The 576,716-nt window shown below is 42.5% G+C and overlaps 6 protein-coding genes and 2 long non-coding RNA genes across 28 annotated transcripts in view; 3 read left to right on the top strand and 5 right to left on the bottom strand.

Moving 5' to 3' along the window:
- CAPSL (calcyphosine like) overlaps positions 1-12,597 on the top strand; it is a 16,877-nt gene extending 4,280 nt beyond the window's left edge. For 2 of the 5 annotated variants that reach the window (XM_045020836.1, XM_045020835.1), the window contains exons 2-5: positions 1-55; positions 1,350-1,527; positions 2,674-2,883; positions 5,106-12,597. The exon at positions 1-55 is cut by the window's left edge and continues 82 nt beyond it. In XM_045020836.1, coding sequence (XP_044876771.1) covers positions 1-55; positions 1,350-1,527; positions 2,674-2,883; positions 5,106-5,207 — 545 coding nt within the window. In that variant the 3' untranslated portion in view covers positions 5,208-12,597. The remainder of the gene's footprint in view (positions 56-1,349; positions 1,528-2,673; positions 2,884-5,105) is intronic. The other 3 variants (XM_045020838.1, XM_045020837.1, XM_045020839.1) reach the window with 3 other exon arrangements.
- Positions 12,598-22,149: 9,552 nt separating this feature from the next.
- On the bottom strand, positions 22,150-54,495 carry IL7R (interleukin 7 receptor). Its single transcript, XM_045022446.1, has 8 exons — positions 54,306-54,495; positions 47,577-47,694; positions 36,799-36,953; positions 34,346-34,500; positions 29,461-29,635; positions 28,211-28,298; positions 26,998-27,073; positions 22,150-25,424 (listed from the first exon to the last, which is right to left on the bottom strand). Exons 1-8 carry the CDS (start codon positions 54,406-54,408, stop codon positions 24,918-24,920), a joined length of 1,377 nt encoding a protein of 458 aa, XP_044878381.1. The 5' UTR covers positions 54,409-54,495; the 3' UTR covers positions 22,150-24,917.
- A 43,456-nt stretch (positions 54,496-97,951) lies between these two features.
- Positions 97,952-174,100, bottom strand: LOC123372660 (sperm flagellar protein 2-like). 2 transcript variants are annotated; one of them, XM_045020938.1, is made up of 13 exons: positions 173,934-174,100; positions 172,940-173,126; positions 172,297-172,468; positions 169,185-169,307; positions 160,142-160,280; positions 158,842-159,071; positions 121,005-121,111; positions 118,915-119,097; positions 115,252-115,344; positions 113,230-113,403; positions 107,979-108,164; positions 107,637-107,759; positions 97,952-98,370 (listed from the first exon to the last, which is right to left on the bottom strand). In XM_045020938.1, the coding sequence occupies exons 1-13, from the start codon at positions 174,098-174,100 to the stop codon at positions 98,293-98,295; spliced, it is 1,962 nt and encodes a 653-aa protein (XP_044876873.1). In that variant the 3' UTR covers positions 97,952-98,292. The 2 variants fall into 2 exon arrangements, with proteins under 2 accessions (XP_044876873.1, XP_044876872.1); XM_045020937.1 differs by lacking the exons at positions 97,952-98,370; positions 107,637-107,759; positions 107,979-108,164; ... (2 more) ...; positions 118,915-119,097; positions 121,005-121,111 and adding exons at positions 138,098-138,625; positions 138,749-138,872; positions 138,970-139,178; positions 139,262-139,485; positions 139,596-140,785.
- A 13,810-nt stretch (positions 174,101-187,910) lies between these two features.
- On the bottom strand, positions 187,911-252,607 carry LOC123372662 (sperm flagellar protein 2-like). Of its 2 annotated transcripts, XM_045020939.1 has the most exons (19): positions 252,455-252,607; positions 248,740-248,842; positions 241,215-241,467; positions 240,000-240,170; positions 237,806-237,946; positions 236,504-236,586; positions 231,811-232,027; positions 213,086-213,274; positions 211,878-212,065; positions 206,090-206,258; positions 197,032-197,251; positions 196,368-196,498; positions 194,547-194,628; positions 193,498-193,571; positions 192,584-192,687; positions 191,777-192,033; positions 189,568-189,676; positions 188,669-188,830; positions 187,911-188,057 (listed from the first exon to the last, which is right to left on the bottom strand). In XM_045020939.1, exons 1-19 carry the CDS (start codon positions 252,510-252,512, stop codon positions 188,036-188,038), a joined length of 2,733 nt encoding a protein of 910 aa, XP_044876874.1. In that variant the 5' UTR covers positions 252,513-252,607; the 3' UTR covers positions 187,911-188,035. The 2 variants fall into 2 exon arrangements, with proteins under 2 accessions (XP_044876874.1, XP_044876875.1); XM_045020940.1 differs by lacking the exons at positions 187,911-188,057; positions 188,669-188,830; positions 189,568-189,676; ... (4 more) ...; positions 196,368-196,498; positions 197,032-197,251 and having other exon boundaries at positions 204,598-206,258.
- Positions 252,608-253,393: 786 nt separating this feature from the next.
- On the top strand, positions 253,394-274,485 carry LOC123372666. 2 transcript variants are annotated; one of them, XR_006580397.1, is made up of 3 exons: positions 253,394-253,510; positions 268,165-268,246; positions 272,793-274,485. It is a non-coding gene; the product is annotated as an uncharacterized LOC123372666 (long non-coding RNA). The 2 variants fall into 2 exon arrangements; XR_006580396.1 differs by lacking the exon at positions 253,394-253,510 and adding an exon at positions 256,109-256,218.
- Positions 274,486-290,176: 15,691 nt separating this feature from the next.
- On the top strand, positions 290,177-565,301 carry PRLR (prolactin receptor). 14 transcript variants are annotated; one of them, XM_045020949.1, is made up of 17 exons: positions 290,177-290,282; positions 290,551-290,616; positions 337,609-337,691; positions 413,098-413,149; positions 503,891-503,960; positions 531,123-531,241; positions 532,000-532,132; positions 537,028-537,197; positions 539,412-539,578; positions 540,296-540,437; positions 541,992-542,121; positions 550,892-551,061; positions 557,794-557,963; positions 559,238-559,379; positions 560,264-560,363; positions 562,810-562,879; positions 563,646-565,301. In XM_045020949.1, the coding sequence occupies exons 6-17, from the start codon at positions 531,172-531,174 to the stop codon at positions 564,666-564,668; spliced, it is 2,487 nt and encodes an 828-aa protein (XP_044876884.1). In that variant the 5' UTR covers positions 290,177-290,282; positions 290,551-290,616; positions 337,609-337,691; positions 413,098-413,149; positions 503,891-503,960; positions 531,123-531,171; the 3' UTR covers positions 564,669-565,301. The 14 variants fall into 14 exon arrangements, with proteins under 14 accessions (XP_044876884.1, XP_044876886.1, XP_044876881.1 ...); XM_045020946.1 differs by lacking the exons at positions 290,177-290,282; positions 290,551-290,616; positions 337,609-337,691 and adding exons at positions 373,218-373,355; positions 374,253-374,335; XM_045020951.1 differs by lacking the exons at positions 290,177-290,282; positions 290,551-290,616; positions 337,609-337,691 and adding an exon at positions 372,198-372,267.
- LOC123372665 lies at positions 379,970-393,981 on the bottom strand. Its single transcript, XR_006580395.1, has 3 exons — positions 393,632-393,981; positions 382,052-382,129; positions 379,970-380,980 (listed from the first exon to the last, which is right to left on the bottom strand). It is a non-coding gene; the product is annotated as an uncharacterized LOC123372665 (long non-coding RNA).
- On the bottom strand, positions 396,630-397,309 carry LOC123372858 (cyclic AMP-dependent transcription factor ATF-4-like; the record flags this gene model as incomplete). Its single annotated transcript, XM_045021401.1, has 1 exon — positions 396,630-397,309. A coding segment is annotated over one exon (639 nt), but the record flags the coding sequence as incomplete, so codon positions are not given.
- Positions 565,302-576,716: the final 11,415 nt, after the last annotated feature.

Genomic DNA, 576,716 nt, shown 5'->3' with positions numbered 1-576,716 from the left:
GGCTTCGGCTGCAGTGTCTAGCAAGAGGGTCTGCAGGCATCAAAGGACTTGGCAGGTAAATCCAGGAAGCCAAATACATTATTAAAGCAAAGAATTTGAGTAGTAAGATGCTATATCAATATAGCTAAAATGGGCTTAAGCTGCAAAATATCAGCTATTGATTGAAGTCAGTGGCAAAACTCCAACAGACTTTCATGGAGCCAGGATTTCAAATGCTCCAGAGTTCAGGGTGTTTGGATTTGGGAAGTGCAACTGCAACTCCAGTACTATTTTTTTCTTCAATGATTTTTCAATAAAAATACAAAGCTAACCAACTAAACAAAAGAAAGCAATGGAAAGAGCCAGGAATTGAAATTAATGCAAGCATCTGCATCACCAACATCAAAACAAAGGGATGTAAAGGTACAAGCGCCAGATCCAAATCCTTATTCTTCAGTGAAATGACACTGGTTTGTACCTGCTGATGGTCTGGACCACAAGCTTCCTGTTTTGCACATTTAGCTTCTGTTTTCCTATTTAAAATTTTGATACGGGACAGGGCTTGGCTATGAGGTAAGGCCATTAGACCAAAGTGCATGGCCATAGGATCAGTGTGCACTAGTTAAATGTGTATATTAGTTAATGACCTCACAATGTAAGTGGACTAGAAAGACAAAAGAAATATTATTATCCCCATTTTACAGATGGGGAAGAGAAACTAAAATGACTTGTGTGCATGGCCAGACTTCCTGTGTGACCCTGTTCAAGTCATTTCATCTGAAAATGTTTTTTAGTAATTACATCATGTATGAGTCCTGTTATATCACAACTGCATCTATGTGACACCAATTTTAATGTAGTTTTCTGTTTCATCACTGATATAGTTTTTTCTCCATCTGAGCTGAGTTTGACAATTCTTTCAACCATTCCCAACAGCTATGATTTACCAGATGGCTCAATTTCAATACAATCATAATTATTATTATATTGGGGTTGGATTTTTAAAAATACTTGTATACTTCCTTTACTGCAGTCCTGTTTAAAAGTAAAACATCTTCCCTGTGGAACTTAGTAGTTTGTGTTTTGTGAAGGTCACATTTCATGTTCAGAGAGAGGGAATGGAAAATAGGCCTTGCCAAACTGGCTAGGTGGGGTAAGCAGTGCTGATTGACAGGCATTGCTCATTACTATCTCAATACCTGCAGCCCTTCTTTTCTCTGAAGAGACTTTGGGAAGAGGAAATGTTATCCCAATAAGGTGCTGGTGTCCCTTTCTAGTCCTAATAAACTGTCATTCTTCTATGTAAGTTCTGCCTCTTGTGCTACTCTCATTCTTCATTTTATTTATTTTAAACACACGTTTTTCCACAGAGTATTTCGGATTATGGATGACAACCAAAACAGAACCCTTGATTTCAAAGAATTCTTGAAAGGGTTAAATGATTATGCCGTAATGATAGACAAGGAAGAAGCTCAAGAGCTTTTCAGGATCTTTGATAAAGATGGCAACGGAACAATAGACTTTGATGAATTTCTTGTAACGTTAAGAGTAAGTTTCCAAACAATGTGCTTTTTTTTTAGCTAAATGAGAAAAAGCCTTCCATGACTAGCTGAACAGTCAATTACTAGGTCAATGCAGTTCTATTTTATCAGTAATACCGATAGCTACAGAAATATCAAAGGGACAACATCAGTTTGAAGAATTTCATTTTCCATCTAAAAATGAGAAAGAAAAGGTGGTCTTGTGGGTCAGTCTCTGGACTGGGAGCTGGGATTCAGTTCCAGGGCTTTACTACAGACTTTCTTGGGAAAATCACTTACTCTCTCTAGGTCTCAGTTCCCTCTCTGAAATGGGGATGATAATTCTTGTTTGTCTGCTTATGCTGTAAACTCATTAAGGCAGCATGGTCTTCTCTTTGCGTGTGTTCATACAGTGCCTAGCACGACAGGGGCCTTATCTTGGTTTGGGCCTGTAAATACTGCAAAATACAAATGTAAAACCAGAGATCTCTTATATCTATTGTTGTTACAAGTGACATCTAAGAAGGAGAGAACAGAAAGATATTCTAAAAAACATTTTTACCTGGTTTTTCAGTTTGTTTCTCTACCGTTTGATAGATTTACCTTTGTTTCTCCATCTTTGTCTGAGTACAGTCAGTTTCACTATTTAGTCCAGGGGTTGGCAACCTTTCAGAAGAGGTGTGCTGAGTCCTCGTTTATTCACTCTGATTTAAGGTTTTGCGTGCCAGTAATACATTTTAACATTTTTAGAAGGTCTCTTTCTATAAGTCTATAATAAATAACTAAACTATTGTTGTATGTAAAGTAAATAAGGTTTTAAAAATGTTTAAGAAGCTTAATTTAAAATTAAATTAAAATGCAGAGCCCCCCGGACCGGTGGCCAGGACCCGGGCAGTGTGAGTGCCACTGAAAATCAGCTTGCGTGCTGCCTTTGGCATGCGTGCCATAAGTGGCCTACCCCTGATTTAGTCAATGGTGAATTGCACTTCCTGTCTCAAGTACTTGTCTAACAGGATGACGGTCACACTCTTCTCTGGGTAGCATTTATGTGTGCACCCCATGTCCTAGGCTCTATGAAAGTATGTTTACTAGTAACAGCAGCAGCAAAGCTTGAAGCTGAAACTGGACAGACAGCAGAGAGACATAGGATTAATCTGTTAATATCTGCTTTCAGCCTCCAATGTCTAATGCCAGAAAAGAGGTCATCATGCAAGCGTTTAGGAAGTTTGACAAAACCGGTGATGGTATTGTAACCATTGAAGACTTACGGGGGGTGTATAATGCAAAGCATCATCCCAAATATCAGAATGGAGAATGGACAGAAGATCAAGTTTTTAGATCCTTTCTAGATAACTTTGATTCACCATATGAGAAAGATGGGAAGGTAAGTGGAATAGCCCAAGGTAATTGAAGGGTGCTCCACTGGATGCACAACTAAAATTATTATGTGTGAAAACAAGCCCGATATCCAACAATTTTTAAAAGCATGTACAGTGCATCTGTGCCATGCTTATTGATACATCCTTTAGATTAATAGTAAAATGGATGTACTGCCATGAGGATAATGTTTTTATTTCTTTCCCTTCATTAATACCCAACTGCTTTTTTAATGCAGAGACCTATCTTTTTTAATAATTTGGGCAATCAAAGTATAGTGGGCTAAATCCTGTGTTCTGCACTCATTGAGTCAGGGCTCTGTACCTGGGGTGAAGGATTGGAATGGAGACACTCTGCAGCTGCTTTTGTACCTGTGCTCTATCCGTGCCAATGGTTGGTGGTATCATGTAGCAGCAGATCCACTGATCTCACCTCTCCAGCCTGCCTCTGTCACACCCCAAGCCCGCTGCATATAGAACAAAATTTGACCATATGCAAATTGTAGGATTTGGGATATTGTTGTAGTTACTTGTGAGTGATTTGCAAATAATGTGATATGGCATCAGACTATGCATTCCACCTCAGGCCAACAGCACACTACATAATTAAGAAAAGTTCAATCATTGCCAATACATAGAGCTTGATTTTAAAACCCCTTGTGAGGAGAAGATTCTCTACCTGCTAAAAAAAACTACAATGCATCGTCTAGTTTAAGCACAGAGTCCCAGATTCAGGAAAGCATCCCTATTCAGGACAGCATTTATGCATGTGCTTAGCTTTAAGCATGTGCTTAAATCCCATTGAGGTAAAATGACATTGAAGTCAGTCATGAATAAGGAGATGGACTTATGCACGTACTTTAGTGCTTTCCTGAATTGGAACCAGAGTTCGGATTTCTGTTACCACCTGTGCCACTAATTGGCCTTCACAATGTTTTTTGCACTTTATAAACACTTTCAACATACGAGCATATTTAGGAAGTAAATATAATTGTTCCTACTTTACCAAAGCTCAAGGTCATAGAAAAGTCAGTGTCAGAACTTGCATCTCTTGTTTCCAAGTCTTATACCTAATCCACTAGACCACAGGTCCTTCTCAACAACAAACTTGACCTCTTGGAGTTGGAGTCTGATCTAAGCCACACCACTGATGTAAATTCATGGAGCTTCACCTCAGTTATCCAAAGCCTCCTGTTATTTGGAACAAGGACGTGTACCCTGACGTTAGCAGCGGGGACCTAGACTTGTTTTTGTTAACAGGTGGTTTGAGATAAGCGAGATTCATATAATGGAGCTGGCAAGAATGTCTGGCTTAGTGAGCAGAACTAATTTGTTTTAGCCAATGTGCCTTAGTACTGAGCTTCAGATAAAAATCACCTTAGCAAAAGCACCACAGTCTTGCTGAGTCAGCCAGGCTTGGGAAGCTGGATGCCTGTTTATAATAAGCGGAACAGGCTTTAAGGTCCAGCTCCCCCAGTTATTGAATCATTTTAGGTGTCTCCCAAACACAAGACGGGACCAATGACTGGGAGATATCTTTTTGTATAATAGCTTTATTCAAAGTACTGTATAAATGGTCCAAAAATTAAAACTATGCAATTTATATAAATGAAGAATTGGAATAATATTTCTCCACATATAAAAGGTCATGCCAATTTAAAAAGTGGACAGGTAGACTAGTTGCTTTTGTAAATGGTTTCAATCCAGAAATGCATATCAAAATAAACAAAACTCAGCTAAACACTTTCTCTCTCTTAGTCAGAGCTACTCGAAAGAATGGCATCTTTAGCTTGATAAATGGATATAAAACTACAATCTCCCAATAGCACCAGGAACCCATTCCAATTCATTCATTACAATGTAATGAATTTGCTGTCCAAAATCAGATGAGTCAATGAGAAAATTACATGGCAATACTTGTCTTTTTGAAGGACCACAGCTTCACTGATTCTATCTTTCAGTTTTCAGGGAAGATAACTCATTTTAAATAGGTTCACTTAGAAAACAGGACCCTACATTTTAGGACTTTCTACTGCTGAAGGAGTTCCATCTTCTTCATTTTCCCTCCTGTCTTAGGTGCCTTCCTAATGCAAGATAACTTGAAGCACAAGGTGTACAGTATATGGCTTAAATTTTGCTTATTTACAGATGTTTATTTACATATAGTATGTATGTGTTATGACATGAAGAATGAAGGTTTCCTTTTCTGTTTTAAAATTTTCTACTTTAGGTTACAACAGAAGAATTCATGAACTACTATGCAGGAGTCAGCGCTTCAATAGACACTGATGTCTATTTCATTATCATGATGAGAAATGCTTGGAAATTCTAACTGTACGATTAAGGAAACAAGACTTTATTTCCATCTTCTTAGCTCCACATGATTAAATATGTGCACAATAATATGGTCACGTTTCCCATAATAGTACCTTGTAGTCACTGTGCTGATTTCAGTATATCAGAAGAGACAATACTCACTCTACCACATTGCTTTGGCAGGACCATGCTGAGCTGATGCACATCATAGGCTAAGAGATTTGGCAGCCCTGCCAATAATCACGCCCCTTGCTTTTCCTACTGCTCCCCTTATCTATGTTGTTTCTTCTCTCATGTTTCTCCTCAGACATGTGTTAGGCTCCTTTTGTTCCCAAGTTTGTCCCCAAATTCACGTTAGGCAGCTGTGCTTCAAAGAAGGTACCATAGCACCAGAGCAGAGGATTCTGGGATGTATATACTCAGTGTATAAATGTGTAGGCATTTTTGTAGCATGTATACTGTCCTAAAACTCCATAGATTTGTCTTCCTTCTTTTTCCTTCTATTCCTTTGTTTCTTGACTTTCTTCCCATTCTCTGGGACCACCTGTTTACTGTTTCTCTTATCAAAGTCACCGGTGGGCATAGATGCTTTACAATGTTCTCTTAACTGTGTAATTGGAATACCTACCAGTGCTCCAGTGTCTATGCTGGACCTAAACTGAAAGACTATACATATTACTAAGCTACTTCTCCTGGGAATTTTTTATGAACTAAAGAACTTTAGAATCTTAATTTTTCTTGGCTTTGCTGCTGAAAAAGACTGGACATTAGTTAACTGGAAGAGATAATAGGACTCTTCTGCCATGTCAGTGTCTGTGAGAGCTGATGTCTGGTCAGCTACCTGTGAGAAGAGGGATGGTAAGAGAAGGGGCCTGTCTGAAAGCCATACTTCCGCTAGTTATCCTCGCTTTGTTTCCTTTTCTCATTTCTCTTGTCAGTTTGTCCCAGAGTAAATTGTTGTCATGTAAATGGTTTACACGGAGCAGGATTTACTCCAATTAATTTGTGAAAGTGTCATATACTTGTGTTTTCAATCTCTCAATCCTTAGTAAAAGACTCAAGGTTTTGACAACAAATTGAGCCATGTTCAGAGCCAAAAAAAAGTCCTATAGGCCACATTTTTAAAAGCGCTTAGCACCCAGAAGTGGCACTAGATTTTCAAGAGCTCTGCTCTTATTTACATACCAAACTAAGTGGCCTGATTTTCAAAAGTTCAGTGTATGATTTTTGAAAATCTAACCTTAAATGTTACAATGGCAGTTAGTAGCTACTGAGCACTCTAAAATCTGGCCTTGAGCTGTTTGGAAACCTGGCCTTATGGGATACACACTTGCTATTTTTTTTAAATATGACCTGTCATCACAAGAGTAGGTATCTGGAATTCCTCACCACAGGCTGTGCAATCTCAGTGTTTTCCTTGATCCGGTAAGGCTCTGCACACTTGCATATATTAATAACTATGGAAGTTGGTGTGAATGGAAAGGGAAATTATTTTGATTAGATAATATGTGTCATCAAGGAATGAGGGCTCTTTACATAATGTGATGCTGTTGTGGACCAACAAATAAATTCATGTACATGAAGTGGAAAGGTGCATGGTACATGAATAATACATGTGCCATTTCACATGCTGGCAGTTATATGTAGCCACTTTCTTATTAATTTATTTATTGGTTCTGTAACAGGTATATTATCTACCTTGCACATTTTAAATAAAGATGTAACATTAGTGGGCTGAGAGAGTCACAAAGTGAAAAATGATCCCACTCTGGCATATGCCATATCTAAAGACTCCCAAAATCCACAGTGATCTGTTGTGCTGACATTTAATCAAGTGAAGTGAAAAGTTTTGTCTTACTAACCTTAACTCTTGACCAGTTTGTCTGTTTAATACTAACCATATGAAATTCTAACATTTATTCAAGGCCAAGTGCAATATGCCTTTTCAAACGCAATTTTTTCTTTGTAAATGGATGAAAAGCTCTGACACTGCAAAATGTATTGTCCCTGATCATACACTATTAAAGTCAGTGGGAACTTTGCCATTGACTTCAGGGAGCAAAGGATCAAAACCGTTGTGATTAATGAAAGATCACTACTTTGAGATTAGATTTCCCTTTTTCTGCACCAACCCCGAGTAACGGAACTTTGTGCAGGGAAGTGAGTGAGGTGAACAGGGACAGAATTGGTACATCCCATTCTGCAGACAGCAGGACTCTGTGGCCACTATTGCAATAGGCTGAAAACCAGCTGATCTCCCTTTGGATTCTCTGTACATAAATTCTGGGCCACTGGGATTGGTCCTGCTTTCAGCAGGGAGTTGGACTAGATGACCTCCTGAGGTCTCTTCCAACCCTGGTATTCTATGATTCTATGGTCCCTCCCCTGCCACACACTCTTTTCTGGAAGTCATTATACGTGAATAAAGAACCCTGAATACTTCCATGGAACTGTTACTGATTTTAATCCCTCTGGCAATGTTCCCATTCACTTCAGTAGAATCAGGCCCTCAGTCCGCTTTTTACAACAAAACTTGTAACTGCAAGAAAAGGTCCATTGTATGCAGGGTGGGGGAAAGAGCTGAGCTGAAATATTTTTTACCCTCTAGCAAATATAGTAGAATTCAATGGGGATCTCTACTATAACAAATATAGTTTTAATTGCAGGTATGCAAAATCATACAAACAAGCATAGCACATTGGCGGCTAAATTGAAAAAGTTATATACAAAGGACCAGACACTGCCACCATTGACCCATGGGCAAAACTTGCATTGACTTTAACAGAAGTTCAGTGCGTAGGTCAAAGGCAGGATGGACCTAAGGGTTGAGTCAGGTCTCAGATGCCGTTATAGATAATGCTATATGCATGGAGCCAGCAGCAGTCTCTAGCACTGTTGTATGCTGTACTGTAAACAGGGATAGCTGTAAAATTCTAAAATGTGATTTCGCACTTTGTTCGATGGGATGATTTCTCATTTCTGATCATGACACTCAAGCTACACCGGGTGGTATAAATTGTGGGGAACAACTTAGTCTGATGCATGTAGCATTTTCAATCGATATATGGAACGCCCACTGATGTCAGTAGGAGTGACGCATGTGGATCAAGGGCAGCATAAAATCCTAAATTGGAACACAAGCCACAGTTGAAAACCATTGTAAACAATGAGCTCTGTGGTCCCCTCCAGTCTGTGCAGGGGACAAAGGAGCAGGACTTCTGGCCACGTTACACTGATTCATAGAAGCAGCAGCTCCCCTCCCTCTGCCTGAGCCCATAGGAGCCCGCTGGTGCAAACAAGGACCATGTGTTTGAGCTCCCCTTGTGTGTGAAAGGTAGAGATCCAGGGAGCAGCCGCTCCACAGAGCATATTCCCCAGGGACAAATGGTTTTACAGGCAAAAAACACAGCAGGAGTTAATGCTAGTGCAGGCAGAATGAACTTTCATTCTTCACCTTGTACCTCTGGCAGAGACGAGAATGATAAGGAAATAGAGCAGTCGGGGTAGTGAGCTGAGCTGCTAAACAAGCCATTCCACCTGCTGTGTGGGAGGAATCGGAAATTGCATTGAGAAGCTAGTCATCCACATGGGAGCCCCAGCACATGCAGGTTTGGAGTCAGAATTCTCCCATTGATCCTTGGGTCTTAATTGACTGACTTGTCATAGGCCGTAACTCCTCAACAATATTGAAACTTCCACTTAGTTTTTCCTCTTTGTTAGTTTGGTTGGGGGGCGGGGGGCATTGCAGGGTAGGGATAAGGAGAGAGTGTGAAACATTTGGGCTGATATGCTCAAATCCTTGTTTAATTCACATTAACCGCATGAAGCCTGCAGTTAATATGTAAATCATAAGCATGCTCCTGGTTCAAGGTAATTAACTTCTGAACAATTGGGTAACTAAACATATTCCTGTATGCAGACTGAGAATCTGACTCTGTTTGGGCACCTTTGTGCTAGTCTCCTCACACAAAGCTGCTTTAAAACTGGCAGATCAAACCGGTAGAGAGTTCCCCTGCCCATGGAAAGCCTTAGCTGGTGTGGACCCATCGTAGTGGCTCAAACTTCATCCACTCCTTGCATCCAGTTCAGGAGGTAAGGTTGGGAGAAAAAGGATTTCCTAGCAGTCTGTGGCTGATGCAAAGGCCCTGGTGGCTGATAGCAGACAGTAGAGAGGTCACCAAATATTCCTGGACACAGTGGTTCAGTGATATAGCATAGGGAGATCCATTACAATTGGCCAGAAGTTTTCGGAGATGAGAGAGTACATGTGTCAGTTGCAGGTACCAGGGACGGCTCTAGGCATTTTGCCGCCCCAAGCATGGCAAGGCACGCCTGCGGGAGGTCCGCCGAAGCCGTGGGACCAGCAGGTACTGACGTAGGGCTCCAGGATGTGAGGGAATGGATTGGACAGGAATTGTGATACCAGGCAGTGTGGTAGGATTTGGGAAGGGAAGTGACCAAGCTAGTCACTCAGGTGAACCTACCCTGCATTATGGGTTATATGATAAGGAGGCTTGTAAACTTGGTGTCTGTGATAGGTTATATGATAGGGAGCCCTGTAACCCCCTCCACTGGAACCAATTAAATGCCTGGTATAGGAGAGTGTGGGTGATGAGTGGGTAGTACCCCTGCCTTGTGTTAAAAGTTTAATAAAAGCTGTGACCTGCCACTTGACTCCATGCACGTGTCTGTCCTCATTTTGTAGCTTCAATACCTTTGGTAACTGAAAAACAATTCTATAGCAGTAAATGGGCCCAGAGCCACAAAAGGATGTAAGCATCATGATGTTACGCATCGCAGCACCTAACTATTAGGTGTCTAGAAAATTAGAGAAACAGCCCTACAATCCACAAAGCCTGCATTAGGCACCTAGGCTCCTATACAGTGAATGGAGAGAGAGAGGCAGCTAAAAATGCAATCCAGAAAGGCTGCATGCTGGGGGGAGCAGCCTAAGCTTGCCAGTGGGAGATCCTAACCAGAGGCAGGGCCGGATGTACACCTTACACACCCCAAGGCACAGCATCTTTAGCACCTGCCCCCTTCGTGTTGCACAGTTTTCGAGAGGTAAGGCATCCGCAGAACGCCGGCGCCCCTAGGCACGTGCCTACTGTGCCTAATTGGAAATCCAGCCCTGACCAGAGGGTTGTGTGCTAAATCCTGAAGTCCAGGCTGCAGGGAAGTGACTATCTCTGCTTACTATTGGTGAATCAGGGGAAGATAGGTGGCTAAATGCATGTAGGGCCTGAAATAAAATAGCAAAGGTGGGGGAGGGGGTCAGAGGTGGCTCTCCCTTAAAACCTTTAGCTTACTGGTTAGCTATTCACCCAAGATATGGGAGACCCTGAGTTCAAGTCCCCCCAACATGAGGGGGGAAAAGGGATGTGAACAGGGATCTGTCACCTCTCAGGTGAGTGCTCTAACTACTAGCTTATAGTCATTCTAACTCTTTCACTGGCCCAATTAATATTTAATTTTTCAATGGCTTGACTAAAGTGGAACAACTTCAATAGGAGAGATTGAGAGAGCCCCACATCAGAATGTTCCATAAGCGCCCCTGCCTCACTCGTTTTGTGTGCACTGACTTGAGGGATTCGATTCACTAGGCAGCCTCTGACCACACCTACCAGATCAGGCCCCTGCATGTGACTTAGGCTGCCAAATGCCTGTCTTTCCCAGTTTGCGAATTGCTCTGGGGCTTAAGCTGGAGATAGGTGCACAGATGCCTAGATTGAGTCAGTGGCATGCATGCTCAGAAGCAAAAACCATGTGTGTCTAGAGAATGTTTACTGCAAAAACGTAGGTGCCAAATGAGTTTAGGTGCATACAGGGTTAGGCAGTGGTAGACTACAGTGGTGCCTAAACCTGTGACAGGCTCCAATGTACCTCCATGGATCACACCCTTGATGTAGAAGCTTAGGCATTGTGGGCCAGATTGTAAAGGTCTATAGGTGCCTAATTCACATTGCTTTCAATAGGAATTAGCAGCAAAATACCTTTAAAAATCCAGCACTGTACATTTTATATTGAACCTAGCCCTGAATAAGGAGAATCCTTTTCTAAATGAACAGGGGCACATCTTTGCTATTGATCCGCATTCACAACTCCCATTGACATCAGTGGAAGTTCTGCCTGAGGAATGGTGGCAGGATCCCATTAGTATTCAAAATGGGGGGGGGTTTGACTAATTGAAATATTTATGAAAAGTGTCTGCTTTCCACAGGAAAAAAATGATATTTTTGTTACAAAACAAAAAAACACCAAAAAACAAATATTTTGGCTAAAAACCAAAATATTTTGGGTTTTGGCCAACATTTTTCAGTATATGAATTTGTGCTGATTATTTTTTTCATTTTTGTCTAAATTATTTTTCGGGGAAAAAAAATTTCAACCAGCTCTAGTTTTATACTGTAATTTCAGTTCTTAAGATCTTTCTAAAATATATTTTTTCTTAATTGCTCCTTTTGAAAGGTACCAGGTTGCTGTTCTATTCTTGTCATTTCTTCTCCAGATGCCTGCTGGTGGTGGCATTACTACTGGAACACTTTACTCTATTGTGATGTCTGAGTAGTGAATTTGATTCCTATCTTGCTGTGGTTAATAACATCTGATAACTTTTCTCATATTCATCATTTCAGGACAAAGGATCCTGCTCCAGTTCTCACTGTAGGAACTGGGAGTGTTTCAGACTCTCAATTTTGATGCCTATGTGATACCAGAGATTTTTGCAGGCAAGCAAATGTTGCCAGTAACAATGAATTTCAATATTGAAATAGTTGACAATTGGACATAATCAGACATAGCTGAACGATACTAATCAAACGTTTAAAACATTTTTGGAATGTGTTAAACTTTCTGATTTGGTCGATAGCAGTGTATGGTGGCAGTGTGGCAAATAATTAACTTTGGCTTTCTTGGTTTTAGGTGACAAAAGATGAGTTTTTGAACTATTACGCTGGAGTTAGTGCGTCTGTGGATAGTGATGCCTACTTCAATCTAATGATGATGAAATCCTGGAAACTATGATTTTTGCTATTACTACTTTTTGCATCAGAGACGATAAAGAAGTGCAATGTTTTTCAGGAGTTCAGTGTGGGTTTGATTTTTTTTCAGCTGATTCCTTGGGCTAGATTTTCAGAAACATGCAATGACATTGCACCTGCAAAATCAGCGGTTTCCCAATTAACTCAACCCTTGTATATGCTTTAATATTTTCAGTGGAGGGCTCATGACAGGCAATTAAGAAGCAGGGCTTAATGACAGTCAAAAGAACTGAGTGAGCTGGGAGCTGTGGTAATCTACTGAAGTTTGCAATTGCATTTTCAGTGTAATCCCTTGTCTGTTGTAGGGCCATGCATTAGATTTGTAATGCAGATATTCCTGATGTATATAAAAGCACTAATTTGTAATATTTTGGTCTATTTACTGATCATCATAATAAGGAGTTTATTTGACTCTGAAATAATTTTGAATGATTATGTTTACTGTTTCCGTTGTATAACATTTTGACAAGTTTAAAAAGATAGCCTCAAAAGCCTGCAACCGAAACAACAAATGCATAAAACAAAGAACAAATTAGCTATCAAATCCCATCTGTTTAATCCAGTATAGACAAATGTACATTATGTTTTACAAACATGAGCCCCAACCCTGTAAATACCTTAGCATGTGAGTAGTTCAATGGGACTAGTCACATGTGTAAAGTTACCAATAGGCATAAGCATATTGAAGATAGGGGCTATAGTTATGGTAAATGTTCTTTAAGACTGCTTGTGCTTCCACTGAAGTCAATAGGAGTTTTGCTATTGGACTACAATGAATACAAGATCGAACTTCTTATCCAGGTTTGTGTAAAAAAACAAAACAAAACAAACAAACAAAAAAACAACCACCAAACTTTTCCATATATATATGTATGGAGAAAAGGCTCACAATCAAGTTATATCTCTTTGTAAGCAAATAGGAGAAGACTGCCAAATTTGTCTCTCTAATCCAAACAACCTCATGTATATGTTTCCAGCATGCGGCAGATTCTGAGCTTTGAGAGGTGGCTAGGGATTGCTGTAATGGTAAAGCCCAGCACTGATCTGACTCCTGGATGTACTGTAACCAGCACTTCGATTCTAGCATGTGCTGTGCGAGTGAGGGATAGATGTCATGAACACTTGTTCCTTTTCTGTGCAGTCCATTTTGCACCCATCTCAGATTCAAGCCCTAAATCTGACACACAGTTCCATCTTTAAGTGTCTGGGTAATCGCCCTGTGGTAGAGACTGCGGTCAGCACCGCAGACCTGTGAGGTGCAGAGCACCTGCAGCACTCATGGAAGTCAGCGTTGCTCAGCACCATCCATGAATGTGAGACTCTGGTGTCTGCTTTGCAAAAATGCTATGCACTCACAGCTGTAACCAAGTCAATTAGAGCTGTGATTTGACCATGTAAAAAGATATATAATGCTAAGTACTCTGAAGAAAAAAAAGAATCAGGTCTTAAGTGTCAAAGTTGGCACCCATTAGTGGACACTTCTGACCTTAATCTTTGGGGCCAGATTTTTAAAGATATTTAGGTGCCCAGCGAAATTTTCAATGAGTGTTAGGCAGCTACATATTTTTAAATCTGTCCCTCTATGCCTGAGTTATCCATCTGTAAAATGGGGATAATACCCTCATACCTCTCAGAGGTTTTGTGCAAATAATTGATCTGCTAAACCCAGGATTGTGAGTTCAATCCTTGAGGGGGCCATTTAAGGATCTGGGGGCACAAAAATAGTTGGATTGGTCCTGCTTTGAGCAGGGGGTTGGACTAGATGACCTCCTGAGGTCCCTTCCAATCCTGATATTCTATGATTCTATGATTTGGTCTGTCAAATGGAATTTGCATGAGGAAGAACTAAGCGAAAGCTGAGTAAGGAGCTGCACTGACCCCGTGAGAGATGCAGATTCACAGCACCTAGCAAAATTGTTGGCTTGATTCTACAAGCTGACAAACAACCCTTGGAAGTGCTGAATGTATCCAATTGCCATTGATTTCAGTGGAAGGAGAGGGGGCTTAGCGCTTCCTTCTCTTCACTTTGCAGAACTGAGACTTGAAACTATACTAAGCAGTGCCCTCAACTCCCAATAATTTCAGTAGGAGATGGGCGTAATCAGCACCTCACTGAGAGTTGACTCCTGTTTGCATCTCTAGATGCTTTGATACCTATTTAAATCTGACTCTCAGTCCCTTGCAAGATGGGGCAAGATTTTGCATGACATAGAATTTACTTTGCTGATCCAGACATTTTCTGCATCTCATCCACTTACATGCTTCTTGGTCCTGTGCAGGATTGGCTCCCACAGAGGTGGCGCTATGTTTTTCGCCACCCCAAGCATGGCAGTCAGGCAGCCTTCAGCGGCATTTCTGCGGGAGGTCTGCTGGTGACACAGATTTGGTGGTGGTTCTGCGGTCCCACGCCTTCGTTGTGCCTGCCGCCGAATTGCCGCCGAAACCATGAGACCGGTGGACCTCCCACAGAAACGCTGCCAAAGGTTGCCTGACTGCTGCCCTCCAAGGCTTGCCGCCCCAGGCACGCGCTTGCTGCGCTGGTGCCTGGAGCCGCCCCTGGGCTCCCATATATATATATATATATCACCGATGTTAGAAGGCCTTTTATCCTCCTAATGAGACATTCAGGAAAAGGTTTATTTTGCTATTGTTCCTGATGAACATGTACAAGAGGAATAGGTTTGGTAAACAAACTAATAATATCTGCCGGGAACAAATTGAGTCTTGGGAGGCAATTAACATTTCTGGCTCAGCATCACTACAAACAGGCTTTCACTCACTGTTGATCTTTTTTATTTGCACAGGTCAGTGTTTGTTTCACTGATAGGCACATGGCTATTAGAAGTTGTTTACGCAGTGCAAACGAGGCTGCAAAGAAACGGGAACATTGATGCCAAGGGAGCATTAACTGGTGTGTGTGATGTCAGCACAAAAAGCCACCTGAGGAGCCTGACAGATGTCTGGCCCTGTAAATGCAGACCTATGTCAGATGTAGATAGCATAAATCTGCCACACACCAGTCAAACAATCTGACCAAACTCTGCTGCCAGGAGAACCAACAGAACATATCTGCCCACGAGTATGTAGCATAGGAGAAAAGAGTGTGGTTTGGGCAGGATGTGCTGAAAAAAAGCTGTCCATATATTCTATCTAATCTGGCATATGCAGACCTACTTAGTACCTGAGCCTGCATAGTGAGCTGTGAATAGTGGCTGAGCAAACATCTCCACCTTTCAGCTGAACTAAGGAAACTGCATGACTGATTATAACTGCTGTGTAACCCTGTTACACAGGGGTTTGGGGGACACACCCTCGCATCATTGCTTGTGGCAGGATGTTTTGCATGATGTCATCCAGAATTTGGCCATGCATCAAAAATGCTGATAGTGCCACTTTTTTTTTCCCAAAGGGGAACTGAAATATGTATCTTAAAATGATTCCATTATATTTTTTAATAATTCTGATGATACTTTGCATGTCCAGGTCTACACTCCCCTAAATGTGCAAGCAAACACACAAAAAATGTCAAATGTGAATTCAAGCTGAGCACCTCAGAAAATCTCTAATTTAGGAGCCAAAATAATGGTCAATGGCCAGATTTTCAAAGAAAGCCCAGTGATAGCCGCTGGGTGCCAAGCATGTCAGATAATCTCGTCCCCTCACATTAATGCCCAGATAGGGGCTGAGCTGTTTGGAAGATCTGTGCATGAAGGGTCTGATCCAACATGCATTGTAATCAATGGGAGCCTTTCCGTTGATTTCACTGGGAATTGGATGGGATGCTTATTTCGGTGCCTAGATTGAAGCTGTAGGGTGCTGAGCTCTTTTGAAAATCTTACCTGTTAGTGCCTAACTTTAGTCATTTGCTTTTTAAAACATTGGTCGCTGCGCTAATGGAATTAGTTCCTCATACAGACTACATGTCCTGTTTCAGCTGCATCCCAGAAAATGTAGCCCCATATGGCTAACGCTGATTGATGCCATGCAGCGATACATATAAGTAGCTAGGAAAGGCACTACTGTTTTACTGTAGGTGGCCAGTCTTAAATTTGTGTATTGAATAGCCGATTTGTCAGTTTTCCTTTTAAATGTATTTTTTAAAGTTAAAAATAGTATAATAGGCCACATCAGCTAAGTATAGTCTATGAGCCCAGCATCGAGCGACAAAATGTACAACGTTCTAATTGCACAAAACCGAACACCCTTGCCCCACCCCTTCTCCGAGGCCCAGCCCCACTCACTCCATTCCCCACCCCACCCCCGTCGCTCACTGTCCTGCACCCTCACTCACTCGCTCATTTTCACTGGGTCCCTTTTAGACCAAGTGTTCTGGTTGAAAAACGGACTCCTGGCAACCCCATTACAGAGCTACATGCTTATTGCTGTTGTTGGTTCATCTTGGTCCAGATTAACATCTGGAGTTGCCGACGTGCAGCGTCTTTCTGGCCTCCTGAGCTAGTTCAACTGCAGATGTGGCAAGATGTGCTGTTGCAAGTACCTCCTAGGCCAGCACCATTACCAGCTATACAGCAATTTCCATGTAGCGTTGGCGGTAATGAGGGGTATGGACTCTTCCCTGAGTGAGTGTCTTTCAGTCGGGCTGGGAAGGAAAGGAAAGCAGGTTGCTCAGAAATTTCTTCTCCCAAGCTCTTGGGGTGTGCATATGTGGTGTTTGAGGTTCTTATCAGGACTGGAAACCCCTCACCCTGCCCTCACCTGTGATTGGGGTGAGAGGCTTCCTAAGCATAAACCCTAAAATCAAAGTTTTTCTTAAAGGCAAATCCCACAGAGACTGGGATAAGATTTGTCCCTTTCCCCTCAAATGGAGTCATACAAAAGTGTGCAGGGCGGTTGGGGGAGATTAGATAATTACATCTCAACAGTCTTCTGTTAATTTCACGTTTTTCTCTCAGATTTACCCTGTTCAGGTTAGGATCTTTTTGTGTATATAATAGAATGATATATTATATTAATTTTGTACACACACACACACACACAAATAAAAAACAAGCTTCTTTCAAACATAACATTTAGCCTCATTTCAGCTTTCCTTTGTTTTTGAGAGATTGACTAATGGGCCGTGAACCTTATTTATCTGTTTTGAATTTTAATATTTTGAGCAGGTATAAAATAATTCCACAGTAAAACTATATTAATTTAAATACTTTCAACATTAAAATGCAAGTGATTTATTTCCCTGTAATTTTGGGGGCCATTGTTCACTTCATCAGAGGCTTCCTCAGGCAGACAAAGCTGCTTCCTGCCACCTTATTTTGACTTTGCAGGGCCCTTTTTTGCATAGCAGTTTAAAAGGATAGGGTAGTGCTTCTTAAACATTTTTATTGCATTAAACTTCTACAAAACACCCCTATAACAAAGCGTTTTGTTGTGGTACGTCTCCACAATCAAAAATGATCAGTGCTGTATTTTTCATGCTAGATATTGCTATGATTAAATATGGTATGTTAGCAAAAGACTATAGTTTTAAATTAAGAAAAAAAGGTGTGGGGAGGGGTGTTGGGGGAGGAGAGGACCTTGAGGCTGTTTCTTCAGATAAACAAGGCCAGTTTTTATCTTACTCCTTCGGATAGTTAGAAAAATATAGCTTCATGACAAAGGGGTACCTCTTTGTTTCAAAATACTGCCTTCTCAGTGTCCTGTTTCGAGCCAATATAAAAGCACGCCAATAGAGCTTTATTTCTAATCAAAAATTGTTTTGTTGCAAAAGTTAACAGCTTCAGATAACAAGAGTGGGTGTGGGTTGGGGTGGGGAAGGTAGTCTTATCTTACTCCTACCTGCACTTACTCACTACCTGGCTTTTGTCTTTTAAAACTTTTATTGTAAACAATGGGAATATCACATCCACCCCCACAAATCTTCACACTTTACAAGGCTATCCTGTAAACCAGAGTTAAAGTTTAAATTAAAAGGCCTGCTTACAGCATAAATCAACAGGTGCTAATTTCCATAAGATGTCAAAGGCTATAAAATACATTACTTTAAGTAGATGGAATAAGGGAGATTGACATAAAGTGACACTTCAATCTGTGATAGTTCCTCAGATTTGTCACCTACAAAAGCCAGCTCAGGTTTGGGAATCTCCCTAACTGCCTCAGCCGTGACGACTGAAGACTAGGCTGGATGGACCTTTGGTCTGACCCACTATGGCCATTCTTATGTTCTTATGTTGGCAAGGTGCTGCAATTACACCTTTCGCCTACCAGGGGCTGCTGTGGCATGAGAAGAGAGGACAGCTGGCTCATGAGCCAGAGCAGCCAGCTAGGAGAGGGAGAGAGCAGCAGCTGCTTTTCCCACAGCAACATGCCTGTGGGGCCAGGTGCAGGGAGAGGGGCTATTGGGGGAAGGGAGGAGTGGAGGATGGACAGAGTGGGGCACACAGGGCTGCTGGGCAGGTGTCACATAGACTGGGGTTTGGAAGGGCTAGTGGGAGGGACAGACTGGGGTAGGGGCATATGAGCTAGTGGGGTTGAATGACACTGGGGGTGCAGGGACACATGAGGACAGGGGGAGGGGTCAGAGACACACTGGGACAGAGGGAAAGGGTGGTTTAGGGAAAGACAGGTATGGGGCAGATGTGCCTGAATGAATGGGAGAGCTAGTGGGGTGACACCACTGAGCCAGGGTCTGCATGAGGGATGCTTCCCAACTCACAATAAAACCCTGTTCTATAGTTCTCCATCCCCACACTCAACAACCCTCCAGGTTCACTCCCAGGCTCCCAGAAATTACTTCCCTCTCCCTCAGCTCCTCCATTATCCACCAAACCTTTGCACCGCTTCTGAAGGATGCGGGAAATAAGTTTCTGTGTTGTAGTTTAAATTAATTATTACTCAGAGTTCTGTATTAATATGCCTAGTAAGGAATCTGTTTGTCAAAAAACATTTCCTGAATTTTTGTTCCTGAATTGTTACAGACATACTTGCTGACAGATATTTTTAAATAAATCACCAACATTAATTGAAACTGGCGTGATTATTTTGTGTTAATTTTACAAATAAAATATGCAGAATTTTTTGGCACAGAATTCCCCCAGGAGTATTAATTGTATAAAAATTGTTATATAATTAAGAATATGAATGCCAGCGTTAGCACAAAGAGATATATATGGAACTGTGGCACCAACCAATGATCATGCTAATCTGCTTTGCATCACTGGCAGCTATGATATTTTTTCATTTAATAAGCAATCCAAGCATAATTCACTGTGCCCCTAGAGCATTGCAATGCCAGAGGGCAAGAGGCTCACTGGTATCAGGTAGTGAATTTCAGCTGGCCTGACCAATTCAGTGCACTCAAATTCACTTACGTCATAATCTGTATCCAATGGGTGTTTTGCAAGGTACCTCTGGAAAACCAGTAACACACTGATCTTTGATGTTCTTGAACAGTGCGGGTACAGTACATCCTCAAAGGACTGCACAAATATGAAGAATCCTGTGGCACCTTATAGACTAACAGATGCATCCGAAGAAGTGGGAATTCACCCACGAAAGCTCATGCTGCAAAACGTCTGTTAGTCTATAAGGTGCCACAGGATTCTTTGCTGCTTTTACAGAACCAGACTAACACGGCTACCCCTCTGATACTTGACACAAATATGAAGGAACCATGGGACTAAAATGTGTTTGAACCAGGTAAGTCTCGGGATTGGGTAAACAGACTTTTTCCAGACAAAGGAAAGGCCAACGCCTCCATCCAGGTGCAAACACAGTCAAGTGGCTATTCACTGGCACATCGGAGGCTGCGGGAACAGATCAATTTGCATTGCAGAAAGCACCAGTGGGGAAGAAACCAGGGTGAAATCTTCTTCATCAGACTCCAGGGCACCTTGCCTCACAGCAGAGGCACTGAACGCTGAGAAGGATATATTCCAAAAGTTCACTGGACTATAGCAGAAAGGAGCAAAGAACCCAAGTAATCTTTCACCTACAAAGACAAAGTCTTTGGACTTTGTGGGAGATCCTGACCAAGGGAGAGGTCAGCCATCTTGCTGGAAGGAGGTGTGGTAAGAATCTTACCTTGAACCAAGACCATAGCGTTGTTAAGTCTTAGTCATTAGACAGCATTTTGTTTTTTTACCATTTCTAACGTAATTCCTTATACCTGGCCTCACTTAAAACCGCTCTCTTATTGATTAAATAAACGTGTGTTATTTTTATTCTAAATCAATCAACCCAGTACTGTGTTGACGTCAGGTGATTATTAACTCCAGTCTGTGCTTTTGCCTCTTTGAAGGAACGAAGGACCTTATTACTCTGCAGAATGTTCCGGAAGAGGCCATTTCAGGGCAGATTGTTTTGGGGGAATTTGGGACTGGAGGGTGTGCTGGGCTCTTTTGGCTATTAGTAACCAAGGTTAATGGAGGCCAGAATGTGGCTGTGGTGTAACACAGGGCTGCCCAGAGGGGGGAGGGGCAAGAGGGGCAATTTGTCCCAGGCCTTGGGCCCCGCAGGGGCCTCCACAATAGTTTTTCGGGGCCCCTGGGGTGGAGTCCTTCACTTGCTCTGGGAGCCCCAGAAAACTCTCACGGGGCCTGGGCCCCCAGAGCATCTTCCACTCCAGGTCTTCTTTGGCAATTCAGCGGCAGGGGGGTTCTTCCACTTGGGGACCCGCCGCCGATGTGCCCTGAAGGCTGGGGGTCCTTCCAGCACTTCGGCGGTGGGTTCCAGGGCAGGTCTTCGGCAGCAATTCAGCGGCAGGTGGTCCTTCCGCCCCGTTATCTGCCACTTACATGCTGGGTCTTCGGCAGCAATTCGGTGGGGGGAGGCCCCCGCCGCCGCCAAAGACCCCAGGCCCCCTGAATCCTCTGGGCGGCCCTGGTGTAACAATCAGGCTGCTGGAGCCAAAGTTACTGGATCTGAGCTGCTCAACACAGAGACACTCAGTGCATGCTTGTATGCTGGCTGGGAGCCTCCATACAGGGATCTACAGCAGCAGCGCACATATTAAGGCACTCAGGTTACAGGACAAGCTGTGACACAAACGCTCGCTTGTCAGAACTGCATCCCAAATTGTGACAGTCCCTAATACATTGCCATGGCACTGAAAGATTATTAGACTTGTGTGTGTTCTTTTCTTAGGAGGGAAAATGAGAGGACAGAGCCATAACATTAATGAATCATTGTAATTCACCAATGTTTATTCACAAATATACAATTCTGCTGCCAACAGACTATGGACACAGTGGTGGTAACTGAAATCCATACATTTCAGGATTGTGCAGAGTCTAAAAGTCAAATATATCATTTCTCCTTTGATAAGTCAAAATGTCTCCTTCCAGCACAACCCAGATACTTCTCTGTACTGCTCACCGTGGTCATCCCCCCCCGACTCCCAGCATGGTAACCTTCGGTTCACAACCCAAAGACTTTTAGTAAATATGAGGTGAAAGCTGCTGAGTGTCCTCAACCCTCATTAACCAGGGATCAAGCCCATGATTGTTACCAATATTAGACACAAAGCATATTCTATATAGAGAAGTTTTACAGTTATAGAGCCCAGGTTCCCTCACGAGGATGTAAATCACGAGTAAGGACTCTGAACGCCACGCAGTAACACTGCTGTAAAGCCAGTTTGTCAGAGGTTTCACAGGGTTAAAAAGCCCATTTTCTCTTATTGCTTATTGGACAATGAACAGGATATAATGCGCATTTAAAAAACCAGGCAGTGCATGACACTATGTAAGGACCTACATACTGGGCCCAATTCTGATCTCACAGTGGTTTAACTCCTTTGACTTGACTAGAGTATTCCTGATTTATGCTGCCTGAAGCAGGATCAGAACCAGGCTCTGTGGAGTTAGACCCATAGAAAACTAGTTTCAGTAAGTGCAGAATCAGACGCAACAGCTTGTATGGTGGCAGACAGTTATATCATGACAAAGAGCCACAAATATATAATGCAAATTGACATCCTTTTAATATGCTAAATCATTACAAAACAGGTTTACATGTTATTTCATTAAATAAGACAGAAATATGATAGTACTCAGACATTAGCAGCTATGCAAAAAATATAACTAATGCATATGGAAGGTATGTACGAGAATTTGCTGTTAAGTAGAGTAGTGGTTAATGTTTACAATAATCCACTCTTACAGTATAAAATAGCAACATGGTTTTCTAGTATGAATAGTAAAACTATTCCGTCATACGTGCATTATTGTTTAAAATTGCAGATAGATGCTTATATAATCCTTTTACCTTTTAACACTGTGTATGTGTGAGTTTAAAATAAGTATAACACGACTTACATACAATCTAGTATTTTGTATGGCATTCTTTTTCATGTTTGGTAATGTAGTAAAAGAACAGAATAGCTTCCTGACTCAATCTGTTTGCATCTAGATTTGCACTGTGCAAGTCTGCATATTTTAAGCATTAGCAGCTGTTTTTATGAAATAGAAGCATTATAAAGCAAAGGAATTAAAGTCCAGTGCTTAGTTCAGTTTTATCAGACTAGATCATCTTACTACTATGTGCTAAACAGTCATAAAAAATACTGTAATACACTGACTACTTCGGTCCACATCCTTGGTCCTTTTGAGTAAACAGACCATAAAGCTGTGCCTGGCTGAAGTTTCCCGCAGTGCAGGGTTGTTACAGGGCCTGGGTGGGAAGACCGGGGTCATGACTAGAATGCTGTTGTGCTCCAGCTGTCCCTGGCTAAGGTAATAGCCTCTCAGGGGCTGTGACTAGCCAGTGCAAGTTAGAGCAGCCGTGTAGCTTGGAGTCACAGTTTCCATCCCTGCGGTTCTGTGCTAAGCATAAATCACCCAGCCCAAAAGGTTCTAGCCCATTTACTTCCGTGGAATTACTCCTGATTTGTATTGGAAGAAAAGCGGAATCAGGACCATCAGGTCAAATTAAACATAGAATCTGGTATCGCTGGAGCGGAACAATAACTGCTTTTCTGTTGCTTTAATTTAATCTGAGAAACGGATAAAAGGCAGATTTTTGTTTAGTCCTTCCCATTGTATTTAATATTTGAAAAGTAAACAGCCTGAAGAGGTTACTTATTATTGCACTAATCAGGCCATCACTCCCGAAAGGGGAATTTAAAGCAGCTAGAGGACATGATACCTCACAAAGGGGCAAACCTTTAGCCTAGAGCACAGCAAAGCAGCTTTTCTCTCTTCAGGCCATATCATTTGGTTGTCATGCAACCATGAGGCTGTAGCAGCTTCTGCAACTCCCGTGTGCACCTGGTCCCCAGTGGGTAATGGCCAGGTCAGTGGAACTACATTGTGGTTTAACCATCCCTTGGTGACAGAATATAAGGAACCCCATGGAGCTGTGGTGTAAGAAGAGGGGAAGGGGCAAGGTTTCCCCTTAAAGGAGAAAGCTGAGCACTCCTCTGACATTGTTACTGGACAATTTACAAGCAAATGGATCTTATAGTGGTACCAGCTTTGCAAAGTAGTCAGGAAAGTTTGCCAGCCCAGGCACAAAATCTCTTGACTCACTCTTACCTACAATGACTGGTGATAATGAAAAAATAAGGATGTGTCAGGTACCCATGACAAAACGATTGCCCTGGGAAATACTCACAGGCCACACTAATGTATGCATGAGAGGGCATAGAAAAAAGGTGTCACGCATGTCACCTCTGCACCTCAAGGGAGCTAAGCCTATTTATACCAGCTGAGGATCTGGCCCCACATTTTAATGTACAATCAATGCTGATCAACATGAACATAGCTGAGAACACCCCTTTAATAGCTTGTCATGTGGGGTGTGTGTTGGGGGCCCATCCCTACATAAAACCACTATGACTCTGTTTACATTTGTTGGCCCCGGTTCCCTCCGGCCTTCTGCTTCCACCTTCTACCCTCTTACACACACAAGCTGCAGGCTTAGCTGATCTATTTGAATCCTTTGAGCACCAAGATGTTATTTTTACTCATTATGGTACACAGTGTCACACACCATGCATCAGCACAGCCTTTGCTGTGGCTGTGGTAGGATGGGAGTGCTATCTTGGGAGTGTGTCAGCGTTCATTAGCAAGTGATGCTGTGTGTGCACTCTTTCGCCTGGGAGTTGAGTGCTGGATGGGGAATGAGTTACCAAGCTCAGATCTTGAATCCCAAACTAATACAAACTGATTCTGATCTCACTTGGTTTGTTTTATTAACACCTGGTATAACGCCACTGACTTCAGCCAAGTTACTCCGGATTCATTCACCCCAGTTTAAGTGAGATCAGAATCTACTTAACCCATCTAGACTTTGCAGCCATGTTTCATGATAGGGATTTTATGACCATTAAAATCTGTAGCTGCGTAAACTGAGCTGTCGATAGGAGCGTTAACGAATGTGAAGCACTCACCACCGCTTGGATAGAGGGCAGTAGAGAAGTGTAATGTAATAGTATGTTATTGTTATATGTTAATCACCGCCCATGATTAAGGTCTTGAACTAAATTTGTTTTCAGTTACACTGGATTTACTCCACATTGGCACTGGTGTAATTGAGAATGGAAATTGGTCCATTGTCCTTGGAGGCAAAGAAAACTCCATCCCCATTGATTACAGCATTACAAAATGGGGACAGGTACATTATTACTGAATTTATTATTTACTGAATCAATCAGCAAGAGGCAGGAGACCCAAACAAGAAGGACCAATAGTCTGCTCTGTTACAGCAACTCCTATGGTTTTTGAGGTTTACTGATTTTTGCAAAAACTGGACATTGTGACATATGCTTCGTCCTTATTTGATGACCTAACTCCATTATTGGGCTGTATTAGGGACATTGTGTTGGTATTTAGGGGTCCTGACCTGGGCTGAACCGTGGGGTCTGCTGAAGAGCTGGAATGGGTCATAGGACCACAGTTATATAGTTGTGTACCATTGCTACTGCAAACCTTATATGGGATGTCATTGCTGGAGCCATCTAACATGGAAGGGTGAGTTTCACATAAGTGCCCACTCAATGTGTCAGATGGCCAAATTCCTCCATAAGTCACAGGAAGCTTTAGGACGCTTTTGTCTACAGCAGTGAGGCTTGTCTTCATATCTGATGATCCATTGCAAACTTTTTCTGAAACATCTGCATCTAGAGGAGCCGATGGTTGCAGAAAACATTCCACTTCTGCTTTGGCTTGAATGCCATCCACTTTGTGAATATGAACATACCCAAAACTTTCCGGGTTAAAGCTTGTATCAAAATTCTGTGTGACAAAGAGGATAATATGTTCAGTTAACTACAGGTACAAAGTTAAGGGAAGACACTCCCATAAGTCATCAGATTTTAGAAGAATTTTTATTTATGTACTTTAAAATTTTCATAAAGAAAAAAGAGAACTAACTTCTTTTCCCCTAATAAACAACCAACCAACCAAACAAAACATCTTGAATCAAAATCAGTCCCAGGTGCAATTCTGGGAACTAACTCATAACAGACTGATTAGCCTTTATGAGAGAGACTGAACTTTTTACAGGCCCCAACCCCTTCTCAATTAGCCAGGATCGTGAAGGACCCCTTCCACTTTAGCAACAAGGAAAGAGCAGGCTAGTCATGACCCCTGACATCTGTTTGTGACTCCAGGTTGAGCTGCTATGACCTAGGGTAAATATGAGATGTGAGGCCAAAGGCTAAATGCCTCAGACGTTTGAGTACTTTCAAACAATGCACTATCTGGAGCATGTTATTCCACTTACAAAACAGCACTATTAACTTTCTCAGTGACAAAAAATAGTCTAGATAATTGTAAATCAATGAACTAATTCCACACCTTACAGCTGAAACTGTAGCCCGTTAGGCCCCAGTCTGCCAAAGGATAATGTACATGCTTAACTTTCCACACTTTGAGTAACCGTATTGACTACGTAAAAGTGGAAGGATATCATGGTACAAATTTTCAAAGGGATCACAACTCATTGCCATCGTTGTTTTGCACAAGCAAAATCTCAATTTGCCAGTCGAATAGTTAGATGGCTGACTACTTCATCTGCATTTGCAAATACCATTTACACATGCAAAAGGTAGTTTTTGCGAATCAAATGTAGAAGTCTCTTTGAAAACATGAACAAGTACATCCAGGAAATATTCTATAATTAGGGCCCTACCAAATTCGCAGCCATGAAAAACACATCACGGATCTTTTACCCTATACTTTTACCCTATACTATACAGATTTCACAGGGGAGACTAGTGTTTCTCAAACTGCGGGTCCTGACCCAAAAGGGTATTGCAGGGGGGCTGCAAGGTTATTTTAGGGGGGGTCGTGGTATTGCCACTCTTACTTCTGCGCTGCCTTCAGGACTGGACAACCAGAGAGCAGTGGCTGCTGATTGAGGACCCAGCTCTGCAGGCAGCAGCGCAGAAGTAAGGGTGGCAATACCATACCATGCCATTCTTACTTCTGTGCTGCTGCTGGCAGCAGCTCTACCTTCAGAGCTGGGCTCCTGGCCTGCAGCTACCGCTTACCAGCTGCCCAGCTCTGAAGATAGCGCCTCTGCCAGCAGCAGAGCAGAAGTAAGTGTAGCAGTACCGCAACCCCACCTATAACACCCTTGTGACCACTCCACAACTCCTTTTTGTGTCAGGATTCCTAAAATTACAACACTGAAATTTCAGATTTAAATAGCTGAAATCATGAAATTTACAATTTTTTAAATCCTATATCTGCAAAATTGACCAAAATGGACCATGAATTTGGTAAGGTCCCAACTCTAATGTATGAGTATTATTTATGTTTTCTGTACACAGACTCAGGTAATCACAGCAGAGGAAGCATATACCTTTTTTGGCTTCTTGCACAATTGCTCCAAAGTTTTTTTATGATCCGGAAGATTTGGCCACAAAACTGGCTTGATTCTGAAATGAGATACGTAGCAACAATAAAAGTATTCAAGAAGGGATTATGGCAACAGCCATAATCGAAGGCACTATATTAGTAGTACTAGAGTAGCAATAACAGACTTTATATCATCATACTAGTTCTTGTAGACCATCTGGGTGTTTTCCATTATCCCGCATGAGATATTTGTTCTAAGATGGCCATTTCTGAACTCTTATTCCAATGGTGAAGGTAGAGGAAGGACATGAGTGGTATGGAATATATGTCTTATCCCACTGCCTCTGAATGATAACACTATTCTACTGTTATGTTGATAGAACTTTTCATCCACAATGTACTTCACAAATCTTTGGCTAATTAACCCACAAAACACTGTAGTAAGAGATAATTAGGTACATATTATTCTTATTTTCCAATAGGGATTTGAGGCAGAGCGCCTAAAATCCCAATTTATCAATGTGACCATGAATTTTGGATGCCTCTTTTATCAGGTGTTTAACTTGTGACATCTAAGACCTGTTTTTCCAAAGGTGATCAATTGCTGGAATTTCAGCTGAAGTTAATGAGATCCACAGGTGTGCAGCACCACAGAAAATCAGGCACTCAAGTTGGGCACCAAAAGTTTGAGGCAACCACAATTAGTGCCACTTTTGAACAGTTTGGTCTACAAGCTCCAGCTTGACCACTTCTGTTGATTTCAACTGTGGCACTATATCATAAGAAGAGAGGTAATCTCACTGGTAACCAGCTCCCAAACCTGACTTTATAGGTGAGGGCTTTACAGGTTAAAACCTACACCATGATTTCCTCTCAGAAGCTTATTGGAAGCCAGGCCAGACCACAGAGTATTGGTCTAATGTGCTCCCATTACTCAATAAACAGCCTGCAGCATTTTGCACCAGCTTCAGCTTCTGAATGGTCCCAGGTGACAACAATCTAGTCTTGAGGTGACAAAGGCACTAGGCAGCCTCCTTTTGCCTACCTCCTCTCTTGCCTTTCTCCCATTCTCAGTTCTTCTATGATTTGTATATGTTCATGTTGCGGGAGAGGCCAGGGAATGGGGTGAGAAATGTTGGATAGTATAAAAGGATGAGATGGGATTTCCACAGTATGATTGGCTTAATACTCTTTTGATGAAAAGAGATTAAAATTACCTGGTTTTCCAAAATGTTAGGATCAGAACAAGCATGACAAAGAGCAAAATGAAGCCCACAGTAGTTATTACCACAACCATGTCAGTGCCTAACAAAAAAATAAAGAATAAATACCATGTTAGGTTTGTTCCTATATGCATTATGATTGTCCACTATCATGGCATACTCTTTTAAGAAAAAAACAACCTATTATTACTGGGGAATATTGACAAATTTTATACAGTTTGGAGTGATGTAGTGATTCAACTGCCTTGTTTCTCCCATCTGTCTGAAGGTGGGGAAAGGTGGCGTTGCAGTCCCTTGATCCTTGGCTAAAAACCAGGCTAGTCTCCTAGTCCAGATTAGCATAGCCTGAGGGCTGTTCTAAACTGCATGGGCTGCCTATGGCCTCAGGGAAGCATCACCAGCTCATCTGAGTTACGGGTCCATTGATTTATGCCCTGGCTGCCCTGGGGAATTTGAAGGTGGGGGTATAGCAACTTTTGTATTAGCCTTAGGGGTTGCACTGAGTATAACTCAGCCAAAATTGAGGATTGGCCCCTTTGACTGAGGACATATTTTCAACCTTCCGTATGTAGGTCACCGGTCTATATCTGTCCCAGGTCCATAGTGATAAAAAACTTTGCTGTTGTACACAACTGAAATGGTGAAATTTTCTCCATAATGTAGTTTGTGATTAAAATAAGGTAAACGCATGTTACAATTGGCAATATTAAAATGGATCCTTTTGTACTGCTCTAACTCTGCTATGGCTAAAATGTTTGATGCAAACTGCTCTTTATCTCTGGAGGCTCACAGAGTCATTCGCAAAATGGAGTGAGCCAGATTCTCTGCCCCATTCTGTCCATATTGTGCCACCCTGTTAGTATAAACAGGATGTGCTCTGGCCCTATTGCCGCTGCTTGGAATTCAGCTGGCTTTGGGGCGTCCCCAACAGGCCCAGAACTGGGGCAGCCAGCTCCTATGTCACCCTCCCTCCAGCCGCTGGTGCAGGCAATAGGTAGGGGCATGTGAAGGGTGACGAGGTGGCTGCAGTGTGCAGCACTCTGGCTATACTCAGCGTGTGGATAATCCTTGGAGGACCATTGGCAGTTGGCACAGGCAGCAGAGCTGAGGCCAAGTAGAGAATCATGAAGTCATTAGTAGTCCCTGATACTCTGCCTAGCCCCACACCTGATCTGCTGTACCAAGTGACTTGGTCAGGTTTTAGGCTTTTTGCAAACTTAAGAAAGTGGTTTCCCTTTGCTTACTTTTCTTTCTGGGTTGTTCCGCTTCAATTTGGAAGTATTCGGAGGAGCTCCATTCACTCCAGATACCCTTGAAATACTTTCCATTGGGCTTTGATCGCACTTTCACTTCATAACTTTCACCCATCTGAAGGCTTTTCCCCAGTAATTTTACCCGAAGATATTGAGACTGTATTGTCTAAACAGAGAAAGATCTGATTATTTTTTGTCAGAATGGCAAATTATATTTTTCAGATTCAGTAAGGGAAAGGTTATTTATATATAAATCATGTTTGTAGAGAAGATTTTCAGCTCTGAAACCTTAGCTATCTCATAGAGACAATGGCCCTGCTTTATGTATGAGCGCATCCTAGTAGCAGCCCAGGGAAATGCATATGCATAGGAGAGCCATACGCAATCAATTATTCACAGGGCAGAGCCTATTCCTGCAGATACTGCCCAGCCTGAGCATTTCCAAAGGGCAGGACAATAGGGCTGGAGGAATGGACTCTGCTCTTATATGACAAATTTTATTCAAAATACTAGCTACTCAGAACATTCATACGTGAGGGATTTGAAGCAGCCTGGAATAAGCAAGCTAGTAAACAGGAGCAGCAAACGGGAGTTTTGCGAGGGAGTTTAGAGAGGGAACGTGAAAGCCAGATACACCTAACATTCTCTAAACATAGACTAATAAACATCCTATTCCCCACCCACCCACCCAAACCAACCAACCAAACAAAAAAAGCTGCAGAAGTAAAACGAATGCAGGCAGAAGTCCAGCAGCAGAGTGGGGGCTATGCAGTTTAATACACTGAATGCAACATGTACAATTATCTGCCTTGTGGGCAGGTGGTGTATGTGCATTCTGTGCAAGGAGCTTATGGCTCTCAAAGACCGAATACAGGCTCTTGAAATCAGAGTGGCTGAACTGGAGGATTAGGGAGACAGAGAGGTACCCGGATGAGACTTTCCAGGACACAGTAGAGTGGTCCCACCCCAAGTCAGACAGCCTCTGTGCTGTTGAGAAGGATGAAAGTCTCAGGGAAGGAGAACATCAAACTGAAGCAGAGGGAAATGATCCCATAGTTGGGACCCTCCTTCCAGATGATGCCATGGTATCCTTTCGCACTTAGGATACCTCTCTGGGGGGAGGGAATCCCAGTTATTAGGAAGAAATGGGCAATAGTATGGCAGAGTTGGTCATTGGAAATATAGATAGGTGGGTTTGCGATGACTGGGAGAACCATACGGTGAATTGTGGATCTCTCCGAGACAGACTTATGTGCAGTAATGAGGAAAAGCCAGTGGTCACAGTACACGTACGTACTGTGGTGCAAATAGAATCAGGGCCGGCTCCAGGTTTTTTGCTGCCCCATGCAAAAAAAAAAAAGAGCTGGAGTGCTGCCACCGATGCAAAAAAAAAAAAAAAAGCCAGACTGCTGCCCCCAAAGAGCCCGAATGCCACCCCTTGAAAAGGGCTGCCCCAAGCACATGCTTCGAACGCTGGTGCCTAGAGCCGGCCCTGAGTAGAATTAATTTCTTATCAGTACGCTGCACTCATGGGAGGGACACAAAGGGGGAGCACCAGCTAAACAGGAGCATGTGACCTCCCCACATGACCCCCCCCCATGTGACTCCAGCCCCACTCTGAGCCCAGGGGCCCTGTGCTCTCCCCATCCCCTCCCCATGATTCATCCCACATTACCTGGGGGGAGGGACCTCTGTCCTCCTCCCGCCGCACCGGAGAATTCTGAACCGCAGGGCTCTGTGGAACCGCAGCGGTGAAAGGAGCAGAATGTGGGGCCGCTGGACGGCTCCAGCCGGCAGCTCCTCCAGCTTGGCTGTACTGCCCCAAGCCCCGCCCCTAGCCCCACCCCCAACCTTTCCATGCAGCTGTGTCTCCTGAGTATTGCTGTTCCTGGGAGAGCTAGCCCAGCGGTCCCACGCTCTGCTCTCCTGGGAACTACAGTGGCAAAAGGAGCAGAACATGTCCGCCAGGCAGTCCCACACTGTCAGCTCCTCCAGCACGGCTGTACTGCCCCCAGTCCTATCCTCCATCAGGGCTGCTGTACAGATCCCAGACAGGACTCAGGAGATGCAGCTGCGTGGAAGGGCTGGGGGCAGGGCCGGGGGCGGTACTCCTCCTGTGTCTTTCCTGTGCAGAGTGCTGGCTATAAATATCTTACTGGTACAGTGCACTGGACTGGACCGCCATACTTGAACCACTGAGTAGGTATCAGTGACATAGAGACAGGTAAGAGAGAGGTTGTGGAGGCCAAATTTTTATTACAAATATTTTCACTGTAAAATGATAAACAAAAGAAATAGTATTTTTCAATTCACCTCATAGAAGTACTGTAGTGCAATCTCTTTGTTGTGAAACTACAACTTAAAAATATAGATTTTGTTTGTTGCATAACTGCACTCAAAACCAAAACAATGTAAAACTTTAGAGCCTACAAGTCCACTCAGTCCTACTTCTTGTTCAGCCAATTGCTAAGATGAACAAGTTTGTTTACATTTATGGGAGATATTGCTGCCCACTTCTTATTTACAATGCCATCTGAAAGTGAGAACAGGCGTTAGCATGGCACTTTGGTAGCTGGCATTGCAAAGTATTTACATGCTAGATATGCTAAACATTCATATGCCCCTTCATGCTTCAGGCACCATTCCAGAGAACATGCTTCCATGGTGATGATGCTCATTAAAAAAATAATGTGTTAATTCAATATGTGACTGAACTCCTTGGTGGGGAGAATTGTATGTCTCCTGCTCTGTGTTTTACCCGCCTTCTGCCATTTATTTCATGTTTAAGAATCTGAAGTGCCTTCCAAAATCTTGTGATGCCGGCTATAACCGTGCCATGCGAGCACCTGTTCTCACTTCTTCACACAACACACAGTCAATCTGTGGAACTTGTCACGAGGGGATGTTGTGAAGGCCAAAAGTATAACTGGGTTTAAAAAAGAAATAGATAAGTTCATGGAGGACAGGTTCATCAGTGGTTATTAGCCAAGATGGTCAGAGATGCAACTCCATACTCTAGGTGATAATTGTCCTGTTCTGCTCACTCCCTTTGAAGCATCTGACATTGGCCACTGTTGGAAGACAGTATCAGAGGGATAGCCGTGTTAGTCTGGATCTGTAAAAGCAGCAAAGAATCCTGTGGCACCTTATAGACTAACAGACGTTTTGCAGCATGAGCTTTCGTGGGTGAATACCCACTTCTTCAGATGCAAGTCTTCACTTGCATCTGAAGAAGTGGGTATTCACCCACGAAAGCTCATGCTGCAAAACGTCTGTTAGTCTATAAGGTGCCACAGGATTCTTTGCTTGTTGGAAGACAGGATACTGGGCTAGATGGACCATTTGTCTGACCCAGTATGGCCATTCTTGTGTTCTTTTGTTCTTAATGTATGAATACTACATGCTCTATGTTTGTCGGAGTATTGTAAAGATGTTTACTGTATGCATATATTAAGTTAATTCAATAGCTCGGTGGTCAGGAAACTACCCAGCATGCTATATGATAGCCCAGCTAACTACTCCTTAGCACACACCCAGGACTATTAGCTACGATATGGCACTTTCGCCCCCTGGTGTGACTGGTTCAGAGACAGACAGCAGACAAAGAACTTTGGGGGGATGAAAGCACAAGCCCTAAAGAACAAGTGTGAGAGGGCAGAGCCTGCTGGGAAGAAGGCTGAATCCTAACCATAAAAGTGGGGGTGTCTAGGATAAGCTAGGCCTACATATGCTTTAGGTAAAGCAGATATGCATATAAGTCTTTTATTGTTTTAATCCTTTTGTCTTGTTATTCTGTGGTCCTATTGTCAAGAGTGAACAAAACTTTGTTTGAAGAAGGCTGTTTTGGGTCACTGTGTTATCCATTGGTCACAGCTCCCCAAAGGAAGACTTGCAGGCCATGAAACCCAGCCAGCCCTGGTGAGCTATCACAGTCAGCCCACAGGGGGCTGTGGTCCAGGGCCTAGTTTGAGAGTCAGAGAATCACAGAATTCTGCCCCAGAGAGGAGAAGATCGTGAGGCCTAAGATCTGGAGGTGGTGCACTCAGAAGAGACCAGAACAAGGAACGGAGGTGCAGCTAGCTCAGAACCATGACAGCATATTTAATAATAATTAATAGTTAATAATAATAAATTAATAATCATATACTATAATAATAGCTCTCTAATTCATGTATGCCTTTCATCACAAACTATCTCAAAGAGAGTTGTAAATTTAGCAAGCCAATATTTAGCTATATTATCTACTGGTTTCAATGTATCAGTCTTGCTCCAAAGCTCTGGTTGCGCTACATGCTTTATACAAGTGCATACATAAGAACCAGTGGATTAATAACTGTTTTCGGTTTCTCCCTGCAGCCCACTCTGTCAATTATTACCGATTCCTGCACCGGCTCAGCTGTGCTGCCCAACAGACTCAGAATCTGTGCTGGACAGTAATGGGGCCCTGTATTCCCTTTAGTCCAAATCACAATCTAGCCCACTGTAATTGTACACATTTAAATATGGTAATGAACAGCATACATCTAATGTTACCTATCTATTGATCACAATTACTAATATTTAGCACTGATGTCACACTTTCTATTTTCATTGCAATAAGCATGAATTAATTAATTAATTAATCCTAGACAATCCCTGTGAAGGAAGTATTGTAAGTGGTCTAATGGATTCCGACAATTTTCAATCATTATCAGCCTGGAATGGATTTGAAATGACAACCTAGAAGTGAAATGATCTAATAACAATTACTGCGCTTTCCCAGGTTTTCAGCTAAGGGACAATAGAAATGAAGTACATTTTATGCATATATTATTAGTACTTCTACTAACATAGACTTAAGCAAGTAGTAAGAAAATCACTATACATTTTCACTTACTCCCCAAGTCCCGTTTTCCTGCCGATAGGCTGTTTCGTGTATTAATTTGTCCTTTAGATATTTCTTCTTTGAATGCGGTGTCTCGTATTGAATAAAATACTCGTTTGCATCTTTTCGGAATGTGATATTTATGCCAAATGGAGTCTCAGGCTTAACTGTAAATGATGATAAGGGGAAAACAAGTCAATGTATCACACAGGGAACAGTAACTTTAATGTGTAATTAGCTAATAAGTCAATATGTTTATTTTAAAAAGACTTCAAAACAACTGCTCAGAAGTTCTCACTTCCTCCAGGGAATCATCCCGGCACCTGGCTGGCCCAGCATTGGGGAAATGCAATGGTGAGCTTCATGTCAGCTTTGTACTTCCTTCCAGAGCTGTGCTGTGTGCTTCTCAGTTGTAGCTGAGAATCTGGCATTGTAACTGGTGTTATGAGTAGAGATAATGCCCCATTGCACTGTAACATCGAATAATTGGAAAGTAACTCCAAAACACGTAAGAGTCAAGTGTGAGCTTTACCTGATCAACGTCATGAGATTGTGTCTCCTCTCCAGATTTTGAAATACCACATAATTTCAATAAAGAATATGTCATAAATTGCTATGCCTGTCTCTTCTGCTGTAAGTATAACTGTACGTGTGGCTTCTCTGTCCATTAGTGACAGCCTTGCAGTTATGCAGGCAGTGTGAAGTGACAAAGTATTCTAAAGTATAAGGTGAAAAAAATCTATATCTAACCAGGGGTACTCAAGCACAATGGGAAAGTTTTGACTCTTCGATCAAAATTCCTTTTGCTGATCTCAAAGCTTTAGTACTCTTTCTGGCCAATTTCCTTGTTTTTGTTGGAATTAAAAATTATATGTTTTTTAATATGACTTTGATGGGAGCAGGATTGGAGCCAGTCCTGATAGCAGCCTGAGAAGCAGCAGTTTCTGTCCCAGCCTGGACCTTACTCAGACAGATTATGCAGTTCTCTCACTGATATCACTTGGGGCTTGTACTCACTAGAAAATGAGGTCGTTGTGTAATAACATGACCTCATTCTCTAGTGAAGCCAGGAGGGGACAGACCTTAATTAGACTTAGCAGAAGCCCACCACTAAGCATGCTAAGAACTGCCTAATAAATTCTTAATTTTTAACTCTTTCCCCCCATAATTATCTGGGAGACTCTGCCAGTGTGGACTGGTCATATACCAAATTTGGAGATGTTCTCATGTAACTGTTTTCATGGTATGGATGAGCATTAATATTTTTACAAGGGTTTTATAAAAAAAAAGTTATTCTCCACCCCACCCCCACACACTATGCATAAAAGAAAAATTAGGAAAGGGAACGCTCTCAAACGGTTCATAAACAATTTACCCCGGGGCTAAGGCCAAGCATGGAAAGTTTCAGACTCAAAGGAGAATATTTCAGAATGATATGCAGGCATATGAATAATAGGGACATCTGACCAAAATTTTACTTTAAACCCCTTATCTTTCAGAAGAAAGTCTGCCCTATCCATTATTTGCAGAGCCTTGGAATTAAACACACTTAAGTGCTTTCTCATACACCACTGTGCAGAGTGTGGCGTATAAAGCTGACCAGACTAGAATAGAAGTGAATTCAAGAATCAAGGGTCCTCCCCTGAGAACACTCTGATAAGGTGCCCCAGATATTTAAGGGACTGTTAGCTTGAGTGAATCAAATAATCTTAACTGTACCAACGGCGCATGGGGAAAGAGGCCGGTTTCTCAGGAAGCTAGACTCCAAATCATTACAGCTCAATACCATAACCTTGAATTGCATCTGGAACCAAACAGGAAGCCAATACAGAATATGGAATACTATTGTAACGTGCTTCTGACTGCCAACTCCACTAGAGTAGTTGGACTACTGCACTTTGCACTAGTTGGAGTCTCTAGGTGATCTCCAAGCACATCTGTGTGTACAGTGCATTACAGAATTCCAGGTGGAGTTGATAAAACAAGGATAACTGCAGGAAGGCAAGCATCCCAATTGGTTACTGTCATTGCACCAACCTCAGATGGAAGAAAGGCACTTGGTCACTGGAGCCACCCTGGACTGTAGGAGAAATTGATCATCCAACAACAGCCCTAAACTGCATAACTTCTTGGCAAAGGAGGACAAACCTTTTCAGAGCAGCCTGGGCTATCCACAAGTCTCTCCAGTTATGGGGTAGGTTAAAAGCAAAGTAGAATTGGCCAGGACCTAAGCCCCCTATTCTAAACACAGTTCAATCATGTTTAGTTTTGGGGGGAGGGATTGGTAAGGAATATCCACATATTTTCTGGACTTAGGGCCACAAATTACCTTAACTCACCATGTCTTGATCCCTCAACCAGCCACCCTTTCCTCCATTTTATCTGGAGTGAATGTTGGTTTTTGCACCAATTTTTCCCTAATAATTTAGACTTCTTAATACTGTGTAAAGCACTTGGCATCTTACCAATATGGGTTACTTCCACACTCCTGCAGTATGGTCTGTTTGACTCAAGGACCACACAAACGTCCTTAGGCGAGAGGATTCCGTAGAAATATAAAAAATATGTGCCTTCCTGTTTCTCCATAGTCGAACATATACGCTTTTCAATGATGGTGCTGCTGTTGATTCAACATGACAGAGTTAGTTTCTTCTCAATCGTAATTAAAAAAAATCTTAAATATTTTCCCAGTGATCTTTGAGGTCAGATTTTCAGGTTCCAAGCACATCTAGGTCTACAGAGCAGAACACAAGCTAAATCCTGCAGGCACCTACTAAGCCCTTAGTGAAGTGGTTGCAATCAAGTATCATTTCTTTGAAAGGGATAATACACAATAGTAAGTAATTTTGTAATATTGGTTTGAACAATCGGGCCCTACAATGGGGCTTTTAAAATCCATTCTTTGTTGTTTATTTCAATACAGCTAATAAAGATAACAAAGAAAAGAAAGGTCTCTAACCTAGAGAGAACCATTATCATATTATACAACAAGGTAGGTAAGAGCCAAACTTCTTCATTATTAAGGGCAAAGAATAGTATAACAAAGACAATTGTTAACTGGTTAAGGAGATTTGCCTGTGCTATTTTTGTTATTCACCCCCAGTGTGGGGTTCATTATCAAGTAAAATCTTAAAATAATCTCCAGAATTATTCCTTTTTGGGATGAGGAAAGGGAGAAGCAGGAAAGAAAGAGGAGTGTTGAAAAAGGACCAAATTAAAACCTGAAAGGTAAGTAAAAGAGGAGAGAAATGATAGGTCGGAGAGGGGGAAACAGGGAAAAGAAAACAGAGGGAGAGAATGGGTTGAGGAAAATGGGAGGGGCTTAGGGCCTCAAGGAGACTGCAAAAACAAAAAGGTTGCATTAATGAGAAAATTAATAGATTATTCCCATTTTTCCAAATTATAGATCCACAAACTTATCTTGGTTGTTTCTATTGGAAAACTTGTTTTGTTCCACTGACACCAGGCTGAATAAGTGAGAGTACCATTCTTTGATAGTTGGCACACTTGGGACTTACTTCTGTCATTGTAGAATTACATTGTAGAAATTGACCTAAATATTTATCTCTGTCCAAAGAAGATGGATGACAGGGCAATCTCATAGTATGTGGTTTAAGTTACAGCCTGCTGCATTGCAGCACCAGCATTTGTCAGAGTTGGCTGCACTGGACCTGAAACATCTACTTGGAGTCTAGTGCATCCTCCAAAGGATTTTCTGATGGATCAATCCTAATCCCAAATCCAGTGAGCAATGCTTTGTGGTGGAACTGATTTCACTGGGTGTTGGTAAGGGAAAATGATAGCTCATGTTCCCATTGCTTTCTAATTGTCAACTTGCCACTGCTGATTGCCAACTTGCTTCATAGATAGAAATATAGACTGGCCAACGGCATGGGTAGGTAGTGTTACTTTTTCAGGAAGCCCTATGGGTTGGGGATCTGGTGCTGCGAAAGCAGGTAGGCCAAACTGGTGGTGTAGAGCAGGTTTAAGTAGAAGCTGTTGCCATTCCTTCTTTGGCTCCAGATGGGATTTTTCCCTAAGGTGAGGAAAAAGCATGAAGGAATCGTTTTTAGTTATGTGGTTTATGTTCAAAATCTCTTTGTTAATCCAGTGAGGCAATAGAATGCATCTACAGGCAATTAAAATTTTGGCCTTACCCCAAACTGAAGACTCTCAATGTCAGAAGGAATGACATTTAAACTTAGAAGCAAACAGATACCACACTTTCTTAGAGGCCAAAATTGTGACAGATTTCTCCGTAAGGTCTTCCTCTAACTACACCCATTGGTAGAATTTGGATAACTGTACATTAATATTTTTTGATTGGTGAGTATCCAGCCTGACTTGAGCGAACTGAGGGGATTTTAGCTTTTAGTGAGTTCACTCCAAGTCTATGCACTAATAATTTCCCAGCTTTATTGCCTGATTTCCAGTATGTCTGTTTTAATCTTAACAAAGCAAATTCAGCCTGAGCTGCAGTTATTCTATTGGTTTCGTACCTGAGATTAGTCCTCCTCGGATGTTACCCGAAGAGGATGAAATCAGCATAGCTTATGGTCTGCTTCCTTGAGATTTCCTCTGAAATTCATCAGTGTGGTATGGCTAGTTCTCTTTTTGTGGGAGGAGTAGGATATTATTCTGCTTCTTAAGTATGCCTTGAAACTATCCCACAAGATCACTTAGGAGACCAAGGTGTTCTCATTGGTTTAAAAGAAAAATTGTATTTCTCCCTTCACAAAATTTTTAAATTGTGTGTCTACTAGTAAAGAGGAGTTTAACCATCATCTTCTGGCAGCCTGCAGCTTTTCAGGAGATAAGAGCTGCAATGGCAAAGGTGCATGATCAGAGATCATAATCACTTTTATTTCATTGTTAATAACAGAGCTCACCAAGCCACTTGTTACCAAAAAATAATCAATCTGTGAGTATGTGGAATGCAGAGGTGAGAAAAATTTGTAGTCTCTACCTGTAGAGTGCTGCAGTCTCCATATATTCTGTACACCTGGTTCTTCTATCTGGACATTAATGGTCTGCATAGCAGAGAATTGGGATGGTTAGGGTCTGCTCAATCTGTCCAAAAGCAAGTCTAATGCTTTATTGAAGTCCCCGTCTATAATCAAATTTTTTAGGGAGGAGTCAATTAATCTTGAAAATAATTGATTGAGAAAGGAGGGATCATCTTTGTTGGAGGCATATAGGAGTGTATGTAACATTAGAAATACAAACTTCAACAAGTAAGGGTGTTCCCTCAGTGTCTTTATCAGTTGGTAGGGTTTGTGTGTGCAGTTTTTTATTTTACAAGATTGACACCCCCAAGATCTGGTTGAGTAATTTCAAAAAAACGCCTTCACCAGTCCACACTTTCTAAAATCTTTTCAGCCTCAGACTCAGTGAGGTGTGTTTCCTGGAGGCGATATCAGCTTTCAACTTTCTTAAGTGAGACAATTATTTTCCTTTTTACCAAATCCTTTTATGTTTCAAGAAACACTTTAAACTAAATTAGCCATAGGTACTCACATAGGTAAGTATCCCAACAAACATCTTATGCCATACTCACTGAGAACAGAGTACAGGTAGGATGAGGACTCCAGTATGAAGGGTATTTGGGGAGTTCATAAGGAGTTCAGAGGGAAAAGAGAAGCTAGAGTGGCAAGAGGTTAAATGGATAAGAAAGAGTTGAGAGGAGGTAGGACAAGGGGGCAGGGGGTGTAAGAAAAGGCAAAGGTACGAGAAAGCAGTGCCCTTGAGTCAGGGTGGGATAATAGATCAGGAAGTTAGAGAAGGGGAAGCCCAAACAACCACGTCCCCTCTGCCCCAGGTTGAATGCAAAATACATCAATATTCCCAACTACCCCCCCCCTGCAAAAGGCAGGGATGGGGGAGAGGTGATGAACATCTCAGAGTACATTTTAATAGGGTTTCTGGGCTAAAATCCACATATAACTATGCATCGGATGTTAGAGTCTAACGAGACAGATATCTGCTTGGGGATCCACTGGAATAATATGAGAGGTGGAAAACAAGAAGAAACTACTCCACCATCTCTTCTAGACAAATGGGTCCAAAATCTCAGTGTATGACCTTCCAATGGCCGGCTCTTTAAAGAGCCATAAGAATTGAAATATTTCCCTCATTCTTGGGTATGTCACCAAATATCAACACCCGTAATTTAAACTGAATACATTACTGGCATGCTGTTCTTAAAAACACTATGAGTAAGACAGAGAGACAGCAATCCTCCCCCGCCCCGCCATGCTCCCTCCCCCCAATAAATAAATAAATAAATAACCTATGAAAAACCAAACCATTATTCGAAATGGAGACAGGAGATTTGGCTTGATAAATGACCAATCCCAATTTGAACAGTTTGTTAGGCAAATCAATCACCTCCAGTGTCTCAGTGAGAGGATACAATACAGTGACTGTCTCCGCTGGGTTCTTGCTCAGAGGGATTTGGTGTGTTGATCTGAGTATGTGAATGTCCAGTGGCTCTGCCTGGCTTTACATATGGGAAAGATGGAGGATATGGAGGGTGCAAAGCTGATGTGGGACCTTCTCCCAATCCTTTTGCTTCTGGTGACAACAACCCAGCAACACAAGGGTTGAATAGCAAAGGAAAATCATGTGGCCACGTAAATTTGTCTGTTTAATTATATGGAGGCAATATAGTTTTCTGCTTCTGCTGGTTTGGAGAAGCCAAGTTCTTGGCCAGCCTGCTTGATTTTAAAAATAGCTGGGAAGGCTATAAAATAGGTCAGTCCTTTCTCCTTGACCGTCTTCCTTGACATATTGAACAGGGCTCTTTGTTTAACTACAGCTCAGCTGTAGTTGGGAAATAATATTTTATGCCCATTACAACTCAGGTTTCCTTTTTCTCTGGCTTTTTAAAGGCTGGATTATTGCACATTGTATATTAGGAATCTGAATATAAATCCCATGGGTTTGGCATTAGCTGAAGGTTTGGGGGCTAGGGAGTGGAGAGGTCTTTCTATGTTCAGCTTTGTATCAAGGTATAAGGAAAGAATCTGAAGTAGGGTCTTAGACAGTAATTCTATTGGCCTGCACTTTTCCACTTCCAGAGGGAGCCTGACCACCCTCAAATTAGTTTTGCTGGACCAGTCCTCCTGATCACTGATTCTATATTGTAGCTTTTGGATCAGATATTGTTGCTCTAGTGATCCTAACAGAGTCCATATTGTCTTCTAAGATACATATTCTAGTTCTGCCTCCTTGTTCCTGGAGGTTAGCCTCTGCAAACTGACTTAATGTGCTGCAGTCGTGGCTTTAATTTCAGGATTAATTTAATGCTCTGGTAGGTTCTGCTCTTTAGATGTCTCCTTTAGCCTTTTATAGACTTGATCTAGGCCTACTGGGGACCCTCTTCCTGGGCCATGCTGCCCTGCACAGGCTGTTAAGACAGCCTCTGTTTCTTTGCTATTTGTGGGGAGTTTGGAGAGGGAAAGGGGTGTGTGTGTGTCAAAATTGGATCAATTTGCTGCTTTGATGTTAAACAACAAGATTAATCATCCAGAGACAAAAACAGTGGCCTTAGTATAGTGGATGTTGATGGATTTTATTGTGGCTGAGCAGGAGGTCTAGATCTAGGCAGCTATTTTCCCCTGCTGGCTCCCAGAATCTCACACTGATATCTCTTATTAAGGGCCAGATTCTGTTACGTAAGAATGACCATACTGAGTCAGACCAAAGGTCCATCGAGCCCAGTATCCTGTCTTCTGACAGTGGCCAATGCCAGGTGCCCCAGAGGGAATGAACAGAACAGGTAATCATCAAATGATCCATCCCCTGTCATCCATTCCCAGCTTCTTACAAACAGAGGCTAGGGATACCATCACTGCCCATCCTGGCTAATAGCCATTGACGGACCTATCCTCCATGAATTTATCTAGTTCTTTTTTGAACCCTGTTATAGTCTTAGCCTTCACAACATCCTCTGGCAAGGAGTTCCACAGGTTCACTGTGTGTTGTGTGAAAAAATCTTTTCTTTTGTTTGTTTTAAACCTGCTGCTTACCTTTATTTATATGAACTGCAGTGAGACTCCTTGTGGAATAAGGTACTATGTCATGTAAATAATGGGCTCACAATATGGCCATTGTTTTTTAATTCTGGTTCCATGGGTGTACTGATCAAGTGGTACGTCTGTGAAATCACATTAGGAGTCATGGGGCTGTGTAAGGAAAACCGAGGAGAGATTTTATCATTTAATTTGAGATGTTTGTGTTAAAATAACTTTGGTTTTTAAAAGTACATTTTATCTCAATTTAAAAATACACTTCAGATGAGCCTTGTGGTTGCTGATCCAATTTAAGTCAATGGCAAAACTTCCCATTGATGGCAGCAGAAGTAGAATCACCATGTTAATTAAATGATAACAAATAAGGGGAAAAGTTACATGGCACTGTTTCACTTCAACATGCTCCTCTATCCATGACAACCACAGCTGACATGACCACAATTTAAAACCAACAATTTAAGATCAATACATTTATAACAACAGGGGAGAAGAAAGTAAACAGAGAATCACTGATTTCTGTCAGGAGCTGGCTGTGATCACACTTTTTAGAACCACATCTAATTATCTGTGCAGTTCACAGCTCAACAAAATCACAGAATGTAGGGATGTATTACAAGTGGAAAATGAGCACAGACTGGAGATTTTAAAGGATGGACATAGATGAAAGAATCTGTGGAAGACAGAAGAACAGTGGAGGAAGGGAGGGTTGATGTGATATATCACAATGAAAATGCACTGCATAAAATAGGAAGTTTAGTCCAGGATATTGGAACTTGGAAAAAATGTGTCACAGAGTGGCTGGCCCCTTTAAGAGGGAGTGGAGTCCCATGCACCAGTGACTGGTCAGCTGCCTCCTGTTTGGGTTTTAAAAGAGGGCACCTGGGTCAGGAGATTGCTGTCTGACACCAGAGACAGAGCCACAGAAGATCTGAACTCTCACAGAATATCAGAGTTGGAAGGGACCTAGTTAAATGCTGCTCAAAGCAGGACCCATCCCTAGATGCATTTTTGCCCTTGACCCCTAAATGGCTCCCTCAAGCATTAGAGCTCACAACCTGGGGTTTAATAGGCCAATGCTCAAACCACTGAGCTATCCCTCCCCCCTAACTCTGAGGCTAGCTAGAGCAGAACTAGGGATGAGAACTGAGCTGAGACTCAAAGCTGGAAACACCTGACAAGGAGAAGGCCTGGACAGTGGCCCTAGGCAAAAGGGGAAGATCCCGCTTGGTCAGTGGAAGCAAGAGGGTGGACCCTGGAGGGATGTGCTCTGAGCAAGGCTCGGACTCAGGCAGGGAGGCCTGGGGGGAGCATGCAGGGTAAAAGCCTGAGTAGAGGGGCGTGGGAGGAGGCCCAGAACGAGGGGTCAGTTCTTGAAAGTTGTTCCCTGAATAGGGTTGGACTCACAGGCAGGAAGGTCTCAGGCGATACAAAAACTTGAGACATCCAAGATGATCCTGAGCCCATACAACTGGACTGCTGGAGGTGTATACTGAGCACCCTGACAGATTGCCTGGGACAGCTACCTCAAAAAAGGGAATATGCTGGGAAAACCTGAGTTGGTGGCACCCCTAAGTGGAACTCTGGGGAGATCTCTTGTAGGGGGCTGTGGTAATAGTCAGAAGACTGGTCACTCTTTGGCAGTAAGGCCCGGTTAGTGAAGCCCTAGCTCAGGGCCAAAGAAATAGGGAACACAATGCTGCCATTGAGTCTTGGGTGAGGGACCTGGAGGTGCTGTCCCTGAAGAGGGGACTGGAAAAACTGTTTATGTTTATTGAGATTGGTTTTACTACAAGGGTTTGGGGGTGAATTACTGCACTGGTGTCTGTCAATATGTTATGCCCAGAGGTGGGCTTTCTATTGGACACTGAGAGACTCTGTTCATGGGCAGAAGAAAGGGGAAACTGAGGCAGGGCATATGTCTGTCATACAACTGATGATAAAGATGGTTATGAGAAAAAGCTTCCCTAATTTAACAAACAGGAGCGACTCTAGCTTTTTTGCTGCCCCAAGCACGGCAGGCAGGCTGCCTTCGGCGGCTTGCCTGTGGGAGGTCTCCGGTCCCGTGGATTCGGTGGCTTGCCTGTGGGAGGTCCGCTAGTCCTACAGCTTTTGGCGTACCCACCACCGAAATGCTGCTGAATCCGTGGGACCGGCGGACCTCCCACAGGCTTATAATCTATAATCTACTGAGTGTGGTCATCCTATTTGTATGAATGTATCATTCTTGTATCTGAAGCTAGAAATATGAAGTATTATTCTAAAGTCCTATTGTAATTATGCAAAGTGTGGGCCATTAATGGTGGTTTAGAATCTTGATGGCTCCCATTGACCAGAACAATTGGTTGTAAATGGCTCTATTTACTTGTAAGCCTTCCTGTGTTCATCTGAGTCAGGCCAGAAAGAATGGAGGCTTGTGGTCTCAAAGGACATGTGACCATGTCACCTGGTACTGGGATCCATCTTAAACCTGGTGCTTTTTTATTTAGAAGGAAGGGTGGAAACCCAAAGTGAGACAAAGGAGTCCCATCTTGTGCCAAATATATAAAGGGGGGTGGAACAGAACAAAGGGGTTGCCAGTCATGAGAAATCCCCTAGTGACCACCTGAGCAGGAGCTAACAAGAACTGTACCAGGGGAAAAGATTGGGCCCAGACTAAGAAGGAATCTAGTCTGCGAAAGTATCAGAGGGGTAGCAGTGTTAGTCTGGAGCTGTAAAAAGCAACAAAGAGTCCTGTGGCACCTTATAGACTAACAGACATATTGGAGCATAAGCTTTTGTGGGTAAATACCCACTTCTTCAGACCCACATGCATCTGACGAAGTGGGTATTCACCCACGAAAGCTCATGTTCCAGTATGTCTGTTAGTCTATAAGGTGCCACAGGACTCTTTGTTGCTTTTCAGTCTGTGAAAGAAAGTTACTGGAACATCTCTGAGGGTGAGATTTACCTGTATTCAATTTCTTAATGTATTAGGCTTAGACTTGCGTGTTTTGTTTTATTTTGTTTGATAACTGACTTTGCTGTGACTGTTATTACTTGAAACCACTTAAATTCTACTTTTATACTTAATAAAATCATTTTTGGTTATTAATTAACCCAGAGTAAATGATTAATACCTGGGGGAGCAAACAACTGTGCATCTCTCTCTATCAGTTTTATAGAGCGTGGACAATTTATGAGTTTACCCCGTATAAGCTTTATACAGAGTAAAAAGGATTTATTTGGGGTTTGGATCTCATTGGGAACTGGTATCTGGGTGCTGGAAATAGGTGATTTGCTGAGCAGTTTTTGGTTAAAGTCTGCAGCTTTGGGGCTGTGGACCAGCCCCTGGGTCTGTGTTGCAGCAGGCTAGCCTGTCTGGCTCAACAAGGCAGGGTTCTGGAATCCCAAGCTGGCAGGGGAAATGGGTTCAGAGGTAATTCCAGCATGTCAGGTGACAGCCTCAAGGAGGTCTCTGTGACCGAACCTGTCACAAGGAGAACGAACTTGATCAAGCTACAGTATGAGATACAGTTCTGAAGCTACTAATAATTTGGCAAACCAACAGTCTGTTAGGTGTTGAAGATCACGGCAGATGTCATTGGAATATTATTTCCAGCAGACTCTTTGAAGTCATGCAGCATTAGTGATCATTATGTATGTAGGAAACAAGAAAATACAATGTAAATTACTAGACTTTTCTTATTAATGAAATAAGTTAATGAACCTCCATTTTCTAAAATGATACTTTTTAATCTAATTATTTCCATGTATAGGAAACACCATGCGTGACAAAATGGGACTGTTCTTAATGTTTCCTCTGAGTACTGTAAGGGTGCCTCAGTTTCCCCTATGCATTTCTTAAGTCTCTAGGTGGTGGAATAAGGGGGTGTAATTGCTGCAGAGCAAAAGGTCAGTGTACATAAATGGCTGACACTCTGTCTCCTGGCAACTAATGGCCAGGGCCCTTCCTCCCCTGCAAGGTGGTAGCTAAAGATGTTGGAGAACAAAGGAATCAGGTGACCTCCTGGCCCAGGAAAGGAACAAAGCAAAGGAGGAGGGGCTAGCTGGGGATGAGGAGTGAAGCACAGACATGGGTGTCTGTCTCACTGCCCTCCAAAATGGACCCGGCTGAGGGGTCCTGTTCTCTGTACCTACAAGCTCTGTTTTAGACCATGTTCCTGTCATCTAATAAACCTCTGTTTTATTGACTGGCTAAGAGTCATGTCTGACTGCGAAGTGGGGGTGCAGGACCCTCTGGCTTCCCCAGGACCCTGCCTGGGTGGGCTCGCTATGGGAAGCACATGGAGGGGCAGAGGATGCTGAATGCTCCAAGGTCAGACCCAGGAAGGTGAAGCCGTGTGAGCTTCTTGCCTTGAAGACAGTTCGCTCACAGGGAGGAGACTTCACCAGAGGCCTGACTGGCTTCATAGGGAGCAGTTCCAAAGCATCGCCTGGGGACTCCGTGACACCATGTCTCAATTTTTATTTCATTTGTCAGGAAAATAGAAAAAGTCTAACAAATAAGAGAAAACAAGTAAAGCAACTATTAGAAGAATTGGATGCTGAAAAATCCCCTTCTTTTGCTGATTGTTACCATACTTTCAGTTTCGGGAAAAACAAGCCAAAGGATAAAGCAAAAGTAAACCACAGAACCAAATGTCTGACAAAGTCTGCCTCAGTGACGAAAACAGGGTTGAAAATATTGCTATGGCCTCATCTCGAAGCAAAGTTCTCTGATTTCATTGATAACTGTGCACATTTTGTACAGAATATTTATTCTAGTGCATGTTTTCTGTGCATGGAGATGATTGGTTAATTTCTGTCTTGATTTAAATAATGGACACTTCCTCTTTACCCTCTTCTGTCTGTATAGCTGAATTTTACTAAGATACTCCCAATGAAGTCAGTGGCAATATTCCCATTCTGCATAATGACCAGGTAGATTCTGGCCCAGTGGGAGCAGGATCAGACCCATTATGTACATTACAAAGTTATTGGCATGTTTTGTACAAATTCCTTTCAGCTGATTAATTTTCGTATTTGGAGTTTGGATTCTGACTCACCAAACTCTTGATTTTTCCAGACTATTGTATTCAAAACTGGTACAAAACTCAGAATCAGAACTTTTCCCAGGTCTTCCATCCATGCTTTCCAACCTATGGCATATTGATTACTAGTATTCAGGAATTATAGTACTGTGATAGCTGACATAGTATGTAGCTTCTTACCATACTGTAAGGTTAACGTTAGTATTGTTAAGGTCCAACTCCGTAATGTTGCATGTTAGGGAGTGACAGTCTTCCTTAATTTCCAGCTGGCTGAAACACTCAACGTCTAATTCATCATCTAAGGAGAAATATACGGAATGTTAATGGAGCAAATTACTGTGTTTGTTTGAAATACAATTTAACAGTCTCATTATGAAACAGGCTGTTTTATTAGAAGTTACTATAAAGGAGAAGCATCCAGTAGTCTAAGCCCAACATTTCAGTTTTATAAAATCATAGAAAGGGTTTTTCTTTTTCTTTTTTTCTGGGCTTATTAAATGTCATCTCTCTGCACAAAGGGTGAATTCCATCCATTTTGACACTCATACTCAAGGACACACAGGGTAGTTAGCGTATCAGTTATAAAATGACATCATTCGGGAGCTAACTTATTAGTTTAGAAATATGCCAGTCTTGGCTTTTATCATTAATCATAGTATAAAAGATGGAGTATTGATTGGATCTTGGAAGCCCTCTGTCCATAGAACTCCCTTTGATGCATGCAGTACACATACAGTGTGATGTTATAGTATATAGTGTTAATTTGCATGAATTTGAGATGGCCATATTAGTCACAGGTCGCCAAATATTAATCGTAAGAACCATGTACAAACCTCAGACCAAGAGAAGAGTGGGAACTAATCCATTTTCAAAAACTGTCAGCATTTTCTAGAAATCATGATATTGTGATTTTGAAGGTGTTATATCTCATGACATGTTAGGCATAGTAAGAAATGTGTACGGAGCACCAGTAACAAACCAGGATTCCCAGAATATAGCAGCAATCTCTAGACATAAATCTTATATGGAAAATTAGCTTGACGCATCCTAGACTCCATTTTTCACACAATAGCACCATCACTCAGTTTGGCAAGAATAAAAGTTACTGTTTGAGAAGTTTAGGACTGAAATAGAAGGGGAGTTTCTGGACAAGACTTAAAGCTTATCTGTACTGGGGCTATTTGTAGTGGTGTTTCAAACTAAGCTAAGCACCTTATTACTCTGGTGTAGCACATCTACACTGGAGGATACACCATCGTAATTACATTATTGTAGCTAAACAGGTACAAATAGCAGTTGTCTAGACAGGCCACAAATTGCCTGCGAATATTCATAGATTACAAGGGACCATTGTAATCATTAGTCTGACCTCCTGTATAGCCCAGGCCACAGGACTTCCTCAAAATAATGCCTACATCAAATCTTTTAGAAAAACATCCAATTTTGATTGGTGATGAAGAATACAAAATGACCCTTGGTAAATTGTTCCAATGGTTAATTACCCCCAGGCCTTAGTTCCAGTCTGAATTTGTCTAGCTTCAACTTCCAGCCACTGGATCGTGTTATACCTCTCTGTGCTAGACAGAAGAGCCAATTATTAAATATTTGTTCTCCATGTAGGTACTTATAGCCTGTGATTAAATGACCTCCTAACTTGTTCTTTGTTAAGCTAAACAGATTGAGCTCCTTAAGTCTATCACTATCAGGCATGTTTTCTATTTCTTTAATCCTTTCTAATCCGTCAATCGTTCCTGTGGCTCTTTGCTGAACCCTCTATAATTTATCAACAGCCTATCTTTGCAAAATAGCTCATGCCCCCCAAACTTATATGAAATGGAACTGATACTTGTGCTTTGCTGTCAGATTATTGACAAGAGCTAGAAAATTAAGGTAGAATTTTAGAAGTCTCATTTCAAGTCCCCTTACGCTGGCACAGGCGGTTGAGCACTGCGGCACATTTTGACTGTGCCATCCGTTTCTGTCAAATGTCATACTATCAGGCTTTCAGGGAAATCTCAAACTTTCTGTCATATAACACTGTTTCTTCAAAGTTTGCCTTGATGAGTCATAAAACAATTGCTATTTGACTGGATGATGCGTGTTTCATAGCCAAAGCTCTTGCATGTCAGATCAGGGATAGCAAAATAAACAAACTTCTGAGAGAAATATTTCCATCCCAACTTCCACCCCAATTTCAGCAGAACTGATAATGAAGGGTTAGAGTGTGAATGGCACCAGGGCAGGTCCACCAGGGAAGAATGGAAGGTGCTTCCTCCCCTCAGCACCTCTGCACAGAAGCTAGCTGAAAAGTGGGTAAGAAGCAGTGGTACTGTTCTCCGTAATGGGCCCTGTGAGCATTAGCTGTCTGAAAGCAAGGCTGTATTAACTTCTGTTCCCTACTGCTTTCTGGGGATGAGAATGACGATATATGAAGCGCCATCCTCCTTGGCCCACCATCTTCTTTTAATATTTAGGGGAATTGAATGCTGGAGAAAAATGTAGAATCAACGCCTTTGGAGAAGAAAGTTATCCACAGAACAGGTACAGCCGGGGCGCAGCTGTGCAAGCATCACTCCACTGCCCTGCCAATGTGCCTCAAGTCTCAACTGGAAGGAGATGAGGTATTATTCATGGTTATTTATATTACACTAGTGCCCTAGAGGCCTCAGTTTAAAGCCAGGGCCCCATTCTGCTAGACATGGTACATACATATCGTAAAAGACAGCTCCTGCTCCAAAGAGCTTACAGACTAAATGCCAAGACCTCACAGGTGGATGAAAGAAACATGCAGACAGGAAGGCGATGGGACAGGACAAGGTAACAATACTAATAGGCTATTTTCTCATAGTTTAGCACTGCACCCAATTTGTAGGTGCAGTTGGACAATCAGTAGTAGTAATCACAATAATCATTCTCTATGTCCATTTCATTTTTGGTTCATTTGCAGCTAGAAGGAGGGATAGCTCAGAGGTTTGAGCATTAGCTTGCTAAACCAACTGTTGTGAGCTCAGTTCTTGAGGGGGCTGTTTAGGGATGGGGGCAAAAAAAATCATTGGGGATTGGTCCTGCTTTGAGCAGGGGGTTGGACTAGATGACCTCCCGAGGTCCCTTCTAACCCTGAAATTCTATTCTATAGAAACTCCAAGCTTGCCATTTAGTGCCAATTGTAGTAGAAATATTTTTTGTTACCTGGACCAAGACCATGACATTTATTTCACCTTGACTATTAAAGAGAGACAGCTTCCAATCAGTACTAGTCTAGAACCGGCTTTGGACTGGTTTAATAGAGGTGAAAGTCTATCACAATTCCTCTGAGCCATTTAGTCACATATAGATACTCATGTCCTATATGACCAGAGACTATGCAGCACACTTAAGACGTCTGATACAATTACTTGCCTGGAGTTATCCATAATTCTGGTTACATATGGGTAACATTAAAATTGTTGTGAATTATTATTACTCCTGTTTATTACTTATATAGTGACATTTTTGCATGGTTGTTTATATATGTAAATAAAGGCCATCTCATAATATGTATAAATCCATGGATTGTATCACATCAAGTAAGACTCTCAAATAAGAATCCTCTTGACAGCTGCTACAGTTATCTGAAAAGTTGTATTTATTCAGTACCCATAAGAATGGGACTCAAGTGGCAGACGTTGTAAATCAGAATCTATCCTGCTGTCCTAAAAATTGAATAATCGAAGGAAGATGAGCTTCTTTGTCTAGCATTTGAACTGTTGAATGTTTAAATAGTAAAGGGGTTCTTCAGATGTTAGACTAGCATTAAAGCAGGAGGGCAGCTGACTTGCAATGTCTGGCACTAGGGTGACAAGACAGCAAGTGTGAAAAATCGGGACGAGGGTGGGGGATAATAGGTGCCTATACAAGAAAAAGACCCCAAAATCAGGACTGTCCCTATAAAATCGGGACAGCTGGTCACCCTATCTGGCACTGAGTGCCTGCACTGTGAATGCAACTTTTTTGAGTCATGAAAAGTATTTGTAACAGTAAAAAATGATGAGTTAAAATATTAGATTAGCAATTTGCATGATATGTGCTATTTAAAAGGAATGTTCATGTACCGTATTCTACAGCTTGAAATTAAATTTTGCTATCTGACAATCAACAATATACTTCTTTCCCTGTTGACTCCTGAACTTGCCAATCCTAATTCACAAAAATAGCTTTTAATCATGGCTCCAGTGACCTCTACATGATTAATGATGTGAGTAAGGTCTGTTTACATCAGTAAAAATTTGCAGGAGCATGACCCTTTCCCTCAGATCATAGGTAACTCAAACTTAACACCTAATCCTGATTTCATTTAAATCAGTGGGGAACTTTGACACTAATTTCAATAGGAGAAGAACTGGGCTCATAATCAGTTACACTGTAAACCCTTTAAGGCAGTTGGCTCTTTTCCTTGTTTGTACAGTACACAACACAATGTGGCCCCAATCCTGATAGGGGACTTTGGCACCACCACAATATAAATACTTGCAGAGACTTATTTACATTCTTTACTTTGTGTACTGATGTCCATAGGACTACTCACAGTACATACCCTTAATAAATTGTATAGTCAATTGCTTGACTACACTTTGGTCCATTCAGAAATATATTCAAGAGACCAAATGACCAATATCAGTCAGGTTTATTGCTAAAAGCTAATATGAGAACGTACAGGAAGAAAGGCTCAGTAAGATACCTGTTTCTGGGAAGCTGTCTTGTGCAGCATTGTTAAATTCACCTTACACAGAAAGTGTGTTTCAGCTAAGAGTGTTTTTAGGATGATTTTACAAGTTACAAAACTCTTTACACATCACTAAAATCCAACCCACCAGTTTGTGCCAGCCCCTTAATTTGTTTTTCTGTGCCTTTCCTTATCTTTTTTTTTGGATATTAGCATTCCAGGGACTGGTCCATAAAGGTACCTCCTCAGCTTATACCGTAGTAGAACATTAAAGTATTTTGCCTTGCAAAGTGTTACGGGATGCTTAGCATAAGTGAACAGAATTATAAAAAGATATAGGTCAGTTTAGGCCATGTAACTGCTAGAAATATAGATACAATATAATGTCATATTGATATTGTGGGCTTAATGCATATTAATATGTGTCATATCAATAATATATATTGGTTAACAATAAAATTAAGCACAGATGTAATGGCTGCAGGATCAGGACCTTAAATTGCCATGGTGTTGCTGGCCTCTGATTGAATATCTGCTGTATTTAGAAGTTATCTTAAATTAAAACAGTTCTGACGTGAGCTGACCCCATCCTACAAACACTTACCCTGTGAGCAGGGCCATTGAAGTCACTGGGACACATGACTAAGGGTTTTCAGGATCTGTTTCTGTTTTTAACCAGGGCCCAATCCTGTTCCCTTTGAAGTTGATGGCAAAGCAATTTTGACTGAAAGGGAGCAGGGTTAATAATATATGTCAGAGTTGAGTGGTCCCAGTGATTTCAGAGACACTGATTTCAATATATTTGTATTAATGTTGATGTCAATGGGACCACTCACCTGAATAAGGGATTGCAGGATTAGGTGCTGATCAGCTGCAAATTATGTAAATACAAGAAAATAGGGGAAAAAACACATCATAAGTAGGTTTAAGTTCTGTAAACCAGTTTGTTCTTTATAGTCTTCTAACCAGTAAAACTGCCATGCACTTTGTTCTGGTGTAATAAATGTATAAGTCACCGCAGATGGGGAAAACAGAGGGAACTAATGGCGTTACATCTAAAAGTTAGCATCGATACACAGTAATTACCTCACCATTAAAAACAGAACCCATACTGCTACTCATCTAATGGCAAAATGTTAGGAACTTAAATGACTGGTAATTGAGAGAGACTAGTCTTATGTCAGTAGTCCTTATCTGCACTGTCCCACTGACTTTAATAGGACTACTCATATGAGTGAGGATTATTCATGTGAGTAAAGGTTTTCAGGATCGTGTCCTAGGCAGTTTAAAGGATCTGAGTCTCAAGTTGTGTGTCAGACCATATTCTCATTGATGGCAATGGGAAATTTTCCTGAATGTAGTGCAGAACTAGGTACAGAATGTCTAAACTGAGTGGAGTATTTACAAATTTGATGATTTCTGCTGCAAAATACTTTTAACTGTCAAAGCAAAATAATTCAGGTTGTTGAACTAAGGTCATTACTACTGTAATGCCCCTGATGTAATTCTAGTGCCTTTATGATAAACACACATCAGTGATGTGCTGCAGGTAGTTCCTAGAAGCTCCTTATTAAATTATGCCCCCTCGCCCCCACCTCGCCAAAAGGGGGGACTAGAGAATGTCCCTTGCATCATAGGGCCACTCCCTGCTTGAGATAACTTATCTCTGGGGCTCAAAATAATCTTCTGAATAGGAAACTTTTTGCCTGTGGGGTGGAGCAGATTGGATTGTTTCTGGCACTTTAAAATTTTTTTCGCTAAGAGGATTGTGAGAGCAGAATCAGTGCCTTATCCTTTTCATATGGCACTTTCATGTATTTGCAAAACATAATGGAACGAACTAATTCTTTACTTACCAGCCTTAAACAATCGTAATTCTTATACAAAAGCTAACCATAATGAGAGAGACTAAGTAGGTCCTATCCTGCATTCCTTGTGCACCCCACTCTTTCACTGGTTTTAACAGGAGTTTGAGGTGCAGAAGGATGCAAGACTGGGCATAAGTATAGATAGATATCTGTGTAAATAATCCACCAGAATCACACGAATCCCATGCATAAAGAATACGAGAGAGGCAACGCTAACAGCTAAAATGTTAACCCATTCTGTTAACAGTTGCAGTTGCATGTTGTAGAAATTTGAGGATCTCATTAAAATCACATTTTCAAATTATTCTTGATCCTGCAGGCAAATGTGAAATGACTCACCAGACTCATCTTCTGAGGTAGAACCACTTTCTCCAGAAGTGGTGTGAAGAAGAAAAAAGAGTAAAATGCCAAACGCTGTGCTGGTCCGTGTCATTCTGAGCATATTTGGTGTGTGCGTGCCTGTGTGTGAGAGAGGAGTTGACTCTGTTGCTTTATACCCAGGGTGAAGTGTGAACCCACTGCTCTGATAAAGCAACCACAGGCAGGGGGAAGTGTAAACACACTGAAAAGGATGACAAGCAGAGCGAGCCAGGAAGCCAGAGTAAAAATACTTGTGGAACTTTTATTTTGAAAATGCCTCCCACTTCCAAACTAAGGGCTTAATCCAAAACTCATTGAAGTCAGTAAACAGACTCCCACTGACTTCAGTGTGATTTGGATCAGGCCCTAAAGGCCCAATCCGGTTCCTACTGACATCAACGGGATTTTTTCTAGTGATTTTGGCGAGAGCAAGATAGGGCACTTTTGTGAGATGGCTTATGGTCCAGGAAGACCAGACACACCACAGAGCTAGGGGCTAAATTCTGCCCTCAGTTACAGTGTGAATACATGGTTGTCCAGGAGGGAGAATTTGTAAAGCGCTGTGAGATCTCCCAGATTCAAAGTGGTAGTTAAGAGCTATACATTATTATTAATAAATATAAATGCAATTATGTATTATTTGCTAAACACCAACAGCTTGCTTGATGCTGCACAAAACAAAAATAAAGACAGTTGCTGCTCCAAGGAGACTGCAATCTGAAGGGTCAGTCCTGCAAACCCTTACTCGTGTGATTGGTCTGTAGGCAATCTGGAACTACTCGCAGTTTTCAGGATCAGAACTTAAAAGACGGACGCAAAGCAAGCAAGCTGCCAAGACGCACAGAAAAGGTGTTAAATATTTCCTCCCCCTCTTTTTGCGTCTCCAACTCCTCCACACCAACACACACCAAAATAATTCAGGGGCAGACTAGTCATTGACTAATGTGGGCTAGTGTTTGTGAGCACCCTGCTTCCTTTCCGTGAACCACCGCCACATAAACACAAATCTATTAAGTGACTGTTAATCTGGTACTGTGCTGCCACCACCCAGTGTATATTCACTCCTTGTCTCTTCTAGACTTTTAGAGTTAAACAGTTTTAGCCGTTTATCTCCAAGAACTGGAAAACCCAGAGCTACATTGTTGCATGGGGGTAATTATTATGTAGCATCACTTTAAGAAGTGGCAGTCAAGAGTCTAAATAACTTAGTAGCCTGTATCAGGCCTAGGCATAGAGCTCATGAAAATGACAGGTCTTGCTTATTATGCTAAGAATAAATATAATCTAACATAGAAGCATTAAAGAAATAGTTTTATACACTGAAACCTCTCATCTTACTCTATGTTAGTTAAGAAGCTCAAGTTAAACTATTTACAAATATACACACACAACGTGCCATGACCTGTCTATATCTGATGTCACCTCTCAGTGCCAGCCCTTGATGCTGGGTTACTGGGATGGCCGTGGGAGTCCCTCACTTTTCCTGAGGACTCTCTCCCCTCCAGAGTCCATCACGATCTAAGAGGAGAGGAACTGCTGGGGTTCAGCATGCTGAGCTCTCAGCATGCTGAGCTCTCTTCAGGTTTTCCATCCTCAGGGCTCTACTAACCCTTCTTCAGTCAGCCCCCCTCTCCAGGCAAGGCTAGCCAGCCATTCTGTCTGACCCTCCAACTCCCATTCCCAGATCTCCCTCCTTGAGATCCTCCTTCCAATTGTCACTTTGGCAAACCCCCAAGAGTCTCCACCCTGTTTGGTGATGTCACCAGCCTCAGCAGTTCATTCACGGTGGGATTTTGACAAAGCCATTATTCCAGGTCATCTTTGGGTTTCCATGGGGCTGATCTAAAGCCCACTGAACTCAGATGGTCTTTGGATAAAGCAACCTTGAATTATGCAATCTTCCCTCCTCAGGTCCCTTGGATGAGATAACCTCTTATATCTCTAACCTCAACTCTACCTGCAGCCCAGGTCCAGGGTGTTTTGTCTTAGGAAACATTGTGTAAAGATTCCAGAATCTGGCCCAACAATAGGCACAAAATTAGAAGACCATGAACCCCTTCACTAATACCAATTTTTGCTGCATTTCCAGATGCAACTATTAAAGCCTTAGACCTCACACATGAATTGTATTCTGATCATGAATCACACAAAAATGACACCATCTCTCTTTAAATTCTTGTTTATTATTTAAGTGGACTATCACTTTGATCATCTCTCTCTCTCTCTCTCTCCGGCAGAGCAAACTGAAAGAAAAAGGCTTTTTAGGCACAATATTTTGGTTGAGCCTGTGCAATCTTATTATCAGAACAATGTTGTTCAGGGGATTTCCAGTCTGTCACAGTTGTATTTTCTCTAGGTGGGAAAGCCGGGGACCACAAAGAAAAGGAAAAAAAAGCATAAAGAAATAAACCAAACATCTATTTTGTTTCACTTTCTGAGCTTTGCTTCAAAAGCCATCTGCTCTGGGACTTTGTCTCCCTTCACTAAGGGCCTGATCCACCAAAACATTTAGGCAACTACCTAAGTCCATCCCTATTCAATATGTACTTAAGCATCTGCCTAAGTCCCATTGAAGTAAAGCTTCAAGATAAAAGTTAAAAACTCTTTGAGAAAAAGGAACATTTGTCTTTTTGAGACAAACTTAAGTCCTGGGTCTTTGAGTGCTAAAAGGTGGAAGGAAAATGTGGGGGGATTCATGCAGTTCTGAGCTGGATTGGGGAAACACTGTGGAGTAAATTTTCCTGGGCAGGAAGCTTGTGGCATTGGGAACTGTACCTTTAAGTGATTTAAGATCTCAGACAGGAAATCTGGGAGAGGGGCGCTACAGAAGCCCATGCTCTGTTATGTAGGGGCAGCTGGCAACTATGTCACTGAATAAAGCCTATTGCTTTCAAGAACCTTTGTTCCAAAGTGATTCTGAACACCATAGAGCTAATCTTCACTGTGTTTATACAGTCCCTAGCACAATCCTGATTGGGGCTAGGATTATTATCAGTAATAGTAATTAGTAATGGTCTTTGGTAAGCAGGCGTAAGCTATACAAAAAGGATTCAGTCACACCATAGAATTACATATATGCAGAATTTCTTTTTCTTGAACTCTCCTGACTGGCTAAAGAAAAAATGCAGGGTGGTGAAGGAGTTGAAATAATTTTAAAAAGCTTTGCAGAATATATATTTTTCTCATTTATTGAAAATTACTTGTCGGCCAAATGTGTGTGCTCATATGTGCATGTGCACATGCTCAGCGTTATGAGAAAATTTAGGGGACCTTAAGAAAATCAGCCCCTCCCAAATTGTCTCAGATTGGTCAAGAACAGAGGTGGCACCCAGAATAACTAGTTACTTTTGACAATATATGCTACATTGTACGTTCACAGACACACACATATGGTGGTGATAGCCCGCTGATAAATTGCAGATCTATGTGATTAGACACAATTTAACAGGTACCTTTGGTTAACCTGCACTTTTCTCACTAATCCGTCTCTGATGGGATTACTTCTTATATCCCAAACCTCAAAACATCTACCATTATTTTTTTTAAAGAAATCAGCTTGACAGATAAATCTTTCCTTCTTCCATCTCCAAAATAAAATGGTTACTCATGTTCTCGTAACTGTTGTTCTTTGAGATGTGTTGTTCACGTCCATTCCAATCAGGTGTGTGCGTGCTGAGTGAACAGTGATTGGCAAGTTTTCCCTTAGCAGCTCCCGTCGGGTTGGCTGTGGACTCTCCTGGAGTGGTGCCTTCCTGTCGCTGAATATATGCCCCTGCTGACCCGGCCCCTCCTCAGTTCTTTCTTGCCAGCTACGCTGACAGAAGAGTAGGAGGGCGGGTAATGGAATGGACATGAGCAACACATCTCGAAGAACAACAGGTTCAAGAAGGTGAGTAACCATTTTTTTCTTCTTCAAATGCTTGTTCATGTCCATTCCAATCAGGTGACTCCCAAGCTCCACCCCAAAGGTGGGGTTGGAGTTAAGGAATCACTGATGGAAGCACCACTCTGTGGAATGCTGCATCATCTCTGGCATGCTGGGGAATAGCATAATGAGACCTGAACGTATGTACTAAGTTGCTGCCCTGCAAATTTCTTGTTTCAGGACCTGGGCCAGGAACGCCACTGACGAGGCCTGTGCCCTCGTGGAATGTGCCATAAGTGCTGGGGCTGGTACCTTGGCCAGCTCGTAACACATGCGGATGCAGGACGTAATCCAGGAATATATTCTTTGAGATGAGACCAGGAGTCCTTTCATCCAGTCTGCTACCGCTACAAACAGCTGGTTCAACTTCCTGAACAGCTTAGTGCGCTCGATGTAGAATGTTATCATGCGCCAAAAATCCAGTGAGTGTAACCTCTGCTCTCGACTACTGGCATGAGACTTAGGATAGACAACAGGTAGAAAAATGTCTTGGCTAGCATGGAAGCGTGACACTATCTTGGGGAGAAAGGCTGGGTGAGGCCTGAGTTGCACCTTATCCTTGTGGAAGATGGTGTAGGATGGGTCGGTGTAGGATGGTCTTTAACTCCAACACCCTCCTAGCTTATGTGATGGTGACCTGGAAGGCTACCTTCCATGCCAGGTAGAGAAGGGAGCAAGTTGCCAGCAGTTCGAATGGGGATAACATTAGTCTGGAGAGGCCCAGATTAAGGTCCCATAAAGGAACAGGCTGTCTAATTTGAGGATGTAGCCGTTCCAGACCCTTGAGGAAATATCCTAACATGGAGTTAGCGAATATGGAACATCCAGACGCTCCCAGGTGGAAGGCCGAGATAGCAGCGAGATGTACCTTGATGGATGATGCTGCCAGGCCTTGTTGTTTCAGCTACAGAAGGTACTCTAGAATGAGCATATAGGTGCCTGGAGTGGAGGTGTGTGCTGCTGGGCACACCAGCAAGTGAACCTTTTCCACCTTTTCCATAAGTGGTCCTGGTGGATGGTTTCCTGCCACCAAGTAGGACCTCCCTTACTGGTTCGGTGCACAGAAGTTCCATGGGTTTAACCATGAAGCTTCCATGCCGTGAGATGGATGGACTGGAGGTCTGGGTGGTGAAGGCGACCGTGGTCCTGAATGATCAGATCAGGGTGGAGTGGTAATGCAATTGGGGCGTCCACTGACAGTTCCAGGAGCGTGGTGTACCAGTGTTGTCAAGGCCATGCTGGGACAATCAGAATTACCTCTGATCTGTCCCTGCAGACCTTGAGAAGTATCTTGTGCACGAGAGGGATCGGGGGAAAGGCATACAACAGGTGGCCTCCCCAGGATAGCAGAAATGCATCCGTGATCAAGCCCAGGTTGTGATTCTGGAAGGAGCAGAACATTGGACACTTTCTGTTGCTCCAGGTGGTGAACAGGTCAACCTGCGGAAACCGTGTATGACATGTGGCTGGGTGGACCGCTCATGATTGTGGTACGATCTGCTGAGGTGGTCTGCCAGTTCATTCGGAACTCTTGGGAGATATGATGCTTCCAAGTGAATGGAGTGGGCTAGGCAGAACTCCCACAGACGGAGGGCTTCTTGACTTAGAGGGGAGGAATGGGCTCCACCTTGCTTGTTGATGTAAAACATGGCAGTGGTGTTATCCGTCATCACTGCCATGCACTGGCCTTGCAGCCGGGCCTGAAAGGTTTGGAATGCTAATCGTACTACCCTGAGCTCCTTGATATTGATATGAAGGGGGAGTTCATCCTGTGACCATAGGCCTTGTGTTTGGAGGTCTCCCAAATGCGCACCCGATCCCAGAGCTGACGTGTCCATTACCAGGGACAAGAAGGGCTGGGGGCTGTTGAAGGGGACTCCCTTGCACACTGTCCGAGGGTCGAGCCACCACTGGAGGGACTCAAGTACTTGCTCTGGCACCGTGACCACTGAGTCCAGGCTGTTGGGCCTGGGGTGGTAGGCCAAAGCGAGCCACGCCTGGAATAGCCTGAGCCTCAGTCTGACATGCCAGACCACATAAATGCAGGCTGCCATATGGCCGAGAAGACTCAGGCATCCCCTTGCTGTAGTGATCGGGTACTGCCTGAGACCTTGAATAATGACTGTCATGGCTTGGAATTGGGTCTCCATCAAAAATGCTCTTGCCTGTACTGAGTCCAGTACGACTCTATTCTTTGGGTCAGTAACAAGATTGACTTGTTCACATTGAGGAGGATATCCAGTCTCTCGAAAGTGGATCTGACTGATCGGACTTGAGACTCCACCTGCTCCCTGGTGAGGCCCCTGAGCAGCCAGTTGTCGAGGTAGGGGTATACTTGCACCTGCCTCCTTTGGAGGAAGGCTGCTATGACTGACATGCACTTGGTGAACACTCTGGGGGCTGTTAACAGGCCAAAGGGGAGGACTGTGAACTGATAATGTTTTTGGTTGGCCACAAACTGTAGAAATCGTTTGTGTGCAGGCCGAATAGCTATGTGAAAGTACGCATCTTTCATGTCGAGGGCGGCGTATCAGTCTCCGGGATCCAGAGAAGGGATAATTGTACTGAAGGAGCCCATGCGGAACTTCAACTTTACCATGAACTTGTTGAGTCCTTGCAGGTCTAGAATGAGTCTGAGACCCACCTGGGCTTTGGGGATTAGGAAGTAGTGGGAATAGAATCCCTTGCTCCTGAGCTCCTGAGGAACCTCCTCCACTGCTTCTATGGCGAGGAGCGCCCTCACCTCCTGGATAAGGAGTTGCTCGTGAGAAGGAGGTTGGGAGGTAGGGGAGGAGCAGATTTGGAGAGAATATCCCACTTCTACCATGCAAAGAACCTAGTGGTCCGATGTTATTTGGGACCAAGCATGGTAAAAGTGGGATAGACGATTCATAAAACGGGGAAGGATTCAGTGTCATGGCAGATGCGCCGTCCTAGGGCATATCTTCAAAAGGTTGCTCAGAGCCCAAGAAAGGTTTGGTTGGCCTTTGATTCTACCCAGAAGGGGGATTGGCAGGTTTGGTCCTGCCATTCCTGCCCCTACACCTATAAAAATCCTGCCTCGGCCGAGGAAGATATGGGTACTGCTATTGCAAGTGGGGTTTGAAATGTTTTCACTGGGTTTCTGGAGTGTGCACGCCCAACGATTTCATAGTTGCTTGGAAGTCTTTTAAACTGTGCAGCTTGGAGTCTTTCTGCTCTGAAAATAACCCTGCCCCCTCAAATGGTAGGTCCTGCAAGGTTTGCCGCAGCTCCAGGGGCAACTTGGACGCCTGTAGCCATGAGCTCCTCCTCATGGCTACTCCTGAGGAAAGGGTGCGGGCGGCCGAGTCCACCGAGTCCAATGAAGCCTGAAAAGAGGTCAGCACGTCTGCCTTCCCTTCATCAATAATAGCTGAGAACTTGGCTCTGGAGTCTGGTGGAATCAGCTCCTTAAACTTCAACATGGAGCACCACGAGTTGAAGTTATATATACTGAGGATAGATTGCTGGTTAGCGATCCTCAGCTGCAGGCCACCAGTTGTGTAAACCTTCCTGCCAAAAAGGTCCATCCTTTTCAACTCCTTGGATTTAGGGGCCAGCCTCTGCTGCCCCCATCTCTCTTTCGTATTAACTGCCGACACTAGCAGCAAGCATGGTTGCGGGTGAGAGAACAGATACTCGTACCCCTTGGGGGGATGAATTACTTGCACTTCACACCACTGGCAGTAGGCAGGATTGAAGCAGGGGTCTGCCACAGAGTCTTAATATTGCTCTGGATCATTTTTATTAGTGGCAGAGCTACCTGGAACAGTCCCTCTGGCACGAGAATGTCAAGCATGGGGTCTTCAGGTTTGACCACTTCCTCTGGCTACAACCCCATGTTGTGGGCAATCCTCTGGAGAAGGTCTTGGTGGGCCCTGTGGTCAATTGGGGCAGGTCCAAGGTTGAAGCTCCTGCCACCGCCTCATCCGGGGACTAAGATGAGAAGGCTAGAGGTGGTACGGGGTCCTCCTGGCCCTCCAGCTCCCTGACCTCTGCCTGGTCAGCTTCTGGGCCCCTGTGGCGACTGTTGCCATGGTGACGGTAGCCTGGCCTTGCAGTGGGTCTTGCCTCAGAGTTGCCTCAGTGGCAACCTGGGCCAGTGGTGGGGCTTGTGTCAAAGTTGCCTCGGATCTGTGGGGCATAGATCTGTCCTTAGTTGGCTGGGGTGGTCGATGCTCAGAAGTCACCAAGCAGGAGCCCCTGGAAAAGGATCCCTGGGCCTGATGGTAAGCCCAGGGGGTCCAAAAGGGCCATTGTGCCAGAGGCTACCACTGGGGGTGCCAGGCCATTGGTGCCTCCCTCAGTCACCTGTCAGATCTGTGTCAGCTGGGACAGGAATACAAAGAGTCACCGTCCGAATCCAATGAGATGGATCTCGACCATGATGACCATGGTGGAGCCGCAGGGAACTGCACTGAGGACCAATGCTGAGCTGACGATGAGGGGGTTTGGTGTTGAGGTGCCCGTGCCAGGGACCGAAGTCGAGAATCCAGTGTCGGGGACCAGTGACAAGGATCCGGTGCCAAGGGTCCGGTGCTGGGGACCAGTGCCGAGGGTTTGGTGCTGTGGATCGGTACCAGTCCTCTCTCAGAGCTGGGAATTGATGCCACTCCTTCCTCAGTGCTATGGAAGGGGAACAACGTCCTGCTGGAGTCAGGGAACCCCTCATGGAATCCAGTGGCAGCGTTGAGGCAAATGGTGCCAGGCACAAGAGGGTGACCGCTGCATCATGGCTGGCTTGCCTCTAGACAGCGCTGGTCACGGTGGCGCCAGGGGCTTATCTCTGACCACCGGGGGCTGAGTAGCCATCATGGCAATTAAGTCTCTGGTGGCTTCAAAAGTGTCTGGGATGGAAGGTAGCTCCAACTCCTCCGCCTGGCACTGCCCATCCAGGGAGTCAGTGGGCACCGGACTCAACAGTCCCCCCCAGGGGAACCAAAGTTGATAGCTCTGACTCTTGCTGCTTGAGCACCAAGTACTCCTTCATAGGAAGCAGTAGTGCAGTGACTGCCGGTCCCACTGCTTTCGGCATCGGGGAGTGCCTCCTGTCAGCTTTTCTATGCCGCTTGTACAGCACTGGTGAACGCGAGCAGTGCCGGGTTGTCTATTCAGTGTGCGGTGCCGGAGAGCGCCGGTGCCTAGAGTCCATCCTCAGCACCGTGTCATGTACTGATGCTGGGCACTCTGTATGGATGTGGTTGGTGCCAGGTCCTGGTGGTCTGTAGCACACTGGGGACGAAGAGCGGATTGCATGAGCAACTGCTTAAGTCAGAAACCTCACTCCATTTTTGTCCTGGGTGGAAAGGCCTGCAAATCTTGCACCTTTTTGTCTGGTGCGCCTCCCCCAGACACTTCGCACATGAGTTGTGGAGGTCGCTCACTGGCATAGGCTTACTGCAGGTTCCGCGGGGTTTAAAGCCTTGGGCTTGTGGCATGCCCTGGAGCCCAAGCGGGGGAGGGTTAGGGATTGGGGAAACTCCACTTCCAAACCTCACTATATACACTATTTACACACACTAGCTTAAACTAAACTAACTACGCTATGGAAAGTACGCTAAGGGAAGCACTTGCTAGGCAAGCAGCCGCAATTCCAATGATGGTCACTGGTGGTAAGAAGGAACTGAGGAGGGGCTGAGTTGGCAGAGGCATATATTCAGCGCCATGAAGGCGCCACTCCAGAGGGCTCCACAGCCAACCTGACAGGAGCTGCTAAGGGAAAACTTTCTGACAACTGTGCACACGGCGCACACACACCTGATTGGAACTGACATGAACAAGCAGTCGAAGAAGAATATATTATTCTGATGAGCAGGATGAGCAATATTCAGTGACAGGTTTAAGGTTCAAATACCACATGACACTGCAGAGATAGAAATAGGAGCTTCATAGTTTGAAAAGGGAAATTTCCCAACTTTCCATGTAACACTTACTACTAGCCCTGGAATATCCTTTAGCCTGTAAAGTTTTAATTGTCCTTTCCCTCTAAGGCCTGTATGGTTGGCATCATACAGATGGAGGGATAAAAAGAAAAATGTACCAGTAAAAATATGTAAAATTCTCTAAAAAATTTCTAAGGGAAATTTCTGTAAAAGATGGGGGTGAGGTTGTGTATGCTGTGCCATGTGCAGTATTGGCAACCCAAAGCATATAAAAATCAGAAGTCTAGTGCTAAAAAATCATGCGATTGGCTTTAAAATAATCAGGGTGGTTTTTTTTAAATAATAAATTTTGGATTATTTTTATTTGCATTTTGGTTTCTGCATCTTCAGGGTGCATGCAGACTCATGTTTTCAACCTTTTTTCTCACAGCTAAGCAGGATGGAACTGTACTCTTGAAAAAAAAATTGAAACCTGAGATTCTCATGAGCGCACCTGAACTGGGGCTTTAAGAAAAATATTAAATATACCAAAACTCTCTATAAAAATCACAAGAGCTGGCAACACTGAGTCAGTAAAGCAATCATTTTAAACCTCTAAGTCTTTGCATAATTTTCTTGTTTGAGAGAAGTGTATGAAGCTTTCTCTTATTCAGAGCTTTGTCAGAGTAAAAACGACAAGAGTCTTTTGGCCATTCTGAGGACTCTCCCTTACAAAATATGTATCTATCTTTCACTTGTGCTTTCTGTTTGTTAGATCAAGTGGTCCAAAATGAAAATGCAATAGGCTGACTCACATGGAAAAGCCCTTTTGTTTCTGTGGCTGGCCATCTTCCCAGCCAGTCCTCCAACTTCCTCATTTTCACTAGGACTTACAATAGTGAGTGACGATTGTACGTACTGCGGCTGTCAGTCCATTTGCCAATGTTTCAAATGACTTCTGCAATGCTGTCATCAGAAGTCTGCATTTGTGTCAAAAGTGAAAGTCGAAGGTCTAGGCCTTAGCCAACAGGACCAAAGCTGGTAGTAAATATTAGGACACACTTAATAATCACAGTCATTATGTTTAGCTGGGCTCCAGTTCAAATTCCAAATGAAAAGGAAGAAACATGCCTAAGAGAGAAGAATATTAAAGCCTCTCTACCCTACAGAACAAAAATCTGATAGAAAAGGGCCAGCAGAAAAAGAAATATTGATGTGGAAGCAGGGGCGGCTCTAGGAATTCCGCCGCCCCAAGCAGGGCGGTGTGCCGCGGGGCGCGCTCTGGCGGTCGCCGGTCCCGCGACTCCGGGGGACCTCCTGCAGACGTGCCTGCGGAGGGTCCGCTGGTCCCGCGGCTCCGGTGGACCTCCCACAGGTATTTCTGCGGGAGGTCCACTGGAGCCGCGGGACCAGCGGACCCTCTGCAGTCATGCCTGCAGGAGGTCCGCCGGAGCCACTCGTCCCGCGGCTCCAGTGGACCTCCCGCAGGCATGACTGTAGAAGGTCCACCGGAGCCGCCTGCCGCCCTCCCGGCAAAATGCCGCCCCAAGCGCGTGCTTGGCGCGCTGGGGTCTGGAGCCGGCCCTGTGTGGAAGTAACCTACAAAGATGTAATGCTAATTGAATGCCGCCAGAGTGCTAGGTGCCTGGAACAGATAGTTTCAGAAACCGGTTCGTATTGTTGATGTTTAGTAATAATTGTGATTGTTGTTTGACTAGTTTATTGTTGTCATTTTTGGTAATGTCTACAGAAATTACGCAAGGAAAGAAGTGAGAGTTGTCCCTTTAAAAGGAGGATGGAGGTGCTTGGAGTGGGCCCTGGCTGCTGTATTGGGCCAGCAGCATGTAGCTGGGTGTTGGGGAGGACTGAGTGTGCAGGAAGCCGCCAAGCAGGTCAGCACTCAAAAAATGAATATAATTATCCTTCAATTAACCCTTGTCACTGAACACAAGTGTGACAGTGACAAGTGACAAGAGGCAAATGGATGAGGAAAGCTCCATCCAGCTATGTTTGTTTTCACATCATAAAACACAAAGGGAATTTTGCCTGTCTCACCCATCCCCCTGACTGACTCTATCTCTTTCTATCTCTGGTTTAATTAAAAAAACATGGCTCATAGGTACCTTACTCTTACTGTTGGTTAATAGAGAGAAAGATAACCCATACCAAGGGGGACAACTAACCCATCATAGGCATTTACTCCATGGGCACCCATGGAAAAAATAGCTCCTCCCTCTCCTCCCCCCAGCCCTCCCACCCACTGGTGGACCCCACCCATCAGCTCCGCTCCCTCCCCTCCATCGCCTCCCACATGCTGGTGACCAGCTGTTCAGGAGCATGCAGGAGGTGCTGGGGAAGTGGGGCCAGGGCCTTGGGTGGAGCCGGGGTTGAGCACCACCCAGAACTCAGGAAGTCAGCGCCTCTGAAATGCATAGCCACACTGGTATTTTTTGATGACACAGCTTACTGCTTAAGGTAATGTGGTTTGAATATAGTTTAGTCAGCCAAGCTAAGCTCTTAAAATTTCCAAAAAAAATGTTTTTGAAAATATTTTAAATATTGAAGCAAATGAAAGCTACATAAAAATTACAGGAAAGATCACAATTAAAGGAGACTAAATAAAGAAAAATAATTCAGTATTTAAATAACTCTTCCCTGGTGAAAATTCTAAGAATTGGAAGAAAAGGAAAATAATTGTTAAAAATAGAGAGAGAGAAATAAAGTTAAAAAGTCATAAATGAAAATACCAAATTATCAGGAGACAGTATCATGTATATGTGTAAAAATGTATATAATTTAGATAACACATATGTGATTTGAGCTGATGAGAATTTCATGATCTCTGATATTCATCTCTTCAAATCACATCACATCTGAGTCATATAAATTATATAAATAGTACTAAAATTTGAGGTGTCACTAAATGTAAATACCTTATGCGAGAAAACCACAGGAAAATAGATGTGATTAACTAAGAAATCATCCCTAACAACAAACAAAAGAGTGGGCATAAAGACAGCCCTAAACCATATTTACAGTGAAAACAAATCACATTTCTTCACCCCATTCATTTTGCTTTCTCAAGCAGAAAGGAAAAATAGACACGGGAATATGAGATTAATTACAGAGGAACACATAATTGCCATTGGTCAATCCAGTAGTCCAACTCATCAAGATGCTTTCAAGAAAGGAGCAAAAAACCCCAAAGTGGACCACTAGAGTATTGCCTGCCCATAGGAAAAGTTTCTACCTCATTCCCTATTTTCTTCTGTATTTTTTTTAGCAGATTAATATCCATTTTGACTGAAACAGATGATAAATCAAGCTGCATAAGATTAGCTCCCCATTATAGAAAAAGACTACGATTTATCTGTGTCAAAAATCGAAAAGTATTTCCTCGATAATTAATTCAGCATTTAAAAGGGGGATAGAAAAATATCACAGCAGCTAAATCTAGAACAAATGGACTGTTCACCAAAAATCTCCATCTTCAGGACTACTGGAAATGGTACTATTTCCTCTCCATGGAAAAAAGCTCATTCAGAGGCTGCTGAAAAAGTGTAAAAACTTGTTTCTATTGTACAATATTAGGAAAGTCACTAGAAGGCTTGGTTGACTAGAGGACCTTTATTAGGCCTTGTCTATACTATGAGAGTAAGTCAACCTAAGTTATGTAATTCCAGCGATGTGAATAACGTAGCTGGAGTCAATGTAGTTTAGGTTGACTTACTGCGGTGTTTACATAGCACTGGGTCAATGGGAGAACCTCTCCCGTTGACTTACCTTACCAGTCTCGTTCCAGTGGAGTACTGGAGTTGATGGGAGAGTGAGCTGCGACTGTTTTAGCGGATTTTCAGTAGACCCGCTAAATTGATCCCTGGTGCATTGATCGCCACAGTGTCGATCCCTGGTAAGTGTAGACACTGGTATAAATCAAACCTGGGATCACAGTTAAGTATCTGACACCTGGATCTGCCCACTTTGTATAGTGAATGGTCCTGCAGACTGGAGTGTGGGAGCAGACCATGGCAACACTAGCTGTGGTTAGTCACATTATCTGCTGAATCACTGCTAGGGTTAATAATAGAAACAGGAAGGAATTGCTTGTCTAACAAACAGAGAGCATTGTGGGGATCTGAAAATCTCACTGAGCTTGGGGGTGTGTGTATAATTCACCCATGGAATGCCAAAGCAAGTTATCAGTGTGTGGGACTCTATGCATAGGATGATTGGGGGACTCCCAGTAGCTTGAAGTCTTTTCTCCTGAAATTCAGTGTTTTCCATTTTGTGGTTCTTTTTTTCCTCGTCACTCCCTATTTTCTGTGTCTGTCACTTTTCTGTGGATTGGAATTACAGAAGTAGCATTCAGTTTATCATAGCAGTATTTAACAATATTCTTAAAGGGACAATGGTGACCATTTCAGGCCCCACAATTCACCGACCTAATGGAGGAATCCAGGTCCTTATGTATAACCTGATTAAACGGGCTGACTCAGGGGTTCTTCCATAGGGATCAGGGGATAGCCCCCACCCTATGAATTAGTTCATGGAGTGGCAATGTTGCTTAAAGACTGTAGTAGTTCATATCCCGCTATGCAAGAGGGTTAAGCTGGTGTATCTGTGTTCCCCCTGCATGGGCTTTTTGCATGCTGCCCTTGAAGCAGGGGACCCACATTACTTCTGCTATTTCCTGGATCTTGTGCGTCCATGGTGGTGGGCAGGGTTTGTCCCTAATAAATTACAGAATCTGATTCCTAATGACCTATCCCATCCACCTAGTATTAGCACTTGTATTCCTCAAAATGCTTTAGATAATTAATTAACCGTTGCAACACCTCTGTGTTGGTTTTCCTTTCTATTTCCCTCCTTTTACAGATGGGAAAACTGAGGAAAAGAGGTTAAGTCAGGGGTCCCCAACGCGATGCCCACAGGTGCCAGGGCGCCCACCAGGGCATCTATGTGTGCCCACCTACTGACCACCAGACAAGCAGCCGCCGAAATGCTGCTGACAAGTGGAGACACCTCTTGATGACGCTACTTCTCGGAGGTATTTCAGCGACCACTGGGTTAAGTCTAAAGGCAAAAGAGGGAGTCAGTGCCAGAATTTGCCTCTATCTCTGTTGTGATCCAATCCCACATATCCACCATCTGCCACTAATCCCAGACTGAACCTCCCAGTATAGCCTATGTTATCACCCCTGAGATCCCAACACAGACTGGACCCCTTCCACAGGTGGATGCTAACTGGGTCAGCAGGACATTTTGGTTCCAAGCTGCAGGCAGTATGCCTTAAACTTGCCACTTTCATAAACACCTTAATTTTTTAAACTTATTGAGCTAGTTCCTCAGCTGTACCAAGTCCTTTAGCCTCCAGTAATGGACCCATACAGTGGGGCCAGTTTGGCCCTGGCACAATTTGAAGACACCTTAAGGCTGCTCAAAATTGTGCTGGCTGCAACAGCTACCAATAGACCATACTGGCAGAAGGGGAGCATTGAAACTCAGCAGTAGCCAAGTTCAAGTCTCCTCTCAACAACATGAGCAGGGTTAACATTCAGAATAGGCTTAAACGCTTTGCTAAACTGGGGTGTCAATGAGTAGAGGATAGTGACTTGGTGGGCCAGAATAAGGAACGCAATCCAAGTGGGAGCATGAAAAGAACATATGGCATTTCTTAATGGAGAAACTGAGAGGGTTGAGTTGCTGTTCTGTTTGCTTGCTTGCATGTTTCTCACAATAATGCTGTAATCGGTTTACACAATACTTCCCAGTATGTGCATCAGCGTAACCTGCAATAATACTGTTATGGTTGAAGTGACACTATCATTATTATCTCATGTTTCTGAAGAATCATCATTTGGCTAAAGTTCCTTGTGCTTTCTTGTAGGGTAAGGCTGATTCTTTTGGGACAGTTTTGTCGATTCTGTGCAACGTGAGAATCAAATGCGAAAGAACAAATTACCCATGGAAAAGGAAGGACAAATGAACTCACTGGGGCATGTGTGTGTATTTGGGCCTGTGTGCATAGGTGCTGGAACTAGGGGTGCTGGGCGAGAGGGTGCCGCACCCCCTGCTTTGAAGTGGTTTCCATCATATACAGGGTTTACACCTGGGTTCAGTGGCTCTTAGCGCCCCCACTAGACATATTTTTTCCAGCACCCCTGCCTGAGTGCGCAGCAGAACTTACTGCTCTGAGGTTATTCAGAAAGAGTGTGGGCCTCAGGGAGGCCTAGACCCTGTCTGAACTCCTTAATGTGGCCGGGGATTTATGATAGCGTAAACTGCTTCTCTTGTTCTCCAGTGGCCCCATCCCCTCCCCATCCTGTCTGGCTGGGACAAAATGTATCCACCGGGACAAGTGGCGGGAACAGGTCTTGTTCTCCCCTAAGCATGGAGGCTGCAGTTGTTCCTTGTCTTTACACAGGAAAGGTACTTTTGCTTCCCTCTAGCCCAGGTACCTGCAGGAGGATCAGGCACAGAATCTTTAATACTGCACATACTGTTCAATGATTTACTACTTGGAGCTGTAAATATCAGCGAGTTTCTTGTGAAAAGAATATTTATTCTCTTTACTTTCGATCCATGGTGGTTCGAGTGCCAAAGTGTTTTGCTTTAAATTTCAAATTCAAATGAAGGGGGAAATCTCAAAGCATACCCATAAACTGATCCAGGTCATTCAAATCTGGGACACAGTTCATTTGAAACAGGAGCAATGTTCATGCAAAACAATAAGCACAAGTTGGCTCAGACTGTTTGTGGCACTTGGCCAACCCTTTGGTGTCCTTGGTCTGAGCTGGAGACAGTTTGTAACAAAACATGAGAACAGGCAAATTTCACCTGGTTTCACTTTTCACTGCACAGACTGCATGCACACAGCTCTGTCAGTGTGGCCACGTTCAGTTTCTGCAGTAGTTATGGCTCTGCATTTCTATCGGCAGCCATAATGTTCCAGTAAACTGCACTGTGTTACCTTAGCTTGAGAACGGAGAACGTGAGGAAATAACATATAAACAGTGATCTGCCAACAAGAAAAAAGCCAAACAAGCTGCAGCAGATGCTGAGTTGTTGAAATGAGCATGTTCATTGCCATGTGAGAGTCAGCTGGGAAAACAGGCAAGTTGAATTCAAAGGTGCACGTACGAAAAGAAAGACAAAAGGCAATGTTTTTTTCTTGCCCTAATGCCTGTGCAAGGGAGCGAGGAGGCATACGGTGCTCCTTGACTTTCCACATGGCTACCAACACATTGGGGTGGAGAGCAGACTCCAGGGAGCTGCTACTCCCCTTCCCAAATAGGGAGGTATGGATGGAGTGAGCAAGTGTAACCCACACACCTCCTGGGTGTGGTGTTCTGTCCCATCTAGTGTGAGAGAGAGAGAGAGAGAGAGAGAGAGAGAGAGAGAGAGAGAGAGAGAGAGAGAGAGAGAGAGAGAGAGAGAGAGAGAGAGAGAGAGAGATCTCAAATGAGTCTGCTCTACAGCCTTAGCTAACAGCCAGTTGGCTTTTAGCTCCTGTGGTAGAGGCTCATTGCACTAAACTCCAAAGGTCCCTGGTTCAATGACGCCCTGGGTCTGTCACTGTTACAGAAGCAGAGGTGAGGGCTGGACAGAGCCTTAATTCTGTCCCCACAGCACACTGGCCAGTGACGCTGAGCCAGCCCTGAGAGGGAAGCAGGGGCGGCTCTAGGGATTTTGCCGCCCCAAGCATGGCAGGCAGGCTGCCTCCAGCGGTTTGCCTGCGGAGGGTCCACTGGTCCCGCGGCTTCGGCGGACCTGCCGCAGACATGCCTGCGGGAGGTCCTTCGAAGCAGCGGGACCAGCGCACCCTCTGCAGGCAAGCCGCCAGAGGCAGCCTGCCTGCCGCCCTCACGGTGCCGGCAGAGCGCCCCCCGCGGCTTGCCGCCCCAAGCACACGCTTGGCATGCTGGGGCTTGGAGCCGCTCCTGGAGGGAAGTAATCTGCACCTGCTGTAGATCAGCAGCAGATTACTTCTCTCTTGGAGAATGGGAGCAGCCAGGGAATGAATTGTGACTCAGCACCGCCGGTGCAGGCTGCTCCTCCCTCAGGGCAGATTGTTGTGTTACAAGCTGGCCCAAAGAAAAGTGCAGGGACCGGGGGTGTATTTGGGTCATTACAGGTTTGTGTCATGGCTTTTTAATGTGGCTATAACCTATATGGTCCCATTCACACAAGCAACACCTAACATATTCTAGTAGAGCTCAGGCATTCCCCGTGTTAAACAATAGTTTCCCTGTTCCTGCCCCTGCCCCAGTAAATTCTGTTGTGCTGCAAGATCCAAATATGTCCACACCAGCAACTTCCTTTGGTATTTGCATATCTTCTCCTTTTTACGTTTTTCCAGTTGAGTCTCACATTGCACAGAATTTACCAAACTTTCCCCAACTCTCACCTCTGTGCTAAGAAGCAGCATGAGAAATTTTAGCTCAAAGGATGATTCTACAGAATGTGCTAAACACTAGAAGACATGGGTGTCAGATAAAAGAACCACCGCTGTAATGCTGCACACGCTGGTCTGTATTCTGTAGAATTGTGATACTGTGATTCATGAGATGTGGCTATCTACAAACAAAATCAAATGTAAAAGATTAATAATCATCCATGTTCCTCAGTGTCTTGCCTTCTGTCTCCCACAAGCATCATCCTTTGCCATGCCACACCATCTCGCTGGCCCTAAATGACACAGGGGAGCTGTGTGCATGTAGACAGGGGGCTGAGTTACAGGTGCTGGGGGAACTATAACTTTGCATTTCCTAATGTTCAATGTCTCACCTATATTTTAGGTTATTGTAGGCCTGGATTTTCATAACTGGGCATTTAAAGTTAGGCTCTTAAGTCTGAGGGTGGGTGTTTCAACAGTGTTCCAGTGATTTAGGAGCACTGAAAGTCACCTAGGTCATTTGGGTGCTTTGAGGACCCCACCTAACTCCATAGTTAGACATCCACACTTTTCAAAACTGCTGAGCATCCTACAGCTCCGGGTGAGGAGCTGCTGGGTACTGAGTACTTTTTAAAATTAAGCCACTTATTTAGATGTTTAAATATGGATTTAGAAGCCTGACTTTAGGAACCCATTTTTGAACCCATTGTTTCTTGCAAAACTATCATTTCAATAATACTTTCCATATTTTTACCGTACTTTTGCCCAACTACTTGTAGCAGAACTAATGGTCACTGCAGTTTGTCATTGTAACTTTCAATAATATGTTTTCATTTTGCAGTTACAAGAAATAGTTGTACACACAGCAGTTGTTATGAGCAATGTCCAGGATTGGTAGTGGTTTCATCTGGAATGACTGTGTACTGAAATCATGAGTAATAATGTCTTCCTTATGTAACCCTTCTGCCCGTCAGAGTTGACAGCAACAAGGGCCGGGTTCAGTATCTAAGGGTTCTGTTGCAATAACGCAATGCAAAACTGGCTCGAGCCCCCACCCAGTGACCTGGGACAATTTCATACCTCTCTCCCTGAGCGCCTCTAAGAGGCAATACTTCCCCTCTAGCAAGCACAGAGTCTGAGTGTGCAAAAGCCTTTTAATAAAGGAGGGAAACAATGTGGCATTATGTTGGGGAAACACCACAAACAGGCTTCATAACACAAACCATGAGCAAAAGACCCACCCCCCACAAGTAAGTTTGGCAGTGTCCTTTTCCCCTCAGGGTCTTAAGTCCAGCAACCCAACAGTCACCCTACCCACAGTTTCTGTCCTTGGTCAGTGCAGTCCCCAGAGTTCAGAAGTTCATCTGCATTGTTTACCTCCCAGCCTGGATGGAAGTAGGGGGAGGCATGGGGGCATCTTACATGCTCCGCTGCTTGGGTCAATGGACGATTGCCACACCTCTCCCTGGGGTTCTGCTGCAGTCTTCACCACCAGCCATCCTGCTAGCTGCTCACCAATATGTCTTCAGCACCCCCCCCATACTTAGCACATCTCTCAGTGATTTCAGCTCTTAGTAGCTTCAGCTCTTTAGTGATTTCAGATGTTAGTAGACAGACCCCAGTGCTAGCACACTCAGAACCATTCACCCAAAGCAAGTCTAATGCTTAGGCCTAGGAATCAGCATATAACAAGACAACTAATGGAGTCAAAATTAGCTCTGTTATTACACAGTGGAGAGAGAAGAGGTCAAAGTGGTGTTCAGGGCCCTCGGGGCGGGGGCAGGGCATATTACCAGGCACTCATGCATATCCCCTACTTCTCTCAGTTCACTGGGTTTTGGAACCCATGTCCCTTGCCTAGCAAGTGCTACTTAGTTGAGGGCGAGTCCCTCTGTCATAAAATGCCAAGTACAGTTCTACCGTCCTTGATCCACATAACCAGGATAACAACCCTTTATTACTCCTGCCCCAATAACAAAGAGACTGGGGGTCCCACAGCAGCCAAAGTGACCATTTGAGCAAGCAGTTCTATCATGCTAGGCTGGCGGGTGCACCCATGCAAACGAGATGAGCCCCTGAAGTCCTTTTCCACAGCTCATTCCACAAAAACAGCCTTTCTAGAAGTAATCCCATTGCTGCAGAGAGCCTGGGTGAAACGCTGACCCTACTGAAGTCAATAGGATTTTTGCCAATAACTTCAATAGGGCCAGGATTTTACCTCATGTTCTCTTCCATATTTTGTACATATTCTGGGCACACTTTTTGTGCTTAATAAAAATATGTAATAATAACTTTCATTTCCATCTCCTCATATGGCTTCCTTATGAAGAGAGATTAATAAGACTGGGACTTTTCAGCTTGGAAAAGAGACGACTAAGGAAGGATATGATTGAGGTCTATAAAATCATCACTGGTGTGGAGAAAGTAAATAAGGAAGTGTTATTTACTCCTTCTCATTACACAAGAACTAGGGGTTACCAAATGAAATTAATAGGCAGCAGGTTTAAAACAAACAAAAGGAAGTATTTTTTCACACAATGCACAGTCAAACTTGGAACTCCTTGCCAGAGGATGTTGTGAAGGCCAAGAAAATAACAGGGTTAAAAAACGAACTAGATAAATTCATGGAGGATAGGTCCATCAATGGCTATTAGCCAGGATGGGCAGAGATGGGCAGTCTCTGTTTGCCAGAAGCTGGGAATGGCTGACAGAGAATGGCTCACTTGATGATTACTTGTTCTGTTCATTCCCTCTGGGGCACCTGGTATTGGTCACTGTTGGAAGACAGAACACTGGGCTTGATGGACCTTTGGTCTGACCCAGTATGGTCATTCTTATGCTCTTATGGTTAAAACCGGAAAGTGCAGCAGTTCACATAACTTCACAAATTAACTAGATTTTTTTTTCTGCATCTCAAAGTTTGGTTTGTGTTTTTAACTAAAGTTTGCATTTTTATTTTCTCTAAACCAGTTCATCCATCTCAAACTACGACACAGCATTTGAATTTAATTTGAATATGTAACAGTAAACAGCACTAAACAATGTGAAGTGGAAAAACCATTCTGAATCAAAACACGACATAGTCTCATTCTGCGTTTGCCACTAACATAAAGCTCTTTCTCATATAGGTCTGCTGAAACTATCCCAGTCATCTTTGTTATCTTGCAGTGGTTTACACCGTCACAGAAGTGGTATTTAACCAATACATGCAGCATCTTGAAGTTTCCTGATGATTTATTCACATGCATATACAAATGAAAAAATGGTGTTCAGGTAGGGAACTTTACAAAAACTGTGTTTTCCTGTTTACACAGTTGAGTCAACAGTTAAGTCTTGAAAAGTTTATTTTAGCTTTGAACAACCCACAGCTACTTTTGCTAATATCTACTTAGCCATTTTGGGTGTTGCACACCCAAGACTTTCTGCTTCAGGGGAATAGTACTCAACTGACCATGCCAGGCATCAGAACCCTAGCTGGTACATCGGCATATGACACTGTTTTAATTCACAGCAGATGAAGATCCGGTCTGAAGGTATCTGGAATAGAGGAAATGTAATAATGTGAACTGATTTTTAGTAACTGGGGAAAATAAAGGTTTGGTTGCTTCGTTTATATGTAGAGCTGGCTGAATACCACTAATACAGTGTGTGAAATCCTGGCTCCATTGCAATCAATGAGAATTTTGCCATTGACTTCAGTGTGGCCAAGATTTCACTCAGTATCCATAAAGTTCAATCAAGCCCTGAGTAGCTGTTCACATTATGTTCCTACCTCTCCGCGTATGCTGTTCACAAACATTTGCAGAGATAGGGTTTCATTTGCATGAGTATTTGAAGAATGGTTTATTTTGTTGTTTGTACAAAGACCTGTATTTGTATGTGAAGAAGGATTTTCATGCTTAAATTGGAGTATTTGTTATTCTTTATTCTCCTATTTGAAAAACTTCTGTTATCTAATTAGAAATAGTCTCATGTGATTTATGTGACCAATGCAAATAATTGCAAACTTATGTGATCAATGCACACAATTTGTGAACCACACATAAACTGAAAATTGTTAGTCTACATTATTTGGCGAATTATTGTGAATTGCAGATATAGTTTGTGAATGATTTGCAAACAGGAAAACAGGGAAATTTAGGGTTATTACATTCATTTGTGAGTAATATATGGAATAACTGTAACTATACTAGTGGATTTTAGAAGCGTGGTAATATTGCTTAGCACGTAATTTATTTTGCCCTTCAGCTGGTGTAAATCCACAAAGCCCCATGAACTTCAAAGAAGCTACAGCTACAGCAGCTGAGAATGGCCCATACTATTTAGTTTGGATTTTTCTGTGTTTATCAGAAGCTCTAGTTTCATTACATCTATAATTTTGTATAGTGCTTTCCCATCTTAGAAAAGCAGTACTAACATTAGGAAATTTTTGGATGTTTTCTTCTACTCCTCTTTCAACCCGCCACATTGTAGACAATTTGGTTGTATAAAGCATAGAAAAGTATAGTGTTGACGAAACACTGACCAATGCAGATTTTAACTACCCAAGGGATGTGAGAATGGTTCCATTTTGGTGTGGTTTGGTGTGACACTTTTGCCTGTGGTTTACGTGTGTTAAAATTGCTTTGTCTAGCTAGCCACTGGTACACAGTCAGTGTGCTGTTGGTTATATAGCTTGAGAATGAATTACTGTGGTCTGAATGTTTCTCACGTATATCAAGACTCTGAAATTGCTTAATTGCATAAGAAGAGGAATGGTCTATGTCTCCTGGAGACATTTCAAATGTCACAGGTGAAAACAGAGATGTTATATTGTCAGGTTATGAAACCTCCCCCTCTCTTTTATTTTTCTTCAGAATAAAATTACCCACTGGGGATTTTTAGATTATATGTGGGCTTTTTGTTTGAATTTTTATATTCTATGTCACTGAAGAAAATAATATGACTATGAAACATATTTGAAAGTTTTTTCTCTACTAGACACATGATTAAGCTCTAATGTCAGTCTGTGAATAGAAACTTCAACTGTTCTAAAAAGTTAAACAGAAAGTGATGAGAACATCAAGGTTAAGGACATAAGCAGAAAAGCATATAAATAGCTAGAAGCCCAGAGTGGAATGGGAATAGAGGCAGCTGTTGTTGACTGGTGAGGATGACAAGGCTAGAGTATGGAATCAACTGCCATTGGATACTGAAGAAAGGGGGTAGTGGTGATCCTGAACAATTAGAGGACATTGATTTGCTAAAATCTAGAAACTTCTGGAAGGTAAGCAGGGGTTCTGATAACTTTCATAAAGCTGGCTATAGCTCATCTTATTTTTTAGTATTCATGCTTTTGAATTCACGATGTAGTAGTGTCTCATTCTAACTGTGGAAAAAGTGCAATCTGCTGCACAATACTGCTAATGGGCTATTAGTGTTTAGTGATTATTCAGCATCAGTGTATTAATTTGTCCAAATCAAGAAGCCTAAAAATGAAGGAAGTGATAGGAAACAAACTGTTGAATAGACTGATGTAATGAAAACACATTTCTTCTAAGGTAAAAGGTGATTATTGTCAAGAGTGCCAAGCAGTAAGATAAAAAGGATTTGTGCTCATCTCAAAAAGTGCAGAAAACCATTTTCAATGGAGTCTTCAAGATCAAATAGGCCATTGAATTAAACTTTGGCCAGGATTTCCATAAAAAGGGAGCCTAAAGTTACTATTTTACATCCTTATTTAGGCACGACAAAGACCTGATTTTCAAAAGTGTTGAGTCCCCACAGCTCCTGTTAGCCTCAATAAGAACTTTTGGATGTTCAGCACTTTTGAAAATCAGGGCATTTATTTTAATGCCTAACTATGGATGTAGGTTCCTAATTTTAGGATCTTGTTTTTGAAAATCTTGGCTTTAATGGACTGAATTAGAAGAGCAGATGACTGATGAGTTTGATGAATGATCCTCCAAATGAGACATTCTTGTGCTATCGTCATCAGTGAAACGTAGCTAAGAGGACAATTTAGATGTGACCCAAAGCACAATGAAGTCAATAAGAATCTTTCCACTGATTTCAGTAGGCTTTAGACAAGATACTTATTTCTTGTTCAGGGTACATCTACACAGCAGTTAAACAATTGCTGCTGGCCCCGGTCAGCTGACTCAGGCTCGGGCTGGGGAGCTGTAAAATTGCTGTGTAGATGTTCTGGCTCAGACTGGAGCCCAAGCTCTGGGACCCCATGAGCCCCAAGTGCCTTAGTCAGCTGATCCAGGTCAGCTGCAGCCATGCCATGGGTCTTTTATTCCAGTGTAAAGTACTCTTAATGTCTCTAACATCAGCCTCGTACAGGAGTCGGCTCTTTCATCTTCGGCATCCAAAAAATGTTGAAGATCAACTGGTGGTTAAGCCATAAAACAGCTGAACAGCAAAGACTGGAACTGAGAAAGCTGCAGCTTCCTTTTAGGTTGACAACATCATTTTCAAAGAAGCAACAACAACAAAAAAAGCATTTAAAAAAAAGATTGAATCATTTCACCATAGGCATAGACCTGCAGCCAAATTTAGAGTTACAAACCGATGCTTTGGTTATGCCATTAACAAAACAGAGGAACAATTAAAAGATTTTTGATCAAACATGAGAAATCACCCAATATTTTTCGTGCTTCAAGCATCCATACACAAAAAAATATGTTCCTAATTAATACTGTTGATTTTACATCCAAAAAGAAAACATAGACTATTGTGCCAAATTGCTGAAGGTGCTGCCCAACAATGCAGAGAAAGGTTAGACAGATGAGGTCTTTGCTATTTGCTCAAAGTAATAAAAGTGGAAAAGATGAAAGACCTTCTCAGGTGAAATGTGGTATTTAAATATTCAGAAAAAAGTAGTTCCTAACATGGTCATAAAGCAAATTCAAAAGATTATATCTGTCACTGATTAATATGTTCTGTTTGAGTCATTGCTGATACTTCGTTTTTATGGGAATGGCTGAAGCAAGAAGATTTTTTTCAGTTTCCTTTCTTTTATATGTTTGAAAAACTACATGACAAATTTCCAAACACAGTTACATGTAGGGAAGCACTAAGGTAAGGGCAATTTCAGTGTACTAATGCATGATCTGAATTAGGTCAGCCAGTGTTTGTGAGTGTTTTACAGTTGTGACCTACTCAGATCAAATTTGGTCAGCCTGCAATATCCTGCTTACGCAATACACTTTTACAGTAGGGGATTGTAGCGGGGTGGTTACCCGGTCCAGCCCTGACAGGGATAAAGCCCTGGGAGAGGGCTGAGAGAAAAGCTGGGCTGATTGGGAGGCAGCCTCAGCTGGAGGACATGCCCCAAACAGACCCAGCTGGCCCTATAAAGGTCAGGGCAGCCAGGAGTTCAGAAGGCTCTCTCTGGTCTGAGAGGGAGCAGGGCCTGGCTGCCTAGCAGAAAGGGTACTAGGAGTGAAGCAGGGCTGGGGAAAGCCAGAGAAGCAGGGGAGCTCCTGGCTGGCAACTCCCCAGGCTGCAAGGCCTGGTTTAAGGCCTAAAAGGGTACTGGGTGGTAGAGGAAGGCAGCAGGTCTGAACCCCCTTGCCTGTGATGAGTGGCTTATACTGCAGTCTGCTCCAGTGAGCGAGGACTAGATGGTGACTGGCAGTAGCCCAGACTGAGGCGAGGTGGGGTTAGTGGGTGGGGGTTCCCCTGGGTGGGGAGGCCCAGAACCTGAGAGTGTGGGGGTACTGCCAGGGGGACAGCAACCCAGAGAAAAGGGCACGGGGGGCAGTGGCAAGCAGGACACTGGCCTTCAGAGTCTGGAAATCGAGCGAATTCCCTGAGAGACCAGCAGGAGGTGCCGCAAGGGTGTGTCCACACGCTTACAGGGAGATGGAACCTAAATCCAGGGCTTGCTCCAGTTTTTATGCCGCCCCAAATAGCTGGGGGGGGGGGAAAGAAAAAAAATGAAAAACCCCATTGAGCTGCTGCCAAAGAGGAAGACAGGGACTGAAGAACCCGCCGCCGAAGACTGAGCTGCCGTCAAAGTGCCGACGACGATGACCCGGACGTGCCGCTCCAACAATGGATGAACTGCCGCCCCTTTCTTTAGGCCACCCCAGGCACCTGCTTCCTTCGCTGGTGCCTGGAGCCGGCCCTGCCTAACACAGCATAAGCTGATGAATCCAGAATGAGACAAGGTAAAATAAAATTGTGGGGTAAATTCTGCCTTCCATTTCAAGTCAATGGAACCTATACAAGTGTATATGAATTTGGCCCCTATAAATTAGAAGTGAAAAGTTGAATAGGTAACCTAAACTCTCCTCTGCCAATGAAGGATTATTCTTAACCAATAGACCAATACTGTTCAATGGCAAAAAGAGTTAAGATTGCTTGTGTCCCCTGGCACTGAGTTGAGCAAAACTGAGACTTCTGAAACTCAGGAAAGGTTACCTATGCCCTCTGTCAGCAATGCCCCATTAACACACTTACCTTCACTCTGCCAACCCTACAGGTACTAGAACGTAAAAGCTCTTTACATTCTTTTGACAGCCCATTCACTCTCCCCCATTGGATTTCAGCTAACACATACAGGACAAAAAGTATGTGTGTGTGGGAGGAGGGAGAAAAGGTTGCCCATGCTACCTTTCCTCTGTTCCCCCAAAACTGGAGGTAGCCAGTGGGAATTAGTTGCATACATTACTGGTGCAGTCAGCATGTTAAGCGTACATACACTAAATGCTGGAGGCCATAGGTGGGATTGCTTGTGCTTGGTAAATGGGTGTTTGTGATATGAGAATATGTGTGTTTGAAGTAGAGACACAACTAGAATTTTACTAAGCAGAAGGGCCAACTTACTTGCCTGCTGCCCCAAATTTGAGTGGCATTGCGACCTGGTCCACAGGGTCAAAATACCACTCCACTGTGTCCTGGCTGCCCCTCTGTAAGTGACGTGAACTTTTTCTTAAATACTGCTCACCATTTGGGTCCGCCAGAGACTTAGTGGGTGCCAGGTATAAACTTAGGTATAAACTAACGAGACCCCCCCATCAGAGCAGTAGTTTGACCTCTAGCTCTGTTAAATAAACAACCCCACCTAGAAACTTTTTTAAAATATAGCCATTTCTTTGGGGCTTGTATCTCTGGAACCTCTTGCTCAAATTGGATCACTAACTCTACTCTGCACTCTACTTAGCAAATTTCAAGAAAATCTGTGCAAGCATGTGTATTTTAGAGCACTGAGAAACATCATCCTTTAAACAGGAAGAATAGAGGAACAATGGAGAGAAGGTTTCAGAGTGGAGAGAAGGGCTCCTCTAATCATCCATCTGAAAGACCTGAAACTCTGAATCACGTGAAGGCAATGAAAGGTGTGAAGCTGAATGAGAACACCCCATGAAGATGAATACAAACTGAAAAAATAGCTCTGAGAATTGTGAACTGTTTCATTCACTTCAGATGGTGTTCCCATCCCCCCAAGTGCTTTAGAGCTTGTGATATGCATGAAGTATGCCTGTTCTCAGCTCCCACGCAAAGGGGCAGGACTTCCGCAGATCCTGGCTTACATGGGGGACAGAGAGGGGCCTCAGATACTCCCAAAAGAGCAAGCCCTCCAAACCTGGTTCAGATGAGGGAGGGGATAGTGGTGGGTCAAACCCCTGTAGGTGGGTACAGCCCCACCCCCCAGAGCCTGGCATATGGGGGCAGTGAGAGGGCTCAGACACCCCCAAAAGGGTGAATTGGCCCCATATCCCAATTCATATGAGGGGCCAGAAAATGAGGCTCTGACTCCCTTGCTCAGAGGGGCAAGAGCCACCCAGATCTGGGCACACACACAGGACGGGGGAATGTGGGGCTGACAGGATCCTGCCTCTATTCTTCTCCGGTCCCTTTGGCACTCACTCCCACCCCCCCCCCCAGTGTCCCACCTCTTCATTCCTCCTACCTCCCTCACCTGAACCCACAAGCTCTCTCCCCTCACCACCCACCAATCCCCATTTCTCCTCTTCCACATAACCTCCCTCTCTTCCTAGTCCCCCTCTTCCCCACCCCCTAACAGCTCTCACCTCCCAGGAAGCATTCACATGTATAATCCCCCCCCCAAAAAACCCTGATTATATCCCCCCCCCAAATAAAATTGTGACTCCACAAATTGACTCACAAATTATAGCAATCTCCAGTTACTTGGTCCAACATTCCTTTGTCCTAAGTGGGGGCTTGTGATTAACATACCCTTCAATTAACATAACTAAGGCTAAGTTCACAGCCATCAGTCTCAATGAGTTCTGTGATTCACCCGGTCATTAGTCCCTCTCAGTTTAACAGTACAAGGCAGCGGAAGGAAACTGATTTTTTGGGGAGGTGGGGGTCTGTACCTCAGGAACCCAGCAGTCAAATCATCCCCAAAACTGGACACTAACATTACCGGCTCTCGGCACCAGCAAAGCAAGCACGTGCTTGGGGCGGCACAATTACAGGGGCGGCATTCAAGCCATTCTTTTTTTTTTTTTTTTGCTTGGGCAGTTGTGGTCTCGGAGCTTGGGGCAGCAAAAAACCTAGAGCTGGCCCTGCATGAAGCACACCAAATTACAGAGAAATTTGAGTAACCATTCAGATTTTAAGCACTTACATGACTCAAGCTTTAAACTAAGCATATAAAATGGTAGGCATGCAAATCTTTTAGCTGTTTCTCTGTATTGGCACATGCTCACTGCATATCTTCTTAAATACAGTTTGTTTGGGTCCACCAAAGAGTTAGTGGGTACTATGCACTACCTTCAGTGAAATGCAACAGATTGAATCCTTTTTGACCCACATCACATCACCACCCAGCTGGGGTGGGTGGTGAGGAGACCCCACAGAGGCTCAGACGCAGCAGGCGGCAAGGGGACCCCAGCCACTCTGGGTGCTAGACCCTCCTCCCTCCCCATTTTGTTAGGGTATTTTTAGTAAAAATCACGGACAGGTGCATGGGCTTCTGTGAATTTTTGTGTATTGCCCATGACTTGTCTATGATTTTTACTGAAAATATCCGTGACAAAATCAGCTTTACCAATAAGAACCCATCAAAGTAATAATAGCAATAGCTTTAAAATCTCAGTAATAAAATAGTTAGAAAGGCTTGTGTACCAGACCAACTCCTGTCAATCCAATCTATTTATGAAATTGCAAAACCATGTTCTATGGGGAGGAGGTATCACCTCCTGGTGAATTGCTGGAATATTCTGTCCCATTCTGGTGTCAACACTTTAAAACAGAAGTTGAAAAATTGGAAAGGGTTCAGAAAAGAGCCACAAGAATTATGTGAAGTCTGGAAAACACCTGCCTTATAGTTAGAGAATTAAGAAACTCTGGCCAGGTCTACATAACAGACCTATATCAGTATAACTACATTGCTCAGGGTATGAAAACTCCACACCCCTGAGCGACATAGTTATACCAGCCTAATCCCTGTGTAGAAAGTGCTATGTTGGTGGAAGAGCTTCTCCTGCTGACATAGTTACTGTCTCTTGGGGAAGTGGATTAACTACACTGACGCATATGTGCATCTTCAATAAAGTTCTATGGTGGTGCAGCGCTGCGCCACTGTAGCACTGTATGTGAAGACAAGGGCTCAGTCTATTTTGTTTCCCACAGAGAAAGTTAATAGGTTTGTTGATCACAGTCTATGGGTACGTCTATCCTACCCGCCAAATTGGCGGGTAATGATTGATCTATTGGTGATCAATTTATCACGTCTAGTGTAGACTCAATAAATCGATCCCCGATCGCTCTGCCGTCGACTCCTGTACTCCACCGTGGCAAGAGGTGGAAGCGGAGTCGACGGGGGAGTTGCAGCAGTCGACTCCGCACCGTGAGGATGTGAGGTAATTCAACCTAAGATACGTCGACCTCAGCTATGCTATTCTTGTAGCTGAAGTTGCGTATCTTAGGTCGATTTCCCCTCCCCTCCCCCCGTAGACCAGGCCTATAAGTACTTAAACAGGGAGAATAGGGCTTTTTGCTTTAACAGACAAAGGCATAGGAAGATCCAGCAGCTGGAAATTGAAGCTAGAATTCAAACTGGAAATGAGGTGCACATTTTTTACAGAGAGTAATTAACCTCTGGAATCATTTGCCAAGTGAAGTGGTGACCTCTCTGTTCCCCCAAGTCTTTACATCTTGCATGAATGTAGTTCTAAAAGAGATGCTCTGATTCAAGCAGAGACAGTGCTTTGTACAGGAATTACTGAGTGAATTCTATGGCCTGTACTCTGCAGGAGGCAAGACTAGGTGATCAGACTAGCCCGTTCTGCCCTTAAAATGCAGGGTTGAAATTGTCTCTCTCTTGCAATGTCTGACAAAACTCCTGTTGAGTTCAGTGGGGCCATGATTTCACCCTGTGACACTCTGGGCACCAAAATGGACTGTTGCTCAGAAACAATCTTTGATATTATCTAAGTAGCAGGTCTCAGAAAGAAGGTTGTCCTCATTTTGTTCCATTGTTTTGTTGTCTGAATGTTCAGATGTGGGTAGTGGCAGAGGAGAGGAAACTTGTTTCTTAGGTCTAATTCAGCTGTTTCTGAGAAGCCTCCATTGCCCTCCCACTCCTCAACTTGGGCTCCTTTACACAGTTTGCTTTCTAACATTCACCACAAATATTTTGGGGCAGGCAAAAAGGAAAATGAAGGAACACAGGGAAAGGAAGGTTTTCAGTGTGCATCACAGCTCAGGAGAGAAACGTCAAACTGGATTACTTTGGCTGGAAGGGAGGAATGGGCTCTACAACATAAAACTGCTCAGCTAATTCACCTTCCTCTTGGCAAACAGCTGTCATGGTGCCAATCTTTGGAGTGCTGTGATATGGAATGCCTCTAATTTTAGCCTTCCTTTACCTGTGCCCTTTGCTAATGGGGAAGTGGCAAAGATGGGCGAGATTTTTTAAAATAATTGATTCTTCACTCTTAGTGCAGAGCCCTAACCACAAGACCATCTTTCTTCCCCTTCAGACTTCCTCCCAGAAGCAATGTGAATGACAGGCCTGGTTTTAAAAGCACTAGGCTCATAGTCTCACTATTAATCACTGTGCAACATTTCAGCCAATGCAATGCTTACCGCGAGCGGTCCAGGTGTGTAACTACAATGCTACTGTACAACAAAAAGTTTTTCTTTGACAGTTTCCTGCCAGCTCTGGGTCTTCAGGGCTTTGGGTTCCAATTGATTTCAGCACCTTGGGAGCTTGCAGGACTGGACCCATGATCTTACTTTTTCAAGAATGTTTGTTTATATGATCAATGCAAATACAAATTTAAAACCACTCAATAATAACCCTAATCTGGATCAGCAAATGATAATGCTTTAGGTATTTCTATAATGTCAATAATAGCGCAAAAGAACATTCCACAGTAATGACCAAGATCCTACCCACTAAATCCCCACTTTAGGAAAGACAGAGGAAAACAGACAGGCTGTGCAATGCTCCCTTAAGGTCAGCAAACTCAGGGCCTAGCTTTTCACTCTGTTACACAAGTTTTATGCTCATGTGAGTCTATTGGGTTAGATTCTCCTGCAGCAAGATCCATTCAGTGTTGCAGAAGGTCCTCTAGAAGCTAGTTATAGCTCTGAGTCTGCAGCTACTGCTCTTCCACTCCAGCTCCTGGGTCAGTGCTGCTCTACTCTGAAAACTTTCATCAGCATAGCTAGGTCACTTTGGGGTGTGAAAACTCCATGCCCCGAGACATATGGCTATGCCAAACTGGTGTCGACAATGCTAGGGTGACAGAAGAAATCTTCCGTCAAGTTAGCCACCACATCTCAGGAAGATGGATTACCTAGAGTGATGGGTCACTCCTGACACTGGTGTGTGTGTATATACTGAAGCGCTACAGCTACAACACTGCAGGTGTGCCGTTGTAGTGCTTTAAGTGTAGACATAGCCTCAGTCAGAGTTCTTTGGGGCAGAGACTGTCTTCTTTGTTATAAGAATGGCCACACTGGGTTAGACCAAAGGTCCATCTAGCCCAGTATCCTGTCTACCGACAGTGGCCAATGCCAGGTGCCCCAGAGAGAATGAACAGAACAGGTAATCATCAAGTGATCCATTCCCTGTTGCTCAGTCATATATTCATTAACCCTATTCATGTATTCATCTATACAGCACCTGGTACAATGGGGACTCTAATCTTTTCTGGGGCTCTCAGACAAATACACTAAGGGGTGTTCCACATTTCACAGCTTCTGCAGGCCAAGCTTTCATCTCTATTCCCCCCACCCATAATCTCCCTGTGTGCCACCTTCCCAACCCCTGCTCTATTTCAGGGACTCCCTGCAATTCACCCTCCCCATCCCTCATGCTGGGGGCTCCACATGGCCCCCCTGTGCCCTTCCACCCTCTCCATTGTTTCCCATTCTTCCCCCCCTGTCAATGTTCCCCCTCATTCCCCACTTCTCTGGTGCCAGGGGCTCTGTGTGCCTGCCATTCCCCTTTCTGCCACATGTCCCTCTCCCCGATACCACTGTACCCCATTCTCCCGCCTATGCCAGCAGTTCTATGAGCCATCCCCATTCCCTCCTTCCCCCACCACATGCCAGGGGCTCTGTGCCCCCCATTCATTCCCTCATTCCCCCATGCTACCCTCCCCCACATATTGGAGTTTCCAATTCTCCCCCCTTGCCAGGGTCACTCATTATGTCCACCCCCCCATGCCAGGGGCTCTGTGTACAACCCCACATTTCCTCCCCATTCTTATTTCTTTTCTTTCTGTCTCAGAAAGAAGTCATTCAGGGTGTTAGACAGATAAGGTGATATTACCTCACACACCTAGTCTCTCTAATATCCTGGCACTGTATCCAACTACACTGTGTTCGGGGGCGCAGCACTTTAAACTCTATCGAGATTATGGGCAAAGCTGAGGTGGGGCTATTATTACACCAGAAGGTATTAATGGTATCAACCAATTCCTTGGTCTATAGCAGGGGTGGCCAAACTGTGGCTCGCAAGCCACATGCAGTTCTTTTACCGGTAAAGTGCGTCTCGCAGAGCTCCCCTCCCGCCATTCTCCTCCTACCAGACTGGGGGTGGGGGAGATCAGGATCTCTGCCTTGCAGCGGGGTGGTGGGGTAGGGGCTTCTGCCCAGAGGGAGGGGGGTCTTGTGGCTTCAGCATTGTGGGGCACACATGCCATTACTCAGGACTTCAGCAGGAGCAGGGCTAAAGCCCCGAGACCCATCAGGCTCCTCCCCCAGGGCTAAAGCCTTGAGCCGCAGCAGGTGCACCTTGGCTCTCGAACTTCTGTAGATTGTCTTATGTGGCTCGGAGGGTCAGTAAATTTGGCCATCCCTGGTCTATAGACAATTACAGAGGTGGTTGAAGCTGGTGGCTGTGCTAACCAGAGATCAGGAGCTCTGTGTGTCCCTTATTTCCCACTTCTGGTTTTCCGATTTTTCGACAGAATCAACAGAGTTCTGCCAATTGATACCTAAACATGCCCTGAAATGTTGGACTTGATTGGATGAGGCGTTCAACAGTTGTTACAGAGAAATGTCATCAAGGCAAGTGTAGGGGTGCAGAAGCCAATAACAATAATTAATCAAATATTAGCTGGAACGTGTACATAAATAATTCAAATAAAAATGAAATCCTAAACACAGTTTAAGTTAGGAATGACTTATATACAAGTAAACACATACCAACAACAAGGAACTGACATATGACTACTATGAGAAAAGACAGAGGTAGAAGAACCAAGCTCTTTTACACAAACAACTTAGACAAGGAAGTTAAATTAATGTGAAAGTCACATTCTTTGTCAATGAATGTTATCACCACTCCCTGATAATTAGCATAATGAGCTCTTTGTAGTGGGAAGTTTATACAGTAGTTTTAAAGAATAGTTAATCACTTATCTTTTATTGACACAGCAGCTTCACAAATCCATTGGCACTGACAAATCCAACCTCCGCTATTATGATGTTTGAGGGTATTAAAAGCTTCACTCATGAAGCCTAAAGGGTGTGTAAAGTGAAAACCTACAGGAAACTAGGGAAATGAAATGTTAAAATCTAGCATTCATGGAATGTTGGTTGTGAATAAAGCATTCAAAGATCAGAAAAATCACCACATTATTACCTTTACATACAGCATTAACTCTGTCATGTTGCACAGCTGTAGAATTTTCTATTCCTGTTTTCCTTGTTAAAAATTCACTGCATGTACTTTATTGTTTGTTATTAATTCATATAATAAAATATACAGGATGTGCAGTATGGCCATGGGAAAGCTTTAGAAGAAACCCAAAGTATACTTTTACTCTGAAAAGTGGCTGTGGAAAAAATGGCACCTTTTTTTCTCAACAGACCTGCTATCTCCCTATCTGCTGACTTGAGTAACAAACATTAAGCATGCCTTGCTTTTTATTCTTGTTAGCATGGCACAGCCAAGGCAGGTTAGAGAGAGAGTTGGATTCTATGCCTTCTTGTGTATCATCAGTGGAATTGTTTACTAAGGGCTGTCTTCACTAGAGGGATCCACACTGCTGCAATCAATGCAGCAGGGATCGATTTAACAGGTCTAGTGAAGACCCACTAAGTCGATGGCAGAGAGCTCTCCGGTCGTCCCCGGTACTCCAGCTCTCCGAGAAGAGTAAAGGAAGTCGACTGGAGAGCATCGCCTGTTGACGCAGTGCAGCGAAGACACCGGTGTAAGTCAACCTAAGCTACGTCAACTTCAGCTACATTATTCATGTAGCTGGAGTAGCGTAACTTAGGTCGACTTACCACAGTAGTGAAGACAAGACCTAAGTTCCAATCAGTCACACCCTTGGAAACCAGTGAAGTCAATGAGTTTGTACTGCCAGGGTATAATTTGAGAACAATGAGATTGCCCAGGTATGGTGATGGGATAATTTCCTCTGAAGAACCTTTATTATAGGTCATGACACACGAGATGGAAAAAATAAAGCAGTTTGGTTCTCCAAAGCCAGGCAGAGTTTGTAAAACCAATACTATGATTAAAAACATCATTACTTGTAATCCAAGCACATTTGAGATGGAATCCCTGACGGACAACAAACACAGAACCAACCAATGGCATTTTTAGTCACTTTCCACCGCTGAACTACATTACAGTGGTTGGACTTTCCTGAGTTTGGTTTGATTTCATAGCCATAATGTTGCATTAATGTTAGTGGTTTGCATTTAATTTTCAATTTTAGTTAACATACTATGTCCTTTCAAAGCATGTAGTAAAACTGCACATAAAGATTAATTTACACTTTTCACTCATTATGGAATAAAACAGAATTAAGTGGTTTTTAACAAGCTGACACGCTTCTCTTGTGAACGGCATGAAGAAAGCAGTGGTTGAACCTCGAGTTCAATGGAAATTTTGAGGTATGAACCACAGAGCAAACTAAGGAACATTTCTTGCTAGTATGGAAACAGTGTGACAGCATCCAGTCATATTTTAAGGGGAGAAAAAGGCCCTAATGTTTTGAAAAATAGTTCAGGCATTCCCTTTTGAGTGTTCTGCCTCTCACTGGGCCAGATGATGCTCCCTTAGATTTGCATGTGGAGAGAACCTACATATGCTGATCTCCCCTTGTGTGTGTGGAAGGAAGAGACCATCCAAATCACTGTCCCTGAGCCTGCGAAAGATTCTCTGCAAGGTCCATTTCACACAGGGCGAGGAGTGGTCAGAATTGGCCAGAGGAGGAGGGTGGGAAACAGTGACAGAGCTGAAATTGTGAGTACCTCACACTCCACCTCCCAGGTTGGTGTGACTTATAAGAACCAGGCCAGGTCTACACTAAAAAGTGAAGTTGACACAGCTATGTCACTCAGGGCAGGGGCGGTGCTTGGGGGAGGGGGCTTTCAGGGGCTATAGCCACCTCAAAACTTGCCTTAGACCCCCTCCCCCAACAGCTGTCATGCTCTGGCCACCCAGCTCTGAAGGCAGCGCTGCTGCCAGCAGCAGCACAGTAGTAAGCCCAGGCGGGAATCTGGGGAGTCTGAGAGCAGCCTCCAGCCTGTGTCCAGGGCAGGTGGACGGTCAGGGTCCTGGTTGGAGGGTCCTGGGCTCCCCAGAGTGGCCCAGGATGACCGGCTCCAGCCCAGTTGCTGAGCCCTGCTCCCACAGTTGCTGCTTTCCCAGGGCTCTGCTGGCCCCAGAGCCCGGTCCACCCCTGGATGGCTGTTACCAGCTGTGAACAGTCAAAGGGCAGTAGGGACCTGAGAAGCAGCCACAGTCCCAGGGCTTTCGGCACCAGCAGCAGAAGGAGACAGGGGAGCGCTGCAGCCACCCACACCATGGCACCTACCAGAACAGCAGCCGCCCCGCACTGCCCAGCTCTGGCTTCCGGTCTCTGACCTGTCCAGGGGGCAGGGTCTTGCAGGGGAGGAGGAGGTGAGGCAGGCATTTATCTGAGGAACGGTGGACAGGGCCACAGAGAGGGGTGGACCTCATGGCAGGCTGGGCACCCAAGTAGGTTGGGCACCCAGATCACATTGAAATCAATTTCAAATCAATTGATTTCAAGGGGAGATAGGTGCCTGACCTTCTTAGGCATTTTGAAAACCCCACCAGGTGCCTATCTGCATTTTAAGGTATTCAAATACCTTTGAAAATCTGGTTCCCCCGTCACAAAATGTTGCCAGCCGTAGCTGAAAGAAACTGGGCAGCAATGGACATGAACAGGGGAGAGGAGGAACAGCCCTGATGGCCATTTGTATTTTAGTAGTATGTCTGAGTTACTAGCATGAGGTTTACTGAGACTGATAAGGCAGGGGAACTTGCCTAGGAAGGTTAAGGAAGTAGCATGCATTTGCCTGTTACCCGCAGCCCAAGCAAATAGACAATATTTAACAAAATCTTTTACAAAGACTGCAGTGTGTGTTTAATGGTCTCTAGGGCAGGACTTGAGACTTTTCCCAGGGGCGAGGCAGGGGAACAAGAGGGAAGATAGTGCCAGGTAACACTGGTGGCTTCCCAGCTGTCTCCTGTGTAGTAGCTTGGGGCTACACTTAAGCAAGACAGGGTAGAAACTGAATAAGTTTAAAAGAGGAACATACAGAAAATGTTGGTAAAAAATTCTTGTGCTAGAGGAGGACCAGAACCTGGCTTAATTTTCAAACCGCCCTTCAGCCTTAATCAACTTGACTCTATAGCATGCTCTGTAAACAGGGAGTGTGTTTTATTGGGGCTATTATGGATGCTCTGAACCAGGAAACAGGCTTTCAGACTTTGCCCAACAGAGATTCTGATTGTTTTGGTGTCTTTCCTCCTACATCATGTCTGAAGAGAGGGTTTCTGACCTTGCGCAGTAACTGTGGCTCTTTGAGATATGTCCCCCTATGGGTGCTCTACTCTAGGTGCGCTCGTGTCCCCTGCGCTTCAGATTGGAGATTTTAGGTAGCAGTGTCCATTTGACCTGTGCATATACATACCCATCCCATGCCCTGCACCAGGCCTATATAGCACTGCACAAGTGAACCACCCTCAGTTCCTTCTCTATCGCAGAGGTCATTGGAAAGAACTCTGAAGCAGAGGGGAGGACAGGTAATGGAGCACCCATAGGGGGAACACATCTTGAAGAATCACAGTTACTGCACAGAGTGAGTAACCCTCTCTTCTTCTTCAAGTAGTGTCCCTATGTGTGTTCCACTGTAGGGACTCTGCAGCCAGGGCCAACTCCAGGTTTTCTGCCGCCCCAAGCGGCGGAAAAAAAACCCCCATGGCACACCGGCAGCAGCTCAATCGTGCCTCTCCATTTTTCGGTGGCACTTTGGCAGCAGCTCAAAGAGGAAGAGAGGGACTGAGGGACCCGCCGCCGAATTCCCACCGAAGACCCGGGGACGGCCTTTTGTATTGGCCACCCCAAGCACCTGCTTCCTTAGCTGGTGCCTGGAGCCGGCCCTGTCTGCAGCAGTACCCTTAAGGGTGGGGTCAGATTTCAGAGGCGAGTCTAGAATTGAGGATCAGACTGTGGAGCCTGCTCTGTAACAGCACTATCTTTACGTCTTTGGGGCAGGTCTTTTCTCTTGAACCATCAACCAGCCACACCTTGAGCTGGAGAACCTGGAGATTGGGGTGATGGATATGACCAGACTCCTGGGAGAGAAGATGAGTAATGGGCCGGAGAGTGACTGGTTGGCAAACAGTGAGTTGAGTAAGGTAGAAGAACTGTGTTTGTCTTGGCCACATGGGAATTACAAGTATAACCCTAGCTTTTTTTCTCTTTATCTTGAAAAGGATCTTGGATATTAGATGAATCAGTGGAAATGCATACAAGAGACCTCTGTTCCATTGGAGGAGAAATGCATCTCCAACAGGGAATTTCGCCTTTGACTTCAGTGGGAATAAGATTGGATGGTACCAAGGCCACATTGAAGTCTACATACAATATATGGCAAAATGCTCACAGGTTTATGGTTTGAAGATGGCTACATTTTTAAAAACTGTCTCAGTTCATCCTGGCTGTCTCTGATAGGCTGCAGGAACAAATCTGCACAGACACACCCCTAGGATCCCGACCACAGGTATTCTATCTGCTACCCGAGATCTATAAACCTGGAAATCCTGGATGCCCCATCATCTCAGGCATTGGTACCCTGACAGCAGGATTGTCTGGCTATGTGGACTCCCTCCTCCGACCCTACACTACCAGCACTCCTAGCCATCTTCAAGACACCACTGACTTCCTGAGGAAACTACAATCCATTGCTGATCTTCCAGAAAACATCATCCTGGCCACTATGGATGTAGAAGCCCTTTATACCAACATTCCACACAAAGATGGACTACAAGCTGTCAGGAACGGTATCCCTGATAATGTCAAGGCAAACCTGGTGGCTGAACTTTGTGACTTTGTCCTCACCCACAACTATTTCACATTTGAGGATAATGTATACTTTCAAGTCAGCGGCACTGCTACAGATACTCGCATGGCCCCACAGTATGCCAACATTTTTATGGCTGACTTAGAACAACGCTTCCTTAGCTCTCATCCCCTAACACCCATACTCTATTTGCACTACATTGATGACATCTTCATCATCTGGACCCATGGAAAAGAAGCCCTTTAGGAATTCCACCATGATTTCAACAATTTCCATCCCACCATCAACCTCAGCCTGGACCAGTCCACACAAGAGATCCACTTCCTGGACACTATAATGCTAATAAGCAATGATCACATAAACACCACCCTATACCGGAAATCTACTGACTGCTATACTTACCTACATGCCTCCAGCTTTCATCCAGACCACATCACATGATCCATTGTCTACAGCCAAGCTCTAAGATACAACTGCATTTGCTCCAATCCCTCACACGAACACCTACAAGATCTCTATCAAGCGTTCTTAAAACTACATTACCCACCTGGGGAAGTGAAGAAACAGATTGACAGAGCCAGAAGAGTACCCAGAAGTGACCTATTACAGGACAGGCCCAACAAAGAAAGTAACAGAACGCCACTAGCTGTCACCTTCATCCCCCAACTAAAACCTCTCCAGCGCATCATCAAGGATCTACAACCTATCCTGAAGGACGATCTCTCACTCTCACAGATCTTGGGAGACAGGCCAGTCCTCACTTACAGACAGCCCCCCCAATCTGAAGCAAATACTCACCAGCAACCACACAACAAAAACACTAACCCAGGAACCTATCCTTACAACAAAGCCCATTGACAACTTTGTTCACATATCTATTCAACGGACACCATCATAGGACCTAATCACATCAGCCACACCATCAGGGGCTCGTTCACCTGCACATCTACCAATGTGATATAAGCCATCATGTGCCAGCAATGCCCCTCTGCCATGTACATTGGCCAAACCGGACAGCCTCTATGCAAAAGAATAAATGGACACAAATCAGACGTCAAGTATTATAACATTAAAAAACCAGCCAGAGAACACTTCAACCTCCCTGGACACTCAATTACAGACCTAAAAGTCACAATTCTTCAACAAAAAAACTTCAAAAACAGACTCCAATGAGAAACTGCAGAACTGGAATTAATTTGCAAACTGGACACCATTAAATTAGGCTTGAATAAAGACTGGAAGTGGATGGATCATTACACAAATTAAAAACTATTTCCCCATGCTATTTTTTCCCCTACTGTTACCCACACCTTCTTGTCAACTGTTTGAAATGGGCCACCCTGATTATCACTACAAATGTTTTTTTTTCTCCTGCTGATAATAGTCCACCTTAATTGATTAGTCTCGTTAGAGTTGGTATGGCAACCCCCATTTTTTCATGTTCTCTGTATATATATATATATATATCTTCCTACTTATTTTCCACTGCATGCATCTTATGAAGTGGGTTTTAACCCATGAAAGCTTATGCCCAAATAAATTTATTAGTCTTTAAGGTGCCACAAGGTCTCCTCGTTCTTTTTTCTTTAGAATGGACATTCCTGTAGGGCTATTTTGACAACTATAGTTTTGTTTGAATTATAATGAGACTATTACTTAATAAAAGCACTGTATTAGGTTTTGTAACAATAGTTGTGTGAGGAATATGACGGCCTATTATAGTGCCGAACTATTATATCTTTGCTGAGAAGTAGAAAGAGGCCATCACTTTTTATGAAAATTCCAACATATGTATATTTATGATTGGCACACTACAGATTAAGACTAGCATTCAGCAAATGACTGAAGCTTGTTTTAATTTTAAGTACATGCTGTAGTATTTTGCTGAATCAGGGCCTAAAGGAATCACTGTGCAGTCCTTCTGCATTTGCTCAATACAAAAGACTGCCTGAAGATAACATTATAAAAGAGGACTGCAGAACATAAAGCAGAATAATATTTAGGAAAAAATACTAGACTGTAGAAATATAGGGTGTCCCTCAGAGAGTACATACCATTAGTTCAAAGAATTTCTGGTCTGATTTTTCAAAGGTGCAGAGTACCTGATGCTCCCATTGACCTAACAGGATTTGTGGATGCTCAGCACTTCTGAAAATAAGGCCACTGATTTTTATTAGAAGAGCCTTGGTGTATAAGCTTTCCAGTAATATCACAGCCTTACTCTTTGGCATAACAGCTAACTTGTACCAAATGAAGCTAAATTTGGAATGAAAGCAATAGATGGAGATTCCCCACATTATGAAAAAGAAATAGAATTGTGTTGCAAGTGGAGGCTATTCTTTAAATGAAGGGGGAAAAGCCAAAAGCTTGCTATAAACATAGGAATAGAATGTTTTAAGAATACTGCATGAAATAAAATGAGATTTTGACTGAGTTGCACTGTGGTAAGGGAAGAAAAGATGTTGGTAATAGAGTGGATTAGTCTGTATGCATCACACTGTTGTCACAAGTAAAACGAGGATGTGGAGGTTTCAGCATGGTTTGCGGGGGCACAACAAGGTTACGGCTGTTTCTAAGATAGTACCTAGTTACAATATACCAGTGTGGTTAGCATGAAGCATGTAGACTGCAGAGACACAACATTATTTGCTTAAAGCTGATGAGCTTTGTATGTCACAGGTAGATGCTTTGATCTGCTACCACTAGTCTACAACTTTCCTTTCAAATTTGGATTGCCTAAAATCAGCTAAGAGACAAGAAGGGTTAGTGTTGTTATCAAGAAAGTCTAAAATATAAGGCAATATATTTATTAAGTCATCATGACAGCCTGATGCAGACTGTTACAGATGTCCTGTAAGGCTCTAGTCTAAAACACTGACAATTCCTGCTGGATATACTCTGCATTTACTTTTTGATACATAACTGCTTTACACTTCAAGCAAACCACTTCCCAAACCTTAAAGAGAATATTCTAATCAGAGTTATGAGCTTCAGTTACTACTACAAAATGTCTAGGGTATATGGCCAAAATGCAATAAAGATATATATAAAAATTAAAGAGTATTCTATGCAGAGATAAATTGCTTAACAGAGGTCAAAGGCTTGTTACTCGGTGTTGATAAAATAGCCCTGATTCAGCAAAGCACTTAAGCATGAGCTTAATTTTAAGTTTATTAGTAGCCTTTTAGTGTTAAACTCATGCTTAAATACTTCGCTGAATCAGGCCCGAGAGAGGAATTTTTGAATAAAATACACGATGGTCACCAGGGCATTACCAAATGCAGAAAACATGCCAAAATGACAGTGTGTTAGCCAGGTATAAGTAGACAGCCAGAAAGTGGATACTACTGTGCATGCTGCCAGGTTAATAAACCAATACAAAAGAAGGGCACTTTTACGTGTCACGTCCTGAAAGTGTAAGTTTATTGATCTGTGTGAGTTAGACAGTCACAAGTACCTAGCTGCTATAGCCATTAGTCAGAATGTTTACAAATGTGCATATGCCACAAAAATGAGCATCATTGGAAAGTTAAAGAATATATTTGCTCATTGGGGAATTCGAGAGAAACTAGTTACAGACAATGGTCTACAATTTAGAGATACACATTTCATGAAAAAATGCAGTTCCTTTCCTATTACTATTAGCTCTCATTATCCTTAAGAGAATGGAGAAGCTGAAAGAGTTAGATAGCTAAAGAAATTTTGTAGGAAAAGGCATTCTTAGCTTAATTAATTTACAGAGCAATGCTGAATGCAATGACTAAATTCAATTCAGCTCTACTGACACTCAATAGACAAATAAAAACTATGGACAGTTCCCACCTTGAAGAATTTGCATCCTACATGGTGAAAGTTTAAAACGTGTTGATAAGAGAACAATAAAAAAATAGAAAAGTCATCTTGACAAGCATAATTCCATGAGAACTTTTCCAAAACTTCAACCAGGAGATGCAGTAAAAGTCAATTGGATGGAGAAAAAGGTTGGGCAACTTCTGTAGAGGTGAAAGAGAAGAAAGTTTCACCAAGATCTTATTTGGTACTAACAAAGAGTATGTTATACGCAAGTACATGTTGCTCTGTGCTGTACAGAATGCCAGATAGAGCACCATCCCAGGTAAACAAAGCCGGAACCTGAGTTGCCTAGAAGATTGTCCTTTCGTACCTGTAATATATAGTATTATTTAATAAATGACTCCCTTCAAGAACTTTGATTCAATGATTCCATATAGCATGACAATTATTTGAAAGTTCACAGAGAAATTTTACTATTTTACTATTGCTCACACTGTGTTCTTGCACTTGAAAATGAGCTTGGAAATATTCTAAAAGGTTGTAATTAGAATTTATCTAGAAATGGTATGTTAAAAATTGAAACATTAGGAAACAAGGGTTAGATATCTCTGCTAATATCAATAAGTATTACAATTTCCTATACAGGCAAAGAGTCCTGTGGCACCTTATAGACTAACAGAAGTATTGGAGCATAAGCTTTTGTGGGTGAATACCTACTTCGTCAGACGCTTTCATATACATTATGGCTTTCATATGTTTCAGATGTTTTGTATACATTATGGCTTTTCAGTAATTTGTCCTCATTTAATTGAGAGAAAATTCTGTTTTCATTTACATTATTAGTTTATTAACTAGAAATTATGAGATGCTATATACAATTAACAAATGTTTGTGTTATATTCCATCAGTATTAACAAAAGATGACTTTGCACATAGGACTGGGAGATGTTCTATTCCTATAAAATTATTAAAGAACATATTACTAGTCAACAACTAAAAATCAGCTTCATTTTATTTAGCAGAATATTTTATCTGAAATAACTAAACTTCTTTAATCAAGTGCACTTTTATTTAAAGCAGAGTATAGATAGCATGTAATATGCTTAATTATTATAGGACTTGACCTGCAATCCTTACTCACATCAGTAGACCACAAGTCCTAATTCCTACAAAAACCTCCTTTACTCTTTATTTTTTTTTTCATATTTTAACATCTTTATATATTTCTCCATCAGTTGATTGTGTCTGTTCATCTCTTTGTAGAATCACTTTAATATCCTACACACAAGAAAATTGAAAACAAAGTTAAAAGGACATGTCAAGTAACTTTTAGGTCACAATTAAAACTGTCATAGATTAGTAAGTAACAATCTCTGCCTTTTCACAAGCTGACTATCCTATTAATGAGCAGGAGGTGTACGTGTATAACTTGCATTTTGATTGGGATTTAGTCATGTAAATCTCTCTTTCCATATATCAAATAAGATACTCAACATACTCTTTATTTAATTTATTTAAGAAATATTGGCACTGTCACTGGGCTAAGGTTCAATAGAATTTTTTGTAAAGAAAATTATATCTTTTTATTTCATTTGTATAATGCCAATATCACAGCTCCATACTACTGTAACATGATATTATCAGACCAAACAATTACAGGTTAACATGTCATGAATTAAAAAAATAATTGTCTAGTATTACAGAATAAACCAATCACTTCTTTTCCACTATGGAATTGTTATACGTATTGTTCCAAATAAATCAGCATATGGTGTGGTGCTTCAAGCATGCGATGGGGATGTAAAGGTGTACTGCTCTTAATTTATGTCAAATTTGGATTTTAAGTAACCAAATCCAGGAAATTCAGTCTTAAGGCTTAAATCTATCTTCTTATCTAGGCATTGGAGGGTTCTTGAATCAGTGTGTGTTTTGTACTACAAATGCTACAATACCTAGAGAAGAGCTTAGGAAATGGTGGCTGACTCAGAACCTTTCCTTTTGCTGGTTCAATTTTGATAGTTAATCTTTGTGAAAAGACTCTTTCTTTCCTATTCTATGTAATGTGTAACTAAAATAATAAAAGAAAGCCCCATGTTGATGCCACTGATATATCTGTCTCACTACATATTTGATACAATGGTATGAATTTTCACCATAGATTTTTTATCTATCAGCCTAACTTTGAGTTTCCTAGCGTTCGCTCCACGGCAGTATCTAGGTGCTTCCCTGGTAAGTTAGGTCTGCCTGGTGGCTTCATGAATCTTTTCCTCTTCTTTCCAAGAGAGGAGGCTCTACTTGGCATGTGAACAAATGTGGCTTTTCTTGCTGTTTTTGTTTTTCCTCTCTCTCTCTTCCTGTCCCTCCCCCATTAACTAAACTATAAACCAGTGGTTCTCAAACTTTTGTACTGGTGACCCCTTTCACATAGCAAAGAAGATGAACAATTAAATTAAAGACATAGTGTACTGAGTTTTCAGTAAAAACATGAACAGCAATCTATTAGCTTTCTAGTGTCTGATATTAAAACATTGGTGATTACAATTTTACCTTAAGCAGAAAACATATGTGAAAAATATTTTTCCATGTTCTAGGCTAAATCCACAGGTTTTATAAAATAAACCAGATTATGTTTAAATACTTCTTTCTCAGCTAATATATTTTGTCCAAATTTTTAAAGTCCAGCTTTTCTCTTTTTTTCAACCACAAAATTACCCATAATTGTTGATAGTCTACTAGACAAAAAGCAGTAAAGCATTTCACTGGCCTTTTGTTTTACAAGTTAGTGATAACGCCTTAGGATTAGCTGGAAGAGTGGTTCAGTTTAAAACAGCCTTTTTTCAGCACAGTGAGTCAGAAACAGACATTTCAGTTCCGGTTATACAGAAATAAAATGTTAGCAAATGGAAGCGTCAGCAAGTTCATTATCAGTACTTATCAGTACCACATGAGGTAAATGCTGATACCAGTTAGTTGTAATGCTTCTGACACTCTAGAATGTGTGTTTTATTACTAAAGTTGTCACTTTAAAATATACAGTTGTGAAAAATCAGTAAAACTGCAAGAAGTTACTATTTGTTATCATGGAAAAAGTGCAGAGGGGCACCTCTGACATGCTGTGTGGGCAGGAAGCAGAAATTCTACATACAAGATTAAAATATATTTGTATAGTATAATATTACTCTAAAAATGAGCAAGGATTCATATGGTCCATGATCTGATGCTGTGAGGAAAATGACAGCGTAGCATTTAAGAAAACGGTACATGTACAAAGGAAACCTCCTTCTGGGCAACTTCAGTGTATGTAACCAACAATTACAAAAGAAACCAAAGCTCTCAATGACCTCAAATGAACTGCAGAAGTAACTGTTTCTGCTCCTGATCAATAGCTCCAATAGACAGAAATGTGCCTTTCGTCAGTTTCGTGCAAGAATAATCTCTCTTGTTATCTGAACCAATGTTTATCATTATTATTAGCAACTGAAGAAAAATATTTTTTCACGTATGTTTACACTTCTTATATCCTCCTTGATGGAACACATGATGGCGTGAGACCACACACATTGATCTCACTTTTCAAAAATGTACTTAAAGTCCCTTTTAGGAGTTGAGTTAAATTTTCCACTCCTTGTGCACCAATACACCACACCACATAGAAATGTTTCTCAAGTTTCAGAAGTATCGTGAGCACGGGCTAAGAGTGATTCATCAATGCTCCTCCTGCGCCAAGTATTAAATACCTTATCTACTGTGCATGGGGGGGGGGGGGGGGGGGGGAAGGGGGTGGTGGCAGCTTGCTGTCCTTACTAAGTAGGGACTACAGGAATTGTCCTTATGAATTGAAGCTGGGTATTTCTTCATTGTCAAATGTTATATCAAGTGTTGAATCCATATTAAGACACATGTATGTTTAAAAAACTGCTGCTAATGTAAATTTTACAAATGTTACATGAAATGGTCTATGTAAACTCTTTGGGGCAGGGACTATCATTCCCTGTACATTAGTACAATACCTAGCACAATGGTACTATGAATTTAACAAGGCCTCTAGGTGCTACTGATATGTAGATGTTTAATAATAATATTAAGTTACAATTACTTTAGGAGGAGCAGCCTGGAAGAAAGTGCCTAAATAGTTACATTTATTTAAAATATACGTGTGTGTGTACACACACACACACACACACACACACACACACACACACACACACACACACACACACACAAAATACTATATAAATGTATTTGAAATCTGTGCTTTGATATGCTAAACTAAGAGATTTGGAACAAAAAGGAACTTAAATAATCTATATGCATAAATAACATAATAGTGTCAAAATGCTTTAGAAAAACTGAGAGGCGAGGTGGGTGAAGTAATATCTTTCATTGAACCAACTTCTCTTGGTAAGAGAGAGAAGCTTGCAAGCTTGCACAGAAGAAGAGCTCCAATAAAAGATTTCACTTCACCCACCTTGTCCCTCTAATACCCTGGGACTGACATGGCTACAGTAACATAGCATACATTAAAAAAAACTGTACATTTTATTTTGGATGAGAGACAAAAAAAGATAATGGCAAACTGGGGAAAAAAGATATCAGTCGCCCATTGCCCTCATTAACTAAGATCAAAGTATTCCACTGGAAATAAGTGGTTATTCTAAACAGTAAGGAGGTATTAGTAGATGTTAAAGATCTATTGTAGACTATTTTTGTAATTTTATTACAATGAAAAGAGTATTATTAAAAATGTATTCAATAGAAATTTTTGACAGTTCTGAACTTAAATAAATGCTTACACACACATACACACACACACACACACACTGCGTGTGCTGGTGACAAGTGTAGACGGACAACACTAAAGAATGAAGTTGTCTAATAAGCCAAAAAATGGGTAGGTTGTGACAGAGAGCTTGCTCCACAGTTCTAATCTGGACAGAAAAGGCCAGAGATACAACGGTAATAAAACCTTTGTGTCTATTCAGTCCTTGGTCTTTGTGCTGAGGCTAACAAAAAGGGTACCAAACAGAGGTGGTGATTTATGATATGGTTACTGGTCCACAAGGAATTGGCCTGAGCCAACAAACTCACTTCAAATAGGTCAGCAAACATCTTATCAGAGGATAATTATTTTTGATCAAGATACCATTGGTTTGATTTGAACTGGTGACCCACAAGTGAAAGGCTTTCTAATTCATAACCAGTTTCCTAAGCCAGCTAGTGCTCCAACATGTATATTTTAAAATCCTGAATTTTATATTTAAAAGAAAATATTTCATCTATATCTACCTAAATATTTTTCTGCAACTAGTGTTTATGACAGCAGAAGTAGCAACATTTTAACCTTAGAAACCACACCCTAGCTTTGCTATACTTATCTTGCAAAAGATCTCGAAATAGCAGCACTGCGGTTGAACTTCATTTTTTATAAAGATTTTTATATTCACTTGAGGATATATGGAAAAATCTTTTATGTTAAAACTACTGTATTCTTAATTTTGCTTCCTTGGAAAAGGGAAGTTTACCTACCTATCAAATGTAGTTCTTTGAAGAGGTTGTATGAATAGAACTACATTCCTGAGAGCACGTGTTTTGGACACTGTGGTCAGAATTCTATGGAAAGGATATAGTGGCCACAAGGACCATGAGTATGCTCCTTCATGAATACACACAATTAAGGCAAAGTTGTATAAGGAGCTATGACCTTAGTTTTTTCCCACTTGATCAGAATTTTAAAGAAAGATTCCAAAGAATTGGAGATTGTGGAACCACACCTGTAAATACTGTTACTGGATGTAACTTTGCTTTCTTTTTCAGTACTATGAGTACAGATCACCATGTCCATTGAGATTAATTAGCAATCAAAACCCTCGAAAGAGAAAAGACTGAGGGTAATAGTTAAATAAAGATTTCAGGTCTGCATCAAGACAAGTCAAGCTGCCAAGTCAAGATATGCATGTATCAGATCTAACTGCCAGATCAAGAGATAAATGTATTACTTGAGCTCCAGACTGCCTTATGTATCTTCAGAAATAAAAGTATTCCTGAGACATGCTGCAGAAGTAATTTTGGTTTAGAGACTACGTCCTAAGACCCTCAGGTACTATGCAAGTTTGCATATATCGTTTGATCTTCTTAGGCAAACTTTGGAGATTGTGCCACTTCTGAACTTAACCTGTAAGCTACAAAAAATGTAGGCAATTTATATATATTTAGTACTATCAAGACAGCTGCTAAGAAATGTTAACATAATTTAAAAATCTGAGCTCTAAGCTATGTAATAGCTTCTCTTGGAAGTGAGTGAAGTTTAGGTTAGACTTCTGGGAGGTTAGCAGTTTAGTTAAGATGGAAGAAACAATGTTGGTTAACAACTTATTTTGGCCTTGGTTACTATAGTCCTAGCTTCCTATGCTCCTCCTTGCACAGATGGTCCAACAGTGGGAGAAGTTTGTCCCACAAACAGAAATAGTATTTCATCAGCAATGTCTGATCATTTGCAATGCACAATTATCCATCACTGGCAATTTTTAAATTAAGATTGGATTGGTTTTATAAGATATGTTCTAGTTCAAAAGCAATTATTTTGGGGGCGTTCTATAGGCTCTGTTATATAGGAGATCAGACTAGATGGTCACAATGGTCACTTCTTGCCTTGGAACCTATGAATCGTAGACTTGCTGATGATTTGCTGCTTAGCGCATCAATAGACTTCGCCTACTTCTCCTTTGGCACTGATCTGAAAGTTCTCCCTGGCTTGGTTCTTTTGTTGGCAGTTAAGACTACTAGTGATCTAGAAGCAGGATGCCAATAAACAGAAGAAGAGGTCTGTGTAGCTTGAAAACTTTTCTCTTACACAGCAGAAGTTGGTCCAATAAAAGATATTGCCTCACCCACCTTGTCTCTCTAATATCCTGGGACCAACATGGCTACAATAACATTGCAAACACTGAAAAAAACTTACATTTATATTGGGATACTTGATATTACTTACCTCTTCTCTTTGATACAACTGGCATATATGCAGGTGTGAGCCACAGGTCTTAAGATGGCTTTCAGGAGACCTTTGTTTATTGTACATGTTACTATGCCTTTCTGGTTCAACTGTAACATAATGAGTGATCAGCTAATCTCACCTTGACCCACCACAAATTCCATATTCAGAGCTTCCACATTATATCCACACAGGTTTTTAAAGTTCTAGAAATCATCAGATGGTGTAGTAAAGAAGATCCTACATTTGCATTCAGGGAGAAAGACTGATTGGTCTTCTTAGGATCCTGATCATCTCCATTTACATCTGAAGAACCAGAACGCTTATCGATGTACTATGGACTGTAAATACACTCAAAGTTTTCTCAGGAGGGAAAGAAGTTGAAGGAGCTGACTGCTCAGATATCTTCACATGGAGACCTTCCCTTGGAAAACTGACTCCTAGTGGTTCTCATAACAAATTTTTGGTGGCCTCAGAGTACGACCACCAACTCCTGCTGGTGGCCACTCTGACAATTTTTCCTAAAATACTTAATTAGATTTAGGAAAAACAAATAAGTATCCACATATGCATGTCCAAATCATAGTAATTTATTTATGTGGGTTTTGTTTTTGAAGACTCAATAATAAAAATAATGTACAGTTGTCTCTATTCTTTACTGGATTTACTTAACAGAACAGAAACACAAATAAGGTGCTTTACACTTTCTTGCCTTTTTTGTTATTATTTTTGTTGTTTATTTGGTTGCTTTTTATTTTTAGACTTGCTAGTTAGTAAGTCTGCTGCTATGAAAAGTGATACTTGTATGTTAATATCACTTTTCACAGCCTCCCAGCTAGCTACTAAGTCTGTTGTGAAAAGTGATATTAACAAACGTACAAATGTCACTTTTCACCGCAGATTTACTCAGCCATGGAAAGCCCAGGGACAAATTAAGCCCTGAATGGGCAGGTGGGTAGGGAGACATCAGGGGTCAGTGGCAATGGGGGGATGGATGGGAGGACAGGGGAGGCACCAGGTGCCAGGGGCAATGGGGGGGAGGGTGAGCCTGGGGCCAGAGCCACCACCATAGAGCCAGAGCTGGGGTTTGGGGCCGGAGCCAGGCCCAAGCCCGGGGGCCGAGCCTGAAGCCTCATGGCCAGGGCCTGAGCCTGAAGCCTTGCAGGCAGATCCTGGAGCCTGAGCCCGAAGCCCCACGGTCAGATCCCAGGGCCCGAGCCCGAAGCCCTGTGGCCAGGGGATGGAACCCGCCCTGAATGGCTGAAGCCCAGGGCAGGAGAAGGCAGTGGGGGCCAGATGTGACAGAGAAGTGGTGGTGAGCCTGGGGCTGAAGTTCATTGCCATGTGGTTGGGAGATGGAGCCTGAAACCCCACAGATGGAGTCTGGGGCCTGTGGAAGAGACCAGGGCCCCTGGCCAGAGCCCAAAGCCCTGTGGCTGCAGCCTAAATCCCCACAGCTGCATCCTGCCTTCTGCCATCCAGGGATGAAGCCCAACCCCACTGTTCCCAGGAAGGTGGGGAACTCACCGGCTGCCTGCTCCTCCACTTTGTGTCTCCAGAGGGGGGCAGGGTTCAACCCCTGTTGGCAGCCCTGGGGGAGGGGCCACTGCTTCTCCCCACCTCCCCCCCCAAATCAGTACCCAGGAGGCTGTGACCACAAGAAAAGCCCCTGGTGGTCACATGCGGCTATGGTGGCTATATTTGAGAAACACTGTCCTAAAAGATAGATCCTATAAACTCTAATATGGCCGAAGAATACAGGTGGGTAATCTCAGCTTTCAATAACCTAGTTTACCATCAGAAATGTGAGACAGACACCAAACCCTAAGTTTAAATGAGGAAGGCTAGTCAATGGGGAGTGTCTCAGATCTGAGAATCCCCAGGTGAGTCTCACACTCCATTGCATCAGGCACAGAGGCTGATCCAGAGAACTCTCAAATGTGAACCACCAGTTCTGAAGAAGCATGCCAAACTGGAGACCCTTGTGGAGTAATGGGCAAAGGAAAATGGAAAACAAATAGTTCCCTCCCATAATTCAACCACAGTGCAAAGGATGAATAGCATCTTCCAGTGAAACAGACCCAGAGCCTAGAGCCAATGCACTTATTTAGTACCAAGAGCGAAGGCTGTAGCAAATCCACTCCTGGGCTGAAATTTTGTAGGGCCATATTTTCACTTACTCTAAGGCCACTTTACAGCAGTCTGGCAGTGAAAAGTGACTGGAGTACCAATAGGAAACTGGCCTAAACTGACCAAAGTTGGAGTAAAGTGACAGAGAGAGGTCTTTTTGAACTAAAATATAGTTATAAGAAAATGTTTTACTTATATAAGCACCATGGAGCCAAGGAATTCCCTCTAATCAGTTAACTGGACCTACAGAATTGCTTATTTCAGGTTTTTTATCCTTGTTAGTTATAACAGGCCAAATTATTTTTAAAATGGGAGGACATGGGCATTTAAGGAATATAAAAAATAAATTTATTTTAATTGGAAGCTTCTAATGAAATAAGTTTGCCAATCCTTTTATATTTTTCTGTTCTGGAGAGCACTTAGAAACTTATTGAGTGGCATCACTGCCAACACATGGACCATCATCATTAATACAACTTGTTGGGATGTGGGGTTTTACTATCACACCGCTGGGTCCTTTCCCACGGCATGCAGAATAGTTTTACTGAACAAGATGAAGAGAAGGCAACTGATCATCTCCTAAAATGTGAACCAGAGGTGCCTGTTGTTCCCCTTCCTAATGGGCCCATTTTAACCAGTTTTTTTCTTGTTTATTTGGATAATGTGGATTCAGGTAAAGCATTCTGGTAGCTTTATGTACAACAATCTGACACAGCTGTTTGTTTTGTGTTGCCTTACTCAAGACAATGGCTAAATGCCACAATCTTGCTCAGTATTTAAACCTTAACACTAAAGTAGCAATGTTTTTTGTATTTACATAGCATGTTTTTATTTTTTAAATACTTAATTTTTTATGTTATTTATAAGGTTTCATTCATATGGCATCCTATACTAAATAGAAGTGAGTAGATTATCTTATCCTTAATGACTTATGGCCAGAACATGCCATTAAGACACTAACTATGTAGGAGGTGGAGCGAAGTCACTCTACCCAAGAAGGAGCTTAGAGAGACTGTACCTTAGCAGGCACAGTCCCTCCGTTAGATCTCAAGCACACAGGAGGAATGTGCATGTTGCACCATACCTTTAGCTGGCCTTGCCAGCTCTACCTGGCCAACTCTAGGATCAGTCTTTTCCCTGCCCGCTTTTGAGTGGCTTGTGCCCATGGGGGTGATCATCTCTCCTCTGAGTGCATGTATGTCCCTTGTGCATGGGGAAAGGTATGGCTCCTTGCACCTTCTCCCACACCAGGCACCCATGCAATGGCCACACACAATCTGGACTGAGCAATCTGTAATGCCCATAAAGAGTCTACACTTGTGAATTTGAAGTATTTCTTACCATTAAATTTAAATTTCTAGAATAGTACACATTGCAGATTTCTGTACACTTACAAAGTAGACCCTCTCAGAAACGAAATACTTACAGGAAGTTTGTACCCCTGGTAGTTGTTAATCAAGTCCTGAATGAAAGGATGCTTCAAAAGAATGGTAACTGGAATGGGTTTCAGATCCTCAGAGCCCAGTTCCTCGTATATTTTTCTGAAATGCTTCAAGAAAAAAAATCTTGCTTCATTTATTAGGAAAACTGAAAAAGAATCACTTCATAAAACAGATATTACAGTGTGTATTTCTAGAAGATATTCTTGCTGAGGGGTTAAAACATTACTTTAAAAATATGCTGTTAACATAATTACAATGATGTGCTTAATCTAAATGTTGTCCTTATATTGCAACAGATAGAACTTTCTTTAGCTTAACCAACCAACCTTATTATTACTGCCTGCCTTCTGCTGACTACTGAATCTATGGTTGTCACCGGCTTTACTTCCTTCGTGATGGAACACTCTTTGTAGAGTTGCCATAGAAATTCTTCCCTCATCTGTGCAACACAAGATTTCTTCTTTTTCCACCAAAGGTTCCTCCTTTATCAGCATATCAGTGTGGGAAAGAGACTGGGGAAAGAAAGCATTTATATATTATGATTCAGTGGTAAGTGGTCTAGCACTTAGTCATACATTTCAGTTTGACATTTATTAAGAATCATTGAGGATATACTTCCAAATATCCATTCTTATGATGGAAATAACCATACACAAACAAAAACAGTAACTGGAATATATGGCTTTTGAGAGTAATGGGTACCCACAACTCCTGTTGATATCAGTGGAAGTTGTGAGTACTCAGCCAGGATCAGGTCCAAAGCCCTGTTATAGTAATATCTTTCAGAACATTGGAGGAAGTAGCTGCTTTCAAAATAGTCTTAACTATATATATAGATGTAAACTGCTATTTGCTTTATTGTGTTTTTAATATTGTGTGCTTCATATTAATCACTAATTTACATTAGGGACTGCTAGACCAATACAAATGACAGAATTTTGTGAATTAGACTATAGGGGAAGTCCTCTCCAGGCACTGGGGATGTTCACATGATGAAGGTAAGAAGGGATTCTTCTACTCCAGGCCATTGAGCCACTCCATGAAGGCTACATTAGCCAAATGGTTGCAGTAGCCTTGCCAGGCCTTGGCATGGAAATGGGAAAGAAGAAAGATCAGAATTTTTGGTTTTTGACAGGTTTAGTATAAAGGAGTGGTGGGACATCCATGAGGCAATATCAGATACAGGAACAGAGGAGAGCCCGGGTAAAGAGGGAAGGCGAGGAGTAGAGATTTGTGAGCACAAAGGTGACTGATGACTTAGCTACCTCTAGATAAGATTGCCCAACACACTCTGTCTAGGGCTAACCATTAAGGCTACAAAGACATTCCAAATAATTCAACATTCAGCCCATTTTTTTATTGAGAGATTCTTGAGAGTATATCACATTAGTAGTATGCACCCTATACTGGCTTCCTCTCCGATATAGGAGGCTCAGGGTCTTTGTTATCTTTTCCCTGAACAGCTCAGAGCCCATCTTTCTTTCTCCCTACCTCCAATCAGCAGGGGTTTTGTTACTAATAGAACCCTAGGGCAAAACTCTTGGGACTTGGTTTTTGAGTGTTTTCATTGAAAGACCCTCAGCTGTGGAATTCCTTACCACACAAAATCAAAATGTGTTTGAATCTGGCAATCATTAGAATGGGATGCAAGATGCAACTGCCTGTTCAAGCCTTCCATCAGCAGCAACATTTGCGCTATGGCACAGCAGTATGTCCTTGGAGTATGCAACAGCTGACTGTAAGTCCTTAAAATGCCAGCATAAAACAAATGAGCTGAGAGTATGTTCTGTTTTAATACATGAGACACACTTGGAGAAATGATGCTTCCCTTAAATTTACTATATATGGCAACTAGATATTGTAGAGATTGGCATGTTTGAAACATCTAGCAGAATAGGGTGTTTTTCTGATTTCTTTATCCGAGTAAACTATTTTTCAAATCTCCAAACTTTCTTGCCTTTTAGCTAGTGGCACAACACAACTTTTTAGTTTTAATTTTACTTTTTTTAGTGGAAAGGGAGAAACAAATAAGTGAAAAAATTAGCTAATTAAAGTCTAACAGTTGACATAATCCTTTATCAAATAAACATATGTATCCATGTGCTTCAGTACAAAGATAATTGACTTGATAGACTAAAAGAAGTATTTATTGGGTAAATACATATTCCAGCACATGTGTTTAAATCATAACTTCTACTAACTTCTCTTTATAAACGATATCCAAATTAGACATAGATGCTAAAGTAACATCATTTATAACTGGTGTTATTTTTAAAAAAGTTATGTAAAAACAAAGTAAGGACTTCAAAATTCTCTTACAAGCCTTTTTACTTCACAGAGTTTGACTAACTTAAATATACCCTTCTACACCACAACTATAGCTCACAATGTATTTTTTATTCCATTCCTGTTGGTGGCTGTTGAACATATTGGGTGACATTTTGGACCAGAAGTCAGTGGCAAAACTCTTCCCGACTTTAGTAGAATAGGATTTCAGCTATTCACTCTTTTATATATTTAACACTACTAATAAACTGTAGATGTATGCAAAGAAGAACGTAAGATGAAGGGATATTCTGAAAGAATGTTTTTCCAGCACTACAATTCTTTGAACACTAACTCATAAAAATAAAGTTGTTATAAAAAGTGAAACTGTTTAAAACCTGATGTTATCTAAAAGAAAAATATCTGTCTCGATACTTCTGTGTCCCCTGACTACACTAACGAAGCACCTCACAAACAATAATATAGCGCCTCACAAACAGAATGCATCCCTCAACATCCCTACCTATGAATATATACAATAACAAAGGAAAGGGGGGAAGGAAAGGGCTAATTAGAATTTTGGCAAGCCAGACTTCAGGCTTTCCTCTGCTTGATATCAAGAAGAATAATGTACTGAGGCAGTAGAAAGCTGCCCCTGTGTTTTATAACTATGAACATTATTGTTTTTAGTTATACATGAAGAACTGAGTTACAAAGAGATTAAGTGACCTGTCCAAGGTAACACAGGAAGCCTGCAACAAAACCAAGTCTGAACTTTGATAGCTTTAACCACAAAGAAATCCTTCCTCTATCTTCAACTAGCAGCCAACTAGGGACAATGTCAATCTTCTTTTACAATCTAAATTCTCCATAAATTCAGTAAAAATACCATGTGTTTTGCAAGATGTTTATCCTGAAATTACAGAAACTATAATTAAAAATGTATTATCATGCAACTATGCATTTGGAAATGTCTACTTTATATTAGTATTAGCTTTACATTTATTTAAAATGTAAACGACTCAGAAAAATAACTCAAAAATGGGAGAGTTCCACATTTATAGTGTCTCAAAGATTTTCATATTAAGTATTCTCACCTTACAAGTAAAAAGTTTTTTTCCTCCTTAACTGCCAGTCTTTCAGACTCTCTCTGGGATCTTAAAAGTCAAGCTGTGTTCTTTACCAAATGTAAGATTCTGCTTGCAAATTCTGGCCTCAGTTATACTTGCGCTCCCTTTTCCCAAAGCTGTACTGGGTCTACAGTACTAACAGGGGTAAAGAGTAGTAAAAAAACTAATTTTTGTCACAAAAGTGAGAAGATGTGACTATGAATACACATGGGGTAGATCTGTGGAACAAAACAATGCCATTTTTATACAATAACTTTTCTGAGTCGAACTGCAGTTTAAGTAGGTTAAGGAAGTAGTAGTCACTGTGGTTGTGCAAGTGTGGTGAGAGATTTCATCATGTGTACATGTACTGAGCTCTTTAAAAGGTATGAAAAGAAATACATTGTGGCATTCATACCTTAAAAGATCAGTCATGATTTTTATACGTTTGTAAAAAGAGTACAAAGTAATCAGTATTGTATTGAAAGCTTTGGGTCATTAAAGACTGGGAAAACAGCTCAGCACACTAAAGAAATACGAACATAGTTCAAAATGTTGACTTCATTTAATATGTCAATATATTCATAATAGTCTTGAACTTTCAGACTGAACTTTGCCATAAATGACTGAACTTACAGCAATATGTTAGTAATCCATCTGACTAACAGGTGAACTGAAATATTTGAAAAACCATACCAAAATAAACTTTTTAAGATCCCCAAGAAACATACCAGAAAAAAAGTTAATAAGAATGGTAATGATACTGTGATTGGGGTCCTAGTGGGGGCTAGCTGTGGTCACTCAATTAGGGTGAACTGCAAACAATGAGGCAGCCAAACTCCAAAAAGCTGGTGGATATTCCAATACTTAGATTTACCAAGCCAGCATAAAACAGCTTCTTTATTACCTTACTGGTCACTCAGAAGTCCAAACAACACAATTCCCTTTAAGTGATCCAGCCTCAAGCTTCCATCCAGGTACTCACGTCAAATATAATGAAAATTTCTATAAATCTTATTTCATCATATAAAAGAAAAGGTTCTACCAATCCCAAAGGATCGGACATATTACCTCCCAGGTTAATGAATGTTTCAGATTTTACCCAAATACATGCTACAGACAATTCTTATTAACTAAACTAAAATTTAGTAAAAAAACGAGAGAGAGAGGGTATGGTTAAAAAGATCAATGTACATAAAGACATGAGTTAAATTCATTTAGGTGCAGATTCATAGCAGAGATGGTGAGCTTTGTAGCAGCAATGAGTTCTTTCAGAAATAGTTCATATTTATAGTCCAATGTCCAAGTACAATATTCAGGGCGTACCAGCATAACTGGTACCTCAGTCTTGTGACTCAAACTTCCCCTGATGAAGCCTAAGCAGATCTGAGATGACAGAATCAGAATCCAAGGATCTTTTATACAATTTCATGTCTTTTGATGAGTTGGAGTTCCTCAGAGAACAAAAGGTAATTAGGATGACTCTGAAGGAGGTCCATCACCGGTACTTAGCTATACGAATTAACATTAGGCCATTTGCTTGTTCCTCCACCATTCACAGTACATTTCAAAGAGAGAGGAATACTGAGATAGCCCATGTTTACAATTCATTTAAATGCTAGGATCTTCTTTTGACTTCTGAATTTTCAGAATACAGCATAGTCTGGGACTGTTAATTATATTGTCGACCCTACTCATATATATGTAAATAGACAAAAACACAAACATTATCTCCCCACATGTCTATTGAAGGTTATTTATTTTGCAGGATTTTTAACCCTTTCTAGCCATGTGTCACAGATACATTGAAAAAAAATTTGTTTTGCTTATAACAGCAATAGTAACAACCACGATGCAGTTTATCTACTGGGGATTAATAGCTAGCTGGCTTTAGCGGTCTGAGGTTAGACCAAAAGATGCCCTCAATTCGCCTGTACTGGACATTTATTACCAGGAAATGCCCTGCAATTGTGTTATTGCTCAAGGAATAGATCCTCATAGCCTTACTCATATTGAGAAGCGTCTTATTTTGAGTATTTGTACTGAAGTTGGTATTGTGTAGTCAATAGTACTATTTCTGAAGAAAGTTGCTACCCAAAATGAGTAAGTGTATCAGAATCTGACCCTAAGTCATCAGACCAGACATTATAACTTGCCAGCACCATTATGGCTCTATTTACTGATTCATATAATCACATTTTACCACATGTGGAGGAGAAACTTCTTTTCTTCTTCGGATGTATGTTCCCGTAGCAATACTAAGCGCTCGGTATACTCCCTCAACAGCATCAGGATGTGAAGCAAAATAAAGCAGCATCTTAGTGTAGTCAAGTTGTGAGGGATCTTTTCTGGCATCAGCAAATAAAAGAAAGAAAAACTAGAAAAGGAAAAACATTTAAATTAATTCCTGCAAAGGATATTTGGCCAATTTAAATCAAAAGTCTATAGAGGACAGGATTAAATGTATATGCAAGGTAGTGACTGCTGAAGAGAAATATACTTTCAGAAAGAGTGTTGCGATCCTATGGGAAAAATCAAGAAAATCTACATTATAATATTTTGTTTTCAGCAGTGAAGATTCTCAAAGAACCAGTAGGAATCTGTAAAATCTCATAAAAAAGTTATGACGTTTTAACTCTTCTTTATACATACATTATGTCTCTCTCTATGAATATATACACTATACTTAAAATTAATGGGTGCGAGATCCATCTTTGTATTCTCAGGTTTTTCTTATTTTTTATTGCAAGTACGTTTTTTTCTTTTCTTAAAAAAGTTATTTACTCAAAACTTTTGCTCCCAAAAGTTGTGTTAATTATCATTTTTATACTGTGCACCAAGAATTTGTTGCATAGCTCCCGTCATCAATAATAAAATGTATTCACCACAAACTATACTGAAAACAGTATCCTTGAATAGGTGTCAAATTGGAAAAAACAGTGATAGTCTTTCAATGTCTTATGTAAAATTAGATGCTGCCCAGTCCTGACACCAACATGAGACAGCATTCATAGTAGCTTCTACAAAAAGGATTGTCTCTTTTTGTGTGTGTACTGTAATGAGTAGTGACCATTAGATAATCTAGCCTATATATCACCAGCCATTAAATTTCAACCAGTTACCATTATATTAAGACCAATAACTTGGGTTAGACTAAAGCATTTCAACCCTCTGGGACTAAACTGCTGTGTGCTACAGGCAGAAAACAGGGGATACTGAGGTGCCAGCAATGTCTGAGGCCTTTGCAATAAATTATCATAATTAGGTTTAGGAGTGAACAAAGCGTTGAAGTACATGGGATTGTTTTTTTCCTCTCACAGCTACTGTTTCAGGCTGTCTGCAGATTGAACCAGGCATCACTGTGTCACTTTATACCCAATTTACATTTTGAAATGGTTGGGTTGTTTTGTTTTGTTTTTTTTTCAAATTTAAGGGCTAGAGTTTGGGCTAAGATGTCAAAAATGGGTGCCTAAAGTTATGCTATTAAATACACCTATAGCTGCTTAAATACATGGCCTGATTTTCAAATGTTTTGAGCATCAAGTGGTTCTGACTGATTTCCCTTTGATTTAAGTGCTTAAATATGGATTCAGAAGTCTAACGTTAGACACCCAGTTTTTAAATCTTGGACTTAATTTTTAATAAATGAAAGCTTAGATTCTAGAGCATAAGATGGCAGCCACCACAAAAAAATACTGATTCAATGAGCCATTGTTATTCAGCTCATTTCAATTCCTTATTATATTTTCATTACTGTTATTTAACACTTGTATTGTGCAATTGCTTAAGGCCTCAACCAGGTCAGGGCCCTGTTGTGATTAACATTGTACAGATGTAGAGTAAATGACAGAGAGTTTAAAGTCTAAAAGACAAGACCTAGCAAAAGTGGAGAGACAAACAAGTGTGCCAGAGTGTTTGGGAGAAGTAACAAAAATAATAGGATGTCATTGTACAGATTAACAGATGTATTGGAGCATGAGCTTTCGTGGGTGAATACCCACTTTGTCGGATGCATGCTATCATGTTATCAGTGATAGCTATGGTCATTTATGACTCAACTGCTCCCAAGATCTTCTTTTATAGTTTTCTGGAAAGAAATAATGGCTAGGTAAAATAAGTAGGCATTAACATTGCAAAAGAAGAGGTCATGCGAACAGAGAAAAAGGACCATTGTGTTAAAAATGACAAATGATACCTTAAATTATTTACAGTTTTCAATAGTTACCATTATAAGATGCTCCTGTCTATTAAAAGGCAAAGGCTCTGTAGGATTTTCTGGCATTTTTAAATCGCCACTGCCTTTAAACCATAAACCAACCTACAAAAAAAAAAAAGTTACTGAGTTTCATCCCCTTAAAAAAAAATAAAGGGGACTGGACTGTTCTGTTCTAAAATCACAAAAAGAGCTAGAGTGACAAAGTATAAAATCTGTCTCTGCATTTATTCAAGTTCAGAATTTGTTGTTGTAAGTAACAATCTGCTTAATATGAATAATTTAATTAGATACTTGGACACTTTGCAACAAAATCTTTTCATGAGCAAGTAAATACTGAATGTTATGGTAGCAACTCGAACCTTATTCTGCTACTATCTACATAAGAATGAATTTATATCTAGAGATTCCCCTGAAAATACCAAGCATTGAAACTTTATTCTTTTTGCCTATACCTATGGGTCAATTGTGGATTTACTAAATGCCTCTTCATATAGTTGCACTACCCCAGGAGCAGACTAGGAAGCTGTGATGCAGAATTGCAATCTGCCTCTTGGTTTCCCCCTTCACCAGATGAGGTGTGCCCTTTGCTAGCCCTATAACTGACACACTGTACATCCTCCTGATGCACACATAAAACTGTGCTGGCTGGGATTTTGGGAGGCAGAGGCAAGGCTTCTCATTCCTGCCTCGCTCTCAGTCCATACCCTGGGGGAAGGTGCCCATAATGGCTTATGGAGGTCAGCAGCAAGAAGTAAGGGGACACCTTATAAGCCATTCCTCTACTGCATGGGCATGCAGGACAAGCCACAATCTAGTCCCTACTTGTTATGGACCAAAACTTGCACCTTTTATTTAGGCAAAATTCCCAATGATATCATTTTAAAATTCATTTTGGTCAGTAGCCTGTTTATGGGAAATGTGTGTGCATATAGATATAATGTCCGAATATTCTTGTTTTTAGTCTCACTGAGGTTTATTTTTTTCATAGTTTGCTTCTTGGAATAGCAACATATAGAGTAAATAAATATGATTGTCATGACATTGTGAGTATGAAATAGAGAATGAACCTTGTTTAAACTTTTATAAACCTTATTTTCAATTAAAAATAATATTCGGAATATATTTCTCATTGGATTAATAGAAAATATGGGCATTTTCAAGCCGTCTAAATAATACCTGTACATTTTCAGAAATGTTGACAAAAGACTGTATAGCCTATCAATGTATACACAAGTTCAAATCTTATTGGGACTGTTTTTTTATTAAAGTATCTTCATGTCCTTTTCTCCCCTTTTAGGTGAATCATTACCTTTTCCACCATTCACAACATACAATACTCTGCATTTTAATACAAATATTTTTGCAAGAGTCAGAGTTAATATACAGTATTAAGCTGTTTTTTCAAAAAAAACAGTAAGTGCCAAGAGAATTTCAGAAGGGAAAAATTGTTAAAATAAATTTCTGTACTGGATGCTTTCTATAGACAGGTTAGTAGGGAGAATTCAGCAGGTAATTTAGAGATTAAGTGGATTTTCACATTAGCTTTGCAGGTCCTCCTTAACAAAGAGTTCAGTGGCTTTTCTTTACAGATAACACATCCTTACATGGCTGAACAGCTCTTTTACCAACTCAGTGCTATTGCTCTTTTCTTACTTTCCGGACTGTAACTACTGACTCATTAACTCTATAGTGCATTCTGTTCTACAGATGATGACTCGGTAATTCTACATCAAAGAGTTAAACATGTAAAAGTGACTAAACATCTGTAAATGTCAAAGAGAAGGATATGAAGTTTGTTAAGGGTAGCTTTAAATACAGTGAGGCAAATTCTGACCTCCATTTCCCCATACAATCCCATTGATTTCAATGTAGTTTCAAGGTGTAACTGAGAGCAGAAATGCCTATTAATTTCAAACTTTGTCTGTCAGGAGAATTGTGTGTTGGTTTTCATAAGTCTGAAAAACTCCTGATTACATTTTCTCCCATGCGTATTTATGTTGTAAAATTACAAAAATTGCAATATACAGTGCTGTCTGTTAAAATCATTGGATCTCTGTGGTATGATTGTGGTATCCTAAAGGCTTTTGGAGGCGTTCTGCAGAATTTAATAGACTTTGGGTAAAGTTTTCAAAAGCAGTTAAGTAATGAAGCCTAAGATCCATTTTCAAAAGTGACTTAGGTACTTAGGAGTCTGGTACCGACTTTTGATGAGTCTGAGGCTCTGAAGTTACTTAGGGTACGTCTACACTGCAATTAGACACCCGCAGCTGGTCTGTGCCAGGTGATTTTGGGCTCTAATCCTTCCATGCCTATATACAGCCATAGTATTTACTGATGAACAGCTCTTGGTTCGTGCTATGTTCTCTGCAATAGAAGAGTGAGACAGGTGGAATCTAAGTCTGGAATAACACATCTTTACCTCTTGGCAGAAAATTTTATAGCGCTGACATATTAATTAGTTGAGCTACATTTATTAAGGGATTTAAAAAAAAAATCTGCAAAGATCATTCCATGCAAGAAAGTACTTGGTGGAAGGGAGAGGAAAAGATGAGAATGCTACATTTTTAGCACTAAATTATAACAGTCTTACCCTTTGTAAAGAATACCTTCTTACCTCAGTAAACTTAGTTTTGTTTTGCTAGTTCAGACACATTGACATGGCTGCAGGGCAACTGCTAGAATGTTCATACTTCATAGCACTCATATCAGATGCTGAGTTAAAAGGATGTTCAAACTAGCATCCTGTGTCAAAAATGCTGCATTAACATTCTGTTGACTTTGGAGCTGTTGGTATATTTTTAATCTCTAGTACCTCGGTGAAAAATACCACAATAATGTGTAGGTGGGTGAAACATCTATAGCTACACCTTTTTGTGGCTTTTCCAGCTCTGGCAGGGTTAGTTTCTTTTCAAATGTCTTGGGACACTTGCTGCTGGAAGGTAGTTGGATCAGTGAGACTTTGGAGAAAGAAATTCTGAAAATCACAGGCTTCTGGAATTATATTGCCAATGTTTAATTTTGCAAGAGGAGCAGTACAGATGCATGTGAAAGGCAACTGCTGCCTTCCCCAAAATTCTTTTACTTTCATGAAACCTCCCTTCCCAAAAACCTTGCTGAACTATGCAAAACAAAGACCCAAATTAAAATTTTCTTATGCATTTGAACCAAAGAATCTTGTAATTTCCCACTCACTGCAGGATGAAAAATCAATCTTCATTTGCAAAAATTGTTTATTTAACTAAGTCAAGATAAAATTACAGATATTTTACAGCTAAAGTAGAGCTGTCAAAAACAAAAAAAATCTGGATAAATTAAAAAGAATAAATAACAAGAATCAAATAATAGTCTGTCAGTTTCTGATTTTCTAGAACAGGAGGATTTTCATTAGAAACTAGTTCCCAAGGAAAGAGAGAAATGAATGTACAGAGTCCACCTAATTAATCTGATCTTGTTATTAAAAACTGTGGATGCAATTTGCAAATATTGGACTCAATCTAGCAAAGTTTCTTTGTTTTCTCTGCATAAGACAAGTTTCACCAAAAGGGATTCCCAAAATACTAAAACTATTAAAATTCAGACTGAGTTTATAAAACGAAATGAACAAAACGAATAATACGCCTTTTGATTAAAATATACAAAATAATATTATTCAAAAGAAGAAACAATTATAACCTGATTATAGTATTCCTGTGTAACAAAGCCTGATCCAGCTTCATCAACAGCCTTAAAGCTGTGCAGGGTATTAAGGAGCTGTATCACAGAGGGAACTGGCCATGGTTGAGCTGCTGTTAATAAGAATCTGCGCCAATCAATAAGTTCTGAGTTCACCATTAATGTAGTTGCCAGATTTTGTAACTATAAAAATAAAATTATAAATGTTTGGACTACAGTTGTGTGTAAGAATATACATTTCTTACATAATTAAAATAAAACAATATACAATTTTATACAATTATACAGAATGAATTTTCTTAACTCTGACAGAAGATAGCCATCAAACCCTGACTCTCCACTTTTAGACACTTAGCATCAGATTGTGCCATGTCTTAATGTGGTTGCACATGTGAGTAAGATAACCCCTCAGAGCCTGCATAGTCATTTTAGGCATCCTTAGACCTTGAGTCCCCCAGCAAGATGAAAGCTGTGTACTTGGTACTCCCCTCTAAGATGGTGGATGGGGAGGAGTAGGTGGATCCTCAGTTCTGTTCATACCCACAGATAAGTCAATTATTATCTATTTGCAGTAGTGCCCATTATGTGTAAGGCAAAGAGGGGAATATATTGCACCTAGTATAGGGCTCCTCAGTTAGGAGTAAGATCCTTTTCCTAAATTCCTCAGAAACTGGATTTGTAGCCTCACAGCATCATCTCCCAGTTCAAGTCATCACTGAGGTCTCCTGCAGTGAGATTTCTAAGATAGATGATGGGCTGAGGGTTCTTCCTATTTCTTCTTGGAGATGAAGTTTTCACTGTACTTCACCAAACAAGCAGCAATGTCTAGGGGTGCACTTTAATGAAAGCCTGGTTTGGGAAATCTAACACCTGTAAGGACTAAAGATACACCTCTACCCGATATAATGCTGTCCTCGGGAGCCAAAAAAATCTTACTGCGTTATAGGTGAAACCGCGTTATATTGGGTTGTGTTATATCGGGGTAGAGGTGTACCTAAGAATGTGTTGCGGGATACATAAATAGATACACGTTTTATATTAGTGATGTAAGTAATCCTCCATTCAGCCTGCATGCATGTCAACTACTAACAACACTAACTATAACTACTAACAACACTACTACTAACATACACTAACAACAAACTGGACATCTGACTCATATTCTTTCTATTTAATTTCTTTACTATAAAAAAAGAGAGATGTATGGCCTGATTGCAAGAGGTACTGAGCATCTGCAACTCCAATTTTTAAGTCAATTGGAGGTCCTGTTGCTCAGAACCTTTTAGGACTGATCAGGTACTCAGTGAAATTCACCCATCAGCAAAGAGCCCACACAAAATTCTATGTACCACTTAAGTCTCAATTAAAGCCTTAATGTTAACCCTCTTTCACTGTAAGTGCATTTCATCCTCTGAGATTAAGCCTTTTCCTAGAAGAATCCAAATTTGCTAAATCTGGTAATCCTCCTTATCCCATAGTCTTGGACACATGTGCTGTTAATAAAAACAATCATTTGGAAAATTTAATGTTAACACAGAAAATACAAGAATCTTAGAGAAACATATTTAACACTATGCAGGTCCAACCTCTTATTCCCATATCTTGGATTTACAGTTGAATAAAGAGCAAAGATGGTCTTGTGGTTAAGCACTGAATTGACCCAGGAGATGTAGGTTCTATTTGCAACTCTGCCATTGAGTCTACTTCAGTCTTGGGCAAGTTCCTTAATGTCACTGTTTCTCAGTTCCCCCTCTGGAGATAATTCCTATCCCCACAGTGGTGTTGTGAGAATAAATTAATTAATGTCCGAAATGCTCATATACTATAAGTGAGAAAAGCATAAATAAATAGAGTAATAAAATACAGATTTAAATCTTGTCATAGCTGCATCCACAAACTTACTCTTATAGAAAGTAATTGATGGGAGTAATATCAGGGAAGGCCCTTTAAAATTATTTGTTTTGCTTCCTTATGGTAAGAATAAGGCCACATTTACTATGTATAGCCCAGAACTGCATATTCACCAGCCAAACTGGCAAAATGTTCAAGTGATGAGATCTACAGAAATGAAAATATCAATTAAAACTTACATCTGAAACTGTGAGGCGCATCCATACATCAGGAAGGCTGTTTGTTCCAAGGTTCAAAGTAATCAAGTCAAGAAGAATGTCAATAAATATTTTATTTGATATTAAACCTAGTGAAAAAATAAAAATGTGTCAAATGGATAGCAAAAGACATATTTGCAATTTCTGAATGGGAATATTGGTATAAAATAAACTATATTTCGAGTATTTACTTTCTATGATTACAGAAAAATTACTTGTACTATCAGTGTAGTTCACAAGAGTATCCTCTGTTGTTCCAACTCTTACATTTTTATATATAAAATATACACATGTTGTGAAATACACCACATGTATGCTCCTGATAACCCATTTTATAGCCACCTGATAAACTTCAGAACCATATGATAAATTGCATTTATTTTGCATGTTTGACCTCTTTGCCTGTACTATGATCACTAATCCATCTTTGACTAGATTACATTGACAGTTAATAAGTAGAGAGGCCATCACAGATGCTAGCTGCCACACACCAACATAGTCTTGTATATGAATATCACTATCGCTACCAATGCTTTCTTTTTGATTGATAAGACCTACATTCTTCAGTTTAGGTTAATTAGAAAACATCAGATGCTTACTCTTGAAAGCAAGTAGATATGAAAGAGTGGAACTTTAGAGGAGACCACAATACATTTGCAGAAAATTCTAGCTACAGTTAAATAATTTAACTTTATTTCAAAATAAAAATTCTTTATGAAAGCCCAATTTTTGAAAATTGTAGACATCTAATGCAAAGAAGTTTTCTAATGAAATTAAAAGAAAAAAATTACTATGTCTATTTATCTTTGATAAACAAGTAGGTACTTTTATTTGAATAAATAGAAAATTGAGATTATATGCAAAAATTTCACATTTAAAAAAGGAAGACTGTGGTTGCTGAGGTAAATAAGACAGATGAATTGAGCCCCTCAGTTTAAAGTTGGATTTTGAGACACAAACTAGATTAGGATTTATTGTGCAATCACTGTTCAGGCAATAAAATTTAAAATATGGAGTGAGCCTCATATGACTTCAGTTTTGAGAGGCAAAACTGATCTTTGTCTGGCTAGTATTACTGCCATGCTTCTAGAAGACTGGATTTGCATAGGGCCTCTAAGTGACATCTTCACCAAACACCATCAGAAAAATAGCTATTTCCTTACATTTCTCTTAGCCCTGGTCTACACTACGGGGTTAGGTCGAATTTAGCCACGTTAGGTCGATTTTAAAATGAATGCATCTACACAACCAAACCCGTTCTGTCGATCCTAAGGGCTCTTAAAATTGACTTCTGTACTCCTCCCTGGTGAGGGTCGAATTTGGAGTAGTGCGGACTCATTTCGACGGTATTGGCCTCCAGGAGCTATCCCAGAGTGCACTGATATGACCGCTCTGGACAGCATTCTGTCCAGAGCGAATTCTGTGAACTCTGATGCACTACCCAGGTACACAGGAAAAGCCCTGGGAAATTTTGAACTTCATTTCTTGTTTGGTCAGCGTGGTGCGCTCAGCAGCACAGGTGACCATGCAATCCCCCCAGAATCGCAAACGAGCTCCAGCATGGACCAAAAGAGAAACACTGGATCTGATTGGTGTATTGGGAGAAGAATCTGTGCAGGCCAAACTCCGATCAAAAAGACGAAATGCTAATATATATGCCAAAATCGCACAGGGCATGGTGGACAAAGGCTACAACAGGGACACACAGCAGTGCCATGTGAAAGTTAAGGAGCTCAGGCAAGCCTACCAAAAGACAAAGGAGGCAAATGGTTGCTCTGGGTCAGAGTCCCATACATGCTGCTTCTATGATCAGCTGCATGGCATTCTAGGGGGGGACCCTACCACTGCCCCACCACTGTCCGTGGACACCAGCAAGGGGGGAGTCTCACGCAACAAGAAGGAGGATTTTGTGGATGAGGAAGAGGAGGAGGAGAATGCGCAGCAGGCAAGCGGTGAATCCATTCTCCCCGGCAGCAAGGACCTTTTCATCACCCTGGAGCCAATACCCTCCCAAGGCGGGATCCCCGACCCTGAAGCTGGAGAAGGCACCTCTGGTGAGTGCACATTTGTAACTACAGTACAGGGTTTAAAAGCAATAGTGTTTAATGTGTGATTTGCCCTGAAGAATTGGGATGCATTTGCAGCTAGTACAGCTACTGGTAAAGTCTGTTAATGTGTCTGGGGATGGAGTGGGAATCCTCCAGGGACATCTCTATGAAGCTCTCCTGGAGGTACTCTGAAAGCCTTTGCAGAAGGTTTCTGGGGAGGGCTGCCTTATTTCATCCTCCATGGTAGGACACTTTACCACACCAAGCAAGTAGTCTGGAATCAATGCAGCACAAAGCATGGCAGCAAATGGTCCTGGGGTTTGGTCGCATTCAAGCAACATTCAGTCTATATCTTTCTGTATTAGCCTCAGGAGAGTGATATCATTCATGGTCACCTGGTTAAAATAGGGGAATTTTTGTAAGGGAACAGTAAAAACATGCTGGGCTGTTTGCACTTGGCTAAAAGGGAGAATAGCCCTGCGGTGGGGGGAGGGGTGAAGGCATCAAGCAGAAACACACACAACTGTCACACCGTAGCCTGGCCAGTCATGAAACTGGTTTTCAAAGCCTCTCTGGTATGCAGCATGCCTAGCTGTGCTCTTCTAATAGCCCTGGTATCTGGCTGCTCAAAACGGCTGCCAGGCGATTTGCCTCAACGTCCCACCCCACCATAAATATCTCCCCCTTACTCTCACAGATATTATAGAGCACAGCAAGCAGCAATAACAATGAGAATACTGGCTGCGCTGAGATCTAACCTAGTCAGCAAACCGCGCCAGTAAGCTTTTCATAGAATCATAGAATATCAGGATTGGAAGGGATGTCAGGAGGTCATCTAGTCCAACCCCCTGCTCAAAGCAGGACCAATCCCCAACTAAATAAAAAAAAAAAAGGCTGCCCTGAGCCCTCCTCACCTACAAGGAGAAGGCAAGGGAGGGGAGCATTTAAAGGGATGGTGCCTGCTCTAGTTAGGCCTCCAGCTGAGCTCCCCTTTAACCTTGTGCATTGTTAGCGGTACACATGGGGCTGATTCTTCCAGTGCAATTTATGAACGCCCACTTTTTAAACGTCCAAAGACACATTCTACCACCATTCTGCACTTGCTCAGCCTATAGTTGAACTGCGCCTTACTACTGTCCAGGCTGCCTGTGTACGGCTTCATGAGCCATGGGAGCAAGGGGGAAGCTGGGTCCCCAAGGATAATTTTTGGCATTTCAATATCCCCAACGGTAATTTTCTGGTCTGGGAAGTAAGTCCCTTCTTGCAGCTGCTCGAACAGCCCGGAGTTCCTAAAGATGTGAGCATCATGCACCTTTCCTGGCCATCCCACGTTGATGTTGGTGAAATGTCCATTGTGATCCACCAGTGCTTACAGCACCATTGAGAAGTACCCCTTGTGGTTTACATACTGGTTGGCAAGGTGGTCCAGTGCCAAAATAGGGATATGAATTCCATATATCATCCCACTACAGTTAGGTAACCTCATTGCAGCAAAGCCATCCACTATGACCTGCACATTTCCCAGAGTCACTACCTTTGATAACTGAACGTCAGTGATTGCACTGGCTACTTGGATCACAGCAGTTCCCACAGTAGATTTGCCCATTCCAAATTGATTCCGGACTGACCGGTAGCAGTCAGGCATTGCAAGCTTCCACAGGGCTATTGCCACTCACTTCTCAACTGTCAGGGCAGCTCTCATCTTGGTATTCCTGTGCTTCAGGGCGGGGGAAAGCAACTCAAAAAGTTCAAGGAAAGTGGCCTTACACATGCGAAAGTTTCGCAGCCACTGTGAATCATTCCATACCTGCAGCACTATCCAGTCCCACCAGTCTGTGCTTGTTTGCCGGGCCGAGAATCAGTGTTCCACTGTATAAACCAGCCCCACTGCTGCCATGATGTCCCAATTGCCACAGCCCGTGCTTTCAGGAACGTCTTTGTCCATGTCCTCCTCACAATCGTCCTCGTGCTGGCATCTCTTAGCCAAGTTCTACACATACTGCAGGATAATGTGCAAGGTGTTTACAATGCTCACAACAGCAGCAGTGAGCTGAGCTGGCTCCATGCTTGCTATGCTAGGGCGCCTGCATGGGTAACCCAGGAAAAAAGGTGCGAAACGATTGTCTGCCATTGCTTTCACAGAGGGAGGGAAGGGAGACTGAAGACATGTACTCAAAACCACCCACGACAATGTTTTTGCCACATCGGGCATTGGGAGCTTAACCCAGAATTCCAATGGGCAGTGGAGACTGAGGGAACTGTGGGATAGCTACCCACAGTGCACCGCTCTGTGAGTCAATGCTAGCAGGTATTGAGGATGCACTCCGCCGACTTAATGTGCTTAGTGGGGACGTACACAATCTATTGTATAAAATTGATTTCTAAAGATCGACTTCTATTAAATCGACCTAATTTCATAGTGTAGACATACCCTTAGCTACAGCCTGGACTTCTTGTGTTTGTTTGTTTGTTTTAAAAACCACGCACATAATTATATAGATTTTCTAGTTCTGACTTTATTCACTGCAGGCAATTCTTTATGAAGGCAGTTTATAAAGAAAAATTTCAGTGGCAATGGGCACTAAGAATCTGTTTGACTACTACATAGCATAACTAGTGTGTTTTAGGAACTGATTCTCTCTCTATGCCCCTTCCTCCTTTCAGGCTGTGACTCCCCACTACTGCGGGGCTTTTTGTGATGAGTGTTCTGAGCTTGATGAGTCAACCTTGAGCCTGTTGAGTCATAACTGACCCTGATTGTTCTGAGCTTGATAAACCCATTTAAGGTAATTCACTGTGAGTCCTAAGGGTCCAGCCAATTCACAAGCAAGAACCTAATAGGTGACCCAATGCAGGTATATAGGCTTCTAATGAAAGCAGCCACTCCAGTCTGTTCAACGTCACTACCTTCTCAGGGATAATCCCAGCAGTTTGGTAATTCTGAGAATCTGCTCCTGCTCAAGCCATGGCTGGCTGGCTGTCCTGACAGTTTGAGCAGACTTCTCCTTACATGTGTGGCTCCAGTGCCTGAGATGGAAACCCTCTGGGATGTTCAGCACTGAGATGATGAAGTTAGTCCAGAGCCTTCAGGATCAACTTGCCCAGCTGCAACTGTAGAATGCCTTTGTCTGCTCACAAATCCCAGCAGCTCTAGTAGTGCTGGCTATGGTCCCTCTGGAAAGGCCCACTTCTGGAAAGGTTTGAAGGGAACTGCCAGACATTTTGCGATTTTGTTAACCAATGCTGCCTTTTGTTCTTGATGTGTCCCATAACGTATCCTGATGACCAGACAAAGGTGGGCTTATCATCAATTTATTGACCGATGAAGCCCTTAACTGGTGCTTGCCACTTCTGGAATAGGTTAGCCTGATCCTTACTAATTTCAATGAGTTCATCCACACCTTTTTGTTGACATTTGACTATGTGAATTGCACTTGTACTACTAAAGCCGCTGAAACTGCTGAAGTTTCTCCGACAAGGCCATTGGCCATACTGGCACATGCTGCTTACTTTTGGCATATGGTTGCTGATATAGGGTGGAACCAGGCAGCCCAGATCTACCACTTCTGCCTCATTCTAAATTCATATATTGAATTGTATATCTGGACTGCCAGCCATTTGTCCAAGCAATGCCAAGAAGAGGACACACCCACATGCCCAGTTTATCTCTGCTCCATTCTGGCCATCCTCAGAGGCTGTTCCAGGACCAGAGCCTATGCAGATGAGAATGAGGCAAAGGTACTTCACAGATCAGGAAAAGGAGTATTGGTGGCAGAACAGACTTTGTATACACTGTGGTGTACAAGGCCATTTCACTACTGAATGTCCCTTTAAATCCAGATCATATCCCTGGGAAACCTGGGAAATGACTGTGTCCAGCCCCATTAGAGGGTTTGCAGCTGGACATAACCATGGAGTCAAGTCCTTCACATGTACCCCTCTTCTGCCATCATGTATCTCATATGCACTGTTGTTGTAGCTTTGTTGGTCCCATGATATTAGAGAGACAAGGTGGGTGAGGTGATATCTTTTATTGGACCAACTGCTATTGGTGAGATAGATCAGCTTTCACGCTTACCTGAAGAAAAGCTCTGTGTAAGCTCAGAAGCTCGTCTCTCTCACCAACAGAAGTTGGTCCAATAAAAGATATTACCTCACCCATCTTGTCTTTCTAACATGTATCTTGGCAGCCACAAATTGTTACCTTCCATACCTGCTGGTCTTGCTTTGCCTCTGCATCCCAACTATACTTTAGGTGAACTGCATCCAACTCCGAGCTTGTGGATTCTGATGTCTAGTAATTTTATGGACGTGGAGTTCGCTAAAGCTAACCAACTTGCAGTGCAGAAAAACCTCACTCCAGACCTAATGGAATTGACTGACAGTAGCATGCCATCCTCAAGTCCAGTCACACATGAAACTGCGCCCCTCCAGGTTGAAATCCAAGACCATCAGGAAACTTTGCAGTTTAATTTAATCAATTCACCACACTTCTTGACCATGTTCAGCATTCCCTGAACCATGGTCCTGACATCTCTTGGAAGATGCAAGAAATGATTTGAGTCAAGCTACTGCTGCTGACAACTGACACAGACCCTATGACTACCCCATCAACCTCCAGCCAGGGGCCAGAATTCCATTTGGATGGATTTATTTCCTATTGGAACCAGAACTCAGGGCCTTATAAGAATATGTTGTCAAGAATCTTGCACAGAATTTAATTTGTCTGTCCATGTCTCCTGCTGGAGCTCTGATTCTGTTTGTTAAAAAAAAGGGTGGCTCCTTGCATCTTTGCATAGGCTATCATGTGTTGAACAAAATCACTATTAAAAACAAGTATCCCTTTCCTTTGTTCAACAGGTTGTTGGAAAGGGTAGGTTCTGACAAGTTATTTACCAGGCTTGATCTTCGCAGTGCTTACAATCTAGTCTGAATTTGGAAGGGTGACAAATCAAACTGAGTTTCTCACCTCAGCCATATTTCCAAACATTGTCAATGACATTTTCAGAGATGTTCTAATCTAGACCAGTTCATGGTGATCTACCTGGATGACTGTGAGGAAGTGGGATTTTTTTGGTAATATTTCTATAAGTCCTATGTGTGCCTCAGTTTCTTCCTGTACTTTTCATTGGCACCCAGGGGGGGAAAGGGTTAACACTCCTCCTAGAACAATGCAGAAGATATGAGGTGTGTGTGTCACCTTGTTGTCTGGGTGAAATGAATGGGTTGTTAAGGAACTGGCTGAAACCAACCCAGATCAACAGAGGATCCAGCAGTACAATGGAAGCCCCAAAGACTGAACAATCTATACTCAACAGTGGGAAGTTCAGGTGCAGTTGGAAACTCAGCAAGGCCATGCCTGGAGAAGAAAGGACTGAGAGATGACCATCGGGGATAAAGGTTTGGCTTCTAGAAGAGGCTTGCTGCTCTCACCTGGAACTGGAATAGAAAATCAGGGACACAGATGGAAACCATCACAGCTTGGCTGGCATTTACACTGGCTCGGTCAGAATGGACTATGGCTTAACTTTTGCCTCTCTGTGCTATCCCAAAGACTATTCAGTTTCTGTATAACGAGTGACTAAAACTTATCTTCTTTTGAAAAGGCTGCTTGCTGTTGCTGTAAATACTAAGGGTATTGATCTCTGAAGGGGTACAAGATAAGGCTCCTGTAGGAGTCTGCCTTGACAGGATCCACTGTAGGGAGCCATGGAGAGAGACACGGTTCGCTGGTGATGGAAGGCACAGTCTTGGAGTCTTGAAGACCCTGGCCTGTCCCTGTGGAACCATGTTGGTACTTGGCGCCCGATCCCTACTGGGATCACTTCCCAAGGGACTGGTAACCGGCTGACTATACACTAGACCCTGTGGATCCATGACAATGACATCCTCATCTTCTCAGAAAATCAAGCCCCACACAACCAACATGTCTGCCTGGTACTTGAGTTTCTACAAGCAAATGGCCTGTGCAGGATACCTGAGACGTTACACCCACCTTTCTGTGAACTTCTTAACTATGTCATTTTCCTCAGCAAGACAGGTATGGACCTCAGGAGTATCCACAATCATGGATTGGGTAGCCCAAGAAATGTCTGTGATGTCCAGTATTTCCTGGGATTTGCCAATTTTTATTGGTGATTCATCCAGGGGTTTTCAAAGGTGGTGACCCTGATTACTTGGCTGCTCTGGAAGAATACTATATTTGCTAGTACACAAGAAGCCCAGGCCACCTTTGATCAATAACATCAGCACCCACCTTGGTACATCTGGACCCAGCAAAACCCTTTGTTGTTGAAGCAGATGTGACTACAGTAGTATGGTCACAGCGACATGGGCCCCAGGGTATGCTTCATCCTTGTGCATTTTAATCCTGGAAACTGATGCACATGGAGCAAAACCATGAAATCTGTGACAAAGAACTGCTGGCCATCGAGGCTGCTGTTGAAGAATGGTGCCATCACCTGGAAGGTGAATGTTTCCCAGTCCAGGCATACGTGGATACTTGTGAACTGCAAGAGCTCTCAATCAATACCAGATTCATTGGTCCCTTTTTTCAGGTTTGACTTCATCCTGACTTATCCCTCAGGTGCCAAGAATGGTTGTCTTGTAAGAGTAAGCACAAAAGACAAAGGAAATGGGACACAGTCTTGAAACCATGCCATTTTGCCCATGTGGCAGTGAACAACACCCCTTGCCATCTCTCGTGAAGTCCCTCCTACCCCTTGATCCACTTGCAGCTAAACTTATGTTGACTGAAATGGACCTAGCTCCTGACTCAAAATTCTTGGTCAAGAACAAGATTCTCTTGGTTAAAGACCAGATTTATATCGCTCATGGTCAACCACTTCTAGCAATATTCTGGCTATGTCATGATTTGTGTTCAGTCACTGGAAAATGTTGAGGTTGGTGTCTCAAAATTTTGGTTGTCAAAGCTGCATTTGTTTATTGAATTGTACATCAACTTCTGTGATATATGCACTTGAATGAAGACTTCCATTGCCAATCCTCTGGACACTTTGACTCCACTGTGAACTCTGTCTCAACCTTTGGCATCCATCTACAAGGACTTTATCATTGAACTTCCAAATGCCCAGTGCCACATAACTGTGCTAGTCATTGTCAATCTATTTACAAAAATGTTTCATTTCATGCTGTGCCTTCAAATTCCCACAGTGGAAGTAACAGAATGACTGCTTTTCAACCATGTCTTCAAACGCCATGGTTTATTGTCCAACATTACATCTGATTGAAGATCACAGTTCATTTCACATTTCCAGCTAGAGTTGTTCAAGCTCCTGGATGTGGATCTATTGGTCTCCTCAGCTTATCACTGCTAGACGTATGGACAGATGGAACACAAAAACCAAATTCTTGACCTATACCTCCACTGCTTAATCAATTACCATCAGAATGACTGGGTTTGACTCCTCCCTTTTGCCAAATTTGTGTATAACATTTCTGGTCAGAGATTAACCCACCAGAGTCCTTTTTATATCAGTTATGGTTTCCACTCCCACTTCCATCTGTCTATGCCACAAGTCTCCCATGTACCCACAGCCTCCAAACTAGTGGAACACCTGCACTGCATCCAGGAAGAGTTGAAAGCCCACCTAAAACCGACCAAACAGGATTTCAAATGGTACGCCACTCTCCATTGGCAGGGAACCCGTTACAACACAGCTGGAGATAAAGTATGGCTCTCCAGGGTGACTTTGTCTCTACCTGACCTTCATGAAAGCTGGATTACCGATATGTTGGCCCATCCAACAGATCAGTCTCTGTAGCCTTCAAACTCTAACTGCCCAGGATGATGAAAATGCATCCAGTATTCCACGTCTCAATAACTCCTTTTCCAGATCAGTTCAGCCTCCACCAGCATCTATCATGGTCCAGGGACACGAGGAGTATTTGTTTAAGCAGATCTTGGACTCCAGAGTTCTCTGCGGAAGCTTATGTACCTTGTTGATTGGGAGGGTTATGATCCAGCTGATCATTTGTGGAGGCTGGCTGTCAATGTACATACACCTGCCCTACTTAGAGAATTCCATCAGTCACACCCAGATAAACCTTTTCGGGTGTTAGGGGGGTGAACTGTAATGAGTGTTCAGAGTCAGAGGATGAGTCATCTCTGAGCCTGATGAGTCATCCCTGAATCTGAGTGTTCTGAACCTGATAGGTCATTGGAGGTAAGTCCCTGCAAGTCCTGAGGGTTCAGCCAATCCACAAGCAAGGGTCTAACCAGGTGACCCCCAAGTAGATATATTGGCTCCTAGTGAAAGCAACCACTCCAGTTTGCTCAACATTACTACCTTGTTGGGGATACTCCCATCTCCCTGGTAGTTCTGACAGATTACTCCTGCTCCAGCCAAAGCCTGTGCCTGCTCTTGCTCCAGCCTGTGCCAGCTCCTGCTTCAACCACAGCATACTGCCCAGCTGCCCTGACAGTTTTCAGTATCTACCTGATCATGGGAATCAGCACGTCTGACAGCCTGTGTGCTGGGCTTTAATCTTGAAAACAGGTGAGCAATGCACTACATAAGTTCTAATGCACAGAGGTAGCCTGGGGCCAGTAGGAAGTCGCGCACGCATATGTGTGCATGCGTGCATGTGTGTCTTGGTAAGGAAGAAATAGGCTGTGGCAAGTATGAAGTCTGTTGGCAGAGGCCAAGGTAAGAGAGGAAATCCAGAACTTGAACCCCTAAATGGCCCATCATGAATTTCAACACCAAAGGTGATTCCAATAGACCGGGGAACAGAGAAGAAATATTTGCAGGATAACAGACAAAGGTGCTCTGATATCACCTCTGGAATAAATTTGGATATATATTATGAGGAAAAACACCTTATAAAATTAGCATTTGGTGGACCATTTGCTAACATACATAGAACCCCAGTTTGTGGATTTCATAATTTGAAGTTATTACCCACCAAAAAAATAAACTTTGATGGAAAAACTCAAGGTTACAAGAGTCACATGATCAAAAGGAAGCTTTATAAGTTTGGTAAGACCTACACCATTATCTGTGGCATGAAGTGCTCCTTAATGGGAAGCTTCATATGCAGCATGTTCTTAATAAATCTAAAAACCAGGTACTCTACCCCAGATTTACTGTTACTGGTTTGTGGGTGGGTGCAGGGGACAGGGAAGCAAAGTCCCTTAGAAAAGTAGTAGGCAGACCAGACTAAGATAATATAGTATATTTTTATATATTTTAATCAATTAAAATCTAGAACTTCCCAGTGATTTATCATGAACATTTGGAATATCAGAATTCTTATTTTCAGGTTGTTGGTTTTTCTTTTCTCTTCCAGCATGGCCATGATCTGGATTGTTTTAAGTAATTTTAAATAACCCATTATCAACTTTTTCCTAACCTTCATTTATGCCATTTCCCTCTTTTGGCTGTAGTCACTCCTGCTCTGGACATCTGCTGTCTGTTTTTCCTTACATCACATCATGGCTTAGTTTACTTATCTCTCCCATATCTCCTCCTCACAGGGTCTCTGTGAAGTAAGATGTACAGGACCCTAATTGGCTCCACGTTCCTAAAAACCTAATTGCCTCTTGCCTATCTGCAACAACGTCCCAAGATGTAGCTAACCCCTAGTTTCACCTTTTGTAAAGCTACATGGAGTTATGTAACACCCCTTCATGAATAGTACTAGAATGTGATTGTGAGACAAGGAAATTCAAGAAATTGAGTCAAGAAGTATTGGAGATACAAACTGGGATGAAAAGGGAATCAGAGTAGAGAACATTAATCACGATTAATAGCACTATGACTGGCTGCTGAGATGTGGGTGCATGTGGTCCCTATGTAAGCAGGGCTATGTAATCACATTGTTCACATAGGCTAAAGCCCCATCTCTTCTGATGATTTCAGAACTGACTCTCCAAGCCAGCCTAAGGCCTGGTCTACACTGGGGGGGAGGTTGAACTAAGGTACGCAACTTCAGCTACGCGAATAGCATAGCTGAAGTCGAGCTACCTTAGTTCGAACTACTTACCCGTCCTCACGGCGCGGGATCAAAGTCCACGGCTCCCTCGTCGACTCCGCCACCGCCGTTCGCAGTGGTGGAGTTCCGGAGTCGACAGGAGCGCGTTCGGAATTCGATATATCGCGTCTAGATGAGACGCGATATATCGAACTCCGAGAAGTCGATTGCTACCCGCCGACCTGGCGGGTAGTATGGACGTACCCAACGTCTTTCAGTATCTCCACATGTAGCATGGCCTATTTCCTCACCCCCCAAACGGTGTCATTAGGAGAGAGATCAGCAGGGAGACAGGGAGAGGCTAATGTCAAGAGCAGGAAAATAAGATTCAAAAAAAGATTTTAAAACATAGTTTACGTTTTTCAGATAGCTTTTTCCAATTTTAATGTATTGCCTTGTTTACTCGGTGAATGATGAAACTACTTCTGAGTGTAAGATTATATTTTAAAAAACAAAAAGGATTTAATTATTTTTCTTCATTTAATTTTGAGATAATATTTGCACAGAATCACCTTATAACCATTTCTGAGTATGCTTCATGTTGGGACAGCACCATTTCTTTAGTATTCTGCAGCAATCCACCTAAAGAAATGTACCCAGTATTGCTAATCCCCAGCATTAAAAAATCATGACCCAGCTGCCCCCCCCCACCAAAATCATGAGATTGACTTAAAAATAAGGAGATTAAAAAAACTGTAAACTTCAGGTTTGGGGGGGTTGGTTTGTTTTCAGGTGCTTGAGCCTTTTGCAGTCAGATTTTCAGGCTTTCCTTCACAACCAGGAGGGCTTGAAACTTCCTTTAAAATAAAAATTAAATTAACACTGAGAATCTAACAACTCCAGGAGCTGGTGCTTAAGAAACACACCAAATGTCATGAAACTCATGATAAAATTGTGAGAACTGGCAACACTATGTACCAAATAATGCACCTAGCACAACACATACCATTCCATGTTGTGTTCCTTAATAATAGGATTAGTAATGCTTAGCCAATTGAACGATGTGGTTGTTTGAAAATCATATCTTAGAAAAGATGTATATTTTATAAAGGTATTCTACCATCTTCTGGTGCATGATTGCTGACCTCTTGTTCTGACCCCCTATTAATGAGCTGTACTTGATCAGCCCATCATCCATTAGAGTAAACATGCATTCAAAGGCTGTATATCTATTACACAATTGTGTTTATTATATTATTGAATCTGATAACTGCTTAGATCTAAAGTATTTTGTGTGTATACTACACATATACATCTGAGATACCTTCTGCAGTTTTGCATTTGAAGTACCTTATATCCAGAGTACACTGCTGATCTTCTTGATTTAGAAGTGAGTGACATCTTGAAATTCTCTTTTACCACAAAGTTGTTTCACTTTCTTAAGACCTATCTGGGTCTTAGTCCCCAGGAAAGTTTTGATGACCATGAATATCATAAGTAATCTCACTCCATTTTTCTTCTAATACAAATTGGATGAGAGTAGAAACTCAATTTTCTGGAAGCTGTTTCTGATATTGGTTGTCTTTCCCCTTGACTGGAACTGAACTTTTAGCAGAAAGTTCTAAAGGAATGAATTCTGTGACTTCTTTGAGTGTCCATCTGACAGAGGCAATCAACAATCAGATAGGTATAAATGGCTCCAATTTGGCTCTTGTGACGTTTTTAACATGAATTGTGACCGTATATATTATTCTTGCAACTAAGGTCCTATAGTTGCATCAAATATTGTACAAAGGTTGTCGAATGAGGTGTCTATGACAAGGTTATGATTTGCTGATTATGATGTCTGTATGTGTGTATCATTTTTGTATTTGAAGTTATAAATATTGGCTATGTACTTGTATCTCAATGTGTTTGATTCTAAGAAGCCTCAGTGAAGCATTTGGTCAGCTTCTTAAGAAAGGACTATTCTCAGTAAGTGCCCAATCAAGAAACGCTTAACTGATTACAGGTCTCTGGAATAACAGAGACCTGGTAGGATAACTCACATGACTGGAGTACTGTCATGGATGGATATAAACTGTTCAGGAAGGACAGGCAGAGCAGAAAAGGTGGAGGAGTTGCATTGTATGTAAGAGAGCAGTATGACTGCTCAGAGCTCCAATATGAAACTGCAGAAAAACCTGAGAGTCGCTGGATTAAGTTTAGAAGTGTGAGCAACAAGGGTGATGTTGTAGTGGTAGTCTGCTATAGACCACCAAACCAGGGGGATGAGGTGGACGAGGCTTTCTTCTGGCAACTAACAGAAGTTACTAGATCACAGGCCTTGGTTCTCATGTGGGACTTCAATCACCCCGATATCTGCTGGGAGAGCAATACAGCGGTGCACAGACAATCCAGGAAGTTTTTGGAAAGTGTAGGGGATAATTTCCTGGTCCAAGTGCAGGAGGAACCAACTAGGGGCAGAGCTCTTCTTGACCTGCTGCTCACAAACAGGGAAGACTTAGTAGGGGAAGCAAAAGTGGATGGGAACCTGGGAGGCAGTGACCATGAGATGGTCGAGTTCAGGATCCTGACACAGGGAAGAAAGGAGAGCAGCAGAATATGTACCCTGAACTTCAGCAAAGCAGACTTTGACTCCCTCAGGGAACTGATGGGCAGGATCCCCTGGGAGAATAACATGAGGGGGAAAGGAGTCCAGGAGAGCTGGCTGTATTTTTAAAAAAAATCCTTATTGAGGTTGCAGGAACAAACCATCCCGATGTATAGAAAGAATAATAAATGTGGTGAGGCCTCATCTGGAGTACTGTGTCTAGTTTTGAGCCCCACACTACAAGAAGGATGTGGAGAAATTGGAAAGAGTCCAGTGGAGGGCAACAAAAATGATTAGGGGGCTGGAGCACATGATTTATGAGGAGAGGCTGAGGGAACTGGGATTGTTTAGTCTGCAGAAGAGAAGAATGAGGGGGGATTTGATAGCTGCTTTCAACTACCTGAAAGGGGGTTCCAAAGAGGATGGATCTAGACTGTTCTCAGTGGTGGCAGATGACAGAACAAGGAGTAATGGTCTCAAGTTGCAGTGGGGGAGGTTTAGGTTGGATATTAGGAAAAACTTTTTCACTAGGAGGGTGATGAAGCACTCGAATGGGTTACCTAGGGAAGTGGTGGAATCTCCTTCCTTAGAGGTTTTTAAGGTCAGGCTTGACAAAGCCCTGGCTTGGATGATTTAGTTGGGGATTGATCCTGCTTTGAGCAGGAGGTTGGACTAGATGTCCTCCTAGCAGGAGGTTCCTTCCAACCCTGATATTCTATGATTCTATGACAATGGACTTTGGGAGATGCCAATCTGCATCTGAGTTTTCCTGGGAACGTTCAAACTAACACACACAATGGCGTCGGCTTGCAAAAAACGGAGTCATGCATGGACATGTGATTTGCCCATGTGACTACAAACTCCATCTTGTTTACTGTGACTTTGCACAGAAGAACAAAGGGGCTTCTGCCCACAAGAGAAAGAATATAAAAGGCCCTGGAAACCCCTCCATTTTGTCTTCAATCCTGCTTCTTACCCCTGGAGGAACTTTGCTACACTGAAGCTCTGAACAAAGGACTGAATGACCCATCCAAGCTGTGGATTTCCTCCAGAGACTTGATTTGTGGCTGCAGTTTATTCCATCACTGCTACAAGCCTGAACCAAGAACTTTGCCATTGTTGTATGTAATTGATTCAATTTAACCAATTTTAGTTCTCATCTATATTTCTTTCTTTTTATAAATAAACCTTTAGTTTTTAGATTCTAAAGGACAGGTAATAGCGTGATTTGTGGGTAAGATCTGATTTTTATATTGACCTGGGTCTGGAACTTGGTCCTTTGGGATTGGGAGAACCCTTTTTCTTTTACTGGGGTATTGGTTTTCATAACCAGTCATCCCTATAAGGAGTGGTGCTGGTGGTGATACTGGGAAACTGGCGTGTCTAAGGGAATTGCTTATGTGACATATGGCTAGCCAGTGAGGTAAAACCGAAGTCCTCTCTGGCATGTTTGGTGTGCCTTAATAATAAAGAAAACCCAGCCTTGGGCTGTAACTGCCCTGCTCTAAGCAATTTGTCCTGAATTGATATTCTCAGTTATGTCTCGCCAGCGGCCGCATCATTACAGCTCTTTAGAAAAGTATTTTGCAGGGTTTGACAAACGTTAAACCTAAATGAGATCACAGTAGTTGTCAGCCAAGATAGAACAGAAGAAATAATTATCAATCCAGTTAGGAAAGATGTGGACAGAATCCAAGGAAGAGCAACAAAAATGGTTTAGAAAATGTGACCTGTGAGGAAAGGTTAAAAAAACTGGGCATGTTTAGACATGAGAAAAGAAAACAGAGGGGTGACCTGATAACAGTCTTCAAATATGTTAAGGGCTGTTATAAAGAGGACTGTGTTCCAATGTTCTCTATGTCCACTGGAGGTAGGACAAGAAGTAATGGGCTTAATCTGCAGCAAGGGAGATGTAGGTTAGCTATTAGGAAACTTTCTAACTATAAGGGTAGTTAAGATCTGGAATAGGCTCTCAGGAAAGTTCTAGAATCCCTGTCATTTGGAAGTTTTTAAAAAACAGGTTAAACAAATATCTGTCAAGGATGGCTTAGGTTTACTTAATCCTGCCTCAGCGCAGGGGCTGGAATTGATGACCTCTCAAGGTACCTTCCAGCCCTACATTTTTTTATGATTCTATACCACTTCTAATAAACTGAAAGACAATTTTTGGATGGGGTGTGGCCCAGATTCACAGGATACAGGGGGAAAGCATCATTTGACAGGAATGGTTAGTTAGTACACCTCTACCCCAATATAATGAGACCTGATATAACACGAATTCGGATATAACGCAGTAAAGCAGTGCTCCGGGGTGGGGGGGGGCGGGGCTGCGCACTCCAGTGGATCAAAGCAAGTTCGATATAATGAGGTTTCACCTATAACGCGGTAAGATTTTTTGGCTCCCGAGGACAGCGTTATATCGGGGTAGAGGTATATTTCTCATTTGATTGTTCAAAAAAAACGTAAGGGCTTTACCAATGATCTTTCTTAAACAACTATTTCAAGACACTTGTTTAAATCAAGTTGCCATCTTGGCAATGCTAAATTTTTGTGAACTTAGTGTAATTTTTGCTTTGGCTAAATTTTCAAGGAATGTTACAAAAATCTCCATGCAAGATACAAAAATGAAAACTTGGTATTTTGAACAACTCTAATCACTCCCATAATGACTATCAAAATCAGAGTCTGAGGAGCAATCTGATCTTCCATTAGTTATCATATAGGCAGTCTGTAGTCTTCTATGTCTTTGCTAAGCACTATTCCACAAATGAATAGCCTTCTCTGGGTCAAACTTTTTGATGTCTGGGGAATTCAGCTGAATTATCATGAGATCAGTCACACTTTCAGACATTCCTTTAGAGTGCAGTTGCATCATGGTAAGCTTCATTTGACTGAAGCCACGCTCTGCCTCAGCTGAACTTGCAGGAAGTGTTAGGATCAAATCTACCAGCATCAGGATGTTAGGATACTTGTGAGAGTAATCTGAGTTCACTGAATCCCATGTCAAACTCCGAATGTTCTGAAATCTAAAAAGAATAGCAAAAAATAAATTTAAAAAATGGCCATGTAGATTTTACATACTCTTTAAACACATTGGCTTCAAACATTTTTAGTTTGATGAACTTGCACAATTTCAGTATCTTTATTACCTGTCATATAGCTCTAATTTCAGCATGCTCCATTCAGTGTCAACCTCATCAACTTTTACATTGGCACCTTCCAGTATTGGTTCATAATGCTTAGTTAGGATGGAGACCTCCCTTTCACCAAATTCTGTACCAAAGGTGAAAGAAAACATCTGCATAACTTAAAGAAAAATTAAATAAATAATTCAGATTTATTCAGATAGCCAGTGCATAGTTTTCCAGACCTTGTTTGATCTTGTCTGGCCAAAGTTTAAAACTTCCAATGGTGGTAGCTCTCAAAACATCTTGGCTGGCATCACAAAAGCAATCATGTAGCCTCCTCACCAGATTACTTAATACTTTGGTTCGTACTGGTAAGATATTTTCATTTCCTACAAGCTGGTGACCATGAAAGTGTGTAACTGCATCAACTAGGCGCTCCTTTGGACCAGATCTGAAAAAATGTAGAATACAAAAAAAAATTATCTTTTCTTACACTTTGAGGCAAAACATCTGGTGTAATGATTAAACACTCACCTTGTTTTATACATTTGGAGTGTTTCCAGTGTCGACTGCATGGTTGCAAATATATCTGCAATGGAAGAGTTACGATCCTGAGTAACACGGGATAGAATGTTGAGAACATTAATGATATCCAGCAAGAAGTGAGAGAACTTGACAACCTCCATTTTCAGAAGAAGCTTTAGAAGGCATTTGGCTTTTTGGTGATTTGAGGCACTTGGGTCTCCTTGCACCTGGAACTCAACGAGAAAAATAATACATGTCAATGAAAATGGTGACAAACAAGTAGCCATGAGCTTGTTTTTTGTTTTTTTTTGGTCAAGTTACATACAATTTTTAAAGCGCTTACCTTATTCATATGCAGGAGAATTGCAGGGTAACCCTTAAGTAGGATCTGGAGAGCTGTCTGTAGGCGAGAAAGCCATCGAGTGCCTCCAATTCGAGAGGGAATCGCTGGACGTAGCTTAAGGGTTTCATATGTGGATTTGAGATTGCTCTTATTTAGAGGTGAGTTATGATAAAAGTAATACATATTTTGCAAGAGACCACTTAGAGTGGTGTATAGCTGAATGCTTTTCAGTGCTCCCTTATAAGCCAGTTCAAGTCGATGAGCAAAACAATGCACAGATTGCACACAAGGCTGAATTTCCTTCAGCAGCTTAGCTACCCCATTGTTTTCTCCTACCATGACATCTGCACCATCACTCCCAAACCCAACCAATTTTCTTGACCAGTCTTGACTTGACAGATTGACCTGAAGATTTATTTGCAAAGTTTTCACAATGGCATTTTTTATAGTTGAAGCATCAGGCTTGTCAACTGATTGAACCCCAACAATCTGGCAGTGGACTTTTCCTTCAGAGGCAAAGCGTATATATACAACTGCACCTTCTTTGATTGCATTGTCTGCCACTCCATCACTAATAAGGGAGAAGAACTTACATTTTTCGAGTTTCTCTTTCAAGGCCCTACGTTCTACTTCAGCTATATAATGTATAAATGTTCTTGCTGACTTGTCATTTCTAAACATAGAACCAATGTCCACACCTTTCATGTCATCCAGTTTGCACATCCAGTCAAGGTCTGTGAAAGGACGTCCACACTTGGCTATAGCATGGCATGTTCTAAAAATATTTTCTATTCGTCCTAAAGTTACTTTGTTCATGCTCTTTAACATCTGCTCAGTAGAAGCTTGGTCTCCTGTAGCACTGCTGGCAACTTCCATGCAACTAGCCCAGGCATGAGCTTCACTGCTGTGGTGTACATTTATAAATTCAAGCTTAAAGATGTCAGTCCCAGAACAAAAATTATGTATGTTTTCCCCCAAGTTCACATTATGCTTGCGACACAGGGCACAGAACATGATTCCTCTTTTATCATCATACTTTAACCATGGGTATTTCGTTAGCCATGTTTTCAGAAACTGGCGATTCCCCTTTGCTTGATGTTCAAAACACTGTTTCTCTTTTCCTTCGTCACCGACTTTGCTCTTGTTAGTAGGGATATTCTTGCCTTTAAAATGCTTCAGTGCTTTTATGGCTATAATTAAAAAAATCATTATTTGGGGCTTGGTTGTTTGGGGCATACACTCACACTATCATGATTATCTAGGCTGACTCACAGGCCACAGAACCTCACCTACTACTCCTGTAATAGGCCCATAACCTCTGACTAAGTTAATGAAGTCCTCACATTTTGATTTAAAGACTTAAAATTACAGAGAATCCACCATTTTCCCTAATTCAAACCTGCAAGTGACCCATGCCCCGTGCCACAGAGAAAGGTGGGGAAAAACAACCCAAAAACCCAGAGTGTCTGCCAGTCTGATCTGAGGCATAATTCATTCTTGACTCCTAATATCAGAAAGAGTTAGACCCTGAGACCCACCAGCCAGGGAAATAATTCTCTGGGTAACTCAGAGCCTTCTCAATCTAGTGTCCCATCTCTGGTCATTTGAGATATTTGCTAACAGCATTCACAGATGGTCTACTTGCCATTGTAGGCAATTTAATCATACCATCCTCTTCATAAATTTATCAAGCTCAAATCTTGAAATGTTAGATTTTTTGCCTCCTTGAAAGGCTGTTCCAGAATTTTACTCCTCTGATGGCTAGAAACGTTTGTCTAATTTCAAGCCTAAACTTATTGATGGCCAGTTTTTATCCATTTGTTCTCGTGCCAACATCTTGTGCCTTAACTTAATAATTCCTCTCCCTTCCTGGTATTTATCCTCTGATGTATTTATAGAGAGCAATCATATCTCCCCATATCCTTCATTTTGTTAGGCTAAATAAGCCACGCTCCTTAAGTTTCCTCTTGTAAGATAGGTACTCCATTCTTCTGTTCATCCCAGTAGCTCTTCTTTGCACCTGTTACAGTTTGAATTCATCTTTCTTAAAAATGGGACACCAGAATTGCACACACTATTCCAGATGACACCTCACCAATCCCTTGTATAACGGTAATAAAAATTCACTCTCTCTATTGGAAATACCTTACCTAATGCACCCTAGGATTGCATTAGCCTTTTTCATGGCCACATCACATTGGCAGCTCATAGTCATCCTGTGGTTGACTAATACACCTTTCTCCTCCTCTGTAGCTTCCAATTGATATGTACCCACCTTAGAGCAGAAATTCTTGCTGTTGACCTGTCAATTTGCACTACTAAATTTAATCTCATTTCTATTACTTCAGTTTTTAAGATTGTCTAAATCTTCTTGTATAATATTCTGGTCCTTCTCCATACTGCCAATACCTCCCAACTTTGTGTCATCCACAGATTTTTATTAGTGCATGTCCACTTTTTGTGCCAAGGTCACTAATGAAAATGTTCAAAAAGACTGGATCCAAGACTGATCCTTGAGGAACTCTACTAGTAACCTTCTTCCAGCCTGACAGTTCACTTTTCAGCATGACCCGTTGTAGTTTCCTCTTTAACCAGTTCCTTACCCACCCTTTGATTCTTGTACTAATCCCCATCTTCTCCAATTTAACTAATACACCCATGCAAGAGAAAGAGGTGGAATAAGCACACCTCTTACTCCCTTTGGGTCTGGACTCCTAAGAATAATATTGTGCTACATGCTTACTTACTTCAACCCAAAGCAGATAGATAGTGCAGAGTTTTGGCTCCACCTATGCTCCTTGCTGGCCGGCAGAAAATTTGCTACTGGTATAGAGTAGTAGAAAATCACTACTACCAGGGAACAAGGAAGAAGAGGAAATGTGATTCGTGGGGGTGTCACAACGTCTGTGAGAACTACTCCTGGGATGGTGAAGCTTACACATCGCACATTATGCATAGCTGTGCCTAAAATCACAATCTAGCCAATAAAGTTTCCTGTTCTAGAAGTTTATTTTCCTCTTGATAGCTATGCATGAGGTGATGACTTGCCTGAAATGACTAATATTTCAAGATATATGTTGCAACACATCACCGTTCATGGAGGCAGGCTCCTGCATGCAGGTATGGTGGGAACCCCTCAAGCTTGGTTTCCACAGAGGTCATCTTGCACCATCTCTGCAGTACTACCTTTTTGCAGGTCAGCTGCCAGTTCCTCCTCAGGGGGAAATGAAATACTTCTACCATTTATTTATTAAAAAATAGCAACAGAAACCTCAACATACATAACAGGAAGGCAGATTACTGGTGGTCTATCACAACACATATTGCTAGAAAATAGCAATTACAAATAAGCAATTTTCTCTAATCTAAATACATTTCTGGCACATTCCCCACTCTCCAGGGATGTCTCTAAAATAAAAATATAACATCAAAAATTCTCAACAAACTGTTGTGAATATATTTGTATCATCACAAGCTAGACAGATATACACATAATAGAATATCAGACAGGGAGAGTGGGAAAAACTCCATGAATGGGACTGGTCGTGGATCAACACCTCTAAAACAAAAACAAAAAAGAGAGACTAATAGAGATCCCAAAAAGTAAAATAAAATTACTGAGGCAATGACCGAAACTTTGGACAACCTAGAACAGAAAGTTTCCACAATGCTGATAAGATATACCAAGGGCCAAATTCACTAATGGCATATGCAGGTGCAAGTCCATTGATGTCAGAGGAATTATACCTGCTTAAACCAACAGTAATATAATTTGATTCCTCTCTAAAACCAAAATCTAATAGTTCTTGGTAAATGTGTGCATTGGCAACAGCTCATAATACAAACAGCCTACAGTAACAGGACAGTTACATCTAGTAGAAAATGGCTCATATCTTTGCTGATTCTCTCACCTAGGAAAAACACAATAAATTTAAATACCTTCTCTGAGAGGGCTCAAACACAGCAACTACCTAGAGAAAGAGCAACTGACTCTAATTTTGATTTTTCTAGATACACATAGTGCTCATAAGGCCTTCATATGGAGGTAACACAAAAGATATGACAGATACCAAACCTGAATTTTTTCAGGGAGAATGTGTAGGCTTGATCAAGAGCAAAGAAAACAAATCCACCCTTTGTTTCCTTGAGTCTTTCATCCACTCAGATCATAAAGGCACAATGAAAAATGCCAGCTAACAAGTCAGTCTTTTTGTTCAATTTGGTATGACTTAATCTTTTCATATATTTGACACTAATACAGTAGAAGAGCATGCTCTCTCTGTGGTTGTCTGAATAAATCAACTGCTGTTATGGTGTGGCAAGGCTGCAACTCTAAGGTCTTGTCAAAACCTGTTATGTATGAGGTAAATCCACTATGGCAGGAAGCCTCGGATTTCTTTCCATGCAGGAGATTTGCAAAGCAACCATGTGGTCTTTCTGCATGGGTATATTAGTGTCCCAAGTCTTGATCAGGTGGTGCTGCCCCACAAATCTAGCCCATTTTAGCCCTGGCTATAGCAGACTATACCAAACTCTCAATAGGCCATTGGGGGATGTAACTAGAAGCATCTAAGTAAGCATATATTTCCTATCTACTGCCTTAGCAACAGCTAGAATGGAATAAGGATGCCACCACAAAGTGGGTCAGAATAGGTGTGATGGGGTATTCTGTCCCCTTATGGGCAGTAAGGCCTAGGAGTCAGCCCACCCCATCACATGGCATGTCCCTTTAAGATTTTGGGAGGTCTGATATATATAAGGATGGAGGAAATAGGAGATATTGAAAGAGAGGAAGTGGTTCTGAAAAGAAGCAATGTTTGGGAGGAAATCCCGTTACTATTTCTTTCAGGGCCTGGGACAAGGAGCCTTGCAGAATGGGTAAGGCAAGACTCACCTCTCTCTCAGCCAACAGGGACAAGCTTGAGGAAGGAAACCAGCATATATGCTGTCTTCTCCCTCAAAGTAGGGACATACCAGCTGAAGGCTGGCTTGCTTGAACCCTCCAAGCTTGCAGCCTAGTAGGGGAAAAGGGATCAGCTGAAGTAAAAGCAGGCTAAGGCTCTACAGTTAACCTAAATTACAATCCCACTTACAAGGAAAAGAGCTTGGGGACTCCTGTCTTAAGAAGAGATATGAGGGATTGCCTGAACTGCAACTCCAGCTCCAGGCAGACGGCTGCGGGGGACTCCTATCTTAAGGACAGAGCAAGACAAAAACGGGCTTTATGAAGTACAACCCAGTTGCTACCAAAGAGGCTGGGAGTAGCCTTGAGGAAGCATCTCAATAACTGACTGGGGAAAAGCCACATGAGGAGACAGAACTCCAGAGCAGGAACAGGGGAATCTGCAGCCCCTGTGAAAGACAAGGAAAAGGTAGGAGTAGCCTGAAGAAGCAGCAAGGGATTAGAAAGAGCAGTTCTAAGCTGCCTAACACAGGGTCCCTGGGCTGGAACCCAGAGGAGAGGGCAGGCCTGGGTTCTCCTCTCTCCTGCAGCAAGAGAGGAGGTTGTAGGCCATGGGACTGAAAGAGGCAAAAGACAGATGAGTTCCACATGGGGGTCAAAGGCCTAGCATAAAGAACATTGGACTCTGGATTTTTTCCTCATTGGACTTTTCTGTTGCCCTCAGAAGGGGAGTGAACTGAGAGGTGACAAGGGCAGGCTACGGAAGCTGCAGACTGCTACAGCACCAGTATGATGGACAATATTGGGTGCTAGAGCAGAACCACCTCTGCAGTGCTGTGTCCTGGCACAAGGGGGTGCTCTGTGAGTTTGCTCCATAGCATATTACACCCTATTGTAATGGATTAGTGAAATCCTATTCAAAGAGGAATATGATCTAAGAATTGGTCAGTCTCAGTCCCTAGTGTCTTCTAGTGAGGGACTAAGGAACAAGTTCTGTACTCTTACTCACAGTGAGTAGGGGTCTTTTCCACAAGAAGTTCCATTGAAGAAAATGGGACTATTTATTGAATACTTCTGCTGAGTAGTACCATACAACAGCAGCAGAATCAGGTCTTAAAGGAAAACTGGTGACCTAGCTATCCAATTAAAAAACTTGGGAAAGTGAGATCCTGCAGGGCAGAGTCATTACACTTATCTTCCCTTGTGTAAATATATTTGGCCTCTGAAGAGTCACTAGTTTCCTCTGTGTCATAATAGCACTCCTCCTTGTCTTCTTCCTCACAGGTGTCCCTTCAGTCCCAAACAGGCATCACAGACTGTAGTGCCAATGGAAGAATTGGCATTAGTAGCACAGGCACTCACAAGGAGCTGTTGAGTACACCATCACAAGGAGTGCCAGTGGTAAGTGTGCTAAGACTAACACTGGCTGTGTGACAAAGGTTCTGATGGAACAGGGCAAAAGTCTTAACACTAAACACAGACAAAGCTCTGTTTTTTCTCTGCCTTGTCATCAAGACAGTGCTTTGAGGTATCAATATCAGTGCAAAGGTCCATGTTATCATCAAGGTAATTTGTCTGGAAGAGGATATCAAATCATGTAAAGTATCAGAGGGGTAGCCGTGTTAGTCTGGATCTGTAAAAGCAGCAAAGAGTCCTGTGGCACGTTATAGACTAACAGACGTATTGGAGCATGAGCTTTCATGGGTGAATACCCACTTCGTCGGATGCGATCAAATCATGAGATATCCCCTGCTGCTACTTTTTAAGATCCACTGTCTCATGTACCTGTGTAGCACTATTTCAAGCAGGGTCACTGGAAGTCTTGGTTGAGTGCCAGCGAATACACAAAGCTGGTCCCCTCCTGACATGGGCTGAAAAGCACAGTTTAAGGGAATTTCTCACTTCACAAGGAGGAAGTGGGGTGAAGCATGAACAGGATTGGTGCATTGAATCACTCAAGCAGTGCACTGTGTATTCCAAGACAGAAGAATCTGTTGTATAACCCAGTCCATCCTGTGCCACAGAATTGTGCAGTAAAATCTAAGCTTTTATTAAAAAGTTAAGTTTCTAGACCTTTTGATTGCCTTAACTCTTTCCATGTAAATACAATTTAAACAGGTATAGTGTGTTTTTCTTGAGTCTTCAAACAGACAGCCTGAAAAATGGCTCTGAGAGCTGTGAACTGCAACATACAAGTCAGTGCTATGCTACTCGGACATCTGGTTGCTGAAACGAGAAACTCTGACTTCAAGTCCTTTCCATTTCAACAGGGCCCAGAAGGCTTTTAAATGCTCTCTAGAACATCTGACATCAGGTGACATATAATCACACACTCCAGTTAGTCATGGCTTTGCTGAACTTGCTGAGGTAATTGTGTCTGTCGACGAAGAATTTAATACAATTATAATATGGGCATTTTCTGAAACCACTGGAGTGTCTTCCTTTCTCCATCCTATAAGTGAGGTCAGCAAGACAAAAAGAGAATAAGGCAGCAAGTGTGTTGATGTTCGGATCTAAAGAGTTGAACTGTGGGATGGGAGCAGATGAACACTTGGCATATTGAAATAACTGAAATTTGTGCTGAGGAGATTCATGACTCGATGCTCAAGGTACTGAGTATTCAATGTGTTGAGGCCTAATCTCATTGTGTAATCAGCACCATGAAAGCCAATAAGTCAATGCCTTGTTGAAACACCAGACAATCAGGTGAAACGAGAAAAGGCCAATGCACTAAAGGCACAGAAATCACCTATGCTCTAAATGGAGCAGTAACATAGGAACTAAGTTCCAAAAGGGCCAGTAATGTAATTGGGTACCACTCAAAAAGTAGGAGCCATGCACAGAAATTTTGTTTAGACCAAAACTACTTTTTTAGGCCCCCGACTGTGTATCCCTTACTCAAATCAACTAATGTTTGTTCAATAGTAGTCCCACTGACTTGAGTAGTCCCACTAAATTGAGTTCATGAAACTACTTACATGAGCAAGTACTATCCAATGTGAATACTGGTTGCAGAGTAAGCCTTTAATATTAGAAGCCTGACCAAGGAAAACGATGCAGGAAAAAAATGCTGTACAGCATCACTGCAAAGCAGACCCTTAGCACTGAAGTGCTGACAAAGCCTGGGAAGCTTCTCTATTGACAGATGTCAGAAAGAAACTCACCTTGGAATTTGGGGTACAGCCTGAGAAACTTAAAAAAAGTGTGCAAGACACCGTGTGTGTGTGCTCCAACAGCTCAGAAAACTTGAATGATGAGAATTTGTTTGGAATCACAGACCCAAGAGTACAAAAAGCAGGATATCCACTGTAATAATCTATATGTTTTCCAGTGATACCTTATCTTGTGAAATAAATGGACTGGATTATTTGAAAATTCTATAGTACCTTTTTCTATTGGCTCTAACAAACCTGCATTCTACATTAGAGTGAAACCTGCACAACAGACTATCCTTCATAGCAACCTTTTGTCTTAAGATACACTTCTGCTTCACTTTAATAGAAGATCACCTTCTGGAAACAACTGGTCTCTGGCAGTCTGAATGGCTGTTCAGTACAGATTTTGCTGCAATGTTTAACTAGCTGTCAATTTCTACTTATTGAATTAACTTTAATTTTCAGAAGTAAGATTTTAAAACTTTTTAACAGCTTTATTCCAGTTGTATGTAGTTTATTATTTAGCTTTAACAGTAGCTGTAAATTTAGCACAGGGATAATCTCTCATGTGCAGTTCTGCCCATTGATAATTAAATTAATAAGTAGATATGAGCATGAGCTCATTCAATACAGTAGTTCCTTAGACCACTGGACAACCTCCATCTACAACCTACATATCAGAACCTATATCTTCATCTCTTGGTATTTGTGTTAGAAGACAACCTGGTGTAGGCCCAATCCTGAAAATCATTAAGCATGTGTCTGCAGAATCAGGGTCAAACTGGACTCCTCACTAAAGAAGAAGTATGGCCCAGGGGTTGGGGTAGTGGCCAGGGACCTAGGACACCTCGGTTCAATGCAGAGCATGCCACAGACTTCCTGTGTAACCTTGAACAAGTCACTTAAACTCTCTATGCCTCAGTTCCCTGTCTGCAAATGGAGAGGAGAGGAGATGGGTGCCACCAGGATAAACCACCCATTGCGACTATGAAACGGACACCTTTACAACCAAGGTAGTCATGAGATATGTAGATGTAGACCCCTTACTAAATTCCTTTCTTTACTTTTGATTTTCAAAATAGAAAAAAGGCAATATAATCAGAACTTTTAGGAGTTAGCAGTCTTCTTTCTTTCCTCCTCATAAGCACCCATCAGCTGCTCTTAAGTCAATAAATGCAAAATCTGCTGTTGGATGAATGAAATGCCCTACTGTATTCCCAACTGATTTGACCTTCTTCAAAAATGTTCATCTGAAGTACAATTTTATTACTTGCCTCCCATACTCAGCAGATAATTTCATGGTTCTGGTGTAACATGGGAGGTCCTGGGAGGAAAGGCAATATCTCAGATAGCCAGAACCAGTCCCATTATAGGGCTCAGGACAGAAATCCTGAACTCTACACTGGCTCCTCATTGAATAGAGGAGGGGTAGGGAACCTATGGCACAGATGCCAAAGGCGGCACACGAGCTGATTTTCAGTGGCACTCACACCGCCCAGTCCTGGCCACCGGTCCAGGGGGGCTCTGCATTTTAATTTAATTTTAAATGAAGCTTCTTAAACATTTTATAATATTTTTAAAACCTTATTTACTTTACATACAACAATAGTTTAGTTATATATTATAGACATAGAAAGAGACCTTCTAAAAACGTTAAAATGTATTATTGCCACGCGAAACCTTAAATTAGAGTGAATAAATGAAGACTCGGCACACCACTTCTGAAAGCTTGCCGACCCCTGGAATAGAGAGTGCAGTAATGAGGTGATGACAACCTATGTCTCACCTCCCACTTATGGTGATGTGCACCCTTAAGGCAAATGGAGAGACCAATACTTGCATTCACGTAATTACAGGTGATGCAATTGTTGCTGATTCTTTCACAGGGTATGCCAGAGGGATATAGGGTGAGAAGGAGGTTTCTTGCACCGTATCCCACACCTTCATTAGGAACAGGGAAAATCTGGCCCATTGTATATTAGAGTACCTCAGAGCCCTGCTTTGAGAACCATAGTCCTCTGAAATTATATTCTTCCCTCTCAGTTCTAATTGTCAATATTATAAAAATTTTCATTGCTACATACACACATTTAACTTTTTATAATTTAAATCTATTTCCATGATCAATTATTATTTTAATGAGCTGTTGCTACATTTGCTATCATATTTTCTGTTTTTCACCTCCCTTGTCCCCTTCAACTGAGGATTTTAGTATGAAGATGTGATTTTTTTGTTTTAGCTGTTCAAATCCTGTTTCCTAGAGCCTTTGTGGCAAAAATGCAGTCAAAGCTATGGAGCCAGAGACACTGAAGAGCATCATGAAGAGATAAACTCCCCCTTCAGAGGCTGCTGCCTAGTGATTATGCCCTACCCATCTCCTTCATATACCCAGAGAGCGGAGACTATGACTCTGTTTCTACATGTAGTTTATATAGTTACAGCACTGAGTATGCTCAGAGGATTCCTGATCTCTCACCAGGGAGGTGGGGCTGAGTCCTTCTGTCTGATAGCCAATCAGAGGGGCCTTGAGGAGGACATACCTCCATAATACAACACTCCTATCTGACAGCTCTGAAATGGCGTCATTGACCAGAAAAGAATACAGGGCCTTCGGGAAATGAAAGGATGTGGTTTTCCCAGTGAATATCACCCACCTACAAAGAGGTTAACCTTTCTGATTAGTTTATGACTCCTCTTCCCTTGTGGAAGTCAGCTACATGGAAGATATTGCAGACCCAAGGTCCATGGGCCCAGTGAAGGACTGGGATCCAAGTGATTCTGCACCTCATTCCCTATGACCAGGTGTTGGTCTTTATTATTTGCATTATTGTGGCCTTTCTATCCTCACTACTGATATGTAGTTGGCTTATATAGCAGTAAAAGAACGCGATGCTTTTTACTGGCATTGCTTCAACCAAGGATTTGGCCAAGAATGTCATTTATATCATCATACACCTAGATGGATCCCCAAACACTTTACAACCTCAGTAACTGTGTCAGGTATATCATTCATTCACACACACAGACACACACACCCTTTTAGGACAAGAAATGAGGTAATCATATTTTTTGGAATGCCACGGGGAGTTTGGTAACAAAATATTACTTACATCAAGGTAACACTGTTTGCAAGCTTTTGACACAGTTCCATGTGGCATCCTCATAAGCACACTAGAGAAATGTGATCTAGATGAAATTACTAGAAGATACTACACAACTGGTTGAAAGACCATACTCAAAGAGTAGTTATCAATGGTTTACTGTTAAACTGGGAGGGCGTATCTAGTAGAGTCCCTCAGGGGTCAGTCCTGGGTTTGGTACTATTCAGTATTTCCATTAATTACTAGGAGAACGGAGTGGAGAGTCTGCTTATAAACTTTGAAAATGACACCAAGCTGGGAGGGATTGCAAGCACTTTAGAGGACAGGTTTAAAATTCATGACCTTGATAAATTGGAGAATTGGTCTGAGCTCAACAAGATGAAATTCAGTAAAGACAAGTGCAAAATCAAATGCAAAACTACAAAATGGGGAATAACTGTCTAGGTAGTAGTACTGCTGAAAAGGATTTTGGGGTTACAATGAACAACAAACTAAATATGAGTTGCTAACGTGATGCTGCTACATGTAACTAGTCTGACTGCCCCACACTTCCTTGGTTATGCAGTCTAACAAGTTGATAGCTTGAGGCAGTATGGCTGTAGAATTCTGCCATAGCTCCTTATTTCCAACAAAAGTTATATTCTCTGTTTACAAGTAGCGGATTATAATATCATGTGAGGAATAAGCAGCACCAGCAGATGAATGGTGAAGAAGTAAGGACTAAGGGGCAGATCCTCAGCTGGTGCAAATTGTCATTACTCCTTTAAGATCACTGGAGCTATAACAATTTACACCAGTTGAAGATATGCCTCAGGTATCTTTGTTTCATACAGAGGCTGTTTGCTTTGAAGACAGAGGGGAAATAAATGTAAAAAAATGATATATAATGTGTAGAATTGTTTTTAACTAGGCTATTTTCCAAAGTCAATAATTATTTACTGATATATACAACTTTAAGTGTTAACATGTTTCCGTAAGTAATGAATCCAGATAACATATAATAACATAACAAATATGTCCTTTGAATTAAATTAGGCACGTTACAACAATAAAATAAAATAACAAAGTAAAAATAAAATTATATTTTTTAAAGGAGATAGAAAAAACCCAGTAACAAATAAGAAATGTTTTGGTACATGTGCCAAGTGCATAAAGCAAACCATTTTAAAAGGGCAAGCAATAAGGATGGAAGAAGTAAAGATGAATCACACTGCCTGAATTATGAGAGAGGACAAACATGAGACAAGCTCTGCAAATACAAAGATCAATTTTTAAAGAGCCTCAAAAGTTATCAATTATAGATTTTGAACTTGTTCAGTTTCAGAGGTAAACAATCCACTTGCCCAAACCAAAGGATATCACAGGAATGACAGAGATGACAAATTATATGAGCAGCAAAATATGAAGCAGTAAGAAGACCCTTGCAACAATTAAGATAAGAATTATCAGATCTGGTTGAAAAATAGGGAAAATGTTTAATGAAAGTCCCCCTACCCCTTTTGTATTTGAAACCAAGTTTCAATACTTTCTGATCAGCTCTTGATGTTGCTAAGGGCTGGTTATGTTCATCATCAGAGGCAGCGGTATTTAAATAGTGGGCAAATGAGTGAAGTAATTGTGTGTGTGCATATTTATGTGTGTGCAGTCGGGGGGGGGGGGGGGGAAATAGGTTTTTTGTATACCATGCTGATAAGTATCTTAAAACCTAAATAGATACATATAATATATTTGTAGGCACAAACATGTATGTAAAGCTCTTTGGGATTCTTCTAGATATAAGGTAATTATGTACAAGCGGAGATTTTAAGCACTGCAGACAGATTTTTGAAATATTAAAAGAATGAAACCTGCATGATTAAGTAAGAGATCTAACTGGAGAGGTAAATGATAAATAAGAATCAAAAGAACTACTAGATTTTCTACTTTTGAAAGTAATATAATGAAAGAAAAATTACCCTTGGAAAAATCAACACTAGTAATGAAGGTCTGATTACCTATCCCTACAAACAAAACAAGAGTTCCAACTCATATTTAACATCAAATTGCAGCTAAATAGGTTTGCTGTTCTAATTATCTTGATTTGAACTCAAAAAAGTGCTGGGAAATGGACATAAATATGAACACCTTTTAGTATACAGTATAGAAGATATTTGAAATCATGGGCCCGGTTCTGAATTCCTTACTCAGGCAAAACTCCCACTGAAGGACAGACTTTCAATTGAATTAAATGCAGTCTTAAATTTAGCTATTTCAAATCCAATGATGCAACAAAACTAAACTGGTGACAGGCTTACAGTATCTGCAGTTTTTGACGCAAATAGTGATAAGAAGATGGTCGCTGTCTTATATTTGGTAAATATTGAAATAATAAGGCTTGGGATAAATTCTTACTACAAATAATCTGTCATGATTGATTAGAAAGATAACCTTCAAACTGTACCTGCCCTGAATGCCGGAGAGCCGCTCAGGTCTAAGTTGTCTATTTTTCACTGTGTTTAAATTTACAGGTATTCTAAATGATTTTTGGATTTAGAATAGAGAAGTAAATAAAGACTTGATTCATGGTTGTTTCAGTTAAATGGCTAGCTCTACAACTTGGACTGATATAGTTCACACAGGTCATGATTATAAAGACATGGCAGTATCTATGAACATGCTCATGCATATCAATTATAAATAGAAGAAAATAATTGGGACAGAATTTATTTTAGTTAATTTGGAAATGCAAAGCAGGTGAATTCAAAATAAGATTCATTAGGGCACATTTAGTAAAATATTAATAAGTTCCAGAAAACAAAGATTCATTTTTGGAAATTACTCCAGTCATAAGAAGGTGCTGCTGAAGAAACTCAAAGGAGATCGGATCAGACAAACAAGTAGACAGTTGGATTTTGCTGACAAGATAGACTACATCCAAAGAGACTGGGGAAAAAAAAGAAGAGAAAAATGTTGACTGGGAATTCAATTTCAGATCTGTCCTGGGTTGTCTATTACAGAACAGGGACACCCTTACTAGAGAACAATACAGTACATTCATCGGGGTATACATTAAATTACCATAAGAAAACTGATCAAAAGACTTTATGGACCCAACACACACTGAAAATTCACCTCAAATTAATACAATGACACTAACATAAAAATGTTTCTTAGGTTTCCTTGTTAATTGAGAGATTGCACCAGCATATATCTAGGTCCAGTACAAGTCTGTTTTTTTTCTCCATCGATGCTCAGAGTTGTTAGTAAGGTGTCTCCATAGAGAACCAAGGGTGAAGGACAGAACAAAGTTGTCTGTGAAGCACCAGCAGCTCTTTAATACTTTACAGTCCTAGGAAACATAAAACTGTTTAAAATTTGATTTTTGATATGATTGAATTTTATGTCCTCACCCTATTGTTAAAATATATTGATTTGGCTATTCTCCTCTGATTTTGTCAATCTATTACATATCTCACCAAGACAGCCTTTTCTCATTTCAAAAATATTTTCCATCCAAATTTCATGTGAAAAGGCACTTTATATCTCTGTTTCTTCCAAAATTAATTCTTTCTCCTGTTTTTTCCTCTCTTCTCTGGTTTTCCAGAGAAGTTAATTGAGAGACTGCACTTAATTCAAAATTCTGCTATATATAATCACAGTAATGTTATACCCAGTCAACTTGGTACTCTGATTCTTAAATCTTTTGCCTGGATTCTGATGAGGCTTCAGATTAGTTTTAGGATTTTTGTTATTTACATGCTATAGAACAGGGGTTCATTGCAACACAATCCCCTTCTGACAAAAAAAGTTACTACATGACCCCAGGAGGGGGGACCAAAGCCTGAGCCCACCTGAGTCCTGCCACCCGGATGGGGGGGGGGGCAAAGCCCCACTGCCTGGGGGAAGGGAGGGGCAAAGCCAAAACCCAAGGGCTTCAGCCCCAGGCAGGGGGCCTGTAATCTCAGCCTCACTGCCCAAAGCTGAACCCCTCAGGCTTCGGCCCCAGACAGTGGGGCTCAGGCTTTGGCTTTGGCCCCTGGCCACAGCAAGTCTAAGCCAGCCCAGGCACCCCATTAAAATGGGGCTGCGACCCACTTTGGGGTTCTGACCCACAGTTTGAGAACTGCTGCTACAGAAGACTTGTTCTTTTAATTTTATGCAAATATGCGGCCTTGCCACTTAACCGCTCTAGTGGTGGGGAATAGTACATATATCATAGAGGTATTAGGATTAATATTTGTAGGTATTGTATATCTGTAAGTATCTATATTAATGCCTAATCCTATAGCCCATACTCATAAGTAGTCTGGTGACTTTAGTATCACAAGTGTTCCTATCTGTTGTAGTGTTAGATTCACCCGGACTGTTCATGATCAGCCACTTAAACATCTATTCTGATGATTATTCATCTGAATAAATTCAGGCCTCCATGAGGGCCATGGCTGACCACAATCTTGAGCTACTGTTTGGATAAGGATTAGAGGTGGGTTGACTGGATATATTACCTATGTCTTTGGACAAATACCTCCTGCAGAAATAGAAGATTGCCGCATACCTCTTTCATTAGGGCAAGAGAACTGTTTTGATGATCTGCTCTTGATGGAACAAGAGCACTCTGAAGGAGAGGGCTGTTCTTCCAACAGACCACTCTATTATTGTTTTCAATAGGGTTTTTTAAGCTGTTATACTGTGGCTGTGCAGGAGACAAAGAAAAAGATTTTTTCTTCTACCATTCCATCCCCAAAATCTTGTTCCACAGACTTTTTTCAGATGACTGATAACTTGGACAATCCAACTGACTCCACTCAGAGGATGACTTTAGTTTGGTTTCTGAGGAAACTCCTTTTTACTTTGTGGAGACACATTGATTCTGACCAAACTGTCTGCTTCTGTGGAATCAGGGCAACTGTTTGGGGGACAAACACTGTCATCTGTTTCAGGCAGTGGTGCTCTGTGAAGTACTGGAGGGGGATCTTTGGGCCTCAAGCTCAGTTCTGGATTCGTGTCCTTCCTGAAATCTGGGGAGGTTCTGAATCCAGTGATAATGCAGACTGTCAGTGCCTCTCTTAAGAATATGCTGCCGGCTTTCTTAAAAAACAATTGATAAGGTTTTTGTTCAAGATGCCAAAAATTGATGTTGACTTATCTGGTTAACTATAGTCCTGTACCTAATCTTTTCTTCATGGTTAAAATTACCTACATAGCTCAGATTTCCTTGATTCCTGTCAACTGGGGTACCGACAAGGTTACGGGACAGAGATTATGTTGATTGCATTGATTGATGACTTCATCCTATCAGTGAATAAAGGCTGTGCATACGGATATCTTTAGATCTAAAGTTGCTATGGACCATATATATATGGACCATGGGGGAAGGGACAGGGTTGTCCTCAATCTTTTTCTCAAAGTTCCCAGAAAGTAATGTTTGGCAATTGCCATTTCTCCATGAAAGTGCTAACTGCAGGGCTCCTTCTTGTTCAACATTTATATAGGATTTTTAGGAAAGTCAGTGAGATAGCATGAGCTGCATTGCTTTCAACAGACAGATGATTCCAATCTATTATTTCTGTTCCTTCTGCCCCAGATAGTATAGTAGAGTACCTTTTCCAGTGTTTGGCTGTATTGAAAGTGAGCTGGCTAAAGCTCAATCTAGATATGTTGATTGGCTGGGGAAACCAATCGGAAGATATGGTGAGGATTATATCTGTTTCTCTGATTAAGGTGTCTGTCTCTCACTTCTCACTCACAATTGCAAATGGAGTATCTAGTTAGATTCCTAATTACTGTAGGATGATCACATTTCAGCAGGAACCAGACTGTTCTCTTTCATTTGTGTCTGGCCAGGAGGTTGAGATTTATTGATTTATTTTTGGGGGGCAAGGGAGGGGGAAGATATGTATGTTATTGCCATGATTCATGCCTTTGTCACTACAGAAGTAAATTACGGCAATGTGCTCTTCGTGGGGCTATATCTTAAATCCATTCAAATGCTGAACAAAGTGCAGAATGCAGCAACCTATTTGTTAAGCAAGATATATATCTGTCAGGACATTACACCAGTGCTTGTTATCTTCACTGGGTACCTGTAGGTTTCTAGGTAGAGTTTAAGGAGTTATTTTTGATCCTGTGGGTTCCTGGCCACTAGCTTGACCATAATACCAAAAATGTAACATAACAACAACAAAGCCCATATGGCCCACAACCTGCCTACTTGAGAGATCAGCTCTATTCCTGTGTTATACTGTCATTGCAGAGATCAGTGGAGGTTCTTGAACTAGTGTCCCTTTGGCTTTAAAAGATAGGGGACTGTAGTAGGGCATTCTCAGTGAGGGCCCCTTGACTTTGGAACTTGTTCCCCACTTGGTCTAGAATAGCTTGAGTCTGTTGACCTTTCTTTTACTGGAGGGGGATGCTATTTAAGGGGAAACATTGGAGGAAGGTGAAATATTCTAATTTTTTTTTTGCTACAAGATTTAACTGGTTGTCATCAGTATATAATGGAAATTATTGCTGCATTTAACTATATAGAAATGTCAAGGGGGTTAAAGTCTGTGTTAAACATCTTTTTATAGTCATATATATCTAGTACATAAATCTAAAATAAAAGCTCCTTGAGGGAGTGACCAGCCATGTTTGATGTCTGTGAAGTGTGCTTTACTCCCATGGAACTCCATAAATGAATGCAAATATAAGATATTCCCTGCTTCTTATAATTAATTATATGATACTATCTATTATTTCATTTGCTGCAGAGCAGTTTGGAATGTTCTCTCTCACATACACAAGACAGAAAGATAGACATCTCTTTAAAGGAAAACTGTAAACATGTTTCTCAGCTAAAAGTTTTCCAGTTCAAAAGGTGAGCTCACTTTTTCTCCATAAATATACAGTGAAATGTATTTCAACCTAAAGGACCAAATTCATCTTTAGTGGGCCTTCATGAGCTTTAATGCATTACACTGGATGAATTTGATTATGATGTTTAACTACACAAGGTATTTCTGATTGTATTGGCAGCACAGGTTCTGCAACTAGGGGTGCTGGGGGTTCTGCTGCACCCTTTGATTTAAATTGTTTCCCATCACATAGAGTTTACAGTTTGGTTCAATAGCTCTCAGCACCCCCACTATACAAATTGTTCCAGCACTCCGGACCAGTGGCAGTGGTCATTTGTTACACAAGATGATGATTTGTGACATTGTCGGTAATGAATCCTTGTGTAAATGATTGTGAACTATTTTCTATTTCATTTAATATTGATGTAACTAATCGGGAAAAATATATATTTAAATAAAAGGTTTAATTTTTAAACACTTACATTATTTTGCATAATTCTAAAACCAGTATTAAATCATGCTGGAAACTAGTTTAAAATCTTTTACCCAGAGTTCCCAAATTTCGAGGGTGTGTTTATATTAAGTGAAGAGACTGCTGGAAGGTCACTGATTGCATGAAATTGTTGGTTGGCTCAACAGTTAAGATTATTGAAGCTAGTAACTGAACCACAACTGAGCTAAAAGCTTCAGCTCCAAGTGTTGCAGGAAAAAATAAACATATCTGACCGACTACTTGTAAATTAATGGAACGGTTGCTGTATATTGACAAGAGGCATTCCAGAGGTGTTGCAAGCTCAAGATATTTCAACCAATGCTTTGTTGCCTTTTGGCTAAAAAGGCTCCAATGTCATAAATGATGTCATTTTTAATAACATGGCTGCCATCTCCACTGAACTCAGAAGTATTCATTTAATTAAAAACTTGTATTTGAAAATGATTCTTACTTATGAATTTTCAGAATTTCTGAGTTAAGCAAGATGGGCATCACTTTTAAAAGCACACACAGCATATTGATAATTCCAAAGAGTTACTTTAGATTTGAGTATAGAGGAACTCAGATCAAAGACTCTTACAGATCACTTAAATGTTGGATACCAGCATTCTAACTTTGCTCTTAATAACAGTAGTAGCATCTTTACTTACTAGCATAAATTAGTGTACGTAATGCTGTTGGCTAAGTATCAAAAATGGTTTAGTAGCTCCTAACAGTTATTTTAAATCTTGATTAGGTAACTAATTCTCTTATGAATGTGTAAGAATATTTTTTCCTACCTTTAGGTGCCACCTGTAGAAATTGCTTATGGAGTGTGCTAAGTTGTGAAATAGTTAGGGTACCATTTACAGATGTCTCTACAGGTGGAGGCCGTGGTGGAGGGATAGGATCTGGAATTACTTTTACATCATTGCTTATGAAGAAGTCTGTCTCATCTAAAACCAATTCATATTGGATTCTCGTAGAACATTCAATGTGGTGGCGTGCAATCTCAGTTAATTTGTCAACACTAAAAATGAAATGCAGGAAGCAATTATTACTTTAAAATGTAAGATAGTAACTTTGAATCAAATTCTGAAATATTTCATCAATGGGAGATTTTCTCTGTTAAGGACCACAAATCCTGTGTGGATCATGGGAAATGGGGGGGGGGGGGTCAACATGTGGCCCTATGACCAAGCTAGTTATTTCTCACTACATCCTGGCAGCATGCTCTATTTGTGACAGCTGGGGGAAGTCCATTTAAAGTGGAATCCCAGCCATTGAGAAAACCCGATGGAAAGATAGTACAGGTTGCGATTTTCAGAACTCCATAGGGCAAATGAGGTGATGTGTATTTGCCTGACCTCACCCTGTCCACCTACTTCAGCCTGTCACGCTGTCATGTGCCCCTGCATGGACTCCTGGATCTATGGAGCACATTCTGCAGGGAAAGGAGTAATACTGCTGTGGAGGCATAAGTACTTGGATATTACAGTGGGAAGGGCCTGACCTGCACACAGAAGATACCCTGTACATGAAAGTTAGGGAGTCATGATTAGGCCCAAATCTACACACTTCTTGGGCACTGGAGACTAATTTGTGTCACAAAGCAGGCCCTCATGTTCTTATGATCTTTAAAATAACTTCTGTCAACTGCTATACACAGTGGGTTTAACAAAAGGTGGAGGAATCTGGAATGGCAGAAGAATAGCAAATAAGATCCCCAAATTCCAAGGTGGCAGGAGCCACTACTTGATATTGTTGCTTCCTATGAACAAAATGTCGGGTTCTCTACTAGCGCTCATAAGTGTAACTGTATTTCCTAAGAAAAAAATAAGACTGAACAGTTGTGTACAATATTGCTGACTACACTTTTTAACTTTCCAAGGTATGCAGCACTATAGGGCATATATCCTAAGGCAAGATCAAGTCCCAAATCCTGAGAGTAAGATTAGCAAGAAAAATGATTAATTTTTGTACATTTTTACAAATTATTTGACTATGTCATCTGTCTGAACAATTATTTTTACCAGCTTTACTATAACTTTTCTATTCTATTAAAATATCTGGTCTATTTAAAAATTAGCCATATATTACCTGGACATTTCTGCAAGGAACCTGGCGCCAAGCCACTTTTCCATACATTTGTAAGTTTCTTCTGCTTTCATTACTAGTTCTTCAACAAATGTTAATGCCTTTATCTTAATCAGCTGTAGTCGAGATTTTGCAGCTTCCTCTGTTGAAACAGTCATTTCATAATAATAATTTATATATACAATCTGAAGTCTATTTTCAAGTTTACTTAGGCATCTAAAGTTGAGCACCGAAACTTGCACTCAGGCATCAAAATACCTATTTAGGTTTCCTGTGTTCATATATTATTTATATATGTTTTAATTCACTCAGACTGCAGAATTTGTTTTATAAACTATACCTACTGTTGATATCAGAATGTGCATATCACAAGGATATAGCAAAGTTAACCAAACTGTCGAAGGAAGAGGTGATAAGAAGACATTAATTCAGACAGTATCCTCTGACAAAAGTGTTAGATTTAGAAGCTCAATGGTGAAAAAGTCCACTGAGGATGATTTAAAAATATTTCCTTTAGAACTTGAATATAAAATGTAGATGTTCTACAGAGGAAGTGTTCCTTTTATTTAAAAATTATATTAATAATATTTAGGTAATTTTAAAAAATGAAATCTTTTCAGAGAGAGACCATTCCTTTCTCAGATTTTTCAAAAGGGGAAAAAAGAAAATCTCAAATGATACAAATTTTATTGGAACCATAGCCAATGATTGTTCTTTTGTTTCTGACCCAAAGCTCATTGAAATAATTGACTTTACAGGGCTTTGGATCAGGCCTTCCAAGCCTAGCTGTTTTGTATCTCACAAATCCATACTTATTATTACAATTCCCTCTTTGTGAAAATTGGTTGTTTTAGTGTGAGGAAAAAACAGTTACCTACCTTCTCGTAACTGTTGTTCTTCGAGATGTGTTGCTCATGTCCATTCTATTCTAGGTGTGCCCATGTGAACAGTCATCAGAGATTTTTGCCTTAGCGGTATTCGTAGCAGTATCCCTATGCCCTCTCAGTTCCTTCTTGCCAGCAACTCCGACAGAGGGGCAGGATGACGGGTAATGGAATGGACATGAGCAACACGTCTCAAAGAATAACAGTTACAAAAAGGTAGGTAACCGTTTTTCCTTCTTCGAGTGCTTGCTCATATCCATTCCATTCTAGGTGACTCACAAGTGGTATCCTCAGAGCTCACAGTCTAGCATCTTGCTGCACTGCTCTATCAAAGCCTGCTGGGTAAGTGCATAATGGAACATGAACATGTGGACGGATGACCAGGTGGCTACCCTACAGATGTCCTGGATAGGCACTTGGGCTAGAAAACCTGATAAAGAGGCTTGTGCCCTGGTTGTATGGGCAGTTACAATTGTCAGAGAAGGCACCTTTGCCTGATCGTAGCAGCAGCAAATGATGCAAGAAGAAATTATTTGACTGGACACTGGGTGACCTTTCATCCTGTTGGCCACCAAGACGAACAATTGCGTTGACTTGTGGAATGGCTTGGTCCTTTCAATGTAGAAGGCTAGTGCCCCCCTGACGTCTAGGGAATGCAACCTACGCTCCTCCTCCTCTGACTTATGTGGCTTTGGAAAAAAGACAGGTAAGTAAATGTCCTGGCCCATATGAAACTATCAGACCACCTGGGCAGGAAAACTGGATGTGGCCACAGCTGGACCTTACTTTGTAAAAAACTGTATAGGGCGGTTCCGAAGTAAGCGCCCTAATCTCAGAGACCTGGCAGGCAGATGTCCTTCCAGGAAAGGAGGAAAGAGCAGGAAGCCAGAGGCTCGAAGGGGGGTGCCATGAGCCGTGACAGCACAAGATTCAGGTCCCATGGAGGAACGGGGTCCCTGACATCTGGGTAGAAGTGCTTGAGGTCCTTGAGGAACCTGGCAGTCATGTCCTGGGTGAAAACTGACCTACTCTCAAGTGGAAGATGGAAGGCAAAGATAGCAGCGAAGTGGACCTTGACAGATGATGAGGACAGACCTTGGAGCTCGAGATACAGAAGGTAGTCCAGGATTAACTGCAGCGAGGCCCGTTAGGGCCAAATGCCTTTATTCAAGGTTCAACAAGCAAACTGCTTCCATTTGGCCAGGTAGGTTGCTTTGGTGGAGAGCTTTCTGATGCCCAACAGGACCTGTTGGACACCAGCTAGGCACTCCTGCTCCTCCACATTTAACCGTGCAGCAGCCAAGCTGTCAGATGCAGCACCGCCAGGTTCGGATGCAGAAGACTGCCATAGTTTAGGGACAGCAGGTCGGGCCTGAGCGGTAGCTGAAATGGAGCAGCCACCAAGAGGTCCAGCAGCATGCTGAACTTGTGCTGGTACGGCCAAGCCGGCGCTATGAGGATCACCTTTGCTCTGTCCAGCTTGATCTTCATGAGGACCTTGTGAATTAATAGCACTGGAGGAAAGGCATACAACAGAGCCCCCGACCACAGAAGCAGAAAAGCATCCAACAGGGAGCCTCGATTAATCCCCCAAATTGAGCAGAAAAGATAGCATTTTCTGTTCTGCCTGGATGTGAGGTCCACTTGGGGAGATCCCCACTTCTGGAAGTGGACACTGACCATTTCCGGATGGAGGGACCACTCGTGGTGAGATGAGAAGGTCCTGCTGAGGTGATCTGCCAAAGTGTTCCTGGCCCTGGGGCGGTGTGTGGCTATGAGATGAATGTTGTGTTGTACACAGAAATCCCAGAGCCTGAGGGCTTCTTGGCAAAGGGCAGACAATGCGGCTCTGTCTTGCTTGCTGATATAGAATATAGACACTGTATTGTGCTTTCTATGTGAGGTAGGAAGGCTTGACAGGACAGGCGAACTGCTCTGAGATCTCTCACGTTGATATGTAGGGAGTGATCGTGACTCGACCAATGACATTGCATGCTAAGATTGCCCAGATGGGCTCTCCACCCCAGATCCAAGGCATCGGAGACGAGGTTCACTGAAAAGGATGGAGCCACAAAGGGAACTCCCTCCAACGTTGGTGCAGGATTCTGCCACCATATGAGTGATGACAGTACATGGTCCGGGACCCTGACCACACGGCCCACGCTGTGTCTGTTAGGTATGTAGGCTGACGCCAGCCATGCCTGCAGGGGCCTGAGGCAGAACCGTGAGTGCCAGACCATGTCAGTGCTGGCTGCCATGTGGCCTGACAATCGCAGGCATGTGTGAGCGGTGATGAGAGGGTGGGCTGGCATCCACGAGATCAGCTCTGCCGTGGCTTGGAACCGAGCGTCGGAAAGAAAGGCTGTGGCCTGATTAGATTCAAGGACCATTCCAATGAACTCTGAGTTTGCACTGGAATTAAAGTACACTTTTTCTTGCTTATTAACAGCCCCAGGTCACAACAGGTGGAGCAAACCAGATCGAGATGCTGCTGCACTTGATCCTGGGATTAGTCCTTTATCATTGAGGTATGGATAAATTTGCACCCCTCGGTGCCTCAGGTAAGTGGCCACTGGTGCTATGCACTTTGTAAACACTCTTGGGGCTGATGGGAGACCAAAGGGCAGCACCGTGAATTTAAAATGGCAGTGGCCTAACACAAAACAGAGGAAACTCTTGTGCCCCAGGAAGATGGGAATATACATCCTTTAAGTCAAGGGAAGTGTACCAGTGTCCCAGACCCAGGGAGGGAATAATGGAGACCAGAGAGACCATGCAAAATTGCAGCTTCTTCAAAGACTTGTTGAGGTGGTGCAGGTCCAGAATGGATTTGAGGCCCCCTTTTGCTTTGGGGATTAGGAAATAGCAGGAGTAGAACTCTTTCCTTTTCAAGTCTGGAGGGACCTCCTCTACTGCCCCCACGTGTAGGAGGTTCTTGACCTCCTGAATGAGTAATTGTTTATGAGAAGGGTCCTTGAAGAGGGATGGAGAAGTGGGGTGGGAGGGAGGGTCAGCCACGAACTTCAGGGTGTAGCCAGAAGATATTATGTTGAGCACTCAACTGTCCAAGGTCAGCCGCGACTAGGCCAATCAGAAGGGATAAGGAAAGAGAGCGGGGGCGTGACTGAGGCAACATCCTCGGGTACATCCTCAAAATGCCTGGTTCTGGCTTCCTTGGCCTCTGGAAGAACAAGGCTGGACAGAGGAACAGGAAGATGAAGGGTGACGCTGTTTAAATCCTTTGTCTCTGTCCTTCTTTCTGTAGGAGCTGGACTGAGGGACACCCCATGACCCTGACAGAGGAGGTGGGGGATGGAACAGCTTTCTAGCCTGCAGAGGGGTGTTTAGGCCAACGAATGGAGGGTGGCATGGGAGTCTTTAAGGCTGTGGAGCCGTGCATCGGTCAGCTCCGAAAAGAGCCGTGCCCCCTCAATTGGAAGGTCTTGGAGTGTAGTCTGCATCTCCTGGGACAGCTCAGAGGACTGTAACCAGGAGCTGCGCCTCATGACCACCGCAGAAGTGACTAACCTGGCTGCCAAGTCTGTAGTGTCCCAGGTCATCTGGAGGGCGCCTCTTGCCACCACTTTGCCCTCTTCCACGAAGGTGGCGAACTCCTGAGCTCGGTCCTGTGGAAGGCCCTCCTTGAACTTGTTGATGGAGTCCCACAAGTTGAAGTTGTACCTGCCTAGCAGGGGTCTGCCACATAGTCTTAGCAATTTTTAGGACCCCTGGGTGAATGGGCAACACGACCTGGGCCGGAGTCGAGGAGGGTATGACATTAAAGAGATCGTCGGACTCCTCCACTAGCTCCTTGATCACCAATTTCAGGTTGGCAGCCACCCTTTTGAGCAGGGCCTGGTGCTCCTTGAAGTTGTCAGGGAAAGGTTGCTCGATTGCGAGGGGCCTGTCACTGCTTCGTCCAGAGACAACAAAGATGACTGCACTGCAGGGGGAGAGGCGGCTTCCCCTTGCTCATCTGGGGACAGCTCCTTGGGTGTCGGGGGCCGCTGTGTCGCCCCCACATCAGATTCAGCACCATGTACTGACTGTGCCGGGAGCAGTTCATCTGAAGCGGCCTTAGAGGAACGGTGTCAGTATGGGACCAGCATAAAAGGTACACCCCCCCGTGTTCCAGTACTGCCACTGAACAGGCCACAGCCCCCTGCCTCCACGCTGCCGCCGCAGGAGTCGCACTGGTCTCGTAGGCTGGTAGTAATTCACCTTTTATAGGTGAGGGGCTGAACTTTCCTTCTGACTTGGACCATTGCCCTTCTGGTGACCAGGGCGGAGCTGTAGATGCCTGTGTCTGCTGACTGACCCTTGTCGGAGACCAGTAAGGAGAGGATCCTTACCCCGGTGAGGATCAGTGTCTGCCCAAAGAGCGGTACCGGGGAGCTGCAGATCGTGGCGTGACTGGGAATGATCCCGCACCAGGCAGGGAGGTGGGAATCTATGCCTGGGAGACCACCTAGGTGATGGTGATCTGCGCTGTGGCAATCTCTGGTGGGAGGCCCAATGTTACTGTGCGTATGGGGATTGGTGTCATGACTCAGGTGTCCTGTGCCATGTAGGTGGAGATCTTGGCGTCAGGGACCTGTGTCTTTTAACCGGGGACCGAGGATGCAATGCTGGGGTTCAAGGCTGCGGTGATATGGATCGACGCCTGCGGTCTGGGGACACTTCGCTTCTTTAGAGAGTAGTCCCATAACTGCCTTGTCCATAGATGCCAGGGCCTTAGCTGGGTCCATCACCTGGCTTGGCATCTGCGGTGCCTGACGACCTACTTGCTCTTTGGTCACCGGGCCCGCTTTGGGCACACATGACCCTACTAGGAGCCGGGACCCCCTGCCACTCCCGGGAGCCTGGGTCCCTAGCTGGGCTAGGAGGTCTGACCCCAGTGGTACCCCCCAAGTAGCTCCAGGATGGGCACATAACCTAATACAGATCTTTTGCCCAAAGCCCCCAAACGGTGCTGGGCAGATTCCAGTGCCAGCTGTGTGTTGTGCACTGATGCCTAAGTCCCAGGCATGGAGTCCGATCGAGAGGGCTCCAAAGCAGGATGAAGCGCAGCCTCCATGACGAGGCCCTCAAGCGGATATCCCGCTCCTTTTGAATTCGAGGGTGAAAGTTTTTGCAGATCCTGCACTTGTCCTTTCTGTGGGACTCCCCCAAACACTTCAAACAGCTAGCGTGGGGGTTGCTAATGGACACCAGCCAGCTGCACAATGAGCATTGCTTAAAGCCTGGGGAATGGGGCATGCCCTGCTGCAAGGCAAAGTCCCAGCTGGGACTATAATTCCTAAACTACTACTCAAACACTTAACTTAGTTAGACCATTAAGTACCTATCAACTAAAAACAAAGGAGACAGAACAATGGGTTGTAAGAACCGCTAATGCTGTTGCGATGCAAGACAAGGAGATCCGAACAACTGTCACGGGCGGTAAGAAGAAACTGAAAGGGCATAGGGTCAGCAGCGATTAATATACCAGCGCATGAGTGTGGCACTCAAGGGGGTGCCACAGCCGACCCTACGGATACTGCTAAGGCAAAAATCTCTGATGACTATGCACGTAGGCACGCACACACCTAGAATGGAATTGACATGAGCAAGCACTTGAAGAAGAAAAAACAGTTACCTACCTTTTTGTAATTGTTGTTCTTTGAGATGCGTTGCTCATGTCCATTCCATTACCTACCCTCCTACCCCTCTGTTGGAGTTGCTGGCAAGAAGGAAGTGAGAGGGCCTAGTGTTGGCAGTGCCTAATATACCAGTGCATGAGCATAGCACCACAGCCAACCCAAGGCAAAAATCTCCAATGACTGTGCATGTGGATGTGCACACACCTACAACAGAATGGACATGAGCAAGCACTCAGAGAAGAAATATTCTTTCTATGAGTAAAAAATTCCACGTAACTTAGAAAAAACTGGCATTTCAGAATGGGAGGACTGAAAAAAGACTAAAAGAATTTGTTGTCACTGAGATTTTAGAGTTAAAAATGGAGGCAATAGACAGAGAAACAGGGTCTTTGGAAAAGATAAATGTCTTAAAAATGGGTATGGAATGTGAGAAAGAGAAAGATATAAAACAGATAAATAGAGGAATGAAAAACCTGAAGAAAAAGAAAAAAGACCAAAGAGTAACATTGAACTAAGAGTATCTCAAATCTTGAAAGATCCATGTAGGCATCCAATGTTCAACTCAATTTTCTATTTTGAGACCTGAAGAAGAGCTCTGTGTAGGTCAAATGCATGTCTCTTTCACCAACAGAAATTGGTCCAATAAAAGATATTACCTCCTCTACCCTCTCAATTTTTCATTAACTTTAATTTTACCTGCTAGAAAATGTTTTTCTAAACAAACAAACAAAAAAAATGTAGTTGCTGCTGACAGTAACTTCAATGGGTAAAACTGTAAAGCAGTTTCTGTTATACATCTTATTCCCATATGCCAATAATAACTTTCCAAAACAATCATCTTTGGGGCTGAAACTTTCCTTATGCAGTCTCTACATAAAGGTGAATGTATTTGGAAGGTCTGAACAAAATCCCTTCAAGGTCATCTTTGAGTTAAATGAGAATGAAAAAAAAATACACACTTCCTATTTTCAGCAAAAACAGCTGATATTTGAAATTTTAAACTTAGCATTAACTCATTTTTCTCTGAGATCTGCTTGATTTGGGAGGGAAAATAAAAGGCAAAAATAAAAAGGTATAAGCAACTGAAAACACCTCAGAGGAATTTTATTGCATATCCACTAAGCTTTTCAGTACAGCTTAACCAAATGCTGCCTTCTTTGTAACTTCTTTGCACATTTTCCAGGAGCTGCTGTTCTCAGTCTGATACTGGGACAATGACATAACAATCTGTAAGTATCAAATTGAATCACACAATTCTGAAAACAACCAATAACAGAAAATACTCTCAGACCAGGAACACAATTAAAAATAAGGCATATAGACGCAACTGATAGATTCAGTGAGAAATCAAAATTCAAGACTCAGTAATCGCCTACAGACTTGCATATCTCGACATATGCACTTTACTGGTCATGACACTTTACTGGTCGTTTGCACTTCCAGTTATTACGATTGCAGGTGTATCTGTGGTATCTGCATTTGCAAGTTATGTTAATAAGTTATTATGAAAATGTGGTCCTGTATGTTTTAGTTCTCTTTTGGTACATACCTTGGCTGTTTTGCAGCCAAAGCAGGTCTTTACCCCTTTAAGTTAATTACATTCCCCTCCCTACTTCCAAATACCTGATTTTAAAAAATATTGTTGTGCTGAGATTGGGTGAAACATTGTTGAAGCAGGTGAGTGTAACAGCCACCCTTCATTCAGGATAAATGTAAGAAGTAATTAAGCTCCTTTGTAGAACAGATAGCTGAAACAATAGGGGCCACAGCTCAAAACACAGGCCACCTGCAAGGCTGATGTGGGAGTTGAGCCAGGTGGTTGGAGGGGTTCTCCTTCGAGACTGAATGCAAATGCAGAAGGCTGATTATGGTTTGAGGCAGTTCTGCATATATGTGTGTGTGTGTGCGCATGCAGGAGCAGAAACATGCCAGAAGCACATAAAGGAGGCAGGAAGGAAGCTCCAGAGACAGCCAGAAAAGCTCTTGTAGCATTATCTTGAGAAAAGCTAAGAGAAAGAGTTTTTGGGTAGAGTGCTGGCTGAAAAGAAGCTTGGCACTGTGAGAAAAGGGACTGTCTCCTGCTGTTTCGTTCCTATTGTATTCAGGAAAACAGGACTTTATACATTCTTTGTGAATAAACAGGACTGCATCAAACAAATACCTGACTCCCTCTAAGAGAAACAACCCAAAAGATCATGAACATTGGTTAACTGCTGAGGTCAATATTATTTAACTTGTTCGCTTACAATGAACAGCTGATAGTAGAAGGATGACAGGAAAGAGAAGAGAAAGTACTTTTAAGCCTCTCTCTTCTATTTTGAATATATTTATTTAAAAATTATTGTCTACTACCATTTTTTTAAGTTTCCAGGATTCTTCAGACCCCTTTTCTCCCCACTCCCCATTCACTCAGCAAACTTTCAACAAAACTTTGCAGACAGTTTCAAGTATTAAAAAAAAAATCTAAATTGGGAATGATGATCAACTTCCACAATGTAGCCCACTGAACTAGTTACATACCTTCATATTCAAGGGCACTAAAATATTCCTGTTTCATTTTAAGCTTTAATTCTTGTTTCTTTAGTTCCTCTGGTGTTAGAGGAATGGGAGTGGCTTCAACCACAGGTGCTGGAGAAGGAACACCTGCAAAGAAAATAAAATATTTTCACCAAAAAGGAAATCTTATCTTTGGACTGCATATATGTAGACAGCACAACATAGTACAATTTGTTTTATGGAAAATAGGTCTTTTCAAATGAATCTGACACCATTTTTATGAGATTACAAGTTTGGTGAATAAGTATAATTGTTGACATGATATCCTTAGACTTCTGTAAGGCATTATTACTGCATGACATCCCAATTAAAAAAATTAACACTATACTAAATCAGTGTAGCACCTATTAAATGGATTAAAACTGGGTAACTAATGGAGCTCAAAATATAATCGCTAAAGGGAAATGATTATCTAATGGAGTTGTTTCTATTGGAGTTCTAGATGGTCACAATGATCCCTTGTGGCTTTAAAATCTATTAATCTATGACAATTTGCAGGTACACGCTGTACCTTTTGAATGCTAAGTGTCAGTCAAATTCAGAGATGAAGTAAATGGTGATAAAAGTTCTATGTTGAGAAGTAGGGCCCTACCAAATTCATGACCATGAAAAACACATCACGTGAGATCCGTGAAATCTGGTCTTTTATATGCTTTTACCCTATACTATACAGATTTCACAGAGGAGACCAGCATTTCTCAAATTGGGGGTCCTGACCCACAAGGAAGTTTCTGGGGGGTTCGCAAGGTTATTGTAGCGGGGGTTGTGATATTGCCACCCTTATTTCTGCACCATCTTCAGAGCTGGGCAGCTGGAGAGCAGCAGCTGTTGGCTGAGCACCCCGCCCTGAAGGCAACACCCTGCCAGAAGCAGCGCAGAAGTAAGAGTTGCAATACTGTACCATGCCACACTTATTTCTGCGCTGCTGCCTTCAGAACTGGAGAGTGGCAGCTGCTGACTGAGGGCCCAGCTCTGCAGGCAGCAGCGCAGAAGGGTGGCAATACCATACTATGCCATCCTTACTTCTGCACTGCTGCTGACGGCGGTTCTGCCTTCAGATCTGGGATCCCAGCCAGCAGCCACCGCTCTCCAGCTGCTCAGATCTGAAGGCAGTGCCACCGCCAGCAGCAGTGCAGAAGTAAGGGTAGCAGTACTGCAACCCCCCTGCAATAACCTTGCAACTTTTTAAAATCATCCTATTAGTTATTTTTACATGATGGACCTAAAGCCTGAAATGAAAACAACAACACTAATATTATAAAGCTATTTTATAATTTTGTTTTTAAATATAATGTTGGCACTTTAATTGCAGTCAAAGCACTTTGACTGTTAAGTGTTGTTAAGTACAGATAATGATAACTTTTCTTCCCCAACAACTGACTTGCAGCTGCTGTGGTGGTGCAACAGGATGATACCAAATCAGTATATCAGGTTGAACATAACTCTAATGATCAAATCTAAAGGTGACAAAATTGAGTGCAGCAAGTTATATCACTCTTTCAGTAAGTATGCTGCTGCACTGCCTACAAGATAAAAAAGAAATTGTATTGTGTATTCCTAGGATGTAAAGGCCAGAAATAAAAGTTGATCAGCTCTTCCACTCTTGGGAGATGTACAACACTCGATTTGGCATAAAATAAAAAATGTATCCATTAATATCTTATCTTATATTGCGAGGGAAGATGGTTCAGGCACTTGACTTAGATTCAGGAGATCTGATCTCTGACACGGACTACTTGTGTAACTTTGGGCAAGTAATTTAGTGTATATCTACACAGCAAACCCGCCCCCCCACCCCGCCAAATAAATAAATAAATAAATAAAAAACCCATGGCAGCAAGTCTCAGAGTCCGGGTCAAAAGACTTGGTCTCATGCTGAGGGGCTGAAAATAGCAGTGTAGACATTCAGGCTTGGGCTGGAATTTGGCCTCTAAAACCCAGGTGCCGGAAGGAGAGGGGGGAAGGGTCTTGGAGCTCTGGCTTCAGTCCAATCCTGTATGTCTACACTACTATTTTCAGCACTGCAGCATGAGCCCCACAAGGCTGAGTCAATTGACCTGGGCTCTGAGACTCGCTGCCACAGGTGTATTTTTGCTGTGTAGACATATGCTAAGTGACTTGCCACAAGTAGTTTGTGGCAGAGAACAGGTTTTTATTTGCTGTGTAGACATACGCATAATCTCTCTGCGCTTCATTTGCCCATTTTTAAAACACTTTCTTTCCCCTACCATTTGTCTATCTTCTCTATTTAGACTGTCAACTCATTGAGGCAGAGACTGTCTCTTATTATGTATACATAGAGTACCTATTACAATAGGGCCCTGATCTTGGTTGGGACTTTAGGTGCTAATAGAATGCAATTAAATAATACATTGTTTATACCTTGTCAGAATGATGATAGAGCAGGGACAGACCTCATTGATCCATCATATTATAAAGATTGATACATTATAGTGTGGAATAATAGCCTTGGACTATTTTTATCCTGTTTCTTATTAATAAAGTAAGGAAGTATTTATATGCTTTTAGCTACATCAGGAGATTAATGATAGAAAAGAACCAGCATTTTTTGAAAAGTTGACATAATTTGATAAAATGGCTGCAACGTGTACATTTCCAATGCACAGAAAAAGATTAGCAAGTATTATTTTCTGTTATTACTCTGAACATTTATCCCTAAATATTATTTATGATTTAATTCACCCAACTATCACTCAACAGTCTATGGATTTCTTAATCACTACCCATGTCAGCACACTGATTTATCATGTTTTGAACTATCAAAAGAAAAGAGAGAAAAGAATTAAACTTTTGTAGTTAGTCTCTTTTTTAACATACACCTCTACCCCGATATAACACGACCTCGGATATAACACAGTAAAGCAGCGCTCTGGGGGGGGTGGGGCTGCGCGCTCCGGCGGATCAAAGCAAGTTCAATATAACGCGGTTTCACCTATAACGCGGTAAGATATGTTGGCTCCCAAGGACAGCGTTATATCAGGATACAGGTGTATGTTCATTTAATTTGAGTAGTTTTATGCTCTATTTTTAAAAGAAAATCACATGCTTCAGTTACCTTTCTTTTTGGTGGGTGATTTGGGAGGTGGTTTCTTGGCATCTTTGGCATCCTTTCCACCACCTTTGCCTCCTGCTGCCTGAGAAGGTTTTTGACGTTCTTGTTCTTTCTTTTCTAGCTGCTGGCGTTCTTTTTCTTCCTCTGCTTCTTTTGATTGTTTTTCAGCAGTTACCTTAATATTCATATTTTAACTTAACTATTCTGTATCTATAACATACAATTAACATTTTGAACAAGCTATTCTTTATTTTCTACTAGTGGTTGCTGCTGGATGTATAATATAAATTAGATATTTTGATACTTGATTTCATATTTGATCAGTATATGATTATTAAATATGGAAACAGTTGTTAAAGCAAAAAAGCAAGATGGAAAAAGATGGCAACTTTAAATTTCTCTTAGAACAAATTATTTAAGTATTAAAGGGAAGCAGGGGTAACCAAGCAGGGCTAGACTTCAGCGAAGGCTGAGAAGCTGAAGAACTGAGGGTATGTCTTCACTAGCAATGATAAAGCGCTGTGCAGCAGTGCTTTAATGTGGCTGTGTAGTCACGGCACCATCGCATGGGTCTGGTATTTGGACTGGAAAGATTTAGATCTAACTATTTAGCCAATCTGTGAATCTTAAACAAAGCATTTCTTACCATATTTGATATTGCTGTTACTGCTGCTTGCCATGTATCAGTGATAAGTTTCTCATCTGCCCCAAAGTTAAATATTATACTTTCAGAGGAATTCTCCTCCTTATTGCTCTTTAGTTGAATTGCTTTGCTTTTCTGCTTGATGACATTTATTTCAGGAGAAGGGGGTCTACGAGGAACCATGGGAATCCTTGAAAACAAAATAAGAAATAACTCACTATCCCTATGGTGTGCTATATGTTTATATGGTGCAATTAAGTTACAGTATATTAAGAGAACCAGAATCCCATTTTCAAAGTCTGTGATAGCAATGGAAAAAGGAGGAACCCTCCCACGGATCACAAGAGGTAAAATTTGTGGATGATACAAAATCATATTGGTTAGTCCAGAGTAGAGAGGTTTATAAGGAACTCAAGACTGATCTAAACAAAAACAGGGGACTAGACAAGAAGTAATACAGACTGGATGGACTGATATTAATTACTTATATATATGCTGATGGGGTCTTGATGGACTGTAACCATTCAGGTATCAATATAGGTATTGTTATGCACAGTATTATGCCACTGTTATACACAAGTGATGGTATACTCTCACCTTGAATATTGTGTTTAATTCCTCACACCCAGCAAGGCTGCTTTAACTTATGCTCAGTTGACCCCAACCTCAGAGGCCATGCTTGTGAAATTTTAAATTTTGTCACTGATCCAGAACTGAATGTTTAATATTTAACTATAATTAGTTGCAGGATTTGTTGGGGAACTGCCATAATTTGGGGAAAAGAAGGAACCTTTTATCTGCCAGCTTTTGTTGTTTTGTTACTGCAGAGAGTATAGATGGGGCAGTCAATAGTGTGTAATAAATTAAATACATTACGATATTCAGCATCTATCATATGCCTGTGATCACCATCATCTATCTATTTAACAGTTACACATGCACAAACACACTTATATGCTAAATTAATTGTTACTTTTTTTTACAATGCAGTTTTTACCTTTTTGACTTGCTTTGATCCACAGATTGCTCGACATTAACAATATCTAATAATGGGATTCTAGCAAACTCTTGATAGGCCTCTGTTGGCATTTTGCCTTCCATTCCCCTGTAATAGTCATGTAGAAATCTCTTTGTATCTTGGAAACGGTCCACTTCAACCTTCATAAGGGAAGACAGATTTACATTCAAAACATGATGGAACAAAGCATTTTCTGTTTTTTATACCCTAAACTATAATATCAAAAGCAATGCCTACATCATGAGAATGCTTGATGGAGGCTAGAAAATAGGACTGGTTGATCATATGTGTTTAAGTATTTTATAATAAATACATACTACAACATGTAATGGAAAAGTACACCTTCAAAATGTGTGTTCAAAACTTTAATACAGATATTTCTAAGCTTTAATAACATTATCAGCTATGAAATAGGAAAATATATTTAATTTGAATATAAAAATATATTGATATTTAATTCTGACACATATATAAATAAAATTATATGAAAACAAATTACCACGTGCTTCTAAACTGTAATTAAACAGATTTGAATACATCTTTAATCCAAATTATGAAAAACCTTTAATAATAATATTAAGCAAAAGAAATTTGTTTAAATGACCAAGAAAGAATTATAATTGTGCAAGCAGTATAAAGAAAAAACAAGTGGATTTTGTAAGGTTCAAGACATTTATTTATTTCAGAGTGAAGCCAAAAAGCATTAGCACCTGTCATGCTTTGATTTATTAAACCAGTAGTGTCGGAGTCTCTAACTGACAAAACGGCACTGCATATTCATGGGAAAATGCACAAAACCACATTCACAAAAAGAATAAAAATCTCATAGTGTAAAACAGCCAGTTGGCCATAAGTTAAAGATAAAAATTATTCTGGCTGGTTACAGAAAACAAAGTGGATGGAAATCTGGTATAGACTTGTTAGGGATATCAGACCTTGCTAAAATGAGTATATAAAATCTATACTGATACAATAATATAGCTACCTGAAGAACATATTATAGAATCCCATAGTAAAACCTACACCAGAGGATCTCAGCAATCAGGAAAACTCTGCCTGTTTTGTTGCTATTCTTATTGCTTTCTCTGACAAAGCTGTTGAATGTAAAGGTATAGATATCACAATTTCAGACTTGCTAGTTTTAGCATGAATAATTTTGCCCATCATTGTCAATGAAGGATATAATAGGTAAAATTATGATTAATCATGTTAATTACAGCAATGTCAAAGGGCCAACCAAGAATGCGGCCCCCCTTGCGCTTGGCACTGTACATACACAGAGTGGTAGATGATCCATGCCCTGAAGAAAGTAAGTGTTGGGGAAGGGGTATAACCCACAAGCAGAGTGAACAATGTGATGGTAGCAAATATCATGTCAGTTCCACAGGGGTGGAGAGGGGTTTGGGGTGGGTTTACTTAGAAGGTAACAGTTTGAGGGGAAAAGTCAGAAGCAGCTCAGTGACTTCAGACACAAAATCCCATTAACTTTCAATGACACTTAGTGCTTGACTACACATTAACTTAGTTAATGGCAAAGTGGGTGCACTCTGCAATAGCTTACTCTGTGCTAATAAGGATAGATCAAAGTGCACTAACAAACTATTAGACGAATCTTATGCAGATACAAAAATCTGGATCCGCATCTGCAACCATCAAATTATATCCAATCTGTGATCCACACTCCATCTTTTATATGAATCTGCATCCACATCTGCACCTGAACCCTCTAGAGCAGCAGTTCTCAACCAGGCCTACATGAGGGCCACAAGCTGGTTTCAGGGGGTCATAATGATCACTGGGGGAAGATGTGCAAATGGAACTCCTGTGCATACGTTGTGATGGTCCTTCCACTGTTGAGGGATAGTTTCATGAAGGCAGGTACGAAAAGAAGCGTATTTAGACTGTGCCTGGTGGGTGAATAGATGATTCTGAGCCACCCTTGAAGGCAGCACATTCGAAGTCTGGCATGTTCCGTATCGAAGGTGGTGGCTGCCATGTGCCCCAGTAGTTGAATGCAGTTCCTGATCGTGGTTTGGGGACTAAGCTGAACTCTGTTTGCTATGTTGGAAAGAGCCACAAATCTGTGCTGAGGAAGATAGGCTCTTTTTCATCACTGTCCCCATCAAGATGTGCCTCTGTGAACTCTAGGTTCTGTACTCAGGTCAAGATGGATTTTTGTATGTACAGTTGTTGGCCCAGTTTGAGAAAGAGTCCTCTGGCCTTGGAAGTTGCCCGAGACATCAGTTCCGGGGGGCGGCTGTTCAGCAACCAACCATCCAGGAAAGAGAATACTAAAACACCTTTCCTGTGGAGTTGCGTTGCTACCAACATGACCCTTGGGGCAGATGATAGGCTAAAGAGGAGCATTCAGTATTGAAAGTTATCCTGGCCAATAAAATGATGGCAGGGGAGTGGCATGATGAAGGAACTGTTGTTTATTGGACGTCCTCACCACAAGGTGAGAACTTGAGGCAAAGGACACTGCCCAATGTATTCTGGAGTGGGTGTTTTGCTCATGGTCATATGCTTCTGAATCATGCTTGTTGCATTTCCCCAAATTAATGCCAGGTTACTTCCCTCTTTTTATTAAGTTTCTTTACTACACACAGACTCGGTGATTGCAAGAGGGGAAGTATTGTCTCTTAGAGGTTCGCAGGGGTGGTGTGGAATTTCCCTGGTTACTGGGTGGGGAGCTCAAGCCAGTGCTCAGTTGTATTGTAAAAAGGACCCTAGATATTGAACCTGGCCCTTGTGGCTGCCGACTGCACCTGGCAGATGGGTTACATGAGTAAGAGAGAAAAACAGAGTTGAGGGAATCTCAACAGGACAATTGCTAGAGCTCTGTCTCAGGCAAAGGCAGTTCAGAAGGAACTGAGAGTGGTTCGCCCATGCAGAGCTATATAACAACAGCATGGGCATGAGACTGACTTAATACCCATGAGCAGGCTAAACGGACACTGCTATGAGAAATCTCTGTTCAAAGGTGTAGGGGGCTCTAGTGCACTTAGAGTGGAGCACCCGTAGGGACATGACTCGAAGAAGAACCGGATAAACAAGTAATTGAAGATGGCAGATGAAGGGTTTATATTTGACATAATAAGAGACTAGCCCAACTAAATAGGGAAAGGCAAAATTATTCAGGATGTTGAAGCATGGACAAGATTGATTTGATGCTATAGAGAATGGAGGCCCATGAAAAAAGGATGAAAGCATAAATGTACATCATTTGTCAGTGCAGCTATGAAAAGTGATATTTAGAGTGTATACTCTTAAATATGATACTGTAAAAGAGCTCCAAAAATATATATATAATCAATGTCAAGCACTTAAAAGTTAGGAAATGACAGAATTAAGCTTGTTTGTGCAACTTTAATTCAGTCCCCTTCTGTGTAGGCATTATGATAGTTTTTAATTACATGATAACATGATATTTTATCCATAGAAGTCCTGCTTCATTCAGTGCACAGGATGGATGGTGCATATTAAGATCAGTTATTCAATATTTTGTTTTATCTCCACCATTCAAAGCATGGCCTATGGTTTATTCATGGCACACTATTCAAACCCTGGTCTGAATACAGAATTATGAATTTCCTCATGAGCATTTCTATGGCACTGATTAGGGTGCTTCCCAAACATTTATTTATCTTCAAAACACCCCTGTGAGGGGTGGCATTATCCCATTTTACAGAGGGTGAGCTGAAGCACAGAGAGATTAAGGTCAAAACTATCCACTAATTTTGGATGCCTAATTTAAGAAGCTTAGGGTCTGATTTTTCAGAGTACTTAGCATTAGATAGCACTTTATATTCAGAGCACAGCTCTCACCTGACTTCAGCTGCAGCTGTGAATCTCCCTTGCCCACCAAATCCCAGTCCCCAACCTGAGTCCCAATTTCCTCCACCCCCCAACACTCACTCACAGTGTCTCTCCTCACCTCCAGTTCCAGTCTCACTAGACTCCTTGTCTCAGTCTACTCCTTTCCCTCCCTCCATCCCTCCCAGTATGACTCTTGTCCGCTATGCATTCAAGTCAGACAGCTTCTTCATCCATGGTGCCTGGGCACCAAAAGGGAAGGATATCATTGAGAGCACGGGAGAGAGAGTCTCCCTGTTTTCAGTTCTAGTGTCTGTCCATGCCCTGGCCTGGAACAACTGGAAGCAGCAATTACAGGGAAAGTCCAGCTTCAACCCTGTAGCCCTGGGCTGGAGCATGCTCAGTGACTCTGTGGTGATGGTGCATGAGCAGTCTGGTCACTAGAAGCTGTGAGGGGATGCAGCATGTTCATTAAGGACAATACCTTTGGAGATTTTATCTGTTAAACCCTAGGAAGTTTTTACTGACATGTGATATATGAAGTTTTTCAAAGGTTTGGCCAAATGCGAGCAGAATTTTTCAGGAACAGCAAAAGGCACATTACTGACACAAAGGCCAATCCCTATCAAATTTCAAGTCCATGTTCCAAATTTTAAAAATGACCAGATATTTTTTAAATGGCAAAACAATGTTTTTTTCCTTTGCTTCACTCTTAGAAATGGCTGAACTGTTTTGGCTGAAATTTTCCAAAAGACATCTGGCATATGCCAAACTTTAACCATTTGGGGTGAAATTGTAAAGTTAAAAGCAACAGAAAACAGGGTCTTATAAAAGTAAGTGTTGGGCAATCTTAAACAAGTGGGTCTGGTAGCACTGTATATAATTATAGCATTTAGAAGGCTAAGTTAAGAACAGAAGCCATTATAAATAGAAAAGGATAACCAGCACCAGGATATTTCACTAAACTCATTTAGGGGGGAGGGATAGCTCAGTGGTTTGAGCATTAGCCTGCTAAACCCAGGGTTGTGAGTTCAATCCTTAAGGAGGCCACTTAGGAATCTGGGGCAAAAATTGGTCCTGCTAGTGAAGGCAGGGGGCTGGACTAGATGACCTTTCAAGGTCCCTTCCAGTTCTAGGAGATTGGTATATCTCCAATTATTACCTTTATTATTTGATTGGTAAGCTGAATGCAAATAGCGACATTATGCAATATAGCCTGAAAATTTATTTTTACAGGACTATGATAATGGTATTTTTCTTGATCCGCTCTGCCCAGAAGGTGATACAATGCCAGGAGCGCACGTGCATGTCTTCCTTTTTTTATTTTCTCACTCCTCACTTCAGTCAGCTTCCTTCTTTAGTAGGATTGAATTAAAGGATATTTGGTCTTGACCGTGTAGTCTTAAGGGACCACACACATGAAGTCCCACTGAGATAAATACATTATTCCAAGAGTCTGCCTGGACTATTGCAGGATCAGGACTATATTGATTTAGCAATTGACCATACCTGCATAAGTGAAAAGAAATGGTTCATCAGGATTCCCATATGATCGGGTAACCAGCCATCATTCATGATATCACTACGTTCTTGCTCTGCTTCTTCCCTTCTGTTTTCACAAATATCCCAGAGACGGTCCCTCAGGTCCTAAATACAAATACTATTTCAAATAACTGATGTGTAAAACCTTAGGCAATCTTTCATATATTTAAGAAATTATATTGGAGTGCATGGCAAAGGCACCTTACTTCAATCCCATCGTTAAACAAACACTTTTTTCCTCAGTATAATAAAAGTCAGTCCAAAAGAACCTGGCCAAACAGTAATCAACTAGGCCCTGAAGCTCACAAAATCTAGCTTTGTAGACCTACCAGGGGCATGGATTGACTGAGAAGTAAGAAGACACAACCAGTAATACTGGTACCAATGAATGCACAATGTACCAGCTGTTTTTTCTCTAATACTGGAGTGAGAATTGGTGGTGGAGGCTGTAATCTTCACAGTTTTGGGGACCAAAATATAATTTTTGCTGGGCCAAAAGCCACTTATGGCAAATAGGTCTTTGAAGCGGAGATGTACCTGCACTGGCCTTTAAACCTGAAAGAAGGTACTCCTCATGCTTTGCTCTTAAAAAGCACTCAGTCCTTTATCTAATGGCGATTTCCCAGATTTCTTCTATATAGACACATAAAAAAAGAACAAAATTGACAACAGAAGTACTGGTATACTGACCATATTTTTGACAAAGGAAAAGAATGAAAAGAAAAAGAAACAGTGCTTATTCCACGTCCTATGCCCATCATAACTAAACTCCAGGATAGTTCCCTAAGCTTTTAGGATTTCATTGCAATGCACTTCAGAAAAATGACACTGCAATTATAATGTCTTATTCCAACATGATGCCAAGCACTTCAGGCCAGATCTAATCAATCATTTTCAGCAAAACAGTTGGAAAATTATTTGCAGTGTAATAAACTCATCTCTTTAACAGAGTTAATACAAGTAAGATTCACCAGAGTACCAAGTGCTTTGAAAAAATCTGCTGAAAAGATTTTGCCATTGTATATTAAAACAACTACCACTTTGTCTCTTTCACAACAGCAATAAGTCTGACTCAAGGTAAGTTCTTCCACTACTGGTTCTCTAGCCTTTTCTCCTACCAGTTTATCAGTTGCAGGCTGTCAATGTAAAAAGAAAGCAAAGAAGGGGAAATATAAGTGGCTATGTTCAGTCCACTAGTAGTAGGTATTAATTTAAACTATTTGCCTACTGATAAAATTATAATCACTATGGCCAAGAGGAGGTATTACTAAAGTAACATGCAATATGAAAAATACAATAGTTTTATTTCATTGTATGCAGATCTTCTAAGACGGGGTTCTCAGACTTTAGTAATAGTAACCCCTTTCACACAGCAAGCCTCTGAGTGCAACCCCCCTTATACATTTAAAACACTTTTTTATTATTTAACACCATTATAAATGCTGGAGGCAAAGTGGGGTTTGGGGCGGAGGCTGACAGCTCGTAACCCCCCATGTAATAACCTTGCAACCCCCTGAGGGGTCCCAACCCCCAGTTTGAGAACCCCTGTTCTAAGATGTACAGTTGCATTCCATTTCTATTTAATGAAGCTAATTCTTTAGTAGCAACTGCCACAATTTTTTCCATCTCCTGGAGAATTTGACTTATTTTTTTTTAAATAATCTTGACAGATAATATTGATGTGTTTAAGCATCCCCCTCAAACCCCATTTACATAAAGTTAATTTTCACAGTTGTGGGAAAATTACTGGTTTGTGGGGGAGTGTCACACAATAGATATATAATGACGATATACCTGAGATTCAAAAAGTTAAAGATTTAAAGATTTATAAAGATTTATGGTCTAGACAAGTATCAGAGGGGTAGCCGTGTTAGTCTGGATCTGTAAAAGCAGCAAAGAATCCTGTGGCACCTTATAGACTAACAGACGTTTTGGAGCATGAGCTTTCATGGGTGAATACCCACTTGGTCGGATGCAAGTAGACTTGCATCCGACCAAGTGGGTATTCACCCACGAAAGCTCATGCTCCAAAATGTCTGTTAGTCTATAAGGTGCCACAGGATTCTTTGATGGTCTAGACAGTATTTGGTCCTGCCATGAGGGCAGGGGACTGGACTTGATGACCTCTCGAGGTCCCTTCCAGTCCTAGAATCTATGAATTCTGCACATAAAGTCTATTCTTCTCTCCATGTGACCTTAGGTTTTGCCACTGAGATAGAGCATCACATATGGGATATTCCAACTCCTGTATTTCTTTTTAGCCTCTTGACATTGTTTTCAACTGGGTTTATGCTATTATCCTGGAAAAAGGGTATTCTGACATTTTGATATTAGAAATCATTCTCTCTTTTTGCCAGTCATGTAATCAAGTCTTCATTTTTCAAATGTTCACCTTGCTAGCTGGGCTGCAATTTTGATGGGGCGAGGAGTAATGGAGACATTTTCTGGGGCTGGAGGATGGGGGAAGAGGGCAGGGCCAGCTCCAGGCACCAGCTGAGCAAGCTCATGCTTGGGGCGGCAGATTCTACGGTGCGACATTCCGCCCAATCCTAGGGTGGCACAGCAGGTTTGGGGGGTTTTTTTGGTTCCCCGATCCGGCTGCTCTGTAGGGGGCGGAGGAGAGGAGTGCCCTGCAGCAAACTCGGCAGGGCAGCCCATGTACTTCCCTCCCAGCTGACCCGAGCGGAGCCCTCCCGGCAGGCGGCGCTCGGGGCCGTGTGGCGAGTGCCCCGCTGAAGCCCTGGCCGCCCCCCTTCTCTCTCTCTCCCGCTCCCTCCCCCTCCCCCACCATTAGACCAGGCACACACACTGCAGCACAGGGAGTTCTCCCTGCACCCTGGATCCGGCTGCCAGGGGCGGCTCTAGAAAATCCGCCGCCCCAAGCAGGGCGGCGCGCGGCGCCGCTCGCATTGCCCTTCGCCGGTCCCGCGGACGGGGCAGAAGTGGCTGCGGACCGTCCCGTGGTCCCGCGGCTCCGGTGGAGCATCCGCAGGCATGCCTGCGGGAGCTCCGTCCGAGCCGTGGGACCAGCGCACCCGCCGCAGTCATGCCTGCGGGAGCTCAAGCGGAGCCGCGGGAAGAGGGGACCCTCCGCAGTCATGCCTGCGGCAGGTCCGCTCGTCCCGGGGCTCCGCTGGACCTCCCGCAGGCATGACTGCGGAAGGTCCGCCGGAGCCAAATGCCGCCCTGCCGCCAAAATGCCGCCCCACGCGCCTGCTTGGCACGCTGGGGTCTAGAGCCGGCCCTGCCGGCCGCCCTGTAGGGTTTTTTTGTTTTGTTTCCCTGCTTTGCCGGCCACGCCATTTCACGTCCCCTGGCTATGCCGCTCCAGCCGCGCCGGCTTTTTCCCCCTGCTTTGCCGCTCTGGCCACGCTGTGGTTTTTTTTTTCCCCCTACTTTGCCGCTCCGGCCGTGCCGCAGGTTGTTGTTTTTTTTTTTTCCTTCCCCTGCTTTGCTGCTCTGATCGTCCCCCCCACCTTTTTTCTTTTGGTTGGGGCAGCAAAAAAGCCAGAGCCGGCCCTGGAAGAGGGTGAGAGATCACCTGGAAAAGGCTGAGGAAGTGTTCCATGTGCCCCTTCTACTTTTCTTTCTCCTTCCCCCTACTCCTTTTCTTTCAGCATGTGAGGTCTGCTTTTCCCTTCCCTCCTCTTTCTTCCTCATGCTTAGTGGGGGGAAAAGTGGACATACTCGATCAGAGGCCTAGGCTCTGAGACTGTACCACACACCGCCGCTGCCATTGGGCAGCAGCGGTTGTGACTGGTGCTGTTTGGTGGTGGTGGAGAGTGAGAAGGGTTGATATAATAGCTACCTAGGCAAGGTAGCATTAGTACGTTAGTATTCATATTCATATTACATCAATCCTGCATGAATTCAAATGCCCAAAGATGTACAAAGCTACAGAGCTAGATGAATTGAAACATTTGCTATTTACTTACAGTAACCCTTTGGTGTAATTCTGCTTTTGTTTCCTCATCTTCCCACAGATCATCAGCAATGGAGTTATAATCAGATTGCCACTGAGATACAAACTCCTGCTTATGGTCTGGACGCTTCAGGTAATCCTTAAAATGGTTTCTGTGAACAGTGAGTCAAAACAAGAGTTTTAGCGCTAAAACATACGTAGTGTACTAGGTTTCAGAGTGGCAGCCTGAATAAAGACTGGGAGTGGTTGAGTCACTACTAAACCTAAATTAATTTCCCCAATACTAATTTCTACCTACTGTTACTCACACCTTCTTGTCAACTGCCTGTAATGGGCTACTCTCTTACCACTTCAAAAGTTATTTTTCCTCCCTTGGTATCCTGCTGTTAATTGATTTATCTCATTAGACTGACCTCACCCTTGGTAAAGCAACCCACATCCTTTCATGTATTTATACCCGCTCCTGAATTTTTCACTTTATGCATCTGATGAAGTGGGTTCTAGCCCATGAAAACTTATGCCCAAATAAATGTGTTAGTCTCTAAGGTGCCACAAGGACTTCTCGTTGTTTTTATAGTGTACTAGAGGATTAATATAAAATGAGAATTCTAATGCAATAAACTACTGTTACTCACCTATTATCTGCTAAGTAGTGAATCACAGAAAACCGTTCTTCTCTTAAACATCTAAGTATAGTTTTGATGGTATTTTCATAAGTATTTTCTACCGAGTCCCAATAAGGTACTAAAAATTCAGGTATTTCCTGTTAATTATTAAAATACACAAATCTTTATTTTATATACTTCCTACAGCCTGTCCAAATACACCATCAGCAAGTATAGGAAAGAGGTATCTCTGGACATGAGGTTAACAATATATTTCCTTTATTTTATTTATAATTAAGGCCATGATTATGTCACGGAGGTCATGTAATTTGGGACTTCCATTGACCTCCGTGACATTTTCTGCCCTGGGGCTGCAGCTCCCAGCCAGCCCTGCCCTCGCAGCTTCCATCCCCCAACCTGGTGGGAGGATCCTGCAGCTGCCCAACCACGCGGGGAGGAGCGGCTGGTGGAACTGCAGCTGTCCAGCCGCCCCTGGGCATGGGGGGACTCCCTGCAGCTGCCCAGCCACAGCAAGTGGGGGGGACCCCAAGCAGCTGCCCAGCCATGGCCAGTGGCCCCCCGCATCTGCTCAGCTGCAGCAGACAGGTATGGGGACCCCGCGCAGCCGCGGCGAGCAGCAAGGACTCCCCACTGCTACCCAGCTGTAGCTGCAGCCGCGGCCAGGGCATCCTGCAGCTACCAGCTGCCCGGGGCAAGGGGACCCCACAAAAGCCCAGCCCCAGGGGCAGGGGGACCCTGGAGCTCCCACACACCTTATTGGTGGGGGACCCAGGAGCCCCAGCAGCAGTGGGTGCTGAACCCACCTACCCCTTTTGTCAGGGATATTTTTAGTGAAAGTCAGGGACAGGACATGGGCTGCCATGAATTTCTGTTTATTTCCCGTGACCTCTTCCTGACTTTTACTAAAAATATCAGTGACAAAAACTTAGCCTTAGTTATAATGTATTACAAATACCCTGTCAAAATACAATATTTACTCTGGATACACCTTTAATAAAATTAAAGTGTTACCATCTTGTCAACCATGTGCATTGTAACTCTGAGGAATTAACCATAAACTTCTAATATACGTCATTATCAAATTATCAGATATTTTCAATACTGTACACGGAGTTGCAGCATATTTTTAAAATCTCATCTCTATAGGTATTTATATTTGTAATTCATGCTACAATCTCTCCTGCATTCATTATGTATTAGAAATAGCTTTAAAAATGAATTCATTTGTAATGAACAAAAAGTTATATAGAACTCAATAACGTATAGCTATATAAAAGATTCCTAATCTTGAACTACTGCACCTTGGGAAGTGGCTCATCTACATAAACCCATTCATCTGATCCTGGTTTAACTGGTGGTGGTCCTACAGGGGTGGGAGCAGGTAGATCTTCAGGTGTAGCTGGTGAAGATTTTTTCCCTGGTGATTTTCCTCGAACAGAGCCTTAAATATGAATGCACAATTAGTACCCTCAAATATATTTTACATAAGAATAAATACATGGACCTAGACACCTAAGATTCTTAGTTGCCGTCAAATAAAGTTTGCAGGTGTTCAAATGTGTCACCCCGCAACCAATATATAGCTGAAATCAGTAGTTTTACAGCTATATAGAGACATTTTCCAGTTTAGCTTTTATTTTATTTGACTTGCCAAAAAAATTAGGTTTCCTAAAGCTCTTCTGTGGAAGAAATAGAAAGATAATGAAACAAGTTACTTACCATGTTAACAAAAAGTAAATGGTATTGTTACCATTATGACTGACAGTATAAGTACCAGGATTTCAAAGTATCACTGTATAATTTCTGCTTAATGGAGCATGAACACTGTAAATATTTACAGTTTCTATACAGCAGGGCTGGGAAGAGCTGGAGTCAGACTGAAATAATTTCTAGGACCAATAATCCTTTGAGGTTACCCCATGACTTCATGGCAAGATGCTGTTTTTAAATTCAATTAACCCTAGGCATTAGGGTTACTCAGAGTGCTTCATTTGATATACACTCTACTCTTAACTTTACATGTACTGCAAAGTACAAAGTAAAGCATAGGTCCTATCCCATAATGGGGATACACAACACATAGTCTGAAAGGCTTCTAGCAAAAGGAAAATGAAAGAAGGGGTACTTACTGGATCACCTTCTAAATACTAGGTGTTTTTAAATTGTTGAGGAATGAGAGAGAAATGGGCAAGAGGAGGGGCAGGAAGATGGTATGGGCAAGATTCAAAGGGGAAGAAAAGGAATAAAAACAAAAGAATCAGATATATAGGGAAGGGGAAAGAAACAGGTGAATTTGGATCCAAAGCCGGCACTGAGGGAAAACTGAGAAGTATGGAAGGAGCAGAAAGTGAGTGGAACAAGAACTGGGGGAAAGACCAAGGCAGATAAAGGAAGATAAGATCATTCAAGAAGGAAGCTGGGGGGAAAAAAAAATCTAGTGGCCTGCAGGAAAATGTGGAAAACTACTTAAGAAAACCATTCATAGGAACTATAAGTGCGGCAAGATTTGCAATTGTCACCTGCACTCCACCTTTGTACTACTTTAGGAGGGGGATCCAGCCAAATAATTTTGCTCTGGGAGCAGTTAGACAAGAACACAAGGTATGGTAAAATACTGGCTATACTGAGTAGAGAATTGAATGGGTCATGCTGTGTACAATAAGCTCATTTAAAAATGCTATACAATGGTCCCATTCTTTTTGTTTAAATTTTTAGTGAAGACATATCTTGGTTCACTGCCTCATAGCTGTGACAAATCTGTACATCCAATAATAGCATAACTAGTATTCCCCAAAGGAACAGCTGCTTCTGAAAGCACTGACTTAGTATGACAGAAAGCAGATAAGCTGATGACCAAATAAAGTACTCGGATATCATTGTGATGTCCCTGTCAATGCCCTAAAGCTCCTCCCAGTGCTCCCCTCACTTAATAGCCCTACACGCATATCCCTGCTTTGCTCATATCATCCCTCTAGCCTCTGAGAACAGGATTGGACTCCATTTGGAATTCATCAACACAAACCCTGAATTACTTGTTGCTGACTGACCCAAACGATTACTGCCCCACCGGGTCTGAGTGCTCTGCAGCACCTCCAGACTCCAAGTGTGAAATCCTTGCTCCTCTCAAATCAATGAGAGTTTTGCTATTGATTTCAGTGGGGCTGGGCTTTCACACCAAAGTGCATGCACATAAATGCAGAAGACAAAGCCAACCATGTGATTGCTTGGAAACATTTATCCAATTATCTGTCATGTGTGACATTTACAAGAATTCATCACGAAGTGGCTGAATCTCCCTTTGTTGGTATACTACACCAAATTGTCCATATCTCAGTGTGCCTTGCATCCTAATTAACTTTTATCAACACTATTTTTAAAGAGAGGAATGGAAGGTAAGTAAGAACTATACATCCTTATGTTAATTACCAAAACAGTAAAAAAAAAAAAAATGCAAAAGTGTACTTCACCTGGTTTATTTGCTGCATCTTTTCCCTTGGGTGCTTCATCTTTCATTACCTTTTTGTCCTTAAAGGATTCTGATTTTTTGGGTAGCTCTAGGGAAAGTTTTAAAAAAACCACAAAGGCACACAACAGAGACACCTTTAAGATGCAGAGTTACCAGCATTTCTGAAGTGTTAGCATTAGAGAGAAATTGGTATATTAGTATGTTGATAATGAAAACTTGGTCTTTCCTGTATATACATTGCGCTGTCTCAGATGGCGAGGGTACTAGCTCTGAGGTAAAACACAGGAAGGAAAGGCTGAAATTAATACACAGTTACCTCAAGGAAGTAAATTATACCTGCTGGACAGCTCCTTTTGAACATTTTAGAACCTCAAAGTATCTGTGAGAAGCTGTGAAACTGACTCATATAATTGGAAAAGGTAGACAGGCTGTTCAGAGGTTTGGGACAATTATTTAACAGGAAATACGCTCTAGTTAATCTTTTTTTGAAATACACTGAAAATATTTATTATTTCCCAGGATCTGTTCCAAACAGCTAAGAAAGAGCTCTATAAATAAGTTTGCTATGGCTGACAAACCTTTGGCTGATTTGGACTTTGCAGGCATAGGCTCCTTATCTTGAGAAGGAGATTCGGTTTCCTTATTTTTATCTGCTAGAACTGTTAGTGTCTCAGCTTGTGGCAAAGGGGTAGGAACTTCTTGCTTTTTCTCAGCTTCTTTTTTTTCCAGTTCTTTTCCTTCAACATAATTTCAATAAAACACATAATCTAATAAAAGAGGTACTGTAAACATATTATTAATTTTGAACCAATAAATCTTGAAGATTATTTTCAAATATGTTTTTACTTTTGTTTTATGTATTTAAATGGATTAGCATTAAAAGAAAGCTACATTTAAAATGGGTGCATCCATTTGCCTTTGCACAAGCCGTATATTTATAGACTTGCTGAAAATATGCCCTTTTAAATTAAACATAACTTGACAATTTTTTCTCTCAGTTATACCACTGTAAAACTAGAGTAACATCAGTTAAGTTATTCAGTGTGTCTGGGAACAGAATTTGGCCCAGGCTTACATAATCCATATATACATATATACACATCAATACACATACAACAGCTGAACAACTACCAAAATTCCGACGTTGGTATTTTTGTGAGTCTGATCCAAAGCAAAGTTTTGCCATTTCTGCAAGTGAATATAGCTTTTCATGGGCAAAATAATAAAATTTCACCTAATGTGGGGAAATCTATTTGCCTCCACAGTGTAATACAGATCTTTGTCAATAAAATATATAGTTTTAATATTAAAGTTTCCATATGAAAAACATGAATTCAAAAACTTACTTCTATTCTCTTTTTTAGCAATTTCCTCCAATAAGATTTCCTTTATCCTTTTACACAGAAGGTTCTTTTCTGTCTCACCATTAACTTTCACTAGAATATTTTGTTGCACTGAAAACCATTTCTCCAGTTTTGGCCAGTTGTCTAGAAAGCCCGCAATCCTGTGAAATCATATCAGTGTATAATTTTAAAATCAAAATGTTAAAACAAATAGTGAAAAATAAAATCTTATTCCCAACCCAACAAACACATTTAATAGCATAGTGTACAATCTAAATCTAATGCCAATCCTGAAGATATTCTGGATGCAGAACTCTCAGTGTAGATAAGGTCACAGGTTAAACTAATCTTCTGTTACATCATCATTAAAAATCAATAATTATTAATATATTAATATAAACTAATTACAAATTTTAAAATGCAGGTTGTTGTCCCTTTAAATTTGCTTGTTATACAAAATTAAATATTTAGTGCAAATGATTTTAAAATAAAGTATAGTACTATTTTTGTATTAAAAAAAAAAGAGAGAAAGATAAAAGAAAGCCCAATTTTGGAAATCTAATACCCTAGGGCAAATTTAGACACAACATGCACTTATGCATCACATGATATAAATAAGTAAATAGCTGTTTTGATATGAATTTGAAAAATAATATTTGCAAGACTTTGAAAAGTAGAGTATATGAATTATTTATTTGGGAATCATTTATACTATACCAATAAATGAGGATTCCTACTTGGGCCCCACTTCAGCAATTTCCTAAGGACATCCTTAACTTTAAGTACATGAATGGTGTCATTAGAAGTCAAGTATACTTTGACTACTATGTGCTTAAAGTTAATCACATGCTTCAGTACTCTGCTGAAGTAGAGCCTTACTGTACTAAATATAACAAACCTATGTTGTATCTGGTCCCTGACTAAATCGATCTTCTCTCTTTCTTTGAGTTCAAGATCTGAAGCTTGATCACTGTCTTCCAGCTGAATCTGTGATGACCCTGATTTATCTGTTGAGTAGAAAATACCAGAGACTGTTGAAACAAGTTACTACATAGACTTGTTCTGTGTTCCTGTTAAAAAGTTTATCAAAATGAAACACTGACTGGCTACTTCACTCCTTCATTTTTAAAACTGGCTCCATACATTCTACACAAAGGAGATGGTAATACAGTACTTTATTAGGAATACATTCTCATTAGGTTCCTGGGACTATGGCATTTACTGTCAAATTTTCAAAGGGCTTTAGCAGCACAATCCCTTTAAATTATTGAGAATTGCAAATCTAAAATTCTAAGGCCTTGTCTTCACTGCATTGTTAGCTCTAGTTCTAACTCAAGTTTTACCTTTAACCCACCTTCTGTTCACACACAAAAATCTATAGCTAGAGTTAAGTGGTGCTTTAAGCTAGCTTGAGCTAGTTGGTCAAAGGGTATAGGTTGAAGCTCAGTGATGTTGGTGCCTGAGCTAGTAACACCTTAGGGATGCAGCAGCTCATGTAACAGCAACTCATCTACTGCTAATCCAATCACTCTGTGCTGCTAATCAAATCACTGTGCTTTCCCAGTGTGGCCATCTCACTCAGAGATAGGGTAGCCTGAGCGGAGTAACTCAAGTATACTAACTTCGGGTAACTATGGCAGTAAAGACAAGCCCTATGTCATTCTTTGGACGTTAAAGGGGCATTCTCCTTTCAGTTTGGACAACATAGGTTCTCTTCAAGATAATATGTTCCTCCATAGCCATCATGTATAAGGTGACAAAGAAGATGTGGTCTGAGTGGAGTGTAGGGGTGGCCATTTCGTGCCCACCTTATCTTTGACTCTATAATACAATGTGCTTTGGCTATTTTGTCAAAAACAATTATTCCTGCATCCTCACAGGAGTAAATGAACACACATACTGAAGGCAGTGATCAGTGTGGAGAGTAGTGGTGCCACTTGCTTGGGTGTACACCTTCCCTCTTCTCCCTTTTGCATCTCTCCTAGTTTTCAATCATTGCAATATGCGGCCCTCAGAGAATGATGTCTGCACATGCACAATTAACTAGTCACATTTCTGCACTTGCTGTATTCTATATTTTTTCTACTTGACACTTCATTAAATTATGTGGCACATCAGCTGGTGCCAACATAATGCAGATTTAAACAAACACAGCATTTTTTGGCTGCAGGCAGATCTTGAAAATTAAGGAAAAAAAACTACAATAGTTTGAAAGTACCTGCACTAATGATGTATAGTAACTCCATGAGATCTAGTGAGATTTAGAGAAATTTGTCAGCAATGATTTTTTGCTCCAATGAATATAAGTTATTGTGAGACATTCTCGTAAATCTTGAGATAACTTCTGTAACTAGCGTGTGATTAGTATGTCATATATATTTAGTTATACACTATAGCAGAAATATACAATCTGAAGTCAGAGGCCCAAAAGGAGCCTGAAAAATATTAAAATATAGTCAATAGCTTCCCTCTTTTTAGAACTGCACTAAGGGTACATCTACACTACCTGCCGAATCGGTGGGCAGTGATCAATCTATCAGAGATTGATTTATCGCATCTAGTGTAGATACGATAAAATCGATCCCCGATTGCTCTGCCGTTGACTCCAGAACTCCACCGTGGCGAGAGGCAGAAGCAAAGTCGACAGGGGAGCGGTAGCAGTCGACTCGCTGCCATCCTCACAGCTAGGTAAATCGACCTAAGATACGCGGACTTCAGCTATGCTATTCTTGTAGCTGAAGTTGCGTATCTTAGGTCGACCCTCCCACCCCCCCCAGTGTAGACCTAGCCATAGAGAACAAATCTGATGACGAATCTAAACAACACACAATTCCTATCCATCATCGTCAGGGAAGATACAAGTACATTTTTAAGAGTTTCTGGTATTTGTTATAAAAATTATGTAAGTTTATATGTGATTTTACAATTCAGCCCACAAACTCCTCACATGTAACCAATCTGATCCTTGGTGTTGTAAAGATATGGCAACCAAGCAGCACATTAATGACTTTAACTCTCTTGGTGTCATAAGTACTTTGTATTTCCCAATTTATCATGATATGGGTGTCACTAAGCTTTTAAAATATATGCAGTGAAGTATAACTCACCCTTCATGCCAGCCACGCGTTCCAGCACTGTGGTGTCTGAAATGTCTAATAACAGAGCAAAATCAAATGCAGGTGGGGATAAAGGTGGATCTTTTGGGGCTCCTGGGTCTGTAACTAGGGAGGGCTTTTTAGACTTCTCATCCTTTGTTTCTGCTTTGTCTGAATCACTCCCTGTAAGTGCTTTTTCAAGTAGTTTTGCCTGGTTTATTGTCATTGGAAATCCATCCATGACCCATCCCTTCTTCTGTGGTGTTCGTCTAAACATAAACAAGGAAGTATAAACATGTAGAGAAACTACTTTAACTTAATATTAACATTTATAATACAGAGTTTTCCTATAATTCTCTGATTTGAAATTAGATAAAACAAAATACCATGACAATTCTATAAAATAACAATGTATGTCATTAAAATTAACACTAGAAATCAAAAGATTTTCCAAACAGAAAACCACAGAAAACAGGACTAAAAACAAACAAAACAAAAAGACTGCAATTTTCTGGAACAAACACTGTGGGCTGATCTTTATACCATGAGAAAAGATGCCAATTTTCTGTTCTCTGCCAACATGCGGAACTACAGTAGTAAATAACAGATTTCTAGAGGGAGGTGCATGCCTTGCTCAACTTGCCTATTCGTTCAGAGGAGGTGAAAACTATTCCATGAGTAGTTCCATCTATTTCAGTGGGACTACTCGCGGAGTCAGGTATTATTCACCAGGAGCAAGAATGGCAGTATCTACCCCTAAGAAATATATAATTATTTAGCATATAATTATGTTTGAAAGCAAACTACACTATTTCATACTTAATAGCCTCCACCATGATGTCAACTAGCAATTCATCAGGAATATTTTTTCCTTTCTTCAACAATTTCTCTGATGCTGCACCAAGACAGGCACGAACAGATAGCTGTGAAAAAGAACAGTTAAAAGGATATGTAGTACTAATATCATGTTCAAGAAGTTCTGAGCACTAATTGTTAAAGTGTATGCATTCCACTGCACACTTAAAACACATATTCAATTACTAATAAAGGCAAGATCCTCAGCAGGTGTAAACTGGCCTAGGGTCTTGGTCATTACATGCAAAAATTAATGTTAGGCAATGTTAAGGTTGAAAAATGAAGCATTTAAAAAAATCAGGAAATTCAAAGTTAAGAGGACTGATTTGGATCTCACTCTGGTTTTACACTGATGTAACTCTACTAACTCCAGTGGAGCCCAGTCCTGATTTCCACTAGTGTAAGATTATAATCAAGACTGAAGTTTTTATAGCAACCAAAGTCATGCTCTCTATAGGTCTTCAGGATATTCCCACATCCTGTTTGTTGAGTAAGGTACTACTTAGTATAAGGCTAACATAATCTAGCCCTAAGGAATAAACATTTTAATATTGGTAGGACCAATATAGTAACAAATTCTGGGAATGTTCTGGATATAGTAATAAGCAGATTTAAAAGCATGGGAAATATGAGATGAAGAGCTATTTGTGGATAATTCTGATGACACAGAGGACAAAGCCAACACAGAAAACAAATCTAAATTTGTGTAGTTACTTTGAGTAAAGTTATCACTTTTCATATTTATATAAAATACGAGCCTGTGGCATGGTCCATAAATTAAAAATAGTAAGAGAAAAGTGCACTATTAACTGGTTTTGTTTAATATACAGACATTTAATATATCTGTACATGGTGGAAGTCAAAGTCAGTTTACATACTTTGGATACTTCATCCTTACTCTCGCTTGACTTCATTTCTTGATGAGAAGATTCTTTTCCAACAAGACCATTACCTAGCAATAACAAAACATCAGCAAATATTACTTTTATTACATTAACATTTATTCTTATGGATGCATAATATCATTACATTATATTTTTATTTAGTGAGTACTGTCAGCGTTCTCTGCACTGGTCAGAACACAGGGGGAGGCACAGAAACTATCCCCAGGAGCTTGTTATCCATAATTATTTTACTATAATTTCTCCTTTTCAGTCTATTTATTTATTAAGAGACAATCCATCAAATTCTTACTCACATGAATAGACTTTACTCCTGAGAACTGACTTCAATAGGGCAACTTGCATTAGTAAGGACTATACACAGGAGAGAGAGTTTTCAGGACTGTAAGCTTTTCAGGGCAGGATTCTTGTCTTCATACCTCTCTATAAAGCACCGAACATATTGTTGTCACTCTCCAAATATAAAATAACTACTATTTTGGTTTTTTTATCCTCCTCACACTACGTGATGCCACAAATAGTCAGTAAGGAATATGGCTTAGTCCTGTAAACACTTCTGCATGTGCTTGAGTTTACACACACAAGTAGTCTCATTGATTTCCATGAGACTACACATGTATCTGAAGTTAGGTATGTGTGTATGTGTTCATAGGTGTGGGGGATATGTCCATGACAAATTTCAGGTTTCAAACTTCAAACAGTTTTTGCTGGAGTCATATTCAAAAAAGGGAGGTTAAAATTTTCTGCCCAAGCGAAAAGACTATTTTCAACCACCATATTCTAATACAAGGAGGCTGAAAAAGTTTCAACCTCAGAGTGAACATTCTGGAAAACTATGAGTATGCGGAAACAAGGGTTATAATAGGAACTTTTGCAAAGCATGAGCTGTAGTGGGCACTAACAAACACCTGCGAGAACATATAAGCAAAAAATCAGCAGGGGATGGAGATATCCTCTTTTTTGCCATTCAAATCCAGCCATCAAAATTATTTTAAAAAAATCTAATTAACTCTACACATTTTTACCTTTGGTTCCATCAAGTGACATGCTCTTTGGCACTGTTTCAGAAACCTGAGATGCTGAAGCTGAAGGAGGCCTCTTCAGGACCTTTTATAAATTAAACAATCACAAACCACATTTCTTAGTTTTCATAACATTAAGCAAGGATAGTTTTTGGATGTTTTAAAAGTATTTTATTGAATATTCAGTTATTTAAACATATATAAACTGACTGTCAGGTGCATAACAGTAAGAAAAAGTTATTAATGTCATCCTGGAATATGAGTGTAAGTAGTATTTTGATATTGAAGGTAACTTAAAAGCAAATGAAAAGTTGGGGATGGAGTAACAGGAAAGAGGGTTGTTATTCACTCCTGACACTACTCAAATTCAGGTAAACAGAGCAGGCTAGAAGGCAATGATCACTTTATTCACTATGGTCCTGGTCCTGCACCACTCAAGTCAGTGGGCATTTTGCCATTGACTTCAATGGAAGCAGGATCAGGTCCTATATAATCTAAGAATGGTTTGCAGTTGAGGTTGAAATCATCATTTTGTCACACTGCACAAAGGGAATATTCTGGCATTTTACTTATATCCAAAGGGAGTACTCTTGCATGGTAACAACACATTAATCTACAGTGCTATAGATGGGGCTGATTTACTCTTTCAGTATGAGGTTAAGCTATTTTTCTGTCACTGCAGTTCTTAAAAATAATCTCTTTCTCCAGTGACTCAAGATTTTAGTGCATTAATATGATAAAGGATGATCGGGTCTGTACTCCTTTCTATGCCTATATTCAGTGTAAGGTTCCTCCTACTTAACAGAGCATCCTAATGTGTGATTATTACTAGGCAGCTCCACACCATGTGGACTAACAAGACTTTCTTATAGGCAGGACTGGTATCACCACCTATTACTAAGGTTGCCAAACACTCCTCATTATCAGCCTTTTTTCAGTTTCTTATAACTTTTCCAAAATTTAACTATTTGGGCTGAAATTTTCTATGCTTGGTGTATTTGGGAAAATTTCAGACAAAAGGGTTCAGATGTTTCCAAGACTGAGGTTAAGGAAAAATACATTGTGTTGACCTTTAAAAAAATTATGGTGACCTTTTCTTTGAAATGGTCTGGCATCCTCATGCTTTGCAGCAGGGACCTGAAATCTAGAAAAGCGGTGACCTTTGTGAGTGGGGTGGACCTTTTTCCATCCCCGTGACAATCCACCTAAATTTAGTCAAATTATAAGCCTTTGAAAAATTACCTGTTCATGTGTGCTCAGTAGAGACTTGCTAGAGCTTAACAGTTAAAACTTCAGAATACTCCCTCTTCTCTGAGCATGCTTGAGCCTCTCACAATCCCAGTGTTGACCAGACTGTGCATGTGCCATCCCCACAGAACAACAGAGCATACTACAAGGCTACCGAGTACTTTCTCTGTAACTGCTGCTCTGAGTAAGGGTAACAGAGCTGGGGCCTGGAACTGACAGAAAGGAGGCTGTGTCTCCTGTGCTCTTTATGACCCTCCTGCTGGTACCCAGGCAGAAAGGGAGCAGGAAGGAGTCTGCTTTGAATAGAGAGGGGATAAAGCTGAACATGGGGAAATAAAGGGAGTAGATTGGGACAAGGAGTCTGGTGATGATAAAAAGAACGCCAAAAAAACACTATTAAGGTGTCAAAGCCAACCCCTCAAAAGTTAGGAAATGTCAGAATTAAGATTGCCTGTGCAAGTCTTCTATACCTGACTCATCTCAAAGAAGAGGAAGGAACATGACCAATATACTTTCCCCCTAGCCTGCTTCGCTGTTCCTTATAACAGTTAAATCTGAAATGAAACTTGCACTTACTTCATTTTGTTTCCCAGAACTCTCTGCTTCTCGTGGAATCAAGCTGCTTTCACTTTTCATTTCACTCTCATGGAAAGCTTTGATGCTGTCCTGGACCAGAGTTTCAATAGACAATACCTGAATGTTGCAAGCTAATAGACAGAAACATTATTGTGATAGGTTTCCATTTTGGAAAGAATGGAAAGAGATTATTAAATGCAATTAAACTAATTCTGACAAGGCAGTTTTATTAAATGCAATGCACACTTCTTTTGGTTTGGGTTTTTAATGGAGTTTGTTCCCGCCAACACTACACTACAGCCTGTACAATGTACATTGGTAACTGCAATTAGTCTGTTGACCATTTTATAGCCATCTACAGAGAAGTTTTGTGAAAACATTTCTCACAGTTCTTTACTTAATAAATTCTGAAGCAGTAAACTTATGAGGTACAATGAATTAACAATACACTTTTATATTCAGGAACTTTTACTTTGGAAGGTAGAGAATAAATTCCATGGAGCCAGACCTTGCAAGTTCTGATGCATCTGAGGCACCTATCTTGCAACGAGCTCTGCAGGTGCAGGGATCTGACCACAAAGAGCTCATTGTAGGACTGGGGCTTAAAAAAGTGTAAACAAACAAACAAAAAAATAAAAAAGTCTACAGAAAAAAAACCTTCTACCTTCTTCCAAGAACTTTACACAGGTGCTTTTTCCACTAAAAAGCTTTCCTAAAACACATCCCTGGATAGGAAACGGAGGAAATACAGGTGGTGGGTGTTCAGGCATTGGAGGGTAGACAATGTCCATCAATCTATGAACCACATGACCCAATATATTGTTATTAGGTGGAGGTTTGCTTCCACTGTGCTCTTCAGGTGGGCACCACTCCCCTACCATACTCTGTATCAAAAACAAATCAGAGAATAATTCGTGACTATGCCTTGTATTTCATCTTTTAAAAGATAAATTCACAAATAAATAAATATTTTGCACTGCTAGAATGCTGTATTTCATCCAAAGATATCACAGGTCTTTACAAACATTATTAATTAAAACTCATTCAAACCTATTTGAGATAGGCATTTTATGCATTTTACAGACCAGTAAGCCCATTTTTATCCATTTTACAGAGAAATTAAGTAATTTGACTAATGCAATAAACAAGTCAATGGCAGAGTTAGGAGCAGAACTCAGGAGTCCTGACTTCAGCCCCCTACTTTAAATATTAGACAACACTGCTTCCCTATTACCAAAAACCAACATTGAGCTAAAACTTTCAGTAACACATTGACAATTATTTGATTTATTTCATAGGCATTTAGTTAAGAAACCAAATTACATAGTGTTTTAAGGGAGGAAAATAACCATGAGAAATGTGGGCCAGGTCTATACTTCAAACTTTTGCTGGCACAGCTACATCAGTCAAGGGTGTGATGAGGTATAATCTCTGGCCGACATAGCTGTGCTGGCAGAAGTGCCTCGCATAGATGCAGTTACACAGGCAAAACTGCATTTTTGCTGCTTGTGAGAGGACAGAGGGCTGGAATAATCAATCCTGGCAAAAGCATAATTTTGCTGGTATGAGCTATGTCCAAACTAGGAGCACTTTGTTGGTACAGTATACTAGTATAGCTATACCAGCAAAGCACTCCTAGGCCTGGTCTACACTAGGGTGGGGGGGAGTCGAACTAAGGTACGCGACTTCAGCTACGCTATCGAACTACCTTAGTTCGAACTTCTTACCTGTCCAGACGCTGCAGGATCGAAGTCCGCGGCTCCCCCGTCGACTCCGCCACCGCCGTTCGCGGTGGTGGAGTTCCGGAGTCGACGGGAGCACGTTCGGAGTTTGAACTATCGCGTCTAGATTAGATTATCGCGTCAAACTCTGAGAAGTCGAACGCTACGCATCAACCCGGCAGGTAAGTATAGACCTACCCCTAGTGTTGACCCAGATGTGGTTGATACTAAGAAAACGGAACATTTTATTAGGGTTGGATAATTCTAACTCTCTCAAAAGACTTATTGAGAAGACAGGCCATTAAACAGCTTCAAGAGGACAAGTTTTGGCTTCCAACGACCTGGGCTAGATTCACGCTTGTAATCTAAAGGTTAAACACTTCATTATCAATCTTTTATGTCATCCAGTTCTCCCTCTGAGCACTACTGAAAGACACAATATGTATTCAGTCACACTACAGGTAAAATATAAAGCTATTTTTCCTATGTCTATTAACAAATAGATATTGTCACAGTGTATTTCACACACTTCAAATATAAACTTGATTTGTGCTTACTTATTTCCACATGGAGCATCCCATGGAAACTGTAACTACATGTGATTACATATAACTATATTATTAGTGTAAATTAAAATGTTGCCTATTTTTTAAAACAGCAAAACTTATTTTGAGCTATAAAAATGTACCCTCTAACATATCTCAGGGCAGATAAAAATGTATGAGAGGAGACAGGATAAACTTACTTGAGCTCTAAGGGAACATCGACAGTGCAGCTGGGAGAATGCCTCTCAGCCCAGGTAGACAGACACAAGTTAGCTCCTCTTGAGCTCATGTGCTAAAAATAGCAGCATGGCCATTGCAGCATGGGTGACAGCACAGACTAGCCATCCAAGTACCAGCCTTCCTGACCCCCTGGGTCCGAGTTCACGTGGCTAGCCTATGCCGCCAAAACATCCATACAGCTATTTTTTAGCACACTAGATTGAGCAGAGCTTGCACTTGTCTGTCTACCTGGGCTGGGAAGCATGCTCCCAGCTGCAGTGTAGACACACCCAATCAGACAAAGGGGAAAAGTGAATTCCATACTGCATGGACTCTCCATTAAGATCACTCAGGCTTTGGCTACACTTACACTTCAAAGCGCTTTGAATCGCTAAGTGTAGTCAAAGCGCCAGCGCTGGGAGAGAGCTCTCCCAGCGCTGTCCGTACTCCACCTCCCTGTGGGGAATAACGGACAGCGCTGGGAGCCGCGCTCCCAGCGCTGGGGCTTTGACCACACTGGCACTTTGCAGCGCCGCAATTTGCAGCGCTGGAGGGGGTGTGTTTTCACACCCTGCTGCAGCGCTGCAAATTTGTAAGTGTAGCCAAGCCCTCAGTCACCAATTTTCTGGCCTTTAAATCTAAGGACTATTAGCTTGTGTGTCTCTGCTGACCTAAATTGTCATGATGGCTCACAGGGGAGAGGCAGCCTGGTTGATGTAAGGCAGCTTACATCAACCTAATTATGTCAAAGTACACACTGATGTAAGTGTCCGACTACACCGACATAATAACTCCAGAGAGGCATAGGGCTGTCAGTGTAGGTAGGGAGACACAGTGTCTGTCTAGATACTGCATTACTTACATCGGCTGTTGGCTGTCTTAGCAAGAAAGCCAGACAGGGAGAGCCCAGTCCCCAGCTCTCCACTCCCAGCTGGACTGCACCCACCCCGCTCCTTGCTCCCAGCTGGGCTGCTGCCTAGAGGCTCCCTGCTCAGGGACCCAAGAAGTCCAGGTGGCTGCCCCCACGCCCAGCTGTGAGTGGGGAGTTGAGAGTTGGGGGGGCAGTTGGGTTCCCAGCAGGGAGCTGTGTGGAGCTGAAAGCCTTGGCTCTCAGCCACCCACACTGCCCCTCAAGTCAGCGGAAGTACTCCTAGCGAGGACACACACCACCAACAGAAGGAGGGCAGTGTGGACATCAGCCACCGCGCTGGCTGTAAGTCAACCTAACATAGGTCGACTTAAGTCTGTAGTGCAGACATGCCCGCAGTCTTTCAGACAGCCAGGACCCAAGTCATATAGGGATATACAGATCAAAGTCAGTACCTTGAATTGCACCTGGAAGTTAAGTGAAATTCCATGTAGATCTAAATTTTTAAGAACATAAGAACGGTCATACTGGATCAGACCCAGTATCCTGTCTTCCAACAGTGGCCAATGATAGGTGCCCCAGAGGGAAAGAACAGAACAGGTAATCAGCAATCCATCACGTTGCACATTTCCAGCTTCTGGCAGAGGCTAGGGCTACTATCCCTGCCAACCCTGGCTAATAGCCATTGATAGAGCTATCATCCATGAATTTATCTAGTTCTTTTTTAAACCCTGTTATAGGTCTTGGCCTTCACAACATCCTCTGGCAAATTGTTCCACTGGTTGACTGTGTGTTGTGTGAAGAAATACTTCCTTTTGTTTGTTTTAACAGCTGCCTATGAATTTCATTTGCTGACCCCTAGTTCTTGTGTTATGAGGAATAAACCGCACTTCCTTATTTCGTTTCTGCACACCAGGCATGATTTTATAGACCTCTATCATATCCCCGCTTAGTCGTCTCTTTTCCAAGATGAAAAGTTCCAGTCTCATTAATCTCTCCTCATATGGAAGCTATTCCACATCCCTAATCATTTTTTGGCCCTTTTCTGTACCTTTTCCAATTCCACTATATCTTTTTTGAGATGGAGCGACTACATGGGCACACAGTATTCAAGATGTGGGCCTAACATGGATATGATATTTTCTGTCTTATTATCTATCCCTTTCCTAATGATTCCCAACATTCTGTTAGCTTTTTTTTTTTTTGACTGCAGCAGCACATTGAGCTTATGTTTTCAGAGAACTATCCAAGATCTCTTTTTTGAGTGGTAACAGCTAATTTAGACCCCATCATTTTATCTGTATAGTTGGGATTATGTTTTCTAATGTGCATTACTTTGCATTTATCAACATTGATCTAGGAGAACTAGTGTAATGTGTTCCTTGTGACTGATTCTATTTAATAAGCGAGCAGCTGCAATCTACAACTGCTGCAGCTTACACATATTCTTCAAGGGTAATCCATTGTAGAATGCACTGCAGTAATTATGTCAGGTGTCACAGTGCTTTGCCGTACTTTGCTGTTTTATCAGCTATACTTCTTATATTGGAGTCGCAATATTTTGTAAGGCAATACATACCTTCCTATGTTCTTGTCTTCACTTTTACTCTCTTAACCCCACTGTCTCAATCTCTGACATCAAAAGTTGCTGCCATAGCACAAGAGTTTGGGATATAATTTAAATATGCTGTTAATATACTTATTTGTGTTTGATGGAGTCACTGCAGTTCTAGAAAAATGTTTGTTAATCTGAACTGAACAAGATATTGTAAAGGGCCTTGCTGATGAATTGCTGACTGACAATTTCTCTATATTCTCTAACTATGCAATATTCAGGGCCACCCAGAGGATTCAGGGGGCCTGGGGCAAAGCAATTTCAGGGGCCCCTTCTATAAAAAAAAGTTGCAATACTATAGAAAACTATATTCTCATGGGGGCCCCTGCGGGGCCCAAGGCAAATTGCCCCCCCCCCAAGGCAGCCCTGGGAAAAATAAACATTTAAAAACCTTCCACATCTCGGCACAAACCCAGTTTTAAGAAAACTTCTTTTCAAGTCACCTTTACAAGGTATCACTGGTTCTCAGCATCAGCTAGTGCTAAAAGGCACTAAAGCTCATTAAAAGGGTTGGACAAATATTTTCTGTCAAAACTTTTTTTGGATCGAAAACTAAGGGTTTTTAAAAAGCAGAAAAAAATCACGTCTGCTTTCCTTCAAAATTTGTTGTGTTTTTTTTAATTGAAAAGCTGAAATTAGTCTGCCAAAACCTGAACATGGTTTGGGGTTTCAGAAGTGTGTGGCCAAATATTTGCTGCTTGCTGTGTTTGATTGTTTAAAGAAACAATAAAAAAAGTCTGCTTAAAAAAAAAATCCCAAAACTTTTGAACCACCTCAGCTTGTGACCAAATGCCTGAGACCATTCAGTCAGAGATTTTTCCAGGTTTCTGATAATCTGCTGTCTCCTTTGACTCATATCTGTCTCCGTAACTTTGGGTTCATTTAGCTTAGAACATAAGAATGGCCATACTGGGTCAGACCAAAAGTCCATCCAGCCCAGTATCCTGTCTACCGACAGTGGCCAATGCCAAGTGCCCCAGAGGGAGTGAACCTAACAGGTAATGATCAAGTGATCTCTCTCCTGCCATCCATCTCCACTCTCTGACAAACAGAGGCTAGGGACACCATTCCTTACCCATCCTGGCTAATAGCCATTAGTGGACTTAACCTCCATGAATGTATCTGTTTCCTAGAGACTGGCTCCATGGGGTCCCTCACAAACTGGAGACGGTTACTGTGGTTTTGTCTTTAGTATAGCTTATGTACATACTCTATGAACTGAGCATTTGAGATTGTTCCAGAATCTGGGATGAGCCTATGTTGTGAAAACTGAAACGCTCAAAATAGCACATGCACGTGAATGCACACAGGGTGCTAAAATTAAACTAACCCAGGGGTTCTCAAACTTGGGGTCGGGACCCCTCAGGGGGTCACGAGGTTATTACTGGGGGTCATGAGCTGTCAGCCTCCACCTCAAACCCCGCTTTGCCTCCAGCATTTATAAAATAGTGTTAAATATATTTAAAAAGTGTTTTTAATTTATAAGGTGGGGGTCACACTCAGAGGTTTGCTATCTGAAAGGGGTCACCAGTACAAAAGTTCGAGAACCACTGAATTACCTGAAGAACCTCTGGAGCCTCAGGGAATGCAGGGGAGGGTGGTCTCCCTTGGTAAGTTGGGAAGGAGGTAGGTGGTATAGGATATTGCTCTTCTCATGTGATCCCTCCCCCATGGAAAAGATAACAGCTTCGCTCTTTCTATTAAATAGCTGTCTGCAAGCCTCAAACTGCTGTATGAGCTTTAGGGTAGGAAAGGCTGTGCCTCCCAAAACAGCCTGGCCCTGCCCCCCTATCCGACCCCCATCCACTTCCTGCCCCCTGACTGTCCCACTCAGAATCCCCGACCCATTCTGCTCCTAGTCCCCTCACTGCTCCCCCGAGACCTCCTCCCCAACCACCACCCCGGGACCCCATCCCCCACCAACCCCCCCCATTCCCTGACTGCCCCGACCCCTATCTACCCCCCCACAGAGTCCTGACAGACCCCCGGAATGCCCACGATCCAATCCCCCCATTCCCCATCCCCTGACCACTCCCCCAGAACCTCTGCCCCCTCCCTGTCCCCTGACTGTCCCTGGGACTCCGTCTCTTATCCAAGCCCCCCCAGCCCCGGCCCCCTGCCATGCCGCTTACCCCCATTTCCCCCTCTCCCGGGGGCTCAGCGCGCCATGTCCAGGAGAAGCCCTGGACAGCGCTGCAGCGGCCTGACTCCAGCCTTATTTTTAATAAGTACCATTAGTATGTTCAGCACTGTACAGTAAATAGAACTATAGTCCCTGTATCAAAGAGCTTATCATTTTGAGGTCCTTAACTCAAGCAAACTGATGTTAATTTTAATTGGGCTTTGCCTAAAACCTCATTAAAAAATTAGTAAGGTCTTTAGTATTTTCCCCTAACTTAGACAAACAGAATGGTTCAGCTGCATAAGAAACTGGAAGATCAGATGATGGTGAAAATTCATGACTGAATTTTTTTTTCTTCAGATATATGTTGTGATATGTTATAGACTTCTGGCAGCAGTAACTGAGGTGGATTAACATTGATAGGGCTCCGCAAAAGTAGTACTTGAGTGAGGGATTTTAAGGAAGGATTTGAATGAAAAGAGAATTGATGTTTGGTGCAAGCATAGGGGGTAGTGAAGATGAAAGCACAAAGATGATAGGGGAAAGATAAAAAGGGCGGTGAGATATACCTCTTTCATATCCTTCCCTCAATACCCACTTCTGCTTTGATGCTAAGTGTCTGAAGTTGGGCCACGTTGAAAATTAAGGGCCGCATTTGAAAATTTTGGGTTGTGACTTGCCATGACCAAACAGAGAGTCAGTGTTTAGACAGCAGACAGTTGTAATTAGAGAATCAGTGAATTGGGTTCTCAATCTTGTGCTGTCCTGTATAGATCATGCTCTTCTTTCATCAACACTGATTTTATTTCTATTTGCTCTCTGTTCAAATGTCCGTAACCAATTTGACTTGCTAAAGGATCCTAGTGAATAGTGATTATGCTCTTTTTGAACCAATGAGTTATTGTACATTGCATCACTTGAAAATAATGCAAACAGTTAAAAAATTGCTATCCTAATTATTGACTTTTTTTGCATAAGCTCAATGTGTATTTAAAACAAAGTTATACTGCTGTCTGTCCTAATTCAGTACATGACTGCTGTGTTGACTGGCCTGTTAAGAGTTATAAAAATACTTTAGATATTTTTTAATTAATGTTTATTATTCAAAACTTATATAACATTCCATACATTTGCCTGGCACTTTAAACTGATATTAAAGCTATGGTAATTAATTTGCCATTTACTTATTACCAGTTAATTGCAAGTTAATTAGAAATTGAATTGAGAACACCAAATGTTTGGTGACAAGGAATAGAATAGGGGAGTAGGACTGGAAACCTAGAGGTGAAAGGACCTGATTTTCCTTTACACTAAGGTCCCTTTATCCCACTTGCAAGGTAAGGAGGCCTTAAAGGGTGCATAAATTAAATTTACATTCATTTTAACGTCCTGCATTCTCCCACCGTGGTGTACAGAGGCCTTAATGTAAACGAGACTCTGGCCCAAAGACTTATTATGCCATTACTAAATCTTAACCATCTAGGTTCCTCCCTCCACAGAGTTGTCTTTGCTCTTCTAAAGAAGGTTTTAAAATTTATCATACGTGTTAATTCTGTATGAACAGGTATCTTGTAAATAACTTTCAGTTGGTAGAGAACATACTTAAAGATTGAAAACAAAATAAACTGAGCTGTCAGACATACACCACACCAACCCCTAACAAAAGTTGACTACTTACTGCAAAAGAATATGTACCAATTGGTTCAGGATGTGGGTAAAAAGCACATATCGTGTGGTAATCATTTCTCAAACAACAAAGACAGAAATACAAGTTATTTACAATGATTGTGCTATATTATACTAAACAGACTGTCAGAAAAGATTCAAAGCATAAAAGCTTCTTTTTCAAACAATAGAATAAATAATACTGAATTGGGGGAAAAATAACTATGTAGTGTACTTTGGCCAAAGCAGTTTAACATTCTTACTTCAATTTTCAATTGTTAAATTATTCTGTGTTCTAAAATTGCAGGAAACAGATTATAGGATCTGAAAAATTGTCACTTAGATTATTACAGCATGGTCATAACAATATCAGCCATTTCTCAAAACTTCTTTTTTAAAATGTTGTCTTATTAAAATAAATGGATCACCAAATATAAAATTCCACTACAAAGGTGTAATTCACAACTTGTTGCAAATAGTATTTACAGGACTACCAGATCTTGTAACAGGCACTGTTTTTATTTAGTCTTGGGGTTTTTTTGCTGACTACTTTGTGTTACATTTTCTAATGTGGTGCATTAACTACACTTTAATTTCTACTTAAAAATAATTGCACTGAAGTTTCACGTGTTGTAGTTATGTAACATCAGTAACATCATAGTAACATCAGTTGTTCATATACAGTATGAAATGTGTTACTGCACTCAAGGCCAAACAAGGATTAAGAGTTTCAGGGTTGCACAGGCTTTCAAATGCCAGCAACAGAAAATATTATTTACTCCCAGACGAATATGGAGTTAATGTGAAAACATCTGTAACTACATGAAAATTTATATCTAATTCTATCATCATGAACTGTCAAAAAAAACCGAAAAACCAAATGTATTATAACATCACAACAAATTGTCAACAATCATGAGTAAACAAGGTGCATTTTCTTTCATTATGCCATGTCAGTTAGGGGTACCTTATATTCATCATAATCTTTCTCATCTAGCAAATTCATTTTATCCAACTCTACAAGTTGTTCTGGGGTTGGCTCAGTTGGCAAAGGTTCAATCGACGCTTGTTCATATATTGGTTTTCCGTTAAAAAAAAGTTCTTTCCAATCTCGCATCAGTTTCATTGGAATTAGGCTGCAGAAACAAAAACAAACCAAATTAGTTGTCAAACCAAACTAACAAGTCAGCTATTTTGAGAATTATGGACCCAATTCTGCCCCAAACATGCAGCAGAAGTAAACAGGTTCTACACTACAACATCTGTCGGATTTGGGACAAAGACAGAACCCACCCTAAAGACCGCATAGTTGTACCCAACCTCATCTGCAGCTGCTGTCATAGACACAAGGGCCGCTGTATCGCCACATATGTGCCAGTGTACAGTATTTGGTTGGTGAAACTGTGTAGTAGCAAATCTATTGTCTCTGCCCCTCTCCCACTCCAAAACTTATATTCTCACTGGGGAAGGACTCATTGGAGGATCTGTGGAGATGTACTCTAGGCTACACAAGAGATGTGGACTCCACACCTAATCCATCCCTTCCGCAGTTTTCCTGCACTCAGAGCCTTACGCACCAACAAAAGAGGGTGGCAAGATCTGTCCAGAAATGCCTACTCTACATGTTAATACTAGTTTATGATAATATAAGTAATTCAACCTGATTATGTTAAAGGTATTTCTAGAAAATAAAAAATTAAAGTAGATATAAATATGGAACAAGTGTTTTTATTATTAAAGATAAAACAAAGAACCTGAACACATCATGTGTAGTAATTCTAGGGTTGCTCAAGTCAACAAGCTGAGCAACACCAGTAGCATAATTAGTCCATATTCAACACGTGTGCTCAAACTGAACTGAGTTATATTATTGTCAAAATACATAAGACTACCTTATAATTATCTTGTACTTTGTATTAAAGAAAAAAAAAGTTGTGATTTAATTATATGATCATAAAAGGGCACAACTATAAAATTGCTAGCAGACAGCATTATCATTTTGGAACAACAACTTCATCTATTTGAATTTTCTTCTTTTTAAGTACAGATCTGAGATAACTGAGTGTTATGCTATAAATATACTTTGCACATAATACCTTTGAACACTGAAAATAATACTGTTTGCATCTTGCACAAGGAAATGCATGGAAATACTGACAAAATTTACCTCCCGTGGCAGTCAGGATGCTGATACAATCTTGATCTGTATATGTACCTATATAGTGTATTCACCACTCAGTTCACATATGTTTTATACTAATTTACATTGGAGTCATGGCTGCACATTGACAAGAAAATCACCCACAAAATGTGAACGTGATGTTAAATATTGCAATGCTGAAATACAATTCATATTAAACATCTGTTGGGCCATAATTTATATTTGCACATTTTTCTTTAAATCTTTTGCTCTTAATCTTTTAACAGAACTGTTATTTTTTAAAGGTAATGGAGTTTTATATTTATATTCTTGGGGTGAAATCTTCACCACCACTCTAGCACCTTTATGCTGTGTAAAAAGGCTGGAACAACGTAAGGGAACCCTGAAAGCCCCAAATCTGACCAGGGGAGGATTCCCTTGGGACAGGAACTGTGGAGACAGCTGCAAGACTGCTTTCTGAGGATCATCTCACAAGCTCTGATGCAGGGGGCATGTCAGGGGTGGGGCCACCCAGAGTATATAACCTGTGGAGATTCCAAGCAGAGCTGTGGTCCTTAGGGCAGCCCAGGGAGTAAACAAGCCTCCACAGCTGTCTAAATTATACTGTGGGCCATCCAGCCATTGGAGTGGCCTCAGATTGGGAGGGCACAAAGTTTTAAGCCACTTCAGCCTCCCCCTACTCCTGACTTGTGAGTTCTGTGCTGTGCAGACATTTGTGAGGACATTTTTGCTTCTCAATGTAGAGAGAAAAATATGAAAGTCATAATAAGGACATCTTATAAAACTTCTACATTATTCACATTTTCAATCATACTGAAATGCAATGGCCTCAGCCTGAGTACAGGGATACTCTACAGTTATAAAAACAAACATTCAGTACTCTCCTGGTCCTACCAATTATTCAATTCTCTGAATTCTCTTAGTTTCTAGAGTGCACAATAACTATATGATTATTTCTTATTAATCATACAGTATGTTAATCTACGTACTCTGACTGGATAAAAGCCATAGTGCAGGGCTCTGCGTAATCACTGTATAGTTATTTTTCAATGTCTCTCAAGAAGAGATGTACTGACCCATAAGGAGCAAAAGGAGATGAGAGAGGGAAATGAGAAGGTGAGGTGAAAGATGGGGAGAGCACTTGCACACTTACATAATGAAGAAAGGATCAAAAATATTTTAAAACGAATTACCTTTCAGCAGTCTGACAGCTCGTGTTGTTTCTGGGCTTTCCCCCTACTTTCCCATATTTAATTTAAAATTTCAGTGTAAAAAGATCAACAATCACCTGAAGTTGTAGCTTGTTATCTCATTCTTAACCATATCCTGAGTTAAGACTAGCTAGCAGTGATTCTTCAGGGAGCTGGGTTGAGGACCCCTATTAGGTAAACAATGACTGAAACACTGCCTTCCCAAAACCAGTATCTGTTCTTGATACCATGTCATGAAAATGGTGGTTTGTGAAGGTAGCCTTATTCAGTACCCTTACAGATTTCAAATAAAGGCACATTGTTTATACATGTTGTGGAAGCTGCTATCCCCTTTGTTAAGTGAGCCCCGCCCAACTAGCTCATAACATGACTGAATGCATAATCTTATCCACTTACACAGGCTTTGAGCCAAGATGGGAAGACCCTTAGATTGTTCTCTGAAAGTCACAAAAAGCTTCCACTTTCTGAATTGCTTGCAAACAATACTAGGATGTGAGTAAGACTTAGGACATTAAATCTGCTGTCGTGAACAATTCAAATGTGCATTATATTCACCTTGCAGTTTCAAATGCATGCAGTATTATTTCAGACTGTCACAAAATGTTTTGTCCCTTTCAAAGCAGGCCTAAGTCCATTTAAAGCCTTTTAAGATCAGCACTCTGTGGGTTGTACTCATCAGAGGGATTGTGTAACTGCAGGTTACAGCAAAGCCTACTGTGGAATGGAACAGCACTATATACAATCGCTTGTTTTCGCAATAATTAGAGAAGACTGGAGGGTGTAGCAGCTTGCTGTAGAGATGCTCCAAGGTGGACCAAACTGAGTTGTAGACCAAGATTGCCAGTGGTGTTCCCAGAGGTCAGGGACCTGAAGCAGGAGAAGGAGAGGGGCTGTGGCCAGAAGCCAGTGAGAGGGCCTAAGAGAAGTCCTAAAGGCAGGCAGGAGAAGGAACCGGTGAGGAGTAAGAGTATTACTGAAAAGAGTATGAGCCATGGACTAAGGAGTGCTAAAGGTTTCCAGACCAAGGAGAAAGCAGGGGAAGAAAAAAGTCTGACAAGAAAAGAACAGAGAAGGCAGGAGACTCAGTGAAAAAACAAGCTCTTTCTTGTTTAGAGGTCCCAGGCCAAAGCTTCCAGAGAGGATAAGGGGAAGTTCTCCTTTACGTTCCTCCTTCAAGTGGGGAAGACCACACTATACCCTGGCTGAAAGATTTGTTTAGCCTGTGGCAGGAAAAGTCTATCAGTGAAGCCAGTGGAGAAGGCTGAAGAATTGTGGACCAGGGAGTGGCAAAGAACTTGTGTGGAATCCTAGCTATTAAGGGGAAGGATTTAGCTAAGGATGGGTGATGGTTTGTTTGCAGAAATCTTTTGTTTTGAACTTTTATTTGTCTTAGAAAGGGAGGAATATTTGACTTGGTCAGAGGGCCAAACTGCCAATTCACTCAAGTACCCAGCTATCTGAAAGCAAGGGGAAATTAAAGCACCAATCTGATGGGAAACTAAGGCATGGCAGCATCTGATGCCAGACCAGGTAGGAAAACCTCTTACAGTCCTAAAGCATTAAGTTGTGATTTCTTGGCCTTCTTAAACAGTTGCTGTTTCACCCACAGGTGGCTCTGTTGCTGATGTGAGGGAAGTAATTTGTAAAGTACACATTGAACCTAAAGCCTTTTAACCTGAAGGATCTCAAAATGCTTTTCAAACTTACTTCTATTAGGGCTCTCCAATTATTAAAAAAAAAAAGATGTTTGTGATTAATTGCAGTTTTAATTGCACTGTTAAACAATAACAGAATACCATTTATTTAAATATTTTTGGATATTTTCTACATTTTCAAATATATTGATTTTAATTACAACACAGAATACAAAGTGTATAGTGCTCACTTTATATTATCTTTTATTACAAATACTTGCACTGATAAAAAGAAATAGTATTTTTCAATTCACTTCATATAAGTACTGTAGTTCACTCTCTTTATCATGAAAGTGCAACTTAAAAATGTAGAATTTTTTTTTACATAATTGCACTCAAAAACAAAACAATGTAAAACTTTAGAGCCTACAAGTCCATTCAGTCCTACTTCTTGTTCAGCCAATCGCTAAGACAAACAAGTTTGTTTACATTTATGGGAGATAATGGTGCCCACTTCTTATTTACAATGTCACCTGAAAATGAGAACAGGTGTACGCATGGCACTTTTGTAGCAGGCGTTGCAGGTGTTTATGCGCCAGATATGCCAAACATTTATATGTCCCTTCATGCTTGACCACCATTCCAGAGGACATTCTTCCATGCTGAGGATGAGTTTTACTCGATAACATAGCAAATGTTATGTCACCAAAAAAAATAAAAATCTACATTTGTAAGTGGCACTTTCACAATAAGAAGATTGCACTACAGCACATGTACGAGATGAACAGAAAAATACTATTTCTTTTGTTTATATTTTACAGTGCAAATATCTGTAATAAAAATAATACAAAGTGAGCACTATACACTTCGTACAATTTGTTATAATTAAAATCAATATTTGAAAATACAGAAAAACATCCAAAATATTTAGAATAAACTTCAATTGGTATTCTATTATTGTTTAACAGTATGATTAAAACAGTGATTAATCACAATTAATTTTTTAATCAGACTAATTTGTTTTGATTAATCACTTGAGTTAACAGTGATTAATTAACAGCCCTACAATCTATATAAATTACATTGTGATCCTTTAGAACAGGGGTCGGCAACCTCTCAGAAGTGGTGTGCCAAGTCTTCATTTATTCACTCTAATTTAAGTTTTTGCGTGCCAGTAATTTTTTAGAAGGTCTCTTTCTATAAGTCTATAATATATAACTAAACTATTGTTGTATGTAAAGTAAATAAGGTTTTTAAAATGTTTAAGAAGCTTTATTTAAAATTAAATTAAAATGCAGAGCCCCCCGGACGAGTGGCCAGGACCCAGGCAGTGTGAGTGCCACTGAAAATCAGCTCATGTGCCTTAGGTTGCCTACCTCACGTGCCATAGGTTGCTTTAGAACAAAAGGTTGTACTACAAATATAATATTTAATTATTATTATTAATTCATGTGCAAAAAATGTGAAAATATTAAAAAGTATTTCCAGTTGAAAGTAATTAGCACTGTGGAGTTGAGTTTAATTTTTCCACAGTAACATTAGCTCCGGTACACTGAATACGAGAAACAGAACTCATGATTCTATAATAATCTTTTAAATTATATGCTTGTTTTCAGTATTAACCACAACTGGAAAGCAGGGCGTTCACAAGGGAACATATTTCATGAAATAATGTGTCTCACTAATTTTCCTTTCCCTGTATTCTGTTTCTTATACACTTATTTTCTCTGACTTCTGAAATTTACTTACTTGTTTGTCAACATTCGATATTCTCCTGTTTTGGCTGACAGATCAATAATTTGGTCAATCACTTCCCAACACATGGAATAATGCTTTTTATATCGAGCCTCTGCTCTTTCAGCAGCAATTTTCTCATGTAGGTCTCTTTCTTTGCAAATATGTTCCTCATAATCAATTTTTTCTTGTTTTGCAAGAGCCTAAGGATTTTTTTTCAAAAACACACTTTTTAATTAGATTGTAAATTAACTTGCACTGGCATAGCAATAAAAAAAGTTTAAAAATGCTTAGAGTAAATCTATAAAAAGAAAATGAACTTGATGAATTTGAGTCAAGAATTGAAAACATTTTTATAAGATTCATTAATCAAATGATATATAGCAGGTAATAAAAAATTAAGACCTGCAGAAGTCTGAATACAACCTCTGAGGACTCTGTAAGTTCCTGCTTTTTGCAAAATAGTTACTAATATACTAAAGTAAAGGAACAAAATGTTACCTCCCCCATAACAAGTAAAATATTTTTTCAGTGATTTCTGAAAAAAAGCCATTTTAACCTTAAACATGGAGAGAGTATATTTGCTATTCATGAAAAACAGACACTGGGTGAAATCCCAGTCCCAGTACAGTCAATACCAAAACACCTCTCGATGTCAATTGGGCCAGGATTTCAGCCATTAAATACATTTTAGAAGGTATGGCACACAGCAAGGGCCTAATCTGCAAAGAATTAATACAAAGATACTGATACTATTTGAGCTTTTGAACCCCCACCCTCCAAAATTTTTGCACATAAAATCAAAAAGGAGGAAGAACAACTTGACTATCAGCACTCCCAACAGCACAGTGGGCCCTGGTGGCCAGGAGGTGTAATTCTGGACAATCCCTGATCAATACCTACAGACTCCTGGATGCATGAGATTCCTAATGAGAATTAAGTTTATTTTGGAGGGACTGGGAGGAGATAGAGTGAGGGTTCAGGGCTGGAAAGGGTGAATGTGTGAGTGTCATGCCCTGCTGTATGCATAACATTTGGCATAACATCTCATTTGGACTTAGGCTTCCAAGTGCTTAAGTCACTTTTGAAAATGAGACAGGCTCCTAAGTCACTTAAGCCGTGCAACACTGGCTGGGCAATGCCTGAATACCTTTAAAAATCTGAGCTCATGTATGGGAGGCAGACAAAGCTCTGCACAATATATTGAATAATTAATCTTTTACCGCCTCTCTGTCAAGAGCTTCTTGGAACTCTTTCAGTCGTCTTTCCTCATACTGTTTTTCTCTGAAAATTCTGTTCTGCCATAGCACTTCTTTTTCATGACGAACATGCATGAGTTGTACAGCAATCCTCCGCTCCTGCTGGGACTGTCTCATTAATCTATTAACAAGTTGCTCTTCCCGGTAAGCCTCCTAAAAAAAATAAAATATTGTAAGCTATGCTAAATAGTGATTAACTATTTAATGGTTATGTCAGAAAATTCTATACTCCTGATATAAAATGTTTATTCAAAATAGCATGACAGTCTTCATCTATGCTTATTTAACATACATAGCCTAAAACATACATTTCTATTTATGATGCTATCAGTAATATAATATAATTACGGTTTTATCAAGTAATACATAACCACTTAAAAATATTTTAATTGAAATACTCAACAGAAACACATTTTCTTAAAATTTAGGCAGCTAAAATTAATTTTAACACAGACTATTTTGATGTGACTTTTCTGTGCTTCAAATAATTCTCTTTTTAGTTGTAATGATACTCACTCCCCAACAACTAGTCCCAGTTTCCTTCTCTTCCCCTGGCCCCGTCCTACAACTCATATCCAGTCCCAGTTCTCCCTCTCCAAAGGTTCCTTGTCCTAATCTACTCCCCCCACATGCACATCCCCTCTGCTTTTTATTCAGGCAGCTTCCTTCCTCACAGTAGAACGGGGGCATTGAGTACAGGTGACTCTCCATTCTAGTGCCTGGACCTGGCCCTAAGATAGCCTGCATCAGCCTGGAGCTTAATTGCAAGGAAAGTCCAGCTCAGCCCTGGGCTGAAGCATGCCTAGTACAGATAGATGGAGAGCTGTAGTAGCCAGAAGTTGGTCTAATAAAAAAAAAAATCACCTCACCCACCTTGTCTCTCCAGTACAGATGGAATCTTTCAAGAAGATCTAGCAAGTCTCTAGTGAGTAAGCGTGGACTGCAATTTTTCAAAGTCTTATAATGACGAATTTGGATGGATTGTCACAGGGCCGGCAAAAAGCAGATCCCTGACACAAAGGCACACGACTCCTCCTTTTCCCTCCCCTAAATGCTAAAATTTTGCAAAATAAGTCGGCCTGATGTAGATGCCCAGCCTGTAAAATTTCAGCCTAAACAGTTAAAGATGGTAAAGTTATAATAGGAAGTGTCAGGCAACTGCCTATTATAAATGTTAAGAAAGAAATCATAAAGGAAAAGGAGGACTGGTTTTCTGTTTCTCCTTATTATCCTAATTAACGTAGGAGTTTAGGAGGGTTTAGGAGTTTGTCTTTGTTAAATGCAGTGGCAACCAAAGTTTGTAGTAACTCCTCATTGACATGCTTACATTTTCAGCTTCCTTCTGCCACTCCTCTGTTCTTATGAATTCAGATCTCTGAATTAAACTTCAAAACTTTTCAGCTGCTTCTGCAGCCCAGGCACTGAGCTTTGAGTGAAAGTTGCAGTTTCCCTTTGAAGTCCCACTGTCCCACAGAAGGGCTTGAAAGGGAAATCACTGATTCCCTCTGCAGCCCAGACACCTGCTCCAGAAGCAATGGTACAGCTTTAAAGTTTAGTTTAGAGATCTGTAATTGGAGCTTGTCTAAGAGTCCCAATTCAGTTTCTTCAGAAAAGAGGAGAGAAGTGAAGAAAGAGGCTAGAGGGGAAAACTGGCAGCTCTTCACTAACACTTTTATCCATCATGAGCTTAGTTTCCCTTTCATCAGATGTTTGTGATGGAGCTGCAATGGAACAACACACTACATAAACCCACCTCAAATTTTGTTTTCATTTTGTAAACTACTGTTAACAAACAAGACATACTCCAAAAGCAATAACCAACTCTAATATGCTACAGCGTGCCTCACAGTACAACGAGGCATGTAACAATAACCTACTAACACATATCCATGGGGGTTAATGGCAGTTCTAGAAGTACTATAGAAAATTCTGAGAAAGATGTCCTTTGTATTACTGCAAACTGTGATATACTGTTGTAGAGGAAAAAATGCAAATTCAATATTGTAAATTCAAACCATTTTATTTGTTTTTTAATTCTTTTGACTTCTTGAATACTATATCAAATGGGCAGGCAGGCTAGTGCATTCTAATGAAATGCTACTGACTTGAAACGTCTAAGAAGATATACAGCACTATCACCTCCAGGGGCAATAGTTTTCAACTGGCTATTAAGCCAGCCTCTGAGGTCTCAATCCTGCAATGAGCTCCACATGGGCACAGGGTTCTGCCCACATGAAGCTCACTGCAGGATCAGATCTGATTTTGCATGCACACATCCATTTTCACACAGAAATGTCATTTATGCATGCAAATTTAAAATAGAGAATTCAATAGTCTTGAAAATGAAGGTTACTTGCCTGTAACCAGAGTTGTCTGAGATGGACTCTGCACATTCCCATGAATGGGATACACTGGTTGGTACAGCTCAAGTGGTGGATCCTTCTCATAGCAGTGCCCATAGGAACACTCATGTGCCCCTTCTACTTCTTCCCTCTGCATCCCTGAAAATTTTGAGGGTGAGGTTATAAAACGGGGGTGCCCACTGATACCTCAGTTCCTTCCACCACTTTCTTAGACTCAATAGTCCATTAGGCTTCTGAGGATGAGGAGAAAATGGGCAGGAAGTGTGAATATGCAGAGTCCATCTCAAAGAATTCTGTTTACAGGAAAGTTATATTAATTTCTTCTTCAAAGTGGCCTCTGCATATTTCCACTTCTGAGATAGTTTGCCAAACTGTAGACCATCAAAGGAAGGTGGGACTTGGAGTCCTAACTGAACAGGGATTGAAATACTGCCCTACCAAACTGAACGTCAGCTCTAGACACTAAGTCTAAGGAGTAGAGGTTTATACATTTTGAGCTCTAAATAGCAATCTCACAGATCTCAGGAACTGGAACATGTCTAAAGCATGCTGTGGAGGGAGCCATTGCTCTGGTAGAGTGTGACTTAACCCCAACAAGGGGAGGAATAGATGTTAGCTTGTAACTTCTCTCTATACATTGTGAAGAGACAGCATGACTTTGTGGCTGTCTGTACATAACATAAAGAGATTGGGAGACTTGTGAAATTCTTTGGTCCTATTAAAACAGTAAGCTAGAGCTCTCTTGGTATTTAAAGTATGTAGTTCTGACTCCCCTATGTGGTGTGAGGTCTAGGAAAGAAAACTTGTACATTCATCATTTGATTAATGTCGAAGTCAGATACCACCTTGGCAAGGAATGTAGCATTTGAATGAAGTACCACCTTATTGTTGTGAAAGACAGTGAATGGTGAATTGACTATGAGGGCATGTAGATTACTCATTTGCCTAGCTGATGTCATGGCTATTATAAACATAATTTTAATAGCTAGGTGGAATAGTGAACAATCTGCCATATGCTCAAATGCAGACTTCATGAGCTGCTTTAAGACTGAACTGAGGTCCTTGAAGGAACAGAGTCTTTCATTCACAGGTCCCTTCATAAGTTTCTTAACTCAGAAGACAGATTTATTGTCTATGAGCACTTAGTGTGCCTCTATAGCTGCTAATTGCACTTTCAAAGAAGATTTGGAAAGACCTGAAAGCTTTAATTGAAGTAAATAATCAAAAATATATTATACTGGAGCCAATGTTAGATCTATATGTTTTTTGGATATCACCGTCACAAATCTAGTCCACTTGAGATATCATAACACCTTCTGGTTGACTATTTTATCAAGTTAATCAATAGCTGATGCACTTCTGAAGGACAAGATTTTTCAAGGTATGTTAGAGTCCTGTAGCCCATGAAGTTAGGTGAAGTGGTAGAGGGTCAGAAGATAAATTCTGCCTAGCTCCTCCCTGTTCAGATAATAAACCTGGTAACACTGGAAGTAGCCAGTGCGCTCCATTGGAGAGTTGAAGAAGGGCTGTTTATCACTGTTGTCTTGACCATACTTGGGCAATAAGAATTATCTTGTCTCCATCTTATCTTTTTTCTCAGTCTCTGGATCAGAGGAAAGGGGAGAGAAAGCATAAAACAGACCCTTCCACCAGTTCACAAGAAAAGACTCTGATATGGACATACTGTCTCTCCCTGCTCATGAGCAAAAGAATAGACACTTCAAATAATGTCTGGTGACAAGAAGATCTATGCCTGGGAGCCTGTACAGGTCATCGATTTCTTTAATAACCATTCATGCATCTCTGCTCAGTTGAACTGCTATCCTGTTGACTTTACCTGCATCCTCACACAGCTGGAAAGAGTGAGCCTCTCCCTGTTTGTTCACATAGTACACTGCCAGTGTATTGTCTGTGATGAACGGCACTACCTTGTTCTTGATGCCATGTATAAAAGATTTAAATGCCAAACAAATTACTCTCAATTTTAGGAAGTTAGTGATCTCTTTTCTTGAGAGCTCCAGTGACCTCTAATTGCTAATCTGTTGTTCCCCATCTCTTGCTGAAGGCAACAAAGGCATCCAGACCACACTACTCGATCCATTGTCTACAGCCAAGCTCTACAATACAATTGCATTTGCTCCAACCCCTCAGACAGAGACAAACACCTACAACATCTCTATTAAGCGTTCTTACAACTACAATATCCACCTGCTGAAGTGAAGAAACAGATTGACAGAGCCAGGAGAGTACCCAGAAGTCACCTACTACAGGACAGGCCCAACAAAGTAACAGAACGCCACTAGCCATCACCTACAGCCCCCAACTAAAACCTCTCCAGCGCATCATCAAGGATCTACAACCTATCCTGAAGAACAATCCATCACTCTCACAGATCTTGGGAGACAGGCCAGTCCTTGCTTACAGACAGCCCCAAACCTGAAGCAAATACTCACCAGCAACCACACACCACACAACAAAAACACTAACCCTGGAACCTATGCTTGCAACAAAGCCCGTTGCCAACTCTGTCCACATATCTAGTCAGGGGATACCATCATAGGACCTAATCACATCAGCCACACTATCAGGGGCTCGTTCACCTGCACATCTACCAATGTGATCTATGCCATCATGTGCCACCAATGCCCCTCTGCCATGTACATTGGCCAAACTGGACAGTCTCTACGTAAAAGAATAAATGGACACAAATCAGACGTCAAGAATTATAACATTCAAAAACCAGTTGGAGAACACTTCAACCTCCCTGGCCACTCGATTACAGACCTAAAAGTCACAATATTACAACAAAAAAAACTTCAAAAACAGACTCCACTGAGAGACTGCTGAATTGGAATTAATTTGCAAATTGGACACCATTAAATTAGGTTTGAATAAAGACTGGGAGAGGATGGGCCATTACACAAAGTAAAACTATTTCCCCATGCTTATCTCTTCCCCCCTGCCGCCCAGTTCCTTATATCACCTTATCATGTGCTGGAAATGGGCCATTTTCATTACCACTACAAACAGTTATTTTTCTCTCCTGCTGACAACAGCTCACCTTAACTGATCACTCTCCTTATAATGTGTATGGTAACACCCATTGTTTCATGTTCCCTGTGTGTATATATATATCTCTTCCGTCTGTATTTTCCACTACATGCATCTGATGAAGTGGGTTTTAGCCCACGAAAGCTTATGCTACAATAAATTTGTTAGTCTCTAAGGTGCCACAAGTACTCCTGTTCTTTTTGCGGATACAGAATAACACGGCTACTACTCTTTAACCCTAAGGTAAGGTAAGGTATGTGATGAAGATAAAGAGTCCAGGTAGGAGGAGGCCCAAGGAAGTAGCAGCAACTAACTGAAATGAGAGGCACATGGCTGCTGTTTATAGGCTCCCTGAGTTGGAACCTGAAGTAGTGGGTGGGCCTGGGCTCCAACACCAGCCACTGGAGAAATGGTGTAAACCCCAAGAATGGGACAAGGCTCATTTGGAAGCCAAAGCAAAGGGCTGAATGTAAAGGGCCCAGAACTGGGTCTTAAGACCCTGGTCAGAGCGGATACACAGTTTTGCTATCCCAGAAGGGGTTCATTTTGACTATGTGACATGGCTGAAGAGTCAAGCCACTGAAGAACTGACAACCTACAGGGGTGCCAGGAGTAGAACAAGGCCTACAGTTCCACACACAGGAGGTGCTCAAGAGGTAAGTGCTCCCCATTACAACATCCTTTTGGCAGACTGAAGCTTCAGTTATCTGTCTTCTAGCAGATAAGCTCTGCCCTCTTGAGAGTCAAGAACTGCTTCTGCAAAAGGGATTCTCTACATAGGAGGCAGAAGGGATTTTTTTTTCACATTTATCAAGAATTCTAACCACTTAAATATGTGTAATGTATATCTTTGAAAAGGGCATCTTTTTATGATGTTTTGATAAGCCAATTATATAAATAAGGGTAAATGAAAAAAAACTGCTGTCTTAAAAGAGAGTCTCTACCACAGATAGGCACTTTGTAAATCACCCGGGGGCAGCAGACAGGCCAAAGGGTAGGACTTTGTATTTGGAAATGTTCTTGTCCAACCATGAAAGGGAGATAACTGCAGTGACTTGGTCTGATAGAGATAGGGAAGCATACATTCTTTGGATCAAGAGCTACAAACTAATCTAAGGCCTGGTCTACACTAGGACTTTAATTCGAATTTAGCAGCGTTAATTCGAACTAACCGCTCAACCGTCCACACCAGGAAGCCATTTAATTCGAACTAGAGGGCTCTTTAGTTTGAATTTGGTACTCCACCCCGGCAGGTGGAGTAACGCTAAATTCGACATGGCTAGTTCGAATTAGGCTAGGTGTGGATGCAAATCGAACTTAGTAGCTCCGGGAGCTATCCCACAGTGCACCACTCTGTTGACGCTCTGGACAGCAGCCCGAGCTTGGATTCTCTGCCCAGCCACACAGGAAATGACCCGCGAAAATTTGAATTCATTTTCCTGTCTGGGCGGTTTGAATCTGACGTTCTGGTTGCACATCGGGGCGAGCTCCGCAGCACCGGCAGCAATGCAGAGCTCTCCAGCAGAGGAGTTCATGTAATCTCTGAATAGAAAGAGGGACTCGGCATAGACTGACCGGGAACTCTTCGATCTGATCGGTGTGTGGGGCGAGGAGTCTGTGCTTTCGGAGCTGCGCTCCAACGAACGGAATGCAAAGACCTACGAGAAGGTCTCCAAAGCCATGATCCAGACAGAGGATACAGCCGTCATGCAACGCAGCGCCGCGTGAAAATCAAGGACCCCAGACAAGCCTACCAAAAAATCAAAGCGGCCAACGGACGCTACGGAGCCTGCCACCACTGCCCCACCAGTGACCATGGACTCTGATGATGGGACAGTGTCGATGGACAGTTCCTCGACGATGTTCACGGACGGGAAGATGAGGAAGGGTTTGTGGAGGACGAGGCAGGCGATAGCGCTTACAACGCTGGTTTCCCCGACAGCCAGGATCTATTCATCACCGTCACGGAGATCCCCTACCAACCCTCCCCGGCCAGGAACCCGGATCCTGAATCAGGGGTAGGATCTGTCGGTAAGTGCTTTAACCATGTTAACTTTTATTCTTAATATAACAGGAATCTGAAGTGTGTGAAAAGGAGGTCTCTGTATATATGGTGATAGAACAGAAATCCTCCTGGGAGAATGCCACGAAGCTCTCCTGCCGTTAATCGATAAGCATCAGCAGGAGGTTCCTGGGGAGAGCTGCCTTACTGGGTGCTCCGTGGTAGCACACTTTTCCGCGCGAGGCTTTCACGCGGTATTCAGGGAGCACTGCCTCCCAGAGCACGGCTGCATAGGTCCGTGGTTCGTGCTAGATTTCACGCAGCATGCGCTCTCTATCTCCTTCAGTGCCCGTCCTCACGGTGATCTCGCTCGGAGACTCCTGCATCTAAGTAGGGGAAGAAATGTTACGTTACGCCTGGTCCAAAGTATTTTTAATAAATAAACGGACAGACGGCATAGCACAGACTCAGCACGCAGCTGCGTGACGAGCGTAACGGAAAGCCAAAGAATCAAATGGACGCTCATGGAGGGAACGAGGACGCAAGGTATCCCACAGTTCCTGCTGTCTCCGAAAAGCATTTGCATTCTTGGCTGATCTCCGAATGCTTCTAGGGTCAAACACAGTGTCCGCGGTGGGTCGGGGCATAGCTCGGCAATTTACGCAGCCCCCCGACCCCCAGAAGTTAAAGGGAAAACAATCCTCTGTTGACTCTTTTACATGTCACCGTATCTGTACTGAATGCTGCAGATAGACGCGATGGTGCAGCACTCAACACCAACATCCTTGCTCCCCCCACGCTATGGATGGCTGATGATGAGGATGCATTTCCATCTTTTTGTACCATCAGCCTATTGGCACATGGGGCAGTGCAAAAGGGCTGGTAACCATGACAACCGTACCAACTTGCTTGGGACCGGTCGGTCAAGGCCGCCTGTTGCTAATTTTTCATGGTAGATGGTGCAGTATGGCTGGTAACCGTCCTCATCATTGCAACAGGGGGCTGAGCTCCATCAGCCCCCACCCTTCATTGTAAAGAAAAGATTCAATTGCCCCTGGACTAGCAGAGGGATGAGTGGCTCCCTCCTCCACACCCCTTAATGTCATCTCTGGACTATCATTGCAGCTGGAGGCTTCCTTCCACTCATTTCTCACAAACGACTACCTGTGTCTTGTTCATGCATTCTATATTACTTCATCACACAAGTGGGGGGACAATGGTATTGGAACCCAGGAAGGCTGGGGGAAGAACGGAATGAACAGCTGGGGTTGTTTCAGGAGCACACCCTGTGAATAGCGTTCAGCTCAAAATTTATGCAGGATTGGACAGAGAGCAGCTGTGGTCTCTGGTTGTATGATACAGTGGTTCTCTAGTACACTTGCCCATAATCTAGGCAGGACTGATTCTATTTTTAGATACCCAAAAAGGAGGGATTGACTCGGGGAGTCATTCCCAAATTTTGCTTTTGCGCCCCTGGCTGATCGACCAGGGGCACTTATGACAGCACCAAATGGCGCAGTGCAAAAGGACAGGTAACCATGACCATCTTATTACCGTCTTCTTACCAGTTCATGGTATGGTAGACGGTGCAGTATGCCTGGTAACCATCGCTGCTGTCATGCAAAAGCATAAGCATGCTGCTGTGTAGCGCTGCTGGTCCGCCTCTGTCAGCGGCATCCAGTACACATACGGTGACATATACAAAAGGCAAAATAGGGTCCATTGTTGCCACGCTATGGCGTGTGCCAGGGCATTTCATGGAAAACGTGCTCGAAATGATTGTCTGCCATTGCTTTCCCGGAGGAAGGAATGACTGGCGACATTTACCCAGAATCCACCGCGCAAATGATTTGTGCAACAGCAGGCACAGGGGTCTCAACAAAAAATTCACAGAGACAGCCTAGACTCAGTTAATTGTTCGCAAAAAAGTATCATTGCAAGGAATTAACTAACTGTTTCCCATCTCACAGCTTCCACTGTCTCCAGACCTGCCACAGCATCCACCTCGCAGAGGCTGGCGAAGATTAGGCGGCGAAAGAAAAAGACAAGGGACACGATTTTCGATGAATGTGTGGGCTGCTACCTAGCCGAGGCGGACCAGCAGAGGCAGTGGAGGGAGAAAGTCTCTCTGTACCAGCGCTCACACAGCGAATGGGAGGAGAGGTGGCGTGAGGAACACAAGCAGGCGACTCAAGCAATGCTTGTACTACTGAGGGAGCAAACGGACACGCTCCGGCGACTTGTGTATGTTCTGCAGGACCGCTGCAGGACAGAGCCCCCGGCAGTATCTCTGCAACTGCCCTCCCCTGCCACAAAGTCACATTCCCCCCTCACCTCAAATAACCAGGAGGATGCCCGCCCTGGGCCGTGAATACTGTCACTGCACCCCAGCAGAGTGCTCAAGTAACCAAAAGCTCTCCTACCCTACATTTGCATAAGTCCTTCCCTTCCGGACTCAAACAAGTCCCAATCCCAGTCCCATCCCATAACTGTGTACTTAAGTAATAAAAATACTTTGCTGTTAAGTACTGTTTCCGTCATGTTTCTTCACTGAAGACTGTGTTTGAATGGGGTGCGTGGGGAAGTGCGTTGCTAATTGCATAGGACAGGCACCTTTCGCAGGGTACAGACACGGGGGCCGGATCAGCAGCGGGTAACACACACAGTGCAGTCAGCAGGCACCGTGGTCGGTATGGGAGGTGGTTTCCAGGTTCTGTGTGGGCGGTGGGGATGTGACTTTTTAGCGGGGGAGGGCAGGTACAGATCTTATACAGCGGTCCTTGTCGTGGACCGCTGAGTCACGCAGCAGAGGAATCTGTATCCGTCCTCCTCCGCCACAAGGCCACATAGCCCCCTGCACACAGAATCCCAAAAAGGAGGGATGGCAGGCTCCGTTGAAACAAGCAGTCCGGCAATGCGGACCGCTGTATGAGCAACCTCTCCTCAGTAACAGTGTGACATGTATTTTATTTTTACACGTGTCTTGGAAGTGGAGGAAACGGGGAGAACGGGGTATTTAACCGAAGAGGAGAGTCAACAGTAACTGGGTAAAGAAACAGGGGCAGGTTCAGCTTCTCTGTAAAGAAACTGAACAGTCACAGGTCACGCTGCTCGCTGGTATTTAAAGAGTTCCTTGTCGCTGTCCCAGGCGCCTGTATAGGGCTTCATGAGCAAGTGCATTAGCGGGCAGGCTGGGTCACCGAGGATCACTATAGGCAAATGCACATCCACAACAGTTATTTCGTGGTACGGGAAGAAACTACCTTCCAGCAGGCGTCTGAGCAGCCCACAGTTCCTGAGAACACACGCATCAGGAACCTTGCCCGGCCATACGACGTTCATGTTGGTAAAACGTCCCCTATGGTCCCCCAGTGCTTGCAGAACCATTGAAAAGTAGCCCAATTTCTCAGCAGCTGAATGTGGAAGAGGTGGACGATAAAGTGCGAGGAGGAGAAAACGGCGAGGATCGCAGCGGGCTCCATGCTTGCAGTGCTGTGGCGTCCACGCTGTCACTGACCAGAAAAGTGCACGAACAGATTGCCCGCAGGCGCTTTCAGGGAGGGAGGGAGTGAGGGCGTGATTGACGGTTCAATGACGACAGTTACCCAAAACCACCCTCGACACATTTTTTCCCCCAGCAGGCATTGGGGGCTCTACCCAGCATTCCAATGGGCAGCGGGGACTGCGGGAACTGTGGGATAGCTTCCCACAGTGCACCGCTTCGAAAGTCGACGCCGGCCCCGTTAATGTGGACTCAGAAGTTCGAATTAGTGTATTTAGTATGGATACACAAATTCGACTTCATAAGGTCGAATCCACAAATTCGAATTAAGTAGATTCGAAATAGTCCTGTAGTGTAGACAAGGCCTCAAGAGGTAAAAGAGGGTATATTGGATACTAGAGTCAACATGAGGAAACTGAATCTTCTAATAAAAGCACTGAACTTTTTAAGATCTAATATCAGATGAATTTTTCCACAGCTGTCGACTCCATGGGTGCACCTGGGCTGGAGCATCCACCAGGAAAAGTTAGTGGGTGAGCAGCCTTTTCCCCCTCACCTCCAAGCGCGCTGCATCCCCTCTCCTCCCCCTCCCTCCCAGCGCTTCCTGCCACCTAACAGCTGTTTGGCGGTGCTTAGGACTTTCCAGAAGGGAGGGGGAGGAGTGGGGATGCAGCGCACTCAGGTGAGGAGGTGGAGAAGAGGCAGGGCAGGGGTGGGGATGGGGTGGGAAAAGGCAGGGTGGAGCAGGGACTTTGGGGAAGGGGTGGAATGGAGGTGGAGCGAGGGCGGTGCAAGGGTGGGAAGAGACAGTGCGGGGGGTTATGCACCCACCGGGCAGATACCAGAAAATATCTGGAATAGAATTTCTGAATTCCCTTGGAACCTCCTTTATTGCTCAAGCTTCTACAAGGGACTGAATCTCTGATTTTAACAAGCTTTTGTGAGACAGTCCCTGAATCAGGAAGAGGGGTTTGGATGGAGGAAGTGTTTCAAACTGAATGGAATAACCATCTTTTAAAAAGGCATACATTTTAATGGCGAAGGTAATTAACCATGGGAACAATTTACCCAGGGTTATAGCAGATTCTCCATCACAGGCCATTTTTAAATCTAATCAAGATTAGATGCTTTTCTCAGAGACTTCTTGTAGTTCAGACAGGAATTGTTTCAGAGAATTTCTATAGGCTGTATTATGCAGATGGTCAGACTAGATGATCACCATGTTCCCTTTTATAGTCTCACCCTCAGAACACACAGAAATGCAGAGAGAAGAGGTGCGAGGGACACAGGAGAGCTCCAACGGGCACTGAGCTGCACCTGCTGATGCATCCCATGAGCGAATATGCAGAGGACACTCAATAAAGAATTTGTCTTGTTCATGTTTGACATAATTTTGAAATGATTGCACTCTGTGATACATAGTCATAAATCACACAGGTGCCATTTTACTATGTTATAAGGCTTCATTCAAGTAGTCATTTTAAGGCTGCCAATCCCTGTAGCATATAGATTGAGTAGGAGGGTTAATCTATTAAAATAGTAACCTCTGAAGTTTCCTGAGGTTTTAATAGCATAGTTGGTTATTGCACTTACCCCCTTTGAAATGTTGACTGCCATTTCTGCAGACCTGGGTATGATCACAAGTTAGTTTAAAATGAGTGCAGTGTTGTTATTTTAGCTTCAGTCCACCTAATCAGAAAACTGTTAATCAACTGAATGTTTCTATTTAAAGTAGACTCAGAACTAGATATCTGCTGGGAGAGCAACACAGCAGTGCACAGACAATCTAGGAAGTTTCTGGAAAGTGTAGGGGACAATTTCCTGGTGCAAGTGCTGGAGGAACCAACTAGGGGAAAAGCTCTTCTTGACCTGCTGCTCACAAACAGGGAAGAAATAGTAGAGGAAGCAATAGTGGATGGGAACCTGGGGGGCAGTGACCATGAGATGGTCGAGTTCAGGATCCTGACACAAGGAAAAAGGGAAAGCAGTAGAACAGAGACCCTGGACTTCAGAAAAGCAGACTTTGACTCCCTCAGGGAACTGATGGGCAAGGTCCCTTGGGAGAATAACATGACGGGGAAAGGAGTCGAGGAAAGCTGGCTGTATTTCAAAGAAACCTTATTGAGGTTGCAGGAACAAACCATCCCGATGTGTAGGAAGAAAAGTAAATATGGCAGGCGACCAGCTTGGCTTAACAGTGAAATCCTTGCTCGTCTTAAACACAAAAGAACAGCTTACAAGAAGTGGAAGATTGGACAAATAACCAGGGAGGAGTATAAAAGTATTGTTCAGGCATGCAGGTGTGAAATCAGGAAGGCCAAATCACACTTGGAGTTGCAGCTAGCCGGAGATGTTAGGAGTAACAAGAAGGGTTTCTTTAGGTATGTTAGCAACAGGAAGAAAGTCAAGGAAAGTGTGGGCCCCTTGCTGAATGAGGGAGGGAACCTAGTGACAGAGGATGTGGAGAAAGCTAGTGTACTCAATGCTTTTTTTGCCTCTGTCTTCACAGACAAGGTCAGCTCCCAGACAGCTGCACTCTGCAGCACGGTATGGGGAGGAGGTGACCAGCTCTCTGTGGAGAAAGAAGTAGTTCGGGGCTATTTAGGAAAGCTGGAAGTCCATGGGGCCGGATGCGCTGCATCCGAGGGTGCTAAAGGAGTTGGCCGATGAGATTGCAGAACCATTGGCCATTATCTTTGAAAAATCATGGCGATCGGGGGAGGTCCCGGATGACTGGAAAAAAGCTAATGTAGTGCCCATCTTTAAAAAAGGGAAGAAGGAAGATCCAGGGAACTACAGGCCAGTCAGTCTCACCTCAGTCCCTGGAAAAATCATGGAACAGGTCCTCAAGGAATCAATCCTGAACCACTTAAAGGAGGGGAAAGTGATCAGGAACAGTCAGCATGGATTCACCAAGGGCAAGTCATGCCTGACTAACCTAACTGCCTTCTATGACGAGATAACCGGCTCTGTGGATGAGGGGAAAGCAGTGGATGTACTATTTCTGGATTTTAGCAAAGCTTTTGATACAGTCTCCCACAGTATTCTTGCCAGCAAGTTAAAGAAGTCTGGGCTGGATGAATGGACGGTAAAGTGGATAGAAAACTGGCTAGATGGTCGGGCTCAACGGGTAGTGATCAATGGTTCCATGTCTAGATGGCAGCCGGTATCAAGTGGAGTGCCCCAAGGGTCGGTGCTGGGGCCGGTTTTGTTCAATATCTTCATTAACGATCTGGAGGATGGTGTGGACTGCACCCTTAGCAAGTTTGCAGATGACACTAAACTGGGAGGAGTGGTTGATACGCTGGAGGGTAGGGATAGGATACAGAGGGACCTAGACAAATTAGAGGATTGGGCCAAAAGAAATATGATGAGGTTCAACAAGGACAAGTGCAGAGTCCTGCACTTAGGACGGAAGAATCCCATGCACTGCTACAGACTAGGGACCAAATGGCTGGGTAGCAGTTCTGCAGAAAAGGACCTAGGGGTTACGGTGGACGAAAAGCTGAATATGAGTCAACAGTGTGCCCTTGTTGCCAAGAAGGCTAATGGCATTTTGGGTTGTATAAGTAGGGGCATTTCCAGCAGATCGAGGGATGTGATCATCCCCCTCTACTCAGCACTGGTGAGGCCTCATTTGGAGTACTGTGTCCAGTTTTGGGCCCCACACTACAAGAAGGATGTGGATAAATTGGAGAGAGTCCAGCGGAGGGCAACAAAAATGATTAGGGGGCTGGAGCACATGACTTATGAGGAGAGGCTGAGGAAACTGGGATTGTTTAGTCTGCAGAAGAGAAGAATGAGGGGGGATTTGATAGCTGCTTTCAACTACCTGAAAGGGGGTTCCAAAGAGGATGGATCTAGACTGTTCTCAGTGGTAGAAGATGACAGAACAAGGAGTAATGGTCTCAAGTTGCAGAGGGGGAGGTTTAGGTTGGATATTAGGAAAAACTTTTTCACTAGTAGGGTGGTGAAGAACTGGAATGGGTTACCTAGGGAGGTAGTGGAATCTCCTTCCTTAGAGGCTTTTAAGGTCAGGCTTGACAAAGCCCTGGCTGGGATGATTTAGTTGGGTTTGGTCCTGCTTTGAGCAGGGGGTTGGACTAGATGATCTCCTGAGGTCCCTTCCAACCCTGAGATTCTATGATTCTATGATTCTAGAATAGCAGTGGTGTTGCCGGTAAGGACTGAAGTGTACTGGCAGCACACTGCAGGACTGAAGTGTGTGTGGGGGGTCTGCCATGGACTTAAATTGGTGCAGGATCAGGCCCACTATGTGGAAACTTGTACAGCATTTACTTACTTTATCTGCTTCTTATCAAGAACACAACAATTAATAGGAAAAAATATAACACAGTTTAGGAAGAATTAAAACCCATCAAAGGCTAAATGTGAAAGAGACCTAAAATAAGGTACAGGACAAAAGCATAACTTGAGTTTAGTTTTATATTGCAGCATTTCTAAAAATCCATAGTAAAACACAGGATCACAAGTCACTGTAGAAAAGATAAAATAGGTTTTTAAATAACATATGGCTTTGTAATGGTGATTATTTGAGAAATGTATGATAAGAGGCTTATAATTATATCAATTTGGGACAACAGTGGCATCCAGTGGCCAAACACATTAATTCTATGTTTATGTATCATACCAAAAACCTGTATATTACTACACATATTTCATGTATTACTATATTTCTATCTGCATCTTTAATTTAAAGATGAATGGAACATGCTGTTTTAAGCTGTTTTATTTACATTGTCATCACTGTGAAAGGAGAAGCACAGAACCCTGAACTCAGGTGTTCACAGGAAAGGCGCTACTTCTTCAAAGACTTATGCAGATACTTAACTTCACGCACTGTGGCTAGTCCCATACAACAGTGTAGAATAAATATAAAACTATAAAATTAAAGTTACCTTACGTTTGGTGAAAGAAATATGTGTGGTAAAAAAAGGCCAAAATTAGCAAGTGAAAGAAAGGCCTTGAAAATAATGAGTTATAAGGCAAGAAGGAACGAAATAGGGATGATGTTTGCTTCAAAAAAATAATTAATGAGATAAGAGAAAGTTTCTAAAAAGATGGCTTCTGTCTGATAGGGGCAACTGTAGGTTGTTTTAAATAATCTGTTTTTAAAAGACCCAAATGGATTTTTACAGAGGCTATAAAAATAAAAGACTCAATAATAATGTGTGTGGAACTGGAATCATTTCAGAGAATGCTATCATGGGATGGAGGTCCTGGACTTCAATCTCTTACCTAGAAGCCTAAATTTGGCCTCCTATCCTTCCCTATGTCATTGTTACCTACATGTACCACAAACACTGGCCCCTCCCCAGCACTACATGAATGTCTGTCAAAATGTCTCGAGAGATCTGCAATCTTCACATCTGGCAAGCAAGTCATCATGAGGTTCTCCCGGACATTGCAAATCCAGCTATATGTTTCTAATGATCAAATCCCCCATTATTATTACCCATCTCTTCCTAATAACTGGAATTCCCTCCCCTAAAGAGGTATCCTCGATGCAAAATGATACCATATCATCATCTGGAAGGAGGATCCCAACTATGGGATCATTTCCCTCCGCTCCACTTTGATGTTTTCCTTCCCTGAGACTTTCATTCTCCTTAACAGCACAGAGGCTGTCAGACTGAGGGTGGGACTGCTCTCCTGTGTCCTGGAAAGTTTCATCTATGTACCTCTCTGTCTCCCTTAGCTTCTCCAATTCAGCTACTCTGGTCTCCAAAACCCGTACATGGTCTCTGAGGGACAGGAGCTCCTTGCACTGAATGCATACATACGCCACTGGCCCATAAGGCAGGTAATCATACATACTGCATTCAGTACAATAAACTCTGTTTCTGGACTTCTGCCTGCATTCTCTTTTTACTCCTGCAGCTCTTCCCTTTATTGTTGTTTTGTTTTTAATCGGGAGTGTTTATTGCCTTAAGAGGGATAGCTCAGTGGTTTGAACATTGGCCTGCTAAACCCAGGGTTGTGAATTCAATCCTTGAGGGGGCCACTTAGGGATCTGGGGCAAAAATCAATACTTGGTCCTGCTAGGGAAGGCAGGGGGCTGGACTCGATGACCTTTCGAGGTCCCTTCCAGTTCTAGGAGATCGGTATAGCTCCAATTTTTTTTTCTTTTTTTAAGTTTAAAGAATATTAATGAAGTGTATCTAGCCCCCCCAATCCCCACTCTAAACTCCTTCGCAAAACTCCCCGGTTAGCTGCTCCTCTGGTCACTTAGGAGTGGGCTTTTTAAACCTCTGTTCTCCCTATGTAGCCCTGCCCCCGGTAAAGGGTTGATGGGTACTAAAGGGCACGAGAATCAAAGAAGCTCTCAGCTTTGCCCAGCAGGCCTCTAGCTCAGCACACAGTCCCCCAAAGGGACCACACTATATACTTCAATCAAGCAGCAAACACACCACAAACATACACACTAAGGACACCAAACTCACCCCAACTCTGAGGCTAAATAAACCTGAGGGGGTTGTGGGGATTAAGGGGAGTAACTGCAAAACCCATTTTGAGACACAGCATTCCCCTCCAGAAAGCCAGCCATCTTTGTCTGCTCCCTACCCCTTACCAGCACCTAGATCTTATGCTTAATTTGTGCAGGGACTTGCCAAGGCTGAGCCTCGGCAACTCTAGGCTTGGCAGTTTATAGCCCTGGCACCTCTGGACTTGCCGCATTGATTATGAAAGTAAAAAAATTGCTTGAACCCTAGCACCTCTTTCATTACAAATTAAGAACTGCCCAGATCTAAGATCTGGGTAACTCTAATGCAGCCATGCAAGAGGTTTGGGGAATCCTTGCCTCCCCCTACTTCCCTGCACAGCCACTTTAGAAAGTCACAATCTAGCGCTAAATATTTAACAACTTTTCCTGAATGCACAAAAGCAAGATTTTAATCATTTTACTTCATTATCTGTTTTAAACTTACCAAGTGACTATGCCTCCTTGAGAGCTAGCCATGTATAAAGTTTGAAGTTTTTAAGTTCAACCATTTTTTGGGAAAAGTTTTTTTGGGGCCAGATCTTCAACTGGTGTAAAACATCTTAGCTTCATTGACTTCAATTGAACTACGACAGCTTTCACAAGTTGAGGAGCTGGTACACCTCTACCTCAATATAACGTTGTCCTTGGGAGCCAAAAAATCTTACCGCATTATATATGAAACCATGTTATATTGAACTTGCTTTGATTCACCGGAGTGCGCAGCCCCGCCTGCCCGGAACACTGCTTTACCGTGTTATATCCAAATTTGTGTTATATCGGGTGGCGTTATATCGAGGTAGCGGTGTATTATTATTTCTCTCTATATATTTATAGATACAATTTTTCTCCATTTTCCTAATAAAAACATCTGAACAGAGTTTGTTCAAACACTCCAAAAACAGTTATGTCACCTGAGGGCTGAGATCAAACATGCAAAGTTTCAGCACACCAGCGACTTCCCATTTGATACTCCCAGCTTCCCAACATCATTACATGCCATAGCAAAACATTTGCCTCTTAGGACTGCTTCAATAAATCACCCTTACTGCTACCATCATGTAATAGAAATGTGAGATGAGAATGACACCGCTAGCTTTTTGAATTATAAAAAGTCCAGCTCTTTCTGTAATTCTGGGGGGGAAAATCTGATAGCTAAAGACTGCTGTTATGCAATTAAACATCAATTTGTTGTTTTATTTTTCCATTTAGATACTTGCAAATTGGTAATTCTGCATGCGATACTACATATCAGCACAAATACCTCACCTCTTGTGCTTCGTGGGCTATTAGCTGTTCCATTAACATCTTCCGTCGTCTTTTTTCTCGTTGCTCCCGGGCAAAACTGTCTTCCTCTAGGCGTTTTTGAATTTTTCTTATATATTCATCATCTGAATAAGTGCTCAACAATTCAGTAGTTGTCTGGGCTGTGGTGTCTGGAGCTGTTGAGTCTAACTCCTGTATCTGCAAGGTGTCCTGTACATTGCTAAGAAAGTACATGTTGTACATCAAAAGAACAGCTACTTAACCTTACACTAAGTGTGATTCTTTGAGAGGTGTTGTCAATGTGGATTCCACTCTTGGTGCACATGAACCACATGCACATGAATTTGGATTATTTTGGCCACCAGCGTCAGTTAGGTCCACACCTGCACCCTAAATGTCCTTGTGTCCCCCATTTGAGGGCTTAGCAGGCATAACCATTCACTTGCCAGTAAAAAAATCCCAGAGGATTAGGACTACACAGGATTGGGAAGGAGGGTGGGTCACAGAATCAAAATGGAAAACACATCTCAAAGAACCACCGTTTACTGTAAGGCTAATAACCATTTTTTTTTCTTCGAGTGATTGTCCACATGGAGTCCACTCTTGGTGACTAACAAGCAGTTGTCTACTTGGAGGTGGGTAGTAAGGGACTTATTTAAATAGCGACTGCATGACAGCCCTACCAAAGTAGGATCAGTCTTGAAGAGTCTGCCAAACAATAATATCTTGTAAATGTAGTGTCCATTAGCTGCCCTACAGTTTTCAGAATTAAGGACATTCTTCAAACAGGCAGCAGAGGGTGCCTGAGATCTAGCGGACTTGGTACATCCTGTCAGCTCACTTGAATGTGGCCAAATTGATGCTGGTGTGTTCTACAGGTCTTTTGAGGTTCCAACCATCCTTTGTTTACAGGCATGGTGAGCCTGCCAGGTATACAGGGGTACATGATGTCCAAGGGTTTGTGAGGTTTCGCCTGCACCACTTCTGATCTGAGCCTGCTGGGCTCTGATTGGCTGCTTTCATGTAGCTTCTCTAGGCAGGCCTAGAGGACTCATCTTCATAGGCCCTTTCCTAAAGCACAATGTAGTAGGACCACAGGGCTTGTATAGCTAAAGTCTCTGCCAGGAGGAATAAGGCTAATAAGATATGAGTACTGGGATGAGGGACTGACAGCGGGGTTCTCACCACCCCAAACCTTTCAAGGAAAGTAGACTCTGGTACTGGGCCCAAAAATAAATCACTCATACTATATGTGCCCTGGATACCAACATAGTAGGTATTGATACACTGGGCACTGAGGAACATGCTTCCAAGGTTGCCTGTACAGTACCATAGGATTTGTATTGAGAGAGATAGGGCCTGCAGGTTTAGTGGGTACTGCCAGCACTCTTAACAGTCAGTACTGGAGTGCTAGAGGGACCATCTCAGGCTATTTTCTGCTCCTGCACTACTGAGCCTGAGACTACTAAGGTGACCTATTCTTTGGCTCAGCTCAGGAGTAGTGTTTCTTCCTACCCTATCAGAGGTCACTGAAGCACGAAGGAGGCAGATGACTGGCACCTCTTGGTCAGTTTAGCTTTGTGTGGAATCTTGACTCACTCAGGGGCTCATGGAGAAAGACTGACTGAGGTCAAGCTGCCTCCCTCCTTTTGGTGTCCAAGGAGGCTTACATACAGCACACCAAAAGGAACAATTTTAAGAAGACTTCTCTCACTTTTTTAGTCTGTTTAGAGAAGAAGTGATATATGGTGCATTGTTCAGGAATACGTCTAGGGTGACCAGACAGCAAGTGTGAAAAGTCGGGGCAGGGGATAATAGGAACCTATATAAGAAAAAGACCCCAAAATCGGGACTATCCCTCTAAAATCGGGACATCTGGTCACCCTAAATATGTCCCTGTCTTTAGACAATCTAGGTGCCTATTTTGTTTTTGTTAAGTGGCACTGAAGCTTCACATCAGACACAGGTCTTAAACCCCAGAGATTTTGCTTTTGGCATTTTGCTAGTGCCCACAAATACAGGGTGATTCTAGCTGAAAAGCAAAATCTGACTAAAATAAGATTTATTATTAATATTATTTGTGTTGCCAATGGGCAGCAAGACTAACAATTAACCCTAAACTCTCACAATTTGCAGAGAAGCAGGTGCACACTGCAGGGGTTGCATCTTGCTCCCACAGGTGCTAAAAAGGAACTGATGGATGGTTGGGACACTCAGTTCTTCGTGACCTCTGGGGCGAGGGCACGGAGGGAGCAGGCATGGCACCAACAGACCCTGCTGGCCAAAATAACCTGGTCTTGTGTGCCTGGGATGCATGAACACCGAGTGGAATCCTTGTAGATTAATCACTTGAAGATTATATATTGTTTTACAGTGATAAAGTTGCTGCCTCCCTGCTCTGCCCCTTCCACTCTGGTCACCAGCTGTAATATCAAGGAAAAGACAAAGATCTTTGCTGCCCTGAAACTAGCTGCTGCTGCCTCCTCCCTGATGGGCCAGTTGCCCCTAAATTCTGACTTTGGGGAACAAGCTTTTATCATCTCTTTGAAACCAGTATGTTGTTTTTGTCAGTCTGTTTGCTTTTTTAAAATAGGCAGAGTGCCTGTATCTTTATTGGGCTGGAAGTGGAATTAATTAAAAGAGAAAATATTCTGCTTAATATATACAGTGCAGCTTTAATTTATGTTGGTTTTATCGTATAGCTGTTCAAGTGCCATGTTATGTGTTTGAGAGGTATTTTATGTTTCCTCAATCTAAAACCCATACCAGAAAAATGTAAGCATCCCAAGCAGAAAGGCACTGAGTGGCTCTTGAAGCCACTTTATATTATTTTCAGTTTCCTGCTAAAGCACAGGTGAGGCATACCAACAGCAGGTGTCTTTCTTCCAGGGCTTCGTGATGCCCAGTACAAATAGTTTCTTAACCAGACAAATCATCTGCTGTTTCTATTTTATTATGCTCTGTTCTGCATAGGCTCTTGTACTTGTGCTCATCATGGCAACATCTGAGCACCTTCTTCTATAGCTATTTTATGCAGGCATTAAGGTTCTAGCACAGGGGTAGGCAACCTATGGCACGTGTGCCGAAGGCGGCACACAAGCTAATTGTCAGTGGCACTCACACTGCCCGGGTCCTGGCCACCGGTCTGGGGGGGGGGGGGGAGGAAATCTGCATTTTAATGTAATTTTAAATGAAGCTTCTTAAATTACATACAACAATAGTTTAGTTATAGACATAGAAAGAGCCCTTCTAAAAAGGTTAAAATGTATTACAGGTCTGTTGCATCTTACGCACATTTAACATGCGTGATTTCAGCTTTACGTGGTCGGCAAAAACAAAAAAAAATAAATTTTAATACTGTACCTGTAGTGCGAGCGAGTCACCTGCCATTATACTCAATGTAATTTTGACTATACACGATTTTCGCTTTACGTGCTGACTGTGGATGCAACAGACCTGTACTGGCACGCAAAACCTTAAATTACAGTCAATAAACAAAGACTCGGCACACCACTTCTGAAAGGTTGCTGACCCCTGTTCTAGCAATATGAAATTGGAAGATCCTTGCATGGCCAAATTAGAGGAAGAAGTTCATGTTGAAAAACATCTTCAGATGACTAGTGCGAAATACACTGATTAAAATCAAGAATTAGATAGCCTGAAACAGCTCTCCTCTGTCTTAATTACACAAAAAGTTGTTCTCTAGTGAAAAATATAAGTTTTGGAAAAATCAACTAAAAATTAAAAATGGGATTCTCATGCGCATAAAATATCTGCATAAGTATGAAATTTGGAAACATAAACCTTAATCTATCACGTTTAAGGAATTCTTCGCCCAGGAAAACAGGGGGAACTAATAGATAAATTAGCTGAATTGATCCCTGTAACCTAATGCATGTGAGCAGTCTCGTTGCCTTCACTGGGACTACTCACATTTGCAAAGTTAAACACATGCTTAAGTGTTTGCAGGATCAGAACTTCAGTGAGGCAAGAGTTCATGTACACTCTTAAGTAGCCCTACCTCATTCAAGCCCCAATTGTCCACAAACTAATGCATTCACTTAACTTTACATTAGCTTCAAGTAAGTAAGTGTGTGTATAAGTCTGTGCAGGATTGAGGCTTCAATGTACACAGCGAAAGATCTCAGTCTTTATGCATTTTCACACATAATGCACAGTGACAACAGGACATTCTAAGATAGTTAATGCAACTACTTTTTTTAAAGTCAGTGTGAATACATGATGTATATGATATTTTAAACTCTTACCAGTTGGCCAAAACAAAACAGATTATCACAGTATCATGGGAAGGCATATGTCCAATTTACAGATTACTTCTGTACAAACATTAAGTTTCTATTCTAAAGCTTTTTGAGAGAAAAAATGTGGGCTTTTTAAAAAAAAAATGTACTCAAACTTTCTAAACATTCATTGAGATAAGACCTGGAAAACATGAGCCTAAAAAAGGAGAAAGTTTGAGAAAGTTATAAGCAACTGAGAAAGGCTCTTTAGGGATATTAATGTCTCTTTGTCTGACTGCAAAATTTAAAAATAGAAAATTAGGTATATTTTAAAATAAAAACGAAAACAGTTGATAAGGGGTGAACAGTTTCATTAATAGAACCACAAAACTAGTGGATATTTCTTCCCCCCAGTGACTACAGTTTCATTGATGTTAACTTGGTGCAAACATTACCTGTCAGTGACTTGGGTGCTACTAGAAGTAGGGCTCTCTTTCCTCATAAACTTCTCAAACGTCTTAATTTCCATGTATACATCCTAGAGAAACAGCACAGACATTTCAATTGTCTTACCTTCCCTAAAACCACAAAAGATGGATTCAACTAGTAATCATTAGTATTTGTACTGTAACTATTATACAGAGAATTTTTAATGTAATTTTAATGTCTTAGAATAAATTATATTGAGAACGTATTACGTATCAGCTAGTCCTGGGTGACAGAAGACAAGCTTATATCATGCTCCTACACACTCACTTCATTGTATTTTCCTCTTCCTACATACAAGTCAACCCATTGTAAAGACAGCATCTGGAGCTTTGCAGTCTTCCATTCTGCACAATATGGTTTGCTAGATTACTGAGTAAAGTCAGTTCAAGCCCTGTGAAGAGTTCATTCAGGGTTTTTTAAGTATACTGTTCTTTGCCAAGTATGTTGTAATTTGGATTCAGTAGCCCAAATTTAGCCTTATTTTATACCCTGTGTAACCCAACTCATTTGGTAAATTCCAAAAGAGAATAGGACTAACTAAATTATATCTCTTTTCCCTCCCCCCGCCTTCAAAGTTCTCAACTAGATCTGGTTGTACAGAATGTGAGTCAGGGTAAAATTTGGCCCACTTAGTTCTAAGTACAACATGACCCAAATTTCTGAATGGGAAGCACTCTCCAAAAAGCTTTAAATGTATTACATACAGTAGTGTAACATAAAAGAATCCAGCAAAAGTATCTTCAGTCTTCCTTGCTTTGATATGAGACAGCTACCAATTTTAAATCTTACTAGTGTTTTTTGTTGTCAATGACACTTTTATATAGCATATTGTAAAAGAGTTAATAAATTACAGTGCAGAAGTACAACAGTCACAAATCATAAGGAAGTGACTAAGGGCTTGATACAACTTCCATTAAAGTTGACAGGAATTTTTCCACTGACTTCAATGTGGCAAGAGTGGATCCTAAAATGTTACCAAGGATTAATTTAAGGCCTGGTTCTGTACTACTTACTCTGGAAGAACTCTCATTGATGTCAATGGGAGATTTCTCTAAGTAAAGTAGGCAGGATCAAGCCCTTAGAGTTTACTGGGCCAGATTCACTACTGCATTAGGCCAGTTTTATACTGATGTAATTGCTGAAATCAGTTAAATCAACAGTGCAATTTAGTATGCATATCATCTCTAACAGTAGATTTCTACTATGAGTTTGCTTGCTTTGCAAAATTTAATGTTACTAAAACTTAAAGTAATAAAGTTAACACTTACCTCTGCTTCTTTTTTCTTTTTTAACAATTTTTGGGCTTCAATAGCTTTCAAGGTACGGTTTAATGGTGGTTTTGGAATCTGTATAATAGCTGCTTGAATCCTGGCCATTATTTCATTTTGTCTCCTTCTTCCTTTACGATGCTGAACATCCAGTATAAATCTGTTCAGTTACTTGAGTATTGTACAAGTACAAGTATTGTAATTCATCTATAGAAAAATTCTTATAAGCAGAAAGTATTGGAACAAACAAGTTCCAATCTTGCATATAGTGCTATAAAAACTTATGATTAAACCATTTTTCAAAAAGTAGAACATTTTTTAAAAAATGAAATCAAGAAGCCCATCTCTATATGTTGTGTATAATTAAGTCTTAATGACTGTATTTTGAGTTCTCCTGATTTGTCAGTCTCATATATGCATGTGAAACAATCTTTTCTTTGGGCCAAAAACTGATCTTGTAAACTAACTTTCTAACTGATCAACAGTCATAGCAACATCCTAGCACACTATGTTGGGAGAGTGAAGTATACTATTCAAACAGCAGTATCAGAAGGTGTATGTCTTCACAATGCATAACGCCTCCTGGGGCTGGTAGCGGTGGGGAATAGTACACAAAGAAATGTCCCTTGGTACGTTCCTCCAAAGATGCATCCAGGACTCTCATTATGCAGCTTTACTGGTGTACTGGGATCAGGGTCTTCACCTCATCCCCTGAGGAGATAGGCACCCCCAGCAGCTTGTAGCACTGCCAACCCTGCACTCCCAAGTGCTCACAGCCACGTCTTCCCTCCCTACCACTTTGAGGGTCCACTACTCTGTGGCCCTTCCCCATTTTGTGCCACCACAGAGGGAGAGGGATAGACCTCAGTGCTACACTACTTTTATTTACTCAACTCCATTACAGATAATACCAGTGTGCCTCCACAAAACATGATTACAGATCTGTCAGATGGAGGCTTTTTTAATAATCAAAATTTGTAATATGTATATTTTTTAAATTAAAAACTGGTAATATAATAATTAAAGACTTTCTTGTTTCACTGACAATTACATGTGTTAACATTTCCCTTTTTTCATTTCTCTTCTTTCTCTGAGAGAAAGTTGCACGGATCCTCACCATTTTTCCTATGTCTCCTCTGCTTTTTTGCAGGTTTTTTGGTCTCTTCTACTTTCCCCTTCCACCATACTTAGTCCTCTCTCTCAAAAGGCTTTCAACATTAAATTGGATAAAATAATAAAAGCTGAATCTGAAATTAATACTCCTCATTCAACAATTGATTAAGGACTGAAGAACTGCATCCCCCAATGATATTGAAGTGCTACTCTGAATTGAGGGAAAACAGTATGTTGAAAGGCTTCCTATTCTCTTCTAAAATTTACTTTCTTTCCTCTTTAGAAGCAAGTACCCCAAGTGACATCTCTGAGTAGCATTTTAAATACAGTCAAGCCTCTCTGGTGCCTTTTTGATCAATTGTTGAAGCTATCTTCAGATCCAAGCTTTTGGCTGTCAATTGTAAATATAAAGCAGGAGGGGTCAGGAGGTGGGACAGATACCAAAGTGACACCACCAAGCGGACTATATTAGATTAGGTATACCTGGGCAAGAGTTTGAGACTGGGTGGAAAAAGCAATTTACCTCCTGAGATTAAACAAAAAAATCAACCCCAAAAGGGAGCATTATATCAAAGACAAGAGAAGCATGTTTTTATTTTAAATGTCATTTACATTTTTTGGTGAAGAATATTTAGATGGGTACGGATAGTTTACTTTCTGTTCTTATTTTTCTTATACTGATAAGACCCATTTTATAATCATAGTAAGACTCTTCACATTGTGTGTCATGTTTGGATATTACAACTTTTCATGTGATTGTGGCATTTGCCCTTTATTCTTATTCCTAACAATCCACTTGTGTCATGGCAATATACAAACACACCAAACACTTTATTATCCTGATGTGTGTGTGTAAATATTAATATTTAAGTGATTTATAAAATACTGTTGGTTACACAGCCACATCTTTATGTTTGTCAAGAGTGTTACACTTTTTCCTGCTTTTCCATCAATATGTATGTGTGGAGCAATATAAAGGGAATTAATGGCATCAGCAGGACTAATAAAACACTTAAAGTTTACGTAAGTAAACATCTGCAGGATTGGATTCTTGGTATGAAAAAATAAATTGGCTTTTCACCTTTTCAATGTCTTGGGCTCTTTGCTCCTCCTGGATTTTTTGAACTTTCTGTTGTTCTGCAAACTGTATACAAGCTATTTTATTTTCCATGTGCTTAGATTTCATTTCAAAATGCTCTGAAACCTGCTGCAGTCTCAAGTCAGTCTGCCGCGGCATTAGGTTTCTAAGACGCTATGATGAAATAATGTTTCAAGATATCTCAGAGTTAGAAACAGTAACACAAACATTACATTTAACCAGTTAAACAGTAACACAAACATTACATTTAACCACTTAAACATTAAACTATTGTACTTCCGAAACTCAAAACTGTCCTATTTAAGAAAATAGTTTTGAATAGGCACTTCCCATATACTGTACTGATGTTCACAGAACAGCTAGATATACAGGATTTTTTTTTCTCCAGAAAAATTGCCAGATTTGCTGAAATTGACATAGAGAGTTGTAAATTACAGGACGGCAAATGGTATTTGAACAGATGAATTCAGTCAATTGCAGGAAATGCTGAATCAGGTGTTCCTTGTTTCTTTAGCTGCACCTCTTTTCCCTTTTTGGTTTCTGCTATCCACATACAGCCGCCTTGGTGAAGGGATATTATAGCTGCTCCCACTCTCCTTGAGGATCGTTCTGCCAGTGGAGACGTATGTCTGATTTTGTGCCACCAAACAGCATATACACAAGGGATAAATTTGGTTCACAACACACAGCTTATTCAAAATTGCTCACCCTCATGAGGGAGTGTGGCCTGCTCTGAGAGAGCACTCCTAATGAGATCAGGGAGTGTGTGCTCTGGCAGGACCTACACCGCTAACCCTCTTCTCAGTCTTCTGCTCTTTGCTCAATTTCTGCATGCAAACTGTACTGCCGAGAAGAATAAGATGGCAGCTGCTGTAAAACTACTGGCCTGTGCTGTTATTTCCTTTGAGGCAAAAAAGAAGCCTGGGGAAGAAAGTAGGCAACAAATGGAAAGAGGCAAAGCAAGGAAACAGAGAATCTTGAAGCTGATTGGCCTGCCTGTGAATCAATGAAAGGGATGGAAAACTAAGCATCTGTCACAGACGCTTCACATAGGTACTCTATGTTGAACAGAAAGTTCTGTTAAATGAGCTGAATGTTTTGAGGGGGTTTTTTGTTACCCAAAAGGTATATGTAAATGTGCTGCATTTTAGTCTGTTGATTATCCGGTGATGTATATGACAAACTTAATTAACCTACCTCTCGATACAACTTGCTCTCAATGCCCTGGAGCTTTGCAGGTGCTGCAGGTCTCATTGCTTCCATGGCTACTCCTGTGAGCCCCGCCTTTTTCTTTTTTTCTAGGGCAACATACAGTTGATACAAAAGCTTGGTTGCAGCCCCATGCTGTTCAGTCATGATATTTTGGGCCTCATGTTGGTCAAACTGCACACCAAGGAGTTGAAATGTTGGTTCCAGGCGAGAAAAATTGTTAAGTTTAGAGTTTGCGACCCTATATGTTTAAAAAACAAAACTATATGTAGTATGGTATTTTGCTACGATAAAGTACTATACATACTGCAAAGTACTATGTTACTTTGCACTTCACAGAGTTTATTTTCATAGAGCTTAAGGCCAGAAGGGACCATTAGAAACACTACCTGAATGTCCAACTTGCTGCAGTAAGCACTGTGATGACATATACCACTATATCAGGTTATTAGGAAAAAACCTGACTCTGAATAAGAGTTAAAGGTAGGTTGTAATGTGCATGGTGAGTACAAAAATAATTATTCATTGATACACGCTCAAAAGAAACAATTCAAAATATTCAATATATTCAAAACTTTCTGATTTAAACAAAACCCTTTCATTAACCTAGGTAGCTGTAGGAGAGAATGCAGGCAGAAGCACAGCAGCAGAGTGGGGGCTATCCAGTTTATCGTGCTGAATGCAGCATGTATGATTACCTGCCCTGTGGGTGGGTGGCGTATGTGTGCATTCGGTGCACGGAACTCCTGGCCCTCAGAGACCGTGTTCGGGCTTTGGAGGCTAGGGTGGTGGAACTGGAGGAGCTAAGAGAGGTATGTTGATAAGGCTTTCTGGGACACTGTAGATCTGTCCCACCTCCGGTCAGACAGCCTCTGCGCTGTTGAGGAGGATGAAAGGCCCAGGGAAGGAGAGCAGTCAGTGGGAGCAGAGGGAAACCTTCCCATAGTTGGGATCCTCCTTCCAGATGGTGTTGGGGTATTCTCTCACACGGAGGTTACCTCTCCGGGGGAGGGAACTCCAATCACTAGGAAAAGGCAGGTGTTAGTAATGGGAGTGTAGCAGGGCAGTTACCCCACTCCTGCCCTGAAGGGCTTAAAACAGCCCTGGGAGAGGGCTATGGCAGGAAAAGCAGCTACTAGGCTGATTGGGGAAGCAGCTGCAGCTGGGCCACGCCCCAATCAGGCCTCAGCTGGCCCTATATAAGAGGTTGGGAGCCACAAGCTCAACAGTCTCTCTTTGCATTCAGAGAGAGAAGGGCCTGGCTGCAGGGAGGGTAACCAGGTATCTGGAGCGGAGCGGAGCCAGGGAAAGGTCAAGGTCACCAGGGAGCTCCAGCCTAGGAAAGCCCCAGGCTGCAGGCCTGGTAAGGCCTATTAGGTACTGAGTGGCAGGGGCAGCAGGTCCAAACCCCTTTGCCTGTGATGAGTGGCTTATACTGCAGTCTGCCCCAGTGAACAAGGGCTATATGGAGACTGGGCAGTAGCCAAGACTGAGGTAAAGAGGGGATAGTGGGTGGGGGTTCCCCTGGGAGGGGGAGACCCAGACTGGGAGGGGGAGTACTGCCAGGGGGCAGCACCCATTTAAAGGGGCAGTGGGGTCCTGGGAGGGACATGGGGGGCAAGGGGCAGCAGGACACCAGCCTGCAGAGGGTGTTCTGGAGGCTAGATGAGCTAATTCCCTGAGAGACCAGCAGGAGGCACTGCAAGGGTGAGTCCCACACATTTACATGAGATTCAATCATTAGAAGCATAGATAGCTGGGTTTGTGATGACCGGGAGACCCATATGGTGATTTGCCTGCCTGGTGCGAAGGTTGCGGATCTCTCAAGGCATCTAGATAGACTTATGTGTAGTGCTGGAGAGGAGCCGGTGGTTGTGGTACATGTAGGTACCAATGACATAGGGAAGGGTAGGAGTGACATCCTGGAGGCCAAATTTAGGCTGCTAGGGAAGAGACTGAAATCCAGGATGTCTATGGTGGCATTCTCCGAAATGCTTCTAGTTCCACACACAGGGCTATGTAGGCAGGCAGAGCTTCAGGGTCTCAATGCGTGGATGAGAGGATGGTGTATGGAGGAGGGGTTTAGATTTATTAGGAATTGGGAAAACTTTTGGGATACGGGGAGCCTATACAGGAGGGATGGGCTCTATCTAAACCAAAGTGGAACCAGACTGCTGGCACTAAACATTAAAAAGGTTGCAGAGCAGTTTTTAAACTGAAAGATGAGACTGCTGCAGAAGAGAATGTGGATCAGACAGACTTCTCTTAGAGGAGAGTCTACTGACAGAGATTCTCTAGGTTTTAGTCAGGAGGAGAGGATGGAAGAGGATAAAGTAGGGGCCGGATCAGACAAGAAACATGCACATAAAAAAGAATCCGACACATCAGAAAAGGGCAGACAAATAAACAGTGACAAGTTTTTAAAGTGCTTGTACACAAATGCTAGAAGTCTAAATAATAAGATGGGTGAACTAGAGAGCCTCGTGTTAAAGGAGGATATTGATATAAAAGGCATCACAGAAAGCTGGTGGAGTGAGAACAGTCATTGGGACACAATCATTCCAGGGTACAAAATATATGGGAAGGACAGAACAGGTTGTGCAGGAGGGAGAGTGGCAATGTATGTGAAAGAAAATGTAGAATCAAATGAAGTAAAAATCTTAAGTGAATCCACATGTTCCATAGAATCTCTATGGATAGTAATTTCATGCTCTAATAAGAATATAACATTAGGGATCTATTATCGACCACCTGACCAGGACAGTGATAGTGATGATGAAATGCTAAGGGAGATTAGACAGGCTATCAAAATAAATAACTCAGTAATAGTGGGGGATTTCAATTATCCCCATATTGACTGGGAACATGTCACCTCACAACGAAATGCAGAGACAAAATTTCTTGATACTTTAAATGACTGCTTCTTAGAGCAGCTGGTACAGGAACCCACAAGGGGAGAGGCAATTCTCAATTTAGTCCTGCGTGGAGCGCAGGATCTGGTCCAAGAGGTAACTATAACAGGACCGCTTGGAAATAGTGACCATAATATAATTAAAATTCCTTTGGTAGGAAGAACACCTCAACAGCCCAACACTGTGGCATTTAACTTCAGAAAGGGGAACTATGCAAAAATGAGGGGGTTAGTTAAAAAGAAATTAAAAGGTACAGTGACTAGAGTGAAATCCCTGCAAGCTGCATGGACACTTCTCAAAGGCCCAACTTAAATGTATACCCCAAATTAAAAAACACAGTAAAAGAGCCACCGTGACTTGACTTAACCATGTAAAAGAAGGAGTGGGAGATTAAAAGGAATCTTTTAAAAAGTGGAAGCCAAATCCTAGTGAGGTAAATAGAAAGGAGTCAAATTAAGTTTAAAAATGTAATAAGAAAAGCCAAAAACTCAAAAGGTAATAACAAAATGTTTAAGTACATCAGAAGCAGAAAGCCTGCTAAACAACCAGTAGGGCCCTTGGACGATCAAGATACAAAAGGAGCGCTTAAAGACGATAAAGTCATTGCGGAGAAACTAAATGAATTCTTTGCTTCAGCCTTCATGGCTGAGGATGTTAGGGAGATTCCCAAACCGAGCTGGCTTTTGTAGGTGACAAATCTGAGGAATTGTCACAGATTGAAGTGTCATTAGAGGAGGTTTTGGAATTAATTGATAAACTTAACAGTAAAAAGTCACCGGGACCAGATGGCATTCACCCAAGAGTTCTGAAAGAATTCAAATGTGAAATTGCAGATCTCTGAACTATGGTTTTAACCTGTTCTTTAAATCGGCTTCTGTACCCAATGACTGGAAGATAGCTAATGTAATGCCAATATTTAAAAAGGGCTCTAGAGGTGATCCCAGCAATTACAGACCAGTAAGTCTAACGTCAGTACCGGGCAAATTAGTTGAAACAATTGTAAAGAAAAAAATTGTCAGACAGATAGAAGAACATAAATTGTTGGGCAAAAGTGAACATGGTTTCTGTAAAGGGAAATCGTATCTTACTAATCTATTAGAGTTCTTTGAAGGGGTCAACAAACATGTGGACAAGGGGGATCCAGTGGACATAGTGAACTTAGATTTCCAGAAAGCCTTTGACAAAGGTCCCTCACCAAAGGCTCTTACATAAATTAAGCTGTCATGGGATAATAGGGAAGGTCCTTTCATGGATTGAGAACTGGTTAAAAGACAGGGAACAAAGGATAGGAATTTATGGTAAATTCTCAGAATGGAGAGGCGTAACTAGTGATGTTCCCCAAGTGTCAGTACTAGGACCAATCCTATTCAACTGATTCATAAATGAACTGGAGAAAGGGGTATAAAGTGAGGTGGGAAAGTTTTCAAATGATGCTAAACTGCTCAGGATAGTGAAGACCAAAGCAGACTGTGAAGAACTTCAAAAAGATGTCACAAAACTAAGTGACTGGGCAACAAAATGGCAAATGAAATTTCATGTGGATAAATGTAAAGTAATGCACATTAGGGAAAAATAACCCCAATTATACATACAATATGATGGGGGCTAATTTAACTACAACTAATCAGGAAAAAGTAATTGGAGTCATCATGGATAGTTCTCTGAAGATGTCCATGCAGTGTGCAGCGGCAGTCAAAAAAGCAACTAGGATGTTAGGAATCATTAACAAAGGATAGAGAATAAGATGGGGAGTCTCTTACTGCCCTTATATAAATCCATGGTATACCCACATCTTGAATACTGCGTACAGATGTGGCCTCCTCATCTCAAAAAACTGGCATTAGAAAAAGTTCAAAAAAGGGCAACTAAAATGATTAGGGGTTTGGAACGGGTCCCATATGAGGTGAGATTAAAGAGGCTAGGACTTTTCAGCTTGGAAAAGAGAAGACTGAGGGGGGATATGATAGAGGTATATAAAATCATGAGTGATGTGGAGAAAGTGAATGAGGAAAAGTTATTTACTTGTTCCCATAATATAAGAACTAGGGGCCACCAAATGAAATTAATAGGCAGCAGGTTTAAAACAAATAAAAGGATGATGTTCTTCACACAGTGCACAGTCAACCTGTGGAACTCCTTGCCTGAGGAGGTTTTGAAGGCTAGGACTATAACAGGGTTTAAAAGACAACTAGATAAATTCATGGAGTTAAGTCCCTAGCCTCTGTTTGTCAGAGGGTGGAGATGGATGGTAGGAGAGAGATCACTTGATCATTACCTGTTAGGTTCACTCCCTCTGGGGCACCTGGCATTGGCCACTGTTGGAAGACAGTTGGATGGACCTTTAGTCTGACTCAGTATGGTCATTCTTATGTATGAAAGCTCTACTGGAGTCTAAAAGCAATCTAGGATTTTTGATTGATTTATTTTAAAAGGGTATACAATTGGTTAAAAAAGCTCTTTACTTAAATTTTCTGTGGATACTGCTTTAATCTAGCTAGCATGGTTAATCATGAAGACATGGCAGCAAGGACTTCACTGCAGGCTAACAACCCAAGTACATACCCAGAGTTCCTGATGGGCTTGTACTGGGGCAGCTAGCCTGTGCTGAAATGTGTGCTGCCACTCCTTCATTCCTACAGTAGAACCTCAGAGTTACGAACACCTTGGGGTCGTTTGTATGTCCGAATGTTCATAATTCTGAACAAAACATTATGGTGGTTCTTTCAAAAGTTTACAACTGAACATTAACTTAATACAGCTTTGTAACTTTGCTATGCAGAAGAAAAATGCTGCTTTTAACTATCTTTAAATGATATAAGCAGAGAAATAGTTTCTTTACCTGGTCAAATCTTCTTTTAAAACTTTCCCTTTATTTTTTTTAGTAGTTTACGTTTAACACAGTACTGTATTTGCCTTTTTTTGTCTCTTCTGCTGCCTGATTGCCTACTTCCGCTTCCATATGAGGCTGACCAGTCATTTCATAGCTCTGGTGTTCGTAACTCTGAAGTTCTACTCTACTGTTACCTGTTCTAAGTAGATTAGAGCTAGCACAAGTATGCCTACCTGTTCTCCAAGCCCACCTTCATTTGCTAAGTGGATATGTCATCAGATAGAAACTCCATCCTACTACTAATTTCATTAGAAGATTTTATTATAAATGTCCTTTGCCCAGTCAATGGGAAATTTATTGAGATTCCAATTCCTGCATAATTTACGTCAGAAGTGCATTCTGACTGTTAAAAGAATGAGGGACATGCTTCTGACTGATACTTGGTCCCTTCCGGGTGGTCTGGAAGTCTAGGGAGGCCGCAGATGGCCACCTTCTTGGTGCTGGGGCTACGCACCGCCCACCTTCGCACGCCCTCCCGGTGCTCCTTTGGGGCTGGGGGACTAGCTGCAGGACTGGGCCAGTGGCTGCAGTGGGGAGGGGCATCTCTGCACTCTGCTGGCAGGGCAGGTGGCTCTGTGCTCCAGTGTGGGTGGAAGTGGTAGGGGCTGGGGACCAGCCTCCCCAAGCCGGTGGATCACACACCGCCCATGACCTTCTCATAATTCCTTCAAAGTCTCTCTCCTAAAAATCATGCCCTGTCAAATTACAAATGGATTGGCTTTGGTTTGGCAAATATAAGAAATAGAAAGAGAAAATCAGGTTTATGACTTAAGCCTTGTTTCACAAGTAGCTATGGAGAGGCTAAGCTCTTTCTGTAATATGGTTCAGTAAAGATATACTATTCTGAAGAGTTCACCTATTATCAAACAGACTTTCATTTTCACTCCAGTAATAGTCTCACTAATGCCATATATAGAGGTAGTATCACCTCCCTATGTGACGTTCTCATTGCTTATAAACCAAGGATTGTGCTAGCCCACTTGGCCACAGCATTGCACTGGCAGATCATGTTCAACTGGTTATCCATCATGATCCCTAAAGCCTTTTAAAAATCACTGCATTCCAGGATATGGTCCCCCATCCTGTAAGTATGACCTACATTCTTTGTTCCTAGATATGACCTTGCATTTGGCTCCATTTGAACTTGTTTTAATAAACCCAGTTTAACAAGTGATCCAGATCTCTCTGTATAACTGATGATGAGTTAATTATCCATCCACCAATTTTTGTGTCATCTGGAAACTTTATCAACACTGACTTTATAGATATTGAATAGCATTGGGACAAGAACAGATCTTTGTAGGACTTCACTAGAAACACTCCACTGAATGATTATTTTCCTATTTTTGACATCTGTTAGCCAGTTTTTAATCTATTTAATGTTACATCAATTTTGTACAGTGCTAATTTTTTAATCAAAAGTTCATGCAGTGCTAAATCAAATACCAATTTTCCATAGGACCATGTTGATTGACATTAATTGTGCTGCAATCCTTTATCATCCTCATATATCTTTCCAGTAAATATTTAATTAATGTTCAGATCCTTTGGAAGTATGCAGCTAGTGCATATAATATGTCGCTAACTAATGACTGGTATGTAACTTCATCAAATCCTGCTAGGTATCACTAAAAAATCTTCAATGATAAACATCTTGTATAAGTTACATAGAATATATAATGATGCTCTAGCTGTGCCTTAAGTTACAAACCTGCTTTGTGAAAATTGGTTAAAGTCATCCTGAAGTTCATATTTGTGCAGAATTTCTCCAATTAGGTAGCCAGTAGAAAATTCTTTTGGGAATGATTTTGGATCTGGGTTAAAAAACAAGCAACAGCAACAAAATACAAAGTACCATATGAATAATAGAGATAATTACAGAGTGTGTATAACATCAGAGACTTGTACTTAATTTTTAGTTCAACTCATTATTGCTCTTAAAATCTTTACACTGTAAGTTAACTTTAAAGTTTTGTTAACTCAATACTATATTAAAATAACTTTAGGATTAGAAATGGTCTTCAGGTAGCCAGTATTTATGTTGTATAACTCTACTAAAAGCCAAATTCCATAATCTACTTCATCTAAAATCTAAATTTCAATATCAAAAGGTAAATTACGCTATTATAACTATTTACACTTGGCTCAATTAAAATTTTGCAAAACCAATACTTGACAGGTTACAGTTACCAACTCTTCTGCTCCTAAAACACACACAGAAACAAAAACAGCCAGTAAATACGTTCTAATAGTCCTGATTTAGAGTAAGGGATGTCTCTCTCATTATAGAATAGATGCTCCTCTAAAGTCAATAATTCAAACAGCAGGAATTGCTGTATAAATATAAATTCAGGTACTTTCTATCCTCAAGTCCTTATAAAGTGATAGAATAGAAATTTTTCGTGGCCCCTGAGTCCACAGGGATCTAGGGGAGAATCATCACCATTTTTTTTCACAAGTTATTTTTGAGATTTTAAAGAGATTATGTTGTAATTATTTGTGTGGAAAAAGTAAAATCCACAGCTGGTTTTAGCCCTTTATTTGGGTCTGAGGAAAGAGGGTGAATTCACATATATATCAGCCAGAGCTATCATGTAGTACTACTACTGCCACTGGCATTACCTCAAGGTCAGTAACTCTCATATATGGCATGCGGCATCTGCAGGAAGGTATATGAATGCCTATAGGTAAATCAAAATTCAGACGCGTATGGAAGAGAATTAGGGCGCCAGTATTTTCAGTTGCACGTAGTTATTACAGAGAGTGCACAAAGCCTACTGCAGGTATAGCGAGTATATGAATAATACCAACGTGCCAACAACCCGACTGCCATCCGCGCAGCAGAACCCTCCTGCTACTCCCACCTTACCCAGGCACCACATTCCCAAACTTGCCTGCAGACGCCCAAACAGACTCACCCGTCTCCCGGACGTCAAAGTCTCCCCCAAAGTGACTGCCAGCCATGGCACATCGAAAGTCGAGCAGGGACCCCATCTCTCTAGCTGTACAGTGATACTGAGCCCGTCTTGCTGTGGCGCAGGCCGAGGGGGCAGTCCCCGGTGCACTGCGCTCTGGGACTCCCCTTCGGGCAGCAACTCGGGCGCCCTTGCACCGTACGTAAGAATTGCCCGGGGGCACCTATCCACCGGCCCCTGCGAACAGACACACCTGGGGGGGGTACCTAGAGGCATAGGCGGCGAGTTCTATGGGCCCGTGGAGCCCAGGCCCCACCAATAATCCCGAGGGTGGGCCCAGCTCCACCAATGTTTGGGCCCCAGGCCCTGTGCTCCAGGGGTCCCCGCGCCAGCAATGTGGGCGCTCTTACCTCAGCGGCAGCTCTCCCCAGCCCCAGAGAGGCAGCGCAGAGCCCTCTGAGTCCCGCCGCGGCTGGGATTTAAAGGACTCAGGGCTCCCCGCGGCTGCCAGCAGCCCAGAGCCCTTTGAATCCCAGCCCCTGGCCGCTGATTGCCCCCTCCCCAGACCCCTGCCCCAATTGCCCCTCAGGACCCCCACCCCCTATCTAAGCACCACTGGTCCTTGTCCCCTGATTACCCCCTCCCGAGACCCCTGCCCCTAACTGCCCCTTGGGACCCCAGCCCCTATCTAAGCCTCCCTTCTCCTTGTCCCCAACAGCCCCCTCCTGAGACTCCACCCAACTTCCCCCCAGGACCCCACCCCCTACCTGTCCCCTGATAAACCTCCTGGACTCCCATGCCTCTCCAATTGCTGCCTGTCCCCTGACTGCCCCTTCGAACCTCTGCCCCATCCAACCCCCCCCTGCTCCTTGTCCCTTGACTGCCCCCCGGAACCCCCTACCCCTTCTCCAACCCCCAAACTGCTTACTGTGCCACTCAGACCAGCGTGTCTGGCTCCATGCAGCTCCAGACAGTTGCTGCCATGCTCCCCCATGGAGCCCACAGCCCTCTCCCACCCCCAGCACCTGCCTTCCAGATTTGAACACCTCAAAATTCAAGCTCCGTTTGGGCAGCTTTTACTTCATTTCTCCCAAATCAGTTTCCCCTGCAAGGTGCCAACTGAAGGTGTTGGAAAACAGAGAGATCGGGTGGCCTCCTAATGCCTGGAAAAGAGACAAAGGCCAGAGGAGGGAGTGTCAGTGCCTGTGCGGACTTCTGGGAAGTGCATGGTGTGGAAGGGGATGCTGTGATGCTTTGGAACAACTCCATACAAAGCCAGTCAGGACTCTGGGGGAGCCTCCTCTCTCGGAGCATACTGTCTCCAGGGCAAGAAGCTTACACCTTCCTGGGTCTGACCTCAGAGCATTCAGCTTGCCCTTCCACATCATGCACTTTCCACAGCGAGTCTGCCCAGGCGGGTCCTGGGGCAACCAGAGGTCCCTGCACCCCAACTCCGCAGTCAGATGTGACTCTCAGCCAGACAGTAAAACAGAAGGTTTGCAGGTAAATATGCCCAATGGTCTGGGATGAGATCTGAGTTACTACAGAGAATTCTTTCTTGGGTGCTGGCTGGTGAGTCTTGCCCACATGCTCAGGGTTTAACTGATCACCATATTTGGGGTCGGGAAGGAATTTTCTTCCAGGGCAGATTGGCAGAGGTCCTGGAGGTTTGTTGCCTTCCTCTGCAGCGTGGGGCACTGGTCACTTGCTGAAGGATTCTCTGCACCTTGAGGTCTTTAAACCACGATTTGAGGACTTCAATAACTAAGACATAGGTTAGAGGTTTGTTACAGGAGTGGGTGAGTGAGATTCTGTGGGCTGTATTGTGCAGGAGGTCAGACTAGATGATCATAATGGTCCCTTCTGACCTTAAAGACTATGAGTCTATGAGATGACGGGAACACAGTTTAAACAGAGCTTGTTGGTACAGAAAACAGAACCCCTCTGTCAGGTCTATCTTAGGGGGTGGGGAGCCCAGAACCAAGTTCTGGGTCTCTCCCCATTTCCCCAGCCAGCTCCAAACTGACACTCCCTCCTCTGGCCTCTGTGTCTCTTCCGGACAAGGAGGCCACCTGATCTCTTTGTCCCCAACACCTTCAGTTGGCATCTTGCAGGGGAAACTGAGGCACCCACACAGTATTCAGAGAAAATATTAACATTCCCACTTGATCACAACAAGTGCAACAAAATATAATACTGTATATTGAAGTAGGCAAGTGCTGCTTCTGACTTTCCACTTTTAATTGACCCTTGTAATCTTGTGGCACTGACGCGTTATAGCTTCATTTTATATCGGCTTACAGGGCGGGAGCGGGGGGGCACCACCATTTTGGGCCCCACCAAAAATTATACAAACCTGCCGCCTATGCCTAGAGGTGCCTAGGCACACGGTGGTCTGTGGGCACCCCCGGGCCCTGCCTCCCCAGCTGCGGCACCGTCCCCTATGCGGCACCAGCCCCGCGTATCCTTACCACGCTGCCCAGGACCCAGGTGTCGGAGCCCTTGACTCACCCACGGCCCGGGAGAGCTTCACCTCCCGGTTCAGCCACTCGCACAGAATGTCCGACATGGCGGCCGCACGCGAACCCCGCTCACACGGGCCCGGCTCCGCGTCCCGTTACCATGGTGCCATGCAGGCAGCATCTAACGCATGCGCTGTAGCGGGGAGCTCGGGAATACGTAGCGGGACCAGGTGTGCCTTGTGAACTGCGCATGTTACAGGGGGGCGGGGAGAATGCCTTCTACTGAGCGCATGCGTCCAGAGCGGGGGTGAGCGTGAACTGTTTTGTGTTGGCCGCGTTCGGCGCTGGCGCATGCGCAGTGCCGTGAGCATCGTTCTCTGGCGGGTACTGTAATTGTGTTGCTGAGGGTTGAACGGGAGGCAGCTTGGGGCGGGGCGAGCCGTGGGGTGAGGTTAGGGGAGCTGGAACATGGGCCCGCGCGACCAAGGCGCGTGTGGGGGAAGGGAAGGGCTGCCCCTAGCTGTGTTGAGAGGGGGATGGGAGGGATGCCCCAGTGTGGGAGGCGGCTGCAAAGCCCAGATGGGGGGCAGAGGCGTTCAGGCTCTTGTGGGAGAATTTGAACAGGGGGAGGATGCAGCTTTTGTAGGAGAATAAGGGGGAAAGGCCCTATCGGCGGCTCAGGGTCTCCCCTGTAGGGAGACAAGGCGTTGGGGGGAGTAGAGGGTGCTGCACAGGAGTGGGAACAACGTCCTTGGGGATGTTTGACAGCTATAGCCGTGGGCCCCAATTCTGCATGGTTGCAGCATCCAGGCTATAGATATTAAGATGTTCCTGAGGGCAGAGTCTGTATTTTATTGTGCTGTGTACAGTGCCAAGCACAGTGGCTCTGGGTCAGGAAGGACATCATTTACATTGCAATAGCTTTCAAAGGCCCCAGTCAAGTCACTGATCAAGTATAAATAACACCACCACCAGTTTGTGCCATGTAGTGATTCCAAAGATGGAAAACCACTGAAAGATTGTGTTTTCATCTAGAATGTGTCAATTTTTATGGGCTATGGACCCAAGCCAGAGGTGATATTTATAGAGTATAAATTCAACACTGGTGAGTAAACACAAGTGAATATAAAATGTAACATTTATAAAGGTGGTGGGGAAGAGAAGGGGTGCAGTGGCTTAGGACTGTAAATGGAAAAGCACACCGCAGGAGGACTAGAGAGAAAGAGTAGGACAGATCTGTCTATCTTACACATTCTTATATCTTGGTTAACTTTCCTAGCCTTCCATCCTCAGAAGAAGTTATATATGACATGTACTTATTAATACTTAGGGTTTGTGTATACAGCTTTTTGGAGCAACCCTCCCAGCCTGAGTCAGCAGACGGGCTATCATGGCTTGTGTTAATGCTCTATAAATAGATGTATAGACAGCGCTAAAAGTTGCGGCTCTGGATGGAGATTGTGCTTTGAAGCTAGCTACCTCGGTAGCTACTTGGGCCAAAGGGGCAACGATATCGTGATGATGAAAATTAAGAAATCATAGAATCGGTATCTTATGGGTCTCTTGTTTCTGAGCTGGGGAAATCGGGTATGTAAAGCTATGAAAACCCTGCATGGGTTGGCACATAGGGCCTCTAGATCCACAGCACAGACCCCTTAGTACAGGTATGGGCAAACTACAGCTCGGGGGCCACATCCAGCCCTCGAGCTCCCGCTGAGGAGCGGGGTCTAGGGCTTGCCCTGCTCCAGCACCTCAGCCAGGGAGTGGGGTCAGGGGCTTGCCCCACTCTGTGGCTCCTGGAAGTAGAGAGAAAGGAGAAGACAGAAAATAGTGGACATAAACGTTTGACTGATGTGAAGCTGAAGGTTTTGGTTTTGTGGGACATTGGATCACATTCCAGTGGGGGAGGATGCTATATAAACAAGGTAGCCTCCATCTCACAAGTGGTGGTGGGAACTAATCTCCACCAGAAACCAGCTGGAGCAAGCAGGATGGGGTTAAACTAACAACGCAAGGGGAGGGTGCTTAGAAGCCAAATGCAGTACAAACTCAAACTCAGTGTGTCACAAACAAATTGATGTGATGTGACCAAGAATGTGAAGAGAAGAAATGTTTCAAATGCTTATATACCAATGCTAGGTAATAAGAAAGAGTTGGCGATTCTTATTGATCATGAGACATTTTATAACAGGCATTACTGAAAACCTGGTGGGAATATTCACATGATTGGAATTTTAAAATTGCTAGTTATAACCTATTTAGAAAGGATAGAGTGAGTAAAAGATGTATCTATGCAGTGGGTAAGGGTGTCATACTCTACATTAAAGACACTATTACCTGTTACATAGTTATTAATAACTCAAAACCACAGGATCTTGAGTGCATATGGATCAATGTGCTAACTGGGAAAGCCCAGGAATAGGTGCTGGTGGGGTTCTGTTCCAGACCATCAAATTAAACCAAAGAACAGGATGAGTTACTCCTTAAGCACTGTCTGTAATGTGTGGAAAGAAAAATTGGGGTATTATGGGAGATTTCAGTTTGGGAGATCTTTGCAGGAGATCTCAAGCAGCCAGCAATATGACATCATTAGAGTTTCTAAAAATTACATGTGTTGCTTTTCTAAGACAAAAGTATTGGAATACTGAGGAAATGCTAGTACACTGGAAGAATTGTGCCAGTATTCACAAAAAGCAATGTGAACGGCAATTGGGACATCTGACCCGATTAGCCTGACACCAGTCCTAGGTAAAATATGCAAAAGCAGATATGGGATTCAACTGATAAAGAATTAAAGGATAATTAATGCCAGTTAAACATGGTTTTATGGAAAATAAGTCTTGTCAAACAAGCCAGATTTCATTCTTTGAGATTGATCTACCATAATGTACCATACTTCATACAATCTGCTATGATGATACAAATAATAGTACAATTTCAGTAAAGTACATGTTAAATGGATTAAGACTTGGCTGACAGATCTCACAAAGTAGTTGCCAATGGGCAGTCATTATTGAATGGCAGTGTTTCTTGTGGTGTTCTGTGGGGATTAAGGCATGGCCCCATGCTATTCAACATTTTTATCAGTGCTCTGGAAGTAAACAGAAAATCACTGCTGATAAAATATGCAGGTGATGCAAAGAATAGTGAAGTGTTAAATATGAATGAGGATAGGTCAGTCGTACATCTGGATCACTTAGCCCAAGTCAGTATGCCTTTCTAGGCCAAACAGGCAAAACTGCTCCTACAAATACCATCTCCTATCTGGAGCTCTATCTCCGGATGTATCATATGCACATAATGCAGGTGGTTGCTTGAAGTTGGAGTAAGCTGCATCATTACAAATCATGCTTATTTTGGCTCTGCTTACTTACAGTAGGCATTTGCACCAGTACAATGACTCTCTCATGCCTGGTCTCAACAACTAGTTGGCTGACCCCAGTGCACAGTTGTAAGGTTGTTTCCACGCTTTTGGTATTTAAATAACTTGTATAGTGCCTTAAATCTTCAAAGGGATTTGCAAACAATAGTTTGTCATAAATATGGATCACTTTCAATTTTGTTTTAAATTAAATATAAGAATAGATGGTGTGATTTTTCCTCTCAGGTTTGTATCCTAATTAGAAAAATGGGATGCCTTTCAAATATAAAGGACCTGCATGATACTCTTGGTATTCCTTTTTTTGTTGATTTGTGCTAAAAGATTAATGCACACACAAAGCAATTAGTAATAATTTCAATACACCAAAAAACAAAAGGAAAATCTTTTCAACTACATTGAAATCCACGTGTCCTTGCATCTTTGCATTTATGGTGAGTAATCCCTGTGAGTAGCTGTTAATATAACTACATGTCACTGATTTAAAGAAAAATTAAACAGAACCAAACCCATGCAGAACTCAGTGCTGTTATTAAATGTAGATCTCCCATCTTTCATTATGAAAATGTTTGGGGAAAAAGATGTAAATATGCTATACAGTTGATTTGCATCTTTGCTGTCTCACTTCTTAATGTGTTCTCTTTAGTAGTTTAAAATATTATAGGTTGGATTTTAAAAAGTGCTCAGCTTTGGTATAACTGCTCCCACTAAAGTCAGGATTGAATGCTTTTGGCAATCCCACTTATATATAACTACATACATTCTATCTTCTGATTGGCTTAATTAGTAGTCAGGTGTCTCAGATGCATTGTTTCTTCTATTGATATAATATATTAAATTTTGCATTGCTTAATGAGGCCTTTTAAAAGTTCTTCCTGAAATATGTACAGCACAATACAACCTTTTTTTTATATTGTGTCCATATAGAATATCACATTCCTGCTTTTTTTTGTTTTGTATTCACTGCATTGTAAGATGTCACCTTTTTGAACAGATGAATAAAAATATTCACTACTAATTAAATATTTAATTTTAAAATATAATTGGGGGTTTACCCTCAATGAAACCCCTTATCTCCTTAATGGGGATGGATTTTTCAAAGATATCCCCTTAAAGCAGTTAGCATGGTCAGACAGTTTAGGGGGCTGATTAGTTTTAAGTTGTTTTCAGAACTAATATTTGTTTCTTTCAACTGTGAATTAATCTGTTGGAGAGAATATTTATTAACCATAAAATAGAAGTAGATCCTTTGCTGTCTGTTCTACAATCGCTCTCCTTCTTGTAAAAATAGCTTTTATGTTTTCTAGACTGTAAGACTCTCTGCCTTAATTATGTATGGTTCACAACAATAACCTTCATAAAAGATCTCTGTTTCAAAGGACTTTCAGCCTCCTAGTCATTTACCATAGTAAACATCATTTTTCAAGGGTGTACGGAAATGAAAGAGGTTAGCGTTTAATTCAAAACGCATCTTCTGTTCCTCACAAAAAGTAAGGCTATGTCTACACAACAGCTTATGTCAGCATAACTTATGTTGTTCGGGGAGGGGGGTGAATAAATCATCCCCCTGAGCGACATAAGTTATGCCAACATACGTGCCGGTGTGAACAACGCTATGTCAATGGGAGAGCTTCTCCCGCCGACATAGCTTCTGCTGTTCACAGATGCTGCAGTAGTTAAGCTGACAGGAGAGCACTCTTCCATTGACTTAGAGCAGTTACATTTCTCTCTAATGTAGCCATGCCCTTAGAAACTAATATGAAAACATCTATTTTAACATAACTTATTTCCCTCAGACACTTTATGTATGAAAAAGAAATCCAAGTTGCAACCATTTTCTGCGTCACTTTTTATGCCTTTGAATGCTCTGTCCCTCTCTCCTTTTGTTTTTCATTGTCTTATCCACACTATTCTCTCTTGGCTAATTGCCTTGTTTGATTTAATTTAGGCCAAAATGACAAGCTTCCCGTGGTGCTGCTGTTACGTGATATCAACAAACACAGTTGTTGTCAACAGGTTACCGGACCTCAATTTGGCAATCTCCCTGTATGAATATAATTATGCACTGAACCTACAAGAGATTCTGTAATGTTAGTTTGTTTAACATTATAGTTTATACTTCAATTAAATCAGAGGTATCTGCCTTATTTTGCTTTTATGTAAGGCTCTTGAGTTTCCACAGATGCAAATATTTTGCTTCCTTTACAGCAGGAATTTAGCTGTGATTTTTGCAAATGAATCTGCTGAGGACATGTGCGTTATATAACGCTTTTTATTTTCTAGACTAGAGGAAATTTATTTTTAAGTAATGAGATTTTGCTGAGCTCTGTACAAGTCTTGAAATACAGATTGCCTCTGCTCCATACTAACCCAGACATATGCACAGTTGTTAGGTTCAATTTTGATTTATTAATAAAACTTCAAATAATCAGGCTCAATTGGAATTTATTAATCAAAGATTTAGTCAAGATTAATACAGCACAATACAGAAAGGTTATCAATACCAAACCAATCTGAAGACTGGAAAAGTGACTTTGCAGCTTGATTCACCCCAACTCACTCCCAGAAACTACCCTCCGTACATGTTGTACTTGGGACAAAGAAGAAGTGCTTTCCATTACTGATCTACATATAGCATTCCCCTTATGGTATCTCCTCTTACCTAATCAATAAGCTAAAGCTATCTGTGACTAAGTTCTTATTATAGAAAATGCCTGTGGCATTGGTAATGAGCTAAAAACATTTCTCAGTAGGTCATCTCATCGATCACTGAAGACATAACAAATATCCCTCCTCAATCATTAGTGGTCCCTTCCTGGACACATTCCCCATGAGTCAGTAGGGTCAGGGTAAAAATATTATACACATTCCATCAGTTGGTCACACACTAAAATTCAACTTAAATACAGAGTCCCTGGAATCATAGATACAAAGCACTAGAATTATAGTTACAAAACACTTTGTGGATGAACCAAAGGATCATGGGGTTTTATATACAAAGAGTTACGGGAACACAAAGAATCATAGGGAGTCTGGTTCATTTGTTAATACAGTAGAGGCACAGGGAACCCCAGAATTGGGAAGGGTAAGGATGTTTCTCTCACTGTTTATTTGGGTATGGCTACACTTAAAACACTACACTGGCATAGTTGCACCACTGTAGCTCTTCTGATTGGAGGGGTTCTCATCAGGGTAGGTAATCCACCTCCCAAAGAGGCGGTAGCTAGGTTGATGGAAGAATTCTTCCAACCTACCACTATCTACACTGGGGAGCTAGGTTGACTTAATCATGCCACTCAGCAGTGTGGATTTTTCACACCCCTGAGCAATGTAGGTAAACTTTCATTTCTAATGTAGAGCAGTCCACAGTAACTGAACCTGTATTTTTTCCCCCACCCTCCATGGTTTATTCCAGGAGTGTTCAGTCAAGTCTCTGATCTCCTAACATCTCCTGTCTCTGGTGATGAATCTTACTGGGGTGGGTTAAGGCTGCAGAGCTTTCTGCCTTATATGTCTGTCCCCAGCAAGCCAGTCTGCCCAATGGACAGCTCCTGTGCATTGCTTGCTCTCTCTCTCGCTCTCTCTCCCCAAAGTCTATGAACAGTGTATTGCCTGCAGTTGAAGTAACCACACAGTTTTTTTTCAAAAGCAAGTATATTTATTCTTAAAGTAAAAGCATGTTTCTTTCTACAAAGAAAACATAATAAAAACAATCAACAGATTTAGATGTGCATTAAACATACTAAGTCACCCATCAGTCTTATGAAGACCTTGTCAACTAAAGTCTTTTCAACCGTTCCACAAGGGTGGGAGCCTCCCTTGGGACGGAAAGTTCAGTCTGTTCACTGGATCAAAAAGAAGGCCCTGAGCCTTAAACCCAGGCTTTTTAATACCAAAAGTTCTTTATTAGTCTCTGGAAAAACCCAGTTTGAATCAGGATCTGTAAGCCTCCCCAGAGGGTGATACCTTAATCACCCTCACCTTATTTTTGATTCCTGGAGAAGCAATGATAACCCTCCCTCCTTGAAGTTGGTTACAGTCCTTGGCCCACAGTGATACATAAACTTAATACAATATGGTCCCCAAAGATATTGCATGGTGTTGCAATGTCTGTCATAGTATTATCCTTTTTTAATATAATTGGTTTCTTCAGGTTTATAAAGCAGAGGTAAACTATATATGTAAAGTGTTTCTGTAAAATCAACAATATAAACAGTTAAATTGAGCCTGTGCTATCTATAAATTAATTTGGTTCTTTTAGCCTGGCAAACAGTGATATTCAAGTCCACTTAGATGGCCAATTTCACATATGGGTATAGGTGTACATAGAGATGACTTCAAAGCAGGCCAGCCCATTCAGCTGAAAGATGTTTGTGCTAGATGTTGAAGACTGTTTTATTGCTGCCAACATGCACCTCTCCCTTCTAGTAATTTTGTCTTTGCTTCTCTGTGCATGCTGAGCACTAGCAGCAACAGAGTGTAGTTGAGTTGAAAAGATAACTGTGGGTGGTTTGGAGATCTGGAGTTTGCTCACTTTTACTCTTGTTATTTATGAAAAAAAGTTGGAACATAAGATAGGAGAGAGAATACTTACTTTTATGCGGCACCTATTGCTATGGCATCTTTGATCAATTGAAATGATGAAATTTAATGAAGTATAGCGCCTGCCTTGATATTTAATGGAAAGCCTGACTACAATAGGGATTGCCTTCTAACTTCTCCTAAAGACTGTTACAGTTTCCAGGTTTTTATGACTGGCTCCAGCAACCTTCTGTCCCAGTCAGTGATCCAGAATATGTGCATGAACATGCACTAGAGAGAGAGAAATGCACAAACATTGAGGGATGGGTAGGTATATTTTGTTTTTAAAGTTTTGTGCCTACTGAAGCTGGATGGCATTATTGTGCAGGCAGTGGAGAGGCAGCTATGGCAGGGTCTGGAGAGGTCAGAGGGGATTTAGTTGCAGGGCACAGCCCTAATTGATATAAGAGGTCGGTTACTATACCTAATAAGTAACTGATTTTGGAAAGCGGAGAGAGAACTTGATTAGGGGGATGGGTGAGTGATTTGTAGGAGACTGGGAAACTTGTTAAGCAGCATAGGAGTTGATCAGGAAGCACACAAGAGGGACCCTAATGGTTAGGTGAAATTCCAAAGCCCCCCACTTCACTGCTCTGATGTCTTCTCAGAATTATTCCAGGAATATTTTTTTGAAATGTTGGTGCGTGTGCACTGCAGTTTGGACTCTGTAACTTCCCTGAGCCTGTAAAGAGCATGGGAGTGCTGCTTTTGTTTTTCCCATGCTGTCAGACCCATTCCTTCCTTTTTGATCAGCCTCATTGTTATAAGCACATGGCCAAAGAAGGGAGTAGAGAACCAAAGAGAAGAGCACCCCTTCCACTAGCTACAAAGTCACTCCCCTGTATGGCAGAGTTGACGTTTCAGGGCAGAAAGAAAAGTGTGTGAGAATGTGGCTCTCTGGCAAGATATCCATAATTCCCAGGTTTCATTGGGTTTGACAGCACCATGACAATATTACTGTGTACTATTTGTATTACCGTAGTTCCTGAGAGCGTGAGTCAGGGACCCAGGACCACATTGTGTTAGCTGCTGTGCAATGCAGAACAAAAGACAGTCCAATAATCTCTTGCTTCTGTTTCTGGCCCAGCTGGATTACTGTAGGTACAGAGACAGAATGTGTAAAGGGCCAATTAAAAAAAAAAAAAGTCAATCAAACCGTTTTGAAATGTCAGTGTTCAGTTTCCTGTATGGGTGAAGTTTTGTGCTGACTCTTAATTATTTGAACTATCTTATCCATCCCTGTTAATTAAGTGTCCTTAGGTTTGTCTTCATCACAATGAAATAAATAATAGATAAATGTAAAAGGCAATGAAAATGCAGCAGAATCATGTTCATCTGACTGGACTAGGCAGCCTGAAATTTATTTGGATAAATGGGAGTTTCCATAAAAGATTTTTCACAGTGTGTTTACAGTATTCCCCACAATGTGCATTCAGCCTGTTAAATTCACTGCCTCAAGCAGAGATTTAAATAATTTATTTGGATTTTAAATGAATGGCTAATTTTAAGTCCAGATATAACCTGGGTAGTTGTACATACTAAGATAGATTTTATTTTCGCTCATGCTTCGTGATGAAAGCTGATCAGTAACAGGGACCAGGTTGCTATTTTTTTCTCTTCTATTAATTCTGTCATCCTTACCTCAAATAGCACTTTACTCTATAAAATGAAGGTAGCAGATTTGCTCCCCTTTTAGGCACTTCTGTGGCTTCTTTCATCTGAGGATCTGCTTGTTCTTTGCAAACAAATTAATGAAGCCTCATTACATCCCTGTAAATTAGAAAAGGATTATATAGTGATCTAAGGTTTTGTTGTTGTGAATTTTAGTGCTCAGGAAATGTGCTGCATTTTGAGTCCTGGAGAATGAAATCCATGCAATGTTTACAGCATAGGTAACAACCAGAGTAACTGTTTCCCTCACTCTGCCTTTGTAATGAACCTCAACCCTTTTGAATAAGAAGTTTGTTTGTTCCCCATCTTACTCAATTGTGTGTGTCTTTGCAGAGTCTAACAGGCAATGCCAGTGTGGTGGTGGCTTCTGTGATATGGACACTGTTCCAGTAAGGCCTAAACTGTGAATTCCAGATTGATTTCACATAGGTCACAGAACAACTAGCAGATGGTGTAGTAACTTACAGTCACCATGAATTCTGTTACTTTTGTTGTTTTAACCCCTTAAAAGAAATTAGATTTAGAGCATTTTCCATTCAGACTAGTGCAGTAGTTCTCAAACAGTGTCTGAGTGCAGAGGCTTCATTGGAGAAGAAGAGAGCTGTGCAGGAAGAACAGGGAAGCCAGCAAGAGAAGCCACAGAAAAACAGCTGCAAAGAGATTTCAGAGTGGTAGCCGTGTTAGGACATGTCTACACTTAACCCTGGAGCAATTGATCCAGCAGAGGTCGATTTATCATGTCTAGTGAAGACGTGATAAATTGACTGCAGAGCACTTTCCCGTCGACTCCACCTATGCTTCTCGCTCTGGTGGAGTACTGGAGTCGACGGGGCAGCAGCAACAGTCAACCTACCACAGTGAAGACACCGTGGTAAGTAGCTCTAAGTACGTTGACTTCATCTATGCTGTTTTCGTAGTTGAAGTTGCATAACTTAGACCGACTTAGCTCGCATCCTCCCTCCCCCAGTGTAGACCTGGCCTTAGTCTGTGTCATCAAAAACAACGAGAAGTCCTTGTGGCACCATAGCCCTGGTCTACACTATGGGGTTAGGTCGAATTTAGCTGGATTAGGTTGATTTTAAAATGAATGTGTCTACACGACCAACCCCGTTCCGTCGACCTAAAGGGCTCTTAAAATTGACTTCTGTACTCCTCCCCGGCAAGGGGAGTAGCGCTAAAATCCATCTTGCTGGGTCAAATTTGGGGTAGTGCAGACGCAATTCGATTGTATTGGCCTCTGGGAGCTATCCCAGAGTGCTCCAATGTGACTGCTCTGGACAGCACTTTCAACTCCGATGCACTAGCCAGGTACACAGGAAAAGCCTGGGGAAATGTTGAATTTCATTTCCTGTTTGGTCAGTGTGGTGCGCTCAGCAGCACAGGTGACCATGCAGCCCCCCCCCCCGAGAATCGCAAACGAGCTCCAGCATGGACCGAAAGGGAGACACTGGATCTGACTGCTGTGTGGGGAGAAGAATCTGTGCACACTGAACTCCGATCAAAAGAAGAAATGCTAATATATATGCTAAAATCGCACATGGTGAACAGAGGCTACAACAAGGACACACAGCAGTGCCACATGAAAGTTAAGGAGCTCAGGCAAGCCTACCAAAAGACAAAGGAGGCAAATGGTTGCTCCAGGTCAGAGCCCATACATGCCGCATGATCATCTGCATGGCATTCTAGGGGGGACCCTACCACTACCCCACCACTGTCCATGGACACCTGCAAGGGGGGAGTCTCACGCAACAGGGAGGAGGATTTTGTGGATGAGGAAGAGGAGGAGAATGCGCAACAGGCAAGCGGTGAATCCATTCCCATGAGCCTGAAGCCAGAGAAGGCACCTCTGGTGAGTGCACATTTGTAACTACAGTACAGGGTTAAAAAGCAATAGTGTTTAATGTTTGATTTGCCCTGAAGAATTGGGATGCATTTGCGGCCAATACAGCAACTGGAAGTCTGTTAATGTGTCTGGGGATGGAGCGGGAATCCTCTAGGGACATCTCCATGAAGCTCTCCTGGAGGTACTCTGAAAGCCTTTGCAGAAGGTTTCTGGGGAGGGCTGCCTTATTTCGTCCTCCACGGTAGGACACTTTACCACACCAAGCAAGTAGCAAGTAGTCTGGAATCATTGCGGCACAACGCATGGCAGCGAATGTTCCTGGGGCAACATTCGGTATATATCTTTCTGTGTTAGCCTCAGGAGAGTGATATTATTCATGGTCACCTGGTTGAAATAGGGGAATTTTTGTAAAGGAATATTAAAAGGACCCCGTTCATGCTGGGCTAAAAGGGATCATCCCAGAGACTAGCCACACGGTGGGGAGAGGGATGAAGGGATCATCCCAGAGAATAGCCAAGCAGTGGCATGGGGGGAGGTGTGTGCTGCATATCCACCTGAAAACCGCAGCCCCTCCTTTTAAATGTGAAACCTAACCCACATTGTTTGCCATGGGAAAGGAGGGCGCTGCATTTTGAAACCATTCCCACATGTTATGAAGGTGAAAGAAGCCAACCCCGGGTACCCTTTGGCTTACCATGGCTGCTTGGAAACCAAATTCTGTTGCCCAGCCATGTGTGATGTGTCACCATACCGACAGGCGCTCAATATAAAAGGCAAAATGCAACCTCGTACCTAAAGCACATATGTTGTCTGCTGTGAATTGCTTGCTTCACTGTGAAAGAGTCTCTCTTTTGTTCTCAGAAATGTATCATCTTAAATTTTACTCTCCCTTTTTATCCCCCGCAGGTGCAAATGTTTCTGTGCTCCCCCTATCATCTCTGGCCCTGAGGTTATTGCAGATTAGAAGGCAAAAAAACCCGCACTCACGGTGACATGTTTTCCGAGCTCACGCAGTCCTCCTGCACTGGCAGGGCACAGTTTAATGCATGGAGGCATTCAGTGGCAGAGGCCAGGAAAGCATTAAGTGAGCACGATGAGCAGAGGCAGGAGGCGATGCTGAGGCTAATGGGGGAGCAAACGGACAACATGAGGGGTAGAATGGAGATGGGACCTGGGGCCGAGACCCTGGCGAAATTAGAAAGTCGGCTCCTTTGGTTGTGTTAGTGCTGCAGTGTGGTGAGGAGAAGAAAATATGAAGTTTTGAGGAAAAGAGTTAGTGATGTTGTAACTCAATATTCAGCTCAGAAAATCAAATGGCTTGTTTATTTTTGTTGGAAATCAGTGGCTGACAAATATGCAAAAACATCAACAACAGAATACACACCTCATTCCCCGAGACAATGGAAAATGCCTGAGGCAAAGAGGGGGCCCCCTTGGAACATTGGTTGTTTTAACTATTCAAATAACCTGCAATAAAAAAAGAGATCCCACTTCAGCAAATAAATTGAGTATGGTGCTAGGAGTCAGGAACTCAGCTCTGCTGCTGATTCACTGTGTTTCATTGGGCAAGCCCGTCTCGGCCTGATCCTGCTCTTACTTCAGTTAATGGGAATAGTATAGAGCCTTCTGAGAGTATTTATCCATACTATATTGAGAGGGTCTGGGACGTGTTATAGATTAGTATGGGAGGTAGGCCATAATTTTCTTGGCCCTCATAGTCATCCAATCCAACTATGGAAGTAATTATTCAGAGTTTAAATAACAACAAACAGCAATACGCATTATAATGAAGTAGTAACACAACACAAAAATAATCTGTAAGAAACAATCTGTTAAGGATAGGAACTAGCTCAGGGTTTCTTTCTTGCTCACTTTGAGCAGAGTAGTTATTACCTTGTATTTTTAATTTTAAAAAAGAATTATTCTGAGTCACATTTTCCTTAACAGTATATGTAAAAAGCTACTCTGACACTCAGTAACCAGCGTAGCACACATAATGTGCAGTGACAGCAAACTGAGCAGGAGAGAAGAGGCATACCTGCAAAAGCAGAAGTGAGGGGACAAAAAAGAGATGAACAAAACTATTGTATTACTGTACATTCTAAACACACACTGTGTGCACATTCTGTCATGAACACTCCCTGCAAAGAGCTGGGAGTTAGGGGGACTGGAACTAGCTGGATAAAGAGATTGGGACTACAAACTAGTGGGGGTGGGGAAAGAGGGCAGAGAGGAAGAGACAGATGTGACAAGGACCTGGGGTGCTGGGAGAGAACTGGGACTGGCTGGTCAAAGAGACTGGGACCAGGAGCAAAGGAGGTGGGGGAGAGAAGGCTGACATGAAGAATCCAGGGAAGGAGAATTGGGAAGCCAACTGCTGAGGGGAAGAGAGAGATTGGATGAGGAGACAGAAAGGGGAACTGGAACTGGGTGTGGGAGGGAGAAAGACTGGGAGTCAGAGTGATCCCAGTGGGGGAGACTAGGCCTACCTGGGCACAGAGACTAGGACTGGCATGTGATGCCTAAAGAGTGGAGACTGGGATGGGTAGGCAAGGAGAATGGGATTGGAACAAGGAGTGAGGTGTAAGGAAGATGCATAAATTTGGCATGGTGGAGGGGATGGGGCAAAAAAGGGGTGAAGCTTGGGGAAATTGGGTAGAAGCATCTGTCCCAACTGAGCACATTCCCCTCCAAAGCCTGAAATGGAACCCAAGATTCCTGAGTCTCATCGTTCCTCTGCTGTCAGCAAATATCTGTGACTGGCAAAGTGTGTGTATCAGATCCCCTCTAGTGCTTGGTCCACATAGAGGATGACACCCAGTATTGCTATTAGTTAGTCTATTAGCTCAAGTGGCAGAGGTCTGTGCAGTGGATCGAAAGGTTCCAACCCTGCTGGTGACCCACATGGCTATCATTATGATGCCACATGATGGAATTTCTGTTTTTACAATTTGCTTTATTAAAAATGATATTATACACTATGTTAAAAGAACATTATTAAGGTGGCAAAATTAAGCACTCAGAAGTTAAGAAAAGCCAGAACTAAGGTTGCCTGTGAAACATTAATGTGGCTCACTTGTGTGTATACATTGTGATATAGTCTTCAGTTACATGATCACATAATGTTTTTCCACGGGACGCCTGCTTTGTTCAGTGCACAGGCTGAATCTGTCCAGGATTGTGTAATAAAGAAGGCTATTGCCTGTAGGACCCCTTTCCCATCTGTTGCAGAAGTTGGATGGTTTGTAGCAAATAGACCAAAGGAGAAGGATGGTCTCATGGTTACTGCAACTGAATGGTGCACTAGAGACTTGGATTCTATCCATGTTTCATAGAGGTCCTGTGTAATGACAAGCAAATCACTTGAACCATACCTTTCACAGGTGGACACTAATTATGTGTTCCTCATTTTGTGGGTGCCCAACTTGAGACCCTGGATTTGTAGAAGCGCTGAGTACTCACAACTGCAGCTGAAGTCAATGGGAGCTGTGCTTGAATATATAAAGTGCTATTAATGCTAAGTATTCTGAAAACTCAGGTGCTAGGCCTCTCAAATTGGGCACCCAAAATTAGTGGAAACTTTTTGCCTTAATTTCTCCATGCCTCAGTTCAACATTTCCCTAACCTCTCACCTCGGGGGCTTTGTGAAGATGAATTAATTAATGTTTGTGAAGCAATCAAGTACCATAGTGGTGAGCGCCTAGAAAAGCCCATGGGAAAATTAATAATTCAGTCCTCATAGCAGGGTTGTAAATAATGTGTGGTAAACAAGGCCTTAGGCCACACACTGAAAAATGAGGATAAACCCAAATATTTACTAGCTGTTCATTAATTGAGCAGGGTCCATCCTGTGTTTGTTTTTTTTATCTGTAATTATTATTGAGGATCCCAAGTTGTTTTACAGAACCTATTTGTCCGCAGATGAAATTCAGCCACTTTTCATGATAGAAATAGGACAGCTGTTGAACTGCTGAACAATTTATTTTTAGGAGGTAGAGTGAAGAATAACATATCCATTTTAAACTGGAGAGGGAATGTGAGTAAGCACAGTGTAATCATGTGAGCTGGAGTTTGCCCAGCGCCCTGGAAACTAACTCTAGTATCTGAAACTCTAGGGAATTTGTTCTCTCTCACCATGTTGAGGAGTGATTGGCAGGAAGTTAGAAATATTCTTGAGGGATCATTACACTTTCAGAATAATTTTCTAATCTGCAATCCTTAGCTAATAAGGGGTAAAATTGATGCTGTGAATGTGCAAATAATAATTATAGTGCTGTTCCTCTAGAGAGACAGAGTTGACACTGCAGAAGAATTTGTTCTACCAGGCTTACTTTGATTATAACCACCTGATGAACAGATGACTCATGGTAGGTATCTTAACCTTAATGCATAGAGTTGAATTTTATGAGAACAAGATATCCATGTGTAGATTTTCTTCTCTAACAATAGGTCATTTAAGTACTTTTCTCATGAGTCACACGTTCCTCTGATCTGTTGCCAGAATCAGTTTGTACTAAGGGTGAAGCTAATACAAACATTTGTTTTCCCCAGAGCACTAATTGAATATTGATGCTAGTGATGGCTGAATAAATGGTGTGCTTGTGTGCAATAGCCACTGAAATACATTCACGTTTAAGCATTTCTTTGCTTTACTAACAGACAACAGTTTCCTTGAAGTGCAGCTAACACTTTTTTCATGAGAATCAAAACACTGCCAGAAGTAATAGTTGAAATTATATAAGGAATGACTAATGTGGAAGGAACAAACACTAATGTGGAAGGCAATAGTGAAAGATGTAAGAAACAGTGGACAAAAGTTAGGCTTTGATTCAACAAACCATCCCTAATCAACAAAGTGTTTAAGTACTTTGTTGAACCAGGACCTTAAATTGGAAATTCTGACAGAGTTGTTTCCCCCTTTTCTTCTATGCCCTCTCTCAAATTTATTCAAACAGCATAATTGCATTTTACTGACATTGGGGATATTGCGGGAATGAAGGATTAAGTGCTCTGTGGAAAGGGTTGTCTCTTCATACAGTGCTCAGTCCAAAGGAGACCTGATCATGATGGTAATGCCGAAAGAATCCAGTAATGTAAATGATTAAAAATGACTTACAGTGGATAGGACTGTTAGGAAAAGACTTTTTCTTGAAATACGTCCCTAAAGGAAAATTGAAATAGTATAGGAGTACAGCAATTGTGTGTATTTGTTTGTATGCATACACTGATATCTAGAATGTATTGTTGCATAAAATCACAAAGTGCTAAAAAATCTAGTATTTGAAAGACTTGAAATATTTTTTAATAAAAACTAGTAATTTGATTTAAAAGGATGAGTGTAATGTTAAATATGCTTTTAAAGTGTAGAAAATGGAAATAGGTCTACACAAGTCATCTAATCAATGAACTAAAAGCTAATTATTAAAACTGTTAGCTACCTTCTCCTGAACTCATATTTTTATGGTATTTCTTTAAATTCATGAGTAACACGTGTAAGATATGTCACAGAGAGAAACTTGTGCAAGTTTTATCATTTTTGTGTTTGCCATTCTTTAAATCTCATTGATTTTAATATTGTACAGTTGTACAGATATATTCCAAACAGTTCAAATAAAACTGATTAAATTGTTTTTTCATTTGTTTTCTCAGTTTTCTGCCTCTGAGAATAAGGCAATAAAATTATATGATGATTAGATTCACTAGCAAAATCAATGATTGTCAAAGATGATGGCTTGAAGTCCTCTCTCTAATCCCAGAAAGAAATAAAAAACGAACAGCAGTAGTACAAGCTTCCAATGTACATGGCAGAGGGGCATTGCTGGCACATGATGGCATATATCACATTGGTAGATGTGCAGATGAACAAGCCCCTGACGGTGTGGCTGATGTGGTTAGGTCCTATGATGGGGGGGAGGGATAGCTCAGTGTTTTTTTAGCATTGGCCTGCTAAACCCAGGGTTGTGAGTGCAATCCTTGAGGGGGCGATTTAGGGATCTGGGGCAAAAATCGGTCTGGCAACTACACACCACACAACAGAAACACTAACCTAGGAACCAATCCCTGCAACAAACCCTGTTGCCAACTCTGTCCACATATCTATTCAAGGGACACCACCACAGAATCTAACCACATCAGCCACACCTACACATCTACCAATATGATATATGCCACCATGTACATTGGTCAAACCAGACAGTCTCTGCACAAAAGAATAAATGGACACAAATCAGACATCAAGAATTGTAAAATTCAAAAACCAGTAGGAGAGCACTTCAGTCTCCCTGGACACTCAATAACAGACTTAAAAGTGGCCATTCTTCAACAAAAAAACTTCAAAAACAGACTTCAACGAGAAACTGCAGAACTGGAATTAATTTGCAAACTTGACACCATCAAATTAGGCCTGAATAAAGACTGGGGGTGGCTGAGTCACTATAAAAAATATTTTCCCTCTGTTGATACTCACACCTTCTTGTCAACTGTTGGGAATGGGCCACATCCACCATGATTGAATTGGCCTCGTTAGCACTATAAAAAGTAATTTTCCCTGTGTTGATATTCACCCCTTCTTGTCAACTGTTGGGGAATGGGTCACATCTACCCTAACTGAATTGGCCTCGTTAGCACTGACCCCTTCCCTCCCACACACACTTGGTAAGGCAACTCCCATCTTTTCATGTGCTGTATATTTATACCTGTTTACTGTATTTTTCACTCCATGCATCTGATGAAGTGGGTTATAAACCATGAAAGCTTATGCCCAAATAAATTTGTTAGTCTCTAAGGTGCCACAAAGACTCCTCGTTGTTTTTGCTGATACAGACTAAAATGGCTACCCCTCTGAAACCTGTAATTTATCCAAAGACAACTAAAAGACCCCAAAGTTAGTAACAAAAATAATTATGTTAATGGAATCTTAAAGCTAATCCCACAGCTCTTCTTGAATGTTGTTATTGCAGTGGGAAAGATGCTAATTTGAATTTTTCATACAGTTCAGACATTATACATGGCAATGTTGTTCTCAATGTTTTAAAGCACTGTTAGACCAGAATAATATCAATGTTTGTGAGCCAAGCTGGCTACAGAAGTCTAGTCAGGAATGAGTAATAGATTTCTTCTCTTTTTGAAGATTGATGAGGATGTATACTGTTTTGTACACATTGAGCTACTTATGTTCTATAGTTGAAGACAGGGAAGATGAAACCCAAAATATCAAATGTCTTTATGCTTAGCAAGCATGTTAACTTGTGTGTCTCTTCCAAAATAATTCCTTAAATACATTTCAAATAATTTTCTTCAATTGTCTAATATAGAGTAGAGATGTTGAGAATGTTTTTAAGCAAGAAAACAAATTCCATGTTCCAGAGAGCTGCCTTAGTATGTTAAATGTGCTGTTTTTCAACAGGACAGAAACTGCACAAGTGAGAGCATTGAAGTTTTTCTCACTGCACATTATTCCTGTATCGTAACTGAGGCTTTGTCTACACAAGCATTTTTCCAGCAAATTTCCCACAGTGGCTGTAGTAGTGGTGCAGTTTGGCTGGTGGGAGTGCTAGTGTTGACCAGCTGCTGCTGTTTAAACTAGCATGTCATCTAGTCCTGCTCAGAGGAGGCCTAGATGTCATGATGGTAAAAACATCAGCAGCTGGTTGAAATGAGTACTCCCACCATTGCAATAGCAGTACAGTGGCAGAAAATGCTCATCTAGACACACAGAATTTTTCCATGTTGCCTACTATTTGGACTTCCCAAGGGTGCCTGTAGTAGGGCACCTGTCTATCCACAAAGTTACTCCAAATATTGCATGAGCATTTGTTTACATCACCTTGAGGGTTGCCATGCTAACTATTGAATCTTCACTATGTTGTCTATTTCCACCATAGCAGTCCCAGTGTAAACTGCAAGTATTGGCATAGCAGCTGCACCCATCTTGTTGGTCTTTCTTATGCAATCCCACAATGCAGCTATCCAGTCTTCAGAGATCCCAGGAATGTGCGTGAATGCTGAGAATTGTGGATACTCAACATATCTGAAAATCAGGCCTGTTGTGCTGTGTCAGGTTCTTCTTTCCTTTTTAAAAAGTTTTAAGCACCGTCCCTAAGATGAGAAATGACCTCTTACCAAGAATCCTGTGTATACTCAACCACTGGCTCTTTTAGAGCTCTAGTCTGAATTGCCTTGCTTATTTCTGGAGACCAGTTTTTATGGTTGAGGGCAGGAGATCAATATTGGCTTCAGATAATCAGCTTCCCATTTCCATCTTACTTTTTAAGCCATTATGCAGTTTTCCTCTCACCACCGTCTAACTAGGAAGAAGAGAGCAGACACCAACCACACAGGCTCTTGAAAAAATAACAAGATAAGAGAAACAAAAGCAGAAGTTGGAATTTGCAGCCATTCAATTCAATAGGAAGCTGCAGCATTGCATTTTTGGTGCTGTGTGGGGCTTTGTATCAGCAGACCTCCCATTCACTCATTCCAATGTATCATCTAGCCCTGGGCAAACACTTCTGGATTTGAAGCTGGGTGAATAATTAACATGATTTTTCTGCAAATGTGTAGTTGAATTCTAAATCAAATTGGGTCTATCCAACCTTGAAGTAAGGTTTCTCACATGAAGGTTCAGGACAAAGGTCATATTCCCATGAATGCACTGATATGTTTGTGCCCTGTGAAAATAGCAAACCAGACAAGGAAATGGCTGCTCACAAACATAACTGCAGTTGCCCTATGTGACTGTTTAAATCTGTGGCTCTCATATATAGCCGAAAGCTAATACCTTCTAGAAAATAGGAACTGAAAAGATTTACAGTTTCCTAAAATTCCCTCAGTCTGCTTCTTCTTCCATCTTTCTACTGAAATAATTGAAACCCCACTAATTTATTCACTCTTTTTTCCTGTTTGTTAAATTAGGTCATCTGATCACGGAGCATAAAACATACCTTATGACTTAGGTCACAGACTCTCAGCTCAGAAATCAACTCGTGAATATTGATGCTTGCAGAAAATAGCCCGAGCAACTCACAGGTTATAGTAAGTTTCTGCAATACAATCAAACACATGAATGCAAACTAACAATTTTGTAGAAATTGGGATCTGTTTGTAGAAAAGGGCCTTATTATATTTAAAACCCCCTTCTGGATTCGCTTTTTGGTGGTTCTCCATTTTGAGTTTCCTCAGGAGCGGATTGTTCTGTCAACTTGTATTTACATTTCAACATTACACAGCTGGGTGATTTTGTGATTGGGTCACCTCTTCAAAAAGTAGTGGACTGAAACAACCAGTTCATTTCAGACAGATCATTAATCAATCTTTAGATGCTAACTGGTTTTGGTCACTATTGACCTTAACTGGATTTAAACCTGGTGACCTAGAGGTGCAAGCCTCCCAGCATTACACAGACAACAAGCTTCTAATGGGTCTGTTTTAGGGCTTAATTTTTTATAAAGCATCAACAGACTTCAGAAGGGCACAAATGTACAAGCTTTGCTGGCTGCCTTGTTTCTTTATGACAACAACCATAAGGCATAAGGAGAAGATATTTTTCAACTTTCATTCAAAATACGTTTTAAAATATCTAAACTAAGATCTTAATGATTTCTCCTATACGATACTGGGTGGATTTTTGCATATTTAGTGGAGGCCTATGGTAGTACTTTGTATGGTGATCAATCATAGCCTCTTTGGTAGACTATCCCTGAGCTGCAACCCTAACAACCTAGTCCCATGTTTAGATCTAAGACAGGTGTTGGCCACTTGGGACGTTCTAACTATTATTTTCTTTGGGCCTCCAGTTCCAGTGTTAAAGTCTGACTCCTGTACACTGATCTGAGATTGAGGTCCAAAGAATTCAGAGGAACATGTACAATTCTCTGTGAATTGCTTGCATTGTATGTTTTTATCACAGTCTTTTGAAATAACAGTTCAGTGCCTGTTTTCTGTTTAGGACCTTGGTATCATTTAGCTCCATACTGGGTTTTTGGTGAGTTTTCTTGTTGCCAACTGGTTGTTTCTCACAAAGAACTCTCCAGACACAATAGGCTTCAAGTGGGAATTTTTAGCAAGGTCTTGATTTTAATGTAGTGTGTTTGCTGCAAGTTGATCATGTATCAGAACTTTTGTCATTTTAAATGATGTTTGACTAATAAAGACAGATTTAGACAGTGTGCCACCTCCCTGAGGAGCTCCTATCAATTACTTAATGAGATGGTAAATTAAAAATATTCACATAGCAAAAAAATGGAAAATGTAACAATTAATAGGTTTTACCATTAATATTGTAATGAATGTTTCTTTCTGGGAGTAAACACATCATCAGTCAGCAGAAGCCAAGGGTTTTTTTCAGTCTAATTATCTTACTTTTAATTATTATACTTCATTCTTCTAGTTTATTATTATGAAGGGCATTCAACTGATGGTCTATAGGTAGGGTTATTACTCTTGCTCCGATTCTCATTTATTGTATTCTTGATGTAGATAGCCTGTCAGATCACAAATAATACTGGAGAAAATTGTCATTTATGCTTGACTGCTTCTTTACTAAAATATTTTATGAGGGCTGCCTGCTTTATATCATCACATTCTATTACCTATCTGTACTTAAGAAATGGAGACTGTACTTGATTTTAATAAAAGTAATTTGGTAACAGCAACTATACGTTATTCTTCTGATATGTAGTATTATTAGTGTATAATCTTATTTTGGAGGTAACATTTTACAGCTTATTTGCAGCACTAAGTGAACAGTAGCAATTGTTAAATTATGTATTAATTATTATAGTTTAGTCACATGGATCGGATTATTCACATATTATCAACCAACAGGATCAGACTTGAAAGTTAGATTTAACAATTTTTTAACTGCAGCTCAGTTTGAGTGTAATAAAACTAGAGGTGATCTAGATGTGAGTCACACAGGGAAATAATAATAATTCTGCATACCCTTTCCCACTTGTAGAAATTATTTTGTATGTCTATACTGCAATCAGAGGCGTGACCAAAGCATGTGTGGACATACCCAAGCTCACTTTGATCTAGTTAGCTCAAGTAACAATAGCAGTGAAGCTACAGCAGCACAGGCACTATTGAAACCTGGGAAAACGCAATACCTTTCCTGGCTGCCCTTCACAACCTACTCCCACCCTATCTATTATCTCTCATTCACTATTGAAATATTGACTCCAACATCTGATCGGCCCAGGATGCCGGCTTCCATTGCCCTCTTGTTAAATTTTCAATCAAACATGTTAGTGCTTTTTCCCATGCTGCCTTTCATGCTTCAGAGGAGCTCCCTGTAAACATCTGCAAAGCTACTTTTTTATCCACCTTCAAAACCTTGCTTAACATTTTTCTCTGCTGTAAAGTCTACAAAAAAACTGACAACAATTAGGCCGCTAGTGCACTGATGCCATTGCCTATCATGGTGATCAATATTGTCTCAGTTTCCTCATGTTCCTCTGTGTCCATCTGTTGTATCTTATTTTATACTTAGATTCTAAGCTCTTTGGGGCAGCTACTGTGTCTTTGTTCTTTATTTGTACAGTGCCTAGCACAATGGGGTCCTGGTCCTTAACAGGGCTCCTTGGTTCTACACTAATGCTAAATAATAATATTTTTTGCAAGCACTGTCTGTGTATTAAACAAGGAAAGCCTTATTAATGGGAAAAGGAACACAGCTTTAATTTGGGAATATACAGCAATAATAAATCAACCATATGTTTATATGAATAATAAGTAAGACACCACCTACACAGGATTATTAGCAGTAGTTGTTTGCCTCCATTTCTCTACCTGCCAGTGTGAACATCTGATGGACAAATGTCCCTATCACATGCCACTGCCCTCCTTCCCCTATTCTGCAACCCACTCGTTGCTTATTTAAAAGGACTAGTGATGTCCTAGAATATGAGTGCAGTAGGACAGGTCCATCTCCAGCCCCAGGTCGGTGGTGGTGGGAGGGAATGTTGCCTGACTTCCATCAAGATAGGCCTTGCTACTGTCTCTGCACCATCACCTTTGAATCTTTTCTTGTGCATTGTTGCCTCTAAGTCATCTCTCTAGCCATGATGCCAAGTCCAGGTCCTAAGGCTCCCACACCTAGGCCAGCTATAATGATTATAGCTCTAGGGGTGCTGGAGAGTCATTCGTTGCCACCACTTTTACATCAGCTCTCATCACAGTGCCAGATCCAGGTCCTTACTAGAGTTCATTCACTGCTGGTCATTAAATTGAGGAGGGGGTTCAGTGCCATAGAAGACCCTCAAGCGGAGTCCTTGCCCCCAGGGATTCACTCTTCACCACAACATAGAAGCCCCTTTCCTCTCCTTCCCTGTCTTGTCCAACTCCACTCTCCAGCTATGCAAAACTGAGTTTTTGCTTATGCTGAGGTCTCATCAGGACATAGTAAGTGTAGGTTTGTTAACCTTTTTATTACCCCTACATGCACAATCTTAACTAAAAGGACCAAAATGTTCACAGGATGTTGGATAACAAATATGCAAATAAAGCCTCGACTCAGTGTATCTCTTATTTTTGTTGACTGTTAGATGGAGGCAGAAACCCCTTCCCTAGTGCTCCAGTGCTGCCACAGGCTTGCATCATAATATAAATAATAAATATATCTTGTACCCAGCAGGAGGAGAGCCTTCTAAAAAACCAATAATTTCCATTCAGCATCTAAAGCAACATATGTACAAAATCTAAACATTGTTTTCCCAGATCCCCTGAGAGTAGAACCCTTTTCTAATCAAGTTGAGAATAGCAGGAGTTGCAAACCTTTAAAAGGCTAGGAGTATCCGTTATTCACTTTGAATCAAGGAAATTCTACACGTTGGTTTGACATTTCTGTTTATAATATGAGTGCCTGTATCTTCCTCTGGAATGCCGATAGATCAGAGAAAACAAGTAGCTTTGCTTCACAGACAGTAAATAATTTTATCAATATTTTGATAGCCCTTACTTGACAGCTCACTGTATGCCAGCCTCACATCTCGTATATGTATCTCTAAACAGACTCAGCCATGCAATTTAATAATAGACTGGATGTATATATTGGATGTAACCTACGATAAACATTCGTATTACTCTGCTAATGGAATTATGGCAACTTTTCCTGTAACTAGCTGCTCTGGGAGATTATGTTCAACAATCATTGTTAGGTAGAGATAGTCAAAGAATATACAACATAATTAGCTTCTGTTGTGTATGATGAGAAAAGAATTTGAGCTATCAAAAGCCCGAGAAAAGCAAGCATTTACAAAAAGCAAGCACACATTATCATTGTATTAAGTTTACAACCATATATATCAGGCAATACAAAAATTAAGTTAACAGAAACATTAAATTGTTCACACTAAAAATATCTAATCTTTTTTAAAATACTAGGTCTGTTATGAGTAATCACTGTCATGAATGTTTTGCAGTCTGATTTGGGAAGTACTTTCCCATCCCTGCCAACAGTCCTGGTTTAGCCTGAGCTGCTAGGTGCGTGACTGAGGAACTCACTCTTACTGAGTGAAAAAGGGACCATTGAGCAGGATGACCTGAGCTACTTGATCCTTTCCTGGAGGAACCAGAGAGCAGGAAGCTCTGGAGGAGCCAATAGCCAGCCCAGACTTATTAAAAGTGGGTTACTTTGTCTGATTGATTGTAGGTCCTGTGCTTTCCTACATGGGGTGTATACATAGAATCCATTGTTTGACCTAAGTGCTGCTCTACTACATTTTCTAAGGCCCATCCAACTCCTCAGTGGTAGGGTGACCAGGTGTCTGGTTTTGGACCGAAACACCCAGTCAAAAAGGGATCCTGGCGACTGACTGTCCGGTTCGTGGCACCACAACGGGGCTGGCAGGCTCTCTGCTAGCCACTGCACCGCAGCGCATGAGGCTCCCGGATCAGGAAGCAGCCGGCATGTCCAGCTCCTAGCCTTAGGGTGTTGGGGGGGGATCCGAGTGCTGCCCCGCCCACAGGCGCAGCTCCCATTGGCTGGGTCAGGCCAGGGGAGGAACTAGAGCCACTCGTGAGCGCCCAGCAGGCTGCTGTTGAGGGGTCATGTGGCACGCGCCTCTCATGCTGCTGCCCGGCCCTCTTCTTGTGCGGCTGGGCCACTGGGCTCAAGCTGCAGCACGTGCCCTGCGGTGAACAGCAGTCTGTCACCCCATCACCGGCACCCAGGAGTTCAAGGTATGTGTATCCCCATCTCTGAGTGCTGGGAATGGGGCTGCACCCCCATCCCCCTCACTGTATCCCTCCCCGCCCCAACCCTCCTACCCCCTATCCCCCTCACTGCATCCCTCCCTGTCCCATCCCATCCAATCCTGCCTGCCACAACCACACATCCCAGCTCTGCCACCCATCCTCTCCACCTCCCAGAGCCGCCACCCCCATGTCTCTCACCAGTAATGAGGTGCCAAAATCTTAACAACCCATTCCCTATAAAAAGTTCTGATTTAAGGAATGTGCCACAGTATGTATTTTTTGTACCAATAGGGTTACCATACGTCCATATTTTCCTGGGAGGGGCTGGCTGGAGACAGGGGTGTGTGGGGCTGGCTAGCTTCAGGCAGGGCCTCAGGGATTGGCTGGAGACAGAGGATTACGGGGCTGTCTGGCTTCAGGCAGGGGGGGTGCAGCAAGGATTGGCTGAAGACAGGGCAGGGGGTGTGGCAGGGGCTGGCTGCGGGCAGGGGGTGCGGGGCTGGTGTGGGCAGGGCAGGGGGTGTGGTACTCATGGGGAGAGCATCTTGGAGCAGCCCAAGTAGCAGGACGCAGCCCAGGCCCAGCAGAGCAGCCGGGGACCCACCAAGCAGCAGCGGGAGCCCCAGGGCCAGGGGTCGAGGGAGCAGCAACAGCAACAGGGCCAGGCGGCAGCCTGCATAGCTCCCGCAGCGCAGCACCCCCGGTGGCTGGAGGAGGAATTACACACTTCCCGGCCGGAACCCATCAAAGCCGCAGCACCCCCTCCTCACAGGGAAGCGGGTTAACAAGCGGTTCTAAAAACGCTTCAAATTTTAACAATCGGTTCACGTGAACCAGTGCAAACTGGCTCCAGCTCAGTACTGTCTCTCATCCCCCACACCCCTGCACCCCATTCACCTCCGTACACTGCTGCACTCCCATTGTGTCCCTATGCACCCCATGCCCCCCATATCCTCATGCACCTGTAGCCTTCTGCCTCCCCCTTCATCCTTATCCACCCCACAACCCCCCCCACAACTCCTCCTCCTCTCCTTCACTTCCCCCTCTCATCCCCACCCTGCTCTCTCTCACCCTTGGCTCTTTCCCTCCCCAACCTCTCTCTCCCACCTCCCACCCCCCACCATCTTTTCCCCTACAGCCCACCCACCTCCCTTCCCAGCTGGGTGATTTAGGCAGCCCATAGAAAAGCATATGAACAAGTATCTCTGTGTAGGCAAGTGTGTGAATGCATGCACTGTATGTGTGTAAGAGACTGTGTCTTTGCGTAGGGAGGTGTGTATATTGCTGCATGTGTGTATACCTGTGTGAATAAAATTTGCAGCCTACATCTTCGACTTTTATTCCTTTTGCTGGCTTGTGCACAAAAAAATTGATGACATAAAATGTGGGTATTCATTTCATAACAAGATTTTAAAAGAGAAGGGAACTCTAAAAGAAATGTATTATTTCTTAAAAAGTTAATGTTGTTGACTATTAATTGCAGAAGTGACAATGTATCATACATTTCTCCCCATCTTTGTCTAGCTACATTATTTATTGCAGACTCTCTCTTTTTATCTGTATATCCAGCACCTACCACCCTGGAGCCCTGATCTTGGGGTTTCTAGGCACTAAACAACAAATGTAATAATAAATAATGTGGCAGTATATGTGAGTGCATGCTAGATGTGTACACATAATAGACGTGTGTATCTGCATGTAGGTGTGGGAGTCAGGTTCTACAGATTTATTTATATAGGTATCTGGACAGGTATGCATTTCTGAGATTGTGCTCTACGGATTTTATTTGGGCTTCAGGAATGGGCCTTTAATGGACCCATTGCAGCTGTGATAATGTGTGGTCCTAATTCCACACATAAAATTACAATAACGTTAGTGAACAAAAAACATGGAGCTGGTTACAAAAAATGGGAAAAGGGGAGGGAAAGAATCATGAAAACCTTTGTCAAATTTCATTTATTTAAAAATTACTCTTTTTGACTATTTTGCTGCCAGCTCTAACTTCCTGTAACAAATAAAATCTGAAATTAGCATAATACATCTGTCAAAATAATAAATATGCTGGTTTGGGCTTTGCAATGATGAGCACGTGAGCGAGGGTGGGGGAGACCAAGCGACAGAGGGAGGGGGGATGGAGTGAGCGGGGGACGGGGCCTCAGGAAGGAGTGGGGGAAAGGGCAGGGCGTCAGGGAAGTGGGCGGGGAAAGGGTGTTCGGTTTTCTGGAATTAAAAAGTTGGCAACCCTACTCAGTTGGCAGGTAAATTGGTCTAATTTAACAAGCCACATTAGGACTGGTGGTATAGAAGAACCTCAGTAGAACAAGGCTGTGATGCATGGATGGAGAAGGAGGAGATGCTGCCGCTGACAGAGTTTTTGTATATATGAGCCTTAGTGGTAGTTTCAAGATGTGGTCACATGTAATCCTATCGCTGTCCCAATTTACTAGGTTTGCTTTGCAAACAGTACCTATCTTTAAAATGGGGGGAAAGGAGGACCTGGGGAATTATAGACCAATCAGTATAACTTCAATTCTTGGAACAATACTGGAACAGATTATCAAACAATCCAATTTGCAAGCACCTAGAGGATAATAGGGTGATAAGTAATGCCCAACATGGATTTGTCAAGAAGAATTTCCTTGTCTGACAGGTATAGTGGCCTAGTGGATAGAGGAGAGGTAGTTGATGTGATCTATCTTGATTTTAGTAAGGCTTTTGACACATTTTCATAAGCAAACTAAGAAAATATGGTCCAGATGAAATTACTGTAAAGTGGATGCACAACTAATTAAAAAAACATACTTAAAAGAATAGTTGTCAATGATTCATTGCCAAACCGGGAGGGCATATCTAGTGGGGTTTTGCAGGGTCTGTCCTGGGTTTGGTACTATTGATTATTTTAATTAATGGCTTGGATAATGTAGTGAAGAGAATGCTTATAAAATTTGTGGATGGGGTTTAAGCACTTTGGCGGACAGGGCCAGCTTTAGGATGTGCGGGGCGCGATTTGAAAGAGCTGCCGCCGAAATGCCGCCAAAGACAGCAGCAGCGATTGAGCTGCCACCGAAGATAGCGGCGGCAATTCGGCGACAGCTCAATTGGTTGCTTCTGTTTCCGGCAGCTCTTCGGCGGAGGGTGCGGGGCCCTCTTAGGCGCAGGGCCCGATTCCTGGGAATCGGGGGAATCGCCCTAAAGCTATCCCTGTTGGCGGACAGGATTAGAATTCAAAATGACCTTGACAAACTGGAGGAGAATTGTTCTGAAATCAACAAGATGAAATTTAAGATAAGTGCAGAGTCCTGCCCTGAGGAAGGAAAAATCAAATGAACAACTAGAAAATGGGGAGTAACTGGTGAGGCAGTAGTAATGCAGAAAAGGATCTGAGAGTAACAGAGGATCTCAAATTGAATATGAGCTAACAATGTGATGCAATGGCAAAAAACGGCTAATACTTTGGGGTGTAGTAACAGGAATGTCATATATAAGTCGTGGGGTAATTGTTCCACTCTACTTGGCACTGATGAGACCTCAGCTGGAGTATTGTGTCTGGGTTTGGAAGCCTTACTGTAAGAAAGACATGGAAAAATTCAAGTATGTCCAAAGGAGAGCAATAAAAATGATAAAACATTTAGAAAATCTGACCTATGAGGAAAGGTTAAATAAAGCTGGATATGTTTAACCTTGAGGAATGAAGACGGAGGGGCCACCTGGGAAGAGTTCAAATATGTTAAGGGTGTTATAAAGAGGATGGTGATCAATTGTTCTTCATATCCACTGAAGGTAGGACAAGAAGTAATCAGCATAACCTGCATCCAGGGTGATTTAAATTGGATATTAGGAAAAACGTTCTAACTATAAAGGTAGCTAAGTTCTGAAATAGGCTTCCAAGGGAAGTTGTGGAATCCCGATCACTGAAGATTTTTACAAAGAGGTTAGACCAGGGGTTCTCAAACTGGGGGTCAGGACCCCTCGGGGTCATGAGGTTATTACATGAGGAGTAGTGAGCTGTCACTCTCCACCCCAAACCTCACTTTGCCTCCAGCATTTATAATTATAAATTTATAATTTTATAATTTAATCTATTTCATTTATAGATTAAAAACACTTTTTTATATATTTAAGGGGGGTCGCACTCAGTCTTGCTATGTGAAAGGGGTTTCCAGTACAAAATTAGAGAATCACTGGGTTAGACAAACACCTGTCCATAATGGTCTAGGTATACTTGGTCCTGCCTCAGCATGGGGGTGGGACTAGATCACCTCTCAAGGTCCCTTCCAACCCCACATTTATATGATCTATGGTACACTAGTATACATGCCCTTTTAGTGATGGGAAAGAGTCTTGGTGACAGTAACGGTTTCTGATTGCTTAAAATGGGAAAAACGAAAAGACATTTTAGGGCGTGAAAGTTCATCTTGGGACCTACTTTATGGGATCCTGAAAGACTACACAGGTCTGTCAGCAAACTGACTGGATAAATGTAATTCCCACTTCAACATATTTTAAGAAAAAGAACCCCATGCATCTGAAAATTACTTATGGCAAACAGCCATGCTTATTACAACATTTTTAGTGCTGCTCGTACTGTCAAATCACAAATGATGCTAATTAAAACAGCAACTCCCTTCTCACTGCTGAAAAGCAGTGAGCCCATTGCTTCTAAATTCTGAACGTATGTGTTGAGATTAAAAACACTCCCTTGGCCCAAGAGACAATTACAAGAGTAAATATTTTTAGTTTAAAATAGAAATAAACACAATAAATTACATCAAACCTATTGCTTCCTAATTCATCATTTGTTTGGCACAAAGAATGAATATAGCAACCTTAGAGATTAACTAATGTCCAATATCACAAAACTCCCACTGATTTCTCCATCTCACTTTCCCCACCTGCAAAATGAAGATAGTATCATTTGCCTGTCTTTTTATAGTGTTGTGAGAATTAATTAGTTCTATCTGACTTTTTAATGGTGTTCTTGCAGTCCCTAACACTGTAATATCTATGCATTAATATTTATAACATTTTGAAGTTGATAAATGCTGATTCTCACTAACAACCATTGCAAAATACTGAATTGTGAATTAAGTCCTGATCCTGCAATGCACTCTAGGTAGGCAAACCACTTGAGTGGTTTCATTGTGTTGTGGGGGGACTATCTGCATGGGCAAAGTTACTTATATAAGTATCTGTAGAATTGGAGCCTAAAATAGCAAGATAATATATCGTTAAATGTACTTTGTTAATTTTCATTGACTCTTGAATGTTATTTTTAACACTCATGATAATACTTCATAGCACACAAGTAAACAAATTAATGGAAATATGCATTCAAGTAAAGATACTGTATAGTTTGTAAAATAGGGAAATTTAGAAGTATAAGACCTCATCATAGCTCTTTGCTGTTAGATTTTTGTTTAGCGGTAGAGGGAGACTACCAATTTTTTGTGTGGTTTAGTGTGGCTCTTGTATTATTATTTCAAAATTATCTACTATGAGAAAATAATTATTCCTATTCTGCATTTGCAAACCTGTTTCCAGAATTTGACATGGGTAATCTTGAATTTAATTTTCATTTGACATAAATCTCAGCTAGTATTGTTCCTTTTTCCACTAGAATTTTAATGGACACATGTAAGTATACATCCTCATATGCTTCAGCCTCTTTGACAGTGCCATTATTGATTAATCCAAGGGCTGGTCTACACTAAGGGGAAAAATCGATATAAGATACGCAACTTCAGCTACGTGAATAACGTAGCTGAAGTCGAAGTATCTTATATCGATAACTTACCCGTCCTCACGGCGCGGGATCGATCTCCGGGGCTCTCCATATCGACGCCGCCACCGCCGTTCGCGGTGGTGGAGTTCCGGAATCGATATAAGCGCGTTCGGGGATCGATATATCGCGTCTAGATGAGACGCGATATATCGATCCCTGAAAAATCGATCGCTACCCGCCGATACGGCGGGTAGTGTAGACGTAGCCCAAGAGACCCTAATTACAGCGGTCCCATGCTACCCTGCAAAGGCTAAATCTGCAAAATATGCTGAGTTAGCATTGTGGAGTTAAAGCAACATCTTCCCCTCAGTGAGAAGAAACTCCTTCCAATTTGGAAGGTGTCAGGAGTTGTGGCTTACGACAGAAGCAGACAGTGGGGAATGTTACAGATTCTGGGTGATCCCAGCGGAGTACCCTTTCTTCTGCCTAGCTGTCCAGTGTTCCCATTTCACATAGGCCTGGTGTGCACTTCAAATTTAGATCAACTTAGCTGTGTTGCTCTGGGGTTTGAAAAATTCACACCCCTGAGTGCCATAGTCAAGCTGACCAAACCCCTGATGTACACATGGATAAGTGGAATTCTTCTGCCATCCTAGCTACTGCCAATCAGGGAGGTAGATTACTTGCATCAATGGTAAACCCCTTCTGTAAGCAGTGTTGTAGCAGCCGTAGTGTAGACATGGAGGAATAGCTGCTAATGAAGCTGTGCTGCCATTAGTTATTATCCTCCATCCTGGCAGTTGCTCCCACCCACACAAGGACCTGGAAGCATAGGGAGAGGCCAGTAGAAGATACAAAGGAGGAGTTACAAGTGGTATTCATGTGAAAATCCAGCTAATCCCAAGGAGGGAGGGGTGTCGTGGAGGGCAGCTGCCATCTCCCACCATCAAAGCTTTAGAAACCTAGCTATGAATGTTTAGAGTGAAAGGATCTCATAACAGGAGGACAGGGTCAGGTAGCATACCCACTGTTGCCCCTTGTCAGCTTGTTTAGGGCCTTTTTTCCCCCTATTTTGTTCCCTTTTAGAGTATATAACGGATTGGAGCATGTGGCTCAAGATGTGCAATCTTTTAGATCCTGAATATTACCCTGACACATCATAAGAACATGAGACCAGCCATAGTGGGTGAGACCAGAGGTCCATCTAGCCCAGTATCCTCTCTCTGACAGTGACCAATGCCAGGTGCTTCAGAGAAAATGAACAGAACAGGGCAATTATCGAGTGATCCGTCCCCTGTCATCCACTCCCAGCTTCTGGCAATCAGAGACTAGGGACACCCAGAGCATCGTGTTGCATTCCTGACCATCTTGGCTAATAGACAGTGATGGACCTATCCTCCATGAACTTTTCTAATTCTTTTTTGAACCCCATTCTTTTTTGGCCATCACAACATCCCGTACTAATCAGTTCCATAGCTTGACTGTGCGCTGTGTTAAGAAATATTTCCTTTTGTTTGTTTTTAAACCTGATGCCTATTAAGTTCTTGTGGGTGACCACAAGAGTTAGTTTTACGTCAATAGGCACATACTTGTCTTTTCTTGGAACCTGCATCCTACCAAATCTAGAATAAATGTGGTTTTAATGTGTTTTCTCATGATGACTCTATCATTTGCTCTGAGTCACTTTAAAATATTCTTCTAAAATTACATTCACTTAATTACTTAGCAGCAGAAATAGCATGAACATGACTGTGGTGTAAAGAAAGAGTGATGGTTTCCAGCTAAATTGTGATGACCTTTGTCATATGACTATAGTTCACTTTTGGATTAGGTTGAAGCCCTCAGACCTTTCATATTTGTTGACGAACACATTTCAGAGCTTGTGTTTTGTGTGGAGCCTTTTGTACCAAACTCTGCATTTTTGTACAGCTTTGGTCACCATCCATATGGAACTTAACACAAATAACATCATGCCAGCAGATTGAGGGAAGCAATTATTCTCCTCTATTTGGCACTGATGAGGCCACATCTGGAGTATTGTGTCCAGTTTTGGGCCCCCCACTACAGAAATGACGTGGACAAATTGGAAAGAGTCCAGCAGAGGGCAATGAAAATTATTAGAGAGCTGGGGCACATGACTTATGAGGAGAGGCTGAGGGAACTGGGGTTATTTAGTCTGCAGAAGAGAAGAGTGAGGGGATCTGATAGCAGCCTTCAACTACCTGAAGGGGGGTTCCAAAGAGGATGGATGTAGACTGTTCTCAGTGGTACCTGATGACAGAACAAGGAGTAATGGTCTCAAATGGCAGTGGGGGAGGTTTAGGTTGGATATTAGGAAAAACTATTTCACTAGGAGGGTGGTGAAGCACTGGAATGGGTTACCTAGGGAGGTGGTGGACTCTCCATCCTTAGAGGTTTTTAAGGCCCAGCTTGACAAAGCCCTGGCTGGGATGATTTAGTTGGGGATTGGTCCTGCTTTGAGCAGGGGGTTGGACTAGATGACCTCCTGAGGTCCCTTCCAACTCTAATATTCTATGGTTCTATGTGTCTTGCAGGAACAGAGTTTTTCAAGGTTATTGATTGGAAGTCACTGTGCAAGGGCAAAAGTACCTTGCAGAACAGATAGAATTTTGATTTTTTCTTTGTTTTCATTGATATCAGGCCACATAGAGGGACTGGTTACTTCTGTTACCTTGAAGTGTTAACCAGAGTGCTTTCATGGGACCTATTGCTTTCCTTCTTTTCCTTATGTTTTTCACACTTGTTCCAGCTCAGAACCATGTGGTTATTTCCTGTGTGAGTGAATATGTTAGCCTGATTAACTCCAGAAAATCGTATAAATCGTCTTCCCCTGCAACTTTTGTTCAAGCAAAACTCCCATTTGGAGACAAGATCAGTTGGTTATAAGCAATGCAAAGCATAACAGAAGCAAGGCAGAGGTTCTAGAAGAAATTACGCTAGAGCCACAAAGGTGAATTGTGCAGCACCTGGCACAGTGGGATCCTGATGCATGACAATGCACCAGGGTAGTACAAATAAATAATTATAATACTAACTGCCACTTTAGGTGCCCAAGGCAAAAATTTAGATACTCAATACCCCTGCTCAGCTGCTGCATAATTGTGTAGGCAACTACATTTCTGCCAGTGTGCATGTGCAAAGCCTCTGGAGTCCTAACACTATAACACTGTGAAGTTGCTCAGTGCCTAATCTCTGGGATTCACAAACCCTAGGCATTCCCCATCTATCTCACCTATGCAGCCTGATCCAGTATCTGGGCTCTGAGCATGCTAACCCCCCACAAAATGGGATGGTGGTCCTTTCTATCCAATAACCCAGTGGTTAGAGCACTCACACAGCCTGTGGGAGACTCAGGTTCAAATCTGCATTCTATGTGATTTGGCACGGGGACTTCAACTCTGGTCTCTCACCTCCCAGGCTGTTGGCATATGTTGCATCTACGCTACTAGTATAGCTGCCTGGGCAAAAACCATGCAGTGTGGACTAGCCCTCACTCCTAACTTTTTTGGGAACTAAGGTATTTTTCTCTGGGTTTGGAAAGGTTATTTCTTGCCTTAGTATTGTATAAAGGCTTGTTTCAGAGTGGTAGCCGTGTTAGTCTGTATACCTTGCAGGTAGTGTGAAACTGGAGCAAATGTGAGTCTTTCTTGGGACAAGAGTAGACTGTTGTGCACATGGTCCTTCTGGTAGTATGGTGTATTGGGAGTCTGTTTTCATACCTGTTGGTCACTTGTCAGCCTGAGTTTCTTCTGTGTCCTGCTGAAGAAGTCTCAGCAGCGTGTGTATTTCACTGCCCTCTATGTTTAATATTGTGATTATAATGGAAGCAGTGGTTCTCAAACTGTAGGTTGGGACCCCAAAGTGGGTCACCCAGGCCAGCATTAGACATGCTGGGACCCAATGCTGAAACTGTGAGCAGGCCAGGGCTCAGCAGTCCCCCAAAGTCCTGGGATGGCCTGGCTGAGCAATCTGAGGGCCTGACAGCCAAGTTAAAGTCCATCATCGCCCACTGTTCTTTGGGTTCTCCTAGTCAGACAAAGGGGAGGGAAGTGTAAGTAGACCCTGTCCCCAGTTCTCTCTTTCCATTAAGTCCTGGCCCAGGGCCGATGGTGGAAGGAATGTCTCAGTCTCCTCTAGCTAATACACCAGATCAGCCTCCCCTGGGCCACTTCACACCCCAAACTGAAGAGAGAACAGGGGAGGTAGGGTCTCAGCATTCCGCTTCCCTCCCCGCAGAGGGGTACTCACACAGTATAAACAATCCAGATTGTCAGTTAGGGCTTCCAACTCACTCTTCAGTATCCAGGTATTCCCTTTTGTCAAGGAGAAGTGTGGGGAGGGGAGAAAAAGATTCTGGCCCTAGCCTCCCAGTTGGGTCTTACTCACAGTCTAGACCTTTCCCCTGTGGATCACTCTGTCCCAAAAGCTACTAATTGGCTTCCTTCCAGCAGATAGCCTCTCCTTCACTCTCCCCCAGCTTGACTGTCCCCTTTTAATCAACTCCTCCATTTGGAGCATGCTTTGCATCTGCTGAGGCACGGGGCCTCCTTGGCCCAGTACTGCTCCATCACTCCTTCAGCCTTAGTGTGGAGTCTGCAAACCATATCATGCAGTTCCTGTCTTAATTCCAGCAAGTCTGAATAGTAATCTACAATAATGAGATACTTTGTGTAAGCGGGGGAATGGTCCCACTATTGTGGGCCTATCTTTGTTCCCCTGGTGATATGACATGAAAGCTATCAGCTGTCCGTTTTGTAGGAGTGATTCTCCAAACCCCATCTTACTGGCATCACACTCTTCATTCACAATATAGTATTTCAGGATGGCATGGTTGGTCACCAGCTCCTTGATCTGCATGATGGTTGCCTCATGTTGCAATAATAACCTCCATACAGCATCTTTGTCCAGGAGTTGCCTCGGGGGCTTAGGAGAAATTTTGTTAGATAGTTTACAAATCTTAATAGTGCAGACATCTTCTGTGTTACTTTACCTTTTGGGGGTCAGGTCATATTGTCTGGAAGGTCAGCAGTATGGTATTGTGGTCAAGTGCAGCCAATTTCATCTTGGTTTTATTCACTTTTAGATTTACTTCCCCATCTCTTTCTAGTAGACAGATGAGGTTGTGCTTGTGATCTGCCATAGCTTCCGCCGTGATCCCCACATCCATACACCAGATTGTCATAAAACGTGATGCTGATCCCTGTGACTCCAGTTAGTACATCTTTATTACTGGGCTTCTCCAGCAAACTCCCTTGTGGTCTGGGGTTGCTCTGCAGCAGCCCTGCCCCAGTTTCCCATTCTCAGCCTGCTTCAGTAATTGCCCTGGCTTGCTGTTGTAACTTATTGCAGTGATGTGGTTAATTCCTTAACAAAAATCCACCCCTTAAAGAGAAACAAAGTTCCTTACTCCAAGTTCAAAACAAACAAAACACAAAGTCTCTGCCCCAGTCTCAAACTAGGTCCAGCCCCTCCTTCCCAAGGTATCTGACTCTTGGGTGGCGGGTATCAAAGGCCGTGGAAGGCTGTGCCTCCCCAACAGTTCTGTGTGGTCCCACCCACGCTCTGCCCCCAGGCTCCCTCCTGCTTCCTGCTAGTGCTCTGCGCTCTTCCCTCACGGCCAGAGCCCCAGGCTGGGGCCAGGGCCAGCCTGCGGTCAGGGACTCCGGGCAGCAGGAGCCGGGTGCTGGGGGAAGGCCACACTGCCCACCCTCCTGGTGCTGGGGCTGCACACCCGGTGCTCCAGGGCTTGGGCGGGGGGCATGCCACCCACCCAGCAGTCCAGGGCTGAGGGCACTCAGGCAGCCCAGGACGGGAGGTGTGGGGAGGGAAGGGTGCTGAGCTCCAACAGGGGAAGGGGGGTGCGAGGGGCAGGCCAGGCTGGGGCTAGCATCCCCAAGGCCAGGGCTCACCCTCTGACCATGGTCTAACTTCTCTCCTGTAATTCTTCTGCCTGACCTCTGGGCTCAGCTCTCAAACCTTCTCGGGCTCTTTTCTGTCCCTCAGCCCCTCCTGGGCTCGTTTAGTTGCTCCCTGCATTCTCCCAAGCAGGCCCTCCCACACCTTACCTAGCATCTTCCACAGGCTGTGCTCTCCTTTGACTCCTGTCAGCCTTTCTGCAGCCATATACCACCAATACTTCCCCTTTCTCCTCAGCTCACTGGGCTAGATAATGGAGGGGTCTGATTGGGTCACGTGACCTACTTCATTTTCCCCACCTGGAGAGGTGATCTGGCTGTGTCAGGTGGGGGAAATCCATCTCCTCTTAAAGGGCCAGTCACTCTGTGGTAGTCTGGCTGGCAATGTTAATATTTTTCTGCTGCAGGTTTAATTCCCAAATAGCTTTCTCAACCATCTGTATCTAGTCCAGACTGTGGTGATGTTGCTGTTTTCATTATCTAGTAGAACTTCCCAATATCCCTCTTGGGCATCAAGTACTGAGAATATTTTTGCTTTTGCCAATTCAGGTAATAGTTCCTCAATTATAAGTATTTGGTATTGACCTCTCTTTTGTACTTTGTTCAGATTGTTTCCGTTTGTGTTTACAAACACACAGCTTGCCTGGCTTCTCAGTGGCTACTTATCTAACTTGTGGGCTCTATAACTTCATCAACGATGTCTTCTTTTTCCGTTTACTTTATTGCTCCTATTATTATTATTATTTTTAATGCAATGGGTACTCTGCAAGACAAGTGCTGTACTGGCTGATATTTTCTCTCTTTCTCTATTTCCAAGTGCAACCTGCCTCTAAGACATGCCAGTCCTTCAAAAGCATCTTGGTAATCTGTTAGCTGCTTTGCTGTAAGTATGTCATTGTCTGCTTGGGATATGTTTTTTGTTTCATTTGTGTGTCTATTGTATAAAAGATTTGTCTCAGGTTTAGTGTCACTAGGTTCATGCATTCACTTGTTTAGTAGCTTCTGTTGTTTGTACTGTCTGAAATTTCAGCCTGTATGCTTTTCCTTGGCATTCTGCTTGTGATTTACATTATCCTAGTGGCATTATGATTGTGCCATTGTACAATTTTAATTTGACTTTGCTTGATTGCAATTTTGCTTTCTCTTCTTGCATAATGCTGAGGAAGGCTTTGTAGCCTAGCACATTCACTGAAGACCCACAGTGCATTTGGAATTCAATTTCCTGTTTTTATGTATTGCTGCCTTGTTTCTGGTACTAGTCTGAGCTTTATTTTTGCTGTTTTGCACTGCATTAATGTCATGTCAATGCAAAATTTCATCCTCTGAGTCACTGCTGGCCTCCTCAATATGATGCTTTTTTTCTTTGCTTGTTTTTCTTGTCTACTAGATTTTGCATAATGATTTCTCTTGCCACAATTATTGGGTATGATGCTATATGTAGGGTATTTGCAATTATCATGTTTTTCTTCACAGTTCCCAGAAGTCATCCTTTACATTTTATCTTCTCTGCTGTGTGTTTGTGCATTTGATTTTGCACAAATTTTGGTGTATTTTCCTTGTATTTCACGCTTTCCCTGAGTTATTGGGTGAATTATCCCTGCGTCTGCTCCATTTGCGAGCCTGTTCACTAACTTTGTACATGTCTATAGCTTTTGGTAGAGTTAATATGGGATCTCTCATGCAAGCACCTACATCTTTCATTTCTATTATTAATCTATCACAAATTAGTTAATATTTTAAGATTTAATCATTGCATGAATCAGCTATGTTGTGCAGCTTGGCAATATACTTATCTGTTTTCTCCAGATTCTTGATTACACTTTTTGAAAAGATACCTTTTGTATATTGTAGGTCTGGCTTGACATGAGTGATTAAACATGGGGCAAGCTTTATTTTTTGGAAGACAAGATTAGGGAGGTAACTAGATTAGCAGGCTGAAAATGGAATGCTTGTGCTAAAATAAGTAAATGGATTAGTAAGCTAAAAGACAGAATGTTCAAGTTAGTTAAGATAAAAGAAGGAGCACATAGGGAACCATTTACTAGGAACAAGATAAAATGGACAAGAAAAGTTGAGAGCATGAAGATGAGATAAAAAGTAAAATCGAACATGGACAGCATGTGGACATGCTGTACAGGGATTGTTTTTTATAAAGTAACTAGGCCAATCCCAAAACATGTGATGCAATGTATAGTGAATGTAATGTGATGTGCAAACAGCGGCGGCTCCAGGCACCAGTGCTCCAAGCGCGTGCCTGGGGCAGCAAGCCACAGGGGGCGCCCTGCCAATCCCTGCGAGGGCGGCAGTCAGGCAGCCTTCAGCGGCTAGCTTGCGGGAGGTCCGCCGGTCCCGCGGATTTGGCGGCAGGTACGCCGAATCCATGGGACCGGGGACCTCCCGCAGGCAAGCCGCCGAAGGCAGCCTGCCTGCCGTGCTTGGGGCGGCAAAAAAGCCAGCACCGCCCCTGTGTGCAAATGTATGTAAAGGAATGGGGTTTTTTGTGCAACTTTGGATATGTGGTATACCCTGTACTTATTCCGTATGTATGAGTTTGATTAACTGAGCATAGCTTTGCTGTATGCTAAATAAAGGAACTTGAGTGATGAGACCGATGGCGACTAGTGCTTGGGGAACTGAGTGGAAGAGGTCCCAGAGGCTACCCCAACATATATGACATTTTTTGTAGGTTGAAAATGCTTTTGGACTACTTCTAGGATTTTACACAGGTCCTCCTGGTGACATCTCCAGACACTGTTGGAACATATTTCAGCCTTTTCCCATTACAGGTAATAGTGTAGCCTCTCTCATTTTGTTTTCCTTTTTATCCAGCCCCGTTGTATTTTCATAGTTTTCCCATTGTGACCTAAAGAAAGTTCAGTTACTAAACAAACCCTCTTTCACATCCAGCTGCTTAGGGGCAGGAACTGCTATGCTGCAATAATCCTTATTTTCTCTTTGATGAGTTTTGGGGTTTTGGTTTTTGCAATGTTCTTAGTTTCTGATTTCACATATCTGTAGGGGCCGACTCACTTCTGATACTATATTGTGTGTTCAAGTATAAAATGAGAGAGAGAAGAGAGTGCAACATTGAGGCTTTATTCCTTCCACCACTCTACAGTCTCTATTCTATTCCATATGCTCTACTGTCTCACCAAGCACCTTCTGAAAACAGAGTCCTCTAAGTTCCTAGACATTGTCCTATATGTATAAACATACTGCCATACTGTAACACATCCTGGTGGGAAGCTATCTATTGTAATACTGCAGATTCAGGCAACCCTCACGGCATAGGTTATCCTTGGTTCACTTTTTTAAGGTTATCTTTGTAACCATAGGGTCTAGAGAGTAGAATTTTATAAAATGATAGTTCAAATACTGGAGCACAAGATGGCAACCTCCAGAAAAAAGTATGAGATGTTCCTGTTCAACTGCTAGTCATCTCCTTCTCTCATTACTCCAGCGTCTCTAAGTTGTCCATACTTATCATCATACTTCTCAGTTCCTCCTCCTTACTCCACTTGTTGTTTATGTATATATCACATTACTGTGTGGGGGAACTTTGAAGACTGCATGGCACCTTAAAAACATCTCTGTTATCATCTCCTCCTACATTACATCCCACTCTTTATGTTCCACCCAGTCTTCCCTTCTCGTTGACCCATTTGTCTCCTTCATCCACTGCTTACTCTGTCTTCCCATACACCGTACCACGTCTCAGATAGCAATGCAGCTGCTTAAATCCCTCCACATCCTCCATTAGGGAACTTTTAAAATCTCACTTTTTCTGTGAAACATTCAAGTTCTAGTGGCCACTCCTCATTCTGTGTTTGGTCTTGTCTTCACCTGTTTGTCTGTGTCCCATTAGATTCTTATCCCTTAAGGGCAAGAATCCTTTTTCTTGACTGGCACTGGCCTCTTACCATACAATGCTATGTGTATTTACAATACTATTAAAATCGTAGTTATGAACTACCTAAAGTTTTGGCAGAGTTGCGAATTTTGAATCACTCATAGGAAAGAATGCTCAGTAGCGTCTCTAAGGATACTATTCCGATCCATTTGCAATGTCAAATGAAAATGAACAAGGCTGCGTGTGAGCATTGAATCACTTTGGACGCATCTTAGCACCAGCAATTATTACTGCAATTAGAGAGATGGTACTAGTAATTTTATTATATTTTGAACATGTGCTCAACTCTTTAATCTGAGCAGACTGAATACCTGTAACTAAGTAACTAAGGAGCTAATGTGTTAGTTTCTTTATGGAAATGATTTTGCCATACCTATACAAACTCCAGAAGACCTCCATCACCATCAAGTTTTCTGAGGACGATAAAATCTATGGACTTTACCAACAAACTGAAGAAAATAGAGTAAATGTGCATAAGATCTTACATATATTTGCCAACTTTATGAACAGTGATGCCAAAATTAATAGAATAAAACATTTCACTTACCTTGGACAAGTTTTGTCAAAATTGCCAATGCTAATAAGTTTAAAAAAGAGAGAGAGAGAGAGAGTTACCACACATGGTAGGCCAAATTCTTTGCTGGCAAATAATTCCATTGAAGGCAATGAAGTTATGCCAGAAAAGAATTTGACCCAATTAGTTTGCTGTTATCACAGTATACTCATAGACTATGTTTACCGTACTGCCAGGGGCAGCTCTAGACATTTCGCCGCCCCAAGCATGGCAGCATGCCGCGGGGGGCGCTCTGCCGGTCACTGGGAGGGCGGCAGGCGGCTCCGGTGGACCTCCCGCAGGCGTGCCTGCAGAGGGTCCCGCAGGTCCCGCGGTCCGCAGGTCCTACGCCTGCAGGAGGTCCACCGGAGCCGCCCGCCGCCCGACCGGCAGAGTGCCCCCTGCGGCATGCCGCCCTAAGCATGCGCTTGGCATGCTGGGGCCAGGAGCCGCCCCTGCGTACTGCGGTGGTATCCACTTTATTTTCCAGCTGTGAAAAATGTGCAAGCTATTGCTGGAACATCAAAGGGCTGGAAAAATGTCATCAACACTACCTTCAAGCTATTCTGAATGTAAAGCAGCAAGATAAAATCATTAATAATCAGGTTCTGCAAAGAGATTGCACAACCATTGTTGATGCAATTCTTATGTAAGCACAGCTTCGCTGGACAGGACACATCCTAAACATGGAGGTCATCATTTTCCCAAAGAAGATGTGTTGAATAATTAACTTTAATGCCCAAAAGATCAGAGGAAGACATACAGAGGTGTTATTCTGAAAAAGAACCTTGTCCATTTTGACATTGATTATCAGCATGTGTGCAGTTGTAGTGTCAAACAAGTCAGGAACATACCAAAGTAACGTGGGGCAGTGAAACTTTTAAAGCAAAGACATTCATAAACAACAAAAGAAGGTGTTTTTCCAGGAAGAGGGGATGGGGCAGGAATTAAAGACACAACTAGAGAATGTTACTATACTTGCTTGCCAACCTGTGGGAAGGTCTGTAAATAAATTTTAAAAATGTAGACATCTAAAAGTCTAAAAAAACTCTTGTGAAGTCAGTAATCTTTGACACAAAAGATGACTGAAGTCTACTTTCCATATATAGCAATGACAAAAAACAAAGTTTATCTTGACCAAACTCATTATGTCACTCTTTACATGCCATTCTAAGCAACTCAGGATAACACCAGAGAAATTGCCTCTCTCTGCTACTCTATGGCTGACATATTTTACCATTCTAGTGCAGTGCAGTTTACTTATAACTGACTCTTAGTTCCTTTAAATTGCTGTACACTTTATTTCCACTTACTTTTCATTCTAGTAGTTTTAGTTTCAATAAAAGTGTAGCTTGGGGCAAAAAATTCATACCTGTGGATATTGGTGGTTTGTTTTCATTACTACAGAACACAAATTTATTACATTTCATTAATAATTTGCCACTAGATATAGTGATTATCTTTTAAAACAAAGAGCTGTTGCTTTGGGGGATTTAGTTGGTTTGCAGATGGTTCACACTGCATTTTTTTCCCCCAACCATAAGTACTAGGCACCATTTTAAAAGAAAAGAAAAGTTTGGATCTTGGAACACAAAATGGCAGCCACCACAAACAAGTGCCAGCTTGCAAAGTCATCATGAGCCAGCCTGATTTGACCTGTGGCACTCCTTTAATGGCTCTACTGGGAAAACCAAGTAGGTCATCCAAATTCAGTTGAAAAAAATTATTGAATTTTGGATGGCTGAGCATTGCCAGTAATTGCTCCTCATCTCTGCTGCAACCTGCGCCGTCTTTCCTGACTCGTACATGGTCCTCACGTTCCACACACTATTTATTTTGCCTAGCCTTAGTTTTGGGATTCATTTACTCTGAGATTAAAAGCAGCAAAGAATCCTGTGGCACCTTATAGAATAACAGACGTTTTGGAGCATGAGCTTTCGTGGGTGAATACCCACTTCGTCAGATGCGTGACATGCATGACATGCATCCGACTAAGTGGGTATTCACCCACGAAAGCTCATGCTCCAAAACGTCTGTTAGTCTATAAGATGCCACAGGACTCTTTGCTGCTTTTACAGATCCAGACTAACACGACTACCTCTCTGATGTCTGGGATTAAAGTAACACAAGGAACAGACTCTGTTTGAGGCAATATAGCAGAGTAAGACTCTATTGGCAAGAAACCTGATTAATTTTCATTTTGAACTTTAGCTTTGCATTTGACTTTGGACACAGGAGGAGCTTGTATTTTGTCTGTAGAAAATAGTAAATAAATATCAACTGCCAGCTAATTCCCACCACAGACTATCAGCAGTCACACTACACACACTTAGACTATTTTTTCCTCACAACTAAGTTGTTTTGTGTTGCTTTACTAAGGGATAGTCTGCAAATCACCAACACCGGAATTAGAGAGACAAAGTGGGTGAGGTAATATCTTTTACCGGACCAACTATAAAAGACATTACCTCACCCACCTTGTCTCTCTAATATCCTGGGACAGAAAGAGCTATAAGAACACAGCATACCACCCAAGTTGACATCCTTATGTCCCCATGGAGCTATGTTGCTCGACCAGTCCTTAATGTTGTCAAACCACCTTTTCTTTCCTCTTCCCTTTAACCGCTTTTTCATTACAGAACTGCCAAATTGACTTTTTTACCCTTTAGATTACAGATTTTTGGCCTTTGCTAAAGGTTCTTTATAAATCTATTGGTGCCACGTTGTTCTCGTTCTGGGCATTGGGCTCAATGCAGGGCATATTTCATATGAAATCAGAATGGGTTTATAGGTATTGAGAAGTAGGCCTGACACTTCTTTCAAAGCAACATTCTGGTTTTTTTACTTTTTTCCTAATTTAGATTATCGTCATCCATATTTCCCAGGTTTTCTCACAAGGCATAATTCTGTACAAATGTTTTTTTTCCATCTTCCTGTGTGTTCAATTTCCACATTTCTTGTGTCAGCCTGTTCAAGTCTGAAATTTGCTCTGAGAAGCAAGCTATTCTCCAATGGCAGAGAGAAAAAACATTAACAGAAAAAATTATATACATTATTTTTTGATCCCTGACTTTACACAGTGTACAACCTTAATCATTGCATCATTGTCCGTTCTTCTCAGACCACCAACACAGAGTTGTTGAAAATGGCTTGACTTTCTGCATTTCCTTTTCACAATTAGGAGTAGTACTAATAGGCTGTTCATCGTTTCTCTCCTTTACATATTTCTCTTTTGGATATGTGAAATGCTCTGAATTCCCCATGAATGTAGGTAATGAGTGGCAAATAGAGGAGAGGCAAACAGAGGGAGTTTGCCTGGGGACCGTTGGAGAGAACCTATGAAGAGTGCTGCATTTGGGGGGGGGCTGTGTTGTGAGCCGATGGGGTGAATATCTGAGTGTCTGTCTGCTGTGACCATTTGTTTGACTGGTGCTAGTTGCAGGGACTGTTTGACCCTGTGGTTGTTTGTTTTAAAAGTGTGAATTGGGAGTGCTTTGTTCCAGGTGGACCCTGAGTGGTTGATTTGAGGGAAGGCTTTGAGCTAGGGCAACTGCTGCGAGCCAGCAGCCTTATAAAAAAGCAGCCAGTTGCAAACCGAGTGAGCAGAGGAGAGGCAAACAGAGGAGAGGGAGTTTGCCTGGGAGTTCACCTGAGGGGAGTTCCCACAGCGTTTTTGCCTTTCAGGCTTCTGTGAGCAGTAAATACAAATTCTGAAGAGACTCTTATGGTACGTCCATATTACCCGCCGGATCGGCGGGTAGCAATCGACTTCTCGGAGTTCGATATATCGCGTCTCATCTAGACGCAATATATCGAACTCCGAACGCGCTCCCGTCGACTCCGGAATTCCACCACCGCGACTTCGATCCTGCGCCGTGAGGACGGGTAAGTAGTTCGAACTAAGGTAGTTCGACTTCAGCTACGCTATTCGCATAGCTGAAGTCGCGTACCTTAGTTCGACCCCCCCCCCCCCGAGTGTAGACCAGGCCTTAGAAGGAAGACAATATGGATAGTGAGCGATCAGCTGCTGTGGCCTGCATAGGATGTGCCATGTTTGTCTTTCTTCCACAGGATAGAAGCAACTTGTACGAAGTGCAAGCTGATCTCCATATTGGAAGAGAAGGTTAAAGGACTAGAGAACCAAGTATCAACCCTGCATTGCATCAGAGAAAATGAAGACAGTCTGGATAGAAGTCAGCATTTGGTACTGCAGGCACAGCATGCTGAAGAATCAGAACGCACAGTGCAGAACAGGGAAGAAAACTGGCAGCATTTGACCTCCAGAAGAAGAAAGAGGAGAACTCATGTACGCCCAATGCCGAAAGAGGTAAGAAACAGTTTTCAGGCTCTCTGCACAGGTACTACAGCAGAGAATGGTTTGGAAGAGTCATCTGAAAGAAGGGATCAGAAGGAGAAGCCATCGACTGGAAGGCATGGGATGCATTGTTCTAAGGATGGGGGCTCCGCAACCACCACTCACAAGAGGAGGAGACAGGTGGTGATGGTCAGGGACTCCCTCCTAAGGGGGACAGAGTCATCCATCTGCTGTCCAGACCGGGATACTCGAGAAGTGTGCTGCTTGCCTAGAGCTAGAATTCAGGATGTGACAGAGTGTCTGCCGAGACTGACCAAGCCCTCAGACCACTACCCCTTCCTACTTCTTCACATGGGCACCAATGATGCTGCCAAGAATGACCTTGAGTGGGTCACTGCAGACTATGTGGCTCTGGGAAGAAGGATCAAGGAGTTTGAGGTGCAAGTCATGTTCTTGTCCATCCTCTCTGTTGAAGGAAAAGCCCCAGGTAGGACCCATCGAATTGTGGAGGTAAAGGCATGTTTGCGCAGGTGGTGTTGGAGAGAGGGCTTTGGATTCTTCGACCATGGGATGTTTTTCCAGGAAGGATTGCTAGGAAAAGATTGGATCCACCTAACAAAGAGAGGGAAGAGCATCTTTGCGGGCAGGCTTGCTAACCTAGTTGGTGGGGAGGGGCTTTAAACTAGTTTCGCCGAGGGATGGAGACCTAAGCCCTGAGGGAAGTGGGGTACTGGGAGGAAACACAAGAAGGAGGGTGCAACAGGGGAGGCCTCTTGATTCATACTGAGAAAGTAGGGCAATCAGCTAGTTATTTTAGGTGCCTATACATGAACGCAAGAAGCCTGGGAAACAAGCAGGAAGAATTGGAAGTCCTGGCACAGTCAAGGAACTGTTATGTGTTTGGAATAACAGAGACTTGGTGGAGTAACTCACATGACTGGAGCACTGTCATGGATGGGTATAAACTGTTCAGGAAGGACAGGCGGGGGAGAAAAAGTGGAGGAGTTACACTGTATGTAAGAGAGCAGTATGACTGCTCAGAGCTCCAGTATGAAACTGGAGAAAAGCCTGTTGAGAGTCTTTGGGTTAAATTTAAAGGTGAGAGCAACAAAAGTGATGTCATGGTGGGCACGTGCTATAGATCACTACAGGTTGACGAGGCTTTCTTTGGACAACTAACAGAAGTTTCCAGATCACAGGCCCTGGTTCTGCTGGGGGACTTCAATCACCCTGACATCTGCTGGGAGAGCAATACCACAGTGCACAGACAATCCAGGAAGTTTTTGGAGAGTGTTGGGGACAACTTCCTGGTGTAAGTGCTGGAGGAACTAACTAGGGGCCATGCTCCTCTTGACCTGCTTCTCACAAACAGGGAAGAATTGGTAGGGGAAGTAGAAGTGGGTGGTAACCTGGGCAGCAGTGACCATGAGATGGTCAAGTTCAGGATCCTGACAAAAGGAAGAAAGGAGAGCAGCAGAATACAGACCCTGGACTTCAGAAAATCAGACTTTGACTCCCTCAGGGAACTGATGGGCAGGATCCCCTGTGAGGCTAATATGAGGGGGAAAGGAGTCCAGGAGAGCTAGCTATATTTTAAAGAAGCCTTATTGAGGGTGCAGGAACAAACCATCCCAGTGTGCAGAAAGAATAGCAAATATGGCAGGCGACCAGCTTGGCTTAACAGAGACATCTTCAGTGAGCTTAAACACAAAAAGGAAGCTTACAGGAAGTGGAAACCTGGACAGATGACCAGGGAGGAGTATAAAAATATGCCTCAAGCATGCAGGGATGTAATCAGGAAGGCCAAAACACAATTGGAGTTGCAGCTAGCAAGGGATGTGAAGGGTATCAAGAAGGATTTCTACAGGTATGTTAGCAACAAGAAGATGGTCAGGGAAAGTGTGGGACCCTTACTGAATGGGGGAGGCAACCTAGTGACAGATGATATGGAAGAAGCTGAAGTATCAATGCTTTTTTTCCTTCGGTCTTCACAGACAAGGTCAGCTCCCAGATTGCTGCACTGGGCAGCACAGTATGGGGAGGAGGTGAGCAGCCCTCAATGGTGAAAGAACAGATTCAGGACTATTTAGAAAAGCTGGACATGCACAAGTCTATGGGACCGGATGCAATGCATCCGAGGGTGCTGAGGGAGTTGGCTGATGTGATTACAGAGCCATTGGCCATTTTCTTTGAAAACTCATGGTGATCGGGGGAGGTCCCAGGCAATTGGAAAAAGGCAAATATAGTGCCCATCTTTGAAAAAGGGAAGAAGGAGAATCCGAGGAACTACAGCCTCACCTCAGTCCCTGAAAAAATCATGGAGTGGGTCTTCAAGGAATCCATTTTGAAGCACTTGGAAGAGAGGAAGATGATCAGTAACAGTCAACATGGATTCACGAAGAGCAAGTCATGCTTGGCCAACCTGATTGCCTTCTATGATGAGATAACTGGCTCTGTGGATATGGAGAAAGCAGTGGATGTGATATGCCTTGACTTTAGCAAAGCTTTTGATACGGTCTCCCACAGTATTCTTGCAAGCAAGTTAAAGAAGTATAGATCGAATGAATGGACTTTAAGGTGGATAGAAAGCTGGCTAGATCGCCGGGCTCAATGGGTAGTGATCAATGGCTCAATGTCTAGTTGGCATCTGGTATCAAGCGGAGTGCCCAAGGGGTCAGTCCTGTGGCCGGTTTTGTTCAAGATCTTCATTAATGATCTGAATGATGGGATGGATTGCACCCTTAGCAAGTTCGCAGATGATACTAAGCTGAGGGGAGAGGTAGATACGCTGGAGGTGTAACAAGTTCGGTCACAGAGACCCCCTTGGGACTGTCACCTGATGTGCTGAAATTTACCTCTGAGCCCGTTTTCCCTGCCAGCTTCAAGACTTCCAGAACCCTGTCTTGTTGAGCCAGACACACTAGGCTGCTTCAATACAGACCCAGGGTCTGGTCCACGCCCCCAGAACTTCAGACTTAACTGAAAACAGCTCAGCAGGTTACTTATCTCCAGCACCCAGACACCCAGTTCCCGATGGGATTCAAACCCCAAATAAATCCGTTTTACTCTGTATAAAGCTTTTACAGGGTAAATTCATAAATTGTTCGCCCTCTATAACACTGATAGAGAGATATGTACAGCAGTTTGCTCCCCCAGGTATTAATCACTTACTCTGGGTTTATTAATAATCTGCATCCAAGAATGCTAAAGGAGTTGGTGGATGTGATTGCAGAGCCATTGGCCATTATATCTGAAAACTCATGGTGATTGGGGGAGGTTCCAGATCACTGGAAAAAGGCTAATGTAGGGCCATTTTTAAAACAGGGAAGAAGGAGGATCCAGGGAACTACAGGCCAGTCAGCCTCTGCTCAGTCCCTGGAAAAATCATGAACCAGGTCCTCAAGGAATCAATTTTGAAGCACTTAGAGGAGAGGAAAGGGATCAGGAACAGTCAGCATGGATTCACCAAGGGCAAGTCATGCCTGACTAACCTAATTGCCTAATGATGAGATAACTGGCTCTGTGGATGAGGGGAAAACAGTGGATGGGTATAAACTGTTCAGGAAGGACAGGCGGGGGAGAATTGTATTAATTCCTTGACTTTAGCAAAACTTTTGACATGGTCTCCCACAGTATTCTTGCCAGCAAGTTAAAGAAATATGGGCTGGATGAATAGACTATAAGGTGGATAGAAAGCTTGGTAGATCATCGGGCTCAGTGGGTAGTGATCAATGGCTCCATGTCTAATTGGCAGCCAATATCAAGCGGAGTGCCCCAAGGATCGGTCCTGGGGCCGGTTTTGTTCAATATCTTCATTAATGATCTGGAGGATGGCGTGGATTGCACCCTCAGCAAGTTTGCAGATGACACTAAACTGGAAAGAGTGGTAGATATGCTGGAGGGTAGGGATAGGATACAGAGGGACCTAGACAAATTAGAGGATTGGGCCAAAAGAAATCTGATGAGGTTCAACAAGGACAAGGGTCCTGCACTTAGGATGGAAGAATCTCATGCACTGCTACAGACTAGGGACCGAGTAGCTAGGCAGCAGTTCTGCAGAAAAGGTCCTAGGGGTTACAGTGGACGAGAAGCTGGATATAAGTCAATGGTGTGCCCTTGTTGCCAAGAAGGCTACTGGCATTTTGTGCTGTATAAGTAGGAGCATTGCCAGCGGATCGAGGGAAGTGATCATTCCCCTCTATTCGGCATTGGTGAGGCCTCATCTGGAGTACTGTGTCCAATTTTTTGTCTGCAGAAGAAAATAATGAGGGGGGATTTGATAGCTACTTTCAACTACCTGAAAGGGGGTTCCAAAGAGGATGGATCTAGACTGTTCTCAGTGGTGGCAGATGACAGAACAAGGAGTAATGGTCTCAAGTTGCAGTGGGGGAGGTTTAGGTTGGATATTAGGAAAGACTTTTTCACTAAGAGGGTGCTGAAGCACTGGAATGGGTTACCCAGGGAGGTGGTGGAATCTCCTTCCTTAGATGTTTTTAAGGTCAGGCTTAAAACCCAGTGGAGTGGGTGGGGCCAGATTCCCCTACCACAGGCCATCAGGCTTGGCTGTTGTTTGCTCTCAGCCCCACCCAGGGGCTACAGGCTGATCATTGTCCTGCCCTGCCCAGAGGGCCAGAACTCCAATCATTGTTATCAGCTGCAGCCCAGAGGCTCAGGGGCTACAGACTGTTTGTTTGCTTGGCCCCGCCAGAAGTCTGGAGCCCACTGTGCTGCAATTACCTGCTCCAACAGGCAATCCTGAAGTGACGGTGTCTACCAACCCTGCTCTGGGCCAACGGGGGCAGCCCAGCTCGACAAACAGCTCCCCCCCCCCCGATCACAGTTATCAAAGTGACATGCTTCGGATAATCAAAATGAAACATTTAGATGGCTTCGAACTGATTTTTTTTTAAATTTCCAGTTTGTGGGAAATTTTAGAATTTCAGTCTTTTGTTATGATTCTATATGAAAACAAATGTTGAAATGTCAGTATTTACCACAAAAAGAAAAAATTGTTTTCTAGCCAGCTCTACTGACTACTATTTTTTTAAAAGAAACATTTTGCTCAGTTTTCTGTATACACATGTTTCAGTATGGGTTTATCCCCAAGTCTTTGAGTGCAGAATTAATTGTATCCATTAACAGTGCCAAGATTAACTGTGCAGTAAAAATAGTTGTTATACACATCCTATGCTCTGTACACTTACTTAATAAACTTATTTTACATATGATAAAAGCTATTTGAAAACATAATAGAAATATCAAAGTTCTGCTGATATTTTTCTTATTAAAATAATGAATTAAATCCACTTGCAAAAATCATGGGTTAAACAATAGATTTCAACTTAGAAATCAAATTTCATGCCCCATATGCATGAGAGACCTTGGTTACAGACTTTTATTGACTAAGCCTGAGATTAGAAGAAATATGATGGTTTCACCCAACTGCAATCTGTCTGCCACGAGTTAACATCCTGCAGTGACTGGAAATGGAAACTAAGAGGTGACGATAATGAAAATAGGAGTCTTGTGCTACCTGTTATCCAGCATCAGAAAAAAATGTGAAGTGATTTTTACATTCAAAGGAAACCTTACTGCAGACATACTCGTATAAAAGTGGGTTTCTAAGCCATCCTCAATCTCTAATAATTATAGAATTTTTCAAAAGGAATAAGATGTATGTCAGAATATAAGTTTATCCTCCTCTATGACTGAGGGGAAAGATTAATACTCTGCTTGAACCACAGGTAAGCATATATTATTTTCACACAAATTATTAAAAATCATGTTATTTTTGTTCTCTTCTACAGATCTAATGCATGTCTGATTCTTTTATTTTTTCTTGGAACCACAGTGAGTAGAAAATGAACAAGGAAACTGGAACAGCTGCATTATTTATCCTTTCCCTCCAGCAACAGCAGCACAAATCATTGGTGTGCTAGTTATGCAAATACTGATTGCCAGATAATGCTGTTTGTTATTCAAGTGTATGTTGATTGGCCTAAATGTTTGTAGTAACAAGTATGGGAGTAAGTATCAGAGGGGTAGCCGTGTTAGTCTGTATCCACAAAAACAACGAGGAGGTGGTACCTTAAAGGCTAACAGATTTATTTGGGCATAAGGTTTTGTGGGTAAAAAACCCACTTCTTCAGATGCATGGGGCTATGCATCTGAAGAAGTGGGTTTTTTACCCATGAAACCTTATGCCCAAATAAATCTGTTAGCCTTTAAGATGCCACCAGACTCTTCGTTATAAGTATGGGAGGTGATTCATATTCAGTTTCAAACTTGAATTAAATCAAAGTATGGGTTAAATGTGAAACAAAATGCAGCTCCTTGCCCCTTGGATCTGTTACCTGTCACCAAAAAGACTATGAGAGGCTTGATAAGTCTTTACATAAATATTTTTAACCCACCAAAACATCTGTGAAGGGTTTGGCACCAGTTTTGAATCCTATTTTGCACCTCATCCAAACCTCCCAAAGTTCCTTTTGGCCTAGTAAGCCCCTATATCAAGCCACCTTATCAGGCCCCTACTCTTTATTACTTCCCTTTTTACGACATCCCATTTGGCTTGCGAGAGTTTGCCCAGGAAGGTGGAAATTAACTGTAACCTCATCAACCAACTGGGCAGACTTCAGCTGCAGTCAGTTCTATTTAAACAAGTTTTAAAAGTTGATTAAGCAAACAGTCTAAATGAAGTTAGTTACCATTGACGGGAGTTACAATCAAATCCTTTTCAGGCAGCGATTTGTATTAATGTGCCTAGTAAGGGTAGGCATTGGCCTTTAAAGTCTCATTAGATAACTCAGAACTGTGCCCCTGAATTTAGGGGGATACAGGGTAGTCCTGGTGGAACAGTGCCAGGCTCTCATGAAAATGTACATGTAGCTGCTTCTTTTTGGAGTTAGGACAGAGAGATGGCAGGCCTGCAAAGATGTAGTGCCTGACCCTCTTGTTGGTCTTAACTAGAGTAGGATGAGATGCAAAATTCTTGCATAAATTAGTTCAGAAGTCTGGCTGTCAGGAGATTCTAGATTGGTGTTGCTAGTAAGTATGGATGTACCTCAAACTCTGGAATCCTGGGCCCAGAAGGCTGGTGACAGTGAGGTGCAGTACAGAGACAGGAAGCTGTTACAGTTCTCCCAATACCTCCTCTGAAGGGCATCTGTTTCCAAGAAATTCTGGGCCTGAGATGGTGATCAAGGAAGCAGCTCTCCACATCAATCTCCTTCTGCTGTGGCTGGTGCGATTGGCCCTCAAAATCTTTAGGTCACAAGAGACAAACCAGATAGCGCTGTTCGGTGTAGACAACACAGAAAAGGTGTCATAAATTAACATGCAGGAGACTAGCACAAGAAACCATGATCCCGATGGGCTTGGCAGAATCCCATCTCATAACCCTCAAAATGATATGCCTGGATAGCATGCATAACCTTGAAACAGGCTAGTTGAGTATGAGGGGGTCAGCTCACCACTGGCACTTGATTGGCTGGCCATGGCATGGCAGTTCGCTCTCCACTGGCTGTCAGGATCCCAACAAAGGCAGTCAGGGCCAAGGGTCAGAGCAGGGACAAGCCTGAGGCTAGGAGTAGCCAAGGAGTTTGTAGTCAGGTCTAGGCCAGGGTTGATACCAAGGATCAGAGTTTGGGTCAGATTCCAGGATCTGATTCAGGAGGCAAAGTCCAAATAAAGCCAGGAATTCAAGAGCAAGGAACAGTCATGACAACTACAGACGATCCACACTGTTGCCTGGACACTTCCTGAAATGCCCCTTAAGTTTATAAAGGTCAGGGAGCCAATCAGGAGCCATGGGGCTGCTGTCTGTCAAACCCTTGAGATGGAACTGCCTGTGATCTGTGTCCAGTGTTTCATGGGAAGTGGAGAACAGGTTAGTAACTGCTGCCACTGAGGGGGCAAGCTGAAGCTTTCAGTGGACTAGTAGCTCTACAGGCCTGTGGGGCATTACATTAGGTGCTTCATCTCTGTTGTGGTCTGCCTCTTCCTGTGACTTGGTCCTTCAGCCAGGTCACTTCAAAGACTCTCCCCTTCTGGGGTAGTCCATAAAGAAAAGGCAAGGGTAATTGACACCAACAGAGTTAATGAAAGAGAGAGGGGAATACCTCCATCTCAAGGTGGATTAGAATCAGGCCTTCCCTTCCCTCAGTGAGGGACCTTCAAGCAGCAGTTGTTGGGGCAGTTCCTGCCTTTCCTCAAGAGTTGAGAGTTACTGGTCTGCCCAGTGATGAGCTTATCTCTTTCCCTTTTAATTCCTCCTCCAGCCTGTACATGTCTTGCACACGAGTGAGCCCAGACCAGCTCTTTAACCCCTCGTTGTGCAGTGTGGGGTTTGTATACCCCATCACTGTGAATCAAACATCTCTTTTCCCAGGGGAATGGGAGCTAAACCAGAATGTGTTCCTACAGGTCTGCAAGCGTTGGGGCAAGCCATCATCAAATCTGGTTGCCAACATTTTGAATTTCCAGATTGCAAGGAATTCTGACATTTTGAAAATTGGTTTCAGTTCAATTCAGTTTGAAACCAATTTTTTCAAAATTATTTGTGAACTGGGGTTTGCAAAAAAATTTTTGTTTTCAAATCAAAATATGCTCCCCAATCCCCAGCAGCTGCTTAGTGGAAATGACACAATTCATGTCACTTTCACTGTGGTCAACTATTGAAAAGCATCAGTGAAATTTGACATGAATCATGTCAGCAGCTGCTGAGGATCCTGGGGCCCACAGCTCCAGGGCAACCCTGCCATATTGAACTATCCCAAACCTGGGAACCCTGGGGCTTCCAGACTCCTAAGTCAGCTGGCTCCCTGAGCTGCCTGACTCCCACAGCCTGGGGAGCCAGGTGCCATGAGAGTCAGGCAGCCTGGGGATTCAGCTGGCCAGGGAGTATGTCTCAGCAGTAGAGAGCTTGGAAGCCCTGAGAGCACCAACTGGAGCTGGAGTTCTCAGGACTTCCAGGCTCCCATCTGCAGTGCCTGGAGCCTGAGAGTCATGGTTTGAGCCAGGACTTCCAAAGCTGCTAGGCTCCTAGCACTGTGGCAGGGAATCTGAAAGCCCTGGGGTCCCCTTATGGAGTAGTTACTGGTCAGTCAGAAAAATGATTCCCCAGACATGATACAAGAGACCTCTTAAGGTTCACCATGGATACCCTTGATCTTCTCCACATAGTCAGATTGATCCAACTAGGATTGCAACCTAGTGAACCTTAAGAAAGTCCATCAGACTCCTGTCTCTTTGACCCTGTGGCTAATTTAATTTTGCAGTTGATAGCAACAGACAGGATTATGAAAATTCCAGTGTGCCGGTTCCACCCACACCTCCAAAAAAAACCCCTGTTTGTTTATTCTTCTGGGTTTTTTTATTTTTTGAACTTCTATGTCACTCTGAAGTATTTACATGGATATAACTTATATTGGAAAGGTTTTTAATACTAGAAACGTTAGCTTCTGATTTCAGGCTCTAACTGAAACTTTAGATACTCAGAAAAGTTGAAAGAGAAGTAACAAGAACATCAAGGTTCTTGTGCCTATGAGAAAGCAATAAAAAATCTTATAGAAATATCTGGAGGGGCAGAGGAATGGCTCGAGATGCTAGTGATTGGAGACAAGTTAGTAGGTAGTGTGCAGAATCAACAGCCATTGGATGTTGAAGAGGGGGAAGCATTAGAAGTTATGAGCAATTAATAGGGCTTCATTTACTAAACTCTATGAACATCTGGAAAGGGGGCAGGGCCTCTGATATATATATAAAAAAGCTGGCTGGTATCTCATTTTTAAGTCTTTACAGTGTTAAATTTCTTAGGTAGTAATTTTTCATTCTAAGTGGAGAAGATGTGAAAGCTGCTGATCAATACTGCAAACAGATGATTAGTCATTACCAAACATGATTTTTGACACTGCATTCCTAAAACTGAAGGAAGTGGCATCAAATGAACAATAAAATAGATTAAAGTAATTAAATATGTTTTTTTCCTCCTCTTGGCTTTGGTCTTTTTGGATAGCTTCTTTTCTTTAGTGGGAGATCTCCTGCTATTGTGTGGCCAGGACCTCCCTGGCCACACAATAGCAGATCTTAAGGTGGCCGTCCTCCAGCAAAAAAACTTCAGGATCAGACTTCAAAGAGAAACTGCTGAGCTCCAGTTCATCTGCAAATTTGACACCATCAGCTCAGGATTAAACAAAGACTGTGAATGGCTTGCCAACTACAGAACCAGTTTCTCCTCTCTTGGTTTTCACTCAACTGCTAGAACAGGGCCTCATCCTCCCTGATTGAACTAACCTCGTTATCTCTAGCTTGCTTCTTGCTTGCATATATAAACCTGCCCCTGGAAATTTCCACCACTTGCATCCGAAGAAGTGGGTATTCACCCACGAAAGCTCATGCTGCAAAACGTCTGTTAGTCTATAAGGTGCCACAGGATTCTAAGAAGGCAGAGGAGCACCTGGGGGCCTATACAAGGTCAGGGAGTGACCCCATGAGACAGACTTGGTGAATCAGAGTTGCCCATGTGGGGGTTGGGGCAGATGAGGGCTGCTAGAGATCAGGGGACAATGGAAGGTCCTGGAAGGAAGTAGAAGGTGTTTCCTGGGGGAAAGGCTGAATTCAAAAAGAACAATAAGAGGGATTTACTGGCTGACTTTCCCAAGCCAGACAGCCAGGGCCAGAGGACTGAAGGCAGGAGCAGCAGAAGATGTCTGCTGGCTCTGAGCTGGAGCCAAAGCCCACATAGGACTGAAAGAATGGGAGAAGCAGAGGGCTGGGATGACTTACCTGCTGATATCTCTGTCCTAGAGAGTTGGACATAGAGGAACCATGAGAGGGCCAGGGGGAGTGAAGGATGCTCCCTTTATAAAGATGACCACCCAGCAGAGAGACTGTAGGGATTCCTATTGAGAAAAGGGGGGTTGCATTCCAGGTGGATGAGCTGCGGTGGCTGTCCTGGTACAAGGATGGGAGAAGACTGGCAGAGAGCTAGTGTATGATGAGGGATGCCAGTGTTGTATTTGATGTAAGGTCTGGATTATGGTTGTGGGACTTTGTGCTAGGATTTGTTTTCTTATGGCTGGCATGGGACTTTTGTAACAAATTAACCCCACAAGAGCAAGACTATTTTGACTGTTTTGTAGGACCCTGAAAGGGTAGATTGAGACAGGTGTACCTGTCCTGCTGGGTCTGCTGCAGGACGGCACTCCAGGTGGGGCTGTCCTATGACAAGGATGTTATCTTCATTACTAATAATCTGAAAACAAGGCTTTTAAGTTAAAAAATTGAAAATATCATGAGGAAAGTCTAAAATTGATTTTTTCCCCTCAGTCCACTATTAGTTCACTAGAAGGAGACTGATACAACAAAATGTTTAATACTATAGACACTTTTATTAACTGCTAAACTCCAATTAAAACTTGTATGATGCATGCCTTGCTTTACACTGGGTTTAAGTACTGTCTTCTGAGTTGGTGGTGTTACACCTTCTCTAATTAATTCTTTAAGAAATAGACAAGTAAGATAGTTAATCTTTTACATTTGCATTAAGCCTCTCATCCAGAAGGACCTTGAAAATGTCTTCATGAACAAAGGTAAATTAAATAACATCCTGACAACATGTTGGCTGTTGCCTCATGAAAATATGGTGCTATACAGAAAAAATAGAGACAATATAGATACAAAGATGTGTTAAATATGTATTAGTGCCGGAAGACAACTAAGATGAGTGAAACCTTCTGCTTTGATGTCTGAGCTTGAGAGTTGCTGTAATGGAGGGTAATTACGGAACAGTAATTGAAATTAGAGTTGTTGTAACTGATAACTTGTATGACAGGTATTTAATAAGAAGCTGGAAGTTTTGGGCTGTCAGTTTTACTGTTAAACTCATAGTAATTAGGGTTATTTGCAGAAGTGGCTGAAAGTGTTTGAAGATGTAACATTAAATTTGACAATATGAAAAATACATCTGCAAGTACTTCAAAAAGCATAGTCAGTATAAAGATGGAAACTGGAGCTCTGGTAGTGAATGGAAAGAAGGTTTCTTCTTGGCGTCAGGTGCTAATCCAGCTTCTGTTTTAACTTTTATTTAGCTCTTCTTTCAGGTATAGTGGTCTGGAGAAATGGGCACAGTGTTGGGAAGCAGGAAGTACTGACTTCTAATCCTGGTTCTGCTGATGACTTGATGTATGACCTTTGACAAGTCACTTAACCATTCTGTCTCTGTTGCCCCCGCTGTAAAATTGGGGTATCTCTGTGTACTTGTCTCACAAGGCTAATTTCTTACTTTCTTTACAGTGCTTTGAGCATATAAAGAGCTGTGTATAACGTGGTGTTATTGTATTCAATATATGTAATGAGATTATAAAATTGTATCATGTTTAACCATTTCTTGGAGCTGTGACAGTTTGGCAATGAAATGCCTCTTTGGCTGAGGGTTGGCTGCTACTGACTAAGGGGATATATAAGAAAGAGACTCTCCAAACAGAAAGGAAGGATTAGAGGATATAGGGGGCCTGTGGTCACAGGGGAGATAGAGGAGAGCGCAAAGGAATTTACAGTGTGAGCTGAGAGCGATGCAAGAGACTGAAAAGTTTCATAGGCCCTTCCTACACTCACACACTGTTATTAGAATCCATGTTTAAATATGTGCCTTGTTAGCAGGATATTAAAACAGTTTTCTTGACCAAAGATGTTAATGTTCTATACAGGTTCCCAAAACTGTGCTATAGACTTGTGAACACAGTTTCATTATAATCTAGACAGGACCAGAGAAAGAGAGAGGACTCTGATAGGAGAGGGGTTTTTTTGCCGGGGAGGGGCAGGGGCATTAGGATAGGCTGGCCTTAGTGTGGGAATGGAGTGGGAGTCCTGACAATGAAGCAAGGGTGAGTGTGAACTGAGAGGGAGTGGCACATCCGAGTAGCATAAGTCACTTTACATGTAGTCTGTTATTTAGCGCTGATCTTATTTTATTCCTTATGCATTCATATATTTTATGACATTCTTTTAAAGATTTTTTAAAGGTATAGAAATGGTTATTTTTGATTAGTAAGTTATAAAATTGTTACAAATAACTTGCCCTTACACATGAGGCAGCCCATAATATGCTCATATTCCCCTCTGTAAATCAGCCTCTTTTCTTCCTCACCTCCTCCATCTATTGCAGAAAATCCTTTATCCACTTACCTCCTACTTTTTATTGGATCTCGACCAGCACATGCAAAGCTAAAATAGAAGTAAAGCTGAAAGCTCTGATCTGAAAGGTCCAGTGTTGTGGGGATTAGCCATTTCTTTCATCATATCATGCAGTTTTTGGTGACTGCAGTTATCCTTCTCTGAATTTCATCTGATGCCTCCTGTGATAAGCATGAGAGTTACGTCTCTATCTTGTTTTTGGAAATTTGATCTATTGAAGAGGTAAAAGAGAATAATGAAAATAGATTGTGTAGCAGTTACTGTTTCCGATTTTCAAATGAATGTGTGGCGCTATAGCACCACAATCTATACTTACCTAAATTGTCTTTCTAATTGTATCTTTAAGGAATTATCACAACAGTGTCTATGGTTCCTCACTCCCTTTTTGGGAGCAGGTTATTTTACTTCCTAAATTCTTGGACCATATTACAAAGCTTGATTGGGTTCTAATCATGGTGGAACTGGGATATATCCTGCAATTCACCTCTATCCCCCCGACCAACCCTTTTCAGGGTCCATTCTCACATGATCATACTCATTCAAGAAGTTCAGTCTTTGTTATGGCTAGGGGCTATAGTAGAAGAACTACTCCTCAGCTTCATAACAAGGGATTCTATTCCCATTATTTACTCATGTCAAAGTCCAAGGGAGGCCTCAGATCCATTTTAGACCTGCAAAACCTCAACAGATACATCTAAAAAAAAAAGATAAAGTTTCATGTGGGTACCCTAGCATCTGTTATCCCATTCCTAGATCCCAATCACTAGTTTGCTGCCCTCAGCTTCAAGGATGTCTGCTTCCATTTGGCTATTCACTAGAATCAAAGCTGGTTCTTAAGGTCCACTGTTGATTATCAGTTTATGGTCTTCCCCTTTGACCTTTCACAAGCCCCTCAAGTCCCCACAGAATGCATGACAGTAGCTGCAGCACATCTCAGGAAGGCAGGGGTCCAGGTGTACCCATAACTGGATGACAAGTTTGTTGGCTGGTTCTCAACTTGACCCCTATGAGAGCATATTCTCAGATGAGGTTCCAGGAGATATTGGACCTATGTAAAGATTTCAAGGCATAACCTCATATGACAGTGAGGAACTGCCTAAAACTTCTAGGTCACGTCATCTTGCACATACATGACTCCCTATGCCAGACTTCACCTCAGAGTCACGCAGATGTGGTTGAAGTCTGTCTACTCTCCCTCTCATCATCCACTGGACATGCTAACTCATGTGCCTGCAAATGTTTAGCCATCTGTGGCTGGGTGGATGGACCTTGTCAATGTATGCAGCAGGGTTCCTGTTGCCCCAATCCTCCTCTCCATGATCCTACTCACAGATGCTTTCTCCTCTCCCCCACACCCCCAGTTGGAGAGCTAATCTAGGAGACTTTCAGACTCAGGGTCTCTGATCAGCTCAGGACTCTCTCTCCCCCCACATCAGTGTTTGAGAGTGTCAAGCAATCTACCTGGCTCATCAAGTATTTCATCAAGTGCTCACCAACAACACTGCTGCGATGTTTTATCTAAATAAGCAGAGGTGCAGGTCAGAGCCGCTCCATCAAGAAGCAATGAACTTGTGGGCTTTCTGCATCCAAAACCAGAACTACTCTCAAAGTATCTCACCTCCCCAGTCACCAGAACTGTCTAGCAAACCATCTCAGCAGAGTGTTCAGCAGAGAGAAGGAATGGTCCCTCAGACCTGACATAGCAAAGGCCATTCTTCAGATTGGGGGAGTGCCAGAAGTGGACCTATTTGCCAACAAAACAGGAAGTGTCACCAGTTCAGTTCAACTGCAGGTCACAGCCAGATGCCTTCCTACTGTTTTGGAGGGGGAAACTTCTATACACTTTTCCTCCCATACCTACTGTGCTGAGAGTTTTGTTCAACCTCAGAAAGGATCACACTATGCTAATTTTGATAGCACCAGCCTGACCTCATCAGTTTCGGTTCTTGGACCTGTTGAGTCTTTCAGTCTGACATAGTTTTCCAGGACCACAGCCAGATTCTGCATCTCAACCCCTTCAGTCTACATGTAGGGGGGGGGTCCAGTCACTGAGCAGACTTTTTTCCCTTGGAGTTCAGAATGTTCTTTTAAATGTCTGAAATTTTTCCAGTTATACTACCTCAAGAAATGGAAGATGTTTTCTGTATGGTCCCAGCAGAAAGATATTTCTCCTTCCTGGGCTCCTATTTAGTTTATTCTGGATTACCTGCATCACCTCATGGAAAAAGGACTCTGTGAGTTCCCAGATTGTTCAAATGGCAGCTATCTCTGCATTCCATCCTCTGGTAGAGGGAGGATTTCTTCTTGTTTTATTTTCCAAACCTATGATTGCAGTCAACTGTGCAAAAATGTGGTGGAATCTCAGCAGCCTCAGAGTTTTAGTGTGCTCTACCAGAGCACAAGCAACATTGGCTGCTTTCTTAGGTCATGTTCCCATCAGTGACTGCAAGTTGGTCTTCTCTTCATACCATCACCACTCATTTTGTGTTCTCTCAGGCCTCAAGAGACGATGCTAGACTTGGGAGAGTAGTGCTGCAGTCTTTGTTTAGGTAGCCTCTGATATTCACTCCATCTGGAACTGCTTGTGAGTCACCTAAATTGGAATGGACATGTGCAACACATCTCTAAGAACAACAGTTACCAAACAGATGTGACTTATTTTTTTTCTTCCAGTGGCTTTGTGTAGACGTTGAATGAGAGAATTCCTCTTACTGACTTTCCCCAGATGAGGACTCTAGAGCTGGAACATCAGTTGCCTATCATTCTCCTCTAAGCTTGGTCTGGAGGAAGGATTTGAGCCACCTCATTGCATTCCCACTAACCCCAGCAATGTCTCACAGGCAGTGGTGGATTAGCCACTGGGCCAAAGGGGGCCCGGGCCCAGGCCCCGGGGGCCCAGCCATTTGGGGAGAGGGACCAGAAAAATGGGCACCCTGATCCCTGACCCTGCTCTGCTTGCCAGCCTGGTGCTCTTGCTGGTCTGGCCCTGGGCCCCACAAAACCTCAATCTGCCTCGGCTCACAGGCCAGGTAGCAGTATTTCATGTTAAAAGGTGTCAGGTGCTGCAGAGTGATCAACAGAACTAAATATATGAATGTTTGACCCTTGTCCATCTGTGTGACAAGAGCCGCCTTTGTTCCAAATTCCAGCCTGAAGACAATTGGGAAGGGTCAAGGATGTTTGCAGTGGTTATGTTTAGTTGACACTAGCTGTTGCTCTTTATCTTGATCAGCTTGCTCAGAAGAGATTAAGATGAGACAGTGGGTGGTATTAGGTGAGTAGGCTACATCAGGCAATGGGTTGCTGATTATTGCATGTTGTATGTTGGGTGAATTAAGAGCTTGTACCAAATTTGCAGGGTGCAGTTTGCATTCTCTCAAAATTTCTGTATGCTATTAAGTATGCAAGGGCAAAATTTGGAGAAGGATGGTGTTGTGGTGTTGGACCTGTGCCGGATATTCATATCTTTCCTTCTGGAAAGGTCTCCCATGATGTGGACGGGTGATACTGTAAAATAACCTGATAGTACTACCCATTGATAAAGATTGGGTTCTGGAATATATTAATGAAATCTGAATTGATAGATTGATTCATAGTCTAGAACTCTACTGATATGATCGGGTGGCTACTAGGAAAAAGGAAAGAAAGAAACTCATTGCTTCTGTCTCTTTGGTTTATGAGAAGATTTGGCATTTGGTTTTAATAGTTTTTTGTATGTAATGTTACTGTTGCAAAGTCACGTACTGAAATGCTGAGATGAAGCTTGTTCATGCCATGTTAATCCAGTGCCCTTGTGCATATGTGCTATGATAGTCTTATTCAACACAGGAAGTCTGTGATGGAGCCAGAAATAGAATTCAACTCTCCTAGCTTTCAGACAAGTACCTTAACCACAAGAAAACATCTTACAGATCTGTCATTCACAGTCCATCCTATGCTCTGACTGAGGCAGAGGTCCCAGCAAGTAGTGTGACAAAGTTCCTCCTCTATCTTGGTGGGCCCTGCACTTATTGGTGGATTTGTTCACCTCAGAGATTCGCCATGTGGGTTAGGGAACAGCCCAGAGACCTTCCCCTCCGGTAGAACCTACAGTCCAGGTCAATTCTTCCTGTGTCTGATCAGGAGTTGGGAGGTTTGCGGGGAACCCGGGCCCGCCCTCTACTCTGGGTTCCAGCCCAGGGCCCTGTGGATTGCAGCTGTCTATAGTGCCTCCTGTAACAGCTGCATGACAGCTACAACTCCCTGGGCTACTTCCATTATAAGCCACTGAAAATAGGAGTTTTTAAGAGAATGTGTTAGGCAACTTTAACTATAGGTGTTGCTTCTAGGAACACATATAATTAGCTGTCTCAGATCACTTCTTTACTTTGTGTCTCACCTTTTTGCTCAACACTTTCTTTGTAAAAGGGGAATCTGAACCAAATTTCAGCAACTAATTAATGTGTGTGGAATGATCTCCAGTGTATAATTTGTGTTTGTATGTTGGGGTTTTAGGAAATTTGGGAAAAATTGAATAGTGGGAAAGCCTGACTTCTGTCCCCCACTTCCCAATGCACATTTGCTGCTGCCTGAATAGTAACATTGTGATAGCAGAGATAATCAGCTGGTCGTCCCTCACTCACTCCAGTTTGTTCATATACATTGATAGAATCACTATTGCCTAGGTTGTAATGGCAATGGTTGCCTTTGATAACTGATTTACCTCAGACTAGCATAACACTTTTACAAAGAAAGGTCATGGGAAGAGCAGTAACAAAATCAGACTAGGTTTTGATAAAGTCCTGTGCACCTTTGGGTTTGTTACTTAAGTTATTTTGTAACTTTCAAGGGTTACATGAAAATAAGATACAATATATCTGAAAAAGAGCTGTAATTTTGTTTATAGGCTTGTTACAAATTGGTGGGGCTCTGCCTTTATGACTATTTACCTTTTATTAAAAAAAAGAAGGTAATTCTAGAGGTCTCAACTCTTCTGTTACACAGCTAAAAATTATTTAGAAAAGTACAATTTAATTTGCATTTAAAAACAAATTGTTTTGAATACAGTTTAATTTGATCAATATACTGATCAACATGTCACTGAGTGGTGAGACCGTCACATAGCAATAAAATATGTTGGAGATAACAAATGTGTAAGTGTTTTGTTTAAATAGCACATGTTAAATATTTTTCTATTAAAAACTAAGGAAATTCACAAACAAAAACTTCATTTAATGTTAATAAAGGTTGCTTTCCTCAGTAAACTAAACCATAAAAAATAAGGAAATACAAAGTTAATGATTCCCAAGTTAAGATATATCAGATGAATGTTGCCCACACATGATCTCATTATTTTTATTTTTTACACAGGACCACTGGTTCCTTCAATGCACAGGAGCTACTCTGGGGGTGAATCAGTGTTGTGTACTAAGGAGGCTGTTGTCTGTATCACCCCTTCCTCATTTGTTGCAGAAGTTGGAAGGCTTGTACTATTTGAAGTACCAGGGATGGTGGATGTAGGCCCACCCAAAACTAAAGGCTCTGTCCCTCAATTAAGGGGGAGGAACCACTGATGCAGGCAGGAGAAAGGGTGAGGTCAGAAGTAAAGAAACAGAGAACTGGAAGGGGACATCAAGCAGAGAACCCTGGACAGCACCCAGTGCTTCTCCAAGGCATCCAAGGGAGGCAGTGGACTCCTCCCAGAGGAACTTTGCCTAGAGGCATGACTGAACAAGGGACTAGAAATAGGCCCTACAGTCAGAGTGCTCCCCATCCAGTTTCCTCCTCTTGGTGTGATGGATGGCCATCGTGGTGAGCACCAGAAGGAGGCTGACGAGGAGGTCTTGCAACTTTATGGGGCCACAGTGTGTGTGTGGATCAGGAGGTGCAGAGTGAAGTACAGCCAGAACCTCAGTAGGAGATTCTGGAGGAGCTGTAAGAGGGGCTCCAATCTGATGCACTGTAGGTAGATGTGCACCAGGATCGGCCTCTCACCACAGAAAGGGCCAGTGTTGGAGGAATTCATGAACCATGCTAGACACACACCCATGCTTGTGGCTCCATGTACGAGCAGCCAACTAATATTCCTGGTGGGCCCTGGGACCAGAGTGGAGTACAAACTGTCCCACCAAGGATCCTCACCATCCTCATGTCACAGCAAGGCCCACCACTTGGTGTCAGGATGGGACACAAGGAAGTGGATGGTATGAAGCATGAGTGTATACAGATGTTCTCTGGGAATGGTTTGGAGGCAGATCAATCTGGAAGGTGTGAAGTGAATGAGGCAGGTGATGTAGGAAGAGAGAGGATGATCTCCTGGTTAATACAGTTGAATGCTGCCTTGGAGAACTGGATTCTATCCCTGCCTTTGCCACAGAGTTTCTGGGTGATGCTGGGCTAATCTCTTAAAGCAAACTTCACTTCTGCCTATAATTAAATCCTGTACATAACACACATGCCCAGGGGGCAGAATTAAAGTTGTTTGGGCAATGTTCATTCTGGTATTTTTAGGACCTTGCAACTCTTTAATCCTTAACTTTGCATTTCCTAATGTTCCATGGTTTAGTTTGATGAGAGCAACCTTAACTAATGTTGAATGAAGTTTTTTGTTTGTGAATTTTCTTTTGCTACAGAAAAGAGTAGAGAACTATGTGCAGAAAAGAAACCTGCATATTTATCATCAAAGAGCAATTTAAAAAAAAATATATAAAATTAGTTGTTAGAGTTCCAGTCTTCTTAGGGGGGTGGTCATTATTAGCTGGCTCTGTACGCTCACCATATACATAGAATATGATCTCCAACTGGAGAGCTTTGAGGCAGTGTGAAAGTAAAATAGTCTTCTGAAAATCCTGCATTTAACAACCACCTCATGATATAGAAATATAAATTAACACTTTCATCCCTAATTACTGTCAAAAGCTTTGTCCTTCTGGGATTGGATTTTTGTTTGATGGAAACATTTCAGAAGCTAGAGAAGTTCAGTTCGGCCAGTATACCAATTCTTGATTCTTGGGAGTAATTTCAGACATCTTTTTGTGTCATTGAGTTTTTTAGTACTCCTTGGTTTTAGACAGACTGGATGAATGTATTGCTTATAATTTACAAAATGCCATTGATAAACATGGTACATTACAGAAAAGAAGACAAGCTCCCTGTTCCAAGCTGTTTACAATCTTATTCACATAGATAACATTTAAAGAAATGGCAACAGACCTGGGTGGGGAAAAGGAAGCCATTATAATTTGCCATTTAGCTTCATGGGCCTTCAGATATTCATTGCTTCAGTAATATTGTTTCACATATTGCTTCATTTTTTTTTCATTAAAGCATAACTTAGAAGAATATGATAATTTCAGATCTGAGAGTGAATTGTAAAACTATTAGCCCAGGGTGTTCTTTGCAATCTGTTTTGCAAAATGTTTCTGCTAGTAAAAGCCAATGAAAAACCATAGAACTGGTTTTACACTCTGCCAGTTTATTCCAAGAAATGTATTTGGGCTGCTGAATCTTGTTTTCAGCCATTCTTCTGCAAAGCACCTGTGGTGGGTGGAGGCTTCTTTTTAAATTTCTTTCTGTGTCTTCATCTTCTTCCAGTTGACTAACGCTCAAATAAGTAGGCAAGCCTTTTTACATTTGAACATTAAAGCAGCTGAAAGGTTCATAGGCATAAAATAATTTTAGGGCTCCCTTCTTGGCAAGCATGCCTTTAACATTCATTAGATGCAAGATGGTCCCCTTTTCGCCTACTGTCATGCCCATTCCTTAGGATGGCATTATGCATCTTATAAATGGCTCACATGCTTGCCATTAACATAAGTGTACTGTGGGTGCCAAGCAACAAGTGAGCTTGAGAATGTTACGTGTGCCATCTTATCTCTAGAAAATTTATCCTCTGAATTAACAGTGTATGCTGCCTAATTTTTAATGTCACATTTTGACACGTTTCAAAAACTCGGGGTGAAATTCTGCCTCATTGAACTCAGTGGAGTCTGGATTTCACCCTCATTGTCTAAGCAGTTCCTAATTCTTGTGTTCCCGGGGAACACTGGCTTTAGAATTATGAAGTCCACATGGGGTATCAAAATCTAACAGAAAAGCATGAATTGCAAGCTGAAGAGATCAAGCTTGTGATAAGTTAAAACTTTGTAGTTTGGAATCATTCCTCATTAACTACCATCTCTGACAACGCAACATGGTATTACTAATTCAGCACATATCCGCTATTAGACACAACACTACATACCCTAAAACATCAGCTAATACAGATAAAGCTTTCTGGATCAGCTATCATGCATGCTCTGGCTATTTCTGTGGGCACACACTTCATATTCACTCTCCAAAATATACTGATCACATTTCACATGTACTGTAGCTCTAGTTGTTGTTTACAGTAAGTTATTCCCCCTCTAGGGGCACCAAAACAGACCTGTGTGGAACTATTCACACTCAAAGCCTAAGCAGCAGTTTTGGGGTGTTCTGCTGATTTCACTAGAAATAAGGTTGCTCCATAGCAGAGGGCACTGCATGAGACCTAAGGCTTATGGACCAATGGAAGATTTTTTGTCCCCCACACCAGTGGTTCCCAAACTGGGGTTTGCAAAATGTTACAGGGGTTTCTTGGGGTGGGAGGGGGGCGGGGGGGAATTCCCTAATGGCAGACAGAGCTGTTCCTACAGACCCTGGGCAGCACGGGGCCAGCAGCCCAGAGTCCCTGGACTTCCAAGAAGTAAGCAGATCAAAGCAAGCATATCTGTCACACTGAGATTTAAACTTCAAGACTCCTTATGGCAATGGGTCTCAAACTTTTTTACTGGTGACCCCTTTCACACTGCAAGCCTGTGAGTGCAACCCCCCTAATAAATTAAACACCCTTTCTAATATATTTAACACCATTATAAGTGATGGAGGCAAGTGGGGTTTGGTGTGGAGGTTGACAGCTTGTGACCCCCCCCCATGTAATGACCTCATGACCCCCTGAAGGGTCCCGACCCCCAGCTTGAGAACCCCTGCCTTATAGGAAATGGAAAGGGAGGTGGATAGTTTTTGCTGTTTTAAAATTAAATAGGCAGCTTGTATTGTTTTTTAAATTATTATGAACAAGTTTAAGCTTTGTTGTAACGTGAGTTGTTTGCCTTGACTGCTCAAGATCTGAATGATTGTGTAGGAGGAACTCTTTGAGTTGGCTTCTTAAATACCTTCATGCTGTTTCACATCTGATACTCCTTGATGAAACATAGGAGCCTTGTCTTATAATAGGCTTATTCAAAGCAATACAAGCTACAAAAGTGAGATCTTGGAAGTGTTGCCATTTTCATAATGTAATAAATATACTGTAATGATAAACAAGAGTGTGTAATAAGCATGTCATAAAAACAAATTTTATATTTCCAAGATCACTGTTTTTATAATTTATACTCAGGTACAGGAGAAAATCCCTGGAAATATTCATTTTTAGGAGGGGGTTTGCGAGACTTGACAGTTTAGTGAAAGGGGTTCACAGGTTTGTTAAGGTTTGGGAACCACTGTCTCACACACACTTCTGTTAGCCATGCATCACTAGATCCTAATATTTTAGATGGCTATTAGGGTCCCTTGGTTTTATAATCAGCCAGCAGCCTGCTCTGGGTTTCCTGGAATGGAGCTAGATAGTGGAGTGCACTGCCACTGTTATAATGTTGCCTCAATAAACAGAGAAGATGAATATACGGCTATTTGCTCATCTTAAATCCCAACCAGGGATGTTATTACAAGTTAAATGCATATCTAGCATTTTGACTAATCCTTGTTACTGCCAAGAAAACACCTTAACCTGGATTACTACATGAGCAGTGGGGAGGAACATCAAAGTGAAAAATGAAGGGAACCTGTAGGATTCAGTTGGCAAGAAGTTACACTACTTATTATGAAAACAGAACATAGAGAAATTTAACATGTCAGGTAATTGATGACGGTGTTTTCAGCATTTATGAGACAATCTATATGAAGTGAGCAGTAATAAAATAGTAGAAAAGCGCTACTTGAACAATTTCCCAAATGAACTAGCGACTCCAGTACAGAGGGATACACAAGGCCCTCTGTTTCACTTTAGCACCACATAAGCTTGTAGGGCCAAATCCTGGTTACGTTGAAGTCATGTGGCAAATCTCTCATTGATTTCAATGAGACCAAGACTTGGCGATTAACATGGGTCCTGAGGTAAAGCTTAAGTAATGTATTAGGCCTTGTCTCTCTACGCTAGGTGAATTTCAAGCTTGAGGTAGTATATTAACTACAGTAGCTATTATTCAGTGCCTGAAGACATTTCTGTTTCTGTAAAAATCCTCTTCTTGGCTACAGCTACAGCCCTTAGCATAAATTATTTGGTACATCATTGATCATATTTCTACTTCCCAGAATATTGTTGCATTTCTGAATACAGCTCCTAATACGGTCTGTCATTTTAAATCTCTAGTTGAAGATTAAAGCACTTTATATCTTCAAGGAGAATTTTAAAAAAAATAACCAAACTGTGAACTCACCAGGGCAGGAATCATGCCTTCCATGTTTAGTGACTGGCACATTGGGTAAACTACTGTAAATAAATGCATAATAGCTAAGTGCTTAAATCTGGGCAGAGGGGGAACATATTGGAGGTTCTCACTGATTTTCATTTTTAATCTACAAGATTAGAAAATAGCATTACGTAAATGATTTTTATGGTGGGCCATCCCAAAATGTTGACATCACATGTGTCTGTGGATGCCGTAGCAACTGCAGCTGTGTTGTCAAGGAAACAGCCTTGTGCTCAGCAGGCAAAACCAATGAGGATTAAGCATTGCTATATTCTAGCTAAGCCTCTGTGACCTTATCAGAGAGCAACAAGATCTGTCTGTTCTTTACCGTGCAGGTGTCCGTTTAGTAGGGAGGGAGATATACACAGATATACTCTCACAATGTACCTGATTTAAATGTCAGACCTGGACTATTCAAACAATGAATGCATTTTCTAGTTAAATGGATTAAAGGGCTCATTTTTTGTAAGTAACTTTTGTTTTTTAAATGCTACTATATTACCATTATGGAAGAAACCAGAGAGAAGTGAAACATGCAGGACCCTGTACAATGGAATTTGTTTAGAACTTTGGTATGTAAGTGAAATGTTTTTCTGGGATAATTTTGTATATAAGACAACTCAGACAAGTAAGTGTGTCATTGCACAAAATAATATTAATCTGATAGTTTGCATGGCAAGAAACAATGCTGATAGGCAGAACATGAAATGCAGTAGAGTTGATTATCACTGCATTTTAGTATGGTACCCTTTTCATTCTTAAGAGTTAATTAGAACAGACACAAAACTGAAGTAAGTTTGTCTAGCAACATATGTATATGTTCAGTTCAGTATTTACAGATCTATATTTCTAGTAAGAAGAATTAAAATACAAGTGGAACCAATGGGGAGAGGAGAAAAATGCTGAATGTTGTTTTTTCTGCAAAGTGGGTGAGGTAGAAGAAGGAGAAAGTTTGGATAAAGTGCCAGCAACACTTTAGTATTTAGTCTTCTCAGTGTTTTATTTTTGCTTCTAAGGCACAATAAAAAGCTCCTTTTTGGTTGACGTTTCAGAATGCTGAACAATTGAATTTTGCTTTGTTGGAGTCTCTGTAGTTGATTATGGTTTCTCGTTGTGCTTTATTAGAAGTCACAATACTAAAGATTATTTAGGTTCTTTACATATTAAACCCTAGGTGATATGTGTTAACATAGACTCATTCATACTAGCAGTTTTACCCATCTTATTTCAATCTCTCATGTATTCTAAAATGCCTTTTCCCTCAGCAGGCATCAGTAACAAGTTATCTGTAGGTTTGCCAACTGTACTTTTATTGGTTATGTGATCCACTAACAATCCTATCCTTTTGATATTATCATGTGTCTGAGATAGACGGTGGGAAAATGAACAAGCGATCCAGCCACATAACTGATTGTGGCAATAACATCTTGTGATTTCCCTTCTAGGAACTTCCCCCCCTCCCTCTTCATTGAGTTTAAATTAAATTTGCACTAGCCAAACTATCTTGGATAATTTTTTAATTTTTTTTTTCAGATGGATTTTTGGCAAGTTTTGATGCTTCTGTTCTTGCATTTCATATGTTGTCTCTTTGCAGTGACTACAATGCTTTTCTTTTGCCACCTTTTTCACATTTGACTGTCTTGTAAAGATAGCTTATTTGGTTACACCAAGATTCTGATTATCATATATACCAGGGTTGGCCAAATTTACTGATCCTCCGAGCTGCATACAACAATCTTAAGAAGTTCAAGAGCTGGGGCGCATCTGCCGGGGCTAAGGGGCTTCAGCCCTGCTCCTGCTGAAGCACCAAGACTCCCTTCCCCCACTGGACAGAAGCCCCTACCCCACCACTCCACTGCAAGGCAGTGGTCCTGAGCTCTCTCCCCACCCCCGTATGGTAGGTGGAGAATGTGTGGGGGGGACTCCATGAGCCAGATTTTAATGGTGAAAGAGCCACATGTGGCTTACGAACCACAGTTTGGCCATTCCTGAAATATACTGTACTGGACCAAAATGAGAGATCTCTACTATGCAGTGCTATTTTTGACAATTGCAGAAAATTTAAAATTGAAATTCTGGTTTTACAAATTGATTTCTAAGGCAGTTACCATCATCATAGATAACATTTCAGATCAAAAGCTTGGGGAAACAAACCAAAGGTGAAAGTGGTTGGGAGATTTTAGGCCACTCCAGTGACTAAGGAGCAGTACCTCCAAAAGGACATCATTGTCCCTAATCTCTTTAAAATGTAGAGATGTTAAGCTTCAAGAGGTGAGAACCTATGTAATGCTGAACCTTTTAAGTCATCTGAGTATCACAGCTGTTGAACTCCATAAATCTGTAGATTAAGTCCTGAGAAAAGTCCAGTATGATCTGAGTATACTTAGAAGCACAGATGCTCTGATGTTCCAAATGAATGGGTCAAGAAATGTGACATCCTTTCCTTATTTCATTTAGCCAATTTTATTTTCTATTTTTATTTTTTTCTTATTTTCAAATCACTCTCGTATCAGCCATGTGATTTATACAGAATTAAGAGGGTAGAGTAATGTAATTAATGCCCACCCACATGGGTTTATAGAAAAAAGATCCTGACAAAATAACTTGATATCTTTTTTTATGAGGTAAAGATAATAGTGCTGGTGTAACATACATAGGCTTCTGTAAGGCTGTTATGGTACTGCATCACATTTTGATTTTTTTTTAAAAACTAGAACAATATAAAATTAACATGACACATTAAATGGATTAAAAGATGGCTCATTGATAGGTCTCAAAATGTAATTGTAAACAGGGAATAATCATGGAGTGGATGTATTTCCAGTGAGATGCCACAACGATCAGTTCTTGGCCCTATTCTATTTAACATTTTTATTGATGACCTGGAAGAATACGTAATATCATCACTGATAGTTTTCAGATGACACACAAATTGGGGGAGTGGCAAATAGTGAAAAGGACAGGTCACTGATACCAAGTGATTCAGAAAGCTTGCGCCCAGCATACTGACCTAACAATATGCATTTTAATATGTATTTAATATGTATATATCAAGGAACAAAGAATGTAGGTCATGCTTACAGCACAGTGACTCAAAGAAATTTGGGGTTCATGGTGGATACTCTGTTGAACATGACCTCCCATGTGATGCTGTAGCCAAAAGGCTAATGTGATCTCCTTGGATGCATGAACAGGTGAATTTTGAATAGGAATTTTACCTCTGTATTTGGCACTGGTGCAGATACTGCTGGAATATTGTGTCCAGTTGTGGTGTGCTCAGAAAGAGCCACAAGAATGACTGAAGGATTAGAAAACATACCTTTATAGTGAAAGACTCAAAGAGCTCACTCTATTTAGCTTAACACAGAGAATGTTAAGGGGTGACTTGATTTACAGTTTACAAGGACCTACATGAGAAACAAATGGGCTCTTCAGTCTAGCAGGGAAAGGTATAACATGATCCAATGGCTGAAAGATGAAGCTAAACATATTCAGACTGAGAATAAGTTGTACATTTTTAACAGTGAGATTAATTAACTATTGGAACACCTTACAAAGGGTTGTGATGGATTCTCCATCATTGCAATTTGTAAATGAAGCTTATATGTTTTTCTAAAAGATATGCTGTAGGAATAATTTTAAGGAAGTTCTATGGCCTGTATTATACAGGAGGCCCAACTAGATGAGCACCATGGTCCCTTCTGGCCTTGGAATCTCTGATTTAATCCTCTCTTGCTGCTATTAGTTCCCACCACCTTTGGTTTTAGAAGTAGTGCTAAGACAGCCAAGACAGCAGGATGGATTTTTCTACCTTTTTTTTTACTTTCCTCCTCATATCTTTCTTTCTCTCCCTACTTTTTTTGTATAAATATTTTTGTATCTGTATTTATATTCTCTGTATCCTTTTTTCTCTTTTTCCTTTTTTTTTAATCCAGCAGTTTTGTCTTTTTCTTTAAATAGTCTTGATTCAATAAGCAACTTGATTTGGATTTTATTTTGAATGTGAAGCTCACTAGTATGTATGAGCTTGCTCAAGCAATGAATTCTTTGAGAGGGGAGGTTAAATAGTATTTCATCTTTTCCCAAATAGCTTTTATGGCTATGGTTCACAATTACAAATGTCTTTCATCAAGGACACTTAATTTAGTGAGTCAAAATCAGAGTTGAGACTAATTAGGCCTGATCTGCCTACCTATATGCCAATGTAAATCAGGAGTAGTCAGCGGAAGTAAAGTGCTGTAAAAACAGTGCAAGTGGAATCAGAATTGGACCCAAAATGAGTCTAAATGAGCCTGATTTCCCGCCCCCTTCCCCCGCACAGTTTTTCACCTTGTGTAGACATTTACACTTGTATAAAACTTCTGTATTAAAACAGAATGGTAGTATTTTGAATACTGTTTGAACAGGTGTTAATGACTATACGAGATGCAAGTCAATGAACAACCAGACCCTGTGTATTGGTGTAACTTAAATGGTGAGAGGCCAGCATTTAAGAGAAGCCTGTAGCTTGAAAAGTAACTAGCAGGAGTGTACGAGAATGTGCAAGTTAAAGTAGGCTTCTACCTACTTATGGCTATGTCTTCTTCTAATTCTTTCTCATATAAATTACATTAATTTAGATTTCCTTATACTCACTTCCATGTATCATGAATAGATAGCAAGTGTGGAAAAGATCAGGACGGGGTAGGGGGTAATAAGTGCCTGTATAAGACAAAGCCCTGAATATCGGGACTGAACCTATAAAATCGGGACATCTGGTCACCCTACTTCTATGTCAGTAAGTAGTTTATTAAGGGTCTCTCAGGGTACGTCTACACTTACCTGCCGGTTCGACGCGGAGAGTTCGACTTTTCGGAGTTCGAACTATCGCGTCTGATCTAGACGCGATAGTTCGAACTCCGGAAGCGCCGCGGTCGACTCCGGTACTCCACCTCGGCAAAAGGAGTTGGCGGAGTCGACGGGGGAGCCGCGGAGTTCGACCCCGCCGCGTCTGGACAGGTGAGTTGTTCGAATTAGGGTACTTCGAATTCAGCTACGCTATTCCCGTAGCTGAATTTGTGTACCCTAATTCGAACCCCCTTCTTAGTGTAGACCAGGCCTAAGCAAAAGGGCATCTCACAACACTTCACCTGAATTTGGCACCCATTTCAGTTCTATTTGCATAGACTCATAAGCAAAACTATGCTCCAAATTTTTTGCTTTGCAAATTAACTTTAGAGTTGTATTTTGATTTACCTGTTTCTCATAAGGGCATTTTGGTAACTCAACTTTGCTTTGTGAACCAGGATTGAGCTTTGTGACAAATAGACTCCACAGGATCCTGTGTTTTCTCTAGCCACAAGACTTGGAATTTTTGGTGACTAGAACCGTATCAATCTTTATAGGCTGTCATTTATTTATATAGGACCATAAGTGCACATATTGTGTTTTTGTTTAAATTATATAACAACGTGGTCACTAATCTATTTTATATGGAAGGCAGATACACAGTGATGTGCAGCAGTAGGAAACACTAAAAGTACCATTAGCCAGAAGCCTCAGTTTTCTGCAAATTACACAAAACATCTCATTTTTCTGTCATGAAACACATGGATATTTAGTTTACTTTGAATTTTGAAAAGTGTATTTACATCTAAGTTTTTCATATTCTTTAGCATCCTCTTCTGTGCATATTTTATGCTTATTTGACCCTTTAATGTTGTTAAATTTTTTTTACAACAGTATGGTGGGTTGAGTTTATTTTTAAAAAGGTGGAAAACAGTCTGTGCATATGTAGCTTTTTTATATAATATATATAATTTGCAAATCTGTCCTTGATTTACTCACTAATTTAAATATATTAGCTGTGATACCAGAAGCTAAGCTTGCAATTACAAGGCTGTATCAAAATATTAGAGAGCCCAGCTCCTTCCTAAATTCAAATGGTTTTGCAGAAGCAGTAAATAATCAAATGTTAAGCTTATTTTACTATAAAACCTTCTGTGGCTTAGTTGGTAATTTAAACTATCACTCACCCTTCTGGAAACAGCTGCCTTGAACTATTTGTTTATGAGCCTTATTCTTTCTTAAAATCAAATCAAACTGTGACTTGCAGCTGCTGCTGCTGCTGCTACGTATGCAAGGTTCTTAGAGTAGACTGTGTCCATGTCAACTTGACTGAGAAGTTAAAGGGTTGCTTGTCTTTCTGGCAAAGAGAACCTTGAACAACCTGACCGACTGTAGCTGAAAAATTCTTACCCGAACTCTCTACTCCCCAGTTATTACAGTCCTCTAAAGCAGAGGTTCTCAACCCTTTTCTTTCTGAGGGCCCCCGACATGCTATTAAAAACTGCATGGCCCACCTGTGCCACAGCAACTGTTTTTCTTTCAGGGCTCCCTGTCACATGGGGCCCTGGGCACTTGCCCTGTCTGCTACCTCCTAACGCCAGCCCTGCTGAAGCCAATAGGTTTCAGCATATCATGCATGAAAATTAACACACTCTCTGCTTTAAAAAAAAAAAGTGTCCAAATAGCATGAGGTGAAACAATTTTTTTTGTATGATCTCTAGCTTATTTTGGCAGACCCCCTGAAACCTGGTGTGGGGAGGGGTTGAGAACTGCAGCTCTAAATAAAACAGTAACAGAACATTCTGCTTGAGGCTCAGCATTATGCTTTTCTGACTCCAGCTGTAATACTGACAGACCTTAGTTGTCAGCGGGCGGGACTGAACCTGGGACCTCTGGAGCTTAGTGCATGAGCCAAAAGCCAGCTGGTTATTAGCTAAGGCTGTAGAGCAGACTCATTTTTCTCTCTCTTTAAGTGGTCTCGGTGCCACTAGATGGGACAGAACACCGCACCTACAAGGTGTGTGGGTTACACACTTGCTTGTAAGGCATCACTTCAGTAGCTAGGCCCATTCCCCTCCCCTCTCACTGGCAGATCAGTTTTGCCCGTCCCTTTTCTTCCTCCCCACCACAATTCCCCTTGCTTTATTTCTAATCAGTCACATCTGCCACCCTCTTCTCTGGCAATTCAGTAACTGCTGTGCCCTCAGGCTGTTCAGCCTCATAGACTTTAAGGTCAGAAGGGAACATCATGATCATTAGTCTGACCTCGTGCACATTGAAGGCCACAGAACCTCACCCACCCCTGAAATAGACTCCTAACCTCTGGCTGAGTTACTGAAGTCCTCAAATCATGGTTTAAAGATTTCAGGTTACAGAGAATTCACCATTTACACTAGTTTAAACCTGAAAGTGACTCGTGCCCCATGCTGCAGAGGAAGCCCCCCCACACACCCAAAAAAACCCAAACACCAATGCAGGATCTCTGCCAATCTGACTCAGCCTGCCTCCAGCCTCTGCAGTTCTGCTCATCCAAAAGGCAAGAAACCTGACACTTGCCCAGATATAACTTTTCCCAGGCTTCTTGGCATTGGGACTTTTCCCAATCCTGCCTCTGGCTGTAAATAACAAGGGTGTTTATTTCAGGACTGAGATGATTTGGCACAGTAACACATGGAAGCTTGTCCGACACCTACCAGCTCAGTCCCTCACTTTTATAAAATCTAATTTTCAAATATTTAAAGGTAGTGTTTAAAGGAACCTCATTACACAGTGAAAAATTAACTCTCTTGTCAGACATCATGCCCTTTTCTCAGAAAGCAGCTTGTTGATGAAAACACTCTCCATGTTACCGTGGTGGGTTTTTTAAGCATGTACGTACTCCATATTCACATACTAAAAGAGTACCTATGTGGCATTTGTTGGACTAGGGGCAGTTACTCGAGCTGTATATCATCCTAGTTTTGGTAATTAATACAGTTATATTTTTTATTATTGTTTAAAGATCCCTGCATATAGATTGGATTTGAAGCTGATGTAAAACTTTATTCTAAACCTTTGGGAGGGTACAGACATATCCTGCTAAGTGTTAATTTGGTTGACACTCTGGAAAGTGACCAGTGTTGTAAAGGTTTTAAATAAGTAGCATTGGTCAGCTCACAGTCCATGAAAAATGACATGCTGTCAATTAAGAGAGCACTGACAGTTCAGGTCTTATTCTGACCTCACTTACACCAGTGTAACTCCAGTGACTTTAACAGCATTTCTCCTGGTTTACATTGGTGTAAGTGAGAGGAGACTCAGGCCTGGTCTACACTAGGACTTTAATTCGAATTTAGCAGCGTTAATTCGAACTAACCGCTCAACCGTCCACACCAGGAAGCCATTTAATTCGAACTAGAGGGCTCTTTAGTTCGAATTCAGTACTCCACCCCGACAGGTGGAGTAACGCTAAATTCGACATGGCTAGCTCGAATTAGGCTAGGTGTGGATGCAAATCGAACTTAGTAGCTCCGGGAGCTATCCCACAGTGCACCACTCTGTTGACGCTCTGGACAGCAGTCGGAGCTTGGATTCTCTGACCAGCCACACAGGAAATGACCCGGGAAAATTTGAATTCATTTTCCTGTCTGGGCATTTTGAATCTGACGTCCTGGCTGGACATCGGGGCGAGCTCCGCAGCACCTGCAACGATGCAGAGCTCTCCAGCAGAGGAGTCCGGCCAATCCAAGAATAGAAAGAGGTCCCCAGCATGGACAGACCGGGAAGTCCTGGATCTGATCGGTGTGTGGGGTGAGGAGTCTGTGCTGTCGGAGCTGCGCTCCAGCAAGCAGAATGCAAAGACCTTCGAGAAGGTCTCCAAAGCAATGATAGAGAAAGGATACAGCCGGGATGCAATGCAGTGCCGCGTGAAAATCAAGGACCTGAGACAAGGCTACCAAAAAGTCAGAGCGGCAAACGGACGCTCCGGAGCCCTGCCCCAGACATGCCGCTTCTACGAGGCACTGCATGCCATTCTAAGTGGGTCTGCCACCACTGCCCCACCAGTGACCGTGGACTCAGTGGATGGCATAGTGAACCTGGACAGTTCCTCCTCGATGTTCGCCGATGGGGAAGATGAGGAAGGGTCTGTGGAGGACGGCGCAGGCGACAGCGAACACAATACCGCTTTCCCTGACAGCCAGGATCTCTTCATCACCCTCACAGAGATCCCCTACCAACCCTCCCCGGCCGTTAACCCGGACTCTGAATCAGGGGAAGGATCAGGCAGTAAGTGCTATAAACATGTAAACATTTATTTTTTATAAAACAGGTATAAAAAAATAGAAATACTATATGTAAAATTTTCAATGAAAAACTATATGAAAAGTAGGTCCACACATATAGGGATTGAACAATAATCCTCCAGGGACAATTCAAGAAAGGTCTCATTTAGGTCCTCGAAAAGCCTCCGCAGGAGGTTCCTGGGGAGAGGTGCCTTGTTGGGTGCTCCGTGGAAGCACACTCTTCCGTGCCAGGACATCCTTATGTAGATGGGAATCATCGCCTCCACAAGCATGGCCGCATATGGTCCTGGTCTCTGCAGGGCTTCCCTTAGCATCCGCTCTTTGTGACTCCGAGGGACCCGCATCAGGGTGATCTCGTTCATGAAATGCTGCATCTAATTAGGGCAATTAGTGTATTGTTACTGTTGTGAATGGTTGACTTTTACTTTGCATAACAATGACCCTTGCTTAACAGCCACGTTTTGTAGGCCACATAGGAAAAGCATACATTGATCTTTCCCGTGCACCGGCGGGAGTGGCTGGAAAAGGGTCAGAGTATATGATTTCCAGATTGCCTTTAGCGGGAGGGCACAGCTATCCATTAACTGATAAGCAGAATGTACTGTAAGGCTTACCAAGACTGTCTGCTAGATGGATTCAGCTGTCTCTCCCCACTTGTCTGCTCTCCTGTGCAATGCCGCAGCCAATGAGAGCGTATTCCGAAATCTCGAACTTGTCCTGAGATCTCGTGAGACTTGTTGCCCTGTATGGTCTTGTTCAGAGAAACTGACTAGACTGTGTTCACTGTTCGCAAACATGTATCTGTTCAAGGAAATCAGTTACTTTTCCCATCACACAGCTTCGGCTCTTTCCCGGACTGCCCCGGCATCCCCCTCGCAGAGGCTGGCGCAGATTAGGCGGCGAAAGAAAAAGACTAGGGACGAGATGTTCGCGGAACTGATGGCCTGCTCCAGAGCCGAGGCGGCAGAGCAGAGACAGTGGAGGGAGACCCTATGTCAACAGCATCGCACACACATCGAACGGGAGGATAGGTGGCGGCAGGAAGACCAGCAGGCGACTCAAACGCTGCTTGGGCTAATGAGGGAGCAAACGGACACGCTCCGGCGCCTTGTTGATGTTCTGCAGGACCGCAGGCAGGAGGACAGAGCCCCCCTGCAGTGTATCTGCAACCGCCCTCCCCCGCCAAGAAGTCCTGCCCCCCCCCCCCCAAAGTACAAGACGGAGGGGTGGTAGGGGCCGTGAGAACTGTCACTGCACCACTGCATAGCGCTAATGTACCACACACCTCTCACGCTATAAATTTGTAGAAGTGCTTCCCTTACAGGCTCACCCAGTCCCAAATCCAAGTTTCATCCCCCCACTGTGTATTAGATTATTAAAAGCTGTTTGCTGTTATTCACTGTTTCGGTCACGTCTTTCGTGTCAGAGGATTTTTTTGTGTATGGGGGGGGGGGATTTATAATTGCACGGTATAGCCTACATTACCAGGGTACAGACTTGGGGGCATGATCAACTGCAGGGCACACACACACTGCAGTCAGTAGGCACCAGGGTCACTCTGTGTGGTGTATGCTGCCCCGGGTCATTCTGTGATGTGTATGCTTGTCCAGGGTCCTAGCGCCTGCCACCCCCTTAATGTTAAGGCACGCTGCCCTTACCATGCACTTCCACCGTAGCAACGAGCCTCTCCGCTGCCCTGAGCCCCAACAAGAGCCCTCATCCACGGACAGATACTCACCCTTCCCCCACACCCCTCACCCCTTCCTACGCCCAAACCCGCAGCCCACTGCCGTCATCCAAACCCCTATCCAAAGAAGGCACCACTCGCCCCTTCCTGCAAACCCACCCCTTCCTGCAATCCCTCCCCTTCATGCACAACCACTTGCAACTGTCCCCCACCCCAGAGACCTATGTAGGAGCAGGAGGATGTCATTCCTCTATGGAACAAGCGGTCTGTACATCAGTGCACACCGTGCCCAGCACAGTATGCGTCCATGTTTCAACACCTGAACAGAAATGCAAAGTAAAACAAAGATTTATTAATAATGAGTGTAACAATTAATTTGCTTTAAAACGTGCTTTGGAAGTGGGGGAAACTTGGAGAACGGGGTATGTAACCGCAGATCGAAATCGACACATACAGACACAGGCCCAGGGTCAGTTTCTCTTGAAAGCAAGTGGAGAGTCATAGGTTACCCTGCTCTCCGAGGAAACTTGCTTTCAAAGCCTCCCGGATACACAGCGCTTCCCGCTGGGATATTCTCTCGGCACGGGTGTCTGGCTGAGCGTAAACTGCAGCCAGGCGATTTGCCTCAACCTCCCATCCGGACAAAAAGGTCTCGCCCTTGCTCTCACAGAGATTGTGTAGCACACAGCAAGCAGCAATAACTACGGGGATATTCTTTTCGCTGATGTCCGAGCGAGTCAGTAAGCTCCGCCATCTCCCCTTGAGACGTCCGAAAGCACACTCCACCACCATTCTGCACTTGCTCAGCCGGTAGTTGAAGAGTTCCTTCTCTCTGTCCAAGGTGCCTGTATAGGGCTTCATGAGCCAGGGCATTAGCGGGTAGGCTGGGTCCCCGAGGATCACTGTAGGCATCTGCACATCCCCAACCGTTATTTTGTGGTCCGGGAAGAAAGTACCTGCCTGGAGGCGTTTAAACAGACCAGAGTTCCTGAACACACGCGCGTCATGAACCTTGCCCGCCCACCCAACGAAGATGTTGGTAAAACGTCCCCTATGGTCTACCAGTGCTTGCAGCACCATTGAAAAGTAGCCCTTTCGGTTAATGTACTCGCTGGCCTGGTGGGCTGGTGCCAGGATAGGGATGTGAGTCCCATCTATAGCCCCACCGCAGTTTGGGAATCCCATCGCGGCGAAGCCATCTATGATGTCCTGGACGTTTCCGAGAGTCACTACCTTTGAGAGAAGTTGCTCAACGATTGCGTGGGCTACTTCAATCACAGCAACCCCCACGGTAGATTTGCCCACGCCAAAGTGGTTCGCTACTGACCGGTAGCTGTCTGGCGTTGCAAGTTTCCAGAGGGCTATGGCCACTCGCTTCTGCACACTCAGGGCTGCTCGCATCCGGGTGTCCTGGTGCTTCAGGGCAGGGGACAGCAAGTCACAGAGTTCAAGGAAAGTGCCCTTACGCATCCTGAAGTTTCGCAGCCACTGTGATTCATCCCAGACCTGCAGCACTATGCGGTCCCACCAGTCCGTGCTTGTTTCCCGGGCCCAGAATCGCCGTTCCACACCATGAACTTGACCCATTGCCACCATGATCTCCACGGCGCGGCGTACCCTGCTTTGTGAGAGGTCTGCGCCACTCTGTGAATTCCTGTCCTCACCGCGCTGCCGGAGCCTCCTCGCCCGATTTCTCAGCAGCTGACTGTGGAAGAGGTGGACGATAAGGTGCGAGGAGTTGACAACGGCCATAAGTGCAGCGATGATCGCAGCGGGCTCCATGCTCGCAGTGCTGTGGCGTCCGCGCTGTAACCGACCAGAGAAGGGCGCGAACAGATTTCCCGCCGGAGCTTTCAGGGAGGGAGGGCGTGATTGACGGTTCAATGACAACAGTTACCCAAAAGCACCCTCGACACATTTTTCCCCCAGGAGGCATTGGGAGCTCTACCCAGCATTCCAATGGGCAGCGGGGAGTGCAGGAACTGTGGGATAGCTTCCCACAGTGCACCGCTTCCAAAGTCGACGCCAGCCCCGTTACTGTGGACTCAGAAATTCGAATTAGTGTATTTACTGTGGATACACAAATTCGACTTAAGTAGATTCGAAATAGTCTTGTAGTGTAGACAAGGCCTCAGGTCCTGTTATCTAGGTCTCTAGAGAACCCAAAAGCTGTAGTCCCATACAGAACTACAGAGAGCCCCTAACTTGAATTACACTGCTGGAAAAACTATGGTACTGTACTCTATTTAAGACTGAACTTAGGGCTCTAGCATCCATGTTCTGTGCATAATTTGCAGTGGCAGATTACTGCACAGGTGATGGGGCCCGTGCTCAGGAGCCCCCTGCAGGAGCACCAGAACGCCTCTCCCCACCTGGGCCTTGCCACCCTGCTCTTCCTCTTCCCCCTGAGGCCCTGGGCAGGCTGGAAGTTCCCCGGCTGTGGTAGGTAGGGTGCCCAAATTCCCCCCCTGCCCCAGCTGTATAGAGCCCTCCCAAGCTCCTCTTCCCTTCCCCGCCACCTGCACGGAGCCCTCCCGAGTGCCTTTTCCCCCACCTCCCTGCCCCGTCCAGGCTCCCCTCCCCACAGCCAGAGTCTCCTGCCCTGGGCCTAGACTCCTTCTCCCGCTTCCTGGGCTCCCCTCATCATCCTCTTGGAGGTTCTGGTTCCCTCCCCAGCTCCTCTGGGTCCCCCATGCCCCAGACTTGCTGGAAGCTGTGGTCTCCATGAGTAACCACAGTCTGCCTCTTTGTGACAGTGCTCAGCCGTGCCCTGGCACTGGCACCTCAGCCAGGCACAGGCTGCTCATGCAGGGGATGAGGACAAGCAGAATCAGGGCCGGGAGGAGCCTTTGCAAGGGCTTTCCTAGCCCCTTCCCTGCTCAGGATCCTCTGTCAGGGGCTGAAGCTCCCTCCCTGTGCCCCAGTTGAGCTGGACTTTGCGGCCTTCCCATCTCAGCACAGGCAATTGATGACTCACAGCACAGTTCTGCTCTAGTAAGTGACTCTCAAACCCACCTCGCAGGGCCCTGTACTCACTCATCGTCTCAGTGGCACGAATGCCTCAAACTCCCCAGTATCTGGGAGTCATACTAAGGTCTTCCAAGTCTTGTAGCATCACTAGCAAGAATGATTCAGCAGGCCACGGCCTGATCTCTGTGCAGTCCCCACCCCAACTGTCCTGTGACCTTCAGGTCACATCCTCAGGTGACCCATGTGCAGCCATGTCCCCCTCCCCCTCATCGCCTTTGGGTCCTGCCCCCGAGATGAGCCCCACACAGCCCTAACTCTTGCTATCTTAAGGTTTTGTCCTGCTATCCATCACCGCGGTATCTGAGCACTTTCCACATAAGATCAATAGCGATAAGGAAGTCCCTAGTGACAGGCAGTCTAAGTAGGGAGTTAGGTAACGGGAAGGCTTTGTGAGTGGGGACATCGAAGCAGGCATTCCATAACTGATCAGTGGTCTCCCTATACTTCATGAACCCATCTTGGCCCCCTGCATAGCAGCAAAGAGAGAGGGAGGGAGTACATACCCTGAGGGATTGGCCCACGGTTTGAGGGGACTGAAGAGATGTGAACTAATGATGTTGGGGGAAAGGGCCCTGGTGAGGAGAGTCTGTACAGAAGGGGAAGATAAAGAAAATGCTCAAAAAATAATGGGTAGCAGGCCCAGAGTCACTTGTTCCTGGGGTGAGGCCTTGTGAGAGTCCAGGGGATCTGGTTTCATAGGGAACACTGACAATGCTATGTTTTAAAAAATACCTGATTTGGGACCCACCTGTTGTCAGGCTCGATAACTGCAAGAGTCCCTCATCACTAACCTCCTAGGATCCATAATGTTCACTTGTTGTGTTGACTTTTAAGAATGATTGGAGCGCTTTGGAGTAGGGACCATCCTTTATTCTGTGTTTTTGATATCTATGTATTCTCATTAAATGGAGCCCTGAACCACAGAGTTAACCCCCCCCAGCGCCAGAGAAGGAGAGATGCTGAGAATGTGGATCCCTTGAGAGCTGCCCAGGGAGTCCGGGCTGCTGTGGGGAGCCCCAGATCCGCATCCTGACCTGGGTGGGGGTCCCAAAAGCAGCCCCCCGCCCCCATGTCTCTGCCCCCCAGGGCAGGTTGAAGGTTCAGGGCTCCCCACAGCAGCCCAGGCTCTCTGGGCAGCTCTTACTATAGCCTGGCTCCAGCTTCCAGCCAGTCAAGGGGGCAGGACCTTGGGTGGGAAGGGGAGGAGCCCCATGGCTAGGGGTGTGGGGGGGCCCAAATGTTCTTTGTTCCCAGGGCCCCAATAAACCTTAATCCACCTCTGGCAATCTGCTAAATTTTGTTTCTGCTGATGGAGAAGATAATGAATGTGACATCTTGAAGAGCACCAGTAAACAGAGCTGTCTGTACCAAGTTAGTATTTGATAAATATAGCTGTTTGTATTGTAAATTCCACATCATTCTTAGTGATTATGTAGTTTTATTGAGATGACTGGCAGTGTGTCTATAGACATTTCAATCTTTCATAAATTACACCTAAAATATAAGGACCAATTACTGATAACATCTGGTTACATTTTTTTTTCCAGATTCCACTATGACATCAGGAGCTGCTTCCTCCACATTTGCACAGAAGGTGAAAGGAAAGCAAAAAGGAGAAGATAATGATATGGTAGGACAGTTATCTGCCATGAAAGTATTTGCCATGTGTTTGTTAAAAGAAACATTTAAAAGGAATACCACATTTTTATTTGACGAAAAGTACAATTAAAATTTGTTTAAATAAAATGTTTTAATATATTGTACTTTTATCCATGGATCTCAAAATGCTTGTTATACAATTAATGAAGCCTACAACACTCTGTAGGGTTGTGTTCTTCTACCCTTTTTACAGATAAGTTTTGGTGCTTGATATTATTAAAGCCATTTTGACAAAGGTCCACTAATTTTGGGTTGCTCAGTTCCTGAGTGTCTAACTTGAGACATCTAGGACCTGATTTTTAAAGTAAAGGACATATGAAAGGGAAAGATGAAAACTCTGTAAACAGTATGGAGAGTTTCCAGCATTACTTTGTTGAAAGGAAAAGCCAAAGAAATGAGGTGGGAAGAGGGAAAATCAGAGTATATGTAGGAGTGAAGTTAGATGAAAACTGATCTCATACTTGAGTTCAGTATCCTAGCTGCAAATGATTATAAGTAGGGACAGTGGGTTCAGTGCAACCAAAGATGGCTTCAGAACTCACAGTTAGAAATATGAATCTTCACCTTTTTTGACACACAAACTGCTATTTCATCAAATGAGGTAGAAACGCAAAATATAAGGATGCAGAATGATCTGAAGCAAAACAATGAGCATTTTAGTGCAAATATTTGCACTCCACTTGATACCGGCGGCCAACTAGACATTGAGCCATTGATCACTGCCCATTGAGCCTGATGATCTAGCCAGCTTTCTATCCACCTTATAGTCCATTCATCCAATCCATACTTTAACTTGCAGGCAAGAATACTGTGGCAGATCATATCAATAGCTTTGCTAAAGTCAAAATCTATCACGTCTACCACTTATCCACAGAGCCAGTTATCTTATCATAGAAGGCAATCAGGTTGATCAGGCATGACTTGCCCTTGGTGAATCCATGTTGACTGTTCCTGATCACCTTCCTCTCCTCCAAGTGCTTCAAAATGGGTTCCTTGAGGACCTGCTCCTTTTCTGCTCCTCTCCTGAACTCCTTTCCCCCTCATATTAGCCTCACGGGGATCCTGCCCATCAGTTCCCTGAGGGAGTCAGAGTCTTCTTTCTGAAGTCCAGGGTCCGTATTCTGCTGCTCTCCTTTCTTCCTTTTGTTAGGATCCTGAACTCGACCATCTCATGGTCACTGTTGCCCAGGTTGCCACCCACTTCTACTTCCCCTACCAATTCTTCCCTGTTTGTGAGCAGCAGGTCAAGAAGAGCTCTGCCCCTAGTTGGTTGCTCCAGCACTTGCACCAGGAAGTTGTCCCCAACACTCTCCAAAAACTTCCTGGATTGTCTGTGCATTGCTGTATTGCTCTCCCAACAGATGTCAGGATGATTTGAAGTCCCCCAGGAGAACCAGGGGCTGTGATCTGGAAACTTCAGTTTGTTGTCCAAAGAAAGCCTCATCTACCTCATCTTCCTGGTCTGGTGGTCTATAGAAGACTCCATCATGACAACACCTTTGTTGCTCTCACCTCTAAATTTAACCCAAAGACTCTCAACAGGCTTTTCTCCAGTTTCCTACTGGAGCTCTGTGTAATCACACTGCACTCTTATATAAAGTGCAAGTCCACCACCTTTTCTCCCCTGCCTGTTTTTCCTGAATAGTTTATACCCCTCCATGGCAGTGCTCTAGTCATGTAAGTTACCCCACCAAGTCTCTGTTATTGCAATCACGTCATAGTTCCCTGATTGTGCCAGGACTTCCAATTCTTCCTACTTGTTTCCCAGGCTTCTTGCGTTTGTGTACAGACACCTAAGCTAACTAGCTGATTGCCCTACTTTCTCAATATGAATCAGGAGGCCTCCCCTGTTGCACCCACCTTCTTGTGTTTCCTCCCAGTATCCTACTTCCCCACTTACCTCCAGGCTTAGATCACCATCCTCCAGTGAACGTAGTTTAAAGCCCTCCTCACCAGGTTAGCAAGCCTGCCTGCAAAGATGTTCTTCCCTCTCTTTGTTAGTTGGATCCCATCTCTTCCTAGCAATCCTTCTTCCTGGAACAACATCCCATGGTCAAAGAATCCAATGCCCTCTTTCCTGCGTAACCATGCCTTTACCTCCACAATTCAATGGTCCCTACCTGGGCCTTTTCCTTGAACAGGGAGAATGGACGAGCTCACGACTTGCGCCTCAAACTCCTTTATCTTTCTTCCTAGAGCCACATAGTCTGCAGTGACCTGATCAAGGTCATTCTTGGCAGCATCATTCGTGCCCACGTGGAGAAGTAGGAAGGTAGGTAGCGGTCTGAGGGCTTGATCAGTCTTGGCAGATACTCTGTCACATCCTGAATTCTAGCCCCAGGCAAGCAGCACACCTCCCGTGTCTCCCGCTCTGGACGGCAGATGAATGACTCTGTCCCCTCCTGAGAAGGGTGGTTGTGGAACCCCCAACCCTAGGACAATGCATCCCATGCCTTCCGGTCGATGGGGTCTCCTTCTGATCCCTTCCATTAGATAACTCTTCCAAACCATTCTCCACCATAGTACTTGTGCAGAGAGCCTGAAAATGGTTTCTTACCTCTATCTGCATTGGGGGTACGTGAGTTCTCCTCTTTCTTCTTCTGGAGGTCACATGCTGCCAATTTTCTTCTCCGTTCTGCACTGCCCTCTCTGATTCTTCATCATGCTGTGCCTGCAGTACCAAATGCTGACTTCTAGCCAGAAAGTCTTCATTTTCTCTGATGAAACACAGTACCAATGTGGACACCAGAACAAATGGATATAAACTGGCCATCAGGAAGTTTAGACTTGAAATTAGACAAAGGTTTCTAACCATCAGAGGAGTGAAGTTCTGTAATAGCCTTCCAAGGGGAGCAGTGGTGGTAAAAGACATATCTGGCTTCAAGACTAAGCTTGATAAGTTTATGGAAGGGATGAATATGATTGGATAGCCTAATTTTGGCAACTAATTGATCTTTAACTGTTAGCAGTAAATATGCCCAATAGCCTGTGATGGGACACTAGATAGGGTGAGATCTGAGTTACTACAGAGAATTCTTTCCTGGGTATCTGGCTGGTGAGTCTTGCCCATATGCTCAGGGTTTAGATGATTGCCATATTTGGGGTCGAGAAGGAATTTTCCTCCAGGGCAGATTGGCAGAGGCCCTAGGGAGTTTTTGCTTTCCTCTGCAGCATGGGGCTTGGGTCACTTGCTGGAGGATTCTCTGCACCTTGAAGTCTTTAAACCATAAGATGAGGAGTTCAATAGCTCAGACATAGGTCAGGGGTTTGTTACAGGAGTGGGTGGGTGAGATTCTATGGCCTGCATTGTGCAGCATTGTGCAGCAGGTCAGACTAGAAGATCATAATGGTCCCTTTTGTCCTTAAAGTCTATGGGTCTCTAGTCCTTTAACCTTCTCCTGCAATATGGAGACCAGCCTGCACTTTGGACAGACAAAGTCACCTCTATCCTCTGGGAGAAAGACAAACATGGTACACCCTGTGCAGGTCACAACAGCTGATTGTTCACTATCCATAATATCTTCCTTTTAAGAGCCTCTTCAGATGTTGTATTTACTGCTCACACAAGCCTGAAAGGCAAAAAAATAAAGCTCTGTGGAAACTCCCCCAAGGCAAACTCCCTCTGTTTGCCTCCCTTCTGTTCCCAGCTCACTTGGCAGGTAACTGGCTGCTTTTTTATAAGGCTGTTGGCTCAAAGTCTTTCCAATCAACCACTGAAGTCCCACCTGGAACAAATCACTCCCATTCACACTTTTCAAACAACCAACCACATGGTCAAACAGTCCCTGCAACTAGCTCCAGTCAAACAAATGGTAACAGCAGACAGACACTTGGATATTCACCCCAGCAGATCACAAGACAGCCCCCATGTGATGTCATGTGATGGTGATTTTAGGAAAGCAGTCAGTCATATTTTATATTATATTATAAATTATTAACAGAACATGGATTACAAGGTTAAGTTTTTGAATCTGGAACAGATATACAATATGATTCCAAGATGCAAATTATGGCACGTGACAACTCTGGTGCCCTAGTAGATGACTTTACTGGCTTTGTAATAGTTGCTAAATGCAAGATTCGTGGTCCATTAAAAGAAGCATAATCTTCCATCAATGTACAGTGATTTATTCATGTGACTCCCAGTAAAGTTGCAGACAGCTAAATATACTTTCATCACATTGATAGCAGAACAGACAGCACATCCCACAGGTACTGTAGGATCTTTCAAGAATATCTGTTGAGGTTTTTTTGTTGTTGTTGTTGTTCTCCATATAAATATTTCCAGGTGCATCCTAGGCAAGAGGAAACACCAGAGTGTATGCTCTTCTGATTTAAAAAAAAAATTTGCAGGCAGACTTGACTATTTTGAATATGAATCATTACATGGAATGCCAATTAATTATATATGCACCACTTCCATTTGTAAACACTGTATCTTACTATGCGTGGAGTGCCCTCAGAGCTCCTGTATAACTTTGCTCTTTTGTGGGCTATGGGAGACGTTTTCTCACCTCTTTAAATCTAAACCAGTTTCAGACATTATCAAAATATATTTTAGATACACAACTGCAGGCAATGGATTGAAAATTTTTATAAGGTGGGTTACCGAATACAATTTTGAGAGACTCTTTTAAAAGTTAATGATTGGTACTGGTGTCCATTGTTTGAATCAGCCCCTTGGAGGCCAGCCTGCAATGTCTTTCTGTCAGTATGATTTAACTTGCAGACTGCTGTATCCTGAAGATACTGCTGATGACAAACATGCTTATAGGTGCTGAAACTAAGGGTGTTGCTACACCCTCTGGCTTGAAGTGGTTCCCATCACATACAGGGTGTACAGTTTGGTTCAATGGCTGTCACACACTCCCACCTCCCAGCCCTAACCTTGCAGTGGAGAGCCCTTGGGGAGGCAAGGATTCACCCAGAAATCACTCCAGCACCTTTAGCTAACCAGCCATCAGCTTTATCAGCAAACAAATGCCTGTCCAGAATCAGTCCCTCAGTCACTGTTCAGGATCTTTCCTTCCCGCTGGGCTCTGGCTGATCCTTGTGTGCAGTGCCATGTGTTCAGGCTGCTTCTTGGGCCTGTCCCCCACCCCCGAGCTCAGATTCTTGGCCTATTACGTCCCTGCAGCAGCAGCCATTACTGCACACACCCTCTCCCATACCCTACTGAACTCTTTTCCTTTTCCAGTTGCAAGACAGCTGGCAGCAGGAGCTAGGGGTGGGATTTCCTGCATGCTTGTTAGCCGAGCAGAGCTCTGTGAGAGCAGTTTCTCCTCTTTGCTCATCCCCCCTACCAGCCAGAGCTCCAGTGGTGGAGCCAGCCTTCATAGCACGGCTGCTCATCAATGGATGGGGCTCCCCAAAGGGAATTGTTGAATCAGAACAGCGGTCCATCTAGCCCAATATTCTATCTCTGATGTTGGCATGACCCAGATGCTTCAGGAGGAAGTAAAAGAAATCCCATAGTGGGCATTTGTGGAATACGCTGCCCATAGGGGTATTCTCTTCCTAAATCCTGCCAGTAATCCTTTTATGCTCAATTATCATTTTTCTTTGAACCCATCTAATTTGGCTCTTAATCTTAGATCTACTGGATACCTCACACAAGATTTAAGCTGTTTGGGCCAGATCCTCAGCTAGTGTAAATCAGCATAGTTCAGTTTAAGTCAATGGAGATATTTTGGTTTGCAGCAGCTGAGGACCTGATACAGATGCAAAAAACCTCATCTCTTAACTTGCCTCCCTAGGACTTTCACAAGTCATATCTGGCCCAGCCCACATAACCAGACATACTCTTAGGGTGACCATATGTCCCAATTTTATAGGGACAGTCCCAATTTTTGGGTCTTTTTCTTATATAGGCTCCTATTACCCCTCCCACCCTCTGTCCCGATTTTTCACACTTGCTGTCTGGTCACCCTACATACTCTGAACCTGATCTTCAGCCTCTGTATCAAGATAGAGGACACTACAACCCAGCCACTGTCTTGAACAGACCATCACCTTAAGCCAGTGGTCAGAAACCTTGCAGTGCCCAGGCAACAAGAATAGAACAGTGATCCTGATTTGACCACACTGATCTCCTTGGTTTTCTGACTCCCTATGGTAACTGAAGAGAGAGGGGTGGAAAACTGAGTGTCAATGGCAGAAAACAAAGATTGACACATAGGATGAAACAACAAATTCCTCAAAGCCTATGCTAAGGCTTTATTACAGGCCAAGAAAACTTTCCTATCAGCCTTCATTGAAGGTCCGAAATCCTACCCCAACGAGCTACCTAGGGTGGTAAATTGCTTCATCAATCCTAAGTGCCTACAACCTGTGTCAGACCCAAGCACCAAGCGCTGTAAAGAACTATCATCTTTCTTTGCTGAAAAGTTTAGGAAAATCTGAGAAGCCTCCTCAAACAGCAAGGAACTGCTCCGCCTGCTCCCACCAATCAACAGCCCACACGCATTCCCGTTGGTCAAGACACTCACTCATCAAGAAATTTTGGACACCCAACAGGAGTTCCAGCCCAGGACTTGTGAATCTGATCCATGCTGTTCCTGGCCTGTGAAGAGAGTCATGAACAACTGATGCCACTCTAGACCAAAACAGCCAACATCCTCATTCAGAGAAGGAATCCTTCCTTAAAACACACAGTAGTCTGAAGAGACCCACCTTGGATACTTCAGTCCTAGTCAATTAATACCTGGTGTCAAACCTCCCAATCCTGAGCAAGTTTAGAGAGAGGCTACCAAAATGCTAACTACAAGCGCATCTAACTGAGGCCAAGATTCTACACCTGGCACAGTCTGGATTCAAGCCAGGACACAGAACAGAAACTGCTTTAGTGGCACTGATGATTTGTCAATGGATGAAGGATGGACATCCATTCTCATCCTCCTGGACCCCTCTGCAGTGTCTGACAGTTAAACATGAGATACTGCAGTCTTGCCTGAGAAAGGTGTCAGGAGTCCAGAGTAATGTGATAAAAAGGTGTAAGTCCTTCCTGGAGGAATGCACCCAAAGAGTAGTGATGGGAAACTGCACCTACACCACTAGACACTTGTCTGTTCTATCTCCCATGCTTTTCAATATCTTCATGCAAACTCTATATAAACTGGTCAGATGACACGGACTGAAGTGCAAGCCATATGCAGCTCTACCTGTCCTTCACCACATACTATCAAGATTGCCCAGTGCTTGGATGATATCCACTCATGGATGAAGAACAGCTGGCTGAAGTGGAACTCAAACAAAACAGAGGTGATACTGGTGGACGGGAAAATATTCTGAGGGGTTGCAGCCACGGTGCAGTCTCCTTTGAATGAAGATTCACACACACAAGATTCCATAGTCTAGGAGTACTCTTGAATTCCTCACTGTTGCTGATGAGTAATTTTTTTTTGTTTACCATCTCTGGTAAGCTAGGGGACTCCATCCCACCCTGGTAGATGAAGACCTGGCCTCAGGTATTCATGCCTATGGCAGGTTGGACTAGGTCCATAGGCCCCCTGCTGGAGGCCTTGTGGCCCTGCATCACCCTGCCCCAGAATAGAGCAGAGAGAAGTCTTCCAGACATTCTAGAGTGGCTGCAGAGGAGTGATCAATAAGGGGCCAGAAGAGCCAGATAAAAGGCCAGCAGCAGAGCAGAGCCTTCAGTTGCTGTGTGGAGCTTGACAAGGGAGGGCCGAGTGCCTGGCTGGCTAAAGGAACAGCAGGCCACGGACAGCTCACTGCAGAGAGCTCACCAGGCAGAACAGGGAAGGGTGCCAAAGACTAGGTGCCTGGCTGGCTGGATAGAGCAGCAGCAAGACCATGAAAAAGTCAGTGCGGGCAGGCTGAGCCCAGGGGACTGAGCCCAGACCTAGCCAGATCAGGCGAGGGTACCAAGATCAGTCCTGCTGGTCTGGTTGCAGTCTGAGCCCACGGAGGGCTGCTGAAAAGGACACCAGCTGAGGGTACCGAGATAGGCCCTGGCTGCGTGGTTGAAGAAGGCAGTGCCTTGGGGAAGAAACCTTAGAGCTACGGCCCCATACTAGGGCTGAAAAAGAACTTGGACTTGAAGGGGTGACTGTGTACGTGGCTTGGCCGGAGGGCTGAGTCACTGAAGACCCACCAAGAGAACCATCAGCTTGGGGGGTGCTCGCGAATGGCAGATGCAACCCCAATATAAGAACTAACACCAAAAGCAGGCTCACATCTAACTGAGAGAAAGGGGGCCATCCATGACAGGTGCGTGTCCCTTTCCCCCTGAAAAAGAACTGTGATTACAGGTATATCAGCCAGAGAAAAGGGGGTATGCACGAGAGGTGCATGCTACCCCATTACAATGCTTTCATCACCTCTCAGCTGCACTAATGCAATCTGATAAACTCTAACTAGTACCGAATGCTGCAGCATATCTTCTCAGTAACACAGGCTACCATGAGCACATCACACTTTCCCTCCCTTCTTAACATTGGCTTCCCATCGAATTTTGAATCAAATTGAAGGCCTCAGTCCTTATCTTCAAACTGCTCCATGGTCTGGACCCAGGATATCTAAAAGACTGTCTGAAGCTCCAGGACAAAGACAATGGTTGACCACTTCACTCATCTGGCATAATGGAACTCTCAACAAGAAGGATAAAGCTTGTTCATGCAGGAGGTGGAACCATCTCCAGGGGTGGTCCAAGACTGGAATAAACTCCCCTAGGAACTAAGAACCATCACAAACCTCACCACTTTCCGCTCCAAACACAAGGCACATTTCTTTGGCCTCCTCTTCTTGAATGTAAATACATAGCAATGGGTTTATTTATTAATAATAAAAACAAAATCTACCCAAACAAGACACTCCATTGCAGACACTTCTCCCTCAGGGAAGAGGATGAGAGAACAAACAACAGGTGACAGCTGTGTAGTTGTAACACTGACAGTCCCCGGTCATTGGCGGGATCAAACCTGGGATCTCTGGGCTAGTGTGCATGAGCCGCTACTGCACAAGCTAAAAGTATATGGCTTGTTAGCTAAGGCTATAGAGCAAACTCATTAATCTTTTTTTTTCTTTTTATCTCGGTGCCACTAGATGGGACAGAACACCATACCTGGGAGGTGTGTGAGCTACATAGTCACATTGCTTAATATACTACTGGAAGGCACTCAGATATGATGGTGCTAAAACCCTGTATAGAATAGATTTTTGACCTTGAGTAAAGCTGATTCTGCTCCAGACTTTGAATGCTACTTTGGTAAACTTGCAGAGCTTTTAAGCTATCTAAATCTGATTGGTTTGTCTGATTGTCTGATAGAGATTAAAAATGAACATTGTAAGTGCTATAGACAATTCTTGCTCACTGTGGTCTGATGTATTTGTGACCCATTTAGGGGGAAATCAGTCAGCCACACCCAACTCCTGTTTTAGCCTTCTACTCAGGCTGTCTTATTCATATCTGCCACATAAACACAACAAATATGGAAAAGTAACAAAAGTGATAGGGTCTCCTATCCTCCAGTAGCTGAAGGGTCTCAGCCCTTCCTTTGTCTCAGAAGGACTACAGAACCTACCTCCCCTCTCAGGGCTTGGCTACACTTGAAAGTTGCAGCGCTGGGAGTTACAGCGCTGGTCGTGCAGCTGTGTAGGGACAGCGCTGGTGTGTGGCCACACTGACAGCTAACAGCGCTGCAGTGTGGCCACACTTGCAGCATTTGCAGCGCTGTATTGAGAGGTGCATTGTGGGCAGCTATCCCACAGAGCACCTCATCCCATTTTGGCGCCGTGGGTTGTGGGAAGGGGACGGAAGGGTGCGGGTCATTCCGCTTCCTGTCCCAACGCCCCGTGGTGCATCGCTTCACATCCCAGCAGTCACAGTTTTTCCGGCCACGTTTGGCGCCATTGTGAGTCTCTTGCTGTGTTTTACTCTCTCTCTGTGAATCGCGATTTCTGTGGGAAATGGAGCCCGAGCTGCTGAGGACTGTGCTGATGAGTGTCGCCAGCACAACATGTTTGGCAGTTGAGCTCTTCCTTCAGCTCCAAAGTGACAGTGAGGAGTCTGACAATGATATCGAGTCGCCTGCCACGTGTGACACTACATTGCTTGTGGCATTCACAGAAATGCTCAGCACCGTGGAACGCCGCTTTTGGGCTCGGGAAACAAGCACTGAGTGGTGGGATCACATTGTCATGGAAGTCTGGGATGACGAGCAGTGGCTGCAGAACTTTCGCATGAGAAAAGCCACTTTCATGGGACTGTGTGCTGAGCTCGCCCGCACCCTGCGGCGCAAGGACACAAGATTGAGAGCTGCCCTGACGGTGGAAAAGCGGGTGGCTATTGCAGTCTGGAAGCTGGCAACTCCAGACAGCTACCGGTCGGTCGGGAACCAGTTTGGAGTGGGAAAGTCAACCGTTGGAATCGTGTTGATGCAAGTTTGCAGGGCCATTAATCGCATCCTGCTAAGAAGAACCGTGACTCTGGGGAACGTGCAGGACATTGTGGATGGCTTTGCACAAATGGGTTTCCCTAACTGTGGAGGGGCGATAGATGGGACGCATATTCCTATTCTGGCACCCCCCCACCTAGCATCCGAGTATGTTAATCGGAAGGGGTATTTCTCTATGGTTCTCCAGGCGCTTGTGGATCACCATGGGCGTTTCATTGACATTTACACAGGCTGGCCTGGAAAGGTGCATGATGCACGCATCTTTCGGAACAGTGGCCTGTTCAGGAAGATGCAGGCAGGGACTTTTTTCCAGACAGGAAGATCACAGTAGGGGACGTCAAAATGCCCATTGTGATACTTGGAGACCCCGCTTACCCGTTACTGCCTTGGCTCATGGCTATACAGGGAAGCTTGACAGGAGCAAGGACCGGTTCAACTACAGGCTGAGCCAGTGCCGAATGACTGTGGAGTGTGCTTTTGGCCGTTTAAAAGCTCGCTGGAGATCTCTGTATGGGAAGCTAGACTTGGGGGGAAAGCAGCATCCCCACAGTTATATCCGCATGCTGTACCCTCCATAATATTTGTGAAGGGAAGGGTGAAACATTCAGTCAGGCATGGACCACCGAGGTTCAAGTCCTGGAGGCTGAATTTGCACAGCCAGAGAGCAGGGCTACTAGAGAGGCCCAGCACAGGGCTACAAGGATTAGGGATGCCTTGAGGGAAGAATTTGAGGCTGAAAGCCAACAGTAATGTTTGCTGCCTTGCATGGGAGTGAAGTGCAGTGGTTACACTGTTAGGATTCTATTATCCCTAAAATGATTTGCAGTGCCTGTTTCTTTACTGGGCTAAGGTATCTTTCACTATCTGCAATAATAAAGACTGTTTTCAAAGCCAAGAATTCTTTTATTGAAAATAAAAAAACTTCCTTGACAGACACACAACATTTCAGGAACCTAAAAGGGCAGGGGGGTGGTTTGGTGAACTGTACAGTCACAAGTTTGCATATGTCCTGTCTGGAGTGCTGTGCAATGACTGCTGCACTTCCGGATGCATATACTGCATGGTGATGGGGGTTGAGTGCAGAGGGTAAGGGTCGTAGTTCTCAGGGCTGGTTGGTGAACGTACAGGTGTTGGAGGCAGCTGGTGGTGGTAAGAACCTGGATGCTGGGGAAGGGGGTTTTGAGCTGACATTTGAGCACAAGGGAAAAAGCTTTGGGACGGTGGGGCGGGGGAGTAGCACGGTAGTGCTCTGCCTGCATGGCTACGAGTGACTGGATAGAGTCTGCTTGGCGCGCCAGGATGCTTAGCAGCTGCTTTGTGCTTTTCCTCCTGGCCACTGCGTTTCTCTGGCGGATCCTGCTTTCCCTTTCTCTCCAGTCCTGCAGGTTTTTACTTTCTCTAGCAGAGTGATCAATAACTGTTTTCAGCATGTCTGTCTTGGTTTTTCGCGGCTTCTTCCTGAGATTTTGTAGTCTCTGTGCAGTGGTGGAGACGGGCAGTCCAGCAGTCAAGGTCACTTTTGGAAAGGCAAAAATGGCAACAGTTAACAGGGGTAGCATTGTTCATTATCTCATCCAGACAGTAATTCCCACACACTGAAGGAGTTTACAGTCTTCACTTTAGCATACTTTTCCCATACCCAAACAGAGCACACATAACCCAACAGGAGCCACGAAATGGTGAGTAAGGAGGACTGATTGCTTCAGGGCTGTGCAGGGCTTTCTGTGCGTTGGGGACAGCAAACAGATACAGGGGGGATCTGCACTGAACAGTCTCCCAACATTTTCCACAGGAGTTACTCCTGGAAGATATCTCGCTGCTGAGGGTCACCAGGGTCTTCTACAGCAATGCGGATTCCGCCCTGGCCCCTATGCAGCTTGCCTGTGTGCAGCAATGGTCCCCCCACCCCTCGCGGCACAGTGGCGCGGACGTGTTAGCCTGACTGGGACAAGAACCACAGTGGCTCTCCCTATAAACCTGCGCAGGCACATTGCCCACGCTCTGGCTGAAACTTTTGAGGAGATTACTGCAGCCGATTACTGTGACGTGATAGACCACATCAATGGGCTATTCCACATCTAGACATGCATGCATGCAGCCTTAACCCCCCCTCCTCTCCCGAAACATTTCCACCCTGAAAATAAAAGCCGCTTACCGGTAACCCGCTCCTCTGCTTGTCCTTCACCAAGTGCTGGCTGCTGCGATTGGCTACCTTCCTCCTGGCTTGAGAAGAGCTCCTGGCTGCATGCTTCCTGGGACTCTGGGGTGTCTTCCCCCATCCCAGTAGCTTCACTCTCGGTTTCCTCCCCCCCCCGCTCTTCCTCCTCCTCCTCCTGCTCCTGTCCCCCACCCTGCTCAGAAGTGTCCATCGTGGTCGTCGGATTGGCAGTGGGGTCACCCCCAAGTATCGCGTCCATCTCCCTGTAAAAACGGCAGGTCGTGGGGGCAGCGCCGGAGCGGCGTTTTCCCTCGCGGGCTTTGCAATAGGCACTCCGCAGCTCCTTTACTTTAACCCTGCATTGCAGTGCGTCCCGGTCATGGCCCCTATCCAGCATGGACTTTGATACCTGCCCAAAGGTATCATAATTCCTATGGCTGGAGCGCAGCTGGGACTGCACAGCTTCCTCCCCCCAAACACTAATGAGATCCAGCAACTCGCCATTGCTCCATGCTGGGGCTCGTTTGCCGCGTGGAGGCATGGTCACCTGGAAAGATTAACTGATTGCACTCCACACCTGGCTGAGCAAACAGGAAGGGGATTTTTAAAATTCCCGGGGCATTTAAAGGGCGGGTCACCTGAGGCCAGAGCAGTAGAGTGCAAACTGATGAGCAGAGTGGCTGAACAGGAATTCTGGGATATCTCCTAATACCCTGGAGGCCAATAACAGCGCTGGTGTGTGTCCACACCTGATGAGCAGCGCTGGATCACCAGCGCTGCACTCGCTACACCCCAAGCAGACCAGGTGTTTAGCCAGCGCTGCAGCCAGGGAGTTGCAGCGCTGGATGTGCCTTGCAGGTGTGGACAGTTACTAAGTTGCAGCGCTGGAAAGCCTCCACCAGCGCTGCAACTCTCAAGTGTAGCCAAGCCCTCAGACTTCTGCAATTGCTCAGAAAAGCATTTGTCTCTTCTGCCCCCTCGGGAATCCAAGCTAATCATTAGCTGCTTCTCAGCTAGATCATCTGGTTCCCCAGCATCTACCTACTGGGCTTCTCCTTAGGCCAAGGCTTTCTGCAGCCTGGCTGTGCAGGCTCTTAAAAGGGCAGACCACTCTACTCCACTCACCTTGTAGAATAAGTATCAGAGGGGTAGCTTTGTTAGTCTGGGTCTGTAAAAAGTGATAAAGAGTCCTGTGGCACCTTATAGACTAACAGATGCATTGGAACATAAGCTTTCATGGGTGAATATTATGCTCCAATACATCTGTTAGTCTATAAGGTGCCACTGCACATCGTTGTCGCTTCTGGTAGAATAAAGCTTTCAAACTCTGTAGATTATGGATTGTGGAGCTTGGCATGCTTGCAGACCATATATGCTTCCTACAAGGTCCTCAGTCATCATATGGTGGTTATACTTACAGCTGGTTGGGAATTTTTTCAGAGCATTTTTTAATTTTGGAGGATAGGGATGGTGTCAAAAACGCCAGTTAGTCAAAACCAAGCTGCATCAGGTAAAGCATGGAACTCAACCTGTGTCCCTCATATCTTGGACAAATGCCCTAGCCTGTGGCCTATTAGCTACTCTGGGCACTTTGCCCCAGTCAAACTTTGAAAGGTCTTGGTTTCATTCCACTGCTGAACAAAACCAAATATCAAAACCCCTAAACTGTTCATGAAATGGAATTTTTGTTTTCTAGCCAGTTATGAAATCTATGGAATAGAAATTTAACAAAATTCTGTAGACCTTAAAAATGGTTAAATTAGGCCTGTGCATTAGTTTTCATTGGTGCTTAATGTATAAAGTAAATCTGCATTTTATTTATTTATTTGTTTGTTTATTTATTTTGCTAAAGACGTGTTTTGAGTTATAAGTGAAAATAACTTTCCATTTTCAAAAAGTTTCTAGGGTTTTTTTAAGTCCCTTAAATGAGAAGATTCTGCTCTTCAAATATAGCAAAAGTGGAAACAAGATAATATAGTAAATATGTTACATTTCTGCTTCTAGTTATGGCTTCAATTCCTTTTCTGATCTTCGCTAAGGGAATGTGAGTTTTGATTCTTTCTTCTCAAGATGATCTCTCTCCTCCTCCTCCTCCTCCTCCCCCTCACTATTTTGCACTGTAATAAATCATCTTTGTTGTGAGTTTGTACACTGTATTGCAGAAAATGACATATCATTTTCAACTCTGTATCTTTGTATTGTATCCCAAAGCTTGCACCATGTCATGCCCTATTTGAATCCCTCCCCTAACCTTCCACCTTAAGCTTCTACTTCTCTTCAGGACTGCACATCTCCTTTCTGCTTCCATCTCTAATCTCATTTCTTCCTGCTCTCCCTCTTGCTTTCTTCACTCAGTCCAAGCCATGTTCCTGTCATCTTCCTTATCCATTTCCCATTCCCTGAGTCAAGTGCCTACTTTCAAGAGCACCCAATAACCACTTTGAGCACTAAAGGGAGCAGTTCTATGGACCACTACTAGGGGGTTTATCGAGTTGTCTCTATCTATGTGGGTGTCCTGCCAATTCTAGTAACTGACTAGGGAACAAACATCAACCCACATAAGTTTACAATTTTATATAATTTATTAACTAAGATAAATAACTAAGCAAAATACATGTGACAGATATGGCAATATTCTGGCCAAAGCTTATTGGATTAAGTTAGATTTTACTGTATTACATTTATGTATCATTGTGGGGCAGGGATTGTATGTAATTCCATGGGGGAGGCTGAGCCACAGCCCTCCAGGAACTGAGAACAGTGTGTGGTGTGTGGGGGGGGGTGATTAGGCAAATTCACTTAGGTTGTAACACCTCCTGAGGAGCACCACCACCTGGCGAGTCTTGCATATATTGCTCTGTTCTATTCATTCCCTCTGAAGCATCTGGCAACTGCTCTTGGGTAGGTGAACCATTGGTCTGACCCACTATGGCCATTCTTAGTTTTTATGTACTGGTTCAAACCGAATTCTGTAGAGACCACCAGACAAAGAAAGGACTCTTGGATAAATAACCTGAATTTAAACTGACTCGGGGCCTTCATTCTGACCCAGAAAATGGACAGGACCTTCTGTTCAAGGGTGGGGCTGGAAGTAATGACACTAACCAGAGCCCTTGTGGTGCTGGGATGGGGTGATCTCTGGTAAGCTTATTAGCATGTCTATTGTCTTTCATATGTTTTCTCTGTAATGTTTTTGCCTCAAGAATAAACCTTCTTGGTTTTGTTTTCTTTTTTCCAGTTTTTATTAGTAGAGGGATGCCTCTGCCTCAGCATCTTGCACTTCTGTTTTTTAGACTCCAGCAGGTTTATACTCTTACAATGTGATAGTTGTGACTCTAATGGTTTCATTTGGCTTCAGGAGGCTTTTGGCTGGTTGAAAGATTGACTGGTGGTTTTCTTGCCTCAGCTGGATAACACTGATGGACAGGACTGGCTGGACATATGACTCCTGTGCCAAATCATATTTAGAGAGCTTGTCCTTAGCATTTGGTCTGAGTTAACAGTAACCACATAGTCATCATTTTCATCTTAGGTTCAAAACATACTGGGCAAAATTAATCCCTGGTGCAAGTCCACTGAAGTCTTGTATTAACCTGAGGGATGATTCCTGTTTCCATTCTATTAGGATAAAGCTTTTCTTTTTCATAACAAACTCTTTGCCTTGATAGCATCCTTCTGGACGTGATTTTTTGTTTTGTGCCATGGCACAGCAAAATAAAACACATAAATACAAGGAAATTAATCTTTGTAGTGGTAGAAAAACTCAAACGCAAAGCACTGACATTTCTGTCACCACTTTTAATTAAAAATGTGTCCAATTACAATGAAAGAGTCCTTGTTTGAAGCAAAAGCTGTAGTTCACATAATTGCACATACTATATAATGTATAGTCATTACCATAACGAAAAATCCATCATTTCTATTCTGAAGCTGTTGAGGGGCCATAATTAAGTGGGCCTACCAGCCGCTTCAATTCATGTACCTTTCAAAGAAAATTATACCCTATATTCAGTAAGGAAATTGTGTTTTATTTTTTTTAGTCTGCCACTTACAGATTTCTTAACAGAAAGTGAACAGATGTTTTTCTTGTTGTAAGCAAAGCAAATTTTGTAATACTTTCAAGAAAGCACATGAGGTAATCAAAATCATTCATGTTATTCCTTGAAAGTTAACATTTTCATTGTGTTTCCCCAAATGTGTTGTCTTCTATAAGAGCAACAAGGTAGGGGAAGTAGTATCTTTCACTGGACCAACTTCTGCTGGTGGAAGGTACAAGCTTCACAGAGCTACACAGAGCTCTTCTTCAGGTCTGGGGAAGGAAGCAGAGTGTCTGAGATGCATGCAAGTTGAGACATTTTGTTAAGCAGACGGGGTAACATGTTGGAAGCAGTCCCTTGAACTGAAGTGGACAATTGGGGGTCAGATTGTTATGCACAAAGAGTTTGAAGTGGGCAGTTAAGGGTAGCAGTCCGTTGGTGAGTTACAAATTGTTGTAATGAGTCATAAAACCAGTGTCTCTGTTAAGTCCCTAGGTTTTAGAGTCTAGCAGAGTTATGAATTTAAGTTCCCAGATTTGCTTTTTGAAGGTATTGTGCAGGTTTCCCTGGAGGACAAGTATTGAAAGAACAGATATCCAGAGATTGCTTTGTGAAAAGTGTTCACCCACAGGTGATATGGTGTTTTTGTATCTTACCATTTTTCTGTACAAGTTCATTTGAGAACATAGTGATTGTATAGTTTCACACACATAATTGTTGTTGGGGTATTTGATGCATTGGGTGAGGTACACTACATGTTGTGGTAGGCATGTATAGGACCCATGGATCTTGAAAGTGTTTTGTGTGGGGGAGTGGATCACTGTAGTAGTGGAGATATGTCTGCAGGTTTTGCATCTGTTGTTCTGGTAGGGTCTGGTGCCACTTTGAGTTGGTGTGTCCTGGTCTATGGGGAGCTTGCTTCTGATGATGAGCTTGAAGAGGTCGGGGGCTTGTTTGAAGGCCAGAGGAAAGGATTTGGAAAGATTTCTTTCAAGATGTGGTCCCTGGGGTTTTATAGGTATTTACAACACTTGGCTCTTCCTGGTCCATAAAGGAGGTTAAATTTCAAAGTGTAAGTATGACATGGAATGATTAAATCAATAATAGTTTAGCTTACAAAATACTTGTGTCCAGATTTCATTTGTATAATATCAAGGTAAATAATCTAATATTGTCTCTAAGTGCAAACCTTAAATATAGACAACTATGACTACATGGATGTGTTTTGTAATTCAATTCACGCTCAGTGTGAAATCTTTAGGAGTTTGTTATAAACACTCTTCAAAGAATACAGAAACATATTACTATCATTTACTTATATTTTTAATAGTACTGAAATTCCCAGTTGGAATCGGGGTCCCATTGTGTTAGGTTCGGTAAAAACACATACAAAAACAGAGCTCCTGCCCCAAATACCTTACAGTGTGAATTATGGTGTCCCCCTTGACCCTGTGAGTATAACAAGCAATAGGATGGAAGGGCAGAATGAGGGTGAATAAGAGTAAATTTAGTGATCAGATGAACTTATTCAGGCTAGCAATGATTTCATTGATTATCATTTGAACTTCCCTATCAAATCTCCTGTGTTCCATTAACACCTGTACACACACCAGAAAACATGTCCCTGGTCTTACTGCCTGTTTTTAGAGCCCATACATTATTTCTCACATTCTGTATGTTATCTCCATCCACACTCTACCTTCCATTATTAGTTGTTTAAAAGAAAAAAGCTATCTCCATATTTCCTTCAGACATTAGGTTGTTTTCCCCCCGAGTTTGTTGTCAAAGGATATGGCTACACTTACAAATCTGCAGCGCTGGTAGTTGCAGCGCTGGTTGTCCAGCTGTGCAGGGCCAGCGCTGGTGTGTGGCCACACTCACAGCTACCAGCGCTGCAGTGTGGCCACATTTGCAGCATTTGCAGCACTGTTGGGAGTGATGAATTATGGGCAGCTATCCCAGCATTCAAGTGGCAGCAACGTGCTTTTCAAAAGAGGGCGGTGTGGGGCAGTGTGACAGGGACCGGGGGGGGAAAGAGAGAGTGGATTTTTGGAACTGACACTGTGCAAAATCAGAAAATTTTCCCACCCCCTTACTGTTAACTGCAAACAGCCTGCATCCAACATACTCTCTTTCCCCCCTCTGCCCCCTCCCCCCGTTTCTCTCAAGCAAAGCAAACACTCAACCCCTGTGAATGACTCCTTTTCTCCCTGCTGGTCAAGCAAAATGCAAACACTCAACCCCTGTGAATCACGCAGGGAGGAGGATCTCATTTGATTGTTCACAGATTGATCACAGCAAACAGGAGCTGATAAGCAGCTCCGGTAGAGCAGCTCCGGCTCCGGAGGTTCACAACAAAACAAAGAGAGGCTGCATAACAAAACAAAGGGAGTAATTTAGTTAAAAGCATTCTGGGATACACCCTTATACCCTGGAGGCCAATCACAGCACTGGTGTGTGGCCACACTTGATGACCAGCGCTGCAGCACCAGCGCTGGAATCCTTATTCCCCATGCCGAGTGAGGTGTACGGCCAGCGCTGCAGCCAGGGAGTTGCAGCGCTGGAAGTGCCCTGCAGGTGTGGCCACTTACTAATTGCAGCGCTGGAAAGCCTCCACCAGCGCTGCAACTTGCAAGTGTAGCCAAAGTGAGAATGGAAAGACACCATGGTCCCAAGGTTTTGCCACTCTCTGCTGCTGTCCAGCAGGCTAAATGAGTCTCTATAGGAGTCAGAGGCAAGAGAACAGAAAGTCTATTGATTAATTATAGAGCATGTACTCAGACCTGATTGGAATCCTAGGTCTGTGAGATGTGCAGCTGGGGTGTCTCTGGGATGTGGGGGCTTGGGTCTGGCTCCACCTCAAGAGTTGCTGTTTCTCCTCCCTCCAGCCTTTTGACCATTTTTTGTTGTTCATCTCTGGATTCCCTCCCATTTGTCACTATCTTTCTGAAAATATGGTTCCCGAAAGTAAACACAAGCTATTCCAGTTGAAGCTGAACCAAACCTACTACAGATAGAACTGGGAGGTAATGTTCTGAGACCTGATGTTGGTTATGTTGGCTTTTCTTGCTGCTGTCGGGACAAGGGGACTGTCGGGAAGGAATTTTCCTCCAGGGCAGATTGGCAGAGGCCCTGGAGGTTTTTCGCCTTCCTCTGCAGCATGGGGCACGGGTCACTTGCTGGAGGATTCTCTGCAGCTTGAGTTTTTCAAACCACGATTTGAGGACTTCAATAACTCAGACATAGGTTAGGGGTTTGTTACAGGAGTGGATGGGTGAGATTCTGTGGCCTGCATTGTGCAGGAGGTCAGACTAGATGATCATAATGGTCCCTTCTGACCTTAAAATCTATGAGAGACACTGTATCATTTTTTATTATTGGCATATTTACCATTTTGTTTTAGCTCTAATGAAAGTCCTTGATCATATGGTTAGGTTAAAAGGGCACTGTCAAGATGTGAATCACCAAGAGGCAGTTGGGATAATCTTGTTTTTATATCAATATTTATTCAGGACTCTTCATATAAATAATTCAGCCACTTTGCTCTCACGCACCTACTAGTTAATCTTTCTGACAATGGTCTAAGACCTGTTTACAAAATTAAACTGTAAATGTATCTAGCACTGTAATGATACTTTACTGAGCCATAAATAGAATCACACAGAATCACAGAAGAGATACAAATAAATGTACAGCATGCACACAAAAATCCTTCACTATTCTTAAATTCAGTTAGTTTTAAGAGTTCACTGCAAGTACTCCTGGAATTGTCTTACTCCTTTTAAGTAAAATAAGCAATCTAGGTTTAGAGCTTTTCAGACTAAGATAAAACCATTTTGCCTGAATTACAAATATGGTTGAAAGTTTTTCCTGTTATTTGGAACCTCTCTTCCTTGTTGTGAGTTATTTAAAAAAAATTAAAATCCTGACTGAAAGATCAGTAGTGTAGTATGCTTAGACTTGATTCTTGTAGGGTAACATTATATTGTTCAGCACATCATATTAGTTTATTCTTTGGGAGCTTCAGAAAAGTGTTGGTCCCTATTGAAGTAGGAGAAGGGAAATCTTCCCCTGGTGCTGCCGATTCTGTACATTCATGGATAACTACCAGATTTTAGGCCTTGTCTACACTACAAGACTATTTCGAATCAACTTAGTTCGAATTTGTGGATTCGACCTTATGAAGTCGAATTTGTGTATCCATACTAAATACACTAATTCGAATTTCTGAGTCCACATTCACGGGGCCAGCGTCGACTTTGGAAGCGGTGCACTGTGGGAAGCTATCCCACAGTTCCCGCAGTCCCCGCTGCCCATTGGAATGCTGGGTAGAGCTCGCAATGCCTGCTGGGGGAAAAATGTGTCGAGGGTGGTTTTGGGTAACTGTCATTATTCAACCGTCACTCACAAACGCCCTCCCTCCCTGAAAGCGCCGGAGGGAAATCTGTTCGCGCACTTTTCTGGTCAGTGACAGCGCGGACGCCACAGCACTGCGAGCATGGAGCCCGCTGCGATCATCGCTGCACTTATGGCCGTTGTCAACTCCTCGCACCTTATCGTCCACCTCTGCAACAGTCAGCTGCTGAGAAATCGGGCGAGGAGGCTCCAGCAGCGCGGTGAGGAGAGTGGCGCAGACCTCTCAGAAAGCAGGGTACGCCGGGCAGTGGAGATCATGGTGGCAATGGGTCAAGTTCATGCTGTGGAACGGAGATTCTGGGCCCGGGAAACAAGCACGGACTGGTGGGACCGCATAGTGCTGCAGGTCTGGGATGACACAGAGTGGCTGCGAAACTTCAGGATGCGTAAGGGCACTTTCCTTGAACTGTGTGACTTGCTGTCCCCTGCCCTGAAGCGCCAGGACACCCGGATGCGAGCAGCCCTGAGTGTGCAGAAGCGAGTGGCCATAGCCCTCTGGAAACTTGCCACGCCAGACAGTTACCGGTCAGTAGCGAACCACTTTGGCGTGGGCAAATCTGCCGTGGGGGTTGCTGTGATGCAAGTAGCCCACGCAATCGTTGAGCAACTGCTCTCAAAGGTGGTGACCCTGGGAAACGTCCAGGTTGTCATAGACGGCTTCGCCGCGATGGGATTCCCAAACTGCGGTGGGGCTATAGATGGGACTCACATCCCTATTCTGGCACCGGCCCACCAGGCCAGCGATTACATTAACCGAAAGGGCTACTTTTCCATGGTGCTGCAAGGACTGGTGGACCATAGGGGACGTTTTACCAACATCTTCGTTGGGTGGGCGGGCAAGGTTCATGACGCGCGTGTGTTCAGGAGCTCTGGTCTCTTTAGACTCCTCCAGGCAGGTACTTTCTTCCCGGACCACAAAATAACGGTTGGGGATGTGCAGATGCCTACAGTGATCCTCGGGGACCCAGCCTACCCGCTAATGCCCTGGCTCATGAAGCCCTATACAGGCGCCCTGGACAGAGAGAAGGAACTCTTCAACTACCGGCTGAGCAAGTGCAGAATGGTGGTGGAGTGTGCTTTCGGACATCTCAAGGGGAGATGGCGGAGCTTACTCACTCGCTCGGACATCAGCGAAAAGAATATCCCCGTAGTTATTGCTGCATGCTGTGTGCTGCACAATCTGTGTGAGAGCAAGGGCGAGGCCTTTTTGTCCGGATGGGAGGTTGAGGCAAATCGCCTGGCTGCAGTTTACGCTCAGCCAGACACCCGTGCCGAGAGAATATCCCAGCGGGAAGCGCTCTGTATCCGGGAGGCTTTGAAAGCAAGTTTCCTCGGAGAGCAGGGTAACCTATGACTCTCCACTTGCTTTCAAGAGAAACTGACCCTGGGCCTGTGTCAGTTTGTGTCGATTTGGATCTGCGGCTACATGCCGCGTTCTCCAAGTTTCCCCCACTTCCAAAGCACGTTTTTAAGCAAATTAATTGTTACACTCATTATTAATAAATCTTTCTTTTACTTTGCATTTCTGTTCTGGTGTTGAGACATGGACGCATACTGTGCTGGGCACGGTGTGCACTGACGTACAGACCGCTTCCTCCATAGAGGACTGACATCCTCCTGCTCCTACATAGGTCTCTGGGGTGGGGGACGGATGACAGTGGTTCTGCATGAAGGGGAGGGTTTGCAGGAAGGGGCGAGTGGTGCCTTCTTTGCATAGGGGTTTGGATGACGGCAGTGGGCTGCGGGTTTCTGCGTGGGAAGGGGTGATGGGTGTGGGAGAAGGGTGACTATCTGTCCGTGGATGAGGGCTCTTGTTGGGGCTCAGGGCAGCGGATAGGCTCGTGGATCCGTTGCAAGTGCATCGTAAGGGCAGCCTGCCTTCACAGTAATGGCGTGGCAGGCGCTAGGACCCTGGACAAGCATACACATTACGAAATGATCAGGGGCAGCATACACAACACAGAATGACCCTGGTGCCTACTGACTGCAGTGTGTGTGTGCCCCGCAGTTGATCCTTTCCCCAAGTCTGTACCCTGGTACTGTAGGCTATACCGTGCAAGTATGAAACCCCTGTCCACCCCCTACACCGAAAAATCCTCTGACAGGAAAGACATGACGGAAACAGTGATTAACAGCAAACATCTTTTATTAATCTAATAAACAGTGGGGGGATGAACCTTGGATTTGGGACTGGCTGAGCCTATAAGGGAAGCACTTCTACAAATTTCTAACGTGAGAAGTGCGGGGTACACGGCCGCTCTGCTCTGGTTCAGTGACAGTTCTCACGGCCTCTACCACCCCTCCGTCTTGTACTTTTGGGTGAGGGGGGGGCCAGGACTTCTTGGCTGGGGAGGGCGATTGCAGAGACACTGCAGGGGGGCCCTGTCCTCCAGCCTGCGGTCCTGCAGGACATCAACAAGGCGACGAAGCGTGTCCGTTTGTTCCTTCATGAGACCAAGCAGCGTTTGGGTGGTCTGCTGGTCTTCCTGCCGCCACCTATCCTCACGTTCCATGAGTGTGCGATGCTGCTCACATAGGGTCTCCCTCCAGTGTTTCTGCTCTGCAGCCTCTGCTCGGGAGCAGGCCATCAGTTCAGCGAACATGTCGTCCCTAGTCTTCTTCTTTCGCCGTCTAATCATTGCCAGTCTCTGCGAGGGGGATGCCGGGGCAGTCCGGGAAGGAGCCGAAGCTGTGTGATGGGGAAAGTTAGTGATTTCCTTGTACAGATACATTTTGGCGAACAGTGAACACCGTCTAGTCAATTTCTATGAAGAAGACCGTACCGGACAACAAGTGTCACGTGGTCTCCAGAGAAGCACAACATTTTGGCCTACGCTCTGATTGGCTGCGCCATTGCACAGGAAAGCGGAGAAGTCGGGAGAGATAGCAGAATCCCTCTAGCAGAGAGTCCTGGTAAGCCTTACAGTACATTATGCTTATCAGTTAACGGATAGCTGTGCCGTCGTGCTAAAGGCAATCTGGAAATCAGATACTATGACCCTTTTGCAGCCACTCCCGACACTGCAGGGGAAAGATCAATGTATGCTTTTCCTGTGTGGCCTACAGCACGTGGCTGCTAAGCGCGGGGCTTTGTTATGCAAAGTATAAGTAAACCATTAAGAACAGTAACTATTCGCTAATTGCCCTAATTAGATGCAGCACTTCAGTAACGAGATTACCCTGAGGCGTGTCTCTCGAGTGCAGAAAGAAAGGATGTTAAGGGAAGCACTTCACCGACCGGGACCCTACGCGGCCATGCTGGTAGAGGCGATGGTTCCCCTGTATCTGAGGATGTCGTGGCGTGGAAGAGTGAGCTTCACCGGAGGACCAAATAAGGCACCTCTTCCTCGAAACCTCCTGCGGAGGGTATTTGAGGAACTGTTTGAAGCATTTGTGGAATTGTCCATGGAGGACTATTGTTCCATCCCAATCTGTGTAGACCTACTGTTCGTTTAGTTTCCCTTTAAAAACTTTTAGATATAGTATTTATAGATAGAATTTATATTTTTGGTATACATGTTTTCGAGCAAATAAATATTTTCTTGTTTATACGACTTACCGCCTGATCCTTCCCCTGACTCTGAGTCCGGGTTCACGGCCGGTGAGGGTTGGTAGGGGATCTCTGTGAGGGTGAGGAACAGATCCTGGCTGTCAGGGAAAGCGGCATTGTGTTCGCTGTCGCCTGCGCCTTCCTCCACGGACCCTTCGTCGTCTTGCCCATCGGCGAACATCGAGTAGGAACTGTCCTGGCTCACTATGCCATCCACTGAGTCCACGGTCACTGGTGGGACAGTGGTGGCAGACCCACCGAGAATGGCATGCAGTGCCTCGTAGAAGCGGCATGTCTGGGGCTGTGCTCCGGAGCGTCCGTTTGCCGCTCTGACTTTTTGATAGCCTTGCCTCAGGTCCTTGACTTTCACGCGGCACTGCATCGCATCCCGGCTGTATCCTTTCTGTGTCATGGCTTGGGAGACCTTCTCGAAGGTCTTTGCATTACGCTTGTTGGAGCGCAGCTCCGACAGCACAGACTCCTCGCCCCACACAGCGATCAGATCCTGGACTTCCCGGTCTGTCCATGCTGGGGATCTCTTTCTATTCTTGCATTGGGCTGACTCCTCTGCTGGAGAGCTCTGCATCGTTGCAGGTGCCGCGGAGCTCGCCCCGATGTCAAAGCAAGAAATGAGATTCTAACTGTCCAGACAGGAAAAGGATTTCAAATTTTCCCGGGTCATTTCCTGTGTGGCTGCTCAGAACATCCAAGCTCGGACTGCTGTCCAGAGCGTCAACAGAGTGGTGCACTGTGGGATAGCTCCCGGAGCTACTAAGTTCGATTTGCATCCACACCTAGCCTAATTCGAGCTAGCAAGTGCGAATTTAGCGTTACTCCACCTGTCGGGGTGGAGTACCAAATTCGAACTAAGGAGCCCCCTAGTTCGAATTAAATGGCTTCCTGGTGTGGACGGTTGAGCGATTAGTTCGAATTAACGCTGCTAAATTCGATTTAAGATCCTAGTGTAGACCAGGCCTTAGTCTCCGAGGCTATCAACCTCTCAGTAGCACTAAAGTCACAAACAGTCTAAGGGAAGAATCAAAAATATAAATAAAACTCCATGGAACTGTTTTCCTTGTGCATGCAAGGAATTGTACGCATACCTTGTTATAAGAGATAAAATTGTTTCCAGGACTTTTAGCTGTAATAACAGATTTTAAGTAATTAAATGTGCATACAAAAGAACAAACATTTCAAACTTCAATCCAGGGGGGAAATAGAAACAGTTTTCTTCCTGCACACTGCTTGGTTGACGATAAATATTTCCTTTTCTCATTTTATCTTCCCTTTTCTCCCCTTCCCTTCTAGAGATGATGGATGACAATAGGATTTAATGGAATACTTAAGGGTGAAAGTAACCTCTTTTATGTCTTCTAGTCCATCTGTATATCTCTTGGCATGACTCCTGCCCTAAATTTTCTCATAACTTGATTTCAATGTGATGTTGATTACAGTTCTGCTCCCTTCTTCAATGCACATGTTCCATTGCCTAAATGTATTTTAATGTTAAAAAATTCTGGCAATTTAACTTGTACTGATCTTGTTTTATTTTTCACTCATGAGGACAGCCTGTCTCCATTCCCCTTGTACATACTTCTCCAGAGTACACAACAGTATATTCTGAATTCCTTTGATCTTTCCTCTCTCATTTGTGATGTTATAGCGCTGTTCTGAACGCTGGGTGGCATGGAATTGCCCAACAGAGCACTTGGAGGCCTTATGCCCCTGGAGCTTCGCAGTATCCAGAAGGAGAGTGCCTGTTGCATCAGGGTGGCTGGTAGAGGGAGTGGGGCCTAGTCCTGGACTCCTCTCTGTCATTTCTGAGGTGGCTTGCGCATGAGGAAGTGCTAATGGGGCAGTCTCTGCACTCAGGGATGCAGGAACTGCAGCTGTGGTCAATCCCCGTGCAGGAGCTCTTTGGGGTAAGCTCCTTTGGCAGAGCCAGTCTGAGTCTTACAATTTACTTAAGATAACTATCATGTGCCATTTCCAATTCAAGTTTTGTTTCCATAACCAGTGAGAGTTGTGTGGTTCATTATAAATTTAGATAAGACTGAAAAAATGAACTGACTAGGTCCTGCTATATTCTTTCTAGATATCAAACAATTAGATTATGCCTTTGGTTGTCTGGCCAATACAGACCGGCACCAATGGAGATTACTGAAGCTAGACAGGCACTGGAAGACCCTTCAGTGATGTAGAGATTTTTAGGTCATGTCTACATTAGCACTTATATCGACCAAACTTTTGTCACTCTGGAGTGTGAAAAAACACACCCCTAAATGACATAAGTTTTGCCAGTATTAGCTTCCATGTGCTTTCCTGCCAACATAGCTACCACCGCTTGTTGAGCTAGTTTTATTATGTCGACAGGAGAGCTCTCTCCTGGCAGCGTAACGCAAGCACTCTTAGGCCTTGGCTACACTTGCAAATTTGCAGCGCTGCAGCAGGGTGTGAAAACACACCCTCTCCAGCGCTGCAAATTGCGGCGCTGCAAAGCGCCAGTGTGGTCAAAGCCCCAGCGCTGGGAGCGCGGCTCCCAGCGCTGTACGTTATTCCCCACAGGGAGGTGGAATACGGACAGCGCTGGAAGAGCTCTCTCCCAGCGCTGGCGCTTTGACTACACTTAGCGCTTCAAAGCGCTGCCACGGCAGCGCTTTGAAGTGCAAGTGTAGCCATAGCCTTACAGTGGCACAGCTGTATCGGCACAACTGTGCTGCTGTAAGCTTGTAAGTGCAGACATGACCTTTCAACTATCTGAGTCAAAGTCTTTGAAGCTGCATACAGAAGAGAGGCATTTAGAGAGATCAATGGACACAGTGTCTCTTAACTTTTTTACATAAGCAGAGAGAAATAATTAAGGAGCTGGCTGAAATCTGCTGAGACAGGATATCAGCTGTTCTGAGTGAGTCTCACTTTCTGCCTGCTGAGCAGTTTATCTGATCTCAGGTCTTTCTTGGGCTGATGCTGATGTTATGAATACAGAGAAGGAGTTTCCCTCTTCTCCATGTAGCTCTTTGACTCATCTTGGGATGCCACATGGTTCTTCCCTGGGAAGAACTCATCCCTTCCAGAATAGGGTTGACTGTGGATACAGTACTACTGTTCTTTATAGTCAGTTCTGTCATGCTAGAAAGTCGAGAGTACCACAAAATGGTCCATTATGATAGCTGTTCAGTCTTCCGCATGCATAGCAGCTATGTCTGCTGGGGATTCCAGTGTGTTGCATCCATTTACTCTGTGGGAAACTAGTTTAAATGGCCCACTAGAAATAAAAAATAGAAGGAAGAAGAATATTTGAAAAATCATCAGGGTACAGTGTGGCACCATGAGTGTGGGCATAGATATTTTTAAAAATGTGAACATGGCTAGGAGAATGCAACACTTAGCAGAAACACTTAGAATAGAAGAACATATGTAAAATTAAGTCAAAGAAGTAAATGGTCCCTTGGCATTCAACAGGATTCAGGAAGACTGGAAACAACTAAGGATATTCATGATTTATTGAAGTTACATTTGGAAATAAAATTTGAATTCCTTTGTGTACTGATGAGAAAATGATTTTCAGTGCACATCAACATCCTGAGATTTTATCAATGGCCTGTTAATAATCCATTAATGTCTGACAAATGTAGAACAATTGTGGCTGGCTGGTCTTTCTCATAAGCACAGTAGAGACCAGATTCATCAGGATGATAAAAATAAGTGTTCTTTTTCAACAGAACACTTAATCAGTTTCTGGCCAGGCAAAGGCAGACAAGTGAGATGCTGAAAGCTTTGAAACTAGAATTCATGCACAGTGGCGTTCAGGCTGCTGTGTTTTTTCCTCCCAGGCAAATTGAGTTATTTTTGGAAGGAAACAACATAATGGACCTGACTATGGCTTTATCAGTCAATACCATATAAGGATTTTGGGGGTGCACACACTGATTGGCATTCTGCCTGTGGAGTACATAGACAAGCACAAAGCTCCTGGGTGCACTGACTGGGAGCAACCACTGATATTTCCCATAACATTTCCCCCACTGCCAGTCTAGGTCCATAAGCTGATGCAGAACCTGGAGGAGAGGGGGAAGAGCTTTTACTCTTGATTGGATGATCTCTAATAATAAAGACCCGGTGGAAACCACTACCTTTCCTTCTCCATTTCCTCTTACCTGAGCATGTAAAACTCACTTTGCTATATTTTTTATCCCTCTTGTTTTATTTTTCCTTTTGATAATCCTATAATAGGTAATGTATATGATTACTCTTATTCTGTCTTTATTAAGATATTCTTTGTGTTTATAGAAAGCTTTAAAGCCACGCTAATAAAAAGATCAAAATAAACATGAGCAAAGAAAAATAAATAACTAAATGTCTTGGGAGAGTCTCTCTTCTTACTTCCTTGTTTAGTATTTGGATATATTTATCCTGGCATGATCTTGAAGTTAGCCTTTTTGCACATTTCTCTCCTTTGTTTTATTATAATGGTTAAGAATTTTTAAATTGATCTGGATCAGAAATGCATATTTTTTCCTGTGTTATTTTGCTGTAACTAGAAAGCACAGGTGTTTTTTTTAATTAAAATAGTTAATCAATCTTTCCTAAACCTAGATATTCAGTAGAAGTTTGGGTTCTCATTTATTTTACCAAAAGCCACAATTGCAGCTGATGTTAAGTGTGGTAGAGTTTCAAAACAAGTTAGCTAACACCATTGGTAAAAACCTCTTATCCTAGGGTGGACAAGCCAAAAGAATTTTAGGCCTTGTCTATACAAGGGATTTATTTCACACTACATTTTTGTGCACTAACTGTTGTATGTTAGATAACCCACAATAACTGCATCCATATGATCGGCTCTTTTCTACTTTATCCTTGCATCTACACAGCAGAGACTTAATCTGGAGTAAGCACTCAGCACTCTGGGCAAGTATCCCATGCTGCTCTGCCTTGATGCTGGGTTCTGTGCATTCTGAGACCTTTCTCACTGTGCATAGTGGGATGTATAGCAGAAGTCAGCTGGAAGCAATTAGAATTCTGGAACTTGGGGCCAGACTAAAAAATTCACGATTCCTCTTCCACAATCCCATGATTCATCTCTGTTTTGCGAGCCAGTGCCATTTTCAGACGGCTGTCAGCCAGCATGGACAGAATATTGTTCCATGCCACAGTGCTGACAAAAGCTGATACTAAGAGGCTAGTGGAGAATATTAGAGTTCTTGCAACTGAGTTGCTTTTGCTGTAGAAGGCAGCCTGCAATGGGGTCTACAAACCCTCTTCTGAGCAGAGGTGGAAGAGGGAGGGCAGGCTCTCCTGCACAGAAGCTGAGGCACAACTTGCTCATTTGCCCAGGGATGCTCGGCCCCCACCCTGCCCCAGGCCCTTCCCCCTCTCCACCCCGCCTTGCCTCTTCCCGCTTCACCTCTTCCCACCCCATTCTGCACCCTCCCCCCGAGTGCACCCCACCCTCACTCCGCCCCCTAGCCCCCAGCGCCTCCTGCCTGCTGCTGAACAGTTGATCTGTGGTGGGATGCACTGGGGGGTGAGGGGGTGGAGCAATCAGCAGGGCCTGCTGGTGGGTGCTGAGCACCCACTGTTTTTTGCCATGGAAGCCTCAGCCCTGGAGTACCTACAGAGTTGGTGCCTATGCCTACAAGGAAGCAGCGTGACCACATTTCCACGCAGATGACACAACTGCCAATCATGGAGGCAGGCATCCGCAGCTCCAACCAGTAGGGGAAACAAGGCCTGCTATAAAGGGAGAAAGCTCAGAGTAGGAAAAGGAGGCAGAAAGGCCTCGACTGCGAAGGGGCAACACCCCTGCACCAGGCTGCCTCCAGAATCATGGCCCAAAGGTACTGAAACAGACCAGTAGGCCTAATTAGTGGCCAGGGGCCAAGAACTGTCCTGATCAGGGGCTAACTAAAGAAAGTCAGTCATGGGCAATAGAGACTGCTCAAAAGATCACATCAAAGACTGGTGACTCAGCCACTGTTTTTGACAGACTACTTAGGAGTGCCAGGCATTTGTTTTTTGGAACATCCGGTCGAAAAGGGACTCTGGTGGCTCTGGTCAGCAGTACTGACCGGACTATTAAAAGTCTGGTTGGCAGTGCAGCAGGGCTAAGGCAGGCTCCCTGCCTGCCCTGGATCTGCGCAACTCCCAGAAGTGGCCACATATCCCTGCAGCCCCTAGGCGCAGGTGATCAGGGTAGTTCTGTGCACTGCATCTGCCCTGAGCACCGCCCCTGCAACTCCCATTGGCCAGGGACTGCGGCCAATAGGAGCTGTGGAGGCAGTGCCTGCTTCTAGAAGCAGCATAGAGCCAGGGCAGGCAGGGAACCTGCCTTAGCCCCACTGTGCCACTGACTAGGAGCCGCCTGAGGTAAGCGCTGCCTGGCTGGATCCCAGAGCCCGAACCCCCTCCTGCACCCCAACCCCCTGCCCCAGCCAAGCCCCCTCTCAGAGCCCACACCCTGCACCTCCCCCAACTCCCTATCCCAGCCCAGAGCCCCCTCCTACACTCCAAATCCCTCATCCCCAGCCCCACCCCAGAGTCTGCACCCCTAGCCAGAGCCCGCACCCCTTCCTGCACCCCAGCCCTGAGCCTGCTCCCACCCTCCAAACCCCTTGGCCCCAGCCAAGAGTGCCCTCCTGCACCCTAAACCCCTCATCTCTGGCCCCACCCCAAAGTCCAGAGCCCCCTTCCTGCACCCTGAACCCCTAATTTCTGGCCCCACCCTGGAGCCCACACCCCTGCTCCAGCCCACTGAAAGTGAGTGAGGGTGGGGGAGGGCCTCAGACAGGGTGGAGCAAGGATGTTCAGGTTTGTGTGACTAGAAAGTTGGCAACCTTAGCACCACCATCAGCAGAAAGAGGAAAACACTGAGCAGCTGCTTTTGGATAAACTTTCCTTAGAGCATTTTCACTCAGTGCAGCATTGTTTCTGGACTTGAGAAACAAGCACTGACTGTTGGGAAAGACGTGTAGGATGACCAGTAGTGTGTCAGGGACCTACCCCCGTAGCAGAGCCAGTCTCCTAGCAACCTAAGGAGTGCAGCTGGCCCTGATAGAAGCTGTCTGACTGTGCCATCTGATTGGTTGAAGGACTCAGCAGGCTGATACTTGCGCTCAGTAGCAGCAGCAGTCTCATGGCTGCTCAATGCTTTCCTAGCTCACTGCTGTGCTTGGTCCTGTGTCCACCTCTGCTGTCTCTAGCCTTGCTCCAGCCCCCCAGCCTGTACCTGCTCCAGTCCCCAGCTTTTCCTGACATCTGATGCCTGGTACAGACCCACAGTTCCACCTTCTGACTCCAATTAACACTTTGGTTTTGGCTTAGGTTTCTGACACCCAGTTATGACTCTTGGCTTTGCTCCTGGTCCCACCCTGTTTGGATTCAGCTCTAGCTGTTAGATTGGACTCTTGCTCCAACCACTAGACAAGACTGCCCACAACTTGGTTGCCAACATAGTGGCTGCAGAATTTTAGGATGTCAAAAGGCCACTTTCCTCGAGCTGCTTGGAGCTCAACACAGTGTCAGGACACCAGCATGAGAACCCCTAAACATTCAGAAGCATGTGGCTATAACCACTCGGAAGCTCGCTACTCCCAATTACCACTGGTCAGTAGCTAATCAGTTTGGCGTAGGCAGATCGGCTGTTGTGATGGAGGTGTGCGCTGCTACGAATATATTGATGATGCGGGGGGTCATAAAGTTTGGCAACACTGATGAGGTTATTGGTGGGTTCCCAGATTACATTGGGGCAATTGCTAGGACCCTTGTGCCTAAATTTTTGTCCCCCAAAACAGGCCTAAAAGTTCATAAATAGAAAGGGGTATTTCTCCATTGTGCTCAAGGCCTGATTGAACACCATGGGATATTCACCAACAGTAATGCAGAGTAGTCAGGAGCTATCCCGCCCCCCTTGACAAGGCACTGTTGAGTCATGTCTCTGGTCAGCTGTCTGCCTTTCTCCTTCTGCAGGAGAACATAGTTCCAGTCCTCAGTGGTCTTATGTGTCTTCTGTTGGTAACTCTCCAAACACTTTATCCTTTATCCTTCCTTTCTTCCCCCTCAGATTAGCCAGGAGTAAGCAGGGAGATTTGTCCCACCATAGTAGGGAAGTTTCTCTCTGGATCCCAGCTGAACCAAGTGATGAAAGGATCTGAGTCACTGCCCCAATTCATTTCCCCCTAGTACCAGCCAACCTTGACTTTCTCTCCTGGCCCTATATGAACAGGACTCACGTCACATAGGGAGGCCTGAGCCCAGAGGTTTCTGGGTGTTTACCCCAGTCTCTTCATGGGCAACTCTGGCTGGAGGCAAGGTACTCCTTGTTATCCTTTTAACCTGTAATCACTGCAATTCACTTAAACATATATACAATGTATTTACACCAAAAACCATTTCTATGGGGTCAATGAGCACTTCACAGTGTAAGCACTGTGAGGAAATGGCATGAGTAAGGTTCAATGATGCAGTCTCTAAAGTGCTATAAACTCTACAGTTACACAAATGTACAAGTCCAGTGTCATCTTCCCGGACCTGGATTGGCTGCTGTGATGCTGCTGGTGTGCCACTTCCCCAGGATGGGTTTGGACTCAGTGTGACAGAACCTGTTCTCCACCTTCAGTTCTGGCCCTCCTCTCAGGCCATCTCCCCACTCTGGGTCTGGCATTTAATGGCCTCTTGACACGCTTTGGGAAAGGGGCCCGTCTCTTCCTCTCTCCCTAGACCAGCACACACAATCCTGCTGGGAGAGCGGGAAACTCAACCCACTCCTATTGCTTTGATGCTTCTCCAGCTCTAGCTGCTGTTCTAGCTCCCCTGCTCTGGGCTGCTGCTCTCGTGCCCCTGACTCTGAGCTACTGCTTGTAGGTAGGCCTGGCCTGACATGAGTAATTAAACATAGTTGAGGGAGGCCTCATCCTTTGGAAGATAGGATTAGGGAGGTAAATGAATTGTCAGGCTGAAAACAGGAAGTTTGTGCTAAGATAAGTAAATAGGTCAGTAGGCTAAAAAAACCCAGCGTGTCTGAGCTAAAAGGGAGAACACTCAGGGAAACGTTTACTAGGAACAAGGTAACAATGGACAAAATAAATTAGGAATGTAGAGATGAGGTAAGAGTAGGCCAAACATGGACAAGGCCAGAACAGAGCATGTTGTGCAGGGACTGGTTCCTGCAAAGTAACCAAGTCAATCCAGAAATGTGTAATGCAACGTATAGTAAATGCAATGAGAGCGTAATGTATATAAAGGGACAGGGTTTCTGTGTAACTTTGGAGCTGTGATGTACCCTGCATCCATCCCCCACATTTGAGTCTGATCAACTAAGCGTAGCATCGCTGGATACCAAATAAAGATACCTGAGTGATGAAATCTGGAGTTGAACTGCTTGGGAAGCCAGGGGGGGAGAAGGAAAGGTCTAGGACTCTGAGGGAATCCCAACATTGCAGGTATGTCTATGCTGTAATTAAAAACCCGCAGCTGGCCCATGCCAGCTGACTCAGGCTCAGGCTAAGGGGCTGTTTAATCGCAGTGTACATGTTTGGGCTTAGGCTGGAGCCTGGGCTCTAGGACCTTGCAAGGTGGGAGGGTCCCAGAGCTTGGGCTGCAGCCTGAGCCTGAGCGTCTAAACTGCAGTTAAACAGCCCTTAGCCTGAATCAGCTGGCATGGGTCAGCCAGGAGTGTCTAATTGCAGTATAGACCTACCCATAGAGGACGGGCCCTGGGCTCTTGACTCCTTCATTGTTCCGGCTGGCCCGGCCTGCCTGCCTTTTCAATCTGGCTGACTTAGAATGCTGGCCTCTCCCTGTTGCCCATGGGGCCCTGTCAGTCTCAGGATCCTGACTCCTCTTAGGCCCTTCCCCTTTCTCCTGCTCTGCAAGAGGGCCAACCAAAAAAATCCATTAAGATTCAGTAAGGGGCCAGCAGCCCCCTTACACAGGCATTGAGGCATTGATAAGGGCCCTACTCTTGAGGATTGCAGGTAATTATTGTTCTTACTTCAGTTTCCATGGTAACAATGATAAAATATTTTTTTCATTAACTATTGGAATGCCATCCCCAAAGTTTCTTCCCAGTCTAGGGAGAGGCTTGCAACGGTAAGTTGTTTTGCATCTTGCTTCCCCTGTGCTTATGGATCCTGTTGCACTGAACCTCATTTTAATCCTAGTGTGGGGTTTTTTTTTGAGGTTTGGGGGACAGGAGGGTATGTCTTGCTTTGTGTGTTCTTGCTTTGCATGAAGCAGTGGGGTTTGGGGGTTCAGGGAATAGGGGGGAGGTAGAACCAGGGGACAGATTAGTAATTAAATGTGCACCTCTTTAGGCAGTCCTTACCCTGGAAAACATTACACTAATATAGGTGACCAGGAAACTGAGAAGGGGCCTCTTCAGATAAGTTAAGGGCAAACCAGCAAGATATGCAATGATTTTATTTATCAGGATGGTCCACCTTCAGAGGTTTTGCAGGACTGGCAGGGCATTGCGACCTATACTGGCATGCACGATAAGTCTGCTATTCTAAGCAATGTTCAAGACAAAATATAACACCTTCTGTGTCTTAAATAATTCCATTTTATCTCAAATCCAGACCAACACAAAGTGCACTGCAAAATGAATCAAATTTTGCAGAGGTTGCTATTCAGAACATTAAGGGTTTACAGTGTTCTGCTGTGACATGTATCTCCTAAAATGCTATGAAATATACCTCAGCCATTTGCGTTAACAACTTTCCACAATTCTAGGGCTGTGAAATATTTTGCAGTTACATATACTTCTGTGACCAGGCAAACTAACCTGACACTGAGCCAGCAAGGGTTAATGAGCTTCTGTGGGCCCACTCAGCCCTGGCCAACTACACCTGCACTTGCTGTTGTGTAAGGAAGGGGCAGTTGAAAAGGGCAGAGGGCAGCTCAGTAGGTGGCGGATCAGGGAAGAGAAACAGACCACCTACCCTTTGTTCTCTGAGAAAAGGACCAGCTCAGACCTGCTTTGGTATATGGTGTAGCAAAGAGATCCTGGCTCCCCAAGGTGATCTCTGCAGAGACTGTTGACTGCCTGTCCCCTTGGAGGAAGGTAGGCAGGCCTGGCACAGGATTATTGAGTTTGGGTTTTGGGACTGTTTCTTTGTTTTACTACATAAAGGGTTATTGGGCAGCTGTTGATGCTGCCTGGAATAAGCCTGAAGGGCCTAACAAGACTGTTGCAAGGAACCTCTGCCTGGGGTTGTGTCATCAACTCCCTCAAACTCTGGACTTTTGCCCCTACTTGAGTCTGCCCTGTCACTTGTCTTGGACCCTGAAAGCATAAGCACACCTCCTGGAATGGAATGTACCTCATAAAACAGGGTTTAAAAGAGAACTAGATAAATTCATGGAGATTAAGTCCATTAATGGCTATTAGCCAGGAGGGTAAGGAATGGTGCCCCTAGCCTCTGTTTGTCAGAGGGTGGAGATGGACAGCAGGAGAGAGATCATTTGATCATTACCTGTTAGGTTCACTCCCTCTGGGGAACCTGACATTGGCCACTGTTGGTAGACAGGATACTGGGCTGGATGGACCTTTGGTCTGACCCAGTATGGTCGTTCTTATGTTCTTAAATGCTATGATATGTGTAACCTCATGCAAGGCTTAGATCAAAATGTGAAGCCAAGTAATTTCAGTGATGCCTTTTTTTAACAGTATTGCATGTCTCAAATATATTCACAGTATAAAGTTTAGCTATCCGAATCTGCCATGCCAGAATTGGGGGGGGGGTGTCCTCCAGCAGTGGTGTGCTGAATGTGGTGGTTAGGAGTGGGTAAGGAGAGGGGAAGGTCCCAGCTTCCATCTGTCCAAAAAAGCTGCAATTATCGGGCATCCAGAACCAAACAATCCCCAGCTGCATTTCATAGTGGAAATATTACTTAATAATAAAGAATAATTAAATGTAGAACAAGAAGATGCTTACACTGGCTGAGGTCCCCTCCCCAGGGCTGTCAGGCAGAGTGTCCATGTGGATGTCTTCAGGGTCTGCTTCGGGATATGGTGTAGCAAAGAGATCCTGGCTCTCCAAGGTAATCTTCTCCTATCTTATTCTTGTTTGGCCTCAGTGTCCTTAGTACCTTTGGCACTGCCCCTCCATATATTTGGGTTTGGTGGTGGTATCCTGTGAAAGAAATCCTATCCAGCTCCTCATAGTAGGGACAGTTGTACGAGCACTGCTGGAGGGTCTGTTTCTGCCCTGGGCTTTATTATAAGAGTTGTTGAGTTCCTTGCTTTTGTTTTGGCATTACATAGAGTCCCAGGAGTGACCCCTCTCAACCATCCCCTTAGAAATGTCTTTATACACCCCTTTATTGTGATGTTTCCTGGTAAGGGCTGCCTATACTTTCACCTGTCCCTAAAGACCTATGTATCACTCCAGGCAGCTATGTATGGTGTAGTGATGTTATAGCCATGTATACTATTCCAGGAGCATGCAGCAGCAAACTGACTAATCCTGGATTCACAGCAGCATTTAAATGGGAAGGTGACATGCAGTCAAGATGACCCCAGAGCAGTGGAGGGCAAACAGACAGGCTGGTCCTGACATAATGCAAAGCAGTGTGGGATAGCTGTTGGAGGACTGCCAAGTTAGTGTGAAGTGGAGATACGCCCACATGAATATTAGTCTGCGCTATTTCAATGTGCAGTGAATTATCTGGCCAGTTAATATGCTATAAGAATTGTCATGTGAATGCAGGTCATTTCAATTCATACGAAGTAAGGTTAATGCAAAATATCCCCTTCACTGTCCCATGTAGACAAAGCCTTAGACTAAAATAACCTTCCACTCTTAATTGCTTGACTTTCACTCTCTTGGATGTTGTGATGTCACCATTTCACTAGTTCTCCAATCACTGCAGGAACTTCAGGATTTCAAATTCTAATGTTAAAAAGCAAGAAGAAAAGAGAGCCTTTCAGACCTCTCCATTCCTTTCCCTTTGTAGGTCATGTTTAAAACCGCTTCTAAGAACCACCATGATGTGGGAGGGAAAATGCTAGTTGCCATTTATCCCTATCTTGTTGCAGCTGATATCTGGTAATTGGTGTGAAAGGCTCATATTTCCATACATTGTGTTTCACATGCTTAACAAAATAACCTATTTTATTTGTTGAAAATCCAAAAATGTCCAGGCTCTTAATATCCTAGATCAGGGGCTGTCAAACTTCCTTGCACCGTGACCCCCTTCTGACAACAAAATTACTATATGAGCCAGGAGGGGGACCGAAGCCCAAGCCTGTCCACGGTCTGCCACTCCAGGTGAGGGGCCCAAAGCTGCCCATGGGCTTCTGCCGTGGGCGAGGGGCACGTAACCTTAACCCCCCCTGCCTAGGGCTGAAACCCTCAGGCTTCGGCCCTGGGTGGTGGGCCTCGGGCTTCGGCTTTTGCCCTGGGCCCCAGCAAATCTAACAACAGCCTTGGCGATCCCATTAAAATGGGGTCGTGACCCATTTTGGGGTCCCAACCCACAGTTTGAGAACCCCTGTCCTAGATGTTAGGGGTGAATGATGGTTTTCTGGTGAGTGAAAATTATTTTAGGCTTTGACTTCTAGTGCCAAACAGGAGGTAAATAAAATTAAGCATGACCGCATCTTACTTAGGACATTATTCAAGTGTTCGAATGGCTCCAACAGAAGTGGAAGGGGAGGGCACTCAGACACATACAAGATTAGGTCTATTGTGCAGAGCTTCTCTTGCTGTACTGTAGTTATAAGACCCAACATTTTCTGTACACTATTTACATCCTGAGCAGTACAGGATGTCTTCTGTAATCAGATTGTACTAATAATCTTCTTAGAGTGCTATATACTGTACAGATAGTCTCTCAATCCCATTGCCTGTAATACTGGGATAATTTGTCAAACTAGCAGTAATGAACATTGGTATCAAGATATAATACAGTTTGACCACAATCCCCACTTCCTTGCAGCCTCAGAAGTGAGGAAGTTTTGTCTATATCCGTAGAGGAGAGAAAATCTTTTGCTCTTTCTAAGAATCAACCCCCCCAATACTCTTCTTTCCCTCCTTCTGCGCTGGAGAATGGGAGCTTCGTGGCTGATTGATGGGACATGGGTTTAGGCATAGCATAATCTTATTGAATCCTGCATACCAAAGGCAAGGGTTTCTAAGCCCTTCTGCCATATAGGGACCATGATTCTGAGCTTAGAGGAAAGCTGCAGCAGCAAGCAGGTACCAGAGGAGTCAGCAAGGTTGGGGGATCCCCAGTAGCGTTAGGATGACCAGTGGGGTTCCAGTAAGAATGGGGTGGAGGTCACCCCCAGGGACACAACAGACACAGCCAGTGCAGCATGTGGTCAGCCCAGCAGCAGTTTAGTGGCTGGGCCCCTAAGGGTATGTCTACACTGCAATTAAACACCTTTGGCTGACCCTTGCCAACTGATTCTGGGTTGGGCTAAGGGGCTGTTCAATTGCAGTATAGATACTTGGGCTGGAGCCTGGGCTCTAGGATCCTGTGAGGGGGAAGGATACCAGAGCTTGAGCTGCAGCCCAAGCCCGAACATCTACACCAAACTTTTCCTGTTGCACCTCCCCCACCCCCCCTTACTAGTAATGGAATTTACCTGCATTCCCCCCCTCCATTACTGCACAGCCAAGGCTTCCTCAGCAGAGGAGCTTGGGCTGAAGACAGAATTGGGTTTAGAACTGGGAAAGGGGAAGGAGAGGGAATGAGGGCAGAGCTGGGGTGGGGTGGGGCTGGGTGGCACTCTTTTCTCCCCCACCAAGGGTTCATCTGTTCCCCCTGGGGGGGCATGCCCCACAGTTTGGGGACTACTGGTCTACACTCTCATTAAACATCCCTTTAGCTCAAACTTCATGAGCCAGTCAGCTGGAATGGTACAGCCACGGGTGTCTAATTGCAGTGGAGACATCCTTTAAAAACCAAGGACCCAGAGCTTTTCCCTTGTGGGGGTGACATTAACCTTGCTTGTCCCAAGCAGAAGCAGTGGAGGATAGCACTAAGTGTGGGTCTTTCCTCAGGGAACTCTGGGGGTGTCCCCCAAGCTGTGGTGCCCACGAGGTTTTCCTTCAACAGGGGGCTAGGGGCTTCCTCACACAGATAGTGTCAGAGGAGTTCTCTTCCCCCTGGATTCTCCAGGAGCTAGCAGCAGCCGAGTACAGGCTCCATGGCCTGCCTGTGGCAGGAACAGACTGTGATTTCCTGGGTCCCAGTGCCCAGACACTTGTAGGTGGGGGTGTATGCAAAGCAACCTCTGAAGGGGGAACATGGGCATTGACCCCTTATAGGCCATGCATGGTGCAAGATTAGGGTAGTGACAGCAGCCAGTAGGGTGTGGGTCCTTTCAGCAGGCATGATGTTACAGCTCAAGCACCTTTTAATCCAACTCAGAGGGAATACAGGGGCCAAGGCTATTGAGATTGCGTCCCCCTGCATGGTGGTGTTTGGTGTGGTGGGTGCTCCAGCAGGTAACAGTCTCAAGTTTTTCAGTGAGATGGGGTTAAATAGGAGTGGCTGCTCCAGTCATGCTGCACCTTCTCAAAGTCAATAGAGATCATGTTTAAAGGACAAGATAAATAATCACCCTATGACATAAGAAAGCTAGGATGGAAGTTGTGGCAGAGAGAGATAAGAAGGGATCTGGGAAACAGGTTTACCATCTACAGCATAGGTGCAGGCAGGCTGTTGGACAGATATTTGGAGGGAGGTTTGGCCTCTCAAAATATAACAAATTAGTCTGTTGGGCCCACAGTGCATTTAGACCTATGGCATGATCTAAGTCAGAGGAACTTGGACTAATGGCTGAAGTGGCACCAGACTGGTACTGAAATATGGTTAGAATGAATGGCTTTGGCTTATCTGGTGTCTTTCTGTGTACTGACAGTGGCTTATGGATTTCATGATAGTCAATCTGGGGACCTGATCTTAGCAAGCAACTATGTTGGGCCTTCTTTGAGGGCAAATGTTGTGTGTGGGTTTGTTGGCTTGTTTGTTTTAAATTACTAGCACACATGGAACACCTGTTTGCCCCACCTTCTGTGGGAGGTGAGACTCTAAACAACAGGGTGGGGTCAATGGGGCCCTCCCCAAGTAGGCACAAGACTAGTAGAGGGATCATGGGAATACCCTCATCAGCATTTGAGACCAAGGTGCTGTGGGTACTCCTGTGTGACTCACCAGGATGAGGGTAAGCACAGTGTGGGAGGGGTGCTCAGTGGGACTAAAGATATCAAATGAAGGGTTAGACTTGATAGAATGATACCAGACTGCAAACTCCTTAGAGGATTTACATCACATAGGAAAAAGTAAGTTTTTAAAAGCTCCATTGCCTTTCAGGATAGTGGAACTGTGAACCTCTCTTTTGAAGCAGGTGCCCAGAAAGATACCTATAAAGGTTGTGGCTCAAGTGACATTCTTATGAGGAAACTAGTAAATGATGGGAAAGACCTAGCACAATGACTTATTTCTTATTCTTCTCCCAGCCCCTCCCACGCCCAGCTTTGCTCTGGCTCCAGCCATGGTCCTGGCCCCGTCCCCAGCCTAAGCGCGGCTCCGTTCCCTGCCCCGCGTCAGCCCCCTGCCTTGGCCGCTGGCCGCAGCTCCATTCTCAGTCCTGGGGCAAAGCAGGGAGCAGAGCTACACCTGGCCACACCCCAGCCCAGCTGCAGCTCCACTCCCACCCCCAGCCTCAGCCATCGGCTGCGGCACTGCTCCCAGCCCCATCTAGATGTGCAGGAAAAAGTATTGTGCCTTTGGGCCACAGGTAACTGACCTGTTCATAGCTGGGCCTCGGCAGTGAGGCAGCTCTGAATTGTCAAAGATAGTAGGCAGATGCCCTCTTGCATTTGTTGGTTAGGGGAGGGGCCATGTGAACATTTCCATATGCACTGGGGTAGGGGAGTAGAGTTAAGGTGTGGAGTCAGTTCCTTTCCTAAGGTTAAGCATAACCTTGCTTGAGATGCCACAGCGGAGCCACCATGCCTTTGTGGGAGGTCTATGCCAGAAGAAGGGTAAATTGACAAGTGGCTAAATTTATGTGAGTGGGAAAGGCTGATAATTGCAGATTCAGTACCTGAGCACACCTCTGGGATGGGGGAGTAGATATGATTTTGACTGCTATTAGGAAAGGGATTTATTAACAAACTGGGCATTGGACAGGGGTAAGGGGAAGGAGCCAAGCAAATTGCTGGCATCTTGTGGTGGTAGGTGCCCAGTACAGCTAATCATTCAACAGAGGTGAAGATGCCTCATAAAGTGGAACTGGAAGTGGGTTAGGAAAATGGGGCTGGGGGCTCCAAATATCTGGTACAGTGAGGAAACAGCCCTCTTTCTCCACCCCCTTAACCCTCGTACAAGGGGAGGGTGGTGAGATTCCCAACAGCAGTTGTAGCACCAGATGGAATGGGGTAAATCCTTCATCCTTCCTTTGTAATCTGTACAACTTGGTGAAGTGCACTGGATGAGTTATTGATGGCTGTTTGTTGTATAACATGGGAAAAAAACAACAGCAGCACACCACATGTCATTAATCCCAAGTGGGCAATTTTTAACCTTCCAGAAGGTGTCACTGAGGATGTCTGTATACCTTTTGTCTTGATTATTCTGTTATAAAATAGTTTTTCTTTTGTAACTATCTTCATTTTGATGGCATTTTATGGATCTGAAATGGATTATACAGAGGGGATATAAAGTCTTTTATGGTATAGTTTCAGCTTGATACCCTAGATTAGAATCAGATTTTTGGTGGATTCTTTGCTCCAACTAGAGAAACATGTGTTTAGTACTTGCTATTTTTTTCTCATTTCTCTCTCTGATGTTGTAAATGTGGTGAGTGCCATCAGTAATTAAAGTGGGCTGGACTCATGAGTACATAGTTTCACTTCCTCTTTACTAGGTGCAACACTGTTCCAGGAATCCTCTACTCTTACCTGCAACTCCCAACTTCATTCTCCACATTCCCATTAATTCTCTATGGCCTACAATACGGTGACCAACCAGCCTTGTCAGGCCTACAGGTCACCACTTGTGGTATGCCAGCATCTGAAACACCGCTCACACATCTTAGGGTTCAGCTACCCTGGTGCTGAAGCCTGGTGACTTGTATTGTGTAAAGCATGTAAAAATTCATTATATTCTGCATCAAACTATGGAGTGCACCAGGTTCTCTGATAATTCAAAATGCACAAGCTCAGAAGCATCCTGGCATCCTACATCATCCTCCCACCCCCATCTCCCTGTTCAGCTTTAACTTGTGCACACCAATGGCAAGGAGGTGTGGGCTGCCAGAATGCTGAGAACTTGTAGACAGGGTACATTGGGTTGGGGGCAGCTGTCCAGAGGATGTAGGGGAGGTCACTGTTTGCCATTAGAGGAAGCCAGGACTGTGCCTTTGGTGTATACAGGAGCCAGATCCAGGACAGTAAGAATTAAAACAGATGGAGCATAAAGAATGGAATGGTCATCTTTCCTCTCCAGATCTACTCCTAATCACCTGGCTTTGGTTCTCTTTTAGGGGCTGAGAGAGTGTTTTGGCAGCACATGAGCTTTGGCAGCACATAAGATCTCCCTCTCCCTGCTACCCTGGCCGACCTTCTTTGGCTGCTTTAGTTTTCTTTCTTAAGCAGCCAGTGCTGCTGTGCCTGGCTGAACTTGCTGATCTGTTGATGTCAGAAGTGGGAGGAGGGGTGCGGACTCTGTCTGAAAAAGCAGGAAGAAAAGGATAAAATTAGAGATGATACTAGAACTTTCTAAGATCTTTAAAATGCCTTGCCTGATTAATGTAAAACTTTGCCAAGAGACCAAACATAAAATTTCAGTTTGAAGGGAGAGATTCATCATAAGAGAGAGATCTCCTTTCTTCAGCAAGCTTCATCTTGTAGAAGGAAAATCTGAATCTCTTTGCATTTTATCATTAACTTTAAGCAGCTTATGTCAAGGATTGTTTTATTGTAGTTCCTGTTTAACCTGGAGAATTGCAAATAGTTTTGCAAATTATTCATCCTTTCAGGACCTAGGCCTTCAAACTCTTGCACTCTATTTTCCATGTAAATCTCCAGTGGTCTTATTGCATCTTTCTAATAAATATTGGTCTTCAACACTTCAAAAGGGTTAAGGCAATTGTTGTAGTCTGGCATGTCTTACTTATGTGTGAAATTGGTGTGTTGTAACATGCATCTGCTATAGTACTGTGAAAAGACAAGGGGCTAGATTGAGAAAGGTACCTAAATTTGGTATTTAAACACCTAAACCCCATTTCCGGCACTACTGCAATTCACAAAACTCCTGGCGAACCCTAAACACACCCTAAATGCACCTAAACTCACTCAACACCTAAATTTTTTTCAGCAAAAAGTTCTCTCCCCTCTTATGTTTCTGCCTCGGATAATGTGTGCTGCTGCGTCTTTAGCTCACCTGAGGGGCTCCAAATCCAGTCAGGATTGGGCCCTCAGGTGAGTTCACACCCAGCAGCCAAGGGTTGGGGAAAGGAGGCTCTCCCTCAACTTTGAACCCAGTAGTTAGAGGATATGCATGTGGGAGGCTCCTGTGGAAGTTGTTATACTCTCAATAAATAAATGAAGGGTCATTGGGCCAGAGAGAGACTGACACTCTTGCCTGGGGGTTAGAGCACTGACTCAAGATATGGGAGACCCAGGATCCAGCTGCTTTGGATGAATAATTAGTCATTGCAGTGACGTGGAGCAGCTGCTTCAGGAGAGAGTGAAGTAGCCCCACTCAGAACATCCCATGGCCCAATGGTTAGGCACTCACCTGAGAAGTGGTAGATCTCTTTTCAACTCCCTTCTTCTCATCAGGTGGAGGGGGGACTTGAACTGGGGTTTCCCCTATCTAGAGTGACCAGACAGCAGTGTTAACAATTGGGACGGGGGTGGGGGGTAATAGACAAAGCCCCAAAAAATCAGGACTGTCCCTATAAAATCGGATCATCTGGTCACCCTACCCTCATCCCATGTGAGTACTCTTGCTATGAGGGTGCTCCTCCTAAACACCATAGGTGTCTAACTCCAAAGAGGGCTCACAGCTGAGAATAGCCAGCAGTGATAGAGGCTCCCTACAGCCTGGACTTAGGTGCCTATCTCCATGAGAGGGGCAGGGCTTAGCACACACCCGTCTTGTCAGCATCTCCTATTGGCTAGCTTAGGCAGCTCCTTGTCTAGTATGCGGGCTTTTGTGAATCTTAGTCTAAGGCACCTGTCTCTGCTAATTCATTGTATAGGGTGCCTAGGCACCTAACTCAGATTTAGTGAATCATAGTGTGTGTTCCTCTGATTTTTTTTTCTCCCCCCCCCCCCCCCCAAGTCACCTAAAAGTTTGCTTAGGTGATTTTGTGATCTAGGCCAAAGTGATTGAATGTATTTATGCCACTGTCTCAAAAACCAGTTTATGCTGAATTTGTCCTACCTTCTGACCCCTCAAAAATGAGATATTGGAAAGTAATGATTGTTTTCTATTATAATTTTCCACAACAGCACTTCTTTGCTATGTACGAAATACAAGGGATTTGTTATGTAATAAATACAAGCAGGACCTCTGAGAAGGGTGGCAACAGGTTTACATTATGCCATGTTTAAGGGAAACAAAAACTAGTTAAATATTTATGGGTCGTGCTTTTACATTATCTATTCATCTTAATTTGAAAATGCAAAGAACAGATTTTTGTTTGCTTTTAAAAAAGCATAATTGCTTAAACTTCATGTGAGTGGAATTTACGTATTTTAGCATAGGACTGTCTTGTCTGCATGCAACTTTGGCTTTTATGTTTGCCCTTAACAAACACATGATATTAATTGTCCTAAATTCCCGTTTGCCAGTTGCTATGCTGTGTTAGCTTGTGAAAGGATTCTTCTGTAGTCTATTACGAAAGATTGCAATTATTTACTAAGTGGTTGAATAGCTGGGGAATATCTCCCACTGAACAGTGGCCAATTGAATTTCCACTGACATATGCTCCAACCTCAACTGTTACACTCTATTAATATAGGCAGTTTCCCACATCAAAAGGTGAGTTTTGCACCAAAGTTCTAAAACCTCCTCCTTTAAATTTGCCCTAAATCCAGATGTCCATAGAAAACCAACTTCATACTCTGGATATGAAATGGACTTTAGAATCTATATATACTCGATCAAAAAGTGAAGAAAATCAGGTACCTTATTCTTCTTTCAGAGATATTTTAAATGAAAAAATACTCTCTCTGCAGTAGTTAGTCCCTCCAATGCTCATGCTTTCAGTGAATCAAATCAAATATGTGAGGTATCTAGTAGGAGCCCTCCTGGGGTCATCAAAGTACATACCAAGGGTTCCTCAACATCATGGGGGTGAGAATGAGATTCAATGAGATTAGCAGTGTGGCTACTTGTGATTTGCATTTCCTTCACCCTACACAAGACTGATATTTTGTCATTGTCTGATGCAGCCTTTGGTCTTCCCAGCTTAAATGGAACAAATAATTTTAAAATCAAAAGTAAAACTTTTCATCTCATGTAGAGAAATTTATATTTCTTCCCTAGGAGTTAGTTCACACTGCTTCTCATATGTAAGATCTAGCAATGGCTACCCATGTAAGACTGAGAGAGAGAGAGAGAATTACTTTCCCTTTCTATAGTTTTTATTTCTTATAATGGAGGGTATTCATTGGTCTGGACAGACCGTCCCTGTGTATCAAAATGTTCCTTTTGTGATGTTACATCTTTCTTTCTGTTAATTCCATTATCTACAGTGGCTTTATTGGTGTTTGTCTACTAATTTATATAGTTTCAGTTTTGGAAGTCCCTTCCTGGGATGAGATTATGATGCTGCAGTAGTCCACCATAGGGAGGCTGAACTCCAAGGAAGGAAAGGGGCTGGGGGCATGGGAGGCCAGGCCAAGTTGCCTCTATTGTGGTGTAGTGAGCAGCTCTAAGCTATTTATGTCCAGAATAGTGGATAGAAGAAAAATTACTGGTAAGGAAATTAATTTTTCTCCTATTTAGATTTATAAAAGTAAAAATAAGGCAGCTATTAGGCCCTAAGTGTCTTTAATACTTGATTAAAATAAGCAAACAGACAAATCCAGCAACTAATCTTCACTTTTATAATAAAAATAAACCACTTGGAAAGTACCCCACCACTCAGATACCAACTCTGATATCTCTCTCATCCTAATCCCCCAAAAGACAGGGCATCAAATATGATCTAAAGCTGTGGTTCTCAACAAGGGGTATAGAGTATGCAGAGGTCTTCCAGGGGGTACCTCAGCTCATCTAGATATTTGCCTAGTTTTACAACAGGCTACATAAAAAGCACTAGCAAAGTCAGTACAAACTAAAATTTCATACAGACAATGACTTGTTCATACTGCTCTATATATTATACACTGCAATGCAAGTATAATATTTATATTCCAATTGATTTATTTCATACTTATATGGTAAAAATAAGAAAGTAAACAATTTTTCAGTAATAGTGTGCTGTGACACTTTTGTATTTTTATGTCTGATTTTGTAAGCAAATAGTTTTTAAGTGAGGTGAAACTTGAGGGTACGCAAGACAAATCAGACTCCTGAAAGGGGTACAGTAGTCTGGAAATGTTGAGAGCCACTGGTCTAAAGGGATGCTGCAAAATCCAATACTTTGAGCTATATCAGGGGTCGGCAACCTTTCAGAAGTGGTGTGCCGAGTCTTCATTTATTCACTCTAATTTAAGGTTTTGAGTGCCAGTAATACATTTTAACGTTTTTAGAAGGTCTCTTTCTATGAGTCTATAATATATAACTAAACTATTGTTGTATGTAAAGTAAATAAAGTTTTTAAAATGTTTAAGAAGCTTCATTTAAAATTAAATTAAAATGCAGAGCCCTCCAAACCGGTGGCCAGGACCCAGGCAGTGTGAGTGCCACTGAAAATCAGCTCGCATGCCACCTTCGGCACACATGCCATAGGTTGCCTACCCCTGAGCTATATCAGCCCAATGGGGAAAGAGAGTTCCAAAATTAAGAGGCCCTTCACAGAGAATGACCTGCCAATAGCTCCTTCCCTTCTAAAAGCTGAGGGATGTGTGTAGCTACAGCACCTCTTCTGATCTAATCTCTACAGAGGCAATATAGTTTGACTATCCTTCCCCATCTGGACAAGGACCAGTTCAATGTAATTGGAGGTCACTGTATTATCTCTTGCTCTAAGTGAGTATATTACTCTTATGCCATAGATTCTGAACCAAGAAGGGTCCATTGTGAATTTGTCATCATATCATATAGTCTGACCTCCTGAATAATGCATAGTACTTCCACAAAATAATTCCGAGAGACTATCGTTTAGAAAACCTCCCTTTGTTAAAAGGTCATCATGGATTTGTCATCCGCCAAATTCAGATAAACTTTAACTTTGATCTGCAAAACATACAAACTGTAAAGTATGATAACACAACAGCCATACTTAATCAAGAGAGATTTTTGTTTTGTTTTTGTTTTTTCTTTTAAGGTTGAAATGTATGTGGGATTCAGATACTTCACGAGAATGAAGCCCGCAGTTTTTACCAATTAAGAGCTACTTCCTGCAAACATTACTAAGTGTAATGCATACCACTACTGTGAATAGTCACATTTAAAAGAATATCCTAGTACTGTAGTTGACACTATATATCTGGTAGGAGCCTTGAGTATTTGGGTTGTCAGTAGATAAGGAAATAGTCTGCCCACCTTCTGAGATTTTTAAACCTGGGATCTCTACTCCATGCCTTCACAAGTCCTCTGAGAGACAAGAGTTGTATATAGTGTGATTCATATCCTCATATTACACTGAAAGATTACTGCAATAAATAAATCTATTTCCTGATAAAAGCATTACCGTTTATGTGCTAAAACCTGTTGCTGTATTCTGCAACATATGTCGTTATGTTACTGTAACTTATCAGCTACCTTTTCCAACTGTGCATAATAGCTAAGAATTAACAGTACCTTTATATCACAACTTAAAATAAAATCCACAGATGATCAATGTATTCAACATTCTAATTACTAGGAATATCTGAAATACTTCTGGAAGGATAAACTTTGTGGCAAGACAAACTTTTTAATGGTGTCTATCATAAATTTTAAAACTTAAGGTTTGCATCATTTCTAAACACTTTACGTTACAGAATAGCTGTATACTGTATGTGATAGGAAAGTGGACATGCTCTGTGGCATATCTAAACTCGGTCAACAACAAACCCTTGTGGTTTTTTTGTCATTTTCCTCATTAAGTAGAGAATATGTAAGAATAAATAGGAAAATATAACTGGAGTAAGTTAGCTAGTGGTGCAATGGATAATGATTCCACCAATTCACCATACTGTCTTACTTGAATAATGCAATTGGTGTACATAGATGATAGCTAAGAAGACCGACTACTACCTCAAAGAGGTTTGGTCCAATCTAACACAGATTCCTTTCTTTGTCCTATCATAAAGGGAAAGCAAGTTGGTTTATTTAACAAAAGGCACCATTTTAAAGTTCCAATGTCTGTCTTATTTTTTATTAAACAGCTTACCATTGTAACATAATACTGGCAATTTAGATGGATGTGAAGTGAGGCTTGAGAGCAGGGGCTTGTGGTGGAAGGGAGGCTCAAAGAACTAAGCCTTTAAAAATAAATTGAGAGGGATTAACGAATACAACGAGGTGGACTGCATCAAGAAGCAATCAGATGTAGCCTGATAAGAGCAGATAATTGAGGGGAGAAATGAGTTAAGGGCTTTCAAGAGGTGGAAGGAGTTGACAGTACATAATACTCAAGCCAGGCTGTACCAAGAGGTTAGGACAAATGTAGTGCTGTGCAGAGCTTTGAAAATGAGACTTAAGTAGTTTAAGCGTGTTGTACAATTAGACTAGAAGCCAGTGCATGGTGGGGAGTGTTGCATGATCAGAGAAGTGATCAAGGTAGATCAACATGAGATAGTTATTCAAGGGTATGGAGAGGGGAGAGATAAAGAGGCCTGCTAGTAGAAGGTCATTGTAGTGCAAGATGTCAAAGGTTTAGATAAGAGTTTTGGCAGTGGACACATTCCAGTGTGTCAGAGAAGAAGGTTTACTAAGTTACTCAGAGGTTAATGGCAGAAGGCAAGGAAACTTCAAAAAGAAGCATATGGTTAAATACTGTGCAGTGAATGTTCTGTTCTCGACAGATATTGTCAGGGTGGAATTGATTTAAATCACTATTCAGGAAGACTCAATTTAATCACTTTAATACTACTGCAAAATGTGGGACTACTGCAGAATGATCTCTTCAGAGAGGCAGAAGCACAAACAAGCAGTTCTCCTATCTGTGCATCAAAACAGCTCTAGTTGTCAACTACAGTGCTGTGCAGATGGCTAAGATGGCAAAAGGATTATCTGCTTTTAAGTGTCTGCTGAAATAAGCACTTAGCACGTTGAGCATCTATTGCCACAAGCAGTGAAAATGTGTATTTGGCACACAAGTAATCACAGAAAAGCTTCTGTTTAATGGACCCTTATCAAACAACTACTGTGTTACATGTTCTTGTTATCAGAGAGACAGATGGTTCAATCCAGGCCTTTGTATATAAAATGGAAACTATACAGTACATAACGTGAACTAATAGCATGAGTCACCAGCTTCACTACATATCAAAATGTAACTAATGAGGAGGCCTCCAGGAACCATTTTAGCTCATTAACGAAAAAAGGGGGAAAGCAATAAAACTGAGACTGAGACAATGCCAAGCATGAAACATTTAAATGAATTCACTGTCTTTACTACCGCACACATGAAAATCTAAACTAGAATTGGGTCAATGAAACTATGTAGTAGGAGACTCCTCTTCAAAGCCAACTCCCTAACATCAGAGAATCATCCTCTGACTGATTGTATGACTTGGACTATCTGTATCCCCAGTGGAAATTTTTCATCCTAGTTCCTTGGGATATTGGCAGCTGCTAGAGCAAAAATAGAATGGAGACTGGAATGTGTGACAGATATGGTGCTGTTCTGCAATTTATGAATACAGTACCCTCACATAGTTATTGAGATGTTCACTGTATGAATATTTTGGTTTAGTTTTATAGAGGGCTGTAAGGAAAACCAGCAGCAAGGAAGAAGAGATCAAGATAAGCCACTCCTCAGCTAGGGTCGACTCTACAGTTTTCACCGCCCCAAGCAGCGCACCAGATGGCGGGGGCAGTCCTGCGCCCTTAGGGCGGCAGGTGCGTTTCCGCGGCAGCGGCAATTCGGCGGCAGCTTCTATGTTTACCTGAAGCCGCCGCAGACAGCTAAACATAGAAGCTGCTGCCAAATTGCTGCCACCGTGGAAATGCGCCTGCCGTCCTAAGGGCACACAGACTGCCCCAGCTGTCCGCGGCGGCAATTCGGCGTGCTGCTTGGGGGCAAAACAGGGATTGCCGCCCCAAGCACCAGCTTGGAATGCTGGTGCCTGGAGCCGGCCCTGTCCTCAGCATATCGTTGAGGGTTGTTACAGGACAATGGCAAAGCCACTGCGTTTGAGGATTCTGTCTTGAGCTCCTGCAAAACCTACCAAACTGATTTTTTTAACAAGCAGGGCCCAAAGCCCAGGAACTGATGAGAACAAAGGCACTCTGGCTGTATACAGTGAGACTGTCCAGCGGGGAGGTAGTTATTGGGCAAATCCTGACTGACACCAGCACCTGCTCAGGTGGCTATAGGATGTTAGGCAAGACAAACATGCACGTAGAGATTTGTTTTAAAATCTCTTGCACCTTGTTCATAAAGCCGGCCCTGTATATTCTGAACCATTTCTGGATGTAAAGCAAAGAGAATGAGAGAAAACCATGCTATTAAAATCCTATTGCCATAAAACTCAGTTGTTACGCTACAATGGAATGAAGTATCGAGGGTAGCAATGTTAGTCTGTATCTGCAAAAACAGCAAGGAGTCCGGTAGCACCTTAAAGACTAGCAGATTTATTTGGGCATAAGCTTTCTTGGGTAAAAAACCTCACTTCTTCAGATGCATGGAGTGAAGTGAGGTTTTTTACCCAAGAAAGCTTATGCCCAAATAAATCTGTTAGTCTTTAAGATGCCACCAGACTCCTCCTTGTTGTATCAATGGAATGGTTATCCAGGATTGTAGCAGACTTCCCTTCTTAAACTTACTGCTTCTTATGATGCTCTTCTTCTTCCAGAGCACTGACAAAGCAATGTTAGGTAATGGTAAATGCTCCACTCAGTAATTTTTTGCACTTGTTTACATCCTTTATCCAAATAGTTGTAACCACTTTACAGCACTAAGTTAATTAAGCCTCATAGCGATCCTACAAGCTATAAGCATTACATGCATTTACAGATTGAGTTTACCTTCTGTGTGCTTAGATTTGCCAAATATTCAAGCATCCTCTAATCTTGTGGACTGACTTTTAACTGCTTCACTGATGTATAGGATCTGGGTCCCCCCCCCCGAGGAGTTGAGCATCCACAATTCCAGATGAAGTCAGTGGGAGCTGTAGGCTCTCAGCCCTTCTGAAAATTAGACCCTAAAAGGCTTCAAGTTGGACCTTCAAAGACTGAGATTCTCAAAAGTATCCATTAATTCTATGTTTGGTCCTAAACAGAAACTTGCCCAAGACCATTTAGCAAATCAGTTGCATAGACAGGAACAGAATACAGGAATCTTTGTTCTCACTTGTTTACTCTCACTACTAAACATGCATCCTCTCAACAAAATGTATTAAGGAGCAGACTCTGCCATTTTTTACTCATGTTTTGCAGCACCTTAATCTGTGGGAAGCCCTCTGGATTTCAGTGGTCCTCCATAAAGAATAAGGCACTTCTCAGTGTAAGTTTGGTGGAAGACATCCTTATAAAAAGTGTCACATCGCAATACCCTTTATCTGGATGGGTAGCCCTTACTCCACAACTAGTCCTATTGACTTCAATGGAAGTCCTTCTAGAGAAAAGTACTATTCAGCATAAGTAATGGTATCATAACCCGGCCTAATTGTTTTATTGATGTAAAATATTAAAGCACCAGATTCTACAACCTGTAGTCAGGTTGTATAGTACCTTACTTCTCAGACAGCTGTAGTTACAGGAGACTTCTTTTGCACACTAGAGAGAAACCTAGTTACAATCTACTTCTTTTAGTTGCTTCTGGGGCAGGTGGGTTGCCAGCTTTCTAATCACACAACACCAAACACCCATGCCCCATCCCTTCTCTGAGACCCCACCCCACTCCATCCCCCCCTCCCTCCATTGCTCCCTTTCTGCCACCCTCACTCACTCGCTCATTTGCACTGGGCTGGGGAGGGTCCCTTTTCAACTGGGTGTTCTGGTTGAACAACCAGACACCTGGCAATCCTAGGCAGTGCACAATTGCACTGCCACATACACAAAGCTTGTAGCTTTGCTACAATTCAAACTTCTGCAACTAATACCATAGAAATAAATGGGGCTACGTGAGATTTGGTGGCTTTCAGCAGGAAACTAAGCAAATTTGAATTACAACAAAGTGTTGATTTTCATATAGTGAATGAACTCCACTCAAATTCTCATCAAGGACTCAGTCCTGTAAGGCGCTAAGCAATTCTCAGGACACTCCTAAGAATCAGGCCTATATAAGAGGTTGTTTGTGTCTTAAGTTTTTCTCTCCCCACCTCCAGACTGTCTAGAATTTTTCTGACCTTCAGTATTCTTTGGTCTTATTACTTCTTAACATTTCAACTTTTTCCCCCCAGATTTTTATAATGTAGGGATTACTCAATAAACTAGAACCCTTGTGATAGGGTGCTGGGCAAGAACTGCTGACTCAGCCCTCTGTCATGCCAGCTCCCATTAAGGGAAGTAAATTGGAGCTGGCTAGAAAAAAACTGCGCCTAGTTGATGAATGGGAGCCAGCTATCCACACAATTAGGCTGGGAGGAAGGAAGCCGGGAAAGTGGAGGAGCAAGGGAGTGGAAGCAGAGCAATAGCTCTTCCCTCCTGCATGCAGATACTAGAACCCAAGCTGTGTGTGGTTAAAAAGGTGCTGGGAGCACAACCTATAAATAAACAGCACCAGTGGTTACTGAACCCCAGGGTCTCTGAGTGACTTTGTAAGCACAGCTACACCCTACAGTCAAGAATTTGCAAGAGGTATAAACAGTGGCATCAGTACATCATAAAAGCTACATCTACACTACCTGCCTGAACCCATGGGTACATATTCAGCACAACTATCCTATGCCTCCACTCCTGCTGCCATGGCTATACTACTATTTGTAGCATGCTATCTTGATAAGAGCTAGCATGATTGTCTGCAAACTGGGAATCACACCCCAAGCTCATAGTGTAGACATTCCAAGACACAAGCAATATTGCTCATAGAAATCCATCATCTCAATATGGCACACTGGCAGAACTCAGTCTAGTTAGTATACAGAGTCTATCAAAGCAAGGTGAGATTCCAAAACTTTTATAGCATCACAGTGATGTGCTGCCAATATTTTAACAAGAGCTCTCTCAAAAATTTCCCCCTTACCCTTTGATATTTATGTTCCACATACCAGCAGAACAGAGGGCGTCAGAAACCAGCAAATCTATTATTTTCCTTATTAAACAAAACACTTTTTTCATAACTAAGGAAGGAGGCAATGACACTTAGCCAAAACATTTATATAAAGCTCTACTTTGCAGGAAGTGTTTTGACTTTGTTCCTGAAACATATACAGAATATATCACTAGTGTAGAGCAGGGTTGAGCTTGGATAGTTTGGAGGAAGATTGGGTGAGGGAAATATCTTGAAGGGTGTGAATGGAGTCCCGTGGAGCCAACTGAAGTCACTCAATTAGTGTGGACTGCAAAGAATGAGCCAGCCAGTCCCGAAAGCAGGTGGATCTTCCAATACTTAGATTTACCAAACAACTTCTATAATATCTAACTGGTTACCCAGATAGCCAACAACACAGTTCCCTTAAAGTAACTCAGCCTCACGTTTCCACCCAGACATCCAAGTCAAATATGATGAGGATTACTGAAAATCTTAGTCATCATATTAAAAAAGTTCCTACCAATTCCAAAGGATCAGACACATTTACCTCCCAGGTTAATTAATATTTCAGATCTTACCCAAATACACACTTACAGCCAATTCTTATTAACTAAAGTAAAATTTATTTAAACAAGAAAAGAGTATTGGTTAAAAGATCAGTATACAGACAGGAGTACAATTCTTGGGGTTCAGAAATTGTAATCATAGATGGTGAGTTTTGCAGTTGCAAAGAGTTCTTTCAGAAATAGATAGTAGGTTATAGTCCACTCAGGACTAGGATCTCAGTACTTACGGCTTAGGCTTCCCCTGCATGAAACCTCAAGCAGATCTGAGATAAGAAAGGATTGGGACCCAAAGGTCTTTTATACAATTTCAGGCTCTCTTGTGACAGCTTGGAGTCCTTCGGCGAACAATAGGCACTCATGGGGACTTTGAAGTGGACCCATTTCCTAAGCATTGCTGGAATGATCTCCACAGATTAACATAAGGCAATTGCCTGTTTTTTCCACCATTCACAGATGACTTGCTATACGTTTCAAAGAGAGATGAATACAGCAATATCCTATGTTTACAGTTCATTTAAATGCCCTTTTGATCTCTGAATTAACAGAATACAGCATAGCCGGGGACTGTTTGATTACATTGTTAATCATTACACAGTATATAAGGAAACACATACAATTAGTATCACCTTTAATTTCTATCACTATAGGTTTAACTCTATATTTGGGTGGGGGGAGGTGGTAATCTGAAAACTTCTTCTCCAAACAGTATCTTTAAATTTACAATACTCTAAAGCATCTTCAAAAGGCATTCCATTGAATATATTTCAAGCTTTACCAGTCAATTTTGCAATCAGGGTAGGAACGATTTTATCAGGGATTTCTATTACACAGAGCCTTTCAAAGGTAGACAGATATTCAGCAATATTGTCCTCCTCACTGTATGCAGGACATAAAGTGTTCTTATTTGTGGATTTTTGGAGTGATGGGAGTTGTTGGGGTAGGGGGCCTCTGGTGTTAACCCTGCAAAGTTAACTATGATGGTGAGGATGGAATAGGGCAGCTATATCTTGCAGCTAATTAGCAGGATCTTGGACCCTTATCCGGTATCTATCACCCAGGGCTAGAACGGAAATATAGTGTACCTCCCTGTCCTGTGAGGCAAATAAATAAAGGTGAGAGAAGAATAAAGTAAACAAATAACTTAAGAGACGACAGTGAGATGTGGTTTGACAGTTTGGGGTCTGAAACCCCAGGCCCAACCAAATAGGAACCTTGGCAATAAACAAATAAACTTAAAACAAAATACCCCAGACACTGTGCCATTTCTAGGTGTCGATAGGCAGTAGATACCGTTGTCACAGGCGGCTGACGGACCCTGGGTCTCAAGTGCTTCTGCTGATGCTGAAGAGACGCTTGGTTCTGTGATCACCTGAGGGTGAGCGATCAACAGGGCCTCTGTTTCTTTCTCTGAAAATGATGTGGAGTTCAGAGATTGGTAAGCACAGTCAGTTCTTAATGCTGATGTCTTCAGATGCTGGTCTTCTGATCTTCTGGTCCATGTAGCTGCACAAATACAATGGTACTGTGGCTGCCTCTAGGACAGACAGCAACTAGGCAGCGGGCATTCAGAGTTTATATAGGGACAAGTGCACCAAGTTCTGAGGTAAACTAGCAACTCTCCCGCTGGAACTTGTTTTAACCAGTTCTATGCTGACCGTTGGCTGCCTTTCCTGCCAAAGTTCCAAACGGTGCGAAAATTCAACAAGAAGCTAAACAAAGATGAAGTTGAGCTGTCGTTTGGCAGGCACGCCATTTTGAATTCCAGATCCATATCTAATACATGGTCAAATACCTTAACCAAATATAAAGGCATAAAATACAACTTATTCTAAAGCACAAAACAACTTATAATCTCTTTCATTGGTTAGTGAGTTCTTTAACGTGTTCAGATTGCATATGAACTCCTCAATTAAAGTAGGTTTCTAAATAGTATAAAACTACTAAAAAATGACAGAGTGAGGGGGGGAAAAACCCTACAGACCTCATACCAACATCAGTGAAAGGGACTGGGGAATAGGTGGTCTAGCCTAGTGATCACAGCTGGGCTGGTATCCCCAAGCAAGAATGGCAATGAGGCAGTAGTCAGTGAGCAGGGATGGGAGTAATTGCTAGAGTGAGGATCAATAAGCAAGGGTCAGAGGTTGGAGATCAGAAAGCAAGGTGAGGTCTGGAGTCACAGCAAGCCAGCACGGTGTGGTTACCCAGATAACTTCCTGGCACACCTTCTAAGGTTAAATAGTGAGCATGGGCCAATGATAAGACCACAGGGTACTGTTATGGGCAGTTCTTCCTATGCTGCCTAATCTCCACCAGGCTCCTTGGGGATGGTTCTGCATGGCCTCTTCATAGTGATGTAGGACATCAGCTGGCCCAGGCTTTGCAGACCTGGGTTCTAGTCCCACAGATCCTTACAATCAGCAAGGTAGTGAACCTTTCCACAGCCTACCACGCTTACAGTAATGAGCAAAAAACACAGGGAGAGCACAACAGTGGGTTCTACAGTAACATCAGCATATGCCAAAATGTACAGAATGCAGAGCCTGTGCTAGGCATAAATAGACTAAGCAATTAACTTGCTGAGCTGCTCAAGGGCCCCTCTGTTCACTTCTTATAATATCTTGCCTGTTTTAGTATTGGGGAGAGGGGAAATATTCCTGTTTCGGGTCCCCAGTGGCCTAGCACTGGCTCTGACTGAATGGTATGTGCAACATTTTTTAACACATCCTAGCATAGTGGATCCCAATCAAAGCCTAAAAAAGGGAAAAAGGCTTGTCTGTAACACCTGCTTGGAAAGGCCAACTATTTTCTAGATCCTCATTGAAGTCCCTCCTACAAGGGAGGAGAGAAATTTACAAGTTAATAGAAAGGTTTGAAATCTATTCAAGGGCTTCAGGAGCTGCAGAGTGCACCTTTGCTATACGTCCTGAAAATGAAAAGATGGGAAACTTTTTCACGTGTTTGATGGTTTGGAGTCTCTGCATTCACACTGGTGAATCCTTGATTCTTCATCTGCTCATCAGGTGTGGGCACCTTCCATATAATGACCTAATATGGATGACTGGAAGAAACCAGGTGGTTCAGCAGTGGGATCATCTATGTGGTGCTTGTTGTTTATGTCAGAGCCTGCCTATTGCATCAGCTAGGTGTTTTCTGGGTTGAAGTTGGATGACAGAGCTTCTCTAGCAGCCTGTAGAATGCTCAGTAGGATTTGGGAGAACAAGGCTCTTATGGAGAAGGAGCTTTTAGTTAGTGAGAGCTTTGTTTTACTCATGCAGCATAACCATCTCTCGCTCAATAGTTGAAGGAAGGATGTTTCTGAGGCCTGGAAGCCAAGGCAGTGGAGTGGTTTCAGTGACAAGTCTCATAATTGCATTTAGCTGGATATCAATGAGGTCCAGGTGTGAACTTCTTCCCCAATCAGGTGTGCAGTACTTGGCCATGGAATAAACTGAAGCTAGTGTTGCCATTCATAGTTTCCAAGCATCACAATCTCAGCTAGAACCTGCTATCTTTTGGATGATATTGATGTAACTCTTCTTTTTATGACTCACCTGATTCAGATGATGTTGAAAGATAAGGCTGTGACTGAGTGACTGATTCCTAGGTAGTGGGAGTTTAGGATTGTGGGTGATTGCCTTGCCACAGAAGTTTGTTTAGCATCCTCTTAGCTTCAGAATTGCTAAGATGGAAAGCAGACACCACCACTTTTTTGATGGATTGGGTTTGAGCTGCCAGTACTGAAAGTAGATTTCCATCTTCTTCAGATTATAATGAAGGTTGTCTTCTGCTTCCTTGAGTGTTGTGTCTGTCTCATTAGTGCCAGGTCATCTGCATAAATGAACTTGCAGCATGTCATTTCAGGCACATCACTTGTATGTTAAAGAGGGTTGGTGCTAGTACTAATCTCTGTGGGAGGCCATTGTGCAGACTCTACTTTTTGCTAACCTGACTTCTGAGATGGACACGGAATCTTCTGTCCGAAAGCATTGATCTAATGAGATGAAATGTCTGGTTGCATTGAAGCAGGTTGGCCCTTGTGTCAAATGGCATCATAGGCTGATAAGTTGGTAAAAGCTGCAGCCACTTGAAGCTTCATTTTTTTTCTTATTGAATTACTTATTCCATCTGGCAGTGTTGTTGTTTAGATAAAGTGTATTAATTGCTTCTCTCAACTTGTTTCTCATTGTCAGAAAATGATTCATGAATAATCCCACATTGCTTTTTGTGTGGTATTTTTAATGGAATTTTATTTATCATTGGTTTTTTTGTTTGTTTTTTTCAAATAAACTGTTTAGATGGAATGCACATAAAACTTCTACTCTGACTACCCTATTCAGGGACTTTAGCTCTTTTGCTCTTGGCCTTGCGGACCTCTTCAATCAAATCTTTCAAATACTGGATTTCTTTGCTCAGGGAATCTGCCTTCTCCTTCAGTGCCTCATTCTTTTGCTCTAGCTCTCGGCACTCCCCAGACAGTGCCTCCTGTTCTGCCCTCTTCTTCTGCCGATAACGTGTGGCAGCTGTCTTATTCTGCTCCATCTTCTTCAGTTTCTTATCAGCTCTTTTTTCTCCCTTTACCTTTGCTGACATGATCTTCTCGGCAGGATGATCATATGGTTTGGGCCGCACAGATTCACAAATGGGGTCTGTGGCAAACTGGCTGTCAGTGAGAGATTCTACAGAGGTGGTTGGACTGTGTTGGGGGGTCCCCAGATAAGACTCTGGGCTCATGCATATTCCACTATCATCTGAGTGGGCTTCCTCCTCTTTCTCCAACTTGGGGACCACCACCACAAATGTGGTGGCTTCTGGCTTTCTGTCTCCTTCCAGTACATCAACTTCACTGCCTAGATCTAAACTAAAAGAATGGTCTGGAGTGGAAGTCAGGGACCCTGGGGAGAGGGGAAGAGACAGAAGGAGGGTGAGTGAGGCCACCTGATCTACTCTAATTGGAGATTCAGGACCATTTAGTTTTCATTGTTACCATACACAAAGAGTAAAATAATGTAGATTCAATTATTTTAGATTAAAGAAAAAACAATAAAATGGAACAAAAAAGCTGCTGTCCCTGCAGATGGGAAGAATTCTTAGAATTTTAGAACTTCAGTACTCAGAAACATAACTGCCGAAAACCAAGACATAACAGTTTTTGTCTGATTCTATTCAAAGTTCTGTTTGTTGGATTGCTTCTAATCGACACTCCTTAGTTCATTTGGCTTGAATTTCAATTTTTCTTTTTTCCTTCTGAAAAATTATTTTATGCAAATATAACTCACTGGTCAGTGTGTGTTTTCCCCTCTCTGTGCTTGATCCATAGACTATGTGAGTCTCGTACAGTCCTCTGCTGCAGAGCCTGACTCTTTACATTTAATGTAAAATCCTCACATGTTTAACTCCAGTAATTCTGGTTCAATCTTGTGTCAGCCAAGAGTCATAGATGCCAGTGCCAGAAGGGACCACTGTGATCCTCTCGACTGACTTCCTGCAAAACGCAGGCTAGAGAACTTCCCCCAAATTTTTGTTTGAATTGGAGCATAGCTTTTAGAAAAACATCCACTCTTGATTTTAAAATTGCCATTGATGGAGAATCAACTATGACCCTTGATAAAGTGTTTCCATGGTTAATTACCCTCATAGTTTAAAAAAAAATACACCCTATTTCCAGTCTGAATTTGTGTAGCTTCAACTTGAAGATGGAAGCTGTCACATAAGGCCGTCATACTTGCCAATTTTGTAACAATTTTTCCTGTTATAGGCTGTTAGGTACTGCACCTACTGATCACATTATCTTAGTTGTGCATTAAAAGTACTAAAAGAATAATCGAGTAAAAATTTTGGTGACTTAATAAATCCTATAATCTTGGTGAAATGGATGTAAATATTAAGATCTAGTTGTTGCATGGTGTCTATCTGCTAGATAAAATAATAATGATGCTGTTGACATAGGGCGAAAAAGGGATTTAAAGGCACAAATAAGTGCATGAATATAGTCTTCCGTGCATGTAGTAGAGGTTAACAAGTAATGTGCAAGGACTGCACACTCTTCCTGGACAGCAATGGGAAAGGAGGTATTTCACAATAAAGAAGAAGTGTAATCAAGCGAAACCCAGCAGTGCATATGTTCCTATTGTGCATAAAGCTGAAACCAACACTTTGCCCAAAACCAGAGGTAAGAAATTTATCAGATTTCAAGCACAAGTACTATCCTGCCATCCAATGTCCTGCCATCCCCACCAATAGCAGACCTTTATGCACTTCTCCAACCCCCAAAGTCTGGGTAAGGAGGTGGACCTTGCAACATGGCTTTAGGTGCTTTTATGCCCAGACAGTCAGTACTAGATACAGAGGTTTTCATTTGACTGTTTATTCTCCCCCTTGATTTTGGTTTCTGAATTGAATCCCCTTCTTCCTCAGACACACCACCTGTGCTGGAGCAGGAAAAGGAGGTGGAGTAGGAGCTGCTACACTAGGTCTGTCATCATGCTCCCTTTTGGAGTGACACTATTATGGTTGACTCTGCTAGTCATATTGCAGTGCAGAATCTGGGCTATTGAGCATATCAGTTCTTCATATTAGGGGACACACAAAAATTACAAATCAGAGATTTCTGAGCTAATAAAGCACTTCTGCATTAGTGAAATATTGCAGTAGAGCAGCAATTAAAAAAATATGGTGTAGGCATTGTATATAATTCATTTATTTATCCAATTCTAATGCTTGGTTACAGATCTTTACAGACAGAATGGTATTGAAACATAGGAGGAAGAAAACATTAGCAAGTCTGCAGAAAAGAACCCAGGGGTTACAGTGGATGAGAAGCTGGATATGAATTGACAGTGTGCCCTTGTTGCCAATAAGGCTAACGGCATTTTGGGCAGTATAAGCAGGGGCATTGCTAGCAGATCGAGGGACGTAACCATTCCCCTTTATTCGACATTGGTGAGGCCTCATCTGGAGTACTGTGTCCAGTTTTGGGCCCCACACTAAAAGAAGGATGTGGAAAAATTGGAAAGAGTCCAGCGGAGGGCAACAAAAATGATTAGGGGGCTGGAGCACACGACTTACGAGGAGAGGCTGAGGGAACTGGGATTGTTTAGTTTGCAGAAGAGAAGAATGAGGGAGGGATTTGATAGCTGCTTTCAACTACCTGAAAGGGAGTTCCAAAGAGGATGGATCTAGACTGTTCTCAGTGGTGGGAGTTGCAGTGTGGGAGGTTTAGGTTGGATATTAGGAAAAAAAAATTCACTAGGAGGGTGATAAAGCACTGGAGGGGTTACCTAGGGAGGTGGTGGAATCTCCTTCCTTAGAGGTTTTTAAGGTCAGGCTCGACAAAGCCCTGGCTGGGATGATTTAGTTGGGGATTGGTCTTGTTTTGAACAGAGGGTTGGACTAGATGACCTCCTGAGGTCCCTTCCAACACTGATATTCTATAATTCTAAGTAACAAGAAAAAAAAACTTCCCATAAACTTTTGTAATAATTCCATTTGCACCATCCATTCCTTACAATAAATCAGTCTGGATAATAATGGGTAATGATCAAGGCTACGGTTATATCATGGAAGTCACAGAATCCGTGACTTCCAGATACCTGCGTGACATTTACTCCTTCAATCCTGGGGCAGCGGGGCTGGAGCTGTCAGTCAGCGGGAGCACCAGAGCTCTTAGTTGCAGGGGCCCTGCAGCTTCCAGTCTTGGAGCTCTGAGCTGTGGAGGGGGTCCTCACATAGTTCTCAGGCCCTGCGGGGTGGTGGTGCTGGACCCACCCGCCCCCCCACTCCCTATTTTATCAGGGTTATTTTTAGTAACAGACAGGTCATGGTCTTCCATGAATTTTTGTTTAGTACCTGTGATCTGTTTGTGACGTTTACAAAAAATTACTGTTACAAAATCTTACCCTTAATAATGATACATTCAATATCAGCATAGACACTGATTAACTACGTTTGGTATCCAGGATTATACGTTGACTCATCTATGAGGGGACTGGAGTAGATGGGCCTACTCTTTCCTGCTTCATTCCTATCTTGGATAGGGATCCAGAAATTGGTTTTGATGTATGCTTATGTCCTGAAGAATCTCTTGGTGGCAAGGTTTAATGTCATCACTACATTAATGTGTATGTGAGGCAGTTATAGTTAGCGAGAGGAGATGGGCTGAACTGTTTTCAATATGCTGATGAGACAGCTCTATTTCATCCAGTCCAGAGAACGCATTTAAGTGTCTGTCCCAATGGCTGGACCTCATTGGGATAGGGATGTGAACAGTTGCCTGAGACCCGTTCTGAATAAGACTAAGACTGAAGTAACTATGGTTGGGTGGGAAGGCAACTGGAAGACTTGGCTGGTATTATACTGGCTGCCTTGACTGAGGGAAATTGCTAAACAAAGATATCTTTGTTACTAAAGGTTGCAACTTGGAGCCCAATTAGATTCCCAGGAGCTTCTAGTGGATCAAATAGCAACCATGACCAAGATTGTTTTTCTTTTCCATTTGCATCTGGAAATGAATCGCATCCTTTTCTTCTGGGTGGAGTTTGCTATTATGATCCCTGCCTTTATCACCTAGATTTGACTACTGCAATGAACTGTTCATAGAGATGGAACTTAAATCAATGCAGAAGTTAAAACTAGTGCAGAATATAGCAGTTCACCTGTTAGAGTATCTTTCTTTGAATACGTAACACTGCTGCTCTTGTATTTGGCTTCTATTATACTACATTTTTCTGCCTGGTGATAGTTTGTATTAGTAGTAGGAAATATGCTACTGTTTTGGTTTTTAATGATGAACTTTCAAATGGTGGCAAGGAGTTTTAGAACTTTGGGATGGGTGTTTGTTTATTTGTGATATGCATTCAAATTAGAGATTTTTATATATAAATTATTCACTCAGCTAAAACTTTCATTTAACATACAAATATACCATGTAGCATGACACATGATTGTTTTCTTTGCTTGGGAAACTCCTAATATGAAAAATCAGGAAGAAGATACATTGATAGAACTGCCTGAAGAAGTATAGCCTTTGCTCACAGAAGACCCGATTCATAGTTTTTAATAGAAATTTCATGTGTGCTAGTCAGAAGGGACTTCGTGGTTATCTTGTCCGACCTCTTGCATAATACAGGCCTCTAATTTCAGCCAGTAATTTCTGCATCTAGTGGTTGAATTTGTGATTGAACTAGCCTATCTAAGTCTTCCAATTTGAAATTAGAGGTGGAAAAGTGAGAAAGTGATATTGTATGCCAATAAATGGGAAGGTGATACATGTATAAGAGGTAAGTGTATGTTTTTAGAAGTAATCCGAAAAGTCAGAAGTTAAGAATCCTTATTTTTAGTTTGTATCTTTATAAAGGTGGTATATGTACCTAGAGCACTGAATGGGAGCATTTATTAGTATATTTAAATAAAATAAATGGACCAATAAATCATTATAAATAAGTAAGGGTAGGTCTATACTTACCTGCCGGGTCGACGCATAGAGTTCGACTTCTCGGAGTTCGAACTATCGCGTCTAATCTAGACGCGATAGTTCGAACTCCGAACGCGCTCCCATCGACTCCGGAACTCCACCACCGCGAACGGCGGTGGCGGAGTTGACGGGGGAGCCGCGGACTTCGATCCCACAGCGTCAGGACGGGTGAGTAGTTCGAACTAAGGTAGTTCGAGTTCAGCTACGCTATTCGCGTAGCTGAACTTGCGTACCTTAGTTCGACACCTCCCTCCCCAGTGTAGACCAGGCCTAAGAGACAAAGCGCTTTGAAAGGCTTTTGTCACTATTGCCTCCTTTTTCTATTTTATAGTTTGTTTGCTGACAACCTAAGATTCTTTTAGGTCAGGGGCGGGAAAACTATGGCTCACTGGATTGCCACCCCCATGACGCCGCGGGGAACCACAGGGGAGCTTCGGGGATGGTATTCGCAGGCAAGGGTAGAGTGTGGAGCCTTGTACTATGTACTATGATTTAATCAAATTTTATGAATTAAGCAGGATTTGAGCTGGGTCATTCCTCACATCTGAGACTTCCAAAGGAAAACTAGGCACTGCAAAAGGTGGAGCTTGCCAATTACAAATCTATCTTCTTCTCACTGAGTCAACACAGAATCGGAACCACCGTATGGTGATATGGGTGCTGCACTGCTAAAAATGAAATCATTTGGATGAGACATGAGATCAGTCTCCTTACAACATGATTATAAAAGATTCCATAGCACTTTCCACAATGGTCTGGTGCAGCAGTTCTCAACCACAGGCTGCATGTGGCCCAAGGAGAGAGCGTAAGGCATCCTGCAGGAGCGTTCCTACAGGCAAGGGGCTGGTGAGTGCTGCAGGGGGCGGGAGAGTGGGGCTCTGGGCAGTGAGAGGAATGGGCACTGAGAATTAGGGGTTTGCGGGGGTTCTGCAGCAGGTTTTAGGTGGGACTCCGCTCCTGGCCTGGCACCTCGGGTCCTGGCTGCCAGCCCGTGCCTGGTACTCTGCTACTGGCTTGGCACTGGGGGTCCTAGCTGCCAGACACAGCAGAACTCGGGTCCCGGGTCCCCTTCCCCACATGGTAGGGGTGGAGTATGGGTCTGACTGCCAGCTGCCCAGGGTATGGGACTGCCTGCCCTGTGCAGTACAGTACAGCTGGCAGGGTCCGGCCCCCCGCTGTAGGTTCCTGGTCTGGCTGCCCGGCCCCACGTGGTGGGTCTGGGTCTCGGCTGTCCAACCCCATGCCCAGGACTCCATTCCTGGCCCCACTCTGTGGAGGGGTCTCTGGGCAGGGAGGTGCTGAGTGGGGGTGGGTGGAAGCATTTGGGGTGAGGGTTGCTGTGGTTTTCAACCTGCGGCCCACGTAACACAATATTGAGAACCAATGGTCTAGTGCAGGGGTCGGCACCCTTTCAGAAGTGCTGTGCCAAGTCTTCATTTATTCACCCTAATTTAAGGTTTCATGTGCCAGTAATACATTTTAACATTTTTAGAAGGTCTCTTTCTATATGTCTGTAATATGTAACTAAACTATTGTATGTAAAGTAAATAAAGTTTTTAAAATGTTTAAGAAGCTTTATTTAAAATTAAATTAAAATGCAGAGCCCCCTGGACCGGTGGCCAGGACCCGGGCAGTGTGAGTGCCACTGAAAATCAGCTCACATGCCGCCTTTGGCACGTGTGCCATTGGTTGCCTATCCCTGGTCTAGTGTAACCCTCAGTGTCCTGGCCAGATTCCAATTTCAGTAATGCAGTTCTAGTTACCTAAATTCTCCTTGTGAGATCAGTTAGATATGGTGGTGTTGCTGTAGTTTTTGCTGCAAGCTACTAAACATCTGTTGCTTTCCACCAAAGAGGTTGGCTACATTTCAGCAGTGGTTGAAATGCTCTGTATATTCCATAACAACTTGCAGTGATGTTTTCAGTTGTTAATGTTTTTAAAACGCTTTAAGGTTCTTGGATGAAAAGTGTTATATAAGTGCAAAGTATTTATGATTATTCACAAAATGTGCTTTGCAAAAACTATTTAAACTAATGATGATGTCCTGTCTGATAATCAGTCTATAAAATGTGAGGGGCATAGAATAAGATCTGAGAACAGTTTGTTCATTGCATTAAGGCCAAAAATAACTTGATCCAGTTCCAGGAAGAAAACAGCCTTCCAAAACATCATCATAAGTAGGAAGCTTGAATGCATTAGTATTCTGTACGGTGGAGTGAGCTTTTTGTGATGCTTCATGGACAGCAAAAAGCCAACGGCAGATTATAACATGGTGTCAGGTTCTAGAACTCTGCATAAAGATGATCCATCCTTATGTCAGGTTTAAAGACGCTGCACAAAATGGCAGAGTCATATACCTACTTGCCCTGGCAGCCAGATCAATGGTTCCTATGAGCTCTGTTCCAGGAATATGAAAAAGTTTGGGTATCTCTCTGAGGCAGAGGGTGGTGGGGGAGGGTTCTATAGTGGCACAGACAAGCAACAGCAAGTTCAGGAGAAAGCTTACACACAGACAGATAAGGCATATCTGTGGCAGGAGAGTATCTATGGCAGGGGTTTTCAAACTGGGGGTCGTGACCCCTCGGGGGGTCGTGATGTTGTTAGATGGGGGATTGCTTGCTGTCAGCCTCCACCCCCAAATCCAGCTTTGCCTCCAGCATTTTTAATAATGTTACATTAAAAACACGTTTTAAAAAAAATATTTATAAGGGGGTTGCACTCAGAGGTTTGCTCTGTGAAAGGTGGTCACCAGCTAAGTTCCCTCTAAGCCGTGTGGCTGCGCAGCTGCCTATTAAGTGCCACGCAGGCGCTCAGGGCTGTGGTGGAAAGAGATGCTTCTCCTCAAGCCCCGGACCTGCTGCAGCACCCCTTCCCTGACCCTGACCCAGCCTACCCCCCGATATGCCATGGCAGGGGGACAGGTGCTCTTCTTCCCCCCCCCCCCATCCCAAACCCAGACCAGCCTTGGACCTGCCGGGGCGGAGAGAGGCGCCTCTCCCCCTCCAGCCCAAGTGCTGCTGTGGGAGACAGAGAGATGCGGGGGATCCTCTCTCCGCCCCGGGGAGCCCCACTGCATTCCAAACCCCTCATCCCCAGAGCTCTCACCCCCCTGCACCCCAACCCTCTGCTCCAGTCCTGAGTCCCCTCCCACACTCCACACTCCAACTCTCTGTCCGTCATCCCTGGCCCCACCCCTAGCCAGATCCTGCACCCCGCACACCCCAATCCTCTGTCCCAGCCCTGAGCCTCCTCCCATACTCCAAACCACTCAGCCCCACCCTGACACATCACCTCCATATTGGTGCACGGAACAAAATTATTCTGCACATGGTTGGGAAAAATTAGAGGGAACACTGGTCACCAGTACAAAAGTTTGAGAACCACTGATCTGTGGTATCTCTAGAATGCCTGTTCTCCTAAATATCTGTCAAATACCTATTCTCTTGTATTTATATGCTGTCACAAATGGGAAGCAATGCAAAAGACAATATCCTTTTCATGATATTAACTATATTAAATGAAACTTTATGGAAATACATAAGTTGTACAATCATACTAGTATCACACCAGCCAATATTTCATGGTACTAAAGAATTTTAGATTAAAGTTGAAACATGAACAAAGTACTTCAAGCCAAGATCACTGTAATCCTTGTTTATTTCAAGGATGTGGCCATGAGAACTCTTTGCCGCCAACAAAATAGATTTTGCTTGTCCTTCCCACAGGAGCAATGGATAGGAGGAGAGAGAAATTATGTGAAATTTAAAAAGACATGGAGTAATGTATTAGGAAACTCCATTCATAACCTTCTCTGTATCATATCTATTTTTATTACTGTTTTAATGTCTATTTGCACAAAACCTGTCCTCAGCTGTGGCTACTAGAATTAGGTGGGGAAAATGTTCTTGTTTTAAAAAAAAATAAAAAAAAATTTAAAAGCGATGAGGGGGGCTCGGCCTGGCTGTATATAAGATGTCTTGAGTGACATCCATATAAGTGTTTCACCCTAACAGGCTAGTGGTGTAATGAATGTGGTTTCTTGTTTAGCAGGCATCTCTCATGCAGACCCATTTAGAAAACCAGGTGACACTGCTGTTCAGTTCTCACTGACCAAATCTAGACACTTTTTTGCACTGTAAACTGGTGAAATTAAATTAACATGGATCTTCCACTTCTGAAAGAGCGGTAATTTGCATCCTAACATACATAAACAAAATTAATATTTTGTAGTTGGGTATAATGAAAGACACTGGAGCAGGAAATTGCTTTTTGTTCTTTATTATAGCTCTTCTATTGTTTACTATGCAAATCCAAAGGGAATGCACATTTGCTAATGGATGCTGTATGTTTTTTGAGTGCAATAACAAGATTCATACAAGCCATACTACTCACTGGTTATCTACAGTTAGAGAGAGAAATGTGTTCCAAGGTGGTTGGATAGTTCGGGGGATTTGGTAATGAAAAGTATAGGGTTTTTTTATCCATAGTCTTTCACTTCTAATCTATCTTGCATAAATAATGACCAAGGGTTGTTCCCAACTGATGGTTCTCTGGTGGTGTACAGTAAATGATCTTAGTGATTTTTAGTTCATTTTCCTGTGCAGAATTATGTGTACATCACAATAAGCACACAACAATAGTCACTAGCTAATGCCCTCCTATGGTTGTATACAGTTTCCTATATAGTTTCAATAGAGAGGCCAAATAGAACTGAACTACCCTTTCAAAGAGATGGTTCCTCCAAGTATGAATTGAAGGATACTGGTGAATCAGTTTGGGGAAACTTCTGCTGACTGTCTTCTACCTGTGTTGCAGATTTCTAGATGACATATGTGAGGAGTGCTGTGAATCTTGCACCTTGCTATCAAAACCATATCCCAGTGCATCAGTGAGAGTCTTTTCATTGACCTAAATGTGGACAGAGTCAGGCCCTTCGTGACTTCTAAGTTAATTCACACACTGCTGAGAAATAAGGGGAGGCATCATGAAGATAACTGAGGCATAGAGTCATAGGCACCATGAAAGGAAGTCCTGAGGAGGGGTTTAACTTGGGAAGAAGTGGCTGAGATGGCCTCTTCAGCTTTGAAGTGTCACCCCCAGGGCAGTGCTGGATTTGATGGTGGGTAGAGACTTGACTGGAATTGAAGATGGAGGACTGAAATATATGCTAAATCTTTTGGCTCTCAACCTCCTTTGTGTGTTAGGTATTCAGAATATACTGATTAAAGTTTGTGTGATACATTGCCACCCTTACTTCTGTGCTGCTGCTAGTGGCAGCGCTGCCTTTAGAGCTGGAGAGCCAGAGAGTGAATGTGGAGGACAATTTAAGGGTCTGCCTCAGCTCTCTGGATCCACAATTGAAAAAACTGGGTGCTTCAAAACAGCAGCATCCCTTGCATTCAGTGTCCAGATACTTGTTTATATATAGTTTTGTGTATAAAACCACAATCCTTGGACAATTATGATGATTACCACAAATTGGACAAAGTTATGATTGTTAACACAATCACTGGAAAAGGTTTCCAGCTTCCCAAACTGTATCCTGTTGGGTTTTTCCCCAGAAAACCCGTTTCTTAAATGTCCATGTATTTATTCTTGAAAACTGTTGTTTACGCTTTTTGAACGGCTTCAATGCCTTTGACTGCAAGGATAATGATTACATGCATCATTTAGTGCTCCTATGAATATGTACAGTAATTTACTATCACTATTTTTGTGAGAGAAGGGTCATCACAGCCTGAAATATTTTCAAAGAGGGGGCAGCAAAAGTTTGAGAACCCTGTCTTAAAGTAAACAAAACAAATTCCACTAGAATACTATTGCCCTATTTTTTTCCTTGATTTGGCTTCACTGGAATTCAATGACCGAATCTGGCTCTACATGCCTGTGCCACTACTGGGAAAACCCCGCAACACTTCATTTCCTAGCACATCCATTTCCTTTGCACCACATCCAAGCCATGTCCAAATGCTCTGACCTCTTCTCCTCAAGGTTTAAGGTCTTGTCTATACTACGTCTATTTAGAAATTGATACAGTTAAAACAGAGCAGCTGTTCAACATCATAGAGGTTTTGGTTCAGGAAGTCTGTCAGCAGATTATCATGTACTCTTTTCCCCACTGGTTTTGTCTTACCATTTTTGGTCCTTTCTGAATAACTGCAGAGGGAACAAAAACAGTCTTGTCCTAGGGCCCAACTGTGCTCCATTGAAGTCAACAGGAGTTTTCCCATTGACTTCCCTGGGAGCTGGAGCAGGCCTGTATGCAGAAGAGCTTTCAGTTTAATTAAACAGAAATTGAAGAAGACTAGCATTTAACCTGGTTGCTTCCATAATTTAAAAGACTTGTACCCTGTTGCAGGTCTTTGTTATTATCTCCCATAGTTTGGTGTACATGTTTTAAAGTAAGCAGATTTCGTGCTCTGTACATTAGCATAAGTTATTGACAGTTTGTGAGACAGATCACTGGCTGGATCCACATTGGCTATGGGATTAGAAAAAGTTAGTATTTAGTATCTGATTCCATAAAAAAGTGGATTTGTCCCCTTAGTTGTATTAATAATAATCGGTAATAGTGTGAGCATGATGTGGTCAATGAGGCAAGTCTTAAGACCTACAGGTAAAGTTTGTTACAAAAAGTGAAAAGTGACAGTAAGAGTTCATTTGACTATCTCCTAACGAATGGTTTGATCAAGCAGGGATAAAATAAGAGGAGGCATCCCCAATGTATTAATAATCCTAACCCAGAAGCAAGATTTCCCCCGCCTCTTTTCTTCTATCCTCCACATGTTCTTACAGGGTAGTGTCTGAACTTAGTGTCTGTAGGCACTACAGCTGAGATACACAGCTGGGTAACAACAGTTTACTCATAATATTTTGCCCACATTTAGAGATGATAGATACATAGAACAACATGGCAGATAGGACTGAACTGTGGAAGATGCTGCATATAACATCTCAGTGATGAGAATTTCCCATTAGTTTTTGTTTATATATAGTGCCTCATGAGCAAATATGAACATACGGGGCCAACTTTTAATTTCAGTTACTGTAGTGTAACTCTGGAGTAACTATTTACTTCATTTGCTCAGATTTCCTCTAACATACTTGAGATCAAAATGTAGTCTGAGGTGCCTGGCTAATAATGTTAAATTAAACCATATTGACTACAAAAATGACAACAGGCCAAATTAACTTTGAGCACATTCTAAACTCCCAATTATTTTTTTATTAAGGAGATCAGCTTGTAAGCCCTTAAGACATTAGGTTCCCAGGAGCTATAATAATACAAATAATAGTCATGGACTATATTAGTTTGATCTCCTGCATCATGTAGTAAGTGAAGTACTTTCTATGCTGTATTTCTCTTTCCTGGCTGTATTTTTAAAAGCCTTTCTTAGTCCCCTACCTCCTTTGGCATCATTAACTCATTCTGCACTTTTTTTTTTCTGGGTGTTCCCTGATCTTTTCCCTGAACTTCACACAGATCACTGATTCTTACCCCAAAGCAACTCCATGACTGTCCCAGTAAAGCCAACAGTTTTATTTAGTAAATGGAACATCATCATCACAGTGAAGCATTCCATCTGAATGCCGGTACCATAACTGATAAACATGCTTCTAAATTACACAGTTCACCTAATGAAGCTAAGGGACTATTAGGAACTGATGGATTCAGACAGCCATATCAAAAAAGGATTTTTCCCCCTCACTCTCAGATAAGAGGCTTCAGTTTGCTGCTTGTACCCTGCTTAGGTTACTTTAAAGTCATTCAAAATTCTTCATTGAACTTCTAAGTTTACAGGGGATTCATGCCCAATGATTTTTTGTGGAATTCATGGGACCTGTAACTTTCAGTTAAGTTGGTACAAAGAATTATAGGGCTCACATCTATCTTATAAGATTGAGGCAAAGACTTCGGAACCTTTGTAGAAGTGTGGGGGGGGGACAGGTCTTGTGCCCCTTGTCCCCCCAGTGCCTGCTCCTTCTCCATGGCTGGCTGCTCCCGTGGTGAGCCAGCTGCCCTCTGTTCGGGCTCGTCTCCACTGACATCCAAGCATCCTGTCTAAGCCTGAGTGTGATTGTTGTGGTCGTACCACCACCACACACCACTAGGCACAGTCATTTTCTACCTGCACTTGTTAGGCTTCCTTTTACTTTACTGACTGGCTGCCTCATTCTAAGCTCCTGGGCATTTCAATTTACCCTGCTAACACTTGGTCTCGTCCCTGGCTTGGCCTTTTTTTTTTTTTTTTTTTTTGCAGGGTTAAATGCTTTTTCAATTTCTCCTCTTCCCTTTGCTTTCTGGGCCCACCTTTGTTGACTAACTGCTCATTTCACTTCCTGTCCTGCTTAAGTTTGCAGGGTAAGCTACAAATCTGAACTAAGTTCAGAGGCAATAGTGTCTCATCCCCAAAACCGTGAGAGTGAGACTGGGTAAAATGGCTTCCTTCCAGTTAGCTCTTTCCATTGGTCCACTGGTCCACCTCATGTTGCCAGAAAAATCTGAATCCGGCCCAGTCCTGAGCACTGCTGAACACACAACTCCCACTGAAATCAGCATCAGTTGAAAGTGTTCAGCATCTCTCAGGAGGAGCTCAACATCTTGTAGGGTTGGACCCTTCAGTCTCATTTGTGATAGGCCATTGTTTTAGGACTATATAGTCTAACTCTTGAGGCCAATACATCCATGACTCCTTGTATCTACCCAGTCCCAGCACTAACAAACGTTAAGGCAGGTTGGGAAAGATTGCACTGTTTACACTGGCCTTTTTTATTTATGTATTTATTTATTTTTTATGTTCATAGGGTAACCGGATAGCAAGTGTGAGAAATCGGGACAGGGGGTGGGGGGCAATAGGAGCTCAGATAAAAAAGTCCCAAATATCGGGACTGTCCCCATAAAATCGGGACATCTGGTCACCCTAGATGTTCATGAAACCAAATTGGCAGCTTCTTATTCCTTGTGTTCTTTTATGTAGGAACTCTAGTCTGATGTGCCTTTTTTATATTAGTGTGTCCTTTTTTAGGTTTCTCAGCCTTCTTCAGCACTAGTAATTCCTCCCAATGCACTCTACTAACTAAGGGCCTGATTCTCCTCTGTTACACTAATTTAAATCAGGAGTAACTAAGTGTTGCAGTGGTGTAAAAGTTGTGCAGGTGAGAGGAGAACTGGGCTCTTTAAATCTTAATTTACTAAATCTTGCTTTCCTCAAATCTAACACCCTTGTGCTACTGTAGCCTATGAAAACTATATATTACTATGTGGAATTTAAGTAGCTTGTCATAGCTAAGAATAACAGAGAAGCCTGGAATCAATCACACTTCTTTATTAACAAAATCATGATTCAAGATGGATTCTGCTCTGGCTGGATTTTTTACATTGTGCATCATGAAGTAGGTAACTCAGAAACCTTTCTGATGCAGACTTGGCTGAATTTATTAAACACAACATTTTGGTGTGATTTAAAATCCCTCAAAAGTGCAATGTCTTAAAGCTTTGGATGCCTGGAGAGTTGGTTCAATAACTTTTCAGTCTTGTTCTGTCTGCATCCTTGGGATCTGTAGCAGAAATTCCGAATATTGTTTCTCCTTCACTTTCATTCCTTATGTTAAGTAAAATATTTCACTACCCTCTTTAATATTAAATTTCTCGCTGACTTGGTATATGCTAAGTAACAGTTATTTAATTCTCATCTTCATCCTGTCTTCAGCTGAGTAATCCTTTTTTGTCTGAGGAGCTTCATTGATTTCATCTATACTCTTCAAGTGAATAGGATCTGAGCTTGCATCTTTACCAGCCAAGAAGTCCTTAGAGTTGTATTCTCTTGTATTCCACAAAGATATACTCCACCTAAAGATGTGCATATCGCCAATCTACCCCACTGAAGCAGCCTTTTCCCAGGAGCACCTTCCTGGTTCTTGCTAACTCTCCCTTGAACACAATTTCTCTCCTTTTCTCTGCTTGCTTTTCTGGGGCTAGTCCTCTAAATTTGGCAGAGACAAGCAACTGCAGCCCTAAAGCAGCTGGTTGCAGCCCAGTGCATCTTCGTTCCAGCTGATTAAGTATCAGTTATGTTGTCCTTCACTTTCCTTTTCTTGTTGCTGAGAAGATGCATATTCTCACATGATTCATCCCCAATCTATCAGAACCACTTGACTGCAAACTTCTAGATAGGGAGCCACTGGAGGAAATTTGCAGACACGCTGGTAGAGCTGGTTGAATTATTTCTTGTGAATACTTTTAGTTGACAAGTTTAGTCTTTTTCTATTTGTGAATAGATCATGACTTGCAACATTTGTGTTCATTACTTGAAATTGTTTGCCTATGGATTTCTCACTGTATTCATATGATTATTTGGTATTTGAAGTTGCTCAAGCTTTATAATGGATCACCTGAGTCATATGGTATTAGTTCTGGTCCATGATTGGATCTACAGAACTTTCACTCAACTCCTTTCCTGATAAATTTTAACTAAAAAATTTAAACTGCAAACCCAAACTTTATCTGTCACCCACAATGGCACGAACAAAACTTCAGCCTCCTTATGGCAGAGAGGGTGCAAGTATGGCTAAATGAAAAGATGGGTCAGAATTTGCAAAGAGGCTTACAAATTTCTCACTAGTCACCCATTTCTACACAAGCAATGCAAAGCTCAAGCCTGTAAACTGAAGCTTTTTCAGCTCGTAGGATTTCTGACAAACCTAAGGGAAAGATTCTCATTTCTCTCTCAGATGTCTCATTAATGCAACAGGACCCAAATTACTGTAAATTTGTGCAGTTTCATGTCACTGTAAAATAAAAAGGAGTTGACACTTTGGTATGGAAAGAACTTTTGAAGTATTTTATGTTGAAAGAATATTGGATTGATTTCTTTAAAAAAAATTGTTATACACTCTAGGGCAGGCATAGTAATTTCTAGCTGATAAAGGTGATTTTTAAAAACAAATTAATTGCTGGATTTCTACACTCCAAAGTACCTTCTAACCTTGTAAAACTGTCATGCTCCGGACATTTTGCACACTGAAGAAAATCACTGTTTTGCCTGGAGCAAGGAACATAAATGTTGCAACACTGACTCCTCCTCTAATGGGCTGAGAATGTACAAGTACATAGTTATATTGCTCAGAGCCGACAGACTGAATGTCTTGGGAGCCAACGCTGTAAACATTAGAGATTTTTCTGAATCTTGTTTTGTACTGGGGGGGTGAGGGGGATTTTTTCTTTCTCTGGATTGATTGAAGTTGTTTAACTGTGTTACCAATGCTGGATTTTCATATCCTTGTTCAGGAAGTGTTCCCGAACTGACATGGATCAACCCAGACTTCATTACCAGGCAAAAGTGAGTACTGTGGCTAAACCTGTTCCTGCAGTGTGTTTACCTAGGCATATAAGGACGTTCGTCATTGTATAAAGATTGATTGGTAGATTTTTGTAAATGTTATTAGGCTATTAAAAATAATCAGAAACCAGCTAAACCTAATACAATGTGTTAGATACTGTGTAACTAACAGCTTATGGAAAAAAACCTATATTGTTTTGGTGTCAACTGTCAGCCAGGTGACAACTGTTTCCTATGAATTGCTAATAATAGCCTGGACAGAGAGATTATACTTTAAAAGGATACTTAGACTTGCACTCTTTTAATTAAGTGTTGAAATAATCTTACATGATTTCCCTAATGTACATCCACACTGATGTGCTTTGACACCCCGAGTGTTTCTCAGAAGATGGTTGATTGGGATCAGACTAAGTGTTTGACATCTCAGCATTCACTGACACTGGCATCGGGTGGAAGGGAAGCACAGAAACATGAGAACAGCTAACTGAGCTGCGGAGGAGAAAGGGAGCTGTGATGACTTATAGTTCTTGATTTCAAGAATTCAGTGATCCCTTCCTGCATCCTGCGGAAGCCTGGTGCCATCTCTAACTCGTTTTCAGTATTCTGGGTATCCTGTAGGATCTGTTTGGTTGTGGGTTTGTTTGTTTTTTGGTGGGGTGGGGTGGGAGGGGCAGCATTTCTTTGCTGTCACTTTGCTGTAGGTGGGCCAGCCTGACAAACAGTATGGATCCCTTTTCTTTCTCTCCTACATCAAGCCTCCCTCTCACTGAAGCCCTGCACTGCAGATACCTATCTTTTATTTTGTCTTAAGAGATGGGTCACTGTTGTTGAACTGCTAGGAACTTCCTTTCCTAAAGGCAAATGAGTGGACTGCCTCTGCAGTATGAACAAGTCTAAGCAGGGAGTGATGCCTGACGTACGTGTGTGTGTATAGCAAGTGCTGTCGTTTACTGCATGTTCTATGTTGGCACTGCTGTCTGCTAAAACTGATATTTAATTATGCTGTGGGCTGTCTATCTCTGATTAAATGCCCTAGATAAACAACCTGGCGGGAGGATTAGCAACAGCTCACATGCAGCTGTGCGTATGTGGCAAGCAGACCTTGAAGGGAAGGGGAACCTGGATGAATACAGGTTGTATAGATTAAAGTTAGTCCAGGGCAAACATGAAAAGAATTGGTGTTTGACGGTGGGGTAGTAATTCAGAGTCTAGATTCATGTCTGCAACGTGTCTGTGGTTATTTGGTCTAGAAATTGGATGAGGTCATCAGAATAAGCTTTCTTGTGAGAACTGAGTACTATGAAATAGGGGACATCTTTGTCTTGTGGACTAAGCACAGAGCTGGAATTCAGGCCTCCAAGTTTCCTAGCCTAGCTCAGCCACAGACTCCTTGTAACCTTGAGCATGTCACTTAGGCCTGCATTTGTAAAAGTTGCCACTGGTTTTGGGTGCCTCCTTTTTCTGGTGTCTAGTTTGAGACCTTCGTTAGAGTTGGTGAGCTCCCACTGGCTTCAGCTGGAGTTGTTCAGCACTACTAAAAGTCAGACTTATCTGTCTCAGTTTGGGCACCCAAATGCTTAGACACCCCCAAACTAGTAGCAACTTCTGAAAATTTTGGCACTGATTCAGAGGCTGTGGGAACTCGGCACCTCTGAAAACCAGAGATGAATTCTTGGCCAGCTGAAGTCCAAGGGAGTTTTGTCTCTGACTTCAAGTGGGGGCAGGATTTGAGGCTGACTTTCCCTAGGCTGACTTTTTTTTTTCTCCTCAGTGTTTACACAGAGGTTAATTACATAATATAAATAAATACATATGCTATGTATTACTTCATGGTCTCAGCTGGGTTGGAGACACTGATAGTTTTCGTCAAAATATTTTGATACTTCTACACCCTCAATGTTACAAAGCTTTAAATATGCTAATTTAGTTTTTTTTTTTTTAAACTAACTAAACTTTGTAACCCTCAGGAAGGATCTGGTTTTGATCTCTTCCCCCTACCCCCTAGCCTCACCCCATGCTCTTGCTAGGCAGAGCCCTTCTCGAAGGATCTATTCTGTTCCCTAGCAATCTTTAGCCTTTCTTTTGGCTGTAACTTCCAGGCCTCTGTTTAATAAAGCACTGTTTGCTGCATCACTTACTACTGATGAAACAAGAACCAAGTTTTACCCTGAATTATGTCCCATTGCTCTTGAAACCAGTAAGGATGTATGTCAGTGTAGAATCTGGCCCTATAGCTGTTGCTGTATTAGGGACACGGCTTTATTTGGGTTACTTTTAAGTAGAAGATTAAACCCTTCATAGTGTAACCCTTTTGGCGGGAGGAGTCAGCAACAGCAAAGACCAGGTTCAGTATCTGAGTTCCTCTTAATACAGAACAGAACCAGCTTGAGCCCTCACCCGCTAATCAGGGAAAATTTAACCATCACCCCGGGTGCCTATAAAAGATACTTCCCCACTAGCAAGCACTAACTCTCTCTATAACAAAAGAGAACTTATTAAAAGGGAGAGGGAATCTAACATTAATTTGGGAACACACCTCAACCACAATTCAAAAGCATGGGTGGTGTCCTTTCATGATGCATTGTAGAAAACTGAGGTAAAGTCCAGCAAACAAATAGCCCTTTAACACACCACTTCCATCTCCCTCTGCTGCACCATACTCTCAGTTGGTTGTCGCTGATCAGCAAAGACCCGGAGTTCAGAGATGTATTCATACTGGTCCACCTCCCACCCCTAAAAGATAATGGGAGTAAGAATCAAGCAATGCTTCCTGTACTATTTCTACAACTTGCTTGCTGCTACTATCCCTATCACCTGCTTAACAGGTGAGCTTCAGTTTAGAGTGACACCCTGAGTGAGGGTATGCTAAGCACAGTTCTGCTGCCTTTTACTCATACACGAAGGATAACAGCATTTCATTGTCCCGCCATTCAAAAGTGAATTGTAACCCAAACTAGCCAAAATTGATCATTTTGGCAAAGCAGCTCTGTCTGCTGAACACCTGGGCAGAGTAGGTGTCTATGCATATAAAGTCTGCTCCTGAAGTCTTTTTTCCCCCAGTGTGTCAATAGATGTCAGGGGAGAGCTCATTCACACCCTGCTTACAATAGGGTTGAGTGTGTATCAGACACAGGGACAGACCAGGCAGAGAACCAAAGTTATGTGGATGAGATGTAGTTACTAATGACATCTATACTAGATTACCAAGACAGTGCAAGATAAGCACATTGGGGGCCTGAGCTTGGAGAAAGGCAATATAAATGGAGTGAGTCACTTCTTCCTTAAAGTTTAGAAAAAAGTTTATACTAGTTCTGAGGTCACATAATGGGATTTGGCGGGGGTGCAGTTTTGTTCAGTTACTATTTTTTGAGAAACTTTCTAGTTTCCTGTGTGATAGTTGGCACTTGTTGTAAGTAGGGCTGTCAATTAATCGAAGTTAACTCATGTGATTAACTGAAAAAAAAAAGTAATCACGATTTAAAAAAATTAATCAGTTTTAATCGCTCTGTTAATAGAATACAAATTGAATTTATTAAATATTTTTGATGTTTTTCTACATTTTCAACTAGATTGATTTCAGTTACAACACAGAATACAAAGTGTACAGTGCTCACTTTATATTTTTATTACAAATATTTGCACTGTAAAAATGATAACAGAAATATTTTTCAATTCACCTCATACAAGTACTGTAGTGCAATCTCTTTATCATGACAGTGCAACTTACAAATGGAGATTTTTTTTTATTTCTTTTTATTTTTTTGGTTACGTAACTGCACTCAAAACCAAAACAATGTAAAACTTTAGTCTACAAGTACCCTCAGTCCTACTTCTTGTTCTGCCAAACGCTAAATGAATAAGTTTTTGGTTACATTTACAGGAGATAATGCTGCCTGCTTCTTATTTACAATGTCACCTCAAAGTGAGAACAGTCATTCTCATGGCACTGTTGTAGCCGGCATTGCAAGGTATTTACATGCCAGATATGCTAAATATTTCATTCTCCCCTTCATGCTTTAGCCACCATTCCAGAGGACTTGCTTCCATGCTGATGACGCCTGTTAAAAAAATTAATAATGCGTTAATTCAATTTGTGACTGAACTCCGTGGGGGAGAATTGTATGTCTCCTGCTCTGTGTTTTACCAGCATTCTGCCATATATTTCATGTTATAGCAGTCTCGGATGATGATCCAGCATGTTGTTCGTTTTAAGAACATTTTCACTGCAGATTTGGCAAAATGCAAAGAAGGTACCAATGCGAGCTACAGCACTTGAGCCAAGATTTAAGAATCTGAAGCGTCTTCCAAAATCTGACTGGGAAGGGGTGTGGAGCATGCTTTCAGAAGTTTTAAAGGAGCAACATTCCGATGCGGAAACTACAGAACCCGAACCACCAAAAAAGTTTTACATTGTTTTATTTTGGAATGTAGTTATTTTTGTACATAATTCTATATTTCTAAGTTCAACATTCATGATAAAGAGATTGCACTACAGTACTTGTATTAAGTGAATTGAAAAATACAATCTTTTATTTTTACAATGCAAATATTTATAATAAAAATAAATTGAGCATTGTACATTTTGTATTGTTTTTGTAATTGAAATCAATATATTTGAAAATTTGGAAAACATCCAAAAATATTTATATAAATAATCTATTTAACAGCATGATTAATTATTTTAATCACTTGACAGCCCTAGTTGAAAGCATCACCTAGTAGTTAGAGGGTCAATCCCTTCTTAGGCCTTGTCTATACTACACAGTTTTGTTAACACAAGTTATGCTAAAAATAAAAAAATGGTATAATTACATTGCTTGTGCATGTTCACACAATGTTCCTTCTGTCAATGCAGTTCATCCACAGTTGGCGCTCTAGTATAGACAGTGAGAGCAGTGCACTGTGGGTAGCTATCCCACTGCAGCTAGAAGTTGTGGGAAGTTAGTGTGGATCACAGTGCAGCATGGATGTGGGCTCAAGGTCCCATGATGCAGTTTTTTCCATCCCATCATTCCTTTGCTTCTGACTGCATTTCATGGCATTTTTCAATGGCCCCTGTTTACTGTGCACCCACCAACTGTCTGAAAGGATGGATCCTGCACTGCTCTCATCTGTTGTGGTCACTGTTATAATCACATCACAGATGGTCATGCAGTATATCATGAGCTCCCAGTCTAAACAGGAATCAGAGTTGCCTGACCTGCTGTGTGCCATGAAAAGAAACAATACCAGATTACTTTTGGCATTCACGGAGCAGCTGCACAAAGGGGACCGTCACTTTTGGGCTCGGGGAAACAAGCACAGAGTGATGCGATTGCATTGTTATGCAGGTCTGGGATTACGAGCAGTGGGTGCAAAACTTTTGGATGCATAAAGTCACCTTCCTGGAACAGCATGTGGAGTTCGCCACAGCATTGCGGCGCAAGGACACCAAACTCAGAGCTGCCCTCTCCGTGGAGAAGTGCGTGGCGATCTCTATGTGGAAGCTGGTGACTCCAGGCTGCTACCAGTCAGTCGCAAATCCGTTTGGAGTCAAAGTCCACCGTTGGGGCTGCGCTAACACAAGTGTGCAGGGCCATTAATTTCATTCTGCTACGAAGGACTGTGATTTTTGGCAATGTGCATGAAATAGTGGATGGCTTTGCGGCAATCAGATTCCCTAATTGTGGTGGGTCGATAGCTACATGCATATCCCAATTTTGGCTTCAAACCATCTTGTGACAGAATACATCAGTAGAAAGGGGTACTTCTCTATGGTATTGCAGAATATTCCAGTGAGGATGTTGAAATGCCCATAATGATCCTGGGAGACCCAGCTTACCCCTTACTCCCATGGAAGTGGTAGGTCTTTGATGCAGCACCAGAGCAATAGTTTGCCTCCCTTGTGTTCTGGTACACCTGCATCAGCTCCTTTATCTTTGTACAGTACTGATGTGTGTCCCATTCTTAGCCCTTATCCAACATGTCATGAGAAATCTGACCATAGGTATCAAAGTTCCTACTGCTGGAACAGAGCTGGGACTGCAAAGCCTCCTCTCCCCACAGTGCCAGCAGATCCAACAATTCAGGTGTGCTCCAAGTGGGAGAGTGTTTGTTTGCTGTGAGGAGACACCATGGTCCGCTGGGAAGATGTGATCTGAGCTGTCCATGCCAAGCAAACAGGAAGTGGAACTTCAAAAATTCCCAGGTGTTTAAAGGGGGAGGGGCAGATGCCTGTGTACCAGAGTGCAGGGCAGTGGAGTTCAAACTGCTGACCAGAATGGTCAGGATGGGCATTGTGGGACACCTCCTGGAGGCCATTTATAACAACATAACCCAGCCCAGTGTCTACACTAATATTTTGTCAATATAACTTTTGCCACAAAAAGCTCTACACCTCTTATGAAAGTGGTTTTATTTTGTTGGCAAAGCAGGAGAGTTTTGTCAGAGAAAGGAGCATTGCAGTGTGTACACCTCCGAAACCTGTCTTTTGTTGACAAAACTGTGTAGTGTAGACAAGGCCTACATATGGAGGGCGGCTGATAGGGGAGCCCAGGTCCTCCCACTCCATCAGGTTGCTGCACAGGGCCCTGCAAGGGATACTGAAGGTCTGGTACTCCGGAGCGCCTTAAGGCTGCCCTCCCTTGTCCACTTCCTACCACCCACTCTAATCTAAAGTTTTGCAGTCTGTAGCAAAAAGGTAATGGAAAAAGCTACTAACTGCACCTTCAGTTTATCTGGGCCCAGCAGGTAAGTGCCTCTTCTCCAAGAGAGGCTTCTGCAACATCCCTTTTCAGGTGCTCCCAGTGCAGGCCCGTGTCCCTGCCTTTGCAGCCCCCTTTTGAACTGCCTGGCTTCCCTCTTAAGTTCCACCTCTATCTGGAGCATGTTCTGCAGGTGTGTCTAGCGGAGGTTATCTGGACCCAGAGTTGCTCTTTAACCCTTCAGTTCTAATGCAGTGTTTATTCACCCCATCACATATCCCCATGAAAATGCTGAATAGAGAAAAGCAGTAGTTTAACATAGCTCTAGTTTTTAGCAGTGACAAGGAGGATGAACTCTACAGAGGAAATAAGAAGGGAGCAGAAATGTTTGAGAATACATATCACAATGTGACTTTTATCAGGAAAGAGGATGGAAACCAGGAAATTGCCAACAGAATTAGTTTGCTTTGCCTTGCGACTGTAATAACTTACCCTGAAGTAGATATAGACCTGAGCCACAGAATTCAGGTGTAGCTGGTGCTTGCATCTGGGGGTGTGGTTCCAACCAATATTTTGATAATGAATTCTGGCAAACACACAGCGATCAGGGGATCTTTCCTAAAAGATTGTTTAAGTAAATAAAACGTTATGATGGGGCTTTTTTTTATTCTTTAGCAAAATGTTCAGAGCTTTGCACTATTGTTTGACTTTGAAAGTTTGATATTAAAATACATTAGAACAGATTCTTTTTCTCACTCTTGATTTAACAGAGAGCAGAATCTGTATCTCCATAATTCCCTTCATTCCCTTTTTGGCACATCTTTTGGAAAGAATCTGACACTGGCAATATCCATTTGTCAAGACAAGTGACTAAACAGATTTTGAATGTTTATTTCAGCAATTTTATTGCACCTAACAGTTGGTGGGTGTTTGTTATTACTGTATTCATAACACAATCTCAGGATCCTCAATATATAGTTTTGGTCTTTTGATCAAATATATTTAAGAGCTTTTAAAAGAGAAATAAAGTAAAGAGGATTTTAAGTAGAGTAAATATCATTGGCTTGTTGGTTTTGTTTCCCAATTAGCAAAGCTCTCTGATTTTATTGCACTTAATCTGGATCCACTAGTCCACTCCCAGAGATCTGAGATTGATACATAATGACTGAACGTCACTACAGTTTATCAGCTTTAAAAGCAGCAGATCAGATGTGCTGGTACCTCCAGCTGGTAGAGAGGGGGAAGATTCCATCCCTAAACACTGAAGAGTTCCCCTCTGAAAAATCTGTTTACTCAGGTTTTGTGGAGGAGACCAGGATTTGTCCCTTAATAATTATTGTTTATAAAAACTCTAGCTTAATGCCTAGCACTCTACCATTTCAGTAAGGCTAACTGCTAAAACTGACAGAATAATTTCTGTATTTTAATTCTATTTCTAGCCTTAATGGTATGAATTTTGTGTAATACAGGAGGTCAGACTAAATGATTACAATGGTCCTGTCTGGCCTTGGAATCTGTGAATACAGTTTTCTGCAGTTGCTGTGCTGACAAGTTTTTGTATAGAGGTGGTGCCCAATATGAATTGGACTCTTTGCATCATACTAGGCAATGGATTTTAATGTCATATTCATGGCAGAATAATGTACAATTCCAGAACACAGAAAGCTAATATTTCCATTCACTTCACCATTATGGCTTTTCGCAATATGATACAATGTACTAATAGCGTTGCACTTTTGACAAAATTGAAACATGACATCAGGATTTCCTCTTGTAATTAGAGAAGTGTTATAGTGTGAGTGACCGGACTGCTATCCTGAGCTTGCAGAAATGAATCATACAAATGTAGGGCTGGAAGAGTCCTCAGGAGGTCATCTAGCCCATCCCTTTGCACTGAGGCAGGACCATGTATATCTAGACCAACCTTGTAAGTAACCTGTCCCAGTGTTTAACTACCCTTATATTTGGAAAGTGTTTTTTCCCCCCTGATATCTGACCTGAATATCCCTTGCTGAGAATTAGGCTACTTACTTTTTGTCCGACCCTCAGTGGACATGTCAGCAGACTGGGTCATAGGTGGTCATGCCTAGTGGTCAGAGCAGGAGTCAGGTCTAGTGGTCTAGCTCCACAATAAATTCAATGGAAATGGTATCCCATGGTGGAGGTGGAATGGGCATAGGCTGGAAAAGGATGAGCAGGAGCACTTGGTCTGGGCACACAGGTCAAAGTATCTTACGCACTTCTTAACTGAGGTGTGCAAGCCTGGCCACCAGAAACTCCTTGTGATTAGGCTCCAAGTCTTGCGGTGGCCAGAGTGCCCTTCAAAGGGGGGTGTCACAGCATAACTTAAGAACCTGCCACCTTTGTTGCCCTTTCAGGACATAGATACACTCCTTATAGTAGAGGACCCTGAACCTGGGGGCCGGTGGGGCATCGGCATTCTCCAGAGTTTGGTTGATCTGAGCAGCAAAGGGATCATTGGGTAACAAGATATGAACTGACTCCCTTAGGCCGTTGTCTACTGTGCCACTGATGAAATTGAAAGCTTTAGAATCATAGAGGGAGTTTTCTCATCCAATTCCAGGTATTCAGCCTTACAGGACAGGGTGTCAGCCTTCCCACTTCTTGTTCCTGGGTGGTAGGTGCCTATGAAGTCAAACTGGCAAAGAAGAGGGACCAGCAGATCTGTTGATGGTTGAGGTGTCTGGCTTTTCAAAGGTATTCCAGGTTCTTGTGGTCTGTGAGCACTTGGGCAAGGAACCTGGCCCCCCTCTAGTAGGTACCACCATTTCTCAAATGCTGTCATGATAGCTAAGCGTTTCTTATGACATGTATCATAATTCTTCTGAGCTGAGGCTAGCCTGTGAGAGTAATAGGCACCTGGGTGAAGTCAACCAACAGGACTTACCAGTTTGGACAGTACTGCACCCAGGGCAAACTTGGATGCATCTGCCTCCATGGTGAATGGTTTAACAGGGTCTGGGTGTACCAAGATGGATGCTATAGTGAATTTCTCTTTTAGCTGATCAAAGGTGGTTTGGGCTTCCAAGGACCAGGTGAACCAGACTCCTTTTTGCAGATGGGCGGTCAGAGGAAAAATTAGACTAGAAAAATCCCTCCATGAACTTCTGGTAGAAGTTAGTGAAGCCGAAGAACTGTTGGCTCTGGTGGGTGTCCTTTGGTGCATCCCATTCAGAGATGGCCATCACCTTGTGTGGGACCATGGTTAGTCCCTTAGGGGAGATAATGTAACCAAGGAATTCTATTGCATCCTGGTCAATCTTGTATTTTTCGGGCTTTGCGTATAGAGGGTGTTGTATAGAGTCTTTCTAGGACACTGCAGACCTGTTGATCATGAGAAGTCTGATTTGTTAGAAATGATAAGGGTGTTTGTTAGAGAGCTTATTCTTTCACTCTCACACTTCCCTGGTCCTTCTCGCATGAACAGAGAGCAACAATACCTGAAGTCCAAAGGTGCAAACAATTCGATGTTTATTGGGGTGAACTTCCAGCAAGCTTAAATTCAAGTTCCTCTTTCCTTATTTTCGAATCCCAACTTACTTCCTGTTTGCCCCTAATTTATATTATAATAATCTCAGCTATACCTTAACCAATCATTCTACTAAAATTTACCTAACCAATCCTAACGTATTGTAACATGATTAGCTAACCAATTATATCCCACCACCTTAATTAGTTTACACCCAGCAAAATTAATTATACAGCAGACAGAAACAATCACAGAACCAGACAGAGACCATGCAAATAAACATACAAAACAACACAGAAGTGAGGATTTCACAACTACATCTATACAGACATAAGGGTTCTCCAGCTGTGTCTATTGATAAGAGAGTTCTTACCAGACAGAAAACTATCAAACTAAATTTCCTTGTACATGTTTTAGGCTCCTCCTTTTCTCTGGAGGTGATAGATCAGATCACCTTCCTAAAAGCCCCAGATTGCCTTATTTCAATATGACTAAACAGGGCCTCAGACTGTCACAGTAAGAGAAGTCCATTACACAAACAGACAGTGTTTTTTTTATTCTTTCTTTTATACCTCTATAACTAGTTAAGTGATAAGAATACACCTAAATTTTTAAAGTATAGGCCTTTGCAGACAGGCCTGAATATCTATATTCTAACAGTGTTGTCCAAATAAATGACTATATAGCTGTCTAACACATCCCTGAAGATATCATTTATGAAGTGCTGGAAGGTTTCTGGGGGACTGCACAGTCCAAACAGCATGACCAGGTACTCAGTGTCCAGACTGTGTACAGAAGGCAGTCTTCCACTAATCTCCCTTTCTAATTTGGACCATGTTATAGGCCCATGAAGGTCCATCTTAGTAAAAATCTTTATGGAGTGGAATCTTTCAAAAAGCTCATTAATGAGAGGGTATCTATTTCTAATCATGACTCTGTTTAACACCCAATAGTCAACACAGGGCCTTAATGATCCATCTCTTTTCTTTACAAAGAAAATTGAAGCCCCAGCTGGAGATGTGGGTGGACAAATAAACGCCTTTTGTAGATTTTTTTTCTAGAGGTAGTCATGGAGAGCCTGAAGTTTTGGCTCTGAAAGAAAGTAGATGTAGCCAAAAGGGACTTCTGCTCTGAGGTAGAAGTTGATGGGATAGTCATAGCTGTGGTGGGGTGGCAGAGTGTCCATTTTTTTTTCAGACGCATCGGCAAAATCCTTGTATTTAAGTGGTAACATGGGGGCAGTGGATGACTGCAGACAGTAATGAGACTTCCTGGGGCTTAACCTGTTCAGACTTTGGAATCTCGAGGAAAGCAGGGTTCCAAATCTATAGTCCCCCTCAGTCAGGTTTCAGGAGACAGAATTGTTGGCAATGTGGGGAGCAGAACTGCATCATGCCTGCTCTCCAATGAATGCATGGGTTGTGTGTAGTGAACCAGGGCATGCCAAGAACTGCTGGAAAGTGTGATGCTTGGATAAGACCAAATCCCTGGAGAGTAATAACTTCTAGGGGTTCAGTCTGGTGGGCAACTGGGCTTGATAAGAGGAGAGAGCCATAGATAGACTCCACCAAGTCTGGAGTGTGCTGGCATTGAATGGGGATGTGATGTACCTGTTCAAAGTTCTGATCCATGAAGTTGCCTGAGGCACCTGAATCCTCCAGGTGGACCTCAGAGATGGAAGAGTGTCAGATTTGTGGAGGGAGTTTAAGATATGTCAGGATCTACTCAGCCATGGCCAAGATACCTCCAGACAAGTACTGATGTTGGGTACCAGTGGGAAGCAGAGAGTACCACCCCAGGCCAGACCTCCCTATTGAGGGTTGGGGTTTGGCCTTCTCTGACCAGGGTACAGATTGGAGCTTAGCAGAGCAGCCCAGTGCAAAGTGTCCTGGTCTTCCACAGCATAGTCATGGTCCTGATGCCCCACAGTGCCTTTTCTCTGCATCAGTGAGAAGGGGCCAGATGCGGTAAAGCTTCATGGGTTCGAGCTATGGGGAAGGTTGGTGGGCCAGAGATGCCAGGACTGATGGGAGTCAGGAAGCTGACATTTTCTCTTGGTGGTCCATCAGGCGGTTGTCAATCTTGAGGGTAAGGTAAATTAAGGCATCTAGAGTTGGTGGGGAGTCCACTTCTGCCAGCTTGTCTTTGATGTCATAATTTAGGCAAAAGTGCAAATGATAATGCTGAGCAGCCTCATTCCATTCAGTATCTGCTACCGAGTGGTGGAAAGCTGAAGCGTACTTAGCTACAGACCAATTTCCCTGCCACAAGAACTACTCCTGAGAGCATTCTGCGCCTAAAAATTCTGTGCCAAAAAATAAAAATTCTGCACACAATGTTTTAAAATTCTGCAAATTTTATTTGTCAAATAAATATGGAGGCTCCAGCCTGGCATTGGGGAGCACAGGCCACTGGCTGGGAGGTGGGAGATCACTGTGCAGCTTCCCCCAGGGACATGGACTCAGCAGTGAGGCTGCACCCAACCCTGACACAGCGCAAGGACCGGGCCTGCCCCAAAAACACCCCAGGGCCCTGCCCCTCTGTGCCAAGTGCACCAGGTGTGGGCAGGCTCAGCAAGGCCAGATCCAAGTGTGGAAGGGCTTAGTGTGGGGTGATCCAGGTGTGGATTGAGAAGGTTCTGTGTGGGGTAATCTGGGTGCAGTTTATTTATTGGGGATTAACCATATAGTCATTAGATTGTACACTCTTTGATGCAGAGACTGTGTTCTATGTTTGAACAGCACCTAGCACATTGTGGTGTGCTGGTCCATGACTAAGTCTCCTAAATGCTACAATAATACAAATTTATTTAACAATTGTTATGCTGGACATTAGGCCCCACACCTCAGTCAATCAGTGTGTAAGATTTTGTAATGCTGAGAAACAGCTGTACACTTGTAACAGGAAACCATCTCTGCACTCTGACTAGGAAACACTATTCCACTTCAGAATGATACGGCATGATCTATATAGTCTGACTAATTTGACCTGCATTGTCATCTTTTGTCCTCATGACTGATGTCTGCAATAACTGTGCTTTGATATGGTCTAGGATATCAACCAGTGATAAAACACATATTAATTCTTCATAATTTTAACATTTGACTTAAAAACACATACATAAAATCATTTGTTTTAAAAAAAAAGTCTAAGTCCAGTTAGTAACACTTATTCTTTACATAGTATTCTATATTTGTGCTTTAAATACAGCTCCCAACCCGCCATCCACAGAGATTAAAAAAAATCAGTATAGTGGCCTGGTAATGAGTGATCAGGCATCTTCTCCCAAAGGTAGAGGAGGAAAGGCCATGTACTCCAAGGCTGAAAGGATTACAGCTACCACTTCCAAGAGGAAATATAGGGGGGTGACCCCCTTCTAAGCAGGACAGAGGCATCTATCTGCCAGCCTAACCTGGCATTTCAGGAGGTGTGCTGCTACCGGAGCCCATATCAAAGACATTATGGAAGGATAGCTGAGGATCATCTGGTCATCTGACTACTGCTGCTACTACATGCTGCTCATCCATGTGGGCACAAATGATACTGTCATTTATGGCCCTGAGCAGATCAGAAGTGACTACAGGGCTTTCAGAGCAAGGATGAAGAGCTGGAGGCACAGGTGATATTCTTATTGGTCCTTCCGATCAATGGTCGAGGCTCAGGCAGAAACGGATGCATCTTGGAGTAGATGCATGGCTGTGTGGTTGGTGTCACCCAGGGGCCTTCAGTTTCCTCTACTGCAGGATGCTGTTCCAAGAAGGACTGCTGAGCAGAGATGAGGTCCACCTATCAAGGAAGTGGAAGAGTATATTTTGAATACAGACTGGCTAACCTCATGAGACAGGCTTTAAACTAAGTTCAATGGATGTATGAGACAAAAGCCCATATGTAAGTTCAAAATATGGAGAGCTGGGTGGAGAGCTGGGTGAAGGGTCGGAATCTGAGAGGAACATGAGCAATCACAACAGGGACTAAGGAGAGACAAAAGGGGAAATTAGATAAACATCTTAGATGTCTGTATATGAATGCAAGAAATATGGGGAATAAACAAGAAAAAATAGAAACACTAGTGAATAATCATAATTATGACATAATTGGCATCACAGAAACTTGGTGTGATAATTCATATGACTGGAATATTCGTATAGAAGGCTACAGCTTGTTCAGAAAGGACAGATAGGAAAAAAGAGTATTGCCTTGTATATCAAAGATTTTATATATATATAATATATATATATTAAAAAATAATACTTGCACTGAGATTGAGATAGAAATGGGAGACAGACCTGTTGAAAGTCTCTGGGTAAGGATACAAGAGGTAAAATCCAAGGGTGATTTCATGGTAGGTGTCTACTATAGACCACCTAATTAGGAAGAAGAGATGAGTGAGGATGTTTTTTAAACAACTAACAAAATCATCCAAAACATGGCACTTGGTAGTGATGGGGGACTTCAACTACCCAGCCATCTGTCGGGAAAGTAAAATGGCAGGGCACACATTATTCACAAAGTTCTTGGAATGCATTGGAGACAATTTTTTATTAGAGAAGGTGGAGAATGCAACTAGGAAAGAGGCTGTTCTATATTTGATTCTGACAAATAGGAAGGAACCAGTTGAAAATTTGAAGGTGGAAGGCAGTTTGAGTGAAAGTGATCATGAAATGATAGTGCTCATGATTCTCAGGAAAGGTTGGAGGGAAGACAGCAAAATAAAGACAATGGACTTCATGAAGGCAGACCTTAGCAAACTCAGAAAATTGGTAGGTGAGATTCCAAGGGAAGCAAGTTCCAGGGGAAAAACCGAGTTCAGTACAGCTGGCAGGTTTTTTTAAAGAAACATTATTAAGAGTGCAAGAGCAAACTATCTGAATACATAGGAAAGTTCGGAAGTATGGTAAGAGACCAACGTGGCTTAACCAGGAGATTTTCAATTATTCGTACTTTAAAAAGATTAATATAAAAAGTAGAAACTAGTTCAAATTTCGAAGCATGAATATTAAAAAAAAAAGTATGCAAGGACAAAATTAGAAATGCCAAAGCACAAATGACATTAAACTAGCTTGGAAGATAAAGGGTAACAAGAAAATATCTTACAAATATGTGAGAAGCCAGAAGACGACCAAGGACAGTGTAAACCCCTTTCTCAATGACGAGAGAAAGACAATAACAGAAAACGCAGCGACGACCAAAGTGTTAGATGCCTTTTTGGTTCAGTTTTCACCAGAAAAACTTAGCGGTGATTGGATGACTAACATAGTGAACATTAGTATAAATGGGGCAGGATTTGAGGCTAAAATAGGGAAAGAGCAAGATAAGAATTACTTAGACAAACAAGATGTCTTCAAGTTGGCAGGGCCTGATGAAATACATCTGAATATAGTTAAGGAATTGGAATTGGCTGAAGAGATCTCTGATAATTAGCGGTTATCTTTTGAGAACCCATGAATAAGGCTATGAATTAGTCACGGGTATTTTTAGTAAAAGTCATAGCCAGGTCACAGGCAATAAACAAAAATTCATGGCCCATGACCTGTCCATGACTTGTACTATATACACCTGACTAAATCTTAGCTGGGGGGCAAGGGAGAGCATGGGCGGGGAGAGGGTGCTGCTCTGGGGGGCAGCTGAGAGGCTGCTGCTGGGGGGATGGGGCAGCGGCACCAGCTGCCAAAGGCCAACAAACAGTGGGTGCTCCAGCCACCCCCGTGACCCGCCACTGCTCCCACCGTCCCCAGGACCACTGCTGGAGTGGCACCAACCTCTGCTCGGGTGGCCCTGGGCAGGTAGCCCCGGGCAACAGGCCCCGGGGATTGCCCACCCACCACTGTCTGGCCATCCCTGGACCGCTGCTCACGTAGTCCCAAGAGCCAGTCACACCGGCTGCTGCTTGGGCGGTTCCTGGGGTCATCTGCCCAGGGCCACCGAAGCAGCGGCTGGTGCAGCTGGCCCCGGGGCCACTCTAACAGCGCGTGAGTGGCTGGTTGCGGGGCTGCCCAAGTGGCTGGCTGCAGAGCCAGCTCCTTGGGTGGCCCTGGGATCACCCACGCTGGCTGCTGCAGAGGTCCCAGAGGTCATGGTCACATGATCTCCATGATAGACATGAAGCCCTACTCATGAAGGGTGGGAAAGATACCAGAGGACTGGAAAAGGTACTATATTTGCCTTATCTATAAAAAAGGGGAATAAGCAGGGGAGCTGGAACAGTTTGAATAGTGGGGGTGCGGAGAGCCATTGAACCAAACTTTAAACCCTGTATGTGATGGAAACCACTTCAAACCAGGGGGTGCAGTAGCACCCCTAGTTCCAGCATCTGTGGGAATAAGGATAACCCAGGGAATTATAGACTAGTCATCTTAACTTTAGTACCTGGAAAGATAATGGAGTGAATAATCAAAGAATCTGCTTGTAAGCACCTAGAAGATAAGTTGATTATTAACAATCAACATGGATTTGTCAAGAATAAATTCTGTCAAACCAACCTAATATCCTTTTTTGACAGGGTAACAAAACTTGTGGGTAGCGGGAAACCAGTAGATGTGCTACCGGTATATCTCGACTTGAGTAAGGTTTTTGATACTGTCTCATGTGACCTTTTCATAAACAAACTAGGGAAATTATACCCTAGACAAACCTACTATAAGGTGGGTGCACAACTAATTGCAAAACTGCCCTCAGAGAGTAGTTATTAGTAGTTCACCATCAAGCTAGAAGGGCATTTCAAGAGAGGTCCTGCAGGGATCTGGCCTGTTTGGTTTTTTCAAATTTATTTCTTAGGAGACTGAAAAGTGTATGTGTATGCAAGGGCTACGCTTTGTCTTTGACTCTGAGTAAAAGGTTTGATGACTCACTTAAGCTGAATTGAGCTGGTAAGGGGCCTTTATTAATTCAAAATTGAATCCACTGAAGAGCAATCAAGGGTTAAACTGTGGTCCTTAGCAGAGGATGGTGAGGAATTATGCCTCCACCAACAGAGCTCCCTGAGGCAGACATAATGCTTCTCAGAGCACTGGGAAGCACTGCCTCTGGTGAACCCAGAATGATGTGTTCTATATCTTGGTGACTTCTGGTGCAGAGCAAGAAAGATGAAGCCTGAATGGTCATGGACTGAGGCATTTGAAAGAGAAGTTTAAACCAGAACAACTAATGGATACTAGTATTGCCCTGTAGACATGTGCTGAGCATCCCAATTCTTTGTTGATGTTAATGGGGACTGGCACCACTCTAAAAACCCATAGGTATCAGTTAGGGGCTTGGCTGATATGGAAGAAATTGAGCAAGTCAGAATTCTCGAGCATTATCAAGAGACACTAGGAATGACAACACAAGCTTATTAGCATTTGGGTGTGACTTGGTTTGCCTAAGGGAGGAAATTTGAAAGGAGACTTTTAATGCATTAAAATATAAGTTAATTATGTTAAACCTTTACAATCCTCTTGTGTGCAATACCAGACTAGAAATTGGATGCAACTTTCATCATTTGGATTAGCAGCCTATATGACACTGAGATTGGATACCAGTTTCTCAGTACCCCCTTTTGTAGACACTGTTCTTATAAAGATATGTAATTAAGAATGCTGTGGCATGCTACTTTTATTTATTTTATTTATTTATTTATTTGTAACTAGGCTGAGGTGCCTCCCAAAAATTCAAGGGAAGCCTTTTGAAGGTAAAGAAAGGCCCATGGAATTGTTCTTGGCATTTGGCATAACTCTGCATGTAGGAACCTGGTCCTGACTCATTGGTCTGTACATCCATAGCATGCTACATTTTATAGATCCTATCAACATTTCTCATGTGCACAGTAGTGCAGGGAAATTGATTATATATTGTAATGTGTGTTCTTGTGAGTAGTTTGTAATATTTCATATTGGTGTAAGTAGGATTACTGCCTTCCCCTTACACAAAATGGAATCAAATTCTGCCTCTCCCCCACTTATCAGTGCATGACCTACATTGCTTTCAAAATAGAATCAAGACCTGTTGTTTTGTCTAGGTATTCAGTCAGTCTGCTAGCTGGCAGTAGCTGGTCTCTGATGTTTGACTGCCCAGCTGCTCTTTCAGTCATATCTCCTCTGTCAAGTGGAAAGAAGAAGTTCTGAGGTCACCCTTGAACAAAAGAACTCCTGAATTAGTTACTACTTACTAATTGTCAAATGAAACTAAGCTGTACTTTTAGTCGATTCAGTTAAGCAAAACAAACACGTTGTTGTTTCATTTATTTAATCCAGCATTCTCTATTGAGACTAAACCTGGAAAATCAAGCTCGCAGCCAGGTGCTGGCGGTGAGGTGTAGCAGGAATGTAGGACCATGAAGGAGCTTCAGAGCCACCTCTGACCAACTGTTCTAGCCCAATGGCTGCCTGTGTAGGTTTCTTATGTTGTCCAAAGGCACAGGACAGAAATAAGGGAGGATCCTCTGCCTGCACATTGAAGATGGTGTACACCCCACTTCCAGTCCACACTTGTTGTTGGGTTTGCCCCACATTGAACTGATCTATCTCAGGAAGTCCGTTATATTTTCTTTATATGAACCACTAATTCAAACATCCAGCAGCACTTTAGAGAGCAACAACAAAAAAATTAACAAGAAATTGATATAGATTAAGGAGATCATTCTTCGCTCCTGTGCATGTGTGTCCACTTCTTGTTAACATTAGTAGGAATTAATTTGATCACATAAAGGTTCTCCTCCTTGTTTATCAAAAATTAATCCTTAAAGGTACAATTAAAGAGTAGGGCTGTCAAGTGATTAAAAAAATTAATCATGTGATTAATTGCACGGCTAAACAATTCAATAGTTTTGGATGTTTTTCTACATTTTCAAATATATTGATTTCAATTACAACACAGAATACAAAGTATACAGTGCTCACTTTATTTTTATTACCAATATTTGCACTGTAAAAAACAAAAGAAATAGTATTTTTCAATTAACTTAATACAAGTACTGTAGTGCAATTTCTTTATCATGAAAGTTGAACTTACAAGTGTAGAATTATGTACAAAAAAATGCATTCAGAAATAAAACAATGTAAAACTTTAAATCCTATAAGTCCATTCAGTCCTAATTCTTGTTCAGCCAATCGCTCAGACAAACAAGTTTGTTTACATTTATGGGAGATAATGCTGCTCACTTCTTATTTACAATGCCACCTGAAAGTGAGACCAGGTGTTTGCATGGCACTTTTGTAGCCAGCATTGCAAGGTATTTACATGCCGGTTATGCTAAACATTCATATGCCCCTTCATGCTTCGGCCACTATTCCAGAGGACATGCTTCCATGATGATGATGCTTGTTAAAAAAAATAATGCGTTAATTCAATTTTGTGACTGAACTCCTTGGGGGAGAACTGTACATCTCCTGCTCTGTTTTACCCACATTCTGCGATATATTTCATGTTATAGCAGTCTCAGATGATGACCCAGGACATCTTGTTCATTATAAGAACATTTTCACTGCAGCTTTGACAAAATGCAAAGAAGGTACCATTGTGAGATTTCTAAAGATAGCTACAGCACTTGACCCAAGATTTAAGAATCTGAAGTGCTGTCCAAACTCCGAGAGGCACGAGGTGTAGAGCACACTTTCAGAAGTTTTAAAAGAGCAACACTCCAGTGCATAAACTACAGAACCTGAACCACCAAAAAAGAAGAATCAACCTTCTTCTGGTGGCATCTGACTCTGACGCATGTTCATTTTCATCATCTGTCTGCACTGTTTTGGATTGTTATCAAGCAGAACTCATCATCAGCATGGACACATGTCCCTTGGAATGGTGATTGAAGCATGAAGGGACATATGAATTTTTAGCACATCTGGCACCTAAATATCTTGCAAAGCTGGCTACAAGAGTGTTATGTGAACGCCTGCTCTCACTTTCAGATGACATTGTAAACAAGAAGCGGGCAACAATCTAGGAAGTTTCTGGAAAGTGTAGGGGACAATTTCCTGGTGCAAGTGCTGGAGGAACCAACTAGGGGAAAAGCTCTTCTTGACCTGCTGCTCACAAACAGGGAAGAAATAGTAGAGGAAGCAATAGTGGATGGGAACCTGGGAGGCAGTGACCATGAGATGGTCGAGTTCAGGATCCTGATACAAGGAAGAAAGGAGAGCAGTAGAACAGAGACCCTGGACTTCAGAAAAGCAGACTTCAACTCCCTCAGGGAACTGATGGGCAAGGTCCCCTGGGAGAATAACATGACGGGGAAAGGAGTCGAGGAAAGCTGGCTGTATTTTAAAGAAACCTTATTGAGGTTGCAGGAACAAATCATCCCGATGTGTAGGAAGAAAAGTAAATATGGAAGGCGACCAGCTTGGCTCAACAGTGAAATCCTTGCTCGTCTTAAACACAAAAAAACAGCTTATAAGAAGTGGAAGATTGGACAAATAACCAGGGAGGAGTATAAAAGTATTGCTCAGGCATGCAGGAGTGAAATTAGGAAGGCCAAATCACACTTGGAGTTGCAGCTAGCCGGAGATGTTAGGAGTAACAAGAAGGGTTTCTTCAGGTATGTTAGCAACAAGAAGAAAGTCAAGGAAAGTGTGGGCCCCTTGCTGAATGAGGGAGGGAACCTAGTGATAGAGGATGTGGAGAAAGCTAGTGTACTCAATGCTTTTTTTGCCTCTGTCTTCACAGACAAGGTCAGCTCCCAGACAGCTGTACTCTGCAGCACAGTATGGGGAGGAGGTGACCAGCTCTCTGTGGGGAAAGAAGTAGTTCGGGACTATTTAGAAAAGCTGGACGAGCACAAGTCCATGGGGCCGGATGCGCTGCATCCGAGGGTGCTAAAGGAGTTGGCCGATGAGATTGCAGAGCCATTGGCCATTATCTTGGCGATCGGGGGAGGTCCCGGATGACTGGAAAAAGGCTAATGTAGTGCCCATCTTTAAAAAAGGGAAGAAGGAAGATCCAGGGAACTACAGGCCAGTCAGTCTCACCTCAGTCCCTGGAAAAATCATGGAACAGGTCCTCAAGGAATCAATTCTGAACCACTTAAAGGAGGGGGAAGTGATCAGGAACAGTCAGCATGGATTCACCAAGGGCAAGTCATGCCTGACTAATCTAATTGCCTTCTATGATGAGATAACCGGCTCTGTTGATGAGGGGAAAGCAGTGGATGTGCTATTTCTGGACTTTAGCAAAGCTTTTGATTCAGTCTCCCACAGTATTCTTGCCAGCAAGTTAAATAAGTATGGGCTAGATGAATGGACAGTAAGGTGGATAGAAAACTGGCTAGATGGTCGGGCTCAACGGGTAGTGATCAATGGTTCCATGTCTAGTTGGCAGCCGGTACCAAGGGTCGGTGCTGGGGCCGGTTTTATTCAATATCTTCATTAACGATCTAGAGGATGGTGTGGACTGCACCCTTAGCAAGTTTGCAGATGACACTAAACTGGGAGGAGTGGTTGATACGCTGGAGGGATAGGATACAGAGGGACCTAGACAAATTAGAGGATTGGGCCAAAAGAAATATGATGAGGTTCAACAAGGACAAGTGCAGAGTCCTGCACTTAGGACGGAAGAATCCCATGCACTGCTACAGACTAGGGACCGAATGGCTGGGCAGCAGTTCTGCAGAAAAAGACCTAGGGGTTACGGTGGACGAAAAGCTGAATATGAGTCAACAGTGTGCCCTTGTTGCCAAGAAGGCTAATGGCATTTTGGGTTGTATAAGTAGGGGCATTTCCAGCAGATCGAGGGATGTGATCATTCCCCTCTACTCAGCACTGGTAAGGCCTCATTTGGAGTACTGTGTCCAGTTTTGGGCCCCACACTACAAGAAGGATGTGGATAAATTGGAGAGAGTCCAGTGGAGGGCAACAAAAATGATTAGGGGGCTGGAGCACATTACTTATGAGGAGAGGCTGAGGGAACTGGGATTGTTTAGTCTGCAGAAGAGAAGAATGAGGGGGGATTTGATAGCTGCTTTCAACTACCTGAAAGGGGGTTCCAAAGAGGATGGATCTAGACTGTTCTCAGTGGTAGAAGATGACAGAACAAGGAGTAATGGTCTCAAGTTGCAGAGGGGGAGGTTTAGGTTGGATATTAGGAAAAACTTTTTCACTAGTAGGGTGGTGAAGAACTGGAATGGGTTACCTAGGGAGGTGGTGGAATCTCCTTCCTTAGAGGTTTTTAAGGTCAGGCTTGACAAAGCCCTGGCTGGGATGATTTAGTTGGGTTTGGTCCTGCTTTGAGCAGGGGGTTGGACTAGATGACCTCCTGAGGTCCCTTCCAACCCTGAGATTCTATGATTCTATGATTATCTCCTGCAAATGTAAACAAACTTGTTTGTCTGAGCTATTGGCTGAGCAAGAAGTAGGACTGAGTGGACTTGTAGACGCTAAAATTTTACATTGTTTTATTTTTTAATGCAGTTTTTTTTGTACATAATTCTACATTTATAGGTTCAACTTTCATGGTAAAGAGATTTCACTACAGTACTTGTATTAAGTGAATTGAAAAATACTCTTGTGTTTTTTACAGGGAAAATACTTGTAATCAAAAATAAATATAAAGTGAACACTATACACTTTGTATTCTGTGTTGTAATTGAAATCAATATATTTGAAAATGTAGAAATCATCCAAAAATATTTAAATAAATGGTATTCTATTACTGTTTAACAGTGCAATTAATTGTGCGACAGCCCCACTAAAGAGACTTTATCTTGAATGTATAAACAGCCAAGGACTCAATTTCTTATCCACAAAGATAGGACATTCCACAAGGGAGGCATGTGATACGGTAAACGGGCAAAGGACACCAAACAATGGGGTCTGCCCACACTTACGAAGTACTGTGCATGCAAAAGGCCAATCAGAGCTGAGAGATCGCCTGGAGACATACTAAATATAACACTAATTTACAGCTATTTCTTCTGCTTCAGAGCACTATAACTATTGAAATCCTCAGCTGATCTCCAAAGATGAAGGAGCCAAAATGACCCTGGTATGACTCACAAGAAGTCAACAGGGATGAATTTATCTGTCAAAAGATTGTATTAGTAAACGATCCAGAACAGCACTTCACACTTTACTTTAAATGATCAGGTGACACCTACAGGCCCCTGTTTTTGCAAATATGAAATGATATGAAATTAAAAACAACGTATAAAACAAAATGAAAAACTCACCCCTCAGTGGGGGCTGCTGTCCCATGGGGCTGGGCGTCGCTCCCCACTCCAGGCACTGTCACCTGGCACACAGAGTTGTGCTGCTACTCAGGTTTGGCCCAGCTGCCCCTCAATCATCATGACAGAAGGCAGCTGAGACAAATGTGAGTGAGTAACGTTGCGACCTGGTGCACGGGATGGCAGTGCCACTCACTCATATTTGGCCTAGCTGTCCCCCATGATGATGATAATGGAGGAGCAGACAGGCCACACCTGAGCAATGCTGCAACCTTGTGCACCACATTGCAATGCCAGGAGCAGAGAGCCTGGCATAGCTCTGCAAGACAGGCTGCTGGGTTAGTGTAGGGCAGGTTCACTCTGCAATGTCCGTCCGTTCTCAGCCCTCCCCCACTTGGATAAAATAAAACCAAATTCCCCCATCCCCCCTGTAAAGTTACACACACTAAAATTCACCAGGCCCTAGCTATACCCCAATGTGCTAGGTGCTCTACAAATGCATAGTAAGAGACAATCCCTGCCCTGGAGAACTTACATTAAACTTCCTTTTACTTTCTCCACCAGTATTTTAAAAGGAATGAAATTCCCCTAAGGACCTTGGTTTCCTCCATCTCCTTATAGAGCTGGGTGGAGGAATGATTATTTAGGAGCAGATGGATGCATCTGCCATAAGCTTGCATTTGTAGAGGGGCACGTACTGGTGGTACTCAGACCTTCTGTCTTTATTTCTGTGTTTTATGTATCTAATATACACTGACCATTCCTGTAATGGGCCAAAAAGTGATAGAATATCCACCTGTGGAAATTCAGTGTTGCATTCATTTAAATGATCCTTTCATGCTATACCCAGGCCTGATGTGATCATCTAACACGAATATGTATAATCCATCTCCTCTTATTTATACATTATAGTTAAATCTTTATTGACCAAGATTTTATCTAAACAAGTTATGTAACGAATATCAAGAGGAAGCAAAACAACTTCAAAGGACCTTGATATACTAGCACAGGACAAATCATGAATTTCCTTAATCAGTTTATTCAACATTTACTCACACAAATTCCTATAAAAGTCAGCAGGTCAGATCCTCAGCTGGAGGATAAGTCAGCATAGTTTCATTAAAGTTATTAGAGATACACTGTTTTACTCTGAGGATCTTGCCCATTCACTCAAAGACTAAATAAAAATATAGTATGGCAAAAATCTGGAGGTTCTATGTAATTTTACCTATTCAAAATGAATCCATTGTTGGTATAGGGAAAATCCAGAGGACCTTTGTTCAGGTTTTTATTACTTCCTCCCATACAAAAATCCACCCAAAGGGCTGACACCACATCCCTTAAAAATTAGCCCCAGTGCCTAACCACAAATCTGCAAGAGGCTAGTGTCATTCAAGTGAGGCACTGAGCTGCTGTTTGTTCTGTCCCTGGGCCCTAGGTGCCTTCCCCCAAGCACCTTTTCCTGGTAATTTCTATGGTGCTGGAGGGGTGTAGATGGACAAGGTGTATTCCTCTGGTTCTAGCATGGGGCTGTTCAGACCCTGCATCCATCCAGCCATTTTCCACAGTGTGGATGTCAACCCACAGAGAGCACTCTTTTGAGGTCCTAAGAATGAGGAGATGGTGTTTCATCTACCACTGCAACTTTACTCATTCCTTGCTCCGGAAAACCTACCATTGACTTAGGACGTTTGTCTGAGTGAAAACTGAGCAAGGGCTTGAGGATTTGGCCTCAGCAGTTATTCCCCATTTTGTATTTGTCCATTTGATTTTTATTATTGTACATCAAGGAGGTGAAAGGCAGACCAGCTGGGGAAAGATAAATGGCGAGAGGAGAAAGGGGAAATGTCACGGGGGGGGGGGGGGTCTTCTATAGGCCACCAAATCTGAAGAAGTAGTTGGCTGAGGCATATCTTGAACAAATAACAAAAATACTACCACGTCTTGTGTTTTAGGTAGTGGGAGACTTTAACTACCTAGACATCTGTTGTAAAAGCAATATGACACAACACAAATTTCCTATTTTACTTCAGTCTTTACTACAAAGGTTAATTGTAACCAGATGCATAACATAATTAATATTAACAAGGGGGTGGGAACACAAGCCAGAATTAGGAAAGAACAGATTAAAGAATATTTAGCTAAGTTAGATTTATCCAAGTCAGAAGGGGCTGATAAATTCGCCCTGGGATACTTAAGGAACTAGCTGAAACAATCTCAAAGCATTAGCCTTTATTTCTGATCATTCAGGAAGGATGGGTGTGATCCCAGAGGACTGGAGAAGGGCAAGCATCGTACCTTCTTTAAAGGGGGAACAAAGAGGACTAGGGAATTTTAGACCTGTTAGCCTAACTTCAGTTCCTGGAAAGATACTGGAACAAATTATTGAGCAATCAGTTAGTAAGCACCTAGAGGTCAATAGGTTAATAAATGATAGCCAAACAAATCGTGCCAAACCAATTTACCAATTTTCTTCTTTAACAGGATTACTGGCCTAGTGGATATTGCAGAAGCAGTAGACATGATATATATTGATTTTAGTAAGGATTTTGAAACCATCCCACATGACATTCTCATTACCAAATTAGATGAAATTACTATTATGTAGGGGCACAACTGATAGAAAAAATGTACTTAAAGTAGTTATGGTTCCCTGTCAAACTGGGAGGGATCTATCTAGTGGGGTCCCACTGGGGTCAGTCCTGGGTCCAGTACTAGTCAATATTTTCATTAATGACTTGAATAATGGAGTGGAGAGTATGCTTAGAAAAGTTTGTGGGTTACACCAAGCTAGGAGGGGTTGCAAGCACTTTGGAGGAGAGGATTAGAATTTAAAAATGACCATGATAAATTGGAAAATTGATCTGAAAACAACAAGATGAAATTCATAAAGAGAAGTGCAAAGTATTACACTTAGGAAGGAAAAATCAAATGCACAAATACAAAATGGGTGATAACTGCGGAGGCAGTAGAAATGCAGAAAAGGATCTGGGGTTATACTGGATCACAAACTGAATACGAGTCAACAATGTGGTTATGGTTTCAAAAAGAGGCAAATGTCATTCTGGGATGTATTAGCAGGAGTGTCCTATTAAATGCATAGGAAGTAATTGTTCCACTGTACTTGGCACTGGGGAAGGCCTCGGCTGGAGTACTGTGTGAGTTTTGGGTGCAATGCTTTAAGGAAAATGTAGACAACTGGAAAGAGTGAAGAGAACATTAACAAAAATGATAAAAGGTTAAAAAAACCTAACCTATAAGGCAGGGTTGAAAAACGGGGGATCTTTGTTTTAGAGAAAAGGAGACGGCGGGAAGAGGACCTGTTAAGTCTTTAAATAAATTAAGGGCTGTTATAAAGGGGATGGTGATAAATGGTTCACCATGTTCACTGAAGATAGGACAAGAAGTTATCTGTTTTTTGTAACTATAAGGGTAGTTAAGTACTGGAATAGGTTGCCCTGGGAGGTTGTGGAATGCCTAATATTGGGACAGGTTAGACAAACACCTGTCAGGGATTGCCTAGGTATACTTGGTCCTGCTTCTGAGCAGGGGGAGTGGACTAGATGATTCTCAAGGTCTCTTCCAGCCCTACTTTTTATGATTGCTTTATTTTTTAAAGTATTGCAGTGTTTGTCAAATGTCTACTAATTGCATCTCTATAGTGCTTTTGTTTTGATATAGTTATTAATCTAAATTATTTGCAAAATTGTCAGGTATTTTTACTAGATAGTTGCTAATTTCTGTGCTGTCCTTTATATTTTTAATAGAAGCAAATAGATAAGGATTTTTTGTAATTAGGAAGACAAAATACCAGTAATTTGCTTTTGAAAACAAATTCTCTCTAGTGGTTGTCCACAGGCAATGGGCCCAGTCCTTCAAGAAGCTATACATTGTCATAGTCCCTTTGAACTCAGTTGAGTTGAACCAATGTGTATAATTTATTGTGTGTCCTTGTAGAATCAAGCCCAGATTGTATCAGAATATGTCACTGGGGGAAAAAAAACAAAACTGGTGTAACTTAGCTAATGTCAGCCAATTCTGAATTTGGGCCATTCAACATCAGTGACTCCACAAACTTAAAGTACTGCAGAACTTTCTTTTTTGAGACATAAGAACCAGTTTAAAACCTCCAAGACAGGCTTCTGTGGAGGAATTCCACAAAATTGAGTTGTATTAATGAAGTAATGTTCAGGGAAATACTTTTTTTGAGAAACTGCTTGTAACTTCAAGGTTGGGTTTAAAAGCACCAGGAAGCACCTTTGAAATGAAAAAGTATGAATGCGGTCAGTAACTCTGCCTAGAGTTACTTAAGCAATGAAGAAACAAGGTGTGTGTCACACTGGGATAGTGCCATGCCTTAAGTATTTTGTTAGACACAAAACTGAAGGTAAAGTGCTGCTAACATCCAAAGAGTGCTGTCCTGATTCACAGTCAGATACAACCTATGGTGATAACAAAATGCTTCTGTGTCAATATTATTAGGGAAGATGGAAAAGAAACTCTTGAGTAACTTGTTGGGTTTAAAATCTGTTGTTACACCAAGAAAAATGTTTCAAAAAATGGCTTAGATTAACTGGAGGCCAGGGTTGTCATTTGTATTTCAAGTATGAGAACTAACACCAGACATTTTTGAAACATCTAATAGCTCCTTGCCGCTAAATGAGGGGAGACCAGAACTTCATCCCTGATGTTTCCAAGGTTGAAAAAAATACAGGGAATAAAAACTTTTTTTTTAAGTGGTAAGGTTTGTTCAGGCCCCTTTTATACATCATAAAGAAACAACAGTAGTTATGAGCCCAATTTTTTAAATATTTGCAGGTCAGCATTAGCAAACATAAAGAAACACCTAAGAGGAGGTTATTGAGCAAATGTTTTCATTTGACTGTGCAGCGGGGTTTTTTATCTGTGTTGATAACCAAGGACAATACTGTCTATCCTACGAGCAGTGAAGGCAAAGCACATGCACAGCACTTGTTTTCATAAGTCCAGTAATGTAGGGGATTTATTTCTAGATAGATCCCTCTACTTTCTGGGGAAGCAAACCCTGGAAGAAATGTTAGCAGACAAATTGAGGAGACTTGGAGCTAACAGGGGTCTCTAGCAATTTATATATGACTTGTAGAATTATAGTAAATCTATCACATCCTTGTCTGTTTTACCTAGGAAACGTTTTGAGTTTTTTAATGTCATTTATTCTCATCCTGAAGTGAATGGGGTATCTCTCTCTGTAGCATTAATAAGAGTTCTGCACTTGCATGGAATGGACAATAAACTCCTGAGTGTATAATTTGACACTCTGTACATATGAAAATACCATAAAAATAAAAAATCCTCTGAATTTGTAGTTTTGGGTGCATTTTGCAAGCTCTGAAGAGAAAGATCTGAATGAATGCCAAAAATCACAGAACAACACTGGAAAATAAATGTAAAGGCCTGGCTTAGAGCCATGAAAGCCAGGGACTTTTGGAGCAAGGGCCATAGTGCTTAGGGGTCTGTTACATGTTTAGATTTAATAAAGCATGATGTCAAATAATGAACTCAGTTGAAGTTTTAAGTGAGACAGTCAGTCAATACTTAATACAGTAGTAAGCAGAATACAGAAAGAAAAACATAAACCAAACTGAGACTGGAGAAGTTTGGCACCTCACTTCACTTCCAACTAACTCCCCATAATTCATCCTTTATATACTGATTTAAAACAGACAATCCTACAAAACTTTTCTTTCCCAGGGCTGACCTTGCTGAAACGTTCTTTCTCATGCTTTGATTTTATTTTGAATATTCTTACCTAATCAATAAGCCAGTGACACCTGTAATTAATTTGTCACTACTGAGATCATCTGTGACTCTAATTAGCTCTTAATGACTTAGACATTAATCAATACATTACTCAATGGCTTGCTATTACATTGATTATCGATAAGGCTACATTTATGTCACTGAGGTCATGGAAGTCACAGAATCTGATTTCCAGAGACCTCCATGACATTCTCTGCTGCAGCCCCTGTGACATTCTCTGCTTCAGTCCTATGGGCTTCGGGACTCTGGAGCTGGCAGCCAGCAGGGCCTTGACAGGGTTCCAGCGACAGCAGCGACAAGCGACGGGGGCCCTTGAGGGGGCCTTCCTCAGGGTCCCAGCAATGGGCGGCATCCTCGTGTGGTGGGAAGGGGAGGGGAACATCTCGAGTGAGCAGCTATGGGTGTACTGTTTTCTCTTTGTGAAATATGGTCGCCCTGTGGCTCCCAGCCACTATGGGCAGAGTGGGGGCCCCCCTGCAGCTTCCAACCGCTGTGGGTGGAGGGGGAACCCCACAGCTCCCAGCCCCAATGGTGGCAGGGGAAACCATGGAGCCGCAGCAGCAAAAGTCACAGACAGGTCACGGCTTCTGTGAATTTTTGTTTATTGCCTATGACCTGTCCATGACTTTTACTAAAAATAACCATGACAAAATCTTAGCCTTAATTATAGAACACATCTATTACAAAATAGACATGGAAATTTGTCAGTTACTAGCATCTTATCAATTATAGGGCACATTTGTAAGTATTTTTTGTTAATTATTAGGAGTCCTTCCTAGGCATCTGAACTAAGTCAGCTAGGTCAGGGTAAAAAGCAGAGTGGATAATGGAATCCTATAATCAATCAGAGACATGTATTAATCTAAAACAAAGAACTCTTTAGCACGAGATAGCACTTCGGCTAACACAGAAAGGTTTCTGGGATTTTGAGGCAAAGAATCATCAGAGTTTACTATACAAAAGAATGATAAAAAATTAATACTAATAGCTCTGAGAGCAGACCCTGCACTTACTGTATATACCAAACATACGGCAATAACTAGATCTGATCAACATTATCCACTTTCAGCATCCTTCTTCATTTCTTGCATTTGGGCAAGACCCAATAAATAAAGCAGACCCTCTCACTTTACTCCAACATCAATTTTTGTAGTTATTAATACTTTGGGACTTTTAGGGAAGTATTTATTCTTAACCTTTTTATATAGTTGTCAGTGTGTCTTGTCAAGGCTTTTAACAGGTTTTCTTTTCATGAGTCAATATGTAATGTACTATCTTTGTGTATGAGTAAGTGTTGGTTCCTCTATTGTTTCTAACCTGCAGAGAGGATACAAACTTCTGTTGCTGATCACTGATAGAGAGCTCCTTTAGCTCAAACCTGTATTTTGAAGACAGAGCCATGGTTCTACTCCCAGTTTGCCAGGTTTGACTGATTTAGCTTCTGATTGTTTCTATAGATTGCAGCACATGGTTTCATTACAAGTCTAGACAATGCTCATGTAACCCACACACCTCCTGGGTGTGGTGATCTGTCCCCTCTAGTGGCCCCAAGACAACTTAGAGTTAAATGAGTCTGTTACAGCCTCAGCAAAGGGCAATGTGGCTTATAGCTCATGCAGCAGAGCAGTGGTTCTCAAACTTTTGTACTGGTGCTTTTACACAGCAAGCCTCTGAGTACGACCCCCCTTATAAATTAAAAACACTTTTAAAATATATTTAATGCTATTATAAATGCTGGAGACGAAGCAGGATTTAGGGTGGAGGCTGACAGCTCTCAACCCCCCATGTAATAACCTTGTGATCCCCTGAGGGGTCCTGACCCCCAGTTTGAGAACCCTTGCAGTAGAGGCTCATGCATTTAGCTCCAGAGATCCCAGGTTCGATCACACTCGCTGACAAGGGTCTGTTGGTGTTACACTCAGAACTGCTTCATATGAATGGTGAAGGTGGGATGGTCGGGGGGAGAAGAGGAAGTTCTTCTTTAGAGACTTTGTGCATTCACACTTAGGGATATTGGGCCGCCTAGCGGTACCTAATGGTAGAACTGTCTCCAAGCAGTGTCCATTAAAACGCTCACACCCCCTCCACCGAGCGTCTCTGAATGTTCTGAGGTTGAGGTTATAAAAGGGAGCGCAGCACCCTCTGCCACCTCAGTCCCTTCCAACCGCTTTGCCAGATGAAAGTGAACCACTCTGGTCGAGTTGGATCTGGATTTTATCTATTCTTAGTATATTTTAATCATTTAGTATAGTTTATAGTTTAGTGATAAGTATTGATAGTTGAGTGAGTTAGTCGGGCTGGGTCCAGGTTATGGCAGAACTGAATAAAAAGAAGAAGCTGGGATTCAAGAAACGTGCTTTGTGCCTGAAGTGCTTAGGAGAGGGCCACTTTCCTTCTGGGTGTTCATCTGCCAGATTTTCACATCCAGAACTCGCAGGGAGAGGCAGAACAGGTTGCAGGTGTTTCTCCTGAAGGAAGCTCTAGGTACTAAACTCTTTGGATCTGGGCATTCATCAGATCCAAGGTCTGAGAGGCCAGTTTCAGTTTCTGTGACTTCCTCCAGCAAGTTGAAGCAGCTTATAAGTTCCAGGAAATTGGAACCCTCCATTGGGTCCTGCTTCAGATCCTCCTGTTTGAGCAGTCAGGTATTTTAAAGGAACTGCTGATAGAAAAGACCAGATTGCCTATTACAGAACCAAGGGCCATGTCCAGCTGTGTCGATTCCAAAAAAGAAGGCGGCAAGGGAAAAGATGGCCATGGACATCAGATTTATCAGATCTGTCCAATTCTGACAGTGCCTCTAGGGTTCTGAAAGCAAGACCTGTTCCAGCTTCAGCATCAAGAATAAATAAATGGAGATATCCTATCTCCTAGAACTGGAAGGGACCTTGAAAGGTCATTGAGTCCAGCCCCCTGCCTTCACTAGCATGACCAAGTACTGATTTTGCACCAGATCCCTAAGTGGCCCCCTTGAGGATTGAACTCACAACCCTGGGTTTAGCAGGCCAATGCTCAAACCACTGAGCTATCTCTCCCCACAAAGAACCAAAGAGGTTGAGTATTTTACTGGATTTTGTGTTGTCCAGGTCTTCAGCTCCAGCTTCGACCCCTACTCTTGTTCTAGGTTCATCTTTGGATCTGAAAAGGACTTTTATTTTGGTGGCGGCTGTACACTCTTTGGCTTACAAAGTGTTCCTCAGATCCAAGTGAGAAACAGACAGTCTTGAGGAAAAGATACGGTTCACTGGTTCTGTGGTGTGTGTCGTCTTTACCTGAAAAAAGAATAGCAGAGGAGATTACTAGGCTTTTCCTGGATCCATCTGTTCCTCCTCCTAAGACTGAGAGAGAAAGCTGTTCAGGGAAACCCTCTAGGTTTATTTCTGTCTACCTTCCACGTCTGTTGCTGTCTCTAGTGCATTCCATCATGGTGCCAAGGCCGGGTCCATATCCAGAGGATGATAAAGGAAGAATAAAGAGTCCTGTTTCCATCCAGTTTATGCCCCTTTTCAATGCTCCTCCTGCATCTGTGTTCCCAAATCCCAGTTGCTGGGGTAATTGGCAGTCCTGGGCTCCATGGCCTTATTGGGGGCTTCCACAGGAATTTTTCAGTTGTCTTCCATATAGATGGAGAGGTGATGTTTCATCTGATTGGGCAGCAGAGAAGCTTTTGGATTCACTCGGACCCAATCAATCTGCATCTCAGACAATGTGTCTGATATTTTATCTGAAGATGATGAAGAGAGAGCTCTTTTTTTTTTAAAGCATGCTGACACAGACTCCAGTCCTGATATGTCAACAGACGAGCATGGGAGAATGGCGTCTGCCTTTCTCCCTTCTGAGGACACTCTGCAGTTTCATAACCTCTAGGATCAGTTAGCGTCAATGCTGAACTTACCTATAAGAAAACCTCCCATCTAGTGTTGAACATTCTTGGGGCTGCCTTCAAGAGTAGGGTGTCATTACCAATCCTCAGGGGTCTGCAGCAGCCCTATAAGACTGTTGGTCCACTTCTGCCTTTTTCCAAGAAAGCAGACAAATTATATCAGATACCTTCAGAGGGGTTTTCATATTTTCTCTCACATCCTGGACCTAATTCTCTGGTGATGGCTGTTGCCAGTAGCAGGTTGAAGTCTGGAGAAGTACATTTCACTTCTGCTGATAGACAAGTGGAAAATATTGACATCCTAGGAAGAGAGAAGTTCTCTTCTTCTTCTCTTGCTATTAGTTTGGCAGATTACCTAGCAGTTATGTTCCACTAACAATTCCACCTCTGGGAAAACATGGCACTGCTTTGTGCAGGATATTCTGAATGACAACAGGAGATCGGCATATGTGATCCTAATGGAGGGGCAAAATGTGGCAAACCATGCTTTCAGGGATTTCTTTCTTGTCTCAGACCTCTTCTTCGTTTTCTTCAACGCTTAGCTTAACAGTTGGCCATAGCGATTGTTCGCCATTTAGTCTGTTCCTGCGTGGCCACAAGGGCTTGGCGGCCCAAGAGTCTAACATTGGAACAGACTTGATGAACCCATGTAATGGGCAGGGGCTCTGCCTCTGGGCCGCCTCTACCCCTCGGTTGGTGGAATTTTATTGCAGATGTTACAAGGCACGCGGAGAATGGTATTCGCAGGAACATCTTGTGGCACTCTTGCGACATGTCTGAAAAGCACAAGGTGCCATCTGCAGACAATGGCCCCATTAGTCTGTAGACCAGAGTGACCATAAACATCCACATTGCAGATGAAGTCATTCCACATTATGCCCAATATAAGACGTTGGCATTTTGTGTGGAAAACCTCCAGCTTTTCCCCTTTTGAGCAGTGTAGCATCCATGTTTCACAGCCATACATCAGTATGGGGAAGATACAGCTTGAATAGATCCTGAACTTGGTGGTTGTGCTGAGATGATGTTGATTCCATATTTGTTGTAAATGACCCATGGCAGATGCTGCAATGCCAATCCAATGGAGAACTTCTGGGTGAGAGTTGGAGGAACTGGTGAGTATAGAGCCCAAATAGCAAAAGCTGGAGACTGCTTTGACAGTTTCATTATTCAAAGAGATTGGAGTCATGGGTGCACCTGGTCCTAGATTTTGCAGCTTTGTATTTGACCACAAAACATAGAAGTCAATCTCAGCCAACTCCTCCTCCATTTGTTGGAGTGCCTCGTGGAAACCCGTCGGGGCTCTGTACTAAAAGAACAATGTCATCAGCATAGTCAAGGTCTGAGAGCGAGAGATCAGCAATCTTAATGCACATGGACCTGACAGAATGCAGCATTATGAAATCCATTGCCCGTCAAAAAAGTGCCAAGATGCGGCCCTGCCTGACAGCAGATAATGATTTAAACAGTGCCGACATCCAATTCCCCAGACATACATGGGCAGTGGTTCCATTATGCAGCTCTCTAATCAAGTCCAGCAGAGTGCTAGGGACACCTATGCCCTTTAAGGCCTTCCATAGCATGACACTGTCAACTGAATCAAATGCAGCCTTAAGATCGATGTATGCTAAATGCAGGGGCTTCCTGAACTCACGGTGTAACTCCAACAACAAGCGGAGGGCCAAAATGGTATCTAATGTGGACCTGTTCCTCATAAAGCCTGACAGTTGGGGGTGATGATTCCGATGTAGCAGAGGCTCCAAGCATTCCAGCAGAACATGTGCAAACACCTCTCCTGGAACGACAGCAAGGTGATCGGCTTGTAGCTCTTACGTTAACTGTGCAGTCCCTTGCCCTTATAAAGTGAGCTCACAATACCGTCATTCCAGGAGGTTGGCAAGGTTCCAGTTCGCCACACCAGGCGAAAGATGGCCAGAAGTGATTCCGCTATAGGGTCAATAGCACATTTTAGCAGCTCTGGGGGGGGGTGCCATCAGTCTGTTTTTCAGTTTAGAGATGGAATGCTTCACTTCATCCAATGTTGGTGCATCAGTACAAGTGTCTGGATCCAGAACCACAGTGGCTGCCAGATCATCCAGCTCTGAGCAAGCAGCAGCCGGAAGGTGGTTCAGGGCACTGTGATGATGTTCCACCCAGCGTGAGAGGATGTCATCATCTGATTTACATGGATGACCTTGGCTGTCATTCAGGACGCCATTCATAGTGACTACCTCTTGACCACTGAGATTGCGAATTGCGTGGAATGCTGGCTTCAAGTCACCTCTGGCTAAGCCAAATCATCTGCCTCTTGGTTATAATATGCCTCGTGATTGTGGAGTGTCAGGGTATTAAATTTTCGCTTCAGCTGATTACGAGTGTGCCTATCGCCACGCTTGCAGGCTGTGGCCTTCAATTTAATTATCTTGAAGGTCTCCTCTAATAGCCAGGGTCGGCAACCACTAGGTGGTGATCTGTGTTCGCTGTTCATTCTGCACCACAATATACTCTACAGGAGGTGAAGAGACGCCTGTCATGTGTGATGATGTGGTCCAGCTCCTTGTGAGTGATGCCATTGTGAAAGATGCATGACATCTGGTATATGCGTTGCCACTTGAACCATGACCCAAGAATGGAAAGATTCTGGGAGGTGCAGAATTTGAGAAGGCAGCAAGAGTTATCATTGGGCATACCTGAACCATAACGACCAATGACCTGTTCAAACCTAGTTCACAGGGAGCCAGTAACTGCATTTAGGTCACCCAGGATCATGAGATTTTCATGTGGAGGGACTGTGCATACTAGAGAGTCCAATTGATCATAGAAATGATCTTTAACTGAATCAACAGATTCCTCTGTCAGCGCATAGACTGCTATGACAGCAAGGTAACCGTGCCAGTGTTTCATGTCTCGGACTTTTCTGCTAGAATATCGGCTTTTGCAGTTTCTCTGAGGAGATATGTTTGGCTTTGCTTTTCTTCTCTGGTTCTGGATACTAGAGTCAAAGATCCCCACTTTGGAGGGGAGGTCTTTTCAGTAAAAAGATAGGTGAGTTGCTAAAAAAGCTGAAGGAGACCAGATTGATGGCCTGTTCTTTGAGCTTGATTTCTTCTAGAAGTCCTTTTCCTTCTTTCCATTATGAGAGACAGCATTATCTGCAATCTTCCTCGGCTTACTTTTCATCAAATCAAATAAGTGTTTCCTAGTTCCTGTTCATTGAACTCTGTGTATGTGTGTGTACGTGCACACATGCATGTTCACACACAACTACTCAAGGCCTGGCACTACATATCTGCTGTTCAGCCAGACTGTTGCTGATCTAACCAGTTCATGGTTACTGCATACTTTGATTAATAACCTGCCTGTGTGTATTGCTTCTCGTGTGTGTGTGTGTTAGAATTGCTGTTCTGGGGTGCATCAGAGAATAACATTGTGTTCTGGGGTGCATCAGAGAGTAACAATTCTGCAACCCAAGATACCTGCATGTCTTTCAGCTATTGACTGGTGATACTTTATTCAGACTGCTTGGAACTATGTGCAGATTATGCAACTCTCTGATGCTGCTAGGTTACAGAATTGCTATTAGGCCATGATGGCACTGATATTTATGATGGACTCATGGAGCTCAAGTCCTCCTTTGATGTGGTTGTGCAGTGCCTCAACAAGTATTTTTAGACTGGAGATTCTGTTAAAGAGGAAAATGTTTTTTGAAGCTCTCCAGCAATCCAGTGAAACCATATGTGAGTCTGCATGTCGTTTGTGGCAGTTGGCTCGTGACTGTGAATCTGGGGACATTACGGTGATCATGCTCAGATATTTTTGCGATTTGGTGTAGTTAATGCCAGCCTGAGTAAATGGCTACTGACTGAAGATGCAAAAACACTAACGTTGGATGCAGCAGTTGCTAAGAGTGAAGCATTTGAGAGGTTTGTGCTGAAAGGGGCTCTATGTCCCAGACTGCTCTACCTTAAATGTCTACACTTAAATCATCAGCTGCTTCTCCTACTTCTGGCACCCAGAGTCATACGAGGCTACCTACTCCTGCTCCGTGGCCTCGGCAGCAAAAGTTACCAGCTTCTCACTGTTTCTGCTGTGGCACTATGGGTCACTTGGCCAATTTCCTGCCTGCCCAGCTGGGACTGCCAGGCTTGTGGGAAAGGAGGACACTTCAAGTTAGTGTGCTCTGGTACTCTGGTTCACAATGATGGGAGGCCTGCAGCTCATACTGCGAATGTGGAGTCACAAGGGACCATCTTTACTAAAGGAAACATCAGGGTCTTTGGTACTGTCTTCTCATGTAGCAAGGCGCTTGAGCTGATATCCCATATTGTAGAAACTGATGATCCAGATTTGGGGCTTGGATGCAGGGAAATTCTGATTCTCCTGTCTCAGTTTCCATAGCTTATATTTTGGAGTATTTAACTTTAAAACTCTGATGGATTTTCTAACTCATCTTTGAAAGTTCATTTAGCAGGTATCTCAGCTTACCATATTTTGGATGATGGTTAATTGCTGTCTGTGAATAATATGGGTAAAAGGTTTATGAAAGGGTTATATATCCTTTAAGAAATCCTGTCTCTCTTTGGGATCTTAAATTGGTATTCTCTACACTCATTTAAATCACTTTTTGAACGCTTGGCTGAGTGTTATTTGTATTATTTATCTCTGATGATGGCATTCATTATTGCCATAAAGTCCACCAGAAGAGTGATTGAATTAAATGCCTTGATGGGTGATCCGCCATTTACATCTTTTCATAAAGATAAGATGCTTCTTAAACTTGATCACAGGTTTTAGCCAAAAGTGGCTTCTGAATTTCACATTAGACAATTAATTTTGTTGGGTTTTTTCCCCCAGTGCCTCATACTAATAAGGAGAAATCTGTTTTACATATTTTGGATGTAAGAAGAGCTCTTGCATATTATTGGAATAGAACAAAATGGTGTCGAAAGAGAAATAATCAGATGATTTATGCTAAGAGTCACATGGGTTATACTTTGTTTAATCCACCTGCAAATGGTCTGGGAAGACAATGTATTGTTCGGTGTTGCACATTACCAGAAGTTGCTGTACGTACAACGGTACGCTCTCATTCCACAGAGCTGTGGCAGCATCTCTTTTCTTGCCTTAAGCAAGTCCTGGTTACCGAAACTTGCAGGGATGCAACCTGGAGTTCTGCATGCACTTCTTCTAAACATTATGCTCTTGATTTGGCTTCAAGGGCTAATGCTAGAGTTGGTAGAACAGTCCTTTAGTCTGAATTTTGTTAAGAATCTGTTCCCTAATCCAGGTTATTTTCAGCACTGCTTATCAAACTACCCATAAGTGGAAATATGCAGAGCCAGCTGAAGAACAAATGAAGGTTTCTTACTTGTAACCAACTTCTTTGAGATAGCTCTACACATTCATGCTTCCCACCTGCCTTCCCTTCTATCTCAGAGTCCTTTTGTTTTGTATCTCTGGGTTGGTGGTAGGACACTGCGCTTCCTTGTATAGCCTCAGTGTCTCTGAACATTTTGAGGGTGAGGGGAAGAATAAGAGGGGGCATGCAAGCGCTCTAATGGACACTACTTGGAGAAGGTTCTACCATTAGGCATCACTAGATGGTGCAATACCCCAAGTGTGACTAGGCAGAGCCATCTCAAAGAACTCGATTACAAGTAAGAAACCTTCATTTAGTCCGATGGGTTGGGGTTGAGCGTAGGGAATGTATCCAGAACTGCTATGTATTTGTGGAGGAAGTTTGGGAGTCATGGATGGAGCTTTCCCTTCTTCTCCTGTTTCACAGGAAACTGTGTCCCCCATCCAGGACCTTGATGAAAGGGGAAAAAATTTTCCCCAGGGTGCTCTTGGGTTAGTACAATGCAACTTGTACTTGATATCACATGGCGCAACAGAACATAAGTAGCAAATGTGCCAGCATTTCAACCAGTCATTTGTGGGATGGGGGACTGCTGAAGCTGTGGTTTTATCAGAACCAGCTCTGCCATCGTAGCACATATGCAATAAACACTTTTTTGGTAAAATTGTTTGCCCAATATTTCTGGTAAACCTTTTAAGTCCTACCTCTACACCAGAGTGTGGCAACCTGGGGCTAAAATATCACCTTTCGTGCAAAAATGCCCAGAAGGGGAAGAACTGAGGGGAAAAAATGTAAAGTTGACATATTATCCTGTCTTGCAATTTTCCCTTCCTCTCTTCTGTGCCATGCAGACGAGAAGAGAGCCTGGTTTGTAGGAATTAAAATTTTCTTAGTATCTGAGAGAATAGAAAAAAAGGATTTAAAGGGAGAGAAAGTGGATGAAATCTGGAAACAATTAGCAAACTGCAGGCAGGTTACTAACTAAAGAGCTGGCCAGTCTACACTTTGTTTCTCTTTCTCTTCCACAGTTTTTTGACATTTCACTACAGCGCACAAAGCTCTCAATTATGCCTTCTCTCAGCCTGAGCTCTGCTAGCTGAGCGGAGGAGATGCATCGCATCAGTGTCAGGAGGTCGTATGCCTCCAGGGCACTATGAGGTCAGGGAGGAGCACATTAGGCTCCAATCCTTCCCCCAGCACAGCTTTGCTCGAATGTTGTGAGGAGAGGAAGAGAAGGCATATGGTTCCACCTTTGACCTGTCCGGACACGCCTACTCCAAACCCACTGCTGGCAGCACTAGTGCTGCTCCTTCCTGAGTGTACGGAGCTACATTTTGGTTTCCTCTTGCTTAGGTCGCTGTGGGGTAATTCACCAATGCATGGGAAGTTATTATTTTGAGCATCTTGCTTTTCTTCTTCTTTTTCTTTCTTTTGTTCCACATGTGGAACCCCCATTGAAATCAATAAGAGTTGTGTTTGCAGCAAGGCTGTTGAACTTGGGAGCTAGAGCCATAAATGTTTGTGGATCTTGAATGTTATTGTCCAAATAAAGAGAAGATTATAGAAAAATATACATACATGCTTCTCTGGTTCAGCTCCCTATAATGGAGACAAGGAGGCACGAGCCTGCCACCCAGCTTTTATCAGGAATTAAGCCTGTAGTGGCTTTCATCTCAATCCAATGTTTTGGAACCTTTGGATGTGTATTAAAGTGAGTTATGTGACCTGGCTCTGCATACTGCCTCTTAGAGTCCCAGTGCTATGGGCTTTTTGTTTTTTTAAACAGAAATCTATTTAAAGCATTAATCTTTAGTAGGTTAGCAAACATCTTGTAGCAATACTCTGTACACTCTGGCAGGCTGACTAGTTAAATGTGTTTGAGTTCAGGAGGGTACAGTTTGACATTTATGGAGGCTGTATTCAGATTCAGAAAGTTTAACAGCTACCAAAGCAACAGCCTCATAGTACTATTTACAAAGCAAAGTAAGAACTCCGACATACACATTTACCATAAATGCATGGATCCTGTTCTGGATTTTTTTCCCTGTGTCTCACTTTCCCCTCTCTTTTAAAATTCTCATATTGAAATAAGTAATAGGAGTGCAATATAGCTTAGCGCAATTTAATTGTACTGTGTTTCATTCATACAACTATTTCAGTGTATACTAGTGATGTTGTAAAATCGTGTTACAGCAAGCAGGTGGAGAATAGGTAGAGACAGGAGAATAGAAGAAATATAATGATCTGGTAAGGGTACAAGCCCAGGTGGAGAACGGATACAGTGATGTGGAGGATGGGTGGAGCCAGCTGGATATGAGAGAGATGAAGAGTTTGTAAAAGTAAGCACTGATGATTGGAGTCATCAGCCAAGCCCAGTCTTGATGTATCAAAATATGGTTTGTCAAGGAGCCAACACTTCGATGGTAGGAATAAAAGTTCAGACTTTTTTTCTTTTTTATCAGATCTTTAACAGACAGGTTTTTCTTCCCAAGCCTACAGTATCTGTTTATTATACTGAAAGTATAATAACCATAGTGTATTATGTATGAAGAATTAAATAATGCTACAAGAACTTTTGTACAAACACACATTCTCCAGAGCCATTTTCAAAAGCAAAAGGTGTTTTGTTGTTGTTTTTTTTGAACTGCCAAGCAAGGAGGAATGCCCTTTGCAAAGGGTAGGATTCACCCAAGTGCATAAGACCCTCTGTGCCACTTAAGCCCTACTTTTGTAGGGAACAAATAGAACAGACTCATATGGAGGTATGTGCATCATCAGTGCACTGGGAAGAAACTTGGCTGCATACCAGCTCTGAATGGGTGAACATAGAAGAGCCAACAGATGGGCCACTGGAACTGCAGTTTCACAGACTCAGTACCCCAGAAATCTCATGTAGCATCTGCAGAAGAGTAATGGCCACTACCCCAGCTTACAGAATGGAATAATGACAGTAGACAGTTTGTCCTCAGTTCCAAGACCTGCCCTGCAGGTGGTTCGGTGGTTTCGATACCTCCACCTCAAGAGATTTCACTTTATAAAGCCCAATTACACTGGCCTTGTGTGGGAAGAGGGCCATTTCACCCTGAGCAAACAGAAAGCCACCACCCACATCTTACATCTCCACCCTAATCGTGAACATCCAACCTGCAGTCTTATCTCCAACCATGTTTATTACTTGGTTTTATGTTTCATGTAGGGTTTGTTGAGCCTTCATAAATTACATTTGTCCTTAGTTCTGTACGTGGCTTTATTTTGCTATGTGTAAATATGTGAGGTATCAGTTTGCAAATGACGTCAGTGAGATGTTTTTCTGTAAAGTTATGTGACTGGATTATCTATGTTGTTAGTGATTGATCTAAATTTGGTAGTAACTCTCCTGTACAAATTACAGGATTGACATTTTGCTTGTGCCTTGGTGTGTTGGATTTATGGCTGCATGTTGCTGACCATGCATGGTGAAGGTGGAGAGAGATGCCCTCTGAGTGGTAGAAGAAAGGTAGTTGAAATTCAGAAGGAGAAGTGATGAACTGACTGTCAGTGAGATATTGAATGATGTATCTGCAAATTTCCTTGCTGTTTACACTTTGTACTGGCAGGATTTGCATAATCAAAAGTTAACAAAGTTTGTGTTCGTTGTGGAATTTGTCAGCTTTTTCAATAAACATGTATCAATGCTAGTTATTTGCATGATTAGTCATTATCAGTGTTGATATGTATTTCTCTGTGAGCCAATGTTTCCCCTGTCCAGCCCTACTTCAGTTCCACAGAAGTGAACTTCTCCCCCGCCCTCCCCAATACCCTAGGTCCACTTGCATGGTTTCCTCCATACTTACATTTTCCCTTATGGTCCCTCACCTCACGCAGCCTTGTTCCTCCAGCTTGCCCCACAACGTGTCCCATGCATACTACATTCAGCTTTTAAATGTTCACGTGTGTCTGCATTGCTACATATTAACATATAAAAACTGAAGTGGGGGGCAGAGTGGGGAACAGTGGTATGGGTGAGGGGAACATAATGATGAGAAGGGCTATGGAATAGAATAAGGAAAATATGTGGACTATTGGAGATGTGGTGGCTCAGAGCCGTGTGCGGGGACACCAGGGAATGGGAACATTGGTCTGTAGAAGACCAAGGGAACATGCAGCAATGTTGAGGAGGGACACGTGGAGATAAGCAGGGAGGGCATGGAGCAAATTGTATGCATGCAGCACTGGAGGAAAAATTGGGGCTTGAGTAAAGAGGGGCCAGGTTGGGAGAACCAGAGGGAACAAGAGCTTGATTTTTCACATATCACCTCTAGAAAATCTTGTCGTTCAGTAGGAGAGGAATATAACCACCATTACACAGCTGTTAACACTTAAAATAGTTGTTGTTAGCCATCAAAGAAGAAGCTATTCTTAGAATTCTTATAACTAGACTTGGTCATCTCTTCAAAGTAACTGTGTGTAAATTGTCCCAAAATTCCAAGAATGGAATCTGCTGGGGAAAAAGGTGCTTCAATGCAGTAATTGCTTTGTTAAAACCAGTCTCCTTGCTGCCCGGTTCTTTCTCATCAATTGCTACAGAAATGGTTATATACATGCATAATTCTGCTTTTAAGATTATGCTAGACAAAAATATTTTTCTTGCTTTTTTAAAAACTTGTCAGAAATATATTTTTTTCCAAATATGTCTGGTAATAAACAGTTAGAGACAGCAGTCCTGCATAGAAGAATAAGAATACTGGCTTGGAATTAGTCAAATCTCACGAACCAGTCCTGTGATCTGATTAATTTTCTTGTCTCCTGTCCACAGCATAGGAACATTGGTGTTGATTGCCTTGATAGGGTCAGGAAGAGTTCTTGGCCCCGATATAACAATTGGGCAGGAGCACAGTGTTTCACCTCCTGCTAAAATAGGTATTATACACTGCTGGGCAAAACTTTAGATGTAATGGGCTATTAGTCTAATATATCATCACAAATTCTCCTCTGCTGACTTAGTATGTGTGAGTGAACCACAATAACCTCTGGTAGCTGCCCACTGAAACAACAGGGGACTTACGACTACTGTTATTTAGAGTTCCCCTTTAGCCCAGTGGGAGAGGCCTGTGTTTTTGTAGAGGTACTATGGGCTGGTTACTAAGAACCCAATCTAGGCCATAGTAACTTAGTAATTTTTGTCTCGAACACAGGGATTCTGTAACTGTCCCTTATTTCAAGGCATGGGTACAGCCACAAATAACAGCCAATATTTTCAAATATCACATTGAGTTATTAGGCTTCTAGTTCAAGCTTTTAAAGATTTAGAGAAATGTAAAACTTATATTTTAAAAAGTCTGTATAGTTCAAGAAAAATACCAATTGCATTTATTAGTATACATAGAGCTGGTTGGGAATTTTTCAATAAATTGTTTTTTTGTTGTTAAAAAATGTCAAAATTAGAACTGTTCGCAAAAGAGGGCCAGGCTCTACAAGTTTCTCAGCTTGAAAAAAGTCCAGAAAAAAAGTTCTGAAATTGTTGAAATGAAACATTTTGACATTTTTAAAATGAAAAATTCCAGTGTTTTGGTTTGAAACAGCTTTTTGTTTCTAATTTTAAGCTAATTAGACTAAAAATAGGTTAAAAAGGGTAAAATCTAAATGTTTCTAAATTATCAAAACAAAACTCTTTTGACCGAAAATGAGAACAAAATCATTTTTTTCTGTTTCTGATTATTTTTGAGATTTTTGACTTTTTATCCTGATTTGAGATGAAAAAAATGTGAACTCTCAAAAATATGCACAGAATGCAAAAATCATTTCCCATCCAGCTCTAATTGCGCACCGGAGAACTGTATAACTAAATCATAATGAATAATTTAAAGGCTAGGAAAAAAAATTCTGATTTCTTGTCCCTTTGCAGCTTAGATTTCACATTTGGTTGTCTAACAAGACAACTTAGTGGTCCCAATTGTAATGAAGTAGACTTATTCTCTCAGGTAAATTTAAAATGAAATATATTGCTGCTGTGATTGTCTAAAGACCTTTCTCTGCATTCTTCTTGTTCTCATCTTCATCCTCTTGCTTAAATATGTTATACCTTCATGTGATCTTATATTTATTAAAATGACTCCAAAACTATAAATTAATATGCCACTGCCACCACCAGCTCAAGAATTACACCTGAGACTGTATAATAATTTTGAGAATCAAATAAAAATACTAATGAGTAAATAATTACGTAGCTGTCCATCTGGATTGCAGTCTAAACCTGATCCTACTGAATAGCACTAGTCTAGTGCTCCATGGTGCTGGCGGCTATTGAGCATTCACTGTGACTGTCCAGGAATAGGGTTTGTCCTTAGTCACCCATCAATAGAAGATGGACTGATGGGCCTGGAAAATGCCTAAACTTGGCCCATTCACTTATATCGGCACCAAGCCCTGGAGAATGCTTCACTGCATATACATGTGTGGGCTCTTTTGATTAAGTTGAGTGTGGAAATCTCATGGTTCTACCAATGCAATGTGACAAGACCATGGGGACAATGTTTCCATCAAGAGCAAAATATTCTGAAATGATGGTTAAAAACTTTGAAAAACATGCATATGCACTGTCATTTGTTGAATTACACATAAATACCATCAAACCTACAAGAGCACTCTCCTTTTCTTCTTCCATTTAATATTGGTGTAAACTGGTTTGTACATTGCCACAGTAGGTCAATTCTTTTTTTTTTTTTTTTAAATCATCACTATGCCACTGTTTGTAGTCAAAGCACTGAACCCATGTTAATAGTAGTTGCTGTAGCCTGGTGAAAGGTGTGTCCATACCTTGAAAGGCAATTTCAGACATATACATTTGATTTTTTTGGTAGTCTTTACCTCTAAAGATACAGATATATTTACGTCTTTTTAAATTTGCCATCCCTAAGCATAAGATTTTGAATGTAAAAGCCAGGGGGGCCTTGCTGCTGTGAATTCCAGCATAGCACTTTCCAGTTTTTGCAAAGCCCCAGACAGAAATCATCAATCTGACTGAAGATTTCTTAAGTCCATCTTGAAATACAGTGTCCCCACAAAGATGCCTGCCTTGATATCTCTTAAGAATGCCCCTAACTTGGGTTTTGTTGGCCCATGAATGCAACTGTGCAATTTGTTTTCAACAAGTAGCAATCAAATGATAATTTTTGTTCATTGCCTTCAGTCCTCGGGACTGACTAGCAGCTCAGCTTACATGGTGAATAGTGATTAAATAACTCGCGTTTACCTCAAAGCAACAGGAAGAGCTTGAAGTTGCCATTGCCTTCTGGGACTTTAATAAAATTTGAAAATGCCTTTCAAACTAATTTTCAAACTCTTTCAGCAAGAGATAATCTTTCTGGCAATCTGGAATAGCAAGGCTGTGGTTGATGGAGTGCACAGCAGCAATACCATGAAGGGTATCTTGTCTAAACATGACCTGCGTACAATTTAAACAACAGCCCATACTCGTTGCTACATCATCTAAATTCAGGCCAACCAGTTTTAATCAAAACTTTTCATCTTTAATTCCCACCACTCCTGAAGCTATTTTCATTCCCTGTGTGATGCCATCAACTGTCCCAGATTCCAATTCTGCTATGTCAACAAAGGGAATTTGAAGGACAGGGAGATGCTATGTAATAATCTAAGAATACTGAGATATTATCATTCTATGAACACTGTATGGGATTCAGTCAGTGAGGTGAAGTTATTGTATATTTGATTATAAGACCTTCCTGTGCAAATGCATTGATCTAGATTACAGGGGGGCAGTGTGAAAAACAAAGAGGAGGTCAACTTCATAGCTTCCCGATAAGCAGCCTCTGATCAAACTATTGGGGATCAATTACAAGACAATGGCATACTTCCAGGTTCTGGCTGAAGTGAAATAGCTGTTCAGCTAATGCTGAGAACAAAGAAATCAAAATAATTCTAAACAGTTTAAAAAACCCTTCTCGGGAGAAGAAGGGGGGTTCAGTTCCTGGTGAGAACAGACTAGGGACACAAGGCCTGGGGGAATGTCAGAAAGCAATGGAGGTCTTCCCAGGAAATGGTAAGACTCCAGCAAAGACAGGCAAGTGTGTAGATTGGTTTGTTGTTTTTAATATCTTGTTTACTCATTAAAAGCTTTTGGTTCTAAATAAATAATATAAATAATACTTTGCTTTAAGGAAGCTGGCTGGTCACTGGTTACCAATATTATTTCTCCCAGAGGAAACCTGAACCTGAGTCAGGCCTGCTGACCTGTCCATGGTTAGTACCAGGGGACTGCAGCCCAAGTCCTGCTCCGAGAGTGGGAAAATTGTGTGATTCCACCCCAAGATGGAGGTGACAGAAAAAGGCCTGAGATCTGAAAGGAGGGTGCACATTAAGAGAGCGAAGGGGTCAGAGGTGATTTCCCCAGTAACTGTGGCAAGAAAGGACAAGCTTTCTCATTCTGCCCAAATCTGACTGACTCTTGCTCCACTACAATCCTGCCATTGGCTGCACCAGCAAGCACAGCAATAAAGCTAGCTTTCTATGGACCTTTTTAGATGTTTCCCTAAAAGACTTTGCAGTAACCTCTGGTATAATTTTTCACACTGTGGGTTTTAGTGTAGCACGATTCAAGCAGGGCCAGCTCTGGCTTTTTTGCCGCTCCAAGCAAAAAAAAAAAAAACCTGCGCAGTGGCTGTAGCAGCAAAGTGAGAGGAGGAGCCGCGGGGAACCAACCTGCCACCCAGCTGGAGCAGCAAAGGGAGGCGACTAAGGGGGGGATACGATAGGGGTATATAAAATCATGAGTGGTGTGGAGAAAGTAAATAGGGAAAAGTTATTTACTTGTTTCCATAATACAAGAACTAGGGGCCACCAAATGAAATTAATGGGCAACAGGTTTAAGATAAATAAAAGGAAATTCTTCTTCACACAGCACACAGTCAACTTGTGGAACTCCTTGCCTGAGGAGGTTGTGAAGGCTAGGTCTATAACAGCGTTTAAAAGAGAATTGGATAAATTCATGGAGGTTGTCTGTTAATGGATACTAGCTAGGATGGGTAAGGAAGGGTGTCCCTAGCCACTGTTTGTCAGAGGATGGAGATGGATGGCAGGAGAGAGATCACTTGATCATTGCCTGTTGGGTTCACTCCCTCTGGGGCACCTGGCATTGGCCACTGTTGGTAGACAGGATACTGGGCTAGATGGAGCTTTGGTCTGACCCAGTACGGCCATTCTTATGTTCTTATGTACTCCATTCCCTTCCAACTCCTCCAGCTGCCTGCCCTTTGACTGGCATCTGAGTCCTGCTGTGGCTGATATCACTCAGTCCAGCCTCCCCTGTTTGTCTTTTTGCATTGAGCAGGAAATCTGGCATGTCTTCTTGCACACACAGCACTTCTACATGCCCTAGATTTCTGAACAATAGGATTTTCCCAGGCTGATCATTTATTTTGCCTCTTTTCCCCTTGTACATGAACTGTCTACAAGTTTAGTTTTCTCAAATTTATTTCTTTAAATTTTATTCACCACATAATTAGTACCAATAATTCTTCAGCTGGAGATTGTTTGCAAGCAGTTCACTGCAAATCCATGAACTCATAATTTGAGTTGTGGTGGTTAGTTTTGATTGATCACATCCATTGCATATTATTTCTGTTCTCTGAAAGGCAGAGCCAATCTTAGAATCAAATTTCCAGTGTGATTATTCTTCATTATAAATTCATTTTGGTGAATACTCCCTAGTACTTAAAATGTGTTGTTTCTGTGAACATTCCTGCTAGTAAACTCATTTGTAGAAAGCAAACACAAAAAGGATGTGACGACACAGCCAAGCAGACTTAATTTTTAATTTGAGCAAGTATTTACAGAATTCTCTTTTCATTATTCTCCCAGCTTTAGTACCAGAACGCTCAGCCAGATACACAAGGAGAGGAGAGGGTGTCATCCTTGCACCTTCCATTAGCTTTAAAGGGAGTTATTCAACTAGTGTGCTACATATACGGCTAAAATTTGTTCTAAGATGAGCAGACATGGTTCTCACCAAGGGTGCATACATTTGAGGATAAAGTGAGGCCCATGGGAGCAGAGTATATAATACCCACTTTGCATAACTTTTCCTCTAAACAAAATAATTTTCAATAGCTTCCACTGTGCCCATAGTTGTTTCACCAGGCTCTGCGTAGTATCAGTGCATTGTCTTATGCTTGCCATAATGTGGGCCATTTATATTCCAGTTATTCGAATTTGCACTCAAGTGTCTAGGCTTTTTGCCAAGCTCTAGAAATGTCATCAGAAGCCTTTTGGCAATTGGATCCTACCGTATGTTGAGTTCATATACTGATGAAAAGTAGGGCAACGGTAATTTTTTTTTTAAACCACTCATATCCATTCCTGCTGGAGATGTATTTGATTTATGGCCCTGGACCTTAATAGGAGTCAAAACTCTCTTTTAAAATTATTTAAGAAACCTTCCTCTCTCCTTCCCCAAAACCTGCACTGTGTGTAATGGATTTATAAAACCTGTAAGGTTCCTATAATGACTAAATGGTGTGTGCAGCATCTTTTCCCCTTCTTTGGGTTGCTGTGGTAACATCACACAATTATAGGATGATCAGTGGGTCTATTGATGCAACCATTTATGTCTACAAAATGCTTAGCACATTCTGAGCATTACCAGAAGTAAGTAAGAAGTAATTAATTGAAAACAAGCCCCATCCAATGAGAGTGCTTGTTTGAGAAAGGACTACGTAAGTATTCCAGGATCTAGGTTAAATATATGGCTTTCCTATACATGCCCCTTGACACACACATGTAGTGGGTGAAAAATTCCAAATTCAAGTCTTCACAGATTGTGGGCTTAAGTTCAGGGCTAACTTTAATTTTTTTTACAACAGAAATGGTGTAGATAATTGTATATAACAGAAACACGTGTGGTTTAATAGCAAAGCCACATCTGGAAAAGCCTACATTTAAAGATTGGGCTGACACAGTTTTTCCACTTTGCCAGCCAAATGAATGTGGTTGAAGCATGCCATACATAACTGCAGCAGCCTGAGGATTAAGACTAAAAACACCTCTAAACCCTTTGCAGTGTGAGCATCAGAAAATTGCAAGGCTAGGGTATATCTGAGATAGTAAATCCCATCAGATTTCATATGTCCAGGAGGATATTCTAATTCAGTGAAGTATTGGACTAAAAGCACCCTTATTTGTTGGGAAGGTGTTTGCAATTTAGTGGCATTATCTTTCATTAATTTCTTATTTCCACTTGGTAGAAGCCACAGAACAAGGATATTTCCTATTAAAATTTGCATGCATAGCACACCTCTGCGGAACAGCATATGCCTCCAGTGCTCTTCTGCATATCGCCCACATTCCCCAAGCACTTACTTCATGGACTGCAGCCATGTGGGATGGGTGTGTGTGTGTGTGTAATATAGGGGAGTGTAAAAACACACAAGTGTGCAGTTTTAAATGCCCTTATAAGCCATTTATTAAACCTCAGAATGACTTGCATGATATTGAATATATTTTAGACAAATAATGTTAAACACATTCTGTAATCAAATTGATCAGTCTGAGGTATAATAGAGTGTACCTTGACATACCTTGAGGGGAGGGGGGTCTTTGAGAGTCTAAACACTGCTGAGTACCTTTGTTACCCTTTGAGTATGTGCAGTTTGCACTCCCCTTTCCTCACTCTGCCCCAGCTCTTCTACCTCCCAGCTGCTTGGTCATGTTTTTTGTCACAACTGGCATGTGCTGTAGTAAGTATAACTGGCATTACTGAAACTTGGTGGGGAAATGCACATGACTGGAATGTTAACATTCACTGGCCACAACCTGTTTAAAGAGATACAGTGGGTAGCAAGGGTGGAGATGGCACTCATCGTCCCTGATTTAACTGCACCTCTCACCCCTTTGGGGTGTCCTCAAGGGCACCCCCTTTGGTCTCAGGCCTCTAGCTATCATCTGTCTTGGAGCAGAGTCCTGTAACTCCCTCCCTCCAGATCTGGATCCTAGGCTGCAGAATTCTGCAATTTACTGTGATTATCTCAGCAGGTCTGACGTTAATTCAACACCTACAGTCCCATTCTCTTCTGGGACAACAACAGGGTTAACCAGTGATTAGCCAACTTTCATAAAGCAAAGTACTATTTATTCAGAACAAAATCATTACAGAGAAAACATATCTTAAAAAATAGCTTGTATGCAATTGTAGCTTAGCAAGCCGTCATCCGTCTTCCACGGGAATACCCTGATAGCAATAAATGTCTAGATAGGCACTTAACTGCTTTTGTGTAACTTCTAGATCTTCTTTGAGTGGTGGTCCCAATGGGTATCCTACACATGGGTATGCATGGTGCCATGCACCCGAGCCTGGAAATTCTTAACAAGCGGTGTCCATTGGCCCACACATATGTAGTTGTTCTCCTTGTGCTCCAGACTGAGAGCATAAGAGGCAGTTCAGGTCGATGCCTCTCCAGTTCCTTTTTATTGCTGCATGGCCTGAGTCAGAGTCATGTGTGTCCACAGATTTTTCTAGCTTCTTTTTTATAGCCTGGAAATAGATACTGTGAATAGTTTTTATATTAGCATAGTTAGAGTTTTTATAGAATAGTTAGTACAACTTGTTTTTCCCCTTGCTGGGGAGTCCCTGTCCACAGTCTGGGACTATGATCAAGAATTGCATCTCTTACCTTTGCTCCTTCTCCATGAGCAATGACCATAAACACTACCTCTATTGTTTGGGTGAGATGAATATCTCTGCAACGTGCAGCATCTGTCATTAATTTTCCCTGAAAACATACAAAGTTCACGAGCTTCAGTTGGGGAAACACCTTATGGAGAAGACTGAGACCTCATTCTGATCTAAGCCAGGGAGACCCCCATGCCCCTGTAGACTGTCCAACTGACAAGCAGCGCCTTACCAAGCACAAGCTTGGGAGTAAAGCTTAGAGCTGCCAAGCCCAAGGACTCATCCATGGAGTAAGGGGCACTCTCAGGGTTACAAGGACAGATCCCCATCAGGTCTGTTCCTATGAGAAGAGATCCCTTCCCATACAGGGCAGGTGGGCCTTTTGGCATGGGTCCCAAGAGCTCAGGACCATACAAGACCCCTCCATACAGAAGGATAAAAAAGTAATGCACATTGGAAGAAATACCCCAACTGTGCAGGAGGTCAGACTAGATGATCATAATGGTCCCTTCTGACCTTAAAGTCTATAATTCTATAAAAAGAAACGTCAATTCCATTGCAGGCTCCAACTTCTAAATATCAAAATTGGCATCCACCAGCTCCATCCAAGAATGCTGGATCATATTCTTTGATAGTAGCAGCCAATCCTTTGAAGGACCAGCTGCTCACAATGTCTTGGGATACATCAGAACCATCAGTCCCAACCACCAGAATGCTCTGAACACCAGGACCTATTTGACAGTTATGTCTCACTGAATGATATCTTTATCCCTTACTCTCAGTCCCCTCTCCTCTCTGGCCCAGTCCTTCTGAGGGACATTGCTGAGGACAAAACTACTTCAGTAACACAGGAACCATCTCTGCCTCAGCCTTCAGGCAGGAATGTTCACCTCTGGTACCATCAACCCCACCAGTGGAGAGAGAGCACATTTCCAACTTGGACGAGTCTGATGCTCCAGCTGGTCCTTTATCTCCTCACAGAGAGATGAGTCCTGACAGGAAGTGGGAGATCCAAACCAGATATGACTTTCCCAGGGACTACCAGTACCCAATGCCATGAGGTCCCCCTCAACTAGCCCTACTGGGGTCCGTGGCAGATGTCCTGGGTCCATCCACAAATCCTACCAGACTTAGTCCACTTGGCATCTGCTGGTTCCATCTGAGTGTGAGGAGGAGGAAACTGATACAGATCCACAGGTGCTGACAGTACTGACAGGGATCTATCTCCTCCTTGTCTGCAGGCAAAGCAATCACTCCATCCCTGCTGTCTCTGCCAGATGATCATAGGCAGTACCAGGAGCTACTGCAGAGGATAGCAAATGACCTTCAGATCCCACTAAAGGAGGTCCAGGATTCCCAACACCAGCTACTTGACATTCTGCAACATCCAGGTCCAAGCAAGATGGCGCTTCCAGTTAATGAGGCCAACATGGAACCAGCCAGACTGGTCTGGTATAACCTACCCTCTTGGGCCTCCACACCTCGAAGAGCTGAGAGATGCTGTTTTACCCTGGCCAAAGGAGTAGAGTTTTTTTTCCTTTTTTCATCCATCCAGCACCCAACTCACTGGTGGTGCAGGCAGCTATGGACACAGCAAGGTCACAACATCCTAAGACCATTCCCGCTGACTTGAACTCAGAGACTGGACCTTTTGGGAAGAAAGGTATTCTCCTCTATGAACCTGCAGTTCCATATCGCTAACTGTCAAGCCTTGTTGTTAATATGTTTTCATTACACAGGGTTACCTATAAATACGGTTTTGTAGGTTTGGATATTTTTTACCAATGGGATAGAAAATGTGAGTCTGAAATCATTTATAGCATTGGTATAGCAGTATTGGAGAGAGACAATTATTCTCTGCAGTAAAAGAAATGGGGATTAGATTATAGCAGTAGAGTAAAATCTACTGAAGAAAATTAATTTGAATTTATAGTAGTTTTCTTTTCCACAGATAATTTGGCAAGTGAACCAGATTGAAACCAGATTTAATTGCTTGGACACTGTTACTTGTAGCTATATTTTGTTTACCAAGTTAACTGGCTAAGCCTGCAGTATGCTCAGAAAGAACCCATTATATTTTCCTATCCTTCTTAGTGGTGGACAAAATCATGAGAGTGCATTCTGACAGAAGTTGAAGGCAATGACCTTTTTAAAGCAAAAATTTAATTAATTAATTATAAGTCATGCTTGGTGATCTGAGGGGGGAAAACAGTCAGCTAGGTTATAAGCATCTGCAATAAAAGGCAAAATTTAACAAATGATCTGGGTTGGAAAACAAATGAACAAAGAACAGAATGTGTGTCATATACATTTTTGCTTTGTCTTCCATTTGAATTTTTTGTTCGAGTTGGGGTTCAGCTCTTGGGCTCTCCTTGATTATTTTTAAAGCAATATTTTAATGCTAAATTCTCTTTGGCTACAAAATGGGGTCCCACTGACTTCAAAGGGAATTATAGTTCTGTGATCTTGATGTTGTAAATATGTACATATGTTATAGGTGGGGCTGATAGCACCGTCTGTTATGAAGGTTGCCCAACACTTCCCATTATGAAGACCTTGTTTCAGTTGCTCATGACTTTGCCAAACTTTAACTGTTTGAGCTGAAATTTTCCATGCGAGGTCAGGCTGAATTTTTTAGGAAATTTCAGCTATAACAGTTTGGCCATTTTCAAGAATGAGGCTATGGAAAAAACACATTGTTTTGTCCATGTTAAAAAATTCTTGAAACCTTTTCTTTGAAGCATGGATTTGAAATTTGGCTGGGGCGTGGCCTTTGTGTGAGGGATATGCCTTTTTCCATCCATGTGAAAATCTGCCCAAATTTGGCCAAGTTATAAGCCTTTGAAAAACTGCAGTTTGCACATGCTCAGTAGAGACTCTTCAGTTTTCTCGGCTGTCTCAGTGATTCTGTCCACACCGGGCATGTTCTAGTTTGGTGCAGCAGGAGGCTGAGCAGGACTTTCCCTGCAGTTACAGCTCAGGGTTGCTGTGGGCCAGTGGGCCACAAACTTTTTACCTCATGCCTCCCCTTACTTCTGCCCATGCCCGCTCCTCATGGCACGGACGGAGGTAAAAGAGCTGAGGCTGGCCTTGACCCCTGGCCAAGGCTCTGCTCCCGCCCCAGGAGGCAGCGGGAGCAGAGCTGGGGGCGGGAGCAGAGCCTTGGCCAGAGGTCGAGGCCAGCGGCCAGAGCCCTGTGCGTGCAGCCAGGAGCAGAGGTAGGTGGTGCTCCTTCCCTTCCACCTGTGGACCCCAGCTGTGCCCCCAGAATGTTCCTCTATGCCCCCCTAGAGAGGCCCACCCCACATTTTGGGGACCTCTGTTGCAGGATGTGCCAGGCCCAGTCACCTGAAATGAGAATGGAAAGCTTATTTCGCCTGTACTCTCAATGACCACCTGCTGGGCCCTGGAAGTGTGGAGGAGAAGCCTGCTTGATTGTAGTACAGAAGGGACAACAGCCAAACCTATGGGAGGGGTGGGTTGATTCAACTGAAACAAGGAATCTGCAAGGGGGGAAGGAAATAGAAACTAGCAGGGGAAGGGGAGAAGAGGTAAACTTAGACTGGGAGTTGGAGTGGGGGATACTGGGATTAATTGGGCAAGGAGATGAACTGAGATGCGAAGTCTGAGGAGTGAGACTGCCTATGTGAGGAGAATGAGACCAGGACAAGGAGCCAGGGTAGGGAAGAGACAGCATTGGAACAGAAACACATTGGAGGAGATGGGGCAGAAGGGGTCAAAGTTTAGGGGGCATGGTCAGAAGAGTCTGTGGCCACAAGAGAACGCTGTCCTCAAAGCTCTGGAGGGGAGTGTGCTCTGGTGGGTACAGACTCTTCAGCCTGTTTACCCCAGACTTGGCCCCTTCTCCCCTTGAGCTCCAGCCTGTCCATGTTCCAGTCCCTGTCTGGGGCCTGCAGAAAATGTTGGTTTTACTAAAAGGGTATTTTCTGTCAAATCATTCTTGTGGGAAATTCCCAATCAGCTCTAGTTACAATGTAGCATTAAAAACCTATGGCAATTACAAAATAGGAAAACACTTCCTGTATTACTTGGAATACAAGGTCTACATCCCTGTAAAAGTAAAATGGCCTCTTGAAAGAGGCCAAAAGTCCTGCCAAGCTGAGCCTTCAAGGTGAAAGATACCACAAAATATCAAATAACTCTCTCCATTGTTTCCATTGTGCCAGGATTGTTTCTTGGGGATCAGAGCCAGTGCACTCTGTGATGTTTTACCAGTGGTTAGGGAAGGGTTAACAGAATAACCCAATATTCTCATAATACAGTTTTCATAGAGCATATGCATATTTACCTATGTTTAGTATTTGTTAGTGTATAAATAGGTAGGTGATGCTTTATGATATTATGCAGATAATATTGAGACTTCTGAGAGTTGTGGCTCCACTGATTCTTCTTGCACTTGTATCTCTTACATTAAGCTGACTAACTCCCATGAAAAATTCCAGTCCACACGCCAAAGGCTGGTCTCAGGTATGCCTGTCAATGAAGTTGACAGAGCTAATAGAGCAAATCTAGTGTGTTTTGAAATAAACAATGTTTTTTGTTTTTTACAATTCTAGCTTAAAAGTAACTGCATTTTAGTTATTTATCACTGTGTACCGCAGATATTTTATTCCCTGCTGCTTATGAGAAAGGAGTAACAGATGTTTTTAATGCTTGCTTATCTCTAACCCAAATCACATTTACAGTCTTGTCTGGAACTCTGAGGAAACAAGATAATTTGTATTTTAGTCTTACAGTCTTGTTACTTAGCCCAAACATAACTCACTCCAGAGACGCTCAATAAATTACAGTAATAAGCCTTAAACATGGGCAGAGAGAAAGAACACATATGTAGCAAGTGGCAAGGGGAGAAGTTAGTCAGCCTGGCCCTCCTTATGTTGTGGTGGTGCTGCTGCTGGTTGTAATAGTTACTATTTGTATTACATTTGCATCTGAATGACCATGTGAGGATCTGGCCCCTTTCTTACAGGGCCTGTACAGACATATAGTACAACAGCTGAGAGATGTAGTAAGTGTTTGCAATCTAGATTAAGACCATATGCAGTGGGTGTTTTTAGCAGACAATGGAAGAGTTGAGGGAGGGAAAATAAGAACAGCAATGGAAACACAGGCTAACAGTGACCAATTAAGCACCTCAGTTTCCCTATCAGTACAACGGGGATAAGAATACTTACCCACTTATCCCCTAGGGCTGTTGTGAGGATAAATTAGTTATGTGTTCAAAGCATTGTTTGAACATTAAAGTGCTGTAAAAATGAGAAATACCAATAATACCCTTACTTTTACAATTAGTCATCCATTTGGCTGTGCTAAATTTCACATATTAAATCTGTTGTGTGTGAGGATTAGGAAGGGATCTTTTATTGATCACATTCTCCCTTTCCCACTAAAAATGTGTTATGGGTTTTGTCTACTTGATTGTTTTTGAGATATCTTGTTTGTTGTATTTGGTACTGGAGGGATGCGGGGGGGAGAAGGGGGCGGGGAATGCATCTGGGAGTCTGGCATTGTTTTTTTTAATTTAAAAAAATTAACTATATAGACCACAGGCTGTATATCAGTGCAGAATTTGGTCCATATGCTAGAAATAGTAGTCTTGTCATCAAAGGCCTCATTAACTATTTTTCATCCTATGCCAACACACAAAACTATTATTGCTCACATCAATAACCACATGTAGTCCCCATGAGCTGCTATTGAACTGTAGGGCTGTACTGTTTCCTTTATACTTGTAAATAAACCTCAGGACCAAATCTCTCTGATGCAGGAGCTTGCACCAGTGAAACAAAGCTTCCCTAAAGCGATTTTTAGCTCACCAGTGGAGTATTCCCCTTACTCAAAGAAATGCCCAGGAGGCCTATCTTATCCTATCCAGGTTCTTGTACTGTCTTCATCACTATAGAATCTGAGTGCCTTCCAGTAGTGAATTAAGTGATGTGACCAACATCATATGTGGTTTGTTCTTTCTCTCATCCGCTCCCTGGTGGAGAAATATATGTTTATTGTAGTGTTTTAATTTGGTTGTGGCTCCTTTGTCTCTAAACTGGACTGTGGGGCTGGCCCAGGAACCCAAGGATCTACAAGGTTTAATGGTGACTTAAAGCCCCATTTACACCCCTCATCCATTTTTCTGAGCTGTGCTGAGCATGGTCCTAAGATTCTGGAACAAAAGCTACATGAAAGTAAGGAAATAAATGAAATATAAGAGCAGTATGAAAAAAAAAAAGAATAATTTGTGTTTCATTAATAAACTTCTCCTGGTATCTGAATGAGTCTTTTGTTAATAAAATAAGAAAAACAAACCAAATAATAATGTATTTATTTTATTACTTATGAATTACTTTGGAGTAGGAGCTGGACTGTGGTAGAGAGGTAGAATTCATTTAAAAATTAACAAGTAAAATAGCATCACACATCATTTGATAAAAACTATAAAAAAAAATCTATTGCAATGGAATTGGACCCAGAAAGCAAGGTTATGATGAGACTCCAAATACTGAACTTTAACAGCAAGAACAAAATTTAATTTCCATCAAGCACATACGTCTGGGAAAAAAAGCATTGGGGATACAGTCATTTGAGTTGCCACTTCTGAGATATAATAATTGTGGGATGGATCTTGTAAAAATGAACAAGCCCCAAAAAAGTCCATTAAAAGACAAAGAAGTTGAGGAAGGAATCTTTAGGCTTACTATGCTAGTAGGGTAAGTCAGTGGTATATTTGTTGACTCCTGCCTCTGCTCCACCAACAATACCAGTCTTGGTTCCCATTTTTGCAAAAGTTTCCAGAAAGCACCTTCACACTTGTTCCCGTGCCGTAGCTCTTGCATGAGAGGAGCTCTCCATAAATAACTGAAAAGGCACCACATTATTTTCCTTCAGCTCTATCTGTAATCCTAACGAACATGTCTGGTCGTGGTAAGGGAGGCAAGGGTCTTGGAAGAGGAGGGGCTAAGTGCCATAGGAAGGTATTGAGGGATATTATCCAGGGCATTATAAAACCAGCTATTCGCCGTTTGGCTCGTCATGAAGGCGTAAAGCGCATTTCAGGTCTCATTTACGAGGCGACTCGGGGAGTGCTGAAGGTATTTTTGGAGAACGTGATCCAAGATGCTGTTACTTACACTGAGCATGCGAAGCAGAAGACTGTGACTGCCATGGACAGGGTCGTACTCTGTACGGATTTGGATGCTAAACCTGTGCCAGTAACATCTAAATCCCTCCTTAAAAATTCCTCTGCTGTGAATTCAAATAAAAAGCTCAACAGCTGGTATGCTAGGATACTGCTTATCACACTGATCATTATCTCATTGTTTCCTTGTGTTCTTATTTGTCTGTTGTATCCACCTGTTGTCTTTCTTCTATCTAGGTTTTAGCTATTAAGCAATTTGGGATGAGGAACTGTCTGTTCAGTAAATGTTTGTACGGTGCCCAGCGGTGCCCAAATCGTCAGATGAAGGGAACTGTAGAGTTGCAAAGTATTATAATTCCCAAATGCAAAAGAGTAAATTAACCTTGAAGTTGGTTAAGGAGATCTTATTAAAGTAGGTGTTTCTGTGTCCATGTCTTGAAGCTCTCCATTTACTAAAAAACAACATTTCAGGCAGCCCAGCAAGTTTGTTTAAAATAATGATCGCAAATGTAATCAAAAGGAAGTTTAAAGAATAGTTTCCCTGTAATGTGAGTAGATTACGGTAGGTTTTCTTTCTCCATGTCATGATTTGAGTCTGCATGAGAATCTTTCTTTCCAGTCGATAAGCTTCTTACTATAAGATGCAGCAAAAGCCATGCAAATCTGATGATAAACATTGGATTTACATATGCAGGAAGTTGTTCCACATTCATATTACTTAGCAGGTTGATCATTATTGCATGCCCTAAACTTATTCAGATAATTGTCAGAAGTTAACACAGCTAAAGAATTTAGCATTTGGTTATGAATTAAAAATGGACACACTGAATAACTTTAAATATCTTTTGTCTTTGGGGAAAAAAACTGTTGATGTTTGAATTTCATGTGTGGTCAAACTAATAAACCATTTCAGGAGCTGAGTTTATTTGAAAATCTGCCCCCAATTGAGGGTGCTGAGCACTTAAATGCATCCCACTTAAGGTGACCAGATAGCAAGGGTAAAAAATTGGGGCAGGGGTGGGGAGTAATAGGCACCTATATAAAACAAAGCCCCAAGTATTGGGACTGTCCCTATAAAATCAAGACATCTGGGGATTCTAATCCCAGGTGCTGAAGTTCCAGACAAGAGCTTCTTCAGCTCTTTTCTCAGGCATCTGCCTTGTTCAAATCTTATTTCCAGTGCTCATGTTATCCCAAAACATTTTAACTATGGTCTACACAGATCAGAATATGGGCTGTCTGCAGATCCCACCCCCTCCCGCATCTAGTATCGGGTGATTTAGTAAGACAGAGGCAGAATAAGATGTAACACACACATTTATTATGCCACTAGTCAGTAAACTAGACAAGGACCCCCTTCAGACAATAAACAACATAAGGAAGACACTTGGTTGTTAACAGTTACCAGAGCATGAAGCTCAGAGCCCTTAAACCCATGGATGTAAAACAGAGGAAAACCACAATGGGTATTGCAATACCATATCCTGAAGACAGGGACACAATGACAAAAACTCAGGATACTGACAGGGATAGTGGTGAAAATCAGGGGTGCTGGACACCAAAGGTCTTCTCCCTCTTGGGCAGATCTTCTCCCTCAGGTAGATCTTCAGTGCTTGCCCACGCAGTCTCTGCTTGACCTCGTAGTCCAGTGCAAGTATACGCTCACTAATGGTTTGTAGCAGTTGAGAGCAAGTATGTTAATAGAGACCAAGAATCCAAAGTCCTATGAGTCCTGGTTCCTCTGGGGCTCCTGGCAGCTAGCTGAACTGTATGGGACTCTGGCTGCCACTCAGATGGACAGCCCTGAGTGACAGGCGTGCCACTCACTAAATAACCGGCAGTTGCTAGGCAGATTATGGCTGTCACATGACTCTAAGTGCCCTGACCTTTCCCCTCCTTGATTTGAAAAAGGATGAAAAGGCACTAAATCATCTGAGGAGAAGGGTATCCAAGATGGAGGCTTAGCTGTCCTTTTACAAATCCAAGATGGACATTATATAAAACAGGTCAGAAACAGATTTTACCCAACACTCACAGAACCTTTAAGTCCCAATGTTCTAGCTGATAGTTCCACAATCTGCACTTGAACTTTGAGGCCTCAACTTTCCTTCTGTTGCCCCCTTTGGCCCAAGTAGTTAGCCAATATTTGGGAGTTTGTGGGTTGTTTCCATTAGGAGGAGAAATTGATTGTGAGTCCTTTTTATTTACGAAGAATCTACACAAAATCCTGTTTCCCAAAATACACCAGGAACAAACAAGAGGGAGCAGTTTCCTTGCTTACAGTTCCAAACCTCTTTCCAGCCAGACTCTGCCCAAAAGAAGCTCTGTCTCTTTTGACTTCTTCCTAGGGCAAGTTAAAAGTGCTTCTCTAGCTGTCTCCTGGCCTTTCCCCCCGCCCCCGCCTCCTCATCCTGTTTGCTTTCCTGCTGGTGTTCTGCTTCTGTCTCAGATAGACATATACACAACTGCAATCTAATCAAAGGGGCATTTAACTGCTCCCTCATTTCTGCTGAATGAAAGGCAACCAGCAAACCCTCCAGCATAACATTTCCCACACCTCTCCAAACATCCCTCAAATGCTGATTAACAGATGAGAAGAAAAGAAAGTTAGCCATATTCTTCTGCTGCTTTCTCCTCTTTCCCTTTCATTTATCTCTCTCTTCCCCACAAGCCCCTCACACTTTCTCACATTGCATTTGTCTGAGGAGAACAAGCACTACACTAGCTCCACAGAGATTTCTTCAATTTATAAGCCATATAGACTTTCCACTACAAATGGATCTACCAATTGCATATAGGTCTGAACCAAGGAAGAGTTGTAAGCCGAGAAATATGAGATCAAGCCAACATACTATCATTATTTCAACATGACCCTCTATTCTTAGAAATCCACTGATATATTTGTTTAGTGCATGACCAAGGAGTGCCAACAGTAAACTAATAGGTGCTGATAGTAAGCTATTGCTTAAGAACCACAGGGAGTACTGAGTTATATTTTGTACCAAGGCACTATACACAGTAACAAGAAAACATTCTACGAATACATTAGAAGCAAGAGGAAGGCCAAGGACAGGATAGGTCTGTTACTCGATGTGGGGGGAGGGAACAACAACAGAAAATGTGGAAATGGCAGAAATGCTAAATGACTATTTTTGTTTCAGTTTTCACCAAAAAGTTTAGTAGCAATTGGACATCTAACTTAATGAACGCCAGTGAACACGAGGTAGGATCAGAGGCTAAAATAGGGAAAGAACAAGATAATAATTACTTAGACAAGTTAGATGTCTTCAAGTGAGCCATTAGCAATTATCTTAAAAAAGTAATGAAAGAAGAGATTCCAGAGGACTGGAAAAGGGCAAATATAGTGCGAAACCATAAAAAGGGGAATAAGGACAAGTTGGGGAATTACAGACCAGTCAGCTTAACTTCAGTACCTGGAAAGATAGCAGAGCAAATAATTAAGCAAACAATTTGCAGACACCTAGAAAATAAGGTGATAAATAACAGGCAGCATGGATTTGTCAAGAACAAATTGTGTCAAACCAATCTAATAGCTTTCTTTGACAAGGTAACAAGTCTTGCAGATAGCGAGGAAGCAGTAGATGTGGTACATCTTGACTTTAGTAAGGCTTTTGATACTGTCTCGCATGACTGCCTCATAAACAAACTAGGGAAATTCAACCTAGATGGAGCTTCTATGAGGTGAGTGCATAACTGGTTGGAAAACCATTCCCAGAGAGTAGTTATCTGTGGTTCACAGTCAAGCTGCAAGTGGGGTAGTGAAGGGATCAGTTCTGGGTCGGTTCTGTTCAATATTTTCATCAATGATTTAGATATACTTTATAATGTTTGCGGATGATACCAAGCTGTTGCAAGTGCTTTGGAGGATAGGATTAAAATTCAAAATGATCTGGACAAACTGGAGAAATGGTCTGAAGAAAATAGGATGAAATTCAATAAGGACAAATGCAAAGTACTCTATTTAGAAAGGAACGATCAGTTGCACACATACAAAATGGGAAATGACTGCTTAGGAAGGAGTTTTGGGGGGGATTTGGGAGGGGGTCAAAGTGGATCACAAGCTAAATATGAGTCAACAGTGTAATACTGTTGCAAAAAAAGCAAATATTCTGGAATCTATTAGCGGGAGTGTTGTAAGCAAGAGACAAGAAGTAATTCTTCCACTCTACTCTGCACTGATTAGGCCTCAATTGGAGTATTGTGTCCAGTTCTGGGTGCCACATTTCAGGAAAGATGTGGACAAATTGGAGAAAGTCCAAAGAAGAGCAACAAAATGATTAAAGGTCTAGAAAACATGAGCTATGAGGGAAGATTGAAAAAATTGTGTTTATGTAGCCTGGAGAAGAGAAGACTGAAAGGGGACAGGATAACAGTTTTCAAGTACATAAAAGGTTGTTATGAGGAGGAGTGAGAAGATTTGTTCTCTTTAACCTCTGAGGATAGGCCAAGTAGCAATGGGCTTAAATTGCAGCGCAGCAGTTTAGGTTGGACATTAGGAAAAACTTCCTAACTGTCAGGGTGGTTAAGCACTACAATGAATTGCCTAGGGAGGTTGTGGAATCTCCGTCATTGGAGATTTTTAAGAGCAGGTTTGACAATACCTGTCAGGAATGGTAAAGATAATACTTAGTCCTTCCTTGAGTGCAGGGGACTGCACTAGAAGACCTCGCAATGTCCCTTCCAGTCCAATGAGTCTACTATTCTAATGTGGCTTCTCTCTGGCTCCTCCCAGATTCCCAAAGAGTATACATCTATTTCTGGTGTTTATGAATTTCTATCGAGATCTGCTATGGCATAATACCAAGTAGAAAGTTATAGCCAGCAGCTGGGCTTTTGATAATGGATTTGTGCAAAAGTGCTATACTTCTGGTCATTCTATGTGCATAAGCTGTGGAGCATATTGTCCTACCCCAGTAAAGAAGGCAATCTCCAGATACCTCTCCCTAACCAGTGGTCTGATATCAGGACTGGCATCAAGGCACTCCTAATTCTGGTCCTCGCAACTACTGCCTGATGACTTAACCACTCTGCTTTCATTTTTCAGCCTATAAAATATGGATTATAATTAGGCATGGTCCTGACCTACCTTCCAGAACCAAACACCCACTCTCTGTCCCCTGAATTTGAAGATAGGAACTTTCAGCCTGTGCCTACCAAGTAATATAATGGATTGAACGAAAACCCTAGATCTAAAAGCAGCCAAACTTTAGGGAGGTTTGGCTCTGGATCTGAGAAGTAGGGCCCTTCTCTATGGAATACTCTGTACTTTCCAAAAGTGCTTTGGGTACAGCTGGGCAAATGAAGGATTTTTCCATTTGCTGGCAATTTCAAAAAGATTGGTCCAATGTGAAATTTTTTTTCAAAACAATAATTTTTTTCAAACATTTTGTTGACTCAAAGTCATATTCAAAAGATTTTTAAGAAAACATTTCATTTTGATTTTGAGTATTTTAAAACATTGCTGAGCTTTTAAAAATAAAATTAAAGAATTTCAAAACAAAATTTTTGAACTAAAAATGATTTTCTTTATAAAATGTCAAAACAAAACATTCTGCGTGGGGGGGGGGGAATTTTTAAGAGTTTTTCCCAAAACAAACTATTTGGTAAAATCGACATGAAATCATGAAGTGATTTGATGACTCCAAAACTACATTTTTCACCAAAAAAAAATTTTGGTCTAAAAATTTCACCCATCTCTAGCTGTGAGAATTCCTCTGTTAGCTTGAAAAGCTCTTTGAAAGCAAATAGCATTATGTATGATTTAAATGTCATTGAAGCTTAATTGCATATTTTATATCAGAAAGGCCGTGTTTAATTCTTGGGTGACAGAAAATGGTAAGAATAATCAGAAGAAAGGTGTCAGGAATCAGGGCCTACAGCAGAACCAATCTCTGGGCAACCTAACAAGCTCAGCTGGCTTGTAGTAGGTGGTCTGATTGGTTGGAAGAGTCAGCATACTAATTCTGAAGCCCGGCAGTTCAATGGTTACTCAAAGTATTTGCCCACAGCTGGGATAACTCCTGCTCCAGTTCTTGTTCTTGCTCTCCTCCTGCTTGGACCCAGCCCTGCTCTTGCCTTGGTCCAGGTAACCCTAACTTTGACTCTTGGCTGCTGGTCCTGACTTGTGACATTGGCTCTGAGCCTGGGCTCTAGCATCTGGCCTCTGACTCTGGTTCTGACCCTGGGTCTTGATTCCTAGCTACCAACTCTGGTTTTGACCTCAAGGCATAGCTGCCCATGTCCCGGTCACTGACAAAAGGACACTGATTAGGATTTTCAAAGTACCCTAAGGGAGTGAGAAGTGCCCAATGCCTGTTGTCTCAGTTCCACTATTTGGTCAGTTTCACCATTGTCCCCACTTCACCTGTCAGTTTCAGCTGTTGTTAGTCTAGATCTTGCACCCTGCAACAGAGGAGACAAAAACATTTTCAAAATAGGAAAATGTGTCTCTAGTGCCACAAAAATTGATGGGGTGCTCAAGGGCAAGTGAAGCTGAAACATTTTTCTTTTCCCCTTAATTTACTAGGTGCAGAGTTGACAGTGTTCCTTTAAATGTAAATGTTACTTATTGGCTCGTTGGAAGAGTAAGTGCTTTTATACCTAGATATCACTGTACCATACAACTGAAAGGAAATATTCTGAATTTTTTTAAATTAAATACTACTTCAATTACACAATATTCTTTGGGTTATATGCTTTTCAGCCCTGTGCATTAGGTAGCAATATTTCTTTCCCTCCCCTCCTCCCATTAAACATAATAGCCAAGAACCCATTAAATATATCCAAGAAAGCAAATGGAATCCAATAGCTTCCTCCCTTTCTGGCATATTTTATTTGTGTGTTAGAGAGGTCTTGCCTTCTTCACTGAAAATTTTTTAAATGAATGCATGCAGTGTTGTTGTGGCTGTGTTGGTCCTGGAATATTAGAGAGACAAGGTGGTTGAAGTTGGCCCAATAAAAGATATTTCCTCACCCACTTTGTCTCTTTAAATTAGCACAGGCAGATGCTGGACTTTTTATAGTTTAAGAGGATTGTGTGTGAGCAGCAAGAAGTAAGCTTCAGTGCTTTGGTAAATAAAGTTATAGTAATAAATTTCTTTTGCTATGTTAGCACTGGCTCCAGAGTCGCTAGTAAATGTACTTGACGATATGATGGTGGTGTGTATAATTCTGAGTGCTTCTTCCCCTGGCTCTGTAAATCATTAACAGGGCAATATCTTTGGTCAATAGTCAATTTATGCTTTAAATGAGCAATGTTTATCTGTAGCTAGGGTATAAAGATAAAGGGTTTTATAGTCAAGCACACAGCTGGATAAAGACTCAAATTCAGGAATAGTTCTTTCAATAGCTGCATAAACATATGTAATAGAAAAACAACCAAACCTATATAAGCATTAGTCCCAAGGTCCCCAAACTGTGGTGTGCTCCCCCCTACAGGGCGTGGATGACCAGCAGGGGCCTGGGCCAGCACCCACAGGGGGCAGGGAGGGAGCACCACCCAGCTCTGCTCCTGGCCCTGCCCCCAGCCCCAGCTGCAGCTGCTCATAGGATAATCATATTTGATAGATTGTAACTTTTCCATTGACACTTGCATGATACACTTTGTACAAGCTTTGTTACAAATTGTAAAACAGTAGTCATATCAATGACCTAAATGGTCATGTTCAATCATACAGCATCACAGTCCCTTAGAATATGTGCTAACTACTTATGCTAATTGTATTTAGCTGTGAAAGGCTGAGTTGTATTTAATATTCATTCATCTGGATTTATTTCAGTTTGTAATAAATATGCATCTGACATACGAACGCAATGAATTCTGGTTTTATATAATGCATGGGAAAAAATGTAGTATAGTAAATATTTATTCCAAAACAATTAGGCTAGTTGGTTACTTCCTATGCATTTGCATGGAAGAAGTAGTGTTGCCTCATGTTTGCCACTTAGGAGTGGGGAGACCTGGGTTCTGTTCCCAACTCTGCTTGTCTCATTATGAGATCTTGGTTAAGTTACTTGACAATCCTGTGCCTTTGTGTAAAATTGGGATAACAATACCTACCTTATGAGATCTTCAAATAAGAAGTACTATATAAGTACAGGACTGTATGGATAGTCTCGGCATTTAGCTGAACTCCAGAGCTCAGTAAAGAACATCTAAAATTTAGAGGAGGTTTGTTTAAAACTGCACTGAGATTTTTGGCCCACCTCAGTCTCCCTCCAGTTCATCTATCAAGACTATGCCAAAAAAACAAGTACCTGGCACTTTTTTGTTTGTTTTTGTTTCTTGTTTCTGTTATATGTTCACAGATGTAAGGAGATAGATATTTTTATCTGCAAATAAAACTCTGTGATTAAGGGTCACAATGCAACTTTATTGCATTGTCCCATTAGAATCTCCCTGAACCAATTTCAGAGCTGCTTCAACGTGCAAAGCTCAGATATATTTAAAAACAAGAAGACGTTAAGTTCTTTGTCAGCAAGGAAAACTTTTAGGTCAAAATGAAAGTGTGCTTGGTTTTCGTTTTTTTCATAAACCACTTATTTTCTGTAATCTCAAATACTGTACCGTTTGCTGGGCGAAACTGGCATTTTGCTCCCACATAAACAAATCCATGATCATCAACATGAATGACTGGATGTATGCTGGGAGAATTTTCCTATACAAAGCTGAGAGTTGCACTGTGAAAATTGGAGGTGGGGGGAGCAGAATCTCAAAATCCCAGTGTTTTCTGCTGAGTAATGGCTTTATTCTGCTAACTCTGTGCCCGAAGAACTTCAGCTGAGTCCCATTGTGGGGAGTAGCTTCAGATTCACTCCCTTAGCAAGTAGCCCGGCAGTCTGTGCCCCCAGCTTGAGTCTCAGGATGTTAGAGACTGAGAACACTGAATAAACAGTGGGATAAATTAATCCCTGGTGTAACTTCATTCACTTCAGTGGTATTAAACCTTGGATACATTTGACATAAATATATTAGTGTATAGGAGGAAGATCATGCTGATACATGGTGCAGTCAGCAGTTCTCCAGCACCCCCTGATGTTTAGCTACATATTAGTGCTACTCAGAAAAAAAAATCCCTAGCAATAGGGATTGTGCAGCACTTGTCTCAAAGGCTGAGCCACACAGGTGAAATGGTGGTGACGGAAAGAGGAGGTGTGCGTAGTAGCACCAGGAATATACAGGAAAGAGGCGATGCTGAGCAAAAGTATGAATCAAAGCCCAGGGGAAAACCTATTGACAAATATCTGGCTCCCTTTCATCATCAACAATAGAAAGTTGCACAGAGCTCATCTATCTCTAACCTGGCCAGCTTTATATAAGTAATGTTTCCACTAGCATGAAATGTTCTTGAACAATTTCTTCCACATTTTAGACATGGGTAGGTTTTGGTTTAGCATTCCTTTTTGTGCCAACTTTTTGTGTGTGTGTGTGTAATCACAGTTTTGTTTGGGGGCACATGTAGAAAAGATGAAAATATTGTGCCATTTTCCCACAGTCCTCATAACTAAGTGAATCAGCTGACATCCATTTTAAATTTATGAGTGATTGAAATAAATTCTCAGAAGCAAAGAAGGCATCTCGAAATTAGCAGTAAAAAACAAAATTGTGATTTGGGCTCATGTTAGCAAAACAAGCCACAATGATGCATACTTCTTTTTTTTTTTAAGTCCATGATACTTGAAATCCACATCATGATAGATAGATACAAATCTTTCACTACCAAGACAACCAAGGGAACATAGCAGCAAGTGAAGTATCTCATTACTGGCCACGCTCCTGAGAGTATAGCAATCAACCGGATTGTTTGTGTTCTGTGCTAAGCTCACTGTGGTACTACTTGCCCACTGAGACAAGCTGCTTTATTTACAACACAATATTTGTCTACTGGCATATACATCGACACCATGTAAAAATACAGCAGAGCAAAGTGCCTGCCAAAAACAATATTAGGGGTAATGGTCTCACAAATCATATCTGTTTTAAAGTGGTTTGTAATTACCGTAGATCTGTTTCAGCGTCACTAATGACAGTTGTGTGAAAATTAATATAATTTGCTGTTGATCTGAATTGTGCAAACTACAGTTTGAACCAGAAAAGGAGTCAAAATCAGCCTTGCTTCAAGTTCAAAGTGCCATGCCAGAACCAATGGTAGTTTGACAGAGTTTTGCTTTTAAGAACTGTCAATATAAAAATGCTAACTTTATCTGCAGACTTTATCAAGCTGCTGTGCTTGTGGTATATTTTGAGTTTAAGTCAATCTGTAATGGGAATCAAAATGGCTAATTAAAAATACAACCGGTGTTGTGAAGCTAAAGCCCTTTGTGATCTTTAGATGAAAGATGCTACATGTGTATATATATTATTCGTGTTATTTGTATTATCCCAAAATAAAATGAATGGCTTTCCAAAATTCAGTAAAGTGGTGGGCTCTACTCAGGCAGTCCTCTCCTCACCTTTGCCTGTTGGCATGTTTAAATTTCACTGGGAAATGTACCACAAATTCATTGATGTCCCAGAATGTATTGCCTGATCAATGCGTACGTGCATAAGATGAGCAATACATGGAATGTGCAGCAGATGTGGATACATTTCTTTCAAGTCCTTTATTAAACATTGCATGTACGTCAAGGAGAGTCTGTAAATTGGTGCATAGTTTTCCCACATTTGGCTGTACTCTCTCAACACATCTTGAATCTAAATTAAAATGACCCCTACATTGCATGGAACAACAGATGATTTCAATAGTATAGTATTTATTTATGTATTTTGGTCACTGTTGAACACTGCAAGAACTTTCATTGCTGGCAGTCTGGAAAGCTCTGGGGTTTCATCAATTACTAAAGAGAATTTCTGACCACTCCAAAGATCTTTAATTGCAACTTGGTGGTGAGCAAAAACGTGAGGCAGGTATTTTTCTTCCAGTTGACAGTGTTCTGGGCCAGTGTGTGCTGCCACTGCATACTTATAAAGCAGAGCTAATAAAAAGCTCAAACTATAGAAACCATGCATTGGACTCTCCTCAAAGCATGTACCATATTGTTTAGAAAATCCACAGCTGGGCTTCTTTCTTTTGTATCGTTCTCCTCAAACAGGCTCCTATTGAAGCTTTGGTTACCTTTGCTTGACTCTTAATTTCAAATGAGACATCCTGTTCAAATGTTAAGCAACAGGATTTGCCTTTCTGGAGACTTATGTTTTTTATAAACTTTGTGGTGCAAACTGTCCTCATCTCCCTTTCCAGACTTTTCCTCTGTTTTGAGTTTGAGGTCAGGGTATTCACTGCACTATTCCTCTAAGGCTTTTTTTACAACCCATTACTGTCATAAAATGACAAATTTGGCCTCTCTTACTGTACTAGTGAAGTTGGTCCCCTGCCACAAATGTAATAGCATTCATGCTCTTCCTAAACTTTGGGGTCAAGCAGATCTGCAGTTCCAGCACTGCTTGGCAGCTGTTGTAGCTGTCTGTGACTTAATCACTGCTGCTCTGGGCAAGTGTTCCTGGCCCAGCCACGTGGTCATTGTCAGTAGGAAGGTATCCTAGTGCTGCCATGACTGCAGTAGCTGCCAGCTGCTGAACAGCTCCTGCCTGGGGATGGCAAACTGCTCCCTGTACTAACTAACTACTATTGATGCATATGTTTTTTCATCTATTTCTGTGCATCAGGTGAAATTGAAGTTTACAGACAACTAATGATTTTAATAGACTCATTCCAAGCCTACTTATATACACCAGGCTAAACCTAGAATGTGAGGTCAGAATCAGGCCCATTGACTTCAGCGTGGTTGCATGAATGTAAGCTGGGAGGGTTTGGCCATGTATGCCTAATGCAGCATTTTAATCTACCAACAACCTCAGGAAAAGATATGGTGCTGCAGATTTCAAGATCAAGTGGAAATTAATGCTTTTCTTCATCCTGGTTTTATAAATGGGCTTCAGGGGACAAAAACCAGTTACATTCCGGTCCCTTAAATGCATTTGTTTTTCACCCACCTAACTGATTGGTAGATGACTGCCAGTTATGTGATGTGACCGTTCACGCCAATCAGTTTGTAATTCCTGCAGGATTGCTAATGGTGGTAAATGAGCCTAAGTGTGGGTTCTTAAATGAGTTTAATAGTTATTTCTTTTTCCTTTTAATCTAATATTCATTCTTTCAGCCTAAGCAGTTCTGATACTTCTCTGAGAGCAGTACCATCTTTATTTATGCTTATGTGAGTGCACTAGCTATTGAGCTGAAAGTTTCATTTGAATAAGAGCAGACTCCTGTATTGCAAAATATAAATTGTCTAACAAAATTATGAAGAAACAAATGAAATTAATAAAAGGTAACTTCTGTAATTTGCTAGTAACATCTTGTTGTTGTGGATTCATGCTCCAGAAATCTGGTCTGTTGGTTAATGGTGACCACTCAACGCAATTACTAACAACAACAAGGAGGAAGGAATGCAAGCTAAAATAGGGAAAGAACGTATTAAAGAACATTTAAATAAGTTAGGTGTACTCAAGTTGATGGGGCCTGATGAAATTCATCCTTGGATACGGAAGGAATTAGCTGAAGCAACCTCAGAACCTTTAGCAATTATCTTTGAGAATTCCTGGAGGGCAGTTTAGGTCCCAGAAGACTGGAGAAAGCAAACATCATACCTGTCTTTACAAAGGGGAACAAAGAGGACCCAGGGAATTATAGGCCAGTCTGCCTAACTTCGATGCCAGGAAAGATATTGGAACAAATTATTAAACAATCAGTTTGTAAGCATCTAGAGGATAATAGGATTATAAGTAATAGCTGGCAGGCATTTGTCAAGAACAAATCATGCCAAACCAACCTAATTTTCTTTGACAGGGTTACTGGCCTAGTGGATATGCCATATCTTTATTTTTTTTGGAAGGCTTTTGATGCAGTTCATGACATTCTCATAAGCAAATTAGGGAAATGTGGTCTAGATGAAATTATAAGATGGATGCACAATGGGTTGCAAAAACATACTAAAAGAGTAGTCATCAATGGTTTGCTGTCAGACTGGGAGGACATACTTAGTAGGATACTGCAGGGGGAGTCCTAGGTCCAGTACTAGTCAATATTTTCAATAATGACTTCAATAACGGAGAGGAGAGTATGCTTATAAAACTTGCAGACAACACCAAGCTAGGATTGCAAGCATTTTGGAGATCAAGCTTACATTCAAAATGACCTTGACAAATTGAAAATTATTTAATTTCATCTTGTTGAATTCAGACAAAGACAAGTGCATAGCACTTCACTTAGGAAAGAAAAATCAAATGCACAACTGCAACATGGGGAATAACTAGCTTGGTGGTAGTACTGCTGAAAAGAATCTGGAGGTAATATTGGATCATAAATTGAATATGAGTCCTCAGTGTGATGTAATTTTGATAATGACTAATACCATTCTGGGGTGTATTAATGGAAGTGTCATATATAAGACATGGGAGGTAACTGTCCTGCTGTACTCAGCATTGGTGAGGCCTCAGCTGGAGTAGTATCCAATTCTGGGTGCCACACTTTAGGAATGATGGGGACAAATTGGAAAGAGTCCAAAGGGGAGCAACAAAAATGATACGAGGTTTATGAAACCTGACCTATAATGAAAGGTTAAAAACACCTGGGCATGTTTAGTTTTGGGAAAAGAAGACTGATGTGGAATGTGATGATAACCTTCAAATATGCTAAGGGCTGTTATAAAGAGGATGGTGATCAATTGTTCTCCATGTCCACTGAAGGTGTAGGACAAGAAGTAATTGGCTTAATCTGCAGTAAGGGAGACTTTAGGTTAAATAGCAGGAAAAACTTTCTAACTAAAATTGTAGTTAGGCTCTGGAATAGGCTTCCAAGGGAGGTTATTGGGTCCCCATCATTGGAAGTTTTTAAGAAGAAGTTGGACAAACACCTGTCAGGGATGATTTTACTTGGTACTGCCACAGTTCAAGGGGCTGGACTCAATGACTTCTCGAGGTCCCTTCCAGCCCTATTTCTATGATTCTATATCTTAGTCTTTAAAAGACAAAACCTTCTGTAGAAGCTCAGGGCCTGACACATTTTGCTTCAGACTACTCTCTAGTCCCTCCTGCTACTTGTCCTCTGGTCAACTAAAGAGCTAATCCAAAACCCTTCAAAATCAATGGGAATCATTTAATTGATTTAATGAACTTTGGATCAGTGACTAGTACCACTGACATTTATGTGACGTTGCACTCCAGATGCTTTGTGGAAATATGCTTATGAATATGACATAACTGGAATATGCTTTACGCTAAATATCCCTTGTATGGTATCATTAGAAAGCTTGTAATCTACTAAGTGAGTTCATCCTATTTGTTTGCATGTATTATTTCTATATCTGGAGTTAGGAGAATAAGATATAAACTTGTATCACTGATGTAAACATATTAAGTGGAGGCCATTAAGGCATTAGTTTCTTGAAAGCCTTCTTGTGTATATGTGTGCCAGTCCATGGGGAATGGAGACTAGGGGTCTTACAGTGACATGTGACCATGTCACCTGATAGTGAAATCCATCTTAAATCTGGTACTTTTCCATTTAGAAGGAGGGGAGGACCCAGAGAGATAAAAGTTTCCTGCCTTGTGCCAAAGCTATAAAAGGGGGTGGAGCAGGATAAAAAAAACCCTGCTCACCACCTAAGATGTCTGCTGGAACTAACAAGGACTGTACCAGGGGAAAGGACTGGGCCCAGACTAGGAAGGAGTCTAGTCTGTGAAAGAAGCTTATTGGAACATCTTTGAGGGTGAGATATTACCTGTAATCAGTTTCTTAATGTATCGGGCTTAGACTTGCATGTTTTGTTTTATTTTGCTTAGTGACTTACTTTGTTCTGTCTGTTATTACTTGAAACCACTTAAATCCTACTATTTATACTTAATAAAATCACTTTTGTTTATTAATAAACCCAGAGTAAGTGATTAATACCCGGGGGAGCAAACAGCTGTGCATATCTCTCTATCGGTGACATAGAGGGTGAACAATTTACTAGTTTATCCTGTATAAGCATTATGCCGAGTAAAACAGATTTATTTGCGGTCCAGGCTCCACTGGGCACTGGGAAAGTCCCTGTTAACTGAGAAGCCCCTAAGCTGAGTGAATCTCAATTTCAGTGAACTGCAGAGAGGCCGAGCCCAACCTCTGGGTCTCGGCTGGAGCTGACTGGAGTGTCTAATTCAGCAAGACAGGAGTGGAGGGGCGCCTGTTATGGCAGGAGGGTTGTTCTCCGTGGTATCCCAGCATATTGACAGTCTCGAGGGGAGTCTCTGTGACCAGACCCATCACAATTTAATCACACGTTTCTGAAATAGAAACCGACCAAATAGTGATGAGGGGGAAATACGTCAAGGACAGCACTTCTCCAACTATGCACTATACACGTAATATTTTTAGCTTTGCTAAAACGGCAGTTGTCACTTCCGATTGCCTCAGCTTACCCGTATCCAGTGTTTAACTCTTTTACTTAAAGTAGTAGTGAAGCTTTCACAATTCAAATACCGAAATCCTAAGCTTTATGGTGTCAAGTGCTAAACCAGAATCTGCTGCAGTTGATCATATTCAAGATCAGATTTTAGGCATTCAAATTTAAATAATACATTGAATTTTAATCAAGAACCAGGGTCAAGTACAAAGTTTGCCTGCAGGTTTTATGAACTGTGTCCATCTCAGAGTGATATTTTCTTTGTATGAGCAAAGGCAATATAAGATAAGCTCTGTAATTTGTCTTCATCATGAAATTTATTTTTAAAAAATCAGTAGTATGGAAGTCAAAGTTATTATTAGATGCTGTCCATCTTTTTTTGGCTAATATTAATATAGCCAGTCCAGCACTGTCTTTGTGTGAATATTATAGACTGTAAAGTCTGTAGTAATCAGATTTTAAAATGTATGTGGTAGTAGTAACAACAATAATAAAGATACCAACAAATGTGATGCTGTTCAACTCTGATTAAATATAAAATGATATAACTCAATTTACTTAGCTACGAAACTAATAGTTTTGAAAATAACTCAATGAATCCATCAATCTATGATATAAATCAGTCTGTTAATAATTTCCATGCATTGTTAATCCAGATTTTAATTTTTAACATTGGTCTGCTCCCATCACACAAACAGAATCCGGGTTTATATTCATTTTAAAGGTGAACCGAAAAGAATATTTGTTTGTTTTGTGCTGACTTATTTCTCTGGCTCATCCCAACACAAGCCTTTCAGGAAAGTAAAGAGAAAATGAGAGGGAAGAATCAGGAACAAAAAAACTCCTATATAAGCTAAGCATGGGTACGTTTTGGTGGTCACTGATGAGAAAAAGAATGAAAAGAAGTAGCCACAAAGAGTTGTCAGAAGGGTAGTGGGAAGATGCTGACTGACGCTGGTGTATGCTCTATCAAAGCTGAAAGATACAAAGAAAAAAATCACAGCGTCACAATAAATCACTGAGCTGGATTCTCCTTTCATACCAACTTCACACACTAGTGAAACTCCATTAACTTCAATGGAGTTTACTCCTGGTTTATACTGTAAGCAAGGGGAGAATCAGGCCCATAAAGTAAAACTTAACCTTCAATATAAGTTGCCAGTGAAGTGTGAAGCAGACCGCAAGGAAAAAACCTTCCTCCAGAGTGAAGTTTCACAAGGCAGTTCAGTGGGAATTGCCAAAATATTTTTTATGCAATGAAACTAATTGTTATAATAAAGGCCGGGCTGGTAGCACTAACCATTATTAAGGTTGCCCAACACTTCCCATTATAAAGACCTTGTTTTCTTTAGCTTATAACTTTGCTAAACTGTAATAATTCAGGCTGAAATTTTCTATGCTGTCTGCCTGCCTCAGGCTAATTTTTTTTTTCCTTTTAAATTTCAGCCAAAATAGTTCAGCTGTTTCTGACAATGAAGCTATGGGAAAATATATTGTTTTGTCCGTGTTAAATTCTTGAGCGCTTTACTTTGAAAATTTCTAGCATCCCCATGGTTTGTAGCAGGGACTTGCCAGAGTGGTGGCCTTTGTGTCAAAGTTGTACCTTTTCCCATTTGTATGGAAAATTTGGCGAAGTTATAAGCCTTTGGAACAAATGTAGTTTACTCATGCTCTGTACAGACTTGCTAGAGTTTAACACTAAATCTCCAAAGATTCCACCCTCACTGAGCATGCTTGAACTTTTCAGGGTTGCTAATGCTGGCCAGATGGCACATGCACAATTCCCAGAGAGCAGTGGTCCCCAAACGGTTCACCTCATGCCCCTCTTTACCCATCCATGCCCTGCCCCCAAATGTGTTTGGGAGCCAGAGCCAGGAGCAGGGCCACAGTTGAGGCCAAGGCTGAAGCCAGAGTTGTGGCCAGGCCAGGAGCCAGGGACCGTGGCTGGGAGCAGAGCTGAGCTTGGGGGGCCACAACCAGGAGTGGAGCCGCAGCCAGCCAGTTGGTGCTGGGAGCCAGGGGCCGAGGCCCGGGCTGCAGCTGGGGGTGGGGCCAGAAGCAGAGCCACAGCCAGGAGTCGGGGCCAGAGCAGAGCTGGGGGCAGAGCGAGGTTAGGTAGCGCTCTCTCCCTGCCCCCGTCAAGGCTGGACCGGGCCCCACTGCACCCCTCCAAATGGGGCATGCCCCACAATTTGGGGACCACTGCCATAGAGACTGAGCATGTGCCATCCCCGCCAAGCTCCTACATGTGACTGGGCTGTGCATGCACCATCTCTACAGGGCGATTGAGCATGCTCCCTCCAGCCCAGAGTCACAGGGTCATTAAAAACATATATAATACTTTCAAAACCTTCTTTTAATCTGCACTGTGATTATGGCATGAAATAATTTTCAGAATAGTTTTCTGAAAAGATGACATGTAAGGCTCGATCTGTCCTCCCACTATGTGGACTTCACATCTAGGAAACCCTGTACGTATGAATTCACATTCACGTCATGCCATCTGGAACTCTGCTGTTTATGTTTTATTTATTGCAGATAGGCAGCAAAGTTTTTTTTGCAGCATTTTTTTATCGGATTCTAAATAAATCCTCTATATTTGGTCTTTCACTCACCTATCTTATCCAGTTGTTGTATGTCTGGATTTAAGGTGACCTGTGTGTTTTCAAATAGGTTCATTTAAACATAAATAGCTTTCTTACTGTGTTCAGACAAATACCATTTATTTGTTTTTTCCGTTTAGTTATTTGTCCAAATCTTTTTGAATGGAGAATGAAATACTTTGAACTGTCATTAAAAGATGTGTCCTCTCCTTGTCTAAGTCTGAGTACATTGCAGTAACACAGCTAATTTGAGTCTCCAGTAAAAACTCTTTCATTTAATACAGAATTCCTGAGACCTACATTACAGACATTTCAAGTCACCTCCCAAAAAGGGTGAATTTTTCCTGTGTGTGCTGAAATGTGATGTGCAAAAGTTAATGCTTTTAAATTGAAATCTCTCTAAAATTTAAAACTTTTCAGCTAAAAGTTAAAGTTACACTAAATTGGCTTTTTTCCAGAAGATTCTTCAACACAAACATTTGTTACTGTTATGCTTTGGAGATTAATTACTGTGCACTCAATATGGCAGACTTTTTTTCTTAAAGAGGTTTTGTTCTCACAAAATTATAAGCTTTTACATGTGGGATCAGAAACTCAGCTGTGGTCAAGAAGCATTTAGTGCAGCTAAGGTGTGGGCAGTGCAAAGGTAACTTTAAGCCACCTTTACACTCTCCTTCTCATGGGCAATTTAGTACTGGGTCAATCCCATGAGTAGGTTAGAGAAGCCTTCAGACAGCTTCAGCTTGTGCCAGGTGGCCATGGCCTTGTGCTCCTTCTGTTGGCTGCAGGAAGAGGGATGGTATATGAGTCACTACAGCAGCTCTATACCATGTGAAGATCCCCCTGCTGAATGTAGTACAGTAACTCCTCACTTAAAGTCGTCCCAGTTAACGTTGTTTCGTTGTTACGTTGCTGATCAATTAGGGAACATGCTTGTTTAAAGTTGTGCAATGCTTCCTTCTAATGTCATTTGGCAGCTGCCTGCTTTGTCCACTGCTTGCAGGAAGAGCAGCCCATTGCAGCTAGCTGGCAGGGGCTTGGAACCAAGGTGGGCCGGCAGCCCCCCATCAGCTCCCCACTCCCCTAAGTTCCCTGTGCAGCAGCTGCCCAGCAGGCTAGCAATTGCAGCTGTCCCTCCCCCCCCCCCACTGCCATGTGCTGCTCCTGCCCTCTGCCTTGGAGCTGCTCCCCGAGACTCCTGCTTGCAGTGTGGGAGGGAGGGGAGGATGTCCCCCTCCCCCCATTCCTGCACCCCGTTTACCCCATCTTCCATAGAGCAGGGGGGACACACGACAGAGGGAGCTTCCAGGCAGCTGCATCTGCGGTCCGGTCTCAGCTTGCTGATCTAATTAACAAGGCAGTGTACTTCTGACCCCACTCTTCATACTTAAAGGGGAAATGCGCATCTCTCTCTCTCACACACACACACGCACACACACACAGGGTGTGTGTCTCTGTCTCTATCTGTCCTCCCTCCTTTCGTGCTGCCTTGTAGAGTGTGAGAGTTAACCCTTGAGGGCTCAGCCAATTGCTAGTTCATCATTTAACAGTAAGGCATCCCCTGAGAAATATCCCACCCTCTGACTCCTCCACCTCAACCAAGCTTCACAATCATCATCACTGTGTACCAGTATTAAACTGTTTGTTTAAAACGTATAATGTGTGTGTGTGTGTGTATATATATATATATATATATATACACACAATTAGTCTTTTGTCTGGTGAGAAAAATTTCCCTGGAACCTAACCCCCTTATTTACATTAATTCTTATGGGGAAATTGGATTAGTTGAACATCGTTTCACTTAAAGTTGCATTTTTCAGGAACATAACTGTAACGTTAAGTGAGGAGTTACTGTATAAGCCTGCCCCGAATTCTCCTCTGTACAGCTATATTCAAAGTTGGCAAAGAGCTCCCTCACCAGTTCACAGGCACAGGGTCCTTGGGCAGCTGCTCCATCCACACTTGTACTTATCACAGTGATACCACCTGGGTTGTACTGAGTGGAAGGCCTTGCTTGGTGAATTTCATTTTCTGTGCACTAGTGAGATACATGAGTGGTAGATAGAGATGTGTGCAGGAAAAACATGGACAAAATGTTCAGCATATTATGCAGATACTAAGATAACCACCGTGACTTTTATTCTGCAGTAACAAGGAGGTTTTTGGTCACAGTCATGCTGTAATACACATTAAAATGTCATGGTATGTAATTTCACTGCAGTCACTCTAGCTAATTCTCATATGTAAATGAAAATGCCACACACACAGAAATGCCAAAGAGGATACTTCACTTTATAAATTAGCAGCCTTCGTGTTTTAAAACAGATTTTAAAAAATTCCAACTAATTTTCTAAAGAAAGTCAAGTTAATTTGCTCCCAAGTTGCGGATTTATAGAACCTATTTTAATAATTGGGCTGCAAAGTTAAAAATAACTAAGGAAAATGGTTTATAGTATAATGTTGTCAGATTCCTAACTATTGGCTGCTGCTTCTGTAATAAATAAAGTATTTAAGTAAGGAATCAAACTCTTCAGCTAGGGTAAAAATTGGTTTTCTAAGAGTTATAGTCCAGTGGTTTAAGTGCTGGACTGGGAAGCAAGAGCTCCTGAATTTTAAACCTAGTTCTTAAATATATTTATTCCCCAATGGGAGGTGAGGGTGTTGACTATTTTGCAGGAAGTCATGGCTGGTGGATATCGTAGGCAGGGGTAGGCTGTGCCTCCCCAAACAGTGTAGTGTGACCCCACCTACACTCCACCTCCAGGCCAGCCCCCCTCTCTGCGATTTCCAGTGCACTGGGGCTGGGAACAGCCCGGCCGCTTGGAGCACTGGGGCTGGGAGCACTGCCCCCACAACGCAGCAGGGCTGGCCCTGCTGCCCAGAGCACCCGGGCTGGTGGTGCTGCTGCCCGGCACAACTGGGGCTCGCCGTGCCACCCAGCGCACCAGAGCTGGGGTCTTGGCCTCTGCAGTGGGGGAGCGAGGCAGAAGGGGAGGGGCAGAAGGGATGGGGAGACACAGAGAGGGGAAGAACGGGAGGGGAGAGGTCTTGGGCACAAGGAGAGGGACCGGGGGGAGATTCCTGTTGACCTCAGTGGCCTTTTGATCAGGTCTTAAGTACAACTGAACACAGCTGATGTCTGCAGATGTAGCTCTGAGAGGTGTAGACTGCCCCACTGACTGGTGTTAATTTTGAAAGCTAATGATGCAAATATCATTATCAATATAGTTAATTCTTACTGGAGATAATTATAATATCCAGCAAGTGCACTTATCCCAGAATCGCATACTTCCTTCCCAGGTACCAAAAGTCTTCTGCTCATTTGCCTGACAACTTCCATAATACAGCTACACATTTTCAATATAAAATTCTTCAGCCACTGAAAATGTAGGGATTGAATAAAATAAATTGAATGTAATATCAAATTATATAGCAGAAGGAACACTGCAGTTATTGTATTATTCATTTTTACATTTAATTCAATAACAGAACTATTTTTTAACTTGTGTGAAGCTGCCACAACATTTTCAGACTGCTGTACTGGACTGCTTATCTTCCCAAAGAATGTAGGTCAAGCTTGCTGCAGAGTAAGTGGGTACTATGGTGTTTAGGGTCATATAAAAAACAAAATTGATTGATTGATTGATGTTTACATACTTTTCATGGCATTCGTCTCAGAAAACATTGCCTGTATACTGCTGTGTAATATGGGGGTAGAATGTACCCTGTGTGCAAATGACCAGAAATTGCAAATATAAATCCCAGTCAATAAGACCCCATATGAGTTCAAAGATCTGTGCTGGTGGATTATCATTATAACCAGGCCTACAGTACATTAAAATATAAAAAGAAATTATAGTTACAGACAATTTGTAATTTTAAAGACAAAGAGGCAATTTAAGTGTGTGTTAAAAAGAAAAGGGAAAAGTTAAAATGTTCACCCTAAGGATAAATCTTTCTACTTTGTTGACCAATCTGATTGCTATTGTTCATGTCTATTGTTTTAGAGGTGACTTATCAGTGTGTATTAATGCAGTTGTTTTAGAGAGATGTGGTGAGGATAAAATAAGAACTTTCCCTCAAAACTCTATCTATACTCAAATCAAAGGTTTTTCTGAAGTTCGAAAAGATCCCTCAACATTTTTCCTTTTACGTTCTTTGACACTGATGGTGAAATTCACTTATATGCCCAGGGCCAGCACAAGGTCTTCGCACCTCCAGGTCCCACTTTAGCCTTCAAGGGAAGAATTTCACCCCAAGTGGTTTCAGCCAGCAAGGGGAGAAGAAATATTGGGCATGACCCCTGAAGTTCTGAGGGCCTAAACTCTTTCTGAAGTCACTGGTGTCTGAGGCCTCAGCAACTCCTCAGAATCATTGTGAGAGAGGCTGTTTTGTGGCATGACTGGAGGAAGCATGTACCAGAAGATCTTCAGCCTCATTAATTGTAATAAAAAAAATCGTATTTAGACACTTAAACAAACATCTGTGTGTTTTGCTAAACCTTTGAACCTTTGGAAGATTGCCAGTTGCTAGTATGTAGAGGGTAATGCTTGCAAGTCTTATTCAGCTGGAACTCCCTTTGAAGGCCGGCAGGATCTGTCCCTATGCTGCTGCTGCTCATTGAGTATTGACAGTGTGCTCACTGTTCTGCAGACATATGACTCACAGTCCTTGCTCCAAATTGCTCAGGATATAGTACAGACCAGACAAACAAGTTCTGCAACTGCATATTATTTCGGGTGGCAGTACGAGTTTGAAGCAGTTTAAGAGTGTTGCAGAGATTATTGTTGAAAGGCTTTGTAAAACAAGTTTGTTTTGCAGTGTGTGCTTTATTAAGCAGTATTTAGATGTGGAGAATTGCTCTGTTTCGCTAAACTACTACTTATTGCTATAGCAATCAGAGTCCTGCATAAGGATTGGTTACATCAGTTAAAACTAGCTTGATCAATTTTCAACCATGCACAGAGGTGTGAGTTTGCTTTTGTTTTTTGAAGACAATAGGAAAGGTCTGTACCGTAGATCTGTTTTAGAGGGTGGCAGGCTGAAATACAAATGATCACAGACGGGAGCTAAGAAAGGACCTGGCACTGTCACAATTAAGAGAAACTACTTTACACAGAATGATTAATGTATATGGATCAGAGTAAAAAGGCAGCAATAAAAGCTGCAACATCCAGAACTACATGTAGTAATGAAAACGATTTAGGGAAAAAAAAATACAGGGTACTAATACTGCCCATATAGGACAATGGACTTACATGGGCCACATCATAACGTTTGGTCCTGAAATGTATGTCTGTGATGACAAACTTCTAAATGTCTACACTACCCTTCCATGTTCCTCTCTACCTGATTTACTCCATCCAGAGCCTAGCCCTGTTTATATAATGTCCGCAGTCTGGCTGAGCTGAACTTGGTGCAGAACCCAAGGGGAAGAGGAAGAGAGGTGGCTTTCTTCCATCTTTGGGTTCCCTCCATCTCTAGGAATGCCAAAGCCTGGATGACTCTAGGTGTATGTGTGAGCTGCCTCTGAGCTGCTCTAGCTTATATATGCTGGTAATGGCTGCCAAATGTACCAGATGGGTACAGCTCTGGTCCCTTCCTTGGGACCCTGTGTATCCTATTAGGATGGGAGTGAGGTGTATTGTGTTAATGTAGATGGTGTATATATAGGCCAGAGGTGTTAACATAACCCAGTCACTGTCTAACATTAAACCATTTTAAACAAGGTTTGGGCAACACAGATTTTTTTATTTTTTCATTTATTTATTTTTAAGATATACCTATCTCATAAAACTGGAAGGGACCCCAAAAGGTCATAGAGTCCAGCCCCCTGCCTTCACTAGCAGGACCAAGTACTGATTTTTGCCCCAGATCCCTAAGTGGCCCCCTCAAAGATTAAGCTCATAACCCTGGGTTTAGCAGGCCAGTACTCAAACCACTGAGCTATCTGCTTAGTATAATGGTGCATGCACCATTAAAAATCCTTTACTACTTTTTATTAAAGATACAGAAAAGAAGGGAAAACAGGTAAAGCATTTGAAATGTTAAGTATTTGAATAAGGGTTTCATTTTAACGATATCCCTTGTACCCTTTCCCTTTACTGGAGAGAGTTTCTAGAAGGAAAAATCCCCTTGTTTGACAGTCTTTTTAAACCATATCAAAGATGGTAATAACTGTCTTTTTTGGGGAAAAGAGAAGTTGTTGCTGTTGTTGTTAAAGTCCAATCCCATTTTCCAGAAGACAAAACACATACACACAAGAGAAGAGAAAAGAACAGCAAAGATAGAAAATGCAGCTTCTATCTCTGGTGTTGACTTTCACTTACAGCCTCGCTGTTGGAGAAACACAGGCACTGCACACGGTCGTGTCAGCCACTCCGAGATCTGGCAAACTTGTAACAGCACCAGCCTGTTTAGGGCATTGCTTTTAGTTGCCTCTTTCTGGTCACAGGCTTACAGCAGTTTTGCCAAATATACATTCTTGGCCAGCTAACCACACTCTTATTACACAGAAGGCAAAAGGAGAGATATAGGAAAGATAAGAAATAAGGTGGAGAAGAAAAAGGACCTGTGGGGGAGGGGAGAGACATCCCAAGTGATAGTTGGGGTGTTGCTGAAGCCAATGGATGTGGCAGTGACATCTGGGACCCTTTCTTTGGCCCAGTCTGGACAGAACAACTCTCACGATTAAGAAAAAGAAGGTCCAGGGACTCTGGAGATGTGGGGGGAGCCATGATTGTGACGCTTAACTCCAGCAGCCAATTTTTCTTCCCAAAGTCTCTTTCTTAAGAACCCCAAAAGGAGTAAAGGGTGGAATAACCCATTCCCTCATTATTTTGTTCACCAATTGGGCTTAATATCTGTCATACCAATTTTGGTTTATTAATTTTCAGTACTCAAATCCTCTTGTTTAGCAGGAATGATCTTAACGCAGTCCTTGAGTTATATCAATAGGCCTTTTTGTTTGGACTAATTCAGTCTTTCTGTCTCCCTTCAATACCTTTTCCTATCAACACTTATAATAATAAGTTATTGTGACGAATTTTCACTTACTTTTTACAGTTGAGCCCACAATTAGAGTAAATTTGTAGGCCCGACTATCACAGCAGGTGGGGGGACCTTGCAGGGTCAGAGAGCTGGCTGTTCCAACTTAAGGGTTCTGCTATTCCCAGCTGTCTAGTTAGAGCAGCTTCACAACTTAGGGTTGCCAGGTGTCCGGTTTTTGCCCGGAACTCTCGGTCGAAAAGGGTCCCGGCGGCTCCGGTCAGCACCACCGACAGGGCTGTTAAAAGTCCAGTTAGCGATGCTGTGGGTCTAAGGCAGGCTAGTCCCTACCTGTCCTGGCATCGCGCTGTGCCCCGGAAGCAGCCAGCAGGTCCGGTTCCAAGGCGGGGGTCACGGGGCTTTGTGCGCTGCTCCCCACCCCGAGCACCAGTTCCGTACTCCCATTGGCTGGGAACCAGGGCCAATAGGAGCTGGGGGTGGTGCCTGCGGGCGAGAGCAGCGAGCAGCGCGTGGAGCCTCCTACCTCCCTCCCCCCGCCTAAGAGCTGGATCTGCTGGTGGCTGGTTCCGGGGCACAGCGCGGAGGGTACGGGTCTTCGGCGGCATTTTGGCGGTAGGGAGGTGGTCCGCTCTGGGTCTTTGGCGGCATTTCGGGGGGCTGGGGGATCCTTCGGTGCTGCAGAAGACCTGGAGTGGACCCCCCACTGCCGAAGTGCTGCCAAAGTCCCGGACCGCCGCCAGGTATTCAAATCAGGCTCCACAGTTCATAAAGCCGGCCCTGTTCCTGCACCTCAATACCCTGCCTCAACCCACAGCCCCCTCCTGCACTCTGAATCCCTCGGCCCCACCCCCCAGCCTGGAGCCCCCTCCTCCCCAAACCCCTCATCTCTGGCCCAACCCCAGCACCTGCACCCCCAGCTGGAGCCCTCACCCCCTCTTGCACCCCAACTCCCTGCTCCACCCTGGAGCCCCCTCCTGCACCTTGAACCCTTAATTTCTGGCCCCACCCCAGAGCCCATACCCCCCAGTTAGAGCCCTCATCCCACTCCCGCACCCAACCCCCTGCCCCAGCCCAGTGGTTTTGTGCGATTAGAAAGTTGGCAACCCTATTTACATTGCTAGAGCAGCACAAGAGGGCTGGATCAGCTTGAAAATGTGTTGCAATATTTTTTGACTTGCATCCGACGAAGTGGGTATTCACCCACGAAAGCTCATGCTGCAAAACGTCTGTTAGTCTATAAAGTGCCACAGGATTCTTTGCTGCTTTTGAACATATGTGGCACCACATCAGGTACCCAGCATGGCTTCAGTAGGACACCCTGGGGGTTAAGGTAAAAGTATAATTTAAATCATAGATGTATATTCTCTCAATGTGTTTTCAATTTAAATTCTGTAAAATAGGGCTGAACAGGGCACACATCTAGGAACAGGCAAGCATACATAGCCATAAAAGGCATCATTACTAACCCATGAAACAGAAATGGGAAGATGCAGCCAACATAAAAGATTGGAGGTGTGGAATCAAGTTTCTAATAAAAATGACTTTTGTATAAGTGGAAAGTCAGCCTTTATATAAGCCATCATTAAAGAGCCTGTATCGTGTCATTATCTAACCAAAAATCCTTGCTGACAGGTTCCTCCTTCCTATTGTTTAGTAAAATAATAACTGTTTTGATGACTGACTAAGGTTTTTATTTCAGGTGATGTGGAAAAAATACTGTTTTGGATTAAACACATTGTGAATGCTGTTAGTATATAAAAGACTTGATTACATAAGAATAGGAGCCTTGGATAGCACAAACAAAAATATAACCTACACAGATATGACCAGTTAAAGCTGTTTTTAATGTGATATTAAGCAAAGTCAGCTGGTGTTAATTAGAGAAGCAGCAAAACAATTTGCTAGAGATCTGAATTACGGTGATTAAATCCCATTAAACTGATTTAGAAAAAATCCACCAACTGGAGGCCATTCAGTATATTAAGCAGACAATAAAAAGAGCAAGCATAAAAGTTTTTGATGTTTCCTAGTTATGTGAAAATAGCAAATACTTTAAAACGAAATGCCACTAGATATGTGGTTTTCATTATACTTTTGTGTAATGGCACTATTTCCATTCAAACAAAGGTCTTCTCTGTGCAAACATTAGAAATGTAATGTTTTATATAAAACATATGTGCATCTAAATGCAATTTTCCCTTTTGGAATTTCAGGTTTGAATTTGAAACGTTTTGATGTTCATTTACTTGAAAATTGAACCGTTTCACTTGAAAATAATCCTATTCTTGCATGAAAAAAACCAAAAGGTTAGACAGGCTTTAGAACCTTAAACAAATGTGTCACTTGAAAGGTGTGCACACGAGGAAGAGCTTTGTCACAAACAGGGTTTTCCAAGTTCTCACAACTCTAGTATCACTAGTCACTATAGTGACTATAAACATAGTGTAGACCAAAGCTCAGTTTTTACAGGCACTGGATTCAAATTTGAGTTCCAAGGAGAAAATTCAGTCATGTAGTAAATAGAGCAAACTAAGAACGTTTAGTACAAAAGCAATGTGGTTGGATTTGTTGATAATTGCAGCCCTTCCTTATGGAATCGGGATTATCGTATCGTATGGATGGTCAACTCCTCAATCTTCAACGTCTCCAAACAAAATCTAAGATCACGAGAATTGGCATCACTGACCTTCAGTATGCAGATGCCTGTGTCATTCTTGCACACACAGAGGCCGACCTGCAAAGCACTCTAGGTCTTTTTGCAGATGCCTGTCACAGACTGGGTCTCTCTCTCAACATCAGGAAAATTAAGGCATTCTACCAGCCCTCACCTGCACAAACTACTCTTCATATTCCACAAATCACTGTCAGTGGAGAACCCTTGGAAAATGTGGACCATTTTTTGTACCTTGGCAGCCAGTTCTCCCAAACAGCCAGCATTGACACAGAAATTGAAAACAGAATCTGCTGTGCCAGCACATCCTTTGGAAAACCACTCAAATGAGTCTTCAGTGATAGGGGTCTGCAAACAGGTACTGAGATCTTGGTTTACAAGGCAGTTGTCATCCCCACCCTTTTCTATGGGTCTGAGACCTGGGTAACCTACAGACAACATCTCAAGTGGCTGGAGTGGTTCCAGCAGTGCTGCCTCAGGAGGATTCTCAGGATCAGCTGGGAAGACCAACGCACTAACATCAGCGCTCTCTCTGCAGCCAACATCAGCAGTGTAGAAGCACAGGTCATGAAATGCCAACTCCTCTGGGATGGCCACTGTGTACGTATGCCTGACACTCACCTCCTGAAGCAAGTACTCTTCTCTCAGTTAAGGGAAGAAGGGGTCACGGAGGGCAGCGGAAGCGTTTCAAAGACATGCTGAAAGTACACCTTAAAAAGGGAGGTATCAACCCAACAAACTGGGAGGACTCATCGCGGAACAGAATGCAGTAGCACCACACCAGACACCAAGCCACAGCTCACTTTGAGGAGAATAGATGTGCTCATGAGACAGAGGAGCAACAAAGGAGGAAAGAAAGGGCACAATAGTCCAGCCAACAACTATGTCTCCTCCAAGATTACACCTGTCACTTCTGTGGGAAAACCTGCAGGGCAAGAATTGGGCTCCTCAGCCACTTAAAAACTCACCAATGTATCCCTTTGGCAGACATCATCCTCGCATCGAGAGATAGCCAAAGAAGAAGAATTGCAGTCATAACCCTGAGTTCCTTGTAATGGCATCCTGTATTTCAGCCCTCAGCTACAAATAATCTGAACTCGACTCAGGGAAAAGCATGAAAAACAGATTTCATTTTAGTACAGAATGTAAGTTGTTTATTCCTGAAATATTTTTTTCTTCAAATACAAGTACCTGAAGCACTTTTCCCTCTAGAGTATAAGTGGCTACTTCATCATATAACCGAGGTATGTAGAGCCCAAAAAGGAGACAGGAAGGCTGGAAGGGCCATGCTCCAGACAGTAGCATGCTGTGTAGTACTTACGCTGATCTTAAAAGGAAAAGCAAAGTGGAGGTGTTTCACACAACAGTAGGTTAAGATTGAGACACTTTTCTTACACTTTACCTGGCTAGACAATCAATACTGGCAAAAGGCCAATCCTGAATCATTTATGTGAGCAATCGTTGTTCATGTAAGTAGTCTCTTTGTACTTGGTGCATGAGGGAAGGTTTGCAGGATTTGGCTCTAATGCACTGCTTGAAGCGTGATTCAGGGGTGCTTGCTGTCAAAGACTTGAAAGTCTCCATCAGGAAATCTGGTCACGAGTACCAGCTGTGGTATTGTTCTGGCAGTTTCTGGGGATTAGAATAAATAGGTGAATGCACCACCACTCCACCTCTGGAGATCAGAGTTCAAATCTGAATTCTGGAAACGAGCATAGACAAATGTTTGGATCTCTCAACCGACATCCTCTGGATCATTTCTTGCTACTTAAAAAAAACAAACACAACTTGGCTTGCCTGGCAGCCTTTGTTCAAGGGAAGGCTGGGATGGAATAGGGGAGGTGGTTCACGTGAGTGCTGTATTTCATTCAGATTATGTTCATGAATAATCCACTTTCACTTCAAGGAAAGTTAGAAAAGAGAAATGAAATTTGGACTGCTGATCAAAGGGTGAATTTACTTCAATCCAGACAGAGGCTCCGGCTGCATCCTTGAAGAGTTTTAATATTTCTCTCCAACAAGCCCCATTATTAAACAGGAGCCCTCCAGCTGGACGATGGAACTGGGATTCCTAGTGAGCACCTGTACGGAGTGGAGCAGAGCTTTGAGAGAGCAGCAGAAACAAAGTTATTGGCTTGGCATGCTGGGTGACCAGAGCAGTTTGAAAGTTTGATTGTCTGTTGCAAATTGGTTTTCTCAGAAGGGCATTTTGCATTTTTATTCATGCTATGGCTCAGCAGCACCTTTTTGAAGACCTGAGGAAAAATATCTGGTTCCAAAATGTGTTAACAGGTACAAGAGCAGACCTACAAAATGCCAACAAAACTAGAGCTAAGTGTGATGAGTTTATTTCCTTCCTTTGTATCCAATTGAGGGTGTATACAAGGAAATCCATAGAAATGTAGGGCTGAAAGGGACCTCAGGAGGTCACCAAATCCAGGTCCCTGTGCTGAGGAAGGACCAAGAACCCCGACAGGTGTTTGTCCAACCTGTTTTTAAAAACTTCCAGCAATGAGGATTCCACAACTTCCCTTGGAAGCCTATTCCAGAGTTTAGCTATCCTTATAGTTAGAAAGGTTTTCCTAATATCTAACCTAAATCTCCCTTGCTGCAGATTAAGCCCATTACTGCTTTTCCTATCTTCACTGGACATGGAGAATAATGCTTCAAGTCAGAGATGCCTAAGAAATTACTTTAATTATTTAAAACAATATAAACGAAAGGCAGATACTGCTTTATCACATTCATTACCAGCAGTTCCTCTCATATACTAACAGAGAAATGTTTTTACTGAGCTTTAGATTACAAGGATAATATTGTTCTGTCTCTCTTAATTAAAACAGCATGTTGTTTAATCTGCTTAAGGAATTAGTGACTTTTAGCATTTAATCAGAAGGCTTTCCATAAACCGCTTTTACCAGGAGTTTTGGGGAATGTTCACCACTGCAAGTAACAGGGCTTTGTGTTTTTATATTAACTTGTTTAAAGCAGTGACTTTTTTTTTGATAGTTCAGTATTCTTAGTGAACAACTCCACAATCACTCAAGTAATGCAAGCCTGAACGTACAACATGTACTCAGGAAAGTACAAAGAATAAGTTACTTGAAGAGCGTCTCTCTCACTGAGGTCCTCTTGAAAAAGAAAGCATTTAAACAAACAGCAATTTACAGAGCCAGTAATTTGCTCTGCTTGCACTACTGTTGCTAATTGTTGGACATACTTTTACTTGGATAAGAATTTTTATTTCCCTGTAGCCCGTGTTCTTTGTCTGCCCCAGACCTGCCTCGGCCATAATGCTCTGATGCAAAAATAATAGGGTGAAGTTCTTTGGCCTGTGTCATACAGGGGGGTCACACAAGATGATTAGAATGACTCCTTCTTGCCTTAAAATCTGTGATCCGATGAACAATTCTGTGTTTATGACACTACCCTGGCTTTTGGTGAAAATAACTTTTTAATGTCAGAAATGAGACATTAGGGAGCAGTCCTCCATCAGTGCATGTGTAGAACTCTTCCTGTTGAAATCAATCAGAGTAAAATTCAGTGGCAGTAGGTAGCCATATGCTTTTGCTGCATGATCAAGGAACAGAAACTGAGAAATGTAGGAGGAAACATGTTTAAACCCAACAAGCTGCAATAGATAATGATTAACACTGTTTTGTTTTGTTTTTCTTGTTTGAATATCACATCAGTAAGTTTCCACCCACAGTTAAGCTCCTGTATTTAAAGGACAAATGCATACTTAGAAAGAAAGAAAAAAGCTATTTCCTGTGAAGTAGCCTAGAACACCAAGGCAGCTCATATTTTCAAGATTCTTTTGTAATTTCTATTTTTTAGGCAGTCTTGGCCAAATTTAGTCCTGACGTAACTCCATTAAATCTATTATCCCCAGAATGAATCTGGCACCTGATTTCTGTTCTGTGTAAAACAGAGATAATGTTCCTGCATTGCTGAGCTCCACCTTAATGTACTTTTTACATCATGTCATCTGGATAATTAAGTCCAGTCTTTGCCTTCAACATAACCATATATTTCTGCCTTATTCTGTTTTATGACATCTAAATTATTACATACACATACACAAAATGAGAAATGCAGTTCACTTTCCTCAGTTAAATTTGCTGTATCTCATTAGGTTTATTGGAATGGAGTTAAACACAAGAATACCCTGTTAATTTGTTAGTCCAGCCCCTCACCCCCACCCCAAACCATCACAGACCCACACGTTCCATACTCTATCTAGAGTGCCCTTAGAGCTAAATGTAAAAATATTTTGTTTTATTTCAATCTGCATCTAATGAGAAAGTTTTATAAGTAAATTAGACTGGGCTGGTAGTTTCATATGTAACTTTGTATTCCTTACTGGAAGACAAACTGCCCATTGAGCCTTGTATCGGTTAGTCATTCATTATGTGGGCACTGAAAGCAAAGGTTTATCACCCGAGGAAGGGCAACAGGGAAAAGTTAGTTAAGTACAGTGCTTTTTCTGTAAGACATCCAGCTTCAGTGTTCAAATAATGAATGTAAACTGTGCATTCTGAAACTCATTGATTGTTCCTGTCAGTGGTACAGTACTTATGACAAAAAGATCCAGCATTAGTGTTTCACTAATTTTCATTATTTCTCCCAATTTTTTTAATTGAATAAAAATGCTGGGGTTTGTATGTAAATTTGAAGGGCCAAATTCATCAGTGGTATAGGTGGATGCTTCTGCATTGAAGTCAATGTTTTATATCTGCTTACACCAACAATAAATGTTGCCTCTGGCATATTTTTGCATAGAAAATATTCTCTCTTTCTTTAATAGTAAAATGCCTTCTCTTTCTTCTCATAGATAACCAACTGATCAGGCATACATGAACAACATTACCAAGAAGACTCCCTCACATAAATGAATCCTACAGGTAGGATGCTAGATTTTATTAATTTTATGAATACATTATGTATGAATAGTGCTAAATCAGTTATATCACAGTAAAATACCTTGGTATTGGGCCTCTGTAAATTCTAATACTGGATTTACTTAGTATTTCAATAGCTGTTTTTAATTTTCATTCTCTGTAACTTTATGCCCATGTTTCTCTCTCTCTCAAAATAAATTGCCAAGAAAGTTAAGATCCTAAAGTGACAAACATGCAAACCTGGCAGGGGAGTGAAACAGAGTGTTCAAGAGCCATGAAACTGGCAGAATGAAAGATTGTCATTTATTAGCTTTCTTTTGTTGAGAGAGGAAGAATGGTCATGTGATACAGGCATTAGAGTGGGACTCAGTGTGTTTTGGGGTAAATCACTTATCACTCTGTTCTCAGATCCCCATCTGTAAAATGGGAATAATGATACTTAAATATTTTTTTATCCAGCACCTAAATAGATAAGTGCCTAAGTTCCATTTTCAGTGACTCAGGCACTTGGAGACTTAGGGCCAGATTAAAGGTATTTAGGTGCCTAATTCCCATTGGACTTTTAAGCGCTTAAGGCTTGGCTGCACAAAAGGAATTAGGCACCTAAAACAGGGACTTGGGTGCCTAAGTCTCAGTTTTGGCACCACTGCAATGCACAAAATTCTCACCTAAGTTCCTGCTGTAAAAGTTCCCCTGAGACCCATGTTTCTGTTTCTGATTGTGTGCACTGCTGCCTCCTGCTAGGCATCCAGACACCTATCTTCTGCCTCAGCCCCGGAGCAATTCACAGACCAGGGGAAGTCCAGTGTTTGGCAACCTTAATTCTGAATCAACGAAGTTGTGGGGAGGGATAGCTCGGTGGTTTGAGCATTGGCCTCTTAAACCCAGCGTTGTGAGTTCAATCCTTGAGGGGGCCATTTAGGAATCAGGGGCAGAAATTGGGTGTTGGTTCTGCTTTGAGCGGGGGGGTTGGACTAGATGACCTACTGAGGTCCCTTCTAATGCTGATTTAAAAAAAAAAATCTTAACCTTACACATAACCCAATGGGTAGGGCACTCACCTGAGAGGTGGCAAGTCCCTATTCAAATCTCTTACCCATCTCAGGTGGAGGGGGAACTTGAACTGGGCTGAAAACTATGAGGGAGCACCTGCCCCTAGGGATTCTTGTTAAAACAGCATAGGTACCTAACTGCAGGGGAGGGTTCACAGCTGAAAATTGCTAGCAGAGTTATGCATCTCTCTGCAGCCTGGACTGAGACGCCTATTTCTGTGAGAGAGACAGGATTTCAGGTCTTACTTTCAGTTCCCTGCAAGTCAGCTTAGCTGCAACCTTGGTGATCTCCAATGAGGGAAAGTCGGTGTTCTCTAATCCAGGGGTTCTCAAACTGTGGGTCAGGTCCCCTAAGTGGGTCACAAGGCTAGTGATAGACTTGCTGGGGCCTAGGGCTGAGGCCAAAGCCAAAGCCCGAGCCCCACCACCCGGGGCTGAAGCCGAAGCCCAAGCCCCATTGCCCAGGGAAGAAGTCCTTGGGCTTCAGCTTTCCCCTGGGGCTGCAGTGCTGGGGTGGGCTCAAGCTTCAGTCCCCCCTCCTGGGGTCATATAGTAATTTTTGATGTCAGAAGGGGTGTCACGTGCAATGAAGTTTGAGATCTGCTGCAGTCTCATCCAATGGTGGTTCAGTTTCTCAAAGGTATTATTCGTCTCTAACCTCCTGTTCCTTTGTATGACTTAAATGCAACACTGGCATCTCTTATGGACCCGCCATATGAACCTTTAGCTAATTGCTCTCTGGCTGACCTTTTTCAAAAGATAGCTTTTCTCATTGCAATAACTTCACTCGGAAGAGCTTGAGAAATTCAGGCCCTTATGTCAGGCCCTCTGTATGCCCAGTTCTTCAAAGATAAGGTGGCCTTAAGGCTACCTCCTGAGTTTTTGACAACATCTGTATCATCCTTTCATCTGAACCAAATGATACACTTACCTGTATTCTTCCCAAAGCTGCATTCCAGTAGTGAGGAACAGCATCTTCATAAGTTAGACAAGAGAAGAGCATTAGTTCTATTAGGTTTAGACAAAACCAAGCCCTTTTGAGCATCTCCTTTGCCTTTTTGTTTCATATGCTGATAGAAAGAAAGGCTATGCAGTTTAAGCACTGGCTATTTCCAGGTGGATTGCAGCTTGCATCACAACAGACTATTGGGTAGCATAACTTCCTTCTCCAGAAGGGCTCTTAGCTCAGTCCACAAGAACACAGTCTAACACAGACATATGTAGGGCCGCTACATGGTCTTCCATAAGTACCTTTTCAGCACTATGTCATCAGATTGCTTCCAGGTATGGTGCAAGTTTAAGAGAAACAGTTTTGTGATCACTATTCGGTTAGATCCAAACCCCACTTCCTATCTGAGCTGCTTGGAAGTCACCTGAATGGAATACATGTGTGAACTGTCCCCAAGGGTCGGTCCTGGGTGCCCCAAGGGTTGGTCCTGGGGCCGGTTTTGTTCAATGTGTTCATTAATGATCTGGAGGATGGCATGGTCTGCACCCTCAGCAAGTTTGCTGATGACACTAAACTGGGAGAAGTGGATTGATACGCTGGAGAGTAGGGATAGGATACAGAGGGACCTAGACAAATTAGAGGATTGGACCAAAAGAAATCTGATGAGGTTCAACAAGGACAAGTGCAGAATCCTGCACTTAGGACAGAAGAATCCCATGCACTGCTACAGACTAGGGACAGAATGGCTGGGCAGCAGTTCTGCAGAAAAGGACCATGGGGAGAAGCTGGAGTTGACAGTGCGTCCTTGTTGCCAAGAAGGCTAACGGCATTTTAGGCTGTATAAGTAGGGGCATTTCCAGCAGATCGAGGGATGTGATCATTCCCCTCTATTCAGCACTGGTGAGGTCTCACTTGGAGTACTGTGTCCAGTTTTGGGCCCCACACTACAAGAAGGATGTGGGAAAAATTAGAAAGAGTCCAGTGGAGACCAACAAAAATGATTAGGGGGCTGGAGCACATGATTTATGAGGAGAGGCTGAGGGGGACTGGGATTGTTTAATCTGCAGAAGAGAAGAATTAGAGGGGATTTGATAGCTGCTTTCAACTACCTGAAAGGGAATTCCAAAGAGGATGGATCTAGACTGTTCTCAGTGGTAGCAGATGACAGAACAAGGAGTAATGGTCTCAAGTTGCAGTGGGGGAGGTTTAGGTTGGATATTAGGAAAAACTTTTTCACTAGGAGGGTGGTGAATGGGTTACCTAGGAAGGTGGTGGTGAAATCTCCTTCCTTAGAGGTTTTTAAGGTCAGGCTTGACAAAGCCCTGGCTGGTATGATTTAGTTGGGGATTGGTCCTGCTTTGAGCAGGGGGTTGGACTAGATGACCTCCTTAGGTCCCTTCCAACCCTGATATTCTATGACTCTATGAACTGCTCAAAGAAGAAAGAACAGTTACTTACCTGTAGCTGTTCTTCAAGATGTGGTTCACACATATTCCACAACCCTCCCTCCGACACCTCTGCATTGGAGTGTCTGGCCTCATATTCTGGTGCAAATGAACTAAGGGAGATTGGGGTGACGCTGACATTAAATAGCCGTGGAAGGACCCAGAAGGAGGCATACAGCACGTGTGCTGCCCTGACAGGTATTGCTACAGAAAATTCTCAAGGCATGCTGGGTGCACACACACCTGAGTGGAATACATGTGTGAACCACATTTCGAAGAACAAGTTACTATACATAACCGTTCTTTGAAATCTGCTCTCTTGATACATTTATGGCTAGGTATGTATTTAGTTTTTAGTGAAAAGAGATATTTTAAAATAATGTGTTCTTGATAGAAGTATTATAGACAACGGTTGGGCCACAAACAGTAAGCAGTGGGCAACAGTGATTAAGTACAGGCATCATAACGAATGGTGAATGCTTCAGTGTTGCTTGGAAATGGGTGCTTTGTTGCCAGCACTCCCTCAGGTAGTAATACAGATGTCAGGATAAAGCTGCTTTTCATGGTGTTTAGCCATATGTTATGAGCCCCAGGCAAACAACAAGGTTCTCATGGTTCTTTAAGAGTCAGTATTTTGGAAACCTGATCCATAAAACAGGACAGCTAATCATCTCACACTTATATACAGTTTTCAAACTTAAAATTTCAATAAAAAATGATTAATTGATGTGAGAGCATGATAAAATTGTGCTATAAGGACTGCACAGTTTCCTACCATTCTTCGTGGAGTGACTTACGGTACTTATATATATGGAAACACATACTAAAATCAATGTATCCCTGGTTCATTTGAGACAATTCAGTCTGTTGCCTTAACAAATTCTTCCCATCAAGTTCTATATTCCATAGTTTTGATTCACCATTTCACCAATTTATCCCATCAATACTAGCAAGTTTCATTTTTCCTATAATCCTATAATTTTTCCTATAATCCTTGGGGTCTATATAGAGTGGAATGGTTTAAAGCAAAGCAATTTAAATCACCAGTTTTGTCATGATTTAAATCAGCAAGAAGAAACCCTAATTTAATCTATCAATTTTAATTTGGCTTGTATTTGTATTTCAATTATTTTCCTAATCCATCCTGTTTCATATCCTGTGTCCATATCCTAGTGGCTATTACTAGATGCATCAGAAGAAAGTGTAAAAAACCCTGATACGAGACTATTGTAAAAAAAAACAACAACCATGCTGTAAGTTCCTTCCTAACCTCAAGCTGTTAATATTTGCTTATATCTTGAAGCAAGACCGTCTATATCCTGTATATTATAACTGCAGATATTCTTGTTAACCATATGCAGATCTAATCCTTTTTTTAACCTTACTAAGTTCTTTCTCATGGTGATATATTTTGGGACAGAATTCCACAGATTAATTATAAACTAGGTAAAAACTCATCACATATCCTTTTATTAGTTTTAAATTTGTTATAAACAGGAGCTCCCACTTGACCTGTTCCTTATTTTGTATATACTTCTAAAGTACCTTCTTATTTCTGATTATTTGGATTCACAAGCAATGAGGAGTTTGACAGACCAGCTATATATTTGCTTGAAGTACATTTATTTTCTGTAAAAATGGCATTTTGGGGTTTCATGCTTAATACTTCTAAATAAGTTCTGTATCAAATATGCTCTGTTTACAAGTAAAATGATGACTTTTTAGTTGTCAGTCCTAGGATCTGAGTGGAAATCTGGTTCTTTCCGACGGGTACATCATCATTTATACCTTATAAATTATAACTCAATTTATACCTATGCAACCAAATTGTCTTTAGTAAGTTTGCCCAGCCATACCCAATTAACTTAATAAACAAACCTGTGGATTATGCACAAGAAGAAAGAATCTAGCTTGCTCATTCTCTTTTATCAGCCTGTCCAATCTGCAGAGCTCACAGGATTGAAAAGTACTAAGAACATTTTATTTTCACTAAATTCAGCAGATGAAACTGAACACGGAGCATATCTACTGCATAAAACGGGTCCATTATTAACACAGACACTTTACACAGTAGAACACTTTAAATAATAACCATTTACCATACGCACCCTAGCGATATATTGCCCTCTAGCTCACTCTAGTGGATCATTCCAGTTGACTAATGCTTCCAGGACAACAATTCCAGATAATGAAACAGTGATACAGCCCAGGTCTCACTCCAGTGAAGCTTATTGTTATCTGTTTTTGTTGCAAACACAGCAGCAAGATGTGGACAGACACATGGATAGATTTTAAGCAGCAGGCTGCAACTTTATTAAACTTTAACATGGGAGGGGCACTACTCACCCATATTCTCCTATGCCAGGTGTTTAATTGGTTCCAGTTGAAAGGTTACAGGGCTCCATACCATATATCCCATAATTCAGGGTAGGCTCTCCTCAGCCTACACACAAGCCTCAGCTCTTTCAAGACCTAGCACACTCCCCACCTCGAGGGGGACAGAGGGTGCATCAGGGTGCGGACCTCTTCCTGCAAGAGCCACGACGTCTCACCCTATCCCAAGACCCCCAGGTCTTTCACTTCTGGGAAATGTTCATTTTATTTTCTTAACTGCACTGGAAACCGGCTGCAGGGAGCCCCAGCCATGATGCTTGATATCACAACTCCTGCCTCATTCCATTCCCTCACATCCCATAGCCATATATCAACATCTTCATCTGACAGAGCTATGCCATCATCCCTGAAAACTTCCAAACAATTGTCAGGGATGTCCCTGTTCTGTATCACCGAACTCCTGCTGGCCAATGGAGTGAGTTCCAAGAATCTGTTGTCCTGAAATTGAGAGAGAGCATTGACAATACCATTATTCGCTCCTGAGACATGCACTGTGTGAAAAAGGATGTTAAGCCTCAGGCAGTGTAAAATGAAAGCCCCCAACAGCCTCATTACCAGTGCAGTCTTAGGCCATGGTTACACTTGCAGGTGTGCAGCGCTGGGAGTTACAGCTGTCTTCGTACAGCTGTGTAAGGAAAGCGTGGTGTGTGGCCACACTGACAGCTACCAGCGTTGCAGTGTGGCCACATTTGCAGCATTTTCAGCGCTGCTGGGAGTGGTGCATTATGGGCAGCTATCCCAGCGTTCAAGTGGCTGCGACGTGCTTTTCAAAAGAGGGGTGTGGGGTGGAGTGTGACAGGGAGCGTGCGGGAGCCAGAGAGAGTGGATTTTTGGAGCCGACACTGTGTGTCAGCTCCCTGCCTTGCAAGTTCTAAGGACTGGAAGATACACAGCACCAACCTTCAATCATTTTAAAACTTTCGACCCCTTCCCCCACCCCTCTCTTATTCACTAAATGCAAATAGCCTTCAGACCACATAAGCAGCTGTTTCAAAACGGACCCCCCCCCTTCCCCCGCTTCTCTCCTCAAGCAAATTATCTCTCTCCTCAAGCAAACACTAGCTGTGCACATTCCAAAGGAATTCCCCTGCTTGCCTCTGCTCCAGCAAACAGTAGCTGTGTTTGTTTTTTAGATAAGCAGCTCCGGGAGCCCGGAGTTCACAACAAAACAAAGAGAGGTATCACAACAAGACAAAGAATGTTATCTGGTACTTAAAGCATTATGGGATGGTTCCGGAGGTCAGTTACAGCGTAGTAAGATTAATCACTGTTTACACTTGCTCCCCAGCGCTGCACTCGTTATACCTGAGACAGATCAGGTGTACGGCCAGCGCTGCAGCCAGGGAGTTGCAGCGCTGGATGTGCCTTGCAGGTGTGGACAGTTACTAAGTTGCAGCGCTGTAAACCCACCACCAGCGCTGCAACTCTCCAGTGTAGCCAAGCCCTAAGCCAAGTGTCGGTTTACAGCAGGGGTCGGCAACCTTTCAGAAGTGGTGTGCCGAGTCTTCATTTATTCACTCTAATTTAAGGTTCCGCGTGCCAGTAATACATTTTAATGTTTTTAGAAGGTCTCTTTCTATAAATCTATAGTATATAACTAAACTATTGTTGTATGTAATGTAAATAATGTTTTTAAAATTTTTAAGAAGCTTCATTTAAAATTAAATTAAAATGCAGAGCCCCCCAGACCGGTGGCCAGGACCCGGGCAGTGTGAGTGCCACTGAAAATCAGCTCGCGTGCCACCTTCAGCACACGTGCCATAGGTTGCCTACCCCTGGTTTACAGTATGAACCACAGCTTGTGTTATTGCACCAGAAATGGACATTTTTATTCTGAAAGTTTTCTCCCCAAATAGTGACTGCCACTAATATAGGACAAAACTTGAGGAAGGTGATGTCCTTTGTAATATTGAGAGCCATTCAGATTTCTGGTCACCTCTGCGCATACCCCTCTCCTTGAAAGTAAACCCCTAAACCTATGTTTCCCAAGGCGTCGGACTGTACCTACAGCTCCATCTTGAGCAACATCTCCAAATACCATGTCAAACCCTCATTAAACTCTTCCGGGGACCTTTCCCACACTTCTAAGTCTTCTTTCATTTCCCTTGTCATTCTGATAAAATGGTAGAGTTTTCACACTCCAGAGGCAGATGCCAGATGGGTACAAAATGCCTGACTGGCAAGCAAAGTTTTGGTGCCCCATGATCAGCTGTAGTTCCCACAGAGTAATTTTCTTTGCTCCTTTGAAAGCCTGTATCAGCACCCTGACTGATTGCAACTTCTCTGTAGATAACATAGAGACACTCTGAACTGAGTCCTGGTCAATGCCCAGGTATGTTAAACTTTAGGCAGGGCCTTCTGGGGTTTTTTTAGTTCTTCTTCTTCCATCACAAGGAGGACCTCGAGGTGCTCAGCTAGGTTTTGAAATGCCTGAAGCATGTACTTGCAGTTGCCTGTCACTAATCTTCCTGCAAATAAATTGTCACGGCAGTGCAGTGAGTGATGCAGGCCAGTCTCATACATCACCACCCACTCCAACATGGAGCTGAATCTTTTGCAAGTGTCACATGACACGGAGAACACCACAGGCTTGGCTTTATCAAAACAGTAATGATCTTCAGACTGAAACTCAAGCACGTCAAAGTCCCTGGGATGCACTGGTAGCAACTGAAATGCAGACTTGATGTCACATTTTGCCAACATTGCCTCAGGGCCACATTCCCTAACCATGGCTAGCACAGTATCACATGACAGGTATCTCACTGAACAGCTGGGGGTCAATATAATCATTTATCGATGAGCCCTGACTCGGATAGGACAGGTGATGGATAAGCCTTTGCCTTCTTCAGAACTGCACCCAGGGAGATATGTGCAATTCCCTCAGATAGGGCTTGCCACTCTCCCTGCTGCCACCTTCAAGGTAATCTTTGCCCTTAGTTTAGGCTCGAAGCCTTTAATGGATTTAGTTGCTAACTTTCACATGGTAAATAAGCACCCCGACTTTCACAATAAGCCAAAAATCAAGCTAATCCCATTTCAAAACAAGGCCTAAACAAGCCAATCCCTAACAACCCCAACAGTCTATGTGACTAGATCCCCACCCCCAGCCTGCAGTCTGGGACTGTGGTGGATCTGCTGTGCACCTCTGACTCTCTCCCCACCCTTGCCTCTGCTTTCCCCTTGCCCCTGATTGCCCTCCCCTTTCCCTTGCTTGCCGGGAGTCAATCAAAAAAAAAGCAACAAGCTACAAGCCAAACAAGCTACAAGCAAAAAGTAGCCAACAAACAACTCACAAGCCAATTAAGCCAAAAATAAGCCCAATTTCTGTGTCTTTTTCCATTGGTTTGGCATTCTGATTTCAAGCGCTCTGCCTAAGAGTGGCACCTCATACCCTCACCTGGGCTTTGAAAACCACCTGATAATCTGTTCCATAAATAAGCTGCATCTTCCCCCCCCCCCATAAACCTGTATCTTGACTGGAGAAGGAGCCTTTTCCATGATTATTGCCTCCACCTGTAGCATCTCCTGAAACACTAATCCCCTTTCCTACTGCCCTGTTGGAGCCGCCTTTTCCCCCCACAACAGAAGAGTGCACTCTGCTGACCCCCACGCTTCATACAGCGGCATTTGTACCTGCACTGGGATCGAAAACCTCTCATCATTAAATGCAAAAGCACACATTGGCTTTTATAGCCGCCTTTGGATAACAAGGCTTTGGCATTGTCCACCTGCTATCTGTAAATACCAGCTGGACAGGGTGATAAGAAGTCATGTGCTCCAGTCAAAATTCCCGGTCTGTTTTACCCCAGGTTCCTTTGCTGCCCTTTGTCTAAATTCTTGGTCATATCTTAACCATGCAGTCCAACCATGTAGCACAAGCCCTCACTATTAAGTTCTATACTGAAATAAGGAAATATGCATCTTGGGTTGCTCACACAAATTATACTCACATAAATGCGAAAGGCTGCAGACAAGTTCTCAAGAGTTGGAGGCATCTTAGATCTATGGGGTTTGTCCTCATTTTTGTGCATTTTGCCCCTTTCTTCTGTCTGCTCGTCCCTGAACAACAAGGTAAATAAATCCACAAATTCCCTTTTCCAAATCTTTTCCTTAGCCCCTTTAGATAGATGATTCTTGAGTAAGTGATTGGATCCCACATAAGCTCAATGGGCATTAGCTGCCTTGTCTCCTGCCCGTGTTTCATTAGGAATGATGCCCTTTGGAGCCAGGGTGAAGTCCCTCTCTAATTGCTCCATATTCCAGTGTGGGATTTGAGTCCCACCCCTAAACTTTGACCGTGTTACTTCCTCATCTGAGAGGAGCCCACTCTTGTCAGGCAGGCTATCCAATTTATGGGCCACCAATGCCAGTGACTTTGCCAGGTCACCCCATATCCTTTAGGCGGTGCATTTTGAGGGAGGAGGGACCTGGGTCACCACCCTTCCCCAAGTGCCAAGGTTTGCAATCCCTCCTTCATTATCTGCAACCTGCTGGCGAACTCTCACCTCCCCCCATGCCCCGCTGCATCCTGAGGATGCCTGTTGAGTTCTTGGCAGGTTATGGAAGTGAGGCGCAGGTCCAGGGTGACTCATCCATTCTTTGGCATCCTCGTCCACCTCAGTGAGGCTTGGACCCTAGCTAACCTTGAACTCAGACCCTGAATCCATCCTATGGACCTCCCTGTATGAGGGGTTCACAATCCCATCCCAGGCATTCTTCTGGTTCACCACTATCCTGAAAAAAGAACTGCCCCGGCCAAGGTCCCATGTCATGCCCAGCTTCTCCCCTCGGTGTGTGATTCTCTTTGGTGCCTGTGGCAAGCCATTGGTCCTCACCTGAACTCCATTCCTGCAAAGATGGAGCACATCCTTCCCCATGGGGCTGCGATCCCAGGCCCACAATTCCCTGGCAAAGCTGTCTGGGTGAACCCTCGCCCACCTCTGAAGCCACCATTCTCAGTGCCTGCATTAGGACAGGGCTGGGTCCCTGTGGGAGGGTACCCCTACCACCTATGTCTGCTGCTTTGCCCCAAGGGGAGGGTGGGAGGAACGGACCAAGCATTCTGCCTGGCTCCTGCAGAGCAACTCCTGGAGCAGGCACCTGCAGTCCACCTGTACCCTTGGCCAAAGCCTCGTGAGCCCCCCCCCCCTCCCAGAAATGGGGGTGGTGTAGCATGACACAAGGAGCACTCTGCTCCCCTGGTGGCCACAGGATGCCCATGGCCTCTCCTCCCATGTGCAGGGAGAGGAGTGGGAGCCAAAGCAACAGACCTATCTCCCACAGGGCCACCTGGTAGCAGAACCACATGACCCCCGTGCCCGTCCCCAGAGAATAGTGGAAGGGGTGGGAGGGCTTCCCCACCCTGGCAGGGCTACCCAGGAACACAGGGCCCTTCCCAGCCACTATAGAGGCATCAGGTCAAATCCTGAGAGCTGGGGAATGCTGGCCAATCAGCACCCCTTCCCTCCAGCTGGCCAATGGAAGCCAAAGACTTCCGGGGGGAGAAGCTCCTTAGAGTCTCTTCGCAAGTGCATCCTTCCCTGCTGGGATTGTCCCCTTTCACCACTGACCCTAACAACTTCCCCCACCAGTTGAGGCAGGTGGGTGGCACCCAAGAAATTCTGTCTCTGCACAGTAACCTGCCTGAGAAATGAAGCAAGCGACATTGCAAATACTGGGAAATAATATCCTGGGTTGTGCAAGTGAACTAACAATGTCCATAGTAATGGAAATTTGTTAGGGAAAGGTAGAATACACTGGGTCTGCCTACCATCAGTGGGCGGAAAGCTTCCTCAGATTCTAAGTTGCATTATTCCCTCTGTGCATTAATACATCCTTCCTCTGCCTCATTTATATAGACATGTTATTTTAAAGAACAAATATTTTGCAAACAGAATGTATTGGGCCAAATGCTTTGGCCATAAGGTCTTATTTAATCAAGGAATGCAATAAAATAGTCAAAATAAAGAGAGATTGATGAGACCGCAAATAGAGGAAGTAGAAGGCATTCATTAGGTGGCTAGGAAATTAAAATGTTAGCGCAGAGGCAAGGCAGGTACATCATAAAGGGATCGCAAAAATAAAGAAACAATTAGTAGATGAAAGAATAACATACAAAGTACTGAAATAAAAAGGAGATAATATGTAAGTGCAGCCCAGGAGAAAAGGAATTGAAAAGTCAGATTAACATAGCGGAAAGCTAATGCAACACCAGTGGCTAAAACAACCTTCCACAACTCCTTATTTCCCAGTTTTACCCTGTCTATTCTCATGAAAATTGTGCAATGTGAAATTCTGAGGCTGGCACCATTACTAATTAAAAAGACTTAAATTTAGGTACAGTAAACATTTTTCAGACTCTAAAATCTATTCCTGTGATTCATCAGACACAAAAAACTTCGTCACAGATAAAGCAATTGTCTTTTGCAAGCCGGAAAGGGCAAACATTTCAGAAATACAGTCTCTATGGTAAACTGTAACTGCAAAATATATGTGCTCACAAGATATATATGTTGACATGCAAATGAAGTAATTGCATGCCAGATGAGTATTTTTGCATGGCGTACCTTTTTGCACATGCAAATGTGTATTTTGAATATACACATACCTGTTTATGTTTACTTGTACACATTTTGCAGGCACAACTTAGATGCCCAATACTGAAATTTGACCTCATATGTCAGTGGTCCCCAAACTGTGGTGTGCACACCCCTATGGGGGTGCAGAGGAACATTCAGGGGGTGCAGAGGGGGCCTGGGCCAGTACCCACAGGGGCCAGGGAAGGAGTGTCACCCTTGCCCCACTCTCAGGGGTGCTGGAATAGTTTTTTTTATAGTGGGGGTGCTGAGTGCCATTGAACCAAACTGTAAACCCTGTATGTGATGGGAACCACTTCAAGTCAGGGGGTGCTGCATCCATAGGGGGGTGATGGATAGGGGGGGTGATGTGGACAGATTCCATTATCTGCAACAGGAAAAGTTTGGGACAAATTGTCAAATGTAGTAATGATGTAAAAGCTCTTAACTTCTCCCTTGATTATTTCCCGCAGAAACCTACCCTATAAAAAGAGTACATTGTGGTGTTTGTAGCTATGTAACTAAAACAAGATGTCTGTCTGTTCGGATAGAGACATCCCTAAGGGGAGGATCTATTAATGGAGATTCGTTATGTCCTAATAAGGAGGGGAGGATGGAAAATGATAAAATACAGGTAGGATCTGATCAGAAACAGTCAAATGAAAGAGTCCTATTCAATTACATCATGTAATGGCAGACAGCTAAAAAGTGACAAGTTTTTAAAGTGCTTATATACCAATGCTAGAAGTCTGAATAATAAGATTGGTGAACTAGAGTGTCTCATACTAAATGGGCATATTGCTATAATAGGCATCACAGAAACTTGGTAGATTGAGGATAATCAATGGGGCACAGTAATACCAGGATACAAAATATATTGGAAGGAGAGAACAGGTTGTGATGCTGGGGGCGTGGCACTATATGTGAAAGAAAGTGTAGAATCAAATGAAGTAAAAATCTTAAATGAATCAAACTGTCCCGTAGAATCTCTATGGATAGTAATACCATGCTCTAATAAGAATATAGCAGTAGGGATGTATTACTGATCACCTGACTAGGATGGTGATAGTGACTGTAAAATGCTCAGGGAGATTAGAGAGGCTATTAAAATAAAAAACTCAATAATAATGGGGGATTTCAAGTATCCCCATATTGACTGCGTACATGTCACCTCAGGATGGATGCAGAGATAAAGTTTCTTGACACCTTAAATGGCTGCTTCTTGGAGCAGCTGTTCCTGGAATCCACAAGAGGAGAGGCAATTCTTGATTTAGTCCTAAGCAGAGCACAGGATCTGGTCCACGAGGTGAATATAGCTGGACTGCTTGGTAATAGTGACAATAATATAATTAAATTTAACATTCCTGTGGTGGGAAAAACAGCCCAGCACCATAGTATTTAATTTCAGAAAGGGGAACTACACAAAAATGAGGAGGTTAGTTAAACAGAAATTAAAAGGTACAATGCCAAAAGTGAAATCTCTGCAAGCTGCATGGAAACTTTTTAAAGACACCATAATAGAGGCTCAACTTAAACGTATACACCAAATTAAAAAACATAATAAGAGAACCAAAAAAAGTGCCACCGTGGCTAAACAAAGTAAAAGAAGGAGTGAGAGGCAAAATGGCATCCTTTAAAAAGTGGAAGTTAAATCCTAAGAAAATAGAAAGGAACAAGAACTCTGACAAATGAAGTGTAAAAATATAATTAGGAAGGCCAAAAAAGAATTTGAAGAACAGCTAGCCAAAGACTCAGAAAGTAATAGCCATTTTTTTAAGTACATCAGAAGTCTGCTAAACAACCTGTTTACACTGCACGATTGAGATGCTAAAGCCATTGAGAATTCTTTGCATTGGTCTTCATGGCGGAGGATGTGAGGGAGATTCCCAAACCTGAGCCATTCTTTGTAGGTGACATATGTGAGGGACTGTCCCAGATTGAGGTGTCATTAGAGGAGATTTTGGAACAAATTGATAAATTTAACAATAAGAAGTCACCAGGACCAGATGGTATTCACTCAAAAGTTCTGAAGGAACTTAAATGTGAAATTGCAGAACTATTAACTGTAGTCTGTAACCTATCATTTAAATCAGTATAGTAATTCCATGTGCAAATTGTTAGTTAGATACCTAACTGCCAACTTGTACGTGTAATTTCCTGGTGTCCTTGCAGTGGTAACTGACCCCGCAAATGTGAGTGCACCTGGATTTCCATCTTTTTTTTAAAATGTGGCCTGTTAACTGTACATTTAAATAACACAAGAGAATCAGCTGTATAGATGTCTATTAGGAAGAGGTTTCCACCAGTCCAGGAGCATATGTACAATGGGGTGTATGATCGGGCTGGAGGTAGATGGAGGATTTTCTGACCCCAAATGAATTCACTCTGAAAGCTGAAGAAGAGCCTATTAGTGAGGGAGAATGGATACCAAATGGGGGGGAGGGGAGGGGAGGGGAGGAGGAGAGAGAGAGAGAGAGAGAGAGAAAAAGAGTAGATTATGATGATGTCAGCAAAAAAGTAAAGCTGAGGAAGGAAATAAACCAAAATGTATAATTGTAAGATCCCTAGCCAAAGAAATAAGACTATGTGATATTAACTCTGTGAAAGTAGCTGACTGGATTTTTTAAAAAAACAACATGGGGAGATTGTAAGAGCCAGGAGGCTGTGAGTTAGTGATCTTTCAGTTGACTGTAAAAACAAAGAGCAAGCTGATAGTCAAATGTATGCAATGTAGTTATAGTCGTGTCAGTCCGATATTAGGGAGACAAGGTGGGCGAGGTAATATATTTTATTGGACCAACTTCTGTTGGTAAGAAAAATGAGCTTTTGAGCCACACAGAGCTCTTCTTCTGGTCTGGAAAAAGCAATTTGAGTGTCAGAGCTAAATGAACTGGAACAGATAGTTTAGCATCAGTAGTTAGCACATATTCCTTCCCCTAAGGCAGGGTAGGCAACCTATGGCACACATGCCAAAGGCGGCATGCGAGCTGATTTTCAGTGGCACTCACACTGCCCGGGTCCTGGCCACCGGTCCGGGGGGCTCTGCGTTTTAATTTAATTTTAAATGAAGCTTCTTAAACATTTTTAAAACCTTTATTTACTTTACAAACAACAATAGTTTCGTTATTTATTATAGACTTATAGAAAGAGGCCTTCTAAAAAAGTTAAAATGTATTAACTGGCACACGAAACCTTAAATTAGAGTGAATAAATGAAGACTCGGCACAGCACTTCTGAAAGGTTGCCGACCCCTGCCCTAAGGTGTTATAAGTGCCAGTGGTGTGGGGCTGTAGCAACTGTTTGTGAAGGGAAAATGAGATGTGGTAAATGTGGGAGAGAGCATTCTTCTGAAAATTGTATAGAAGGGACAGAGGTCAAATGTCGTAACTGTGATGGTAATCACAGTCCAGCACAGAGAGGGTGTATTGTGGCAAGCAAAGCTAAAGAGACAAGACAAAAATGGTAATAACATATCTAATGTGAAAGCTTTGAGGAGACTCTCAAATCATCAAGAGGAGAAGGAAGAGGCAATCAGCACAGGAAAAGGGGAACGGTAGGCGCAGACTCATTCTATAAAGAATAGATAAACACTGCAGAAGGAATAAGCAATGATTGACTCATAATGAAAAAATAAAGGTATATTACATTTATGACAGAAATGATAAATTGTACATCATGAACTGAAAAAATGAGAAAACAATGAATTATAGCAAGGGCAGTGGAAAAATACTTGTATGTTAGCAATCTGTCAGTGGACCATATTCATGGAATTTTGAATGAGGTTAATGGTGAAATATGACTAGCATGGGGATCTCAATCTTTTGTTGGACTGCACACAGTCTGATAGCTCACGCTCAAGCAGGGCCGGCTCTAGGTTTTTTGCCACCCCAAGCAAAACAATTTTTGGCTGCCCCCGCCCCAGCACTGGGCTCTCATCCCCCCACACCACTGCTCTCCCCCATCCGTACCCCCTGCCACTCCAGCCCTGGGCTCCCCCCCACCAGTGGTGACTCTGCCCGCTCCCCCTTCACCTCCAGCCGGTCCAGCGCTGGCAGGGTCAGGGTAAGCAGCGGGGTTCCTGGGCCATGCCTCAGCCCAGGGTCCCTCCAGCCAGGGCTCCCACCTCTAGGACCCTCCAGGACCCAGGATGGCGGAACCGGAGCAAGGTAGCGCAAGAGGGAGTGGAGCCCTGGAGAGTGGGATGCGGGCCCTGCATGGCAGTGCCCCGCCCTCTATGGCCCCACTGCTGCTTCTGGCCACCCTGCCGCAGTCCCTGGGCGGCTCGGGCCACCTCACCCAGCCCCGGCTGTGGCACTCCGGGGTGGCTACCTTGTGGCACCTGCAGGCGGCTCCGTGTGCCCCGTGAGGCTGGCCCCCAGCCAAAGTGTCCCCCACTTGGAGCCTGCTCAGCCCAGCCACAAGGTGCAGGCGCTGCTCCCCTGTGGCATGAACCGCAGCGACCCCATGACATGCTGGTGCTGCCAGGGGCGGCTCTAGGCTTTTGCCGCCCAAACGGGGAAAAAAAAAAGATGGCTGGAATGCCGCCCCTGAAAATGTACCACCCCAAGCACGTGCTTGGTTTGCTGGTGCCTAGAGCCGGCCCTGTGCTCAAGAACTGAAAGAAAATATCCTGGAAATGAAAACTAAATCAAATATGATAGGAATCCAGAAAACATGGTGAGTTGAAAAGCTTGCTTTTAAAATTCCAGGGATATTGCCTTTAGGCAAGACTGAAAACTAGGAAGAAGAGGAGGTGTTTGTACTTTCCTTAGGGAAAGATTAAACTACACAGCAGTAGAGAACGAAGAAGTAAGCCTAGATCCCAATGAAGAAGAGAAGTATTTCTGTAAAGATGTATAGTATCTATAACCCGCATGGGGAATTAGAAAGTTCAGAGCTATAAGAAAAAGTGAGGAATGCTAAAAGAACATGTATTATATGCAGTGACTTAAATAGTCATCATAAATTGCAGGGAAGTAAGAAAACTGATAAAAATGGTGCATGATTAGAAAAGTTTGTTGATGAAAACAATCTAGTGGTTTTAAATGATAGCACCCCAACCAGATTTAATGCAGCTGATGGCAGTTTTTCCTGGTTAGACCTGCAAGTAAGATATTGCAAGTAAATGCGAATGGGGAATGATCATTTCCCTATACTCATTACTTTCAAGGGCAAGATAAGGTTGAAGGTCATGGGAAATTACCCACCTGAAATTTTAAGAAAGCTAATGGGGAGCTATTTGCAAGTAAATGTGCTGACTTTGTGAATAATCATTGTGTGAGTGCTGACAGAGAATTTCAATGATAATGTAATAAAGGGATTAATAGCAGCAACTATTGTATCCATAGCTAGGATATTGAAGTACCCCAAAAATAAAAACTCACTTCGATGGTGGAATGAGGAGTGCAAAATGACAGTTAAAGAAAGGAACAAAGCCTATAAAAAGCAAAAAATACAATGAATAGTGAAGACCTAATGAAGTATAAAAGAAGTAAAGCAATAGCACAAAAAACTATAAAAAAAAATCAAAGAGCATTGGAGGAAATACTGCGGTTGGATGAATAAAGGTACCAAGACATCAGAAATACACAGGCAAATTAGAAGAATGAATGGAATTCAGACTAAGAGTAGCTACTTCCCAGGTCTTATTGGAACTGACGACAGTTAAGTTCTGATAATGAGAAAGCAGAAGTTTTAGCAGAAACTTTCTGAGCGGTGAGTAATGAAAGTCAAAGTGCAGTTTTCCACCAAATTAAAGGACAATTCCTTGAAGAGAGTTGTGATCTATTATGCAGTCGGGGTAAACATGAAGATATTATACTAAGTGAATGGTTTTGTATGCGGCAATTTTGAGAAAGCTATTTCTATCAGTGAGAATACATCCCCATAATGTGTAAATATCTCTTAGACAGCAGTTTGAGGGTTCTCTTGGAATTAAACAACACTATAGGGGGGAAGGGAGTGATACTGGTTGGGCAGAAGCACCCAGCAATAATTCAAATATGAAAGCCAGGCAAACTATCCACAGAAGTGGATGCCTATACATCCAGTTGCCCTTATGTCTTGTCTGGGCAAAATTATGGAGAGAATTGTAAGTGAAGGACTGGTTGTCTATTTGGAAAATGATAAGGTGCAGAGTGGTTTTAGGAGAGGAAGATGCACCATCGCTCACATTGTTAAATTAGAAACTGAAATACAAAAAAGTATGAGGCACAAGGGTCTCACAATAGCTATGCTTTTCTAGATATTGAAAAGGAGTATGACATGCTATGGTGGGAGGCTTATTGTACAAAGTAATTGCATTAGGCATAAGCAGGGAAATACAGGGGTGGATTAGAGAAATTTTGAGTAGAGGGGCCACACAGGTCAGAGTTGGGAAAATTATGTCAAATATATATAATATTAAAAATGGTACAAAGCAGGGAAGTTTATCAGCCCAACCTTATTAAATATTATGATAAATGATCTCCCAAAAGGAATAAGTGCTGGGGTAAGTGTCACTCTATTCACAGATGATTTTACTCTATGGGTTAGGAGCAGGAATATTGAGGTGGTAGAAAAGAGAATCAACGAAGTGTTAGGAGAGACCTCTGACTAGGGAAATGCAGGGGGTTTCAAGTTCTCCATTGCTAAAACCAAAGGATTGATCTTTACAAAAAGGAAAGTTACAAAGGAATGTAAACTGTATCTGTCTGGAGAACAAACAGATATAATTAAAAGGTTCAAATTCTTATGGTACTAAATTAGTTTGGAAAGATCATTTAAACTATTGTTAAAGATAAAAGTACAGGACGGGTTAATCTGCTTAAAAGTCTTGCTGGGATTAATTGGGGTGCGGATAAGAAAACATTACTGATGGTATACAGAGCCTTAATCACACCAATTATTGGTTATGGCTGCCAAGCTCTTTGGCCAGCATCAAAATCAGAACTTAAAAAATTAAATTTAATACAAGCCCAGGCACTATGAATTGCATGTGGTGCATTTATTACAACACCTCTATGCATGCTACAGATAGCTTCTGGTCAAATGCCAGTTACACTATGAATGAACCTAACTTTCTGGTCCAAAGTTAATGGGAACTGCAATGATGAAAGCACCAAACAAATATAAGAGGATTGTTAGAACTTTACATGTACACAATGTTAGAACTTTACATGCCATTCAAGTTAAAGTGTGGGTGCAGGAGCTGAAAGACGAGGAAAAGCTTAACAAAGTCAAAACTTAAAGTCATGGGAAAATTAGTTATGGATGGAAATGGAAATTTACACATGTGGGTTTAGATTTATTTTATAAACTTAAAGGTAAAAATGAAGTGTACCAGCCTACAGATGAAAAGTAGTGTTGATTTTGTCAAATATATACAGAAAGGTCCAAAAAAATTAAAAACAGGAAGAGTGGAGATAGTATATTGTATACCAACATTGGCGAACAGTACATATAAAAGAATATCTGATTATGTAGTTGTCATGTCAGCCAAACTAGTAGCAATAATGCTAGTATTAAATTGGATCTGAGATATATGCCCAGCAGCTGCGATCATTTTTTCAAATTCAATCTCAGGCCTTATCATGATTAAAAAGGAGTGTCTTCATATGGATATGTGATTTAATCAATGACAATATATTTCTAATAACAGTATTAGTACAGCTAGGGATATATGTAGTATTAGCTTGGATCCCAGAGCATATTGGGATAACAGGGAACTAAATGCCAGACAAAGTACCTAAAAAAGCTGTAAGAAATAGAAGGCTTGACATTAGGGTTGCCAACATCGCATTTCTGTTTTCTTAGCACCTCCATCCCATCCCTCCTCCTGATATTATTAATAATAATGATATCACCATTAGTATGAATAATAATAAGCAGTACTCACCTACATTCATCAGGGGTATTTCTTGATACTTTTTTGCAATACTCAGCAATTTCTGATCTTGTTGTATAGAGGTGAAAAAAAAGGGACGTCTCTTGTAATAAGAGACTGTCAGCAACCCTAATTAACATAGAAATACTCTTGAGTAAATGGGAATTCAAAAGCCTAGCACAGAACATTTTAAAAGAGAAATGGCAAAAAATTTGCATTAATGAAAAAGATGAAGAAGATTTTTTTTTTCAACTATGCACTAGATTTGAGGATAATGACATACTTAAGGGCTTGGATAGGAAAAATGAAGTAATTTTGTTTAAAGTATTAACTCATGTTTGTGGCTTCAACAAAAATCTTTTTCAAATATATAGACACAAAGATAGACCATGTGCACTCTGTAAGGTGAAAGAAACAATTGGTAACCTTTTATGGGCATGTAAGGGCTTAGATAAAGAAAGGGAAAAGTTTTCTGTGGAATTCAAACATCTTATGGTAACAAACATTACATCGTTATTTAGTACAGACATCGGGGAAATGGAGAATTATTAAAAAGGTGTTGTTACACTACCTGAAAGACACAGGACAGAGCAAGAGAATATAAATTGCTAAGTATTGAGAAATTATAGTTGGTGGTAGCTATAGACTATTCAGGTAAATCTGCTTCACCATAAAAGAAAAAAGAAAGAAAGGGGTTGCTGAGGAAGGAGTCTGTAGTCATGGGGAGTAGAGTAAGCTCCAGCGGTAAACCCAGAAGCAGGCAAGAGAAGATGGAGAGGTTGGGTAGGAAGGAACCCAGGGAAACAGATACAGGGACAGGGACTGAGCATACTTTGATTGCTGGTTATAGGGTCCTTGGGCTGGAACCCAGTGTAGCAGGTGTGCCCGGGTTCCCCTGTCAGCCACTAGTATATTGACACCAGTATATTGACACCTGAGTTGGAGTTGAACACCATTTGAGATGGCATTTGGGTAGAGGTCCTGTTGTACTGGGGTGGACTAAATGGTGACCTGGTTAGAGGGTCAAGTTACCAGAAGAGAAATTATTGCAGAGCATGTAGTCCAGCAGAAGGGGGCACAGATGCAGCATGAGCTACTTTCCCAGACCTAGACACAAGGAGGCGCACTAGTGATGAGTGGCAACCCTGTTACAGGGGTGTGAAGGCAGGATAACCCCAGGTTTATAGCATATCATGGATAGTTATATATATTGCTTGTTCTGGCTTCATAAACTGTGGAGAGACTATTCCTCAGTATGATCAGGGAAAAGGTTCTTAGTCGTATCAACCTTAGGTTTTACTGTAACAAAGGTAAGTAAAAATATTTCAAATGGAAGTGTGTTTTCAAGTGGATTTCAACTTTAGCTCTGATTTGTAGCCATAGACACTGACTCTGTGGGTGCTCAGGGGCTCAAACACCTACCAAGAAAAAATAGGGGGTGCTCAGCACCCAGAGGGCTGGCCAGGGCTGCTGCTCTGGCAGGCCTGGGGCTGGCCATCTATCAGCTGTTCAGCCACCAGCTAGCTGTTGAGCGGGGCTGCCCTGCCATTCACTCCTCTCTACCCTCTCCTCCCAGCTCATTGCCCTTCAGGCAGAAGGGGGCAGAAAGGAGCAGCGGGTGGGAGGCACTCAGGGGAGCAGGTCTCTGGGAAGGGGCGGAGCAAGGGCAGGAAGAGGTGGGGGGGCAGAGCCCATGGGGCAGAGTGGGGGCAGGGCCAGTATGGGGCACCCTCTGGCAAAAGTAAAAGTCAGCACCTATGTTTGTAGCTGTTGTTTTTGACAGCACTTCCTTGACTAGTCTCACTGCTTCACTATAGTCAGCCTCACCTACTGTTTGTCAGTTTTTCACACAACAGGGGAGAGAGAAACAGCAAAATGGTGGTAGAACCACCTACACAAAAGAGATCTGTGAGACTACATTAACTTGTTTGCAAAGCAAATCTACTGAGGGAAATAAAAAGGAGCATAAACTCTGGCAAGTCAAGTGTAAAAGTATAATTAGGCAGGCCAAAAAAGAATGTGAAGAGCAACTAGCAGAAGACACAAAAACTAACAGCAAGAAAAAATTTTAAGAACATCAGCCAAACAGTGATTGGAGCCACTGGATGATTGAAGTGCTAAAGGAACACTCAGCGAAGACGAGGCCATTGTAGAGAAACTAAATGAATTATTTGCATTGGTCTTCACTGTAGAGAGAGATTCCCACACCTGAGACAATCTCTTTTTAGGTGCTATATCTGAGGAACTCTCTCAGATTGAGCTGTTGATAGAAGAGGTTTTGGAACAAATTGAAATTTTAAACAGTGATAAGTCACCAGGACCAGATGGTATTCACCTAAGTGTTCTGAAGGAACTCAGATATGAAACTGCAGCGCTATTAATGGTGGTATGTAACCTATCACTTAAATCAGCCTCTGCACCAGATGACTACAGGATAGGTAATGTAATGCTGCTTTCTAAAAAAGGCTCCAGATGCGATCCTGGCAATTACAGGTTGGTAAACCTAACTTCAGCATGAGGCAAATTCATAGAAACTATAATAAAGAACAGAATTATTAGACATATAAATCAACACAGATTGTTGGAGAAGAATCAACACACTTCTTGTAAAAGGAACTCATGCCTCACCAATCTATTAGGATTCTTTGACAGAGTAAACAAACAGGCGGACAAGGGTGATCCAGCGGATATAGTGTACTTGGACTTTCAGAAAGCCTTTGACAAGGGCCATCACCAAAGGCTCTTAAGCAAAGTAGGTAGTCATGGTATAAGAGGGAAGGTCCTCTCATGGATCCGTAACTGGTTAAAAGACAGGAAACAAAGGGAGGAATAAATGGTGAGTTTTCAGAATGGAGAGAGGTAAATAGTGGGGTCCCCCAAAGATCTGTACTGGGACCAGTGCTGTTCAACTTATCATAAATGATCTGGCAGAAGGGGTAAACAGTGAAGTGAAGACTGTTTTACTCAAGATAGTAAAATCCAAAGTAGACTATGAAAAGATACAAGGGGATCCCACAAAACTGGGTGACTAGGCAACTGAATGGCAGATGAAATGCAGTGCTGATAAGTGCAAAGTAATGCACATTGGAAAACATAACCCCAACTATGCATACAAAATGATGGGGTCTAAATTATCTGTTAACATTCAAAAAAAAAGATTTTGGAATCAACGTGGATAGTTTTCTGAAAACATCTGTTCTATGTGCAGCAGCAGTCAAACAAGCTAATAGAATGTTAGGAACAATTAGGAAAGGGATGGATAAATAAATATCACAGTGCCACTATATAAATCCATGATACACCCACACCTCGAATACTGTGTGCAGTTTTGGTCAACCATCTCAAAAGAGATATATTTGAATTTGAAAAGGTTTGTTTGGCAGCTTGAGAGGGGCTTGGGGAAAGGTGGAGACCAGCGAGCGGCAGGTGGGCGGGGGGCAGAGTGGGGGCAGGAAGAGGCAGAGCGAGGTCAGGGCCTGGGGGGGGGCAGAATGAGGGGGGCCTCAGGGGAGGGGCAGAGCAAGTGTGGGAAGAGGCAGAGCGAAGGTGGAGCCTTGGGGGAAGGGGTGGAGTGGGGGCAGGGCCTCGGGGCCGAGCGAGGGTGGGGCACCCCTGAGGAAAAATAAAAGTCGGTGCCTATGTGGTCAGGGATGCAACCCCAGGCTCTGGGTTTTCCTAGGCCTCTGACTGCCAGATGCTGGGATGGGATGACAGGGAATGGATCACTCAATGATTGCCATGTTCTGGTCATTCCCTCTGAAGCATCTGCATTGGCCACTGTCAGAGGACAGGATTCTGGGCTAAATGGACCATTGGTCTGACCCAATATGGCCATTCTTATGTTCTTAGCATAGTGTGATTCTCAGATAGAAAGTGTTATATTTAATTAATTATGATGTCTTCTAACTAGGTTTAGGTATCATAGAATCTTGTTAATATTTGGGGGTATTATATAAATGTTATAGTTATTTTTTATAGTTTGTTATTTTTAACATGTTTACTAAACCTATTGCCTTTTCCCAGGAAGTTGATGTTCTGCATTATGTTAGAGCAAGTTTTCAGCTGATTCCAAAATTGTATACCAAAATATGTGCCTGCAACTGATTGTAGTCAAAGAATTGGGCATACATCCATTCTGCATGCACAAAACTTGTGTTTATATGTAAACTTAGTGCCCAGCTGATAAACAGTATTTGTGCACAAAAACTTGTGACTAAAACCAGCATGCACCCAATTTTGCAGGCTCATTTGGTTGTGTGCATGAAATTGGGCATGCAAATTCACAGGTGGCAGCTAAAAAATTTTCTGAAAATGTAGACGACAATTTGCTTTGGGATAGTACATAGTATTATGCATTGCTAGTAAACACATGCTAAAGTCATTATGGATATAACTGATTTTTAATTTAAATATGCATTTAAGAGGATTCACGTATCTGTAATTTGTAACGTGTTTCTTGATATGGAAAGTAATTACATAGTAGAAATGGAATAATCTGATAAACAACAAGTATATTTCCTGTGCAAATAACAAGCCAAATCATCTCCTTTGTTGTGAGGCACAGATGGGGGTCATGAGAGCCCAATTTCCTGCCAGATCTACTCAGCAGAAGTGGGGAGGTGAGGCTGAAGAGACATTGCAGATCTCCCTTTGGATGATAGTTGGGGGTGCAGTTGTCCAGCAGGTGAAGCCTGGAAAGCCTACTCTAGGCAACATCTCATGTTATGAACCAATTATATCAGGAGGAACAGGAGGTTTAGTTGGGGTTCCTCTTTCTCTTTTCCTCATGAAAGTTAGTTTAAGCAAGTAGACTTAACAGTACCAGTGATTCACAGTCTGTATGCACTGTAACCTGCATTCTGAGGATATGTAGGGGTATGAATGCACTTCACAAATAGGAACTATTCCTTCAGAGCTATGGGGCTGGTTGTCCTCCTGCTTACACCAGTGTAATTCTGCTGACTTTAATGAGGTTGCTCCTGATATACGCTGGTATAAACAAGAGGAGAATCAGCCCCCATCTATCATTTCCAGCTGGTAAGTTAACCATGAAGCCGTATTATGTTTTCTATTGTTTCTTTTGTCTTTGTGAGGGGTTTGGGCCCTTTGGGGTGTCACCTGATATGCTGGGGTTTAACTGAGCCTCCCCTGCTCAATCAGCCTGTCCTGCCAGCCTGGGTTCCCTTTACCTGGCCTTGCTGGGGTAGGCTCACAAACCTCTTCCAGCCAAGCACACAGGCAGGGCCACAGCCAGCTGCCCAGAGAGACAGATCCGCTCTGGAAAGATTCAGCCTTGGGGGCTCTCCCCAACACTCTGGTGCCCACTCCCTTTAAGGGGTACAAACCCAAAGGTTTTATGAAATTCTCCCCCACCACTTCTTGCCTCCCCCCGTTCCCAGTTAGAAATTACATAAACTGGGTTATATTATAAACAAGCAATACGTTTATTAACTACAAAAGGTGAATTTTAAGTGACTATAAGAGATAACAGACAGAACAAAGCAGATTACTGATCAAATAAAGCAAAATACACAAGCTAAGCTCAATATACTTAAGAAACAGGTTACAAAATGTAAATTCTCACCCTAAATGCTATTTTAGGCAGGTTGCAAAGTTTCTGTGGTTCAGAGTTCCAGTTATTTTTCTTTTCAGACTGGACCCCTGTCTCAGTCTGGACTCCCCCCTTGCCTTCCCTTCAGGTGGCTTTAGCAGTCTTTCTTCTTGGGCAGACAGGCCATGGAGAAGATGAGTCCCGTTTGCCTTCCTCCCCACCCTTAAATAGGATTTACATAAGGTGGGAATCCTTTGTTTCCCAAACTTGACCCCCCCCACTTCCGTTCCAGTGGAAAGTTACAAAAAGTCCCAGGTAATGTTCAGTATCAGGTGCCAAGACCACCTGACTCTGTAGTATCACAGTGTCAATGAGTTAGTGGCAGTATGGAGGGTCCGCAGGAAGGCCAAGCCTTTTCACAGTCCATTGTCCTTGCTGATGGGTCATCAGCCCTGTCTGGCTTTTCCATTGTTGTACCTGAAGTGTTAGCAGTGTTAGCAAAGTAGCATAGCTGAAATACAGATACATAGTCAAGATTCCTAACTTCAGATACAGAAATGATACAAGCATACAAATTGGATAATCACATTCAGTAAATTATAACCTTTCCAACGATATCTTACAAGACCCATCTTGCATAAAGTACATCTCAGTTATGTCATTCATATCATAAGCATATTTTCATAAAGAATATGGAGTGAAACGTCTTGCTTTGTCATTTAGTTTTACTGCAAAATTGAATGCAACAGAAAGAATGAGTTACATTTGGCGGATGGCAACTGAGGGACAACTGAATTTAGTATTGCCAAACCCAACAGCTCAATAATCATGAGTTAGGCCCCTCAGAATCATGAGATTGACTCAAAAGTCATGCGAGTTTAAAAAAATAATAATGATGGGTTCTTTTTATTTGCCTTCCAGTTTTTGAGCCTTTAGGGTTCAGTTGGGTCATGTTCTCAAGTTGTTCTCTGCAACCACAACTTAATTACTTTTCAAGTGAAAGCTGAGATTCACATGCAATTGCATGAATCTGAGAGCTGGCTCTTTAAAAAGGCACCAAATATCATAGACGCATGAGCAAATCACAATAGGCCATGTTGTGAATTCTAATTATGGTGCTGCTAATGACTGGCTGAATGACCTTGAGTAGGATACTTAGCCTTTCTGTGATTCATCTTCCCTATCTGGAAAATTAGGGACTATAACTCATATTGGATTACAGAGGTGTGGTGAGGATTAATTAGCTCAAGTTTGCAAAGTGCTTTGAACACATAATGATATACACACACATGCCAAATACTATTATTAATTGTTGCACATTGTCATATTTTTCAGCTATCCTCTAATCCTACTTTTCCCGCTGGAGGAGGAGTAGGTAAACAACATGAAGCAAAACTTGGCGTCATCAGTTAGATTTATTTTGCTGCTTTTTCTGAACATAGAGTGTTTGAATGGTAAGTAGAAAACTATACAGCACATTATTTTCCTGAAAGCAGTTTGTTTAGAAAATTCTGAAGATAAATCCTGGCTATCCTGATCCTCACTGGAACCTATACAACTTCAAATCACCAATTCGCTTAAGAACTCCTGTACGAAGATTTTGAAAATGGCTTGATTTACTCTTGTGAAAGTTTTAGGGTCAGTAAGTGATAACTTAGGGTATGTCTACACAGCAAATAAAAACCTGTGGTAGGCCCATGCCAGCTGCTTCGGGCTTATGGGGCTCGGGCTGTGCGGCCGTTTCACATTGCCGTGTAGACCCTCCCACCTTGCAGAGTCCCAGGGTGTCTAGTTGCTGGGTAGACAGACCCTTAGAGATAGTATTGACAGACACCTGTCCCTTCCCCTTCATTCTTCTTAGGACTTGTCACCATGAAAATGTGAATAGTAACATTAATGAAAAAGTGGCATGGAACTTCACTAAAGTAATAAATAAGCTTAGAAGGTGAAGGCACGTGTATGCAAATTTGAATACACTTTTTTCTTAGAGATTATTGACCAATGTGGTGTTCATTTTAACAAGACATGTTTTTAAATACTATGGATTCTATGTAGTAGTAATTCACACATTCAGGTTTGCCTTTACACAGTGTACTGTATCCAATCCATGGAATCTATCATCTCCTTATACCTCACCATCAGTACTACCTAAATGTGTAATGTGTGATATTTGTAAAGCTTATTAACTAGGTTGATTTATGCACTTCCCCAGAGCAATCACCTCCTGGAAAGCCTGAGGTTTTGAAGTGTCGTTCTCCAGAAATGGAAACCTTTACTTGCTGGTGGAAGCCTGGCTCAGATAGTGGACTTCCTACCAACTACACTCTGCTCTACAACAAGGAAGGGTGAGAAGCTGTGGATAGTTATTCTGTAGATTATTACTTTGCTTCATATATATTTACAGACCCCAAACTCTCACTTGTCTTTAAATTGCAGGTAATTATCAGATGATGAAGGTGTTGTGACAGAATAGGGGAATATCATAGAATATCAGGGTTGGAAGGGACCTCAGGAGGTCATCTAGTCCAACCCCCTGCTTAAAATAGGACCAATCCACAGAAAGATTTTTATCCCAGTTCCCTAAATGGCCCCCTCAAGGATTGAACTCACAACCCTGGGTTTAGCAGGCCAATGCTCAAACCACTGAGTTAGCCCTCTCTCCCCACCCCCTTGTAAAGGTAAGGGCCATGCCCCTTTCAGAAGGGATGCTCTCCCCAAGCAAGGCGCACCAGGACAAAGGCTCAACAGTCACCTGCAAATATGTCCATGTTAATTTGTGGATTTCGTTTTTGTTTTATGAATACTTGTATTTCAAACTCTATTTTGAATGGTTTCAGAGTAGCAGCCGTGTTAGTCTGTATCCGCAAAAAGAACAGGAGTACTTGTGGCACCTTAAAGACTAACAAATTTATTATAGCATGAGCTTTCGTGAGCTGCAGCTCACTTCTTCGGATGTCTGTGTGTTCCATTCTATGCATCCGAAGAAGTGAGCTGCAGCTCACGAAAGCTCATGCTATAATAAATTTGTTAGTCTTTAAGGTGCCACAAGTACTCCTGTTCTATTTTGAATGTAATCTTTAGTATGGCTTTGAGTGTTCCTTTTGGTAGCTGGAACTTGACAATTAGTGGAGAACCTGTATTTGGAAAGCTGTTACAAACCCATCAAGGGCCATCAACATTGAATAGCTCTACCCTGGAGAAACAATGAGGTTGCTTCAGCTGTGTCATTGACTTTGAATGAACTCTACACAGAAATCTGTCTGTGGGGAGAGGGCTGACATTCCCCTGATCTACGCACATGGCTGGGAGAGCTGTAGTTAGTCCACCTGACCAAAGAGAGACAGAATCTGTTTTTTAAAAGAGTGTTTCTGTAAGCCAGGGGTCTCAAACTCAAATGACCATGAGGGCCACATGAGGACTAGTGCATTGACCGGAGGGCCACATCACTGACACACACCCCTCGCTGCCTCTGGCCCCGCCCCCCACTCCACTCCTTCCATCAGGCCCCGCCTCTTCCCACCCCTTCCCCGAAGTCCCCACCCCAACGCTGCCCCAGGGGATCCAGAAAGGGTGCAGGGTGCGGCGGGGGCTCAGGGCAGGGAGTTGAGGTGCAGGAGGTGTGCAGGGTGCGGCAGGGGGCTCAGAGCAGGGAGTTCAGGAGGGGTGCGGGATGCAGCAGGGGGCTCAGGGCAGGGAGTGTAGGGTGCTTAAGGCAGGGAGTTGGTGTGTGGGATGCAAGAGGGTGAGGCACGGGGTCAGGGTGAAGCAGGGGACTCAGGGCAGGGAGTTGCGGTGCAGGAGGGGTTCAGGGTGCGAGCTCCAGCCTGGCGCCACTTATCTAGAGAGGCTCCGGGGTGGCAACAGCGCGCACCGTGGCCAGGGCAGGCTCCCTGCCTGCCTGCCTGTCCTGGCCCCCGGCCCGGCACCGCTCCATTCCAGGAAGCAGCTGGAACCGTGTCCCTGCAGCCTCTGGGGGAAGGGGAGGGGCTCAGGGTTCCATGCATCTGCCACTCTTGCCGCTCCTCTGGGTAGAATCATACAATCATAGACTATCAGGATTGGAAGGGGCCTCAAGAGGTATCTAGTCCAACCCCCTGCTCAAAGCAGGACCAATCCTCCAGTCAGATTTTTGCCCCAGATCCCTAAATGGCCCCCTCAAGGATTGAACTCACAACCCTGGGTTTAGCAGGCCAATGCTTAAACCACTGAGCTATCCCTCCCCCAAAGCTCCCATTGGCCGCAGTTCCCTATTCCCAGCCAATGGGGGTTGTGGGGGGCGCTGCCTGGAAGGAGGCAATGCAGGAACCCTCTGCCTCCTTCCCCTGCCCCTCGGACTGAAGGGGCGTGCTGCCAGCTGCTTCAGAGAGCAGCGCGGGACTCACACCACCACAGGGGGCAATCCCTCGGGTAGGCAGAGGGGCGGGTGGTGGGGGCATGGGGAGCTTGGCAGGCCAAACTCAAGAGCGGCCTGCGGGCCACATGTTTTTGAGACCCCTGCTCTAAGCAAAGGGAGTAATTTCATTTCCAGGATCAGAAGGCACAGCCTTCTCTAAAGGACTTGGACCAAACCCAGGGACTCACAAAAGGGGATGCAATGAGGAGTTTGTTTTCCATAGATCTGTGAGTGCCTGTGTAAGAATTCCTTTGCTTTACTGCCACATTGTCCAGAGCTTAATTTGCAGTGAAGAGTTGCTGAGGTTCAAGCAACTAGGTGCCAGGGCTCAAGGAAATTTTTTACTTTCATAACTGATGCAGCAAGCCCAGAGCTGCCAGGGCTATGAACTGCCAAACCTAGAAGTGCTGGGGCTAAGCCCTGGCACAAATTAAGCACTGACATTGTCCTTGAGAGGGTGACCTTGAAACCAGAGCTCCCACAGCCAGGTGGTCTCTGAGGGGAACATGTCTAAATAACTGGGGGGCTCAGGCACTGGTTCCAGGTTCTAGGCAGCTGGATTGCAGGGTCCTACTGTCCAAGAAGGGTGTCAGACATGGGGTCTGAATCAGGGAATGCACCTGAGACCCAAAGTTAGGAACAGTGTCCAGTCACTACCCAGAGAACTTAGCACCACTATGTAAAAGTGAGGTTTATTTTAAGCATGAATTAGACATCTGTGCTTGTGAAAATAAAAGCACGAGATGTGCAAATGTATGTTCCCTATGTGCAAGAGGAGCTGTAGTCACTCCCAAGTCACTACTGATGTTGTTAACTTCACTGAAAGCAGAATCTTTTCTGATTAACAAAGACAGAATCTGGAGTTTAGTTTACATAAAGAGAATCTGTTCTAAATTCACATTTCTGTCATTTACATTTCGCTTCAGTGGTTCAGTATATCCATGCTGTCTGTCAGGTCTCCATTTAAGGGTTCTTTCTTTGGACATGTGTGAAGATCCTAAATTACTTGTACAGGTTGGGGAATGAGATTGACCAGTAATTATAGTAATGGGCAAGTGACTGTGTCACAGAAACCACCATCTCAGTTGTCACTGAATGGTAGACATATTGGTAGTCTTTGCAGAGACCATGGAGGCAGTTTGACAGAGTGGTGAGAGTAATTGCTTTCACTGCTATTCCCCATGTTGTACCTGATCTGTACATAAAAAGTGGGCTTCATTCCCTGGGGCTCTCAATCCTGCACCACTTTCACAAGCACTAAAATTCACTCTTAGAGTATGGAATGAAGGTCGTGCTCTTTTTTGCTTGTACACACATCTCTAAGATGCTTTTGATTATATACTGACGAAGGGCCCAACACTGATCTGTGCTTATGTAAGACCATGGGGAACACAAGAACCCTCCCCAGCTACTGCGTGAGGGCAGATCTCAGTCCTTCCCTGCGAGCAGCAGGAACTAGTTCCCAACTGGATAGGGATGGGGAGGTTACAGGGCCGTAGCCCTGCTCCTTCCCATCATTGGTCCATGGAGCAAGGCAGCACACTAGGGGAACCAATATGCCCCATACCTAAGGATGATGCAGAGTGCACAGCTATGGGAGAGATTTGCCTCCTGGGTCATCATCTCAACTAGTGTTCCTCCAGGCATTGGTGCAGCTTTCTATGGCCTCTTGCACCAAGCTGTATGTCAGTCACACAATCTAACACTAAATAAATGCAAAATAATGCTATTACCAAAAGCACCTATAAGAAATAGGAGAGTTAGGTATAATGAACTGATACATTTTTATTTTAATGAGATTATAACATTAAAAATTAGACAAGGCATCTTCTTGTCTGCAGGAGAACTGACCTGAATAAAGTAATAAAAATTTCTCCTCTATCATAATGCTAAGTAATGAGACTTTCAGGTGGAAATATGTAAAGAAAATATTTGACAACATGCTGTCTTCAAACCAGGGGTGAAAGTAAGTTAAAGGATTTACCAGTATGCCAGAGTCCTGAGCAGGGCGTGGCCTCGATTGGAAAGGGCGTGGCCTCAACTGGAAGAGGCGGAGACTTTTTAAATCAAGATTTAAAGGCCCCAGGGCTTTGGCTGCGGCTGGGAGCCCTGGGGCCTTTAAATCATCCCCGAGCTACTAGCTGCAGAGGCGGCTGGGAGCTCAGGGGCAATTTAAAGGGCCTGGGGCTCTGGCCACCACTACCGCAGCGGAGCTCCGGGCCCTTTAAATTGCCGACGGAGCCCTGCCGCTGCTACCCCAGGGCTCCAGCAGCGGGGCTTAGGAGGCAATTTAAAGGGCCCTGGGCTCGGCCGCTTCAGGGAGCCCCGGGCCCTTTAAATTGTGAGCCGGGGGAAGCCAGTCCTGTCTGGCCCGGCGTACCGGCTCTTGCTGGTACGCCGGGCCGGATCGGACTGGCTTACTTTCACCTCTGCTTCAAACCAAGTGACTGTCTTTGATTTGCCTCTAACTTCTTGTTCTTAAACATTTCAGAACTGTTTTGGTGTTCTCTATAATGTTCTGTTTTATGGCTCCATGTCAGGCAAACCATCTCCTCCTCCTTTTTAATAGCATACATTTAGTTATGACCTATATAAATACTAGTTCTAAAAGAACAGAGGATAAGTTCTAGCCCTGCGTAGTTCTAGTAAAGATAGCTCCAGTTCAGCAAAGCAGTTACATTAATGGGACTTGAGCATGTACTTAAGTGCTGTGCTGTGACAGGAGTACATACATGCTTAAAGTTAAGCGTCTGTTAAAGTGTTTTGCTGAACTGTGGCCACTATTAGTAAATCAGATGCTTTACTTAATTTCCTGATGACTGATTGTTTTTCATTTTTTAATTTCAGAAAAGAACAAATTTATGAATGTCCAGATTACAGAACTGCAGGTCCCAATTCCTGTTACTTTGACAAAAAGCACACCAATCTCTGGACATCTTATAACATTTCTGTAAAGGCAACTAATGAGGCGGGAAGTAACATCTCTAACCCTCATTATGTGGACGTGACTTCCATAGGTAAGAGGCGGGGGAAAAACAGAAAATAAAGTGGAGATAGGCAGGAGCTGGGAATCATAGAATCAGAGAAATCATAGACAGATAGGGTTGGAAGGGATCTTGAGAAGTCATCGAATCCATCTTTCTGTGTTGAGGCAAGGCCAAGTATACATAGACCACCCCTGACAGATGTTTGTCTAGCCTGTTCTTAAAAACCTCCAAAAATGGGGATTCCACAACTTCCTTGGTAATCTGTTCTCAATGATCCTTAGAAAGTTTTTTTTCCTAAATTTCTCTTGCTGCAAACTAAGCCAATTACTTCTTGTCCTACCCTTGGTGGACACAGAGAACTGTCTTCTTTATAACAATCTTTTACATATTTGAAGATTGCTATCGTGTCCCACTTAAACCGTCTTGTCACTAGACTAAAAGTGTCCATTTCTTTCAACTTTTCCTCATAGGACATGTTTTCTAAAGCTCTTATCAATTTTGTTGTTCTTCTCTGGACTCTCTCCAGTTTGTTCGTATCCTTCTTAAAGTGTGGTGCCCAAAACTGGACACAGTACTCCAGCTGCGGCCCCACCAGCGCTGAGTAGAATGACACAATTTCCTCCCAGGACTTAGGCCTGGTCTACACTAGGGGGCAGGGTCGATGTAAGATACGCAACTTCAGCTACGTGAATATCAAAGATACGAAGAAGTATCTTATTTCAACTTACATTACGTCCTCACGTCGCGGGATCGACGGCCGCAGCTCCCCCTGTCGACTCCGCTACCGCGGCTCGCTCTGGTGTAGTTCCAGAGTTGACGGGAGCGCATTCGGGGATCAATATATCACGTCTCATCTAGACGCGATATATTGATCCCTGATAAACCGATTGCTACCTGCCGATCTGGCGGGTAGTGTAGACGTACCCTTACATACAACACTTCTGTTAATACACATCACCATGCTATTTGTCTTTTTCGCAACTGCATCACATGTTGGCTCATATTCAGTGTGCAATCCACTATAACCCCCAGATCCTTTTCTGAAGTACAGCTGCTTAGCTAGTTATTCCACATTTTGTGCATTTGATTTTTCCTTCTTAAATGTAGTACTTAACACTTAAAGTTCAGAACTATGCCATCTTGTTTCTGAAACTTTATCCTGAAACTGCTGATTGTGAAACATCTTAATTTGATGGTGAGGGAGCCTTGTAAGAATGGCATTGATCAGCAGATCATGTGCATTCATTTTAAATATGTATGTGTCTGAAAACCGTATGATGTGTGTATTATTTATAAATAAATAAACCTTATTAATTTTAACTGATAAATTGGCACCAGGTTTAATTAAAATTAGTTCATGTTTTCCCAATGGTTTGCTGACAGTTAATGCAATTCCATAACAATTCAGTTTCTAAATATATCAGGCTACGTTATTTTATCTCAGTGTCTTCCTGATCAAATTTTGCTCCATTTACAAATGTAAACATATTTTTCTAGCCTCGAAAACTCAGTCAGGATTTTAAAAGGTAAATCAATCAGGTTCTTCCTGGCTTGTGTTTCATACCTAGTACTATGTCTCTGTGGGGTAAATGTTTCTGTTAGTTACTGTTTTAAAGGTATGATATGCAAAAGTGCTTGCAAGAGGGCTGAATTTTTTTTTTTTAGTCCCAGTCACATGTCCTGGCTCAAAGTTACAAAGATCAATGTCTCTTTCACAACACAGGAATTATTGCCCACTGCTGCCATGAGGTAACCCTAGGCACCTTCTTCTGAAACATACTAGTGAGAGACAGACCTTACTTGTATTCTAGGTACAGAGGTAGGGGCTCTGACCCACACTCCTAACATCATCCTGCTTTCAGTGTGTTACCGAATGTACACATTATATTGATATAAAGATACTCAGTCTATTATCAGGTCAGACAGTTTCATTCTATGGAAACATGTATAGTTTTATGTAAGTATGTGTTTCTGTAGCCTGACAAATTCAGCAGAAAGTGTAAGAGGAACATGAGCAATACTATGGCAAGTCAACAGCCAGTTCAAACATACTCAAAAAGAGAGAAAGGAAGCCAGAGAGCTACTGGACTATTCCAAACCCCTGTTGTCTTTTTTATTGGCTTTTCTTATTTAATGTAAATTGATATTTCCTGAAGCAAATAAGTTAAAATACTAGACGATAGTAGGAGGCTTCTTTGGTGAGAGAAACTAAAAGTTTCAGTGTTTGATCTTTCATTTGTACAGTTCAGCCAGATCCTCCTGTAAACCTATCTCTGCAAGTAATACAATCAGCTGGGATATTGTATCTTTGGGCAAAGTGGTCTCCACCTCCATTGGTTGATGTCAGATCTGGTTGGCTTATACTTCATTATGAATTACGACTAAAGTCTGAAGAAAGGGAAGAGTGGGAGGTAAGGAAATGGCAAACTTTCATAGTGGATGTTCCCTTTTCTCTAGTTCATATATCTGAACTTTATATCTTGATATTATGTACACTGTGGTGTCTGACCAGGGCCTGGGTAACCAAGTAAGGCTGTCCAAATATGACCATTAAAAAGAGGAGAGTATTTCTGTGGTTTGGAGGGAGGGAAAGTAAGAATTCCAGATATGTACGTCGTTGTCCTAAGAACTACATACAAGAGAGAGAAACTGACTGCAAGACTGAGAGTACAATAGGTTTTCCTTGCAGTGGCTATCCTGAACGTGTCTGTCTTAGAGATACTAGGGAAAATATCACACTTCATATGTTCCTCACAGCATGGAGTCAGATTTGGTGAAAAGCTGGCTCAGTGGGCAGCAGGGCTGTATTTCTCTTGCTCTGACATCTGAAGTGAAGTTGCTAATATTGGAATGAGTGAAAACTAAACTGGTCCTCAGAAATCTAAAATAAGCCATATATTCTAGACTCCTGAAGAAATCTTGGTCTCATTTAAGGGAGATTTGCCATTGACTTCCATGGGTCAGGATTTCACCCTTATTTCTTTGTAGTGCCCATTCTTTAAGGTCTGTGGGTGAAATCCTGCTCCCACTGAAGTAAATGGCAAAACTCACATTGACTTTAATGAAACCAGGATTTCACTTCATGAACCCAGTTCCTTATGGTTTCTATATTTTTGATTCCTCTCCAGACTATTTTTGTTGGACAGCAAGCACATTATAAGACGTTTAAATTACATCCTGGATTGAAATACGTTGTACAGGTTCACTGCATGCTAGACCATGGAGAATGGAGTGAATGGAGTTCAGAAAGTTACATTCAGATCCCCAATGGTGAGTGGCTGACAATCTTTCTGTTAATTTCCTTTTAAAATCTCAGTGACTACAGTGTTTGTGAAATGTTCCCATGTAGCAGCCCTGAATACTGATGTCCTCTATACACAGGAAATGTACAGTACAAGAGAGAGCAGCAGTGCAACCCTGATAATATCCAGGTATGACACAGTTGTTCAGTCTTCCTGGTCCATTAGTCCTTGGCCTCATTGTTTTGACTGACAACTACAGGTGCTATTTAATGACATTGTGATGGCAGGCTTTGGACATTTGTTAACTGGGAACTGGACTGAAATCATCAGCTCATTTCAGACAGTGCACAAAACTGCATTCACCATAATATGGTAACAATTTTTTACCAACCTGGTGTGGGTTTTAGTTGGTGGCCTAAATACGATAGACCTCAGATCTCGTTACCAAACTCCTTAGCCATGCTGTTGCTGTTACTCACCTCTGCTGTTTTATTAATTATATTTTTCATGTCTTGACATGGAGAGTGTTGGCAATGATTAAAATTTTCACATGTGACTAAGGAGCCTAAGTCCTATTTTCAGAACTGACTTTTAGGCACTTTGGAGCATTGAAAATTAAAGATCCCAATCCCAAGAATTGAAAAACAAAGATTCTCAATAGCTTGAGACCATTATTCACCTCACATGCACAATCACAACAGTCTTTCTTAGTGCAGTGTTTCAATCAGCATCATGCTACTTGATGTGTTAATCTTTGTCCTGCTGTAAGTTTTTTGTTTGAGTCTCTAATAACATCAGTGAGACACCAAACAGGTCACAATAAAACTTCTTTGGCTGTGATCAGACAAGTAGCTTAGGTCTCTAAGTACCATGTATGAGGTCACTAAGCAAGGAACACATAAGTGCTTCCTTTTTCTTATCCCTTAAAGGCAACTCAGCCTGATCTGGGGCTGCAGGAGACAAGGGACAACGCTGGCGAGAAGACACACATGGGCAAACGCTTGGAAGGAAAATGCAGCTTCATCAGCTAGACTTCTTTTGCTGATTTGTTTTTTGTTTTTCTTAACAGAGTTTTGGGATGATGAGTAGAGAACTAAAGTGTCCTTTTTTTAAAGTGGTTTATATAGAATAATCTGAAGATAGACAGACATATCTAGAGTGTATCTACCTTAGGAAATCATAGGTCCCCCATTACCACAGTATCTGAGCCCCTCACAAACTTTAATGTATTTATCCTCACAACATCCCTGCAAGGGAGGGCAGTGCTGTTATCCCCATTTCTATGTACAGGGAACTGAGGCACAGAGTGACTAAGTGACTTGCCGAAAGTCACACACCAAGTCCCTGCGCCACACAGACTTCAACCCAGATTTCCCAAGGCCTAGTCTAGTGCGCTAACCACTGGAGCTTCCTTCCTTCTCTACTGATGTAGAAGTGAAAACATGTTTTTTCTTGTACAGTAAATATACCTAAGTCTGACTGTCCTGTTCCTGTCTATAATTTATAAATTCAGGATTGATATTATTCAGTGTATTGTATAACAGTTAAGTTTATTAACTAGATAATTTATGCATTTCTACAGGGCAGCCCCCTGGAAGGCCTGAGCTACTGAGGTGTCGTTCTCCAGAAAAAGAAACTTTTACTTGCTGGTGGAAGCCCGGCTCAGATGGAGGACTTCCTACCAACTACACTCTGTTCTACAGCAAGGAGGGGTAAGAAGCTGTGGATAGTTATTCTGTGGCTTATTATTTTATCTCATGTACATTTACAGAATCTGAGTTCTCATTTGTTCTTAAATTGTAGTTAATTGTCAGGGGAGTAAAAAGTAATTTAAGATTTTTGTAAAAATGAATTGTACTAGCAAGCAGCAGTAACTACTTCATAATTGAGATTGCAGCAGGGTTTCTATTTAAAGCCACTCTTTCAAAATGCACTGAAATATTCTATGCAGTGTTGTTGTAGCCATGTTGGTCCCAGAATATTAGACAGACAAGGTGGGTGATGTAATATCTTTTATTGGACCAACTTCTGTTGGTGAGCGAGATAAGAAGAGCTCTGTGTAAGCTCAAAAGTTTGTCTCTCTCACCAACAGAAATTGGTGCAATAAAAGATATTACTTCATCCACCTTGTCTGTCTGGGATATTCTGACAGTCTTCGCCAGATTGCCTTGAAAACTTCTATGCCACTGTAAGGCCCGGGGTACAGTTTGTGGTACACATTTGGGGTCCTTTGGCCAAGGGGCTCCTGAGACACAGGGCCACTCAAAATTACCTGTTTTTAAAATTAGTATCTTTATATTGAGCCTTTTGCACAGAGATCCATAGACAATGGTAGGGTAGAGCTACACAAAATGCGATCATGGTAAGGGCATTCCAGAGATACAAGTGTCTGGCACCAGAGTCAATCTCCCAAAATTTATGAATAAAAAGTTATTCAGTGTGTTTGTTTAGTTCTGAGGAGCGAGCTACTTTTGGCTTGTCCCAGCACTGCTCCTGTGTGAGCTCTGAGCTAACTTAATGTTGAAGTGTGTAGTTGTCTGCTGAGCGCAGGCTCTTTCAGGAAGTGTGCAGACACCAGTTCAAACAGTGAGAGACACAGCGTGGAGCCCACATGCTCGTCTTCCTGCTTCTTAGAGGGAGCTGGGAAACGAGCACATTTCCTGCAGTCTAGGACCTCCTCTCCTACCCCTAATTAGGGTATCTCTACACTAGAGCTGGAAGGTGTAAATTCCAACTTGAGGAGACATACTCATGCTAGCTCTGATCGAGCTAGCGCACTAAAAATAGAAGTGCATCCATGGTGGCACAAACGGTAGGAGGAGCTAGTTGCCCCAAGTATGATCCCATCAATATTTTAAGTACGTATGTGGGCAACTAGCTCCTCCCACTGCTTGTGCTGCTGTGACTACACTTCTGTTTTTAGCACACTAGTGTTACAACCCAGTGGCAATAAAAAAAAGACTTAGCAATCCTCTCTCCACGCCAGTAAAATCCTCGGCGCATACACCCTCAGCCGTAGCATAACTGCACATAAAAAAGTAGGGTTTCTCGCTCTGCCCCAGGAGGGGTTTTTGCCTGGGGTGTATAAACCCTCGGTGATAAAGGCCAAGTAATACAAAAAAAGGCTTAGCGTCCCTCCCTCTGGCCCAGTGGGGTAACATTGTAAGCCCCAGTGTTGGCTTGGGCAGTGTAAAATCTTAAGTAACTAAAAAAATTGTAAAAGCAATACCAACAAATTGTAACAACATGTTTAAAAAACAAAAGGGTTCAACTGCGGACTTGGGTGTCCTGCAGTCGTGGACAATGGCGGCATTCACAGTGGGGTCAGGGCTGAACGCGTGGGCAATAGGCAGCGCGAACATGAAAGTCCCGCTGATGTCACAAAAGGTTGGTGGTCCTAATGCCCGAGCTACAAAAGGGGCAACAAAACCCCAGTTGCCTCTTTCACAGGGGGGTGAGGACCTCTCCCAGCTGCAGAGGGCTCTCACCAAGGTAAAATACAATCCCTGGGGTTCCATCGCAAAGCTTCAAAAGAGTGTGCACTCTCGGCAGAATTTATTAAGCCTGTATGCCAAGTATAAAAACCTAGGGGCAGCTGTAAAAATTAATATAAACTGCAGCAGCCATGTGATATCAAACGTTGTCAAAACAAAAAAAAAGTTGTTTTTTTTTTTAAAAAAGAAGCAGCGTGCACCCAACAACTAGTAAAAATTAGCAATTAAAAGCGCAAATTACTAACCAGGCGGCAACCCAAGCCTATGCCCAAAACAAGTTGCAGGCCTTAAAACAAAACTTCCATGCAAAAAAAGCAAAACACACTCACCTAAAAGCACTGGTTAAGCAAGTACCAGTCCTTCAAAAACTCATCAAAAATTTAACCATTCGTGCTCAGCATATGCCGCAATGGCAGTGTGTCTGCCATTAAAAAAAAACAATTAAAATGCCAATTGGCCGTGCGTTCTGTCCAGGTGGCAAGCCTCACAAAAAATAACTCGGGTAACCCTTGTAAGTAATATTGTTTAAAAAAAAAAGAAAGGGGGTGGGGGCTAGTTAAAAAGCCCACCCTCCGTGCTAAATTGGTAATAAAACAAAACCTGTGCCCATAAAAAAAAAAATCAGCAAAAAAAGCAAAATTGGCCCAAACAAGCAGGCAGGCAGGCAACAAATAAAAAAAAAGTCAAAAACGGGTTAAAAGCCCTAAGGGGATAGCGGCAAAAGAAAAAGAAAACAGGCAGTAAATAGAGGCATAAAAAATTCAAATCCCCAAAACAGTACTTAAAATAGTAAAATCTAAGTTAATAAAGGTATCGTGTTAAAAAATAAGTAAGTAATTTTTAAAAAGTTAATAAAATTAACTCTATAAATGCTCAACAAAACCCTAAACAATTAAAATGTTTTAATAAAACATAAAAAATAAAAATGTTCAAAAAAAATTCTTGGTTTGTTTGCACCCATTCTTAAAAAAAAAAAAGGTCCCTTTTCCCCCCAAAAAAAGTCTGTAAATAACCCAGGCAAGAAAAAAATCTAATTTAAATAATTAAACTATAAACAATTTAGTCAAATTTGCTAAAAAAAAAAAAAAAAAAAGCCCTCAAGGGGTGTCTATTAAAATGTAACTGCCCCCAAATGCATATAAATGTAATCTATGTACAGCTATATAAAAATTAAAGCAGTGTAAGGGGTGTTAAAAACAATAAAATAAATTGGTTTTGTTTTTAAATAATACCACTAAAACCATTTAAATCTTTCATTCAAAGTTGCAAAACCAAAAAATGTTTTTGGCCAAACACAAATAACTAAAGTGTTGTTTGGCTTTGGTATTTAACATTTAACCCTTAAGGGGTAATTCAGTGCTTTATAAACTTTAAAATGTTTTTAAATAAAAACCAAAGTCGTGGCTGCAGCAGGGCAGTCAAAGCCTAAAAAAAAAAATTCTATTTTTTTTTGTTGGTAACAAAATGGCAATTAAAAGCTGCAGTCAAACAAACAAACAAACAAAAACAGTGCCCCACAGTGCTTAAAATAGCTCTGTGTAATCAAACTGTCACTTTGCTAAAGGTACATAAAAATTCTGTAAGCACAACAAAACCAATTACATCTTATATAAAAATTAATATGGCTACTGTTCTAAAACTTAAATTATAAAAAAATATGCATTTTCCCCAAACATGTGCAATGTATATTATAAAAGGGGTTAAAAAAATGCAAAAACATACCATACTACTTAATTAATATCCTATTGGGCTCCAAAAAAAGCCACAATAAGTTGTGTTTTCTTTTTCAAATTGCTGAGTGTTTTAAAAGCAAAAATGAAAAGTTTAAAGTAATCAAAACTCTGGTAGAACTTAATTGTGTCCCTTTTAAAACAAAGTCTCTAAGCTGCTAATGGCTTTAAATCCAAAAGCAAGCCAAAAAGCGTCTGTATTAATGCAAATTACCTAGCTAATAAAGGTAAAAGCCATTAAAACCTGGCCTGCCTATAAAACAAACACAAAAAATACAGGGGTAATTCCTCTGTAATGCCTGCAATCAGCAAGGGTATTTGTTAAAAAAATATATTTTAAGCAATAATCTGCAACCCCCAAAGGGGTAAACATGTGGGGGGGGGATTGTCTTTCAAAAAAACAAAAAAAGTTAATACTAGCTAAAAATACCATAAATCTACTGTCACAATAAAATTGTGATTTGTGTTCTATATTTTGTCTTGTGTTGTTTGTCTTGTTGCTAGCACTGTTGTGTATCAAATGCTGCAAAAAACATCCTCAGGTAGCAAACACCATATTAAAAAAAATTGGTTTTAAAGCAAACATTATAAATACTATAAACCTAACGATAATTAAAAATAAATTAAGCTCTCTGTCTCAGTTACAAAACAGCCTAACACAAAAACAAATAAAAATAAAAAAATCATAAAGCTATTGCACATAAAATGTACTAAAAGGCAAATACCCCGCTATAACGCAACCCGATATAACACGGGTTCACCTACAATGCGGTAAAGCAGTGCTCCCGCGGATCAGTGCGTCGGCTCCCAGCCGGGGTGCTCCGCTTCCCGCCGCTGTTGAATGCGGGGAGGTTGGGGAAAGGATGCCCCCGTACTCACCTGCGGCGGGAAGCGGAGCACCACGGTTGGGAGCTGGTGGAGTGGAGCGAGCTAGGGCCGGGCTGCTCCGCTTCCTGCTGCCAGTGAGTGTGGGACCTATCCCCAACCCCCCCTCCCCGCCCAGCGACACGACTGGGGCTGGGGCAAGGAAAGTGGAGTGGGTTGGGGCCGTGTCGCTCCGCCGCAGGTGAGTGTGGAGGGCGTCCTTTCCCCAATCTCCCTGCACGCCCTGGCAGCGGTGGAAGTGGAGCACCGCGGCTGGGAGCTGGCAGAGTGGAGTGAGCTGGGGCCGGGCTGCTCCGCTTCCCGCCGCTGCCGGTGAGTACCTGTTAGGGGGCGGGGTGTGTGGGTAGGGGTCGGGGCAGTCAGGGGACAGGGAGCAGGGGGGGAGGGTTGGGTAAAGGGTGGGGTCCTGGGGGTGATTAGGGATGGGGGTCTCTGGAGGGGGTGGTCAGGGGACAAGGAGCAGGGGGGCCAAAGCAAGTTCGATATAATGTGGTCTCACCTATAGCACAGTAAGATTTTTTGGCTCCGGAGGTCTGTGTTATATCAAGGTAGAGGTATACTTGCTTTGTCCACCTTAAAACACAAAATGTCTTGGGTAATATTAAAAAACACTAAGGTTTTAAAATCACTGTTTAATACTTATCAGTACAAAAAAATGCAGTATAGTAAGTATACTGGCTTGCATCTGACAAAGTGGGTATTCACCCACGAAAGCTCATGCTCCCAAACGTCTGTAAGTCTATCAGGTGCCACAGGATTCTTTGCTGCTTTTACAGATCCAGACTAACACGGCTACCCCTCTGATACTATACTGACATAGTAAGGCAAACCTTTTAATTAAAAAAATTGATATCAAAATTGCACACCAACTCTAAAAGCAAAAATATAAAAAGTTAGCCCACTCCCCATATTGCACATAAAATCCTTCTGGCTACCCCAAACCTCCTCTCAATCCAATAAAAACAAACCCTGTTCCTCCTATGGTGGCCTAAAGCAAAATAAAAAGCCCTTTAACAAGTAATAGCAATTCCTAATCCCTGAACGCAGTATTGTTGTTGTAACCTCCTAAACCAGGCAAACAACATCCACAACAAAAACTAAAAAGGGCTGTAACAAAATAACTAATAATTTAAATGGTTTTCACATGTGCCTCTATTTCCCCAAATAGGTGCATTTATGTTGTCCCTTTTCTTTCCCTTTGGCTTTAACAAAACAGGGAGTAATAGCAAAAGCCCCCAAACACCCCAATTCATTGCAATATAATATTCCCCCGCTTAGCCCCCAGTCTTAAAAAAATGGGCCTAAAAAAGCACCTCCACGTCTCCTTCTCACTCCCACCAGTGGTGGCGGCAGATTTTACCAGCCACCAAATAAAAGGTAACCACTCAACGCTAAATCCTCCTTAATGCCACTTTTAAAACGTTAAACATTTATTTGCCTCTAAAATGCTTCCAAGTCCCAGCCTTCCTTCTCAATTATACCGGGGACACTCTCTAACTTCCCCTCCTTACCCAAATATTGTCCCCACCCAAAAGGCAAACCCTACTAAGCTCCTTGTGGAATGGGGCTAATTCAGAAGTCAATATTTAAAATATTCAGCAGTGGGTGACAAAAAAAACAAGCGGTTAAAACAATTTAAAAAGGCCACGGGGCTGGTCACAAGTGCAAATCTCACCCACCTTACAGTGGCCACCTCTACTCTCAAACATACTGCCAAATTGGCCCTCCACACGCAAAACACCTTGCAAAAATTAATTAAAACCATAATTAAGGCCAAAAACCAACTAGCTTAAAATTCTGTGTGCTCCCAAATCCAACAATATTTAACCCAGCAAATTCGTAGCATCCAAAAAAATGTGCTCCATAAAGCCTGGCGCAAAAAAATCCATTCCCACTCAAAAATTCCCAAAAAACAATAGCCTTTTTGCTACTCCTAAAAACTCACTAATTAAAAGTGCACAGGCATAGCCTGCTCCTTCACGGCCTTTGGCCCCATAAAAAAAGTGTGGGCCCTCGCTATAAAAATCCAGCCAGGCCTTTAAAAAGACTTCCTCTAAAACCGGGTAGTCCATCGCAATGTGTAAAAGGTGGCTCCCCTCAATAACATGGCTAAGCAGTATGTGCTAACTGCAGCCCCCAACTGTCAGCACATATAAATTGCAAATGGCAACACCTGGCAACTATAACCTATAAAACCCCCTCAAATAATTTGTATTAAAAGGGCAATGCCAAGCCACTTAGCAAGGTCAACACATCTGCTAAAATGGAAAGGCATCAAAATATGGCCCCACTAAGGCACAGCTGTTTACCAATACCTCAGCGTGTGTTTAAAAAACCACCAACCCCAAAGTGCCTCTCAACTTGCTGTTACAATCTAAAACGCAATTTTTTTTAGTGCATTGGCCCACTGTTATTCAAAGTATTGTTAATGTTTCTAACTATGTTGTGTTTATTTTTTCATAAATCACACCCAATGTTTTCCTGCCATTAATGCACACCCAAAAACAACTAACCTAGTTCCAGACAAATGCCTCCTCATTTACAGTGTTGCAGAACACATTTAATCTAAAAAAAGCTGCCTTTGCCACAACCATCCAAATGGGGCATCTATGCCAACAAAAAAATGTGTTATGCTATGTTTCTAATAAAGCCAAAAGCCACTACTGGCTAGTGCATGCAATTGTTGCTGCCCTAACAATTGTATTTGTGCTATATTGGTGTTTATGTAAAAGGCCAACAGTAACCCTAGCCACCATGTCAGAGAAAGGGTAAAAACCTAAGTGGTGACCCCTCACAACAAAATGTTGATTTGGGGCTGAAGGGGGCTGTCACAACCCACTGGCCCCCGAGGAGGCAAATCAGCGTTGTATGTTGCTAATGCTGTTGCAGGCATTGCAAGGTATTTCAGAAAGGGTTAAAGGTGTGAGTGTGGAGTAAGAGGTTCCTTTGCAGGTTACAAAAGGCCAGGAAGGAAGGAAGGAAGGAAGGAAGAAGGGAATGGGTTAACTCGACGCTCCATCTAGGTCCAAAAATAAAACGCTAACTCCAGCCGAAGGCCATGGCACACAACCAACGCTCAGCTGCCTGCCAAAAAAAACGGGGGGGAGGGGGGGAAATGCCAACCCCAACCAGCTGTAACAAAAAAAAAATCAGCTAAACAGAACTCCAGGGGTTGCAAAATCTAGTCAAACAGTAAAGTCCAGCCAAACCCAACAGTTTGCATCCCTAAAGCTGATGTGTTTTTAAAAAGTTAAAAAAGCCACAAAAGGCTGGTTTAAACTGGTACAAAAAGCATGGGAAACAAAGGTCCCTAAACAAAACGTCCCCCAAAAACCCCCAAACTTAAAACCCTCCTAAAAGCTAAAGCAAATTAAAAGTTAACAGCAAACCCTAAATGGCCTGTGCATAAAACAAAACTCTCGTCTACCCTTCCCCCTCTTCTTCTTCTGTTGCACCCAGGCTTGTCTAGCCTTGGGTTGTGTGTGTGTATGTATAAAAATGGGTTAGGGCTCGGGCACTAACGCTTTTTTCCTTCCTCTAAGTAACATGGAGGCAAACCCATCACTCACCGCTGTTATTTTATTAATAAAGCTTTAAAATTTAGTCACTTGGTGTGCTCTTCATCTCCACCCCTAACAATCCTGCAGCCTCAGCCTAATCACCTAACGCCTCAGGCAAATTGGTAACATAAATCTGTGGCACTAGCTAGCCACAGGTACATCTCCTGGAGCTGGAATTTACACCTTCCAGCTCTAGTGTGGACATACCCTCAGTTTGGGAATAGTAATAAATTGATTACTGGGGACATAGAGAGAGGCACAAACTGGATATTTGAGGGGCAGATGGTGAAAGACACAGAATAGGCTTTGGGTATGGGGGAGAGATGCTCAAAACATGTTGAAGGTATATCAGACATACTAAATGAATTTGGGGGCGGGGAATGAATGTTTGAATTATTTAGTATTTAGTAGGCTTGTTAAAAGATTTTTCCAAGGCCACCTAGTACCTGGCCCTTGGCAGAGGCAGGTGGCATGCAGTGGGACTTACTTTGCTGCTGTTCTGAAAGAAAACCAGCTAACCCTCTGCAGCATTAACCCAGCTGAACACTCCCGCACACAGCTGATAGTCCACACCCTTTGGGGGCCGTGGTGTGCAGATCATCTCAGTATCTAGGGCCTACTGCACTCTCTTGAATGCTGGGGATGAATCCTGCCATATTGCTCCCCTGAGCTGGATCAGCATTTTATGCCTTCTTCCCGTCCCCCAGAGCATGAGCGGGTGATATCCAGTCCTAAGTAAGTAGTAGTGATAGTAGTAAAATTCACGTGCTTTATTCTGTGTATTTCCTGATCACTACGTTTCTTTAATTTCAGAGACAAGTCAATCAATGAATGTCCAGATTACAGAACTGCAGGCCCCAATTCCTGTTACTTTGGTAAAAAGCACACCTCGCTTTGGGCAATCTATAATATCACCATAAAGGCAACCAATAAGATGGGAAGTAACATCTCTGAGCCTCAGTACGTGGATGTGACTTACATAGGTAAGACATTAAGACTTTTTTAAACAGTGGAGCCAGAGGCAAACTGATCCAAAGTGCATGGGCTTTCAGATCCAGTGTTTGGGACCCAGGTAATGTGTAAAAAATATATACCCATGCAATGTGGCATCTAAGGTAAAACTGCTGACAAATGCATATAGCCTCCTGCCAGTGTGCAGAAATAACTTTTTAAATTGCACTGATTTTAATAAATGTTATTTTAACAGCTGGATGACATTTTTCATACTAAACCTTTTTTCATAGAATCAGAGAAAATTAGGGTTGGATGAGACCTCAGGAGGTCTAACCCCCTGCTCAAAGCAGGACCAACTCCAACTAAATCATCCTAGCCAGAGCTTTGTCAAGCCGGGACTTAAAAACCTCTAAGGATGGAGATTCCTTTTTTCCCTCATTTTTTCCCACAAAAAATGCAGATTTGGGTTGACCGAAACAATCTGCAAATTCAGGTCAATTTCTACAAATTGTTTTGGTTGGAAAAAATATAAAAAAACTTCGATATATCAAAATGGTTTGTTTCAGCATTTCCAAAATGAAATGTTTTGACTTTTAGTTTCAGAATGATGTCACATTTCTGAATTTCCTTCGATTTTATTTTGAAAAAATATATATATATATATTTTTAAAACCTCAAAACTGAAATAAAACATTTAGTTTGGGGTTGACTAAAACATTTCAGTCAACTCGAAACAAAACTTTTTTCAACATTTCATTTCACCAAAAAATTCAAACTATTTTCATTTTGGGTTGACCCATAACAGCTTTTTTTTTTTTCCAATTTTTTATTTGGCAATTGAACAGAAAATTGGTTATTTAGGGCTTGGCTACACTTACAAATTTGCAGCGCTGCAGCAGGGTGTGAAAACACACCCTCTCCAGCGCTGCAAATTGCGGCGCTGCAAAGCGCCAGTGTAGTCAAAGCCCCAGCGCTGGGAGCGCGGCTCCCAGCGCTGTCCGTTATTCCCCACAGGGAGGTGGAGTACGGACAGCGCTGGGAGAGCTCTCTCCCAGCGCTGGCGCTTTGACTACACTTAGCGCTTCAAAGTGCTGCCGCGGCAGCGCTTTGAAGTGTAAGTGTAGCCAAAGCCTCAGATAGCTTTAGCTGCGTGATTACATTCCATGCAAGTCTTTGACCATTTTTAAGTTTCTGTTACTTGCTATATTTCCTGAATGCCCCAGAAGTGGAAAACAGGACAGAAATGGCATTTGATATTATTTGCGTGTCAACACACATACCATATATCACACGTACATGTATCAAATACAGCCCTGGGAAACACCAATTCAATTCTGCCACTACAGAAGCTGAGGTCAAGTTGATACTCCCACTAACACTCCCTAGATTTGAATATCTGGGGGCATGATCATAGAATCATAGAATCATAGAATTCAAGATCAGAAGGGACCATTATGATCATCTAGTCTGACCTCCTGCAAGATGCAGGCCACATTAGCCGATCTACCCACTCTTTTAGCAAGCGACCCCTGCCCCATGCTTCGGAGGAAGGCGAAAAACCTCCAGGGACACTGCCAATCTGCCCTGGAGGAAAATTCCTTCCCGACCCCAAATATGGCGGTCAGCTGAACCCCGAGCATGCGGGCAAGACTCTCCAGCCATACCCTCTGAAAGAGGTTAAGAATATCATATCATTGACCCATTTTGACCCAATTAAGTACCAGTTTGGCACTTAATTGACCTATTGACTAAGCCCATTATCCTATTATACCATCTCCTCCATAAACTTATCTAGCTTGATCTTAAAGTCATGGAGGTCCTTCGCCCCTACTGTTTCCCTCGGTAGGCTGTTCCAGTATTGCACTCCCCTGATGGTTAGAAACCTTCGTCTAATTTCAAGCCTAAATTTCCTGACTGACAATTTATATCCGTTTGTCCTCGTGTCTACATTAGCACTGAGCTGAAATAATTCCTCTCCTTCCCTGGTATTTATCCCTCTGATATATTTAAAGAGTGCAATCATATCTCCCCTTATCCTTCTTTTGGTTAAGGAAAACAAACCGAGCTCCTCAAGTCTCCTGTCATACGACAGGCCTTCCATTCCTCGGATCATTCTAGTGGCCCTTCTTTGTACCCGTTCCAGTTTTAACTCATCCTTCTTAAACATGGGAGACCAAAACTGCACACAATACTCCAAATGAGGTCTCACCAACGCCTTATATAACGGGACTAGCACTTCCTTATCCCTACTAGAAATACCCCGCCTAATGCAACCCAAGACCGCATTAGCTTTTTTAACGGCCACATCACATTGCCTACTCATAGTCATCCTACGATCAACCAGGACTCCCAGGTCCTTCTCCTCCTCCGTTACTTCCAACTGGTGCGTCCCTAGCTTATAACTAAAATTCTTGTTAGTCATCCCTAAATGCATAACCTTACACTTCTCACTATTGAATTTCATCCTGTTACTAATACTCCAGTTTACAAGGTCATCCAAATCTCCCTGGAGGATATCCCGATCCTTCTCCGAATTGGCAATACCTCCCAACTTGGTGTCGTCCGCAAACTTTATCAGCCCACTCCTATTCTTGGTTCCCAGGTCAGCAATAAATAGATTGAATAAAATAGGACCCAAAACCGAACCTTGAGGAACTCCACTGGTAACCCCCCTCCAACCCGACAGTTCCCCTTTCAGTACTACCCTCTGCAGTCTCCCCTTTAACCAACTCCTTATCCACCTCTGGATTTTCATTTCGATCCCCATCTTTTCCAATTTAACCAATAATTCCTCATGCGGTACCGTATCAAACGCCTTACTGAAATCCAGATATATTAGATCCACCGCATTTCCCTTGTCTAAAAAATCTGTTACTTTCTCAAAGAAGGAGATCAGATTGGTTTGGCACGATCTACCTTTCGTAAATCCATGCTGTAATCTATCCCAGTTGTCATCGGCCTCCTGCTCCTTAACCACTCTCTCTTTCAAAATTTTTTCCATTACTTTGCATACTACAGATGTTAAACTAACAGGCCTGTAGTTACCCGGGTCACTTTTTTTCCCCTTCTTGAATATAGGAACTACATTAGCTAATCTCCAGTCCAACGGTACAATCCCCGAATTTAGAGATTTATTAAAAATCATCGCTAACGGGCTAGCAATATCACTCGCCAATTCCCTTAATATTCTAGGATGAAGATTATCCGGGCCCCCCGATTTACTTCCGTTAAGCTGTTCAAGTTTGGCCTCCACCTCAGATACCGTAATGTCTACCCCCATTTCTTCATTCCCATCGGTCCCTCTATCACTATTCCTTAGCCCTTCATTAGCCTCATTAAAGACCGTGGCAAAATATTCATTCAGATATTGTGCCATTCCAAGATTATCCCTAATCTCCACTCCGTTTAAAGTTTTAAGCGGTCCCACTTCTTCCTTCTTGGTTTTCTTCCTATTTATATGGCTAAAAAACCTTTTGCTATTGGTTTTAATCCCCTTCGCTAGGTCCATCTCCACCCGTCGCTTTGCCTTTCTCACTGCATCCCTACACCCTCTGACCTCAATAAGGTAGGTTTCTTTGCTGATCCCTCCCATTTTCCACTCCCGGTACGCTTTCTGTTTTTTCTTAATGACCCCTCTAAGACGCTTGGTCATCCAGCTCGGTCTAAAACTGCTACCTACGAGCCGTTTTCCCTTTCTCGGGATACATGCCTCTGACAACTCCTGCAATTTCATCCTGAAGTAACCCCAGGCGTCATCTACCTTTAGATTCCTAAATATGTTGGTCCAGTCCACTTCCCTAACTAGTTGTCTTAATTTAGTAAAGTTAGCCCTTTTGAAATCGTAAACCCTAGTCTCAGATGCAATATTGATTATTCTCTCATTAATTTTGAAACGAATTAGCTCGTGATCACTCGAGCCAAGGTTGTCCCCTACAACTATTTCCTCAACAAGGTCCTCATTACTCACCAAAATCAGATCTAAAATGGCATCCCCCCTCGTCGGTTCAGCAACCACTTGATGGAGGAATTCATCAGCTATCACGTCTAGGAAAAGCTGAGCCCTATTGTTATTACTAGCATTTGTTTCCCAATCTATATCTGGGAAGTTAAAGTCTCCCATGATCAAGCAGTTCCTATTAGTGTTTACCTCCTTAAAAACATTAAAGAGCTCTCTATCCGTCTCCAAGCTAGATCCTGGCGGTCTATAGCACACCCCAATCACTATCCCGGGTGAGGCTCTGGTAGTTTTCTTCCCTAATGTGACCATTGCCCACACAGACTCCGTATTAACCATTGCATTGCTAGTTATTTCATTACATTTCACCTCATTATTGATATACAATGCTACTCCCCCACCTTTACCTTTGCATCGGTCTTTTCTAAACAGCACATACCCTTCCATACCTGTACTCCAGTCATGGCTATCGTTCCACCATGTTTCGGTTATTCCTACGATATCCGGTTTCAATTCTCGGACCAGGAGCTCCAGTTCCTCCATTTTATTACCTAAGCTTCTCGCATTGGTGAACAAACATCCTACCTTTTGCTGTTGGGCTCCTCTCACTCTTCTCACCCCGCTCGGTAGGGACACAGTACTACCAGTATGACCTGTCGATCTAGTATCTGTCCTCTTCCTTACACCTAACCGTCCCCCTCTGGCTATATCTGTTGTTATCTTCTTGTTCCCACTCCCAATGTATAAATTTGGCGTGGAGTGCACCAGGGCCTCTCCCAACCGTCTCCCCCCAGTGTCTAGTTTAAAGCTCTTTTAATCAGATGAGCCAGCCTCCCTCCTAGAAGTCTACTTCCTTCCCTACTTAGGTGGAGCCCATCCCGTGAGAACAGTTGTCTGTCCCCAAAAGCCTCCCAGTGCCCATACATCCCAAAGCCCTCCTTGTAACACCACTCTCTCAGCCAACTATTAATCGTCAGGATCCTCTCACCCCTTTGGCGCCCTTCCCTAGGGACAGGTAGGATTCCACTGAAGATCACCTGAGCCTCAATTTACTTAAGCGTCTTACCCAACCTGGCATAGTCTCCCTTGATCCTGTCTAGCGAGAATCTAGCAGTATCATTCGTTCCCACATGAAGGATGACCAAAGGGTTCTTACCTGCTCCTCTTAGGATCCTTTTCAACCTCAGGTCCACATCCCGTATTTTAGCACCTGGTAGACAGCACACCCTTCTGTTCTCCGGATCGGCCCTGGTCACAGGCCTGTCCAACCTTCTCAGTATGGAGTCCCCAATCACGTAGACCTGCCTTTGCCTGGGGACAGTGCGGTCCTCTAACCTATCCCCCGTTCCCCCTGGTTGCAAGCTCCTTCCATTCCTATCTTCCCTTGTGGTTCCCCTTAAGCCATCCTGTAATCTCCCCTGAGCCAAACTTGGTGTTGCCTCCATAGACTCCTCCCCTCTATCTATGGGACTGGCCGCTCGTCTCTTTTTCCTTGGCCTCCCACCATCAGCTACCATATTCTTTACCCCTGCTCTGGGTCCCCTGCTAGAACCAGGTACATACCGCAGCTGCTGCATACTCTCATCCTTGGTGTGTCCTCTGCTGCTTGGCTCATGGCTGCTGCTGTCCCGGCCTCGCTCGGTGCTTGTACCTGGTGAAACACTGGGGACACGGCGCGGCCCCCTTCCACCTCCCCCTGCTAACTCCCACGCAAACTCCCCTGTTAGCAGCTCTGTTTGCTGCCTCCTGTGCCGCTGCCTCTACTCTGGAATTTGCTTTTCCATCAGGTTCAATAGAGCTTGAGTCAGTTGCTCTTTGGGTCATGGTGTGAGGATCATTCTCTTCTCAGGATTTTGCCTAAGAGAAGTAACTCTGGGCAAGTATTCAGTTTATTTCATGGGAAAGAGTGTTTAAGAGTATATCTATACTAGAAAAATTTAGTACCGGTTTGCCAGCAGTGATGTAGTTGCCGGGGTGCTAGAAACCGTGTAAGTACTACTACTGTATACATGGCTACGGTATTTTTACCACCATGTCATGAATACTTTGCAGGTTTTTGTGGCATATTGGTAAAAATGCCTGAATCTGTCTACACTAGCAGTTTGAAATGATGCAGCTGCAATGCTGCTAATTGTTGCTGGAATCTGCATTCACTTCTTTCTAGTGTAGACAATTTCTTAATGTTGACACTGGCCAACAACTCATGTATTATTTTTAAATACTGCATATGCACATGGAGACTGTGCTCTTGTTTTTTCTGAATTTTATGTGAGAGATGTGACTATGTAAAATGTTACCTATTTAATCACTCAAATCTGCTACTTTTGTGCATTCAGAGATATATCTGCTGACTTTCATGACAATAGATTTTTACTATATTGTACTCCCACTAGCTATGTTGTCTCTTCAAGGTTATGAGGGAGAGAGGTAACAGTAGCACAGTAAACAATAATGCAGCAAAAAATAATTTTCAGTTTTAATTGTTATCAGTTCATAATATTACAAATCTCAAAATGATCTCAATGCATAAACTACTGCGATCGCTTTGAATTTGTGCATTCATGCTACCATGCATTTCCAAAAGATTATTAATCTCCTTTATCACAATACCAGAAAGAGTTAAAACAAACCTGACAGTTGCAGGTAGCAGATGAATATAAAATACTCCCAATTTAGAATTCTCTACTCACTTTTCTTACACCAGTTGATAGCATTTTACACCCACTCTGCATAAGTGTAAATGACTTCCCAAGGTGCAAGGCAAAGATGATTCAAACCCTTTATCTCTGATCTCTCCTTTTTACAGTTCAGCCAGACCCTCCTGTGAACCTGTCTCTAGAAGTAAAAAAACAAGTAGATGGAAAACCATATCTGTTGTTGAAATGGTATCCACCTCCACTGGCTGACGTCAAATCTGGGTGGCTTACTCTTGAATATAAGTTGCGACTAAAACCTGAAGAAGGGGACGAATGGGAGGTAAGATTTTGCTAGTTGATCTTCTCTTTTCAATTATATTATATCCATGAATGTAACACATCAGACTCCATCAAAAATTCAGCATTACCAAAAGTTGCCCTACAGTGCTGTATGAGAGATCACAGTATTTTCCCACACCTAGAGAAGAAAATAAAGTGGTATCTCAGATACCTCTGTGTGGTAACCAGTGGCAAAAATATTTGACTGTATATTAACTGTAGTATTATCATACTCTTTAAATTGTCAGGCCTAGTTTAACCATGTGCTAGATATGGGTTTGATTGTTGTTGTTCACCACAGTAATCTATTCTAAACCACAGACATAAAATTGCTAACAGAAAGCTCAGTAACAATATGTGGTAAAATTATCTGAAACTATTTCCATCCATGCAAATAATCATTAGATTCCATTGGCAGGCTATATAATGACAATGTATGCACAAGCCTTTACCTCTCCCTGTCCTTAAATCTGGGGACATTTTCTTCGGGTTCCAAGCTCACAACTTTCTTCTGCCTTCAGTGCTCACTTGAGCTCCGCTCAGAGTTCATCTTTGGTGCTCCGTCAGCTATTGCTCCTCCAAAATGCTGTCTCTCTTTGTTGGCTTGTGGTGTTCTTCTCAATATCCTCTAAACCCTTTCAAGTTTCACGTTTTCAACATTCACAATTCAGAATGAATTTTTTTTAACTGAGTACCCCGCATCACTAGAGGACATCCTCTTCCCCATCACCTTCATCATCTGCTGGATCCTTCCTTGTTTTTCGCATTCATAAACCAAAATAAATAAAACTTGGGAGAAAGGGAGATCCAGTCCTGGTGTGTTTTCACAACAGTTTCACTTAAACATTGCACTAGAGCTAAAATTCTTTCTCACAGCATTATATTAGAAAACTGAGAAATGGCTATATAATAGATGGACCATTATTCAATTCCCATATTGCAAATTCTTATGTTGCTATCTAGTTTCAGTACTGTTCATTTTACACTCCCATTACTTTGTCAACTTTCTAAATAGCCTAAAATTTTTATAGCAAAATGCCTCAGGGATGCAACCCCATGCTCTGGATGTCCCTAAACCTCTGACTACCAGATACTGGGACTGGATGACGGGATGAATTGTTCAATAATTGCCTTGTTATGTTCATTTCCTCTGAAGCATCTGGCATTGGCCACTGTCAGAAGACAGGATATTGGCTAGATGGACCATTGGTCTGACCCAGTATGGCCGTTCTTATGTTCTCAATTTTTATGGGTTTTGTGTTCTTTATTCTTCAGATAATTTTTGTTGGACAACAAACACAATACAAGTTGTTTAGTTTAAATCCAGGAAAGAAATACATTGCACAGGTACACTGCAAACCGGACCATGGAGAATGGAGTGAATGGAGCTCAGAAAGTTATATTCAAATCCCCAGTGGTGAGTTATTTGATCCTCCTTTTATTAATTATTTTTAAATGGAAGTGAATTTAGTACATTAGTTAGCTGCCCCGCTAGCAGACCTGAAGACTGAAATCCTGTATTACCTACGGGACAGATAAAACATTGCTAAGGTAGCAGAAGTGGCAGCTTCCCTACACCATGTTCCCAATTTGCCTCAGCCTTGATTACTTCTGAGGGTGGTTCATTCTCCTGACCCATTTAAGCACTGGCCACTCCACTGAATCTGCCAGCAAGGGTGCTATTTAGTGCCTTTTATTATGGTGATTTTGATGTGTGGATACTTGTTCATTGTGAACTGCACTGAGATTACTGTATAAGACACCAAACAGCCATTAACATCAGATGGTAATAGTTCTTAGTCACTGTCTACAGGGGATGTATTTGAACTGGCCTAAAGGTATAAGGCTTCGTGTACTATTAGAAATTCTCAAAGCCATCCAGTAGTTGCCCCCTCCCTATAATTTCATTAATTATATTATACAGGACTTGACAATGAAATGACTAAACTATTCACAACAACAGATTTATGCATGGCATAGATGCTGCCCTTGCTTTTCTGTCCTGTGTTGGTGTATCTGGCTGTGGCAAAATTTACCCTCCTCATGTTCTTTTTACTCTTATAGGGTTTTTCTCCTAGGCATTTTATTTCCTGTGCTGTGCCATCAGGTGAAGAACACCTAAATATCAAGCACTAATATGATGCAGTAGATCAGTATGTACTATAGATGGTCTCGAGCCACAAAACTGAGTTTGGGGGTTAGGTCCATTTTAAAGATAGGTGCCGTTTGCAACATTTTTATCACCCGCTTTTTAGCTGCTACACTGTATGCAATTAAAGCATTCCTGCTTGTATTTTCTAGACATAGAGTTGAAGGATGTGCTCGTCTGGATCTTTGTGGCTGTATTATCATCTGTTATTTGCTTAATCATTATCTGGACGGTGGCTTTGAAAGGCTTTAGGTAAGTCACCGCCTTAGTGTTTGTATTAAATCTAAAGGATTTAGTTAATTACCTTTAAAAATAAGCTTTTAACATTTGTTTTAATTTTTCATTGTTTTTATGGTCTATTAGAAGCTTATCAAGAAATAATTAGCTCCTGAACTGAAGTAAATTTAACTTCACTGGAGCTAGGCCTATTTACATTGACTGAGAATCTAGCCTTGAGCTTCCTGTTTAGTTTTTCCTAGTTCATTTGGCAAACATTGTATTATGGAGTATTCCTACTTCTGTATGCCTTTTCTTGTGGCTTTTTGTTTATTTCTCGCATGGTACCACAGCAGCGTGAAGTGCCCAGTGCTGGAAATAGTGCTGGCTGGTTAGCTGCTGCAACAAAGTGATATGCGTAACTTATATTATTTTTCTAGTGAGGCATAGTGAAATGGCGGCGCTTTTTTTGTTGTTTGGTTGTTTGTTTTCACCACGGAGTCTTTTTTGTTTGTACAGATATTTAGAACCAATTGTGCCTATCAGTGCCTGTGCTGGGGCTTTGAAAAGCCACATTGTCCCAGGGGGAGTTGTGCTGTGATAAACTTTGGGCAAGTGCCTGGCGCTGTCTCCTCCTATCCCTCCTTGTTCCCTTTGGGGCACTATGGGGGTGTTTGAAGGAAGCATTCCTTGAGCTCCCCCAACTACAGAGAGAGATTGCAGTTGAGATTGTGACAGGCTCTTGCATGGGGCAAAGCTCATTGTGCCCCCCTCCATGACCTCCCACCCGCTCAGACACTAGCTAGCCATTGGAGCCTGAGCCCTGGTCTACACTAAAAACGCTTGTTGCTTTAACTATGTCACTCAAAGGGTATGGCTACACTTACAAATCTGCAGCGCTGGTAGTTGCAGCGCTGGTCATCCAGCTGTGCAGGGCCAGCGCTGGTGTGTGGCCACACTCACAGCTACCAGCGCTGGTGTGTGGCCACATTTGCAGCATTTGCAACACTGTTGGGAGTGATGCATTATGGGCAGCTATCCCAGCATTCAAGTGGCAGCAACGGTGCTTTTCAAAAGAGGGGGGTGGGGTGGGGCGTAGTGTGACATGGAGCGGGGGAGAGAGAGAGAGTGGATTTTTGGAGCCAACACTGTGTGTTAGCTTCCTGACTTGAAAAATCAGAACATGTTCCCGATCCCTTACCCTTAACTGCAAACAGCCTGCAGCCAACACGACTCCCTTTCTCCCCTCTGCCCCCGCTGTTTCTGTCAAACCTACACTCACTCCCTGCCTGCCTCATTATCTCATTTGATTGTTCACAGATTGATCACAGCAAACAGGAGCTGTGCTTGTAGATAAACAGCTCCGAGATCAACGGAGCTACGGAGCTCGGAGTTCACAACAAAACAAAGAGAGGCTGCATAACAAAACAAAGAGAGTAATTTATAAAAGCATTCTGGGATACATCCTTATACCCTGGAGGCCAATCACAGCGCTGGTGTGTGGCCACACTTGATGACCAGCGCTGCAGCACCAGCGCTGGAATCCTTATTCCCCATGCTGAGTGAGGTGTACGGCCAGTGCTACAGCCAGGGAGTTGCAGCGCTGGAAGTGCCCTGCAGGTGTGGCCACTTACTAATTGCAGCACTGGTGGAGGCTTTCCAGCGCTGCAACTCGCCAGTGTAGCCATACCCAAAGTGTGGCAGTTATACTGACCGAACTCCTGGTGTAGACAGCGCTATGTCAGTCGGAGGGCTTCGCCTGTCGACATAGCTAATGCCTCTCAGGCAGGTGGAGTACCTACACCAATGGGAGAAGCTCTTTCATCAGCATAGGTGGTGTCTTCACTAAGTGCTACAGTTGTGCTGTAAGTGTAGACAAGCCCTCAGAATATTCCCCTGTGAACAGGAACAGTTTAGCAATTGAAAAAGCACACTAGCCTGAGGCCTGGACATACTATTTGAAGTTTAAGACTTCTGCCAAAATCACTAATTACAATCAGAGTGAATTTTAATTACTCCATTCAGTTTCAGTTGAATAGTGCATTTTTCTTCAGTTTCATCACCAAAATGTTGTGTAGCGTTGCTGTATGGTGTTAGCAGCTGCTGTGTTCCACACTTGGGAGAGATGCATTTCAGCACCAAAATGATGTTAGGTGTTGTACTATTCCAAATATTTGTAATAATAGAAATAAGTGATTCTGACAATGTGTATCACTTACAGTTTATAAGTACCGTAATTAACTTCACCACAGTATTTGCATTATTCCCTTTCCTGTAGAGATATGTAAGGCACTTAAAAATGTTTATTGAGCTATACCTGGCTGACGCTGTCCTGGAAAGACGTCACACCGTGGGCTGGGGTTTAATAAGAAAAGTATCAAATACATTAGAAATGTTTGAACTGGTATCGAAATGGGCTAGCAATTGGGGCAATAGGGTCTGTGCCTTCACTTCTTATGTTCTCTGCCTTTGTTTTTTTCAGTATGGTAGCCTGCATCTTACCACCAGTCCCAGGGCCCAAGATAAAGGGACTTGATACACATCTGCTAGAGGTGGGTATTACTAAAGAATATAGTGGAATTCAGTGCTACATACTTTGCCAAGCTTTTGTAATAATGAACACAACAAAGATGGCATTTGCATTTAATACTGGAACAAGCCTTTACCCTAACTAGGTACTTTATAGCTTGAATTTAAGCCTTTAAGCGCGCGCACGCGTGTGTGTGTGTGTGCGCGCGCGCGGGGGTGGGGAAAGTATATTTGAAGAGGGATTTTGTACCAGCAGTTACTCTCAGAGGCATTTTGTATCTGAAGCTATCGTAATGCCTCCTGGTGCACCAGGGCCGCTTAAAGCCTGAGTGACTCTTGTCAACTCTTTTTTTAATAGGATAAAGTATGTGCTCCCCGCAACGCTCTGCAGTCCAGAGGAGAAGAGGTGGCTGGGCCATAGTCTTCCATCATCCTGTCCCTCCCCACCCCATTGGCTGCCTACTACCATTGTCATCACTAGAGTCCCCTGGGCCTTGTGTGCCGTAAGCACAAGTTTGGGGACTATCTGGCCCCTGAACAAGGGGTTCACATGAGGTGCTTGTAAACTCCCACTGAGTTTTGCACCAAAACGAGGTTAGGTTTAGGGTAGCCTTACCCGTATAACTGCACACATTACAGCAACTGCAGCATTCCAGCACGTTTTCCATGTTATAGGCGTAGACTAATCACTGTGGTCTCAGTCAGGGTGGGAGAGAAATACTAATAACGGATAAATCTTACAGTTAGCCACAAATGTGATTGTAATGTGTATTGTTCTTATCCCCTCAGACAGGGAGGTCCGATGAGTTTTTGAGTGCTCTGGGTTGCCAAGACTTCCCTCCAACATCAGACTGTGAGGACCTACTGGTAGAATTTCTGGAGGTAGATGACAGTGAAGATCAGCAACTGATGCCAAGTCATGAAAAAGGTCATCCCAGTAAAAATATGAAGTCAACACACAAGGAAACAGACAGTGACTCGGGGAGAGGGAGCTGTGACAGCCCTTTCCTACTCTCTGAGAGGAGCAGGGATCCCAGAATCCTTCCATCAGCATTTCAAACACCAGATATCAGTGAAATTTCAGAAAATAATGCCAGAAAAAACAGCTGTGAAATTCAGAGCACAGACCTAAAAGGGAAAATACCCTATTTTAGCATTGGTGGTACAAAGTTATCTACGTGGCCTGAAGCTCAGCTACCTAACAACCAGACTCCTAAATGCTCCTACCACAACATTACGGATGTTTGTAAGATAGCCCTTGGCACCATGAATGTGACTGTTACATCAATTTTGGGGGGAAATGAAGAAAATCAACAGTCACAATATTCTAAATCCACTGAAACTATCAGTGAGGAAAAGCTGCACAAGCAAGGAGAAGTGGAGAGCTTGCATTCCAAAGCTGACCAAGACAGAATGCAACTGCTGCCCAATGAGAAGTCACCTTTTTTGTCTGCTAAACTAATGGATTATGTAGAAATTCACAAAGTCAACCAAGATGGGGCGTTAGCTGTATTACCGAAACAGAAAGAAAATAACGGCAAAACTGAAAACTGTACTGTCCCTGGAACCAGCAAGGAATATGCAAAGGTCTCAAGAGTTGTGGACAACAGCATTCTAGTAATAATACCAGTTTCAAGAGTTCAGACCACACCTATGTTTCAAGAACCTCCAAAGGAATCTGTTCAGAACCTTCAACAGAGTCAAACAGAGAAAAGTATGAGCTATTGTTTTACAACTCCAAGTGAGCGCAAAATAGACACTGGTGGATTAGATTACCTGGATCCAACTTCCTTTATGTGCTCCTTTAATTAACTGAAAGTTTGATTATCCTTCTTCAGGTAACACTACAGAGTAAATTAAATGCAATTAAAATGGAATGTTCTAGTATGTGGATTACATAGAATTACACTACTAAAGCTCAGTTGTAGCTCGCACCTTTCTATGTTTTCTACTAGCTGATTGCAGAACAAATTATTTCATTTTCTAATTGTGATTTATAGATTTACTTTTGTTAATAGTTATGTACAGTAAAACAAAAGTATGTGACATGGTTTCTTGGAAAACCCATACAAATTGGGGTATAATTAATAAAGAGAAAAAAGGGATTTGTAGGTTGATGTAATAGAATAAATAAACCTCAGATCATTAAAATAGTTTTCAATTTAGGGAGAAAGGGCAAGGAAGTGGATATTATGTGCCATGGAAAACTACAATGTAAACAAATTATCGAACTTTGCATTTCTTCTAGTATTTGATGAAAACTAGCCAAATATTGCAGGTTCAACAAAGATACAAAACTTGGGGAGATTGGTCAGTATACCATGATTAAGGCTAAGATTTTATCACGGATATTTTTAGTAAAAGTCATGGACAGGTCCTGGACAATAAAGAAAAATTCACAGAAGCCCATGACCTGTCCATGACTTTTACTAAAAATATCCATGACAAAATGGGGAGCTGGGGAGTCCCGACACCACCCACATGGCTGGGCCCCCATTGCCTGCAGTGGATCAGAGCTCCCAGGGGCCCCAAGCCGTTGCGGGGTGTAGGGACCCTGCAACTCCCAGCCGCTGCAGGCTGAAGTCATAGAGGTCTCTGGAAGTCCAGGATTCCGTGACTTCCACAACCTCCGTGACAAAATCGTAGTCTTACCCATGGTTGTTCATACAGTTCCTAGACCATGTATACTGCTGATGAACTACTATGGCATACAGTGTATTTTTTCTTAATGAATTCTAAACACTGGTATAGGTTTTTCTATTATATATTTTTCTCAATCCTAAAAAAAAAGTTAGTTTTTTGGATGTTGACGATTTCATATATAAAAGATAATATATTAAAGTAATTGTAGCAAAGTAGTAAATCATTCTCAACATATTTTCCTGCTTCCTTTCAGTATGATGAATAAACTACATCCCACCCATCTCTTAGCCAAATAGAACTGGACAATGTTCACTTTTATTGAAAGAGAAGAACACTATTTGATAGACTGCCTTATTGTACATAATATAAAAATCTACTTTAGTAAAAGCCCATGAGTTCAACAATGTATTTTTGAAGACTATTTTTCTAAAGTAAAATATTTTCTAACTTCCCAGAACTATTTACCTACCTGACAACTTCACTGTTTTTTTCTGCTGATGCAGGAAGAGGTGATAAGAAGTGAAGCTATCATTTCAATAGTGAAACACCAAAATAACTAAAGGAGACCTGTAGAATAATGAAGGATATGAAGTAACTTTTGAATTTATATTTCTAATAGACTGTAGATGTAATACAATGAATTGAGAATTATGTAGTCCATTTATTTTATCAACTATTCCTGTAAAACTAAGTGGAATGCTAGGTTTTGGGGGGCTTTGTCCCTCCCTAAATTGCTGTCTCCCAGATGGCCTGTGGACTGTTCCATAGAAGTAATTGTGTAAAGTCAATCTGTGATGGAACGACAGCCCCCTACATTATAAAATATAGGCTTTTCCCTGAGCCAGGGAGGACATTTTAAAGAAGTTACGTTTGCCAAAATCGATGTCTCCCTGTCCAAGCTCAATAGGATGAAGAGCCATGACCCCTGATGTCAAAGAGCCTCTACTCTGGTAAAATTAAGAAGGAGGAGGGGTCATACATTTGATCTGGGGCAGTTCCCTCCATAATGAAAATGGACCAATAGAGCCTCCTGCCATTGCTAGTAACTGAGGCTGGCAGGAAGCAACCCAATCACCCCCAAATGACAACTGGAAATAATGGCACTCCTTTTCTCCCCCCCCCCCCCCCGCACAAAGAAAAGCTTAATTTTCTAAAGGCAAATAATGATGTATTTGTCTCCCTTGCAATTGGGCTAAGTACAGAATATACTTAGCTGAGTAACATCCATAGGTATAGTGGCCCAGTGGCATGGGGAAGAGGGTCAGGCGGAGGATAGAGCATTGTGTTGTGCAAGTGATGGGAAATATATTTACAGGACATGCACTCACCTTCCCCATCCCACCCCTTCCCCTCAACAGCTCTGGAACTTTCCAGTAGGCACCTTTTTGGCCTTGTGCACTGAGCCAGCTGCTTAGCCAATGTAAGGAAGGGCCCACACATACTACCTTCGGGCCAGAGGAAAGCCCCTCTCTATTCACCTATCTGCTTAACTCTGACTTTTAATTTTTTAATAATTGGAGATATACCAATCTCCTAGAACTGGAAAGGACCCTGAAAGGTCATCAAGTCCAGCCCCCTGCCTTCACTAGCAGGACCAATTTTTGCTCTAGATCCCTAAGTGGCCCCCTCAAGGATTGAACTCACAACCCTGGGTTTAGTAGGCCAATGCTCAAACCACTGAGCTATCCCTCTTCCCACCCCCTAAGACACAGTAAGACTTTGGAGAGGCATTAATTTTTAAAAGAACACTATATTATGTAGATATAAAATACACTCAGTGGGTGGCAAGGGGGGATAGCTTAGTGGTTTGAGCATTGGCCTGCTAAACCCAGGGTTGTGAGTTCAATCCTTGCAGAGGCCACTTAGGGATCTGGGGCAAAAAAATTGGTCCTGCTAGTGAAGGTAGGGGGCTGGACTCAATGACCTTTCAAGGTCCCTTCCAGTTCTAGGAGATTGGCATATCTCCAATTATTACCTTTTTTATTACACAGTGATCACCCTTAAAATATTTTACTTTGTTCTGGATAACTAGATAACTTTAGTGCAGTGTTTGGAGTATTTTCTGGGCATTGTATAGGGAATGCCATGATTATTGCAGTGAAATTATCTAGTTATCAAAAGGAAAAAATTTGGGGGAAGGGGATGCACTCTGAGTTAATACACAATGAACCTATCTGTGTCTCTGTTTGTAAGTTCTTCTTTTGGACTTCAGTTTCCTAACTGTGGACTGGTACAGTCAGTTCAAATCAGACACACTCCTTTTGTTATCACTGATAGTCATACCTAAGCCAAAAAAAATTATTATTAAGTATATTAGGGCCAGATTTTCAGGCTCACTCTAGGCCCTATGTGTGTCATAGTAAAAAGGCAAGTTACTCAGCCACCTGTAGATTCCCCTTGTTTAGGGGAAATCTTTGGAGTTACATACAGTTAGATAGCATAGGGGGTACAGGCAGGGAAAAAGTGATGTGTCTGGACACAATGACTTCTTAGGACCAGAGGGAAGCAGTCACAACTTAGAGCAATCTTTAGCCATCTCGACATTTCATTAGGGGTTCAGTCAGTCCATATCCCAAGGATCAGGAATTTATACTACCTTTCCTGCTCACCTCTGTTTCTGTACTGAGCATTGCCTGGCTGGACCAGCGAATCTCGATCATGGTGATTTTCTGGGATAGGTCCATTCTAGTGCCAACATCCCACTATTAATTTGAAGAACGTGAGATGATAAGGCATTAAGAGACGTATTTTCAGAAACTTGACACGTGCAAACTCCAAATTGCCATGAGGAGAAAATGGGCATTTTTGCCTGCAAATACAGGCTAGTACATGCATAAAATGGAGGCCCCTTTGAACATCTGGTCTAAAATATTTGTTGTGATGCAAACAAGGAGCCCAGTCTCTCTCTCTCTCTCTGTGGGATATCTCATATACAGATAAACAGACCCAATGGCCCAAACCCAAAGGGAGCAGAAGGACCATAACTGCTATTCCATGCATCAGTTGGCAGAGCCGCTGTGGAAGGGTTGCAATGCAGCCTAAAGCAAGTCCAGGGACATAGATTCTATCCTGCCTCCTCCCACCTCATGACACCAGATCACTGTGGCTTTGTACAAAGAGGTTAAATTTCAGCTTAAGTGAATAAGCTGCATTCTCCCTGGCTGCTTTGCAGCAGCTAGAGTGTAATTCAGTCTAAATACATCTCTTGTGTGACCTGTTCGGGTTTCCTTTTTTTAAGGGGGGTAGAGATGTTAGATAATTATATGCAAATGATTTTCCAAATGAACACCCTTCTTTAAATTCTCAATTGTGTGTATGTGTGCATATATACACACATTTAAACAGCAATTTGATTTTAAATAATAATTACTCTTCTCTGGATGTGTACCTTCCAAAAGCCAATGGAGTTTTGCAGAACACGCCTTCCGAATTTGATCCATTGACATTTGGAAGGTACATGTGCACATCAAGTAGAGAATAAAAAATTATTCTTCAGTCTGATACTCATATATTTATGACTCTTTGGATGTTCAATCATTTAATCTTCATAATTTCAAATACGATTTTTATTTACAGCTGTTTAAGGAATATATTCTCATGTGGGAATAAAATGAGATTATGCTACAGGTATCTATAAATCAGGTTTCTGCAAAGGCACCTTACACTAGCCTAGAATAAGACTTCTCACATCACCTCTGATAGACAGATGGATGAATTACCTATCAGAATTTTCCCCAGTAAATAGCCCTCCAGCAGTTGCTTTGCTATTCAAATCTCTCACTTGGGAAAAATGTTCAAATAGGCTCCACACTTTTTCTATGTCAGGTTTGGGAATATGTTAGATCAATAGTGCATTACTTTTTAAATAAAGTATAAGCTCTAAAATGTAAGCATAAAGACTCCAATGAAAAATGCTAATTTGTTTTTTAAAAAACGCTAAATTACTTTTAAATGTTTTTAAAATTAACTACCTCCCCTTCGGGTTAAAAACAGTTTTATAAAAAAAAAATACTTTCCTTCAGTATTAAAAAAGATGATGTCTCATGCTTTTAAATTTTCTAATTAGGTTGTTTTTGTTTTAGCAGACACACATTTGATGTATGGTACCCGTATTTTCTGTGTAATGTTTGGTGCTTTTAAGTAGTTGTCTATGTGCTTTAGTGAATTTGGGACATGTGGTCCCAAAACTACCTGTCACATGAAACATGATCTCTGAAGAGTGCTCTTTCTGATGAAATAATCCTTTGCAGTCATATTACATACAAATGTACATATCTGTCCATATACAGTACTAATATGGGAAAGTATGTGTCTATAGAACAAAACGGAAATCATAACGGATTTGTGTTGAAGCAGTGAATGCTATGTAAATGTTTTGATTTATGTCTGTCTAGATCGCTTGAACTACAAATGCACTGTAGCTCTACAATATTAATTCAAATATTTAAAGTACAGTAACAGTAGTTAATTAAAAGTGAATATTCAGCTTTTACTTTCTGATCTCTAAAGCACTATGCATGTGGAGTTCACAATCTGAAGCCAGCTAGTGTGCTCAGTCATTTTTCATTAACTTTAAACAACTTGAAAGAATTATACAGGGAAACCAAAGTAACCTGGGCCAGTTAATGGATAACGTGTCCTTTCTAAAGCCATAAAGTTATATTGAAATCAAGCACGTCATGTTATTCGGCTCCATATTTTCAAAGGAATCACTACCTCTGTTTTTTTCCCTCCCTTTAAAAAGGCAAACAGAAGCATTTTACTTGAAGTGTCAAATTGGAAATAATTATTGTAGCAAATAAAAAAAAAAATCTTATGTTACAATTGCTTTTGTTGTATGACAGCCTGTCATGGAGGCACCATTTGTGTTGCATTAGAACAATTAAAATGGGTTATTATGGATGGATAGTGAGGTGGGATATTTTTGTGTGAAAAATTACATGTCTTTTCAGTTCATTGTCAGGCCCAGACTGGTGTGTTCCTGGTGTGTCAGTCTCTTTCCTGGGCTGTGTGGCCAGTTAGCTAGTCACTGCTGCTCCCTTACTGGTGCCCAGCTCATCAAGGGTGATGAGCTGAGTGGTTATAGGTATTCAGGTTCTAGGTCAGACAAAGTGAACTGAGCATTTATCATAGTGTTTGCTGTGCTCGGACACATGTTGGTATTTAAGCTGCTGCTAGGTTGGACCTCTTCAGCCTTTTCCTCGCTATGTGGTAATGGAGAATAGCCACTCCTTTCCTAACAGTAAACTCGCATGTCCTCCACCACCACCACCAATTAAAAAGCAAGGTCCTTGGCTCCCTTCTGACTCCCATACCTATGGAGGTGAGAAAGAGGGACTGTATTTCCTAGAGTGGGATTGAGGTAGAAATTCCTGCTGCTGTGGCTCCCAAGACTCTTGTGGTATCAACAGCTGCATCTCTTCCCTCCTTTTTCTCTCGGCCAGGTATCTGCAGGATGCAATGAATAAATGATGGGTAGGGGTTAGAAATAAGTGGTGCATAAAAGTTGTTGCAAGTGAGTAGAATGAGAGAAGAGTGCAGATACAATGAGTGCTGGGTGATGAGGAAGTGAGTGACTGAAAGGGTAGGATATACTAGAGAGGGGGTATGTCTACACCTGAGCTAGAGATGTAAAGTTCAGTTCACTAAACAGGCCATTGAAATTTATAGGAATCATTTGATTTTTGTCTGTGACAATATACAAATCAGTTATCTTCTAAAGCAGAAAAGCTTCATCTTGCAGGTAAATTTTCAGAGTTGAGAGGTATGCGAAGGAAATACAATTTTATTCCCATTCAGCAGAGTCATTCCTATACCCAAACTTGTGGTGAGGCCTAATGGAAACAATGATATGCTAAAAGCTAGGCTTACAATACTCACTGCATGGTTGCATGTTGAAGATGGCAGGGGAGAAAGGAAAGACTGTTTTCTCCCCTTCTTCCTTTTTTTTTCCCCCAAGGGTGAAAGCCCAGATAACTACCTGTGATGATACTAGCCCTTTCACTTTCTCAGAGACTAGGTCTTTATTTAAATGGGCCTTCTTTATTGATGGATGCTGCTGCTCTGAGGCCTTCCTGATCCTGAGACACCTCGCCCCCCAACTCTCACTAAAGTCAATAGGAATCAAGAGCTCTCAGAAACTTCCAGGCAAGTATCCTATAGTAGTGAATTCCCTAAGCTAAACCAGGAAGACCAGTGGCATTGACTGATTTTTACAGGATGCTGGAAATCCTTGTAGAAATCATTTCTAGAAAATATCCCATATGGATCACAGAAGATAGCACATGTCTGGAAACAGTCTGACCCTTTTGTAAAGCCCCACATTGATGCATCCACCCTTTACTAGAATCAGTAAACATGCACGAAGTAAAATGATATTGGGCCATGTTCCTTGATGATGATGATATGGTGCTTTGGCTACTAATTCATTCTCCTTCACTCCAAAGGGAAAGGAAAGTCACCCCTCTTAGGGTCAGATATACCCAGATTGACATTCTTGCTATTGCTGCTGCTTTTGCTATTGCTGCTCATTTTCCATCTTGGAAAATAGTCTTTCCAGCATGACTACAAATGCCATTTTTTGTTGTGGTTAACAGCTGCATCCATCCCATATATGAGTTACATTGCTCAGGGCTTGTCTACACTTACCAGAGGATCGACGCTGTGGCGATCAATGCATACGCGGTTGATTTAGCAGGTCTTCCGGTGGTCAATTTAGTGGGTCTAGTGAAGACCCGCTAAATCGACTGCTGATCGCTCTCCCATCGACTCCTGTACTCCACCGGTGCGAGAAAAGTAAGGGGCTTGCTCTCTCATCGACATTGCATAATGTGGACTCTGTGGTAAGTAGATCTAAACTACGTCAATTTGAGTTACGCTATTCACATAATTCAAATTGCGTAGCTTAGATGACTTTTCCCTTTAGTGTAGACAAGGCCTCAGAGATACTCAATGACGTGTATCTGGGATTCTGAAACTTCCTACTTGGTACTTCATAGATTTAGATTTGAGTCCATGTTTAAAATGTAGCAATACTGTGAATGCCAGTGTGAATAAATACTGTCCATAAAAAGTAACTAATAAACTTTATGGTAGCTAAAAATGTCTATTTTCTCAAGCTTCTCACATGCCATTGTTTGGGTGCAGGATGGAGGGAGGCTGCAGAATATCTGGACATTTTCTTGCCCAATTCCTGCTTGATGCATCACGTCAACAGGTCTCTTTAAGAAACATATTTATGAATTAAATTGCATATTCTGAATAAAATGCACACTAATCAATGTACTTCCCAAGAAGAAAAAAGGGATATCCCTATGCTTAAAGCAGAACTCTACTCATCCATTTGTGTAAGCCAACCCACTACAAGTTTGCAGTAAATGTAAGCTAGTCATTTTTCTTTAGAAACATTCTTTAGATTCTGCATTCCATTTTGCACATCCAAAAAATATTATAGTGACAAAATGACTTGAAGCACAGAAAACTCATTTTTATTAAATGGATCCAAATATTTTTAAATTAAAGGATATAGTACAGAAATAAAATAATGTAATGTACAAAATGTACATTGGTTGGACAACTCTGGTATAAAAATAGGTGCTCAGAAATCCTTCATTATTTATAAGTGTATTTGGTAGACAGTGTTTTGAAGGTAACAATAAGTTTGTTCTAATTAAGTTATTAAAATTTAAAATGTTAGTTTTAATAACATCTGCCAGTAATTTCACTTGTGATCAATATTGTTACTAAAGGCTATCACTTTATGATGGACTTTTCAATCTTTTTTCAGTGTAAATGCTTTTTTGCACTGATGATGATGCACAATTAAATAGATTCAATAAAACATTTCCTGAGCAAAATTTACAGGTGCAATCATCTAGCTTTCCTCAAATGATTTAGAGATTTCAAATAGAAGGTGTTGGCTTTGGGGTTTTTTTTGGAGAGGATTTTTTACTCTTCTTTTAGGAATCCCAACATGAGCTGTATAACAAAAGAAAAAGAAACATTATACATTTTGCCCTTTTCAAAAATTCAAGGCTTTTTTTTTTTACTACTGGTACACCCTGCAAATCAAGGGCTCAGTCATGCAATGCCACACAGCCAAAACCCAATGTGATTAATGGTGGGTTTTGTGCAAAATCAGCACAGTATCAGGCCTCATACTCTGAAAACCAGACTACAAAACATTTAGAATATTCTATGGTGAATCCAGTTTGATCTAAAAAAAAAAAGTATATAGAATGTAGGGAAGCAACATGGTCTAGAGCAGAGGTTCCCAAACTGTGGTCAATCTACCACTGGTAGTCAGTGGATCCTTGAATCCAGCTACTTCTATAGGTGTCCAAGTTCATCACTGCAAAGAAGAGCCTGGAGCCGTGTAAAAGTAGCTGGGAAAATGAGAATCCAGCCTCGCTTCTTCTACTTTGATGTACTGCTCCATTGGCCCAACAGAAAGGAGGAGTGGCAAAGAGGAAGAGCCACACAAAAAACACAGCCTTCATAAAAGTAGCATTTCTTAACTTTGCAACATGAGACAGGCATGCCAGTGACCTGACTACACAGTCTCTGGTTATAACTGAAGGATCAAATACTGGTTCCAGCAGCATTCAATTTGGACAGCTCTCAGCACAGCACCAAAACAATAAGTGTAAATGAAATACTAGATAGACTAGACAGAGTGAGCCCACAGGTGTTCTGTGGCCTGGCCAGCCCCCATAGCTGCAGAGGTATTCACACATCCTGAGGACAAAGCACACTTTTTCAGAGGCAAACAGATAACACATGCCACTTTTCCCTCTTCCTGGGGTTAAGTCACAGACTACGGCCATGCCAATTGCCCTACAGCATATGGCAATGCAGTGTTGGACCATAACATTGGAGCAGGCATTGCATGTGCACAGCTCCTCTCCAACATGCCCGTGGCATGGGCAGGGGCCTCTCAGTTTTGTTCTCAAAGAGTGAAGCTGAATGCAGGTTAAGTTGAACAAGTGGAACTTTATTAAACCACTGCTCTGTCCTGGTGGCTGAATTGCTTCCCTTCCAGCATAACTCCTGGGTTTCCTGTTCCATTGGTGTCCTGTCAATGAAAATACCTCCAGGGAACATGGGATCTCTGATCCCAGCTCCACTGATCATAATACTGGGGAAATAACTAAATGGGACCTTATCACCCAAAGACAGTCTCCTGACTGACATCTCCAAGTTATCAGCACATTGACCGGAAGATCATCCCTGGTGTTCAGAGCGAGGGAGGGAGGGAGTCCCCTTAACAATTCCCTCCAGTATCCTTCTTTTTACAAGCCAAATACAATGTTATAAGGCTGAAGAATCCATTCCAGTCTCCTTTTCTCCTCCCTACCCCCTGCTGGATCCATCTGGGAGTTACTGCCGTCTTGAGTATAGAGTAAATCCCACATTCATAACAAGCAGCTAACATAAAGATATATGAATGGCTGCACAGAGGAACAGGGAACCTGTCCTCCAAGCAACTCTATGACTCCTGATCACCACAGAGCAGGGTTGGGTCATATCCCTCCCTGTTATGCACCATGCATGACCTTTTCTTCAGATCAACCAACCTAGTTCACAGCTGTCTTATAGTTTAGGACTAATGCACTCTAGGCCATGTAATCAGGAGCTGGCCAACAGGGCATTAATTTTACCACAGTGGAATCCTGTATTTGTTCCGAGTACAGAAAAAACATAATGAGAATTTAAATGAAAAGGTGATAAATAGAACAAGGATTATTAAAGCTATGAAATTAAATGCAAACTGACAGGGAAAGGAAATTACAGTAAGTAGTGTATTGAAACATTTGTTTCTTGAAGAAAATGAATTGATGGATTGGTCGGATTACGGTGTAAGCAATAAAATCAATGGGCAAGAGGGGAATCATGGAGCACAATTACTGTACCCAATTCAAGCTGTCCAAAAGCTTGCCCCATTCGCATTCCACAGGTCAGCTCCATTTTCGGAGGCATACTCTAAGGGGTGGCTCAGGAACATATTCCATATACTGTATTTTAGTGTGTATCCCCCCCTTCTCTGCACTCACTCTCTCAGATACCATGCTCCTGCCATAACTAGCTTCTACATACACCTGTGCAAGAGATGGATGGTGCTGGTATTCCTGCCCCTGCCTCCCCCCAAGCCAACCAGGGAGCAGTGAGGCCCAGAATTTGACCTTAAAGATTCTTCTCCCTATTATTGTCCCTTTCCAGTCTCCCTCACTGTAGCTAAATAGGCTTGAAATTATCTTCCACCTTACTGTTTGTACAGATGTCATCTTTCTTTTCTTTATAGTGCCCTCATTTTTTTCTGCTCCATCACCACAAGGTGTTACATACAGATCACTGCACCCAATTCTGTAAAACCTTTTTCCTGTCAAATGTTTTGGGGTACATCTTGTAGCTATTTCAGATCTATATATAAAACTGTATTTTATAACAAACAAAAGTCCCCTTGTACTTCATCATGGTGACCTCAAATGTTCTTGGCCAAAACAAGTTTGGCCAGAAAATAAGTGTCAGGGTCAGAGTGACATATAGCTATGTCAGGGATGGTCTAGATAATACTTAGTCCTGCCATGAGTGCAGGGGACTGGACTAGATCACCTCTTGTGGGCCCTTCTAGTCCTACGAATCTATGATTCTATGATGTGTTGGGTTTGAGCAATTTACAACCAAATGAAAGTAAAGATCAATACTAAAACACCGGGAACAAGGAGCTCCCCCTATTCATGTTTTGTTCTGTTAAAATCTATGATTTTTTTTACCCAGTACATGATTACAGGATAAAAGTATTTCTTGTTTTAATTTGTGTATGATTGTTTCTATTGTTGCCTGTTAGAATTCTTGGAATAAAGGGTTGTGTAATACAACTGTAGTGTGAATAGCTTCTTTCACTACAAAATACTTCACAGTGTTAAATATATGATGTATATTGTGTTCAAGTAACTTTAAAAAAAACCCTTCAGCTGTATTATGCTAGGATCTTTGTGTGAAGTGGATATGGGAGTACATGGGGAGAAGTGGTTGCACTGCAACACATCCTTCTGAGAAACATTAAAGACTTGTACATTTGTCTGAGTTGGAAAAAAAAAGAGCTTTTCCTTCACAAAAGCTGGCCTATCTGCACTAACTAGACTGTCCAATCAAATCTTTGTCTAATCAAAGAGTATAAGAAGTTTTGTTTCACTAAAATATGTTAAAATGTAATAT

This window comes from Mauremys mutica, chromosome 6 (assembly GCF_020497125.1).
Source record: "Mauremys mutica isolate MM-2020 ecotype Southern chromosome 6, ASM2049712v1, whole genome shotgun sequence".
NCBI classification, from domain to species: domain Eukaryota; kingdom Metazoa; phylum Chordata; order Testudines; family Geoemydidae; genus Mauremys; species Mauremys mutica.
This window is presented reverse-complemented; position numbering and strand designations above follow the sequence as displayed.

Excerpts from the sequence above, each read along its gene's own strand:
- IL7R (XM_045022446.1), bottom strand. The coding sequence starts at position 54,408 with ATGCTCAGAATGACACGGACCAGCACAGCGTTTGGCATTTTACTCTTT. Across the intron at positions 34,501-36,798 it reads TGTGGAAGTAACCCATATTG|TTAAGCCTGAGACTCCATTT; the intron begins GTAAGATGCCAA and ends CATCATTTACAG. Across the intron at positions 27,074-28,210 it reads CTAACATTTTGGAAAACCAG|AATCAAGCCAGTTTTGTGGC; the intron begins GTAATTTTAATC and ends ATCTCATTTCAG.
- LOC123372660 (XM_045020937.1), bottom strand. The coding sequence starts at position 174,100 with ATGAAGGTTGAAGTGGACCGTTTCCAAGATACAAAGAGATTTCTACAT. Across the intron at positions 169,308-172,296 it reads ATCACCCACCAAAAAGAAAG|GTGTTCCTTCTCCAGCACCT; the intron begins GTAACTGAAGCA and ends TTTTCTTTGCAG. Across the intron at positions 139,179-139,261 it reads CTCCAAATGTATAAAACAAG|ATCTGGTCCAAAGGAGCGCC; the intron begins GTGAGTGTTTAA and ends ACATTTTTTCAG.
- LOC123372662 (XM_045020939.1), bottom strand. The coding sequence starts at position 252,512 with ATGTCGGACATTCTGTGCGAGTGGCTGAACCGGGAGGTGAAGCTCTCC. Across the intron at positions 240,171-241,214 it reads AGAGCAAGTTGTATCGAGAG|CGTCTTAGAAACCTAATGCC; the intron begins GTAGGTTAATTA and ends ATTTCATCATAG. Across the intron at positions 188,058-188,668 it reads AAAAAAGAGAATAGAAGTAA|AACTGGAAAAAAAAGAAGCT; the intron begins GTTTTTGAATTC and ends TTGAAGGAAAAG.
- PRLR (XM_045020949.1), top strand. The coding sequence starts at position 531,172 with ATGAAGCAAAACTTGGCGTCATCAGTTAGATTTATTTTGCTGCTTTTT. Across the intron at positions 531,242-531,999 it reads GAACATAGAGTGTTTGAATG|AGCAATCACCTCCTGGAAAG; the intron begins GTAAGTAGAAAA and ends GCACTTCCCCAG. Across the intron at positions 560,364-562,809 it reads GTGGCTTTGAAAGGCTTTAG|TATGGTAGCCTGCATCTTAC; the intron begins GTAAGTCACCGC and ends TGTTTTTTTCAG.